The following is a 576,716-nucleotide window of genomic DNA, read 5'->3' as shown; positions in this document are numbered from 1 at the left end:
AAGCCGTGAGGCTTCACTGCAATACACAGTCGCAACTGTGTAAAGCGAACTTTACGACGCCCAAGTTTTTGTATAGTGGGCTTTACTACTATACACTGAGCGCCTCCAGCTTTTCCTTCTCTACTGTACCCAAATCCATTGTTTGGAAAACATTTTTTAATGAGAAACAAAATCAACCTTGCTCCACATATGAAGGGCCTTCTATTTAGAACACGTGACCCCAGGGAGTGCAACCCGTTACGTTACGGACGGGCGCACGATTAGCGCTAGAATGCAACACATTCAAAGCTTCAACCATCCGATGACATAGGTCTACCACAAACTGCTCGCATACACAAACGCATGATCGCGTGCGCGATGCGCATGCGCTGTACAGCAAACGTTTGTGCGATGATTCCGCCGAAAACGTTGGATACAAATGCGGCACTTGCATATCGACATCGTTGGCATTTAAATATAGTAAAGTGTAGTTGTAAGTTATGCAGTGCCTAGAGTTCCGTCCGACGGCACTCCACCTAGCGCTACAGCCATGGCTAGAGTGCCGTCCGGCGGCATTCGAATATTCAAGACTGCCGTTGTGGTGTAGCGGCTCCGTCTGGGCTTCCTGTTACTAAGGGCAGTGGTTCGAGCCCGGCTGCTGCCTCTTTATTTTTTCAAGTTTGAATCATACTTTTCATGGCTTAGGTAAGTTTTCGGTGTTTTTAAATGATCTTTTTCTGTTCATTGGGTTAGTTTACGTTACGTTATGTTACGTTACGTTAACGGAGGGCGAAGTAGTGCCAGGCGCGGAATTTCTTAATCAAAACGCCAATGGACGTCACTTTAGGGGAGTGCTTATATTACCGTCGGACGGCGCTCTAAAAACAGCCTATAAGTTAACGATATCGCTTTATTCGAATTCTGGCATTACTCGTAGTTTTACAAGGTCCCAACCGCAGTACAGAAGAGCTACTCGTTTGTGATTTTAAACAAGTTCCGGTTATAACGAAGCCAGTCTGCTGTTCCGAGAACGTCGATACAACGACGGTATACCGTACGTGAACCTTCCACTTTAGACCAGTGCCCGATCTGAGGTTCTAGAACACGGTCGTCGTTTTACCGGCTCCGGCTAACGGGACAGAGAACCGATGTTTTTTTAGCATATTTTCTCTATCCCAAATAAAAAAAGCCCCGCTTAAAACACATTACCCGAAACGGTTTTGCTGATAGCGCTCTAGCGCTTCTGAAATCGGATTTTTCGACCTACCAACCATACGTAGCTTTCCAAAAGGAATGATGGCATCCGTGGCAGTGAGCCGTGTGGCAATGTACTTTTTAGGTGCACGTGAGATGAAAAGAGGTATTTAAACCTTATCCACGGCTTAAACAACAATAACGTGCAGACTTTCCCATTCCTTCATACGGTTGTTTTTGAATCACGCGTAGAAACCGACGGAGTAGTTTGGGCGCGTACGGTAGTGTCACGCTCAAACACTACACGGCGCCACATTTCAAACTTCAGAAAGTTCGCCAAATTAAAATTTTTTCCACCTGTTTGTTCGGAAATTCTTAGCGGATTACCCCAGTAAATAAAACGCTGGCTTTCATATGAGCTGGCGGACATGCACTCCACAAAAATCGGTGTTGTCTGTCCCTTTAATCCACCCTCGTCTAAAGCATTGCCACGCTTTCGAGCGCCGTCATCGCGTGCGAGGAGGCGGCAGTGCTCCGACCCGGTTTTCAAGGTTGTCGTCGTCGGCGGCACCCCGGCGTCCGTCAATCTTAACGCGGGCGCCGGGGCGTACACACCGCGGCCGTGCGGGAAAGAGCCTCCTCCGCCCAAGAAGTCCCTTCTTCTCACGGTCCCACACGCACGGTCGACGACCAGCCGAGCGATGCGCCGACGACGAGCGGGCTGAGCCCTGAAAATAACCGATCTGCTTTCGTCTTCTCCCGGGGTGCGGCAAGGGCGCTGTCGTGTTGTCTCGCATTTCGTCGAGCTTGGCCGCGCGTTCTGAAAGGACTCAGCCGGCCCAGCCACTTTGGCGGGCTTTTCAAAGCCCGAAGAAGAAGAGCATTGGGTCCGAGAGGAAATGAACGTGCACACCGCGTCGTGACACGGAAAGCGAGTTGGGAGGCTGCTCGCGATGAATGCACAAATGTCGCGAGCGCATCTGCTTATTACTCGGCGCCAAGCGAACTTTCGGGGGCTGACAGGAAGGAAACGAGTGGTTGCGGTCGCTGGGGACGAGGCTTTCTGGTGGGGCCGGCCCATTTAAGGGAGCAGTGGTGCGATAAGATCAACGCCTGGTTCCTTAGAATGGTCAAGAGGTACGATTTGCGGGGGTAGGCTTCGTTGCGAGAAATTGTACGAGAAAGTTGGCACAGGCAGTCAGTCCCATTTCGAATAAAGGGGTTTGTCGCATCCTTTCAAAAAGTTTGGGTGCGACAAAGAGGATCAAGTTCGCGAAAAGGCGCCATTTCAGCTTACGCTTGGTCCTTTAAACGGGCTAAGGCAGCGAGAAGTGTCAGAAGCAAAAGTGATTCGTGCGAAATGTGATCGAAATCAGAAAAAGAAATATTTCAAAGTGCATGAGCCTTCGAAAATATGACTTCATGAGTCCGCACGCACAATGTCAGAATGCAGTAAAATGTGTTGTTGGGGTAGCTGGTGGATTATGAATTACGAAATTTGCGCTAACCAGACATACAGAGGAAGGGAGACAAACAATGCGCATTGTTTGTCTTCATTCTTTTGTATGTCAAGTAAGCGAAAATTTCGCGTCGGAATACAGGAAGTTTACAACTACCGTAAGTTTGAGATAAACGGCTTTCATAGACAAATAAGTAAAAAGACATCTTTTGCTCATTTGCAAACGTTGCGCCGTTGAGAAAGTAGTTAATTGATTCGCACGTGTCTCTGAGGATCTCTAAGTGTTTATAGAGCACAAGCTGATACCTGTCTCTTCGAACCATCCCGCATTGACTTGAGGTTACTTGTTACACATGCAGCTACACAACTGAAGGTCTACCAGGCGTCAAGAGATTGAACAACGCAGACAATGCATTTGTCGCTAAAATATGCCTGTTCTGATGTCTACGTCTTAAGAAATATTTGGGGTCTTGGACGTTTCTCGTTCCCTCCATCTTCCGAAATACTGGAGGCGAATTACTCACTATATTTGATTTGGATGTAATTCGCAAAAAAAAAAAAAGTATTAGAACTGATCTCGCAAGTCAGACTTGTTCCGGAAATACACGACCTGTTGCTAATAAAAGCATATTCTTACTTTTCATACGGAAGGTAAGCATATTTCAGCGACAAGATTATGTCATCATTGGGACACTAAAGTTAAGAATAGCAGCCGCAGCAGATAAGTTCACAACAAAAATACCGGACTATTCTTTTTTTTTTTTTTGCTTTTTGCTGTGATATGGTGTGTATTTATATTGACAACATCAGGGCTTCAGTGTTCCAAAACTGTTTGATTTCCCAGAATTGTCGCAACTATACCACGCACTGCGGTATCCATCTCAGATTCCGCTGCTCAACCCCAGTAGTCACGCAGCTCCCAGAGCAACGCGAAAGCCATCCCAAGTGTGACGCAAGAATTTAATTGCGCTGACCTTTGGGATGACAATGGAGCGGAGTTCGCAACAGCTCTCTTTTTTTTTTTTTTTTTGCTCGTAGCAGTTTTGTCCTTGATCGGCTGCCGAACGTTGTTGTTGCTGCGCTGATTTCGAGCGGAAGCAGTAGCAGACGGCCGTTTTGACACAAGTCTAGAAATGCTAAGGGCTGCGTTCACGGAGAAATTTTCCCAAGGAGAGGAAAAAGGGAAAGGGGGGGGGGGCTTTTGCTTTTGTCGCTGAAAAAGATGAAAACAAAACCATAATAGGTCTGTAAAATTTTCAGTAATTTTTAAACTATACGAACTATCTATTCGCCTCTTTAACGATATAAAGCGAAACTCCAGTTCCTTCCAGTCTCGCCCTAAGATCCAGAGGGGGACGGCGAAAACTGTCCAGCTTTCTTGCATTCGGCTGGCTGGAATGCCTTCGGAAAGCACTATCAAGCAAATGAAGAGAAGGTTGCTACTATCACCACATGGAAGGGTACGTAATCAACGCGTACTTCTGATATTGAGTATAATCGAAACCAATGCGTATACTTCCGCATACAGCCACAATTGGACCATTAAAGCTACGTACGTGGACATCGTCTGACCAGCGCCGTTAAGGGAATCGAGGCCTAGATAGGTGTCTCTAATATCTAAATCAATAAACTTTACTGCCCCTCTCGCGGGGGGCTGAATGCCACTTTAGATATGAATGAATGAATGACTTTAATTCAGAGAGGAGGCGATAAAGCCCTGTGGGTAGGGGATAGAAAAGGGGGTAGAGAAAGGCGTCACTAATTAGCTGTAGCACATCTGAATATGTAATGTTCAAGTTTCATTATCAATGTATACATCTGTCTCCCGAGGTCCGGTTGGAGCAACACACGCATATACTGAGGGAAGGGGGTGTCCGGCATAGTTCTTGGAGGCACATTATGGTTGGTGTGGCAAGATGGAAGCGCACCGGTGTTCATTTGTGGCTGGTTAACTTAAAAGGTAGTCGGTCAGTCATTAAACTTTAGATAAAAAAAATGTAACTTGCACCAGCTCAATGAGTTATGAAATGAAGGATTTTAGGTCAACGCTTAGACATAAGGAACTAACGTGATAGAGTATGGAACCAACTTGTGCAAAAGACACATTCTGTAGCTCGTAGTGTAGCTGGACCGGCCTTGTGTCGCAGACGACGGACAACAGGATGACAACCGAGGGAGCGGGAAGGCCGATAGCTCAGTGGAAGCATGTGAAGTTCAGGAATTCTTGGTGCCCGGCTAGTTGGTGTAACACATTTTGAGGGGAAATTGCACCACTGTCTTCACATGGGAGTGTACGTTTTTCCTGTGTCCGCCTTCGTGAGCAATACCCAGCGCAATTTCTCTTCAAAAAGAAGGATGTGCTAAAATGGGATGCGAAGAATGGATCCAAGTAACACGGAACTTGAGTGGCTGAAAGTGTATACAGAAAGAAGCCTCATCTTGCGCAATGGATATCAACAGGCTCATAATACATTTAGTTCGTTTTTCTTTCTTCCCTTTTTTTTCTCAAGTAGTTCTGTTTGAGCCGAATACAGAAGTACTTCCTGCACATACTCGTGCAGCTAAGCGACCCAAGCTCTTAGTGCCTTCAGTATTCCACGCTCACTTAAGACTAAACGGATTCACAGTTACGTTTATTATAGACATTGTGTAGACATGATAAATATAACACATGCGGCACGCCCTGTCCACACACAGTGCACACACGCACGCGCTTATTTATTATTTACTTATTTAATTACAACGATCGTCGGAGCCGGTAAGCAGCGGAAGTGTGTCCGTTGAGCGCCCGGAAGTGCTCGTATACACCAAGGCGCAGTGCAGCGTCGGTTCCCTTCCTGGTTGCTTCCGGAGTGCGCGAGAATCTCAATCCCGCTTGATTACCGCCGTCCCGCCCCCGCACAACAATCCTTTCGTCGCCGCCATTTCTAGACGAGCGTTAGTGGGGCGGGTCGCTGCTACGTCCGGGCGAAACAGCCTCATCCGCATGCGGTTCCGACCTCGCTATTATATTCGCCGCTTGCGAGCCGCGAGCTGCGCGAGCAGCTTCACGCACGCCCGCTCCCGTTTTAACGTGTTTTATTGCGGCCGTTCGGCCTTTTCTCCGCCACTTTCTCGTGCGAAAACAGGTGGTTCGCCCTTTCTTTTTTTCCTCGCGTGTTCCCTTTCGCTTTCGCGAGTTGCTTGCCTAATGCATATTCCACCTTGTTCGGCGGCGCCAGCGTGCGTGGGAGGATCATGCATCTGATTGCGCGGGCCGGAAGAAGTTAACCAGGCGTGTTTTTATTTTCTCTCTTGCTTACGCCTAGCGCACAACGGAATATGCTAACAGCGCGTTGAGCTCTATGGACAGTACTAGTCTTTCAGTCCTCTCACCTGTTACCTTTGGGTACAACGTGTCATGTTTTGAACACATTCGCCGCTACTCTGCCAGGGGTTTTCAAATAAATGCGTTTCTCCAAATGTGAGTAGGAGTGCCTACTATGCTTTGCGTTTTCCAGTCGCAGCGGAGCACTGCCATCACGGAAGCACTAAAGTGTCTTCATATATGCATGCTCATCGCCGAAACCACGTCATCGTTGCGAAAGAAGGAGCATTTTTTAAGCGAAGCTTTCTATCTCTACCAGCCAACGGTTTGGTCCAGTCCAAGAAACTCCCAACCAGGCTAAATAAAACTACTGGCACCACTAGAGATCTAACATGAACCTTAAGAGAAGCGGAACGAGAGCCCGTCGTCTAATCGACTAAGGTACGCTCACACGTGTAGAACTGTAGAGACCGGTGTGTGCAGCAGAGAACGGTGTGTGCATCGGGTCGTGTGTGGCCCCACTTCTAAGTGATTTATTCTTGGGCCGTTTGGACCGAATACTGGCGCCGTTACAGCAAACAATTGTTAGGAAAAGTTTCGGCTTGTAGATGATTACCTTGTTGTTTTTAACGGTGCCGTTCCCCATCAACCCAGTGTTTCTGCCACACTGACTGCTTTAACTCAACACTTGCATCCTCTTAGATTAACCTATGAGCTTTTGCAGGATAATTCGATAAAATTCTTAGACCTAAAACTACAGTTCTCTGACAGCCGTACCTGTTGGTGAAACGAGCATTGGGCATGCAAGCCATTACTTCCTTTCTCGTCAGGGCACTCCAAGGTTGTAAGGCTGTCGCCAAGGTTGTTGCCAAGTTATGTTTTATAAATAGCCCCAAAAAAATCTTGTCCTCACAAACTGGATGACAGCCTGGGAGTACAAGTAACCCAACTTGAACAAGCAGGGTTCCCTAAGCATGTGTTGCGCATGACGTGATCAAACAATGTAAGCAGTGCTTTGGTGTACGGCAACAGGAAGTAAAGAGCAAAAAGAAATATGCAGTCATTCTGTACAAACACGGTGTTTCCCGCCGTCTTAAAAAGTTTGGGGAAAATGCAGACGTCAACGTGATCTTTTCAGCACCGCATAAACTTGTCACTCTATGCAAGAAGAGTTATCGTACCACTACCAAACGCGAATGTGATATCAAACACAAGGCCAAGTTCGTTGACTGCAGCGAGAGCGCAGTCTATGTCATCCCATTGGATTGTGGCAAGAAGTATATTGGGCAGACTGGGCGTTGCTTCAACGAACGAATGCGCGAGCGCGCCAAAAACGTCCACAACGGCACAACTGGACATTTGGCCGCCAACTGTCGCGACCATGGTTGCACGCCTTTGTTTCATAAGCGCAGCATTATCGCCAAACATAGGAGTCAACGGACTCGCGAGATTATTTAGGCATAAGAGACTCACACGTGCCGGTGATAATTGTGTGAGTGGTCCTCCCTCACGCTCACTGAGAAAGAAATGTAGTTTTTAAGACAAGGTGATTCTTTTTAATGATTGGACAGTCTGAACACGTTCCCCGGTAGTGTTGTGTGGAAGATAGTGTAAGTTGACGTGATTATTTTGGTGTATGTAAGAACGCGTTTCTTCCTAAAAAGGTTAGTCGCAAGTTTGCGCATTGTCTCGTCTCATTTCTTTGTCTTCGTGTAGTTTGCGCACTGAACGTTCAAGTATGATATACCAACCCGCCCAAACCTATACGTTCTCATTTAAACAGTCAAAGCCACCGTGGGTGGTGGAGCTATGCTTTGCTGAAAAGGTTTCAGCCCTAAATTATACCACTTTTGCATCTTGGTGTGTGATAATTTAAGTATGGCCGCATATTGCAGTCGCTATCGCCTCTGTCTCAAACGATAAATTTCCAGCAAATGTAACAACTTACCAGTTAGTCTGCACACTCGAACTGCCCGAACTTGCCGACACAATTATGAGCTGGCCGAGGCTTATCGCAGGGTGGGGATTCCGGGTTATCATGGTCGGTGGCAGCCAGGTATCAAAAACGGCACGAACAGCGGAAGGGCGCACTCAACACAGAATATAACCACACTGCTGGGAGCATAACAGCCACAGTGGCAGCAGGTATGTAACTTCAGTTCAAAGACTACTTTGGTTGAAAAAGCACGGGCGGCGTCAATTAACGCTTCCCCTGCACTGCCACCCACACGAGCTTGGTCACTATGTAGCGATGTCCGTGCGAAGGGAAATGCGACGTCGAAGGCGGGCACGAACTTCGAAGTCAGCGCTAGGCATTGCGCAGCAAAATCTGAAGGCCGGAGTAATACACACAAGAAAGAAACGCTGATATCGACGAATGATAGGACAGGACCCCCGACGGTGAAAAATGGACAATGTCATTATGGCGCCGGCATCCAACATCGCGTAGAAAGAGATAAGGCCTGCCTGATGCCTTTTCTCCCAAAGACAAACGTTACGCAGTTTCCGCAAACTCCCGCTGGACGCTGTTGCAGGTAACTGCTGTTATCTTAGACGGCATCCAACAGAAGCGCGCAACGCGACCTCTACCGTGAGGTTTACAATTCCGTGCGCAGGCCTTCTCGTCGAGGCGGTGTTGCGTGATGACGGGACCCGAACGAAGCGCGGGAAGGGTGAAGGGATGCTCTTCTAGCCTGCGGAAACCACTGCCGCCAATGCGGCTTGTCACCCGTTGCTGGCAGGGAGCGGTTGGCGAACAAAACGTCCGTCGCGTTGAAGACGGCCCATTTCACGCGGCAGTGGAAGCTTTTGGAGCGCTAATGTCTAAAACTGTTGAAACAAAAGATAAGAGTGAATGCGTCTTTTTGACACTGGCGCGCGTACGCTGTAAGTGGGAGTACAGCTCCAGGCGCTTCCGAGTTTAAACTGGATAGTACGAGTTCTTTTTTAGTTTGTTACTTGTTGCTTTGTTAATTTATCGCTCAAAACGTCATCTGAAATGTTTCCAACGGCCATGATTCATCCCCGATCTTGAAAACGCAACCGTAGCGTGAGGTCACTTCTTGCAAAAAACACTGCGCTAAATTGAAATTACGAAGACGTAGGACGGCGGAAGAAATAATGTACCAACTAGCCCAGAAGCAAGCTCTCATTGAGGTCACTTCGCCTCGCCACAAAGTGCCGATGGTGCTGGGGTTGCGTCGGAGGAGTTTTCTGCGTACGCGGGGCCGCCGGGTTTTTATTTCGCCTAGCCATATAGGAACGTTGCACCGGACAGAGACCGCTGTGAGCGCAGCATTTTTCCTACTAAAGTTGTCTGCAGCGCACGCTAGGGCATCGATAAAGGAGTGGCGATTCCTCGACCCGTTATCACCCACTGCTTGCAGCATGCTGTGCCAACAATCTATGGGGTTGACACTGAGACAGCGTGTAACGGCCTTGATTAATGCATCGGTACCTCCCTGCCATCGGTATTTTCTGCAACCTGACTGATCGGCTACAATATCAACAACGAACGTATTTTTGCCTGCGCCACTTCAACTATTCGTTCTTCTCGGCCTTGCCATCATTACCTTAGATGCTTTCTTTGTTTGGGCATCCGTGCTTGACTCGTTATACTACCGGCTGTTGGTGTCTCGGACAGGCCGCCGATACTTACGTAATAGGAATGCTACGAAGCGAGCCCGTGATATGCGTGGCATCTTTCCTACAAGAAATGACCCCCGAACCACCAGGATATAGAAAAGGGCGCTGCTGCTTGCGAGGCAAACATCAGCGCAACGTGCCCATAAACTTTCGCTTTGAAATATCCGGCTGTAACGTGCGTACGCCATTTTCTTTTTCACTGAGTTTGCTCCCTTCTTCCTTCCAAATAAAGGAAGGAAGAGAAAGAAGAAAGCTGCCACTCAGGCATGGGCGTCCGGAAGGGGGGGCAAGGGGGGGCAACTGCCCCTCCCTGTAGATTCGGATATTTTTATGCACTACAAAAAACTGCACAGCTTGGTTGGCCCATAATTAAAATAGCTTTGCCCTGAAGGACGGAATAGAGGAGAGAACGGCACCGACGTTCTCTCAATTTTCCCGTCCTTTAGCGCAAAGTTTTTTTAAAATTATGTACGTGAACCAACTAGCCCAGCAATCCACGCTGTGATTAGCACACTCAGGTCCTGCGTATCCGTATCTAACGCCCTTCAGGACTGCGGTCAACATTGCACTTTAGACACTGACTAACACTGCCGGTCATGTGACGGTAGTGGTACAGACTGCCTGTGCTGGCTATTGAAGATAGTGAACAATTCTGAAAGGTACGACGTTTTTTTTTTTTGTTTCGTTTTTTTCTGAACTCTAGATTTATGCAGTCTTAGTGCAAGAACTTCAGTTTTCGGAGAAATTTGCAGCTATATCTAACAAAAAATATTCACCGCTACACTTAGTAGGGAGCATGGAACCTCCTCCCGTGCCCTCCCATAACCTTGTACACCCTTTCCTTCGAAATTGCGGAATGTTGGCAACACCGAAGCCCCGAAACAAAACCCATAAATTAGCCAAATTAGCCCATCAAAGCTCTTGTACGCCTGTACTGCATTAAAAGTCAGGGAGGCGAATAGTATCTTTACTGTGTGAGCCATTTCAACAGACTTCATCACCCATGCCATCTCGCAATTTGCCCATAAAAACCCAAGGCGCCTGCAGCTGCTATTCAAGGAAGATTGACGGAGTCCAGTTGTATTTATGTGAACGTATTGTGATGTGTGCTGGTGATCAGTTGGCGTGAGTCGAGAACCCTCACGCAGTGAGACTGACCACTCTTCTTTACAAAGTGACAGTAACTTTTCGCATTTTCTTTATTAACTTTATTTCTTTGTCCTGTAATAAAATCCAATGTATATTCTCCAAGTCTGGTTCTAATTCGTTGTTTGTAATTTTTGTTACCACAAATAGCGCCTCCTTGGTGATACAGTATACAAACGTACCGCACCCCCCCCCCCCCCGTGCTAATGGATGCCCCCCCTTGCAAAAAGTTCTGCGGACGCCCTTGCACTCAGGCCATTCTCATTTTCACTGAGCTTATTTTCTTTCTTCCGAATATAAGAAAATAAAGAAAATGAGAAAGCTGCCACTCAAGAGCTGCACTGCGTTGCTCCGGAAGAGAGGAGGTGCGGTCGAGGCAGTGCAGTGCACGGGATGAGTCATCATCGTGCCAGCGCTGGTGCCGGCCTTTCGGGAGCCAACTCGCCGCCGCCGCCGGCGACGATGCAGTTCAGTGGACCTTGGCTCCTTCGTTCCGCGAACCGCGTCCGCACGCAAAGCGACCACCCGGCTTCCTCTCGCTTTCTCTCCGTTCCTTACGTGCACCGCACCGCTAAGCGCGAGAAAAAAAGAAAAGTGCGAGCAAGGGATGCGCCCACTCGCGGAGTTGCGAAATCTATATTGCGAGCGGCGACAACATTTCGTGGAACGGCTCCTCTGTTTGGGAGAATAGGGAGGCAGGCGTGTTTTCTTGGGCCCTGGATCGAATGTGGCGAGTTCGGCGAAGCCGCGAGGACAGGGCCCTCGGTTCGGGCCGGTCTCCCATATTTACGAAAAGACTGGGCTTAATGCGTAGCTTCGCGTATGCGAACTACTGTTTTTTCTCTTTGTACACTGTTGTTTAGCGCCAACTTCGGCCTAGCCTGTGGCGTTTTGTTGGTAGAAATTACAAGTGAAGATGTTTTGTTCGGTCGCGGATTTCTGCTGCTCGGTCAAGCATGCTATGCGTCGTGGTGGTGATTTATTGTAACACGCGTGGCTTATTCACAGCAAAGTTTGATCATGCAAATTGGTAAGGAAACGTAAATTAAGCGTATCTCCTCTTAAAAAAAAAGTTCAGCTATCAAGACTGCAAGAAATGGGTTAATGCAGCATTTTTTGACAAAGCGGCGACTATGGGTGTAATGAGAGTCCTCTGGGGTAAATACGAACAGCGCCTCCCCGATTATGGCATTTAAGAGTATCTTAGACATCGCACGTAGAATTATCCCCATGTTTCGTGATCTCAAAATGTTCCATTCACTCTTTTCGACAGCATTCACGTCACTGGTGTTTGAAAGCCACTTTCTGATTCCAGTGGCCTCTCGTCTTCGCGCTGATTTTCACCTAACCAAGTCATGCCAGGAAGAGAAAATACACCTGCACGCAGTTTGAAAGAAGTCATCATCGTCTTCGTCGTCCTATGTACGCCCACTGCAGAGCAAAGGCATCTCCCATAGACCTCCAGTTATCCCGGTCCTGTGCTAACTGCGACCAATTTATGTCCGAAAACTTCTTGATCTCATCTGCCCACCTAACCTTCTGCCGCCCCCTGGCACGCTTGCCTTCTCTAAGGATCCACTCTGTCTCCCTTAATGACCAACGGTTATCCTGCCTACGTCCATTTCTTCTTCTTAATTTCTACTAGTATGTCCTTAACACGCGTTTGTTCCCTGACCCCCTCCGCTCTCTTCTTGTCCCTTTATGTTACACCTACCAGCTTCCACTCCAGGCTCGCTGAGTCGTCCTCAATTTAAGTTGAACCCTCTTAGTGAGCCTCCAAGTTTCTGCCCCGTAGGTGAGTACCGGTAAGATGCAGCTGTCATACACTTTCTCTTTCAGGGACAATGGTAGGCTGCCGTTCATTGTGTGAAAATGCCAGCCGAATGCACTCCACCCCATTCTTATCTCTTTAATTATCTCTGCCTCATTGTTGGGATCCAGGGTCACAACTTCACCTAAGTAGATGTATTCGCGTATACCACTTCCACTGCCTCGCCACCCATCTCAAACCGCTGTGTTCTCCCAGGTCTATTGAGCAGCGGTGGCGTAAACGTAGAGCATCCGCCTCACGCGCGGACGGACCGTGGTTCTAAATCCGGTGCCGCGCAGTTCCCACCGGATAAAAAAAAAAAAAAAAAAAGCGTGTTGATGGCATTGCAGGAGGCTTGGTGTGCGGCCTGATACCCGCGACCGTTGCCGGTAACGCACACCCTCACCAGATCAGGATTGGACACCCTGGTGTAGCGGCCACAACTTCCCGAGACAGCGCCAATTGAAAGGATTAAATTGTCTTTGGTAACTCACTCAGCTGCATTCCAACCGCAAAAGACGTTTTGTAACATAAAAAAAAAAACGCAAGAGATATAACGGAAATTTCCAATTTGGCGCGGCAGTGACGTATTATGGGCAGTGGTAACGTAATATGGGGCAGCACTAAAATGCCCTTATCTGTTTTAACTCCATTTTAGCGTTCAAGTGGTACGACCTAAAAGAACTATAGCGTCCTACTACAATCACCCTGTCATATTTTTTCAGCGGTGGATTAGGTTGTCGGCCTCCAATCATACAAACCAGATTTTGTGACGTCACACGCCGCGGTGGCTCAGTGGCCAACGTGTTGTGCTGCTGAGCACGAGGTCGCGGGTTCGATTCCCGGCCGCGGCGGCCGCTTTTCTGATGGCGGCGAAAAGCAGAACGGCCGCGTGTTCGAGATTTCGGCGCACGTTAAAGATCCCCAGGTCGTCAAAATTGATCCGAAGCCCTCCACTACGGCGCGCCTCATCGCCTGCGTTGCGTCGGAGCGTTAATCCCTACAATCAATCAATCAGATTTTTGTGACATCATGGAGAAATCCCCGGAAAGTGTATAGGGAGTCGCCACTGCTTCATTTGTTTGTGATGATATTTCCATTTCTTTTTCGAAGTTCGGGATAAAATATCTTTCTTGTCCAATGCACATATAGTGCATGGCCTGGGGTAGGCTGTGTGTCGCAACTTTCGGTGCTTACAACTACTCCACAAACCAGCATACCAACTATTGGGATGTGTAGCAAGCACTCTCGCATGCACCCCACAAAATAGGGTCGCCACGACTGTGCGGCTGAGCGTGAATTTGTACGCGTACGGACCCTGAAAAGGTTGCCGAAACACGCAGCGCAACCACCCCTCATGCAGAGGGCGCGGCACGCGGGGGTTGTCTCTACTCTCCCGGCCAAGGGGGTTTCCGTCTCTGCTGGGTGCGTCTCGTACGTGCCCTGCTCGCTGATCCCCACACCTCGCGCATTTGGCCCCATCCGCTTTGTTATGGATGCAGGCCGATCACTGCTCGAGGCCGACGCTGCTGCCAACCGCTTCTTTCGCTGCCCACGCGAGTGTCCGCGCTAAACTGGTCCGCGTCTTCGCTTGCCCTCCCGCTTCGCGCGGCAAGTGCGAGGCGTGGTTGCCTCTGCTTCGGTTGCCTGCAAGCCGTGCAGGCGTTTTTTCGCGACTACATCTATAAGAAGCAGTTTCGACGCGAGCCACATTCAACGGGCTGCCAGAGCCAACCACGTGAGACCAGTAGCGGTCCCAGAGGTTGGTTTTGGGGGAAGAGGGGGTTAATTTTTTTTTTTTTTTTTTTTGTGGGGGCAGAGGGGTTGGGGGGGGGGGGGGGGGCGAATAAAGAACTGCTACCCTCCTTGCGCCAATTCTGCGGAGGAGGTGATAGCCATGCAGGCGTGTGCGCGTATGCTGTGTAACCCGCTTGCGCACAAATCACTTAGCGACACTAGGGAGCCTACATAAGCCGCGCCTTCGTCGTTTGGCTCCCTAAAGCCTGGTTTCTTTTGAGTCCGACAAGTCGGATCCGACATGTCGGATCCGACTTGTCGGTCCGACACGCGAGTTTGTGTCGGGCGGCCGTTTTCTTTTGCGTTCGGGAGCAGGACCCCGACAGCAGTGTCGGGCCAAACACGTCACTTGAATCGAATATTGTGATTGGTTCGTCCGACCTTATAGTACTTTTTGTTTACGCTCAAACAGCTATTGTGGTCATTTGAGAAAATTTGAGTTTATTTCCCTCAGCATGGCGCGAATGTTGATCTCACTAGACTTAATCAGCCTGCAGCCGTAACGTCTATGTAGACGCAAGCGCATTGGAGAGCTTCCCATAAACCAGTGCATGCCCGGCGATGCTGCAGCTAGGCTCGGGCAGGGTCACTCTGGCTAGGATTATGAAGCGGCGACGGCGCAAAATCTTCCCGTTTTTCCGAATCTCATGCGGCAAGACTGTTCTTCGAAGCATAATCGCTCTCCCAGCAATGTAACATGCGTCCACGTACGTAGTAGCGCTCTATGATTACGCAGAAACAAGCTCTCGACCATTCAGCGCATCGCATTCTGATACGGTGCGCACGGGCTGTCTATTTGCGTCGTTGCGGCAAATGTTAGCGCTTCTTTCGTCAATTGCAATGAGCACATGGTATTTTAAATTCTGCGACGCAGGGTACAAAATTTTCGTATGGAAATATCGGCAGCATAGTTGTTACCTTAACATCATGTCCGCATCTCTTAAACACATATTTACGTACTCATTTTGCGATTACGCGCCTGTGGAACTACGACAGTCAGCGATCGTATTTAAGAACTGGCAAAAACCGGAATAGTTCCACCGACCGTCGCCGCAGTGTTTTCTTTTTTTTTTTTTTAATGGCGATGCCGGCTTTGACCTTTGTGTTCTACAACGAGATTACCTTTTCTGGACGACTGTACGAAGGCTCCCATCCAGGTCAACAGTTTTACTAATAACTTCCACAGAAAACACAGCTAGGCACATTTAACACTTTGCTGCATGTTTCAAGTACATTTGTTTACAGTTAATTATGCTGATTCCGGCACTACAGATTTTGTTTGCAAATTAGCAAAGGCTTAGAACCTGGTCCGGGGTTTGTAAAAACAGGCGTCCGTACACGTCTGCATATGGTGGCCATATACCAGAACGCATGAGCGATTCATACAGCAGAATGGAAGTTTTTTTTTTATCCCTCACAGGAGCAGGCCAGTCCCACCACCTGCACTTACTGGGGGTACCAGCCGTCTGGCCAAATTAATTTCAAAAAATCAATTCACATACTGCCTCCCACCCTCCCCGCTCCTTTCTTGCAGCCTGGGTTACTGCTTGTTCATCGGATTGGAGTGAATAGCTGACACTCTCCTCCCACTTCTAATGGTCCCCATGGTAGTGCCCTTGGTCTTTCCTTTAAACTTTCTGTAATGAATTATTTCCATTGTAAATGAGCCTTGACAGTATTCGCTATATGCTGGCAATTTCACTATTTCTTATAATATCCCCTCCTGGAGTCATGTGTGGGCTACGGGGTTAAAACCGGATGACTGCAGTCTCCCTTCATATCATCAACAAAAAGAGTCCACTCACACTTTTTTACCCTTTTTCAGGAAAACTTGCCCGAAGCTCAGAAATGTACTCGTCTAGCTATTGTATAAACTAGCAACTTGAGCTAAGTCACATATAAAAACCAATGTTTCCTCATCTTGTCATGAAGTCGGTTTTATAAAGCATAAACTCACCGATACTCCAGCAAAAGTTAGATTACTGTTGTACCCTACTTTAATTTGATAGAAACTTCAGTATGCCTGCACCGTCTCAGACCCCTATAGAGGAAATAATATCGAATTGGTTGAAAAGGCTCTAAGAAAGACTGTTGACTTTATTTATTTTAAATATAATTGCACAAATTCTCTTTGTGGGGTCATATAAGCTTATGGGATTCGAATATTAGTCAAGGAGAAAGTTTTTGCATCTTACATTTGTTCACTGTTCAGAATTCTAACTATGGGCACACGGATTCTGTTAATGAGCTCATGCAAACTGGTGCGATTGAAACACTAGGGAAAAAAGAAATCTTAATGCCTTAAATTTTTTGCTGTTATTTTGCTACAAACTTGGCCTAGATACAAGACCACGACATACTTAAAAATAATATTCATCATTACCATTTTCATTCTTTCACCCGTTCTACACACCGGTTGAAATTTTTTTTTCCCACATGTATTATCGACTGGAAAAATACGCCTGAACATATGTCTTAATTAATTTGAATACATAGACGCAAATGTTTAGTTTATTTTAACCTTTTGTTCTTTCTCATTGCTGCCACATGTTGTATCCTGAACTGCTGGTATCTATGATCTTGTTCACACCTTTATGCCCTTCCTTCTTGGGCCTCTGGTTCACAGTACGCACTTCAATAAAAATTTAAAAAATTAGTGACAAGGGCAGCTGGAGGTGCTGAAGAAAAATTGGCTTCACACTAACTGCAGAAGACTCACGGCAGAACACGACGTTTATACCCCACACAAAATAAAACTTGCCGATATAATTTTATTTCAAAACAAGACAGCTATGTACAAAAACAGATAGGCCCCAGAGATTTATAGATACATGAATTATTAAGCCTTAGTTATAAACAAAACTGGCTACGTTTTGTTAAGAGCAGTGATGCCTCAATGAGTTACCAAGATCTAGTTCATTTCCGTAATTTCCACTTATAACGCGGTCTTCTGTTTTGAAATGAAGCCTCTTTCGGCCAAAGTTAGGCAAGTAAAGGGACAACAAAATGAGTTCCTTTGTTTAATGCTACCAAATGTACTAAGTATTACAGAATTGAAACACACAAGGTTAAGTGAACAACACTACATACAACAATAGGTTAAGTTTATGCAGACTTGAAAAAAAAAAAAAAATCAGCACTAGATGACGCTAAACTGCAGCACGGTTTATTGACATTTCATCGATAGGCACACAACTCGTAATGATCAAGTAGTCCCAAGCATGTTGAACCCTTTCATTTTGCACCATTCATATTTTTCTTCTCCTGGGTTCCTTAAATATAAATTGATACTTGAGCATCATCACATACACTATGTTCTTGCAATCAGTAAAAATTCTATGCACTCAACACCAATACAATGGCTTAGAGAGAGAGAGAGAGAATAACTTTAATGGAGACCAGTGATGTTAGCCGAGCCGTCGGGCTGGCTTGCTACGCTAAACGAGAGAAGAAAAACAAACAAACAAACAAAATAAAACGTGAAGACGAAAAGATGTCTTTTGATGCGGCCAAAATTTTCAATGGCTCCGAAGAAACTCCAAAGGAGCTTTGATTGCACGTGCAGCCTGACTGGGACTCGACCATAAAGGCAAAAAGCAAAAATGCTCATGTCGAGATTTTGGCATATTTTAAAGATATTTAGGAGGTCAAAATAAATCCAGAGTACTTTAATACGGCGCGCCTCATAGTCCAAGTGTAGCTTTGGTGCATTAAACCCCATAATCAATCAAATCAATGTAACCAGTTGAGAGGTAGAAAACACAGTTCATTTGCAGCGCCTTGCTTTATCTTTTTGCAAAAACACGTGCCCGCTGCCAATAAAGCTGCAAGTTACTATAATGCCAATACCATCAAAGTACTCCTCATAAAATCAAACGTTCTTACAATCACAGCTAAAACAGTCAGCTTCCGACCGTTCTAGTGCCCTTTTCCACTTCTCCCTACGCTTGGCGCCAGACAGAAGACAAAAGTGCTACACCCGTTCATTTGCGCCTCTGCACCTGGAATGGCAGGTCGACACACAGCCCAATCTAGGCATTTTCGAGCTCAGGACACCTGTCGGTTACTTTATGCACAAAGCGCAAGCACATGAGCTTAGTGCAACAGGGATGGTGTAGTGGAAGAACCACGTAAGGCAGACCGAGGCCATTGCTGCATGAAATGGGGCTGAAAGCTGTAATTGCGCGGGAGCCTTCCAGATGATGATAGTGATGTTAGATGAATGATTTGGGAAATGAATACTGAAGACATTAGCTCCACAAATGGCGTTGCTTGCTGCGTCAGATAGGGTGAACACAGTAAATTAAAAAAAAATCTGGAAAGAGTACGTAGAAACAATGAATAAGAGGGAGAATGAAATAAATCAGGAACATTTGAAAAAATGGCAGTAGTAGGATAACAGATCTCAGGATCTCAAAGTTATAGAACGTTGACCAATCTAGAGCCTTTGTCCGTAGCGCAGTGTCAGCATGACTGCTACAGTTCACAAAAGCGATTCAGTTCTGAAAAGTTTTTTCGTAGCAATCGCACAAGAGTTCTTTTCGCTGTTTCGTGTTGGGTTGCATGCTGCGTGCAGTAGCACAAGAAATGACACATGTTCTCTTTCATAGAGTAAGGGCGTTCTGCATTCTGCAGCCCGTCCAGCCTCTGCATAAGCGTTTTGGAAGAGGGTGTTCACTTTGTGGAGTGATTTTTTTTTTGTTTATTTTTTGATCTTCTGCTGTTGAATGAAGCTAGACCCTCAAGCAGGTGGACAAAAGGCTGAAAGTTGGTACACATAAAAACTGAGTGGAAGAAAAAGGAGAAGTGAGCAAATGGTGTGTTAAAGCCAGGAAAACCTCGATGTCATTAGCAATGGTCTTGACCGCCACCGCCTTTGACACTTCTGAAACCACTACCAGTTGGTATACAGTTGTTCATTTATTTTTAAGTGTGATAGTATGACCGCGTGTTAAGCTTTTTTGCACAACTTCAGCGTCATGCAAAAAGTCAACGAAAGAGGGCATGCCATGCAGTGAAGCTAAAAAATTTGAATGTCATGCGGCAAAGCCAACTTTTACTGCTCAATTATTCCCAAATTTTCAATACTCAAAAACATTCAGCACTTTGAATGATAAAAGTGCACTGCAAATCGAATAGCAAACAGCATTCGCAAAGTGTTTGAAATTTCAGAAATTTCCATGCCTCTATTGTATTTTTCTGTGTTTGGCGGGACCATCAAATAAATAGATGGGCATTAGAAGAAGGCGCTTCCTTGGAAGCCAATGTCACTATACCACTTGATAAGGCACTTTCTAAACTCCCCAGAATTGTGTCAGGACTACCGACGCTGTGATCAGAAACTACGACCAGCTAGGGATAACAAAACTTATGGACAGTACGAGTGAAGCTGATGCCGTTTACTACATGCTGCACTAGGCTGTTGCACGTTACTCTCCCAAGCTTCAGGTGGTTTTTGACGTTTCATCGCACAGTAACTCACCGAAATATTTCAACAACTTTGAAAGTGGACTGAACCTGACCTCCAATTTAGTCAGTCTATCGGTGTATGCAATGGGCTTTCGAATGCGTGGTGGTGCTATTTGCTTAGCTGCACCGATGCCATCTGCACGGTTGCATTTTGCCGCATGGGCCGCGGCGTTCCTGATGTGAAATGTGGTTCGCAGTGTGGTGTTGGCAAGAACGTTCATGTGGACAGCATTTTTTTTTTCGAGCGATTTGTGGATTTGCGAATGCCTTGGTACAAGTAGTAGTCAGCATTATTTTTGCGTCAAAATTCCAGACTGTGCTATGCACGCTTGCTACAACCGAAGATCCGAAGCAGGCCGCATGGCAAAAGCAAGCGTGTCGCTCTTTTTTTTGCTGCTTCGGAGCCAAGGATAGAGCAACGCTTGACGACAGTCCGCCTTCATGCGACGAATTTACAATGAAGTTATCGATAATGGGGCTAATCAGTACTTAATCTGTTGCACCTGTTTCGTTCCAAGTGGAAACGACGGGCCTTGAAGCTTGCACCTCACACTTTGTCACATGCTTGAAACATTGCGCAGTGCTCTCTGCACCGCTGTCTGCACCTGTCTAACCATTGGACAGGCGCTGATAACGTAGTCCGCTTTGCACTATCTCCGTCTGATCCCCATGCATTGATTTTCTTATTTTTGGGTTGCTTCAAAGGACCGTGTCGCGAGTTAGGAAAATTTTTTCACCCAAAGCTGCAACAATATTTGATATGGTGGCAGCGTGCGGGACGAGGCACTGGCTTTACCGAGCCACCCAGGCATGCTGCGCGCTTCTTGGGGAGTGCGAGAGACAGTGAGGTGCTCTGGCAACAGTGTTCTGGTGTGTTGAACGTATGACTGACGTCTACCTAAGCTCCCAATGATGGTGAGCAATTACGCAGAGGTTCTGGGTGGAAGCAATCGCGACATATGTATATAAAATTAAGCGCAGCCACGTCGACAAAGATTCGACCGATAGTTTTCAAGTGCTTTTTTTTTTGTATGTAGACGAGGTGGAAATTATAAGCAAAACAAGATTATGGAACACGCTTTGAATACTGCAAAAACAGCGCAGAGACAAGCGATAAACCATATTATAGAAACTTTTGTAGAAGACGAAGAGGAAGCTCGCCCCAAGCTCAACAGACACCTGGACGACGAAGAAGACGACCAGGCGAGGCGACAAGATGGCTGTGCATTGAACGGTTCTCTGTAAATAATGTGAATATATTTGCTTTCTACAGACGACGACCTCCTCCCTTGCCTCTCTGGACGTTATTTCACATGGTGCCGAAACCCGGGACGTCAAGGGACACGACGAGGTGAGCCATGGAGCGGAAATCAACTCTTCGACCGCATTGCTCACCCCGAAGCGAGGAGGAGGTGTCGAGGCAGAGGAACCGCCTAAAGAATGCCCAGAAAAGCCTTCTTGAATTCAATGAGAAGCTTATCGCCGAAGTTACGCCAACTCTGGAGCAAACGAAAGACGTCGAAGCCGCTGTTTCATTAGCCAGGCTCCAGTACAGCGCCGACCGACTTGAGAGAATGAATAAGGAGCTGGAAGCACTGGTTAGTGGAGCCAAACTTGACGGCCAACATGACGACGCTCTAGAGTCGGTAAAAGAAGCGAACAGGATTATGGCCTTACTGGAAATAAGACTTCGCGCACAAAATGCTTCCACGACATCGAAGGAAATTTGGGTAATCGATCATCGACCCAAGAACAATCAAGCATGGCTCGATCATCAGCCGCGACGATGACATGTACCTCTATGAATAACCACTCGGCTGCGACGGCGCTTGGCATACAACAGACGAATGTACCTCCCTCAATCAAAACGGAAGACGACACGATGCTGGAAACACCACACCAGTAGCGGAAAGAAGCCCAGCAAGAGTCATCTCAATCCACGTCGGCTGCATCATCCCCAGAGGAAAACACCCTGGACGAGGGGCTAGCTTCGGAAGGTGTCATCGGCGAAGTCTACGCGACTAAAGAGCTTGAAAGCTCCTTTGCGTGCCGGTATGCAGCCATGAGATTTCCTACAGACTGTATGCAGAACTTCCACAAAAGAGGAAATGTAAATCGAGATGAAGAAGAACTCCGCGAAAACCCAAGCAAAACTGCCCCAGCCTGTATAACACCATCACGACGAGACAAGCTTGCCCATGCTTCGGAGATGTGTGACTGCAACAGGAGTGCGCACGGAATAAGACCGGCGACAAGGACACCAAAAGTGCAGCCGCTACAACTACACGAAGATAAGGCCACAAAAGAACAACTGTCCGATTGTGATCTTCGTAAACTCATGGACCCCTCGATGACCGTTCCCCTCCATGTCGGCTTGAGGGACGCAGCCGAAGATCGCACACTCCCTTCTCCAGGAAAGAGGCCAGATAAGAATGCTTCCGCGGGAATGAGGAAAACTACGACTGAGAATGCTACCAGCTATGTTCTGAAATCGAAGAAACCTGGAGAACATTGTGGTACCATGACAATTGACACTACACAAGATGCAGACATTCGTAGTTCCAATCGGCGTGTGCGGTACAAGTGCAATACGTCAATGAACCAATATCTGAGGTCAGTGCGCACAAGAAACTATGCAGGAAAATATGCATGTAGCTCATCGCCTGTCGTGGTCTTCATGAAGGAACACAGATCAAAAGTCAGAAGAAAGGCGAAGTCCCGGAGAAAGAGAAGGCCAAAGATAAGAAAGAAAAGGATAAAACTCGGACACCTGATGGACACGAATGGCAAACTGACTGGACACCATCACTGCTCGTACGAACTCTTGTGGGGCGGGAAGATATAGAAACTTTTGTAGAAGACGAAGAGGAAGCTCGCCCCAAGCTCAACAGACACCTGGACGACGAAGAAGACGACCAGGCGAGGCGACAAGATGGCTGTGCATTGAACGGTTCTCTGTAAATAGTGTGAATATATTTGCTTTCTACAGACGACGACCTCCTCCCTTGCCTCTCTGGACGTTATTTCACACATATTGCTCTAGTTTGCCAATCCATAAGTCTTCATCTCTGCGCTGTTCTTGAAATAGTCAAATTGTATAGCCAACGTCAAGCCTTAGTGCATAAGCACAGAACGCGCTTGGTCATTAAAGAGCACTCAAAGACGACAAAAGAGTTGGATGCCCACAATTACCTGAAAAAATGTTGCATTTCATGTACACGTATTCACCTAAAAACACTGGAAGTAGACAAGGCTGCGGCTGGATGCACAGTCGGGTTAGCCTCATTGATAAAGTATGCCGGCTACCTTAACACATCGTGTTACAAGCATGTGCAAGGTATGAGGTGAAAGCTTTGACGACCGTCGTCTCCACCTGAAATAAAATGGGCACGCCTGATTCGGTACTGATTAAACCCATCATCGATAGCTTCTTTGCGAATTCGTTGCCTGAAGTCAGATCGTCTTCAAGCACTGCTCTAGCTACCGCTTCAAAACAGAAAAAAAAAAAAAAGCGAAACGCTTGCTTTTGTTGTGCGGCCTGCTTTCGGATCTGCGGTTGCAGAAGTGTGCACAGCACAGTCCGAAATTTCGGAACAAAAACAATGCTGACTACTCCTTGTGACAAGGCATTCGCAAACCCACGAATCACGCAGAAAAAAACACTGCCCACGCGAACGTTCTTACCAACACCACGCCGCAAACCACGTTTTGCATCGGGAAACATGCTGCCTGCACGGCAGAATGCAACTTTGGATATGATGTCGGGGCCGTCGTGTAGGTAGCATTGCTGCACGGCCAAAAGCCCAGTGCATACACCCTATTGCTGAACTCCCGAAGGCACCAAGTGGCGCAAGGGTCGGATATCAAACACATTTTTAAAGGTTGGCATAAAACCGGTGGACAAAGATGCATTGCGTTTCCTGTGGTTTCAAGCAATACCAAAACCGGGTGTACCACTTTCACCAGTTTTGACTTGCTGTATGACCCGCATCCCTTTCAGAGTGATGGCTAACCCATTTCTACTTCCCGAAATGCTTCAAAACAAAGAGCAGTACCCTCAAACTGTGAGACATACACGGATGACGTGCTCACAGGAGCTGGAAGCGAGAAAGCTGCCGCGAAGCTGTACAAAAATGCCACTTAAATGTTTGAAGCAGTAAAATGCTATTCCAGTGATTTCAACGTGACTCCCGGGCTACCATGCATCTCGGTTATTTGTCGGGTGTGCTGAAGGTTTTGCGACGTACGTGGGACCCGTGTGCCGACCACTTAACATTCTCTCTATGTATGGATTGTATTCATGGCATAGAACCATTCACAAATTGGCCCATGCTACAAACAACGGCGTGGATATGTGACCCACTAGGGCGCAACGTGAAAACTTGGAAGTGTTGATAAGCATGTTGAACCCTAGCGTAAACGACATGACAGAGCAGCGCTTCGTGTGTCCTGTTGCTATAGTACTGCGTCTTGTCATTTGCGCTGAGGTTCAACATGAACCACTGGGAAGGGAGGGGGAGGGGGGCTTTCTTTTTTCATTGTTCATGCCAAGGTCCTGTTCCACGAAGTGTGGCGTAAAAACATCGACTTCAACACGCTACCTACCAACAGCACGGCGGCCTGGAAGGTAGCTAGACGGACTCCCTATCTCCCTGAGGTTCAAGTACCCCGGTACTACAGGTCGCAAACAAATGGAGGGAGGACGGACTGCTTTCACATTTCTGCTGATACCCGTCCAATGCCATATGAGGCAGTTGCCTACCTCACCCTGGAGGGTGAAAACGGTACAAGATCGACAACTCTGGTAAGCAAATAAAGGGTTGCACCAGGCAAGGAAATTACACTGGCGAGACTGGAACTGATGGCATGCCTGCTCGCTGGTCGATTGTGTGGCTATATTTTGGAAGCCCTCAAGCAACAGCCATCAAACATCTACCTACGGACAGATTCAACAACAGCACTCTATTGGATTCATGAAGATGTTGGCCGCTGGAAGCAGTTCACACGCAACTGAGTCACTAAAATTCAACGCCTCGCGAACAAGTGCGTATGTAGACATTATCCGGGAAGAGAAAATCTAGCTCGCGACATCCCAGCCATGCAGCTGGCCAAAAACGCACTGTAGCGGAGCAAAGCACTGTGGATTTGTCCCGCATACATATTGGGAATGAGTGGTTCCGAAAGCGATATACGATGAAATCGAACTAGGGGAAAGGAAGAAAACAAGATCATTGCCAGCGGCAACATCGCCACCTACTGAGTCGGGCGTGATCGATCTGGAACAGTACGGCAAAATCTTAAAGCTAATCAGTCACAGCTCGGGTTTTTCAGTTCATCGCTAGAACCAAACAACAAAGCAGCAAATTGGGACCCCTCATATCCAACGAGCTTAATCAAGCTGAACGATACTGGATATGTTGGGAGCAAAAAGGGATTCTCAAAAGAAGTCACGTGTGCCGCCCACGGAACACGAATTACCCCCAACTCCGCTTTACGAATGTTCACTGATGATTGACAGTGCTGGCATTTTAAGAGTTCAGGGGAGACCACAACATAGCCAACTTTGGTGTGGCTTAAAGCAAACAACTATAACAAAAGCGTAAATGGGCATTTGAAAAGGTTTATGATAGAAACCATTTTGTGAACCCGGTGTGTAAACACTACTCACAGGAACATGTCATGACTGCATGATTACATTACAATAACCATGTGCTTCATTAGTAAAGGTACTTTTTCGGATAGTGGTGCATACGTAAACAAGCAACAGCTGCAAGTGAAATGACCACGAAAACTAGTCCCAAACGGAAACAGCATCTCGCATGAAGCACACATCACGTAACCAGGCAGTGCTGAACGCGAAAAAAAAAGCACAGCCTGGGCACACACTGCAGTTGCTGCACAAAGCACACTTGCCACCACATCACGCGGCCACTAGAATAGGCGAACTAGCGGAGCACTCACGACGCTGGTTTGGGAACGCTGCAGTCCACCAGCGGCACTAAAGCACTGGGAACACCCTCACATTTCAAAACGCACAAACACCGCCACACACCGCTACCAACTGCGCAGATATACAACGGAAAAGTTATGTAAAAGGTGCACCCCTCGGATGCGATGAGTTTCTTGCAGTATCGGAGCTAGCGGCGCCGCAGCTTCACAGACACACATTCAACTCCGGGAGAACTGCGACGCACCACACACGGCTGATCGCGAGAGCCGAACTTCGACACATCAAACAGATAACAGCACGGCGTACACACTTGATATGAAAAACTTGCACTGTACACAAGCGCTGACCGCCACTGCGCGTTGCTTTCACTCACAGTGACCATATTTTGAACGTTATCGATGATCCAAGCGCGGAGACAGACCTTGACAGCTCGGAGCGCGCGAGAGCGGGGCCACGATGAATTTGGACTTATCAATCGTCTCGCGCTAGCGATGAGCGCGACGAGCGTATCTCTACACACTTGATAGAGAACGAAAACACGGCGCACCACTCTGCAGACGCTGGTACTGGTGCCTTTTCTGCCTCGGCTCCACACAAAGCGCGAACATTTGAAATAGACGAACGATAAACGCGTATCGCAGTACCGACTCAGGACCGGGGTGGTCTGTCGTAACTTCTGCAAGTCGTTGTTGTTTTTGATATCACAATCAAGTTGTGCGACGTACACCGTCCCCGCAGCTCGCCGCCGCCATGTTGCCGAAGGCCGATGGGCGGAGCCAACTCCAGCCGGACGGCCCAGCCGGACGGCTCCAGCCGGACAATTCGCTCGCCGAGCGAATTCGACCTCGGCGTCCAACTTGGCCCGACAGGGCCCCCCCGACAGAGCACGACAGGCCCAGCCGGACCATGTTGTGCTCTGTCGGACTCAAAAGAAAACGGGCTTAAGCGACACTGGTTTTTGGCGCCCCTTGGATGGTGCAAAGGCTGGCTCGAGCCCGCATTTCTGACGGTCGCAACACGTTTGCGGCCTCGCACAAGTGGGATTTAACCTCGCGCAAGTGGAAGCTTAAAAAAAAAAAGTAAGAAGCTGAAGACCTCTTGAGGGGGGGGGGGGGGGGGGGGGGGGGGGAGGAACGCGTGAAAAATCAACCTCGCCGGAAGTTTACCGCACACATGGGGTTTGGGCCCAGATCACCGTGGGGCCAGAAATGTTATCGTCCTTTAGAGTCGAAGTGCGCTACCAGGCAGTGCACACGATTAAGGGAGAGAGAGTGTGTTGAATAAACGATGAAAGAGAAAATCTCAGCTTTCGTCAGGGAGAACGTTGAAGTCGACTTTGAAATCGCGCGCAAAAAAAGTGTGTATGTATGTACACTCGTCCACATGTTTAGTTGGAACATCAGATTCGACTTTAGACTGGGATATCTAAAAAATTCTGACGAACAACAAACGAGTATGGAGGAGATCAATTCGCCCTTCAACTTGAAAGAAATGCAGCAGTTGCGAAGAAATTTACCTTACACCAAAGCAGGAGGAGACGATAAGTGAGAAAAACGTTGATCCAGCTAAGACAGTGGACGACTGAGCAGGGGGTATTAAAAGAAATACGAACAACGGAGCACACAGCCTCCGACGCATGCCGCACCGTCAGGCTGCACTGTCAGTAAACTGCGGGCATGCGTAGTTCTTTCAGAGATTTTGAGAGTGCGGCTTACTGTTAGAGGAAATGCTTGATAAAGAAGCGACGCCACTCATTTATTTTGAGGCGTCTTTTCACGCCCTGCCGCCATTGAGCATCCCATTATCTACTAAATTCAGTAGCCAAGCGCGCAGCAGGCTTATTACAGCTAGTAGGATGCCTTTCAACGATCATCCTGCTTAGTGGCGACGCAGCGTGAAAAGGCGCCTCAAAATAAACAACCGGGGTCGCTTCTTGACCAAGCATTTCCCATAAATGTTGGCCACACTCTCAAACGCTCTCGAAGAAGTGCGCACGCGAAGTTTACTGAATTTGCAGCCAGGTGGTGCAGTATAAGCAAGAGACTGGCCGCTCCGTTGTTCGCATTTCTTTTGATCACCCCTGTACGTGCGTATCTGTGTGCGTGTGTGGCGGCGGCGGTAAAGGTGGTGGTTAGAGCCGTGGTGGCGGACGGAGCCTGCATTCAGCGGGCGCCTGCAGTGCGAAAGTCATGCCCAGAACGCAGCTGCAGGATATACAGAGAGCAGCTAAATAAGACCGCTGAATATATGTCTCCGTTATGCCGCGTGGGTGTACGAAGGACTTCAGCTGCTGCGTCGACCGGCGCAGCTGCATCGGAAGCCAGAGTGGGGGAGAAACGGGCCTGCCTGTCCACAGTGGACGGGCGGTAGATTGACAGGATCGGCGCCACGGAATCGACCTCGTTCTCCGAGACAAGACCCAGGAAACGCGGCTTCCTCCTCCGGCCCCCGCGATGTTTGCCCGCCGCTGTTCCTTCCACAGCCATTCGTCGAGCAGCTGCTCTCGTTTTCGCGCTGCCGAAGGCACGTAAGTGTTTTGCTACGGCGCGTTCCGTGCGTCGGCCATCCTCACGAGAGTGGCAGTTGGAGTTGTTGCTTGCGGCGTAGTGATAACTCTCTACTCCTTCGAGCACATATCAAAACCAGCCGAAGGCGAAGAATATAAAGGAATAAACAAGCGTTATAAACATCTCATTACGAGCTTTCAGCAGTGAGCGTTAGCCACGTAACCTCAGCGTTATCACGGCCAGAAATGCAGTACTTCCGGAACTGGAAAGGATAACAGGTTTTAACAGCTGAGCTGTTTAAGCTTCTAGTTCCGCGACATAGCGTTACCGGAAATAAATACCAAGAGAAAAGACCGAGCGCACGTGAGGAGCGCCCAGCGTCAGCCAGGCTTGCGCCACGTGAGGAGCTCGCAAAAGAAGTACCAAGAAAAAACTCCCACCTCCCCTCGCGGGAACCCCTGTGTAGATGCGACGCATAGGCGGAGCGGCGAAGGGACCGCGTTTTATAGCGCGCATAACGTTGAGGGGACTGCGTAAGCCGGTCCCAGTCGATGACGACGTTGGCGTACTTGTAAAGCGGCGTGTAGGTGTTGTTGCTTCGCCGGACAACGGCACACCGGTTATATGCGCAGCGCGCCCGAAGGAGAGGAAACCGCGGAAGAGAGAGTACTGCACATGCGCCGGCCCCAGCGCGTCTGCCGCGGCTATGACGCAACACAATCCAACACAATCCACTTTAATCCAATCCAATCCAATCCAAGCCAATCCAATCCAATTCAATTCAAGCCAATCCAATCAAATTCAATTCAATGCCCCTCGCGAGAGTGTGTTCGCTATCGGGAAGGAGAGGGGGTGAGCGGCGGAGAGCGCAGCTGGCGCGGCGAGGAGAATGGGGGAGGGGTGGACAACGCCGACGACGACGACGACGACGCCGGAGGGACAAGGCGAGTGAATCAGATGCTCTGCATCTAAAAATACCGAGCGCACGCGGGCGTGCGCGTCGAGAGCATTCTGTCCAGCGTTCGTGGCGTGACATCTCGCGTGCTCTTCCCCTCACCAGTTCCCCTGCGTTCACGACTCAAGTGGGGAGCACAGACGCCGAGTCCGTGAAGCCGTTAGCCGTCGTTTCCAGCGCGTGCTAACGAGGTCCACTTTAGGAGAGATGTGAAAGCCTGCTGGAAAAACGATCCGGGCCTGCCAGTCATGAACTTTCAGCGGGAAGTTCGAAAATGCCGCTGGTGTGCAACAGCCGAGTCTCCGACGAAGAGAGAGGGGCCGCCAGCTCTGCTGCTTCTCCATCCATGGACCACTTCTGCAAGCTGCGCCATTTTTTTTATTTGTTAACACATCGCTAAGCCGCGTATTTTATCATCATCATTTTTGGGAGCGAAGCCCCTTAGAGGCTCGGACGGTCGGCGTCTCTTGTCGTCGTCGCCTTCACCTTATGCAGTCACGGTACCAAAACACCGGGACACTCGTTTACGCGTCGCGCTGGAACTCTTCGTGTTTGAAATACACGAGACCTTTACAGCAAAGCTCTGTACCTCTACCCCCAACGGTTTCCTCTCCGCTGGCAAAAAACGCGAAGGCGCAAAGAATGCACTTATACACTGCATGCCTCGCCCCTCCCCAGGTTTCACGTTAGTGGAGATGGCCCGGCACTTTTTTTTTTACTAGCTCTACCGCTCCGATACGAAATTGCCTCCCTTTCTCAGAATCCCAAATGTTTCCGAACTCCTTGTTCACGTGTAATAATTCTTGTTAAGGTTGACTTCTCTTTACCACTCGTAAATAGACAGCAGTTATGCGTACCTAGAATTCATTGCGCGTCGTCTTACATAGGAGCAATAGCGGGAATCGTGTTGGAGAATATTGAAACAGATCCCCATTGTTCTTTGCGCAGTCCCCGCATTTGTCAATTCAGACAAGCGAGAAAAAAGGGCATTGAGATCGATTGGCCCCTCAGTGGTCATTGTGTGGCCATTCGTGTGGGCCAGTTATTGTTTGCTGTGTTGAATATCTTACTCTACTCGCCGCTATTGTCTTGACATGGCGAAGGGTCGATTGCTCTGCTTTCTTAAACGAGGGCAGCTTTTCTCAGTCGGAATCTTATTCGGGACAATATGAGCAACCGTGAAGGCCGAAAAATGACGCACCCGGGCATGAAACAATGGTTGTTCGAACGATTAGGTGGCACTAGGCATTTACTAAGCGTGTGTTTGTTTAGGTAAATGTGCACTACATAACAAAGGCCACCATACAGTCACAAGTCACGAGCTTCGGGAGAGAGCAAGTTTGACTGTATTCTGAGTGTCCTATGGGGTTTGGTGTACGCAAAAGCGATACGGAATTTTTAGCGATTGGGTGGAGAGAGTATTCGAACTTTGTCTGAGTCAGCTGTGACAAACGCATACTTCCTCCCCTCTAAGTTAAAAAATCTCTGGCAATCTCCACTAACGTGGAACCTGGGGAGGGGCAAAGCATGCAGTGTATAAGTGTATTCTTGGCGCCTTGGTGTTTTTGCCAACGGAAATGAAACCATTGGGGAGTAGAGGCATACAGCTTTGCTGCACAACTCTCGCGTCTTTGAAGCACGAAGCTTTCTAGCGCGAGGCGTAAACGAGTGCCCGGTGTTTTTTTTTTAGTACGCGTTACGAAGCGCTCCTGCGCGAGGCGTAAACGAGCGTCCCGGTGTTGTTGTTTTTTTAGTACATGTTAAGTTCTAGCGCAAGGGTAAACGAGTTTCCTGCTGTTCTTGTACCGTGACTACATGACACGACGCTTACGACGGCGACATGGCGGGCCGACAGCCCCAGCCCATAAAAAAGGATATTTAGCCTTTAGCTTTCCAAGAAGTAGCAATGCTAGCTACTTCTACAGGACGTTGGCGCAGTTCGGTTGAGGGAAGCAGGGTGACGTCTTACAGTAAGATATCTTAAATTACGATCGTGTTTAAGTGGCGATCCTGCACGTGTATCAGATCAGTAATGCCCATAACGGACACTCTTCGGGTCAGTGACCTTGCGGCATCCGCGCGGTGGTCTTGACGCGGTCTTTTGGCCTTCGAAGCTCAAGTTCCCATGAAGGACAGGGGTAAGTCGGCTATCAATGCAAGGACAAGGAAATGCTGTTTTTAAATCTCCTTTGCATCATCGGAGGTTGCTGGTTTCGCTTTACCGCTAGCTCCTCCTTCAAATTTTGCTTCGGCGCAAAGCACGCCTCAAGGTTGGCTTTGCTGCAATCAGCTTGCCACACCCCTCAAACAACCATTTTTGGGGCATTTTCAGCAAGCGCTTTCTCGCCTCTGCTCACGCGTCTGGCCGCCATGCTGCAGCGCTCATTGTTATCGATTTGGCTAAGAGAGATGGGACAGTTGCGTTGGTCTACATTTGGATTTTTGGGCCAGTTACGACGGCGACGACGACTGCGCTAGGCGCGGCCGCGAACTTGTGCGAACGAGAAGTGGCCGCATTCAAACGATTTCTAATTGCCACTGCACGACGAGGTCTACACGTATCTTGCCGTCCGTAATTACTTATGATGATGTTGATGAGCCTCGTCGGATGACATGCACGCTCAGAATCACATTTCATGGATCCCATTTTGCACAGATATACTGGAACAGTTGGCCCCCGCTCAGCCGTTTCGGGCGTCGTGATCGCTATGTGGTGCGAGGGGAACGCATAGCATGCCAAGCTGTGGTCGGCAACGTGCTGGAACACGCAGGGGCAAAGGGAGGGCATGCACTGCTGTACAACAACACTGCCCGGAGATCATGACCTGTGTATTTTGTCGTTTGCCCTGAGCAATTCTGGAACGCGACTTTGTAATCGCTAGAAGTCAGCAGAGCTGACTATTGTAATTAACAGGTAGCCGACTGAGCAGACGGTTTACAAGGAACATCGGAAGTTCTCAGCAGGCCTTCTTATTTGAGAGGCGTTGGGGGAGGAACCCTGCAGCGTCGGTTGTCGGTTGAGTGGCGGCGGCTGCGGCGGAATTTACGGCGCGTCGGCCGGCATTAGGCCCAGGCCGCGGCGGCACAGCGGACACCTCGACCCTGGCTTTCTGGACTCTCCATGACGCCGCCATCTTTACTGCAGCCCTGTCTGCCTCTTTTCTATTTGCTTCGCTCCTTTCCGCCGCTTCTTGGTGCAGATCTGAGGTTGAGTCGTTCTCTTTCACCGCCAAGTGGGCCACCGCGCTGTCAAGCAGCAGACGGCCGCAGCAGACGACGTCTCTCGTCTGCTTGTCTGGCCGCTTTGTTTGCCGAAATCGCCTGGCTGCGAGAGGCTACTTTCTTCACCCCCTCTGCGTCTTTCAAAAGAACGCGTCAAACCCACCTAGATGGCGCCGCACATTTCCGCCATTTTTGTTTATTTCTTTCTTTTTTCTCCAGATATTCCCGGTGTTACTGTTGTCTGGAAAAGTTTGGAAGCGGCGTTTGGTGGCTGGCGTATACAAATGTTCGATGTCTTTTCGATGACGGGCAACAAAGAGATTGGGAGATAATGGAAAAAGGACAGCCATTACAGTATCTGACATTTACAACAATTGTCGTTTTCTCTACTTATTTCCTATTTTGGTTGTAAGCCTAAAACCAAAAGGCGAGATTTGCTTGGAGTTACTAGAACTTAAAATTGTTGGATTCACAGTCGTTACCAAGATTTCTGAATGCAAGTGCTTGTGCTCAAAATTTTCACATAAACACGATACTTCTGTTCAGGCCTCTGTCAGGAGTCACAATACTCGTCAGGGACGCGGGTTTGATTCCCGGCCGCGGCGGCCGCTTTTCTGATAGAGGCGAAAAGCAAAAACACCCGTGTGCACGAGATTTTGGCGCACACGTTAAGATGCCCAGGTGGTCAAAATTAATCCGGAGCCCTCCACAACGTCGTACCTCATGGCCTGCGTTGCGTCGGCGCGTTAAACCCTTCAATCAATCAATCAATCAATCAATCAATCAATCAATCAATCAATCAATCAATCAATCAATCAATCAATCAATCAATCAATCAATCAATCAATCAATCAATCAATCAATCAATCAATCAATCAATCAATCAATCAATCAATCAATCAATCAATCAATCAATCAATCAATCAATAAACGCACATTGGAATAGGCTTGCCGACCAACAAGACACCTAACAAGGAAAACACCATAAATCCAACAATTCTATTCCTCCACAGAATGCGGGGAAAAAAATTAAATGCATCTGTACATGGAAAGTGTGGCGTCACGGTTCCTGTGTGATTATGTCACGTATGTCCTGCCGATATAGGTGTCATGCTAACTTTCTGTTCATTTTTAGTTCCTAATCATTCAGTTCTGACGTTCTCTTTGCGTTAAAGCAAAAAAAAAAAAAAAGACTAAGCGAAACAAAGGCCATCGTCTAATCTCTTTCTTACCCACTGTACGCCATCGACTTTCCCATTCTTTCTCTCAAAGGCCAGCGCTGTAATCACTCCGTTAGCACCAGGGTTTGCGATTCGAGACGAAATTCAGACCAAACTGCCGAGCTCTGATGAGCTTAAGGACTGCGTCGCGACAAAAATTGTATGGAGGCGCTTCTGGAGAGCATTCTCATCACAAGTTATACGATAACACACAAAGCACGTTTTTCAACACCTTGCTGGGCCAACTGCATAAAAAGCAGCCTGAAGGCCGAGACACTAAGCACACTTGCCACGTGTTTCAAAGCTAGCAACCATAAGACCTATGACTCTTCGACACTAGAGCCGGCAGCGCTCTCTCTCTGACGACCAGGCAGCAGGGCACGCCAACCGTACGCAACACCTAGACTTACTTCTCATTTCGTCATCTACTTTCTCCTCCCCGCGGGTTACCTCGCCCGCGTAAGCGATAAAGTAAATATTGACCAAGAAACGCCACATCGGCAGCGGGCGGCCCGATAGCCCTAATAAGAAGAGCCGCGCGGGTGCGTTGTTGACAGCGTGGTCATCAGGCCGCAGCATCCGGGCCGCTGTTCCCCCTAATTCGAACTGGGACGCAGGCAGAAATTGGTCGCACGCCCATATTCCGCAGCCGCCACGTTGTTCCCTCGCCCGCTTGGCAACAGAACAGCAGCAGCGCAGCATGCTTGTCTGGGCAGGTTCCCCCCCAGTGGGAGAGGGTGGCGGCGACGATAAACAACGTGGAGAAAAACGAGAAGAAAATAAGAGGAAGGCGGACTGTGCAGAATTCACTGGCCGCTCATCATCCGATCCTACACAGACAGCAGCGGCGGAGGAGGCGCCGGTTCTTCGCGCTGTGCTGGGAGCGAGAAGAGGAGGAAGGCGACGGAGGATGCTGCCTGGTGTACACTCGGCAGGCGGCGAAAGTTACACCGGAACGTGGGATTTCCGCTACTGGAGCGGAGCTACACCGATTGCTTATTACGGGGGATATATATTAAAGCGAAGCTTTAGTGCCCTCACTGAGGCCGCTGTACACTCGAATACGCCCTGCAGGAAAGCCAACTTTTTCTGGCGATGTTGAGGAATGATCGTGGGTGAAGTGAAAGAAAAAAGTTGGCCGCGTATCTGCTCCTTTCATTGCAAATGTCGTCAAAAGACGATAGTCTTTATCGACTTTTGCCAGGTAAATGCCTTCCTTCGCTTTGCCGCTCACCTCTCATGTTGTTCCTCTTGCGTCGCGCTCCTCCCAAGGTAAAGACGCCTAAGGTTTGCTTAAATCATTTTAAATTTCCCCGCGTTCCACTGCTCCAAACCGGGTGTCTCGATGCCAACGCTGCCGTACGGCGAAGACGCGCGTTAATCGAGGCGCCCTACTTCAACGTTTATATAACCGCGTTTCCCTACTCCACGTGCGTTGCAAGCAGAACGTGGAACCTATCTAGTGGAACCTGACGTAACTGTTGCCGGTTGATTTTTTAAAATGGCGCCAGAAGCTATAGTGGCGCGGGCGACAGCAGGCGACGGCGGAGTGAATTTTTTTCTGCGGTTGATGAAGTATGTAATTTCGCAAAAGTCAAGCATGTATGATTTTTTATAAAGGAACACTGCGAATATCACTTCTGTACTAATTTGTTGTCTTATATTTGCCTAATGTCTTGTTCTTCTTCAACAATGTTGACAAGTATGAACATTACACCTTACTTAGACGGGTAGATTTAGCTGTGACTGTATAAGGCTATTGCGGAGGCATTGTTTCACTTTGGCCGGGTGGCTGAATAGAGTTACAGACGGACAGACAGACATACAGACAGACCAAAATTTCTGGGTTTAAGGAGCCCAAGAAAGACTATCGTCTTTAAAAAACGCTCTCCGTGGCCGGAATCTAGCCTGGGACCCTCGCGTTATGGAGGCGGCGTCTAACCGATTGCGCCATTTTGACATAATCGAAGCGAATGCCAAGCAGCAGGGACCGATTCGCGCCGTACACCGCAAACCTACGGCGTGCACAGCCGAGAGTTGAGTTGCTGCGGGTATTCTAGAAAGGCAGCGCGCACCTCCAGAGTAGCCCATGCTCGCAGTGTGGGACTGGCCAACGAAAGAATCCACCACGAGAAAGCTTCGCGTTCAACCATCGTCGTCGTTAGACGGAGGGGTGCGTGATTCTTTTCCCAGTATTCGCTGTTTTAAGTGCCTAGTACACCTGAAGTAATGTTCTCTCGAAAAAATAAAGTTTTTCCTCTCTCTCTGTCTCTCTCTCTCTCTCTCTCTCTCTCTCTCTCTGAAAATATCCACTGATGATCTGTGCCTGTCAGTTGTGGCAGCGGACTAATATAGGTGAACTGTGAGCGTACAAACAGGTTCGAATGTAACCCTGGTAACAACCGCATCACCTAATATTCACGAGACGCGATAGTACGCGTATTGCCCAATTTTCAAAGGGACGGTATCAAGTAAATGAAGTATTAAACGAAGAGGCAGGACCACGGCGCCGCTAACAGAAATACGTAATCCTTGGTAGTTTTAGAGGAGGTGCATTAGAAGTAGGGGACGATAAACAACGTAAAAGAGCCCAAAACAAAGTGCACGCTCATCGTGGCTCTCTAATACGCATTGGGAAAAACTTTTTCTGGGCATTTACGTCTGCTTAGGTGCTTTGATTGGGATAGCATTGTGACTTCTGGTCATGCTACTTATCGAAGACCCCTTCACTGCCGTGTCGCAAGGTGTCATGCTGGTTCCTATAAGGTATCATAATACAGGTGCTTAGTACACGGTTATCTTGTGGTCTGCGGTATGGTGACCAGTACAGACGAAGGAAGGAAAGCGAAGAAAGAGGCTCAAACAGGATGTAGCGGTAACGAAGTCCTTCATAAGCCGAAATGATTTCGTATTCAAAGGACGTAAGCATATTTAAATAAACCGAGGAATTTTTTTTTCAGTCCCGATGGAGTTTACATTTGAGGCATCCTGACACTCATAGTCACTAACACAACTGGCTTTTATAGAACGCAGCTACATTAGATGGCTTTAGTTTAAATCGAGATGTTTACGCAATCCACTTGAAGGATACGTGTCATTGGAGTGTTCTGTTCAGAAATAATAACAATAGATGCCCTCCATTGGAGTGCCTTGTTTGCAAGCAACTGCGAGTGTTTGCGTAGAAATGATATAATTGAACTTGGTCTATACACTCTGTCCCGTCGTGTTTAACCGCGTGTTGTTGGCTTTCCCTCATAACACCTATGTCGGCAGTGGAGCACTCTTTACAGACTTTCTGGCTGGCACGTCGCCTATGAGGAATGTTTGGATGGTTGCCGTTAGCCGCTTTCACTGAAAAGTAAATCAAGCGATGGTAAGCTTTTATCTGCTTACTTTTTTAACTCAAATGAGCCCACAGGGCCAGTATTCATTGCGTTACTAAGCACTGCATATATGACGTAAAGCAATTTTTTTCGGCATTTTCTGAGGAAATATTTGCTTCAAGTGGCGATCAACCTTCCACTGTGAATGTGTACGGCCCCTCCATTCCGCCGTTTCTGTGCAGGAAAGGCCGAGCGAGGGGAAGCGGCCTGCTATGGTCTCGACGGGAAACTCCTAAACAAGGTGTCACTCTCGGCCGATGGATGGCGCCATAGCTGCGTCCACTCCGTCAACTCCCTGCCACGCCGAACCCGCTGTGCGTGGAAGACGCCGCCGCTGATAACGGAACAAGTGATGCATCGCCGCCGCCGCTTCGGAGGTCGCCTTTCTCGGCCCCCGAGACGATGAGCCTTGTTTACGTCGCTAGGACTCTGGCCGTTTACGTACATAGCAGAGTGAATGCCTCTTCTGGCCGAGGAAGTGGCTTTGACGATGCCACCAGATGACAGAACCGGATAAGTGTGGTGGTCCCTGGTTGGACGGGAAGCGATTTGTCGCAAAGCATGAATCATGCTTCCAGGTTCCACGCCAAGCTTAGTCTTTGCAGAGGAGTGATTATTTTTTGCCATAGTTACAATAGAGGTCAAAGCCACAATGTGATAAGCAATGAAGCTGTTTAAAACAAAGCGTCTGACAGCCCCGAATGTAGCAAGGGCTTGCGCATATGGCGCAAACAGCAGTAGCGTAGTCGTACGCGTGTCAAGTTCATCATGAAAGCCTCAGGAGCCCTCCTAATGAGTGAATAGATCTATAAATATGGAATGCTATTTTGCAGTCTTTTTCAGATTAGTACGACTAGTTTCAACCTGCTTGACATAACAGCGGCTGGAAATGTTGCCGTAATATAATTGGTTAACAGGGCCGCACACTAACCTTTTCCCACTGCACCGCAGCTTATAGACAGCCACAAGCCAGCCGCGGAATGAGCATGCCTTGTAACGACACAACCATGAAGTTTCAGTCAGTGCCATTCCCTCCAAATTAGGAGCTCTCAGGCAATTTCCCATCAATTTCTTCTTACCGGGGAGAGAGGGCGGCATATCAGAGAACTAACTTCAAGGTGGTGATGTTTAGTTAACGAATTAGAAAAGCGTGGTCGTGTATCAGCATGCTCTGGTTGCACGACGAGACGGCAGTGTGGGTGTAGGAGGTAGTCTCTTGAGAGGGAACTTCACCTTGTTTTTCTTCTTATTTATTACTTCATTTATACCGTAGGGCAAGCGATTATTCCCCGCTTCACAACGAAGTGAGCGGTGCTACGTTTGTCGGAAGCTTTCGTGGCCCGGCCAATGTGATCGTTATTATTCACTAAGAACGGCGCCGGCACTTCTTATGACATGAGCTAAAGATAAGTTGTTTCTAAAACATGAGCTTCGGTGAGATTCCCGAGAAATCGCGTCCACCTTTCCTTCGTATACAGATCCGCCTTCTTGGTGGAAGGATTGTGGATGGAGCCACGAATTGCGATAGGGCTGATAGGAGGACGAGCTCACTAATGATAGGGCGCTGAACAAAAGGGACGCCCATAACATCAGTATCGAATAACGCGTGACGAGCTGCAGGCGTCTGTGACCATTGGCAGCGTTTGTACAAACAGTTCAATGAGCCAATTTTAAAGTGGAAAGCCACCTCAAAGCCGGATCAGTCCCCTTTTTCCTTTCCCTGCTCCCTGCCTTTCTCCCTTCTTTCTTTCATTACTTCATTTGCCCGCCCCTCCCTCTCTTCCTTCCTCCCTTCCTTCCTTCACTGCGTGTTACGGTCGTCGTCCTCTTGTTCTTCCCCGTTGGCACCCTCCTTTTCTTCACCCCTGCCCTCCATTACAGAACATTTGTGTTCTAATCGAAGTGTTTCTTCGTAACCATTATTTCCTCCTTTTTTAACCAATGCGGGCTTCTCTATGCTGCCGGCGCGCACACACACAGACGCACGCACTCAAACAGACCATATCAAGGCCGAATCGCATAATCGAATCTGCCAAGGGTCGTGGCGGCAATAACTCTCCCGTTATCGAACAGCGGGCTGCGAGCTTTCAAGACTAACGACGTCGAAGCCAGCGCTGCTTCGTTTCCGTCGCTGGCCCGCAGCCAATCTCGGCAGGCAGCGCGGACTCGCCTCCGACATTGCGACACCGTCCGCGAAGGGGGGAGCCCAGCAGCGTCGCGTGCTAAACGTTGGCGCGTTCCGCGTTCTCGCGTTTCACGGCTGCACGTGCTGCGCCAGCGTCATGTTTATTTCCTCATAGCTGTCGCGTTAGCTACGCCCCCACGCTAACTTAACCATACGCGCGAGAGGGAAACCGTTAGAGCGCTGTCGCCGCTGCGGAGAACCGCTCGAGCGCGCTGTTTTCTTCCTGCTGCGTGCCGGACATGCCGAATGATGCAGACGTGTTTGCGCGGGAATTATGAGCTGCGGGGTGGGCGATGATTACTATATGACCGTAATGTGCGGCTCTTTACGCCGCGAGGTTGCTAGTAAGTACAAGTCGCCAATGGTGAGAGCGTAAGTTGCTCAGGATGCACAGCGGACGGCAATAGGTAGAGAAAATTAGCTTATATGTAGCCGAATTATGGAAAACGTGGTCTTGTCGCGTCGTGTTTCTGCATCGTATCGCCCCGTATCACATTTGTCATCTCGCAATAGCTTCACAAAGTGGACGGGGCAAGTGCTGCAACCGATACCGATACTCAGCGTCACGCTCGGCGAAGTAGCAACAGCGTAAACGACGCCAAGCGCAACGTGCGTCCGCTTACCCAGAAGTGGTGGCTAAACTAACAAAGAACAAACAGGATAACCAAGCATAACAAAGCGGCACTCCCCCCGATCGAGCACTAGCGCTTTCATTCTTCCTGGTGATCCAACATCCAATAGTTTTCTCTCACTTAAGTAACATAGTGGCAGGCAAGCGTGGTAGGGGGCGGCAGAAAGTTAGAGGGGCAGATGATATCAAGAAGTTTGCGGGGATAAATTGGTCGCAGTTAGCGCAGGACCGGGATAATTGGAGATCTGTGGGAGACGCTTTTGCCCTGCAGTGGGTGTAGATAGACTGATGATGATGACGATGAATAACAGAAGCTGTGCGTGTGTGTGTGTGTGTGTGTGAGAGAGAGAGAGAGAGAGAGAGAGAGAGAGAGAGAGAGAGAGAGAGAGAGAGAGAGAGAGAGAGAGAGAGAGAGAGAGAGAGAGAGAGAGAGAGAGAGAGAGAACTTAATCGAGGTTGCCAACTGTGGTGCTTAATTGGCTTAGTTAACTCTTTATTGGATGAAAGCAGAGAGGTGCGCCGGCATGCTGTCGCCGACATGCTACTTTGCCGTGGTGGGGAGGTGTTATAAAGGCACCAAGGGAAGTAGGGTGGAAAGGAAAATGTAAAAAAAAAAAAGTTGATATGAAGATTAAGCTTTGCGTGGGAAGCTGTGGTTAAAGGAAGTGATCGTTTCTAGGCGGCTGAACCTTAAATTATGCATTACGAAATAATGAAAATACCGCTGTTAACCTATACGACAATGTGGGTTTTACTGATAAAGCCTTCCTGTTTCTTATCTCGAAAAATGGTTCAAGGAGGGAAAAAAAAAAAAAAAAAAGAGGACGAAGAGCGATACGACAACCTGCTCTGGCGCGCTTATTCGACTCCACGGAAAGGACAACTCAGCGCGGTCGGCGCGTTCGTATGCGGTAGGCGGTGTTTCGTCTTTCGCGAATACGATTTCCCAACTTCCTTTCCGGGCAGCGAGAGCACTTAAAAGACGAATGCGCGCCGCTCGATGGCACTTCCGCCGTCCTCCCGAAGCGACTACAACCGCGATTACCCGTCCCCTCTCTTTCCTCGCGGGTAATAGCAACAGGAGCCACTGTCGCCGGGCGCACGTATCCGCAGCTCTCGGCTCTCCCATGCGGGCTCATTAAGTTGTCTGCTTAGCCTCATCAAGACACGACTTCGCTCGAGCTGATGCACACACCGTTCTTTCTTTTTCTTGGACACCCGAACGGTGATGGGCAAGGACGCGCTGTCAGCTATGCGTCGTCGCGTACGACTACGGAAACCCTAATTTCGCCAAGTACACTTGTATGACATAACTTGCGCGGTATACGTGCTCGCAGACACGTTGAATCAAGCGTAGGACTTCGCCTTTTATTCCATACGCTCAAGGAAATGCTTCTACCACACTGTGAAAACACGTGTACCATAAGGGGAAGTTTTGCCTTGTGTTAGGCATGTTAAGTTTACCTCTCGGATTATTGGCATATCTCCGAAAAAGTGCAGGTTTCGTATCTCGTTTGGTTAGAGACACTGGTGAGATGAATGGTGGCGTCCACCTATATGCCATATTCAATATATGTGATATGGAACCCTTGATAGCGCGCAATCGGTCAACAGAAGTATACTTTAACCGGCTCTATTAGTAAGTACTTGGTACTAGCAAACACATTAGAGACGAGAGAGCTACGATTACCTACTTGAGGGAAGCGAGCGAGGTATCCCATCAGGTAGGCCCAAAAGAATCTTCTGCCCATAGAAATTAGGTTATTAAGCCATGGCTGCTTGTGCTTTCTTGAAGGCGCATCCCCAAACGAACACAAGGCGAATCTTGTCTCGCGTTACTTCAGAACGCAACAACTACCCACCACATCTACAAAAAAAAAAAAAAAAGCCTCCGAGCGTTTTGCTGCTGAACGCTATAGCAATTATTTATTTTTATTTATTTATTTTACCCTCAGGGCCAGAGGAATTACAGAGGGGAGTGGTTACAAGTAAAAAAATACAAATACAGTGCAATTGTTAATACGAAAGATACATGACGTTGCTCCTAATTATACAATGTTTGCGACGCATGCGCGAAACAAATGTTTATCGGTAATCGTAACTATTTCTTCGGGAAGGTGGTTACATTCCCGAGATGTAAGCGGCAAAAAAGACTGATAAAATGCCTTCGTGTTGCTTGGCTGAAAACCCAACTTTGTGACGATGACAGATGCGACAAGAAAGGACCAGAGGGCGGGGGATTTGTTCATCGCGAAGAGCAACGTGGTGATAAAGTGTACGAAACAACGTTAAACAAGACATCTTTCTGCGAGATGATAAAGATGGAAGACCAATGTTTGACTTCATGGCAGTTATATTTGCACCATGGTCATAATTAGATAGTATAAAGCTAACACACTTATTCTGTACCAGTTCAAGTGCGTAAATTCGATTAGCGTGGTGAGGGTCCCAAACACTCGTAGGGTATTGCAATTTTGGTCGAATTAGTGTTTTGAACAGCAGTAATTTAAGCTCTAGCGGTCATCGTAAGTAACCTAACATGTAGGTAGCGCTCTTCATTACATTTTGAATATGAAGGGACCAGATCAGGTTACTTGTTATGTGGACAACTAAATACTTATACGACTCTACAGCTTCTAACGGAGTGTCCTTTAAATAGTAACAAAGTGTAATGGTATTAGTGTGGCATATTCGCATAGTTTTGCATTTGTTAATATTAAGTTCCATAAGCCACGAATTACACCAGTTAGCGACAGCATTGTGGTGAGATTGGAGAGTGCACGTTATTGTCATAATCAGAGAGTACTTCGCAGAATATTGCGCAGTCATCGGCAAAAAGGTGTACGTTAGAATTTACAAGAGAAAAGGGGTCATTATTGTAGATTAGAAATAAGAGGGGACCAAGAACTGATCCCTGGGGTGCACTTGAAATAATCTGGCCAGGTGGAGAGCTATGACCGTTGGCCGAACCGAACTGTAATTGGTTAGTTAGGAATCCACTTCAACAGATTGGAGCCAATATTTAGTTGCTGAAGCTTATGAAGTAGTAACTTATGTGGCACTTTGTCGAAGGCTTTCGAAAAATTCGAAGAAATGCAATCAACACACGAAGAACGATCTAAAATGCAATGCAGTTTGCGTGTGAATGATGTGAGCTGGGTCTCGCAGGAATGTGATTTTCGAAGACCATGTTGAGCTGGTGTGAAGAAACAGTTAGTTTTAAGAACATTTACCAGGTACGTAAAAATAACGTGTTCTAGTAATTTATAGCACACACTTGTAAGGGAAATAGGTCTGTAATTCATGGGGTTAGTATTGTCGCCTGATTTATGGACTGGGACTATCTTACCGATCTTCAACAGAGACTGTAGTGAATATGAGTCTATTGGTTGTTGAAAAATTATTGTTAATATTATTGCACTTAACGCACTGGTATTTTTATGAATTTCACATTGATACCATCATGACCAGATGAGGAGTGATTAGGCAAAATTTCAATAAGTTTAGCAATACCAGGTACATCAATGACCACGGGAGGCATAACAACGAAATCATAATGACGCGTGATAAGGAGATCCAAGTCAGAAGTTCCAGAAAAGTGTTTAATAATTATTACTTAACATCACGCTGGAAACCTACACATTGGACGTAATTACATATAATAGACATACTCAGCTCGCACAGGTTAACGGGAGGCGCTGTTGTATAACTGAAGTGCGAGATGCATCCGGCGGGAGCCGTTCTGCGGAAACCTCGACCCCACGAAACCTCGGTGCTATATCTGGAGGACAGGGCGGGGGATCCGCACTTCGTTGCAACAACGTCAACCCTTCCCCACGTTGCCGCCCCGTCAACACCGTCATCCGGTTGACGTACGGAAGAAATTTCGTACGAAAAAAAAAAAAAAAAGCCGGCCGGAGTTGCTCTCTGCGTACGACGCAAGCATCTGATGCCGGTCCTTCTCGGTAGTCACGTCGTGCATGGACCTTCTATTCGGTATGGAGGAGCTCTGTCCCGAGTTCATTATCCCCACGGCCAGTTATTTGAAAGCTGATGTCGCCGTAAGTGGTTGCCCTGAATGGTGAGCTAATTGATGATGATGATGCTTATCGGCTTCCCCTTTGTAACTGGGTGGCGTTGCACAGCGGCCTTAGTCGCAACGCCACTGCACAATCACCTCGCAAAAAATACAAAAAAAGAGTAAATAAGAAATAATATCAAAATAAAAAGAAAATACTTCAACGAAATTTTTGTGCTAGTCTGACTTCTTTGTCCGCCTGCCTTCCCAGATTGTTCTCTGCTCTTTTCCCGCCATCATTCTAACCTTCTTTTGCTAACCTCTACTGCTGTCCAATTCACTTTTCCGCTAACCTTAAAGCCAAGGACCTCCGGAAGCTGGATGGCTCCCTCACTAAGGACTGGACAGATACTTTTGCACTCCGTTACAATGTTTCGCATGGTTTCTGGCTCCTTTCCGCAGCCTGCGCATAGTTTTTCCTGTACCGGCTCGCGGATAAGCATTTTTGTCCGCAAGCAACCCGCGCTTCAAAAAGCAGTGCACTCCCTTTGGTATTATCGAATAATTTTTCCCTTGTGATCTCCTGCTTCCCGATACTGTAGATATCTAATTTCTTACGTCATAAAGCGTCTCCTCTTGGGCGCTGTAGTTGTCTACGACCTACGTTTGAGCCCGTCAGAAAAAGATATCATCCCTTCCTAAAGAAATTTGAGAAAGCGAAAGCTAAAAGTGCGTCCAACTTTCGCTGAAAGTGTGGGTCAATCGATCGTCAAACCTTCAAAGGCACAAATCGCAAACGAAGAAAGAACCCGTGCGATGATTTCTCGCGCTCTAGATATAGCGCTCCTCCGAACGCTCTCAGTGTATACCGGTACGTGGTTTATGCGATTAAGGTATGCTGTTGTACTCCTTCTTCGTGATCAATGCGTGCATTTCCTAATCTAGAACCGTCCTTTTTTCGCGATTTTCAAGTAACCGTTTTGACGCAACGGAATCGCGGTTTCACGCATGCGCCGGCCGTATGTCCAGTGATCTTATCACATATTTTCGGACGACCAACCGGTCTATGGGGAAATACACTACAAAAGCTTTCGCTCAAAAAAAAAAAAAAAAACTGCCATTGTGCATTTTTTCAGCTTACTCGGCAGAAAGCTATGGTGTAGGGCCGTATCGTCCATGTTCAAGTATAACCTTCGTCTACTAAATCCTCCTTTTGCTGCGCTATTCTTAAGGCTAGAAAAACACCGCTACGCAGCGACTATTCTTGGGCAACTTTGCCCAAAGCTGCAACAGCTGGCGGACGCCAGCTGCCCGCGACCTTCAACTACCCCGAAGGTCAAAGCAGCTCGACTGTTTTTCTCCGCTGAGGAACCCACTCTAAAGCGAGCCAACGCTCGTGCGGGAAGACAATCACCGCTATCCTGCAATTAGAAAAAAAAAGGACTGTTTCGTAAGAGCTACCATGGAAAGCGACAAAAGCGTCAATAGAGCCGATTCATTTGCAGGAAAATGAGGATGAAAGCGTTGACCCGCATGGTGCATGGGAGTCGCGAGCAGGTTTGTGGCGCAATATTGGGCGAGACGAAAGTCCTGTAAGTTAGGACAGTACGCGAGCACTCCGGTTGGTACATGATTTTAGAAAGTACAAACGGCGGATGAAGGGGACAAGGCGACGTAAACGGAGTGAACAGAGCAAAAGTCTGTTTGCTTCTCTTGTCCCGTGCATGCGCTGTTTCTGCGTTCTCTGGAATATCGTTATCAGATAGTTCTCTAAAATGCGAAGTTGGGTGAGTTGATTTATTCTTGTGTTCTCCCCCGTCATCTTTGTAGTCCCGTTTCCATGTCGCGCCTTTTGTAACCACGCTGTATGATATTTCCGAAGTGAAAACTGAACCGCTCAATCACTTGTTTCAATTTAGGGTTCTTAGCAATGAATTACCGCGGAAAATCGTTAAGATTAAATTGTTAAAACGTAACAGCTGCTTAAATATATATATATATATATATATATATATATATATATATATATATATATATATATATATATATACTACCACGATCAGGGGTGTTTGTTTTTGGTTAAAACGGGTCTTACAGCACTCAAACCTCGTGCAAACAGGAACAGATTTTACTGGCCTTTTTGGCATCTCTTTGAACGACATGGCTCTGGACTGTGTCAAAATGTGCGGTGCGTGTTGGCCGATCACCAGAGCTCCCCTTGTTTAGGTTGAAAAGAAACATCTATTGAAATCTTAAATCAGAACAGCCATCCTTGCTGAGCCCTGCGGCCTTGAAGGGGCAATGAGGATGAATATTGTGGTACGCACAGGGAGGCAGGTTGAAGAAACATGATGTAATGTATGTTTTCTCTCGTAATAAAATAATTTCAGCAAGTATCGGCTTCACAGTATTTGCAAAATCGGCGATACAAGTATGATAGGTTGATGCTGCTGTTTAGTTCGAAGTGAGACTCCGGTATGTATACGCGTTTAGTACACGCACGCACGCACAACAAGCAAGCAAGCTTGGAGGTAAACAAAGAAACAAACGAACCAGCGCACCAGTTGCCGGAATAGACTCTCACCAAGACAAACACAACCCGGGAGGTCGCAAGAAAGGAACGTCAGTCGCAATGATGTCAGGTATTGCTTTCTGACGCCACATCTTTCCCCCAGCGGGACTTCGAGTCGGTGCATCTCGCCGTGCTGCTATGCAGACTCCGTATACACACCGTAACGGAAGGAAGAGATAGCATCTTTGAGCTCACGATCCACGCTGCGCTGGCTGCGCTTCCCAGCATCGTCTTCGTGTCGCCATGAACCTTCGGCAGGGCGCGTTGCATCACCGATTCTTGCGAGCTCGTTGCTCAGGTGTTCGTGACACTTGGCGTCCAGGATCTTTTACCTTGTGACTGCTCTGCCTCTCTCTTGCTATCTCACTTTTTAGCGGCGGCTGCCTGACGCAATGCCCTCCCACACATATACGAGTAGACGCTCATAAACCGCCGTCCTCGGGCCCCGATATGCTGCTGCATTTTTAGAGGGGGAAGAAAGCGCGCACCGCACTCCCAACTCCGAGCTGTGTTCACAAATTTTGCGTGGGACCTGCGCTGGCCTCCCGAGCAAACTAGATAAAAAAAAGACTATAATCGCTGCTGCAGCGCCCATTCACCGGCGCTAGACGCACAAATTCCAAGCGGCGGCTAAACGGAAAACAAATAACCAATAAACAAACAGAAGCAGCGAGAAAGACAAAGATCTGAAGCAAGTGGATGCCCCGCGCATTATAGTCTCACCTTCGCGAAGCTAAGAACAAAAATTGTAAGAAAAAAAAAGACAAAGTAGGAATAAGAAACATCTCAGCCAGAAAAAGACAAGACGATAGGAGTAACGGACAAATAAAAAAAGGAATGAAAATAATCACCAGCGCAGAACGGGGCGCTGTCCTGTCACCCCGGGGTGCTGAATTAAACATGAGCATGCGCCGAGAGCGGCCAATGGTCGGCATGCGAGCGGAGGCCCTCCGTTTTGCTGGTCCAGCGTGCGAGGTACGAGACAACGTGCATCACGAGACAAAACGGCGCGGGAGATGCGCCACACGTGGTCTCTTCGCTGTGTAGCCGCAAAGCGCGTAAGTAACAGAGCCACCAAGTCACTCCTGTTTTGTGCAGCACTGCGGTGGGTGAAGGTTGGCTGCAAAACTACTGCCGCGCACAAAAGTGGTGGCAAAACTGATTACAGCAGCTTCGGTGAGCCCGCAGGGACCCGCTCTGTTCTCAACACTTTTCTTTTAGTACTTGGCTGTGGTCTGGTCATGGTAGCGGGGTTAAAATGTGCGCAATGATTTGAAAGTGCATCATAATGAGGACATTGTCACAGCCGGTGCGAAGGCCACCCCGTGTGGCGATGCCGCTGGAGAAAAGCCTCGCCTCGGGGTTGACAGGTACTGCACGTATGTGTCGAGGCTTTCATTCATCTCAGTGAAACCACTCGAGACAGGTTGGATGGTGGGAGCGTGGCATAGGCACCTTGCATACACATCGTTGGTGAATGTAGCGTCGGCAAGGCGCAACGTGACTGGCGTACAGTTACGAATAAAGGAAATCTTGTGGTTCCGACAGCCATGTGACCATGGCTGATGCCAAAAACATTGAAGCATGCAGTAGAGTAGCTCGAGCTGCTTTGGTACGGGAAGGAGATTTGCTGAATCGATTTCGCAGAACGAAGGTAAGGGAAAGAGTAGACGGGTATACAGCCCCCGTTGCCTGACTTCAACGCCTCCACAACTGAAAATATGTCCCTGCAAACGCTATCACTTAAAAAACGAAATAAAAGCTCGATTTTGAAAACCTGCGCGGCTTAGCAGCCGATTCTGCTGCACGACTAAGCATTGGCAGTGGTGCACGCAACTAAACTGGCTCATAAACGCACATCCATACTTTCGAGGGTCAGAGACGTACTCCACTTGCCTTCTTATCAGTTCCATTTTAAAACTGTCAACATGGCGACTCTTAACGGTTTTGTGCTTCCTGCCCGGCACGGACCCCCACGATGGTGACAGGGGGGGAGGGGGGACGAGGGGGGATGAATTGCGGCTCTTTGTGCGCTCTTTTCGCTGGGCGTTGCACTGCGCGTACGTGCTTGCGACCCTGGCTGTTTCTGTCCATGCCAGGTAGGCGGTTGCCCAGAGCAAGCAATGAAAGGCCGTGCGCAAAATACCCTCCGCAGTGATAGAACTGCACGGTGTCTTCAGTGTCCTGGTGCGACTCTTTAGTCAGTCCTCTATTTCTAAGCATCCTGGCCGAAAAGGGTCACTGATAGAGGTTTGACGTTACCGGCGTATACCGAGGAAAAAGAATAAACAAAGACAAAAAAACGGCGAACAGGTGCAAACGGTACAAGAAAGCTTCCTGGTCTTGTTATCTGGGTGGTGCTCCGTCCGCATGTCCGAGGCCCTTGGCCGCTTTATTCCAACCGCCGCGGAATGACCTAAACGCGGACGGTGGCGTATTTGTGCTTCGACGAAAATTCTCACAGCGAGGCGAACGGCAGAAAACAGAGCCTGCCTCCCTTGTGCAGGTTTCTGTGCTGCACCACGGAATGAAGGTCGCCTCGGCGAGGTCCTCTTAAGCGAGAGAAACGCGCGGGTCGCTGCTCAGTAGAATGCCCATTCGGTTCTAATGAATGTCAGCCGCAATGCTATTTGAAGCGCCTAGGAGTAGCTACGGGAAGTTCGTTCCGGGTCGGGTCTTGGCCGATGAACGGCGAAGTTGTTAGTTCACAGTGCGATAAGCGAAAGCAAACTACACGTGCACTTCGCAGTGCTCATTGTTTGATCTGTCCGTGGTATCAGGAACATCGGAATGCCACGGGAGTTAAATGAACGCGAAGGCAACTTCATGTTCATTCGGATAGGTTAGTTGCTTCAAAGTGGTCGGTGCGTTGGTCGGTGCACTAGATCGGCTTCGCGCTAAATATCGTCCCGCCTGGGTCCTCTCCTATGAGGACTCGATCAGGCCACGTGATCGCACCAAGCTACGTTGGTCACGTTGTGGCACTTCTTTTGTGAGACAGCCATGGCCGGACATTATTAACCCCCTCCTTTAACCCTGCGGCCTCAAGCCATCCCAAATAAAAATATTTGTCTGTCTGTCTGTCTGTCTGTCTGTCTGTCTGTGCGTTGGAACTGTTGGTGATAATTTTTTACGAAGGCTATGTAGCTATGTGTCGTTATTCGTCCGTAGTGGGCGTTGTTTTGGACCGTAAAACGGTAATAATATTTAAGCAGTTAAAAATAACACGGCAGCAACTGAGCTGCTTAAATATTGATATTCTTTGCAACATTGTCTGAGCAGCCTGCTTGTTATCGATAATTTGACTACCTCATGTATTTCTGTCAAGAATTCTTGATTTGTACGCACCTTAAAATTGTAATTCTATTTTTCAGACAACATTGCAGTATTTGGTTGTCTTTACTGTCTACATGTATTCGATTCTAGTTTCTGTATGTTTTCTTTTACTTTTTTGTGTGTGTTATGTTTGAACATTGCTCTGTACCTCGTCACTTGCCCTCCCTTATGTAATGCCCTCGGGCCTTTAAGGTTGAAATAAATGAAATGAAATGAAATGAAACATACCACTGCACCATAGACATTGATTGATTGATTTTGGGGTTTAACGCGCCGACGCAACGCAGGCGATGAGGCGCGCCGTAGTGGATGGCTCCGGATTGATTTTGACCACCTGGGTATCTTTAACGTGCGCCGAAATGTCGTACACACGGCCGTTTTTGCTTTTCGCCTCCATCAGAAAAGCGGCCGCCGCGGCCGGGAATCGAACCCGCGACCTCGTGCTCAGCAGCACAACGCCTTAGCCACTGAGCCACCGTGGTGGGCTGCAGCATAGACATTACCTATTTGGAAATAAACTTATGGAGAATTGGCCAAGTAATAACAAAGGCTGCGCGTATCACGCTATGAACACTTATGGAAGATGGGCCAAATAATAATGAAGGCTGCACGCATTACGTTAGGAAAGCCACTGTATATGCCCCAAGCCACGCTTCGCCTTCTCCAAAGGACAGCCCCCTGTTCGACGTTCCATTCCCGACCCCGCAGGACGGGCACTTTCGGTGGAGTGCAGAACTTTAATTAAACGTGGAAATAGGCTCGTCTCCGAACCTAAACAGACCTGAACGATACTAAAGCACCCTTAATTACCCCGCCGTTCGGCCGCCGAAACCTAGGTATAGAGCCGCTGGTTCTGACACCAATGGCCTGAGTTCGAGGCCTAGGGGTTCTTATGATTTGATATCGTAAAACTGTTTGAGAGCAATTCTACGTTTTGTTTTACGTAATAAGAGTGGTTTGGTATCATTTAGCTTGGTTGGGTGCAGGGCGTAGCCTATTACCACACTGATTCACTAACGCTGTGCATCGCCCCGGAAGCGCCGGTTGTGTACCCACACGGCAACGGAATGTCGAGCCCCCGGCTCATGCGCACCAATGTAAAACAAGTTGAGTCATTAATGTTCAAATTATTCACACCAGATGACGAGTAACCCGCCTCTGAAAAATGTACGGTAGCGCAGAGTACTAAGGGGTTAAGAAGCTTATATCCACCAGCTTAGAACACCACATTGTCGTGACCCTTTCCAGCTTTTGTCTGGCTTTCCGAGCAGTGATGAAAAACAGGGAGAGGTACGATAATAGCGCGATGGTTGCTTTACGCGAGAAAAAGCCGCAAATGTCTGCCCCCTTTTTTTTTTTCTCGCTAGAACGTCGTCTGTGGCGAGGCACGGCCCAGGCAGGGACACAAATCACCAGCAAGGCCGTACCATACGCACCTTCCGCCGAAACACCTGCAAAATCTCCGCGCCTACAAGAAAGGCCGACACGCTGTGATGTAAGCATCGGGTGGCGTGCATTCGTACACACCTCACAGCGGAATGGGAAGGACGGAGGGGGAGAGGGGAAGAATCTGGAACCGCTCTCACAGGGGAGGCGGCTACGTGGCTTAAAAGAGTAGACACCATAAAAGAAAACGCGGAAAGGAACTCCCAGCGTTACCGCAACGCCCGGTCGGAACCCCGCGTAACATTCGCCAGCTATATAGGCGTCGTGCATGCGTATCAGCCGCTGTAAATCATTTTCGAGTGCGCAGAAGCGGATGTTGCGCTGAAGTAAAAAAACTTCCTCCGCAACCGAGGCAGAATACGAAGACCTTGGAGAGATGGGCCACGTATATGCGGGCGAATTGTCGGGGGCTGCGGCCCGGTGGCGGAGCAATATATTAATTCCTCGCAGCGTGCAAGTTCTGACAGGCCCTCTGCGTTTCTCACGTCTCGGGACAGGTCGCTGGGTTCCTTGGCTGCCGTGTACCTCAGCGCGTTGCCGATACACGGCCCCAGTGTTCGTGTCTATTCGACACTTCGGAGGCTTTTCCTGTTGTTCGTCATGTAGAGATATGGCGGCTGGCGCAATGAGCTGCGGTATAGCATGCAAGGCGGCGAATGACGCACCAGGAACAAATTGGTGGAAACGGGCACAAAGGCTGGACTTCGTGGCTGTCTGTATGCTGAAGAGTGCTTCACAAACTTGGAGCCGGTGTTTCGGCTGGTGGTAGATGATCACCACTGCCGAACACAATTAAGGTCGCCAAAAAGGGAGCAAAATATTTAAACGTTTACACTGAGTAGCATTCTTAATCTCTACGTTGCGGGTAAAACACCAAAAAATTGACTCTCCGACAGCTATACCATGCCCACCGACGATTAAAAACTAGCCGAAGTACTACAAAGCTTTCAGCTGAGCGCGAAGTTGCAGGTGTAGTGCTAGGCCACGGGTAATGTACTGATGGCGGCGGCAGTGTTTGGTACACATTGAGGAACCTCGGGCGTTGCAATTCGTCATGTCGTTTTGCTGTTTATGCCGTCATGCCGTCTACGTTTTAAATCATGTTAGAATATTTAGCGAATAAATTTCCCCATTATACTTTCTGAGGTCTTCTGACATCCGAGCTACCGTGACGCCCTCCCTCTATTTGCTCTTTCCAGCCCCTACAGGTGGCGCTGCGGAGAAAGGCAATGGCGGACGAGACGGTGATCGGGCCCCCGTAGCAACATGCCTGCCAGCATCCGTAGCGGCCGGAAAGCCCATAGTTCCGCTTGAAACAACTACTTTCTTTAAAAAATAAACACGGGTATACGGTGCTGAATGCGAGACAACATTCGATTCGTTTCATGGTGTCTGCTGCGGTGTAAAAAGCGCTCCGTGCGAGGCAATCCGCTGTGCATGGCTCAGGCCGTACGGAAGTGGTTTGAGAACAATCCCGCCTCATTGGGCAAACAACCTGCTACGGAATGTGCAACGCTTAGTTTTTGGGACATTGTTGCACTGTAAGAATTATTTTAGACGTGTTAATTTTCCCCCTGTGTGCATACCAAGCACAAGCCCATGCGCACCACGCACGGGTGATATGCGAGTATTGCGGTGTTTTACGTGGGTGTAGAAAAACCTAGTTACGACTTTGGGCAGTAAAACAGCGAAGACGAGGCTGTCATCACGTCGAATCAAGGGGAATACAAAATGAATGTGCTTGAATTATATGAAATAAATATTATAAGCCTACGTATACATTTACGCGTGCATGCATTCACGCGTGCGTATGATATTGCAGCGTACATGAAAATACAAACAGTACTTTACAAGTGCGCTTTTGGCTTGTGATAATTAATTTAGGAGAAATTTCCTGGCTGAAATTATGTTATGTTGATTTAACTCCCGGTTTGATTTTTAGGTTTATCGACGTTTATTACCAAAACAAAAACTGGGGCTACCAAATGCATTAAAGAACTCGCATTTGAACTACCAGATCCAAAGTTGTAATATTGTCATTGCTAAAATATCTTGCTTCGACATAATTATTTATATATTGAGTCATTAATCAATAAAAGCACCCCCACATTTGCTTCTCGCCTTCGCTTGCAAAAAGATTTTATTTGTTGCTTTATTGAAAATAAAAGCAAGCGGATTGGACAGCCTCTACTGCTTATATCTTTCAAAGCAGTGAAATTGAGCCAATTTATCAACATACAAGGGAAGATCGGTTGACACATTTTGCGGCGGTAAATATATGTAGTGTCCGAAAAAGGCGATCACAAGGTTATAAAAAGAGCCTACAAAATAGGTGCCCTCACAGCAAAAAACTCTTAAATGTGGCAGCCCTAGTTCAGTAAAGAATAATTCGAACGCCACGTACGTACGGGTGGGTCCGAAAGACGTGTTTTTCTCTGCAGCAGACACCGATGAGGCCCAAAACTCTTTCATTTAGCTTCAAGAAAGTTGAGAGCATATGAACACTCGTTCAGCCTATATTTCCTGATTATTTATACGATATTGTCAATTACTATACATGCGATTACTATTTTCCTTTCGCTTCTGCGAGGCCGCCGGCCGCCTCCGCCGGAGCGGCCGGTCCGCCGATCACCGTCTCCCGGCTTTGGACAAATTCCGCGCGGCGTCACTAGCGTCGCTGGAAAGAGCGAATAGCTAACCGCGTGCTGTAAATTTAGCACATAGCTCCCAAATTTGCTGGTTTAAGCCATCCGAGCGTGCTTAGCTATTTCCACGTTAATGTTTGTCGAACGTCATATCTATAGAAGGTGAACGTGAGAGATGAAGATAAATAAATATATAAAAACACAAATACACATGTAGGTTGCGTACGTCTCTTTTTTACAGGGACAGGCTCTCAGTAAAAGACTACCCGGATTTCATGCCATCAGCCGTGCGTTCCGAAAAGCATCACGTCAACGCTTGCGAAGGGGGCTTCACTGCAAGTGCGCACGCAGCGAGGGAGAACCACCATTACAAAGAGGACGTGATCGAGCTTATTGCAAGCTCCATGACAGCATCGCAGCGGAAAAACTACGCGGTCTTGTTAATCGCAAACAATAAACTCTGGTGTCACATAAGTTCCCAGGGGATTGATTGGCCAAGCAGACTCAGTGAGCGCAAATTAAGTGCAGCAGTCGTGAAGTCTTACGGAGAAGACGTGGCCGGTAGGCCAGAAACTTCCAGAAAATAAACTTCCTTCAATCATGCAAGTGATCACGTGGACAGCTTCTGATGTACGAACTAATGTCAAGTTTGAGGAGTGGAGTCGGGTGTGCACCCCGGCTTGTATTAGTACTCCTTTTAAAGGTGTGTACTGTTGGACGAGTTGGCAGTTCATTTTAAAATAGCTACACCGCGAAAGAAACGACCACTCTCAGGGGAAAAAGCGCTCAGCTCGGCGAGAAATTGGCGCCTGTGGTATGGCGGATCATCTGGTGAGCCACCGTGGGGGAGTACACTTTCGAGGATGTAGCGATGGCCCGCGAATGCAGCGCAATGCCAAATTAAATTATGGAAGTCGGGACTCGCGGGAATAGAGTTCACTGAACAACGAGGGCAGTGCGGCGACGGAGCGGTGGAGCCATTTAGAATGATGCCAGGAGTGAGGGCAGCAATGGAGATGGCCTTGTTATGGGGACAGACAACCGATTTTTGTGGAGTGCATGTCGTCTAGAGTGATGCCAGGAGTGAGTGAAGCAATGGAGATGGCGTTGTTAAAAGGACAGACAACCGATTTTTGTGGAGTTCATGTCGTCTAGCTCGTATGAAAGCCAGCGTTCTATGTGTATAGTGAGGTAACCGCAAGGAATTTCTAAATAAACCGACCGAAATAATCTTACGCTTGCACTGAAATTTCTGAAGTCTGAGAGGTGGCGACACGTAGCGTTACGTGTCCACAGAACTCCGTGGATTTCAACGCGTGATTCAAAAACTGCATGAGGGAATAGAAAAGATTTCACATTATAGTTGTTTTAATAACCGGGGACAAGTTTTCAAACGTCTCTTCTCATCTCATGTTCAGTTAAGAGTACGCACGGCTCCCTGCCACGGTTGCCAGCAGCATTCTTCTTGGCGGGCAACCTATGGCTGGTAGATCTAAAATTTCAAAAGTTCTAGGGCGCAATCAGCGAACCTGTTTCCAGTTAAGGCGTTTTAAGTGATGTCCTTTCATTTGTGACAGAGAAAATATACTCGACAAAAATCAGTTGCCTGTCTGCCCCTTTAATGTAAATATCGGCCTGTCTTTGTTTGCAAAATTTCGATTTTTATGAAACTGCACTTCAGATTTAATTATTATTTTCTCGTCTCTGCTCATCTCGCCAGCTTGAACAGTGTAGGGCAAGAAGTTTAAGCTAGCTAAGGACGACCTTCAGTAGAAAACGAATTTGTATGACGGGTGCGTCTCTGCGCACAGATACACAGTCGCATAGGGTGCGCGGAGGAGGGGCGTGTACGCTCAGGTGGGTTTTGATTCACTGTGCCAACGTGCGGCTGGCCGGCCGGCTGGGGACCCCGCGATGGGATTTGACAGCGGACACTTGGGATTTAAGTGCACTACCTCCCGCTGTCTTCCGTCCCAGCTCGCCTGCAGCAAGAAGAAATAGAAGAAAGAAGCCGGCGAGGCCTCGAGCAACAAAAGCGACGCCGTAAGTGGCTGCTGTCGCCCGATGCCCGCTCTCTTTTTGCTTCATCCGGTCTTCCTACTCGCTCTTCCATCGGGGACCTTGACTTGAACCGACCGGCGTGTCTCTACCGGCACCTCACTTGTCGAGCCGTGAGCGCCTCTGGTGCAGTGGGAGTGGGGCCTGGGATGATTGCCCCCTCGGAGCCCAACGACTTACAGCGCCCAGCCGCCTTAAAGAAACTCGGACACAGCAGTTGTCCCTTTGGCGTTTGCAGAATTGTTTGCAAGGGGGCCCGAACCATATGAGGGTCAGCAACGGGAGATGAAAGTAGGGGGCAAGCCGATGTCTATCATTCAAAGAATGAATCAAGAAGTAAAAAAAAAAATTACCATCCCTTCCCAAAGAAAGTTACAGGAGAGACAACTGATTCTTGCGGAGTGCATGTCATCTAACTCATGCTCATCCAGCGTTTTATATACTGGGGTAACCACACGCAATTTCTAAACAAACAGGCGGAAATCATTTTGATTTGGCACTAAACTTTTTGAAGTGTGAATGGTAGCGACACGTGGTGTCCAAACGTGACACTAGCGCACGTGTCCAAACAACCCCGTCGAGTTCAACGTGTGATTCAAAAAATTACTCCCACCTCCCCTCGCGGGAACCCCTGTGTAGATGCGACGCATAGGGGGTTCCGTTGTTGTTTTCGTTAGGTTGATTCTCCCATCGCGTGAAACGTGCCGTGAACCCAATGACGCAACGTGGAGCGGCTATGACGCAACACAATCCAACACAATCTACTTTAGTCCAAATCAAATCGAATCCAATCCAAGCCAAGTCAAGCCAAGCCAAGCCAAGCCAAGCCAAGCCAAGCCAATCGAATCCAATCCAATGCCCCTCGCGAGAGAGTGTTCGCTATCGGAGAGGAGAGGGGGTGGGCGGCGGAGAGCGCAGCTCGCGCGGCGAGGAGAATGGGGGAGGGGTGTGGACGGACAACGACGCCGTATGGAGGGACAAGGCGAGTGAATGAGATGCCATCGCATCTAAAACCGTACAAAGGAATAAGAATTGTTGCACATTATTGTTGTTTTAGCCGGGCACAAGCCTCTTTTAATCCCACATGCTATTAAAAGTGCGTTCCCGCACGGCTTACTGACATGGCTGCAAGAATTCCTTTTTGGCGGGACACGCATGGCTGGTAGACCTAAAAATTCTGATTTCAAAAGTTCTAGGGCGCTATCAGAAAATCTGTTTCTGGTTGAAGGGGTTCTGAGTGACGCCCTTTCATTTGGGATAAAGGTAATATATTTGAAAAAAAGAAATCGGTTGTCGGTGTCTTTAAATAAACTCGGACACAGCAGTACTCCCATTGACGTTTGCAGGATTGTTTGTAACGGGGTAGAACCATATTGGGGTCAGCCGCGGGAGATGAAAGTAGGGGGCAAGCAAATGTGCACCATTAAAAACTGAATCAATAAAGAAATAGTAGCAGGTGTAACGTTTAGTACCTGCCTGGACAAAATAAACTTGTAATTGGTTCCGTAGTTGACAATAAAATGTTCACCGCACGTTTAACCAATGCCTGAAAGCGGTGTCGGTGCAAGCCACTCAAGATGTCTGTGGCCAAACCATCTACAACAAAAAAGAAAAAAAAGGACACCAGGATGTGCCTAGAGCTTGCGTTTAGGCTTGTGAAGGGGGAAGTATGCTTTCTTTTCGTTAAAGGCGTCCAGGACGATTGCTTTCCCCTTCTCCCCAGAAACTTTCTTTGTGATTGGTGTTTGGGAGATGTTAGGGAGATGTGATTGGTGTTTGGGAGATGTTTGATAAGAATCCGTGTTCTTTATTTAATAATGTAGATTTCCGGATGCACAACGCAAAAATTGCCTTTGCTGAGTGTAGGCAATGGCTTAACATAGGGGAAAAATAATTTTCATTTAGTCTTCTAGTCCTAAAACGAAATCTAATCTCTGAATTATATTAGAGTTTTCTTAAAATACGCCTTAATTAAAAATGTGGGCATCGATCATTCACCCGAAAGCCTTGGTGTCAGCTCCCATCCTTTCAGTGCAGTGAAGATCTTCAATGCAAGCTTATCGTCATCCACAGAATCTAGAGGCATTCATGTTCGCATCGACTGGTCACCTGGACACGATCCCAGTCAAAAATGATGACAAGGAACATTTATGTAGTTTGGTCGTATTTTCGCGTGTCGTACTGTCGTCTTGTCGTATTCTTGCCGTTTCGTGATTCTGGTTTTCTGTCGTGGGCCGTATTCCTGTCCTGATTTTGGTGTTCAGTCGTGTCGAATTTCTGTCTTGTCGTGATCCTGATTTTCCATCAGTAGTTGCACATGGTTCGAATGCTATTGCCCATTGAGAAGAGTAGCGTAAATGGCAGTTCTGTTGTGACTACAGGAACGTTTGCCGTTGAGAAAATTGACTTTGTCGTTACGACAGAAATGTGAGTTGTAACAACAGATGGCTTTGTCGTAACAACAGGACTTCTGTTGTCACAACAAAGTTTTTTGTTGTACTACAAGAATTCTTGTTAGGTTTTTGCGGTATTCGTGTTGTGATTTTAGGCTAAGGAGGAGTACTCACCGGGGAACCAGACAGCCCACTCGCGTGCACTGGAGTGTATAACCTCTAATCCTCCACTGCATTCCGACTTGGCTCCTCCACTTACTGAGACATTACCACCAGCAGCGATACAGCTTCTACGTTACAAAAAAGGGAAAAAAAAGTTTGCATCAAGGCCCTCACTCCAACCGGCTTTTTATCCGCTCTGCCCTCGCTTCCAAGATCAGCCGAAATTTTCATAAACAAATATTTTGCCAATGCTAGCCTTACCCCAGGGACCTCCTGTAAATGGTACAGTCCACCTCTGCTGCCGCGATGTCCCTTCTCCGCCTCCCCCACGCCCGCCAATCTTCAGCACTTAATTTGGCACTGTCCGAAATTCGCACGCTACAGAACCTCCAAGCCTCCTCCCAAAGACATCCTCTTTATACATCGACCCTCGTACACACGAACCCTCCCTGCTGGCTTTAATTGCACACATTTCTCTAAAAAGCGGCCTAGCGCGAGCAGTTTAGAGTCGTGAGCCTGCTCTCCTCACCCCACGCGGCCTCTCGAGCCTTCTCAAGGAGCTCACGTGTTTTGGGTCGAACTGTCCGCATTTAAGATGTCCCAATCTACAAACACACCACCTTCTACTCCCACTTACCCCACTTGACGTACGAGTCTTCCGACCACAACAAGGGCTCCCTCCTCCTCCTCCTCCTCCTCCTCCTCCTCCTCCTCCTCCTCAGAACCCTTCTCGGAGTAGTCACCATAAGCTGAGAAGAGGAGAGGTTGGAAGAGATGAGCGGGTCATAGACCACGGCCGCTGGACGACGCCTGGGCAATTCACCGAGAGCTGTTTTCTCATCCCTCGTTTGTCGTAGTTCACAATTTTGGGCAATACCCAAATCCTGAATTGCAATTGGCCCACCTATACAAATCCGCAAACTACTTTGGGCTCTTCAGCCTCTCTTCGGCCGGTCGCCGCTCGTTCTTCCTGCAAGCATGCACCACAACCAGTACTGGTCGCTGTTGAGCCATTGACATCAGTCCGCGGCAGCTGCAGGTTCCGCACAAATCTCAAAGGACATATGACCATGGAAATGGGGAAGCTCTGTTCGCAGTGGTTTGCAGCCTGAGGAACTAACAACCCCAACCTAAGCCATGCAGCCATTGGCGTCCGCTATTTGCCTTATGGCGTCGCTTAGGCAGTACTTATCCCCTGCCCAGGAATACGCTACGACTAAAAGCAGCACCAAAAAGGAAAGAAAAAACAGGCAAAGAAGCGGAGGTCTCTCCCCGAGCGTGGTGTCGCTTTACTCCAGTCCAGATACACTGCGCACGGGGGGCATGCAGAAAAAGGAATGAAAGAGAAGAATGAACAAAGTACAAGGCCCTGCGTGGCACTTGATTCATACTCGGAAGACGAACCTGCCGCAAGCCACGTAGCCGGCGAGGGAGAGTGTGTGGGCGCCTTTTGAGCCCAGCCGTGCCACATGTGTTGCTACTGCGGGGAGCGGCCATGCGGCACTCCGCTCGGCATTGATGAAGGAAGGACCCGCAGGAAAGCGACCATAGCAGGGGAGAGGGAAAGCGGACTGCAGGAGGCGCTCTTTTTTCGCCCGCTCTCCCAGCTGTCGGGCCGAGCGGATGAGGCGGGCTGATATCCCGCCGAGCCGCTTTGCCGAAGCTGTCGGCGGCGAAGGAGGGAGCTGCGAACTCGGGCAACAAGAACCAGCCCCCGCCCATAACCAGGCGCGCCGGGGGCGAAAAAGACGCACGGGAATAGTTACCCCTTGTGACCTTTCCTATTTTCCCGTGATTGTTGGTTTTTCGTCTTTGCCAAGGAAGCCTATTTTTTTATTTCCAAGACGTCCCAGTTCCCGAAAGACGCCCGGAAAGATGCCTGGCTCTCTGGTCCGGCTCCAGCTTGGAAAACTAACGCTGTCTGGGGAACCAGGCGGCTATGAAAATTCAGCCCTCGCTGTCAGCCCTGCCTAGCTGACGAAATCAACATCAGTGAGAAAGGTTTCGAAAGCGTGTGGCAGGTTGGTCATCTGATTATGTATGTTCATTAATGGACAAATAAAATGCGAAGAGAAAAATATGAACCACAATACGCTAAACTCGAAAACACTGTTTATTGAGGTCCGATAATGCCGTGCTATTGGTACGTTTGGAAAGCCGCATTTCCCAACTTTGTTTTTGTAACTTATACCCCTGCTACACTGACGTCCGGATGTCATTCGAACCGAATGTCATTTGACTCAAATGAGGGGCCTCGAATGCCATTCAGAATCCGCGGTGCTCCACTACAATTTCGATAACATTTGAAAGGTTTCACAATCGGTCGCAGTGCTGCGTGGCGCTGCTACTGTCGAGTTCTGTTTTTACACAATATCGCAATAATCAAATTTAGCCGCAGTCCTTGACAGTAAAATGACATCCAATTATAAATAACGTAAGCTTGGCACGGTTTTTCCTTAATGCTAGATCAGTCTAGTTTATTTTTGCTGTACTGCGTTGTGTGTCCACATTGGTTTGTCGCTTGCTTGCCCTGGTGCTGAGAGTATGGAATTATTACATCTCGATATCACATTTTAAGTGAATGATACGTAATCAAAGTCCCACAATAAAGAATATTTTCCTCGTTTTAAGTACGCCAGTAATGTATTTGTTTATGCTGACTTGGAACACTTAGCGCAAGAGTGCTAGAAATGGCATTCGAGAGCCCCAAAAGTCTCTCGGGGTGCTCATTTGGCTCGAATGTCATTTAAGCCGAATGGAATTTCAAAACACAGTGGAGCAGCCCAACTTCGCATTTGAGTCAAGCGACATTTGCTTCAAATGACATTCGGACGCTAGTGTAGCAGGGGTATAAGTCACGCGTCAATTTAACTTGCACGGAATAGAAACCGCGTTGTTTTGTGTGTTCTGGTTCATATTTTCGTTTTCGCATCATTGAAGTCGCGACCTCGCTTGGCCTCTCCTCAGCCGAATCCCCTCTCCCTTGTTGGTGCGTCTTTACATTTTTACGGCGTGCCTTTTGGAAGGGAGAAGAGGAATAGCCGTTAACTACCACTCGCGCGCCAAAACACGCCTGCTTGTGCGCTCCTCGGCTTGCCTTTCAACCGCCATCTTTCTCCTGCAGTGCACACTGTTTTCTTTCTCTCCCTGTTCGCAAAGTAGAGGAAGTGTTGACCCCTCTGCCGGCGTTCTCGGTTTCACGGCCTTCAAAACAACCTCCCCCCCCTTTCCCGTCCGCCTTAGGGAAGCCCGGCCGGTTCCTGCGGCTGGCGGCGGGGTCATAAACAAGCGCAAGACAGCGCGGCAGTGTTTCGAGGGACAGGTTCTTCCAAGTCATCGTCTCCCGATGTCTTTTGTCTTGTTGCTTCTCCCTCAGTCAGCAGGCAAGCCTCGCCCCTGCGGGCCGGCGAGGAAAAGAAGGCACGGACGACGGGTCCCGCAGTTCCCTTCTCCTCCGCCGGTTCAACGACCGTAAGGGAAGCGTGTGAGCTGGGCAATCGTTTCCGGAGCCAACCAGGCCGATCCTTCACCACTGCTCTTCCTTCTCGTTTTTTTTTTTTTTTTTTTTTTTTTTCTCTCTCTCTTCGCTTACGCGGAAAGGCGAAGTTGAGTTGGGCGGACGATATTCCGTTACAAGGCAGGTTCGGAACTTCCGGTGCGATGAAAACGCTAGTTATACCCGTGCCACATGTACACGAAAAATGACATTAAGTGGTTAATGCCATTAATTTGCTGCTGCACGCAAAAGTCTAATGCCATTCGCTCTAATGACACTTTTGGTTTAAGGAGTTCCGCGAACGCCCTAAATCTGCCTTCTCTCGAACGCAATGAACACCAAATGAAACCAACAAAACTTTCAGCACCAGAGTGTTGACGTGGAAATGTAGCGGAACTTCGAAATAAGAAGGTTTTTTGTACACTCTTGGTGGCGAAGTTCTGAAGACGACGAAGTTCACTAAAACAGCGGAAAAAGGCAAAACACAGCGTTACTTAATCGTTTTGAATTTTTCGGATTTGGCTACCGCTAGCAGGCGACGACACCTGCTGAAGCCACTTTTAGAAACGGCTCACACCATTTTTAGAAAACTATATTTCTCATAACGTTTTCGTTCACACAAACATTTTTAACCCTTGTAAGACGTTTATCTCTACGTTAAAAACGTCTAAAAATGAGTGTATTTCTCTTTTTTGTCATTATCAGCATCATGCCTAGCACGTTTAATGCCTTTGAGTTTTGGCGTGTGGCACGGCCCGCCCATGTCATTCGGTATCTTAAGGCCTTAAAAACAATGTCATTTTTCGTGTATGTATGACACCGGTATTAAATGTGTTCATATGCCGCGCCACACCTCTCAACCGACCTAAAATATACCAAACCACTTTTATTTATGAACAGAATGTGCAGAACTAAGCTAAGAGAACATTTTTATAACAAAGAAATCACGGGTATCGAAAAAAAAAACTGTTTTAACATGCCTGCGCGCGGCACACCCCAAGGCTCCGTCATTTCACCTCTCCTCTTTAATATTGCTTTACTTCATCTACCCGTAGAGCTCGACCACATCCCGGACCTTCTCCATGCTTTCTATGCCGACGACATCACGTTGTCACGAGGGCTTCGCTGTCAAGCCGAGAAGTCTGCAGTGCTGATGCTTCGCTCGCGCACACGAGGTAGACCTCCTGAACCCCCAATGAATCCTAATCTGAAAATCCAAAACACTTCTATCCCCCAAGTGCCTACTCTACGTATTCTCGGCGTTCCTTTCCATCACGATGGCTCTGGTGCCGCTCTTATCCCTCAACTGAACAAAACATGCGCCCAGCTTACCCATCTGATAAAACGTGTAAGCCACCAACATGCAGGGCTAAGGGAGAATGAATCCTGCAAGCTCATACAAGCTTTGCTACTTAGCCGCATCACCTATGGGACGCCGTATGTTGCACTCAAACCCGCCGAATTGAGAAAACTTCATATATTAGTACGAAAAGCCTACAAAACGGCCCTTCATCTGCCCACCTTTACGCCCACACAAAAACTCCTCGAATTGGGTTCTCACAATACTATTTCGGAGCTTCTTGAAGCACGACGCACGACCCAAATCCATCGCCTTCAACTTACTTCAACAGGACGACACCTGCTCGGTCTTCTGGGACATGACACCCCAAGAGCTCAGGATACGCCCAATCCGATCCCCATTTCTTTGCGTCAACGTATTCACATCGCTCCTATCCCGAGGCACATGCACCCAAGTCATAACAGGGGCAGAAGAATAGCTCGTGTCCGAATGCTACAAAGAAGACTGGACAAGGATCCACACGTCCGATATACAGATATTGCGTATACTTACCACGACCGGCGTACCACAATTGTGGCTCTCGACTCTACGGGTACCACCATGACTGCTGCCACCTATCGTGGAATCTCCTCCACTACCGCTGAATCGATCGCAATAGCTCACGCCGCTACCACGCACCGCAGTGAACACCCCCTTACGATTGTCACGGACTCTCTCCAGGCATGCCTACGCTACCGTCGTGGACAAGCTCCTGTCGCAGCTATTCTGCTTCTGCAAAAGCTTCCCCCTCAACTATTCATCACAATAATGTGGACCCCTGCTCACACCGGCCTGCTGGGCAATGAGGCAGCCCATGCTGCAGCCCGCGAGATCCACAACCGGGTATCCTCAGCATCCGAATCGGCAGCCACGGAAGATATCACCACCGAACCTCTGACCACCACTGAAGCAATTCTCACCCACTACAGGCACCTCCGATACAAATATCCTCCGCCGCACCCCTCCCTCACGCACGCCCAAGCATACACCTGGCGACGCCTACAAACAGATACCTATTACAACTGTACACGACTTCACCACATTGCTCCTACGCTCTACCCGAAAACCTGTCAACCATGTAATACCCCCCTAAACACTTTCCATCTTGCCATTGAATGCCCGCACTCTCCACCCCTCCCTCCCCGCCTGACCCCCACCCCTTCCCGTGAGCAGTGGGAGAGGTTGCTGACCAGCTCCGACCGTGAAGATCAAGCTATGCTGGTCGACCGGGCGGTGACGGCGGCGTCCTCTCGCGGCCTCCTGGACATAGGAGGCTGACCACACCCCCTTCCCCCAACCCTTTGCTCTATAATAAACGTTTGTTCATCATCTCTTGACTTTACTGGGGCTCGAACCCAAGGCGTTCGGTTCAAAACACACGATTGTACCCCTAGTCTACTGAGGCTTCTTTTTTTATTTGCTGCCATATTTTTACACAACACAACAAACAAAATACTGCACCACTAGAACTGTTGGCCGGCGCTTGACTAACAGAGAAACAGTTAAAATTGTTTCGTGTCTGTCAGTGTTTGAAACACGGGAAACCATTCCGGGCGCTCGGGCTGAGTCCTCTGCACTTCAATTATCAGTCGAACAGACTCAGAAAGTACTTAGTGCTTTGGCATCGATGTCGCGAGTGCGTATGGCCATGCGCGACTCCCAAAACTGACGATGTCCGTCCTCGCTTTGAATGGGTAGAAACGTGATCCCATAAGCATCCAGGACGAAGTCCTTCCTTAATGTGCGCTGATTCTGACATGTACGTAACGCGTTACAAGGAACGAGTTACTTCTGCCTAGTAACTATTTTCGGTAACGAACGTATTTAGCTACTTATTTTACAAAAGCAACGAGTAACGTATTTATTTTCAAAGGCCAACACTTTGACCAAATTTATTTTTATTGTGCAGTAAGTACCCTCAAATCAGCTGGGACACGAGTGGTAGCCTCGTGAAACGCCTCGTTAATCAGTCTAAAGCGTTTCATGGGGCTATTCAGTCAGAAGTCAGAACCGGGTTTTTTTCCTCTGGCCAGGCACGCAGCTGGAGAACTGGTAGAGATCTGCTGCGAACGCGTCACTCATTTGCTGCCCCGCGCACGCAGAGCTTGCGCGCAGGCTTGCTTCCGAGCATGCTGACCGTCCGGCCGCTCGTTTGCTGGCTGCAACGTCATTTTAATGACCACGCTCACGTCGACTTCGGTTTCAAAATCGCTAATTTTCGCTGACCGCTTGCGGCGTTCACGCGCGTATTTCAGCTGTTGTATTTTGCATCTTGATTTCGTTTTCAGCAGACTATATACGGAAATAGTGTTTTAAAGAGGTCGAAATTTTGAATGCAGTTGGCCTTTAAGGCCCAGTAACGAGTAACGGTATCTTGTTTCTTCCAAGGAGTAATGTGTACAACACCGCTTAAACGCTGGTGTTTTTACTCTAACCTGTGCGTGCGTCTACAGGCACATTGCGCTAATGTTTGCCTTGAAAGCAGCAGCGCCGTTTTCTACATTCCGGTGGCTCGCATTTCTATTGGGAATGCTGACACGCTCATCACGGCCTCTTGTCGTAGCATTCAATTTACGCAAGTGTCGGTGCACTGCCCGAAATACCAACAGCCGGGATTATCCCGAGTCGAGCACGGGCGCCCACACAATGAAGGCATGTGAGTAACGTCATGATAACAAAGGCCGAGACGAACGATAGTGTAGGTGGCGCAGATGAAAAGACGTTAGTCGTTGGTATTGAAGCTGACGAATCAAATTGCAGATAATGCAAGAAACAGGAAGGAACCGGTGCATTAATCGCGGGCTGAGAGAGAGAGAGAGAGAGAGAGAGAGAGAGAGAGAGAGAGAGAGAGAGAGAGAGAGAGAGAGAGAGAGAGAGAGAGAGAGAGAGATAACTGATGCAAACTTCGAGAGACAGCTACTGCTTAAGTGCAACGACTACTAAATAGAAAACAATAAACCATTAAACAAAAGTTGTGCGTTTGGTCGTCAAAATAACGGGAAAAGTAACTCGTTACTTTTCGGGTATCTCACGCGTTATTTTCGAGAATTGGTAACGAGTAACGTATTTACTTGCTTTTTGAGAATTGGTAACGAGTAACTGTGTTTAGTTACTTTTTTTTGGTAATGTGTACATGTCTGGCGCTGAAGCACATCCCAAAAGACCCCATCCGAGCACTCTAAGAAAACATGCTCACCCTTCTCGGGCTTTATGCATGGGCAACTGTCAGCCCCCCATGGAATGAGGGGCTGACCGCTATTCTTTTATTGACCGCTATTCTTATACCGCTATTCTTTTATCCCACGGAGCAGTAGGATAAAAGAATAGCAGTATTCCACGTGAAGCAATAGATAGCTTCTACCCACAGGAGAACAGAATCTCGCGTTGGGCGGCAGCGACGGCTGAGGTGCGAGTCCGATGACCTAGTCACCAGCGTAGCACCATCACGACAACGGCGTGTCCACAACCGGAACACTGCTTTTTGCAGGCCAGAGCGCGGAAGACAATGCTTCCTTCAGCGAAAACGACGACGACGACGATGATGATGATGATGTCCTCAAATATTTTGGCTCGTACCCGCAAGGGGGGATTGGCCAGGGCTAAATCGGTTGTTAAATACGTGGACACTTCAAAATATTCCGGAAAGAGGCTGTAAAAGGAAATTTAGTCACGAATAAAACCCGAATTACCCATTAATTAGCACCCTTCAGCAATTCAAACGACCTGAATCAGAAAGAAAATTTTGAATGCAATTATATATATCCCTTTTTGCAAATCCCAAATTTGATGCGCCAATAGATAATATAAGTGGAATAGAAAAAGTCAACCCCAAACGCTCAATTCGGCCCTTCGAAACAGTTGTCTAGCTGTTGAGAAATGGCGGCAGTCGAGAAAAAAATGTTCGATTGTTTCAGGGACCTGGCACAGCACACATAGTTCCGTAGGTAAAATTCCTGATATGAACAGGTAGAAATTAAGCCTTGGAATCCTGCAGCGCAGCTCGGTCAAGGTCACCTCGCATTGCCGAGAACCACAAAAATGAGCATTCCACCCGAACTTAAATGTTGGTACTCTTCAAATGATAAAAGTGAGTCTGAACGACGAAAAGACTTGATTGTCGCGTCTGCTTCTTCTTCGTCGTCGTTTTAGTAAAGCTGTGGTTATATTCGATTCAAAATTTTTGCAGCTCAAATAATTTCTCGGGAACAGTTTAGTCTGCTTACTCGCGTTGAAGGCGAAAGGCTGACGTACTATTGTGACGGGTACCACATGTTGACACAGAAGTCACGCTGTTTCCCCGTCTTTGTTTCACCTTAATTTGCGATAGCTTATCTTAATCGCGCCTTAATGAATCGTAATTCATACTGCTAAGCCGACGGGTGGACGTGTACAGGCACCGGACAGTGAAGTTTGCGCGCGACTGCAGCGCCATCTCTCGCCGCCGCTTAGCAAGTCTGGGTCGGTGGATGTCGCGACCGGCCGTTCAGCGTACGTAAAAACACGCGCGCTGCGTGCGGTTCGACGTTGTGTGGCGGAAGTTTTTTAAGAAACATAGTTATAATTGCAAGTTGCAGGGTCCGAAAGGATCAAAATGCTGCAGGAAAAAATTAGTGGCTACATCGCTACTGCTGCGTGAAGTACTGCCACAATCGCGAAAGGCAGCCTGCCATCGTTCTGTACAGGTTCTCGGGCAGCCGTGGAGAATAAGCGTCGCAAGAAATGGATTTTAGCAGTAAGAAAGCCATGACATTTTTTGTCAGTGGAAGGAGTATTATGAGTACGGTCACTGTTTATGCGCAGCGCACACACGAAGGGCCGTAAAACTAAAATGTTTGCATTCAGTGTTCCATACACATCGCGCGCTGCGATGAATCGCATGCCGTCGTAGTACTATTTGCATAACACAAGGTATTACGGCTTCCGACACTGTGTTTTATCAGCAGTAACCTTTTTTTAGCGACATTCACGTCACCGAATGGATGCCAAAAGCCGGCACAAGAATATGTTCACAGCACTTCGCGGGTGATGCCAAAAGCAATGTCAAGACGGTTAGTACGTATACGCATCCCGCTTACTGCCCTACTTTGTTTCCCGAAGTGTACAGAGTTTCACCACGCATTCCTAGCGAGAGCGTGGCGAGCTATCAAAGGCAAGGTTGCATTCATTCGCGCTGACTTCTTTAATGCGTTTTGCCTACGTACTCTGAAAGTTGAGGTTGCTATTGTTTAAGCAGAGGATGGGGAGGAGGAGGCAATACTTTTTTGGAGGATTCTGAACGGCCTGAACAAACTGTATCACAATTAGCCGCTTAGACGACTCTAACATTACGCACAAGATAGAAGCCGAAACTAAACGGAGTCTTCGTAAAGACAACCGCAGCTCCGCAGCAGATTTCCAACTGTGTTTCCAACAGATTTCCAACTGCGTTTACTTTGTGATCAGGTAATAACATTTGGAATCCGTTGTTAATTAGTGACCACACCAACGGAGATGAAGAAGGGCAACCGGAAAAGTAACTGCAGTGTGGTTGCGCAAGCAGAGGAAACAACACAAACAGGCTTCTGTCGTTGAGCGCCGTGGTATACGCTGGGGTCACTTTATTAGACGGTAAAACAAGCAAAAAAACTGACCTGAATTGGCGCTGTAAATAAGCTTCCCTTGCTTAGAATGGGACTTCGCAACGATGTCTGTCCCATCAATTTCTTTCACGGCGCAAACGCGCGCGGGAACGTACAATCTTTAACTTCTCGCGCACGCGAAGCCGACAGTAGTAGCTCAGCCCCGTAATTGTCCGGAAATCGCACAGAAGCACTTGAGACATGAAGAAACTATTTGCCAGAACAGTTTTCAAGCACGAGACACCTTTCAAAAACAATCGCAGAATCGCACAAACAAACAACCGGGAAGTGCCGAATCTATGAACGCGCGCCGGCCGTCTGGCTCTCACCGACCCGAAGTTAGCTCAAGCTTCCTTGGGGCGGCGCTGAGTGTACTTTATTCGTCGCGCCCTCTGAGCAGTGACCGGTGCCTATATAAAAGGTACCCGTCACATCATACGCCAGGCTGTCGCCTTCAAAGCGAGTAAGCACACTTAGTTGTCTCGTTCAATCCATTTCATTCACCCCTCACTTATAATTATTACCACTGAATAATGATTAATCCACCTTAATTTATCTTAATCCACCTTAATCTCGCCGTACTTATCATTAGTGTCAATCGCTAATCAAACATTAACTTTGGTGAGCACTGTTACGAATCGGCCAGCGCCGCAGTACTTCCCCGCATCACTCCTCGGCTGTGCGGCGAAGCCACTGTGCGCCTTTGAAAACACGCGCCACCATGTCGGTGACAAGTTGCGACAAGCCGCGTCAGACGCTTCGCTTTGGGCGCATTTCAAAACTTCGACGGCTACCGGCGAGGCTTGTCTCCACGCTCTTCAAGGACACAGTGGCCCCGTCGATCGCAACGGAGTCCTCCTCTCTCCCCTCTCTCGGACTCAACGTGCGCGGAGGCTACCGACGACTAACGAACACTGGAAAGAGCGTTGGGTGTGTCTGTGACGTTCGTGGCGTGTTCCCGCTTGTTGCGTTTTGAGCGTTACCGCTTTTGGGTATAAATAGACCCCCGCAAGCGTTGTAAACCATTCCTGTTAGAGCAGCGAATCGATGTTGTCGCTCTGCTCGAGTCCTGTAGTGTAACCTCGCCCGTCGGGGCATTGTTCTTTGGCTTCGGCTCACCTCTCGCTATGAAGTAAACAGTTACGTTAGCCTACGGCTTCTGGACTTCTTCACGGCTGTAACAGCGGCTGGCCGCTCGCATCATACACGCTACCACTCGTATGTCGGAGGCCACGGAGCTCGGATCGGGTGCCTCCGCCCGGTCGCAACAGCACCAGTCAGCCATCCGGTAGCGGGGAAACAGCGCCGAAGAAGCATTGCGTTCCTCCACGGCACCGTTCCCGCCGCTGAGCTCACTTGACTTTTGGTGCCATTGGTGTTGACGCCGCCGCCGCCGACTGTTCCTTTGGTGTTTCATGGGACATGCGAGGCTTTAGCAGTAAATTAAAAAAAAAAATACGCGCAAACGCGAGAGAAAATATGCCAACACGTAGCTTATAGGTACACTGATACCGTTTAATGAAATAGAGGGAATGATTTACAGCGGGGCCGTAGCCAGAATTTTTTTTCGGAGGGGGTTATGGGTTTTGGGAAGGGGGTAGTTTTGCCGAAAGCAACAGTAAGTATTGCTTATGCGTTGCCTGGAAAAGATTTCGGGAGGGGTTCAAACCCCTCTGGCTACGGCCCTGATTTACAGTTGCCGAGACCGCCTTGATCGGTGTTAGGGTTGGCTTGAGTGAAACTGAAGGCCCGCCTGGCCGAAATTCTTAAGAAACACTGATTGTGGAACGAATTAGATAGTTTCCAGCTACATATTCGGTTCATGCTCAAATAAAAGGAAATGGAAAACTGAGACGACGACAAGCACCCGGATGGAAACAAGAAGATTAATGTTCCCAGCACGAGTTAAATTTTTGCGCCTCGCTAGAATAGGATGCACCACAAGCGTTGTGGTGGAGGAACTTAAAACATTTCGCAAAAACCTAGCAAGTAACGTCTCTCCTTTTTTTTTTTTTACGGCGCCAGCCTTCAGTGTCGTGTGACCTCGATAACTGATCGAGAATTCGATGTGAGACATCTTGAATATTCGTTGTTGGCCGACTACTCGGGTGTATTACTGCGAACACTTGTGATTAAATGTTACAGTCAGTGCGTACCGGCCTGCTAATCGTGTTGTGCCCTCAAAACTCGGCGTTGAAGAAGAAATAATGCAAGTGTCACGCAGAATTGCTGCTCTCGCGGTCACTCGCGAACACCGTCGATACGTACGACCGCGGCGAGGTTATCGGCCGCGGGCGTGGTCAGTCGTATACAGGGTGTGGGCGGTGTAAATGCGTAATTATGGGGTCCCCTGTCGAGACTGTCGAATGGCCAGGAGCACATTACAGAACCTAACGGAGTAGACCACGAGGGTTTCAAAGCAACCTGACGTGCGAAAAGCACCCGCGCCGCACCCGATGTGAAGCTAGTCGCATTTTTTTATTTGAATTTTATTGGAACCTGTTCTTCGGTTCGAGACTTTCCAGAAGTTGCCGCTTGAAAAATCTTGTTCTGGATATTTGGAGAATCATTATTTGGTTTTTAACGCTAATCTATACCACTTCTGAATAGCACAATATTAAGCGGATCGCCAATGAAATCGCATATGGAGGTATTTAAAGCGTACAGACGGTCGAATGTGCATGGAAGAGTTCGTATTTCATGCTTTGGTCAATCTGGACACGCAAATAAGCGCTCAGGTCTTCATTTTCTCCTTGTTATCAATTTTTTTCCCCACGCTTATTGTGGCATTGGGCGCAAAAGCATACAGATCTATACAGCATGGTGTGTATAGAGAACAAAGATAATAATGTAGGGCAAAAAAAATATTCTGTACTTCATATAAAAGCCTGTTCTCATATTCGATAAATTACTCAGATTTCACAATTATAATTACGATGGTTCCTTGGAGCATAGGCAGTACGAGAAGGTATAGGTGCTAAAAATTAGATGCGAGACGTAGCTACGAGATGTTGCGAAACGTAAGTACGAGATGTTACACGTAGCATCTCGTACTTTTTTTATGTTGTTTTTGCAGTTATTCAATGACAATTTGGGAAGGTCTGTTTTTTTTAGGGGCGAAGCCCCTTAGGGGTTTGGGCCGTCAGCGTCTCATGTCGTCGTCGTTGCAACCGTACGTATCACGTAGTCACCGTACTAAAACACCGGGACACTCGTTTACGCCTCGCGCTAGAACGTAACGCGTACTAAAAGAGCACCCGGACACTCGTTTACGCCCCGCTCTAGAATGCTTCGTGCTTTGATTCAAAAGACGCGAGACTATTACAGCAAAGCTGTATACCTCTGCCGCCCCAACGGTCTCAATTCCGGTGGCAAAAACGCCAAGGCGCCAAAAATACACTTATACACTGCATGCTTCGGCCCTCCCCAGGTTTCACGTTAGTGGAGATGGCCCGGGATTTTTTTCAACCTGTCACCACATGGTTATCATATCTACCACCAGTGGCGGTCCCGGGGGGAAGGGGGGGGGGGGGGAGCTACCGCTTCCCTCCCCCCCCCCCCCCCCCCCAATAAAAAGGTCCTCAGCGTCTTTTTTTTTTTTAAGCATCTCACCCATGCGAGCTCGCAAACGTGTTGCGACCATCAGAAATGCGGGCTCAAGCCAGCCGTTGTACCGCCTAAGGGGGGCCAAAAACCACTGTGTCGGTAAGTGATTTGTGTGCAAGCGGGTTACACCCCATAGGCGCACACGTCGGCATGGTTATCACCTCCTCCGCATAACTGGTGCAAAACGGAGAGCGGTTCTTTATTCGCACCCCGCAACCTCCCCCCCCAACCCCCCCCTCAAAAAAAAAGAAAAAAAAATTCGCCCCTGCCATAGTCGCCCCCCCCCCAAAACCAATCTCTGGGACCACTACTGTCTACCACCATGTTTTGCCCCCCCTCCATCAAAATTCAAAGACGTAATACCAGAGTCATTGCAGGACTCTGGTAGTACTAAACACAGAGGCTCGGAACGTTAAAACGAAATTGGAATGCCCAAGATTTTCAGAAAGCCATTTTGAAACGACAATTCAGTCGTTTGTTCTTATGTTTCTGTATCTTTCGCGAGTCTTAAGCCCAAGGACAGGATTTCACTGTAACAAAAAAGGAATCGTGGCTGGCCTTATCCTTCCAGACGCAAAGCGAGACGCGCTTCTCAATGTGTCAGGTGCTCGTGGCCTACTCAGTTAAAGGCACTCGCGGCCGTGTTGCGAACCCATTCGTCAGTCTTGAAAAAACAACTCCGCAATTACGCATTTACAGCCTATACCGTGTACACGGTTGGTCATGCTCGCCGTTTGAACCTTCGATCACACTGTATGGACATCGACTATGACACATGTGCGGGCGACCCTAGAGCAGTAATTTCTGTTTTATCCACACCTAGACTTCTCGTGGGTGACCCATTTTTGGGGCTGCCCTGCCTCACGCCTCGTGTGACTGGCAGGAAATCCGTCAACCACGGAGTCGCGACTCGGTTCGACGGGAACGTCGCGAGACGCCCGATGCCGCGAAGGGCGTCGTCCGGGACGATTATTTGGACGTGTGCATGCGCCGGGCCCCATTACGAATGATACACGGCCCGTGCGTGCTCCGGGGCGTGCTTTCATATTCGTTCGCCGGCGTGGCCCATGAAGAAAAGAAGCGGCCCGACGTGGCTGCCATGAGCCGAGATGACGCACCGTGCTAGCCTTTCCACTTCCTCCGTGTCCTTCTGGATGACGTATAGCACGGGCTTATGAAATGAATAAAAAGATAGCTGGGCGCTGCGTGGCCTGCACGCATTTAAAATTTGCACCTGGAACACACCGCCTTTCCAAGGGTGCATATCTCCACTTTTTTTTTTTGGGGGGGGGGGGGGGGGGGGAGGGAGGGAGGGAGGGGGGGGGCGAAGCCCCATAGGGGCTGGGGCTGTTGGCGTCTCCTGTCGTCATCGTAATCGTCGTCTCATGTAGTCACGGCACTAAAACACCGGGAGACTCGTTTACGCCTCGCGCTCTAGCGCTTCGTAACGCATATATACTAAGAAAACACCGGCACACTCGTTTATGCCCGGTGCTAGAAAGTTTTCTGCTTAAAAACACGGGGACACTCGTTTATGCCTCCTGCTAGGGAGCTTCGTGCTTCAAAGACCAGATACGTTTACAGCAAAGCTGTATACTTCTACCCCACAACGGTTTCATCTCCGTTGGCAAAAACGCCAAAGCGCCAAGAATACACTTATGCACTGCATGCATCGCCCCTCCCCAAGGTTCACGTTAGTGGAGATGGCCGGGTTTTTTTTTTTTTTGTATTTACGCGTCCCGTAGTTTCACCGCTGATTTTCTCAGTGCGGGCAAGCTATTTGGGTTACTGCTATATAAAAATTAGGGAAAATCAAAAAGAAGGCACGAATTAGGCTATTATTCCATTTCGAAGGAATCGGTGGGAGCAGGAAATATGCCACGTGAGCTAAACGCACTCATCCTTATAAGGCAACGCTCCCGATTAAGCGGACAGTGATTCTAATTGGCTTCCAAGGGGACATTGCGGTTGCAGCTCCCACAGAAGCAAAATACGAAAACCCCTGGCAAAAGCGGTTGAACGGGCGATGTGATTGATCGGAGGCACTGTGACGCACAGAGTAACGTACCACCTCGATTCAGCGTCGATTTTGCGACGCGGAGACGTGTTTTGAGGTCGAAACGCAATTCATGGAATGTGCTTGCAGTTTGTATTCAACCTGGATGGATTTTGGCCATTCTTACTGGACCATTTCTTTAACGAACAAAACCTGCGACTTTTCTATGCTGCAGCGTGTTTACACAACACCAGTTCGCCAAAAAACGGAGCCCTACCGGATCCAACTGCATAAAGTTGGATTCTCGCAGGGAGTATTCTTTATTCTTCGCAGGGAGTATTTAGGGTCAGTCGGCAGGTGAAGGGAAGCCGTGGTAGCCGATCGCACACACCAGCCGCTATAAGTAAATAAACAACAATTAAAATAATGTTACCGCGAAATACGGCCATACCTTCATGGTATTGAATCACCGAATCATCGCGGCCCCTTCCAAGGTACATAATGCAGCCATTTTGGCACTTGATCTCCTGAAAGCTTTTGATCGGGTATCACACAAGGCTATTTTACATAACGTATCCACTTCGGCACCGAGTAGCCGCACTTACAACTATATACAATCATGGTATGAAGAACAATGTCCTGTTGCAGGTTTGAACCTGGCGTGCTGCAGTAAGACAGCCCCGCTCGTTTGCTGGACGTATTGAACCCATTACGCAATACGGATCAAGAAGAAAAAGCACACGTACGTAAGATATACTACTGAATAGCCGCAGTGTACCGTAGAGTACTACAAAATTGCGCGTTGAATGGGGAGTACCCGCTGCATACAAGAACTTAAAAATGTGCACGCGTTGTGTGGGACACACTGTAGAGATCCAGCTTAACAAAACTTTTATTTACATCGTAACAATATTAGTAACACAAAATTTTCAGCAACTCCCAAGTGGAACTGTGGGATAAATGCCTAAGCCCAGTTGCTATACACGAAGCCCAGTCAAAGTCAGCTTCACAGCTATACACAAATGCATTGCTGGAAAGCCATTTTTAATGTTGTTGGTCGTAATGTGTGCAGCGTTATCAGAAAACATTAAGAACTCTGCAACACTTCGGATAAACGCTTCAATTCTTGCCTTCGCGTCTGGAAGCATTAATTGTGAAAGCAATAGTTATCGCCAGCACAGAACGGCTCTAATGATTTGCTCGCCGCAGCAGATCAGTCTTCCGTGTCTGCTTTGCTTTTATGGCTTTCTTTTTAATGTAGCTACTAAATTCGTTTATTGCTGCAACTAAACGGAGGCCGGCCATTGACGCTGCACTGCTCTAATGGCGTCATTCAAGCGTTCGACGTACGCCAAGACCAGGAAAGAGAGAAAATTCTTTTGAACAAGTTTCCAAGTTCTCTGACGAGCATATAGCAGTGGTATTTTGTTTTCTCCTATTCTAAGTGCTGTTTGTTGACTACGGTCTGAAAGCATTTAGGATTTAGAAAATGTTACAAAAAGTGCTGCAGGGTACCTTTGCATACCTGCAAAGACTCCTTGCATTGCTATAAAATGCTGTACGCCGAACCCCTTAAAGCAGCTTCACTACATTACATACATGAATTGCTCAGAAGGTAATTTTTGGCAGCAATGGACGAGGTTTTATCAAGAAAATTTGAACACCCCAAGGTCTTACATTAAATGCGTTTAAAAGAAACACACGAATCTCCGTAAACCGCTGTAAACCAAGCCCCCTTAATTCCAGATTCATCGATATACACAAATGCCTTGCAAAGAAAACAATTTTAAGGGGCACTATAATCGACGTACATGAAGATATACAGCCGGCACTTTTTTTGTATGCCATTAAATTGTAATACATAAAGCGTTTCAGACCAACCGTTTGCTCATTTATTTCACATACAAATGCATCTAAAAATAGTTGAAAGGAGAGGTAGTGGGTTAGGCGGGTACAAAAACACAGAAAAGGTTAAGTAGGCGCATAATTATAGGTTGAAAAAAGTCGTTGCTGCTGTTTTCGTGTTCGAAGCTCGCCAGCGTTCCGCACCGAAGCATCCGCCCTGCCCCGTCCTTCCGTCCTCGCGGTGCTTTCGTGTGTTGCTATCTGTATCCAACTTTGCATGAGTGAAGTGGGAATGTTCGTTTCGTGGTTCTACTTTTTTTTTTTTTCTCAACCTTAACGTCCGGCGGGGACTGGAAGCGTTGAACCGCCACGCTTGACGAAATTTCGGATCCACGCGGCGTGAATCCCTGCAATTTTGAGCCGCGGCAGCGGGCGCGCATATGTAAGGCAGTCGAAGCCGGATGAACTAGCAGCAAAGCCACAGAATTAAGTCAGCCGAGAACTGTGCGAGATTCGTATCAAAATCAGCGAAGAAGAGAAAGGAATTCTCAAGGCCGTAGCACTCCTCGATTCTCCCCCGGTTGCTGTACCGGTGGCACCATTTTACTTTGCGCCACTACACCGAATTCCTCAAGCGCTTTCACGAGCACGCGAAAAATTCAATGCTTTCACTTGTTTATAATATTTTGGTCTTCAACATACGATGAATGATGAATACGAGGTTTTTTAGACGCACACATGTCTGCTGCGTGTGTTCTAGAACCGACATGCTGCCTAGCGCGCGCACACACACACGCACACGCACGTACACACACACATACGTGGGTACATACGTACGCAGCACGCGAGCCCACACCGCAAATTGCAACCCTGGTTTAATTCTTCAATTCTTTTAGCAGGGATCGCGTGATTAAAATAATATTTGTACCCTCATAATATTCTCACCACGCTGTGCCAGTAATCTGCGTTTTAACGGCGGAGCTGTTGAAGCTTGAGCTTGGTCCGGTGGCGTTAGCAAAAAAAAAAAAAACAAGAAAAAAATTGCACCGCGTGCAAAGGGTGCACAAACGCAGATATAGTGTATAGGCGGCTTTAGCACCTGCTCGAGTGTGAGCACAGGGGGCATATGCGCATGCGCACCTTTTATTATACCATTTCAAAGGTGGTAGTCCTTCTTGGGGTACTAAAACAAAAAAAAATAAAAATGGCGCAGCTTGCACTTTTGGTGCAAGGCAGGAGAAACAACGGAGCTGGGGTTCGACCTATACAGCTCCTTCCCCGCTGGGATACGCTGTCAGTGTGGGGGACCGACCGTAACGGCCTCGTAAAATCCGGCTAAACTTGGCCTCGCCCCTCAACACTTAGCCTATAGCCGAACACGAACATCGCAAAACCGAACAAAACTCAGCAAAGCCTAGCAAAATGTCGCAGAACTTAGCAAAATCTGATGAAGCTAAATCGACCCCCAGCTCCGCTGCCTTGCAGCGCTAGTGCAAGCTGTGCCAATTTTTGTTTTGTTCTCTCTCTGTGTAAAACGCTCTTAAAAAAAGGGTTGTGGCATTCACTAACGGAACACTAACAAGGTACTTGCCCCAGTTTACACTAGGCACTTAGTAACTGGAGGTGGTAAATGTAGCACAAGTCAGGGTGACTAACTGAGGCAGACAGTAAGCACCACTACCTTCAATAGTAAAGTCCTAGCTATAACGCCCTCCTGAGCTAACTGGCCATGCATAACATATAGTCACCCGCCGCGGTGGCTCAGTGGCTAAGGCGTTGCGTTGCTGAGCACGAGGTCGCGGGTTCGATTCCCGGCCGCGGCGGCCGCTTTTCTGATGGAGGCGAAAAGCAAAAACGCCCGTGTGTACGAGATTTCGGCGCACGATAAAGATCCTCAGGTGGTTAAAATTAATCCGGAGCCCTCCACTACGGCGCGCCTCATCGCCTGCGTTGCGTCGGCGCGTTAAACCCCACAATCAAGCAATAACGTATAGTCATAAGCACGACCTTAATCTAGTGTATACTACTTCCTACACCCAGTTAATTTCCCAACCATGCAGTTGCTAGTGGCAGAGCCTACGTGGCGTACCGCGGGGTAGTAAGGTTCGTAAGGGGTTAGTAAATACGGCCGTTACTACTCTCTTGCGGCCTTTCTTATTAGGAGTTAAAAAGGGGGGAAGAAGAACGGCAATGAGCAGCTAAAATCGCCACATCAGACCTGGACGGCGCACTAGCCGTATCTTACTCGCAACAGCACCGATGCGCCATCGCCAGAGGGAGTGCGGCTAATCCGCGTGCTGTTATAATTGGCAACTCCCGCTAACGACTGTTTTTGATCCTAGTCCGCGCCCTTCGCCTTCACCGAGTAAATCCCCGTTAATCGGGGCGTCCGCGCATTGGCTGCTTCACTCGAAGGTTATCACTTGCATGCAACACCATCAACAAATTAAACAAAAGGGAAGGAAGGGACAGCGTCTTGCAACTCGAAAAACAATGCAGCGAGTTTTGGCCCGCTCAGATGGGTTCCTTTCAATCATGCACGACGTGCGGAACAGCCCCGGGCATCAGACCACCCCGTTCCTGGGAAGACTTCACGGCGCTTACTCGTAATTGCCGCAAGGCAGATTGAAGCTATTCGCGTCGTCTCCTCGCTTCCGAAAAGCCTTGCTCTCTCCACCACGATGGGGAAAGGGGAGCGGCTCGCGAAACGGGTTGAGAAAACGCTCTCGGGAACGGCGTGCGGCCCAGCATTCGTCCGAGAAAAGGTCCCCCTCATATCGAGCGGTTTCTCCGAGAAACGCGCCAGTCGACTGTGGCTGAAGTACCGGGCCGAGCGAGCGAAACCCTCGGAGAGCGAACGTCATCCGTGTGGGTGTATGGTGCTATATATGTTCCTTGTCAATCTTGCCTATGTGTTTTATATATGTTCCATACTAACCCTCCTCTACCTTATCCCCCTATTCATATGTACCTTTTCCTCCCAATCCCCCCTCCTCTACACTAGCAGGCGTTCTGGTGTCCGCCCCTAGGCGAGACAATGTACGTCTGCTGGTGGACCTTCTTCTCTTCCTAAAGAACAATACATTATACATACATGCATACATACATACATACATACATACATACATACATACATACATACATACATACATACATACATACATACATACATGCATACATACATACATACATACATACACGGTCGCCGCTAACGCGGTGGCTTCGAAGGAGCAAAACACGACAGCGAAACGAGATATCACGAAGTTACGGGCCGGGGTACGACTCTTCTAGTATATACTGCTAGATTGACACCGCGATGAGTAGAGTTTGAATAAATTTATATGTATATCGAGCGGTGTGCTTGAATGTGTGCCAGCGGGGTTTGCTCCTTTGGACGAGTGGCTGAAAAGTATTGCCCGTTGATTTTTGCCTTTATGAAACTCAAACTAAACTTTAAAGCGATTGGAGAACCTATTTTAGGGTCGCAAGTCAAGATGCGTTCTTGCCTCCGTGCAAGAAAAAGGGGACTGCGCGTACACACAAGTATCCACTGTAATCGCTAAATATGCGCCTAATACCTGCCGTACGTGCAGCTTTTTAACCCCCCTTCCAGCCCCCCTCCCCACCCCACACACACACACACACACACAAATCCCTGGCCAACTCCCCTATCACGAGACTACTTTTTCCTGCCTTGGCTTCGGGACCAATTTTTTTCGGGACCATTTTTTCCTACCTTGGATTTGGGGCCATTTTTTCCGACACCATTCTTTCCAGGACCATTTTTTCCGGGACCATTTTTTCCTACACACACCCCCCGTGGAAGCCTTGGAATAACTGTCCGCTTAATCGGGAGCGTTGCCTTATGAGGATGACTGCGTTCAGCTCACGTTGTATATTTCCTGCTCCCACCGATTCCTTCGAAATGGAATAATAACCTAATTCGTGCCTCCATTTTGATTTTCCATAATTTTTATATAGCAGTAACCCAAATAGCTGGCCCTCGCTGAGAAAATCAGCGGTGAAACTACGGGACGCGCAAATACAAAAAAAAAAAAAAAAAACCGGGCCATTTCCACTAACGTGAAACTTGGGGAGGGGTGACGCGCATGCGGTGTATAAGTGTACTCTTGGCGCCTTGGCGTTTTTGACAACGGAGATGAAACCGTTGGGGGGTAGAAGTATACAACCCATACAGCTCTGCTGTAAAAGTCTCGTGTCTTTGAAGCACGACGCGTACTAGCGCGAGGTATTGGAAAACGAGTATCCCGGCGTTTTTTAGTGCGCGTTACGAAGCGTTCGAGCGCTAGGCGTAAACGAGTGTCCCGGTGTTTTAGTGCCGTGACTACATGAGACGACGATTACGACGATGACGACATGAAACGCCGACAGCCCGAGCCACTAACGGGCTCCGCCCATAAAAAAAAAAAAATGTCCGCAATTCCAAAAAGCTTGGGCCCTTCCAAATCGCCCTGCCATGTACCGAACCCCGTTAAGGTCGGTTCTACGGCTACGCACGAACGCCCGACTGGGAAGACAGTATTCCAGGGGCGATATTAGAAGTCAAACCGACGTGTGAAGGCCCTAATGCCTTTACAATGAGTATCCCTATAAAACGCTATACAACGAGCCCCATATAAAGTTGGCTTCCCTTCTACACACAAATGCGTTGCTGGGAAGACATTTTTATAGGCAATATAAGCGGACTTTTATGAAAATGTGAAAGCCCTGGAGTCTTCTATTAAATACCTCCGCAAGACCTCACGTACCCCTATAAAACGCTATACCGACAACACGCCCCTCTAAATTCGGCTTCACTGCTATACACAGATGCATTACCAGGAACACATTTTTTTGATAGCCAGTCGGAGTTTAAGGTAGCTGTGTTCTCAATAAAGAAGTTTATTAGTTTATTCTCTCTCTCAGACGCGCCGATGTGCACTTCATTTCTAATTATTTTGATGATATGATCATAAAAGAACAAACCTAGTGCGTTTCTGTCACCATCTGCGGTGTCCCGTGTCCGCCAATCTATCCATAACGTGATAACTTTTTCTCCGGCAGCCTCTGGGCGTTAACATCCGTCTGTCATTCTAACGCTTGTGCAGAGTGCGGGACGTCGACGGTACTTTTATAGAGTAGAGTGAATACTCTTGTTCGTTCATGCGTAATTTGTGCCTTTCAGACGCATTGCTTTTTTATTTACGCAATGGGGCAGCAAACGTCGTCGCACACAGCAACACGTGGCCCAGCGTCATATCACTACGTAAGTATCGCCCTGTGGAAACCGTCGGGGGTGTAGCTCAGATGGTAGAGCGCTCGCTTAGCAAAAAAAAAAAAAAAAAACAATGCGAGAGGTACGGGGATCGATACCCCGCACCTCCACTTTTTTTTTTTTTTTTTTTAAGCACTTAACGGAGAACCCCCGGGAATTGCAGGTAGACGACCACGGTGACCTGCTCCTCGTGTCACCAGCCGAAGAGGCCCACAATGGAGAACATGCTGTGAGAGTGCTCGGGGCTCGCGCCGGAGAGAAGAGCCCATCTTCCGCCGAACATCACGACCCCCCAGGAGAGGGCATTGCCTCCTCTGGGCCGGGCGCACCCAAAAGAAAAGAGACTGTCATGTCCCTGTGGACATTCGCAAGCACCACGGGTTTCACGTGGTAGTGGATGTAGACGTCCTCACCTCCTTCACCGCCTTCCCCATCCCTGACTAGACCTTGAGTCACCCCTTTTAAATAAATAAATAAATAAATAAATAAATAAATAAATAAATAAATAAATAAATAAATAAATAAATAATAAAAATTAATAAAAAAAAATAAATGATGACAACTCGAACAGCAGGCTCCCTTTATTATATTTTTTGAAAGTTCAGCAAACTGGCGTTCCGCTATTATCAGCAAATGCTTCGTGAAACTCCGAAGATACAGAAGCACTGCTTAGGAGTTGTAAATATGAAAGCACTGCATGTCCAATCGAACGCTCTTGAGACGAACAAGGGTCTGCTCTACACCAACGAATAACTCGGATATTTAAAAGAGTCCTACATGCGCATGCGGTACACCGTCTGCGTGGCGCGACCAAAGCTAGCACGCATGGAATCACAGGGAACGGCATAATTTTGCCTGCGGTGGTCTTGCCTAAGTAGTCCGTAAAATCAAACATGAAATGCTTGAAAGCAAAAAGAAAAAAAAAAAAAAACACTCCCCGTCGGGGAATCGAACCCCGGTCTCCCGCGTGACAGGCGGGGATACTGACCACTATACTAACGAGGAGGGCGAAACGCACACGCTTACGCTTCCGAGACATGGCTTTTTTTTTAAATGTTTTGTGAAAGGTTTCTTCTTGCCATAACAGCCAAGCTATGACTTCATGGCCGTGACGATGACCTCATTGTGACTTCACAACTATGTTATATGACGATGTTATATGACACATGACGATGAAATGACGCGCTCCACATGTATACATGGGGTAATATGGGGTACAACACATTGTTATTGGTACTGCGTTGTGGTTATGATTGTGCCATGACTTATGACCACATTCCCATTAGTATGCTCTATGACTCGGTCACATGGTGTGTGTATGATATTTACGTTATGAGTAATGAGTTATTAGAAATGTGTTACGACTCATATGATTTCCTTTCCTTACCTTTTATTACCTTAAAGACCCCACCGAAGGCGCATTACATAAGGGGTAATCGTATAAATACAACAAAAATTGAGAGCCATATTTTATTACAATGTAAGGTAATTTGTTACGGTGTTCAAAAATGTGGAAGGGCAGGTTACGGCGGTGATTTCGTTAGAAAGGCCGTTCCAGATCTTTGCTGTACGAAAAAATAATGAAGACGAAAAAGTGACTGTGCGCGTTTGCGGGCGCGGAACTTGTTGCGGGTGGAGATGCGTGCAGGTAGGAAATGTATGGCGGATGGCTGATCAAGCTGTGAAGGAACTTGTGGAAAAGGCAAAAACCAGTAAAGGCGGCGGTGGAATGCAAGCGATGACAAGTCGGATTCTGTTTTCAGTGCTGCTATGCTGACGTCGTAGGAGTACTTAGAATGAATAAATCGTGTAGCCCCATTTTGAAGCGGCTTCCAAATAGGGGATGCGTATTTTAATTTTGACCTGAGCAGAGACTGATAGGCTAGTAATTCTACATTTTGACGGGCGTGGCGCGAATGGCGTTTTCAGAATTCGAGTGTTTCGTTAGCAGATGAAATTATCTTCGAAATGTGCGTTTCCCAGGTTAAACCACTGCAAAGGGTTACTCCGAGATATTTGTAGAATATGTTCTCATGACCACGTGCAATGACTATCACATATGACGTGTAACTGTGTATGACTATGATTTATGAATTTGCTACGTTGTGGTTCAGGTCACATAGGGCATGCCCGACGATGGATTTCTAAGTGCTCAGTTATGGCTAGAGACAGGAACTTTAGGGCACGAGAAACCAAGGTATTAGGCTCCTATACTAGGCATTGAAGAGCGCCATTTTGGCATATAGGGGTCAAATACCACAGTTTAGATATATGTAGGCGCAGTTCATACATACTTCACCAGCGTATTTCAGGACAGCTTTTTTACTTGCAATGGAAACACCGGAGAAATCTTGTGATATGGGTAAGTAATTTTACTTCCTTCTTAAAAGTGGGCAGGAGAAGTACCGAAACTTCAACAGATTTACGTGAAATGTAAGGTAATTCGACAGTCGGAGAAAGACTTGTAATCAAGAACATGACAAATTAGCTCAATTTCAATGTAGCACGGTCGAAGTTTTGCCCTCGTTCCGTCTATATTTGTTTGCGAAAAAGAACGCTCAACGTCCACTGAAACTGGCAGAGCGTGCTTGTACTTCGTAACGCTCGGTTATGTAATTCCATCTGGAACCTCAGAATTTTTATGGCTCAAAAATTTTTTCAGTTATGCTAGCACAGGGAATTCGGGAATTTTTCGCCCAACACAGATTTAAGCTTCGGAATTGTTCTGTCAGACACCACTCCTTCGGGGACGGTGGCGGACCTGGGGCGGTATTCTCGTAACTGTCCCTTTTAAAAACGTCCCTTTTGAGTCCCTTTCATGGTGATGTACTTTCGGTTAAGCAGTGGGCGTTGGCAGTAGGTTTGTTGCGCTTGCGTTACGTCACTTCCGGTTGTTTGCTTTTAGCCAATCAGGGATTGCCAAAAGGGAGACTTTTTAAAGGGACGCAAAAGGGACAAAACTCGAGAATACCGCCCCTGTTTCGGATTTCTGGAATGAACTCAACATTCCGAGTCAAAGTGGCGCCGAATTTTTCAGTTGCTGAATCCTTTCTGCTAAGACTGTGAAATAAGCACGCGGATGTGCCGAGTCACGTTCAAGTGTAGCGTGGTTCCAACAATCCAAGTTACTGGAAAGTCTATAAAATGACAGTTTTATGTCTCGGCTGCAACACTGTTGTGGGCGTTATTAAACTCTTCCCTGTCCACACAATTCTTCTCTGTTTTGAGCACCCACCTGCGACGGCACGTCAAAAAAAAAAAAAATCTTATGGTATAAGATTAGACCCAAGGATAAAATAGCTTATCTCCCGGTGATCTTCCATGCCAACTGTGCATACGCGCCGATGCGCTGCCATGTGGCCGGTCCTCCTATATTACGATGCTTCCCTACACTGCCATTTTAACTCCTTCACCCTCACCCCCCCCCCCCCCTCTTCACAGCCATCGTTCTCTGCGTTGAAGTCCAAGTAAGAAATTGTTGGTGCACCAAAGACTGCGTCGTCGTATTACCCAAAATTACGCAATGTCCGGTCAGCTTTTGCTCTTTTCGTCAACGGCCCACACATAAGTGTAACAAAGTGTAACTTTATCCCTTAGTCACACACATCTTGAACCTGAGCCGAGCTTAGCTGCGATAAATTACCCTAATTACATCGTTTGCTCTCTCCGGTTAAGAAAAATTACCCTCATCACACCTTTCTCTTCCCCTCTGTGTCCCTCATTTAGACCAAACTGATTTAATATAGAAGCTATCGTTTAGCACAGCGTATACAGCAGTCTTCTGCGTGAGGTTCTTCAGCTAGCCGTGCAGCCCTCTCTGGATAAAACGAATTTCCTCGTGGATGGAGCGGCGGGTTCGTTCTAAACTACTTATACGGACACTGATTACTGCTCAGAGGTCGTATGACGGCAATTGCGTCATTACCGCCTTGAGGAGGTCGAGCCCGTAGCAATTAGCACCCTGGGCCCGGACGTCGTTTTAAGCCCAGGGCCGGCCAGGTCCCGGTCATTTATTTTTAAGCTTAGGTAGTGCCCGCGTGTGCGTCACAAGGGCCGGGCAGTGCTCTAATTAAGCGCTATTTACTGAAGATATGAAGCCAAGCATTTTCTTACGCATGCAGCTTAAGTGTGAAGCAATCAGGAGGTACAAACAAACAGGCAGGTTTCCTGGTGATTGAGTCCACATAGACATTTAATATATTTAAAATACACGCCTTTGAAATGTATTGCTTTCAACTGGTTCATGCAACGGAGTTGATGGTACATTTGCTTCAGTGCCTGCCGTTTTCACCCATTGTGCCAGCGTGCGAAAAAGCCGACGCAGTGTCGCGAACACCGCAGTGAAGCCACTAGTGTATGCGTGTACCATGAGAGAAAGGCGACGCCAATTTGTTTTACTTTAGCTGTAGAACACTATTACAAAAAAAAAAAAATCTTGAATACTCACGGACACTTTTTGCGAAGTATTCGAAGTTTGAAATAATAGCGCGCTCGAAATATTAATCATCATAAACGTCGAATAGAACAACCCACGATATGACTGGGTCACGCGATCTTGCGGGAGTGTGCCAACAATATTTCTTTCGAAGTGCCGCTGTTTGCGGGGCCCGCTCCGCGTTTTACCGGCTGTGTTGGCGTGCAAGCCCTTGTAACTTGATTGGGTTAGACTACTATTACTAACATTACTCTGCTGCCGGTCTCCGCAGCGCGAAGCCAGCGAGAAAAAGAAACCAGGATGTAAAAAAAAAAAAAAAAAAAAAAAGGGAAAGCACTTGGCGGAAAGAATTAGAGACAGGTGGGCTTGTGTTGTCGGAAGCTTTCTAGGCCCTGCAGTATCACTAACTCGTATAATCAATCGATTTCGATCCCAGGTCCCACCGAAGACATGCAGGATTAAAAGCACTCACGGTAATAGTAAGTCTGATTCATTCCAATAAACTTAACATTTAAAATCTGGGCTTGGACGCGCAACAATTAACCCTCCATTACGCGTCCTACAAGGAGTGCCGTTGCGGACAGTCGTCGCTGATTAATCTCTGCACTGAAGTCTCCCACGCGAAAAAAAAAAAAAAAACCAAAAAAGAAAACGTTCTGCTTCTTTTGGCTTTGAATTAACGAACTCTGCACTGAAATCATCGACTTTTAAAACAGGATTGTCCCTTATACCATTTCTCTTTTCATTCTTGGCGAAGTTTCGGGAACCGGGTTGCCGGCGAAGACTGCGTCGTTTGCAGTGTCCGCACGTGTAGGCAACGAGTCGGCGCGCTCGTCGCGGCGTGCGTCCGAAGGCGGGAAACGGCCGTGCCGGCCCGCCCCTCGTTTCTCGCCGCAGCCTTTCAAAGCCCGGCGCAGTGCGTAAAATACGCCCGGAGGCATGCGCTGCGCCTCGGCTTCTCGGAAGGCCAGGGAACTCTTCGCCGGGTTCCTTTCGGCACTGCCGACGTCTGGCAGATGCGAGCCAGCGAGCCGCCGCCCCGCCGCCTCTCTGGTCGAAGGGACAGCCGCCGGCCGACGGTACTGGTGTCGCCACCTGGTGCTGTTTTCAGGAACGTCTCGCGCGCAAGCCCGACGGAAAGTCTGTCTTGAACTCGAAGGGAATCGCGAACAGCCCCATGTAATCGATAATTCCACGCACTGAATTTGCCCAGCATGCAATCGCTTTCACGGTTATATTGTTCGCTACAAGAAACGATTCGAAATATTCGAATTCAATAAATTCAAGTTCGACTCTGGAATCACAACGCGGTTGAACGCGGACATGTCGAACTCGAAGGGAATTTGAAAATAGTTCAGTATAACAGGCAATCCGGTGTACTGAGTGTAGTGAGTGTACGGATATGTTGTTCACTACAGGGAGTGATTTGAAGCATTCGAGTTTCGGCAGATTCGAGTTAGACTGATACGTATATATTCACACTGGGAATACGGATACGACTTCGAAAGGGGCCAGAAAATATTTCGATATAATGAATAATTGGACGCCCTAAATCTGCAACCAAATTGAACCAATGACCAGCCTTTTTTTGCGGATATGTTGCTCGCCGTGAGCAACGATTCGAATCATTCAAGTTCAGTAGGTTCGAGTTCGACTCGTATGCATGCATCGACGCTGGGGCCTCAACACGGTCTAGCGCGGCTCGGAATGAATAGGGAAATAGCTGGATTTAATCGATAATTCTATGAATGAAATCCGCAATATAAGGAAACGTTTTCGAGGATACTTTGCTCGTTAACGGTTCGCGAGATATTCGAATTAGGTAGATTCGAGTAAGGCTGCATTTGAAATCAGAGGACAGGTAGAAGACAAATGCCAACTTGGGAGTTGTGGGCGCCCTTCAACTGAACGCTGGCACTTCCTGTAGCTACACTGTACGCCAGAAGTTCGAGTACCACCGCCAGATCTTTGGAAACCGACCTGTAATTACGGCTGTTCATTGACAGAGCGGGGTAATCGCTAGAATATCGCAACAGTGAAACCTCGTTATAATGAAGTAGTATCGGGGCAGTGAATCAGTTCGTTATATCCAATTTTTGTTGTAACAGTAGACGTAAAAATCGGCTATAACCGATCGGCCATCTGGCTTGCGCAAAATTCCCAGACAGGCAAACGCATTATTATGGGTTTCGAACTCACTATAAACAAGAAAATTCTTAGCTGTCTCCTTGTGGCATTTCAAATTAAATGTACCGGCGCATAACTTGTAATTACAACAGAACAAGCTTCATTTGACAAAACATATGTGTGTTATTATGTAGTTGATGAAGGATGTGATCTTCGCCTGTAGGCTTTCACAGAAGTTTTGCACAGAGTTGACGCACGAAAGGGCCTTTTCTGCTTCTGCAGGTTTGGATGTGGAGATTTTTTCCAAGTAGCTTTTCAACCTCTCTCAAATATTTCTTCCTCACAGCCGATATCACCCGCGGCCCTCGCGGTTTCGGTTTCGTTAGAGAAAGAACAAGTGTCACTGAAATCGAGCGTGGTCAACAAAAGTTGGTCTTTCGTACGCTATAGCCGATAATTCGCTTTTTCAGTGGTCGTTATAACGAGGTTCAACTGTATTTGCTGCTTCGAGATGACTGGGATGACGTTTAGTGCCTATCGACCCCACTAATGGCTAATGGCACTTTTCAATTACAAGATGACACAGAAAGCAAACTGACAGTTCAACAGACAAGTTTTCCCCAGTCTTTTACCGCATCCAGAGAGTTATGGGGCATGCCATGCGCTGTGGTATCGAGCTCTTCGACTATCGAAAATACCAGTTACGACGGTGTGAGGTCAAATGCAGTTGACATAACCCTATAAGACAGACATGACCCTGTATAGAATGCACACTTGGGTGCTTGACAAATTCTTACCTGTATAAAAAAAAAAATACCCGTAGTACGGCTTGGCAGAATAAGCTTTATTTCTGCGTTCATTCACCATAGCCAGCTCGACATTTCCAACCGCCTAGTGACGAATTTCAGATTTGTATGCATATTTGTTTCTTGTATCTAAAAGTAGCCAGTACCAGCAGCTTAATGAATCGCAAGGCCCATTCAGGCCGAGCCCGCATATTTCGCGCAGGGTCTCACGACAGTCCCATTTCTAAGCCGAGATTCCTAATACGTGAATTTTCTCACGCGGACCAGTGATTGCCATTGGAAAAACTGGAAACTTTAATGTTCGCTTCCCGCTTAACCGGAGAGCTTGTGACTGCTTGCTAGAGCGTCTCTCGTTAGGCAAAAAGTAAGTCAATGTAAAAATTTTGTGAACCACGAGAGCGCTTGCTGGTCATTATAACTTGTAGACAGCGCTCAAACTAAACTAAATCGGCGAAGAGCAATGCTCTAATTAAAATTCGCTCGTTTATGTTGTGTTACCACCGCGTGCACTCGAAGAAGTTTTTTTTGGTCGTCTTCCCCCCAAAGCTCCAGAATGACCAATCGAAGTGCCCTAGTGCGCAAATTTGGCGAATTTGCGCACTAGGCAAATTTGGCAAATTTGGCTGCCTGCGCTAGGACATTGCGCAATAAAAAAAACGCCTGACACGGGTTTTGCATTGCACGAAACGCGCCGTCGTGTTGTCCCTGCGCACATGCACCTTTTTTTAGGGGCGAAGCTCCTCAGGGGCTTGGGCTGTTTGCGTCTCCTGTCGTCGTCGTAATCGTCGTCTCATGTAGTCGCGGTACTAAAACACAGGGAAACTCGTTTACGCTTTGCGCTAGAACGTAACGCGTAGAAAAAAACAAAACAAAAAACACCGGGACATTCGTTTATGCCTCGAAGTACGTCAAAGACATGAGACTTCTACAGCAAAGCTGTGCACGTTTACCCCCCAATGGTTCCACCTCTGTTTCCAAAAACGCCAAGGCGCCAAGAAACACTTATACACTGCATGCTTTCGCCCCTCCCCGGGTTTCACGTTAGTGGAGGTGGCCCGGGATTTTTTTAGTCAAATGATATGTTGCACTTCGTCATTCACCGAATTCGCGCCCTTGGCCACTTCGATTGGTCATTCTTGAGTGCTGTGGTAAAGACGACCTAAGGTGTGGCCGCTTCCAGCTATCTCATCCTGTGTATCGAGAGGAACGCGCGTTACGTTCTGTCGTATGGCAGACGGCAATATGTTAAAGGGCGGTGCTTTCCCACACTGCTCCAGGTTACTCTGAAATTCTTTCAATCTTAATCGATGTTACCAAAGCGAGAGCACAGCATATAAATACCGTATTTGTTCGATTACAAGGCGGTCACGATTAGGAGGGGGAGGGTGCAGCTTGGAGCGTAAAAAAAAATCGCCATACATAAATATACTGAGATTCGAATATAAGGCGGGGTGTGACTTTGAGAGTACGGATTTCGGGGAAAAACCTCGCCTTATATTCGAAACAAATGCGCTAATCCCAAGGCAAACACCTCGGAATTCGGTTCGCCGACGTTTGTCTGAGCCCCTCACCGTGCTGACTGCTTCTTCGACGTTTGTGTTTACTTCTAGTTCATTTCAGAGTACCAGTTCGTTCCAATAAACGTTATTTTAGGAATCCGGTGTCGACCCTGGCTGGTAATGTTTGTTGGTAATAGCACAAGAGCTAAATCTAAACATCTTGTTTACTTATCTTAGATAAGCTGGGCTATGTTTTAAGCGCACCATTGCTAAATTGACCAGGAAGCCTGAAGATAGGACTGTATGACGATCGACAGTAGAAAATATGAAGAAAAAAAATCCCGCGCCATCTCCACTAACGTATTCTTGGCGCCTTGGCGTTTTTGCCCACTGAGATGAAACCGTTGGAGTGTAGAGGTGTACAGCTTTGCTGCAAATGTCTCGCGTCTTTGAAGCACGGAGCGTTCTAGCGCGAGGCTTAATTAAGCGAGTGTCCCGATGTTTTTTTTTTTGTTGTTTTTTGTACGCGTTACGTTCTAGCGCGAGACGTAAACGAGTGTACTGGTGTTTTAGTACCGTGACTACATGAGACAACGGTTACGACAACGACATGAGACGCCAACAGCCCGAGCCCCTTGGGGGCTCCGCCCCTAATATTCTAGGAGCAGATGCTTTGTCCAGGGCAAATCTGATCTTCGCAAACGAAGCTCGACCTCCAAAACCGTAGAGAAACGATCACGGCCCGAAAAAAACAAAAACCAGCAGTTGATATTAATCACAGGTGTTAGTAGCGAAGTGCACAATATAAAAGTGCAGACAAATAAAGGGCGCCCCTTGTGCGAGCCCTGCAGAGCCTTGTGCTACCACCGCTGAATTTGGCGTCCACGACAGAAGCAGTCGTCGACGCTTCGCTCTCCGGTGTACGCATCCCGAATAGGAGATCCTCGCGGTGCGCTCGGCGCGAGCAGACGGGGGGATTTCGACGCAGCGTGCAAAGCGCCAAAAATGCGAGGCAATGCGAGAGGTTACTCAACTGGAGCGGCCTCCCCGGCACGCACGATCAAAATTACCCCGCGACCACCTCGGCGGCCGCGAAGCAAGCGCGCTGCAAGCAACGGCGCAAGTCGGCGCGGCGCCAAGGCCCCCGCAAGCGACTCGACGACCAAGGCAGTCATTTCCGTTTTAGAGGGAGAGAGGGGAAACAGCTGGCTGCAACGCCGGAAACTCGGAGCTCGGCGCCAAGTTCGAAAATCACGCCACCACGCTGCTGGTCGTCCAGCCGGTCTTTACCTGGTCGTTTGTACGTGAAGAAGAGGCTTCAAGGTGAGCGCAGCGGTAAGCTCCGTCACGGAGCCGTCACAACAGATGAGCGCTGCGCCGTTTGCGGGGAAAGCGAAGGCCGAAGGCTATCCCAGTTTGGGCTTGCCCGTGCGTCTCTCTCTCTCTCTCTCTCTCTCTCTCTCTCTCTCTCTCTCTCTCTCTCTCTCTCTCTCTCTCTCTCTCTCTCTCTAACCACATCTCGCTGTACTGTACGTTAGGGGGCGTAATTGCTTTAGCCACTCATCATTAATAAATGCATTGCTGGGAAGACATTTTTCGAGGGGCAATATAAGTAGTCTGATATCGAAGTGTGAATGGTTTAGCGCCTCATATCGAATACCTTCGTCAAACCCCCTGGATCTTTTCGAAGCGGCTGTATATCCGCCGTCCTCTCCCCAGCCGCTTTAGTCGGCTTTACAGCTTTGCACAAGCGCATGACTGTGAAAACACCTAAAAGGGGCTAAATTAGCCTTTTATATGTATGTATGTATGTATATATATTTATATATATATATACGAGTGCCCTAGGGCCAGTGGCGTAGCATTTTTTTGCGGGGGGTGCTAAACTACGCCAGGAAAAAAAATATAAAGGGTAGTTTGCGCCCAAACAATATCTCATCCTCGTTTTTACATTTAAATTGACAGATGAAGTGTGTAAAAAGCATGGGCGGAAGAAAGGCCGAAAGTAGGGAGGGGTGCACAAAACATTTCTGGGATATTCTGACACTGAAACACCCTCCTTGCCTACGCCCATGCGTAGGGCCTTTTATTAATAGCGTTTTCGTATGCGGCGAAAGTGTGCCACATCAAGTGTTACAGACCGACATCTAGGTTTCACCTTTGAGTATGCATAGGTATGATGGCCCATTAAAAAAATGGCCCCAATCCACGCTTGAAGGTGGTTGGAGAGCAAAGCTTTAAACGACACCCACAACAATTGCCCATGCGACGTCACTTGAATTCACACACGTGGCTTACAAAGAGTGAAACCAGAGACTCTGGCAGCCAGTACCTGGCTTTCGCGGGGCGGAGTCCCGAACTCAGCACCGTCGCAAAAAGAAAACGAAGGGGAGCGTCTTTCGGAGGGTGAGGAGGAAGGCAGTACGTGCGGCTATGGCGTCATCTCTCTCACTGCCTCCCACTCCGTCTTGTTTCATGTGTCACTGCCAAAAAGCACCCCCCCTCCCCCCCCCCTCCCCCCTCCGACGTTGAATCAAGACCACCGCCTGCCTCCCCGTCTCCACGTGTGGGGGCAGCTTAGTTGGCAAGACTACGGGCTCTTGCTCCACTTCTCTTCGGGCCCAGGTTCGATCTCAGGCGGTGAAGGCACGAGGAATTCCTCGTGCCTTCATTTAATAATGAAGGCACGAGGAATTAAAACACCGGTTTTCTGCAGGAAGTTGCTATTAGGATGAGACCGCTAGCACTGCCAATTGAAAAAAAAAAAAAACCGTTCTTTGTGCAAATACAACTTGAGCTCAATAATGCCGAGAAAACAAGAAAAAGAGGGCGCATCTTCGTTGCTGGATAACGCATGCGTAGAGCGGCTGGACTGCTCAGCGAATGTTATCCAAGCAAGATACAGGGGTGCGCGTCTTTCTTGCTGGCAGAAACGTTCCAGGCGCCGAGCTGCGCCGCCTCCTTCAACACTCTCTGCTCGCTCCTATATACGTAGTGTGTGGACGAAGCACGACCATCAGTTTATTGGGTGGCGCAACGACGCGCGAAACCAGGAGCAAACATTTAAATTCAACGTCACTTCCCCTCATTTAACTTGGAGCCGCGTTTCGTCCAAGCAATGATATGTTTTCATTTAACTCATTTACGCGTCGGCGTCGCTTAACTTCTAATAATATTCTAGATAAGATCCACAGCTAATAAAGTATGTGCAAACGACTTTCTCAATTCGTATCAGCATAACCACATTTAACGCATAATAACCTCGCTAAACCAGGAACAACCAAGGGGCAGCACTCTGCTATTGCGCTAATCTCGAAGGGGCCACGTGATACGGCGATCATTTTTTTTTTTCGCCTTAAGGGAACTGCTAATCTTATCCTAGCGTGCAGTGTAGCAGGAAATGCCGTAGGGCTGGCTATCTCGAACTCCCCTTCACTGCGACCCTCTTCGGTGTCTCAGGCCTGCCGGAATGTAATCTAGCGGACACTGAGGCCGGTCCCCGTTTTTGCGGGCTGATTACGACGTTTCCGCTATCCTTTCGATGACCTCAAGGCGTTGTAGGAGGGTTTATTACCCCCAATACGTCAATGACGCTATATGGGGATCTGTGGTTTGCCGGAAGCCATATTTTATAATGAGCGCTGTTCTTTTTGTACAAAGCGGAAGGGACGTATATTCAAACACCGATGGGAAAATTCTGCGCCCATGTTCCGAATCAAATCATCGGTCAGAGGGAGATAGAAGTAAAAGTAAAGTATATACGACGCTCGCTGCTAGTCCTCGAAAGTGAGTTGACTGTGGTAGCACGGTTTGAGGCCCTTTCGGGAATCATGATAAAAGTAAAATTCGCGAAGAGGACTTTACTGCTTTTTTATTAGGTTGTACGTCTTCCGGCAAGCTACCGCCCTGCCTCAGTGACGGTATTTTTGCGGCGCTGCTGAACGGTGGTTGTAAAAACTATAAAAAAAATGAAAGAAGCTCACACTAACACATAAGACTTGATGGTAGCGTGAAGCTGTCCGCAATCTTCACGACCATCACGAAGGTTTGAGTCTACGACTGCAGCCGATTTGCTTCTTCTTCGCTGCCGAAACGACGTTTACTCAATCATTGTTGCTATAAGTGAGAGCTTCATCAATTTTTCTGGAAGTGATGATCAATGGACATCGCCTTGGAGGGGCGTACGCTATGACGTGTCTTTCTGGCTCCGAGCAAGTGTTGCCAGATTACGGCGAACGCTGGAGTTTTTTTTTTTCTGCCAATCTTGGCCAATCTACCCACTGGTATGCTTGGCTTGACAAACGTGCGCCGGGGACGCTGGGCGGTAGCCGCGAGGCATGCACACACGGGCGCTCGGCATTTTCTTGGTTTGTTAACTGCCGGGCGGTCACCGCGAGGCCCGCGCCCACATGCACCAGCTCGGCAATTTCTTGGTATTTTGAACTATGGACACGAAAAATTACAATTTGCTAAACAGCTTCGCTGTTTATAAAGCAACCGTTGCTCTCTACAATATAGCAACCGAAAGCACGAGCGCTACGGTGTGCCTTTAGAGTTCTGTACGTTTCCAACAAGTAATGGCCATAAACTTGGACCCACTCCAGTAATTTATTCAGCCAAGCAGTAGTCGATAGCAGGCTATAACGAAAACTTAACAACGAGGAGCTAATGTGCCAAACGAATTTCAGAAAAACGGGCCATTCAATTTCACTGTCCAGTAAGGGCAGTTTCAAAGTAACACCGTCGTACTACCAAGAAAGTGAGTAATCTAGCCGAGCTGCTGATCAAGTACTCTGTTCAGCCTCTTAACGACGGCAGCATCACTTACATGAAAAACGAGAAAGTGCGCAGCTGCATTGACGTCTCTTTTATTTCAAGCAGCTGGGCTGCAAAATTCTTCTGGTGCACAGACCTGGAAACAAGGGGAAGCGACCACTACCCAGTTTTGATTTCTTACCTTGACAAAGACGCGCTCCGAGAAGGAGCGAAGGTCAAGTGCACTGACTGGGAGGCCTATGAAGAGAGCGTGGGTCATAGCATTACAGCATCAACTAGCGATGACGACATAATACCTATAATTGCTCGCTGCCTGCGGGAATCATCGCGTGTTATGAAAAGGCCTACAAATGTCAGAAATGACGAGGAGTATGAGAGGCTACGAGCCATTCGCAGGCGTGCAGAGCGCAAGGCTCGACGTACCAAAACTTTGGAAGACATGCAGCACGCACGTAGGGCGCAGAGACACGTGAGGCGCCATTTAGAGAAGTTAAACAGGCAGCGATGGCAAGAGTTTTGCGCGAAATTGGATGTTCGCAAGCCTTTGTCGCACATCTGGCGTGTAGTAAAGGGCATGCGTAACAACATCTCGCAACTACGCCCATTCAGCGCGCTGTCATTGCATGAGAATATTTCTCAGAGAGAAGCCGCTGAAGAATATTGCAAGCTGCTGTCCGCCACCACATCCGCAAGGACGCGCCCACAGCTCAATTATTTCCGTCCCCCTCCAGCTGCTGTGCCTGCGTTAGATCACCCGTTCTCGATACAAGAACTTAATGCGGCTATTTCCGATGTCAAAAAACGCTCTTCTCCTGGTTACGATGAAATTACTTATGAGGCTATTTCGCATTTATCACACCACTCTCGCTTGCGTCTCTTGGAGTACTATAACGCTTCGTGGCTGCATGGAATCGTTCCTCCTGATTGGAAGCTAGCGAAGATTACTTCCGTTCTGAAGCCTGGAAAGCCACCGACACGTTATGACTCTTTTCGGCCGATTGCCCTACTCAGTTGCATTGGAAAATTAATGGAAAAAATGATATTCAAAAGGATGAATTGGTATGTCGAAACCAGGAAACTTTACCCCCCTGAAATGAACGGCTTTCGACAGAATCGATCGGCCATTGACAACATAATTGCACTCGTATCATCTTTAGAAGAAGAACTAAATTCTGGCCATATCCCAACTGCAGTGTTTTTAGACATCAAGTCAGCATTTGACTCAGTTTACCATGATGCTATCCTAGCATCTCTTATTGCACTCGGCTTAGGAGGGAGGCTATATGCATGGATTGCGAACTATCTCGACGGACGGAAACTTTTCATGTGCACAGAAGAAGGCCCCACACCATGCTACGACGTAAATAGAGGCGTCCCTCAAGGAGCAGTTTTAAGCCCGCTGCTGTTTAATCTTACGCTTATTCACCTTAAACGCGTTCTTCCCCGGGGTGTCAAAGTCACACTCTATGCGGATGATATCTGTGTTTGGAGTGCTTCAAGATCGCGTCGGATCACACAGCAGAAGCTGCAGAAGGCTCTTTCAAGAATAGCGGCATACCTGTCGCCGAGAGGACTCCATCTTTCCTCCGAAAAAAGTGTCGCAATGGCGTTCACCCGCAAGAGAATGGACCGATACCCTCTAATCCTCAGTGGCCGGCCTCTGCAGTACGTACGCACCCAAAGATACCTTGGCATTTTCATAGACAGAAACCTCTCCTGGTCCCCAGAAGTACAAAGATTACGCTCGCGAATTTTAGCAGCATCCCAAATTATTGGATATCTTTGTGGCACTCGCTGGGGCAGTGATTGTCGCTCTGCGGTGCTCCTCTTCAAGGCATATGTTGATGGTATCTTGCGATATAGCCTGCCCGTCCTGCAGACACTGTCCCCGACAAGCAGAAAACAGCTGGAAGCGGCAAGGAACAACTGTCTGAGGAAGTGCCTTGGCCTCCCTGCAGGCTCGTCATGTTGTGGGACCCTTGCAGAAGCTGGCTGCCTGCCCATGGATGTGTTACGGCTTCAAGAGACGCTACGAAATTACTTGAGGTACAGACTACATGCCACAACCCATTTCCTGGCTCGCAGTGCGGATCAAGACGCTTCAAGCTTTGGACGAACAATAAGGGCAATTGATGCTTCCGTGCCAAATCAAGCACCGCAGACCATGCCACTGGGTTTTCCGCCATGGACTTTGTCCCCTGTTATCATAAAACATTCTATACCTGGAATTGATTCAAAAAAGCGCATACCCCAAACTGTCCTACTTCAGGTTACACTTGCCCATATTCAAAAATTTTACTCCGCAACGACCCATATTTTTACAGATGGATCGGCAACATCTGAGCGCAGTTCTTCAGGAGTTTTTATTCCGTCAGCTAACAAATCACTGTCATGCCGGCTTGAGCGAGCGACTTCGTCCACGCTAGCTGAACTTTATGGAATTAAAGAAGCCATCCGGTACATACTTCCTCAGCCACCGACACACTGGACCATATTCACAGACTCGAAAGCCGCCCTACAAAGCCTCCGACGTGCTAGCTGCTTCAGCATCCACGACCACATCCAGCGCGAAGTAAAATACCTGCATCATCTCGCTTACGCTGCTGGCCATCGCGTAACCTTTCAGTGGCTCCCTGGACACTGTGGTGTCCTAGGAAATCAGAGAGCAGATGAGGCTGCACGCAGGGGCCTAGAAATGAAAAACAAAAGAAAGATTTTCTTTACAAAAAATGATGCCTCAGCTATGACCAAGGCCCTAGCTCTAGCAGAAAGAAACCGCTTATGGACCCTTCCGGAACATCATCATGATTTTCTGTACTCAATTGACCCACAGATAAGACTGAGGCTGCCAGAACGACTACCTCGCCGGCGGGAAACACTGTTTCATAGACTGCGACTTAATGTGGCGTTCACTAATGCCTACTTACATCGCATAGGCCAAAGTACAAGCCCACATTGCGACAACTGTGGCGCACCCGAAACCGTCGAGCATGTCCTGCTAGAGTGCTCCGCCTACATTGACGCAAGGAGTCGGTTAGAGCAAAGGATCACATGTCTTCACCCTGGACCAATTACGCTGAGCCTGCTACTTGGACCATGGCATTCTCCGTCATCTCAACGGAAAGTCCTGGATGCTCTATTTGGGTATCTTGAAGATATTGGCGTCACCGAGACTTTATAGCCCCCTTAAGCGGTCAGTCTATGCTACGCCGCATGTCCCTTTATATGACCCTCTCTTTTTTTTTCCCTCTTTCACCTACTACTCTTCTTTTTACTACTCATCTGTCTTTTCCCCGTTCCCCTTCCTGCAGAGTAGCATGTCGACGTACCCATGTTGGCAAACCTCTCTGCCTTTCCTCCTTTAATAAAGAGCTTCTCTCTCTCTCTCTCTCTCTGGCAATGAACTGTGGCATTGGTGACTGATTGAAAGGTCCCCTGACATCTTTGCCGGGAACCAGCGATTTATCCAAGGAGTAGCAAGTTACCAATCAAATTGCAGGCTACGTACTCCAGTAAGTTCTGTGGGGTTTGAGGACAGTAGCAGTGTGGCTGCCGCCGAGTGAAGACGGCGAGAAAAGAGAGAAGAGTAGATCGTCTTCCGTACAGAGAAAATTATGATCGATGCTGCAGTCCTTGGGGCCTTCCGTTTCACTCCTGGAACAGCTGTTGGTGATTTCACTGGGCCTGTTGAAGTGATTGCCAAAGAGACCAGAGCACACGCGGTGGGGCAACATCGCAAGTGGCTTGTTTTGTGCCGTCCACTTATATTCTTCGAGACAGTGACGCCGGAACAATAAAAAATGACCGCCAGATCCGTATATTCGGGAGTATTATACCTAAACTTGCTCGCAATTCTCGCCTAAATCGCACACTGATTTCGCACCCATGCCCTTGACACCGTTGAATTGTAACTACGCACCTCGTAATTCGCACGTGATACCGCACCGGAGCGCGAAGGTTAATCTATAATTGTCCCTTGTTACTGCAGCACCAAATTTTTCCTTATTATTTTCGTTTTGCTCGAATAGTGGTTCTGTGGGCAGCCATTATTCATTGTACATAACGTTTCGTATATACTTTCGCTTCCTGTTTATGCATAAGAAGCTTTCGGAACATCAGCGGCGACAAGGGAACGCCTTGAGGCACCCCGAGTGCGGTACAATGTATATATGCATGGGTCATTTTAATAGTTATGCGCACACATGCGTATTTGCACGGTCAGCGCAATCGCTGCCAACCTGTTTCTCAGATAGCTTTCCACGCTTTGAAATAGGGCTGTCGCTTATGTATGCTTCTTGCACGCTTTCATCACCCTCTTGATTCCACGGCGCCTAATGTAATTACAGGGCAGCCTCGTATTCACACGGTCCACCTGGGTGTTCACGTGCACCGCGCTAAGGAGGAGAAAAAAAAGGAGAAACAAAACACGCTGACCATGTTTTATGTCATTGCCATTGTGCGAGTTAATGGGTACGCCCATTGTGCGAGACCATAATTGACGTCCGCCTGCAGGCGGCTTATTTTCGTTTCGTTTGAATGTAACACTCCTTCGTGCTTGAGTTCTGGGGCAAACGCGGCCCTTTGCGGCTGAGCACGCACGCGGGTGAAGAAGAATTCAAAATTTTCAAGTGTTGAGTGTTTTAAGCACCGACGTAACACCTGGGCTGTGAGGTACGCCGTAGTGAAGGGCTCTGGATTAATTTGGACAACCTGGATACTTCTAAAGCGCGCTCAAATCTCGGCACACGGGCGTTTTTGCTTTTTGCCACTATCAGAAAAGCGCACACCGCGGCCGGGAATCAAACCGGCGTCCTTGGTCTCAGCAGCACAACGCCTTAGACACTGAGCCACGGCGGAGGGTTGATGCGCGTGGTTTGCGAGATGAGTTGTGAATGAGGGTGAGAAATTCTGGAAATGAATAGTATCTTATTATGTTCGACTCTGGCGATGGGTGAGTAATTAAAGTGTTGAACTGTAGGGCTCCAGGTGCCGAGTTAGATTTACAGCCGGAAGGCAGTATTTCCGAATGAGGCGAAAATTATCGGTGTGTGCGCGAATACCGTAGACGTTAATTACTCCGAGGCGGTCCAAATTAGTCCGTCGCCCTCCACTACGGTGTGCCTGAACGTCAAGAAAGTAAAGGCGTTACTTCGTCGTGTAAAACGACAATTTGAATTTTGGCTATGTTCATAGTTTCTTAGCTATGTACGAAGTTCTGATCGTAATATTTGTATTAATAGTTCCCTGATCATGCTGCTTTGGCATATGATAAATAAGCGTAAAAACCTGTCACCAGTCAACAGGAAAAAGCCAGTGCGCGCGTTGCCTGCGTAGCCTTCAGACTGAGCCGCACAGCGAGTTTTTTCCTTGTTGTGCGTCGATTTACTGCGGGCTGGAGGGCCTTGCTCGCCTCCAGTCTCACACCGCCTAATGAGCTCATCCCTTTCACGGTATGCAAGCGGCGAAATCCAAGAAAGGCAGAATAACAAACCAGGGGATGAGAAAATTGGAGAGAGAGAGAGAGAGAGAGAGAGAGAGAGATAGAGATAGAGATAGAGAGAGAGAGAGAGAGAGAGAGAGAGATAGATAGAGAGAGAGAGATAGAGAGAGAGAGAGAGAGAGAGAGAGAGAGAGAGAGAGAGAGAGAGAGAGAGAGAGAGAGAGAGAGAGAGAGAGAGAGAGAGAGAGAGAGAGAGAGAGAGAGAGAGTACCCTTTCGGAAGCATTGCCACAGTGTCACACTGTTCCATTTTAGCTTTGCCTTTGCGGCGAACTCAGCTTGGCATAACTGAGTCATTAATTATTTTCTATTGCAATTCCTTTCGCGTTTCTTTTCAACCAAAGTGCATTCCCTTCATATGACTGCGCAGGAAAAGATGTTCGCAGGCGCTAAGCACACGTCTTCAAATGGGAGGTTGCAGCGGAGATGGTGTTGCGAATGTTTAAGTACGCACGTGTGCTGCGTGTCCGGTGCCTGAGTTGTCTGCGCAAGCAGTTATCTTCTCGCGCAGTTGTAGAGAGTGGCGTTTATTGCCGTTCCGGTCTTTGTTTTTTTTTTTATGACTCTTTCAGTGCTCTCTTGTGTCCCTTCTTTCACACGCTGTCGCCCGCCTAACGACAAGCGCTGAACAAAAAGAAGAAAAACGCACGTTCCGGGAAGCGTGCGCGATTAAGGATTTCCGATGCGCGTCCACCATACCCGCTGTGTTGTTTCCTTCGTGCAAGTCTCCTCCCAAAGCTGCCGTTTATTTTTTGACGCTGCCCTCGCTGCGTTGCGTAGCTTTCCTCTTTCTGTATTCTTTAGAACCCCCGTTTCCTCCGCGCTGTATGCACTCGCCAAGGCTACATCGCCCTCGCTCTCCCGCGACGCTGAGTACTCCGGAAATCAACACTTTCCCTAGTCCAGCTTAGATTAATTTGGCTATCTTAAATTGAAGGTTAACGTCCTTATCCCTCGATTGCCTTGAGTCCTAATCAGATGTACAACTTGATTCTTTTTTTTTCCCTCAAAAGCAACCTCCTTTCCCGGTGGATGGGACTATTACGATAAGCATTCAGATGCACTTGTTAATCATTGGACGACGATATTGGACCACGCAGTTAAAAAAATGGCCCTCAACTGCACGAGCGCCGGGCTATTATTCAGCTTTGGCATAGTTGCCTAGTGGCATCTGCTTGTTCCACAATAGCCAGAAGATGAGATAAAGGTACAGTATTGTACTCGTTCTTAATGTTCGATGCATGTATTAACTGTCTCATCCAGAACGTTCCGTTTTCGCGATTTCTAACTGACCGTTTTCACACAATAAAAGCCCGGTTTCACGCATGTCAAGTCGTCTTGTAGCCGGTAATTGTCGTGTAATTTATTTATGGATAATTTTGACAACACGAGAGTTAGGGCGGTTTTCTGTAATCATACCGCCTCAGTAGAGTGCCATGCCTCACTGCAGAACAAGCAATGTGAAAAAGCCAGCTTACTAAGCACGAGTGCACACCGATGCCCTGAAGGTTGCCTTCACCTTTAAACATTGGTGCATTACTGGGAAGACAGTTTCTCAGGAGTAATTTAAGCCGTTTTATATCAAAATATGAAGGCCCTAGGACGTGTTCTTTTTTTTTTATATAAGAGCTTTTCGGTCGGCCAACCAGTCTACGGGGAAATGCGGGTTTTCTGACAGGACGCAATTGCTCCCACTGAGAAAGGTTTCGGCTTAAAAGGAAGTAAAAGAAACCATCCCTTCCTTCCCAACGCCTGACTAAGGCAGCATTGGCCGGGATCCCGTACCTAGAAACATGAGATAAAATTTATTGCGTCAGGATTGCGCGTCACTGTATGGCTGAAAAGATACAAGCACAAGAAAGCGAATTGCCGACTTAGCTTTTTACAGGGGCCGGTGCCAACATGAAAATGAATATGGGAACATGAGGACATCCCGCCGAGGAAAAAAAAATAAAGCCAAGGTAAAGGATAGAAAGTCGTCGGCGTGTTTCAAGTAAACGCGTGGATAGGCAATAAAGAAAGTCCACGGATGCCCTCTTAACCGGTTTACACGCATCCCTGGATTTTGTGCACTGAAAATGGTTAAGAGTTTCGCGGGGTACGAGCATTGAACGAATTACGGGGGATTATTACTCGGATGCGCGCATATTGCTACACCGCTGTAACGAATAAGGTAATCGCGGATGAATAGAAAGTAATAAGGAGAACGAAAAATAAGCTAAAACACCGACGGGCGCACGTTTAATCGATCTCCGTGGAAAAGCAAATCCTGTTAGAGCTTACGCTAAGGGAGCGACGATACCCAGCCGGACTCATATCCACGAGACCAAAAGAAAAGAAGTATAATAAGGAATCGTGAATGAGAGCTAAACGTATACGCTAGGCAAAAACGTAAAGGAGACCGTGCTTTGTTTTTGTTTGTCTTTCGTTCCCGCTATCGGTTCAGCTCACTCACGCATCTCGCCCGTCTTTCTCTTTCGTCGTGGGGGATCCTGTAGCAAGGACGGAAAGGGTTTTGCCCGGTTCATCCGCCGCTATTTGATTATGCGCCTTTCCGCCGGCCTGACTACTGCACTTTCCTCGGCACCCCCTCGTCGACCCCGAGTTCATTAGCATTTCCCTTTACCCCGTGCGGCTTCTGTGGCTTTTCTTTTTTGTTTCTGTTTCGAGTGGCAGCGACATTTCTTTCCGTTTTCCACGCAGGAGCGGCTATGAGAGATTTCGAGGGAAAAAAAAAAATGCGCCAGCAAGACGGATGATGGAGGTCCAGTGAAGAGGAGAAATCCTTTCATCCTTTCGGCTGAGTCGACGAGCCCGGCGGGTCAGAGGAGAAAGCGTGCCGGTGACGAATCTTTCCCCGAAGCCACTCCGTCTCTCTCCGGTTTGCACAAAAGGAACCGCTCGGGTCTGCAATTGTGTTATCTTCCCGTCTTTTTTCCACGGTAACATACAGTAAAGAAAGACCGCCTCCCACCTCGCTACATTATCTTGCCCTTTGAAATGCGTGTTCCGAAACGGAGAAACTAACGAGAAAGCTCGCGCTTCGGCGTTATCACTCCCCGAAATCACGCAGGAACGGCGTGAATAGCAAACCGAGATCAAAAGATGCGAAGCCCGGCGTGCGCGAGCTCAAACGAGTGATAAGAGCTCAGTGAAAACGAGTTACGATTACCGGTATAGCCGATAAGCGCTTAACATTGTACCCGAAAGATCAACTTATCAGCTTGTTTTCGACATCAATGCCTTGCGCTTACAAGCTCTAAGGCACGCCGCCATGTAGAGCTTCAGTGGATTCCTGACCACGGCGGTATAACTAAGAACGTTAAGGCGGACATTGCGGCATCGATCGCGCATGATCTGCGCGGGCCAGTGTTACCTATACCGTTCTTCAGACGAGATGCTTCTGCTCCCAAAGACGCGGGTTCGATTACCGGCCGCGGCGGCCGCTTTTCTGATGGGGGAAAAGCGGAAACGCCCGCGTGTTTGAGATTTCGGCGCGCGTTAAAGATCCCCAGGTGGTCAAAATTAATCCGGAGCCCTCGACCATGGCGCGCCTCATTGCCTGTGTGCCATCGGCGCGTAAAACCCCCATAATCAACCAAGTGCTTCTGCTCTTGCGTCCAATTGGTTGCCTGGAGTTTTCAGCGATCCACGTGGGCTGCTGCGCCGCAAAATTACGCGTTGCTTCACTCCATAGACCCGCACAGGAATTTTTGGATGCCTCGCAGACTGTCCAAGCATGATGAAGCGATTCTTCACCGCGTGCGGCTAAATGTCGCTTGCACAAGTCACTTTCACTTCAAGATGAAGCAGGCCGCTTCCCCCCTCTGCGCTCTTTGTGACGTGCGCGAGGACCGTTCGACCACGTATTATGTGAATGTGCGCGGTATAGAGTAGCGAGGACATCCATTTCAATGGCCCCGGGCCAGCCGCTCTCTAGAGGACTAACGCCAAGTGACATGTTAGGCCCCCGGTCAACTTTAAACGAGAATCCCGAGCGACAAAAAGCTCTACCGACTTTCCTGCGAAGTACAGGCATTGATCACACGCTCTAAATGAGGCTTCATTAGCCAGCGCATCATCGTTATCATAGTCATAATAATCACCAAGTCAGCAATTTCATTTCTTCTCAAGGTTTACCTAGCTAGACCCCTCTGCCAGGCTACTAACCTCACTAGTACCATTTAAGACCTCTCTCTCTCTCTCTCTCTCTCTCTCTCTCTCTCTCTCTCTCTCTCTCTCTCTCTCTCTCTCTCTCTCTCTCTCTCTCTCTCTCTCTCTCTCTCTCTCTCTCTCTCTCTCTCTCTCTCTCTCTCTCTCTCTCTCTCTCTCTCTCACACACACACACAAGTGTTATTGCTTTGCTCCCCGTCAAACTCCAGGATATTAGAGAGCTATAGAAGAGCGAAGAACCGGTCCCGGTACGGTACCCGGTAGAAGACCGGAGCTATCAAGCGTGCGCAGAGGCGGAAAAACTGGTTTTGCATGCGCAGGTGTACTGGTACCGTACCGGGACCGGTTCTCCACTCTGCTATGACCCTCCATTGTTGTGAGTTGCGTTGTGTTGTGAGGACATTGCTGCGTCTCGGCTACATTCCCCGCATGATTACTCGGCCTGTACTACGGACATTCTGATTACTTTCCAAATAACCCGCGAGTGGTGGCTCAGGCGTTTGGCTGTTGAGCGCGAGAAGTATGGTGCAACGGTTTGTATCTGGGAGGTCTCTTGTTCCCAAGAGAAATCCGCGAAAGGATGACAGGTCCGAAGGGATATCGCGTGAGACATGGGCGCACATACAACGGAAGCTCGCTGTTTTGCTAGCAAACACAAGCGGCAAAAAAAAAAAAAAAAAATGCGCTGACGATTAATATACACCCTAATGCGAAATTTGTGCGCAGTGCGACCTGCAGTCTTCTCGGTCACGGCGCATATCCGCTGCGTCTCAGGAGGTGATCGTGTGATCAAAGAACGGACGGCGGCGCGCACTGCTCTGCTTTTACCTAGCACCGCGTCGCCGCAGCGGCAGAGCAATCTTGTTTGAACCTCCCGCGCAAATGTCACGTGGTTTAGATGAGCCGCAGACGCGGAGGAGGCGGCGACCCACGGAGAAAGTGTGGAGGGGAGGCAGTGAGAGAGATGACGCCATAGCAGCGCGTCCCCCCCACCCTCACACTTTCGCAAGACGGTCCGACGAGCGTCTCGTGCGGGCTAAGAATACTGCCCTCCCCCTCACGCTTTCCTCCGCCGTTTACTTTTTGTCTTCGCTCGCTCGGTTACGACGCCGTCACCGTCGCCATCCGCACAGCCAAACCACAGCAGCGAACGCCTAAGTGCTGGGCACTAAAAATTGGCCGGTGCGTAATTGCAGCTGCAACTGTGTGTCCAGGGCGCGTGTTTCCAGCTCTGCGCAGAGCACCCACGTGAAATGTGTGATATCACTGCGCGCGCTATTCTTTTGAGTGCCTGCTAAAAGAAGCCTACCCTTCGAGCTCTGTGGCCTCGATGTGGAGTACTGAGTACTGGCGCTAACGGCTTGGGTTTGAACCCCGCAGGTCTATCTCTTTTTTTTTTTCTTGCCTAACTTTTTTATACTTTTTTTCTGATCTCAAATATGCGTGTTGTTTTTGTTAATTATAGTGATTTGGTATGTTTCAGGTCACTTTAGGTTTGTGGCGCAGCCCATGACGACGTTTCATTACCGTTCTCCATCGCGCGAACAGACAAGTCACGTGGGTGCTGTGTGCAGCGAAGCGTTTGGAAATGCGCGCCCAGGGCGGGAATATGTCCGTGATGATAGGAAAACGAGAAGGAAGGGGAGGAATGAATTTTATATAAACCAAAAGTTTTTTGTGTGGCCCCATTGCGAAAGGACGTTTTCTTTGTCCAGGAGTCCCGGGTTCCAGAGTAGGTGGAGGTCAGAAGGGTTGTTGGATGGGTTGAGGATTCGGGCAGCTGAGGGTGCGGTGCGGCAGGGCAGTGTATGACGATGAGCAGGTTGAGAGTCGACGACAATAATGATAGAGTGTTTAGAAGTCGTCACTGCGAGGCCATTGACGATTTCTTCTGCTGTTGTGGAGTCTTCGGCAGTGAAGGCTGCAGAGGACTGCTCGTTTCCTCGGTGATTCAAGGCGGTAACCAGCGAAAGCTGATTTTACGTAATACTTGGTTACGTCAACGTAGCGGATTCCTTGGGTGTCGAAGTATCTCGCGGCAGGGAAAAAGCAAAACAAAAAGCGGGCTTTTTTTTTTTTTTCTTCGGGGAGGGGGGCACCGAGAGCGGGGATTTTGAGGCGAAGGTTTTCGTGCACTGAACGCGCTTTATAAACAGGACGGCTGGAAAGATTCGAAATATTATAAGTGGCACTTGCGGTCAGAAAACTGTTTTTGCTCGAGCGCGTACATAAATTTGTAGCGTGATTATAAAGGGGAAAGATTTTATGAAAATCAATACAACAAGTTCCACCTTAGTTGATAGCATGTAGGCAATATGTTTTGAATAACCGCGAATGTCCCTTGACTTACTACGTGAACAGCTTTGGCAATCGACAGCGTTACTTCTTTCTTCTTGGAAACCAAAGTGATGCTTGCAGAAAGCGGGAGAAGGATAGCAGCGTCCGTCTTCTACTCACACATAAAACGCGTGATGCCTCTCGTCGGAGACAATTGTGGTACCACGAAGGAAAGCTCGCTATCGCAGCACAAAGCAACAAAATGACTATGTTCATGCTGTCACCGATGCCGGGGATTCTAGAGGGGTCTCCCTGCCCTGGCAAACATTTTCTATAACATGGCATTTCAAAGAAAGATTGCTTCATCTCGGCGGCGGCGTTCTCAGGACGGAAAAAGAGTAGCACCGAAAATGCCATGCGTAACACCACTAATGGGCGCGCTTGTGCACAACAATGAACTTGACCTTGGTAGCGTGCAGTGATGACACTGACTTCAAGTATGCTGTCATCAGACTCGCTCATGAAACAGAGACGCTGACACGCAGTGTGGTGAAACGTAATTCTAAATGGAGCATCGAAGCAGCTCAGTCCTCCACAGCTACTATTTGCTTACATAATATCCCCCCTCCCCCAACCCCCATCGTTTGTGAGAGCACTGAGAGGCCGCTTTGACCATGCTCGGCGCCGGAGCTTCAGCAAGCCCTGGTGGACCAGGCCTTGATATCACAGCGGACTCGCGGCCTCCTGGGCTTCGGAGGCTGACCGCACCCCCCTTTATTCCCATTTTCTTTGCTCTAGTAAACGTTTATCTCTATTTCGATGATTTGCAAGGAAACGACTTAAGGAACAGTTGGACACAGTGCCTCAATATTTCGCTTACAGGCTTCAGGGTTGCGTCGTAGTCAACGGTACGAGGGAAAGGGGGTGATGTTTTCACATTAGTGGTAAAAAAAATGGCGCGAATTTGTGACAACAGCGAAATAGCAGGTGCAATGCTCACGGCAGTCATTCGCGCAGTTTCGATTCGTATGGATTCGCGCGAAGCCGCGGTTTCGTTTCCCGGCTGCGGCGGCTGCGCTACTGATGGCTACGAAAAATGAAATCATTTCTCGGTAGAATATTAAGAGGCAGGTTAAATATTGCGAGGTGGTGTTTAAATTGTCTAAGCCCTTCACAACAGTGCACTTCATAGTTCTAGTGCAATTCAGTGTGTAAAACCTGGATTTTTTTGTTATCCTTTTCCGTGTAAGGTGTAGCCAATTCCCGGTTTAAAATCACAACAGGGATGCTGCAAAAACCTAACAAGAAGTTCTTTAGTACGACAAGAAACTTTGTTGTGACAACAGAAGTCCTGTTGTTTCGGGAAAGTTATCTGTTGTTACGACACACATTTCTGTCGTAACGGCAAGGTCAATTTCATGTACGACAAACATTCCTATAGACACAACAGAACTGCCATTTGCGCTACTCTTAACATTAATAACATTCAAACCATGTGTAACTACTGATGGAACATCCGGATCCCGACAAGACAGGAATTCGACACGATAGAACATCAAAATGAGGACAGGAATACGACACACGACAAAGCACCAGAATCCCGACAAGACAAGAATAAGACAGGACGACAGTACGATACGCGAAAATACGACATAACTACAGAAATTTTTCTTACAGAAGTTTTTTTTAAGGCTATACGACTCGAGCTTTGCGATCGCTGCGCCGCCTGCCGCCGCTTCTCCGCGGAGTTGACGGGATTAGCGCTGCGCGGCCCATAGGGGCTCATGCAGTATTTTGGTTCTCTTTCGCCTCTTTTTGCCCTTCCAAGCGCTAAAAAAACTTGTTATGATGACGGCTGTAAGTAAACAGCACGTTTAGGTCACTTCAAAAGCCGCTGCGTCTTGGTAGGGTGCTCAAACACCAACAATAGCTAAAGCGGCTCTGCGTCCTTCTCGGCCGCTGTTACGGGCGTCGGCGAATTAGCTGCATACCACCACTGTCACCTCCGAATACGTCCGGCACAAGTGAATTTTATTGTCGCCTCGTTTATACCTGATACTGGCACAGGGAGAGGTGTGTTTTGTTTCGCAGCGCGGACAACGAATGCGGCCTCATTACGAATATATGCGTCGTAGAAAAATATATTTCGGGGATGCGATTACCCAATACCTGATAATAACTCATGCCTTTTATAAGAATATCAGCCACGCGAAAATGTTAAGTACATTCCAAGGCTCTGCGTCGTGAAAGATGCGCACTCATGCCTTATAGCAAGAACTAAGAAAAGTGAATTAAACCACTGAAAAATTAATGGTCTTCAAGTCCGGAAGAAACAAAATAGCTCGTACAGAAATGAAAAAAAAAAAAAAAAACTCAGCGCAGCTTCTGAAATGCTAAGGACGTTCGTATAAACTTAAGCCGGGTAGGACTTACGAGACCAACTAGTGTGCGAAATGCAGTGATATTTCGCGAGACATGGGGAGGGGGAGGGGAGGGGGACGCTTATGTATCGTTGTGTACGATTGCGGAGCGAAATCAAGGAAAGAACGTTTTAGTAATCACACACACAAGCTACTCGTTCACGTCACTCTAGTTTTTAGACTTCAGCTAACAGCTGATCCCTCGGCGAACGCATTTTTCGAGGTATACAAGTTCAAAACTGATAAAAGGTGTCGCTAGAAGAGTGGGATATCTGATAAGGCCTTCTGATTTTCGTTTGTGCTAGATTCTGCAGGCTCCCTGCGTCATATGACTATGCTTCGAAGAAACGTTTAGTCGCGAACGGGCATTACTGTAGAAGCCCTTCTCCGGCCTGCTCGTGGAGGATATATGTAACATATATGAATGTTTGCGGGCGCTCAGCTCACAACAAGACGCCCAGCATTTTTTTTTTGTCGTGAGCTGATCCCGGGTATAATTTTGGATTATCCATCGCACTTATTTCGTAGAATGTTAGTGAAATATATGTCCAAGGTAGTGATCAATATCTGAGGTATGATATTGGCAAGCATAACTGCCGTGCTGTCAGGTATGAGCGCTCCACTAGGTTATATAAGCGCATAAAACTGATTTACATCGTAGTGTATAGCCATGGCATGACCATCTGGGGATATTATGCTTTCGGAGACACTGTTAGTAAATTTCAGGGCAGTGGAATCAGAATCATCTCCATATGCAAATCCCGGTTTCGCGACGCCGACCTGTGACGCACACTTGGCGCTTGTACAGACCGAATGTAGCAGACTAAGACCGCGTCACACACATTTACACTTTAATAAACACACCCCATTTGCAAACAGAGTGACTGCTCCACATAAATATGTACTTCCAACGCCTACAAACGGTAAATCTCAGTCGTGAACGGGCCCCGAAAGCAACGGTGACAGTAGGGAGCGGGCCGGCGAGTCCCGCGGCTGCTTTCGAAACGGGCCGCTAGGGGGATTTCAGTGGCGCCCCTACAGGCCGCGCTCGAGGCGTATAAACGCTGAGCCACATAGCGCCATTGTTCGAACCAAAACAAATCGGTAGGTGCTTTGAAAACAGGCAAGACGTCCTGAACAAGGCTTGTGACCACGGCACGCGTAATGAAAGAGGAAAACTCGGTGAAGTATTCAGTGGAAGACCTTACGATCACTTGGAGGTATGGCAGCGGCTGTGTTCTGGAGATACGACCATTGTTATCTGCGACTTGAAACACTGTTCACGCGAATCAACCTACACAAGTCAGGAATACAAAAGGCCCCCACCCGTGTCCATTGGTCGCGGCAGAGATATATTGATGCGGTCCATTTGTACGCGACCGTTTCGATAATCGTCAATGCAGTCACGAATCGGCAACCACAGCGGGCGGAACTGCGCATAGAGCTTTGACAAAAGATTTGCCAGTCTCTATGCTGCATCTGCCATTTATTCTTCAACGTTTCACGGCTCGTTTTATAAGACAGAAAGAATAAAACATTCATAGAAACAACCGTTACCGTTCGACACTGGCGAAGCCGCGCACAGGATGGAGAATTTCAATTTTTCCATTTTTTTTAAACCAATCTTCTTGTCATGCCGAACGCCGGGTCAATAGTGAACGGAAAGGCGACAGGTGACGCAACGCGACTACATTGCTACGCCTTTCGTCAACGTTATCTCAAAACGTTACAGGCTGTCCGTGCGCAGTAAAGAGCGCCCCGCCAAGGGGTTGTACTCTTTTCACATCGAAAGCCGGTGAGCAAGTGCAAATCTTCGCCTCTCAGGTAGACGCTTCAATAAAAGAACGGAGAAACCGCAACAAAAGAAAAAGAAAAGAAAGAGGCAAAGTGCAAGACCTTGCGGAACCCCGAACGCGCTTCGGCCGATGTGACCCAGTTGGGAAAAGAGAAGAGCGGCTTGTGCTGTTCGCGCAGACTCAGTATGCGTTACGTATAGCATTAGTAGGACAGCATTAGTGACTCCCTTAGACGGCGAAAACCTTATGGCTTTCTGTATACACTATTACAGAACACGCCTTGCACGGACAGAAAAAAAGAAAACCGAGTAAACATTATTGAGAGAAAAGTAAACATGACAGGGAACAAAATTTCAGCGAAAACGAAGCGACGTGTGTACGCGTTTAAAGCACGACTCGGCAAAGAGGCGGCGAGCGCGGATAAAAGGGAGAGAGAAGCAGGGTAGGAGCGAGGAGGCGACACGTCCAAGAAAATAAGTGCCGTAGACAATGGTGAAAGTCGGCCATTTGGCCGCCGCCTGTTGGGCGAGAAATGGGAAATGAAAGTGGCTGGTGGAAAGGAGTGCAGTACTATAACAAATGTATTCGGAGCGAGGGAGAAGGCGCGGGGGCGGATCGGGTGCGCCCTGTGATCAAGGCAGCCTCCTGCCGAAGTGCGCGTGAAAGAACTGCGAAAAAGAGAAGAAATCAAGCAGGAAGAGACAGAAAAATGAAATCGGAGGAAATACGAATAATCCGCCTGACTTACAGTGCCTCCAAAACGCCGTCTTCCATTTTTTTTTATCTCCACGGCTTCTTCAACTGCGGAGCGTTCTTTCAATTCTGTTTGTATTTCGCGGTGTTTGATCCGCAGGTATACACGCATGCAATACTTGTCTCTTATACTGCTTTCAGAGCATCGCTAGCTCGCCGGGGTATAGCGTCTACAATTGCCGCCGGTAGAGCACAACGGCTGCAGTGTAGGGAGTGGTTGGACTGCCTGCGAGCTTCGCAAAGGTCGCCTCCCCTTCCTCCACCCTCCGGTGCGCTCTCCTGCGCCACCCCTGCTAGAGCGCCCCCCCATCATAAGGCGCCCTTCTCTCCATTCACGCTCCCACCGACAGCTGCAAAGCTCCCGCGGCTCCAATACGGCGACCGCCCTGTCACGCTCTCACAAGCGCCCTGCTCTCACGCAATCTGACCTTCCCACAACCCAGCAACAACATCGTGAGCAAGGCACAATTCGCAACGTCCCACTGCCCCCCCCCCCCCCCCCACAGAAAAAAAGAAAGAAAAAAGAACGAAGCCAAAAAGGGGACTACAAACAAGGATGTCGTGAAACAAAAAGAGCTACAACATTTAAAAAACCAAGACCCACACAGTAAACCTTTTTACACCCTTTTTGGTCAAGAAGGGTGTAGCATAAGTGGAAAAAGGGTGTTTCGAGGCCCTTCCACCCTTTTTCGCGTGAATCTCAACACCCTTTCTGTGTGAAAAAAAAATTCTAAATGATTTTCGCAGTATTACCCAGAAAAAATCCCAAGCCATCTCCACTAACGTGAAACCTGGGGAGGGGCGAAGCATGCAGTGTATAAGTGTATTCAAAGATTTTGAGTCTCTCTCTTACCACACGGCGCGCTCTGATTGGGCGCCGCAGGAGCACCGGTGAGAGGAGGAATCGCGCGCTTGCTGAGCCGGTGGCGCCCTCTCTTGCGTTGAACCGGACTCAAGCAACTTGCATGCCCCATCTGGCTCAGTTTGGGATGTGTGAAAAGAGAATGTATTACAATCCACATATCAGGCCACAGCGACTAGTGGTAACAGCGCTGCCCTAAAAACAGAAAAAAACCCAATCAGTGTCGAGATGGTGGCAAGGATCAATGCGAGCGCAGCAGGAACGTATGCCTTTTCTTGCTTCGACCGACCATCCCCGATCAGGCCTAGCGTCAAGAGCCGGCAGGTACACAAATTATAGCTCGTCTACAAACAGCTCCTACTTGCGCTTGACGATTGGTTAAGCGGACAAGGAGCGTTGCTCAAATCTTTAAATAATGTTAGTTAATAATCATGTTAGTTTATCTTGAACCGGCTTTATTCATTACACACTTTTAGTACACGTTACGTTGTAGCGCGAGGCGTTGTATAATGAGTGTGCCTGTGTTTTAGTACCGTGACCGCAGGAGAATAAGACATGTACTCCGACAGCCCGAGTCCCTAAAGGGCTTCGGCCCTAGAAGGGTGTCGACTAACTTCACCGTCCTTGGTTTTTGGTAGGGTGTTGGGAGGGTGTGGGAAAAGGTGTTCAGCTGTTGATTGATTAAGGCCATGCAAGCATGCATAACTGCAGTGGGAAGTACAACACATCCCCTCATACCCTCCTCCCCACCTCGTAATAAATATTCAAAAAAAAAAACTGTTCGTCTGCAATGATCGCTCATTTCCATATACGGTGCCTCATGGCCCAAGTTTACTTTTGGCCCGTGAAGCGTCCATTCAAACTTTTAAAATTAAAAAGACTACATATGTACGCAAAACATTTTTACGCCCTTGTGGCTGAAAAGGTGTAGTATAAATGGAGTAAGGGGGTTGGAAGGTCATTGTGCCCCTTTTCTTAGGTTCCAACACCCTAATTTGTAACTTTACACTCTTTTTGTGCGCCGAAAAGAGTGTTGACCGACTGCAACACCCTTGGTTTTTTATAGGGTGTTGAAATGGTGTGAAAATGGTGTTCAGTTGCAAAAAAGAAGAAAGAAAGCAGCGGAGCTGGGGGTCGACCTAGCTTCTTCCAGTGTTGCTAAATTTTGCTAGGCTTTGCTAAGTTTTGTTAGGTTTTGCGATGTTCTTGCTAGGCTGCTAAGTGCTGAGGGGTGAAGCCAAGTTTAGCCGGATATTACAAAGCTGTTCTAACTGTGCCCCCCACACCTACAGCGGATCTAAGGGGAAAATAAGCTAGGTCGACCCCTGTTCCGCTGTTTCGCCAGCCTTGCACCAGCGTTGCAAGCTCCGCCAATTTTGTTTTTGCGTTTTAGTACCCCAGAAAGGCTATAGTACCCTTAAAATGGTATTGTAAGGGGCACGCATACGCATACGCATGTGCCCCTTGTGTTCGCACTTGAACAGGCCAAAAAGTCGGCTTCACTGTCATAATACCCCATCTGCGGCGGTGCTGCCTTTACAGGCGGCGCAGTTGTTTTTCTTGGTATTCTTTTGCTGACGGCCCAGGCCATATATACCAAGCTTACACAGCTCCGCTGGTAATAATTTATGCCAATTCATATTGTTTTAAACATCGTGAGGTACAAAACATCCAACCGCTTGTAGAAAATGTTCAGTTCACACGCGTCTGAAAGGGTATATACGTATCTCCAAAGTTCGAGGTCTTTTACACCCTTTTATTCAGTTGGCGGTCTTTCGCACCCTCTTGTTTAGTTTCCAACACTCTAATTCGCAGCTTTACACCATTGTGGGAAAAATGGTGTTGAAATAATGAACACCCTTCTGGGTAGGAGTTGAAATGGTGTGGAATAGGTGTTTGGTATTTAACAAAATTCTTTGACTAATTGAACATAACTACCTCACTCATTAAAAGTTAAAAAATTAGTTAACACACACACACACATACACACACACACACACACACGCACACGCGCACACGCACACACGCACACAGAAACAAGCGCTCAGGGTAGCCAATCAACTTTAGAAAGGAAGCGAAAGAGACGTGTGAGAAAGAAAGATTCTGCATCGTAGGCTCGTAGCCGGTTTGGATACTTGTTTGGTTGCTAAAGATTAATGGCGCGGACAACTCTGACAAATCAGACGCAATTAGCGTCGCGCGTGTTTTAGCAGTTCACGTTATCTTCATCGGCATACAGCTATTGCGATTCAGAGTTAGCTTCATCTTCACGGACCTCTGACGTGCAGAGGCCGGCGGACTCACTCATGAGTCCTCTTACTCATACTCATTTGCACTCAAATTCACGCGTGAATTTGAGTTTGAGTGAGCATGAGGCTAGTGTGGCATGGTGAGCTTGAACTTGAGTGAGTTTGAGCCGAGTGAGCCCGAGTGAGTTTGAGCCCGACTGAGTTTGAGTGCGCCTGAGACCGAGTGAGATTTGAGTCCATTCTGAGTTCTGAGTTCATTTTGAGTTTTGTGCACATTTTGAGTTTCGAGTCCATTTTGAGTTTGAGTACATTTTGAGTTTTGAGTCCGAGTGAGTTCTCAGTTTTGCGCTTACTGTGAGTTTGAGTTCGAGTGAGCGCAGATATGCAGGAGTGAGTGGCGATTCCAAAATAAATTTGTGAGTGAGTTTGGGTGAGAACTTTGCCGAGGTATGCTGACATGACAAGCCCGTTCTGCCCCAGCACAGCCTGAGCTCTACACATCGGCTGTAACAACCGCTACAGCCTTGCAGAGAGAGACCTGATATGTAGGGCCCGCTGTCACGAAATAAAGCGTAGCTTATTTAGTGACTCCGGTAGGGTCATGTAAGCGTGCACGTGGCTCTGGCTGTCGACCGGAGCGCCCAGGAAGGCAGGACCGGCAGGGCAAGGAAGCCGCCAGTAAAGAGGGTCAGAGGTCAGCGCATACGTGAGAGCAGTGACCCTAGGTGTGGCCGCCCTCCCCTTCCCGGATCACCTTGAAGAAGAAGAAGAAGCAGTGCGGCGCACCGGACGCGCCCTGATCGCCTGTTCTTTGTTGCAGCTGCCTCCTGCCACGGTTCCTTTCTGCCGCCGCCCGCTCCCCGCCACTGCGCTTCTCCGCTCGGAACAGCGGGGCATATCCATACAATTCTTTTGCCACCGCACGAGAGGTCACACTATTCCTTTTGTGTGTTTTTTTAGTGTGTGCAGCGAGAGAAAGAACAAAAAATAAAAGTTTTGGCACCCTAATTGTCTTCACGCTTCGGGCTTGTCTATAGGAAGCGGATTAGAAGTTGCAGAGGGATATAAAGGCCCATCGTTAAAGTGTGAAAGCCAGTTTGCCCGTATCGGTATATTACAGGGCTGCTAGTACAAATACACACTCGCGTGAGCAACACTCACCTAATACCTCACGATACCCCTGAAAATGCCAAGAAGTGGGAGCAACACGGATATCGCCAGACGATAGTAATGTTCGAACTGCGATTTGTGATGTTACAGACCATGAATGGGGAAGCGGGATTGGCGGAGCTATATTCAAACGTTTTTCTTAAAAGGAAACGGAGCTAAGGACACGCAAATGAAAATAATGTGCACCTGGCAGCATGCACTAAACACGAGCCATTTTGTAAACAATAAATTCTTTTGTAAACATACCAAGCCGCAGACGCTTCTCTACCTCATACTGTAAGCCGCGTTTTAATTTCGACTTTGGTACGAAATCTGACTCCAATATTAATTTCACATTATTTTTTTACAATAGCGCCTTATACGATTAATTAACAAAACGCTTTAATTTTTGTTTGTGTATCTGTATTTGTCCTACCTGTCCGCCTGATCGACACCTCATCAACGCACATGTGTTGAACAGGCGTTTCTTGCAACTGTCTGGTGTCCTTGAACTCCCCTGAGCTTAAAAAAAAAAAAAAAAACGCCGCCAGAAAAACTTGCCCAGGTTTGTCGGGTCATACGTCACATATTAAAATATAAATACCGGCAAGCTGGGCGCATGCGCCGACTCGAATCACCCTGTGTCTTCAGCCCCAAGCCCCTGTTCCACGTGCGTTCTACAGTGCAAACAGACTTTAACCGCAACAGCTGATTTGATTTGATTTTCCTGGCGAAGTCCAGGGGAGGCTGGGACTAAAGGCGCAAATGGCCTTACAGGGGTCTGTCTCAGCTCCCCGAATCGCAGTGCGAGCAACAAAATGATGTTCGCAAATTTGAACACAATAAAAACTGCACAATCGTAGTACATTTCCTACGTATTTATACAAAGCATCAGTCTACAAACGCACATATGGATCAAAGTACTCACATAAAAAGCTCAATTCGCACAACCCGCCACGATTGCTCAGTGAATAAGGCGTTGTGCTGCCGAGCCCGAGGACGCGGGTTCGATTCCCGGCCGCGGCGACCGCTTTTCTGATGGAGGCGAAAAAAGAAAACGGCCGTGTGGTCGAGATTTCGGCCCACGCGAAAGATCCCCCAGATGGTCAAAATTAATCCGGAGCCCTCCGCTACGGCGCGGCTCATTGCCTGCATTGCGTCGGCGCGTTAAATTCAATAATCAATCAATAAAATCAATTCACAGGCTTTATGCCCAAGCGACGCCATAACTACATTGTAATTATGTAAAATTGTATTTTCGATTTTGAATGTTCTTTACTCGTTCTATTAGAGCAACATGCACACATATACCTCAAACAGTCAATTATACATCAGTAATGTACTTTTTCTTTCCAATAAAATCTCTTCTGTTTTTTAAACATGTGTTCACGGGTGTTTATATCACACCACCTAGCCTCTTTGGCGACCTGTGCGGCCGTGTCCTCAAGTGCCTACGTGCCCGGCCCACCCGGTGTACGGCGTAAATAGCGGTAGACGCGGGCCGTGCCCCTGCCGGGACGACCTTGGACCGGGCACATATCCGGCGCAGAGCGCGGCCGCCTTGCCCCTGGAAACAGGTCGACGTCGCCGCCCGGCGAGCCGTTGTCGGTTGGTCGACCATTCTACGCCCGCCTGCCAGCCAGGCTGCTGCTGCTGCTGCCCGCCCCGAACGCACGCCCGGACGCCCCTCGTGCGAGCATTTTTCTCTTTCGGTAACGATCGGCCCCAAACTTTATTGGCTCGGTAATTACACGGGGGGACTGCTCGGGCGGCCGCTCTAGACTATATATGCTGCCTGGCCGGGGTCTCTACCGGCAAAAGTGAGGCGCTCCGGAACACACGGTGTATTTAAAGGGCGCCAGGGCTCACTTCAAGGTCAGATATAAAAGCAGGTGCCAAATCTTATCGCCGGGGTTAGCGTAATAGACGGGTTTGCATGCTGATGTCGCTTTCACTTTTGTACTGTACCGCAGATAAAATGACAGAATAAACATGAACTCGGAAATGCTGGGAAGGTACTTGAACAGCCAAAAAGATTGCGCGGAACGACGACACTTGGTGTCGTCGTTCCGCGCAATTTTCATGGTTGGTCAAGTATCAGACCAACTAGCCCGTCAACAAATCTAGCTGGGAAGGTAGTTCCACTGGCTGTTCTTCCTAAACGTGAATGAACAGGAAGAGAATAAAAAGGGGCAGTTAATAACTCTCTGTTAAAAAAAAAACAAAAAAAAAAACGGGCCATTTTCACTAACGTGAAACCTGGGGAGGGGCGAAGCGTGCAGCGTATAAGTGTATTCTTGGAGCATTGGCGTTTTTGCCAACGAAGATGAAACCGTTGGGGGATAGAGGTATACAGCTTTGCTGAAAAAGTCTTGCATCTTTGAAGCACGAATCGTTCTAGCGCGAGGCGTAAACGAGTGTTCCGGTGTTTTTTTTAGCACGCGTTACGTTCTAGCCCGAGGCATAAGACAGTTTCCCCGTGTTTTACTACCGTGACTACATGAGACGACAATTACGACGACAGGAGACGCCGACAGTCCCAGCCTCTAAGGGGCTTCCACCCTAAGATTTCGAATGCGAAAAAAGAGGAATAGAGCTAGAAGGCCCGCAAGCAAGCAAGCAAGCAAGCAAGCAAGCAAGCAAGCAAGCATTCATCCAAGGAAGCTTATATACTCGTCCTGGTACACGGAAATTTTATTCAGTTATTGCGCGGAGCTTTTCTTCCCATACCCACGCAGAATCCCGCGTATGGTTATGTGCACATTTTGTTGGTATGAAGCAAATTAGGCCTTTTTAAAACATGAGATTACCAGGTTCGTCTTCCCAAGACCCATCAGGTATGCACGTCAAACAAATGCACTATACCTTCTTTACCTAAATCCCACCACTTAGTTATGGGCCATAAGTGAATGTGGGCGTGTACCTGGTAGTTTGTCAGTACGAGGCAGTACCATGCCCTCCCACAAGATGGACGTCCGACAGTCGACAGACCGACGCGCGATGGTCGTTTTCTTAACAATACACCAGGGGTAGGCAAAATTTTGAGGCGGAGGGCCAAGTTGCATGAAGCTGACACGGCTAAAACCTTAATCTCGGGGCGGTATTGCGTTCGTGGCGTGATCTCTCGCGTACAGTTCTCTCTCGCAAGTTCACATGCGTTCGCGCCTGAAGGGGAGCACAGACGCAGAGATCGCAAAGCCGCTTGCCTCGTGTTCTGGCGCGGTCCACTTTGTGAGAGATGGGAAAACTGCGGACAAACCCATTCGGGCCTGCCAGTCGTCGAGAACTTTCAGCAGAAAGTTCGGAAATCTATGTGAGGTGCAAAAGCCGGGTCTCCGACGAAGGGAGAGGGGCCGCCAACATTGCTGTTTCTCCAGATTTGCACCAGTAGTGCAAGCTGCACCAATTTTTTTTTTTTTCACACCCGATTACTCGATTTGAGAACAGCCTGCACTTTTGCTCTTTTAAGGCGAAATAGTTATCGTCGTCCTTGTTGTTGTTGTCCGATCTGGAAAATATCAGCCGCTCTGAAGGGTCAATACATAAACGCACGAGTGATGCGATGGGATTTGACCACTGAACTCCAGTAGCAGCCCGCAGTAGCAGCCAGTCTGTACTAACACCGTACGTTGACGGCGGTGCGACAAAATTCCTGTCTTCTTGGCACTTACCCACTTGGAGGATCGTTCAGGAATCGGAAGTTTTGAAGGCCTCATGAACATTCACAAAACTATGAATTGGAAACGTAAGTTTGTACAACAGTGTGTGCCACGTGACACCTGAACGTGTTGACACATAAGCAAAAGAAAAGAAGCTGGTCGAACTAAATACACCAAGGAGTGTACTGAACCCCCCTCCCCTCACCTGACTACCAGAGTCCCAGTTTGCTTAAATATAAAGTTTATGCGATATTTTACTTTTGGTATCTTTCGCGTGATAATCCGAAATATTTTGGGGCGTGCCAGTCTTCATTTTGAGGGACCATGGGAAGTTTTGTATACGGGTCGCATAAATATAGCTCATCGTGAAGACAGCGCCGCTTCACGACGAGGACAGCACAGCGTAAATCGCGGTACACAGATGGTCAAGTGGACTGTGGTGTAATGCAGTGGCCGATAGGGCGTGGTCAGCGGATGCGTCGACTAAGACGTTCGTAGGGGGGATAATTTTATTCGCAGATGTCGAGTCGCCCTAATGGGAAACGGCACGCAACTCATAACACGAGATGGATGGCAACAGGCTCGCCTAGACAACCGGGCGCACGGATAATTAGGGAAATACCATCCCCCGGCTGATTGTCTTGGGTCACTCAGTTCGGGAGAGAGCAAGGACAGTGACCAAGACAATGATACGAAGCAGTGCTTTCAAATGCACAGTGGCTGAGCGCTACGTGTCAACTAAAGAACAGTAACTCCGACAATGATAATGCCGTGAAACAGAAATATTGATTTATAACACAACGGAAAACCGCCATGCTACTGCGCTAAGTACAGAACAGAACACAATCGCGTGACTGGATTTGAGTCTCGAGCATGCGCCGTGGCCCCGATTCTCCAGTGTGCTGCTACTCTAGTGATGGGGTGAACAGATTTCCAGCGGACACGCCCCATGGTAAGTGGACAAATTTTTCCACAACACCATCTGGAGCTTCGGCGTAACGATAAGTCCAGACGAGGTGCCATTCTGCCGAAATATATATAACTAGAGTCTATTACTCTGGGACCCCTTTCTGTATTGACTATATTCTGGTGATGTACCATTCTGTAACAACAATAAATGACTCTGGTATAACCAACCAGTCGTTCTTGGCATTACCCGGAACCTTCACCACGTCTTACCTATCAGGGCAATACTCAATTTTACCGATCCATTAGACAAAAGTTCCCGTGCCCTCACCCACCCCTCAGCAACTCCTGAAATAACACTCCGACAAATACGAACAGGGACGTACGTACACCCAGCTTCACTGCATTTATTGTTTCCCGCAAAGTACACTGCTCTATGCAAATTCCGTCCTCAGCTAGGCACCCCCCAACATATAACTCTGGAATGGGCTCACAACCCATCCCTACCGCGTGTTTCCAAATGCTACGCTGCACAGCGCCCCACGTGACCTGTGTGGTGCTACTGCGCGTGCTATTCGAATATTGAGCTGTCCTAAAACGATCCCGCCGTTCGAGCTCTGTGGCCTGGAGAGGCAAGAAACGTATGCCGTACGGTGTGAACGGTAATTCCTTCTTAAGCGTTCGCTGGAGAATATACCAATGGAACACAGCATCGGAACAATCCAAGAAAATGTGTTCAACTGTTTCCGGCTTATGACAAAACGAACGGTTGACGTCCCAGGGCACAAAAAAAAAAAAAAAAAAAAACCCTTTTATTTTCTTGCAGCCATGGTTTCACCGGCAGTGTCCCGGTGTGCAGTTGGAAAAAGAAACATTTAGCGGATAGCTTAACCGGCATCTTTTTAACCCGCTTTATGACATTTCTTGCCGAGCCCGCAATGAATATGGGTCGCTAGACTGGAACCGGAAATTAAATTTCGATGACGTTTTTATACAATTTTCTACGTGGTACACTGCTGAGGTACTCAAGTGAAAACCATGCCTTTATAAGAAAAATGGTATGACCACACCACCTCGCGCAGAAACCCGTGTGAACCACACCTTCGTACACCACTTGCAAATCGGGCAGTGCGTCTCGCTTTCTTACTTGAGTCATTGTTCGTATAAATTTGTCTCTCTGGTCTCTCAGGAACAGGAACCGTGAAACGACTCGTTTCAGAAATAAATGCACTAAGCTCAGCCACCACACTCCACGGGAAGAAACATATTTGAGCGACTCATGCGCTCCCCAGACAAAAACTGCAAATGCTCTGTAGAGCCTTTTATTGCTGGTACGTGTAATACGCAGAACCTGAAGCACATACCATAACTTGGCAGCTAAGAACACATTGCACGCACTATCCTCCGGTGACCATGGACAACTCACGCCCACCCCACTTCATTGTCTTTTTTCCGGACGCGTTCAATTTCCCCAGCCCCGGCAATTACTATTTGTGTCCCTGTACTTATCTAATGGCACGCCCAGGTATTTGGAAGGCGTGCTGGTCCACGGGACGTTTTTAAACGTTTCTTCCGGGCCCTCCCAGTCACCATGCCAAAATCCAATGCATTTGCCCCAATTTATGAGGCTACAAACACGCGTGCCGAACATTTTATACTTTTGCATATCCGCGCTGGTGCTTTGTTTGTCTTCACAGATAACCGCACATCGTTGGCATAGGCCAGGATTTTGACCTCAGTTGAATTCAACTTGTAGATTTTGATTATGAGGTCTACCGCGCCGACGCTGCACAGGCGATGAGGCGTGCCTTAGTGGAGGGATCCGGAATGATTTTGACCAACTTGGCATCTTTAACGTGCGTCGAGATCTCGAACACACGGGCGTGAATGCAACTTGTATCATCGAACGTTATGACTATTTAGATTACATAGACAGAATGGCCCCAAGTATATAGCGAAAAGCAGACGTGAACCTTGCCTGATCGAAGATCGGATCGCAATTCTTTCACTGAGCCTTTTGTCGACGATAATACTTGGGATGCTCTGAGAGTAGCTGATTCTAACCCACGACTGTGCCAATGTTTACATGTTCAAAGATTTCAAACAAAATAGCACGCGAGACGCAATCAAAAGCGTTTTCCCATTCTAACTGTAAAGTAGGCACTCTCCCTCCAAAGGCATCCACACATTCTATAGATGCTTATAGCAACGTGTATATTGGTCATTATTGATCGTCCCAGTACTCCACATGTTTGGCGGGGCCCCACGATAGTTGTTATTATGCCCTGCATTCTTCTCCCCAGTACTTTGATGTACACCTTATAGTCCACATTTGTCAGACTAATAGGCCGGTAGCCCTTTACTGATAGAAGTTTGGCGGGGTAATCAGACTTTAGAATTATACCGCGTGTGATGCACAAAAAAGTGGTGGCAATCTATTCCTTTCGTGCCCTTGCGCAATAACACGGTAAAGTACAATCGCCAGATCCGTCTTAAAGGTCGTGTAGAAGCTAGCTCCGACGCCGTCCAGACCGGGTGTCTTTCCTGGGCCTAATTCATCGATGGCTTGCTCTATTCATGCGACTGTTAGGGGCTCTTCCAGTGTCGTTATGATTTCAGAATCTAGCTTTGGCATCGGCTGCAAAAAGTGGTGCCTAAAACCGTCTTCGAAATCACGCTTCCTCCCTAACAGGTCGCGATAATGCTTACAAAAATCACGCTTGATGGTCACGCTATTACTCGCAACGCTACCATCGTACTTAATCGCTTTAATCTCAGTTTGAGTCGCGTATTTTGTTCCGTTAAACACAAGGCACGTTTTGTTGGCCTTTCACCAGGCCACAACTTTTCTGCGCGGACTCTTATTATGCCCCATTATATTTCTCAGCATCCATAAGCTCCAACTCTGCATTTACCTGATTTATCTAGCTGGCGTTGTTTTCCATTAGCGTGTTTTGTGCGCTCAGCAGAAAATTAAGTTCAGAAAGAAGTTCATTTTCTTTTTCCTTGTTTTTGCGCCTTAATACTGCAGCTCGTTCAATGGCATCTATTTTCCCCTATTATTTAAAAGTTTCCCACCCTATGCCTATGTTATCATCGTTTTCTTCCCTCCAGAGCCAGCACAGCCTATGGAAACCCCGTATGGATGTCAGGCATGCAAATCCAAATGAACGGCCTGCTAAGGATTATTTCACTGAGGTGTATTCAAACTAGGAAAAGAGCAACCCAGCTGGGTGCACACACTAGACACCATCGTAACCATGAGAGACTCTTTTAACATAATCGCACCGACCAAAGTGTATCGATTGGTGTTTTTTCTTTTACCCTGAAGTGTTTGTATGCATGCCCCTTTGTTTTGGGTTGTTGTACCGAGCAGGTAATAAAGAAAGAATAAAGCTCTGTGTTCTCGAGGTAGAGTTCTGGGTTCTTTCCCTGAGGGCGTGGGTTCGAACCTCAGAGGGTCTACTTCAATTTTTTTTCTAAACTCAAATTTTTTATCGCGCTAGAACTGAAATCTTCGTTTTGTTTTTGTTATAAATGGTGGTTTTATAGGCTTTAGGTCGCTTTTACATTCGTGGCGCAACCCTACGACCTCGTTTATTTGGCGTTCTGTATTGCGTGAAGGCACATGTCACGAGGGCCGCTGTGGAGGGAAGCGTTTGGGAATTCGCATCCCAAACACCCCTTTCCCCCTGTTCCTTTCCTGAGCTGCGGATTTACCGGACTAGGGTTGCACTCTCACTTTCTAGCTAATGTTATCTCTCTCTCTCTCTCTCTCTCTCTCTCTCTCTCTCTCTCTCTCTCTCTCTCTCTCTCTCTCTCTCTCTCTCTCTCTCTCTCTCTCTCTCTCTCTCTCTCTCTCTCTCTCACACACACACACACACACACACACACATATTCTCTCTATCCCCAAGGCAATGAAAGCCCTGCAAGCACTTGTTTCTGAGGTCCTCATATCCTTCAGAAGTAGGCTTGCATTTACACGTCGAACTAGTTTTTAGAGGTAAGCGGCGCGTCTTGGCCCGGTGTTAACGCTTACAGAAAATTTAGGAGATGGCAGTAGGTCTTGAGGTATTTTCCTACCTCCTTACCCCTAAAAAAATGTATTACAGTTGAACCTTGTTATTACGAACACTGATATAGCGAATTACCGGCTATAGTGAACTAAATACAACTTTGGTCGGTCCCGCTTCATTTCAATGACAGTTATTCTTTTATAACGAAACTGAAACCGTGAAAGCCGCGCCGGACATCGGATATAACGAAGAAGTATTTGTTAGGAGTCTGCGAGGCTACTGAAAAAAAAATAAACCCGTCGTCCGATACTGCAGGAGTGTAAAGGTCCTTCGTTCGTAGACACTGTGGAAAACTTCATCGTGCTCAGCGCTGTGAGTATGCACCAGACATCCTTCATCAAAAAAATAAGGACGCAGGCCTGTTTTGTCAAGTGAACTTTGTTCTGTTGTTATTTCACGTACTCATGTTCCGGGTCATTGAAGTTGATATGCAACAATGAGAAAGGTAAGCGTTACCTTGTTTATAGTGGATTCGAAGCCTAAAAAGATGCGTATCTGTATCAAGTATTTTTGCGGGAGCCAGATTGTCGATTCGTTACAGCCGAATTTAGCCTCTACTGTTACAACGAATATCGGTTATAACAAACTAATTTCATGTCCAGATACTACTTCGTTAAAACGTGGTTCAACTGTACCGAGTTTAGTTTGTGGAACATTAATTCGTATTGTGAAAAGATGCCATTTACATGGCATATATGGCAGCTGGCACTTGTTTTACAAGACCTTTAAAAATCCACGGAGAAGTCTAGTTTACGATTGTTGAAATATAAAAGGGAGCAACATATTAATTACGCTGGACAATGGAGGAGCGAAAAAAATGAAATGAGAATAAAAAAAAATAACGCCTTAATAGATGCATGTTGGCGATCGTCTAGGAGAAAAGCAAAGGACGACAATAAAAAGACCAAACCAAGACTCGCCTCACCGCATTGCTCATGAGAATAGTACTATCCAATGACCGCGAAAAAAATATCACCTCCCTTTCCAGTCGGTCAGATCTTAACTGGAATCAGAATGCCGCTTCTATAGGCGACTCCTAAAAGTACTAAAAACGACAGAGATGCTGAGATATTCGCGTGAGTTTGCCAGGAGTCATTATATCTCGCATGCTTTATAAGATGCGCAGGAAGGGGGGGGGGGGGGGGGGGGGTAATGTCGCAAGCAGAAGAATCAGATGGGACACCCGGGAGGCTGTGGAACAGCTGCATCGGAAGGCTGCGATTTTTCCTTATGAACCGACGAAGAATACCAAGTGTTTCGATCACGTTGTTCCGTAGGAAAAACGAGTCAATTCAGTCACTTCAGGGACGCCCTCAGCTGATTGCAATGAATAACAACGTAATTGACAACGCAAAATAATCTCAGCTGGGAAATCGCGCGGGTGTTGCTTTTTAGGTCAAATAAACATCTTGCGACCCCCTCTCCCTCAAATTACATGGATATCAACGTTTGTGCGATATTTTATTTTAGATATATTTTGCGATACAACAGTTAGGCTGCCTTGGTGGTGAGGCGCAGTACCGTGATAGTTTCGGAAATAAAAGGAATATATGTCTTGTGCAAACTCCGCACTTCGGTGACCCATCTGAAGAATAGCAACGAAATGAAAAGCAGCGACGTGCGGCAAGCAAAACTAGAGCGCTACCACAGATACTTCAGCGCTTCAGCGGTCTTCAATGCGCTTTCCCGTGTTTCACGGCCGGCAGCGGATTCAAGGAGAGCGAATGGGTCGTGGAACCTGTCTGCCATCTAGCGTCGTTTAAAGGCACGTTCAACGAGAATGCGCCGAGCGCGAAACTTGAATGGGGAAGTTCGGTAGCGTATGGCATTCTCAGCCGGCACGTCAACATTCAAGACAGCATAAACAAAAAGTTCCATTATCATCAACGAGTGCGAGCTTTGGCTTTACAACAACGATGACGACGACGACGACAACAACAACAACAACAATAACAACAACAACAGCAACAAAAACAACGACGACGATGACAACAACTGCAACAGCAGCAGCAGCAGCAGTAGCAGCAGCAGCAGCAGCAGCAGCAGCAGCAGCAACAACAACAACAACAACAACATGAACAACCAACTGTGGGACTCTCTATAAAAAGCCTAAAAAGGAACGGGCGATTTAGCACAATTTACATTTACAATTTAAATTTACGCCATGTGCTGTTTTAGATCTAAACAACCATATAAATAATGGGTAGAAAGTTATTACGGCAACGATGTTTAGGGAGGTGCTTCAATTTTTGACACAGGGCATTTTTCTGGAACCTACTGATGTTGAAGTTAGTCTGCTAAAGTTTGTCGCGCGAGCTTGTCAGTGAATCGTTGTAGAAAATGTAAGAAAGTAGGCAGGGAGGATGGTGCGAGGCAAAGGCACTTCGAACGCACTTTTATCGTTAAAAGGTGCCTATAAATGGGCATGAAAAGCCCGCAACATTGCCTACGCATTCTATACCGTGATCAGGTAAGGTAATTGGACGATGATCACAACTTGCTTGAGTGTACCTTTGAAACACTAATCCTCGGTTAGAGCCGCACTTTCGAAAGCAGCGCCATGCGGCGATGTAGCTGCATTCGGCCATTGAAAATTTGCCAAGTTTTATAATGCGAAGACAGATGGCGCTAGGTTTCCACACCGAATGGTAGAGTTCGACTGGTGTGTAGAGGTGTGCGCCGAGACGTCGGCGCGCCGCCGCCGACTGTTCTGGCCGCGCCGCCGCCGCCGACACTAACTGATCGGCGCGCCGCCGCCGCCGCCGCCGACGTATTGTTTCGGCGTGATCGGCGCGGCATTTACGTATATAGAATAAAAATGACTTTTAAAAATTAATCCAGCTTTGTTTGAGATTTCGTGTTTTGTTCAAATTTTTTTTCATGCCTCGGGCATTTTTCAATGTCACGTAGGAGAATAATGAAGCAACAGAAAACAAAAGCAACCCTGCTCTCCGCTCATCTGCGCATGCGTGTCGTCTCTAGCCAGAGCAACGTGGGATTGCCTAACTACTCTTTCGCGCGCAAAATGGCGCAACGAGAAGCAGCGGCCTCTGCTACGGTAGCCACGGCCTCGAAACGCCGGAATGACGGCTTGACGGTCGCGTGTACTGAGGTTGCGGATGGAATCGGCGACATATCTGCAACTTGTTGCGAGGAAGAAATTCCTGGCCCCGATGTGTTTAAGATGCCGATTGGAAGTTTTCGGATTGTTCCTTTGCATTCGAAGGGGAAGTCTAGTTTTGTTTGGAAACATTTTGGACGCCTAGCATACATCACGGGGGGATAGCAGAAGACAGTTGGAACGGACTACTACTGCAAGAGCTGCTTGACCAACTCCTCAAAGAAGGAAGACTCAAAGCCTTTCGAATCGTAAGTAGCGCTCCTTTGTTTCTCTAAGTAACTGAACCGTTGGCTGGCGCCTCGTAGGAATTGTGAAATTTGTGAGACTTAATACCGTGCAGTGCGCTCCTCAGCTGTTGTGCTCGCGAGACCGGCTGCCGTTTTCGCGACCGTACATCAGGACGCCCGTCTAGAGTTCAGAGTTCACATTTAGATTTCTTGATTTAGATTTCTTAGATCTTTTTCTGACCACGCTGTTTTAGGTTGTCATGGTTGCTGTTTTTATTTCAGAGAACTTCGAGCTCGTATCGTTGACCCTGAGCACGAGACACATGACCGAGAGGCATACAGGCGCTGCCATCATGAATGAGTTTCAAAGGTGCCTCGAAGAATTCAACATGGTGGGAAAGGAAGTTTGTGCAGTCACTGACGCCGGCTCGAACATGAAGCGCGCAGCGAGTCTCGCATGCACGGAACATCACCTGTGTGTTGGGCACGGCCTACACAACTTGGTCATCAAGGACGGATTTGGAAGCGTCCCAAGACTCCACGATTTGCTGGTCAACTGCCGTGACATTGTGAAGACTGTGCATTGTTGTGGGACCCGTCCATTGTTGTGGGCGGGTCCCACGCAGTACATGCATATTTCAATACCGTTCTCACGTAGGTTTGGGGGAACTCTTTGGTGTTTCTACGCAGAAATGAAAACTTGAAAGTGAACATTTCGACAGACTTCTCAGTTCAGAATGAAATGAAAACATGCGACAGGCTTTTGAAGCTATAAAAATCAACATGCAGATGCCAGCACAGTGCCGGAGTAAGGAAAACACCTAGATACTTAAATTCACCAACAGTTTGCAACGAGTACCCGTCTATAGCGTAAAAATTTTTCGAGGCATTTCTTTTCTTCGTAAAACACATGTGTACAGGTTTTTTTCAGGTTTAATGACATGTGCCGCTTGTGACACCACAGCTGAATGTTGTCCAAATCGCGTTGGATGTAGCGGAACGATTTTTTTAATGGCTGGCCTTTTTTTAATTTGCGGTTCCGGTTTCGGCGCCGCCGGCGCCGCCGCCGCCAACAAAAATTGGCCGTGCGCCGCCGCCGATGAATACCCGGCGCCGCGCCGCCGACGCCGCCGCCGCCGACAAAAAACGACCACCACGCCGCCGCCGGTCAAAACCGACACGGCGCACACCTCTACTGGTGTGTGGCAGACTGAGTTAATGATTCCGTTTTTTTTCTGCCTTTTAATATGGGCCGAAAAGTACTGCTTCACGTTGTTCAGATATCGCAAATCTACAAGACAGTAGTGGTTTCCCCAGAACCGCAGCACGATTTCCGCATTCTTGCTGTCGCCCACGGGGGAGAATGATGCTTCACTGCAAAACTCCACGCACTGCGGTGAAGCTACCAGGTGCGCACGTTCAATAAAAGGTGTTGAGCATTGTATCGGGACATGATGAAAATAAATTCCTTTATAAGTGCGACCTCGGTGGCTTTCGCAGCCGAAACGAAGACCGGAAGCCCGGCTACACGATACAAAAACTGTACACAGTTACCGTGTTAGTAGAAGCCCCTTCCCGTGTTCTCCCATCGCGGCATTCCTGTCCTGGAGAGAGAAGCCACGACTCGAAACAAACTGATAACAGCCCCATTCTCAGGTTTCACCTTACTCCAGATCATTCTCGCATGCAGCGAAGGATCTGCCCGAATCCACCTCGCTCAGTGGTGCCCTTGCCAAGAGTACCTTCGTCGAGCATAGCCAACTTAGCCGACACAAGCCAAGCCAGTGTTCCTCTGGAGGCACGGCGCAAGAGCGGGGCGCCTACCACAGCCTGCATTTGTAGCCGGGGTTCATGTGGGTTCCTTTGGCGCAGGAGAAGGTTTCGGCGAACGTGTCCAGGTGCCGCAGCGGAATGTTGACCCTGAGCGACGAGGGCAGCGCGATGCGGTACTTGATCTGTCGCCTGTCGAGTATGGATAGTCCGCGGGTGGCGATCGGGTCGCAGTGGCTGACGGCGAAGTTGACGAAGAAGAGCATCTCGGGGGTCAGGTCGGGCAGGCCCGGGATGCGGAAGTTCCGCTGCATCGAGTGGGGCGCCACGAGGGCCCGCACGTACGCTTCGAACGTGGGCTGCACCGACGCGATCTCCGCCATCGAGCTGCGCAGAAAGGGCGCCATCGGAGACTCCTGCGAGGACCGAGAAGCCGGTTCTGGAGTGTGGAGAGTGTTCCCTGGCCACGGAGAATCAACAGCTAGTGGCTCACAAGCACACGGAGACAAGGATCCCTGCATACTAATCCTCTGTCTGTCTGTCTGTGTCCTCGTATCTCTGTCTGTCCGTCCGTCAGTGTGTCTGTCTGTCCGTCCATATTTTCGTCTGTCTCTGCCTGCCTGCCTCTCTGTGTCTGTCTGTCTGTCCGTCCGTCCGCCCGTCTGTCTGTCTGTCTGTCTGTCTGTCTGTATGTATGTATGTATGTATGTATGTATGTATGTATGTATGTATGTATGTATGTATGTATGTATGTATGTATGTGTGTCCTCGTTTCTCTGCCTGTCCGTCCGTCCGTCTGTATGCCTGTCTCTTTCTGCCTTTCTGCGTCCGGTAAGTACTTACGTGTCTGTGTGTGTGCGCGCGTGCGTTCGTGCGTATGTATACGCTAACCGTGGCTGTGGCAGATGGTGCCGCCCGGTGCCGTAGAGCCCAGATTGTGTACAGCTAATAAACCAGACAGATATCGAGGTAGTAGGTAAAGCAGCCAAAGAACGCTGCGCATTAGTAGCTGCGAATTAAGGTGTGTCACACATCTTTTGAGGGGAAAGCTGCTAACGTGATTTGTCGAATGTTTTGAACTGGAAGGCTGTGCCTGCTAAGGCCGCTGACGCGGCGACGGCAAGCCCGCTGCCTCATCAACAGGGCCTATACAAGCATTGATGTTTAATATGAGGACATTAAACTAGAATTTTAAATTGCTGTCGGTATTCTAAATCTGTAAAAGCCTTTGCTGAAGTAAACAGGCCCCGTGACTCCTGGAGCAAATTGAATTACGAGTTTTGTTAAAAACTATAAGTGGGCAAGTTTTATCACTCTTTCTTAGTGAACTTGCCTCGGGCGTCACTTTCACAAAACGACGCGTGACTGTGCAAAACTGGGAAGCCACCCATTTGCTCTGACGTCACGATCGGTACTGTTTCTCGGGTTGGGCGATATGGTGAAGCGGGTGAAGTCTCTAGAGCGGAGCGTTGCGCATGCGCCTTGGAGGAGGGTGACGCCAGCGGCCGAGCGCCGGCGCGTTTCCGCTGTGCGAGGCCGGCGCGAGGGCATGCAGTGACAGAGTCGACGAAGTGAGCAAGGAAACCAGCGAAACACAAATCGGGCAAAATAGCGAGCATGAGTAAGTTCCGCATACTCCTAAAGAGGCACCGAAGTGTACTAGGCGCTGTATTGAGACAGTGTCTATAACTGATTTCAGTCTCCCTTCAAGGCCGCCAACCAGCGGCAGCACCGCGTTTATATCAGATTCAATTCATGCCCGTGGCCGCATACACAGGTGCCTAGGCCTGCGGGAACTCACCTGATCACGTTCCTATGTGTCTTACCAGAGTCCTTCAATGCCTTTCTGGTCGTGAAACTTCGCCGTCACGCTATGGGAGAGCTTCGTACGCTGCCGCGCCGCGGCGCTGGTGTTGATCGGAGGGCAACCGGGGGCGTGGTCAGAGCGCGTTTGGCAGGGAATGGACCACAGAGTAAGATAAAACAGACGCTCGCCGCCTTATCAGCAGTGCGCTTTCGCTTTACGTGTCGTGGGCAGCTCAAATGGACTTATCATTTTTTGAGTGGCGAAAAAATTTGGTGCGAACGGGCATGCTGCTACTGCGTTCCTGCCTGCCGGTCTGGCTACGGAGCAGCGGCGGCCGCCCGATGCCCTCCGATCTGTGGTGGCGCCACTCGCGGTAGCCTTTGTCCCCGTACGAAACTTGGCCGGGAGTTTCATGACCAGAGAAGCATTGAAGGACTCTGGTCTTACTAATTCAGGACCCGCGGGAATAAAAAGCATGGTGTACCGATAAGACCGGTTTTACACATTCATAGCGATGTTCCTAACCGCATAGATTGCTTATTTTAGAAATATAGCACTTATTTACTGAGATAAAAAATAAGCGAGAAACGTATGTTGGTTTATCCAGTTTTCACTAGGTGGCGCTAGCTGTCTAGCAAGCAAGAGTTTAATATTTTCATTTCGGTACAGAAGTGACATACCTCTAAAATAAGCAAACTAGGCAGTTATGAATGTTGATTTGTAAAGCTTTTCGTATTGGTGCACGATGGTTTTTAGGCCCGTGGGTCATGAAGTAAGCCCAACAGGAATTTTAACAAGTGAGCCCCCCTCAAGAACTGCGCATGAGTGTACTTTTTGATGACGCCAACATTATCTGCGGTCCTGCATGCCCGTGCTGACCTGGAACGTTCCGAAGCGCTGGATGTTCTCGATGTAGTCCTGCGTGAAGCACTTCTGCTGCTGCCGGTAGCGGACCAGCGACTCGCTGCTCCACCACGTCTCGGGCATGCCGCGCACGTTGATGGTGGCGCCGCGGACGTCGATGGCTTCGTACATGCCTGCCACCATTTTAGGCGGGGACAAAAAGCGCACTCGAGGAGCCATATCGATCATGCTGGGAAGGTATACACTGATACTGGAGCACAGGGTTCGTTTGTCTCACCGATACAGACACGCACATATCCGCCTAGCATTGCTATAGTTGAGAATGGGATAACTACGATCGAACGTACCCGACACGGTGACTAAGGCGTTGACGGGGGTTGCATTTTCGGCCGCTGCGGCCTCTTTTCTGATTGAGACGAAAAGTGAAAACGTCCGTGTGTCGAGATTCCGGCGCGCGTTAAAGGGGCCATGAAGAGAAAACACATGTTTGTTTCATTCTAAAGACTGCCTCGTTATAATATCATACTAACAACACTTTTAACGTAAACTTCGCTCCAATAAGCTATATAATTAGGAAAAAAGGGAATGACCATGCGACCCACTCGCTCATTTCCCGCAACAGAGCCTATGATGTGATACCATCCATCTCTGAAATTGGCCGAGGCCGGCAAAAGCAAACGCAAATTCGGCAGAGCTTATAAGCTTGACGGACAAGCTATTAGCGATTACATTTAGGGCACATTTTTTAAAGCAGTAAGAATGGCGGGACAAGCAGTGAAAGTTACGAAAGCACACGTAAACATAGAAGTACCGATGCGTACTGCTGTTGGTACTGCGTGCACTATGCTTGGTTTAGCTGCACAGGACTGCGTGGCTTTGGGGTTGTCTCAGACGACACTGGCAGACCGACACAAGCAACGGTGTCTTACGTGACCATATTTGTCGAGCGAGCACTATGTTTCGCGAAACGATTAAACAAAAGCAAGCCAGATTTAAATACGGTCAAAACAAACCAAAGGCAGAAAACGGCTTGCCGCGGTATGGTGGCGCCACAAACTAGGCTTCGCAATCGGCTGCAGAACGGTCTGTTCCTGTGATGTCATTGCAGACCACGAAAACGCACGATTTAGCAGGAAAATAAAAATTTATTTCTCAGTGAATAAAACATCGTTTGCATCCAGACAAGCGCTGGGCGCACTATAAAACACGAAACTTTCGAATAAAACAAACTTGTATTTTGTTTTCATAGGCCCTTTAAAGATCCCCAGGTGGCGGAAACTGTTCCGGAGTTCTCCCCTACGGCGCGCCTCATAGCTGGCTTCTTAACCAACGCTCCCCATCCACCGATCAAAACTTGCCTATGGCTGCTGTAATGGTATTTGGTTCGGAAAGCAGTCCACACTAAACAACACGCTCAATACTGAGCAGGATTGGGCCAATAAAACGCAATATTGACTGAAAAGGACCTGAAACGACTGTTATATATCCTGTAATCTTCCCCCGGCCTCGAGTCCTTATACCTTCCGCACCTCCGGAAGACAACTCCATCCGTGCGAGTTCGTTTTTTGAGCGCAAAAAGGACGGGGATTAGGAAATACCACGGAGTAAGAATTAGGAAAGACAGATACACGGGACGTAATATTTAGAAGCGTCTTACACGCCACTTCAAAAAATCATGCACCCCTCCGTCTAACGACGACGATGGTTGAACGCGAAGCCTTCTCGTGATGGATTGGTTGGTTGGCCAAACCTACACTGCGAGTATGTGCTATTTTGAAGGTACGCACCCATTTTCTGCAATACTCACAGCAACTTTTTCTTTCTTTCTTTCTGTCTTCCTTTCTCTTTCTTTCTTTCTTTCTTTCTTTCTTTCTTTCTTTCTTTCTGTACAGAAAGGGGATTAGAGACCAAAGGCTTGGAGCCTGACTAGGGCCCCCTTGCTACGGGTGACAAATAGCGTGCGGGCACAATGTACCATATTGCGTACTTGTCGCCTAGTGTAAAAAAAGGACAGAAAATACATTTGAAATCACTCGCTCCAGCGCTCAATGTGCGACTACTTTGCACATAACACATAACTCTCGAATGTGCACTCCATAGGCCTAACGTTTGGGTTTGGGGTGTACGGCGTGAACCGGTACCTGCTGCTTGGCATTCAGTAAGCATTTTTTTTATTGGGTGCCGGTTTGAGCTGCTAAACCTTAAGATGTGACGTTAGGCCTAACGCCCTAAACCTCAAAATGGGAAGTTAGGCCTACGTCTGGTGGCTAACAGCCTTACGGCACGCATAACAACGCCATTCTCATCCTACGTCGGCTATAGTGGGTAACGGCTGTCGATGTTCACCTCAGGAAATTAAGCGTTTTAATTTTGCTGCACTTCACCCACAATCATCGTCACCTTCAGAGAAAGTTGACTTTCCTGCAGGACGTATTCGCGTTACAGACGCCATAGGTGGGAACACTAAAGCGTCGCTTTAGAATGTACTAAACCGGCTTCCACAGTTGCTGTTGGTCGCAGTTAGCCACGGAGCAAGAATATATCTTATTATTTCTCCGTGCAGTTAGCACAAGACCGGGATAATTGGAGATATATGGGAGAGGCCTTTTCCCTGCAGTGGGCTTAGACAGGCTGATGATGATGATGATGATGAAACCGGCTTCGACAGGCGCGTACCTTGCACCAGGTAGGGCACGATGTAAGGCACAAGAATGGCGGGGACGCTCGACTGCGCCACCCTGTTCTGCACGGAGACCACGCCGAAGGGGATGTGCAGCACGTTCTTGCCCGCGTTGTACTCGAAGCCCGGCCGCAGGCTGGTCACGTGGTAGCGGGCGTCGTAGTCGGCGTTGTCCTTGGACCGCCAGTAGCGCGACGCGGTCTCGTTCAGGATGGTCGTGTAGTCGTGCATAGCCGACTCCATCGTGAATTGCACCTTGAGGTTGCTATCGTAGTACCTGTTGCCCCCGTGGGTAGCCGAAGCAGAACAATCCCCGGGTCCGATTTACCAGGCACCCTTAGCACATCAGCTTCACATACCAATCAGTCGGGGCGCTCTGAGCGGCGCACCGTTCATTCGAAATGGTGCGAATTTCGCCTGCGAATTCGCAGCTGCGGCGGAATTCGTGCGGCATAACGATAATTTATCGTTGTTGCGGCAAACAGTCAGATGCCAAGCGGCGTTCACAGGGGAAGTTCGACTCTTCCAAACATTTGGTAACTCGCCACAGCAACGAATATGTCGTTCTGCCGCACGAGCGGCGCCTAAGCTGCGAATTAGCATGTGAAATTCGCAGGCGAAATTCGCACCGCGTATATAGAAAGGGCTTTATGCTCACTGCCGGGTCTGCTGCCGTTTCCACTCCATCGTGGCACCCACAATACAGCCATATCTGTTCTGCACTACGTCATTCCCAGGATTTCAACTGGTCGTTAACAGTGCGTTGGCACGCATAACTAATGACAAGTGCTTTGGTGCCCTCAAATTTTTTCGTTTTTCGTCCATGCGAGCTGAGAGTGTCACTGGAAGGCGCTCAGCGTGCCCTGCTTTGCAGAGCGCAGATATTGTAATAGCGCACATATGGTGTACCAGGCCTGGGCTGGTAGTTCGTTAATAGCCTCCACGTCTCCGCTATTGGCTATTCGCACTTTCCAGCAACGGTGGCGCCGCCGCGCGCCTTTTTTCCGAAGCTGTTTGTAGATGATCGGTGTCCCGGGCGAAGGCAGCCGAAGCGTTCGGAAACGCGGGGATTGAGAACGCAAAACCAAAAAGCAATCGAATGTGCTGTGTACCGCAGTATAGAAATCGCTCAGTGCCGGGAAAAGCCACCATTCATACCTTTACTAGAGATAAAAAAGCCCGGAAGGCTTGGATAAGTATGCTTCGAATTGGAAAAGGTGTCAGCAACACAAAGGGGTTTGCAGTAGTCACTTCACGAAAGCTGATTCTTCTGGAGCAGTATCCGTAAGTTTAGTTCGCTCTCTCGTTATTGATGGTGTGTTTTTCGTGCAAGTTAAGCATGCACTCTTAAAAAAAAGGTCGGAGCATTCACTAATGGAATACTAACAAGTTACTTGTCCCAGTATACACTAGGTACTTAGTAACTGGAGGTAGTAAATGTAGCACTTGTCAAAATTACTAACCGAAGCAGGCAGTAAGCACCCCTACCCCCACTAGCAAAGTCCCAGCGATAGCACTCTTCTGAGCTACATGCGTTTACTAACTGGCCATGCACAACCTAGTCACAAGCACGACCTTAATCTAGTGCTACCACTTCCTACACTCAGTTAATTTACTAACCATGCCGTTGTTAGTGCCAGAGCCTACGTACAAAACCGCGGGGTAGTAAGGCTCGTAAGGAGTTAGTAAATACGGCCGTTACTACCTTTTTACGAACTTTTTTATTAAGAGTGTGTCGTTTATTAATAGATGGTCTGCAACGACTGAAACCGCGGTTGAAGAAAGGCGCCGTGCCGCCACATAACATTTCTCTGCGCACGCACGAGAAGAAAGTGAAGCCAAGAACCAACAGGAGGACGTCATTGTTCTTTTATTAACGTGCTGGTTTCTTTTAATAAATGCATCATTCCAGTTGCATTTTGTGCCTTGTTGGGTTGTTTGTGCTTCATTCTCTTTTTGGCATTATGTGTGATTACAGTTTGGAACTTGCTGCTTTTTTTTTCTTTCTCAACCTTCCCCCTTCCCCCAGGAATGGGCGATGTAGGTATTGGTAACAAATAAACTTGTTACTGCGGCACCGTCGTTTCCGACAACGCGCCGAAAGCACAGCACAGCTGATGTAACAGGCCCTGCCGCAGAGGCTTCAGCGTTTGATATTTAGTTTGAAGATTTTTATTATTACCTGCAACCAGCATAAACGCCGTTAGATCTTTCCTTGTAAAAACCACCCACAAAATTATAATTTACTCGCATTATTCGCACTTAACCCGACACAAATGCGCAAGTGGCAATAACAAAACGCTGTGCTCGGTTGCGTCTACCGAGCTCTGCTTGGCGCTTAATAAATATTCGTGAAGTGTGCTTGAACGAGTTTACGAGCATGGATGAAAGTGTAGCATCCTTTATAGAACCTGCAGTGCCAACAAACGTTCACGCAGTGCGTTTGGCTGGTGACGCAGTTCGGTTGCAGGCACAATCCCTCGATGCTCAGCATGTCGTCGGTGGCCGCCCTGATGCCGCAAAACAGTGTGTGACTGACGATATAAACTGCTTCGCCTTCGACAAAGCACTTTCGTGTCTCATCGGCAAGGGAAAAGATGGTCTGAAGAGACACTAAAGGGCCCGGGTCGGCTTTTTCCTCTAGACGCGCGTGCTTACGCGACGTCCCGATCATCGTCCCGTCCTCCATTTTGGATGCGCCGTCGCGCCACCTATATTCGCTGGAAAGTGCGAATAAGACCTGGCACAGGGAAAATGCAATCATTTTATTTTTAACTCCGTCAACCTGATCATAACTTATGTACAACACCAACATCCAGTTATTAAAGGGACAGACAACCGATTTTTATAGAGTACTTGTCCTCTGGCTCATACGAAAACTAACGTTTTATATACTTGGGTAACCGCAACGAATTTATAAATAGACAGGAGGAAATAACTTTAGTTTGTCACTAACATTTCTGAAGGTGGCGTCATGCAGTGTCTAAACGCGACACTACGGTACGTGTCCCAATAAGTCTGTCGGTTTCAACGCGTGATTCAGAAAACGCATCAGGGAATAGAAAAGACTGCATATTATTGTTGTTTTAGCCGGGGGCAAGTTTTCAAATCCCTATGTTCATCTCACGTGCAGCTAAAAGAATGTTGCCGCACGGATCACTGCCATAGTTGCCAGCACTCCTTTTGGCAGGCCACGTACCGCTGGTAAATCTAAAAATTGCGATTTTAAAAGTTCCAGGGCGCTCTCAGCAAAATCGTTTCGGGTTAAGGTGTTTTAAGCGATGCCTTTTCATTTGGGGCAAAGAAAATATACTCGTCAACAATCGATTGTCGGTCCTTTTAAGTCGCCATTAGAGTTCGTATAGTCCATGCATCTCATCCACTAGTGGGTAGTTCGGTTACAACGTGCTACAAGTTTGTTGCAAAGACTGAAGTAAACGGACTCGAAAACGAATGAGGAGGTCGCGGAATTGAGACCACGGTATTTGGGCGCTTCGGTTGAGTAAATACCAACTTGGGGTTGTTGAAAACTGTTGCAATATATCTGCACGTGCGGAGAGGTAGGCCAAAAGGTATGCCTGCCGCGTGTGCCTAATTCTTGCCTGCATATTACCTCCACACGTCTTTCTAAATTACTGATTGAAAGAGCAGAGTGGTTCAGTTATAGCACAACCCTGAGTAAATAATTCACTGAATATAGCAACACCGCATGTGAAGTGTCTTGTGTTCGGGTAGGCCTATGCCCCTGTGAATACGGTATTTGCATACGAGAAACAATACCTCGCTATCGCGTCCATGTGCTCCTTGGCGCCGATGAAGTCCACCTCGAGGCTTTCGATTTTCTGCGTGGCGACGTCGGCTTCGGCTTGAGTCAGCCACGGCGCTCGAGCCACCGCCTGGGACATCACGCCCTTGACGCTGCCGACCAGCTTGTCCAGATTGTGGTCGTAGGCGACCTGCTCCATCGCCGTCTTTCCCATCGCGGCCCTCGCGATCTTGCGAATCCCGTACGGGTAGAGCCGCTCGACCAGGTGAATGCAGGCCTGCAGGCGGGAGTTGTACTTCGGGATGTGTTGATCGTAACTCAGCGGAACGAGGAAGTCGGCGGGCTTGGGGAGTAGGGGCGACAGGAGGACGACGATTCGGAAACCGACGTAGTTCAGAAGCGTGGACAGAGCCGTGGACGTCAGAATGGCGGACAGCTTGTTGATGTAGGCCATGTTGAGCACGATGACCTTGTCGGAGCCCGGTTGCAGGTACGTTAGGTAAGCGTCCCACTCCAGCTTGCCTGCGCGCTTGAGGTTAACGATAGAAACGGTCGAGTTCAGCACCGACACGAACCGCTTTCCCGGCGTGGAAGCCTCGTCGAGCTTGCGCTCGAGCTCGAGCACGTCCTCGGCGATGTGATCCGTGTCCGCCTTGCTCCCGAGAAGCGCGAAGGCGCGTTTGATGCAATTCTTGTACTCCTGGAAGCCTTCTTCCAGGAACGTAATCTGGTGGCGAACCATGGTCAGCCTGGGTTCTTCCAGGTGCATCATGTATCCCTCGTTCTCGAAGCGCTTCCGGAGGGTCACGTGGACGACCGGTAGCAACCTGAGCGTCTTGTCGACGACCTTCAGGACGTCCTGGAACTTGGTCGACGGCGGGTCGGTCATGAAGGGCCAGTTAGTCAGCGAGTACAGGTCAAACAGTTTCTTGAGATCCTTCCAGTCGGCGTCGCTAGCGTTACCGGTTCGCACCTGGATGCAATTCTTGAGCATCGAAGAAGCATGCGTGATGAAATTAACCTTGGGTTCGTCTTTCGGCCTGTACTGAATCAGGAACTTGGCTATGTCAAGTATCAGCAGGCCAGGTCCACTAACTACGTACGGCCTGTTCTGGACTTCGAGTTCGGGGTTGTACCAGCGGTTAGAGCACACGTAACCGTAGAAGTCCTCGCACGGTCCGAGTGACTGGTTGATCTTGTCGTAGATGAGCCGGCTCTGCCACAGGCAGGCGTCGGTGCGGCACTCATACGTGAAGGCTGGCCTCCGGGGAGCGGGAGCCGGGGGAGGCTTTGGCGGAGTCGCGGGTTCGGTCGCAAGGTCTTTCACGCTTATGTTCAACCTTACAGTTGTCAGTGGCACTTCGAGCGACGTCGACTCAGTTTCAGTGTCCTCGACGAACACTCGGCCCGCCGGCACCTTCCGAAGGCCGTGTGAGTGTCCGGCGTGGCCAGGAGTGAAGGCGAATTTCATGAGAACGCCCAGGAAAGCGCTGGCCACCATGACGGCAGCGATGATCATGTAAGCTTGGCTCGGCGGATATTCGGTGCCAGTTGCCGTTTTTTCCTCGCCCACCTCGTCCACAAAGTCGTCGTAGCCACCGGAGTCATTGTTGTACAGCTCCACGATTTCATACTCGCTCGAGGAACTGTCATCGGTGTCGGTGGAATCTTTTGAGCGAGGAGAACGCTCGGAGCGCGAATCATCGAAGCTGACCGATTGCTGCGGCCGAATACGCTTTAGCACGGCCTTGGGAGATTTTCGATCCACGCGCGACTCCCGGCGGCCCTTAGCCGACGGCATGGTGGAGCATGCCTTAAAGCATGTCGGTACTCGCCGCTGGAAGCTTCAGCCGTAGAACTCGTCGCCTCCATTCAGGGCGCCGGCGTTGTTGCTGCCTGCGGCCATTTCCAGGGCGGTGATTTTTCTTCTTCGTCATCTCTGCCATCTATAAACCGCGTTGATCGGATGATGATGGTGGTGCTGAGCCGAAGAACTGGTTCCTGTCGAAGCGAGGGTACCGCAACGAGAATAAGATACGTTTTACGTCGACGCCAGTATTTCAGGTAGCCTTACTACCACAGCCGTCGTAAACCCAGCCTTGCAATTTTGTCAAATCTGCCATTACTACGCCCCTCAGTGACCCTCGTAAACACTTTCTGAGCTAAAAGCGATTTCCGACGCCTTGACGACTATAGAGCTGCTGAGGCCAGACTAATCACAACCTGTCATCATTTTTACTGGTTAAATGCAAGCCGTCCGAGACCTCCGGAAGGTACTCCATCAAGTGCCCATATCCCAAACCACCCACGCGAAGGCTGCGACGCTTAGCTTCAGAGTAAAGATTACTTGGGCCCAGAGAACGTCGACCCCTGGACAGCAGCAGGCGGATGCGGTAACTCGTATACCTCCAACGACGCATCCACTGCCCTTATTTCCAGTCGACGCAATTTCAAAGTTGGTCACCGACAAAGAAGACCTCCGGCGCTCCACACGCGCACTTATTCCACCGTGTGGATCAAACCTCCCTGGTGGGTTCACCCGCCTTGAGGAGGTGGCGCCACGAAGTATTCGCGTCGGGGCTGCTCTTACACCCACACCTGGCCCCCAGATCGACGGGCTCCGTTCCGGACATGTTGTCAGCATCGACCGTAGACACTCCCCATCTTCAGTGGACTTGCCGTGGTCTCCAAGGTTCCCAACAGCAAGTACTAAATAGGGTGGTACTAACCCAGGCCGGCCGCCCGACTACAGACTCTGGCTCTTTGGGCCGTATCACCGGAGCCTTTTAGACTTCCTCAGTGAAAACTTCCTGCTTGCCTACATTCAGACTCACTCGCCCCCACTGTTTGACGCTGCAGAGCAAACTACCGCAATTAAAAAAAAACTGATTTTCTAAGCATCGTATGCCATGAGCTGGTGGCGAAAAATTTGGGTGACGGCAGTGAAGGCTGGTTATATTGTCTGTACCAGGGATGGCCAACCAAGCCCCAAGGAGGGACAGCTAGGCAAGAGAAGACAGTGAGGGAACCGGAATGTACGCTCTAAGGAAATCCTGCGGTTTAGGTTCACCACGATGAGCTCGTTGACGGGTCCACGCCCCCCCCCCCCTTCCCCTCCCAAAGAAAGCAACTTCGGCGAATGACAGCAACGCACAGCCTTTTTCAAAATTTTCTAGGCCATGCGATAAGTTCATGGACCTCAAAAAATTCAAAGAACCAGGTTACTTCTCAATCTAGGCTGACACTTTTTATGCCAGAAAGCTGGAGAAAACACCCCTGTTTATTAGTGTTGTCAACAAATTATGCCACAGGCGAAAGGAAGGGCTTTGCTTTGAATTTTTGTGGCCCACAAACTTAAGCCGTGGTCTAGGAAACAAAGACTGCACATACCATGACAGAAAAAAAGCATCCATGAATTTTTTATAAGGGAACACTGGAAATATAACTTATGTATTGATTTTCTGCCTCATATTTGCGTGATGTCGTGTTCTTGTTCAACAATGTTGACAAGTGTGAACTTTGCCACCGGACGTAGACGTTTAAACTTGGCTGTGGGTACATAAACCTATCGCGCAGCTTTTGTTCACTTTGGCCGGCTGGCTGGATCGAGTCACAGACAGCCAGCCAGCCAGACAGACCAAAATTTCTGCGTTTAAATAGCCCCAAGATCTTTACAAATGTGATCCGCGCTGCGGTTCTAAGCAGTGCAGAACCTCATGCTTTGATTGTGAAATGCCACAGTGCAAAGCGAACTTTTGAGTCGAATCGTACGCTCGATGTCATCATTCCCTGAAATTTGAGTGTTGGATGCACGAATTGGCCAACTGAGTGCGCAGCCACGTCGGGCTTCTTGAATTCGTATACCAGGTACGGCGCGGATCGTGCTTGCTTACGGGCAATGATTTTCGCCTCCCATCATCAGAAGTCGCCGTTGTGAGGGTATGAAAGCGCGGCGACACTCTCGCGCATGGCGAAACTACTCTTTGGAATCGACTATGGATTTAAATGCGCGTTCGTGCGCTTCTGTGAGCGTGTCCTGCAGACCTAAGATGAGATGCGAACCCGTAGGTTAAGATCTTCAACTGGAGCGCGGCAGGTTTTCTTTCCACTCGCATTCTCGTATTCTGGGGCTCGTCTACCAGACATGTGTCGTAGCATTGGCCGGAGCGTTGAGGAGGAAGCGCTCACCGAGTCGTGGTGTGCGCCGCAAGGGTCCGCCGGACGGGCTGTTAGCCGTATTTCATAGACAGCGAGTACAAGAGAAGGTTGGTTACATTGTTATAAAATTTGGGGAAAAAGGACGCGGGGGGGATGCGAGATGGCACGGTGTTTTTAGCGAAGTGTGTTTCATACGACGTCGTGTTTTTTGGTCGTACATCATTGGAGGCTGTGGACGACGGGGGGGGGGGGGGGGGTGCTTCGTACACATCCGGTCCTCCGACTGACTGTTAAATAGTGCTGCAAGCCTAACTGGCTCGATTTGGCTAGCTGGTCGGCTAGTGGATCGGTTGCCTTACGTGGTTTGCAAGGCAACTGATGCTTGAACCACCGAAGTGGCGGCGCTCTGGCCAGTTATAAGAATTAAGCACCGCTGTGGAGCGCTCTCCATGGAGAAATTGCAGTTCGTTTGCATGTACATATTGCCACTTTTCCCCACGCGTCAGCGCGAAGCATAAATAATGACGTGGATAAAGCACTGCGAAGGGTTGCAACTGGGGAAGAGTAGCGGAGAAGTAGGAAAGGGCTTGGTTGGGCGAACGGGACTGATGCTTTCGGCGTTGAAAAAATAGAAGAGGTGCTCTTCGGCCACAAGATGTGCACGGCCCTCCTTTTCTTTCCAAGTTCCGCAGCATCTGCCACTCTGTCAATCTTTCCTTGCTGAGCGCTGCGGGCGTTGGCAGATTCTAGCACCGCAGAGAGCTCTTTTAAAGGAGTACTGACACGAAATTTCTCGCTTTCAGTTTTTATGCTGTAAAGAATACCTATGGTCCCAGTAATTACGAAAATCGAACCGAAAGGCGTCAGCCACCAACATATAATTAATTATAGCACGTTTATTGCAACCACTTTCAAATTCGGTCGCCGCGCGGGAAAATGGCCGTTCGAAGGAGAGCCTGCAAGCGGACTGCCTGACGTCACGGTCTCCGTGACGTCGGACCGTGACGTCATGGTCTCCGTGACGTCAGGGACGTTCGCTGCATCGTCTGCTACGGATTGCACGCGGTTCACACTAAAGCGCTGGACACATGTACGATTTGTACACTCGATTCGCATGCGACTGATCGTTACGACTGTCACCACGACTAGTCGTACGCGTGAATTTGAGACACATGACCCGATGCGTGCATGCGATGCGTCGTCGGCGTCGCTCCGCCCACCGTTTTTGCTCCATGGTCAACTACGACTATCGCTGAGCTGAATTTGTAGATCCCGCGCGTTTAATCGCAAAAAATGGATAAAGCAGGCAATCGTGAAGCGTTTCCTGCCTTCGGAAACAGTTCGCGCACACGCCGGCCGCGCCTGCCAGCTCGGACACTCAGCGGCTCGATCCGGCGCAGACCACGGTAGCAAGACGGTAGCAACCGCTTGTCGCTGCTCTTCTGAATCAATCTGATCGTTAAAATGAAGTTCCACATGCGAGAAAGTAGGTGTTAGTGTGGTGAAAAATTGTGCTTGGGATTGTTATCAGGGCTTATTTTAAAAGCGGCGATCAGATATCTGCCGCGATGCAAGCGTATACGCTGACCGGCCCCCCGCGGCGCGCGGCGGGCGGTGCGCCGACCGGTCGAGAGATGGCAATACCTGCGCGGAAACGTGAAGTGCGCACTTCGCAAGCCTTGCTCACAGCGGTACCGCAGCCAAGCCAAACCTCCTATCGAAGCGAGACCGCCCACAACAACAGCGCAGGCTATTGCTTCCGGTTCCGGAAACAACTGTATGACGTCATGCTGAATCGGCCGCAAAATCGCGGATAGCCTGACGTCACACCCTAAGCGATTTCGCTAGTGCTGCCGATTTGTAATAGTTCGCGGCCAGGGCAATTAAAATCGATTTTTGATGCGTTTCCAGCCTCGGATCGCTCCAAAAATTTCTGTGGGTAATCTGTACAAACTACTGAAGCCAATTATATCGTTATTTAGGCCTCTAAATTTGGTGTCAGTACTCCTTTAATGTAAAAATACTATCCCTGGTATTCCGAGTCCTCCCTCCTCTCGAACCTCCAGTGGGAGAGATCCTTGAAATCGATTTCCCCATAAATAAGCATTGCGGAATGCTACTCTTAGTAGAGTGGAGGGACTCAGAATACGGCCCTATGGGAAGAAAAAAAAAAAAAAAAAACTTGTGGCCGAAACGATGATTCCGGCTTCAAAACCTGAGATGCATGTGTGCGAGTCCCAATAGTTCCAAACTGGCAAAAACGTTTAAAGCGAAGCTTTTTACCACTACCCCCCACGGGTTCTGTCGCGAACGTTGGTGTCAACAAAAAACTCCCGCGAACAAATAAAATAAGTTGCTGGCACCGCCAGGAATGGAACCTGGGACGAATAGAGAACCGTAGCGAAAGCCCATTGTCTTACCAATTGAGCTACGATCCCACGCAAACACGGGAAGACCGACGGTGCACTCAGCGAGCACATTTGCGGGCTTACCCCCAGCGTTCTCCCTGAATGCCACGTGACAGCGTCACGCAACCTCTCGCGCCGCTGTGCGCTCCACCCACGGCACGTGTAGCGGCCGTGTGCGCGCTTTGCATATGCGCTAGGGAGCTCACACCAACTCATGGCATCTTGCCTGCCTCTGGTTTCACTCTTTGTACAGCCACGTATGTGAATTCAAGTGACGCCGTATGGGTAATTGTTGTGAGTGTCATTTCCAACTTCGCTTTCCAACCACCTTCACAGGGTGGGTTGGCGCGCAGTTTTTTAGAGCAACAGCTTTACGCTACATCTTTCAAGGTCTTTCACCACGTCGCAAGCGACTTTCAGCCGTCGTCGCACCAGATGCGCCTTTCTTTCTATCCATTCCCTCCCTCGTAGCATCGCCGTTGCTGTACCACGTGGCTAGGCGAGGGTGAAGCGACTGCTTCGCCGGCGCTTGATCACTCAGCACCAGTGGGACTGTCTGTGCGTGCCCTTCAGCGCAAGCGAAAAAATGAATGCAGTCATGCAGTAGATACCGTTTTATCGCGCGTATTACCCGCCCCTGCATATAATCCGCACTCACACTTTCAGGCCGCCTGAAAAGAAAAAAAAAATCCTCGCCCGCACATTTGATACAGGAAAGGCTGCACAAAAGATACTGCTCAAGCAACACATCACATACCATGTAGACAGAAAAAGCGTATATTTGACAAGTAGAACAAACTGACTGCAAGGCGAAAGTCACAACTCACTAATAAAATGCAGGTGTTAGAGTGCGCTCGTTCTTGTTTTTTCTTCCTTGTCCTTGTATGTTTTTGCGCAATCGCTGCCATGGAAGGCTTAGTCAGTGGTACTGCGTAGTAGCTTCACGGCATAACGCGCATTGCCATGAAGCTGCACTGAAGGAAAAACCCCGCGTATACTCCGCACCCATAATTTGCCACTGAAATTTTCGCATTTTTAATGCGGGTGACAGGACTGGGATAATTGGAGATTAATGGGAGAGGCCTTTGCCCTGCAGTGGGCGTAGATGGGCTGGTGATGATGGGCTGGCGCAAAACTGCGGTGCAGCTAGACGGCAGGCTGCGAAATCAGAAGCCCCTATGTGCATAGCCCTTGCTTCCGCTCGTGATAAATATGGTTATATTCAGGTGCAAGTTAAGAACGGGAATAGCTCGAGTAGTTTATCACTCCGGCGAAGCGAAGGACCCTGATGTCAACGCGCGCGCGCGTTTTGCAACGAGATTGCGCTTAACACGTACCATAGTCTTCTTTTTCACACCTAGTCTTTTTTTTTTGTCGTCGCTGCAGGAATTTGTAAACAGATTAAGTGCGAGACATTACGGAAAACTCTTGTCGCGTTCAAAATACTCGCAGTAAAGGCGCAACCACATGCAACGTGTTGGCCGCGTCTTGCAACCGTCTGCGGCGCCTGGCGCCGACGCGGAACGGGCGTTGGAGAGGGCGAGCAACCACATGAGACGCGCGAAGAGCGCTTCTCCGATCCAAGTTGCCAGACTTACTTTGGTAAAGGCAGCATCGTTCTGTTTAAGTCATTCTTAATAAACTGAAGAATATTCAAAACTTCAACAAACAAAACACGTTAAATTGACGTTCTATTAAATAAAGTGCTAAAGAGCCGCCAAATAAACAGCCGCCATGTTGCGTGCGGGGGGGGGACCGGAAATTGAGGACAGCAACATCCGGCGCAGACGCTGAAAACGGACCGAAAATCTGGGATGCGCAGACACCGGCGCTCCGAGCGCGCTGCTGTGTATTTGGTGGCGCGCGCTGAACGCGCGTCGCCGCGGACGGTCTCCAAACGCGACCAAAACGTCGCATGTGGTTGCGCCTTAAGGCACTTTCTGCGCCGCGCGGAGTAATAGCCGGCTGCAGTGATAAGGCGCAGGGGCGACTTCCGTTTGGACCTAAAAGTAAGGCATCGTTTATGAGGGCCATAGATAAGGTGATACAAACCAAACAAAAAAGGAGGATTAGCTAGATTGTAGTATGAATTTAATATATAAAGGCAGAGGCAACAAAGCCAGTATTGATTCATACAGACCACTCACAGTAACGTCAGTGGTGTATAGATTCGTAATGCAGGCCATAAAATCAGAAATCCAAGCATGGATGGAATAAAATGAAATGCTTGGGGAACTTCAGAATGCATTTAGACAAGACAGGCGATTGGATGATAATTTGTTAGTGATAACGCAATGCATTCAAATTGCGAAAGCGCAGAATAGACTCTTATGGATTACGTTTTTGGACATTAAAGGGGCATATGACAATGTACAGATAACTGCTGTGGAGAATGCTGAAACTCCAGGGATTAAATGACGAGTTAATACAGTTCCTTATGGCTATCTATAAAGACAATAGAGTGCACCTTACATGGGGAGGACAGAAATGCGCCCAGCAGGTCAACACCCATCGGAGACTGAAACAGGGATGCCCTTTGAGCCCAATACTGTTCATGCTTTACATGGCAGGGTTAGAAAAGAAACTGGAAGAAATTCAAGTAGGGTTCAGCCTAACCCATATGCTGCAAGGCGAAGTGGTACAACAGCGTATTCCGGGAATGTTATACGCAGACGACATTGTTCTTTTAGCTGATAACCCAACCGATATGCAGCGGCTAATAAATATTAGCGGCCAGGAAGCCACCGACCTCGGGTTGAATTTTAGCGCAGAGAAATCGGGAATAATGGTTTTCAATGACGCTACCACTGACGCAGTGTCTATCCAGAAAGGCGAATTACCCAGAGTGAAGGAATTTAAGGGTAAGGGAAAGCGAAACGCAGCTATAATGAAGCATAGAGCTCTGGGGGGGTATAACAAATATGCAGTATAGTGAGAGGAATGTGGAAAGGACTGATGGTTCCGGGACTCACATTTGCGAATGCTGTACTCTGCTTAAAATCAGACGTTCTATCAGGCCTTTAAGTGAACCAGAGAACGGTAGGACGTTTGGCCTTAGGCGCGCATGGAAAAACAACTAACGAAGCAGTACAGGAAGGTACGGCTGGGCGTCGTTTGAAGTTCGAGAAGCACAGAGTAAAATATGCTTTGAGATCAGGTTGAGAGCAATGAACCAACGAAGGTGGGCAGCTAAGGTTTTTAGGTATACCTATACTTGAAAAGTGTGGACACGCGGTGGCTAAGGAAGACTAGAGGGCTAATGATTAAATACGGAAAGAACAGTGGAGAATCCAAAACAGCCAAGGTAACCAAAACAGAGGCAAGGCAGATGGAAACGAACAAATGGAGAGAAAAAATGGAAGCTAAAACGTCGTTAGAGATGTACATATTGAACATCAGAAAGGAAACTTTCGACGATGATTCCCAGGGCAGTGCTTTGCTTTTTGAGGCTAGAGCAGGCTGCTTGCGAACTAAGAGCTTTGTGGGGAAGTATTCACGAAATGCTGGGGTATGCGTGGTCTGCGGAAAAGAAACAGAAACTATGCTGCACATAGTGTTAGAATGCGAGAGTATCCATCACAATCTACATGAGGGAAATATTCGTCTTCCAGAAGCCCTATGATTTAAGAGTAGCACAGAAGAAGTTAATTTCAAGGCTGTTGAGGCGACGAAAAGAAGATTAGAATGTGAAGGAAAGTTTGACATCCACCTAAATGCAGCCATACGGCTACAAAGGAAAGCTCCGGTTAAGCAGTGGTCCCGGGTTCGAATCCTGGACCAGGACGAATTTTTCTTCGACTGCGAAGTTTCCTGGTTAGCTCAGCCTCCTGGTTAGCTCAGTTGGTAGAGCAACTGCTCCGGTTAAGCAGTGGTCCCGGGTTCGAATCCTGGACCAGGACGAATTTTTCTTCAACTGCGAAGTTTATGAGAAAGCTGTATAGCTTTCCTTTGTAGCCGTATGGGTGCATTTAGGTGGATGTCAAACTTTCCTTCACAGAAACTTACTCCACCTTGGGGATTTCCCCTAAATCTGGTCGATTAAGATTAGAATGCTGGTGGACGAAAAGCACAGAGGGGAATATTGCCTTCGACAGTTACCACCTATAACAGAAAAAAAAGTATTTTGTGCCTTTTAATCTTTTTGTGCCTGCCCTAAGCAGCGCTAGTATTTAACTAAGAGTATAAAACATTGGTATATTATTCCTTTTTGGTAAGATGACATGTCATCACCCAGCTACAAAGGGGAAAGCAATATCAATCAATCAATCAATCAATCAATCAATCAATCAATCAATCAATCAATCAATCAATCAATCAATCAATCAATCAATCAATCGTTGCCGTTTTTAAGTTGTCCTATAAAAGACGGAGAGCAACAGAGAGAGCGAGCGAGATAAATAGATAGACGGACAGACGGACGGACGGACGGACGGACGGACGGATGGATGGATGGAGAGAGAGAGAGAGAGAGAGAGAGAGCAATAGGAGAATGCCCTGGCCAGTTCATCGCCGGAGAAAAACCCTCGTGACTAGTGCCCTGGAAGCAGCGCGGACTCGCGGCCTCCTGGACTAACAAGACGACTGACCACACTCCCGTACTCCTACTTTAGGCTTTATGCTCAATAAATGCCTCTTCTCTCTATATCGTTATTGTGCAACCCATAAAATGGAACTTACGTTCTTAGCTGAACACTGATTAATTTCGTCATTATCTTAGGCAATATCCGTACCTGTGCTGCAGAGGTGTCACAGATCACCATACCACCTCGCTATCCCTACCTCTTTTCACTATGCTTCATTTACGCCACGCTCCACGAGCACCTGCCAAAGACAAAATTTAGCATTGTCAACACATACAGTTCTGTGAAATGAGTAGTGAGCAGTTCTTGTGTATTACAATACGAGGGTCATGACGTTATAAAAGAGCCCGTGGCTTATCTTACATTTGCTCCAGTTTGTAGGGACAGTGAAAACGCCCTTCCGTGTAAAAGACCTTTCACTTGCCCTATGGATGTTGTCTGCGGTGTACGGTCCCCGTCGCTTTGTGCGAAGTGAAAGAAGCACTATTTGGCCTATAGACATGCCCGCATGGGCAAAAGCAACACGTCTGTTTTAACTGTTCTGGAAATACTACATGTGTCCCCTGTCACTCGTGCATGTGTCCCCTGTCACCACAGCCTTCAGTGTTGTACAATTAAAATAAAAGTAACATTGGCTCTTGCCAGGGCCCCGTGATCTTTTCAGCGAAACAAGTTCCGGTTAAATGAAGACACCTGGAATAAGCTTGATATGGAGGTACACCATCGGAAGCTACAGCGCACCATCGGCATTTTTTCTTTTGTACTTTTGTTCGCTTTTGGTTTCACTTCTTTAAACAACAAGCTTAGTTCATAATACCATGCAGAAATTACACCATAATAATACCAGAAATTATACCAGAAATAATACCATGCAGACAAACCCATTTCACGCATATGTTTCGCCAACGCACAGACACCTACCTCAAATCAAATCAGTTTATTTTCCACAAGTGGATGGTTCCTCGGGTAAAAGCCACTTTTGCAGCTTGAAAAAGCCCGAGGAACCTCACCGTAGTAAACCGTGATAGCAAAGTACAGTCGCACCTTGTTATAATGAACACTGATATAACTAATTATTGGATATAGCGAACTAAATTAGAACTTTGGTTGGTCACGCTTTATTTCAGTGACACTTATTGTTTTATAACGAAACGAAAACCGCCAGAGCCGCGCGCGATATCGGCTATAACAAAAAAATATTTTGTTCACGCGAGGCTTTAAAATCAATAGTTAGTGTAAAAAAAAATAAAATATAGAAAATAGCAGTTTGAGAAACTGCAAAAGTAGAAAAGGCCATTTCGTACGTGGACACTGTTAAACTTCATCCGGCAGTGCTGTGGATTAGAACGCAGGCCCGTCAGACGTACTTTGTTCTGTTGTAATTTCACATTGCCATGTTCCGGTCCATTTAGTTTGAAATGACAAAATGAGAGCTAAGGATTACCTCGTGTATAGCGGGTTTGAAGCGTACAATATTGCGTGTATGATCTAGGATTTTTTCGTGAGCGAGGTTGTCGATTTGTTAGAGCCGATTTTTACCCCTACTGTTACAACGAATATCGGATATAACGAACCAATTTACTGCCGCGATACTACTTCGCTATAAAGACGTTCGACTGTATCAGGCAAGAGGGGATAAGATAACGGTGATAGCAGTTAAACGGTGATTTTTTGTATACGTTGTCCAAAGAAAGCATACTCTCGCCCGGCCTTGCTCAGCGGTTAACGAGTTTGAAGTCGCATAGCTCCGATTCCCATCCCCGGCATCATGTCAGTACTGAAGGTGCCAGTTTGCGGACCCCTGACAACTACCAGAAGGTAACACGCTTCGTCCTATGGCGGCCGCTTTATTTGCTCAAATAAAGGAGTAGCGTTCGGGACTCTGGATGGCCTCCCATATCCAGTCGAGGTAGTTGAAGACGTTGGTGTACACGCCCGGAACGCCCTCCTCGTTGCAGCCGCTCCCGAACGAGACCAGGCCCACAATCTCGAAGGTGTTGCCTCGCTTCACCATCAGCGGGGCGCCGGAGTCACCCTGCATGCGGACGCAATCTGAGACGCCGATTGACCGGAGTTGCCTCGCCCCCCGAAGAAGCACCACGGTCGGTTTGCTCGGACGGTTTCGACCCGGGGTTTAACGTCATACCCGGGCTCTATTTAAGTCAATGCGTTAAAGAGGGGTCCAGTAACTTATAAGCAGAGGGTCGCGGCGCCCATACTATCAGTCGCTGGCGTAGTCAAGGAAGGAGCCGAAGCCCCTGAAATTTTCGATTTCGCGGAGGGAAGTACGAAAAAACGAAGATAACTCTATCTGTCAACAAATAATGGCCACCGATAATTGTTTTTGTGCGGATACACTACGCACTAGACAAATAGGGCTTCGATGTATGTATGCTCTCTCTACGAAGGTCAGCCATTTTGCAGTTTCAGTGGGGGAAAAGTAAACAATAGAATGGTTATGTTGAGTGGACGACGTTATATCGAAGTATTTGTATTTTTAATTTGTGTAGATTCCTTCCTTTAGCTTTCTTAATTTTTCTTGATTTTTTCTTTTTTACTTTTTCCTCCTTTCATGCCCGCCCCCACTTGCTCTTTTTGGGTTCCTCACGAAGTGAATCCTGCGTACGCCACTGCTATCACTCAAGCTTCAGGTTGTATACGCATTAGAAAATGCCCTACCGTGATCTTGAGCAATGTCGCGGTAGTAATGTCTCAAACTATAACACACAGCTGCGCTTCTGTTCGTCATATTGTCCCTCGCCATGTAGTTTGCACCAGTCGCGAAGCCCATCTCCCTTGTGACTTTCACTTACGACTAGCAACCTCCTTCCCCTCCTGCGCGTTTTTATCGACGTTATATAGTTCCTTACTTAATCTGCGTGGAGCACATTGGATGCTACATTGTTGTCAACCGAATCCATCAGCATAAGCCGGTTTACCTCGCAGTAATATTCTATGGTTGAAATGCCAGGTAGGGGGATCTCTGTAACCGAAGTATGCATGTTAGCCCAGGGTTAGCGACGCACACGCTGGCATTTATCGCCGTCCAAGATGCCCAAACACTGCTGTGTGTCTACCTGTGCACAAAATAATTTAAGGATAACTAAGATGACAACGTAAGGGTGCTCTTCTATTTCACAACGGAAACACGATGTGAGAAAGGCGGAAGCCGCTTGCGGGTGTGGAGTGCTTTTCGCGCAGTAATAATTACATCGCAGTAATAATTACATTACAACCACGAAACACATAACATTGGTAGGGCACAGGAATCCTTGAAGTAAACTGCTTTCTTGTCCTGTTGCATTCCTGCCGGCTAGGAGTTACGGCACACTGCATCGGTCAGCTAGTACCTATACTTCGTCATGCGGGATTAGTTTCGAGCCTGCCGTTCGGGTTCACGCGCCCGTTTTTTTTTTTTTTTTTTCTGAAGTTTTTTTTACGTTAGGTCGGCTTGTATGCAGGGCCTGCGCATCCTTTAATTTGCAAAGTGTCACAGCAGAACGGATTCTCAAGGTTTAGAACCTTCACGTAGCGTCATACCGTAAACAACGTACGCAGTAGGCAGTCTAGGTCTGCCATTTACCGCTAGTCGTTGTCTGTTATATCTTCGCGCATTTGCCCAAGATCAAATTCTTCGAACTTTCTAAGCGATAGCGTGCACACGCAGTGCAGCATCGGCAATTACCATTGGACAGTCACTCGGCCGGACACCTGCTGCAGCGCACAAGGGCAATCGCAGCAAGAAAGAGGACCAGGTCACTATCACCTGGTCTTTGTGTGTTGTGATTCTATTTCATTTGATTCATTCCAGTGAAAGCACGTTGCCTTATTGATCCCCGTTATGTGTTTACTGTGTAATATGAAATTACAATAATTCTGTTTTCATGTTCTGTTTGCTTTATGAAGGCTTAACAAATCAGCCTAGGCTGTTTTGCCGCAATTAAACTCTTTTTGTTCTATATTTCGGCATCGTTAATGTCCAGTGACGCGTCTTGTCTTTTTTAACCAGCTCTCTGAATTTTTGGCCTAATCATTAATGAACGATCATCATCGCACTTTGTTCATTTTTCCATGTCCAATTGATTTATGTATAAACCTACATTATATTTCTGCTTATTTATTCTGACTACTCAAATTTTACCTGTTTTTTATGCACCTTTTAACAAGAGGTCCCCCCACAGTGATAAACTATAGTAGCTCTTTCTGTATTTCTTACCAATGTATGAACTGTATCATTTGCAAACTTCCTAATATACTTCAGCTTCAACTTCAATTACGCGTTTTAAGCTCTATACATAAACGTTAGAACAGCTCACAATGTCCTTAATGCTCGACGAAGCGTTTCCCATACTTATATTTGCGATAATTAGCCTCACAGGCTGAAGCGTGGTGCACTAAGTTATCTTGCGCTTGTGTGACAAGCGTGAGTTTCGAAAACATCGTCTCTACAAAATATGCCTCTTACATCTAAGGTAAGTAGATTCACAAGAGCAAAGCATGCACTGAACCATTGTGAAAGAAAAAAATAATATAAAGCGTTTCATTTTGCTATGCGTTCTTCTTTCGCAGGTTCCAGAGGATCGCGTTTCCAGGCATGCAGTTTACTTTATAATGCGTTCTTCTTTTGCAGGTTTCCTATGCATCCAACAGGATCTCAAGCGTGGTTAATCGCTAAAACAGTCACAAGCAGCGCTAAAACACTGGCCCGTTTTTAAACGTGTGGTAACGAAGCCACATCCATTCAGACGACACGTTTTCCGCAATACCTGAGGGCGATTCACTCGAAGGGTCAACGCAATCGCATCTAACACCCACAGGAGGGGGTTAATTACACGACGATCCTTTACAGTACACCCACATTACAACTAAATTTCTTTATTCAAATCTCCATGCACTTTATTCTACGTTTCCCGCGGTGCCAGCTGCGATACAGGGAGGACGACTTATCGCTGCTTTTAACAAAGCACCTCTTTTAACGAAGTCACTTTCCCGTCCAAAGGACTTTTTACGTTATAATGAGGATTACCAGTAGTTCCAAACGCTCTACACATTTGTTTCGTATGGCAAAGTCAGCTTGAAAAAATTCAAACTTGCCTTCGGCTAACGACAAAGATGGCTGAAACGTCCATCCTAAATAGTTCTTAACAAAACAACGACGAGGAAGAAGGGACACAAGACGGCGCTGACTCTCAACTAAAACTTTAATCGGAAGAAAACACACACATATATATGATCATACACCACACGTGTCTGTAAACGTCATCACTACGTAGCAGTGCGTCAAACAATCTTATCGTGGCCTACTTCCCCAAAATAAAACACGACCTAAAGCATCGTCTTCGACATGAAGGCAAATTCCTTATCTTACAGTGTCACAAAAGCATGACTAATGCACACTGTGACACTGTGACACTGTATGATAATGACTTCTGTGACACTGTATGATAAGGAATTTGCCTTCATGTCGAAGACGATGCCTTAGGTCGTGTTTAGTTTGGGGGAAGTAGGACACGATAAGATTGTTTGACGCACTGCTACGTAGTGATGACGTTTACAGACACGTGTGGTGTATGATCGTATATATGTGTGTGTTTTCTTCCGATTAAAGTTTTAGTTGAGAGTCAGCGCCGTCTTGTGTCCCTCCTTCCTCGTCGTTGTTTTGTTAAGCGCTGTTTAGGAAGGACGGATACCAACTAGCCCAGCTGTCCATTCTGATGGCTGAAACGCGAAGCTTTCTTCCGCCGCAAACCGAGTCGAATCGAAGTCCAGTCTCGTGAGAGATTCTTCTTTCGTTGCCGTCTGAGATTGGACTTTGATCGTTGCGGTTCAACCACCTTTTGCTTCACCCACGATCACCATAATCATCGTCGCCCTTCGTGGAGCGGCAAAGATCGTTCAACCTCCTTCACTTCTCCAACGATCACCATCACCATGAGGATGTTGTCTTTCCTGGAGTGTGTTTAGGCGTGGACGGTCGCCATCAGTCAGGCAAAGAAAGCTTCGCTTTAATAATTAGTAAGCTCTTGGGCTAGCTTAAAATTTTTAGTTATTACGCGATACTAATACGAAACTTTAATACTTTAATACAGTAAAAGCTCGTCAATTCGAACTCGGTTTTTTCGAACTCACGGTTAATTAGAACCGACGCCCTGGTCCCGACACAGCCCTGTATATATATATATATATATATATATATATATATATATATATATAGATTGTAACGAGGAAGACTTGCCACCATCGACGTAACGCTATAAGCGCAGCTACACAGCCGTGAAGTTGGAAGAACAGCCAGCGGAGCGTATTGCCTCATGCTACCTGCATCATCATCATGGCAAGACTCAAGATCATCATCACCAGTTTGTTGTCTCGAGAGCTGAGCGCGCACGGCAGAACCCCTTCGGACTCAGCTGAGCCTCTCTGCGTTTCAACGCCTTGCTGCCGTCCTGCCAATAAACCTCCCCATAATATATATATATATATATATATATATATATATATATATATATATATATATATATATATATATATATATATATTTAAATGGGGGAAAACTCCCGATAATTCGAACGCGTCTGTATCCAGGACGGTAGATTCGAACTATGATCTCCTGGCTTCCTTCTCTGCTCGCAGAAGAAGTCGGGCCAGAGTGATTACAATGTGATGCAAACCCAAACCAAACCAAATTTACTAGAGATGCGTGCAAATCAGCGTCGAAGCTGGATGTTGCAGCACGTTGTTTCTCAGCAGATGAGAATTCTAAGGCTGCGCTGGGGCTCTTCGCCAAGTTCCAAGCGATGCTCATGGAGTCGTGACAGAAGAAACGTAAGCAACCTCATGTTATCGATTACTTTTAATTTTGATTGCTTCGACCCTGCCTAGTAAATGAACTTGTTTTCGCGCATAGACACAGCGTGATTATTTCGACATTACGGCTCACAGCTCACATTAATGCAATGTCAGTGCCTGTTTCGGGCGTATAGCTGACTGATCCATTAGTTTCGCTCGCTGTTCGACTTACCCGAACATTATTTTAAAAAAAGAAATCACCTGCCACAAACGGGTAGTAGCGCTAATTGGCAATAACGAATCATGAGGTCGCTTCGCTGTGTTCTGCCGGCGCAGTGTGGCGCGATGGCCATTCATTCTTGCGCCCGTCCGCTATTTCGAACTCCGCTTAATTCGAATAATTGTATGGTCCCCTTCGAGTTCGAATTAATGAGCTTTCACTGTATTAATACCGGGGTTGCATTAAAAGTGCACCAAAATCTCACCCAAGTGGATGAGTTGCATTTCAGGTTTTAAACAAATTTTAATCAAAATTTAATTGCAATATAAAAAAATATATTACTTGTCGACTCTTAATCAAACTCGCGTTTATTCGATTGTATCTCGGTGTACTGGTCGGCGGGGCTTCTGACGGCGCTGCGTATCCAGCTTAGGTATTGCTGGACGTTAGTGTAGACGCCCGGTACTCCCTCCAGGTTGCAACTGTCTCCGAAAGACACTAGGCCCACGACCTCAAAGGCGCGTCCGCGTTTCACGGCCAGGGGAGCGCCCGAGTCACCCTGCAACGCGGTGTACACTTAGGGCTGATTTCGAGACTTTCGCCGAGTTATCAGCACTATTTCAGAGAATACAGGGCGTTAAAGCAACAAAAAATTCTGCAAAAATTCAGAGAATTATCTACTGATGCGTGGCATTCTGACGCCGCTTGTCTTTACTGTGAGTTTTTTCCAGACAATTTTTTTCTAAATCCTGTCCGACCAATTATCTCCAACTACGCTATTATAACGGTTACAGGTGAAACTTTCGCGATATCTCCAATATTGGGGAAATGCCATGCGTTATACGTTTTGCCATGTTCCGTAATTTTTAAATGTTTTTCTTATTTTTTAGTTTTTCAAAATTTCGCGCGACCAATTATCTCAGTTTACGTTACTACACTTGGAACTTTCGCGAAATCTGAATTATTGTGGAAATGCAGGGCGTTACACTGTTCGCCATTTGCCATAATTATTTTGTCTTGTTTTTTGTTTTTGCAAATTTTGTTGGACCAAGTATTTCCATTTTATGCTATTATAACAATTACAGGTGAAACTTTCGCGAAATCTGAATTATTGTGGAAGTGCCATGCGGTATATGTTCTGACATTTTTCGTAATTTCTTCCATAGTTTTGTTATTTTTTAGTTTTTCCAAATTTCGTTCGACCAATTATCTTACGTCATTACTACATTTGGAAATTTCGCGAAATTTGCATTTCTGTGGAAATGCAGTGCGTTACACGCTCCTGGTTGGGGGGGTACTCAGCAAAGAATGCAACGCATTAATAAACCCTATTTAAACTTTTTTTTTTTCTCGCAGAAACCGTGTGTTTCTCTTCATTGCAATTCGGCACTCGCGTCACATTTTATGGACAATTTTATTTAACACTGACACAACCAATGGAAATAGCATAGTTTTTTTAGCAAACGACTGAAATTTTCTCGCCATAGGCAAAAACAAAAAACACAAGTGTGGTTGATCCCTCTTTCATAGCAATCGGTATAACACGAAAGTGAAAGGTGCCTTCACAGGTGCAGTCGAATGTTAAAGGAACCTCCTTCATGTGCAAAGGGTTCGAGAGCCTGACCCCGCCAGACGCCGACACTCAAGAAACAAACAAAAAAAAAAACCCGGTTAATTCCGGGACAACAATACCAAAAATGACATGCACAGAAACAGCAGCTCGAAACACAACGGTCATGGGAACAACGCCACAGTGGAGGGTGCCTCAATTCACGCGAGTCCCCCGTGCATGAAGGCGCTGTCATGGAGACGCCAACTATCGGCGCTCATTAGCGTCATGATACGCTACTTCGCTTCGCCTCTCCTAGACGGCAGCAAGATCTGAATGGGTCATAGGGAAGGTCATATAGGGTGCGTTCGTAGAGCTGCTCACGCTTCTGCTCATAACGCAGTCGGAGTCGGTAGAGCACCACGTACCTCCCGTTGCGGCGAGAGGGCCTGAAAGGGCCCGAGAGGGCATGGGCTCGAATCCGGGCGTCACAGCATCAATGGCACTTTTTTTGGCGACGCCACTTCCGTTACGGATATGACGTGAGTGAGGTCCCGGTGTACCCGGGCATAAAACACTCTTGTGTTAAGAACTTTACTAACACATTGCGATACTTGTATTTTTTTACGATCATGAAACAAGAGAGCTTCCCGAAGGGCTTCCATTCAGATAGAGCCGCTCTTCATTCAGCATTACTGACAGGGAACAGACAACCAATTTTTGTCGAGTATATTTTCTCGGACCCAAATGAATGGGCATCACTTAAGACACCTTAACCCGTAACGGTTTTGCTCATAGCGCCCTACAACTTCTAAAACCTGAATTTTGAGATTGACGAGCCACACGTGTCCCGCCATAAGGAGTGCTGCAAACCATGATCGCGAGTCTGCGGCAATACACTTTTAACTGCCCGTGAGATAAAAACTTGTCCCCGGCTGAAACAACAATAATGTGAAACCTTCACTATTCCTAAATGCGGTTTTTGAATCACGCGTTAAAATCGGTGGAGTTCTTTGGACACGCAGTTGGAGCAGTCGGTCCGTGCCGGTGGATTCTCCAGGCAAGCGATCAGGAACTTCCCCAAAGGTCGGATATTGCCGAGAGCGGCCCGAATCCTAAACTGACGCCAAGTCCACAGAGAACTAGAACCACGAACCCGACTCCAGTGGTTCCCCGCACACATGGGGGAAGTCTCCGAGAACCATCGTAGTGGCAACGAGACGGCACCCGCCAGGGCGCGCGAGCTTTCAAACCACGTCGGCGACGACCGTTCGTAGTATAGCACCAAGGATCGAATGACAAGCTACAACGTAATCGCCAAGGCCTTCCGCTTGGCCCGACGGACCTTCCCTCCGTCCAGCGACAAGTTGGACAGGTCAGAGGCAGTCGCACTCAGGCAACTGCAGACGCGCACGTACCCCAGCCCGGCACACTATCATAGAATGTTTCCAGAAATATACACGACGATCATGTGTAAGGTCTGCCGCAAAGAGGTAGCCACCTTAATCCACATGCTCTGGGATTGTACCAGAGATCCGCACGGTACTAACTCCGGAACCCTCCCGCCGCGGCTGTACGCTGCCCTATGCAGCCCCAGCCTAGACGACCAACTCTGGGCCGTCCAACAGGCCCAGGCCGGTGAGGCGGTGAAGCGGCAGGACTTCGACGCCCCTAAGCGCGGGCGAAGAGGACCAGTCAGCGAAAGCTCTGCAGGCATTCAATAAAGTTTTTACCAAGCAATTCGGACACGTAACGTAGTGTCACGTTTAGACACAACGTGTCGAAATATTAGTGGAAAATTAGTCATTTCCGCCTGTTTATTTAGAAATTCCTCGCGGTTACCCCAGTGCATAAAACGCTGGCTTTCATATGAGCTAGACGACATGCGCTCCACGAACATCGCTTGTCCGTCCCTTCAAGTAACGAGGATAGAGACGTGGGTGAGGGTCTGTTCGCTCTTAGGGCCAGTGCGCACGCACGGAAAGCGGGTACACGTGCCCAATATTTGGGCACCGGCCGGGTATAAATGGGTTTATATGCGAAATAAAGTTTTCAGTACGTAGTTGGAGCGCTGGAATCTGCTCCCTTTCTTGCCAGAGTTTCAGTTCGTGCTTAATTTTCAATGAAGATTATACAACAACTAGCTCGTCTCTCTCTCTCTCTCCAGAGAGAGAGACAGAGAGAGAGAGAGACACTAAGGGTTGGCAGTCAAGAAAACCTCGGAAAGCAAAGGGGGGAATGCGGTAGGTCATAGAAACAGATGAAGAATTGTTTGAGTCAGAAAGAAAGTGGCGAAAAAATGCCCGCCTGGTGGGATCCGAACCCCCGACCTCCAGAATACCGGTCTGGTGCCATAACCACTACGCTACCGACGGGGCTGTTTCCCCACCACTTTCTCGGGTATTTATGTTAGGTATTTTTTGTTTCTGCACTTGGGGGTGGTAGCCAGCGCCACTCGGACTACTCGGGGTGACGGGGAGCTTCTTTTTAACCACCGGGCCGTGACCCCCGGGCCGAGTATATATATATATATATATATATATATATATATATATATATATATATATATATATATATATATATATATATATATATATATATATATATACACATATATATATATATATATATATATACATATATATATATATATATATATATATATATATATATATATATATATATATATATATATATATATATATATATATATATATATATATATATATATACTCACACACAGAGAGATACCGGCTAATATACATCACCTAAAGAGACCCTGCAACACATTTCTCGTTCAACTTTTTTCGGAATCCTTAATACTTGTAGAACGTGGCTCACCAACACATCCAGTACTTCGATTAGGGGGCTGCAAAGTACCTCAACCAAAAATTACTGCTCTATGCCAATCTGATAACTTATGTTGAAAGCAAAGGAGGAGAGTGGCGAACGATGGGAAGACCGACGAGTGAGAGAAAGCAAAGGAGAAGAGTGCGCGAAATTAAGAGGAGGGAACGGTTCGCCGTGGCGGCACGAGCAAGCGCTCTCCTAAAGTGTTGGGTGGGGTTGGGGAGGGGGCAGTTGGCTGTGCCCGTACGAGGCGATGGACGAGGCGGCGCTTGGCGAAAACGTGAGGGGGTCATGCGCGTGGCTATGATGTGCGTTCGCATAAGACGCAGTTCGCGGTTCCTTCCTGAGACGCACTTAGCGCCGCCGCCGCAGAGGCTCATCATCGCTGCTGTCGAGAGAACCCACAAGTGAGTGCTACCTCAGCGCACTGCAGCCATCAGGAGTGAGTGCTGAACTGCGGGTGAGGCAACGGGTCGTGCGCTTCGTCAGCCTGCTGCAGCTAAACGAGCTACCAGAGCGGAGGCTCAGCACCGCCGACGCCAGAGCCCCGAGTGAGTGCTGAACAATGAGCAGCTGCGCCCAAATATCGCATTAGGGAGTATCGTAATCGCAAGCCAATTTTTATTTATTTTTTTACTTTTGCCTGCCTATGGAAAGACCGACCAAGCTTTCGCCATGATTGGCGTTGGACGATGTCGAGACTAAAGTCCCAAATAATTTAAGTTGAGACCGGGAAATGAGAAAAGATTTGCGGGATAGCACACGTTTTTGGAAGGGCTCGACGTAAAGGCTGTCGGAAAATTCCTGTTCCCGTCATGCTTAGGCATTTGCTCCGGCGGGAGCGGGTGGGCTCCAAAGGTAGTTTCGGAGCACCTGCTCTTCGAGGGACTAGCGTGCTCTTCGGTTGTGCTTGGCGACCGCTCCGGATCTGCCATTGGAATGCAACAATATAAACTTGCTCAAAAAGTTTTAACACGAAAGTGTTTTATTCGCGGATAGGCAAAGATTTCACTGACGTCATATCAGCCACGGAAATGACGCCAGTACACGGAGAAAGCGGCCTGTAACGGGTGCACCCCTGCACACGGGGCTTCTTGCGGGGAAGCAACCTTTAGTATTGAAAAGTACGTTATACTTAGGGTTGTTCGTTTTCGGCGTTTATATTTTGACACGAAAGTGTTTTACGTCGGTGTACACCAAGATTTCGCTGACTTCATATTCGTCACGGAAATGACGCCAGTACACCCTTGAAGAAGCGACCCGCCAGCAGGACGTCGCTCGCCAAGCACACCCACAAGACAGCCACCGACCCGCAAATCATGCTCAGCTGCAGATTTCGCTGCACATTTCACTTTCGTGCTTTACCGATTCCTATGACAGGGAAATCAGCCAGAGCTTTTTTCTCTTTCCCCGTCCTGGCGTTCTTCGACCGCTGGCATTACGTCATTAGAGCAGTGTAGCGGCTACTGCCGGCTTTCCTCAAGTTGCAGCAATGAACGCATTCGACAGCCACTTTAAAAGAAAGCCACAAACGCAAAGCAGAAGCGGGAGGCGTATCTGCTGCGACGAGCAAATCACGCACTGCCGCTCCGTTCTAGCGATAACTAAAGCTTTCTCAGAAGACGGAAAGCGTTTATCAGAAGTGTTGCAGAGTCCCTCTCATGCAAGCCATTCCAAAGAATAGTAACTAATGTTATAAATGAGTATTTCTGAGAGAGAGAGAGAGAGAGAGAGAGAGAGAGAGAGAGAGAGAGAGAGAGAGAGAGAGAGAGAGAGAGAGAGAGAGAGAGAGAGAGAGAGCTCTTCATTAGATGAAAGCAGAGAGGTTTGCCGGCACGTTCCCGCCTACATGCTACTCTGCGGGGATGGGGAGAAAGGGAGGAAGGAGTAAAGGACCTAAAAGAAGTAGGGCAGAAGAGAGAGGGGAGGGGGGAAGCAGATGTTAAAAGAAAAAGTGAACATGAAGGTTTGCGTGGTGACGTAAAAGTCCATACGATCTCACAGTTGAAGTTCTAACCCAGAAACAGGGGACTGCGTTTTAGTGTTGTAACGAGCGGTGAATGTTGCATTGAACTATGACGGAGGCGTTATATCTGCCACTTCAGCGCACTCATTTTTGGTGCTCAAGCTTCGCGCATTTTCCAACGAAGCCCCCGGCCACTACAGTCCGGTCACTCCTCTTTGTTCTTAGCATTGAACGTGCATATGAGCTTGCTTTACAGGTCAGCCCACAAAAAGCAATGATGTCCAGACAACAGTTAGCGTCGCATTTTTGTTGTCGGCGTAACATTCGTTTTTGCGGGAGCACCCGTAAATCAGGCGAATTATGGACCAAGTAGCCCAGATTCCGCCTGTTCTGCGTGCAGAGGAAGCCGATCGCGAGGCACGACGTACCTGGCAGGCGTCGGAGCCCCTCTTGTAGGCGCATATCTGCTGCGGCGAGAAGAACGCTATTCCTCCGAGGCCCTTCACGCAACTGGGAGTGGGAAGCACGACCTGGGTCGTGTACCGCAGCACGGGAGAACCGGAACCGTCTGCGGAAGGTGGTACAGGGGAAACAAGATATTAATTTTTACAGCGAAGCTGTTAGCCTCTAGTTGTTCGGAAAGTTTCGTGTCATTAACAAGAAAAAAAAAAAAAACACACCCAGGCCGGACCAAGCAGTTCTAGTCCAAGACACCGAGCGCATGCGTCAGGCAAATCAGGCATACAACATAGAGCTCAGTATTCGTTTAAGGAAACCACAAAACAAGCATTGAAACTGCTTATTATGGATGATTAGGCGCCTGCGAACAATGGACCCCCTTTACCCCACGGCAATGGTCTAATTAGTGTCGCATAATGGCTGCCATAAGAGCAGTCAGTTGGTTTCACCCAACAGGACCAACCGGTTCCGGTCACTGGCTAGCCAGAGTCACTGTTAATTATTGCTAGTGACGCTGGCTAGTCAGTGAGCGGAAGCGGTTTGGCCGGTTGGGTAAAATCAAGACAGACTGATCACTTGCCGTCGCGAAACGACACCAGCGAGGATTGCTGTACTGGATGGGAGCAGTCCGTCTTGATTTTTACCCAACCGGCCAAACCGCTTCCGCTCACTGACTAGCCAGCGTCACTAGCAATAATTAACAGTGACTCTGGCTAGTCAGTGAGCGGAACCGGTTGGTCCCGTTGGGTGAAACCAACTATGACTGCTCCTATGGCGGCCGTCATGCGACACTATTTAGACCGTTGCTAAACCCCACCATGTGTTCCTTGTAAAGATTATGTTTGCAGATTATGTTTGAGGGCTAGGCAGGACTATAGAGTCACTAAATAGGGCAGTTCCTGCCCAAGAAGCCGAGCGCAAGCGACAAGCCCACCGAGACGACGAGAAACATTTCATACCCTCCCCATCAGCGTTTGTAGTGATTTACACCAGCTTCGCTGGACATCCACATTGGTAGGGCGGAATGGCGACCATTTTTGTAGCGTGAGCTACACTGGCCGAGGTTGAGCAGTTTCGCGTGGCTCCTGGAGAGCCGTGCTGCGCATGCGCGAGGAGCAGTGCCGTCTCACGTCTCAGAGCTGGCGCGCCGTAGACGCCGCCGCGACCGGATTTGATTGGGTTGGATTGGATTGGAAATCGTTTCAGCAGCAGTAAGCACGATAATTAGTCAATCCTAGACAACCAGGAAACCTAGGAATAACCAGCTGAACCTTAGCTCACGCTTACGTATATGCTCAGCAGAGCCGAGCTAAGCCATTGCTAATTTTTTAAGAAGGCAGACACATGTATTTAGTACTATATGTGTACAGTCATAGAAAAATGAAATGCGAACACGAAAATATGAGCCGAAACACGCAGAATTAAAAAAAAATACTGTTCATTGAAGTCCAATAAGGGCGCGCTATTGGTATATTTGGAAAGCCACATTTTCCAACTTTATTATCGTAATTAAGCCACGTGTCAATTTGACTTGCGTGGAAAGAAATCGCGCTATTTGTGCGTTCAAGTTCATATTTTGGTGTTAGCATTTCATTTGTCCATGACTGCACAGGTGAAATCAAAAGTTAACGGAGCACTGCTGCGTGAAATTAGGATAACTTTTCGCCTAGGCGGCTGTCAACATAAACGGCGTGTGCATATGGCCGGATTTTAGTTTAGCTTCGTTAAAGAATCACTTTAAGGCTGCGGGCTAGGCACATGGAGGAGAAATTTTCTTAAATTATTCCAACCCCGTGCTGCGTTTACTTTTGATTGCACTTGTACATGCTCAAGATGTTGCAGCGTTAGTGAGAACACTTTACAGTTTTTTTCGGACAAACCACTTACTCGATCGCATTAAAGCTCACACGAAGATAACACTGGTATGTGTAGCATCACAACAAGATAGGCGACAGCGCTTACCTAGTTACCTCACAACCAAAAAAAAAATTGAAGCCGTTCCACTCGATGTGAAAGCTGTTGGAAGTGCAGAGTAGTGATTCGACAGAACGGGTGGTGGCGCCGTTATTCGCTCACTGCTACTACCCATCACCCTCTTCGCCGCCCTGTCTCACTTCTCTCTTGATGAATGTAGAATTCAAATTTCCCGCCTTCGCAGTCCTCGCGAGCCCCCTGCCTGAAAGTGCGCCAGCGGGAGTTCTGTTCTTTGTGTACTTGCTTTAATTTATGGCATTATGGCATTCAGTTGAAGCAATATCAGGTCATAGACTTTTTAAATAATAAGGAGGAGATTGAAGTGCTTATTAAAGAGTTCAAATCCATAAAACTGTTTGAAAAACATTTGCTTCACGTATTGGTATATGGCCAGTTTACAATGCGTTAGCAGACAGTATAATTTTCGTGAAAAGAGTGTTACGTTTGTGTTTCTTACTTTAATAACGCTCATTTTTTATGTTTAAGTCGAGTAACTTTCTGTGTTAAACTTGTCTTGTCGTGTTTTCACTTTTAATTGAGCTGTTAGGCTCTATTAAACGTGTGCATGTCACGCTTTTTTCAATCTTTTCTGCTGATTTGTAAACTAATGCGGTAAAATTGTTAGTGTATGGTATGTGTGTGTATATTTTTATTACTTTTACGATGGCATTTTATTTATTTTTGGGATTCGAAAAATGCGCTAGCTATGTTGTTCCTTTTCTGCATGGTAAAAAAAAAATATTGTATCTATTTTTTTCTTTTCATTTGATTTTTTGATGTGTGCTGCTCCCGACTTTGGTGCAAGCTACTTTGGGAGGAAGGGCCTCGCCAGGCTGTAGCCTCTTGCCCTCCACCTTATGTGTAAATGTACTTTCACCCCCTAAAAAATATAAATAAATAAATAAATAAATAAATAAATAAATAAATAAATAAATAAATAAATAAATAAATAAATAAATAAATAAATAAATAAAAATAAATAAATAAATAAATAAATAAATAAATAAATAAATAAATAAATAAATAAATAAATAAATAAATAAATAAATAAATAAATAAAATTTCGTATGCTGGAGCTGTTTTGCGTCATTTCGAACGCGCCATTTTTTTCTTGCGCGGCCGCTCTTTTCGCTTACTATCGTAAAAACAAACCCAACGAGCGTTCCTTACTAAATGAACGCGGGGGCTGCCGGTTATATACACAGATTTTGCCTGGAATGTACCTGCAGTTTTCTTTTCGCTAAACAACGGGGAGATCTATGACAAGCGCCAGCGGTTCACGAGAGGGAGAGAGAAAACTTTAATGAATACTGAAGAGGTTAGCTTCACAAACGGCGGGGCTTGCTACTTCAGATGTTGGTGAACATAGTGAGGAGAAAAAAAAGAAAAGAACAGGGGAAGACGTGCCCAGCAACAATGAATAAGAGGGGGAAGAAAATAAAATTAGTTCGGAACGTAGAAAAAATTTACAGCACTAGGAGAAAAAATCTGAGGATCCCAAGGTTAGAGTACATCGATTAATCCCGTGTCAGACAAAAAAGTTAAAGCGTGAACCCCATGGAGCGTTTTCTGCTCGCGAAAACGCGCCGCGCACGCCACAGGCGCGATGACGCTGCCGCGTAACCACCCGCACGCTGCGCAGCCGCGGCCGGCGGCGGCAACATGGCGGCGGCTTCGGCAGCGAAGTGATGTCGGGAGCTCGAGCGACCGCTTCTAAGCGCTCTCTCAAATGCCGCTCAAGGCACGAACGAAGTTGCTTGTGCGGTAAAGGAGCTTATAATGTGGGTGAAAACGGAACTATAAAACATCATCCGCGCCGCTAGTGAAAGCGCCCATTCAATATCTGCTGGGGTGGTAAGCCTAAACATCCCCGGCGGAGCCAGCCGGCGGTCTCGAGCGCTTCGAAACCGCCGCCATGAGGCGCGCGCCTCCCCATTGGCGCAAGTCGCCAGGCTCCTCCCACTGCCGCGCGCGACGCGCGTCAAAATCTAGCCAAAGCAGATGCTGCCGCGGGCGCGGAATCGTGGACGCGGGCGTCGAAAAAAGGCACGCGCAACGCCGACGCGCGCGAATCGCGTGAAAAAACGCTCCATGCGGTTCGGCCTTCATAAGAAAGCCTTTGTCCCTCGCGCCGCGTCAGCTTGATTTTGCCATGGACCCAGAAAGTGATGCAGCTCTAAAGAGTTTCCGCGTAGCAGTCGCACTAGAGTTCTTTTAGCTGTTTCGCGTTGAGTTGTGTGCTGCGGGCAGTAACACAAGACATGCCGTATGTCGTCTCTCACAAAGCACACATAGCACAATGGCGAGTCCGCCCAGCCCATCTTAAAAAGAAAACTACCAGTGAAGGCAACGCTCAGGTGTAGTCGGTGGAGGACACCTTCAGTTTGCTTTTGTAGACCTCGCGGAAACTGTAAATTGCACTGAGGGTCAATCGCGTGCAGAGGCAAGGGTATCCTAAGAGGGTCCTGCCAAGCTGATAACTACAGTTTTCATCCAAGCGCATTCACGGCCGTACTTTAATCTTGTCTGGAATACGGGATTCCAATAGACACAAGCAGACTGTGCTCATCTTTCGCTGCTGCGTCAGAGACGACGTTCCCCTGGATGCCGCAATGACCTGGCAGCCATTGAAGCGAAATGCGGTGCCCGTCTCGTAGCCCTAGTGTGTGCAATGCGGGTAGCTCACGCACAAGTTGGCCGCAGCGGTGGGATGGCTTCATCAGTGCTTGCAAGGCAGGCCGCGAGTCGGTAGAAATCACCCATTGTCCAGCGGGACAACTGGTGATGTGAAGGAGTGCCGCCCTAAAAGCTGTTAACTAAGTGAAGGTGGACGACGCCTTGTGACTGAGTTTCTCTTTCTCAGTTAGTCCCACCGACGGGATCCACACTCCAATGGCTGACGAGTCAGACTTCACGGATCCGTCTGTATATACCGGAACGTGGCCAAGATAACGCGAACTGATATGCATAGCGTGTAGTATCGCAAGGCTGGCTGAGGCAGAGATGATTTCTTGCCTATACCTGGTATGGTGAGGCATATATCCCATGGTGAAACTTTCCATGGCGGAAAGGCAGGCTTGCTTGGGCGTTATAAGTTGGCCGTTAGGAGGCTCCGTCCATGAGGGGAAGACACCTGTGCTAGAGGATGGTCAGCACACCGGGCTACGTGACGGAGGCTGGTGCGAAGGAACTCTTGAGCTTGGAGTATCTGGGCGGACATACACCTTGCTGAGCAGAGAGTGCCACTCGTGGATGTGCACCTTGGAAGGCCCAGGCAGATGCGCAGAACTTGAGCGTGTGCACACTCTAGCACTCTGAAGTTTGTCTTAGACAAACTAATCAGCGCAGGGAGGATGTACTGCAGAAGGCCCAGAAATAGTGCCTTATACAGTTGCAATAGTGAAGGCACTGAACAGCCACATGTTTTTCCTGTCAGCATCCGGACAATGGGCATAAATGAGTGCGGGCGTTCTCTAAGGTTACGGATATGGGGGGCCTAAGATAGTGAGCGATCTAATGTAACTCCGAGAAATTTATGGTTGTGAAAGTATGGTATTTCTGTGTCTTCTTTTTCTTTTCTGTTGTGGGGTTTTAACGTGCCGACGCAACGCAGGCGATGAGGCGCGCCGTAGTGGAGGGCTCCGGATTAATTTTGACCACCTGGGGATCTTTATCGTGCGCTGAAATCTCGTACACACGGGCGTTTTTGCTTTTCGCCTCAGGTATTTCTGTGTCGAGTTCTCGGCTGTTCCAATGAAGGACACATCCATTACAGGTGTTCTGTGTCAGCCTCTTCGGCAGGAGCTGTGAATAAATGCGGCAAATAAACTCACAAATACACTCGTGCCCAGACCAGAAAAAAAAAAAAAAAAACTGCAGCGTTGATATGCCGCGAAATGCCGCATAAACAGCGGCCCAACGGGCTGAACGATGCATTCGATGCAAAGGTGTGCACTGCCGCCTCGCGGAGCGTGGTGGAACCAGCACGCTTACAAAATTTGGCTGGGGAGGGCGCCGATACGGACGGCCGGAGCACAACGCGCGCGGGGTAATCTCAGAGGCCATGGTGCGTCGTCACTGGTTACATCGGGCTCCGCGGGATGGCGGTACTTGTCCGTGCTAAGCACACGATGTGTGTTGAACGCTCCAAACTCTACCCCACCGAACGCAAAGTAATGCCTCTACTCCAATGTGAGTGCGATTAATAGAGAGTTTTAGCTTACCGTTTTCGACGGTCCGCTCTAGTATCGGCGGCCCGCTCAGCGCAACCGGAGCCAATGCCGTTCGCGTCCAAGCGCTCCACGTATGCGCAATGGTGCGGCCGCTTGCCATCGGAGCCGAGCGCACCGTGCAAAACGGTCAGCTAAAACTCGCTAATACAGCATCTCTGTTGACACCACCGTTGAGAAGCGGGTTGAAACGGAGCAGACGACGCACGCCGGTGTTTATTTTTTTGTTATTCGGCGTGCGGGCGCAGGGGCACAAGACGCGTCATGTCCGTGGCGCTTCGGCCATGTCCGTGGCCGGTTCAAGTGTTGCCAAGCGAAGAAATTGACAGCTAAACTTTTCAGTGAATACCATTTACACAAGGGACTTTTGGATGTTAAATTATAAGGACAGTGTCGCGATCTCTACGTCACAGGCAACGGGCCCACCCGATTGATGGGTCTCGGAGACAACGACGTTTTGTTATAGCGTGGCTGCGCCAATCACGGCGCAGGCTCTAGTACGCCGCACAGGTGGTCGCCGAAGAGCGAGCCGCATTCCGCAAGGGGGGGAGAGATGCCGCACATACACGACTCGGGAAAGAGGCGGTGGCGGTGGAGAGGAGTATAGTAAGGCTGGACCAGGACGAAGTTATGGGCCAGGTCATCCTAGACCAGGGGCGGTATTCTCGTGTTTTGTCCCTTTTGTGTCCCTTCCAAAAGTGTCCCTTTTGAGCGAGCCCTGATTGGCTAAAAGCAAACAACCGGATGTGACGTAACGCAAGCACGGCGGACCTACTGCGTTTGACCGCGGCTTCTTAGAACAGGCGATTTGAATTTCAAACAGACGGTCTTTGGAAGCAGTCATGAATGCGCCGATTATCGCCTTGTTGTTGGTTTACCGGCGGAACAAGCGGTTGAGAAGCAATATAGACGCGTTCGATATGCCCCGAAAAGCATTCCGCCAGCATTTCCGCCCCTCAAAGAGGACCGTGCGGTGTCTGTGCGACGAGCTCCGGGACGAACTTGGTCGGCGGACGCGCGGGCTCAGCGTCAAGATCAAGTGTTATGCGCCCTTCGCTTCTTCGCTACCGGTGGCTTTCAGTCAGCGGCCGGTAACGAAGAAACGATATCGCTGTCGCAGCTCTCCGTGAGCCTGTGCATCATACGCCGCTACCACGCAGCGAAATATAAAGGATCGTCTGCGAGCTAGCTAACGGTCAGCAGGTGCAATGGTATAAACGATCGTCTGCGAGCTTGATAGCTGTCGAGCAGACGACTAAAATTACACAAGCACTCCGCATGACATTTATAACCTTTTATTGGTACTTTACGCATACACATACCAGTTTAAAGTTCGTAGACTTCTCGCGCAACACGTACGTCGTTAATAATAAAAAATCCCCCCTTTTACACACTTTTTCACTCGTAGAGCACCACAAAAATGTCAACGACGTAAAGCACCATTCCAGGTCCTTGGAAAAGCCCGCATCGGCATGCCACAAGTGCGTGAATGACAAAATACGTAACTGGACGGTTATCTTGATGCACAGGCATTGTTACCGACCTCAAAACGGAGCCCAACCGCGAAAAACTGAGTAGCCGCAGCATTGTTTACACTTCACAGTCAAAGGGAAACAGCCGACTGCAGCTGCCATCTTTCGACGTTCCTCCCCTTGCGGTGAAAACTTTCAACGTCGAAACAAAAAAAAATTCATCGCGTTTAGTTTTTCAAAATACGTTCAAATAAACACATAAAATGTACTCTGATATGGTTTTAGTTCTTTTAAATGCGTTTGCAAGAACAGTTATGGTATTTGAATCAAAGGCCCACTGCTTAACCGGAAGTACGTCACGATGAAAGGGACGCAAAAGGGACGTTTTCAAAAGGGACAGTTACGAGAACACCGCCACAGGACGAAGTTATTTAAGTGCACAGCACTTTGTCGGCTCGCCTTGTCGTCGTAGCTCGCTAACGGTCGATGCGACGGCCGGAATAAGGCGGCGCAGCGAGATAACGGACCCAAGTACAGTCTTCTGTTCCGGCGTCAGGAAGTCACGTACTGAGGCTTTGAAAGTCAAGCGGTTTATATAGTCATAACCGTTCAAACCTCGTGAACCGCTGACGCTTGTCATACATGTCCCCGTTATTTAGCGCCAAAAAAACTGCCGGTACATTTGAGGAAAAATCCGAGTATACAGGGTGTTGCAACGATAACTGGAACACTTTAAAAATTTTTCCTGAGCGATCCGCCGCTCTGTTCACGCTCAAACTTCACACAAAGGTCGCATTTTGTGGTCTATTTTGTTTGACACCGGGAACAACAACGGTACTTACCTGTTTATTCTGAAAATAAATGAAAACAATTTTCGCCTATGGGAAAATGGCGGCGATTTGGACGTGCGAGCCCGAAAACCGGGTTTTCTGATCGTCTGTTAGCTCATTCCTAGGTGCATTTTCTGATCGTCTGCTGCACCATTTGGCTCCGTACGTGAATCCCAAACGTGCGTTTCACTCTGCAGGTGGTTCCGTCGTTCCAACAACAACTTGCGCTGGCTCGCACGATCAAGTCAGCGGCCATTTTCCCATAGGCGAAAATCGTTTTCATTTATTTTCACAATAAACAGGTAAGTACCGTTGTTGTTCCCGGTGTCAAACAAAATAGACCACAAAATGCGACCTTTGTGTGAAGTTTGAGCGCGAACAGAGCGGCGGATCGCTCAGGAAATTTTTTTTAAAGTGTTCCAGTTATCGTTGCAACACCCTGTATAAGCGGCAGCCCCCCGGCGTTCATTTCGTTAGGAACGCTCGTTCGGTTGGTTTTTTTACGACGATAGTAAGCGAGAAAAAGTGGCAGTGCAAGAAAAATATGGCGTGTTCCAAATGCCGCAGAAAGGCTCCAGCCGCGCAAGAAAAAAATGGAGCATTCGAAATGCCACAGGAAGGCTCCAGCAAACGAAATTAAAGCAAGTTTCAGGCAGGGGCGCGCGAGCACTACGAAGGCGGGAAATTTGAAATGCATTGGGTGGCAGCAGTGAGCGGAAAACGGCGCTGCAGCCCATTATGGCGAATCACTGCTCTGCACTTCCAACAGCGTTCACATTGAGTGGAACGGCTTTAATTTTTCGCCAACTGTGAAGTTTCTGAGGAAGTTGCGCAGCTTTCCTTTGTAGCCAGCCGTGAGGCTGCGTTGAGGTGGATGTCAAATTTTCCTTCGCGGAAACTCACTCCACCTTAGGGATTTCTCCGAAATCTGGCCGATTAAAGTGGGGCTGTAACCGTAATCCCTCCGTTGACGGCCACGCTTCACTGTGCAACACACAATGTGGGAAAGCCAGCTTACAAAAACCAAGCTCACATCGATTTTTTAAAGTTGGCTTCACCTCTAAGCACTAGCGCGTTAGAAGAAGACACCTTACCAGGGGCAATATAAGCCACCTTATATGAAAATATGGAAGCCCTAGGACATTTTTTTTATTTTTTATTAATTATTTTCCATGCGCTGAAAATTGTCAGTCTACTCCCGGTCTGCTGCCAGAGACGATCTGCTGCATCCTAGCCAACGACAACCTCACTGTAAAAACAGTTTTCTGCGACGGTCGCGTTTCTCATGGAAGCAAAAAGCGCAAACGTCCGTGTGTTGATTGATTGATTGTGGGGCTTAACGCGCCGACGCAACGCAGGCGATGAGACGCACCGTAGCGGAGGGCTCCGGATTATTTTTGGACCACCTGGGGATCTTTACCGTGCGCCCAAATCTGGTACACACGGGCGTTTTTGCTTTTCTCCTCCATCAGAAAAGCGGCCTCCGCGGCCGGGAATCGAACCCGCCCGTGTGTTGAGATTTCGTGTGTTCAAGATCCCCAGGTGGACAAAATTAATCCGGAGCCCTCCACTACGGCGCACGTCAATGCCTGTGTAGCGTCGGCGCGCTAACCCCCCAATCAATCAATCAATCAATCAATCAATCAATCAATCAATCAATCAATCAATCAATCAATCAATCAATCAATCAATCAATCAATCAATCAATCAATCAATCAAAAACAGTTGGCGTAAGTGACTGTGTTTGGGTGACTGTGTTCAACGAAGGCAGTTCATCCGCGCCTGTTGCAGTGCAATATCTAGCGGAAGTGGGCAACCCGCGTAGCATGCGAACTCACTCTCGACGGTGACCCCCCATCCGGCCACGACCACGGTCTCGCCGGTGATGTCCCGCGGCTCCCTCGGCAGGCAGATGGTGCGGGCGTTGATGCCCAGGCGGAGCGGCTGGTCCAGCAGCAGCACGGCCACGTCGTTCTTGAAGGTGCGGAAGTCGAACTCCTCGTGCCGGTAGAAGCGCCGCACGACCACCCTGTTGCCACGAGAGAACTGCGACGAGCCGTACACCAGCGTGATGCTCGTCGCCTGCTGGTGGTTGGTCCTGAGTGTGTCGAACAACGATCGAGTCGCGTCGCTTCTTCAACGAGCCTCGCTTGGATTTTGAGTGGCCTACCACACGTCTGCATGCTCGCTGTTTTGTACAGGCCGCTATTCCGACGGCTATATTTAGCAACGCACTCGCCTAAGCGCGGACAGTTTTGCAGCTGGCACTATTTTGACGGCTGCCGACACTTGGACGACAACGCCTTTGCACCTTTGTGACGTCACGATGCAGCACGTGACGTTACACCTTGATTCAGTGACGTCGCACGTTGACGCACTAACACTGCACTCAGTAAGCTGTTCTTCATCGGATGAACTTTAATATGATTGTCATGACAAAAATTATCAACACAGTGTACGTAGTACGTGCAAGGCCTTCCAAATTTGCAGGAACTAATTTCACGGCCTGTACATGTCAGCATTATTTAGAATTCCAAACGGAATACGGGCAGTACCACTTGAACTTAAAGACACATTTGGTGTTGTTGTATCATAAAGGGTTAACAACGCACAAACACGACGACACACAAGGAAGAGAAGACAGGACAAGCGCTGATTACAAGCGCTTGTCCTGTCTTCTCTTTCTAGCGTGTGTTTCGTCGCCTCTTTTCCTTGTCGCTGTTAAGTGTTCGCTAGTATGATGATTTCCTTAACCCTTTATGATGCTACACCAACTAGCCCACCAAGCCATCCTGGTGTTGTTGGTTTATCCTTGTAGGGCGACAAATGGTGTGTGTTAGCTCATTGTGCCGATTTTGCTCCCTCAGAGATCCTGTACAGGCTGGATAATGCTGGGCACCACGTGCAAACGTGCAAAGTGTCTACACAGCTCGAATACAAGTTGAATGTGGCGCTCCCTGGTTTAGGCAACGTCGACATGATGCAGGTCATCTTCGTGGATCTGAAAACCCTCATGAACGCCAGCTACCTCGGTGTTGTGAGTGGATCAGTCACTGTTCTTTGCTGAGCACCACTCTGTCTTCTCTGTCTCCAAGCACGTCTCTTCAATTTGCTGTTCTTAGATACTATACAAGTCGTTCATATCGCAGATTGTATTTTGTTTTCGTGGTCTCTTTAGGCTTTGCTAAAGTTAACATTAATGGGCCTACAATTGGTGTAACAGAAGAAAATTCTTTCATTTAAATATTATAGTTCCCCTTTCCTCATCCAGATTCATGCCAAGACCTGTAAATTACTCACGGTGGACTGTGACAAGCATAGTTTTGTTGTTTTTATGACTTGAATTATTCCGCCCCTAGGATTATGATTGCGGGATCCCGACTCGTTCTAGCACTTCAGCCTCCCCGAAATGTCATTGGAGCGAATTTTTCAAAGGGTTGTTTGTGCTGCGTCAGGTAGTTAAATGCATGAACCCCTTATTTCCCTATTCAGTGGTAGTCGATGACCTTAGTAAACGTATAAGCCTCACCACAGACGAAAACGCCGTGTGCCAGTCACGGCCGCATCGCGAACTATCCAGAAAATGACCCACTTGTTTGTAGATTCTGGTATTTGCCTTTCATTACTAATAATGACTTTTTATTCGTTCATTGACTTTTTATGCAGGCCTTGTGACCTAAAGTTATTTTTTACTCATAAACAAGCCACAAATGGATGAGCGCTTGCGAAGAGAAATCGCTTGCAATTTGTCTCAAGGCAACCGATTACCGTAAGTTAAAAAAATACATATGAAAGTACCGCTCCTTTTGTAATGTGCTTGTCGCCGATTTAGTGACGCCAACTGTGATGACACACTGACGAATCAGGAAGGCAGAATTTTGTTTGACTGAGAGCCCATTTAATTGAGGTGTATAAAGTGTATGTGAACAAAAAAAAAAACAATAATTCGCCAAACTAAACGAACACCAAAATTTTGATGACTGAGATAGCATGAAACGACTTTTGAAACCCCGTGATGTCACTGTGACCGTTCCGAAAGGTGTTGGCGTCCTCCTTTCCTTAAAGCCCATAGATTCTAGGTACAAAATTTTGTAGTTACGAACATTTGTCGTTCCTTTCGGTCGCTGTCGTCGATCAAGAAACACCACTACTCGTTCGAGTGCAACGGAAACACAACAGCATTTCTTTATGTAGAAGAACAGGAGGTTACAGCGACCTGTTCTGCATGCTTTCAACGAACCAAGCGCCCCCCACTCTCCGCCGCCGCTGTCCCTTCTTGCGAGGGAGAGAGGGGCGCTACATTCCCCGATGAAGCGAGTGCCATAACATTAAAGCCGTTCCACTCCATGTGACAGCTGTCGGAAGTGCAGAGCAGTGATTCGCCATACTGGGTGGCGGCACCGTTATCAGCTCAGTGCTACCACACATCACACTCTTTGCCACCCTGTTTCATTCCTCTCTTGATGAATATGCAATTCGAATTTTCCGGCCTTCGCAGTGCTCGCGCGCCCCCTGCCTGAAATTGCTTCAGCGGGAGTTCTGTTCTTTTAGGGGGCGAAGCACCTTAGGACCTCGCTTTGTCCGGGCTTGGCACCCGTGTACACAGTGTTGCGCATGCGCGAGGAGCATTGGATTAGATTGGATTGGATTAAATTGTATCGGATTGGATTGCATTGGATTGGATTGAAATTGTATATACTGTACACACGCGTTGTCACTCATTTACATGCGCGAGTGGGCAGTGCCACGGGTGATTTACGGTAAGAACGATCCCCAGTGCTTCGCCCACTCGTCATGATTCACTTCGTGGATATGCGTGCTTCTTGTGCTTGCTTTTTCCTCCCGCACGCGGCACGTGCCGGCGTTGCACTGCCACTTTTTTTCGCTTAATATCGTAAAAACCAACACAACGCGCGTTCCTAACTAAATGAACGCGGGCGCTGCCGGTTAATTGCGTGTATTCTGCCTCAAATGTACCTTCAGTTTCCTTTGCGCTAAACAACGTCGAGATGTATGACAAGCGCCAGTGGTTCACGAGTTTCGAACTGTTATGACTATATAAACCGCTTGGTTTCGAAGCCTCTGTGGGACGCCGCTACGACGGTACGCCATGGGGCTCTATTTGGGCCCAGCGAGCGAGCTACGACAAGGCGAGCCCCTAAAGTGCTCTGCACTTAAAACCACAAAACTCCGCGCGCGGAGTCCACTGCCCGCAGGCGGCGCCCGCTTTCGCCGGGCCCATTCTCCCGTTTTTGAGGGGTGTTTTTCCTCGTCTCCTGAGGCTTTCGAATCCGTATCAGCACTTTCGTCACTTCTCCGAGCGGTTAGGAATTTCCCCTAAAACTGTGAAAGAGTCTTCTTTTTGGTGAGATATAGCAGCGAAGGCATTCATTGGTACCGGTGATATTCCGCGGCAGATTCAAAACACGTGCGGCAAGCGTTGTCGGCTCGGTCGGCCAGAGGCGATGCGTCGACTAAGAAAAGTCACCTAAGCGGCTTGGAATGCTAAATCAAACCACCACGCCGGAACGCACGCCGATCAACGAACGCCCGCGCAGCTCCCCTGCCGTGGTTTGAACCGTGGCGACACCGACCGGAGCGGGCGGAAACTATAATGGCAAACTGTTCGCATGGCGACGCAGTGAAACATCCCCCTCGCGAGGGGCACGATCAAATGCAGAACATTTCCGGGGGCGCACGACGTTAAGTAGTTTGCGTCACGTTAATGTTGTTGCACTTGTGGCAACTGCTGACAAGAGAGCGCTCGTCAGCAGTAATTTGAATGAGTCAAGGATATAAGGCGCGTTCGTAGCCTCCCATTCTGTGTCGGCTTTGTGGCGCAGTGGGTAGAGCACCATGTACATTGCGTTCCGCCTGCAGGGTCGAGGGATCGAAACCAGGCGCCGGATAGTATTTTTTTTTTTATATAGTGTAGAGGGAGGGGTGCGGACTACGACTACGGACGCCTACGGACGTCAACGCGGGTGACATCGTGAGTTACTGAAATGCTCTGCATTTAAAAATGTGAACTACCTTGGTCCCTTTTCACTCAAATAAAGCTGTCATTACACCCGGCACCCTTAGCCATCGGCCATACCATGCTGAATACGCCGGTTCGCATCCGATCCCTGTAGCTAAGTAGCATTGAGCTCGGTGAGTACTTGGGACGGACGCCGCCCTAAGATTAGGCTTTTAGTGCCTGAGGCACTTTCACATTATAGTGATATTAAGAAGCTGAAAAAGCAAAAGAAGAAGCTAATCGTTTTTTGTAACAGTTTTAGACAATAACAGATCTTTCAACCCCAGGAAATCTACGATCACTAACACAAAAAAACTGTTCAACAAGAGTGGTGTTTTTTGTCAACTAATAAAAAACATGGCTAAGCATACGTTTGAGAACTCTGGATTTTCTTCTGAATTACTTCTGGATTACTTCTTTCATATGTGCTCAATATTCAATTTCTCTCAAATTGTCACTCAGCCTACCAGGACATCCGCGACTGCTTGCAACATTCTGGATTTAGTGTTAACCACTGCCCCTGACCTTTCTTCAGACATAACATACATTCCTGGCCTTAGTGACCATTGTTTCTTGAACTTTACTGTTAGTGCCAATGTTAAACCCCCCAAAAATACCACTAAGTTTATTAGGGACTACCACGCAGCTGACTTTGATGCAATTAATGCCGACCTTTGCTCATTTCTTGATGCCTTTATCGCTGGCTTTGAAGCACGCTCCGTTCAGGATAACTGGGATATGTTTAAAGGAAAGGTTCACGAACTAACAAACAAATATATTCCGCTAAGAAAAATATTTTCAAATCCCAATGCCCCCTGGTACAACCGGAATATCAGAAGGCTAGCTAACCGAAAAAAACGTCTTTACCGTTCCGCAAAAAAATCTCCAACCAATGAGCGATGGCTGGCGTATGATGATGCATCTAAATCATACATTTCTGCTGTTAAGGCCGCCAAAGTAAACTTCTTACAAAACACGTTGCCCTCTATGTTATTAGAAAACCCTAGAAAGTTTTGGAACTGTATAAACCATCGTGACAAGAAATCGATCTCGCTAATAGATGGTGACGGCAACAAGGTTGCAGACGAGGATTGTCCTACAGTCTTAAATTTAACTTTCATAAACAATTTCTCTCACTCCACTTTTACTGATGCCTATCAACTTCCAGAGATTCCCGTTCACGAATACTCTCCTACGCTGCCCCTTTTGATAGACCCTGCAGGCATTGTGCACATAATTAATTCTTTAAAAATGTATTCTGCTGCTGGCATTGACGAAATCAATGCTAAGTTTTTAAAAAGCACATGCCAGTACTCTTCGATATTCCTTGCCAAGCTCTTTCAACAATGCTTAGAATCAGGATTATTGCCTTTTGAGTGGAAGATGGCTAAGGTGGTTCCAGTCTTTAAATCCGGTAGCATTGTATCACCTAGCAACTATCGTCCGATATCGCTGACCAGTATCCCCTGTAAAATTTTTGAACATATCATTTACTCGAACCTTGTCCGATTTCTCGAATCCAATTCTTTCTTTCACCCCGCTCAACATGGCTTTCGTAAACACCACTCCTGTGAAACGCAGCTCTTATCGTTCACCCAGAAAATTCATGTTATTCTTGACGCGCGTTCATCCGCAGATTGCATATTTTTGGACTTGTCGAAAGCATTTGACAAGGTGTGTCACCGATTACTAATGTTAAAACTCCGTAGCTTAAACATCGACAGTAGTTTACTCAAATGGATTGAATGTTTTGTTATTAACCGGCACCAATTTGTTTCAGCTAATGATTACAACTCTTCCCCTGCAATAGTAGCATCTGTTGTCCCACAGGGTTCGGTTTTAGGCCCCTTATTATTTTTGATATATATTAACGACCTTCCTAATTGTGTCTCATCCCCGATTCATCTGTTTGCTGATGATTGTGTTGTATTTCGTGAAATAAAAAACGGCGCCGATGTAACTACCCTGCAGGCAGACTTAGATAATATAGCTACATGGTGTGATAACTGGCGAATGGAACTGAACATTTCTAAATGCAAGGCAATGAGAATAACTCGTACATCAACGGTAACTCCTATGTATTTTGTTAAAGGGATACCATTAGAACCAGTAGCATCATATAAATATCTAGGAGTTCATATCACTAATAATTTGAAGTGGGATATGCACATCGATTACATTACCGCGAATGCTAACCGTACTTTGGGCTTTATAAGACGTAACTTTTCCCAAGTCCCATCTTCCATAAAACTTCTTCTATACAAAACGCTAATAAGGTCAAAGCTTGAATATGCCGCCTCAATCTGGGATCCTGAACCCGCTTTTTTGATTCATAAACTGGAAATGGTACAAAACAATTCTACCCGTTTCATTCTTTGCAACTACACTAGAGCAGCCAGCATAACTTCTATGAAATCAACTGTTCATTTACAAACCTTAGCGCTCCGTAGAAAATTTTCTCGTCTGTGTCTCTTCCACAAAATTTACCATCATCCGCTCTTGAAAACAGAATTCATTCATGCCCCCGCTTACGTGTCTGAACGACTTGACCATGCGCACAAAGTTGCTGTCCCCTCGTGTCACTCTCGTTTTTACGCTGCTTCATTTTTTCCACGAACTTCGACTGACTGGAACCGCCTTCCCGCCACCACAGCTGCTATAGATGACGTTAATAAATTTAGGTCTGCTATCACCAGTGACACTGAAACCCCTAGCCTTGTATAACGTTTTTTTTGTTTTTTTGCCAATTACCCGTGTTGTATTTTTTCTAGCACTGTGTAAATCCTCTTCGTTGTTGAATGTTATTGTTATTGAGCCTACTTGAAATGTACATGTATTTTTCACTGCTCACCGTTTTTTATTGTTATTGTTATTATTCTTTGTACTCCCACTCCCCTCTATAATGCTTCGGCCCTGAGGGTACTTGTAAATAAATAAATAAAAAAATACGTCATTCCACAAAGGCATGAGCTGTAACGCCCTGCATTACTCCGCACCGCAGTTTCAAATAGTCATCCTTTCTTCGAGCAACTATTTAGTGGAACAAACTAACCAACGACGAAGTTTCGCATAAACAGAATTTTCTTCTAGTCTCAACGCTGTATAAATTCACACGCCAAGCACCCTCAAAGTCACCCCGCATTCTTAATGATTATTTACTACTGCCAAATACATCAACTGTACATGGTTATAATTCCTGTTAGTTCTTCAATACGCTTTTGAGTGTTTTACCTGTGGTGTTTGTTCTTTGGTTTTGCTTGCACGTAAAAACAGTTTGCCAACCATTCTGCCACAATCTCTAAAAAAAAAAGAACCGTTGTGTTAAACAAACAATCTGTGGCAGGTGTGCCTGCAGATGATTGGGGGTTGCGGGTTTTCCCGATAGTACCTATGATGTGACAGCTTTAAAGGGGCCCTGCAACGGTCCTTACATGGCCGTTTCACTCGCCCCTCCGGAACCTGAAGTATAGTGGCCCTCATTTATAGAGTTACTGCCACCGCTAAACAGAACTCCGTTATCTTCTCCGGCAACAGAAACCCTCTTCATCTCTGTTTTGCTTTTGTTTGAATTTACTCTAAAGTCGCTATTGAATGGTTTTTATTGCTGCAACTATATATGTGCGCAAAGCAGCAATACATAGCTTTAACATTTCGCAGCACGAAATGTTAAACCTAAGGAGCACGCGTTTATTCACGATCCTCTAAAAGTGTTTGACAAGTCCGAGAAGTGCTTCAGAGCCCTTTTAAGTGCTTCATGTAGCGATATGAAAAATATAAAAACATTGAAACTAGCGGCGACACAAGGGCAATATGTTACATACGCACGTGGATGGCAGCAGCGCTCACCAAATAGTGCAGTGACCAGCTGTGAGGATATGCCTAGAGGTGAGGATTGCTCCCGCACATCGTGTTAGAATGGAAGCGTACCGGACTTGGAGAAATACCTGCAACGAAACGTGCAATACACGGCGTTGTCGCTGTTATAAACACAACATCACGCCGTATGTTTGCTTACTTTTTCAGGTTCTCAGTGGTTTCGCGATAAACGGACCGCACTGACGTTGGGAACCCCGAATTGAACGGGGAACAACGTCGTTCAGAAAAGCATTAGAAATTGAAAATTAATTGTACTCAATTAATTAAAAACTGAAGCATCATTATCGCTGAAATGCCATCAAAGGTTTAGCAGCTTTTTTTATTAACTGGAAGATCATACCTTTCGTAGATCTCTTAGCTTTTGTTCGACGACCAACAATGCCTTGTTTGCTTAGAAATTAAACGATGAAAGTTAGCGTTTCTCCGGTTCCCCTTGCCAAGTTTCGTGATGTAAAGAGCACGTCGCAAAGTACACAGAGCATGATGGGGCCAGCCGCTTTCCTCGACTTAGCATTGGCGCCGGACTGCCATCAAAAGGGTCCCTTTTCACGGGATTTCGGTCTTTGTGGCACAATTAGGGCCAATCAGAACAGGCTTTCGAAAGATGGCGCGCCCATGAGGTAAAGTCGAGGATTGGTCCATTGGACAGGGAGGCCATCAAGCCCCGCCCCTAGCTAAGCGTTCCCGCACGGTGCTGCAGCCTAGGAGAAGGTGTAGAAAACACACGAGCAGTTGGCCACTAATGAAATTGGCGACCGCAATGCCAACCGGGCTAATAACCTCATCTGCTGCCGCTGGCTGTTGTATGTATACAAGCACTGGCAGTCAGTATACGGTGGGCTCTCAAGCTCTCCATCATCAATTTCCAAGGCGAAGCAGTTGGTAGAAATCGAATCTGAAGTGAAGCCTACCACCATCTGTGGTGAGTTAGGAATAAGTTTGCGCAAAAGACGAGGATGCATAAAAGAGAGGACAAGACGAGCGGAAAGCCGCCTTTGTCCTCTGTTCTCTTCGTCCTCGTCTATTGCGCAAACTTATTCCTCCGTACGTCATAAACCAACCAGCCAGCAATCAAGTCCCAATAAACGTTTAGGTGTTTAATAGATGAGGTTTCGACCTTTCTGAGACATGCGCTAAGCAGAATTTGTCAAATAGGAGATTTATTTTCCATTTAGATAGCTGTACCGACACTTTTTTTTTCTCGGAAGAATGCTTAGCAAAGCTCCGCCAACCACGTTTCACACTTCACGATTTTTGGCGTTACGAATCGTAGTGCGGTTCTTTGGAATTGTCTGCATTGATAAACAACTGGTGCTGACGCGAATGGTACGCATCCACGCGACATCCAATCTGCCGATATTGATTTGATTTTACACTTTAGTGTCCCTCGAAAAATTATATTACAGTTAGAAACCTCTCGGTTTGTTACGCTTATTCAGCACAGTATTCGACACGACGGTTGTTTCCCTGCTGCATAACACCCAATGACTTTATATCTGCATATCAGACCATTTTATACTTTATTCATACCGTGATGCTGTGAAAGTACTCACCAATAACTAAAAATAAGGAGGAGGGGGGGGGGGGGGGGGCACAGAACAGCCAGAAACCAGTTGCGGATAACTAAACACCACCATTTTTCGGCAAAGTGTCCTCTTGACAGCTTTTCCAGCAAAAATATTTGTTCTTGAGAGCGAAGAGGGGGGGGGGGGGAGGGGGGGTTCATGCACGCTAAAAGCCGGTTAATTCGAACTCGAAGCTGACCATAAAATTGTTCGAATTAAGCGGAGTTCGAAATAGCGGGCGGGAGCTATAATGAATGGAAATCGACCATACTGCGCGGACACAGCACAAAGAAGCCACCTCTGGACTCGTTATCGCGAATTAGGCCCTACTAGACGTTTGTGGGAGGTGATTTCGTAAATACCGTAAAAACCCGCGTATAATACGAACCCGCGTATAATACGAGGTGTAATTCGGGGACAGCAAAATCAGAAAAAAAGTTTTCATCCGCATATAATACGAGGTAAAGAGCACAGAAAACATTTATTTGCACTGCAGTTACCCTTCAACCCTTCAGTCATTGTCAGTTTTCGCTGGCACTGTCTCCCGACGTCCGTTCAGACATCGTCAAGTTCGCTGCCGCTGTCTCCGGAAGTCGCCTTGTTGGAAATGTCTTCCCACAGAAAGGGGTCCTCAGTGCCATCAAGGGCGTTTGAGATGCCGCATTTCTTAAAAGAGCGACTGACGAGCTCCTCTGGGATGCTGGCCCACGCATCCGCGATCCAGCCACAAAGCTCCGCTGGAGAGGCCCGCGTCAGCCATTCGGTAGCTGTCACTTACGGGTCTCCTGACCTCATCCACTCTTGGTAGCAGGACCTGATGCAGTCTTTGAAAGGCTTGTTGATGCAAACGTCTAGCGGTTGCAGCTGGGATGTCATTCCTCCTGGAATGACAATGAGTTCGGTGCGGGGTTCGCGCAACAACTTCTTCACTGAATCAGCCAGGTGGCAGCGAAAGGCGTCCAACACGACCACTGACGGGAACCCCTAACAGTGCTCCAGGCCGCCGACACCACACAGACTTTATCCAGTCAAGCACCAGTTGCTTTCTCCACCCGCGAATGCTGCCTTCGGTGACGCCGAACTGCCGTCCTGCGGCGCAATTCCTGATGGTCTTGGCACATAAAATAACTTTTCTTTTAATTGCCGCTGAATGCTGCCTTCGTGCACCCAACATATCGTGATAGACTTGCGGTGAACGTGCCGATCCTTCGCGTGGTCAAAACAATCAAAATGGCGCTGGCTGAGAGAAGCAGCAGCCAGCTCACCGCAACTGCAAGATGGCCCACCCTCCGCTGAAACCAAAACCGAAAGTGCAAATTTTCGGCTGAAAACTTTGGGATCCACATATAATACGAGGCACAAATTGTACATAGTAAAATTGGGAAAAAAACCTCGTATTATACGCGGGTTTTTACGGTAATGTTTCGGAAATAATAACGGCATGCACCGGAGCACTAGCGCCGTTGGCGCGGCACCCTCTGTAGACGCGAAATAAGTTGTTGCAGGACCGTAGCGCGCTCGCCACGCTGTTGTTTTTCTGTTTCATTGTTCCCCATCTCAATTAAGTTTGGTTCGGTTTGGATTTGCACACATTGTAATCACTGTGGGCCGACTCCTGCCAGGAGCGATAGAAACCAGGAGATCCCAGTTAGAAATAACCGTTCTGGATACCGACGCGTTCGAATTATCGGGAGAGAGAGAGAGAGAAGTGAACTTTATTGAAGTCTCCGGCGGAGGTAGCAGGGTACCTCTTGCTACCTGACTATGTGGGGGCAGTCACCAAGCCGTGTCCCGTCGCTTACGTCGGGGAATCCAACGCTCTCCGCGAGGCTTCAGCCCCTGGATCGCGTCGGATGCATCTGGAGTTTTCCCCCCTTGAAATACACAGGGCTGTGCAAGGACATTGGCGTTAGTTTGAATTAACCGGAAGTTTGAACTAACCGAGTTAGAATTAACGAGCTTTTACTGCCTTAGGAGGGTGGGCAATCAGTAATCGAAGCAGCAGCTGGCCTCTTTCAACAGTCCTGAGCGCACTGCTCCATCGTGACAAGTAACTATAACAACCAGCCTTAAACTGGCGTGATTGTAGTTAGAAAGCAAACCTCTGCTCGCCGCCAGTCTTCACTGCATGAAGAGGCGGGAGGCAGATGGTATGGGTATCACACAAAAGGTTTCCATTAAGCAAGAGCTGGAGAATTCGGCAGATGGATTAAAGAAGCTGTTGTAGACAGCGCTCATAATCATAATCGTACCACCACCACCACCACCATCATCAGCAGCAGCATAATCATCATCAGCATCATAACCACCACCATCATCATCTCTACCTGCGTTGCAGGACGAAAGCCTCTCCATGGACCTCCACCCGCTCCTACCCTGCGCTGCCCGAGTCCATCCTTGGCTCCCTATTTTAAGTGCGATGCACTTCTTAAGCGACCCTGAACCTGCGTCCACCGGCGATGTCCGCATAGCATACCCACGTGGGGGATTGGCCAGGAATCTCCTCGTCTTCCTTGGCAACGGGGGGAGATGGGCGCGCGCTGCCTGGCCGCTGACATGGCACATACCCACGTGGGGGATTGGCCAGGAATCGGGCGTGAGAAGGGCTAATGCACCCGCTTAAAGGAGTACTGACACGAAATTTCAAAGCTGAGATCCGCTCTAGCAATCAAGTACAACGACAACACAAATAGGTGTCTGTGAATAAATGCATCTTTCTTTCTTTGTAGTTGTGTGTGTGTGTGTGATCTCTCTTTCGCGAACATTACCGAACCGCGCAAATTCAACTCGTGCATTCGCACTTTCACATTCTTCCCCTCGGGGAAATGCGGGGAATTTTTATTATTTTGTCCCTCCTGAAGAAGATGATGATGATTGCTATTGGTTTCCCCTTTGTAGCGGGTTGATGACGTGCCATCTTACCAAAAAGGACTAATATATCTATGGTTTATACTCCTGGTTCAATACTTGCGCTGCTTAGGGCAGGCACAAAAAACTTATTGGGCACAAAATACTTTTTTTTTCCGGTTACAGGTGGTAACTGTCCTAGGCAATATTCCCCTCCCTGGTTTTCGTCCACTAGCACTCTAATCTTATTTTCGTCGCCTCGACAGCCTTGAAGTTTACTCCCTCTGTGCTACCCTTAAATCCTAGGGCTTCTGGAAGCCCAATATTTCCCTAATGTAGATTTGGAGGGATACCCTCACATTCGAACACTATGTGCCGCATAAGTTTTCTTTCTTTTCCGCAGACCACGCATGCCCCATCATTTCGTCGATACTTCCCCACAAAGCTCTTAGTTCGCAAGCAACCTGCTCTAGCCTCAAAAACCAAAGCACTGCCCTGGGAATTATCGTAGAAATTTTCCTTTCTGGCGTCCAATTTCTCAGCCCTGTACATCTCTTACGATCTAACATTAACATCTAGTTAATGGTGTTCCCCTTTTCGTTTTCCGTGTTCCTTTTCCTCACAAGGAGAAAAAAATGAAGGAAGCTCACGCTAACGCGTGAGACTTCAAGGTAGCGAAGCTGAACGCAACCATAACGACCATCACGACGGTTTTTGTTCACGATTGCAGCCGATTCGCTTCTTCTTCGCTGCCGCAACGACATGCACTCCATCATTGTGGCTCCAAGTGCGAGCTCCTTTCATTTCTTGGAAGTGATAATCATTGGACGTCACCTTGGAGGGGCGTGTGCTATAACGTGTCTTTCTCGTTCAAGTGGTGCCACGATTACGGCGAACGCTGGAGTTTCTTGTGGCTAATCTTGGCCAATATCCCTGAGTGGGTATGCTTGGCTTGACAAACGTGCGTCCGGGACGCCGGGCGGTCGTCGCGAGGCCCGCGCTCACGTACGCGAGCTGGGCAATTTCTTGGTATTTTTAACGACAGACATGAACAATTGCGATTTGCTAAAGAGCTTAGCTCTTAAAAGGTAAAGTGGGCACTCCTATACTGGGTGACAACTTAAGAACGGCACCGGAAGTTGCCGCTGCGCCTTATCACTGTAGACGGATGTTTCTCCGCGCGGCGCAAGCAGGGCGTTACTGGAAATATTTTGAACATGGCGTGAGCCGTTCCCGTGATTTTTTTGGACTTAATATGCTTAAAAACGACTCCAGTGACGACAAACAAACTGCGTGAGACAAGACAGACGATATCACGCATTCATAGCAAACCCCTTTCAAAACGCGCCCGCACTGACGTCACGGGTCCGGCGCTTTGGTGGAGTGATACACTACGTGAGGTGGTGCCGTTCTTAAGTTGTAACCGGGTATAGTTTCGTCTTTCGGCCGCCACTTCGTTACCCGGGTGGTCCGTCGGTTGTCAGTTCATATCCTGTTGATGATCCTCATCACTGAAGTTATACGCAGCGTGTAAACCAGGAAACCACGGTGAAGTTTGGCCTTTGTTCTCCTTGACCAGGAGGCGCTAATAAAATAAGAGCATGCGCAGGTCTTACCACCCAAGGAAACCTCTCGATGTCAGCTGCGAGCCCGTTTACTATTCGGAAGTCCACGCTCGCAATTCCACACGCTGAAAGGAATCGACGGGGCACAGGGTAAGCCGCCTTTGATCGTTCTCGGGCAAACAAGAGAGTAAAAAAAAATGTTCCGGTCCTCAAAATTTCTGACAATTCTGTAGACGAATAAGGCCGGCGATAATGAAGGAGCAGTAATTTGAGCTATGCGTGCTATTTACTAAATTAACTGAAGTAATTCAAGACAGCTTCCGCTCTATAAGAGGCGCGAATCAGTTAGACTTCGTGGTTTGCATTATGTTGCCTATTCCTTTTTCTTGATTACTTTGTCATAGGTCCGCTGGTTTTACCTCCTTCTTTTTTTGAGAAGTTGGCTGCGTAAACCAACCACACGGTCTCATTCGGGTCTTTGCTTGTAGTCAAATACACAAAAAAAAAGAGAAAAAACCCCGCAATTTCACTTTCATTGTCTTGCCAAGTTTTGCAAGCACTATAAGTACGGCTCAGCCGTGTCTCACTACTACTCTTAAGAATGAGCAAGCGAAAATATAGGCCACCCGAAGCCTGTTCCTGAATTCTATCCGGTTCACTAGTGACGTAAAGGCTTGTTAAAATGATTGAATGGCCGAAACGTACATTGGTGGTTGAGGCCAATTTCTTCTGAAACCGCTTGGCGTCGCTTCTTGTACGAATGACAGCCCTGCCGACGAAAGGAAAGGAAGGGGTTGAAGACGTACGGATGTTACGACAACATTGAAGATTTTACTGCAATAAACTCGCGATAATCCAAACTAAATGGGGCCCAACGAGTTTGTTTCAACTATCAGAATTTCTCATAAATATGACTCTGGGCCACTTATACCTACTTGTGTTGGAATAAAAAATTCGCATATATTTAGTAATACAATGTTCACACACAATACTGAAGAGCTATCCGCCTTCAAATAATAAAAAAAAATAAAACGCCAATCATGAAAGATCAAAACAGAGTTTTCAGTGCAAGCAAGGGCAGCGAGAGTTTTTATTTATTGCGAGAGTTTTCTGCACTGGTCTAAAACTTGCAGATGCCAGAAATTTGGTGAAACGATGCAAATGAACACACAGAAGCGGAAATTCAGCAGATATTTTCCGGAAAGGACAAGCAAAAAGAACGAATTAACCGAATTTCCCGAGCGGAGCAATTTGAATTAAGCGGCTTTAAAATACGCTGAAAACATAGCGGGCCAACCGAAATTTTGAAATTTGTTTGAATGAAGCGAAAGCTTGAATTATCCGAGTTTGAATTATCGCGAGTCCACTGTATCTTGCATAAAGTGTGCGTCGCTGATGACTCAAGTGTTAATATTTGCATTCAGTTTTTAGAAAAGCATATAATTTAAATAAGCGCTCGGCCGGGTCCGTAGTTGTGAAGCAGAGATAAAGAAGGTCTGACATCTTCTCAAAAACAATCAAACGGCTCGGTCCGTTCTCCTATGCCAAATCAGATTTCAAGGGTTCTGCCACAATTGACTCAAGCCTCATTGCCTAGGCTGAACGTCTTAATGCAGGATTTTGCTTGCGATGCTATAATACCTTGTTTTACAAATTTAAATGCAGCGTGCCCCGAACGCAGTTTACTTCCGCATGTTCATTGTAGGCTGCTCTGCCCATTACAAACATCGGGATAGTAATTTATGTTCAACTTCGCTGTAACTACGCTCACCGAAGGGCTGCTCCGGAATTTTTCTCGTGGCGTAAAAATCTCTTTCATTTAAATCTAACCAGTGAAAAAAGTGTGAGCCCTATTAAACCTTCAAGTTGAGTGGTTGTAGGGTGTTTAAATCCTCTACACGCGCTTAACAAGACAGATGATGCACGAATTAGCTATCTATAAGCCACGGCTTAAAGCTGCGTGCTGGGAACTGTTTTTATCCTGAACTAATTCTATTTAGCGAAGAGGAGAGGTTTATCTAGAACAAGCGAAGGATAGAAGCGTAGCCTTAGCCTGTTCTGTTTGTTTCTTGTGATTACTAACGATTTCTTTTACTCGCGGCATCTAGTATTATTTCGAAATTAATATTCTCCATATTATGAAAAGGTTGTGATGTTATAAAACACGCCTACAAGAATTCGAAGCATATTGAGTAGTGGATTACATTGGACCATTTGGGGCTCTAGAACTAAACTTCTCCCCTTCTGGACCAAGACTTTTAAATACTATCCGCTAAAAAGCGAAGTGTTTGCTACTAGTAAACTGAAGGTCGGCCTGTTTGACAGTCGCCGATCGCCTATTCAAGAAGTTGGAGCAACTGAATCAATAAAAGAAAAACGATATTAGGAAGTCGCTGTTGGCTGGAGTTTGTTCTGCTTTCGTACGGTGACAGTAGGTTTATCCTTCTAGGGACGTTGCAATTACGACGCGATATTTTCGACTCATTATCATATTTTTAGATAGACAGCTCCAACATTGCAAGAAAGCAAAATGAAAAAAAAAAAAAACGCCTCAAAGCAAAACGCACCGATGACGCGTGGTGACCACCAATTCGCTACCAAAGGAATCAGACCCTGTATCGTGCCGTTACAGTCACTCTATCAAATGGCATCGTTAGCAATAAATATTATCAGTTCGTACAGTAAAATTTGCAAAAGCGAAATTCCGGTCTCCTTAGCTTATCATCTAGTTAATGCCGTGTCACAATAGGGTTATAAGTACTTACCTGAAAGTGCGTTACGAAAATTATTGCCCAAAACAAAAGCACCTCCCTCCAGCCGTTCCTCGAGCGCTTACAAAGCCACCTGCAGCCGTTTCTAGCCATTATTGCCCGAAAGCCAACAAAACAGAAGGAAATAACGCTTTCCCCTCGCTCCTATCCGGAACCCGGTCCTATCCGAAGAGCTGGCTGACGTACTACATCAAAAAAGCCAACGCCACGGCAGCAAACGCTGACCGCGCACAGCGCAGCATTCGTTAAGCGAGAATGACTGGCTTGAAACGAAAGTTCGTAGAACAAAAACCGTTATTCGTATTCATCCACTCAGGCATTAGTTAACGACAGGCTGCTACGCCGCAAGCCGTATACGGTCGACGCGAAAGCACGCCCGGACGAAAACCGCGATCACGATTAGGCCGGCTGGTGCGTAAGAAAAGAGCGAAAGGGGACGACCGTCTGCGCAGGAGTGTGTTGAAGCTTTACGAGTTTTGAATTCACGGAGAAGGCTTTAACGAAGCGAGCGGTCTGCTGCTCCGGGGGCTGTTCTCTTTGGCTATGCAAGGCCAGTTGCATGAGTCGGCATCGGCCGAGGAACGTCAGTAACGGCGTGGGCTGAATTGAGGAGCATTTCTTGGAGGTGCTTGGAAAGTGAGAGAACAGCTGGTACCAAGGGTGCTGGCGGACTTTCTTACCGTGCGCGTTCTAAGCAAGCGATACTACAGAGTACTGACGCTCTGTCCAACAGCAAATGTGTCTATTCGGGTTTGTGGAATCAGCATCAGCTGAATCTCGGGTATGAAGGTAATGCATATTTTTTTCTTTTTTTAAGTAAATGAAGATAGGAAAATACAAATACAAATTTCGCCAAAATTTGTTAGGCCATACCAAAAGGGCATAGTGCGCAAAAAGTTCAAAGTACTAGCTCACCTTTCTACGTCTTATGCCGCAGAACGTCTTATGCCAGAAATCTGGAGAAAACACCTTTCTTTCTTACTTTCATAAAATAATTTGGCCACAGTTAAACGTTAAGTTTTTGCTTCGAATTCCCCGTAACTCATAAACCTTCCGCTGGTACTAGAAAGCTTTGACAAAAACTGTACTCGTGTATAAGCTACACTTTAAAATAATATTAACTACACACGTGAAAATTCAAGAACATGTGCGTTGAGAATATTTAGTGGAGTCCTTGAGCTCAATGTAGGAATAAATCAACGTCAGCAGGTCAGACTGTGAAGCAACCGCAATGTTAATGGGGCCCCACAACATTTTTTTTTCAACTTTTGTCGATATCTTAAATGCTTGCAGAACGTCTAGTCAACCGACACATCCAGTACTTAGGATTAGATGGTCGCTAAGTACCTCAGCCAAATATTATTGCTCTATGCCCATCGGATAACTACGAAACTTGCCCCGTACCAAGCACTGCTGCTAACAGAGCTGACCCCTTCAGTTCAAATTGAAGGGTTCTCTCGCTCTATCTTGGACAAAAAGATTTTTCTCTCTTTCCCGGTCTTCGTGTTCTTCGACCGCTCGAATGACGTCATTACAGCCGTGTAGTGGCTATTGGCCGGCCTTCCTTCAGTTGCAGCAATGAACGCATTCGATAGCCACTTTAAAAGGAAAGCAACAAAATCAAAGCAGAGACGGAAGACACATCTGCTGACGAGCAAATCACGCAGTGCCGCTCCGGGCTGGCGATAATTGCAGCTTTCGCAGTGCCTTCAGACGAGAATGAAAGAGTGAAAGCGTTTATCGGAAGTGTTCGAGAGTCCCTTTAAGGGTACAAAATAATGTCGGCAAAGTTCAGTGCGCATAGAGGGAACTGGAGCGAAATATACAGAATGAAACGAACGTGTGGGATAGCTTCATTTGGGGAAGAACTTATATAGCCAATGAACATTACGGGATCATTTCCTCTAAAGTGAAGAAAACCCTAAGATCCACGGAAATGAAGGTGGTATGCATTAAAAACAAAAACAGTTACCCAGATTGTTTAGTAATGAAACGCGAGGGCAGGGCACTTTAACGCAGTAAAGAAATCCACTCTTTTGTTTATTTCTGTGCTTTTAATTTGTCTGAGGTTCAATGTCGTTTCCTAACCCGTGTTTCCTGTTGTTCGGAAGGTCGGCGCTAACACACCCCTCCTTTCCTTTCAGCACAGGAATCTGTCTCTCAGGGGCATAAAGCATTCATGTCCCGCATAGAAAATTTGATGCTCAGAACGGATGACAGGCGAACCGCACGAGTGACCTAAAAGCGTGGGTGCGAGATACGAAGCCGAATATTGTAGAAAGCTGAATAAAATGGCATTTATTTCCCATTCAATCTCTCAAGCTTACGTGTGCTGTTTACGGGGTGTTTACCTTAATCACCACCGATTTTGCATTCCAACAGAAACTGTCAACAGCATAATCCTCAAAGCTAGACGTTAATAAATTGACTTGTGGGGCATTTACACGACGAACACGAGCCCCTTGTTAACACCGCAGAATTTCTCCACATTTCCTGCTATCTCTATCTAGATCGAAAATGCTACCACAATTTCTGAGCATGAGACAGAGAGAAAAATACAAGACTACAAGACAGAGTATAGTTGTCCTATGTTTTTTTTTTTTTCGCGTCGTTTCTCAATCAGATATGTACCAACTGTCCCGCCAACAATATATATACATATGTATAAGAGTTCATTCTTGCATATATGCCACTGATGGCACAGGATATAGTGACAACTGAAGACCTAGACCCCACCTGTTCTTGTAACCTAGCGTAATCCGATGTCAACTCATTCAATATAGAGTTTTAGCTGACCGTTTTCGACGGTGCGCTCCGGTACCGGCGGTACTCTCACCGCAATCGGAGCCAATGCGTTCGCGGCCAAGCGCGCCACGCATGCGCAATGGCGCGCCCGGGCCGCTTGCTATCGGAGCGAAGCGGACCGCGAAAAACAGTCAACTAAAGCTACAATCTCCTCTAATAGCCTAGCTAAGCTTCCCTCGCTCGATATAGTTGGCGCGGCAGGCGTTACCAGTTTCAAGTTCCAGTGGTGGTCTTCCCGTACCCAAAGATTGTTAGCACCCTCTGCTGTATGACTGACCTGAACAACGTCTGGTCAGACCGATGACTGAGGGCGTGGTCAGATCCTAGCTAGGTTGGTGAGGGAGTGCTGTTTGTGCCCCACAGAGCCTTCATAGCTAGGTTGCACCAGTGTAACCTCAGTGGTAACCCGGGGAAGGGGGGGGGGGGGGGGAGACTTCTTTTTACCGGTTTAGGCAGCACCTCAAACCTTGGTATGGGCTATCAACACATCAAGGGTTCTCCCCCATAAGTGCTGCTCGGAAAGGGAAAACAAGTTATAACGCAAACAATTAGGTCATATTTTCACAAAGCGAAAGGACATTTGCTGCCAGACCAGCAATGAACAACCCATGTACACATTTGGCCTCTCCGAGCTGTCACCCCCCAGGGCGAGTAGACAGATTGAGAGAGGGAAACGAAATACCGATTAAATGGTGATCGGAGTGTACATAGTTACTGTTATGCAAAATGACCAAAAATTAAAGCAGTTGCACTCCACGTGATAGCTGTCCAGTGCGGAGCAGTGATGCATGATGATGATGATGATTAGTGGCTTTCCCTTTGAATCGGGGCGTCGGTTGTCAGCAACCGACTTGCCTGTTTTATTACGTTTACTTGCCCTACTCCAAGCCAACCTATAGGTTTGCTTCCTGCCTCCCATCTCTCCCTCTTTTCTGTTTTAAACTCATCGCCCCCACCCCCCTTTTTTCTCCCCTCGCTGTTCTAAATTCTCATCCGTATGATTACTCCGCCTGCGTACCCATCCCTTCCCTACTTTTCCTCCACCACCACTCCAGTCGCCTCTTGGCGTGGCGCCCTCTCTTGACTAGTTTCAGTACCAGTGCGTATGGCGTACAAGGAGTGCAGCACAAGTATTATAGCGAACAAATCTGCTAGCCCTCCCATTAGAGTGAGGCGCTCGGTTAGACAGGGCTGCCTCCTTTCATCTTTGCTCTTTTCCATTTACATTGAATCGTTTTGTGCCAACATGGCCCACAGCCGTAAAATTCGGGGCTTCGCTTTGCAAACGTGCGAAGTGCGCGTACTTGCTTACGCCGATGATATCGCTTTGTTCTGCACGGATACAAGTAGCATAAACGAGAGTATTGATATTTTAAAAAGGTTTTGTAGATATAGCGGTAGTAGTGTTAACTGGGATAAGTGCCTTGGTTTTTGGCATGGTATATGACAATCGAAGCCCAGCGTATTTCCACTAATAAACTGGGTTATCACGCCCACGAAGTACTTAGGCGTCCCGCTTGAAAATTATCGGGATAGTGACCCGTACTGGCAAATGCAAGCAATCGAGATACGGGACAAGGCCGAATAGTTGGGGGGAAAGCAACTATCCGTTTTTGCACGTGCTGCTGTTTGTAATTTGTTTTTCGTATCTAAATTGTGGTACGTGATGCAGGTATTACACTGCGGGCGTGCCAATGTGCAAATATTGCACCGTTTGTTTGCCGTGTTTTTATGGGGTTCCACATGGGAGCGAACGAGTCGGACAAACCTGTTTCGTCGTGTCCGCTCCGGTGGACTACCTTTGGTGCACTTATTCTTGCGCCAAATAGTAAACCGTTTCCTTTTTCTGCGACATGTACGCCACCCTTTTTTGCGCACAGTGTGTCAGGTTCGTTTGGGTGCAGCACTACCCGAGTTGGTTGTTTCCTGTTGTGTTTATGGTGGCGGAATCCATGGCTACCTACGTGAAGTTGTCGATGCCACAAGGTTTTTTTGTGCCCGCTTCACCTTGGAATATTTATCTCATGTGTCGAGGAAGAAATTGTATAAGGATCTGGTGGATACGGTTTTTCCGATCCCACTGTACAGGTCCCTATACCGTGTGGGGCCGGGACAAGATGTTCTTCGGCACGTGTAAAGAATACCAGCTCCTGGCTATGTTAACTCGTTTTTCTTTAAATTGCATGTGGGTGTACTACCTCTATAAACCTGGATGATTGAGAAAGGTTTATTTGTGCCTTGGGGCCCTGATTGCTTCCTATGCAAAAAAGCCAGAGACCATCCAACACGTGTTCATAGATTGTTGGGACGGGGTATTCCTATGGGACGTGTTACAGCGTACCTTAAAGAAAGATTTTCCTGTGGATAGTCATGGAATTCGGTTTTTAGCCATAGAAAATGAAGGGGGTGTTCCATACGACTTCATAATGTTACTGGCCCTACACGGTATATGGAAGTCTCGCATGGCCCGTCGGTACAATGATGTCGACGCGAGGCCAGGGAGGGAATATTTTTGTGAAAATGTCCACTACGCAGTCGAGGTGTTGAAAGCCGAGCCTAGTCCACCCGAGTGGCTGACTGTGCTGGAGAGTGTGGCGAGACTTCCGCCTTTTTAAACCTGACACACTAGCAAGGTATGTGCTAGTGCCTTTTTACGTGGTGCAATTTTGTTGATGTTTTGCATGTATGTATTGAACCAAACAAGGCAATAAAAAAAAAGCGTGTGTGGCGCAATGGGATCGAAATCGGCTTCGTAACGCGAAGGACCCGGGTTCGATCCCGCCGAGGGGAAGCGGTGATCTCTCCGAAGCCTCTGTTTGTGGGCGTGACGCCGCGTGACTGCATGCGGTGGCTATACCGCGACCGCGGACGAGCTCCGACGAGAAGTCGGACCCCTAAAGTGCTCCGCACTTAAAACAGGAAACTCCATGTATCACTCACGATTTTCACAGAGAAAGCTCAGAGAGGGGGGATCTCCGCTCCCGGCCCTCTTCGCAATAACCTAAGCAGCAGCACAGTTGGCAGGCACACATTCGGTCCATTTGTAGAAATAAAGCGGTATGGCAATCTACGGTATTCAGATGCACTCTTCCGCAGTTCCGCAACACCGGTTCACAACGGTCGGCGCAGGTTTTGGATGAGGCAGCGCCAAACGAATGATCGGCGTGCTCGGCCGCCTTCTGTTTTCTCTGGTGCACGTGTGTGCCAAACGTTCCCCGCACCTTGTATGTCTGGCAGGTCCCGTACTGTCGACCCTTGAATTTGAAGCTTTATCCCCGTATACATTTAGCACTGATCATTCGGAGCTCACGTAGTGTGTCTGTGAAGAGTGGTTACTTTTCTTACACCGATAGAGCGAGGGGTTCGGTCTTCCGCAAACTCCAGAAGCTTGTTGCTCGTTAATTTTTTAAGGACGGTAGCCTTTCTTGGGTTACCTAAATGCGAAAATGCCTGCCTGCCTGCCTGCCTCCCTGTATATTAGGCGTATCTGAGGCAAATCAAATACATAACTGGTACTCCCAGTGTTCGTTTAAATAAAAAAGCATGCATGGGCTCGCTTTTCGCGGTACCAAAAAAAACAACGCGTTTAAAACAACGTTTTAACAACAAGATGACCAGGTTATTTACCCTACAGAAAAATGTCTTAAGAGTTATTGTGAATGTCCCCTATCACTCCCACACAAAAGAGCTTTTCACCAATTTCCGTGTCGTTAATGTACTAAGTCTTTACGATTTCACATTGCTAAACTCATTTCGTGTAGCTGTCAAAAGCTGCAACTCATTCTTTAGTGACATATCTAACCTTACAAAAAAGCGCTGTGGCGTACCGAACGCGTTTTCCGTCTTTATGGTACACGCCGACACCCCACAACAGTTACAGTCTCTAGTCATTAACGTATAACATCCCGGTGTTGCTAAATAGATACGACCCCATTTCCATCGATATATACCGAATAAATGAATGAATTTATTGTCAAGAAAAAGGAAAGGAAAGACCACCAGCAGGCGTAATTGTCACACCTAGGGGTGGACACCGGAACGCCTGCTGGTGTGGGGGTTGGGGCAGAGGATGACAGATTCATAGAGAGGAGAGACAGATGATAGAGGTGACATGTTTACAGAACACAGGGGAGAGAGGGGCATATTTACAAGGTAACACACACTCACACACCCCCACAAAGTCTGGACCAAAAAAAAAAAGGAACTCGTAAAAGTTCACACAGTCACTGTGCCAGAGAGTCAAGTGCCAGGCGGAGCCCTGAGGCATCCAGGTAGCCGCCCAGTGCCTCGTGGACGCTGTCCCTCTCCCTGGTGTTGCCCGGCGACCATAGTAGCTCGTCTAGCGGCCCAGCCCTTCCACCCAGGGCGGCCAGCAGTTCCGGCCTCCCTGCCGCATACTCGGGGCACTCGAAGAGCAGGTGCGGCAGGGACTGGACAGGTGCGCGGCAGTGCCGGCAGGCAGGGCTGTCGGCCAGCCCCAGGCGGTGCTTTCGTTCCGCCGTCCACACCGCCCCCAGGCGGAGGCGCAGGATTGCCGAACGCTGCTGTCGGGGCAGCCGTGCGGCCCGCACAGGTGGTGGGGCCTCTCCAGCAGCCAGCCGTGGGTCCGGGTGCTGTTCCCGCACGTGCCGCTGTATAAGCAGGCGGGAGTCGCTCGCCGCAGCCTGGGCATCCGTGGCCGAGGGGGTCAGCTCGTGGGCTTCGGCGGCCAGCTCGTCCGCCCGCTCGTTGCCCTCGAGCCCGATGTGGCCGGACACCCACTGCAGCCGCAGCCGGGCACCCCTGCCTGCCAGCCGCTCCGCCTTCTCACGCACTCCTCGAACCAGAGGGGAGTGCGGGTCGCCCTCCCGGATGCGCAGCAGAGCCACCCGGGAGTCGCACAGCAGGGCGCAGCGCTCGGGTGCGGGCTCCAGCTCCAGCAGCAGGTCCAGATCCAGCTGGACCCCCACAAGCTCTGCCGTGGCCGAGGATGCGGCGTAGTGCATCCGGGCCTGCCGGGTGGCCTCCCCCAGCACGGCGGCCGCTGTAGCCGAGCCCTGCCGCTGCCGCACAGAGCCATCCGAGTACGCCAGGGTGTGGCCCTCCAGGTCTTTCCAGACGACGGCCCGGGCCAGCTACAGCAACCCGCAGTGGGGCGTTCGCCGCTTGCTGCGCAGGCCCGGAATCTCCAGGTGCAGCTCGGCCGCCAGGTCCGGAGGGCGGCTGGAGGGCCCCAAGTCTGTGATGCCCACCACCTGCTCGTACCGGGCCAGCATGCGCCCCATGCGCGAGTGCGGGTGGGTGCGCAGCCGCTGGAGCAGGGGGCCGCCCCCCTCGGCTCGGCGCAGCCGGTCAATGTGGCCCAGGGCCCTCTGCTCAGCCGTCATCTCCAGCGTCCACACCCCTGCCTCAGCCAGGGTCCTGTCGCACTGCGAGTTTCGGGGCAGGCCCAGGCAGGCGCGGACGCCCTTTCGATGGTCGCCCTCCAGCTGCCGCCAGTTGTGTCTCCGCAGGGTGACCAGCGGCAGCGCGTACATTTAAAGTTTTTTTTTGTTGTTTTAAAGTTTTTAAGTTTCTTTTGGTCGGTGTCTCCGTTTTTACTCCAACATGTTTCCCGACCAGACGGGTTTCCGTCAAACCCTCGACTTCATCAGTAGCCCCACGGCAGAGGCGCTGTACAGACGCAGGGCTGTCTGCTGGGAGCACCCTTTGTCTCGGGCGACCATCTTCCGCACAGCCGAGGTGGCCAGCTGTGCCCTGGCACGTAGCTCCTTGGTGGCCTGGCGGAAGTCCACCCTGTGGTCCAGGGTGAGCCCCAGGTAGCTCACCCTGGTCTTCCACTCGAGCTCCTCGCGTCTATGTGGAGTTTCCTCGTCCGTCCGCGGGCGACTGCGCTCGGGTGCACAAGCATGGCCTCTGTCTTTGCAGCCGACAGCTGCAGGCCGACACCTTCAAGCTTGTACCGCACCGCATCCATAGCTCCCTGCAGCTGCTGCACGACCGCCCTGCCGTCTCCTTTCGGTCCCAGCACCCACAGGGAAATGTCGTCGGCGTACACCGACATGTGTACCCTGTGCCCCCCCCCTCTGGGCAGGCAGCCTAGCAGGGCTGCCATCACCAGGTTGAAGAGGAAGGGGCTGATGACGGAGCCCTGTGGGGTGCCGATATCCACTGGCCGAGGTGCCGACAAGACGTTCCCCATCTGCACCTGCGCCGTCCGGCCCGTCAGGAACGCCTCGGCGAAGCTCCGCAGCTTTCCCGCAATGCCGGCCTCCTCCATGGCAAAGGAGATGGTGGGGTGCTGCAGATTGTCGAAAGCGCCCTTCACATCGAGCAGCACCAGGGCAGCCACCTGCCTGGTGGCACGGGCGTGTTCCAGGGCCGGCACCACGTCAGTGATGGAGTCGGTCGCCGCCCGGTGCTTCCGAAACCTCGTGAGCTGCTCCGGGATCGCCTCTTCCTCCACCACGATGGCCTCCATCCTGCGCAGCGCCACCCGCTCCAGCAGCTTGCACCCGCAGGAGGTGAGGGCCATGGGACGATATGCCGTGACCGCCCAAAGGCCCTTCCCCGGCTTGAGGATGGGCCTCAGGATGGCGAGCAGCCACTCGGGCGGCAGCTGCCCCGTCTCCCAGATGCGGTTGTAGGCCACCAGGAGCTTGGCGAACCCCACCTCGTCCAGGCTGCGGATCATCTGGTAGGTGAGGCGGTCTGCCCCTGGCGCCGACTTGCGCTTGCAGCTTCGGAGGGCACTGCGGAGTTCGCCCCCCGTGATGGGGGCGTCGTTGAGCGGGTGACGTCCCTCGGGCTCCTCCAGCGCAGCCGCGGGCCTTGGTTCCGTCCGGTGCTGTGGCAGGAAGTGATCCGCAAAGAGTTCGGCCAGCTCCCCAAAGCTTGCCTGCTTGCGGATGGCCAGGGCGGCCAGAGGGTTGCGGTTTATCCGGGGCTTCAAGATGGAGCGGAAGATGCCCCAGAGTCGACGGCAGCGCGGGTCTGCCTCCGAGCTGACACACAGCTCGGCCCACCGTTGCCGGTTGAGGCGGTGGGCATGTCGTCGGCAGGCAGCATCCACGCGACGGTACTCCGTCCAGTCTGCCCTGTCCCCCGAGCGCTGCGCCCTCCGCTCCGCCCGGTTCCGTACTGCCCGCAGCTGCAGCAGCTTCAGGTCTGGCATGGTGGTGGTCCCCTCGGCGACGATGCAGCTCCACATGGCTCGCCTGGCGCAGCGAACCAAGCCCCGGAACATCTCTGCTCCCTCCCCCAGCTCCTCCTCAGCAAGGCAGCGCTGGAACTGGTCCCAGTGGGTGATGTGGTGCAGTGCGGGTCGTCTGGCCGGCTTCTCAGGTGGTGCAATGTGCAGCGGGTAATGGTCGGAGCCCCATGTGCTGGGCTTCCGCCTCCAGGTGGCCTCAACCCCGGCTGACACCAGGCTGAGGTCGATGTCAGTGGCAGTGCGACTGCCACGCCTAAAGGTGCACTCACCGGTGTTCAGCGCAGTGAGGTTGAGGCGCAGCATAGTGTCCCACAGCTGCTCTCCCCGCGTGTCGATCCTGCCATCTCCCCAAGCAGTGTGGTGGGCGTTGAAATCACCACAGAGGAGATGGCGGTCTGCGCATAGAGACACCAGCTGATCCAGGAGGCCCGAGTCCCAGCTCTGGCATGGACGCACATAGACACTGCACACAGTAATGTCACCACCCGTGCCTAGCCGTAATGTCACTGCCACGCACTCTTGCACAGTTGTTGTCACCCCACTGGTGTCCAGCACCGCGTGCTGCACGCAGTCGCGCACGAACACGGACGCGCGCGAGGGTCCTGGAGGATGGGCTGGCTCCACGCCACCAACGAGCACTGCGCGTTGTCGCAGGCCGTGGGACTGTGGTAGCCCGTATATCCAGGCAGCCTCAGCTCCGAGCCTTCTCCCGCACGCACGTAGCTCTCCTGCAGTGCTACCACGTCGGGCCCGTGCTGCAGCAGATATGCGCTCAGTTCTGCGTGACGGGGGCGAAGCGCGTTCACATTCCACTGCAGCACAGTGGGCACCTGAGGCTGTGTGCCTTTCTCCGAAAAATCTAAAAACACTTTGTTCCTGAAAAAGCTTTGTGTGTCAGTTTTTCTTTTTTTTTTGAAAAATTAGCAATTATATAAAGTAATTATTGGTCACTGTTTCCGATGTTTTATGTATACAGCCTTCCATCAAAACAAATTTGATTCCACTTGTTGAAAAAAATAGTTATTGCACATAGTGCTTCTTTTGCCAAATTGTAGCAATTGTATACTTATTACCATTCCCGCTTCCGCTAAGTATGGCCATGACTGTGATTTGATTTGATTATTATGTCTTCCTTTTATTTTTATTTGTGTGTGTGTGTGTCTTTTTCCCCCTCGGTTAATCCGCAAGATGTGTAATGCAATAATATCGCATACGGTCGTGATATCTGCTGTTGCCGGAAACAGGGGCAGCCGCCTCGTCAATTCGCTTGTAACAGTGGCTTTTTGCGGTAGTGCCCTCGTTTTGTAAAAGAAAGGAAAAATAAACGATTCGATTCGATTCGAAGATACAAAAAGGGCTCGCGCGCGAGCTCGAGGCGGCAGCCCAAGCCCAACGGTAACAAGCGGTCCGAACAGGTGGCACGCGAGCAGTGCGAACCCAGGAATATTTATTTAAACAAACCTCTAATACGTTTATCACGGTAGCAGCGCGGCAGCAAGGGAATAGCGTGATAGACGACGGGGAGGGAGCGAGGATAGGCAGTTACGTGGCAGGAACCTTAGAAGATATCGTCTGTCGACGACATTTGCAGCGACGCGAGCAGACACGCGGCCAATTTGTTTTGTCTTTCAAGATACTCAGCGCTCATTCCTGAGCACCAGCACCATGGCTGATTCTTCTCAGTCGACGTCGTGTCGCGGAAGAAGTGTAACACTGTCTCCCCCTACACTCCTTTCACCTTCCATCCCGGCATCCCGTTTCCTGGATTCCGAGTCAAGAGGTCATCCAAAGGTCCAATTTTGGATTTCTTGACTCGTTGGATCTCTTGTCTCGTTGGACCTCTTGACTCACCGGGTACCTTTTGACTTGTTGGATCTCTTGACATGCTGTACCTTTTGACTCACCGTGGACCTCTTGACGCGGCTGAGGCGAGTCAAAAGGTCCAACGAGTCGAGAGGTCCAAGCAGTAACAAATCACCGCAAGCCCACGGATAAAGTAAAAGAACCAAGAATAGACAACCAAGGTTTTTAAGATATCTGAAACCCGAGACGCACCGCGCCTGCGGGGGTCGGCCCAGACGGGAGAGAGGTTTGCCCTCACCTGTGAAGAGAAGCTTTGCGTGGAACACTCTGCCTTGTGACATCGACGAAGAAGTGTTGCTTCTGTACGTGTGAAAATAAGTTTTTTTATTATATTTACCCCCTACTTTCTGGCCGACGTCGTTTTTTTTCTGTAATTCAGTCAAAGGAACCTAGAACACAATTTTTGAAAGCGCACCCAAAAGACAGGCAGCGCTACAGTTACGGTGGGGGCAATTTTCATGTCACATTGTTGCTCTTTGCGGCAGCTGAAGTCAACCCCACCATCGCTTTTCGCGCAGAAAGACTTGCGGTCGAGAGAGAGAGAAATGACTTTATTGAACATTTGTCCGGCGGGAGGAGACGGGTCAGGCCACGCAGGGCTTCGCCGTCCCCCCTGTCTATATGGTTAGGCAGACCTCGAAGCACTGGGGCCTGGACCACAGCCTGGGCTACTAGAAGGGTCCCCGTCTCTCTTCCCTCCGCCACCCCGAGGGGCGGCAGAAAGAAGAAGGTGCGGGTCCCCCTTTCGCCTCTGCTGCGCCAGAGCAGCCTCGAGCCGCTGGACTGCCTGCAGTTGCCGCTCGCATTCTGGCGAGCTCATGAGTCCGTAAATGTCCGGGGGGAGGTCCTTGCAGCCCCCGCTTGCTACGTGTCCACCACAACCCCACAGCAGGTGGGCGAGGTCCGCGGTTGTAAGCGCACACACACTGCACACGCTGTCTTCGTAAACGTCCGGGCACACGTGTCGCGCAAGCGCTGGCGTGAGCACAGTCTTAGTCTGCATCTGCCGTAGGAGCACCGCTTCTCTTCTCGTCAGTCCCGGGTGGGGTGGCGGGAAGGCGCGTCTCCCGTCTCTGTACCATTGGAGCACTTCACCGTAGACGGTCAAGGGCTCCATCTCTGCGTCTGCGTTGTGCTGCTGTTGCCGGTCCGCTGGTGCGGGGGACGGCGGGCGGGGTGGCGCAGTGCGGCACGTTGATAGTTCTCGCGCTGCGGCGTCCGCCTCTTCGTTGCGGTTGCTGTGTCCGTCCGGTAGGTCCACTCCCGCGTGTGCGGGGAACCATCGGATTCCTGTAGTCCTTGTTCCACCCTTCCCTTCGGCGTTCGAGAGGATGCGTGCCGTGGTCCTGACCGCTGCATTCCTGGCGAAGCTTGCGATCGCCGACCTGGAGTCGCTCAGAATCGTGGTCGTTGTCGGGCAGCTCATGGCCAAGGCTATGGCCGCCTCTTCCGCCTGTCGAGCCGTTCTGGCCCCCACGCTCCCGGCATTCAGCAATTCTCCAGTGGTGGCTTTCAGCACCACCGCCACGTACGCGTCGGAGCGTCCGCGGTACTTGGCCGCGTCCAGGGTAGACGGAAACTAGAACAACCACTGGTAACCATCACAAGCAGCCATTAATTGCAATGTAGACCCGCATAACTTAAACGACCAAATATTACTAGGACATTTTGTTGGATCCAGTCATTTAATAAAATGATCTGAAGGGGTTAATGTATTAAGAACGTCTGGGGCAAGCTATAAATGGAGAAGACAAAAGAAAACAAGGCCCGTTGGACCTTTTGACACAAATTGGACACCTCTTGACGCGTTGGACTTCTTGACGTGTTGGGCCCCTTGTCCCAAACTGGACCTTTTGACTCGTTGTACCTCTTGACTCGGCTGTCACGTGACAATTGGACCATTTGACTCGTTGGACCTCTTGACTCATTGGACCTCTTGACCCGAAGCGATTTTCCTGGGGTGCATGTGTGGTCCTCGCTGAGTGCATATATCTTAATGAGCAGATCAATGAACCATAGGTACCAAAGAAGTGTTTCTGAACGTCCAACCTCCGTTCAGACCGTATACTTTCACATTCATATTTAGGCATCACGCGGTACCACGGACGTTCCCCAGCAAAAGGATTCGGCTGTGTAGTTGCTAAGGGCATAATTGCGACTCGCCCGCCGTAGGCATGCGTGACGGAGGTTTCGCCGTGATGTCGCCCTCGGCTGGCTGCAGGAAGAAAAGACCAGGGAGGGAGGGCGAGTAAACATGGCGGGCCCTTTCCGCCGTCTAAGATGCCTGCGGTGGCGTGCGCTCCGAGAAACAATGGGCATTGTTCGGGGCCAAAATGGCGTGTAAGTGGAGCTTAGCGTTTCTGCCTTCGAAAGCACGAGAAGCGCGCGCCCTTGCTGCCCAGTGGGCATTCTGCCGCGCCTTGTGCTGAGACGCGGAATTCCGACGCCCCGAGGAAAGCTGTGGACGCGTCTGGTCGTGCGTTTTTGAAGCCGGTTCCAAGCGTTGAGTCAACGCCGACTTTACAAAAAGGTACCCACGAAACTTTCAGCTAGGTCATTCTACCGACAACGAAATGCCCCCAATGTCACCAGATTTAATCTCCACCCCCTGGTTTGTATTTGCTCCAAATTCACAAGTCATCGCAAATTCACACACCCCACAAATGACCCCTCAATACCCGTAAGCCGTCACAATGTCTACATCCCACATACACTCCTTGCACGATTCTCGGTGAATAGCGGTTCTGCACGAGTAGTCCAGAGATGCGAATATGACCATGCATGCTCTGTGCTGCGTTTGATCAGCCTCCAGTTTAGGTTCAAGTCGGCGAAAATATGCACCGTGAGAGCGGATGCCTGCCTCACCATGGAGGGGCACGTGCACAGCTGAGCTTCAACCAACGCAGAGCTCCACTCCCACCCCATGTGCATCCTTTTCTCAAAATCGCCCTTCCAATACAAGCGTTCATCCACCTATAAAAATAAAGACTAAGCACGAAGTGATTGCAAGCGGGCGGCTTTGCTGATGTCGGTGGTCAAGTATGAAAACCGTAATAATGAGCAAACCGGTATAAGGCGTGACCAACCTGTCACTCGGCGAGGATAACTTTGTAGGCGCTGGACGGCCACTATCTGCTTACTGTGTAAGAGACAAACGAGACTGATATTAGAGCATGCTATATGTAGCAATTATGCCAGTAGCTCAGTACGTTTTCTTTATCTGTTGTCATCTTTGCTTGGCGTGCAACAGTAGCTTTGACATGCGGCATCCACTGAAACTTGCGATCGCATGGCGCTACCCCTACAGATGGCGAATTACGATGCGAACGCGGGTTTGTGCCAGCTCGACGTTACGCCTAACGTTACGTTTTGAACCGGTTATCTGCAGATTCACGTTGCCTGGTCCACCCCGAGTCAGTGCCTAACGGTGAGACTGAATAGGCCTTACAAGAGCGAGTGGCCAAAGCTTTCAGTCTAAGCCCGAACTCGGTTAAGTACATACGCTCCCCTGTTGCGGGTACGACATTGGATCACTTTTTAGGGACGTGTCCAGGGCTCCAACCATTGCCACAGGACATCGTCCAGGGTCCAGGCCCCCCTCCGGTAATTCATCGGTGGGCGCACCGCCCCCTTCACAAGAAACTGTGCACTTTATTTCTGAAACTGAACTCAACAGTTTTCCGCAGTGCACGAAGCCACCCGCATCATGTCGTTTTTGAAGAGAAGCTTTAGTGTTCTCGCTGATGGCGGCTGTAACACGAAAACAGGTGAAGTAAAAAAAAAAACGCTTCCTGTGGACGGAGTCGAACCTGGGTCCTTCGCCTGATGAAGCCAGCGTGTATCCGATTGCTCCGTTTCGACATATTTTTCAGTTTTTTTTTGTGTTACATGGGAGAGTACTTCAGACGTGACAGTACGAGGAATACATACACAAGCAAACAAAAGAACACAATGAAGTTAGAAGCACATATACATCAAAATTCAGGCAAGCACACACAAGCGTTCAAAAGCGGAAACCAGTCATGTGGTTGGTAAAACGAATTATACACACTATAAGTATGTACAAACGCCACAGTTTCTCGGAAATATGACTTAGTTGATCTTGGTGGCTCAGCATGCCTATCGCATAAGTGACATCGCCACAGACTGTACAAACCAATCAACACAAACATGTCATAAGGCGGCTCAGCAGGATAGTCGAATGGAAAAAATCGGATAGAGAGAGGCGTAATACAGTCAAACCTCGATATATCGAACACGGGTATATCGAATTATTGCCTATATCGAACACTTTCTATGTCATGCGGGAAATCACATGCATTTTAAATTTTTTATTTCGAACTGGGACGGACATGAAATGTGTATATCGAACTCCGCCACCCCAGACTGCCCAGGCCGCTCGCGCTCTGTTGACAGGCGGCGGGCTATCCCGCAGTACCCTCGAAGATAGCGGTGGCGCGATGGGCGTACCCGACTGCTGCGCATCGGTTGCACCGAAGCTGAATTAGACGGTGCAAAAGAAGAATGCGAACTTAAAAAAACCTGGGCTAGCTGGAGCGCTTTGTTGGGGCTGAGCCACGAAGCATGTGCATTAATGACTTGGCGGTGACGACAGCACCGGTACGATGGCGGAGTTGACGGGTGTGGAGATCCTAGCGGAGGTTACTACTGAGCGCACAAACGAAGGCGCTGCCGAGGTTGTACCCGCAAGCGCTGATAGTGCCCCGCTCCCGACTTCGACCGAGGCTTCAGCGCTTGTGGCCCTACCGCACCGCTACTGCAGCGCTATAAAAGGCACTGGCATGTCGCTTGTGGAACGTTTGGACTACGTTGAGGAAGTCGTGTATAACACGCCAGGCTACCCTGCTGCAGTACTTTGAGCCAAAAGAATAAATACTTTGAAGCACCAAGTGAGTATTTACTGCACAATTCGTTCATTTATTGATTTGTACCAGTTTATGACGCGTTTTCTACGTGAATATATATATCGAATTCTGGTTATATCGAACTATTTCGCGGGCACCGCGCTGTTCGATATATCGAGGTTTGACTGTATCCATGTCTTTTCTGAGCGTTCGCTGTAAAATGTCCCTGAAAAAGACAGAATCTCTGCAATCAACAAAACAATGATCAATTTTCGATGGTCAAGAACAGAGGCGGCAGTCTGTCGACCAAGCTATAAACAGACCCCGATCTTGCAAGTTTTAACAGGGAGCGTGCCAGTGTGTAATTTAAAGAAAACTGTTTTAACAATTGGCGGAACACACATTTTACACACTCTATTGAGGACATCCTGGTACAGACACTGGAGGTACGGAGCACGATATAGAGGTATGGGAAAAAGCCCAGAAACCAGGGCATTGGAAATAGACTCGCGCGAAACATTAAATATGTACCCAAGGCTAAACCGAGCCTGTAGGAGGCGAAACGTGTCAAATTCAACCACTTCTTTGAGGAAACCTCGCGGGCTTCGGGCTGCTTCCACAGACAGCGAAGACACCAAAATATCAGGGAGAAAACGTGCAAGACGTATTTGCCGTACAGCTTTCCAAAAAAAGATGTTGAACATCTCGAAAGTAGAATAAACGAGAAAGAAGCTGCCAAACAAAAATATGAACAAGCCCAAGTCCCCCTCGCACAACTGGTAGAAAAAGGTTATCGCGACGCAGTGGCTCACTACGCGAACACCAAATGAAGGTTGCAAAAATCCGGGAAAAAGCCTCTATCCTGAGTCGAGAGCAATGTAACACCTGTAGGACATAAAGAAGTCGGGTCACAAGAAACATGTTACACGCCCCAGCACGAGAAAAGATGGACAGCTGCCGTCCCCGCCTGTCATTCAATTGGCGCTGTACCTTCCCCGCCTGCTCCGACCAATGCGAGTCAGTATTGCGAAACTGCGAGAGGGGTACTCCTGAATACGTTAGGTCACTATTCCAATTGATTTCGGCGAAACAATCGGGTGTCGTTCCCCATTCTCGCAACCAAAATCCACAGGTTTTCTTAAATTGAGGGCCGCACCTGAAACCTCACAAAATTCTTGTGTAATGGCAAAAGCATTCTCGACGCTTGCCTTGTCAGTACAAAATAAAGCGACATCATCGGCATATGCTAAGGTTTTCACTTCGAAGGACAACAGCGTAAACCCTCTAACACTAATGTCCTGTATTATGCGCATACATAATGGTTCCAGGTATAAGCAAAACAGGAGTGGTGATGAAGTGCATCCTTGACGAACCGATTAAAAAATGTGAATTGGTTGTGTCAGTCGATTGTTGACTATCACTCTTGTCGAGCCATTAGCATAACATATTTGAATACCTTCGGTAAGCCAAGATCCTGCGTTCACATGCTGTAGAGCACGAAACAGGAATTGGTGACTGACGCGATCGAATGCCTTCGCCAAATCTAGTTGTACTAAGGCTAGCTGGCCTGAAGTACCCGAAAAAAACTCCAATATAGACCTCGCTATGTCAATGCTAGTTTGAATGGATCGCCCACGAATGCCACATGTCTATTGGTCACCCACTAGGAGCTCAATTACATTTTGAAGACGGTTGGCCAAAAACTTAGCGAATATTTGATAATCTACATTACACAGGGAAATGGGACGATACCCTTCTACTTTACGCAGTTTGTCAGGATCATTACTTTTCGGGACTAGAACAGTGTGGCCTTCGTACAGCGTAGGTGGAAGATATCCAGCCTTGTAAGCCTCGCGGTAAACCTCAAGTAAAAATGGAGCCAGCAAAGAACAGAATGTGTGGTAAAATTCAGCAGTGAGACCATCAGGCCCTGGGGTTTTGCTCGCCAATGATTCAATTCTAGACACCAATTCTTGAATGCCAATCTCCTGGTCAATAGATTCACACTCGCCCTGTTTTAATTTGGGCAGCAAACTAATGAATTTGTCAATGGAGTCCTCGCTCACCGCTTTTTTGGGAGCTTGGAATACAGTTCTATAATAATCGACGAAGGCCATTATCATAGTAGTGTCATCAGTAATTTTCCCTTTTTACTCGATTTCAAGTTTCGACATGGTCGAAGTGGTTTTAATTTGGAGATGGGCGCATGGACGTGCAAAATTACACAGAAAAATTCTGCACTCCACCGTGTAAAGGCGACGTTGATCCGTCACGAGAAACCAGCGTTCAACCATCGTCGTCGTTAGACAAAGGGGTGCCTGATTTTTTATCTTTTTTTTTTCTTTCTGTGCTGTACCTATATCCTATCTTGTACATAGTCTATTCATGTTTGTTAAGCCCTGGGGCAAAATGTAGAGATAAAAAACCGCCAAATAAAAATAAGAATAGCGCTATGAGTGGCCGCCACGTGACCTATAACTTGAGAACTGTGGGGCTAGTAAACAGAAACATCCGGTTGTGATTTCAGCACGTACCCTACTGTACGTTGGTTTGAATTTCCTCACTGAAAACAAAAGGATCCAGGCACACTCCGCTTGGCAGACCCTTTCAGATGATCGATGTACAACGCGGCTAGTCAGGACCACGGGTAACAAAATCCGCTGTTTCGTCAGCTTTCACGCTGGAAATTCCACCGCGAAAAAGCATAAAAGCAGGAACAGGTCCATCTGGTGCAAATTATAACTGCAAACGGCTCTGCATTTACTTTGAACTTGTGCGATGGCTCGTAAATGAAGGTACTTTTACAACGAAAACGATATTTATGCTGCCCTGCTTGCTCAACCAGTATCCCGTTTCAAACAAGATCCTCCCCCCCCCCTCCAACCTCGCCGTCCTATTACGAGAGTTTATTCTTCATAGGCGTACGCAGGAATGCATGTTTGTTTACGAAAATGCTCCTCGCGTTGAAACCTGCCTGAATAAAGCACATTTCATCATTGTTTTTAGCCAAGTACACCGAACCACCGAGATTGAAGTGAGTTCGGAGAAATATGTTCGGATTGCGCGCATTCTGCTTTTCCAACGGCCGCTGCAATATCCGGAATGGCTGCATTAGTTACACATGACATTCACGTACATCCTTATGTGTGACCTAGTTGGAAATCCCCTCTATAATAAACACATACCTGCGTAAATGCGGCATACCCAGAGAAGTGGCTTGGCCTTGAAAAAACAGCTAATCAATTGTTTCAATCAATTTCAATAAACCGAAAATTTGAACAATTCAGATAACACAGAAATTCGCAGAACCCGTCTACGTAGCGCATCACATATCCCCACAGTACAGCACATGACGCCAAAGGGGGGAGGGGGGGAATTCATCATCACCAGCCTATCTACACCCACTGCAGGGCAAAGGCCTCTCCCATTAATCTTCGATTACCCCGGTCCTGTGCTAACTGCGACCAATTTATCCCCGAACACTTATTGATTATGGCTATTATGATTCTTGATTATGGGGATTATGGCTAACCAAATCAACCAGTCAGTCAATAGACTGAATAATTCTGATCTGCAATTAACTCAGATCAGTAATAACATCACCTCACGCTGAAAATAGAAGCACCCCTGCGTTTATATTTTGTGACATTGTTTGATTTTCGCTCCAGTTTGCTCTCTGACTAGCCATCGACGGCTCCCTCGGTTGAAACAGGATATACTGCACGCCCAGCAAACACCCGCCCTTCGCCTACAGGAAGTCGAGAGGCGGACGCGACGCGGGCTGGCGCGTACGGCCTTCCATAACGCTGCTGCAGTCGTCGCCCGAGATGAGCGCACGCATCGTTTTACGGCACTTCGCAGAAAATAAACAGGGACCGCGCAGCTCGTCGTATGGTTAGCGGTCACTCAAGGGGGAGGAGGTGGGGGACAGACGTCATCTTGTGCGACATCGGAAACCGATAGCCGTGATTCACTACTAGTACACGCATCGCTAACATAGCCCAGCAAATTTATAAAGCGGTTGCACGTCTTCTTGACATACGCGTGATAATTTCTGGTAGTGCGCAACGTTGCCGTGCGGACCTGAAAACGCTAGCAGGCGCCGAGAATTATTCCCTTGCACCATTCTCTGTGGAAGATATTCAAAAAACACAGAGTAAAAAAAAAAAAATAATCCAAAAAAATTTATAGCGATAGAAAGAAAATTGTGGACCTACTGACGATCGACGTAGTTATTTTCGAGTTATTTATTTATTTATTTAAGGCTACCCTCAAGGCCCGGGTAGGGCGTTACAGAGGGGAGTGGGCATAAAAGGTACATATATACAAGAAAATTATAAGCATACAAGATAAACAAGAGTACAAGTCAAAATAAAGAAGGAACGACAAAACAGCAAAATCAAGAGAAAAGTCACAAGAAAAGCGCAGTAATGTAGCCTGTGTACAATAGCGACAGATAAGCATTTGAAAACCGATACCTAAGGGACATAAAATGGAAAAAAGACACTACAAAACTGTTTATGATACGATAAATATTACTTATATGCAGTGGCTGATATAGTGATGTCGGTGAACAGTTCGAAACCAACAACAAAATGAGTACAATAAGGCACAACAGCGCTAAAGAAAATTTAGAATCAAGTATTACTACAAACGTGGGTAGTCAAAGCTGACCTAAACAACTTATTGTTACCGATTAATACAAGGTGTTCGGGAAGGCGGTTCCAATGGTTGATTGCTTGGGGTAGCAAAGAGTAATAGAACCGATTTGCATGACAATGAATGGGTTCAATTTTAAGGCGATGATCTAAGCGACGAGATATGAAACAGGGACTTGATAGGAGTAAGTCATGAAGCGTCTCGTGATAAAAAAATTTGTGAAATAAACACAAACGTTGTATCTGACCGCGTAAAGACAGATGTCTTCTTGACATATTGTCTTCTTGACAATTGACAATTTAACTTCTTGACAATTTAACATATTGTCTTCTTGACAATGTAATCCAAGCATGGGCCTCGGCAGGGGTGTGCAAAAAGGGCACACCCCCCCCCTCCCCCCCCCTTCCACACACACACACGCACACAAACTACACCAGAAAAATGGCCCCATTCCCCCCGCCTCTTTCTCTCCCCTTCGCAATACAAGGGGATTTCCCGCCTTTAATTAAGACGAAATCCTGTCGGCGACCATGAATCCAAGTGTTTCTATCCTCTTGCTTTGCCTCTGGTGTACACTCTCTTTGGATGTATTTGTGGTCAAGGTCAGGAGCCATGATACTTTCGCTGAAAATATCGACCGTTCCGAACCGACATCGACAGTTTTGTATGCTGAGCATGCCTTGCCGAGCCCGGACAAGTTTTTGGCGCCACTTTTCTGAGGCCGATCTCAAATCGTACGAAATACACAACCGCAAAAATTACAACACACACACTCGCACACACACGCACACGCACGCACGCATGCACGCACGCACGCACGCACGCACGCACGCACGCACGCGCGCTTGTGCACACACACATCGGTATGAACAGTGCCTTCAGAACTACCATTCAAATAAGGATTGGTGAGGGACCGGAATCTGGTTGAAATGATCAAGCGTTCTTTTAAACCACTTTTAATTTTTTACAGCAAAGTTGTCTCAGGTCAGGGTCCAGCAGATACGTCTCCAGCGGCAGTCCGACCGCTGCGTAGGCCAAGAATTTTCAGCGTATACAAACAATTCATTAAAAAATATAAACAAGTCCTTGCGCCTCGATATTTTGGTACTCATCATCATCATCATCATTATCATCATAAGCCTATCTACGCCCACTGCATAGCAAATGCCTCTCCCATTAATCTCCAATTACCCCGGTCCTGCGCTAACTGCGACCAATTTATCCCCGCAAGCCTCTTGATCTCAACCTCCCATGAATATGCTAATTGACCCACGGCCCTCAGTCTCCAGTGGCTGCGAAGCAACTGCCCACGGCGGCGGCCAGACCTGTGACGCAGCAGAGGGTGCAAAGGATTTTGGTACTTTAAGACGGTTTATATTGCCCCTGGAAGAACATCCTCCCAGCAATGCATTTATGCTTAGCGGTGCAGCCGACTGCAAGGAAATCGATGTAAGCTCGGCTAGGGTAAGCTCGCTTTCCCGCATTGTGTGTTGCGCAGTGAAGCATGGCTGTCTACGGAGGGAGTATGGTTACAGCCCCACTTTATCCTCCTCTCCACCGCCACGGCCTCTTTCCCTAGTTGTGTATACTCCTCGCCACGCGGGGCGTCTCTCTCCCTACTGACATTGCGCAATGACGCGCGCTCTTGGGCGGCCACTTGTGCGGCGCACTAGAGACGTCGTTGTCTCCACCCACCAATCGTGTGCGTCCTTTGTCTGTGACGTGGAGATGGCGCCATTGTTCTTACAATTCAACATATAACACCACCACCACCACCACCACCACCACCATCATCATCATCATCATCATTCTGTCTACGCCCACTGCAGGGCGAAGGCCTCTCCCGTTATTCTCCAATTATCCCCGTCCTGTGCTAATTGCGACCAGTTTATCCCCGCAAACTTCTTGATCTCACCTGCCCATCTAACTTTCTGCCGCCCCCTGCCACGCTTGCCTTCTCTTGGGACCCACTCTGGCACCCTTAATGACCAACGGTTATCTTGCCATCGCATTACATGCCCTGCCCACGTCCGTTTCTTCTTCTTAATTTCTGCTAATACTTTCAACATATATACAATCCCCAATATATATCTAAATCCCAACATAGAAAATCCCACAAAGCGCCAGCTTCGCCGGACTTCCCTCTTGACAGGGCGAAAGGGTTCTCTTAATTTTCCGGAATGAGACTAAGGGTTAAGAGCGGTGCCAATAGAACGCAAGAGTTATATCTTATCTCTGAAATCTAAACATTTCCGGCAGAGAAATCTCAGTAACGAAAACAAAAGAGTACAAACATATACCTTTAGGAACTTGACGAAACCTCCTCGTTAAGACAGTGGCGTGAGAAACGTTTTATTTTCTTTTTTTGGCTCTTGAAGCTCAACAGTAATCGAGATGCGAGGTTTTTTTAAACTGCGGCACATGGAGTAAGGAAATTTCTAACCGGAACCGGAATGCCACTGTGGCCAGCCACCACAGTTTCTGCGGTTCCCTGTGAACACAAGCTTTAGCTCAGTGTTTTGCTTATCCGACAGAAAAAAAAAAAAAAAAAAAAAACGCGCCCGTTGGACGAGCTGTGCCCTTACGAAATACGGTTACATGCAGTACTATACCTTTACCAGTACTAGATGTAACGCTAAGATATTCACAAAAAGTACCTTTTTAATAGTGCATACATCAAGTAGTACTTACTTCTAAAACTCCTTAATGCCGCCAGAGTCGTGCGCCAGTGCTAACGAAGAAACTGAGAATATTACCTCCCTGTTACGCACGGCACACATTGCCCGCATTATAGAGCTTAAAGTCTCGCCGTCGTGTGCAGGCGATTGTCATATTCGAAAAGCATCGCGACAACCTTTATGTATTTAAAAAGTGCCCTATACTCCTCCACCGGTAAATAAATCGGGTTTCGAGCTATGCAATCAGAGTTAAGCGCAGATAGCATCCATACTAAAAGACTGAATAGCACACCATTGTAGTGGCTCTATTTTCAGTAGGCCTTTCCCCCCGATAAATAAAACAACGAAAAACAGCACTTCGCGCGTTCGTTGTCTCTTGTGCGATCTTGAGAAAATATCCTCCTTATTGACTGTATATATGTTTCTGAACGCATGGCTGTAGTGCCCTTGTCTACATTACCGGCCGAAGAGGTTCCCTTCTGAACAGAAAAAAATGATGTCGGAAAGCGCGTACTGTCCTCTCTTTTTCGCCACGGGACTAGTTTATAGCGGTGAAAAAATTTATAAAACATAAATTACCCAGATTAAGGTGCCCAACAAATACCTCCCCTCAGAATGAATAAACAAACAAAAAAAAACACGGAATGATTAAGAGCCACAGCCACTTCCAAATTCGCAGTATCGACGGGTGCAGCCATTGCTGGAAATGAAAAAAGCTAAACCAGCCTTTAAGGCATGCATCGCAATATCAACAGAGAAGCTGTTGAGCGAATCGTCTGTGTATGGCGTCCGCAGTCAAAAATACCAAGAAAACGTCGAACGCTCGCACACGCGAGCCTCGAGCGCGCGTTCGTCAAGTTATAATCATACCCACGTCAGGGAGATTGGCCAACATTGGCCACAAAAAAACTCTAGTGTTCGCCGTGTCGTGGCAACACTTGCTCGGAACGACGAAGACCCGTCATTGCGTACGCCCCTCGTTCGTTTGTCCTCGTGTCCTCGTGCGCATGCGCTCTGTACCGTAGAAGACTTGAATGTCGAAGCTTCTGCAGGTGATCTTTGATTCTCCTGCACGTGGCCTGGCCTATGCGGACAGCTGGCACGGCCGAGGGGGAGATGCCGTTCTGCTTCGAAAGGCTCGGCGTGCAAAGCATCCGCTGGAGACGATAAGCGGCGCCCGCGGAGTGGCATACGAAAACGTCGACCAAAACGACCAAGAGGTCACTTTGGCCTTGCTCAACATAAGGGCATTGAAACGCCATGCCCCCGACGTCAACAACAACGGCAAGGCGGCAGCGGCGCTAAGCAAGACAAAGACCACCACGGAACAGGTCACGAACATGATACGAAGGGTCACAAACAGGCGAAGAGGACTGAAGGAAGACGACGCGCTCACGCTGGTCCAGGCCTTTGTGACGTCGCGCATCGTATACGCGGCGCCGTACCTACAGCTGCTCAAGAAAGACAAAGATCAACTGAACGCGATCCTCCGCAAAGCAACAAAGGTGGCGCTGGGTATCCCGCGCCACTCGTCCACCGAGAAGCTGTTAGGCATGGCCAAACACAACATGGTGGAAGAGTTGGTAGAAGCAACGTTTATAGATACTTTCTATAAACGTTGGGTAGAAGCTCATCTGTCTACCCAGAGAGTGCGGCTCAGCCAAACCTCGGTGGGCCGAATGGTACTGGCCAAGCTGGGCTGGCAAGAGGCCGACCACAAGGAAATGGGACCTTTGCCCAAACTTTGGTCTCAGAAAATCGAGAGCAAATCCCTGCCCAAAAACATGAGACCGGGTCGCAACGACGGGCGCAGAAAGGCCAGGGTCAAGGCCCTCATCGAAACGCTGAGACAAGCGGAAGAGAGAGAGAGAATAGACTTTATTGGGTTCCAGCATGCGGGATTCCCTCCGGCCGCGCAGGGCGCGGGGTTCACCCTATCTCACGTTACACTAGAAGTCCTAATGTCACGCGGGCCTAGACCAAGAACAAGAAGGTGGAACGGGGATCACCCTCTACACGGACACCTCTCTACCCAAGTTTTCGACACGAGCCGCGATCTCGGTCACGACGAAAGACGCTCTGGTGACGTGCGCATCTGTCAAAACGGCGTTCCCGGAAGAAGCGGAAGAGGCGGCAATAGCCTTGGCGCTCACGTTGCCTAACGCGAGCAAAATAATCACAGACTCGCAAAAAGCGTATTCCAGCTATAGAAAAGGGCAGGTGTCTCTGACGGCACTCAGAATACTAGAGGGAGGAATACGCCGCATACCCGAGCAGAAAGTCGAACTTATATGGACACCGGCTCACTCAGGGCTGGAGGGCAACGAACTCGCCCACCAGCTTGCCCGAGAATTTGAACACCGGGCAGACGAGCACAAGCCGCAGGCCATAACGACCTACAAGGACATCACCAGCCACTACAGGGAAGGCAGACGGCGGTACCCTGACCCGCACAAGTCGCTCAGCAGAGCACAGCAAACTATCTATCGCCAAATACAAGCAGGATCCTTCCCGCACCCCTATCTCCAAAGCAGAATGTACCCCGAGATATACGAGAAAGAGTAGATTCTGCGGGCAATTGGGCACGCTCCGGCACGTCATCGGAGAGTGCGATTTCACCGAGGCTATCCCCCACCCCTTACCAAACCCTCAATCACCCTTCCCAGACCCTTTAACGAGCGGTGGGAGACCTTGCTAACCAGCCCCGCCTTGGAAGACCAGCTCGTCCTGATCTCCAGGGGCCAGGCAGCCGCGGAAGCATATGGGTCCCGTGAAGAGGGAACCACCCCATCCGGCACGTAGTCGCCGCAATTTTGTGTGGCTAAATAAAGTTGTCTCTCTCTCTCTCTCTCTCTCTCTCTCTCTCTCTCTCTCTCTCTCTCTCTCTCTCTCTCTCTCTCTCTCTCAAATGCGAGACCACAACAACGCTAAAACTCAACTTTTAGGTGCGGAGTACCTTCGGACCGCACAATGTCCGTCCTCGTCCGTGCGCATAGCATTTACAATCGCAAAAAATCACAGCACCGCCAGGATTCGAGCTTATCTCTGGTAGACCAGACAGAGTTAGTGTCAGTCATCTTGCCCATTGGGCTACGACCATGACTTCACACCCTAGAGTCAAACTGCTTACTCCCTCGCCTGTAACGGTGCGGAGTACCTTAGCCTCCTCCCAGTGTGCGTCCGCATCCATCCGTGCGCACACCACCATCAAGCGAAAATCAAGCTAAATTCGATTTGAGCCGTGCGTTGCAGTTTCATTTAAGGAATAATCGAGGTGCAACTCACGGGTCAGATGGAATGGCGGTCGGGGCGCAAATCGGATGTCATTCGGGGCCCAACTTGGATGTCATTTCGAGTCCCCGTACTCCGCACCCTCGCCATTAATCGCGGAGTGGAGATACTGCCATTTTTGTGTCCGTCAATGCTGACCTACAACAACTTCGTCATTCAAGTCTTGCGCGTAAGTGCAAGCTTCCCTGGATTTTTTTATCAGTTGACGGGAATTTACCAAACTAGATATTTTAAAGCTCACGTCCTTCTTGTAATAAATGGTTACGACCATAAAAAAAAAGATAGGCGCCATACCATTACCGAACAGCGAACATAATTACAGGTTATGAATTGTCTGCTCGGTTATTCACAGTCGCGCGCCAACACAAGAGCCACAACAGACGGTGAGCACCAAAGTATATTCCCGACTTTTAAATACGGTCCCCGGATTGTTAAACCAAAGATAGCTATATACATTCACATACAGGTGAATAGTATAGCTTGTGCCAACCAAAGGTATACCTATACCTATTGCTTATTTTCAAGGTAAACCAATCTGCTGTTATAACCACGGGTTTTTACGAGATGATATTGGCAGAAGCGGGGTAAAAGCATCCCCATTAACCCGGCTTCTACGAACGCTGGCTTTTCCGTGTGTACAGATACGAGCGAATGTTTCTCAGAAGTATCAATCACATTGAATGATTGATGATTATAGCGACAATGAAACAGGCAACTTCGCACCAAAGGCTTCTCTTTTATTTAGTTCTGTGTCTTCCACCTAGATATGAAGATGAGCGATGCCCGCCGCTGGCTTGGGGAACTTCGGCATATTGCTGTTTCCTCATTCGTGGAAGAATGCGGCGGGATGTTTGCACCGCCTCGACAAAATTCGCCGCATACCCAATAGGCGCAAAGCTCATGGCAGGGAAAGCGCCGAAATTTAAGAGACGTTTTCTTCCAAAAGATCGAGTCACGTCAACAAGGTAACTGTACATTTTAACGCGCGCAGTTATCTCTTTATTCTTTCGAGAAACCCGCGGCGAACGTCATCGCTTCCACGAAATTTGTGACCTCACGCCTCTCCCATCACCCGATCGAGGCGGAGCGGAGAGGGAAGGCAGACAGACAACAGGCTGACGGATAGACGAACGTCTCTATCTCCAGTTACGAAACTTCCTCCCCGCCGCCCGCGTCACAAGCGCCAATGTCAGCGACGCTGTGGCAGCTGACTCAAGACAACGACAAACTGTGAATCCGATCCCGCTGTCTCCCTTCCCATCGCCTCGAGGTAGCGGCGCATAGTTGGCGAGCCAATTGACGAACTGTCAACGGCGTCCTCTCCCGCACCCCTTTCCTTCTACGCAAGGCACACAATCTGCACAGCGTGAGCCCAGCAGGGCTTCCCACACGCACACACACAAGGGTTACAACGTATTCGGTAGAATTCTCCCTTCTGATTGGTTCAAATCAGATTACGTCATAGTTAAAAGCGTGAGGTTTTTGACGCCTGGACGAGAAGGAGCCGATGCGAGAGGAGGACGCGCGCAGGGCTTGTGATCTGTAGGTGGTGTGTATACCCGGCACGGCCTTCCTTCCTGCTTTGTCTTTGCGGTGCGAGAATTGAGGCGTCGCGTTTGTCGTCGTTCGTAGCTGGCGTGTGCTCATAACGTATAAGCGCCGGAGCGAAGCGCCTCGGAGTTCGTTCAGTCGCGACGCACGTGCAAACCGGACAGCTCGATTGGGACCCGAGCCAGTGGCGATCTTCTGCGCACAAACAACCTCGCAAGACATCGGTCCCGGACGGCTACTTCCAATCGCAGTTAAATCGCAACCATGAAGCGAACCAGCTGGTCTGAATGAACAACAAGGTGAGCTGAAAACGTTTTCCTTATGTTCTGTTTTTCTTCGCTTTTAGGGGATAAAGTTCTTCCGGTAGGGATTAACAATGCGATTTTCGCAACGCAACCGCGCACGCTTTACCTCTTTATTTCCGCGCGCTTGTAAGTGTTGTGCATGCAAGTACACACGTACACACAAAACAAATCGTAATCAACTTCGACCGGGAACGTATAGCCGTTATTGGTTTCCTTCGCTCAATTTACAGGCATGTCAAAAAGTTCACTCCGATAAAACACTCTGTTGCGCGCAACCGTGGCTGACTTGCACGTAAAAGTAAAGCCGGGGCAAAAATGGTCATCTCCGTTTAGAACCTGATGCCTTACCGACTATTCTACGCCGGCAGAATGACAAAGAAACGGAGATATTTTTAAAAATTTGGTGCAGGGCTCGCACATGCGCCAATACACGTAAATTTAGCCCAGTATGCCGTATTTACTCGATTTTAAGCCCACCCTCCCTAATTCTAAGCACCCTCCTCTACTTTCGGGGGAAAATTTGGGGAAAAAAAAGCTGCGAATCTAAGCACCCTTTTTTCTAAGCAACGATCGCAAGTTCGATTTCAGACGCGTGGAAGCGGGCTCGAGTTGACGTTGTGGTCACGTAATTTATGAATCTTTCAATCACAAAATACTTCAACGGAACGGAGGACGACCTGCTGAAGGATACTGAAAGCGGCGGCCAAAGCGGCCCAAGGGACTCGAATGGTAGTGGTGAGGGTGACTGAGGATCAGACGTAGGCAGTGCCTATTTTCCTATTGTCCGTGCCTATTTTCCGGTTGAATACTGGTCAAATAAAACCATGATTCCTTGCGTCCGTCTCGTCGAAATACGGCCGCGAAAAAAAATGGCTGGGGGGGGGGGGGGGGAACGTAATTTAGGTTTTTCGAATCTAAGCGCCCCCCCCCCCCCCACCCCCCTCACTTTGCGCATCGCGATCTTGGAAAAAAGGTGGAGCTTAGAATCGAGTAAACACGGTACATAAAAATAAGACAGGTTCGCAACAACTCTAGGCTCCTCCCTTCTTTACAAGATGCGTGTGGTCGTTCACTAGGGATGAGAACCTTATATCAAGGAGTTGTAGAACAGGTCAAAAACTTGAGTCGATTGAGATCCCTTCTTGGACACGTCTATGGCCAAGTGCGGAACAATCGAGCACAGCTGTGAAACTGATACTGAAATGGCATATAGGACAAAATTCATAGCCTGCAAGTTTCCTTCCTATAGACAAACTTTGAGACCTGATGTAAAACCGTGAGCTGATTCAGAGCCCATTAAACCTGCGCTGACATTGTGGTTTCGACACACCGTAAACCAGGAAGTGGAGAAATAAGGCGACTACAGTTAACTACCCGTTTGCGCATATATAACTGTGACACAATTTTTGGAAGGAGAAGCTACTACACGCGCACAAGTATCGTGTTCAAGACGGAGAAAAATAAGATTGGCCAGAAACCGAACTACTAAAAGAGAAATTCAATATACCAGTAATGTGCTAAATTCAACTCAGCTTTTATTTTTATTTTAATATCAATGTTTATTCGAAGGCAACTCTTGATTAGGTAGACTGCTGCGGAAGCGAAATAAGGTGTAGCATCATCTAGTGCACTCACTACGCTGTTGTTTATCGGTTTCGTTATTTTGCACTTCTAGTAAATTCGGTTTGGTTTGGTTTTTCAACACATCGTAATAACTCTGGACTGACTCCCTCTGCGAGAAGCGGCGGAAGCCAGGGGATCCCAGTTCGAATTAGCCGTTCTGGATACCGACGCGTTCGATTTATCGGGAGTTTTTGTTTGATTGTAGGGTTTAACGCGCCGACGAAACGCAGGCGATAAGGCGCGCCGTAGTGGAGGGCTCCGGATTAATTTTGACCACCTGGGGATCTTTATCGTGCGCCGAAATCTCGTACACACGGGCGTTTTTGCTTTTCGCCTCCATCAGAAAAGCGACCGCCGCGGCCGGGAATCGAACCCGCGACCTCGTGCTCAGCAGCACAACGCCTTAGGTACTGAGCCACCGCGGCGGGTTATCGGGAGTTTTCCCCCATTGCCGGGACCAGGGCGTCAGTTCGAATTAACTGTAAGTCCGAATTAACCGAGTTCGAATTAAAAAGCTTTTACTGTATTTTGCAGAGCTCTTCGCTGTATTACATAGCTGACTTTGAAAGAGGCGGGAGAGGGCCAATGGGTTTGAACTGGACTTACCGCTACTAAGAGAGAGAGAGAGAGAGAGAGAGAGAGAGAGAGAGAGAGAGAGAGAGAGAGAGAGAGAGAGAACGTTTATTGAGAGCATTAATGGTGTGCTTGCACGAGTGGTTCCCCCTTCACAGGAATCCATGAGTTGCCTAGCTTAGAGTCGGCTGCTCTCTCGGGGAGCAGGAGCTTTAGCGCTACCGACGGGCACAAATCTGCAAGGGTTCCTTTCGAAGTAGCAAGCAAGCAACTGCGCTATACCGCGTATAAGACAGTCTTAATCTCTCACACCCGAGACGCTGGGCAAAAGTGACCACTTAGAAGTCAGTTAACGAAGTCAGTTAATTGGGCAAACTACTTGGCGAATTCAGACCTCTCAGCTACTGGTAACAAAGTACCGGGCGCGTCGACAGTTGCCGCTGCGGGTATTTTTTCTGCCATTTTTCCTGCTGCTGCTTTTAGTCGCTTGAATGCCCCGCAAAAATAATTCTCAAGGCAGATTCCACCTTGAAAAATAGGTAATATGCAATAAATGGGTACCGAATAAATTTTATACGGTAACCCTTCTAACATGAATATGGCCATGTAAAACTCTACAGCTTTGGAAATAGCAACGGATAGAAAAGTGTTCAAAGGAACCATGAAGACAAAATACAAATTCGGTTCTCTTAAGACTGCATTGACCCGATAACAAGCGCAAACTTCCAAACACTACGATAGATATTAGCGAGTTTTAGCTGACCGTTTTTCACGGTCCGCTCCGTCCCGATAGCAAGCGGGAGCGCCATTGCGCATGCGTGGCGCGCTTGGCCGCGAACGGCATTGGCTCCGGTTGCGCTGAGCGGGCCGCCGATACCGGAACGGGCCGTCGAAAACGGTCAGCTAAAACTCTATAATAATTAAATGAGATAAAGCAGTGTGGACTCACCAGGTACTTTATCCCCGGGTTTTATGACGTCACAGGATCTTGTGTGCGTGATTGGCGGCACCCGATCTGAGCAACCACCAAGAGAAATGACTGCGCGAGTGTAGTGATTCCTCTAGTTCCGTTTCATTCTACCACTTGAACGCGAACGTGCAGTTCACACACTGGCAACGGTTCTAGTATCGCCGCTATTTCGTAAGTGTTGAAATATATTTAATATTTCTTATATCTTTATCGGTTAAAAGAAACGTCTTTCGGGGCTCGGCGTTACCATAGGCAAGTTTTCTTTTCCTTTTCAAATTGAGCGAAGTTGTCTTTTGTGTGCGTGGCCTCTCAACATTAACAACCTTCAAAGTAATGCTCGTAACGCAGAGCTGCATCGCAAAACTAGAGTGGGCGAAAGCTGCTGCTGCAGAAAGCGACAAATACGCAAGGGGAGAAATCAGAGAGCAGCGTAAGAAAGGGTCAAGGGTGGTGCTAACTGCTGCCTATTTTCTTCCATTCGCCCTCGCCCTTCATTTTTTTTCTAGACCCTCCCCCTCTAGACCCTCCTCCTCCCCCGTGGCTTCTGGAAGCGCAACGACAACGCCCGGGCCGTCCTCTCCCCCGCCGCCACCCCGCAACCGGCGGGCGTCCGAGATTAGTTTTTCCCGGGAACACAGACCACGACCACGTCGGCTGGGCTGCTGAAGGGGACCGGCTTCTTGTCGACGCTCCGCGTTCAAAACAGCTCCCGACGACAGAGGGAGAGGAGGGGACCGCGCGCCTTCGCCGCCCAATCCTCCGTGTCCGCGATCAGCGCCTTTTGGCCGGGGCCGGCCGGCCACCACGTGAAGACGACAGTTGCGCAGCGTTGCCCAAGAGTGCCTCAAATGTGCCGTCTCATTGCTCCGCGTGTGCACGTGCCGTTCACCCCACCGCCGCCCCAGAAGACCGTTGTGCGTCGTCCCGTTTCGAATTGACGAGTGGGGCAACGCTGGCTTCCCCTCGCGACGACAACTGTCGCGTCGTTCTCGCGTGCTACGCCGCGAAGGCGACAGTTTCTTCGGTGCGAAGAAAACGCGTGTTCGCCGCTCGGCAAGCCAGGCCCGCCTCTCTGGACGGTGTTGTGCTTTTTACTGTGCACCCCCCCCCCCACGGTGGAAGTGAAGTGCGTGTCTCCAGTTGCGCGCGACTTTGAAGGAGCTTAGACATCGAGGTGTGTACTACACGGACTGAACTGTTCAACGAGAAGTTTCATAGGCGGTTCAAATAACTTATTTAATATAAGAGTGAACATCATCTATGTCAAGAAGTTGACTTAAGGCGTCTCTTGTTTCAGGAAAGTTAGCCGCGTCTCAGCGTCTAGTACCGCCTAATTTTCTTGGCGAAACTCGCGCTGTCAAGTCAGGGAGGCTTCATCTACGAGGAAGTGACGAGCGCCACACGCGCCCAGAAACCGTCCACTCCTCCCCCCGTCCGCGAAAGACGAGCCGAGGCGACTGGGCCGAGATAGGACATCAGCGGCCCCGTCCCGTTACTTTCGTAACGAAGAGCGCGGGGTGGTGAAAATCCCGCAGATCTAGACCGCCGGACGCAATCACCAGCAACTTGGCCGTCCGTCGTCCGGAGAGCTCAGCGCCTGTGTTGAGAAGGAACGTTTGCCAGTGCCAAGCATGGAGCCACCGAGTGGCAAGGGAGTTGTGTGGATTTTGTGTGTTTGCCTCGCCTACGTGACTACTGCGTGAGTATGCTTGGACCACTGCCTGTGGGTTTCTCACCGGGCGTAGGACATATTAATGGTATCTCTCTCTCCCCAAGCAAGACGCTGCGCGCATTTTTTTTTTTCGAACAATATCTACTGGTTGGTACGAGCTGATAACACGGTGGAGAGTTATGGAGTATTAAAGCGAAAGTTTTCTCAGTAGGACCCATGACGTCCTGTCAAAAAACTAATGCATTTCCCCATAGACCGGTCGGTCGACCGAAAAGTTCTCATAAGATCTTTGGACACTCGGCGCATGCGCGAAGCCGGGCTCCCATTGTGTCAAAACGGTTACTCGAAATCGCGAAAAAGGAATGCTTCTAAGTAAGGCAATACACGCATCGATCACGAAGGAGTACAATAGTATCGGTGTGCACGGATATCGTTCGCGCGCTTACTTAGTGCGCGAGAAACCGTCGTATGAGTTCATTCTCCGTTTGCGATTTGGGGCTTTGAAGGTTTGACGATCGGTTGGACGCACCTTCCCTGGACTGGACAAAGCTTCCGCATTTCTCTCAACCTTCTTTAGGGAGGAATGGCAAAGTTTTATTATGAATGCGTTAGAAGTGTTAACTTACATTGCATTATATTTGTAGCACGTTTTTTTCTGCCGACCAGAGCAATGAAAAGCAAACGAAAAGAAACAGAACCGGCGCCTATGCCGAGTGCAAGAACCGCAACAATCATGCTGTGATTCAGAACATTTTTCAAGATTGGAAGAACGTGAATGGACACGTGCGAAGAAGGTTTTAGATTTCATCGGGCGCAAGTGTGTGTGAAGCAGCCACTAGCAATAGCACGGAGCTAAATACTTCGGACGCTAACCGCCGAATTTGCTGCAAGTTGAATCCCTTTCTGTTATACGGGTAATTCGGATCGAATAGTACGAGACGTTGCAGATAATTCGGGAGTCTTGAAACAGTTCATAGTGAATGTCGCACACAGGTCCCGCAGGCCAGGACGTAATGCTTATGATGATACGTCTTCTAAACAGTTTCTGTTGACGAAAAATGCGTCGTAGACGTTTGAATAGTATTTCTAGAGCCACTAAATAAGCTATATGGTATAGCGTGGTCTCCGGAACTATATACGATTGCTGCGGATTGTTGTGACTTCATGCGAGAACTTTGCCGGAAAACTCGCGAAGCCTCCCTGATGATGATGATGATTAATGTTGATGATGATTAATCTTCTTCATTTACTTAAATTTAGTTAACTCTCAACTCGTGTATTTCCTTTTACTTCTGCCCTGCCGCTGCCCCTGGCTGGGATGGCACATTGTCGACTTCCCTGCTTTTTTTCCCACCAATACTCTAGCCGCTGCTTAGCAATACCTACTGCTGACTAGTCAATGCTTCCATGTCTGCGAAGCCCAGTACCTAAGGAAGTAGGGCTCTCTCCCCAATTCTAGCTGGCAGAATCTTTTGGCATTCTATTACTACGTGCTCGATTGTTCCCTCGCGACTTGTTGTCTGGTACTTCGTGACCGCACAAGAGAAAGTCATATATTCTTGTTGACCGAGCACGCGAATTGATGACGGACTACGATGGAAAGTGTCAGATCAGATGACAAACAGCCTAGTCCTACCGTAAATTGACCTAATGCACAACCTAACTGGCCATAGTCTTGCTTTTCACAGAAAAGGTGTCGTATCTGCATTGGATACCTTACAATTTTGGAGACTGGACACACACGGCACCCGTAAAGCAAAGCCAAATATCTAAAAATAAATCATCACACCTACGCTGATATTAGAGAGCGCGAGAACGATGCAGAATAACTGTACCACGATAGGCCTAGAATAATTGTTGAAAGAAAATTGCCTACTGCGCACTGTTTACTAACCCTAGTAGGTGCATTTAGAAATATACCGGAAATAAGTAAAATGAAAGGGTGGCACATATAAGAGGGGGACGTGATTTGTCCGAGTTAACCGTCACTGAGCGGTCATGACTGCTAAAGGGACCCTGCAACACTTTCAACTTTTTTTTTCTAAATATTAAATGCTTTCAGAACGTAGTCAACAAACACATTCATTACTTGGAATAGGGGGTCACATGGTACGTTTGACTACATCAGCCTAAAATTACTGCTCTATGCCCATGCTAACTTGGAAACCTGCTCAAAGGAATTTTCTCACTTCCCGGTCTTGGCGTTCTTCGAGCGCTCGAATTACGTCGTTACGGCGGTGTAGCGGCCATTGGCCGGCTTTCTTTCTGTTGCAGCAATAGAGTTTCAGCTAACCGTTTTCGACGGTTCGCTCCGGTACCGGCGGCAGGCTCAGCGCAACCGGAGCCAATGCCGTTCGCGGCCAAGCGCGCCACGCATGCGCAATTGGGCTCCCGCTTGCTATCGGAGCAGAGCGGACTGTGAAAAACGGTCATCTAAAACTCGCTAATTAAACGCATTCGATAACACTTCAAAAAAAGAAAAAAAGCCGCACAGCAAAGCAGAAACGGAAGGCGGATAGTTTTGCTGTGACGAGCAAATCACGCAGTGCCGCTCGGTGGTCGTGATAACTGTATCTTTGATAGCGCTTCCAGACGAAAGAAAAGAGTGCAATTGTTTATCGGAAGTGTTGCAGGCTCCCTTTAGCACGGCGACCAACCAGGGACATGGCGGACGCTGGCGCCCTCTCGGAGCGCAGCTTCAGTGAATACCTCTTAACAGGAGATATTTACCCGGACTTTGTAATGTCTATTCACCGGCAGTCAAAGAAAGCGCACCTTATAATTGCGTCTGTCCTGTTGCGGAACGTCTTTCTATGCTGCTCCATTTAGCCACCGAGGTTCTGTTCTGAATTTCGTCGGACTTTTTGTGCCGCGTGCAAATAAGCGCAGCTCAAGTTAAATGTCCGGACGTAATGATTTCACAATGATTAAAAACACTCCGAACTAACCGGACACAGTTTTCCCAAAATTGGTGAGCGACTTACAAGCCGATAGAGGAATTTAATATCTATTGAAGCCTCCTATCTGTCAGTGAAAGAACTCACGAGTCAGACAGGGACAAAAAACTTGTCCTCGTTGCGCACAAGGACAAAGGAGTATACTGGGGGCGTGTCTGACCTCCAGTCGTCTGTTACAATGCCATCGTCTTGAACGTTATTTTGTTTGTTTCTTTCCGGGCGGGTATGTCAACGATCCAGTTTTGTCATCACAAATAATGAGTTCCGAAGTTCCAGGAAACGCAAGGCTCGAAACTTTCGCGACACGTAACCGATGGGCGCAGAAGCAGAACATTGCAACCAGCGTACAACAGTACGCGCAACAGTACGCAATTTTTTGTCGTCTGCTGCCTTAGCTTTTTTTTTCTTCTCTTCGGGTCGGTCTTTTCAAGTCACGAAGTAACGCCTCCAAATGTTGTGACTAATGTCTTTTCCCACTGTGTTTCTTCTTCAAGGCGCAATTACACGACGCGAAAGTTCTACCGGGAGCGCGCAGAGGTCATTCGTATAGTACCTTGAAGTAAATAATGAATGTTAGTCCTCATTTCGCAAAAGCGAAGCAGTCATACTCAGACGCTTCTGAGCACGAGAATACAGCGCCATGCGATGAGCCATCCGAGCGAAGCTGCTGGCACGCGATGCTGCGGGGGAGCCATTTGAGACGCTTATTTTTCAATCAAGGCGCGCACGATCTCCTTGCCGCAGTCATGCGTACGTTGCGCCGCTGCCCAGAAGCCCCGAACCGGCCGCCTCCGTCTATTATCGCGGCGTCCATCGCTCTCCCGCAGGAGGAGGCCCTGGTCGTACCAGTGTCCCCGCCGAGTAATTTGGACTTGTGCAAGACCGGAAAGCTCGGTTTGTTCTCGTTTGCTTTCTGAGGCTCTCCCTATCTCGGGGGTGCAGCCGCGCATGCGGGTTCGTTAGACGGCCTGTCCACCGCACCCACCCCGGCAGGAAAAGCCCCGAACCGTTGTAGCCCGCCTCCTTCTTGGCGGCTCCGCCGCAGGGTTGCGTGCGCTTAGCCGGACCAGTGACGTCATTGAGACCCCCTGACAGTTGGATCGCAGGCTGAGTCACACGTGAAGATTACGGAGCCTAGTTACCGGTTGTGGGGAGAGAGTCACTATGTTTCCGCGTGATGATTGTCCTGGATGACGTCGGTGCCTGTCACGGGTTATCTTGATACGTTGCAGCCCGAACGAAGGAGGGATACGTCGGTCACGAAGCTGATACTTACTACTATAAGGACGCTGCTTGGGTGCGACAATTACGAGGAATGTGAGTAGCCCAAGGGATGGATAACATCGGCAATATAATAAATATCCATCTCCATAAACCAAATATGGTCGTCGTACACGTCGTTGTACATAAGAAGACAAGAAGAAACGTGCTTGCTCACGTTGAAGAGTGCCACACTTTCCTAACTGTAGCCGTCGCTGTAGCATCTAAAGTATAGACATGGATACACCAGCAGCCCTAAGAGCAGATTTATCGAAACATGCTGCAACGCGAAGCGCTGCAACAGTCATCGCGGGACATACGCTTATTACATATAAGTGGCTTCAGGAAATGTTCATAAAAAATGGTGGGAAACGGTCAAAGGCTTGCAGAAGTAAACTACCATTAGCAATAAACTATGGTCTCTGAGTATATTTTAAACGGAGCGTATGGCATGTTTAATGATCCCACCGGGGGAGAACTCGTTACACGACTGAGCCAACATATGCTTCGAGGCGTGTACACATAGGCAGAAACACAGGTATGGACTGCGTGTATAGGATGACGTCTCGAACGCGCTCCGTATAGGTGCATTGGGTTTAAAGGGACTCTGCAACACTTACGGTAACCTCTTTCACTCTTTCCGTCTAGCCTGGAAGCATCGTGAAAGCTATCGCCATCGCCAGCACAAAGCGGCACTGCGTGATTTCCTCGTCGCAGCAGATCCACCTCCCGTTTGTGCTTTGCTTTTGTGGAGGTTTTTAAAAGTGGCTACCGAATGCCTTTATTGCTGCAAAAAAAAAGGAAGCCAGCCAATAGCCGCTACATCGCTCTAATGGCGTCATTCAAGCGCTCGCAGAACGCCAATACCGGAAAAGAGAGATAAATGTTTTGATGAGTTTCTTAGTTATCTGGTGGGGATAGATAAGCAATTTTAGGCTGAAGTGCTTCGTGACCCAATATTCTGAGTACTGGATGTGTTCGTTCACTACAGTTTCAAAGCCTTTAAGATTTAGAGAAAATTTGACAAAAGTGTTGCAGGGTCCCTTCAATCATGGCGGGATCATAATTAATTTTCAAGAGTGGCCTCACATTACCGTTGTAATCAAGCAAAGCATTCGTATTCTTGGTGGTTCATATTTTAATGTTTTGCCTGGGGTAATTTGCTTGCGATATTTATTTAGTTCCCATAAAGTCTGATTGGTGAGTGTACTTGCACGGGAGGATGCGGGTATATCCCAGTGTGATCAACAAGGAAAATTGCAGGGGCAAAATGCGTGTCATCCAAAAAATAGTTGCATACATGTAATTTGGGAACGGTTTTCAATAACTGTACCACAAGCACAGGGAGTGCTTTTTTTAACGCATGCTTGGGTTTTTCAGGCAAAAAATAAAAATTGCAAAATGGAGTGCTACTGGCAAAAAAAGAAAGAAAAATTTAAGCAGTGACTTTGGACCCGCGCACACAACTTGTTTGATGAAGGTAAAATACTTCCCCACTCATCAGGTATATACTTTCCGACCTCACTTAGACGTCTCGTCATAAGATGTTGACTTCTATTTGACGTTGAGATCTACCTAACGAGGCCAAAACTTCATCAGGTTACACCCGCGCTCATCTAAGCTAATCTAAGCGAGTCGGTTACCCCTCACGAGAACGAATGCGCGGGGAGCGGAACGAATGTGCACACGCCCAGTCGGGTCCCGGTACGGCGCCGTGTGTTTCCAAACGCCTGGCTGCACTGGGCACCCACGTGACATGCGTGATGTCACTGCGCGCGCTATTCCTTTGAGCGCCTGCTAGAACGAGCCCACCGTTAGGGCTCTGTGGCCTCGATGTAGAATACTGAGTACCGGCGCTGACTGTTTGGGTTCGCGTCCCAGCAGGTCTATTTTAGTTTCTTTTTTCATTGCTTAACTTTTTTTAAACGCAGTGTCTAGAGTTACGTCGGACGGAACCCAAAATTGAAAACTAGAGTTACGTCCGATGGAACTTTAAGCCAGTTTCTAGAGTTACGTCCGACGGAACCCAGAATTGAAAACTAGGGTTACGTCCGACGTAACTTTAAGCCAGTTTCTAGAGTTACGTCTGACGTAACCCAAAATTGAAAACTAAAGTTACGTCCGACGGAACTTTAGGCCCGTTTCTAGAGTTACGTCCGACGGAACCCAAAATTGAAAACTAGAGTTATGTCCGACGGAACTTTAAGCTGGTTTCTAGAGTTACGTTCGACGGAACTTTAGGCCAATGTTTTGAGTTACGTCCGGCGAACGTAAAGCATTAAAAAAAATTACAGCTAACGGCCCCAAATACCGGTACCATGACGCTCCATAGGTGTAATCTGTCACTTGTACGATACACGACGTACGATGTACGATGCAGCGCTGTGGGTTCGAATCCCAGCTGGGTTGATGGATTTTTCAATTAAATAATTCAAAAATTTCCTGTACTAGTCCTTGTAGACTTCTTTCCATATCCAACACATGCAAGGAAAGGAGAAGGCAGGAATTAACAAAAATAGAATGTCTTGCCCTGGGCGCAGTGCCAGTTTGTAGGGTCTGCAGTTTGTGCCGAGAACGAATTTGCATGGGTCAACAGTCTTTCAACACATGTAATTAATTAGGCTGGGCGTCGGTTAATATTTTACCCCAATTAATCGGCATCAATTAATGCGAGATGTTGTGTTGATTTGGCAGAAAAAAGACCAAAAATAATTATTGATCAATATGCTCACATGCTTGTTCAGACACATTCCAGATGAGGTAAGTACGTCATCATCACGACTCATGATGCAGGCGACACGCTTGTCAGCTCGTTCGTCACTCACACTTTTCTGGAATCAGGAACATCAGCACCCTCCGTGAGTGCCGATGGCGCCGATTAATCGTGCTTTTCTTAATACAGAAATAGTTTATACAATGGGTTTTTTGTACCGTGTATATTTGTAGTTCTTATCTGAAATTTTGGCCTGTGGCATGAAAATACACGAGTTGAGAGGTACAGTCTAAGAGTTGTTGATGAAATATTAAAGAGTTTTAGCAGTCCGTCTGTTCGCCGTGTACGTACTTACCGCGTTGACCGGGACCCGTCTGGGCACTTGTGCATTTGTCGCGGTAGGGGGAATAGTTCCGGGGGCCGGCCTTCGCCATGTCCGCGCATTCGTCACGGCGGGGTGCGCCTCCTCGCCCTTCCGCGCGCGCAGGCGCAGTCGGGTCCTGGTCAACACGGTAACTACGTACACGACGGAACAGACGGACTGCTACAGTCCGTCTGTTCCGTCGTATATGGGTTACCGGGTTGTCCGGGACCCGTCTGGGCACTTGTGTATTCGTCACGGTAGGAGGATTAGTTCCGCGGGCCTGCCTTCGCCACGTACGCGCTTCCTCGCCCTTCCGCGCGCGGCGCAGACGGGTCCCGATCAACCCGGTAATAATGTAAAAAAAATGTGAGTGACGAACGAGCTGATAATCGTCGCGTCCGCATCATGCGCCGTGATGATGACGTACTTACCTCATCCAGAATGTGTCTGAACAAGTGTATGAGCATATTGATCTGATATGTACTACTACATAATTATTTTTGGTCATTTTTTTCTAAAAAAACCACACAACCGAATAATCCATGCATTAATCGAATTAATCGATGCCAATTAATCGGGGTTGAAATATTAACTGACACCCAACCCTATTAATTACTCTTGAACCATCTAAATTGGTTCAAGAGTCTTCAAGAGCTGTAAATTTTTTGTGCTTTACGTTATGCCGGACGTAACTCAAAACATTGGCCTAAAGTTCCGTCGGACGTAGCTTTAGTTTTCAATATGGGGTTCCGTCAGACGTAACTCTAGAAACCAGCTTAAAGTTCCGTCGGACGTAACTCTAGTTTTCAATTTTGGGTCCCGTCGGACGTAACTCTACAAACGGGCCTAAAGTTCCGTCGGACGTAACCGTAGTTTTCAATTTTGGGTTACGTCGGACGTAACCCTAGTTTTCGGTTTTGGGTTCCGTCGGACGTAACTCTAGACACTGCGTTTTTTAAATGTTAACTTGCTTCATTGACTCAAATCTACATGTTATTTCTATAAATAATGGTGATTTGGTTTGTTTTATGTCGCTTTAGGTTTGCGGCGCAGCCAATGACCCCGTTTAATAACCGCTCTCCATCGCGTGAACAGACATGTCACGTGGGTGCTCTGTGCAGCGAAGCGTTTGGAAATACGCTTATACCCGCCGCCGGTAGCGTAGCGTATACACCAGCCGCAACGCTAGAACTTTCTACTACCACCTGTCGTGCAGCACCGACAGAGGAAACCAATAACACCGAGTGGCGCACACTGTGAATGCTTCCATGTTCACTCTTCATTTTTCATGAAACCACCCAGTTTTCCCACGCAACTGGATACGAATCAGCCGTAAGGTGCATGACGTCGATCGCTACGCACGTCAATTCACCGCCGAGTCTTTCACAAACCGTGAAGCGACCAATCTCGGCTACAAACTTACGCAGGTTCCTTAGAAAAAAAGTAACGTACTGGCATTTCTTTTTTCGCTCCAAATGTCGTCAACCCGCGATAGCACGTGTGACACTCCCTTCCTTTTCTTGTACGGCGCTGCCTCGATATCTCTAGACTTGTCGCGCTTTGTATACCGACACACGACGCATGCAAGCTTGATCAGCTTTCCGGCCCATCCCTGTTCTTTCAGAGCGAATTACTGGAAAGCTATTGACTGTTATGCAAAGTATTTTCACACGGTTGCCAATGACGGCGAGACCTTGCTTTGTGGGCACTGCAGCACTAATGACGTGATTCTACCTTTAGAGCGTACTGCAAATCGCTTTTGCAGTGTTTGTAATGAAAGCTAAAGCTTGCTGTGTGCAAAATATCGCGTTAGGGAAACGCAGTAAACCCTCGCTACGACGAAGCTTCGCAAGAGAAAGCTGGCTTCGTTAAAAGCGATATTTCGTTAAAAGCGGATTCTATTAGCTCTCTGCACACTTCGAATGAAGCTAAATCGCGAACTTGCGCGTTACGAAGCCTTATAGCGCGAGGCGTAAACGAGTGTCCCGATGTTTTAGTACCGTGACTACATGAGACGAAGGTTACGGCGACGACGACATTAGACGCCGACAGCCCTCGCCCCTTAGGGGTTTCGCCCCGAAAAGAGATCGGCAATGTCCGGCAGCCTTGAGAAGTGAAAAGAAAAGAGTGAGGCAGAAAACTTGGAGGGACGAAATGTTAAATTGTGACTGGAGAATTCGCTAGTCTCAAACGAGATACGAGCAGGACCAAGTCACTTGAATGAATGACGCCTGGTCGTGATACTTAGATTAGGGCCCTGCCATCAGAAGAACGATGGATATAAGTATGATCTATTCGACATTACTCACGCCTGCGTAAAGCTCGCAAAGAAGGTAACGAAACACATTTTGTACCCTTCCTGATGTGCAGGGCTCGTGATGGGTATCGATCTCTATACTTTTCCCGCGCTAAGCAAGGGGCCCATCATCTCATCATCATCATTAACAGCCTAATTAGGTCCACTGCAAGACAAAGGCCTCTCCCATTGACCCCCAACCGCTCCTTTCCTGTGTAGCTCGAGTCCATTCTTCGCCTCCGAACTTCTTTATTTTGCAACACCATTTTTTAAAGTTTTTGTAGCACCCACCCACTGTCAGCGACAAGTTGACACGCACAAAAACGATTTATAAACCGAGTTGCGTGGGAAAAATGCGAGAAAAATGGTAAAATTAGAAAAAAAATTAAACAGTAACATTTATACTTGCTAGTAAAGGCGGAGAAGCGTAGACAGAAAAGTCGCACACCGACCAGGCCACGCACAGCAGTTAAAACATAACTTTAAATTTTAGGTAGCATTTGACATAAATGTGACTGCGAGGAAGCTTTAATTTGTTCAGTGTGCCTATCTAACATGACCACATTCCCTTGATTATGAAGCGCTCGAATTGAACGAAAATTTGAGCGCATATGCTTCTTTTACGTGTGTCCCGTCTTCGATGAGGTGTGGATAGTAGCTAGTGATATTAGAATGCTGTTCATAAGGCACGTCATTACAATCGCAATCCTTTTTGGCACTTGCTTCAAAATTTGATTGATTGATTGATTGATTGATTGATAGATTGATTGATTGGGAGGTTTAACACGGCGACGCCACACGGGTGATGAGACTCGGCGTAATCGAAGGCTCCGGAATAATTTTGACCACTTGGGGATCTTTAACTTGCTCCGAAATCTCGAACACACGGGCGTTTTCGCTTTCACCTCCATCAAAAAAGCGTCCGCCGCAGCCGGGAATCGAACTCGCGTCCTTGGGCTCATCAGAACGACGCCTTAGCCACTGAGTCACTGCTTCGAAACGGGTCAGAAACAATATCGCACCTCTGAATGGCATCAAACCTTCCGGCAGATTACAAAGTCAACAATTAGCAAGAAGCACACACACACACACAAAAACTCCAAATATGCAGCCATGTCATGAAGGTCTGTGCTTTAGTATGAAGGTTAATAAAAATACACGAGTCCTGTAGGGAAAAGATACGTCTTGCAACTTTGCGCGAGCGCAGCATGCACGCGCCAGCATACCGATATAAACGGGTCTATAAAAATATGCAGAGAGGAGAATGACCGCCAGACGAGTCCGCTGCACCGCTAATTCCCTTTCAAGAAACGATTCCGCTTTCCTGTTTTCATCCGCCCCATATCGAACACGGCCGGGCGCTTGCTACGCGTGACGCAATGGAACGCGCTCGGCCGGTTAGATTTCTCCAGATCACTTCGGTGTTTCCCCGTCTCCGTCGGGGGTGTAGCTCAGATGGTAGAGCGCTCGCTTAGCATGCGAGAGGTACGGGGATCGATACCCCGCACCTCCACGACTTTTTTTTTTTCTTATACCAGGTGGCTTAGTTTTTGCGAAAATCGATGCAAATGATCGCGCTTTTAATTGGCGTCCCCTTAATGACGCTGCCTCGGCACAGAAACGAATGCAGTATATCACCTGATCGCATTCCTATGGGACTTAATTCATGATTCATGGGCTTCAAAAGCATCGTGTAATGATACAAAATTTTTTACAGACGCATGAAAGTGTTTCTAACGGCCCAGTTTGCTTCTTTTAGAAATATGTCATTTTTTTTACTGAAATAAAAATTAAACAATACACATGTTTTTGTTTATTGATTTTTCACTAGATGACCTAGTTGTCTAGCAAACGAGAGTTTTAATTTTTTTATTTCAGAACAGAAGCAACGTATTTCCGAAATAAGCAAACTGGGCAATTTGGAGCCCTTTCACGGATCTGCAAGGCTTTTCGTATAGGTGCACGATGGATTTTGAGCCCGTGGTTTGTGAAGCAGTGAGTCCCCGTGAGTCCCCCTTAATCGTGAAGCGGGATTCGGGTAGCCCTTACAATTTTGTGAATCTCAAAACGCCTAACTAATTTTTAGTCAGCTTGTTCACGGATATTTTTTCGCATAATTCTGCTCTTAATCATCGCTTGCAGCGTTCTATTATTCCGTTTGATAAAACGACAATAATTTTGCTACTTCTCATTTTTGAAGACGGTAGTCTTTCAAGGGTATACTTGAAGCCGAAAATTATGGTCTCTGTCTGTCTGTCGATTAAGCCTTCCGGCCAAAAGTTAAAAGAATACTTGAACAAGAGGTTTATATAGGCAAAACTAATGTCACTAGACTACCACAGTTGACCGACTGAAAACGCACAAGCAACAAAATGGCGGCGCCCATGAACCGTTGCGGTGTAAACAAATGTCACGTGATGCGAACTGACCAATGATCATGACGGCGGCACGGAACAAGAGGAGAAAAGAGTGCCGATACTGTAAAACCTTATTCAGTGACACTAGGCAAAACTTTTCCGCACTACTAAATCTAATGCCATATTTCATACCTGTGAACATTGTTCAGCAAAAAGAAAACATTAGGCATATTTGAGGCAAATAACCAATAAATAACTGGTACTTGCAATGTTATTTTAAATGAAAATAGATGGTTGCTCGATTTTTTTGCGATATGAAAAAAAAAAAAACGTGATGAGAACTATGTTTTGACCCAAAAATACAAAATGCGCGCGCGCCCGAGCCTAGACCTAGTGGCGGTATTCTAAGAAGTCCAACAGTAGCGAAATGTTCCAGTAAGTGGTGCGCAAGCAGTGCAGCGCGGGAAAATTGAATCGGCGTGAGCAAACCTCCACAGCTTTGATCGTCTGAGGAGCGAGACAGGAGAGAAATAGCATGAGAGGTGGGCGGGAAAGACGGGGGTTTATCCAGAATTTCGATTTTGGTGGGGGTGTCGAAATCGTCCTGGGGGGGGGGGGGGGGTGTATAAATCCCAGGGCAGGGAGCTTGTGGCTTGTGGTTGTGGAAGATTTTTTTTTGGGGGGGGGGGGTGTCGAAATCCTTCGGGGGGTGTTATAGGGGGTGTTGGGGGGGTGTATAAATCCCTGGCGAAAGAGAAGGGAGACATTTACTTGGCGGGGGCGCCAGACGACTATCGCCTTTCGTCGACATTAGAAACGAAGTGAGCAGATACGCGGCAAATTTTTTTCTAGGGGGGTGGGGGGGGGTAGTAGGAAGGACAATATTGATTGATTGATTGATTGATTGTGGGTGATTGTGGGGTTCAATCCCGACGCGCCAAAAGCTACACCTAGGCTATGCGGCGCATCGTAGTGCAGGGCTCCGGATTATTTTTGACCGCCTGGGCATCTTTAACGTCCGCCGACATCTTGAACACACGGGCGTTTTCGCTTATCGCCATCACCTGAAAAGCAGCCACCGCAGCCGAGATCGAACCCGCGACCTTGAGCTCACAACCCAACGCCTTAGCCACTGAGCCCCCGCGACCTGTTGAAGGCAATATTCCGTCACGCGTATCACCCGCACAGTTAAATTTTATGTAGAGGTTTTAAAGTTCTCAAGGAATGGTGACCGTTTCTAGTTGTCCATGGATGAGATATATACAGGCATCAGGTCATTGAGAAATGTCGGTAACCTTTATTCATTTGTTTAATCTTGTCCTGAATTGCAGTTAAACGCTAAAGAATTGGCGCCTTGAAGACCGTGTGACGATGTACAGGTGTCCCAAAAAGTAAAAGGAGCACGGCTTCGTGAAATTACAATTATTTCGATTTTATCCGGCTGTCAGCATAAACAGACGATGTGCGGCACAATTTTGTTATAGAATGACTTTCTTGAAATGTCACTTTAAGGTTGCTGGCTAAGCACATGGCGTAGACATCCGCTGAAAATATTTAACCCGTGCTCCGTTTACTTTTTGGGGCACTCACCTGTACGTATGTAGAAGGAAATAAAAACAGCAAGTGATTGAGCTCCCTGAGACGCGTCAACACGTACTTAAAACTTTCACTGTATGTATATATATATATATATATATATATATATATATATATATATATATATATATATATATATATATATATATATATATATATATATATATATTCTCCCCGTGTAGTCTGAGTGGCGCTGGCTACCACCCTGAAGCGTCAGATGCAGTTGTAGTAAATATAAATACCCCAGAAAGTGAAGGGGAACACAGTCGCCCAGATAGCCGAATTGGTAAGGCATTCGAGATCTAATCGAAAGGCGTGGGTTCGGTCCCCACTCTGGGAGCGTGTTTTTCTTTCTTTCTTTCTCACGTAATAATAATAATAAAAATAATGTAACGCACTAACGGTAAAAAATAGTCAACCATTCCCCTATGCCTTCTTTGGCGTTGTAGACTGCCGGCATTTCTTTCTGTATATATATATATATATATATATATATATATATATATATATATATATATATATATATATATATATATATATATATATATGAGCGAGAGAGAGAGAGAGAGGAAGCCGATTTTGTTATAAGCAATATGAATTGGCTTTCACTGTAATAAAGTTGCGACCATGATAACCTTGTGCAAAGTTGCAATTCGTATCAAACGATTTCGTTAGGGCGAAGGTTCACTGAGGAATACCTAGGAGCGCACCCGTGAACCAACCCCTCTTTGCAGGAGCGCCTGCATCGTGAACGCCCCCAGCGTGGTGCGGGTGGGTGCTGAGGAAACCGCCGTGGTCTTCAATCGAGAATCGGAGAGGAACGTCACCTTGACACTCCAAGATTACCCAGCCAGGCTTCACACAATCCACCGAGAGAGCTTCATTCTCGGAGCAGGTGAGCAGTCTGTGCGGGCCGTCCAGTGCATGCTCCCGCCTTGTAAATGCCATGGAGTTAGTTGTCCGTGCGAGCAAATGTTTCCAAGGCGTGTGGCATTTGACTCCTTGCTATCTTAACGGGCTGTTTTGCTTAACCACCTTGCTGTTGGAATCAATAGTTAAAGGGACACTGAAGACAAAACACAAGTTGCTGTACAGCGAGAACACGAATATACCACTCATACGTGTAGTTTTAGGGGCGAAGCAGCTTAAGGCCGAGGCTTGTCCGTCCGGCGTCCGTGCTCACGGCACAGCACCGTGTAAATCGAAACATCTGTGAACAAAAGGTTCACAAAAGGTTAACAAGGACAAAATAAAAGGTTCACAAGAGGTTAGAGAGAGAGAGAGAGAGAGAGAGAGAGAGAGAGAGAGAGAGAGAGACCTCCTGAGCCATGCTGCGCATGTGTGAGGAGCATAGGATTGGACTGGATTTAAATTGGATTGGATTGGATTAAATTGAATTGTATTTGATTCGATAGGGAATCGTTTTAGCAGCAGTAAGAATCTCACGGGTGATTTACGGTAAGAACGATCTCCAGTGCTTCGCCCACTCGTCATGATTGACTTCGTGGAGATGCGTGAATTTTTTTTTTTAATTTAGGTAGAAAATAGCGAAAACGTGATGACAGGTGTCGCCGCCACTGGCTATACCACCCAACTTGCACCGGAAGTGGTTAAAGGGGCCCTAAACAGAGTTCCAAAGGTTGCTATTTTACGTCCGCAATCGCTGAAGTACCAAGGAACGTACTGCCACGAAAATGGTTTAGCGCCCGCGCCCTCAAACAAACTGATTGAAAGCAAACGCTTTGCCTGTCACACGCCCGAAGAGACAGCGCATCACATTGATAACGGCATGCATGGGAGGAGCAAACTCGACAGTTTTTTATTCCTGGATACACAAATTTCACCGACGTCATATCCGTCACGGAAGTGACGCCAGTACAACGGAGCAAGCGGTCTGTAAAGGGTGCACCCCAGCATGCAGAGTCTTCTTGCGGGGAAGCAACTTTTAGCGCTAAAAAAGAGTGCGTTATACTTAGGGTTGTTTGTTTTCGGGATTTATATTTTAACATGGCAATGCCTTATGCCGGTATACACCAATATTTCGCTGACGTCATATCCGTCACGGAAAGACGCCAGTACACCTTTGCCGAAGCGGCACGTTAGCAGGACGTCGCTCGCCATGCACACCCACAAGACAGCCGCCGACACGCAAATTATGCTAAGCTTTCTATTTCGCTGCACATTTCACTTTCGTGTTTACCGATTCGTATGACACAGAAATCAACCAAGGCTTTTTTATTTCATTCTGGCTGACTCAGAGGTAGCCTGTTCGAGGGCACTACTTTAGATGCGGGCGGGGGCGCCGTCACGTGGTATTTTTCATATTTCGCGGGGTGTCTTTTTCAGTCAGAATAAGCGAGCACGCAATTAGTTCGTCGCTCAAAATACCACCGTTAGATGCCTCTCGTGGCTACCTACAAGTGCCTCACTGACACTTTAATGATTGGGACAGTGCTTCTCGAACTGAATATTTACAATTAATTAGTTAGTTAATTAAATATCATAAAAATACTGTCCGCTAATCCGCTGTACTGGAAACATTAGGCACTAGGTTTTTTTAAGTAACGCCATAGCTCTTTTTTGAATCTTGGGATATGATAGCTGGGACACCTGTATATTCAACTATACTCTTCATTTCCACATCGCTATTGAATATTTCGCGATCTCCTAGCCTTTGCGAAAGCTTCCTGATGAAGAGCGCGTGTTCCAAATTCTTTACACTGGGCGAGTATTTTAAATGGGTTGCTTTTTAGTTTTTTTTACAGAAGGATAGTTATATTATATATGGTTCACGTTTATAAAACGCAACTGCGTCCAGTTAAAAAAAGCGCGCTGAAGCTATTGCCAATAACCTGAATCAAGATTATGGAATTCAACTTTTAGTTCTATTAAGTGCACATTTTTGGTCTTTGCTCAGCGCGTGCGTTCAATATTTTAATGGCGAAACAATAGCGTATAGATAATACGCAATTCCTAAACTTGCCGTAACTACTATTACCACCACGTTCCATTTATCGAAAATGTAGATTATGGCTATATATAGCATTGCCATTTTCAAATTATTGCTGTAAACATTCCCAACGATGTGACAAGAGTGCGTGAACGCACTTACAATCCGTAATTTGGGCCTCTCCGGCTTTCCGGGGGTGTTTTCGTAGGAGCATGCCGAGCTACTTCGCCAAGGAAGGTATCAAAATGCCTTTTCTGTAAATGTTTCAAATCGTTTCGAGTATTATGTAGACTGAAAAGGAATAGTATTTTATGATGGAGTTATGTTTGTGCGGGCTGGGTCATGGTGGTCAAACCTGACAGCACGCAGCTTTAGTTTTAGGCTAGCAGTCGGCTAAGAATTGCTGCATTGGAGATGTCGGTTCCTCATTTAAAGGGCCATGAAGACAAAACACAAGTTTGGTTTATTTGAAAAATTTCGTGTTCAATAGTGCCCCCAGCGCTTGTCCGGAAGAAAAGGATGCTTTATTCACCGCGAAATTAATCAATTTAGGTTAAAATTTTGATTCTCGCGCCAAAACGTGTGTTTGAACGACGTTTGCAATGACATCAAAAGAACAGCTCTTTCAGCTAAACTTTGTGTGGAGCGGAGACCGTTTACTGTTAGTCAACCTAGATGGCGTCCCCGCACCGCGGCAAGCCGTTTTCTGCTTTGGTTTGTTTGCGGCCGTATTTAAACCAGGCTTGTTTTTGTTGATGGAGAAAATAATCGTTTCGTGAAACATGGTGCTCGCTCGACAAATTTGGTCACTTAAGACACCATCGCTTGCGTCAATCGGCCAGAGTCGTCTCAGACAACCCCAAAGCCCCGCAGTACTGTGCATCCAAACCAAGCATAGTGCGCGAAGTACCAACAGCAGTACGCATCGGTACTTCTACGTTTATGTGTGTTTTTGTAACTTCCACTGTTTGTCCCTTCATTCTTACTGATATAAAAAGAATGTGCGCTAAATTTAAGTACAAATAGCTTGTTCTGCAAGCTTATAAAAAGCTCTGCCTAATTGCCGGCCTCAGCCAATCGCAGAGCCGGCTGGTATGACATCATAGGTTCTGTTGCGGGAAATGAGCTAGTGGGTCCCATGGCCATTCCCCTTTTCCTAATTATATAGCTTATTTGAGCGAAGTTCACGTTAAAAGTGCTGTCAGTATGATTCTAACGAGGCAATCTCTTGAATGAACCAAACTTGCAGCTTGTCTTCATGGCCGCTTTAAGTACGGTTCATTAAAAATAATGCTTTATCCCTAACCAACAACAACAACAACCGCAATTTCATCACAAACTTTAAACAAATAATCGAGATGTTAAAGAGAACATGTAAAGCAGTGACGACTCCTCAGCCTCTTTCCGGCAATTAATCTATGACGTCACATAATCTAATTTGAGCGGCTGGCGGCCGCCGTCACCGCCAAGAACCATGACTGGGAATAGTAGTGGGACTTCTAGTCCCGCCTGATTGGGCCACTTGATTGATTGATTGTAGGGCTTAACGCGCCGACGCAACGCAGGCGATGAGGCGCGTCGTAGTGGAGGGCTCCGGATTAATTTTGACCACCTGGGGATCTTTAACGTGCGCCAAAATCTCGTACACACGGGCGTTTTTGCTTTTCGCCTCCATCAGAAAAGCGGCCGCCGCGGCCGGGAATCGAACCCGCGACCTCGTGCTCAGCAGCGCAACGCCTTAGCCACTGAGCCACCGCGGCGGGTATTGGGCCACTTGAATGCTAATTTGCAGTTAGCACACCGATAACCACGCTTTTAGCGCTGGCCCGTACGACTTCACTCGTGCCCATGCATAGCACGTCACTGTAGCGCGAAATTTGAAAATTTTCAATACTTCTTGCGTTTGTTTCGGTTAAAAAAACGTCTCTCGTGGCTAGAATAGAGCTGGGTAAGTCGCCGAAGGTTACTTCCTTCAGATTAAATCGAGCTGTATTTTGTGTTCACGGCTCCTTTAAACTTTTAAAGGGTCAATGCAGACAAAACACAAGTTTAATTCATTCGAAAGATTGCCTCGTTAGAATCTTACTGACACCACTTTTAACACACACTTCGCTCAAATAAGCTATATAATGAGGAAGAAAGGGAATGGTCAGGCGACCCAATAGCTCATTTCCCGCAACAGAACCTGTGATGTCATATGCCCAGCTGTGTGATTGGCTGAGTCCGGCAATAGCAAACGAGCTATTTGCGCTTAAATGTAATGCATATTCATTTTACAGCAGTAAGAATGGTGGGGTAAACAATGAAAGTTACGAAAATACACGTAAGCATTGAAGTACCGATGCGCACTGCTGTTTGTACTGGCCGCACGGTGCATGTTTTCGCTGCACAGAAGTGAAAACATGCACAGGACACTGGCAAACACGACACTGGCCGATTGGCGTAAGCGGCGTTGGCTTACGTGACCCTGTTTGTCGAGTATACCCGATGTTTACCGATACGATTACTTTCTATCGTAACAAAAATAAGCCAGGTGCAAGCACGGTCAAAAACAAAGCAACTTTTTGCAACGGCCCGCGGTTCTAGAGTTCCTCTATATAGCTCGAGGAACTCTAGGCGGCTGAGTATTGCAGCAGCCCCATCTGAGAGGGCTGACGGTAAGCAAAGTTGCAGAGCCAAATGACGCCCCGAAAGTTCGTTTGAATACCCGCCCTTGTGACTTCATGGTAGACGTCAAGAAAACACACGATTTCTTTTTTCCTTTATAATTATTTTTTTTTGGCGGGAGAATAAAAATTTTAACCGAAATTGATTAATTTATCAGTGAATACGGCATCGTTTGCTGCAGGATAAGCGCTGGGGGCACTATAAAACACGAAATCTTTCGAATAAAACAAACTTGCATTTTGTTTGCATGGCTCCTTTAAGAATCTTGTTAACGAACTTGGTTTCCCCGCTTTTGCCACGATTCTTCGATCCTTTACCTTGTATTGTAAAAATTCCGCGTGTCTAACTTGTAGACAAAGAACTTCCGCAGGAAATGCACCTCTTTCCCAGAAAGCTTTTCAAGAATTAGTTAGTTTTAATTACTAATAACACAGAAGCAGCTTGGGGTGTCCGTAATAAGCACAAATTTTGAGATTAAACACTTTTACGCTCGGCTCGGGACATCTGCACATTCAGCGTCGGTCATGTTTTTTTTTTTTTCGAATGTTTCTTTTTTTGTGAGAATGAGGTAGTTCTTGTTACACTTAAAACATATAATTGCAAAAAAAAACTTACAAACACCAGCAATAATCGCGACAAGGCCACGAGCGTTGTGACTGATGTATGGCAACGTTCTTCATCGCATTGCTACTCTGCGGGGTGTTTTTACCGCTTAAGCTTGTCTTAAAGCGTAGTGGTTATGGCTTTCAGAGGTGTGCCATAAAGTTCGGCTAACTGCGAATTAAAATAATCGCAATCGACCCAGTGAATTTGCAATTCATTTAAGTCTACCGTAGCCGATTATTTTTTCTGACTCCAAAAATTCGGACTTGCTGGATATTCCGGACTTTCTCGAGGAACCGCCAGATGTCCCATAGGATTAATGTATGTGAACCACGGATATTTCGGACAAAATAAAGCGAAAGGTTCGATTTTTCGGGCAAAATTTTCCGCGACAGAGCCACGGTGCGACCCCATGACGACTCCATTTTTAATCCTAACCACCAGGTTAGCTTCGGATTGGATGGGAATTGGCTTGACTAACGCCAGCATAACCAACTTTGATCTTTCGCAACCTTTCGAGTGTTTGGTGCAGCGGACAGCAACACAATGTTGTGCGCGGATCTAACGGACGACGAGATCATGGTCAAAGTGACCGCGCTGCCGAAAAGCAACCCTGACTCCGGCGAAGACACTCCCAACCGCCCGTAGCCGTCAATGCAAGACATTGCGAAGAACACGTGACGTTTGCAGATATGCAAGCAGACGTTCTCACACGAAAGGGAAATCACTCGCGACTTCTTCAGTCGTATTTAAATGAAAGAAAGGTCGGTTTGTGACTCGCGGATTTTTCGGGCCGGTATTTTATTCGGGCTATTTTTCGTTCCCCTCCAGGTCCGAAAAATCGGTCGAGTCGGAGTCCAGCATGCGGGCTAAAGACGCGTTTCAGGTCGGATCATATGGGTCACCATAGAGGCGCCCTATCTGCCGTCAGCGGGGCTCACGTGATAGCGCATGTTGCCCGGTCTCGAAAACCGACACCGAGCGCGGTTGCTCGATAAGCCTCACGCGCGGTTCCGCCGTGTTGCCTAGGAAAAAAACGCCAGCTGCGCGCCTCTTGGAGAACGGGTTAGCTTACTACGCTTTGGACTTGCGTCGCACTAAAGGGCGTTGCACGCTATTGCGTGAGCGGTGTAAAAACTTGTGCCGTATTCGGCTCGTAAAAACTATCGCGGAATAATGCCATCTATATGATGTAGTCACAGGTGCGGAAAGTATAAAGAGGAGAGCACCTGCTTTGATTGGAAATACGTGGTGGTTGGAATTGGGGAAGTCGAAACACCGGATGAGGTATACTATCAACGCATTTATTAATAAACTAAGCTTTATTAGGGAAAATTTGTTGAGCTAGTTTTATGATGTAAAAAAATATGCGTACAACCAGTAAAAGGATGCAGCGCAAATGCAAAACACACCGACAATCACGGGAATTGCAATTCAAGAGTTATAAGATTATATTGCTGTGAGTTGCTTGTTTTATATATTTTCGGGGACACTAAGCTTGTGCAGGGCAAAAAAAAAAAAATATTTCGCTCCGAATCGCTGTCGCTGTATTGCAGTTGAACTGAGTTTAAGTTATTTGAAACTAAGGGGTGAAAATATGTTAATTAAGAGGTCCGAAGTAAAGAACCATTAGGAGCAAGGTTTTTTTGACACTTAAAACGGAGTCACCAATTTACCTGATTTTAGGGCCTATAGATACTGTAAATTGATTTACAACTTTTTGTCTATAAGTAACACCCGTAAACCCATTACACCCTACAAAAAAAACAGACAAACACCCTTTTACTAGGTGTATTGAACAAGAAAACACCCTTTTAAAAACACCCTTTTAAAAGGGTGTTTTCTTGTGTTTTTGTTATGGTGTACGGGTGTTATAAACGAAAAACACCTTTAAAGGGTGTTTTCGCTTGTCTTTTTATGGGGTGTAAGAGTCTTAGGTACATACAGCGGTTAACACATAAATCATTTTACAATGTAGAGGAGCCTTGCACCCTTTTTCAAACAGCCCGCTCCTTTCTTAGGCCACTAGCCACTCTTCGTCCAGTAAAGATTTATGCATACATGCTCATATGGCCCATACATGCTGTGGCCCACCTGGGTGACAGTGTGTATACCGAGAGACGGGTCTTGAAGAAGGGGAAGGCCATTAACTCGGCGGAGGGACGAAGTAAGATAATTCGGAGGCAAAGATTGGACTCGAGCAGCGCAGGACGGGAGCGGTTGGAGATTTGAAAATGGGAGACGCCCCCGTCCTGCAGTGGACTGAAAGGGGCCATGAAGGCAAAATACCAGCTTGGTTCACCAAAAAGACTGCTTTTTCCTGATAACATCGATACCAATTTTATCGCGAACTCGAAACAAATAAGCGAGATATCAATTAAAGCGGGCGAAGCAGTGGCGACGCCCCAGTCACTTTCTGGCAACTTTTATATGACGTCACAGAATCTTGTTTGAGCGATTGGCGGCGGACGACCTGAGTGAGCATGACTGAGCAGTTGTAGCTGTAGTGAGGCCTCTAGCTTCGTCTCATCGTATCATTTGAATGCAAACGTGCTGTTAGAACACTGATAGAAATGTTTTAGTGTTGACCTATATGACGTCACGCCCGCCCGTTACGTCATTGGGGCGCGAAATGTAAGTTTTTGAATATTTATTGCTGTTTTGCGTTAAAAAGCGTATTTCGTGGCTAGAATGGAGCTGAACGAGTTACCAAAGGCTAGTTCTTTCAAACTGAACAAACTTGTATTTTGTCTTCTTGGCCCCTTCGAACGGACACTGGAACACTTTTTTTTCAACTTTTCCGAGACCTTTAATGATTACACCACGTATACAGTCAACCAACACATCAACTACTTAGATTACGGGGTCGCAAAGTACCTAAGCCAGAAAATGACGGCTCTGTGCCCATCAAATAGATAAATTGCTCAGAAGATGTTTTCTCTTGGCCGGTCTTGGCGTTCTTAGACCGCTCCAATGACGTCATTACAGCGGTGTAGCGGCTATTGGCCGGCTTTCCTTCAGTTGCAGCAATGAATGCATTCGATAGCCACCAGAAAAAGAAAGGCACAAAAGCGAAAAGAAACGGAAGGTGTATCTGCTGCGACGAGCATATCACGGAGTGTGGCTCCGTGCTGGCGCTAACTATAGCTTTTGCAGTGCTCCCAGACGCGTAGAAAGAAAAAGATGGAAAGCGTTTTTCGCATTTATAGCAAGCACAGTCCCTTTAAATAGGCTGTTGAGGATGATGACATACCTCGCATTTCACAGCACGGCACGTGTTCGTCAGTTCATGTCAATATCTAAACTTCCACGGGTGTCGATACTGGTGGGTAAGGAAAAAAATACGCACTCACGCTTCGTCTATATGTCACTGCTTACGCAATAACAGAAAGGCTCTCGCGCAATCGCAGGTGAGTCCCGCTTGGTGCGCATGCACATCGACCCGCACAAGCTGAGCGCCGAGGAGATTCGCTCTGGCCAGCGCCGCTACCTGTCCCTGGTGGCCGAGTGCGGCCGCGACTACAAGAAGGAGGCCAGGCTGCTCATCAGCGACAAGAGCGGCTACCTGCTGCTGCAGAGCGACAAGCCCATCTACACGCCCAAGCAGACGGGTGAGCGCGGGCACGTTGAACTACACCCACGCTTTCCTCCTTCAACAACTGAATGAGGGAAATGCACGCAGGATTTGTACGGGATTAGTTGACCTACACGCAAAATGAAAACGTTACGGGAAAAAATTATGTCCGGGTTGGGACATTGTCGTTTCGTACTTCATAACAAGCTGTCGAGACTGCATGGTAACCACCACAGTGGCTCAGTGGCTACGGTGTTGTGCTGCTCAGCCAAAGAACGGCGGGTTCGGTCCCGCCCGCTTTTCACATGGAGGTTGAAAAAGCGGAAACCCCGGTGTGCTGAGATTTTAGCGCAAGTTAAAGGTCACCGAGTGGTCAAAATTAATCCGGAACTTCTTCGCGCTAAACCCTCAAAAATTGAATATGAACTTGCCGAGAGTGGTGAAATTCTTGGTCGAGGTATAGTCGAGCTGGTTTATCTCACTACCATGTAAGCACGGTTTCCAGGTGCATAGCGTACCAATTTCTTCCACAGTTGCTGCTGACATCGGAAAGCGGTCGCCGCACCCGTGCCTCGTTATGATATCAGTTATTCATGGCAGTCAACGCCGACCTGATAAGAAAGGTCGACCCGACCCGGTGATGACTTGGCTATTCCAGTGGCCAGGTTTAAAAGTGAAATTCATGTGTGGAACCATGAAAACCGCGTAACAAGATCATCTCATGCATACCCAAGCAACCACGGACGTCCGTGGAACGTCCGAAAAACAGCCGAACATCCAATGCCAAGTTTGGGCGGCCACTGTACATCCACTGTACGTCCATGCACGTCCACGTACTGTGGACATCCAGCAACGAATGTACAAAGGATATAGTATGTCCGATGGACATTCGCCTGTGGACGTACAATGTTAACATGATCGAAGCATCAAATAATGGCTTAAATTAAATATAAAAGCAAAAACTAAAATGCTACTCTGCTTTTCAATTAAAAGGATTTTGTACATAAACACCCTGACTTATACATTGCAGGTTAATCTGTGTTACTGAAATTAAACTGTACTAAAAGCACCTGGTGAAGATCAGATAACAGCAGACCTCTTGAAGGATGGCGTACAAATTGTACTAGTAAAACTGGCAAACCTGTACACGCAATGCCTAATGACCACGAGTGTACCAGAATCTTGGAAGAACGGGAACATCATCCTGATCCATAAGAAAGGTGACATGAAGGACTTGAAAAATTACAGGCCGATCAGCTTACTGTCCGTCGTCTACACGGTACTTACCAAGGTAATTGCTAACAGAATTTCTGCCACCTTAGATTTCAGTCAACCTAAAGAACAAGCGGGTTTCGTAAAGGCTATTCAAAAATGGACCATATTCACACGATCAATCAGGTGATAGAGAAGTGCGCAGAGTATACTGAACTCCTATATATAGCCTTCGTAGATTATCAGAAAGCATTTGACTCGGTCGGAACCTCAGCAGTCATTCAGGCGATACAGAACCAGAGTTTAGACGAGCATTATGCAAAAATACTAAAGGATATTTACAAAGGGTCCACAACTACCATCATCCTCCATAAGGAGAGCAGTAAAATACCTATAAGGAAGGGCGTCAGACAAGGAGACACAATATCTCCAATGTTATTCACAGCATGTTTAGAAGAAGTATTCAGAACGTTGGATTGGGAACAGGTGGGAGTAATGGTTAAGGGAGAATACCTCTTTAACCTCAGATTTGCTGATGACGTTGCCTTGCTAAGTAACTCAGGGGACGAATTGCAACGCATGCTTACCGCACAGGACAAACATAGTAGAACCGTGGGCCTGAAAATAATATGCAGAAAACTAAAGTAATGATCAATAACCTCGGGACAGCCCAGCGATTTGAGATAGGTGGCGAGGCAGTAGAAGTGGTAAGCGAATATATCTACTTAGGCCAAGTTGTGACTCCGGATCCCAACCATGAGGCAGAGATAATTAGAAGGATAAGAATGGGGCATTCAGCAGGCATTCTCAGATAATGAACAGCAGCCTACTATTGTCCCTGAAGAAGAAAGTGTATGACAGCTGCATCTTACCGGTACTCACCTACGGGGCAGAAACTTGGAGGCTCACTAAGAGGGTTCAACTTAAATTGAGAACGACTCAGCGGGCAATGGAGCGGAAAATGATAGGTGTAACACTAAGGGACAAGAAGAGAGCGGAGTGGGTCAGGGAGCAAACTGGTGTTAAAGACATATTAGTAGAAATTAAAAAGAAGAAATGAACGTGGGCAGGACATGTAATGCGAAGGCAAGAGAACCGTTGGTCGTTAAGGGTAACAGAGTGGATCCCTAGAGAAGGCAAGCGTTGCAGGGGGCGGCAGAAAGTTAGATGGGCAGTTGAGATCAAGAAGTTTGCGGGGATAAATTGGTCACAGTTGGCACAGGACCGGTGTAATTAGAGATTAATCGGAGAGGCCTTTGCTCTGCAGTGGGCGTTGATAGGCTGACGATGATGATGACTAAAATTAAGGCTAATTTAACTTTTTTGAAGCACCTCACCGATTGCAATGATAATCTCTGGAATCAGTGGAAGGGTATATAATTGAGAACCGCAATATAACGTGTGAAGCAAGTTTACCGTGTGCGTGTATACTTATCTGCCCGATAGTGCGTTGGTGTTGTGCGGTGTAGCATTCGTTGTAGATACGGATGCTTCTCGTTAATACATTTGTGATTCTGTAAATTTTTACTGAACGTCAGAAATACGTCCGATTTCGGACGTCCGAGTGGACGTAGGGAAGTGCTAAATCCGGACGTCCCGCAGACGTACATGGTATGTCCATCGGCTCTGCGAGGGACGTTCACCGGACGTCCGCTAGAGCCGGAATGGGCGTACGTTGGATGGCCGACGGACGCCCGGTGGTTGCTTGGGCATAGCCTCCTGTCTATGGCTTGGGTAACCAGTATGAAGCAGAGGTTGTCGCCGCTCTGAATCCATTAAAAAGTACTCGTTGCTGACAACACGCGGATGAAAATTCGTAAACTCCCTTCAGGTGGCAATTAGTGCGCAATTGAGCTGCAACTGCATTTTTGTTGCAACCTTGTCGACACAAGGTGCTATAGCGATTTAACGTCTTCAGCCCGTTGCACCGCATATCAGGAAACGAAAGGCCTTCATATGAGGAAAGAAATAGCGTATGAACTTTACAGAAGTTATGTTCATCAATTTGGGCGTTAAGAAACTCGTGTCGTGAGAAAATTCAGATAGTTTCAAGACATTTCTTTACGAGTGCAGGTCATCGAAGGAGTAAACATTTGGAAGTACATTTACGAACCGATTTGACTAAATTGGTGCGAAAAATATTTGCAGTACACTTGAGGATGATCGCCGTCGGTGAAGACCTGGTGCCATCGAACGGGAGTCTCAAGCTGGAAATAAAGGTATGCGGGGAGGTTATTCAATCACTTAGTAACTTTTCCTCCTGGTTTCAGTAATAAAAGCACGTGCAACTTTTGCATCCCATTGCGTCGTGTGCGATATGCAGCGCGAGTTTACGACGTCGTGCTTCACGCTGTGTGCATTACTCTCTTTTATTTTAAGCGCATGCTGTATCTTTGTATAAAGCTACCGCATTTACTCGCATAATGATCGCACTCGCGTAATGATCGCACCACTGAAGTTTGTCGTCAAAGTTAGATTTTTTGTATTTCCCGCGCAATGAACGCACTCTCAACTAGCCTCAGCAATATGTCGTATGTGTACCAAGTCTAGCTGATGATGATCGTGCACACCTCTGTTTCCTTCCCATTTAAAGAGGACATGACTACATTGTTGCGGCAGACTTGCCAGATATTAGCGATATCAGCAAGCATGTGTTCAATATTGATGAGGAAGAAACTCTCACTAAATGCACATAATGTACTCACAAGACAAAGAAAAAACGCGCTCAGGTTGCTGCGTCGGCAGCCATGTCTGTTTTGATGTCCCGCACTGTGACAGCGACAGCCACTTATCGGTCGAGCTGTTGTAAATCACAGCTAACTCGTTCCGGCGCGTTCCGTAATTCATGAAAACACTGCATTTTGCGTCGCTTTTCAAAGGGGCTTGCGGCGGTGTGCGAAATTTTTATTGTTTTTATTTGTTACGTTAATTATGCCCATGAGACCTACCGTAAAAATTTTGGCAACTTGCTTGCGTTCTCTGTGCTCAAAAATTTTTCGCGAAAAATTTACCCCGCGTAATGAACGCACCACTAAATTTGCACCATTCTTTTTTCAAAAAGAAGTGCGACTATTACGCAGTAAATACGGTAAATTGCAAAGCGTAACTCGCCAAATATGCAATGCCTTGCAGCATGTTTAGTGCCGCTTTTGATCGCTCGAAAACGCTCAGGACTCCTGTCGAATGCATCGCAGCGAGCCCCATTATTCATATACCAGGGGTGAGACAGACCAAACAGATTTGGGAGCAGTTTTCGGAGCAGCAAAATTTCGATTTTGGAGCAGAAGAATCTTGATTTGGAGCAGTTAGGGACATTTAATACATCGTCTCGTGAGCTTAAAAAATCATTATTTCAGCAATTTGCAGGGTCAAGTGCACATTTCAATCAGTTTTGAATACACAGAACACTCAAACAGCCTTACCTGAAAGAGTTTTTAAGAGTATCACAAAGTACTAACTGCACTACCTTTTTCCTAACTGGTGATATTGTGTTGCGCCTGCACGCAACACTGACAACAAAACTGCAGTTAACATTTGAGAGTTTTAGCAGTCCGTCTGTTCTGTTGGTTGCTTTGTTACCGGGTTTACCGGGCCGGTCTGCGCCTGCGCGCGCGGAAGGGCGAGGAGGCGCGGGAAACTAATCCCCCTACGGCTACGAATGCCCAAGTGCCCAGACAAGTCCCGGTGAGCACGGTAACTACGTACACGACGGAACAGACGAACTGCTAAAACTCTTATCAAATTTAAGGGCTCCGCAATTGTGGCGTTTTTTTTTTTGCCGTTTTAATGCTAAAATTATTATTTTTGTAATCCCAGGCTGTGTTGTACGAACGACTGTAGTCCCGGCAACAGTTGAGCAGCTTCGAGCTAACGGTCGCATAGCCCAACCAGCCTACCCGTTTTAGTCCCCGGGGCGCAGGTTCACCCTATGGTCATTTGAGTAGCGTTAATGTTTAGCCACCTAGATTTTGGCATTACATTTCACTTTGCATACATCAAGTGTTATAGTCGCGTTCTATGGCAACCGTGTAGTCCTGCAGCTATTGGGCGCTGCCTGAACAGGTCGCGGCGCCGCAGCACAGCCCGCAACTTTCGTGTCGATCGTTCCATCCCCGAGGCCCGCGATCGCGCTTCGAAGCACAGCAACACCTCAACATTTTACAACAGCACAACAAGCCAAAAAATTCACTTCACGAACCCGATTATAGACGCGCGCACCGCGTTTCGCACTCAAGAACAAACCACGCCGAAGTCATAGGCCCCACATTTCAATGAACTTTTTTTCGAGCCGCCCAACCTCCCGTAATCTGGCACCAATCTCAAACCGTATCCTCGCGTTAACGCCACTGTTCAGAGCCACAACAGATAGAATGAATGGACTGGAACTCAGCTGATAGCGTAAAATAAACCAGGGAAAATATCGGCGATACGCACTGAGCGCGTTGGTAGCAGCCAGATCAGGTGGCGGCCATATTTGTTGCCACAGCGATGCCTAATCGAGAAGGCCGTTTCTGCGAACCCGGATGGAAAGCGAATCGAGTTTTAGAAGCTATCGCTTGCTTCGTTTCAGTCTTTCTATTTGTGCCATTTCTGTGTTTGCGATTGACCGACGATAAAAGCGGTGACCGGGATGCGGGAGGCTTTTGTCCCCGCCAAAACTGACATGAGCATTAAAATCCGTGCCGTTGAGGCTCTTCTGGAGCAGTTTGGCGCAATTTTCGCCATTTTTGTGCTTTTGGAGCAGCTTGGCGCAGGAAAATGGAATTGTATCAGAAAGGCGCAATATGCGCAGCTGTCTCACCCCTGATATACAGACGACTCCCGTTAATACGAAGTCCACGGGGCCCGCAACAATTGACCGAATTTCCAATTAAACAAAAGTACAAGAACAACATTGTTACTAGTTCGGAAAACGCCTCCCTTCTTGATTGTGTCCCGAATATCGACAGACGCCGTCAATTCAAGCGTACGACACGGGTTTCCCTAATAGCTAGTTGAGACTTATCGAAGCCTGCCTGTCACACGGCGATTTATGAACTGAGCAGCCGCTTTATGGACTGCGCGCTGCCTCAGTTGCGGTGGCGCCAAAATAGTGCAGATTAAAATTTGGAATCTTATCGAGAAATAGAGGTCACCTCGATGCTTTTTCTTCGAAATAACTGCCAAATAACCGATATAACGTGGTTTATCTTCGAAGTATTGAGCGATTTCTTCTACTGAATTGCACGTGAAATTGCTGGGACCAATTGCCGGGATCATTTCCATTGAGCGAAAATTCCGATTTAAGTGACTTCGAATTATCGAGAGTCGACTGTACCGTCTATTTTAGAGTCGTTTTCTTCTCAGTGCGCAATCTGTAAAAAAGTGCCGTATTTATGCGATTATAAGGCGGTCACGATTATCATTAGGCGAGGGTGCAGTTTAAAGAGTAAGAAAATCGCCATACGTGTGTGTATGTATATATATATATATATCTCCGTAGTCTCAGTCATACCCCGCCTAATATTCGAAACTCAGTGTGTGTGTGTGTGTGTGTGTGTGTGTGTGTGTGTGTGTGTGCGTGTGTGTGTGTGTGTGTGTGTGTGTGTGTGCGTGTGCGTGCGTGCGTGCGTGCGCGTGCACGCGTGTGTGTGTGTGTGGGTGGGTGGGTGGGGTTTGAGCTTCGAATAAGGCGGGGTATGACTATGAGACTACACATTTTGTAAAAAGAAGAAAAAAAAACTCTCCTTATATTCGAATATATACGGTATACGGCTTGAGTGTCTCGCTGCTCCGCAACGAGAGAACTATGGCAGTGCGGTGTTTCAGCGGACTAACGCAACCACGTGACGTTTCCAGAATCCCCAGAACATCGTCACGTACCAGACGGTGCTCAGCACGAACGACAACGCCTCGGCGACCGGCATGTTCAGCCACTCGTATTCTTTCCCGGAATTGGCAATGATCGGCCAGTGGAAGGCCGTGGTCACGTACGGATCCTATGTAAGCCGCCCAGGGTCATCCATGCCACACTTTTGTACTTGCTTGCGCTCGACGCGTCCTATTTTTACGGCAAAGTCGTGCCGTCGGCGACGTCTTCCGGTCGCAATACTTTTCGCCGTCTTACACCCCTTCTTATCTTCTACCAAATGATAAACAGCGATTGCGGAGAAGTCTAAAAAACTGTGTAGGGAAACTCATATGTGCGCTGTTGTTTTAGTGTGGATAATGTGTACCATACTAGCCTTAACGTCAAGCCTTAAGCTTAGTAATTGTTGGGAAAAACAGTCGCGCATGCCTTAAGTCATAAATACATGCTTAAAAAATGTTAGGCTGTCTGAGTACTGTTGTTTACATATACAGTGTAGATGTGAGGGAGTTTGGAATTGAAGCGCGTGTCAGCAACTATTACGATAATTACGTTACTGGTAATACAATGTACGCTTTAGCGTACGTTGTATTACCAGTGAACAGGGTGAAAGAAGATTGCCAGCGGAGCAGTCGCTGCAGGAAACTAGTTTTAATGAGCACTATATAAGATGGAGACAGCGGAGAGAATAAACAAGTTAAAACTGAGCCGAAAGCAAAAAAAAAAAAAAAAAACATTAGATAAGCATGGTAACATACGACGTGCAGGCAAGAAAGATACGCATAAAAAAAAAATGTCATAGAACAATAAATTGTGCAGCATCTATTTTTTCCCGACGAGTTCTAGTCCTGTTTTGCTCCTGTGGTCGTCCCTCGACGTAACCGAGAGAGCGAGGAGGAAAGCAATATGCCGTCGGTGTCAACGTTTATAGATACGCTGGTCGGTGTCGCGGTAGGCATGGACCGCGACGGCGACCCGCTACGAGGGTAGCCCGCATCGTTGGGCGTTCGCCGATGAAACGATCACTGCAGCTGAATGAGCTGCCCGAACTAGAGCTCTCGTATATCGCGTAGCGCCAGAGTTCCGCGTGTGATTGCCATTTGCCGCGGGTTCCCCTACGACAGCGAAGCCCGCTTTCAGTGCTGCGCACAAGACACCTTTTCAGTCAGTTCTACTGCTTAAGTGACCGACGGTGCACGGTTGCGGTGGCAGCGGCGGCCACTCAGCCGATGAGCAGCCGAAAATTTGTCAAAACTATACAAAGTACCAGATTATATATATCTTTTTATTTTTTTATATTTTATATTTTTCTAGTTTTCTAATTATTTTTCTAGATATATATTTTTTTCTCTATGATCGCGCTGTCCCGCAGGGGCCGGCATGCGCGTGCGCCGACTTTGGCGCGGCGGCCGGGCAGCGGCTTTGCCGCACGAATTTGAAACTCAAGATGGCGGATGAACGCGCAAACCTAGGGTAGCTATATACAGGAATGCTAGCCCGAACACTGGCTCAGCGCCGCCGACGCCAGAATCCAGAGGTGCGCGCCGGAGCAGCAGCTATGCGCCGTCACCAAGAAGACTCTGCAGTTCGCGCTGCGCCCAAATTTCGCATTAAGGGAGTATCGTAATCGTCAGCCAATTTTTTTTATTGCGTAAGCGCTTTTTTTTTTTTTGTGAACTCAACGAGCTAACCCGTGTGCCCGTGTGTAACCCTTGAAGTGCCACTTTCACAGTATACCAATACGCTATTAATAAAAGGCACCAGGGCCTTGCTGTTTTCACATACGCGTGCATTACCCCAGGAAAAATGTCGTTCTAGCGATGCACTTGCGTAAGCACTGAAGCCGAGGCTCAGTGTACAGCGCTTCATAGGTATACAGGCGGTTTTATAAACGTATTTAACGCAAAGGCTTACGGCTTTCATATCTTATACGAGTCCTTCAGCATTGTCCGGAAAAGAAAATGTGCTCACAGCAATGCATTTGTGTAGAATAGTGAAGCCGACTTTATAGCGGTGTATACCGTTTCATAGGGATTCCTGGGGTTCCTTTGGATGTATTTAATAAAAGGGCGCTAAAGCCTTTATACTTTAACGTCAGACACATAATATTTCTTCTTGAAACACGCCTACTCAGCAATGCATTTGCGTAGAGCAGTGAAGCCGACTTCAAAATGGCTAGGTGCATAGTGCCGCACAGAAACACATGCGGTATTTAATTTACTCAGCAAATTTAACAATTTGATAGGGGTCTTTGGGACCATATACTTTGGTACATAGCTTCTTAAGCTGCCCTGTAAAAATGTCTTCCCAGCAAAGCGTTTGTGCCTCGCAGTCAAGCCAATTTTAAAAGCACCTGGCATTTAAGTGTTTGATAGGGATACATGGGGCCTTTGAAGGTATTTAATAAGAGGCCATAGGACCTATCGTTTTTGCTATTTTTAAATAGAGGTTTCGCGTGCCCGAATAGACTGCGCCCCTTTTCCAAACAAATTTAGCTTCTGAGCTGCGGTTTCGTTTTCACCTGTAGAACCGTATAAACAAAAAGAAAGTGTGAGAGGTCTCGACCTTAAACGAGTTACCTCTATTTTTGCTTTCAGTTTACGCAAGAAACTGAGGTCCCATTCGAGCTTCAGGAATACGGTACGTTTCGTGCTTATTTTGTTGTCTTTTTTTCTCTGGCACAATTTTAGTGTTGTCGCAACATGGAATTCTACTCTTTTGCGGCCATAAGCGTTCTTTTTTTTTGCGGGAGAGGCAGGCACCGATGTTAATATTTTGTTCTCTTGTCTCCAGTCTTACCGACTTTCTCTGTCACCCTGACTGTTCCCAGTGTCATTCTCACGGAACAAGATTTCGTCGAAGGCGAGTTAGAAGCCAAGTAAGTCTACGCATTGTGTTTACTTTGACTGATGAGCGATCCTAAATAGAAGTTGCTCTAGGCATACATCATCAGAAGTATTGACAACACACCTGAGTAATGGAATGTTTATTGAATTAAGAACATTCGGAGCAAAAAAAAAAAAAAGAAATGGCGGCGTATAGTGGAGCGGGCGACAGCAGGCGACAGAGCGAATTTTTTATGCAGTGGATGTAGTATTTCATTTGCTATCGCAAAAAACAAACTTCCATGAGTTGTTTAGCAAAGGAACACTGCAATTATCATTGATGTATTGATTTTCTGCCTTATATTTGCATAATCTTTTGTTCTTGTTCAAAAATGTTGACAAGTATGAACGTTGACACCGGACGTAGACGTTTAAATTTGGCTGTGGGTATATAAACCTATTGTGCAGTATCTGTTCACTTTGGCCAGGTGGCTGAATTGAGTCACAGACAGACAGACAGACCAAAATTTTCGTGTTCAAGTAGCCCAAGAAAGACTATCATCTTTAAAAATGAATCTGGATGAATCGGTGTAGGAGTGTTGGTTAGCCCTCCACCTTCCAATGGATAACGGGTTGGCGGTGAATACGAGGACGTGATACGTGATTTTTAATCCAATTGCACTGTTAAGCTTATTGAGCAAAAAAGCCACTCTCAGCGGCTCACGGCGTCCGTAGCGGCTCATAAACGTTAAATAATGCCGCAGAATGCCAAAGAGAATTGTTATTTGAAGTGATATCGAGTTTGATGTTCTGAAAAGTCATTGCACTGCTCGCAACAGTGTTTTCCTGTTAAATACTATACAATATGATTTTTGTTTTTCGTGAAAGGTACGTCTATGGAAAACCAGTGGAAGGTTCAGCAACCTTCAAATTCAAAATCAGAAACGAGGGCGGTAAGGACACGGAGCATGGGTCAACATCCTATAAGGAGGTAAGTGGGTGTTGGTTTTGCACTTTGTGATATGGCGCATTAACTTTCTTGTTGTTGAATCTCCCTAGGCAATTAACGGTGCGACTTTTGCTCGACCCTCTCAATTCTTCTCGTTTGTAGGATTTCACTGGGGCCAAACAGAAACACGTACTAGAAGAACGCATACACTTGATGTAAAGATGTGCACTTGATGTAAAGTGCAGTCTTTACAGAAAGTGTACATGTCTTCAACCGTACCAAAACACATATGCATTTGTCCTGCAGCTCATGTCTAATGAATTCAGCAAGCTACTAGTTCCCTTTATAATTCACTATAGTTTGTAGTTCTAGTGGCAGCAATGAAGGGCTCTTGGGCGTTCTTTCGCGCAGCTTGCCTTTGGAAAAGCAAGGTTCCGCATATCCATTGAGGATCTGAAGATGGTCCGGCGCAAACGGTGGAGTCCCCTGGTGCACGGCAACCGGTTCGTGGTGGAGGCTGATGTCCTCGACAAGGCGACCAGCAAACGCGTCACGGCGGTGGACGACTCCGCCGTGTTCGCCACTTCGCCCTACCTAGTCGGCTTCCGCCACACCCCCAAGGACTTCAAGCCGGGCACCGTGACTGTTGTTGTGGTTAGTCGGGACTATTCGATTTCACATTGACATCTTGAGTCGAATGCAGTAGGCACTTGCTAGCGTTTGAGAAGTGAACAGAAACATAGACCTGTGCGGTCGTGCTGCTTTTTCAAACTGGGGGAGCTCATGTGTTTAATAACTGCTTATGTTCAAAACCAATCATCATCGTCATCATAATGAACAGCCTATTTAGGACACTGCTGGGTGAAGGCCTTTCCCATTGACCTCCACCTGCTGCTGTTCTGCACTGCTAGAGTTCGTTTCTATTTGTAGACTATTTGTAGAAAATTTCTGTTCAATCGGATTGATTGAATGTAGGGTTTAACGCACCAATGCAACGCAGGCAATGAGGCGTGCCGTAGTGGAGCGCTATGGATTAATTTTGACCACGTGGGGATCTTTAACGTGTGCTGAAATCTTGTACGCACGGGTGTTTTTGCTTTTCGCCTCCATCATAAAAGTGGCCGCCGTGGCCGGGAATCTAACCCACGACCTCGTACCAATCTGATTCGAACGTTTTCATAACCGTGTACCCCCGCAAATACCTAACACTACACCAAATTGTCCTAATAATAGTTGAAAATGCTGTCAATAATTGCGTTCAATTCCATTATGTATTTCAGTCCTCATTGCAGTGAATGACACGCCGAATGATGTGATGAATACCAGCGTGAGTTGAGGTTCTAAGGACTTTATGGCTCTTTGTGGCAGGCTGACATCAAGCACCTGAATGGCAAACCTGCTCCCGGCATTCGTTGCGAAGTGTCCGTCCTAAACGACCAGGAATTGGATGTTCATGTCGACGCTACCCAGTCCGTTACAGATGCCACGGGTAGAGTGGCATTCCTAGTTCAGACGGAACGACACTACACTCTTCTTAAAGTCAAGGTAAGAACGTAGTCAAGGCAACAACAGCTTGCATAGCAGTCTACCACAGGACTATATGAAAGCCAAAACGAAAACAGTCAATTTTGTTCGCAGTCTATCTGAAAGAAGGTGCAGTCGAACCTCGTTATAATGTAGCAGTATCGGGACAGTAATTTAGTTCGTCATATCTGACATTCGCTGTAACAGTAGAGCTAAAAATCGATGCAAACCAATCGGTAATCTGGCTCTCGCAAAAGCCATTGATACAAAAACTCATCATTCTAATCTTCGAACCTATTATAATCAAGCTAACCCTTATATTTCTCCTTATGGCATTTCAAGCTCAATGAAGCAGAACATGAATTGGGAAATTACAACAGAACAAAGTTCGTTTGACAAAACAGGCCTGTGTTCCTGTTTTTTCGAGGCAGGATGTGATCTTTATTTGGTGGCTATTCACAACATTGAGCGCGACGAACAAAGGGGCCTTTTTTACTTCTGCAGTTTCGGACGTTTTCCACGTAGCTTTTCAGCCTACCGGTCAAATATTTCTTCGTCATATCCGAAAGTGCACGCAACATTCACAGTTAGATTTTTGTTATAAAAGATTGTGTCACTGAAATGAAGTGTGACCAAACAAAGTTCATATTTAGTTTGTTAAGGACGATAATTTGCTATATCAGTATTCGTTATAACGAGGTTCAACTTGTGGTGTGGGTCATACTCCGACGATCCTCCGCACGCGGCTGCCGTGTAGACGGCGCCGGCGTGAGAGGCAGGCAAGACACAAAGGCAACCGAAGCCAACCTCCAAGGGGGGGTTTATTCCCAAAGCCTCCCTTAGCTGGCTCCGTCTTCTCGGGTCCCGCGTTGCTCGTGCGGCCGGAGTCGTTCGACCCGCCGCTACCGTTGGACGATGGTCGGTCCAGGCTCGAAGGGGAAGGCGCCAGGTCGCTCCGCTGCCGCCGTCTCGTCCTCTCGTTCGGAGCGGCCGCCCGCCGCCGCCGTGCTCGCCGAGCGCCGCAGACCAAGTCCCCCGCTCTCCGCAGCCGCCTCTCCGCCGAAGCCACTCCGCGCGCGCCGGTGGCGCCATCTCGCGACGCGCAAGCGAACCCCTCTATTCTTGCCGTGGCCGTGCCGAGCATAGAGGTGCCGAGGCCACGTTCTTGCCGTCTTGTTGCGCAATCCCGCGCAAGCCGTGCGGCCCTTCGAGCGCTGCCGCGTACCGAGTCGGGATCGCGGGCAGCCACAATCCCCACACTCCTCCTCCCTAAATACTCGACGCCACCCGCATTGAAACGGCGCCGCGAAGCACAAGAGTCAATCCCAAAACCTCAAGTTCACCCCCATGTTCGCCATATGATGCCGTAACCGCGAAGCTCGGCCTGATGAGCGTGCCACGCGTTGCACTGGTCCGAGTCTCTCACGGTTGGGAAGCACAGCAGGTTGGCAGGTCCAGAAGAAGCCGGCAGCCGCAGCCGAAGAATGCGGAGGTCGCTTGCTGACGCGACCTCTGCTCCCAGTGCAAGGCGTTCTCCCCAATGGCGGGTCCCTCGACCTCCTGGGCTCCGTGGCTGCTTCGGCGGCTGGTCCTCCCGAACGGCTGAATGGTTGCCCCGCAGGGCGCTCGCCCGGGGGGGGGGGCCGGAGCAGCAACTGGCGACAGCTCAACACGCTGCGCTCGGTGCCACCTTCACTGGCCGGCCCCGCCGGGTGGTTCAGCTGGTCCGCCCTCGCTGTCCATGGCGGTGGCGACTGGCAACTGGCGTGACTCCCGCCGCCGTCCGTGTGCCGAGGGCTCCGCTCTCACCCCTCAATGCGAGCGATTCCGACTACCAAGGAAGGGAGCAGTGGATTTCCGCCAACTCCTGTCACTGGCGAGACAGCCTACTCGGATGCAGCTCGTCTGACATAACACGGGTGGTGGCTTCGAAATACCCGTTCAAGTTTTCTTTGCCCGGGTGCGTTGCTCGGCAAAGCTGCGTTAGCGTCAAGCAGGCAGGGCTCCTACAACTCATTTGCAGCAATATCAGCTGCCGGCGCCAACCGCCATATTAGCGGCTTACAGGCGCGCACTCCCGCACGCATTCTCAAACACCCTAGGTCGCAACATTACCAGCTGCACTAGACCCAGCGCCCGCCGCAATCTGAGCGGCTTACGGGCGGTCGCACACACACGCACACATTCACTCCCACAGTAACGCTCGCCCACACACACGAACTATCCCCGATCGCAGCATACAGGCTGCCGTAACGCCAGCGCCCACCGCGTTACAAGCGGCTTACGGGCGCGGCTCTGCGGTGATAGTCGCCTGAGGTCCGTCTCTTCAAACACCGACGATCACCTCCCGAAAAATAACGAGCCCCCTGCCGAGCCACGCGAAGCTCTTACTGCCTGAATGCAATCTCGGGCGGTACCTTCTCCACCTTTCCGACGAGACGCAAGCACCCACTAGCGTGGAGACGGTTTCGTCTCCCTTCGCACCACCCGTACCAAAAGGAAAAGACTGACCTTCAACGTCCTCCTCGCTCTTTGTCAACGTCGCATCGGCCAAGTCGAAGAAGCTGTAGTCACGGGTTTATGGTGCGCATTTGCGTACTCCCAACCGCTGCATCCTTGTAGGCTTAGTCCGCCGCACCATTCGGTGCTTGGGGGGTCAATTCATCGCTGCCGCCGGCGCGTGTGCGCGGGAACGGCGCGGCGGGGGAGCCAACCCGCCGCCATGTTGCCAGTAGGCCTACGTGCCTCCAGCCTCTTCCCGTCGCTCCGCTCGTTGCGTTGCTTGCCATCTTGCCTGCATGCGCCTCAACTGCGTTTGCAGTCGAGGCCCCACGTTGGGCGCCAATTTGTGGTGTGGGTCATACTCCGACGATCCTCCGCACGCGGCTGCCGTGTAGACGGCGCCGGCGTGAGAGGCAGGCAAGACACAAAGGCAACCGAAGCCAACCTCCAAGGGGGGGTTTATTCCCAAAGCCTCCCTTAGCTGGCTCCGTCTTCTCGGGTCCCGCGTTGCTCGTGCGGCCGGAGTCGTTCGACCCGCCGCTACCGTTGGACGATGGTCGGTCCAGGCTCGAAGGGGAAGGCGCCAGGTCGCTCCGCTGCCGCCGTCTCGTCCTCTCGTTCGGAGCGGCCGCCCGCCGCCGCCGTGCTCGCCGAGCGCCGCAGACCAAGTCCCCCGCTCTCCGCAGCCGCCTCTCCGCCGAAGCCACTCCGCGCGCGCCGGTGGCGCCATCTCGCGACGCGCAAGCGAACCCCTCTATTCTTGCCGTGGCCGTGCCGAGCATAGAGGTGCCGAGGCCACGTTCTTGCCGTCTTGTTGCGCAATCCCGCGCAAGCCGTGCGGCCCTTCGAGCGCTGCCGCGTACCGAGTCGGGATCGCGGGCAGCCACAATCCCCACAAACTGTATACCGTAGCTTCTGTTTTTCACAAAGATGTCACATTGAAATAGTGCTTTGTGCCTCAGAACTCACATCTTTCTTAATAAGTGGTATGACCATGTCCTTTAAAGGACAAGACTTTTGCAGACTAAGTCAAACACTTTTTTTGAACATAGAATGAAGTGGTACAGTATTCATGCTCGAGAGGTTTGAAGTACTTATGAGCAGCGCTTTAAAAACAGTGTTCTTGTGTTAATAAGAAACGCTGTGTTTACTGACACCATCTATTTGCATTGACGAGTATTGATTTAGTTGCTTGCAAACTTTTAACACGAAAGTCTTTTATGCCGGTGTCCACCAAGATCTGACTGACGTCATATCCGTCACGGTAATGACATCGCCGGAAAAAAACTTCTTTTCACGCTTCTGCGCCAGGATTTGAACCACAAACTCTTTCGCCGCAACTGGAGGTACGAATTGCGCTCCCGACTGCGCTATGAACAGACGCGAAAACAGGACGACGAACGCGCCTTATATCCATCCCTTCAGATGGTGCTGCCGTCTAGGAGAGCCGAAGAGAAGTTGTGCATCACCACGCTAATGAGCGCCGACAGTTGGCGCCGCGATGCCAGCGCCTACGTGTACGGGGACGCGCAGCATAACCTGCGAAGAAGCATGTAAGGCAGCGACCACGTAGTAAGGTTGACGCCGAATTGCGAATGTCGCGCTCTTGGCACGGTACGCTGCTCTTTTCACTGCAGCGCACCGTGTGTTCACCAAAAAAATTCGCTGACAACCAGTTTGGTTTCGTTTGCACGGACGGTTTGCAAGTGCCTGTGGTTTTTCAGTCGGATTTACGCAATGCTCTGGCGCGTGCAATCTGGTGTCCAACGTTGATGCTTATAACGGTGCCATACCTGCGAGATATACCGTAAACAGCGATGTGCAAGTTCATATCGATGCACAATAAAAATTAAACTGCTCCTGTGACGGCACATTTCACTTTCGTGTTTTACCGGTTCTTATGAAAGAAGGACCAACCGCATTTTCTAGTAGCCTTCAGGCAACTTCTTTCCCTCTGATAACATGAAGAGAGTGATCGTGTAATCGCCTATGTTTCTTTTTCTTTCAGGTTCAAACCCGTGACCCGAAGTACAGGTCGCACCAGCAGGCTGAGGGAAACATTAGCATTGAACCATACAACTCGCCGGTGCATGCATTTGTGTCCTTGCAGAGAATGGACACCACGAAGTCCTTCAAGGTAAGGTGCACGACTTGTCTCGCGAAGCCAGTGCTCACTTAAAGGGGCCATGCAGACAAAATACAAGTTTGTTTTATTCGAAAGATTTTGTGTTTTATAGTGCGCCCAGCACTTGCCCGGAAGCAAACGATGCTTTAGTCACTGAGAAATTAATCAATTTAGGTTAAAATTTTGATTCTCGCGCCAAATCGTGTGTTTTCCTGACGTCTACCATGAAGTCACAGGGGGGGATATTGAAACAAATTTACAGTACACCATCAGGCTCATCAACCTTGCTTACCGTCATTCCTTCCAAATGGGGCTGCCATACTAAGCGGACCATTTTCCACTGTTTCTTTGTTTTTGACCGCATTTGTTCCTGGCTTGTTTTTGTTACTGTAGAAAGTATAATCGTTTCGTGAAACATGAGGTATGCTCAACAAACAGGGTCACGTAAGACAACGTCGCTTACGCCGATCGGTAGTGTCGTGTAAAACAACTCAAAGCAGCGGAGTGCTGCGCAGCGAAAACAAACATAGTGCGCCCAGTACCAACAGCAGTGTGCATTGGTTCTTCTATGATTACGTGTATTTTCATAACTTTCATTGTTTACCCCATCATTCTTACTGCTTTAAAATTAATGTGCATAACATTTAGGCGCAAGTACCTCTTCCGGCAAGATTATAAGCCCTGCCTAATTTGCGCTTGCTTTTGCCAGCCTCTGGTGTCTCTGGTGGCTGGAATGGAGATGAGTGTGTTGCGAAAGCCTAGTTCCTTCAAAGTGAACAAAACTGTGCGTTGTCATCGTGGCACATTTAGGAGGAGCGTACAGATAAAACGCAACTCTAGTTTTTGCCACGTCACAGTAACAACCATGCAGATTTTAGTGAAAATGAGCAGTTAAGCTAGATAATAAGGAAAGCAGCTGAAAAAGTGGCGACTCTCTAACCACTTTCTAGTGCTACCCCTATGTCAATTACAAAACTAGTTTGTGTGATTGACAGATGCCGACAAAAGTGTTCGTCAATAAACACGAATGTGCTCTAGTTTCATTTGATCGTCTCCCATAATGATAGCATGTAGTTGATCCACTGACTACTTCAGTTGTTGTATTTCCCCTATGACATCATGGCAAACGTTGCATGGTGTGAAGTTTGAACGTTTGTGAGCTCTACAATGTTTTCGGTGAAAGTAACATCAGTGGGGCTGGTGAATGAGTTCTCAGTAACTAGCTCTTTCAAATAAAACAGGGTGTATGCTGTCATTATGGTCCTTTTTAATAAACCAGATGCCTAATACCTTGATGCATGACAGCTACATGCATTAGCGCACCCAGGATTTTTGTCCGGGGGTGGTTTGAAATTTTGACAACAAATATAAAATATAATTATATATAAAAACAAACGGACGGACGGTCGGACAGACGGACGGACGAAGAAATGCATGACAAAGCCAGTTTCAAAGAACAAAGATTTAGCCGAAACAACTTGAAATACGTCTGAATGCGAAAGTTTACTAAAAGTTTACTTACTAAAGTTTACTCACTTACACCTGCAAGTGAGCGAACACAATTTGCACAATTTGTGCTGTGTAGTCAAATTAACCCATATTTCTGGAAGCCTATTCAGCACGACATCACTGTTATCCACGCTCGCTGGTTTTTTTAACTGCGCAAGAAATGTTACCGCTTTCCTTGCTAGGATGTTATAAACTGAGGCAATATATATATCAAGGAAAACCAGACCTTTTTATTTAACAGGGGAGAGAGCATTATTTCAGCTGGCACAGTGTACAGCATAAAATGGAACAGTTGTTTTAGCTTTCACATAAAATGAAATAAATTTGATATGATCCTATTGATTTGAAGTCAAAAGGCAAGCTCGACCATACTGAGTCCTAAGCTATGGGAAACTTCGGCGTCCTTTTTTTTAGAAATTGACGAATGATTCAAATCTGGTGACTGCAGTTGTGCACAAAAGTTCAAAAAGTGGTATAATGTGGCCCTACAAAAATTGATTGATTGATTGATTGATCGATGGATTATGAGGTTTAACGCACCGATGCTACAGCCCTACAAAAATTACAAAAAATGTAATTGCAGTTTAACATGGGCTATGCAGTACGCCGTACATGGGGGGGGGGGGGGGGTAAAACAATATTAACAATCACCAGTAAAACAATATTCTTTTTCGAGATTTAACTAAGAATCTCCAACAATACAAGCATCTGAGACTACCTACTTCGCTCGGCCAGATTCGGTTGTCGGTTCAGTGGAGGAAGGGGGAGGAGGGGTTGGGTCGACAGACCTCTGGGGGGTTACACCTCCCCCCTCCCCCCCCTGTAGATGTGCCACTGGTTACATGTCATATTATGTAGTAAGTTACTGGGTGAGCCAAAAAAGTTACTTCTAGGGAAAACAAAATACATATGTGCTGCATGATGAACCTGATGTCTAGGGCTGAAAGCTATTGCCTATCCTCAAAAACGTTTTCATGTTTGTACTGGTTAACTTGATTTAATAAAATGGAATTCCAAAATCTTCATTTACTAAGTTATCATTATGCTTGTATAATGCAACAGAGTGTAATACAAACTGCTTGATGTTTTAGTGCGAGCTCGCTGTTGATTGAAAAGACCCTAGTTGCCTAATTTCTTAAATGCAGCATAATCCTCCCTAGTTTCAGAGGAGAGGGTCTTAATCAAGGCTAAGTGTAAGGGAACGGTCTGGAACAAAACTGCTTGGCTGCTGGTACTTTTATACTGAAATAGTAAGCTTCATGAAAGCATAACACAATAGAAACTGTGAGTTAGTACTAATAGAATGTAACATCCTTTTTGGTTTTTCAAAATGTTCATGTGGTTCTGTCAAATTTTTTTGGTCATCAACACATACTGCTTGGTCACAGAAAGTTTTCTTATCGACTTTAAAACGACAATCGTACAAGTATGAGACGTTTTCCTATTCACCCTTATTCAAGCAATGCATGAATCATCTTGGGTGACAGAACTAAAAATATTCAGCCACGCCACATTTACAACGAAAGCAGCAACATTCCGGAGGCATCAAATGAACAATCTGGTGTTATGAACAAGCACATATGTGTGGTAGAAAGCAACCCCAGGCTGATTGAAAAATTGCGCACCTGAATTACCAGAGCAGGCAGAAGTGAATTCACAGTGTGCCATTTGCTCAAATCCTGTTTTTTTCACAGGTTGGGGATTACTTCGACAGTACTGTGATAAGCGAGCCAGCTGACATATCTCCCATCTATTATCTGGTGAGTCATATCACATTACTCTCACTGCTCTGTTCTATTACTGTACTGACCTACAGTAATAGAAAGAAGAACAAACATTTCTGGTATTTTTCTCAATATAAAGCTGTGCAATCAGCTTTGCATGTGTCTCAAACAGTTCTCCGTCCACAGTGAAATGCATTGTGTGATCAGTAGCGACTTTTCTCAAGACGTTTATTTGTAGATGCCAGAGCGGTACGTTGAGAATAACAAAACCTTGTTTTGCGGCTTGTGCAGGTGACGCATCGAGGCCAGACAAAAACTTACGGTGCACTGAATGACGTGGGCTCAGCTCCTCAGCGCTCGGTGCACTTTCGCATAACGCGAGACCTCAGTCCGACGGTTCGTGTTCTCGTGTACGCATTCTACCGGGGCCACATCCTAGCAGACTCACTCACCATCGACATCGAAGAAGCCTGCTCCGAGTCGTCAACAGTAAGTGTGCGATGAACGTATCATTTTTGTATACATAGTATGAGCAGACCTACAGCTTAGCCTTGCCTGTATATCCTTTAGTCCAATGGTTCTCAAATGGGTGTCCTCGAGGGCATTTCCATGGTCCACGAAGCTCCTTCCTGAAACCATTCCTTCAATTCCTCCCTCCGTTTCGCCAAACCTTGCTTTGTATGCAAATAGGTGGCTTCGCTGCGTGACTTGAAGGTCTAATTTCTTCGCATAGCACCTAACCTAAAGTTGGCTCTTTGCACGACACATCAGCTATGCAGAAAAGCTAGACTCGCAAAAGCTTGCATATAGGTTTGGTGACTTTTAGATGCAACTGCAAATTGCATAACAATATGACATGCACCAGCATAAAAGTCGGGCACAAAAGGCGGGCATTGAATAAGCATGTGGGAGACTTAAACTGCAAGTGAAAAGTGTTTGGCATTTTATTTATTGAGTGATTGAAGGGTTTAACGAGCAGACGCAACGCAGGCGATGAGGCGCGCTGTAGTGGAGGGCTCCAGATTAATTTTGACCACCTGGGGATCTTTAACGTGCTTTGAAATCTCGTGCACACGGGCGTTTTTGCTTTTCGCCTCCATCAGAAAAGCAGCCGGGAATCGAACGCGCGACCTCGTGCTCAGCGGTGCATGTTTGGCATTTTAAGGGGGACATGGGTCTTATTTAGTTCCCAAGATAATTACAGATAACTAGCCATTCCTGGAGGAACAATAGACAAAAAAGTGTTAGTCATAAAAGTGTAGTCTTCATATTTTCTAATACTATGAGGCTTGGTGTGGTTTTTTATGCATCACTTGGAAATAATTTTACAGCTCATTAAACTTGGTGGCACCAATGGCAAGGAACCATTTCGAACGCCCATTTCAAACACTAAATTTTAATGAGCGGTAAAATTACTTCCAAGGAATGCACAAAAAGGCTAATGCATTCACTAGGGCTCTTAGTATAAGAAAATATGAAGACTACAGTTTTACGACTATAACACAAATTATCTTAAGAACTAATTGACTGACTCCAAAAATAAGGCATATTTGAAATCAGTGGGGAAAAAGCAGCTAGACTGAAAAGTTTCACAGATATTACTTAAAATTAAAAAAAAAAATTGTTTTAAAACCTACGTCTCCTCTTCATATTTACCATCCCAAAAGGTCTCCTCGACACTCATGGTTGAGAAGCACTGCTTTAGGCAATGTGGCCCTCTGCAGGCTGTTATGCTATTCTAATTCCTGGCAGCACTCCTGTCTGTTAAATATGCTGTCTTTGGAACGAGCCACCATTCCTATGTATTAAGAGAAACTGTGCATAGTTAGATGCTTATACGCATGTAAAAAATACTAAATACGTTTCCAGTCCATCATGGATGTACTAGCCCTGTAGCAACAGAATGCGTGTTTTTGGCACAAAGGCATCTAAGGCCAAAGAACACCAAAACTACGTTGTGTGCTCATTCAGTGTGTTTTGCTTGTGGCTCAAATGTCTAAGATGATTTTGACATGATGAGTATGATCAACCAGTATTGCCCCAAAATTACTCTCTAAACGGTTGTATACAACAGGGCTATGCGTCAAGTGGGAGAAAGTACCCGTTTTGATCACTATCCAGTTGGATGCCGTGCTATACCCTTATTGGCTGCTGCTGCAAAAGGTCGGCTAAAACGAGCAGATTAGTCAAACTCAACTTCTAGAATGGTCCCCGAGTGCATTGATGTATTCCCACATGCAGGTAAGAATTGAGCCGGAGTTCCAGAATGACCTGCCTGGCACCAACGGTTCACTGAAGGTTGTTGGAACTGCCGGGACCCGGGTGGGCATCTTGGGAGTTGACAAGGCCGTGTACATCCTCAACAACAAGGGCCTGCTCACACGCGAGAAGGTGATGTGAATGTTCTCTTTCTTTTTCTCATGTGATTTCGGTAGACTGAGGAGCAAGACGGAAACCAACGCATGACGGAGGTTTGCGATGCCATTTGTGTAAATAAAGCACAAAGATGAAATTAGTGACGCGTTACTTCATGAATGCGGCCCAAATGGCTTCCATAGGCTTTAAGGGGCACTGGTCTTGAAACCTATTTCTTTCCGTCTAATCTTGACGAAACTTTATGGACTTGTTCAGTTTTTCTACCTCATTTCAAATATCCAATCAGATTTGATGTAAGGTATTTAGTTTCTGGGATAATTAAAAATATTTCCTGATTGCTTTTCAGAGCAATGAAAAAAAGCTATTTAACAAAAAATTAAAAGCAAGGCATAAATAGATAACAGCAGTTGTAGAGAATGAAATGTGGGAAGCAGTTTTTCTTGTTCTGCAATCACAAACAAGTTTACATCAATTATAACTCCTAGGTTTAAAGTACTCCTGCTAACCAATTAAACATAATGCTAATTAAAAAAATACTGAAACACGACATGCAGAATGTGTTTCCCTTATTGGATGTTTTAAACATTCAGCTTTACGGTGCAAAAAAAAAAATTACCTTTCTAGCTGCTCTACATGCTGCAATATACCTCTAGAAAATTTCTTATAGCTGCAATACTGCTCATGGCAAAAAATGAAAAAATTATGGAAAAACTGTTATTTTTTTAATCAAAGCCAGGCCTGTATGGCTTTTATAAGTACCTGGTACTGTTCTAGTACCAACTTTTTGGAGGAAAAACTGTGCAATCTAAGGAAAAAGTGATACCTAAAAAAATGCTTTTTTGGCAATTTTTTGGTCCCAAATACCCAATGAGACAGTTTGGCTGGGCCAATCATGAAGTATTGTTTGAAAACTGCATGGATTCCTGCTTGTGAAGCATCGCTTAATACGCCATTGCGGGTATGGAAAGGAGCTTCGAGAAAACAAGGACACAATCTTGTGCCTGTAGTATTTTGTCTTTGAACATTTTTCCGCAAGTGCAGTTACGATTCTGCCGTTACGATTCAGGTGAATGGAGGCAACAGCGCAATGCAGATTCATTGACACAACACGTGATCTCGGCCAAAATCCAAATGAGTGTGTGGGCTTAAAATCCCATGATTTGTTCAGGTACAGAGAGAGAGAGAGAGATGGATCAACCTATGTTGTAGTGACTAACTTTGTTCTCTCCAGATAAACCACTAGCAACTAAATGCAGTGCTGATAAAGAAATAGGGGCGCAGAAATTGATAGAGGTGATTGCTAGTTCCCCAGCTGGCATTATGTCTGGATACATTGGTGTCAAGTGCTGTACCTGTGTAAAACCGAGGTGACAGCTTATTTAGTAGCAATTGTCTGGAAAGAACAGTGAAGCAAAAAAGAATGCTGCGATATGTTAGTCTAGAGAGAGGGCTAGACTGAGATGGAGATTCGTTACAACACTCTCACCTGCAGAATTAATGAAACAGCAAAATTTGTGGTGTCATACTTTGCTTATTAGAAAGACATAGAAAGCCCAGATGGAGCTAGAAAAAAAGATACTGTAAATTTTCTTAATTAAACATTTTCGGTGAAGTGCTTTTAATAAAAAAGTTTCAGTGAAATGGTGTTCAACGAAATGCCGTTCAATAAACTATCTGGGCCCCGAAAAGCATTATGTTTATAGTGCTCGATGATTTGGGGGAGCATAACAATGAAAAAATAAACACTCAAGTGTGCCAAATTTCTTATGCACATGCTTTAGGCAGAAAAGATAGAATAATGGTAATGAATCGCAGCATGTGATAGGTTATTTTTTTATTTGTGGTGAGGACAGCAGATTCTTTCCTTCGATTTTGTTTGTAAATGTAATTACAAGTCACTGCTGGCAGATGCAAGAAATACGCATACCAGAAAGACAATCACTGGTTGTGTGTGCTTTCTAATTCAGCTCCAGTGCATATGCCTCAGATAAGCACTTCAAGAGGGCCCTCGTCTAACCCAACACTTATGTCAAGCTCAAATGAGATTATGTTTGGGCAATTTTATGGGATCATTGCCAGAATGATCAGTGACATTTGCTTGGTAGCTGATGTGTTAACAACTGCAGCTCCTTCTTAATTCATTTTTTCCTTTATTTTTTGCAGTTGTTTACGACATTGAAGTCTCACGACCTGGGATGTGGACCAGGGGGTGGTATGACGTCAGAAGAAGTCATCTCCAATTTCGGTGTGGTCGTCATATCCGAAGAAGTAACGGAGAACATCTTAAGGACAGGTACAATTTATTGGCTTAGTTACTACTATCCACTTTATACCCGTTCTATTCGCATTGCATCTTTGTAGGAGCGAAGCCCCTTAGGGGCTGGGGCTGTTGGCGTCTCCTGTCGTTGTCGTCGTAATCGTTGTCTCGTGTAGTCAAGGCACTAAAACACTGGGAAACTCGTTTGCGCCGCGCGCTGGAACGTAACGCGTACTTAAAAAAACACCGGGACACTCGTTTACGCCTTGCGCTAGAGAGCTTCGTGCTTCAAAGACAAGAGCTTTTACAGCAAAGGTGTATACGTCTACCCCCCAACAGTTTCATCCTCGTTGGCAAAAACGCCAAGGTGCCAAGAATACTGCAGAGAACTACAGAGCATGCTTCGCCCCTCCTCAGGTTTCACGTTAGTGGAGATGGCCCAGGATTTTTTTCCAGCAACCACAGGCTACGGAGCAATGGAGTACAATACCAATTAGATTTGGACATGAGATATAATCTAGAAAACCTTTGACTCTTGATGAGCATTTGGGACAGCACACTGATTTGAGATAGGTAGCGAGGCAGTGGAAGTAGTAAGCGAATATATCTACTTAGGCCAAGTTGTGACCCCGGATCGTAACCATAAGGCAGAGATAATTAGAAGGATAAGAATGGGGCATTTGGCAGGCATTCTCAGATAATGAACAGCAGCCTACTATTGTCCCTGAAGAAGAAAGTGTCTGACAGCTGCATCTTACCGGTACTCACCTACGGGGCAGAAACTTGGAGGCTCACTAAGAGGGTTCAACTTAAATTGAGAACGACTCAGCGAGCAATGGAGCGGAAGATGATAGGTGTAACATTAAGAGACAAGAAGAGAGCGGAGTGGGTCAGGGAACAAACGCGTGTTAAGGACATATTAGTAGAAATTAAGAAGAAATGGACGTGGGCAGGGCATGTAATGCGAAGGCAAGATAACCGTTGGTCATTAAGGGTAACAGAGTAGGTCCCTGGAGAAGGCAAGCGCTGCAGGGGGCGGCAGAAAGTTAGATGGGCAGATGAGATCAAGAAGTTTGTGGGGATAAATTGGTCGCAGTTGGCACAGGACCGGGGTAATTGGAGAATAATGGGAGAGGCCTTTGCCCTGCAGTGGGCGTAGATAGGCTGATGATGATGAGCATTGGGGAAGATAGTAATGAAAGTGTCTCCAGACGGGACAGTCATATTAATGGCATGCAAAAAAACATTTCTCACTACTCTTCATTTATTATATGTTAGCCAAGGATATAGATTTCTTAAAAAAGTCATAATTCTAGTAATCCTGCTTACACAAAAAAACAAACACTCATACTGAAAGAATTAAACATATTTCTGACTTCATTACAAAATGCGCGCGAAAAAGTAGCCTTCAAGCACGGCCTGGTAGGTAAACAGATGCACACCAGGCTAAGCCTTCTTTACGCACTGCTGTAATAGTGGATGTTCGCAGCACTTGTGGCATGACTGTCAAGAAATAAGGAGAGGAGCAGCGATTGAGTTCTAAATGCCTACATGACTCCTCCTCTGTGCCCTTTGGGCCAGGCGTGCTATTCTGACAGGCCCAATGTGCATTCAGAAAATTTTGTGCAGTTGAATAGAAGTTTTGTATGGCACCACAAATGCCACAGTGTCACAGCCGTAAATGATGAGGAAGATTGAAAAGTGCACCTACAACTCAAGATTTGTTTTAATCACTCTTTTTACACGATACCCCAACAAAGTTCAAGTCCTCACCATCATCATGGTTAAACTCATTGTTACTGAGAAATCTATATAATAAATGTTCTCTCCATTGCCAAAGAGTATCATCCAATCAAGCAATTGCTGTCGGTGAACCATAATTTTCATTGCACATTTTTATTTTCAGAAAACAGCTGTGAAGCCCGTGTTCGGCGCCGCAGGAATGTTCACTCCAGAGCACGTAAGCAAGATTAATCTCTTACTTTTGAAAACCAGCAGCTACAGACTGAGTAGTAGAAATTTTGGCGGTTGTTTTCAAGATTTGAGAATTGTTTTTGTTCCTCTCGCACAACACATTTCATCGTGCTGCAAAGACAGCCGTAAAACCGGAAAACGCACCACGCGCAATGCACTCGGGGCCAGATGATAGCATTTGTTAGAAGCATGCCAACTGTGTGACTAAGTCCCCGCACACCTGTAGCAACTGCAATCGTCTGCCTACACTTTTGATGTAGGCAGTGCCGTCGCACCAGCGTGATGCAACATTATACTATATCATGCTTTGCTATTGACATTTTTGTAGCCCTGAAATACAATTGCATTCTTTCCCGCACTTCTGGGTTAGATGCGTTACATGAGCTGAAACGACAATGCATTTTTGGGTGAACACCAGAAACGTGTCTCAGACCACAGGCCAGGTTCGAGGTTGTGTAAAAGTGGAATTTTTATTTATTTTCTGCACCCTACTTTAAGCACATTCAAACAGCACATAAACAAGCTAATAAACGAATTTTTGTTAACCCATTCAATGGTAGTAACATAATTTCTTGCATTTCATGTCCACTTGGCTCTATAAACGATAAAAAAATGGCATTGAGGTTTCTTTCATTGTTTCATGTAAGGGGCCATGAAGACAAAATGGAAGTTTGTATCTTGCCTTCGCACTACATGCCCTGCCCTGGTCCATTTTTTCTTAATTTCTACTAATACGTCCTAACGCGCGTTTTTTCCTTGGCCCACTCTACTCTCTTCTTGTCCCTTAATGTTACACTTATCATCTTCCGTTCCATTGCTCGCTGAGTCATTCTCAATTTAAGTTGAACCCTCTTAGTGAGCCTCCAAGTTTCTGCCCCGTAGGCGAGTACCGGTAAGATGCAGCTGTCATACACTTTCTTCTTCAGGGACAATGGTGACGTAATATCGGCCAGCACCAAAAACATTGTTTTCTGTGTGTCAGCTACATGCTAACATTCAAGTGGTTTGATCAAACATAGCTAGAGGCCCCACTACAATTGCCCGGTCATGTTTCTTGGCACTGGCTTAGCTTGGCAGCCACCAATCACGCAAACGAGATTCTGTGATGTCATAGAGAAATCGTCGTAAAGTAGCTGTGGAGGCGCCACTGCTTCCTCTGATTTCTGTAACATTTCAATTATTCGTTTGAAGTTTGCGATAACATTGGCATCATTATCGCGCCAAAACATTCCTTTTATAGGGGCCATGCAGACAAAATACAAGTTTGTTTTATTCGAAAGATTTAGTGTTTTGTAGTGCCCTCAGCACTTGTCCAGCAGCAAACGATGCTTTATTCACTGAGAAATTAAGCATTTTAAGCCACAATTTCAATTCTCCCGATAAATCGTGTTTTCGTGGCATCAACAATGAGCAGGGCCATAAAACTAAAGATAGCCTGCTCACAAGGGCTGCTACCATCTCACAGATGGCCGTTTGATTATCTTGTTTATGGTCCACTTTCATAGATGAGTGCCAGTGTTTACACTTTGCTTCTGGCCGGTCTTCTATACCTGCCGTATCTTTATTAGGGTTCATACTAATAGCTTCCTAAAACGTCAGCAATGACTCGACAAACATGGTCACGTAAGTGACCGTGTCGCTTATGTCAGTTATGACAAGTCCAACATGCCTGACGGCTGTGTTAGACCTTGCCAGCCGGCAAAGTGCCGCACTAACTGCTTTGCGGTTTACAAATTCGTTCATAACTTTAATTCTTCACCCAAAAATTCTCACTGCTATAAAAGGTATGTGACCCAAATTTAAGTGCAAATCGCTCGATCAGTAAGCTTGTAAGCCCTGCCTAATTTGTGTTTGCTTTTGCCGGCCTCAGCCAATCACACAGCTGGGCATAAGACATCATAGGTTCTGTTGCGGGAAATGAGCCAGTAGGTCGTGTGGCCTTTTCCTCTTTTTCTAATTATATAGGTTATTTGACTGAAGTTTACGTTAAAAGTGGCGTCAGTGTGATTCTAACGAGGAAATGTTTCGAATTAACCAAACTTCTGTTTTGTCTGCATGACTCCTTTAACCCGTTAGCTGTCACTGACATACTGGTACATTTCTGCGCTTCCTCTCCGCAGTGTCACTGACGTACCGGTAAGCTCTCCATTGTGCGTTACAAAATTCGCACCATAGCGCAAAGCTGGCGTGCCTGGACTCTTCGCACCATCCATCGAATATTTTTAGTGGCTCGTATTTTCACTCGAAAGCTCCATACACGGTATATTGAAGAGTATGGAGCATCCGGGTCCCTTCTTTGTTGCTGGGGGCATGGTCGCTCCGCACTCTGTACTCTGTCGGTATGAGTGACCATGTGGCACGCGTGCGATTACCGGTGGAAGGGTTGTTGTACCATCCGCAACAGGTTTCTAGGTTTTTTTTTTTTCTGTTCCCGCATCTGCTACAGCGCGTTAGGGCAACCCGGTGCACCGTTGCCTCTACAATAGCCTGAGGCATGACTCAATCACGGCTTTCACTCGCTCGCTGCGCCCTCACTTGCTGTCAGCAGCAAACGAGGTTGTTGTATCAATGTTGTATCCCCTTTTTATCTCTATCTGCCATCATTATTTCGCAACGCGTCATCTCTGCACGTTGTGCGGGCTGCTGAAAGTGGTCCCTCCATGCGCGCGGTTACTTTCGGATGGCTGACCGTGTGGGGATTTCGACTGCAGACAGGAGCGATTGTTCTTACGATCTGAATATGAGCCGAGCTTGGCTTCGCATTATGAGAGTTTCTCATCCAAAGAAAGGGTGCGAGTTCCACAGCATCAGATTGTGATATTGAAACAGTGGGGCCGTCATCCCGGAAACGTGCATGGCAAACTGAAAATGTCTGGAAGAAAGGTGATTTCTCTCTCACCCATGCTCTTTCGCTTTGACGTGTTACATTCCTGACGCTATCATAGTCAAATAAATCAGAATTCTCCTTCCCTGATATTCCACAAACGAAGCCGACACTGGGGGTGCAGCATCACGGCCAGAAACACCCGACAGTGGAAGGGTTAAAGGAGTACTGACGCGAAATTTTCCTGTTACGTTTTTTTCGCTGCTATGGGTGCCTACCAGCCCACTGATCATAGAATGGCCCATTAGACGGTCAGTCGCAGTGTAAACAATAATTTATGGCGTCGTTTATTCGTGTCAGTTTTGGTTTGAACAAAACGAACGCCGAGCGGCCGCCAAGACAGGAGGGCGGCCCTGACGTCGCCATTCTTGTCGCACCGCTGCTGGTCTGGACGTGCGCGCGAGCGAGTGCACGCGCGCGCCCAGATGGGCCGAGGTTTTCACCATCCCCATGCGCCCGGGCAGCATGACGTCAGTCCCAAATCCGTGACATGATACACACAGCATAGCAGCGCATGCCAACCGCAGCCAGCGCGTTGGCTCCGTCACAGGAGCCCCGACGTCGGCAGTTTGGGGCAACGAGCAGATAATGTCATGCTGGCCCACTCTGGGCTTTCTCGTGTGGGCAAACATTAAAATGGATTTAAAGTATGCTATACCGAACGATTACTGTTGAAACTTGCTGGGAGATATCTCCTGACAAAAAGGAAGCATTTTGCATAGTCATCTCAGCTTTGAAATTTCGTGTCACTACTCCTTTAAAGTAACAATGTCTCAAGATAACGTTAGACTCTGTTCTGCGCATGGCGTTGTGGCAGTCGCTATTAGGCTAGCCACTAGTTTGGTTGCAATGGGGTTGTAAAACCTTTCCTATGTTCTTTGTGTGCGCATTCTCCAGAGGGACAGTACAACCGGGACCCATTCCTGAAGGAGTGCTGTGCACTGGGCCTCAAGAGAGACCGGATGGGCAGGCGGTGTGCGACACGGTCGTATATCGTGCAGCGATACCTCCCTGGCGAGCGTGGCGAGCGCTGCGCGAAGGCCTTTCAAGACTGCTGCCTCAGCGCCACGGGAAGGCCTGGAGTGTCAATGGGTTCTGGTGAGAGCGAGACCGTAACAAACGGTTTCATACCCGATATCATTTATGAGGCCAACCTGAGAATGCATGGTAGGTCAGTTCATAATCCCCGTAGAGTATATGGTAAGGTAGCACCCCGTTTTATGATAGCTACCGGCGCCACACCATGGATGCGGGCAACTACGCCTGAAGGCCAGAAAAGCGTAGATAATTTGTTGCTTGATTCGGTGGCTTTCAATTGTGACAATATCAGATATAAAAGAAGGGCAAACTTGTCATGCATAATACCTAATTAAATCGGATTTAAATGTGATCTACAGCGATCATGAATCGACCTAACCTTCGTACAGTAGTACCTGAGTTGTTTGGGTGTTCCTTGTCACACTGAGGTCAATCCCTGCACTTGTAATTAGATGACGCATTGTGGCAGCCTTCACTGGATTGGATCAACTCCTTCAGTTGCAAGTGGGGAGTTGGGGGTATGGGGAAAGTACTGCAGCTATCAGGTTGACTGAAAGAACCGAAGACACGGAACTTGATTTACATCCAACCGTCTTCTCTGCAAGATGCTTTCACAAGGGAGTTATACAGTGTACAGATGAGGTGAATGGTAGAGAAAAGCAGAAGCTCCATCTTAAGGCGTTGTGCTGCTGAGCACGAGGTCGCGAATTCGATTCCCGACCGCGACGGCCGCTTTTCTGGTGGATGCGAAAAGCAAAAGCAGCTGTGTGTGCGAGATTTCGGCGCATGTTAAAGATCCCCAGGTGATCAAAATTAATCCGGAGCCCTCAACTACGGCGCGCCTCACCGCCTAGGTGCGTTGCGTCGGCGCGTTAAACCCTACAATCAATCAATCAATCGAGAAGCTCCCTCTCTTTTGTATTTTTCCTCCTTATGTGTAATAAGAGGTAAGAGCATTTTAAGAGGAATCTATTCCTCATTTTTGACTCATTTATGTGTTACATCTGCTTTGAAACTAGAAGGAGCAGGTTATACGCCTATGTAGCAACTATGTCTGAACTAACGGAGCCTGCCAGGAAGGCAAGGAGAGGATAAGGTTGAAGGGACAGGAACTTTTTAATTTCCTTGATACCACCACCTCTGTTATGGTACATATTTTCTTCTAGAAGTGTTGGTAATGTGTCAAGGAGTGCTCACACGTCTCCAGTTAGGTTGGAGTGCTGTTTGTCCTTCTATGAACCAGACAATGCTATAAAAAGATTGCTGCTTACAAAGCGCTTCGGCATAACTGCTCGATTGAAAAAACTGCAGTAGAGGAGATCTGCGACGTGAGATTTGTATTTTCAAAAAATCTTTTGGACACCTGGTTGTTTAGAAATTTTATATGCCTACCATACGTAGAATTGAACGGTTATTATAGAATTCTCATTCCTTAGCTGTACCACTATTTTTTTATTGCTGCCGTTAAAGATAAGAACATGTGGGAAATCTACTTTTTGTTTTAGCTTCACCCAAGATGGGGTGTGCCCCGAAATACAAGGGGCTTGAAGCGCAATTCCACAGAAAGGAACTGGCACGAAATATAAATTCATTATCTTTATGTTTCCTTTTTTTAGTGAATCTATGGACTTTTACTGAATTTGTTTTTATGTTTACTGCACAAGTTTGCCTAAATATTTATTTTTTTACCATTTCTATGCCCAACTTGTCGTGTCCATGCAGGTTCTTTCCCATCGAATTTCGGCATGGAAGTCGATGAGTACGACGATTCGCGGACTCGGATGGGCAGCAACAACGCTTACGACGAAACCTACGATGAAGTGGATGGTGAACAATCTCCAGAGACCGTGGTTCGCAAGGATTTTCGAGAGACATGGCTCTTCGACGAACAAGTGATTGGGTAAAGAAAGAACGGTCACCATCTCTTTGCCTGTATTCTTTCCAAACACTGTCCCGTAACCGAGGACGATGCAGGGATCTTCAGGGAACAATAGTTTATTGGAGCGAATTAGTGCGCCGCTAAAAACTCAAAGAATACAGAAGCGGTGAAAGAGCAGTCGACAAAGTGACATGTACAGACAGGTGTCGGCGAATAGAACGCTGGAGCATTTTTTCTGCGAACAGTTATCTTTCTGCGTGATTCTTCAGTAGCCATGAAATTGGATATAGAATGCTTGCTATCAAAGAAGAACAATCTAGTGACAACAAGGCGAAACACTCTTTATCAAATGAGGTAGCCCATGCGGCATTCAAAAGTAAGGGAACGAAAAACATGCCTCAAACAGATAACACAGCCGGACATGGCCAGACTCCGAAAACAAAACACATAAGCAAACAATGCAGAAGGCATGGTTTGTAGCAATGTGAAAATTTTTTTGCAACAATGACTTCATTCAGCACATAGGTCGCTCACTTGTAGAACACAAACCTTTCGTTGTTACCAGTGAATGAATGAATGTGAATGAATGACTAAACTGATGTTAAAACAAAGATGCTGGGGCTAGTGCCTTTAACCCCCTTTTTTCCCATTAATGACTCCCTCGTGCACCATTGTAATAAAAATGGTGCATGCCATTTTTGATTGCCCAATTTCTAAAATCTGTATTGCGCATGTAAACCAGGCTGTCTAGGGATTGCTTAATTTCTAAAATCTGTATTGCACATGTAAACCAGGCTGTCTAGGAATACAGCAGAGTCCACTTATAACCATACCATTTATAACAATATATTGGATATAAAGATGAACAACTATGGCACAGTCCATTTTTGCATGCGTTCTATGGTAAAATAAACTGCTTATTACAATTCTCCAATGCTGCGATATCAGATATAACGATTGAATCCGGTTACAGCGTACACCAAAAATACGAGTTGCCACCGGCTCTCCACGCCGACTGCGCCGATGGCTTGCGCTGCGATGCCCCTCACACCCACTCCACCCTTCAGAAAACGAGCCGATTGTGCAACTTACGAGGGAGCGAGGGGAGGAGGGGAGCAGTTTTCTTTCCGAAACACCCTCCCGGCGCCGCCGCTTTGGCCTTGTTCCCGCGCCCGCTCGCTCGCTTTCGCGGTCACATGCTGTGTCACGTGCGGCTTTGAATTCGACAAGATGCCTCTTCAAATGCCTCTGTTTTTCTGTGAAAGGGATGTCGGGGTTGATGTTTTGGAAACGTCCGAGGGCCTCACTGAAGAGGCGATCGTTGCCCGGATACGTGCTGCGGACAGCGGTGACAGTGATACTCGGACGACACAGTTGCGCAGCCTGCTCGGGTAGCATCTTGGCAGGAGGACCAATACTTGATACAGTCCCTCAGGGTCTTTGTTTCTGCCAGGGACCCCTCGCTCAACTAGACGAAGCACTTATAGATGCTCTTGAAAAACATGTGCCCCAGCTTCTTGTGCATCAAACAAAGCTGACCGACTATGGCTTCTTTTCTAGACATCAGTAGTAGTACGACCCTGCTTGCATGGGTAAAATGTTTTGAGTTCTGTTTCACCTTTTAATTTTGCAACCCGCTTATAAAAATTACCGGGTATAATGATGGGATTTACTTGGAACTCGGATATTGTTATAAGGGGACTAGACTAATATATTACACCTAGATGCATAATGGACCTCCTTGAGCAAAGCGCCTTGTAGATCGTTTTGCCCTCAGCCTCACATTTCAACAATTCGTTTATACTTCTTCAACAATTCATTTGTACTTCTTCAACGACTATGCTTCAAACAGGTCACACTGCAACACCTCATTTCAATGCTTTCGCAAGCCTAGATAATGATAGGTGTCCAATGCCAATGTCTGTATAGATACTAGTATCTCCTTTACGGACCCTAAAGCTGTCTCAATAAGCATGACATTGCCTTTGCGTTTCAATTCATAATGGTGCAACGGTAAACGAGCCCCACACAGCAATAACGCTGCGATTGTTCTTGCGCCCCGTGCAGGCCAAATGGTGTAGCCGACTTTGCGGTGAGCCTCCCCCACAGCATAACCACGTGGTCCGTGCAAGCGGTGAGCGTCTCCCCGACGGGCGGAGTGTGCGTGCCAAAGCCAGAAGACGTGCGCGTCTTCCAGCCGATATTCCTGCAAGTGGCTCTACCGTACAAGGTGGTGCGCAATGAACAGATTGAGGTGCTCGTCACAGTCTACAACTACGGAAGCGAACCACTCATGGTGAGTGTGAGAAGCGCTCGTTTGGCAGCCGCAGCTTTATCTCTGCTTTCTATCTAGGCAGGAAATGCTATTTCTGCTGCAACAGGGGTGTTGCATTGTCTCTGCCGTGACGTGTCTTGCCCGAGTGAAACCAGTTCAGTAAACACCCATTAAAACAAATTGCTTTTAGACGCGAAGCATCTCACGCTCGGAGCTCTATCCCTCCCTCCCTCGTTGTCGTTGTCCGCCGTCCGCACTCTACTGTGCATGCACGTCTTTTCAGCCCCGTCAGCGTTTGGGCTGACATCAGCGGAGTCCACTATAAAAAGAAATAGCTAGGCGGCGCCCGGTTTCGATCCCACGACTCTCTGGCCGCAACGGGAGGTACGTGGCGCTCTTCCCGCTGCGCTACAAACCGAGATGGGAGCATATGCTATGAACACGCCTTACGTCCTTCACTCATTCAAACTACGTAAGGAAGCTGCTGATACAACGAAGGCACGCGGAGCTGAACGTCAACGGAAACGACGAACTGAAAACTAATGGGAACTTCAGTTGACCCCATGGCTGCTTCGCATACCACTCAGGGTTCCCCTACGGGAAAATGGTGTAATTTTATATCTCACATTATTACAAGCTCTTCGTTGTTCTGCATACAACGCAAGCACTGCAGTCTTCCCACTTTTAAGAGAATACAGTAGAACCCTGTTGATATGTTCTCGGTTCATACAATTTCCCGGTTATTACGCTCTCAATTGTGAACACTTAAAATTCTGCATAGTACGTTTCTTACTGGATCGTACATTTTCCTGGATTGCACGTTCCTCCCTCACGTTTTTTTTTAACGTGTCAATGAGGTTCTACTGTACATCTTTCAAAAAAGTCGCCTCTTTAGCGTCGGTTCATTAAACCCCGCAATCAATTGATATTCCAACAACGTCCACTTCTTACCCTCATGACTTGGTTATGACGAAAGTTTACTATTCCTCATACCTACTTCTCACGTTTTCTTCAGTTTTTTAACATTTATAAAACATTTTCACAGGGTGTCAAAACCATTGGACTCAAGGGTCAAAGGTAATATGGGTGAAAGTATCCAGTAAATTTATCGATTTATAGAAAGCATGGGTTTCGTGTGCTGCTCCAATAACTATGAGCCCAACATTGTGCAGTATTTGGGAGGATAATAGCAGCTCCGTGGAAAAGAGGTTTAGTTCCATTGTCGTCTTGGCCTCTCTTCAACAACACTGTCCTTCATGACTTGAAATAAGTACGAAACCTTTACATAGAATGCGCAGTACGCAAACTCTCCAATTTAATCTCAACGAGAGGGAAAACCTAGGTACAGGCCCTAATGGTGTTCTTCGATCCACTGGGCCTGCACAGTGTGCAAGTATTTTTGTGCGGATCCAGTGCATGCGTTCACATAGTGCTGTTTTATTGCTGACTTCTATTGTTCATTTCGCAGAAAAACAGTGCAAAGACGGGACAACAGAAAGGACACACACAGTATCTGTCCTGACATATGATCTGCGACGAGGCGTAAACATACGAGGCATTTTTTTTTCCGAATGAGCCAGATACAGAAACTGAAACTTAGTCGGATAAAACTGCACTGACAAAAAAAAGTCGGCAACTTTTCCTTAAAAAAGGGGTGGTGAGAAAATAGTTGAGGTAACGCCCTAAAAACGTGTACGCAGATCGTAGTTCGTAGCGAAAATGAGCCCGGTCCTGCGGTTTCACGGATCAAAATGAGCCAAATTCATTTGCCCAATGGGAGCTCACTTTTGGCTTGACTGTTTAGACTGTTTCATGGGTGTTTCCGGAAGGCCTTTTTTTTCTTTTGCTCTTCGCAGCTGGCTTATTACGCATTAAGACGGCCATTACGAGATTGGCGAAATATCTGACCCCAGATGTCAATGATGAAGTGAAAGGAAGAAAAAGTAAACGAAATGAATCTGAGAGATGTCAAACAATGATTTCATTTCATCTCACCCGTCCCTACAAAATAACTGTAGTATTTATTTTTTACTCCCATATTTACCACCCGCCGCGGTGGCTCAGTGGCTAAGGCGTTGCGCTGCTGAGCACAAGGTCGCGGGTTCGATTCCCGGCCGCGGCGGCCGCTTTTCGATGGAGGCGAAAAGCAAAAACGCCCGTGTGTACGAGATTTCGGCGCACGATAAAGATCCCCAGGTGGTCAAAATTAATCCGGAGCCCTCCACTACGGCGCGCCTCATCGCCTGCGTTGCGTCGGCGCGTTAAACCCCCACAATCAATCAATCAATCAATCCCATATTTACCATTTTTATTGTGATACCGTCAACTCTAGTTTGTTCTTTGATCCTGCAGGTAGCTCGTTTCTTGTCCCTGAGTGTTATTCCTAACATTATTCGTTCCATGGCCCGTTGAGCCGACCTAAGTTTGCATTCTAGTAAAGCACTGGCAAGAAAATAGTAAAGCACTGGCAAAGAAAATACTAATGCTGTAGCTATAAAGTTGAAGTAGGGGCAAAACATGGAACTGATAGAACAACGTGTAAGATTCTGCTTGTCGATGGGAAAATATGCTCTTATTTGCAGGGCAACGCGTACATCTATGGTGTGGAGGGGCTGTGCACAGGGGCGATGCCGGGGGAGCGTTCAGAGCGTCGCCACGTAAAGGTGCCAGCCAACTCGGCGTCCAGTGTGACCTTCCCCGTGGTTCCGCTTCGAGAAGGCCTGTTCACCATCAAGATCTATGTGCGGAGCTCCATGGGGGAAGACGTCGTCGAGAAAGAACTCAACGTTGTGGTAAGCTGTGGGAAAGCATTGAAGAAGCTTTGACAAAGATTCGGGATAAGCTTAGGCGGAATGTGCACTAATGATGACAGCTTCGCGCCTAGCTTATACGTTTCATTCGCCTAGCTTATACGTTAGTTTAAACTTTGAAGCCAAGGACATTTGCTGCATGGTGAGGAGAGAATCTGTTGTAGGGGCTGCTGGCAGTTCGTTACAACCGCAGGAATATGGATCCTTTAACTGCGAAACGAGTCCCGTTATCAAGCTTTTTAAGCAATTTTTACCACGAGCTCAGATCTTTATTTTGGTCTGAACTGTAGCTGTTATCCTTTTACAAAGAAAAAGTCACCGACCTGACCAGGTTAGCAGAAAAAAAATGTTTTCTGTAGCAAGGGGAGGGGGCTTGGTAAGCCACTGATTGTGGTACGCCTCTTCTATCATGCACGAGAATGCAGCTTTAAAGTTCACTGCTTTAGTGAAAAAAGGGCCTCATCGAGAAACAAATGGCCCTCAGTGTATCTCCAGTGCCCCATAAATTTCTCCACCAAGCTGCCAGCATCAGCTTCATTCTCTTCTGCATTGATGGCTTAAATCAATGTTTTCAAAGGCTTAAATAAAGCTCTTGGGCCTGCCATGCTGGAACAATTCAAAAACTTCGGACTTTTGCTGGATTTCTTGTTCTGCTTTAGTTGTCCCAATTTCGCACATTGCTGTAACAGCATTCCACTTATTGCAGCCGGAGGGCGTGGTTGTGTCCAAGAGCTTCTCCGTATCCATCGACCCATCGAATACTCGCAGAAGGACGACCCGTAGTGTGAGCCGAGAATTCTACCAAGGTGAGCAAATTTTCACAAAAATGCAAGTCAGCAACTCCGCTATCTATCACTGTTGCAAAGACATGGCCGAAGACAGTGACAATCAACAGTGCAAGACAACTAGCATCGTTGAATAGTCGTAAATCATGCCACTTTTTTGTTTAACACCGTGCGTTGGTCTGTTGAAAGATGACAATGACTCATAGCCTTTATTCTTTTGGATACCGGTCCCCATGACAAGTTCCATTTTCACGTACTGACTACGAGTGCCAATGAATTAAGAGCACCATGCCTATTGGGCTTAACAAGTTTGACCAGGGACAAATCTACATTTTATTTTTAACAAACAAGGCATTTTAAATCTATTTTTAGATGATAAAATGTGATTTCACTGGTACGAACACGATGTGTTTTCTTTTTCTGACGTTATAAAATTCTGAATACTTGTACGGTGAACGTACGCGATCGTAATTCTTTTTTTGTACTCGGTTTGTGTGTTGAAGTTCATGTAAAGTATGTTTTAGTACTGTACACTGTATGTACTCCTGTCGTGCCGCCAAACTGATTTTATTGAATTTTATTGTTTTATATTGCTCTGACATATGAAAAAAGTGTATTTTTCAGAGCGTTTGTTCACACAAACCCTCTTAGCGCACACGCCGTTCATTGCTGGACGGGGGCAAGGGCCCTCCCTGTCAAGCTGCTGCTTGCAGCTTTTTTCCTCGCCCCTTTGATGTACTTTTTTTTCACGTCGATGTAACTGTGAGTGAAATAAACTTTGATTTGATTGATTTGATTTGTAACTTATCACAGATCCAAACTTGTCTTCAACAGATTCGTTGGACCCGGGTGCCAATTTGCAAGTGATTTCTGTGAACACGCGGCTGCCACCCGATGCCCTACCAGATACAAGGACGTGCTCGCTATCAATGATAGGTATGATGATCCTCTTGCACAACATTGCGGCCCTTGCACTAGGAATAAACGAGTCACTCGTCTGCATTATCCACGTGCTTCGCCTCCTGTAATTCATTACTGTTGTAATGTGTGTCATCCTTGGTATTATAATCAGCAATATCTGAAGCATAACAGTGTCCTTTACAAAGAAGAAACAAAGTTAGTGGTTATTTAGGCTTATGCTGGGTTCATATTACCACTAGAATGAGAGACAGCTGGGCGAGTTGGAAGGGGTTCATATTCAAAAGTTTAACTGCGCGAAAGACGGATACAAGAAAAGACACAGACGAGCGCAGTCCGTGCGCTCGTCTGTGTCCTTTCTTGTATCCGTCTTTCGCGCACTTAAACCTTTGAATATGAATCATATTACCACTCTTCACAGTACAGCAGAGATAGACCAAGATAGAGACAGGACATGATCGTGTCTCCCCCTTCGTGTTAATCTGTGCTGGTGGTAAAAGAGTGCTAATATGGTTTGTTTACCAAGTTGTCCAAACCTCCACTGTATTAAGCTGCATCTTGTAATACTGGCCTTAGTATTGGGCTTTGGTTTACATGAGATTGCTTGGGGCTAATCTGCACTGCACTCCAGCTAGTTTATTGTATTCTGCGGCCTACTCTAAAAATAACTCAGCAATACCACTTTTTTGGGAGAATCGCAAAGCTGATAACTGCGGCCGGAATATTTCTTCACTCTTTGTCATGCTGGGATGCATCACTTAACTGCATAGAACTGTTAAGCATAGAGATAAAATGTTTGGTTTAGAAAACACCGTTGCCGGGCATATTTAAAAAAAAAATAGACAGATGTACCGGAGGGCTCCAAAGGTGATACATATATGCAAAAATGTTTCTTTCTAGGGAATCAACTTGGGCCCTCGGTTCAGACCACGCTCGAGAACCTTGAAGCTCTCATCACGATGCCCAGAGGGTGTGGCGAACAGAACATGATGCTGATGGCCCCAACGCTGTACGCACTGGATTATCTCAAGCAGAACAACTTGTTGGACGAAGAACTGGAGGAAAAAGGCTACCGCTACATCAGAGAAGGTGACACCGCTTTGCGCAGTAATGGGGCTGAACATGAGATGTGACACTTTCTGGCGTAATTTTGACGCAGGTTATGAGAGGGAATTGTCCTTTAGGAAGACCGATGGCTCTTTCTCGGCTTTCAAACATCGGGAAAGCAGCGTCTGGTAAGTTTTGCAATATACCTTGAGTGACAACTGCGGCATCCCCCTCAATGCATGGTTTTCTGAGCAAATTTATCGCGGTCGTAGCGTTTTTCTGAGCTGAATTTTGTGGCTGATAAATTGTGTGTTCACGTTTTGATTGAGTCACACCAGCTTATGGTAGAGTCTCAGATTGTGCAAGAAGCATTTTGCCCCTTAAATTTGTTGTTTGTCTGTTCATAGCCTGGGGATCATTCAAGAACCGACAAAATAGAGATATGATTACCTTGCTAGCTCCGTATAGCTTGTACAAAAACACTGTTGGGAGGTCTCTGCAGAATATTCCGCCAGAAATATAGAAAAAAAAACATGCTTTCCATCTGTAAAGCATGGAATTAGAACAATAATTTTTCTGCTACTTTCCCTAAAGTGTTTGTTCATTTTGCAACTGGCCCCAATACTGTACATAGTCATTCAAATTTTGCAATATACACAAGCATGAAAGCCATAATTGAACCAATGTCAAGGTGACGCTGACATGGTCCAGTGAGAGTAGCGAGAAAAGTTAAATTAGGTTACCATGTCTTACTCTAATCTGCAACATGAAGCCTGTACTTCAATATCGCAAAAAAATTATTGCATTTCTAACGTGTAATTTTGTCTCTTGTTGAGTGGCGTTTGCATGACTAAACGATGGTTTGAAATGCGTAAACATTTAAATTTACACTCAACAAGAAAACCCGTCTGTCCATCTGCAACATTTCGTGTGCCCCTTTTTTGCTGCATAATAAAATATTATTACTAAAAGGCCCTACGGCCATTAAACCTTCACATGACCGCTCATACGGCTCCCTGTAAAAACATCTTTTTAGAAATGCATTCATGCTTAGCAGTGAAGCAGACTTTATAAAGAGCCTGGTGTACAGCATTTATTAGCGATACATGGGATTTAAAGAGGAATTCAATAACAGGCACTATGGTCTTGATATATGTATACAAGGCCATTTATACTGCTCCCGAAGGAAAGGTTTTCCGTGAAATGCATTTGTGTACAGTGGTGAAGGCGACATTAGAGGCCTTAGGTTTGTAGCGCACAGGTGTGTGCTTACGCATTATCCGACAATGCCCAGTTGTGAGCTCCAGGACATTTGTTTTAGTCCACTTAAGGCAATTAGGATTTTCGGCCTTTGCCCCTTACGCTTACTTTTAACTTTCTCCAAAAGGTTGACCGCCTTTGTGATGCGCATCTTCTGCAAGGCACGGCGATATGCTAGCATCGACCCCAACGTGATTGAAAGCGGAATGCTGTGGCTCGCGGCTGCCCAGAAGTTGGACGGCAGCTTCCGCGAACAGAAGCCCATCATGCACAAGATTATGCTGGTATGTCCCGTGAGAGGCTATGTTTCTTGACAGAACCATGTACGGTCTTTGAGGCACAATTTCTAACCCATCCATTCGCTCTGACATATTTTTCATTTGTCTTGCACTACCTGTCTGCAATGTGCTTGGCTTTTCCATATGGTGATCATTGAACCGTTTGCTTTTTCTATGAATAATTGGGGCCACATGATGAAGGCTCTAAAAATTTATGAATTAACAATGGGTGACCATGTTGAATTCGCCTTTTTAATGCAGCTTTTGCCATCGGACCAATTTTTATGTGTCCATCATGCCATACAGGGGCAGCGCATTCAGTTTCTACTGATGCTATTAACTAGTGTCCAGCATAACATCTATTATCTTTAGCTAATTCTTAAGCGGGTTACAAATGCAAATAGGCCGAAAGAAAGCAACAGTCTGCATATGTAAAATTTTAGTATGTAAAATTTAAAATGTTAGTTCTTGTAAGCCGGCTGCAAATACTGAGGCACGTAACAATAAACCTGCTTAGGCTCGTTTTAAGTTATACTCCATTTCAACGTTGAGGAAGACTTTGGTTTATGACTCAAGAGTATCTTTACAATCTTTTCAAACTTCTTGTATTCCCCTGCTGAGGCAGAATGCAATCACACCATGATGTAATGATTTCACCTCTATTAAACAGCCTCTGATGATGATTACTTGATGATAGCGGCAAATACCGTATTTGCACGTAAATAACGCGACCTCGAATATAATGCGAAGGGGCACTTTTGGTCTTTCCGAAAATGAAAAAAATATATATATATTAATATTATAACGCAAAGAAATGCGAAGTTGTCACGAGGCCCACTGGCCTCGCGTGAAAGCTCTCTGGCTTTGAGTTGGACAGGCTCAGCATTTAAAAGAAAAAACTGGCCATGACATCGCGGAATTCTGCCAGTTCATTCTTGGGTTTACGGTAGCGGCCAACCTTGGGTCCACAGAACTCTTTATGAGTCGGTGCGGCTTGAAAGATGCGATCACAACACTTCCTCCAACCTCGAATGGTTGCCTCGCTTAGCCCGAGATGCCACGATGCACTTGAATTTCCCTGCTCTTCGGACAGCAGGATCGCCCGTTTCTTAAATGCGGCAGTGTACTACTTTCGATTGTACATTTCAGCTGCTGAGAAGGCAGAAGCGAGTACGAACAAAACAAAGCACACCGAAGAGACAATGCTGCGCCGCGTGCGCGTTAGCTCTCGCCTCTGGACCAGGCCACCTGGTCATGTGACCACTACCGGCGTAGCCAATGGCGTTATCGGGAGAAGCCGGCACCAAACTTGATGCCGAGAGCAGTGGCTTCGCGGCTCACGTTCCAGACATAATAGTACAAGGCCAAGGACGAAGGTATTTGAAGAAAGGCAAGAAAAAAAGCTCGCGCTATGTTTGAGTCCAAATATAACGCGAGGGGTGTTTTGGAGGCACAAATCGTGGGGAAAATATTCACGTTATATTCGTGAAAATACGGCAGGTCTGCCTATGGTTGCTGCTACTTAAAAAAACTTTTGCATAATTAAGGAATTTTTGTATCCTCAAATCCAGTTGCTTCTAAGGAGGCAAAATGTTGACGTCCCGTTTCAGGGAGGCGTTCGAGGGGCTGTGCCTATGACGGCTTTCGTTCTCCTCACGTTCATCGAGTGCAAGCAATCTGTGGGGAGAAAAAACGATGTCCACGACGCTTATTCACCCCAGTCTAACGCTGTAAGTACGACCTCCACCCTTGTGAAGTAGAAAAAGCACCAAAGGAAGCATTGCTTGAAGTGCAAATTTTTAAGCTGTTATTTGATAACCACTGTGTGGATTTCGCTGTATTGTCAACAAGAATCAAGCCCTGTTTATTCAGAATGACATTTATGAACGAGTGCTATTTCGCAAACCGAGAAACTTGGATAGTGCTGTTTCATTTAAGTTACTGGTTCTCAGCTATCGATGGGCTGCAGACCACATGTGGACTGGAAAATGCAGTGGGCATGGTGCGTTTGGATGGCTAATACAGACATTGACACTGGACATATTCCAATACTCTTTCACCTCAAATTTTGCTGCCCGTGTTCCCATTTCATGCACCTTCTACACTCGATTGGCTTTATCGCATAGCTTCCGTGTTTGGCAGAGAAGGCAACCTAACAATAACTATTGATGTTAGCATTTCGCTTTGCGGCGAGCCTTGAACGGAAAGAAATTGAGGGAGAGGAATCACAAAGTGTAATAACGAGTTCCTCACAATATCCTCATGACTGTCTCGAGACTCATGACCCTCATTTGGGAACCATTAGTTAAAGCACTGGCCCTTCAACTAGAGCTCAATTTAGTCGACTGCGTCTATTACTTACAAGCAAATACACCCGTAAGTTCTGTTGTGCTAAACAGGAGCTCTTTTAATTGTTAGTTTAACCACCACCACCTTCATGAAAAAAAATGTTGAGGAAACTGTGAAGTGTTTTAAAAGTAACAGCAGTTTGGTTTACTGAGAACTCTGTCGCAGTGCCTCCCTCCAAAACTATACTCTGTCACCTACTGTACCTTCGCTGCTTTTATTTGGGGTCATTCTGGTCAGGTAAACTCGCATAGCACAAAGGGTGGCTACCGAATAGAAAACAAGTCCATCACACCGATCTTTACTCGCTAATCTTTTCAGTCTGATTCAAAAGCTAAGCGTCCAGATATCGAGGCATGCAACACAAACAGCTTCACACACTGACGACTGCACACGCCAGTGTAATTCCAGTTTCTTGAAGTTTTAGTTTATTTATTGGCCTGCCAGCGCAACAAGAAAGCTGAGGTCTTGGGGATTTGAATAGTGTGAAATAGGAAAAAAAATTGGCTTAGCTGCTCTTTTAGGCCCACACAAAACGGGTAAAAGAGAATTGAGAGGGCCCGATGAACAGTCGGAGAAGAGGAAATTTAAAAAAAATTAGCAGTGGCTTAGCTTGGCTATGCCAGGATATATGTAGAGTGACCTAAGGTTCAGCTGGTTATTCTTAGGTTTCCTGGTTGTCTAGGATTAGCTGATTATCATGCCTACTGCTGCTAAAACGATTTCCAATGCGATCCAGTCCAGTCCAGTCGGGTCCAGTCCAATCCAGACGGGTCAGGTCCGGTCCGGTCCAGTCCAGTCACTGCTCCTGGCGCATGCACAGCACGGCTCTCCAGGAGCCACGCGAAACGGCTATCAAGCGGCTCCGGCGCAGTGTCAGACTTGGCTACTGCACAACGGAGGCGCGTAGCTGGGCACGCACCAGCGCCAGTGCATGTGTCATGGCAATAACATCACTCCTCTGGAATGCGCAGACCGGCGAATGTGCAGACCCAATTCTTTACACACCCATTGGATTGGATTTTGGATTTCCAATCCAATCCAGTACAATTCAATTTAATCCAATCCAATCCAATCTAATGCTTCTCGCGCTTGCGCAGCACGGCCCTTCAAGATCCACGCGAAACTGCTCAACCTCGGCCAGTGCAGCTTACGCTACAATATGAAGACAACACAAATGCCCTGCATCTGCTAAAAATACAATCACTGAGTGACAAAATCTCAAGAACGCTGGTGGTTTTTGTCATGTTTTTACCTGATGCTAGTCAGGTTTGGAACATTTTGCTTGGTGTGGGCAGTTCTTTTACCGCCTGCTTGCCGAGGCAGTTATGTGTGCGACCTTTTTTAAACGTCTGTAAGGCCTACTTTCAGATAATGCTCCGGACCATGGACTCGGCTCAGCAATACCTGAGAGATCACGCCCTCGACAGCAGCGAGCCTTACGTTGCTGCGCTCGCAGCTTATGCTTTGAGCATGGCCGAGGACACCGAGAAGCACGCTGCGCTGTCGGCTCTCAAGGAAAAGCTCATCTACGACCGCAGTGAGCTTGAGCTTTTTTTTGTTGTTGTTGTTCACTTGTTAGCTGGGTGCTGCACAATCTATCCAGTTACACTCAAAACTTATTCACTGTGCAACAGGGACCCCTCTTTAATGGTTCTCAACAAAACATAATCGTGCCTGGACTACCCAGCATGTCAAACTAACAAAATTATAGGAAAAAAAATGTTCTTCCTTATTAAAGGAGCCATGAAGAGAAAAAATTGGGCCCATCTCCCCGCGAGGGGGACTCGAGTAAATGCGTCGCATAGGGGGTGGGTGTATTGCGTTAACGTTTAGTGTTTGGGGAGTTGGTGGTAGTGAATGCGTTGTATCAGCAGCTTCTTGACGTAGTTTGAATGAGTCAAGGATATAAGGCGCGTTCGTAGCCTCCCATTCTGTGTCAGCTTTGTGGCGCAGTGGCTAGAGCATCATGTACATTGCGTTCGCCCGCAGGGTCGAGGGATCAAAACCAGGCGCCGGATAGTATTTTTTTTTTAATATAGTGTAGGGAAAGGGGTGCGGACTACGACTACGGACGTCAGTGCAGGTGACATCGTGAGTTACTGAAATGCTCTGCATTTAAAACACAAGTTTGGTTCATTCAAAAGATTGCCTCGTTAGAATCCACTGACACCACTTTGAAGGTAAACTTGGCTCAAATAAGCTATATACAGTTGAGCCCCTTTATAAGAGACACATACCGGGGAGCAGTTTCTGTCTCTTATATGAGATGTCTCATAAGCAGGGAACCATGTTTTCACTTACTAATCAGATCCTAGTTCAATGTTGGCATCGTATGACTAAAATAAGCTCAAAAGAACGCTACAGCATGTTTCAAAAGATTCATTCTCATTTATGTTTGGCCCCGAAACTTTATGAAACAGTTCTCAATTTTTGTTTGCTTCATGACTGTATTTACACGGTTTTTTACAACCGATTCTACGAGCTTTTTTCCCTTTCGTTGTTTGTGGAAGATGAATCGTAGATGTTGAGTTCACAAGCCTGATGAATAGTCAGAGAGCAGAGCTTCTTCCGCTGTGTGCTCAGGCTATTCATTACGCTTGCAGGATTCAACATCTGCGATGCTTCTTGATTGGGAGCTACGCGAGTGGGAGAGCCCGCATGTGAGGTCGCGCTCCATCCAATGGATGGCAGTAAGCTTCAACCACTTCCACTTCTGTAAGTTGCATTTCCATTGGCAGGGCTGCTCATCGTCATTTCATAGCCGACTGAACCACTGTGTGTTTGCTGAAGTTATAATAAATAGCGACTGCAGGCATCTGTTGTCCACCTGTGTTTCCAGAATGGAAGCAACCGCAATTAGTGACTGGTGGCACTGCATCTGAAGTTAAAATGTCTGTTACAAGCGAGATTATTGATTAAAGTTCAAGGATGACTTGTCCATTATAACCAATCTTCTACATCCGATGTCTGTTATAAAAGAGGTCAATTTAATGGGAAAGATAGGGCAGCCAACCATGTGGGTGAATAGTGTCTCTTATACCCATTTGTCTCTTACATCCATGTCTCTTATAACGAGGTTCAACTGTAATTAGCAAAAAAGGGAATGACCATGCGACCCACCAGCTCATTTCCCGCAACAGAACCTATGATGTCATACCAGCCAGCTCTGCAATTGGCAGAGGCCCGCAAAAGCAAACGCAAATCAGGCAGAGCATATCAGCTGGCTGAACGAGCTATTTGCGCTTAGATTTAGGACACATTCTTTAGGACACTGAGTAAGAATGGTGGGGCAAACTGTGGAAGTTATGAAATCACACACAAACATAGAAGTAGCGATGCGTATTGCTGTTGGTACTGCGCGCCATATGCTTGGTTTAGCTGCACAGGACTGCGGGGCTTTGGGGTTGTCTCAGATGACACTGGCCAATTGAAGCAAGCAACGGTGTCTTACGTGACCATATTTGTTGAGCTAGCACTATGTTTCACGAAACAAGTATTTTCACCCTAAACATAAGCAAGGCAGGTTTAATTACGGTCAACAAATACCAATGGCAAAAAACGCTTGCCACGGTGTGGTGGCGCCACCTAGGATGAATAACAGTAAAACGAGGCTCCACAATCGGCTGAAGAGCGGTCGATTGCGGTGATCTCATTGCAGACCAAGAGAACGCAGGATTTGGCAGGAAAATCAAAATTTTAACTTAAATTTAATTATTTCCCAGTGAATAAAGCATTGTTTGCAGCCGGACCAGCGCTGGTGGCACTATGAAACACGAAATCTTTTGAATAAAACAAACTTGTATTTTGTCTTTACGGCTCCTTTAAGAGAAGGCTGGTACCTCACCCCATGGCTACATCTCTATCTTTTTAAGCCGTAGCTCCCGATTTGTCTGGGAAAGTTTCCAATTTTGACTATATTCTCCTGAATTCCCAAGTGCGTGTAAGGCACACTTTGTACAACGTCAGGTGTGCTTCTATTGACGGCTTGGGTTTTTATTTTTCTGTTTCCCAGGAGTTGCTTGTCAAATAAAGAAAAATTTGCCCCATACCAGTTGGCAAATAACTGCACCTAGTTACAAAGTGGCCGCTTTCACTTCCAGTTAATCTTATTGGAGGCCATTCTATGAAGTCTTCGTGCCCTAAATAGCTAGTTCCAAATTACACTGTGCACTTTGCTTTGTGATTGATCGATTGATTGTAGGGTTTAACGCGCCGACGCAACGCAGGCGATGAGGCGCGCCGTAGTGGAGGGCTCCGGGTTAATTTTGACCACCTGGGGATCTTTAACGTGCGTCGAAATCTCGTACACACCGGCGTTTTTTCTTTTCGCCTCCATCAGAAAAGCGGCCGCCGCGGCCGGGAATCGAACCCGCGACCTCGTGCTCACCACTTAACTTTGTGGAGTGTATACGGTGTATGCAGCAATGCGCACAACGTGAGCATCATGTCTTTCCAAAAGGATATTGCTTGAGTCATGGTGCATACACGCACAGCCTTACATGTGCCACGACAAGAAACAAGCAAAAAAAGACCTTCAATTAGAACTGCTGCGTTCAGCCAAACCTAGTCACCCCAGATTAAGGAGCAAAGTAAGCGTCGAAATGTTGGAAATTCCTTCAATAAAGCCCATAGTTGGAGTATTTTATTTTATTTTTTTCAATATTTTTCTTGTCTTGTGAGAGAACAACCATGCATCTTTCATGTACGTTCCGCCTGCAGTGCTGAGCACGCGCAGCACCGGCACAGAGGGGAGCCCTGTGGTCGTCGAAGGCACGGGTTATGCCCTCCTTGCTTTGCTGGCTCACAACGACCTCGAGACGAGCAAGACGGTCGTCAACTGGCTCAACATGCACCGCTCGGCGTCTGGCTCGTTCTCTTCGACACAGGTGAGCACCGCTTCCCCAATGGGGTAAAGAGAGACCGTTGATTGCTCCCTCTAATATGACCGGAGAGGCCACGATGACAGAATACAAGTTTGATTAGTTAAAATGGTGACTCACTGAGTGGCTAAGGCATTGTGCTGCTTGAGTCGTGGGTTTGAGTCCCAGCTGCGGTGGCCGCTTTTCTGGCAGAGGCAAAAAGCGAAAACCCCCGTATGTTCAAGATTTAGAGGCGCGTTAAAGAACCCCAGCTGGCTAAAATTAATCCGGAGCCCTCCACTACGGCACGCCTCATTGCCTGCGTAGCGTTGGCGTGTTAAACCTCGTAATCAATCAATGGTTCATTAAAATGGCTGCATTGTCCCGATAACAATGACACCAATTTTATCGCAATGTTCAAACAAATAATCAAGATATTGAAGAAAACAAATCAAGCAGTGGCGACTCCCCAGCCATTTTCTGCTGATATCTCCATGACGTCACACAATCTTGTTTGTGCGACTGGCCGCCACTGACTTGAGTCCCCACCGAGAAACACAACTGGGCGATTGTGGTGGTGCCTCCCAGTCTCGTTTGATTGCATCACTTGAACGCTAGTGTCGAATTAACACACTGATAAACCCTTTTTAGTGCCGACCCATATTATGCCACTGTAGCACAAATTTTCAAAGTTTTTTTAAAATTTCGTGTGCTTTCTTCGGTTAAAAAAAATGCCCTTTGTGGCTAGAATGGAACTGAGTGAGTTACCAATGGCTAGTGCTTTCAAATTGAACAAAGCTGTATTCGTGGCCTCTTTAAAGCACAGATGGTGCATAATGCTGCAGAATGGAAGCCTTCTAACAATCTTCCACCAGCATTTTACTAGCGAAAAAGAGACGCGGACGAAGAAGCACACAGGACACTAGCGAGTGTCCTGTGTACCTCTTCGTCTGCGTCTCTTTTTCGCTAGTAAAATGCAGTCAGATAATCAACTAGCCCAACTTTCTGCCTTAACTGTAACACATTCTAACAAGTCTTCTAAGGTAAACAAAAGCGTCGCAGCCCATGCTGCTAGTGCGAACAAGCTGATGTCATCTCCACAGCTGAGAGGCTGCACAGCTGCTTTCATGCCAGTAGCACATTTAAAAGACCAAAGTATTTAAGTTTGTCAGTTCCGCGCTTTCGATTCTCCAGTGCTTTAAAGGAGCCATGAAGACAAAATACAAGTTGGGTTTATAAGAAAGACTGCTTAGTCCCGATAACAACGATACCAATATCATCGCAATCTTCGAACAAATAACGGAGATATTAAAGAAAACGTGTGATGCCGTGGCGACCCCCTAGCCAATTTCCCGCAACTTTTCTATGACGTCACGGAACCTTGTTTGTGCGATTGGCGGCCGCCTAACTGACCTGTCGCGACGACACATGACTGGACGTCTGTAATGGGGCCTCTAGTTCAATTTGACCGCATCACTTGAATGCTAACGTACAGTTAACGCACTGAAAATTATGTTTGATTGTTGGCCCGTATGACGTCATTTTTGCTCATAACACGTCACTGTGGCGCAAAATTTGAAAGTTTTTAAATACTTCTTACTTTTTTTCTTTAAAAAACATCTTTTGTGGTTCTAATGCAGCTGAGTGAGATACTGAATCCCAGTTCTTTCAAATTAAACAAAGTTGTATTTTCTCTTCATGGCTTCTTTAACCTAGCATGTTATGAACGACTACCACTAGCGGCAGTCGTTCTGTTTTCGCTTTTTCAACCGCTTGCCGTACAGCCCCTTCCTTACCCCCGTTACATTGCAGGACACGGTTGTAGCCCTCCATGCCTTGACGGAGTTTGCTCTTAAAGTTCGTGAGCCCAACGTGGACCTCACCTGTAACGTGACGCTGAGCAGTCACCGAAACTTCCAGAGGAGCATCCGTCTGAAACGTGACAATGCGGCAATCCTGCAACAACTTGATGTGAGTACACCTAGAAGAGTCATCAGCCCTTTAGTATTTGCATTTAGGCCTTATGCAACAACATTTGTGTCGACCAGTCCATTAGATTGTAGTAATAATTCTCCTTTAACACTTTCGTGACCGCGCCTATTCCCATCGATAGTACGTTATCGATGTATACAAATACAAAACAAATACAAATTGTGGCGCTCTCTGAGTGCTTCTGGACCGCTAACGCCATCCAAATGGTAAAGGAGGAAGTATTTTATCAGTTTCGCTTTTGAGTTTCGTCTTTCCGCCGCGGGGGAAATTTTTAAATGTCCTTCGCTGGTGGGGAGACGAGCTCACGTGGTTTGTTATGGCGCTGCCGCTGCTCGCTGATGCTTCGCGCGAATGGTGAATTTCGACGGATTCCGATCTATTTGAGCTTGGATCTGTGCATGATGGTAGCAGCACAGACATGGAAGACGACTTCGATTCGTCAAACTTTAGTACGGACTGCAAAAGTGCGTCAATAAGCCCCGTACCATCACCAGGTGTGTGACGGTGAGTTTCACTTTCTTCTCTGGTCACTCTATCGCAAGTGCGCGATGTTGTAAACAGATCTGGCCCTGTTCTAAAAGCAACAGCTCTTATCTGCAGGGTGTCAACTTTGATCAGGCGAGACCATTTGGTGCCGAATGCACAGAGTCGAGTCTTCTCCATGAAGACGGCCCGGAGTTGACCTTGGCGTAGCGACCCGGAGCAGCGCGTGGCTGTTTGTTGTTTATATTTATATTTTTCATGTAAATAACTTTTGTACTTACACCTCTCATATTTGCAGTATTATTGTATAAGTTATTGTATTATTCTATACTATGTTATTCTATTCTTCCTCCATAACTTACACTTTAGCATCCATAATTTTCTTTGGCAAGAAAAAAAATATTTCCTCGACTACCCAAAAACAACGGATGTTTCCGCAGTCACGAAAGTGTTAAGAAACTCAGCCATAGTAAAAATATTTTTCTCTTTTTTGCTGTATTCTACAAGGCACGCCATATCGGGGAACAGGTTGACTGTAACAGCACAAGCCTGCAAAATAAATTTAATGGCACAGCCACGAGGGAACTTCGAAATGTGCTGCGTAGAGATTACGGAAATTCATAAGCTTTAACTCTTCTGGTAGCTTGGTTCTGGGTGTAATATCATCATACCTGCCAACCTAGCAGCATAAAAATTCTGGAGACTGCATCGGGAAGGGGGGGGGGGGGGGGGGGGGGTAGTTAGTTTAGTATTACGGAATTACTGAGACTGGAGACTAACATCAGAAAGGAGCAAGAATGTTTATTTTGAGTTGCTTTGTTCTTGCATCATAAAAACTCTACTCCTGGTTCTTGTACAGCAGAGAGTGCCAAACTTCTTTACTTGTGAAGGGGGCCCTTTCCCTCACCTTCTTTTGGTACGGTAAGGAGCGCATCTTGCGGCCGGCCTTCGTACGCTATAAACAACATACTGGCAGCATCCAGATGCGCGGTCTGTGCGGTACTATAGTGCTTAGAATATACTTAGTGGTACTCTACGGTATGGTTATAAGGAACTATATGGTGCACGAGTGCTCTTTTTAAGCACCACAACCATTACAACAGGAAAGACTTACGTCCGCGCGTGAATAAAAAAAGACTGGCCTCTCGGCTGTGGTGGCGACTTTTCGGGAGATTCGAGATAGCATTCGTACAATCAGGAGATGTGGTAAAAATTCGGGAGTCTCCCGGACAATTCAGGAGAGTTGGCAGGTGCGTATCATCAATCTGCAAGGCAATGCTCGCAGTTTTCTTCATAGTACTATCTATGTTTTGAAGCAGGTACTACAATTTCATTTCAAGGCAGTTTGAGATTTTTCAGCATACTGATCCGATTAGAAGTGACTTGAATCAACGTTGACAAACTGCATTCGCTTTCTATGCCCCAGATTCACAACGCCAGCAGCAAGATGTTCGTCAAGGCAAGCGGCACTGGCAGCGGGTTGCTCTCTGTTACGTTGAAGTACAACGTCCTTGTCCCACCTGAACTTTTGTGCAAGGTAAGCTTCCATCCCTTTGGAGTAGGCGCAAAATCTTTAGATGAGGCGAAAGCCTAATTCTTTTCTAAAATTTCCCGTTATAGTTCAACATCACAGTGCGAGCCGACGTTCACACCTCAAGGAAGGACAGTGTCAGAACTATTGGATTTCCGGAGGATCTTTTAAAAGACCTGCTTGGGGAGGGTAGCCGGAGTATGTGTCACTCTGACTTCTGCATGACGTTTGCGAGTACGATTGAACTTGAATTTTGAATTTGGGTGAATTATCTTGCAGGACGTCGCTCAACACGTCTGTCGTGGTTTGGAGGTAAGTGGAACCTCCAATTTTTTGTAGATAAATTGGCACGCGAGAACTTTCTCTCTGTCTCATTCACTCGTGCATGCACACACGCATGCTTACAAGCTCACTCACTCAAAATAGGTGTAAAAATAGAAACGTCACCTCTCACCAAGAACACCGTTGTATTCAGGAATTACAATTGCCTGACAGCAAATCATTGCACGTTAGCAAGGGCTAATGGTTGCCTGTAATTATTTTTTATCAGCGAGGCACCAGCATTTACAAAATTCAGCTGTGCGATAGGAGAGAACTCTTTTTTTTCGTTTCTTTAGGACTCTGGAAGAGACGACCCACGCCCACTTCACAATTTCTGGAAGCTCAAGCAGTCAGGCTGCCAAGTATGTGGGCGTTGTGTTGAAATTGTAGTCTGCTCTGGGATGAGGTGCCTCGAAACAAATTTCTTTGACCCGCCCTCTAGAGGGCTGCGTATGTAGTAAACACTCAATTGGAACTTCATGTTGGCAGCAATACCAAAAACTTGGTAAAACTTGCAAGTGTAGTGTAAAATTCATTTCAGCACTCAACATAATGCAATACTCGTCACTTCATGTAATTCGCATCCCTGTTTAAGGATCGCGTCACAAATGCACTCTAACCCTTGGTGGGTGTATTGCTGGATTTCCATTACCATTGTGTGTGTTAGGAAGCAACCTGACACTGAAATTTTTTATCCCCAGCCAGAGCCAGGGACTCCTGGACTAAGGAGACTCCCCACTGGTCTGCCTCCACAAACGGAGTCGGATTAGGCTTCAATGAAAGTTTATTCCTCCTTCTTAAGGGGATAAAAAGAAAACACTGCCCTTAAAACAGCTTCCTTTAATTGTAAAGTAACCTCGGTGAAACTTGTCAGTCTTGCTGCTTTTTTCCCAATGATTTCAAATATGGCCTTATTTTTTTAGTAAGTCAATTACTTACAAAGATAATTAGAGATAATTAATCATTTTTTGAGGAACAATAGACAAAGCAGTGTTAGCCATAAAATTGTAATCTTTATATTTTCCAATACTTTGAACCATGGTGAGTGAAATAAGAGAATCGGTTTTTTTGATGCACCGCTTGGAACTAATTTTGCAGCTCATTAAACCTTGGTGGCACCAGTGGCAAGGAACCATTTCGAATGGCCATTTCAAACACCAAAGTTTAATGAGCTGTAAAATTAGTTCCAAGTAGTGCATCTAAAAATCGATTGTCTTATTGCACTCACCAGGTTTCATAGTATTGGAAAATATAAAGGTTACAGTTTTATAGCTAACACTGTTTTGTCTATTTTTCCTACAAAAATGGCTAATTATTCCTAATTATCTTGGTAAGTAATTGACTGACTTGAAAAACAACGGCATATTCGAAATCAGTGGAAAAAAAGCAGCAAGACGGACAAGTTTCAGAGCTTCCTTAAACATTAAAACAAACTGTTTTAAGAGCCATGTCCCCCTCTTATTGGATTGTTTGGTTCGAAAAGCCCCTGAGGTTAAACCATGCAAGCCATGCTGTAAATGCACACTTTTGTGCACATGATACTTGGCTATGCTAAACTTTTAACTGACAAAAACACACTCCCATTCATGCTGAACGAGTGAGAGAAGGTCTTTCATATTTCTGGCCGAGAACAGGCATTTTCTGCTCTCGTGTGGGAGCGTATGGCAAAGGACACTGTTAGGTGTTGAGGTGTTGACAATGAATTGTATCGTCGTCACGATTTACGAAAAAGGGCTCAACTTTTAGAACGATATTACTGATGGTGACAAACAATTTTTAACCTTTCTGCAGGTGCATCTGAATCACGGAGGCGAGATTCACCGGCAGCTCCTTTCTTCCCGGATGGATTAGATGGTGAGATTGGTGCCGAGAGCATCAAAATGCAGTAGCATATTGCTGGTGCAGCAGCTGGTGCAATATGCAGTAGCTGGTGCAATACTGTCGGCAGCACATCCAATCTGGGGATGGTAACCTTCCTTGAACAAAATGGTAAAACAGAAAGGCCTCAACTGCAAACTGAGTTTTCTCTGCTTAAAATTTGCTTAATATTTGCGGCTAAGGTGTTGTAGGATTGTAGTACTGCCCTTCTTACAAAATACGTGCATACAAAGAGGCTCCGTGGCAGTAGCAAAGCTTTGAAGCAAATTCTGAGTCTGGCCTGGTTAAAGGTGTTTGCCGTGACACCACTTACGGATAACATTCTTTCATTGTAACAGCATGCTAGAGGGAACTCAGCCACCACCCCTGCTTCCCGTGTTTTGGAGAGCATACAGCCGCCCAATTTTTTACCGATATCACGGCAGCGTCGACCGTTCTGTCTATCGGCGCCGTATGATGGGGCGATACGACAAACTCGGTGAGAGTAGACGGATGCACTTTAAGCGAAGGCCACTGCTGCCATCACACAGCCACCCTGTACTGCTGTTACCAATCTCTTTCACTTGCCCTCTCCGTACCGTTAACGGCTGGTTGGAGGGCAGTGTGATGAGTGAATAAAAAAATCATGGGCGGCCGTCTGCTCTTGGAGCAGCTTAGCGGACGACGACAGCAGCGGCCTTTGCTTAATGCGCATGCGGCTACTCTCGCAGGGTTTGCCGAATCGCTCCATCATACGGCGCTGATCTAACGAACGGTCGACGCTCCTGGGATAATGGTAAAAAATTGGGTGGGTGTACTTGACTTATACAAGCTGTGGGCTGCAATTTTGATGCCTGTGCACATTCTTATATCTCCTGTCATAGAAAAACAAGCATATGTGTAGTTTTAACTCTCAACTTCGCAGCTATGAGCCTTGCTCATGGATAGGCTTGGTCATTGATAGCAAACCTGTTATTTAAGCTGAATGACCAGTTGGGTGAGTGGACAGATATGAATAGTATTTAGAGGCTGAAACAGCGCATCATTAAAGAGACAAGTTACTGAGAGCTGTCTCTCTGTCACCTTCTTACCAGTGTGCTCTTTGAACGTCAAAATACATTGTTCAGGGGTCTGCTCACATGTGTAATTCTGTGCTGCCAATATAGAACTTAAGCTAAAGATTTATATCAAGCTAGTCAAGTATTCAACAAGTTGTTCCGAATTGAAAGTGCATAGATTAGCCATCCATGTCTCATTTTTTAATACACTGTAGCTGCAGCCCTGACACCTCGATGCAGCATTCCTTTGTGTATCCCGCTTAAATCAGCTTTTTATGTAGTTACATTTCAACCGCTTTCATAAAGCTGGAATGAAAATCGGACTGTAAATATTGCAAGCAAATTGCGATATCCTCCATAACACCGTTGTCAATCAATGTCTGTGCAAAACACCTTGAGGTTTAACATGTGAATTTGGTTGCACTGCCTGTGTAAATTCCTATTTTCAATAACCAGTTGCTGACCAGTTTTTATTTCTGGAGCACTTCCTAAAGCGAAGCTTTCATGGCCTCGCTGATGATGGTGGTGTTACCTAAAACGCACAGCAGGAAAGCTAACTTTACACAATGGGGGGGGGCATGATGATGGTGATGACGACACGAGGAAAAAACGCTTCCCGTAATCAGAATCGGAACTGGGTCCCTCTTTAGTTATGAAGCAGACATCTATCCGATTGCACCATTCAGACACGGTTGCAGAAGTTTGGATTTCAAAGCGAATTGGATGCTTCAATTTGAACGAAGACGATGGGTGAGGGGGTAGGTGGTGCTCAGCCTTCTCGCGAAAGATTTATTTGCCGTTGTCTGAGTTTGGACTTCGACTTGCAGGCAGTATGCACTGTGATCGTTGATGCTTTGACTTCAATTGCAGCAGCTTTGACTTTAGAACTTTGCTTTTTGATTTTCACACGCAAGAAAGCTTCGCGTTTTAACCGTCGTCGTCGTTAGAAGAGATTGGAATATTTTAATGTTATTCTTCTCATTTTTTCACCAGGAAGAGGAAATAGCGCCACAACTATTCCTGTCGAAGCACTGCAACAGAGCAAGCTGATTTACGACATCGAAGTGTGCTCACGGTAAGGTTTGGTACCCTCTGACAGTGGAGTTTCGAACTACTACAGTAGCCGTCTGATTTTTCGGACCTGGAGGGGAACTAAAAATAGTCCGAATAAAAGAGCAGTCCGAAAAATCCGCGAGTCATTACTCCTATGGGACCACTGGCGGTTCCTCGGGAAAGTCTGGAATATCCAGCAGGTCCGAAATTTTGGAGTCCGAAAAAACGGTCGGCTGCTATAATTACATGCACAAAGCAGTGAATATTTTAACAAAGCATATTCATTTCAATATCATGTCCAATGCAACACCAAGAAATGTGCAAAACAACAACGGAAGGGCTTGGTTATCTCTTTCAGGTATATAGAGGGAGAAGATTCCAACATGGCGGTTATGGAGGTTGGACTGTTCAGCGGATTCGAGCCGATCGAAAAGGATCTAGAAGCGGTAAGCAACTACGTTAGACATATACATTCTTTAATTTTGGTGGGGCTGGTGGCTTAATTCTCAGTTTCATATTATCTGCATAAATTAAAAAAATGGTAGCCAACCACAAGACGAGTATTGAGATTTTTTATGCAGTTGTAGCCAGCAAAGTTTTTAATAATGTCGCTTAATGTGGCCTGTTATGTCTGTGGTCGCAGGCAGATTTGTTTGTGGCGTTTTAAGTTTGGCTACATTTGACACTGGTTCTCTTGAAGCACAGTACATGTAGTTTGCTACTCTGAGGGGGGCAACACATGCCTTAAATATCATATACAGTAGACTCCTGATGAACTCGGTTAAGCCGAATTCTCCGATATGTCGAACAACATGGGTATGTTTGGTTTTCCACAGACTCAATGAAAAATAAAAATCTGCTTAAGACGTACTGCTCACACATACTCTTCTGTTAAGACAAGCTTTCGCAGCGACCGTAACTGCTGACGCTTGGCGGAGTATTCATGCAACCTAAGGAAAAGAAAAGAAAAAGAAAAAGGAAGGAAATGCAGCAGCGGTGTGATGCAAATCTGCATCTCTGAGCCACGAAATGAGAGAGCAGGAGAAGCGAGAAAGACGTGCGGATAAATCCTCAACCTCCGCCACCCCACCTGTGGAGATGGCGGTAACGCAAAAAAAAAACAGCAGCAAACAAAAAAGCAAGGAGTATCGTGGCTGGTCACTCACTTATCGGCCCCGCAAAACAAAACGAAAAAAAGAGAGGAGAGGAGAAAAAAAGTAAAAATAATGCGACGACTGAAAGTCTCCTATTTGCGAACAGAGAAACTCCTGACCAATGCCGTTCCTCAGCAAGAGCATGTGACGTAGCGTCACCGCCACCACAGCTATTGAATGCAGAGTCAGCGAGTCTACTCTTTGGGTTTGCCACGCAAGGAGAGCTAGGTACATGCCATGTCTAGCAAACCAGGCATTCAGCGAAAGCATATCACACTTTTACAGAAAGCCGATATTCCGATAAGACAAACTTCTGATAGAACAAACAAGTTTGCATGGTCCCTTCGAGTTTGTGTTAATGGGGAATCTACTGTACACGACAAATACAAAATTACATAAGAAGTGACTATTACTGCTTTGAGTTTTGATGGCTCTCTATGTATACAGTAAAAGCAGCACTTTCTTGTCCTGCCTTACCTTTTGTGCATGCTTTTGTTCTTGTTTACTCAAATTTAAGTACGAGGCACTCTACACAAGTTAGAAAGTTTCATTTTTTTTATAAACAGGGGTAATAATTTAACTGGTGGCTTGGACTAGATTCTGAGGCATGAAAAACGCTTAAACAAAAAGGTCCTCTACAAGAATTATGCGAGTGTTCTTTCTTGACCATAGTTGCTTTAATCTGAAGATCTCTGTGACTGATAATATGGGCCTATGAGAATCATTAAAACAAATTTCGTGTCACATATTTACGCTGCATCTATGGTTGGGGATTGGGTGAGTGCCTCGAAAGCAACCAAATAAATCTGTAGTTATGTAGCCGGATCTACATTTGGCCAGTTGTTGAGTAGACCTTCCTAGTTTTTTTTACCTTTTTCACCCTTATTTAGCACTGATATGAATTTGGTATGCCTTCATTTGCTGTGTGAACTCACAAACCATTTGACGCAGGCAAGAAACGACAACCCACTACTGGCAAAGTATGACATCACGGAAAAAAATGTCATCCTGTATTTCGACAAGGTCAGTATTTTCATCATTTAAGTTGTCGTCTAGGCGGAAAACCAAAATAACAACACGTTGGTACTGTTCCAGATACCGTGGGAGGAGCAAACGTGTGTTAAGTTCCGAATTGAGCGCAAGCACGTAGTCTACAACGTCCAGTCTGCCATTGTGAAAGTGTACGACTATTACAATCCAAGTGAGTTTGGTTGCTTGCGAACAATTTGTTTTGGGTTGATGCAGTGAGGGAGCATTATGCCGCAGTTTCGCCCAAAGAGTACAGCCATTTTTTTTTAGTCATGCATATTCTCTAAATTAGAATTAAATTTGTTGATGCAGGCAGATGTAACAATCCCTCAAGACAATGCATAATAACCTGGTAAGGATATGCTAACTCATTTTAGTGACCTTGTCGAGCTAAAAACTGTATTATTTGATTATACAACTATTGTCAAAGCAGTCGACAAAACCGGGGGCCGGGTTGGCCAGTTATAGGAGGAATCTAAGGGGCTATGCAGACAAATTACAAGTTTGTTTTATTCGACATTTGGTGTTTTATAGTGCCCCCAGCGATTAGCTTGCAGCAAACGATGACTTATTCGCTGCGAAATTAATTTAAGTTAATTTGATTCTTTGACCAAATCATGCGTGTTGTCTGCGATGACGTACCCGGGACAGGTATTCAAACAAACGTTAGTGCGCTGTTTAGTCTGCAGTAGAATGCAAAATGCCTTTTCTACCATCGTCCTCCTAGATGGAGCCACCATACTGTGTAGGACTGCCGTCTACCTACCTTTGCTTTGTTTCTGACCGCATTTGCACCGTAACTCCGAACTGCAACTGCGCACCATAACAAAAACAAGCCAGTTTTTGTTACAGTACGCAGTAATCATTTCATAAAACATGAGGTATGCTCGACAAACAGGGTCACGTAAGACATTGTCGCTTACGCCAATTGGCCAGTGTCGTGTGAGACAACCCTAAAGCGCCAGACTGCTGTGCAGCTGTAACAAGCATAGTCACGCAGTACCAACAGCTGTGCGCATTGTTTCTTTTATGCTTACGTGAACTCTCGTAACTTCCATTCTCTACCCCACTATTCTTGCTGCTATAAAATGAATATGCATTACATTTAAGCGAAAAGCGAAAATAGCTTGTCCTGCAAGCTTTTATAAGCCCTCCCTAACTTGCGTTTGCCGGCCTCACACAATCACGCAGCTGTGCACATTACGTCATAGGTTCTAGTGCAGGAAATGAGCTAGTGAGTTTCATGGCCATTTTCCTATCTTATTTGAGAGAAGTTTTTGTTAAAAATGGTGTTATTATTAACGAGGCAATCTTTCAAACAAACCAAACTTGTGGTTTGTCTGAATGGCCCCTTTAAAACAACCACTGTGTTACACAATACAAACAAATACGAGTCAACCACAATTTTTTTTTACCTTTTAATAACACTAGTTAAGCATGAGGCAACTCGAAATACATTAAAGTGACACTAAAGGCTGGACAATTTTTTGATTCAACTGAAAGAGCATGCATTTCGTAGCGCTCTCAGCTTTTGTTCCACAGCCAACGATGCCTTGTTTGCTGTGAAACTATTATTACAGCTGGCATTTCTCCCTGCCGTCTTCCTTCGATTTTTTGCCACGTTTCTGAGCACGTCACAAGGCGGACAGAGGGAGCTGAGCCCAGTATTACTCGATCATCGTCATCTCCATGGAAGCCTGACCTCACTGGCTTTCGCTTTCTTCACAACCAATCAATAAGGGCTTATTTAATGCCTCCTTAATTGGTTTGGCAACATGCAGCAAAATCAGCCACTCTTTAGAGGTTGTAAATGATGATGTTGGAAAAGCTTTTTTAGGAATGACCAAGATGTGCTGCCACGTGGGAACAGGTGTTGCAAGTATGTTTGGAGTTGATCAAATAATTTCATGGCTACCTCGTTTTAGATCAATCATGCTTATAATATCTGTTTTTGCTGCTGGATGTTTCATGTATGTACGCACTAGTGGTTGGTGGGTATGGTAGGCTCCCACGTTTGCGAGCATGCTTGCATGTTTTACTGCGCTTGCACAACAATTAAAATATTCGTTTCAATGAAATTGATACTGATGCCTGGGCTGCGGCATCATATTTTACCATGTGTGCTAGCCGTCGTTTGTTTCCATTCAAAAGCGCGCAACCATCAGAAGTTCTTGCGTACGTTTATTTTACATTTGCATGTCAATGCCACCTCCATTTTTGTTTTAGGAGACACATTAGGCAAGCTCCACCAACTCTGTTTCACCATGAATTCGCAGTTTGTGGTTACTGGCGTCAAAACGCAAAGAAAAACTGAAACAAAAAACACTGTCGTGATGATGGTGCCGTCTTCACAACAAAGTGCAAATTTTTTGGTGTCCATCGAAGTCCCTAGTGCAACCCTTTCAAATGATGTCTCTACATAGGTACTAGCACTACTTGTGATAACTATGAATAAAGACGGTTCCTCGTATTTCATGGAGTTCACAAAAATCTAACGCAAATGAAAGCCGTGTTTTTAACTGAATTTTGTGAATGAATGGGTTCATTCTTAAATTTGTACCATATTTTCACGCGTATAACCCGCACCCGTTTTTTTCCTTTAGGGCAGCTTCACGGCAATGCGCGCTGTGCCGTGAAGCTCCTACACAGTAGCATTGACTAAGCCTTCCATGGCAGCGATTGCGCAAAACATACAACGACAAAGAAGAAAAAACAAGGACAAGCGCACTCTAACAACCGAATCTTATTAATGAATTGTGACTTTCGCATCGCAGCAGTGTATTCTACTTGTTTAATATACGTTTTTTCTGTCTACATTGTATGTGATGTGTTGCTTGAGCAGTAGCCTTGGTGCAGCCTTTCCTGTATCAAATGTGCGGGAAATACGCGAGGATTTTTTTTCTTTTACGGTGGGCTGAAAGTGAAGGTGAGGATTATATGCAGGGAAGGGTTATACATGCGAAAATACGGTACATTTCTGGCAGTGCCTACACACACACACGACAATAATAGGAAAATTCTTGCTCTAGAACGCATAGTGTCATTTTTCTCACTGTGTTTTACATGCGGCGTCCTAAAATGTATTCGTCCCCTTCTCCTCCTTTGCAGTGCATTCATGCACACAGTTTTACGGGCCTGGATCCACAAGTCCGCTGCTGAAGCTCATCTGCGAGGGAAACCAGTGCGAGTGCGCTGAAGGTACGAATGCCCCTTCGTTGTTTGGGCATTGATCTACACACGTGCGATTTGCTTACAGAAAGCGAGAGCTCTTCTGAGGATATTTCAAGCATCGCAAAGCATCTAGGAAGCCCTTTTAGATCTATATCTTCGAACTAACAGTTGGTGTGGATAAATGTTTTTTGGGGTACGTGAAGACACAGCAGATAGATGTCCTACGACTCTCTTTGCCTCTTTTGTAGACGGCAACCTTTGTCTTTGGTTTCTTCAATTTCCTCTAGGAGCCTTGAAAGAGTCAAGTGAAACCTAAAATTCTCTACCCAATCAGCAGGAGTTTTGTTATGAAGACACAAAACTTTCTGTGGTACTCTTTGACTGCTCCATGTTGGGCCACTAGCCGAAATCATAGTTTTGCACTGATCATCCACTCCTCTCGACATCTTTCAAGTTTAACTTTTTTTTACACTACTGTCGGTGCCCCAATCGAAACCGTTCGTAGAGCTCCTCGCCCCACACCTCCAGAAACAGTACATTGCCACTGTGATGAAAGTGAAATCAATGTTCCACTCCCATGTCCATGCCCACATTACTCATCTGATAGAATTTCGGGAAGCCAGTTTTCCGGAGACTGGGTCACGTTTCAGATGCACTAATATGGCTAGACTGGCCTCTTGAGCAAAAACTGTTTAGCACCACACTTGCATGCGTATAACTTGAAACCCACTTCACTATTCTTAGTATGATTAACTTGGCAATACTCTGGCCAGTTTCGGTTTGACGAATACAGTTGAATCAGCTTTGTGATGTGGAATTGTTTGGTATCCCACTTGCTTGCATATGGTCACATGACCAATTTCTCAAATTTCTGAGGACCACCACAGCCATACCCGGGGGCCAATTGTGCTTCACCAGAATGTTTGTCCCAACTGTTAAAGGGACCCCACAACACTTTTTGATCAGTGCAAGTAAACATGCACGGCGTTTAGATTACACTGCCAGGAATTCGTGAGCCAAATATTACACGTGCACGTGAAGCAATGAGCACGCAAACCACTGTGAAAGACGCGGAAAAACCAACCGCGATCTCTTCAATTTTTCTCATTATGCACCCCTGCCACGGCCTAAATGACGTCACTGAGGCTATGGCTGTCCTATCGGCTATCGCTGGTCAACTTCGAGGCTTATTTCTCGCATTTCCTCTGACGATCCGCCTTCGTCGGCGCTGTGTACCAACCTCTTCTATGCCTGAACCTGTACGCACAGTTTTGGCGCTTCTTGTGTGTTTTAAGTGCACGCGGAGTTTGAGTGACGAACTCAATACTCCCCTTTCAGCCAGACCACTCGACAACAAACGTTCATTGCTTCAAAAACGCCCGACCAGCCTGAGCGTACGCTTGCGAGCAGGCAGCTATGCCTGCTTTTTTGAGGCACCAGACCGGAAATAGACCCTCCACGTTGCGGAGAAAAGGAGAAAACTTTCCAGCCTGTCATATATCAAAGGCCGCTGAAGAGAACGCCGCGAGCCGCCCCCCTCTCCGGGAGAGAGCACGCAGCTTTCCTCGCGTTGTCAGCGGTCGAGTTGAGAGGAAGCAATTATGCGCGATTTCTCATCGCGCATAGTTCCAGTGATTGATGCGGGAGAAAATTGCTGTGGCAACAGACTTTACCCCCAAAGACATTCCGAGTAGTCGATGGTGAGTGATGCAGGGCCCCTTTAGGGATTGTTTGACGGCATACCTACGTACACGAGTTTAAATTATAGCGAGTGTTCATGCAACATAATTAATGGTGCCATTTGGGAGGTGCCATTGCATGTGAGGACATTACCAGGAATGGCATATATTCTGCGAAAAACGCCACTGATGAACTACTTCCAGGCACCCGAAACTGGTTACATAACATAGCAATGCTTAGGAAAGTGCACGGAGGTTTGCAAGGAATGATTCCCCCACATGATAGAAACAGCTGTTTTTCTTATATTCCAAATGTATGGAGATGCTGTGCACATGAATTGTCAAGGACAAAGAACCAACCCTCACCTTTAAGTTTGCACGAACGGGCATGTCTTGGTCATTTCTATAACAACTGTATTTTTTTCTACAGCTGATTGCCCGAGAAAAGAGCCTTTCTTGGATGTTGAGAGACAAGGAGCGACCTTAAAGAAAAGAGAGAAGCTTATGGAGCTTGCTTGCAAACAGCACGACTTTGGTGAGAAATGGCTTTCACTTGTTTTTGCCTATATGCTGCTCACCTGGAACAGTGAACAATTTCCATCATCTTGGTCACGAATTAGTCTGAAATGTTATAGCGTTTCTTGGGTAAAGAAGAAGTGCTTGGAGGGATCTGAATGCAAAATTCTGAAAGGGCGTGCTTAGAAGCAGAGTAAAGGCCAGTAGTGGGGTCACAAGGGGTGTCGTATTCACTCAAATCTAACGCACCCTCGATTGTAACACACACCAGTTTTTCGCGATCCGTAGAAGAAAAAAAACGCAATGTCCTCGATTGTGACGAGCACTAGACTCATTATTTAATACAAAAATGCAACTTTTTCTCACTTCGAACAAGCAAGGTTTATTCCAAAAGTGGCAGGTAATGAAATGTGCCCGTTATAGCCAGAAAGACAGTCACCATGACGACAGTCTGCGGCAGTGCCGTCGCTGCCCCGGCAGCTCTGTCATTACGGGTCTCTGAGCAGCTCGCGGCTGCTGCACGTGCTGCGCCAGCGGGTCTTCTATTTGGGGATATCGCCTTTTTGGTTCGCTGAACCCTTTCTATGTCACCTTGCTTGCGAAAATTTTCTCTTTCTGTTTGCGCCAGTCCCGCACGCATCCGGCACACTGAACGCAACTTGACAAACTTGACGTGACAAAAATTTTGATTTCAATATTTTTTTCGCAACTCTGATGCATGAAAACATTTAAAAACTAGTGTGATTGGAAAGGCCGCTAAATGAACTGCATTTTGTGTTCCCGTAATTAAAGGAGCACTGACACGAAAATTTCATGTTCCACTTTTATTGTTTTTATCGATGCTTAATGGTCTGGCGAACCCGAAACAGCCCTTCAAATACTTCAGCGCGCGATAGTTAATTACATTGAACGGCCTGAAAATCGTTTGTTTCAAATTCCCGCGCTTTCATCCCGAACGGCGCATATGACAGACTCCCGGACAGACGTCACCGCTTTGTGCGGACGTCACCGGCGCCCGCTTGAGAGGGTGTTGCGCCCGCTCGCCGCTCGTGGGGTCGCGCGCGTGAAGGGACGTCACGAGTTTTTGACGAGCGCTGTCGCGTCACTTCTTTTCCGCTCTTGGATTGACGTCACGCTGATGTCCATTTGCTGAGTGCCGCTCCGCGCGCTGCTCCGTCGGCGCGATAAATGAGATCCAATTGAACTACGTTCTTCGCGTCGCAGGCCGCTCATATTCCAGCCAGGGTATTATGTTGAGTGAAGGAAGCGAACTGTGCAATAATATTAACGCCGAAAATTGGTGTCAGTGCTCCTTCAATGCCTAATCAATTTTTTTGCCGGAAAAAAGTGTTTCCTTGGACCCTTAAAAATCGGTCAATTTTTCCGCGGTCACGAAGGAGTTAAGCGCAGCATCGTGGAGAACCCGCCGTGTTTTCGCAGTGGGGAATTCCATGGCGGAAAGAACAGAGGAACGCAAAAAAAGACTATGCAGACAACAAAGGCAAACACGCGCCGACTACGAAGCGCTGGCTAGGCATTCAGTAGTCCAGCAGCCATCTTGAAACGTCGATGGCGATACAGTGCGGCAGTTTTGAGTTGTACTCGATTGTAACGCACATGTGATTTTGAGACCTATTTTCCCGGATAAAGGGTGCCCGTTAGATTCGAGTAAATACAGTAACTGTGATCGTGGTTATGTGAGAATGAAAAAAGGTTTACAAATATTCCTACTGAAGTTTAGCACCTCAACTCTAATAATTGTGTTCACTGGTTGAAAAGTATGAATGTTGGAACTTTAAGGGGGAATTTGAATGCACGGCTAGTACTTATTTCTGGGTGCTGGAGTTTACATGTCTCCTAAAGGCGTTAACCAGTGACAGAATCTGTATGAGGGAGACAGGTTGGTGCCACTTAAGAAGTAGGTGTGCTGTGTTGCAATACAGTCTACGTGAAAAGCACTACGCAAGCTTTTTCATTCAGAGCTTTTGATAAAGTGCACATATTTGTTTGGTAGAACCTTGGCTTGAAGGAAAGAAAACTGGGGCATTGTGTTGGCAGCTCTAAAAAGATGGTAATTGTGTGAATAAATGTCTATCTTGGGAACAAACAATGCACACTTCCTTTACTGTTGCTTTTGCTTTGCAGTGTGGGTAGGAACAGTGTCTTCGAACACTGTCAACAACGGTTACCGCCACATCAAGTTTCGCATCGATACGGTGATCAAAGAAGGTAATCAATCACTCTCTTTTTTGTTTGAATGACCGGTGGCATGAAAAAATTTCCAAGCAAAACCATAACTGCATAGCACATGTTTACGGCTCCCATAACTGCAGTCTCACTACAAAAAGAATGTAGCACCAACCTAACACGTTTCGAATGTGCTGAACATCAGCACTTGCACACCTTTTTGTGTATTGCTCTAATATTGCTAATGTTGTATCCAAGATGCCACGTTACCAGTACTTCAAGAGCCTGACATTTTTCTAGCGTTGCATGCATGCAGTAGCAGTGATGCAAAGCATGGGCATATTTTTCGCAAGTATTGCCACAAAGCTCGTCATTTGCAACAGGTTTGACAAAAACGAACATTGTCCATCTTTTCAGGTGCGGAAAACAGTTCGTCCGTCATGACGGGCCTGAAAGTGTTCGTGGCAAGAGAACTGTGCAAGACAGCTGACTTGCACGTGCAAAGCCGATACTTTGTGTTTGGCCGTGACAGCGACCCTTTCGAAAGAGACGACATTGTTGAGTAAGGCTGAAGCCAGTGAAGCTTTTTGACTTTTTGAGGTAGTTGTTCGAAGTGCAAGAACTGCCTTTGTCTATTGGAATATGAATCCGTGAACATCTCAATCATCACCAGCCCATCTACGCCCACTGCAGGGCAAAGGCCTCTTCCATTATTCTCCAGTAGTTGTTCGTAGTTGTGGTAGTTTGAGGTAGTTGTTTGAAGTGCAAGAACTGCCTTTGTCTATTGGAATATGAATCCGTGAACATCTCAATAGCACAGCCCAAAAGGAGGAGGAACAAGGCCCACAGAGTATGAGCATTGTTCCATCTTTAAATTCACTTCAACAGATCTAGTTCTGTTGGCTTCGCATGATGGCTCACAGCCATCGTATGAGCCCAAGAGCAGCTAGAACACTGCCTGTAGAACTCTACAAGCTTAACTCTTTCATTACCACGCCTATTCAAATCAATCACCGGTGATTGATGATTTTATTGCCTATTTCGACGTGTTGTAGTTGTTTCTCGTACACCTAATGTGGCCAGTGGTTAGTCTAGGCAATGCACTTTTAGAATCAGTTTAAATTTTCCGCTCCGGCGACATTGAGGTTTTTGACGGCGTTTTTTTGCGAGCTGAGGTGCGTGTTTTTGAGGAACGGGCGTAGCTGCTGCACTTGACAAAAAAGGATGCAGATGGTGGTTAGGCTGCATTACCATAATATTTTGTGAAAAGGCTCCTGGCAAGTCAAGTACCAAATAATGTTGTCAGCTGTGTAATCCGAGAGGTGATAATTACTTGAAAACGACACCAGCTATTCACTAGTCATCTTTGGTTCGGAGAAAGGGCAGCTTTATTCTGCCAAAGCTTATTTCTGATTTTCCCCCGTATATCTAGCGAGTGTGCCTGGCATTTTCAGCCAGTTTCCAGCAGTTTGGGTTTCTTTTTTGCGTTGTAAAATTCATATTTGGTGCTACTACGTAGTTACCCAACTACAATCTCATTTGCCATGGCGCCTCCATTGCCCGCTACTGTTTCTCAAAGCAAGCATGCCGCTCGTGCTTCCACTTTATCTACGCCTTACTTCTGCGATAACAGCTTCCGCTGAAAGTCAAAGATAACACCAAGTTGTCGGGTATCAGTTCAGACAAGGAGAAGGCTTCCAATTGGCCTGGAACGGCCGCCAGCTGTTCGAGGGTATTTCGAGGCCTGCACAATAATTTGGAATTCGGCAATTTTTTTCGCAATCAATTATTTATGAAAACATTATTAACTGGTGTCGTTGTAAAGCACGTGGAATCATTCGCATTTTATGTCGCTGCAATGTGTGCCTAACCAATATGTATAGCACAGAAAAATTGTTTTGTTAAACCCCTCAAAATTTGTCAATTTCTTGCAGTAACGAAAGAGTTAAAGAGGTGGTGGGGGAGAGAGATTATGTAGATAAAATAAGAATTTCTGCAGTAGGATGCAAAAATCTGGCAAGTTCATTAAGTTCTGTGGTGACGAATGGGAAATCTTTTGCCTGTGGGCTCAGAGGCTTCCTCATCCCTTCCAGAGTCCATAAATCCTTGCTTTATATATGAGAGCAGTTGGCAACACGATGGCGATTTCTTTTTCAGGATGAGGTATACCTTGGACAAGGACGTTCGCCTCTTCAACACCAACACTGCTGATCTGCACACGCCCCGTTCGAGGGCAAGCAGGCTCAACTCGGTCCTACAGTGGTTCATGTCAGGGTTTAGTAGGCAGGGTTGCCCGCCATAGTTATGATGCCTCCTACAATCATCAAACAGTTTCTACGTTCTTTCATCGAGAGAAGTCTAGCGGTAGAGTTGAAGAATGACAAAGTGCAACTTCTGCCAAGTCCTTGCTGAGAGAGCTTTGTTGGTTTAATGCAAAAACTACGAAGAATTTATTTGCGTACGTTACGCACGCATGTAGTAGCATGTGCCAAAATGCGAGAAATTAGCCCAGAGAAATGACAGATCACTAGAAAAGTTAGAAAAACATTGGTAAAGTGGTGTAAGGTAGAGTTTCTTCTGTAAGGTAGTGGCAGGTTCAATTCATTGTTGCCTTTTAGCTCTTCATTTTTCTGGAAGTAACCGAACACGATGTCCGTAGGACATACTTCATTGTTGAAGATATCAGTAAAAAAATGTTTTAGGCAGGCAGTTTTTAGGTCACCACTGGCAAAACTGTTGATTCTCGAGCAAGAGTGATACATTCACTTACACACACCTACTTACTAGAATAAGAAGCCCCTTTATCATTTGTATGTCTTTTTTTTTCTTTTGGGGAGAACATGCCTTTTGGCATAAATGAAGGATCCTCTAGAGGCAAGGGTTTGCTTCGCAGCCTGTTTCAGTTCTGAAGCCCATCTTGTGGAGAGTGGACCAGTTGGACATAGGACCTCATGTGAAAACCCGGTATGGTAAAAAGAGGCATTTATAGACACAATGTAAATGCAATTAGGGGGGCAGCTGCATGAATTGAATCGCGCACAGCTCATTCAAGAGAGCACTTAGAGGGTGACTAACCCTTGCATTGCTACGCACAGTTCATGACAGGTGTGAGGAAAGGAATCGCCAGATGTTTTCATCATTGATTGTAGAAAGCACCATGTCAGTTACATGCTGCATATTTTTCATGAGCTCATCAAGATGTGCCTGCTACTTAAAAACGTGAAACAATTTGCGCATGGAAAAAGTGCCGTACCTGTCAGTGAAGTGCAGCTAGAGTGCCACAAACATCACAATTTATCCCTACGCCTTCACAAGCATGACATGTTCCTTGGTTTACAAGTGTGCATACTTTTATTGTAATAAATGTAAAGAATAAATATATGACCAAGTATAAGTATGTCTGGCCTTTATCCTTCCCACGTGATGGAAAACTGGGACGAAAAGAATTTTCACTACCTTTTCACATTCTGCAGAAATGTCAACAGCCACAAGTTCAGTTACAGATCTATACAGTTAAATCTGGTTCAAATTCCTGGATCTAACGAAGTTTTTCATTTCCCCATTTCAACCTTTATCGAAGCCTACGGTATGTGTTTGCGACCTCTATGCAACGAAGGAGTTGCGACGGCTAACCTGGATGTAACGAATTCTCTACGCTGATGAGTGAACGTTTTTTTTTTTGCCCTTTTTCTGCAAATCGGCTGGTGAAATGCACTAATTTAGCGAATTTTGCCCGCACCGCAATGTCCGGTGTTTCCACATGCGAGTGCGATGTTGGTTAGGTGCTTGGCCTGCCTGTCGGCGTGTGTCTCCACTGATATCTGTGGTATGGGTTAGTGGGTGATGAGTTCTGCTGCCTGAAAACGAAAAGATTTGTCTTTTTAAGACAAGCTCGCAAGTTTAAATGCAGTCTCCGCCGGCGAGTAAGAAGAACGTCACCGCCCGGTACAGTGTGCAGCTAGCATCACCTCAACAATTTTGAATGCTGAAAAGAGCATCAAGTTTGCGAAAAGGCGCCCTTTCAGCATAATTTCGGTTCTTGAAACGCGTTAAGGCACCGAAAAGTTTTAAAAAACAAAAGTGATACTTATATTTGTGAATTTGGGGGCCATGCAGTAGCAGCAGGCACAAATCACACCGTTATTCAGTGTAAAATATATTCTTGAACAAGGTTGAGTTCGGCATCACTGGTATCAGCATATTGGTTTCGTTTCTGCTTCATTCACGTGAGGCATGTAACGAAAAAATGTGAATTTTTGTCAACTTTGTTATATCGAGGTTTAACTGTACTGACATTATAGGGGGGTTCAGAATGGGGGAGCAGATTCTTCAGGGTGCAGTCGGGAGGGGAGGATGGCATGCATCGTAGTCTTTGCACTTTTATTCTGGGTCAATACAAAAAGGGTGCGAAAGAAGAAGACAGCGGGCTGAGGAGCACCCAAGACTCCAGCAGCGATGAATATCAAGGGCGTTTATTTGCAGTCGGAGACTTGTATGCCATTCGCCAGCAAGCACAGGGTTGTCAGCACAAAAGCTGAGTTCAACAACCTTCCAAACACACCCTGGAAACGTTTCCAAACGCTCTACTGCACAGCGCCCCACGTGACAAGTGTGATGTCGCTGCGCGTGCAATTCTACGGAGCTGCTGCTAAAATGATCCCGCCGTTCGGGCTCTGTGGCCTCACGGTAGAGTTCTAGGTACTTGCACAGAGGGCCTGGGTTTGAGCCTTAGCGGGTCTACTTCAATTTTTTACTGCAGTTTTTTTCTAAACTCAATTCCTTACTTTATTGCGCAAGAACTCAATTCTTCATGTTGTTTTTGTTATAAATGGTGATTTGGTATGTTTTAGGTCACACTAGGTTCGAAGCAGAGCCTATGACCTCGTTTAATTACTGTTTCGTATCGCACCAAGACACATGTCACGTCGCTGCTGTGCAGCAAATCGTTTAGAAATTCGCAACCTGGAAACGCTACACATGAAACGCGTCATTCCCTTTGAAAGAAAAAATTCATTTGGGAACAGGAGTGCCGAAAACTTGATGGAAGTTGCCGGTGCCTTGATGGTGGCTCACTTGATCTCGCTTCTAAGGGACTGTCGTTGACAGGGGCTTGGAATGAGCTTGCTGTCACTAGCAGAGGCTGTTGTGAGTTGCTCACACCGCCCGGGTCTGGGTCTTCCACAGTTGGCAAGGCACGTTGCAACTGCTGATTCCTCTTGGTCTGACACTCTTCTGGAGCAGGCCCCAACTTGGATACATTACATTCAATGTCTGCCCATCCTCCAAGTAGAAAGAGCTTGGACCATTCACAGGGGCTTGGAGTAGGATAGCCCCGCGCTTCCTGTACCTGCTAGGTTCGAAATCACAGTTTTCTTTCGGAACTTCAGCGCCTTCACTTATGTACGGTTTAAGTCTTCATTGATGCCTACTTTGCCCGGACATGAGCACGCAGTTGGCTCCCAGCCAAGACAGGCTGTTGAAAGAACTGCCTTAATGGCATGCCCACAATGCCGAAGCAAATCCCAGGCTGGCGGCAATGAAGTAACAAGGCTGCGGAGGCTTCTGCAGTCGAATGTAGGGTTGTCCAGTACACGGCAAACTACTACTACTACTACTACAACCGTATGCACCAGAGTACCAAAGCAGAAAGTTGGATGAAGCCCTTGAGGCTTCTTTCGAATAAATTGTTTTATTACGGAGGTGAGGGGCTTTGTAGCCTAGCTGGGTAAGAGGAAAACAGAAAGGGAAAAATATGGCTATCGCCGTCATCTGGCCCGGCCTGCTTTGTGCCCGAACTTCCACAACAAGATGGCTGTACTGCCGCATTGAGGGGAGAGGTGGCATTGTTCATTCTACCAGTGAGGCAACGCCAGGACAATCCCACAGAAGATGCCGGGCCAGTGACGGGCAACAGCACTGCACAGCATGGCACAATTGCTGTGTGGTGGACCTACCATAGTGTCTTGCTGTGTTGTCCTTGTAAACTATAGTGTCCTGCCGTGTTGTCCCTGTGAAAAGTTCACAAGGCTGAGGACCTTGTGAACTTTTGCATGCGAAGTATACTCGCCACCTAGCCAGTATGTCTTCATTAAGGGCAGCTCTCATCCTGGCCCTATAAGTTGACTTCCACACTGCACGAAAGCTCATTGGGAAGTGGGTGGGCCTTGTGGGGCACCTCTGTTCTTAACTCCCATATGGTTGCAGTTTTAGTTGCTCACATTCTTTGTCTTGGTCAAGGAGCGGTGGAGTTTGAGGGATTACATCAATGGGAGATTCCCTCATCTTCTCCAGTGTGTAAAAGGATGGCCTGCAAGTCACATACCCTTGTGGGTTGGTCTTGATTATAGTGACACTCCCACGTGTCCCTCTGTTGTCCGTTGATGGCTGCAACCACTCCCTGGAAGGTATGCAGGTCCCAAGTGGTGTACGTGAAGATGGCGTTGCTCTGAAGCCAGCCCTCTTTACAAGGTCATTGACCTGGGGGTAATACACCAAATAGAGACAGCTTGGCTTCCCTCTCCTTCGGAAAATTTTAAACACCTGATATTTAAACTGGGACCCATTGTCCAACACAAGTTACTCAGGGTAGCCCTCACAGCTGAAATCATTGTAGGTACAAAAAGGCGACCACAGGTGTCACTGTATTAGTGGAGTACACTTCTGGCCACTTGGAATCAGAGTAATTTTGAACTTCGGGATCTCCTGCTGCAAGCTGAGCGGATGTACAATGTCAATTGCCAGCTTTTGTTACGGCGTACAAGCTGATGGGGTGCATTAGCACGTTTTGGCAACTCGTCAGCTGCTTTCAAACGCGGAAAATTCTTACAGCATGCTCCACCTCCTCATCCATTCTTGGTTGCCAGCATTTCTCTCAAAGTCTTTGTTTCATTCTTGAGAATCCTGGGCATGTGTACTGCACAAACACCACCAACTGGGATGTCAAGTTTGTGGGCACAATTCTGTCCCCTCTGAACACATGGTTGCTCATGCTGTCAGTTCCTTCTCAACCTTCCAACAGGGAGTTAGCTCTGAGCCTACAAGCTTTTTGGATGCCATCCAGATGCAACATTTTTAGTCACGTTTTCAGCTGTATCTGTTCAAAGCTGTTCTTTGACAACACGGACGCCACTTCTTTGTCCAACTCTGTCTCAGCTGCAGGCATGAGTGATAGCCTGGATAAAGCATCAGCAATGGCATTATCCCTTCCCCCATGGTACACGGTACCCAAGTTGTAATACACGAGTCTGGCAGACCATCTCGCCATCTGCAGCGGCCTTCTCCAGACACCTTCCGATGACAGCAACGTCACCAACAGTCGGTGACCGGTTCTGAGAAAGAACCACCAAATTGCAAGTAAATGGGCCAGTGTTCATACGCAAAGACGCACGTGAGGGCCTCTTTTTCCCCTGACAAGCTATTTATATTCACCAGCTGTCATTGACCAGGATGCAAAACCTACTGTTTGCACCTTGTTCCCTGCCTGCTACAGCACAGCTTCTAGCCCTGTGCTAGACACAACCGTAGTAACCACCAGCATATCTGGATCAAACATGTTGATTACGCGATGATAACGGTGCTTTGACTGCATCAAAGCTGCACTTTGCGGCTTTGTTCCAGATGAACACTTGCTTTCTGCAGAAGGGTTTCCTCAGTGGTTCTACAAGGCACAAAATGCATCCCAAAAAGGATGTTTGCTTCACACCAGACTATTTTTATTCACTCTGAAGCCGGCATTAGAAATCCGTGTCAGAACTTCTCGCGAATTCTCATCATCCCAAGCAGCATAGGCCGATAGCCAATCATTGGACGCCCCTTGGCTTCCCTTTGGCTTCCGATAGCTTGGCCACATGCCAGCCTGTACGCAAAAGCCATTCGTGGACAACGCACGCTATACGACCGGCCTTGAGGACACGCATTGGCCGGTGCACGAAAAATCGCACTGGACAGCACGCTCATTCAGACGTAATTTTTGATCATAAAATTTTATGAAGACTAGTAGCCTATATGCGACGCAGGTATTTATGAGTGCCTTTACACACGTCTTGGCATGTTCTTGTTAGTTGAATGACCACTCAAGTTCACTCAAAATATTACTGAAGTTGCCGTGTTTTTGAATTTGTTTTCACGCGCAGCGCACAACAAAAAAGTAGTTCCAAATCATTTTCAAGCTTGTGTCAAGTATCACATTTAAATAAAAAGTATTGGCAGGTGTAAATGCTCACAGCCTTACCTGTTGTTGCATACCGCTGCATGAAGTCTCACTGTAGAGCACTCGTGTGCGTTATTTTGCGTGTATACATGCGCACCCGGCGCGCAAGCAGCACCACTCGAGGGCAGCACTGCGGTCGTTGCCCGCGGCGGTTCCCCAACATGACGGATTACGACAGTTGGAGCGCGGTGAACAGGCCAAAACGCAGCAAAAAGTAGTTACCTAAAGAGCCACAGCACCGTGCCACGAAACAAAGCGTACTTAAACTAAAGTGCAGCTTATTCAAAACAGCGTGAGAGAGAGTGTTAAACGTTCAGTAGGAATTGGTCATTTGTGTGTCCTAACGCAACGGTGAACGTCGAACTATTTCAGCGTTGTGCCTTTGCGCGTTCTTTGAACCCGCGGCGGGGCCGGTGGACGGGCGCGTTGCACCGACGGCTCCGTCTCTTTTGTGGCATTGAAACTGCGGTAGTACTCCTGTACGTGTCTGTGAGGTGCGTTTTGGTGTCGGTGGCTGTGTGAAGTATACCTGACTGGTGTAATAACATCGTTTGCCTGCTACGGCCGCCGCTGAAAACGTAAGTCACCATTTCATTTTTTCGCGGTGCGGGAGTGCTCGCGCTCGTTCCCGCCAAAACTTCAGCTGTCGTTTATAACTGGCGCTCGCGAGTGCTGCTTAGTGTTGTTGGTTCTTGCAAAGAAAAAAAGTGGTCACATACATGTGCTTCCAATTGTGTGACGCCAGTTCTAGCTATCCTTTTTCCGGCTTTGTGTTTTCCGAACAGAGCCGCGCTCCCACTGCAGGTTCACGACGTTCAGCATGCATTGAAGCAAGACTCGTGTGCAGTATAAGAGTTGCGGATGTATTAAGCTGGCTTAATTAAACTCTACCTATTAATGAAGCTTTCGTTTCATTATTTTCTTGAGCAACGTAAAGGTATTGTCGAGCGACAAAGTAATTACACTACCGCTGGGCTTCTCCGTCGGTTCCGTTCGCGTCTTGCGCGTCTGACGGGGCAGAAGTGAGCGAAGGCACAACAAAATTTCACGGAACCGCTGGCGTGTTGCTTTGTCTATTGTACTTTTTATATTACCTTGTGCGACTGCAATACGAGTGAAGCCCATTTTCGGTGAAATTCCGGACTGTTTTCTCAAGAACGAGCCAAGTAACTGCTACCGTAAAATGCAGTATTGAAATATGAATAGTGCAGTACGTTTTATGTTTCATAGCGAGTGTTAACAAGCTAGAACTTTAGGCTGAATATTTTCACACGGACATGTGGTAAGGCTTGTATAGGTGCTGTATTTAGTAAGCAGCGTGAATTTAGCATTATAGTGAACTATTTTTTTTTACTTATTACAGGCGCTACGACGCACAGGTGTTTCCCGTGGACAAGTGGCGGGTGCAGCAGTGACAAGCTTTCCAAGCTGGGCTATTCTAGAATAGTGCTGTTCAACAACATATTGTGATCTTGGCACGTTGGCGAATTACCGGGAGTGAGGGTCCTGTTTTCATTTACCTGAATGCTTCTGTTTTGTAGGCATCTCAAGCAGTTAAACGAATGATAATCGGTTCGCGCTTCATGAGCAGCGCTTTTTAAATTTTTTTCTCGACTGTTGTGTTTGTGTTTGCTTTCATGTTTGTGTTCGTATTCTTGCCACTGTTAAGCCAGGTTTCTCGTATATTTGATGTGCATAATAAAAAAGCTACACAGAGATACCCGGTGTGTTGTGTTGCTCAATTGTTTTTGGCAAGTCACTTATCTATAATTGCTTCGCAAAGTTGATGCAGTTTGCTTATTGTGCCTCGCGGTCCCATTTCTGTTTTATACATGCCATTGTACAGGAAATTATTTAACGAGTGCGCATTAAATAAATAATGCACACTCGTTTAATAATTTCCTGTATACTGGCATGTATAAAGCAGAAATCGGGCCGCGAGGCAACTCATAAAATAAGCATTGGTCATAAGGACTGGCCACAAAGCCAAAAATGTGCATGAAAATAGCGTGGAGTCCGCCCATTGGCATTATTATGGCAAGATACTTTGCCAAGCGTTGTCCAATATTGGCCTTCCAGGCCTTGGCCAATTGTTGGCTTGTCACCTTTCCCAAACACCAGCCAATATTGGCGGCCGAGGTATTGCCAAGCTCGGACACATTGGCCACTGATGATTTGCCATGCTTGGGCTTGGCAATTTCTGCTGCTTGGGATGCTCGCTGGCAGTTTTGTCCCAGACTATTATATCACCTACGTAGCAAATAACTCCTTGGCATGCTCTCTGCATTCCTGACATCGACTTCTGGAAAACTGCAAGTGCAGATGCAAGACCCTCATAAACCCGAAGAGGCTTTTGAGCATTGCAGGTGTCAGGTCAGAACTCTCAGTTGTTAGTTCCAGCTGATGGTATGCAGCTTTCAAATTTAGTCTTTATAATCCGGTTGCACCAACCTTCTGAGGCTGCAGTTGGTGCAACAGCAACTAACAACTAACAGCACTAACAACTTGCCCAGGATAGTTATACTCACCCTATTGCTCTAACGTTTCACTGCCCATGCTGACGGTGGCGCTTTCTGCACGTCTTCGTAACGTTGTTCGACTCGCAACGGCAGCACGTCGAATATCCACTGGCACTCCCATGTGCAGGCCGGTCAACTATTCTCGGCACGACCTAATCAGCTGACGCTTCTGGAGGTCGAATCGTGTCGGTTCGATGTGTCTGCCAAGCTCCATAGCGCGGCTCAGTGTAAAGCTTGTTCCCTCGAAAGGCAGAAGCTCACGTACTTGTTGCCATGCTGCCCCTTGATCCCGTAGTTGATCCCTTACTCGTAGGCCTTTCCAATTTGATGCCCGAAATCGCAGCTTGCGGCGCTGTCGAAACCGGTGTCGCCTCATCAGCTCGTTTACGCTGCCAGCGGAATGTTGTATGTTGTCAAGCGGGGCAAGTGCCTCGTCAAAAATATCGATGTCGAGCTAAGTTTTGACATTCATGTTGATATTCCGACGCGGTAAGTGGCGCCAAACTGCAGTACATTCGCTGTACATCTAAGCCAAGTGCGCTCCGTAGGATGGCTTTTCTGCGTTGCTGCGTGATGTCCTCGCTTCCGATGTCCTCGCTTCCGATGGCCTCTCAGTAGTTTAGGAACGCAAGCTTCTGCTGTTTCCACGGTTCGGTGTAGCAAGAAACGGTGGCGGCCGCGGGTTGGAGTTGAATACAGTCATGGCCACGACCGGCTTCATAAGTAGTCATCGCTTACCGAAATAGAGTGAGGCGCAGTCAACCACAGAGCGGCGGGCGACACTGTACCGCGGCGAGGCCTTTCAAGTCGGCGCAGCGTCGCGGACGACCGGGACTGCTGGATGTGGCAACGTAATTCATACTCGCATGGTTGAAATTGACGACGTTTCTGGGCAATAATGGCAGGTGTTCGCGCTGAACAACTTACTCTTTTAACTTGTTCACTCTACTTCCCACAATTTGTTTTCTTCTGCACCAACACCAAAATGGCGGGAGTATGGGCACAGGGTCGTTTGCACAAAAGCCAAATTCGAGAGGTTGCCAACACACAACTGACACAACCTGGAAGGCGTGGCTAGAAGCACACATGAAGTTGAGAAGGGGTTCCAGTGGGAACGGAGGGAATTTCCTGACTTGAGTCCATCACAGAAAAAAGTGGAGATAACAAAACATTCCGAGTGCGTAACACAGGCACCGGATATAGCTTAGCGCATAATCATAAAAAAGGGATATGTTTTATGATGGTCAGTTGCGAGGTCTTTGTATACATAGTTTCTCTTCGTGCTCTTAAAGTAAGCAAACTGAGGAACCCGTATTTTAGAGATACGAAATACGCGACGTAGCCGCTACTCTGTATACATCCTACCTCCAGTGGTCAAGTAGGGGCAACGAGCACATTGTGGAAGCTCGATGCGAGTTGACCTTTGGGTGATCATTCTGACTGACGTGGTGCCGTGTGCGATGGCCGTGCGTTTCGACTTGAGTGACAGTTTTGTGTTGCTCATCCCCCCTTTCCTCAATTCCCCTCCTCCTCCTCCATTCTCCACGCCATCCTTTTCAAATCTCGTTCATCTCCGCCGAGACTTCACACACAGATGGATTGGCACAAGAGTCTAGACAGAGACAAACAAACATACGTACCACAAAGTGGGTGCGGTAGGCCAAGGATGCGAGAAGAACATTTCGAAAATGAGCGCATGCACGAGGACGAGCTTCCTTTAAGTTTTGAGGGCAAAGTGCAGGACTGGTGTCCTCTGGCTTGCCTCCCTCATGCGAATGTGATGTGCCATTCTGGAAACCAGCCGTCAAAAAGCAAAGGGTGCGCGCGAAGCTCATGCAGATCTAATGGACTGAAGAAGAAAGGAGGGTAAGAGAGGCCGAAAGTGTTTCCGTACCTTAAGCTGTCGCATAACCTCAGAAAGACGTTATTTAGGAACACTAGGTGCGACAATATACAGTTATGGTGAACTAGAACAATACAGTTGGTACGGTGTCCCCCATCGTTTTTATTCAGTGTCCGAACAAGGCCCGTCAGCTCGTTTTCCGCGCTGATGGTGATAGTAGCAAAAATCGAAGCTGATCCAAACGACATGCCAAGCCAGTCCTTGATTGCGCAGTGGCACCATGGTGGAGTGTGTCACGTACGCAAAATGATATATCAGCCAAGCGGGAAGGCGCACGGACAACCGTTTCAGGGGCATGAGCAAAATTTAGGCACCAATGATTGGGTACACATGACTACACACTGGAAGGATTGCAAATGTGAGCCACGCTTTTTTGAGGTCATGATTCACGGCGGAATCAAGGAGGGCCCGAGAACTGAAGGAAATTTATTACATCATAATGAAGCGCAGTAACTGTGCAAATGAAACGGCGCGGTAGTACAACACTGAAGTGCACTCTCTGGATAAATTTCTTAGACGAGTTCTGCTGGCCCACGTATGCTGGAGTTTCAGTGCGCCTGTCTGAACTAGCATGCAGGAAATCTAGGACGCCTTGGCCATTGGCGAAGGCGTCCCAGAACCGAGGTGGTAGCGTTGAGAACGATCGAGCGGCGAGCAGAATAGCTGCCTCCGTTTCTCACGACGAAGAGCCGAGAGCAAAACCTAACTTGTTTAATGCGAGACGAGAATAGTGATAATGCAGGAACACCATTCCGGTGGCGTGCTTACAACATTACTCGGGTGGAGTAACGCCTCGCTCTGATGCCGATGACGTCCTGCCTCGGCTCGCCGAAGGACGAGAATTTATACCCGAAAGTGCCGACGGTCCACAGGATTTCAGCGTGTTACGCACGACACTAAAAAAGTACAAACGTACAGAACACTTTCTACAGGTCTCCGGTGCAAGCTGTGCTGGAGAGAAGGAGAGAAAGAAGGGGTCCACCGGACGCCGTTGTTTGCAACAACCTCCAGAGATCACGTGATGCGTTCGCAGAAGCCGGTGTATGCTGTGCCGGAAATGGGGGAAAGGGAATTCCAACGGACGGCCGACGATTGCAGAGATGGGCCCCAACACGCTGCCGCTAGAATCAGCCCGTTCAGCATTTTAGCTTCGGCAACAGCTGTGACTCGTAGGTTTCGAGCCGCTGCAAGCGTCCGCCAGGCTCCGGCGTGTTGATGAATGTCGAAGCTCAGAACTCGCTAGCTTTACCGCAACACACGAAGCTTCACCGCAGTGCAACCACCAAAGTTGTATCACGCGCGCACATGCTCACGGCGAAACACTACGCGCTGAATCGTAACACCATGTTTTCCTCGCGAGCCTGTATGCCCGCACTTTGAACTAAATCGCGCTGCGGATGTGTGTATAAAGGAACATGAAACGTCCGGTGTTTCAAGCCTAGTACATACTAGCGTTACATACCCACACAGAGGTGTATTACACACAGAGGTGTATTGAATACACACAGAGGTGTATTGAACATTGATTTATGGGCAATCATTTCAACCACTACGTAAGTCAACAAGTTCAATCAATCAATCAATCAATCAATCAATCAATCAATCAATCAATCAATCTCAAGGGCGCGTGCCATGGGAAAATGCATATGCCGATGTTACAAGCCACCGGAAATGTTGATAGGCAGTGCCGTTCTATGCAAATGTGAAGACTCAATCAAGGTCATAGATGGAAGGAATGCCACGCGAGTAAGAAAAACTCGTTGCTAAGCAACACCCGAGATAGCGGGAGTGTATCGCGCTGGAAGCGCAAACGTTCGAAGCACGTCACCTGCTGTCGCACATAACCAAGCGGCGCTCCCCCTGCTCGAGCTATTCTAGTCACATTTCCCTTAGCGAAACGACTTCAATTTTTCACATCAGTGTATAAGGGACGACTTTTAAAGACTCGCGTCTAGGGTTTATGAGGCTCGGTGAGAAAAATTTGCGCAGCACCCGGAATGATCTCTGCGGCGCAGCTGTTAGGCCGGAATGGTGTACGTAGTTGTGATGTCTTGCAGGGTGCTGAAAATAAGATAAATATTAAACAAAAGATAAGAAAAATAATCACATTAACAGTAAGAGAATAATTTGATAAACCATAACGGCAGAAGTGAGAGAAAGTGCACTCACGCGACAAACCGGTTTACTTCGCGGAACGACAATTTTCTATGGACCGCCTTCTTTTACCTCCGACAGCAACTTGTTTTAAAATAACCTCGTTTTTTGGCACAAATGCAATAAAATTGTGAAACTGTCTTAATGCGCAGCAACCGCCCGCTGCAAAACTCAAAACGTCGGCCCAAGCTGCTTTAAAAAAGAAATATAAAGGCCTCAAACGTTCAAACGTGTTCTTTTGTGCACACCGTCTTCGAATACGAGAAACCCTAGACCTGCTGGCAAAGACGGAACTAAACGTTCGGAGCGAAGTTGCACATACGAGTCTGCTTACCCTCGACGTCGTCTGCGAGATAAGTTCGCAAGACGAGGAGAAACCGCGACTGGTGTACGATAAGCGCCACGCAGCATCCACCAGACGACTCACCCCGCGTTCGTAACACGGGACTGGCTTTTAATGTAGACACGAATGCCACGGAACGCTCAAAAAGGAGATCAACGCAGTCTCCAACAAGGATGAAGTGGCCACTGGTTTATGGACGATTTGCGTCAGCGAAATTGCTCAGTTTGTGTTGGGCCTTCTACCTAACGGGAATCGTCGTCACGTAAGTAGAGACGTGCATTTATATTCGCTAAGCGAATTCACCGGGACCGGGAGTTCATACCATCTTAGAGAAGCAATGAGTGCTTGAGAAGTGCACGCGGTACCGTTTTAAAGATGCAGTGAAGTGAAACACGTCCACGAAGTAACAACTTTGCGTAATTTTTTTGCAAATCATAAAAATGAGTTTTACTGTCACGCGCAGATTTTAACCATTGCCTTCCCATAAGGCAATACGGGCAGTCTTTATCTAAATAGCTTTATTCAGTGAGCACTAATCGACAGTTCTGCAGTAAACATTCGAATTTTCGTAACCCATTACTGAACTGTAATTTGTATCATTCAGGATAATGTCATGTGATTTACGCGGCAGATGAAATCTGGCGGTATTTTTTTATTGCGCTGAATTTCTTACACGCATGTGTCACACTACAATACAAGCAAACAAATTAACGCCTGGGCGCGCTCGCGTGTGGAACATTTACCAATGCAATCTCGAATGCAAAAAAAAAAAAAAAAGAGCGTTTTGAGCGGAGACCTTTCAAACAACTTAATTTCATAAGCGTCTTTTTCTCGCTTCTTTCTTTCTTCTCTTTCTTCCTCTTTCCTCTGGCCTGTAATCTATCGGGCCTTTTCTTACCCCCTTCCCCCGCCGAGTAGCATGTCGTTTTGAAATTCCGGCAAACACGTCTGGGCTTTCTCCTCTAATAAAAAGCTCTCTCTCTCTCTCTCTCTCTCTCTCTCTCTCTCTCTCTCTCTCTCTCTCTCTCTCTCTCTCTCTCTCTCAGCAACGAACGCACAAATTTCCGAAATATCCAACAAGGTACGGTTTTGGAAGTTATTTCGGGTTTTCGGGTCCCGAGAATACTCTTGAAAACTAATTTCCCCGGTAATTTAAGATAAATTTACAAGTAAAAAGTACCTGGCTTTTTTTTCTTTAAAGATATTCCAGGGATTATTTAAACACATCTGAAAAAGCTTTTGGGGTACACTAAGCATAAAACAAACACAATATTGCCCGAAGACTAGACGCGATAGGGCTGACCTTTAATATTTAAATGCTAGTCCACGGGAAGTTCAGCTGAACTTGCTACCAGGTCCTCTTGAAACCACAAGAAAATAAGACGCTTAAAGTAGGGAACATTGTATATACGCTTCTAAAACCTATTATAGGTGAACATTCCCCCCCCCCCCCCCACCCCCTTATTACGTTCAGGCTTCACACTAATCTGCAGATGTAGACATTCGCAACATCTCGTTCTTGCCTTCAGTTCAGACATTTGCAGAGTAGAATCGCGCTCACATTCTCTCGCTCGAACAGTACGGTATAGTTCTTTCGTTGCCCCCTCAGACTGTATTTGTTATTCTGTTGTAATGTTCCTGTTTTGCTGTTTTGCATCGCATAATGTCTCGCTGTCTTTAAGTTTTATTGTGTCCATGTAAAAGACGGCTGTCGTTTTACACGTTCGTCTTTATTGAGCATACATCCTCAGTTATCTGTGCGATAAGATTGTTGTTCTCTTTTATCACGAGTTTGGTTCATGCTTCATTGTATGTAGTATATACATTGTCCATGCTAATAAACTCTTGATAGGCGGTCGTAGTCGTCGTCATCATCATCAGAACGATCACCCCCCACACAAGTGAACTGTTGTGCAAGTGGTGTAGAATTCCAACAAAGTCACGTGTGTCAGCTCCATTCTTGGCTCTTAATAGGCAAAGAAATTGCTTATTTATCCGGTGATAACACAAGAACTGCAGTGACGACTCGAGATGTTTATGTGTTTCTACCCTCTCCCCTATTTCCCTCCTTTTTTGCAAGGCCATTGTGCGTACAAGTAATGTTTTGTGCTATAAACGCCTGTTGTTAGTCTGCGCTCTGTCCGGTTTACGTCTCGTCTGCATCTCTTTTGCGCTGTTCCTAAGGTGTTGTACCAACATGCCCAAGCTTATACCTTAGGGATATAGGCTCCGGACAGCGAAGTTTGCCGGGCGACCGCAGCGCCAGCCGCGGCAGAGCCGCGCAACTGTGGGTCGGTCCCACCGCGGAGACTGCTTTCAGCGCCCGTGAACGCAACTTCGCAAAAACGTGTGCCGTAACGTTATTTGCGTGTATATATACTATATACTGCAACAAAATCATGCAGAAATGTATAATAGTAGGCGGAAGGCTCCAAATAAAACGGGGGGTCGGTAAAGTGCTGTCATCTTGCTACCGAGCCGTAGGTTGACCCAACTGGGGAGCGGCTTTGCATTCTCCCACGGATTCTTCTTCTTCTGAGCTTCTCTCTTTTTTTTCTTCGCAGATACCATGCGTGGTTACTGAATCTTGAAAAGCCCACACTAAGCGAGGGGATTACATGTTGCCGTGGTGTACGAGCAGCTTGTTAGTAGGGTGGCTAGCAGGCGGTAAATACACATAAGTGCGCATTAAATTTGGTAACAAAGAGGGCCCCCAAACACAGGTATAGCAGCGTAGTTTATCACCCAGCGGTTCTACTCTGCTTCATCTAATACTTCATGTGCTTATACCGCCGTATTAAATACATATAAACACGTATGGGGCGTACACATATAGGCGTTAACGTTCCCAATGTTTGGCGAGCAATTAGATATCATAACATCACCGCCTCTTCTTGCAAAAGAAACAATGATTTTGTTGTCTAAGCCACTGAAAAGAAAAGAAAAATAGAGATAAGACGTGCCGCGATCAAAGCTCGAAATATATAAACGCAGGACGAAATTTTTGAGCTCAGGGAGGAGGAGGAGGAGCAGGAGGAGGACAAACTATTTATCCCATCCGTTGTGATTCCGGTCACTCCAAACCAGTAAGGGGTGTCCTCAGGGAACTAAATTTTTCTCCTGTGACTTTTGCTGCAAAAGTGTTGATGGTAATAAAAGCGCTACTATTTCTTTCTAAGAAAGTTCTCACACCGGACCCATTGGCGCGGAGAGAAAAAAAAATACCCGAATATGAATATTCCGTAATTTATTCCGATACGCCTATTAGATGTTCTGCCTCCCCCTCCCCCCACCCCCTCCTCGCCCAATGGAATTTCTTGTGATAGCCTTCTCGTGAAGAGTTTCTTTTTTTTTTTTTTTTGGGGGGGGGGGGGGGCTACACCTGGAAGCCCAAGTTTCTTGGCGGAGCGGGTACTTATTAACGGGAGCACTTAAGCATACACAAACAAATGTGAATTTCATACTGTACACGTATGGAGCATCACATTCGGATCAAATATCCATATGTAACACCCATGTACGTGGTCCAGTTAGTAGTTCTGCAGTCGCAAGTGCCCTCACATGAATGGAATACCTCGCGCGGAAACATCGCGTAACGTCTGATATATTTACTCACAGAGCCTCCTCTTTTGTGGATTGAACAATATAAATTACGTTTTCTTTTGAAGCAAATCATGCTGACATTGAGAAAGTTATGCCCCCAGGTAGGCTGTACAAGCGTTTCTCTTCTGGGCATCATGCGGCCTTTGTATGCCTTCCCATACGCGAATTCAACCGAATCTGGCAGGATTACTGTACAATCTCTCACTTCGTTTTAAACCCAAAAGGGGCAACTAATATGTTTCATCCGCGCTGCAAAAAGGGACCGACCCAGTGTTGCGCATATCTGCCGAAGGGGGAGCTGGGTGTCGCTGGCTCCGTGTCGCCCTCTGGGCACTGTCCGGAGCCTATAGAATCGTCGCAACTGTGAACCACTTGTTTCAGTGAAGCCTGCATCGTAACAGCACCGAGCCTCTTCCGCCTCGGAGTCAAAGAGACGATTCTCGTCAGAAACAGGGATAACGCTGAAAAGAATGTCACCGTACGGGCAACTGACTACCCAGCCCACGCCCACCTGCTCTTCTCCCACTCTTTTGTGCTTAAACCCGGTGAGTTCGGAGCACCCTAGATAGGAAATAACATAAGACACTGATGCATTCGCGATTATTTTACTATTCTAGTCAAGAGGTTGAAACTCTTGCTGGATGAAACGAACGTTACTGCGTTGAACATGACGTCTACTATTGCGTTTTGTTGGAGACGGTATAGTGTTGATAGGATGTGTTGTTCTGGCTTTTTGATATACTCTGGGCTGTATCCAGGGCTTCAAACGCGAATTCCAGGCAGATAATTTGTATATCTTGCGGAGAGATCAGTAGAAAGAGATCGATAACACGGACATAAAATTTAAAGTGGAGCGCATATCACGTAACGTAGCCGCGGGGTTCGTCCGCTTCGGCCAATACACGGTCTTGTATACAATGTAGTTTAAATCTAACAGCAAGCCCGTTCAGCCTAGTTTGGTTAGTGTTTCCTCGTACATTTGAACATTTAGTCATTCGGAAACGAGATCTGCCCTGAATACATTTTTATTATTTCGACTTTAACACCTTATAATTTACTGATTGTCTTTTAATTAACGCCCAAATGCACCTGGTAAAACTAAACTAGCAATACCTTCGGCAGGATTTGTAATTTGTGAACTTTCCCGCTCAACACTACCCGTATATTTTCTTGCCCGGATACAAAGCCTTGAATTGGGTACGTTAAATTTAGAAATAATTTTGATTTATTTCGAATTTTCTTGTGACCCCGAAACTTAGGTTTTCGTGCTGTGAACTCTGGTAAGAGGTATTTCTTACGAGCAATAAATATATCTGAGTAAACGCACAATCTACTTTGAAGCTACAACTGCCGTGTTACAGGATTGATTAGCTAAGAGAGAACGACCTGTTGGGAACGACGGAGGCATATTTCAAAAGATATGTACTGTATTTTTTGAAGACATCATAATTAACTTAGTTTTATGCTAACCGTTCACCTTAGGCAGTCACGTGTTCACACTTGTATGCCTTTTTTTTAAAGTACTTATGTAGCCATCCTATTACCATTTCTTACTACGATGCACGTGGTCTCAATTGAAGCGTGGTACAGAAAAGGCTAATGCATGCTCATCAAATCGCACATATGAGCATCTCATTGTAGATCGATGGCTGAGTACCTTGAACTACAGTTGAACCTCGTTATAACGAACACGTATATAGCGAGTTATCGGCTATAGCGAACTAAATACGATCTTTGGTTGGTCACGCTTTATTTCAATGGCACTTGTTCTTTTATAACGAAACTGAAACCGTGAGCCGCACGCAATATCGGATATAACGAAGAAATATTTGACCAGGAGGCTGAGAAGCTACTTGTAAAAACCCTTCGGCATCCGAAACTGCAGAAGTATAAATGCCCTTTTGTTCATGGGCGTTTTGGAAAACTCCATCCTGCTGAGTGCTGTGAGTAGCCACCAGATGAAAATTACATCCTTCATCAAATAAATAATGACGCAGGCCTGTTTTGTCAAGTGAACCTTGTTTTGTTGTTATTTCACGTACTCATGTTCCGGCTCATTCAGCTTGAAATGCAATAAGGAGAAAGGTAAGGGTTACCTTGTTTACACTGGGGTGGAAGCCTAAAAATGCATTTTTCTATCAAGTATTTTTTGCGCGAGCCAGATTATCGATTTGTTATTAGTCGATTTTTACCTTTGCTGTTATAACGAATATTGGATATAACGAACTGATTTGCTGACCCGCCGATACTACTTCGTTATAACGAAGTTCGACTGTACTTGGCTATGGGACGCAATGTACCGTATTTACACGATTCTAATGCGCACCCTTTTTTTGCAAAAATTAGCTTACCACTTTGTGTGCGCGTTACAATCGTGCAAATACGGTACTCACTTTACAGGTTACTTAGGAGGCGTTGCCGTTGCGTGTTTAACATGACGCGTCCGCTTATGAATATGTCTTTACTGCCCAACTGAACCTTTAATTTTTGTTGTCTTCTGCGTGAACACGTCTTTCCCGCCCAAACAGATGCTGGGGAAATCGTGGAGGTGAAGCTGGACCAAACGAAGTTCAGCACCGAGGACCTCAGTTCAAACTTTTCCAAGTACGTCTCGCTCGGAATAGAATGTGGCGACAAACTCAAGAAGGAAGTGGTTGTATTGCTTGACACCCGCTCCGGGTACATCTTCCTTCAGACAGACAAACCGATCTACAATCCAAGGCAGACAGGTAAGGCTTTCGAAGTCTGGTACCGTGGAACTGTATTTCAATGTGCACCATTACCTTAGAATCGACGCGAGCTTCGCCGTTTACGCTTTGTAAAATTTTTTGGATCAGTCGGTCGGTCGGTCGGTCGGTCGGTCGGTCGGTCGGTCGGTCGGTCGGTCGGTCGGTCGGTCGGTCGGTCGGTTGGTCGGTCGGTCGGTCGGTCGGTCGGTCGGTCGGTCAAACAAACAAACTGCCTCCGTCTAACGCAGACGATGGTTGAAAGCGAAGCTTTTAGGAATTTTTCGTCGTATGTGTTTGGGCTTTGACTGGCAGACGGTTTGGACTTTGGCTCGTTGAGCTTTCACTTTGACTCGCACGCAGTTTGGACTTTCGATTGCAGCGTGTTTGACTTCGAACCTTCGCCATTTGATTTTGCACGAAAGCAGCTTCGCATTCAACCATCGTCGTCGTAGACGGAGGTGCGCATGATTTCTGTCCAGTTTTGCACGTACATAAAACTTTTTTTTTTATCTCACTCTACCCACGGTCATCATCATCGTCAGAGAAAATTGGCTTTCCTGCAGTGCGTTTTCGACGCGACATACACCATCAGTGAGACATAGACAGCTAAACTTTAACAAACAAACAAACAAACAAACAAACAAACAAACAAACAAACAAACAAACAAACAAACAAACAAACAAACAAACAAACAAACAAACAAACAAACAAACAAACAAACAAGCAAGCAAACAAACAAGCAAACAAACAAACAAACAAACAAACAAATAAATAAATAAATAAATAAAAACCCTGACCCCGTACCGCTAAGCGCAGGGCAGCATAATCTGAAGCATCTGTTTTCGTTTCCGGCACTCCTTGTGATAACTGTACACAGAACCCGGTGGTGGTGATGGTCGTCGTCGGGCTGACCTTATCCGCCCGTGAACTAACTAAAACTCATTTCTGTATCCTTTTACACGACTTTAATAATTGTGCCCAAACTGATTTGTAATATAACGAGGCATTTGGTTGTGTCAAAACGAGCGTTATGGTGCATGGCATTTATGATACGTACGAATGACAAGACTTGCTACAAATAAGCCCTCCTCATTATTTGCAGTTCATCTGCGAGTGGTCGCTGTTGATGAAGAACTTGTTCCTTCAACCAGCAACATTCGACTTGAAATAAAGGTACGGCCTTGCTCAAAAGTAATAAGAAAATTATATGGAACGGAGCGGTGTGATTGTGTAAACCTTATCATTATCATAGATGTTTAAAGCTTTTTTGCGATACTAGCAAGTGCGCGCCAACTTACAAGCAAAATTGAAGTTATGCATAATTTTATGCGTGAAAAATCTCGGCTACTACATTTTGCGGGCGTGAGCTGATTGCACCGATTTCAGCGTCATTAAACGCCGTTTGAGAAATAAATTTCTTTGCCTCTATAGTTCCAACAGCAGTAATAAAGCAAGACAGGTACAGTGCCCCCAAAATGTGTATTAATCGCTAGGAGAACATAGTATTGTATGTATGAAATGCTTATAATTTTTGCTCGTTATTACTAATAGGTAAATTCGCTTGTATACATCGCAAACATTTATTTCTGTTTAACGCAGAATCCTCAAGGCATTGTGTCCTACGCGGCTGTTCTCGGCCCACAGTCACAATTCGGGAGAGGTGGAATGTACAGCGACAATTACAGATTTTCTAGCTACCCAATTTATGGCCAATGGAAGGCTGTGGCGACCTACGGAGAACACGTGAGTACGGCTCACACGCGGTTGGCATAAAAAATACTTGGAGTCATTTTTTTGTCTTCTGTGATTCAGTCTCTGTATTTAGAGTCAACTTTCACCCAGCGATAGCTGAGTCTCCGCTTCCATAACCAGCGACTGAGAGGAACTGTGTGATTGAATCTTTAACCAGGCTGTTTTAGGGGCGCTTAATACCGGTCCGATGACAACTCGAATCAGTTTGTGATGTAAAGTTCGAACTTTATTTAGTTGGTTTTGCGTCAGGTTGAAACAGGTCCCGCCATGTGTTAGCCTGGAAGTTAGAATGGCTCTACCGATGTTCCGGATGAGGGCGGTGCCTGTGCCACCGCATTTTGTGCCGATTCTGTGGATAAAGTGGCTTGTAGCATCCCAGCCCTGTCGGGCCTGCTTGTGCCGTTCTGTGGCGTTGCCTTTGTGACTGATAGGAACACCGAGAAGGCGGATCCAACCTTGCGAGGATAGCGGAATTTCTTGATTTTCACGGTAAAGGTGGACTTTCTGCCTTTCCTGTTCTTTGCCACCCAAAAGCAGTAGAATGGACTTTTCCGGTGAGGGATTCATTTCTGCTGCCTGAATGGCGTTTTCTAGCGCAAAAAGGGCTGCTTGAAGGTCTTTGCACGCCTCTTCGATGGTAGGATAATCGTCTCGCTCCGTCCACAGCGTGATATCATCCGCATAGACGGTGAGGCGCGCGCCGCTGGTTTTGTGTACGTCAATTGCCACCTTTCTCATCACCAAATTGAATAGAAAGGGTGATATTATGGAGCCTTGTGGTACTCCGTGGACATATAAAATATTTGGACTCATTTTTCTTCTCAGATTTATTCTCTATATTTAGGGTCAACTTTCACCCAGCGGTAAGTCTCCGCTTCCATAAGCAGCGGCCGAGGGGAGCTGTGTGATTGAATTTTTAACCATGCTGTTTTAGGGGCGGTAATACCACTCTAGCTCCCCTGAAAACGAGTCTGAGACCCAGTCTCCAACTGACAATGGTTCAGGCCAAGATTATGAAGCGAAAAGCGGCCATGACCCATTCCAATGTGGTAGTGCGGTAGGTCGATTGGTTAGTTGGCTGGAAACGCTTTGGGTCGCACGTACTAGTCACGGTAACGGTTTTAGGGCAGATAGCTGCGAAAAGTATTTTTTCCCTGAAGGGCAATCAACGTTAGTTGGGGTTTTCAAAGCCATCGTATTTTTATATAGCAAATGGTAATAATACAGCAAGAAAATTTAGCACGTTCATGCATGTGTGCAATACCGCATATCAAAAGAAACATAGACCTATTTGAAATTGGACGATTACGTCTGAAGTACTGCGAAGCTTGGTGACTTCTTGGTTTTTCCTTCCCGTTCAGACACAAGTTAAAACTAATGATAAGTACCCAACGAACACTACTCATAAACAAAAAAATTGTTTCTTGTGAATTAAGTTCTTACCCAACATAGCGCTCATTTGAAACGGTTATTACCTAATGAACATTTGTAATGTGAATGAGAGAGACGTGTTCGATCAATTTGACTTAGATGATTCTTAATGCCCCCCAATTTCCATTGTTATGATTGCGCGATAAATTGTCACTTTTTTTCGGCTAGTTGTAGTAGCTTCAAACTGGCTCTTTAAAAAAAAAAAAGAGAGAGAAAGTAAACGTGTTTATTGCGAAACGCAATGGGGAGGAGTTCTCAGTCCAAGACCCCTTGAGCTTTCCCAGCCTCAACGGCCCTCAACACAGCAAAGCTTTACTAATCCCGTCGAGCGGTTTCGCCGTCGCAGTAAATTTGGCCTCAGTGTGACCGCAGCTGCGCTGTCTCCTTGGCAACGCATCACGTGACTCGCCGGGCCGAGCTCCGCCGAAAGCCGTGTTTGCTGTTCCCGCCACCGCTGCCGGCTGGGCGCCTGCCCTCTCCGCAGCTGCAGCTGGTTCGCGCCTGACCATGTGACTCGCAGCGTGCATGCGAGCTTGGCCATGAATGAGAGCAAGACTGGGCTGCCTTTTAAATGCAGAGCATTTCAGTAACTCACGATGTCACCCGCGTTGGCGTCCGTAGTCCGCGTCCGCATCGCTCCCCCTACACTATATAAAAAAAGAATGAGACATCTTCGGATCAGAACAAAAAACATCCCCCTCGCGAGGGGCACGATCAAATGCAAAGCATTTCTGCGGGGGGGCGCGCCTGCAAGTGGTATGGATTACGTATTGGTTGTTGTTGTTGTAATTGTTGTCTTCCAGCGTAGACATTGTCGATGAGGTCGATGGTGAAACGTGCCGTGAACCCCCTGCCGCGGCTATGACGCAACGTGGAGCGGCTATGACGCAACACAATCCACTTTAATCCAATCCAATCCAAATCCAAGCCAATCCAATCGAATCCAATCCAATGCCCCTCGCGAGAGAGTGTTATAGCGCCGAAATCGCCACCACGCGAACGCGTGATGCTGACGTCACGATCACGCCACAGATGTTAGCGACCGCAGCGCTCGCGAACGACATACGTGTTCTTGTATTACGGCGCACTACAAACAGGACACAGGGAAGGACGCAGACACAGCGCTGTGTCTGCGTCCTTCCCTGTGTCCTGTTTGTAGTGCGCTGTAATACAAGAATGTCGAAATACCAACTCGTCCATCAGTCCACACTCGTCGACATATGTGGTTTAAGCGCGAACCGACCGCGGCGAGAGAGCGCGATGCGAGCGCCCCACCTGTTCTTGCGCGCGAACCTAACGCGGCGAGAGAGGGTGTAGCGCACGTCCCCACCTGTTGTGCGCCCGAACCGAACGCGGCGAGAGAGGGCGTTGCGAGCGGAGAGAAGGCGAGGAGGACGCGGGGGAGAGGGCGCACCTCTGGCCGACGGTTGAATGAGTCAAGGATATAAGGCACGTTCGTAACCTTCCGTTCTGTGTCGGCTTTGTGGCTCAGTTGGTAGAGTACCATGCACCCTGCGTTCCGCCCGCAGAGTCGTAGGATGGAAACCTGGCGCCGGCAAGTATTATTTTTTTTATATAGTGTAGGGGGAGCGATGCGGACGCGGACTACGGACGCCAACGCGGGTGACATCGTGAGTTACTGAAATGCTCTGCATTTAAAAATAATACTTGCCGGCGCCAGGTTTCGATCCTACGACTCTGCGGGCGGAACGCAAGGTGCACGGTACTCTACCAACTGAGCCACAAAGCCGATACAGAACGGAAGGTTACGAACGTGCCTTATATCCTTGACTCATTCAACCGTCGGCCAGAGGTGCGCCCTCTCCCCCGCGTCCTCCTCGCCTTCTCTCCGCTCGCAACGCCCTCTCTCGCCGCGTTCGGTTCGGGCGCACAACAGGTGGGGACGTGCGCAACACCCTCTCTCGCCGCGTTAGGTTCGCGCGCAAGAACAGGTGGGGCGCTCGCATCGCGCTCTCTCGCCGCGGTCGGTTCGCGCTTAAACCACATATGTCGTTCGCACGCGCTGCGGTCGCTAACATCTGTGGCGTGATCGTGACGTCAGCATCACGCGTTCGCGTGGTGGCGATTTCGGCGCTATAACACTCTCTCGCGAGGGGCATTGGATTGGATTCGATTGGATTGGCTTGGATTTGGATTGGATTGGATTAAAGTGGATTGTGTTGCGTCATAGCCGCTCCACGTTGCGTCATAGCCGCGGCAGGGGGTTCACGGCACGTTTCACCATCGACTTCATCGGCAATGTCTACGCTGGAAGACAACAATTACAACAACAACAACCAATACGTAATCCATACGACTTGCAGGCGCCCCCCCCCCCCCCCCCCGCAGAAATGCTCTGCATTTGATCGTGCCCCTCGCGAGGGGGATGTTTTTTTCAGGCCTGATCTCTCACCTCAGGGAGGGCATCAGACAGTGCCAATTAATACATTCTTGCGGCCCTTGCAACGGGGTTGTCGCTCCGACCATCGGAAACAGAGAAAACCTATCAGGGGGTAGAGCACTGGCACCTGCTCTCGCACTCGGTTCCACAGCCTGTGCTTCCAGCTGGCCGCGATCAGTCATACTGACGATTCATGGAGGGAGTTTTCCACTAATCCGGGTACTAGGCTGCTCCTGTCTTTCGATGTTTCGGGGTACCAGTAGTTTCTCCGTGAAAGTGCGTATACAGTATTGATCGCTGCGGTATGCGTGAGCTTTTCTGTCCCAGCACCGGGTACCGTCGCCTCCGTCATACGAGGTGGCGTGCTGATAAGCGGCCAGCAAATGTTGCTGCCTTGGTGACGACGACAAGAAGCCGAAGGCAGACTTAACTGGTTTACTGCGTGGCGAGAGATGAGCGGACGCAAGACAGGAACAATGCCCTTACGGGCAGGGGGACAGTACAGGACTCGAGCAGAGTGACAGCATTGATTCGTTGCTCCAAAATGAATGCACTTCTGTGCTTTCGGCCCCGTACCTGTACCCAAAGCCCTAACGGTCAAACAAGTTCTCCAGCTGTTCTGAGCATTGCGCGGGAACTAGAGGCTTTGAGCCGTCTTCAGCAGGCGGCGTCTCACCACCCCTCGGATATCGTAGGGCGAGCGGTTCGGCTCTGAAAATCCCGGAAGCGGGACCGCAACCGTAGACATAGACAGGATTTGGACGAATAGTATAATAATTGCAGTTTAATCAAAGGTTGACCAAGCTTTCGCTTCGCATATCCAGAGTTTGCTGAGCTAAGCCGCGGCCATATTTTTCTTTCTTATGCCGCAGCAAAAATCTTCCATTTAAATGTGAACAATGAGACGACTTTAAATACTCCAGACACATCGATGTCTTTTCGAAGTACAGTTGTACACATAATTTCCATTGGCTAGTAAATAGATAAACAAGTTGAACATGAACGATGAGCAAGTGTTCGAATATACGGGGGCGTCTGCACACGAATGAATGACAATAGCATTTGCGTGAAAATCTGCTCTCCGCAGAATGCCCAGAGAGCTGAAGTTTCCTTTCGTCTCGAGGAGTACGGTAAGTGACTGAACATATTTTTAATTCGAACTGCCGTTCGTATCAACAATCTTGCCTTTGGCAGTATGAGTGCTCGACAGCAGATTTTATGTGACGTGAACAGATTTATGAGCCTTTTTTTCTTTGCTCAACGCTCGCCACTCCTATAGTGACGAAGTGGGCGGCGCACGCAGTTATGTCTGGTTACGGAGTATTTAATCAAATAACATAAACCTACCTTATTTCAGACATAACTTCAATCATCCTGCATGGCTTGATATGCGCTGATAAGAGTAACGCGTGAAAACTCAACACTGTATACTGTATAACCGTATACACTATGTATGCATGTCTTTATAGTGGTCCACTCGTTTAGTATTTGTTCTTATGACATTTATCTTAATTTGTTTGATGACATGACAAAACGCCTCTTTATTTGTTTACGAGGCCCTGAAAGCCCCACCAGTCGATTCCTGTTTACAAAGACGATTTTACTAAGAGACTGTATGATGCTGGTTATTGATGTCTATCCCGGTTTGAAGGAAAGCCGTGCGTGGGGAGTTTAGAATAAACCCCTGAAATGCTGTAAAATGCTATAGAAGTAGAGGACAGTCACCGGGTTCACAAAGCAGACTTTGCACATCTTGCCATGTCTTGACGATGCAAGTAACCCACCGTTAGATGGAACAAAAGTAATTTGGGATCACGCCTCCTCAAGGGTTATTTCAGAATCCCGTGCTATACCAAAAACACCGTGTGGTACTACCCAAATTCTTAAACGTTTGGTTCTCTACCTCATGCGGCGAATAGAACAGCAGGATGCCTGCAAAATATAATCATAAAGTATTTTGCGTTCGTTTAGGGAGGCCACTGTTAACGAAAACATGAATTGAGCTCATGGAGAAACGAAGCTTTCACGGAGTGGGTGTTCAGCGTTATGACATCGCTTTTGTGAAAGTAAAACTATCACAATTGTGGCAATCTTAATTCGTTGATCCCACAGGGTATTTCATATTAAAAAAACTACCACTGCAGAAATATTTTGGGCGTTTCTTGGCATCACTTTTAAAGAGCACGCACCCGTACCCATAAACGGAGGTATTACTTAATACACCGTATACAATATGGCCAAATAGTAAAAGAAATATTTAAACTAGATAAAATACTCAAAATCCAGACCAAAATATCAGTTTGGAAGATTCACTTCAACGTCCCTTTTACCCTCCTTCGTATAGAAATTTGTTTCAGTTGTTACAGCTAATGTACGAATATGTCGTGCAATTAAGTCTAATTTCAAGACCTGGAAAATACCGTATGCTTTTGTCACTCCCTCCAAACGAATGCAGTTCTGCCGACGTTCGGCGTTCGTCTTGCTGTTCCTCAGGCTGCCATACTGCCCAGCGCACCCCACATTTTTGCAGTAGTGGACGCCAGGTAAGATCTGCGGAGCTTATCGACATATTTTGAACTGGTACAGGCCGCTTCTTCATTACACGAAGGTTACGGGAACTAATTAACCTTGTTCGAGTAGAACGAGAGCAAACTATGGCACTGTCCTAGGGTTCCGCTAGACAGGCAGAAAACTTGGACGCGTCCACAGAGCGCCTTGCAGCTACAGTTCCCATAAATGAGCGGCGTGCGTAGGCATATGGCTTGTCTTACAAACATCGCGCGAAATATCTGTACATGTCTACCGTCATTAAAGGGGGTATGAAGACAAAATACAAGTGTGGTTCATTAACACTTTCATGACCGCGCCCATTCCCACCGATAGTATGTTATCGATTAATACAAATTCAAATTTTAGCGCTCTCCGAGCGCTTAAATCGCCAATTTTATCGCAAACTTATCAGAAGTAATCGGGATATTAAAGGAAACCTAAAGCAGCGGCGACTTTTCAGGAACCGTTCTAGCGAGGCCTCTGTGACGTCACTGGATCTTGTTTGTGCCATTGGCGGCCATCAGTCTCGCTACCGCCAATAGACATAAGTGGGCGATTGTAGTGGGACGCTAGTTCCGTTTGATCGTATTATAGTCGAGTCCACTTATAACGATACCGTTTATAACAATATATCGGATATAACGATGAACAGCGATGGCACCGTCCGCTTTTGTATACTTTCCATGAGAAAATAAACCGTTTATTACAATGATCCAGTGCTGCTATAGCGGATATAACGATTGAATCCGGTTACAGCAAGCACCGAAAATGCGAGGTGCCGCCAGCTCTCCACGCCAACCACGCCGACACCACGCGCCGCGATGCGCCTTGCATCCCGTCCACTCTTCAGAAAAAGAGTCAACTGCGCAGCTTACGAGGAAGCGAGAGGAAGAGGGGAACAGTTCTCCTTCCAAACACCCCTCCCGATGCCGCCGCTTTGGAACCGTCCCCGTGCCTGCTTAGTGCCTCTTCGACTACCTCCGTTTTTCCGCGGATCAGACGTCAGGGCCGGTGTTTCGGAAACGACCGAGTGCTCCACTGAAGACGTTGCGCGGATACGTGCTGCGGACAGCGGTGGCAGTGACAACTTTGGCGACGCGGTTGCACAGCCTACTCGGGTAGCACCTTCGGAGGAGGCCCAACGCATGATAGTCTCTCAGGGACTTCGTTTCCACCAAGGACCCTTCGCTCAGCTAGCTAAAGTACCTATAGATTCTCTTGAAAACGATGTGCGCCAGCTTCATGTGCAGGAAACAAAGCTGACCGAGTATGGCTTCTTTTCCACAAATAGGTAGCAGTACAACCTTGCTTGACTGCAAATAGAATGTTTTGAGCTCAGCTACGTCTTTTTATTTTGCAACCCGCATATAACGATCATCGGTTATAACAATGGGATTCCTTGGCACTTGGATATTGTTACAAGTGGACTAGACTGTACTTGAATGCTAAAGCGCACTTAACATACTGAAAACTGCTTTTAGGTTTCCGTGTATTGCGTCACGGCTCCCTATATGGTGTCACCATGATGTCGTGTAGAGCGAAATTTGAGTTTCCCAATATTTCTTGCGGGTTCTCGGTTGAAAAAAATGTATTTCGTAAATGGAATACATTTGGAATGGAACTAAGTGAGTCGTCAAAGGCCAGTTCATTCAAACTGAACGAGGTTCTATTTTATCTTCATGGCCCGTACACGTGCGGGAAACTTTTGAGCGATTTGAGGAAGGTCCAAAGTTTGAAACAAAAACTTCCAGCGTTCTGTTCATTGCGTTTGAAAAGCTACGTTCAGGTCCCAAAAGCCGCGACCTGCTTACTGCGTTTACCACCACACCGTTCCAGTCATCCGCTCCACGCATGCACGGCGCTGTGGACACTCCGTTGGCGCCACTTTTAACACTACCATATCTAGGTTGAAAACGCACTAAAAGCGAAGTAGCGAAAGCAAGGTTTCGAAACCAGTTTAGATTCATATGCGACGCGAGAGAAGTACCCTTTGAGACAAGTTGCCCGGTTCCACGTCGTGTTAAGTCAACGTTCATTAGTGGGCGCTGGAAACTCAGGAGGGGCCTGTAATTCTGCTCTCTGGCCTTCTACGCCGGAGGGATGGACGTTCCTGAAGTATTTTTTCTTGTTGGGAAAAAAAATACCTTCAACTGTACTACGTGATACTTTCATAAAGGTCATAACCAATATGCTGTTATTACCAATTATGAGGTAATACGTGTTATAACTTACAACCAATCATGCTGAAATATTTTTGAGATAAAAATGGCTTCGGCCAGGGATTTTTTTAAAGCAATAAATATGTGGGTAGCACTGAAGGTTTTTAGGACAGTTAGCTTTGTGGTTTTTACTAGAGTGAACTAGAATTTTGACTATTCGGACAAGGTAATGGTTTCACTGTAGCTGCTTTTATTTTAAGCAGGTTAAAATAGGAGCGTCGCACATCACTAAATAATTTATTTGATATTTCTGAAATACAATAAGCAACATTGGTACATTAACTGCCCGTAAACGTTGCAGCTATGTTTACGGGAAGCGTGTGGAAGGCACGGTGCTGATTACGGTTTCCGTGCGCAACGAAGCCAACCACGACGTCAAGCTTGGTTCCAAGTTGGTCAAAAAGGTATGTACACCTTTTTTCATGACATGCTTATATATAAGGCCAGTGGTTGGCCATGCCTGTTCTGCCAAATGGCGAATAAGAGCGAAAAATTCCGCCAACGAAATTGTTGCAGCCGTGGTGGACAGGAAGGAGCCCCTGTTCAAAAGACATCAGCGTTCCGTCCTTGATGAAGACGACAGGGATCATGGTCCCGCTTAGCAAAGAGGGTCAATTGATTTCCATTTATAATTTATTTACGGTGCCAATCCGTGAACTGTTTCCCATGATGAACTGTAGCCGTCTGGTCATGTCGCTTTTCACAAACGATGCGTGACCGCTTGTACGGGTAGCTGGATTGTGAACTCCTTATTGTGGTTCTCACGTCTGCGAAGCAGCGGGCCATGCTGATTATGACGTTGACAATGACACAGTACGGGCGTATATACGGACAGGGGCTTAGCCAAGGTCACGTGGCCAGGGTGGAGTGGAGGTGGTTCGATGCCAGAACGTCCCTCAAAATTTTTCGAGTGCTGCATCTCCCTTACCCACTTCTTTTTTCACGATTTGTGGTTACCCTTTGCTACGCAGACAACGCAGTGATAAATTACAATTGAAAAACGAAAATAAGAAGAGTGTTGGTTTGCTGACAAAAACGGTTCCTCGCAGTCTTGGGTGCACTCGTATTTCTAGCTGATATTTCAGTGAATGAAACAACTAACCCCGTAGCTTTATTCAAGCAGAAAAATGACGAAGATATTGTTTGGGTGCAGGCTCTCTTTATTTTTATATCTTTGCCGGTGATGTATAACACCATACTGACCAATATCTAGCCAGACGTATACAACCCACCCTACAGGAGAAAATAAATGCAGCAACGCTTGTTTTAATCTCTGCGCAGCTGATAGACGGCAGGGCTGACTTCAACGTCTCCGCACTGGAGCTGAGGAACGGGTCTCGGTGGCAGGAGTGGGTCCAAGGAAACAGGCTCGTTGTCCGCGCGGTGGTCGTTGAAGAGGCCACGGCGAAGCAAGAGGCCGCGGAAGACGACTCGGCGCTCTTCAGCCACTCCCCGTACATTTTGAGTCTCGAGCACACGCGCCGAGATTTCAAGCCCGGGTCGAGGGTCGCTGTTGTGGTGAGGAAACAAAATGGCCGCGCATCTGCTCACTTCTTCATCATCAACATCATAATCATAATCATCATTTATTGAACCCTTAAAGGACCCTTTCGGGGTATTACATAAGGGGGAGGCAAATGCACAATTCAACAGATGCATGATTGTTAATGGTACAAAGCGTAATCGTAAGTGAACTACCTTATAAAAACAGTGTCAACAGAAGGAAATAAATATACATGGAAGAAAACGGCAATAACTGTAAATTTACGAACAAATCAAATGATTTGTGATTAGCTGTTTAAATTTTATGGGGTTTTGTTTGTTGACTATGGATTCGGGCAGGTTATTCCAATCTTCAATGGCTGTAGGTAAAAAGGATTTGTTGAAAGCGTTAGTTGAACCATGTAAGCGCTGTAAACATAGAGAGTTAAAGAGGCGACGCGATGAACTGGCGGGAGGGAGAAATGTCGCCCAACGACAGCAGACGTCGGCCTCCTCTCGCTCTTCTCTCGCCTTCCCCCTCTTTTTTGCGCATGCGGCTAAAAGGAGGAAATTATTCCACGTTTTGATTGGCTCCTGAAACCACTGTCAGTTGGGGACAAAAGTTAGGGACATTTTGGGAATTTGTTGTTGCAGTGAGCAGGCTTGATGTGGCTTCGCGCGTCGCCTCCTAGGGAATTCCCTGTAAGTAGCTGAGAGGAGGCGATGGCCAGTGTCTAGCAGCAGACGACGCAAGAAACGGCTGGAACTGACGCTTCCTTTTGTAATTACTTCAATTTTTACGGGTGTCTTGCTGAACGATTTTTTTAATGCGGAGCGTGCCTGCCTGACCGTGTCCATGGTGTCGCCCCGAGTTTGTCCTGCGCTGGTTCCTTTATTCTTAAAAAAACTTCAAAATTTCTTTCTCCTCTGTGTGGCCCTAATATATTACTGCTGGCCCGCGCCAACCAATAATCAGATTTGGAGGACGTCTTCTTCATTATTTCTCCGACACTTAATTACCTCTGCGTTTAAGTTTCTGCTTCTTTCAAGAACGATGAGAAAATCATCCATTCACGGCTGCGAGATTTACTACAACCGCGCGTGCACCCGGGAGAACAGTTATCGCAATAGCAGTTTTACTTGTGCAGTGTGCCACATTTAAACTAAAAAGAAACGTAGGATAAGATACTCCCTTCTCTAGTCAGTTTCCAGATGTGGTCATTCCAAAATGCATATTTATTGGCAATAGATGGTAGCGTAGCTTATTTAGTGGATCTAAGTCTAAACAAATTTGTGTTATTGCAGGATGCTTGATTGCTGACACTAGCCCTTTGTAGTAACCGATGTAAAGCAAGCATTAGATTGCTTCCAACTTACAGGCTTCAAGAGCAGATGTGAAGGCCAGTATTAAAATATGCAAAATCTTGAGAACCTGCTGTTGTAAGAGAACCTGCAGTGTAGCATCTCAATCTTAATGTCTTCTTGTGAAGACCTTTAACATGTTCCTCGGACGAATGTCTTATAACTTTTCAGCTTGAGAGGTAGTAGTAGTAGTATGTATTGTTGAATAAGGCAGACTTAGCCTTGCATAGCTGCCGGCAATTGCTCCGCCTAATCGTCCCCAATACCATATCAAATCTCTCAAAGTCATAACACCTCACTTAGTCCTAAAATAACAGACACGCAATGTCACCACACCTCACTTAGTCCTGTGGACTGCAAGAATCCGAGTAGGAGATGAGACACATCTCTTCGCACAATCCAGTGGTCCCTAGAAAAAATAATGTCCTCCGATGTAGCATGGGCACTCCTACTACTTGAATTGGTTGTGAATGTTGGCTACCTGGCAGTTCGTTTAAACTGCAGCATAAATACCAATAAGTGACCAGGGGACGATGACGTGCAAGTGCTTGGGTATTGTCCTCCATGTTATTTCCACGTTCCTGAAGGAATATACCAAATGAAGGAGACAGTTTTTAGTTTTATTTATTCCCAGTTTCACGGCCATAGAAGACGACATATCAGAGGTGCTCAGCACAAACATTGTAGGTGCATCCAGATGCTTGTTGAGACCCCTGTCACTGAAAAGTAAAAAAGAAATAGCATTTTGAAAACTGGTCAAGCACTACATATATTTCCTTAGGAGCCTCCCATTCACAATTCAAATGAACAAACAGCTTAAACACAGTACACTATTATTGTGTTGCTTGCGTGTATGTTTTTTAGTATGCGTGTGGACACTGACGTTTCTGCTGTATCTTTTTTCCTTTATTTTTTTTCTTGTACGCACGTGGCAGAATTCTCTTATGTTATTATTCTTCGTTTAATCTGCTCAGGTACCACACCCCTCATTAATGTCAGTGGGGCCATAAGGGTATCTTGAATAAATAAACATAGAACACCAAATACATGGTGCTACATCTACAAATTAACGTTCCTGTAGCAGTTAAAAATTTATAAAATAAATAATAAAATGGCACATTTCCACACATTTCCTAATACAAATAAAAACACGGCCAACTCCAGCTTTCTTCAAAATTTTGTACTATACCAGTCTCTTTGAACCAGGCAAAAAAACTGTAAGCATCTTGAAAACAATTTTATTTGCACGTAAATTGCAGACAGCTTAAAGGAGCCATGAAGAGAAAACACAAGTTTGGTTCATTTAAAAGATTGTCTCGTTAGAATCATACTGACACCACTTTTAACGTAAACTTCGCTCAAATAAGCTACATAATTACGAAAAACGGGAATGGTCATGCGACCCACCAGCTCATTCCCCGCAACAGAACCTATGATGTCACATGAGCTAAGCTCTGCGATTGGCGGAGGCTGGCAGAAGCAGACACAAATTAGGTAGAGCTGTAATTACAAACTAGACGAACGAGCGATTTGCGCTTAAATTTAGGGCACATTCTTTACAAAGCAATAAGAATGATGGGACAAATAGTGGAAATTATGAAAGCACATGTAAACATAGAAGTACTGATGCATTCTGCTGTTCGTACTGCGCACAGCATGCTTGGTTTAGAAGCACAGCACTACGGGGCTTGGGGCTGTCTCAGACGACACTGGCCGATTGACGCAAGCAACGGTGTTTTACGTGACCCCATTTGTCAAGCGAGCACTGTTTCAGGGAACGAATATTTTCTCCCAGAACAAAAACAAGCCAGGTTTAAATGCGGGCAAACACAAACCAAACGCTTGCCACGGTATGGTGGCGCCATCTAGGTTACGGAACGTAAAAAAACGCGGGAACAAACCAACACCGCTGTACAGGGTGGAGACAACCTTTGAACGGTCCCGTCCCGCCGCAATTGGGCCAACGGGCTCAACGCGTTATTCTTTTCGTTTCCCACGAGACCTAGCAACGCGAAACAGACAATATGATTCAAACTTCTTCAGTAAACCGCGTTGCGGCGATAATTTTAGCGCGGTTTTGACACAATGACTTGCTTCGGCGGCAAGCGAGCAACCGAAAATGGCGGCGCCAGCGTATACGTGTCTCTACCCTGTACGGCGGATGCGTGAATCAAGGTACTCTAGGCTGCAGAGCGGTCGGTTTCTGTGATGTCACTTGGGACCACGAAAACGCACGATTGAGCGGGAAAATCAAAATTTTAACCTAAATTGTTTAATTTCTCAGTGAATAAAGCACCGTTTGTATCCGGACAAGCGCTGGGGGCACTATAAAACACGAAATCTTTCTAATAAAACCAACTTGCATTTTCTCTTCATGGCTCCTTTAACTTAGGTGTCGCAGAAGCTGTTGTACAACAATGACTTACTTGCTCGTCTCTGTTTTTCTGATTTTGCCCTTCTACGAACAAGTCACATCCTACAGTCGCAATGAGGTTGGTCGACCTGTTAACAGTTACAAAATAGAAAGCTATTGTATTGTGCTTATTTCTAACATTATTTTAAAGTTCTTACTCTCACTCCTGTGACACCTAAGGCTGATTCAGCTGGAGAGCACCCCTATGTTGGCAGCAAATTCTATAGTGGTATGAAGTGGCAAAGATTTGGCAAAACAAAGCTTTTTTTGTGATGTAAGGATGATGCTCTACCAGGTGAGCGCAAGGGTGGAGATTGCTTCACCTTTGCACGATAATGCATTAATCACGACTAAGTTCAGTTAGGTGTCCTCGACATTTCAGGGAAGTGCCGAGCAAAAACTGTTTTGAAGAACAACTCAGAAATACTAATGGCCAGAAATGGGCGGCTGGGCGGCCAGAATGTTACGGTCTCTCTTAACTCCAAACTAAAAACAAGTCAGCTTAAAACAAGTAAAAAATACCTTAAAGGAGTAGCACCACTATTAAACGTTCATAGCATGATTAGGCTCTACTTAAAAGGAGTACTTGAAATATCAAAGCTGAGATAACTATGCAAAAAGTTTCCTTTGTAGCTGCAGATTTTAGTAGCAACCATTCAGTATAACATATTTTAAATTAATTTTAATATTTGCATGCACAAGAAAGCTCCGAATGAATACCCTTTCGACACTGGCATAAGCAAGATACGTGGAGTGCCTCGCCATGCAGTTCGCCCCAAACTGCCGACATTAGGGCTCCAGTGACTTAGCCAACACACTGGCTGCTGATGGTGCACGCTGCACTGCCTTGTGAATCATGTCACAGTTTTGGGACTGATATCGTGTGGCCCAGACGTGTGCGGCCATGGCCAGCTTGGGCCACTCTAGGGCACGCATCTAGTCTGACCATGATGCAATGAGAACAGCGACATCAAGAGTGCCATTCTCTCATGGCGGCCGCCTTGGTGTTCGTTCTGTCCAAGCCAAAACTGACACGAATAAACAAGGCTCAAAATAATTATATATACTGAGGTTGACTATCTAATGTTCCAATCTATGATTCCTGGGCTGGTAGGCACCCATAGAAATGGGAAAAATGTAACACGAGAATTTCATACCAGTACTTTTTTAGAATATTTACATAGACAAATGAACTGCAAGCTAATGACCCTTTCTGCCAGTTGTTGCCCCCATCTGTCCACCATTCCTCAGCTGAGCATGAAAGACTGGTACAATAAAGTGTCAAGTTTAGATCTGACAAGTTTGCAAGCTCAGTGATTCACATTGAACTTTTTGTGTCCTTTCTTTACAAGGATTTAACCTATAACCACTCCTCCCTGGCTTGGCTCATGTACAATGCTTAAGCTTCACGCACATACTGTACTTGGTACAGTTTCATTTACTAAAGTGAAGCCTCCAGCCTCTCGCTGATGTGTCTGTAGTCCACCCAAAATGCACTGCAGAAAGCCAACTTTTTCTAATGATGACGATCGTGGGTGAAGTCAACGCTTCCCGTGATCTGAATTGAACCTGGGTCCCTCATGTTATGAAGCTGACATCTATCCCATTGCGTCATTCCAGCACAGTCGAAGCAATCTGGATTTGCATAGAAGTGGAAAATTACACAGGAAATGTACACCTCCATCTAACGACAATGGTTGTACACTACAGAAGGTCATGGATTGCCTGCATCAGTAAAGCTCTAGAGAGCACAACTGCAGCGCATCAGACCGTCCCAATAAGAAACAGGTGTTCAGTACTGGGCTGGTTAATTTGGTGTTGGACTTGGTTTCGGAAAGCTTCACATCCCCTATTTTTGTCGTTTCAACAGATGGGCAGTTGATTTTTTGTTAAGTCTTCCCGTCAGTAACTAGGACACAGCTACATATTTGGTTGTCATACTACCAGGGTGGTCTGCGAGCAGACACAGTCTGTCTGCGGCTAATTTCGAGTGTACCACAAAACGACCCACTTGTGGAGGCATTCACCTGCTTTCCATGGGTACCCAGAAAGGATGTAGACCAAGCCTTGCTCTCCAGGCCCTGCACCAACATCGTAGGGGCCAAGTCCAAGCACTTCTTTTTTTCCACTGGAAGCCCTCCTATGCAGATGCTGCAGGAACAGGATTAAATGCTGTGTCAGCACAACTGAAAGTTGGGTAGGCTAATAATACATCTTTGAAAAACAAAATGCGTAAAAGATGGCGACGTGGAATAAGACCACACAGGACAACCGACTACAAGAAAAAGAACACACATACAGCACATTGTTTTGTGTTTTCTGCAAAAGCAGAAGTGGGCAATCTCTGCCGCATTGTTAATAACAAGGATTATTGAAGTAAAGGGAGGAACGAGTGCAGTGTTAACCTTGCGCAGCCTTTAGTTCATTGTACGATTGGCATGGTTTACAGAATTCCGTTGTCATGTAAGTCCGTGTATGTGGGCCAGACAGGACGCCGTCTAAGCGTCCATCTCGGAGAGCACTTGTTTACGGTAACGAAATCAACGGGTGCAAATCTTCCTGCACATGATAAAAAGTGTGGGTGCCACCCTTTGTTTGACGAGGCTGTGGTGTGTCCCTCCTGCCTGTACGCGTTATTTGTGTGCTTTCAAATTTTCAGTGGCTTTATGCCCTGCCACATCCTATTTGTCCAATATGCAGCTTCTTCCATTCACCTTCAATGTACACTTTACTGACAGTTGCTCCTGGTGCCTCCTCATAAAGGGCCCAAAATGCCGCTTAACCTTCACAGCCCCTTGGACGATCTGATTCTGCCGCTGTCATTTGGTCTATCCTTTCTCTCTCCCTCTTCCGTCTTTTTTGGCTCACGATTTCACGCTTTTGTTTTTCCCTTTGGCCGCGATATCCTTACGTTCTCTGCACAGAAGCGACGTTTTCCATTCATCTCCCGCAACGCAACTTAACTGCCCGAAGAGCTAGAACGTTGATGCGTGCACACGGCATACTCGCGAGATTAACGCTATCAAACACACGCATACTTACGATCGAGGCACTGCACCTCACACATCGAGGACTGCGCTTCGGGGAGTACACGCCACCGGTTCGATTTGATTGATTGTGGGGTTTAACGCGCCGACGCAACGCAGGCGATGAGGCGCGCCGTAGTGGAGGGCTCCGGATTAATTTTGACCACCTGGGGATCTTTAACGTGCGCCGAAATCTCGTACACACGGGCGTTTTTGCTTTTCGCCTCCATCAGAAAAGCGGCCGCCGCGGCCGGGAATCGAACCCGCGACCTCGTGCTCAGCAGCGCAACGCCTGCCACCGGTTCGATCAAACTTGAGCAATGTTATGGGCTCCTACACAAAAGGAACAACGAAACGCTTGAAACTGCGGCCGGAGTGTGAAAGGACATATCATCGTAATTTGAATTGAGCGTGTGCTGCATACTCGGGCGAGAAACAGGGAGTGGGAAAAGAAACCACACGTACTACGTTGGATACACGAAGCAGGTGTTGGTTTGCGCGCCAACGTCTGGTTTGTCGTTTTCCATTGTGTCTGTTCCTCGCCCAAGTATGCAGCGCACGCTAAATTTGATTCAAGATTATACAAAAATCGTTAACATCACAATACAGCTAGGAGGCCGAGCTAGGCGGCCACGTAAGCAAGAATTCACGCAGCTTTAGGGTACACAGTACAGTGGTATAAACACAAAAACTACAACAAACATAGAATAGCGATGTTACTGACCTTGCTGGGAAAATGAGCGCAACGATGCCCTCTTTTCCGCTCTTCCATGTCTGTGACTGCAAACGCCGGAGACCGGCATGGCTGATCTACGCTGAGCTCAGGTAAACTATATCTTACACCGTGGCTCAGGTACAGGAGGCGATGGCTCAGGCTGCAAGTCTCTCTTGAAATGTCGTAGTAGGTATGTCGGATACGGAGATCGCACCAATACTAGCATTCACGGTATATTCACGCATCTGCAGCTTCACTTGGCAGCAATCAACACAAACACACGCTGGGTACTCAAATCGTTCACTCGGGGGACCCAGGGAAATGCTGCGCCTACTTCGGCGTTGTCCCTAGGCGCTCAAAAACAAGCCCAGTGACGTCACGTTTTGATCACGTGACCCAAGGATTTCTTTCCTCCTTTTAGCCGCTCCGCTTTTTTGCTCCCACCGTGACGAATGCGGAGAGTTTTGCTCAATTCAATGCAATTTCCGTGCGTTCGCTCTGCTTGTGCGACATCTATTGGGACCTTTTGTTTCTATTGTTCTCGTAACAGCTCAAGACGTCTTGTTTCTAGCTTTTTATGCCTCACCGATGACGACGTTGCCCCAAAATGAACTACGGGAAAGCCAAGTTTCCCTGACGGTGTGGTTGATCGTAGGTGAAGTGCAAGATGGTTGAAACGCGAAGCGTTCTCCGGTAGAACGCCAATGTCTTCAGAAGCCAAAAATACAAATCGCTACGCCCAAAACGCACGGCAGGAGTGCTAACTTACACAATGGGTTTACACAAAGGCCCATCAAGCGCCTCAATAAAATCAAACGCTACCCGTGTCGGAATCGAACTTGTGTCCCTCGCGTTATGAAGCCGACGTCTATCCGAATTCACCCTTTTGAATTTCGGACTTCGCCTTTGACTACGGATTAACCTTGGCCATGTGGACACTATTGAGCTCCTCTCACATACTTTATACGCCCTTTTCCCGAAACTAATTCGTTACGGGATAAAGAAACACAGTCGTATTAAGCCGGCTAACGTTAGTATCCCCTGACGTTTGAGGAAAGTGGGACACGATACTGTTTAACAACGCTATCGTTGAAAGGAAAGATCGCGACCGGCTACGACAACTAAACGAAGGCCAAGACATTGACTGGAAGCGAAGAAACGACAAGGACAGAAAGAAACAAGCCTAGATGGGCACAGAAAGCTTTTGTTAAGTGGTCCGGCACCATGTCGCGCATTGGTGCATTCTGTTGTATGGGTGAATGTGGAAACGCAAGAGAACGAAAAAGGAGGAAAGGGGGGAAGGAAAGAACCTCGTTGTCACGTAGATATATCGGGCCGGAATGATTTCAGGAAGGCTGTCAGGGCGGAGAATAGACACCGCTCACAACTCGGTCCCTAGCTTCATGGCGAATTGTTCCCGCTTGAAGGTTAGGCATGCAACTTGAAGGTTGGGCATGCATGATTTTCACGGTCATGCATTGATGAATTGCACAAAACGATTATTTCCCCAAGTGATGCCGTGCATACCTCTTGCACTGATCTGCTGTCTTCGCCCCTTTAGGCCCAGGTCCGCTACACGAACAAGAAACCGGCAAGCAAGGTTAATGCTAGGATTGTGGTTACCACTGACGACAGCCGTGACGTGGACAGTCTAGCCCGGACTGTTACCACCAATGAAGAAGGGAAAGCATTCTTTTCATTTACGCCGTTCGAGAGGCACCGAGTGCTAAAGATAACGGTGAGTCATCATCTGGTCCCCGTTATCCAGGTACTTATTAGCAATTGCATTGGCATTTCTGAAATATCCGCACTTATTACGAGGAGGTGTTTCTAAATAGTAGTGGTCAATGTGTTCTTGTATTTGTCTAGATTACATTAAAGTACGCCTATTAAGTGTAGAAATGCGCCCAGAAACTAGGACATCGGTCTCACCGATGTAAGTTCTTTTCCTATACGACACAGCCTTTACCAATTTAAGGACGCGGGGACCCGAGTACGAGATACTACATTTTTCGCCTAAATTATTGAGTCACTTATGACGAACCAGAAGAGGTGTGCAGAATTTCCGTTAAGGTGGGGAGCTCTAATAATTCATCACATCCAAGTTCGCAAACAAGGCGTAAAGCCAGCAAGCACTAAAATTGCATTTCAATGGGAAAACAATATTCGCAAGGCGCGTAGACAGTGGCGCCGCGCGGTGGCCGGAGGAGAAATCACTGCCGGCAGCGTTCGCCCGTAGTATCACAGGGATTTTGACGCCGTTTTCACGTGATAACAAGCACAACATTCACCGGATGCATATATGTTCTAAAGGGTCTTGTGCTTGATACACCGCGTGCAGGAGGTTTCAACGCGCTGCACAAAAACTAGGAACCGAAACACGAACGGAAAACAGTACGCATGGTGTCTTCGTGTAATGCTTTTAAATTCTTGCAATTATGTACCAACTCGGCTAAACAACTCTCCTGTTACAGGGCGGACGCCTTTAGTTTCCGTCACCCTTACTTGACGTTTGTATGCATATCACAAGTTCGATCCAGATCGCAGATGTCCGTCGCCCTAATCGTGAAAGGAACGATTACAACGTTGCTATAATTTTATTTTCTTCATGCTCATATTCCAACATAGCAAAGCAAGGGTGCGACAGCGCAGGCATAACACATTTTAGTAGTGAGATATTACGATGACCCACAATCTGTTTCCAAAACCTACCGCTGTTGACCGTTTCTTTGCTTTGCGCATCGTGCGTTGTGCGGACGCGTTTTCAGATAATATGGGCTCATATTAACAAAGCTGTTTGCACGTACGAAACCGCGAGAGTATTTTGTGATTTGGGGACCCCTTGGCCATTACCGCACATTTCACAGACAACACGTTTGCCCAGGCGCGCTAGTTTAGCACCAGCATTACAATTAATGATTTACGTGCGAATAGCTTTGTGTTTCTTCCATGCATTTCCTTGTTTCAGAAAGCCGCTTCCAGCAATTCAGAAAAATTTAGGGGACAGTAAGAAAGCAGCTCAAGCTGGTTAGCAGGTTAACATTCTGCATAGAAGTTTCAAGCGTTTAATCCGCTCCAATCTGGAGCCGAAACATTGTTTTGGCTGGTTTCTTTTTGGGCTGGTTTGGATGTTTTTTTTTCTTTATAAGCAGCATCCAACGCTCTACTAACAATGTGTCTTATCAAAATATTGGTTTTAGTTGGGGGCAATGCGACTACGACTGCCACGGCGCCGACCACTCGGTATTGTTTCGAAGAAAAATAAAACGTCACGCTTAGGTAGTTTGATTGTAAACATTTATATAGTTGCCTTCGCTGGTGGTAAAAAAGACCTAGTGGGAAACTATTACTATTCACGCTGGCCAGCCATTGAGTTGCGTGTTCTGCACGGAGCGACACAACGTACTACCGAGCGGTATACTATGAAAATGCCTAACAGGCAGGATTTGTCAAGTAAGCGGGCATTAATAAAACGCCTAGTAGGCTCGCGTATTCTGATAAGTCCGTACCGCTAATGAGCGAACTCTACGAATTGTGGTGGGGGGCTAGTGAACCAGGGATATTTGCAGGCAGAAACATTGCAGCGTCACACATCGAGCGCTGGCAGCCCTACCGCCGCCGCAAGCGACATGGGCGGCTTTTGCCTTTACTCTTCACCTTCGCTTGTGGGTCGAAATGTTCGTCTTTAGTTCTAATATGGCGCGTAACATCTAAGTTAGACAGCCGTTAAAATCTGGCGTCACCGCCACCTAACAAGGTTAAAAAGTAGACTACCCCCTTTGCTTACAACGCGCACATATGGTCCGTAGCGGGAACCCCCCCCGATCCTCCTTAGGACAGCCATCTTGGATCGCTTTGCGCGCCTCCTATAGGGCGTACCCCTTGCGAAATGCATTTCGAAGTGAACATGATCAAGAATTTTGTCACAAAAATTTAGTAGTGTCATTAAAATCGTACGAACGCGTGCCAAACGTGTTTACATGTTTCCTTGGCAGGTTCGCACGGACGACGAACACTTCAGGGAGGACGAACAGACGGAAGCAGAAGCGACGATGATGAGCTTCAACTCAACCGGAGACGCGTTCGTTTCAATACAGCCAGAAAATGAACGCAAATACAGTGTGGGCACCTTAAATTTATAGACTACTAATAACAGCACGTTTTGATATTTAATAACGCAAATGTTAAATCTATACGCGCTATTATTAGTGTATCTGTTTTTGCTTACCATGCTTAGGTGTAGGGAATACAATAATGCAGGTAGACTACCATTTATTACAGTCTGTAACTCGGCACTCAGCAGACATGAAGCTCACATCCCGCCCGCCTTCACCTCATCTTCCCCACCCAACAACCTTCCCTCTGCGCTTACTGTCCCCAGCCTGGCACCCTCTACCACATCATATGGGAGTGCCAACGAACTCCAGACTTGCCCCCCCTTTCCAACCCAACCTTCGAGCAGTGGAGGGCTTCCCTGGCCAGCCCGGACCCGGATATCCAGCTTAAGTTGGTGACCCGAGCACGGACGGCCAGCCGAAGTCAAGGCATCCCGGACTAGGGACGCGTTCCACGGAGCGAGGCCCACACATCAGCCTCTGCTGGAGAAATAAAAATCTCTCTCTCTCTCTCTCTCTCTCTCTCTCTCTCTCTCTCTCTCTCTCTCTCTCTCTCTCTCTCTCTCTCTCTCTCTCTCTCTCTCTCTCTCTCTCTCTCTCTCTCTCTCTCTCCCAGCAATGTAGGTTTCGCAGGAGCACCCTTTCTCATGGCAACATTTGCATGAAATTACCCATATCAGCGAATCGTAGCACATCAAAAGACTAGAATTTTCAAAAGTGCCCTTTTCGTTGCGCCCGCAACATTCAATCCTCAGATCTTGGTTAAAGCTACAAACAACGTATTTCTGCGGACGAGGACGTTTGGGGGTTTTCTAAAGCGCACAAGGAAGGTGACGTGGTTGTTGGAGCTGTGTAATTGCGGCAAAACGGCCGCGCTTCCCAAATGCGAGTGCTGGGCTGTTAATAACGCGCGATAAATACTTGCTTTAGGTAGTGTGGTAACAGAACTTGGTACGACTCAGGCCGGAGGCAGTTTGAGAACGAACATAAGCGAGAAGACAAGAACTGTCAGTACAGTATTTACTCCGCGCGCCACCAAATCAGTACTTTTTGGGTTTCTTTCTCGTAGGCAACATTGGAGTGCATGATTCTGCAAAACCAAGCTTTAGCCACTACAATGTGTCTTGTGTTCAGAAACAGGTTGGATTTCGATAGAAATTTGACGTCGAACCTGTGTAGTGTTTGTGTTCATTGCAGATATAGCGTTATATTCACCGTTGTTTTGCCTCTGCGAAACTTTCAGGAGGGAGATAACATGGATTTGATACTGACCGTGCGTCCCATCCAGCTGTCGCCTATTTACTATCAGGTATGGTATGACTTATAATGCGCTCTATTCTAGACTTCTGGGACATGTTTCTGTTTGTGCACACGCACCGACACGGAGAGCATGATCTTGCATCCTGTCACGCCACAATACGAGTATGGCCAAAAAAGCTTTTATAACATATGCACGGCTGTGGTTGTGCAGCCCCATCCTCATTCTACATAAAAACCGAGGTATTGATTTCATTACCACATTTGCCGGAGAGGGGTGCACACAGGGAACCGGCATCGTGTTATACATGGAACGAGTATCTTCTGCATTGACTTATCTTTATGCAGCCAGTAGTCCTTGGGCTGCTTTTGTACAGGTGCACGATTTTTTCCTTGCTGAATACTTGTTTTGCGTTGGTACAGAATATCGCCCACAGCTAGCGTGCAGAATGAGAATGGTTTTATTCTCGAGTTATTGTAGAAGAAAAATGACTACAAACAAACAAACAAACAAACAAACAAACATACATACATACATACATACATACATACATACATACATACATACATACATACATACATACATACATACATACATACATACATACATACATACATACATACATACATACATACATACATACATACATACATACATACATACACACACACATAGATACGTACGTACATATATAGTCAAACCCGGTTATAGAGAACTGTAATATGCGCCACGATTAGTTCGTTACACCCAATAATTTGATATAGCCGAACCCGTCTATAACAAATTTTTTGTTGCGAATTCGCTATACGTGGGACCCCCCTGCCACTCCCACATAACGAAACGAACACATAAAGTATGTTATTACCTTACACAAAACAATCCATTTATTGCATGCAATAAAGCTACTTTCCGCCTTAAGTGCCTACTTCGCAAGAAAGGGGTGATTTTTGTTTTCACTTTTGTTTTGGCGACACCAACTAGCACCGCATTCTCTACACGAGACATCGTTTGCACCAGTTCAAGTACGTGTCCTTCAATATCGAAGCAATATTGGCGGATAACATCGGCTGGCAAAAGCGCTTCATAAAGCATCGGAAGCTTTACGTTGTGACATCCTCAGTCTCTTCAGTGCCATCAGCAGCACCCGCGCACATGACATCGGTGGCGGTGCGTACGCTCGAGGGGATCACAATGACGGCTACATCGTCGTCAACACTCAGAAAATCCTCTGAGGGACACCCAATTCGGCACAGCATCTGGAACGTTGGTGAGCTCTTCCAGCAGTTCGCCGATGATGCCGTCTTGGTCCGGACTCGCTGGCTGGACGGGCTCCGCCGGGAATCCCGTGCGCCGAAACAGTTACGGAATGTGTGGGGCGTAGCGTAGGTCTATACGAGGTTGAACATGTCAGTCATGGCTAATCAGCACCTCAATCGCCGCTCCGAGACAATGCATTTCGGTGGCAATTATAGGAGCGCCGAGTTCGATATATCCGATATGAACTTCGTTATAAGGAATATGCTTCGCATGCGTTTTCATAACATATTTGCTTTTGTTTGCGTAATTCGCTCTATCCGGGTTCGTTATAATCGGGCTTGTCTGCACATACATAGATACATACAGACAAACAGACGGACAAACAAGCTAAAAAACAAGAAAACGAACGAACAGACGGTCAAACAAACAAATAACTAAAATTGTCCATAAATACATAAACAAATAACCAATTGACTAAATAAATAAACAAATTCAAGTTTTTCAAGTTTATCCCCAACAATTTCTTTGTAGAATTGCACTTTTCCATTATAATCGAGGCCCATATGTTACTGAACCCGTTACGACTGGCTCCAGTTCTATGCAACAGCAACGGTGACGTTATTTGGGAGGGGTGTGTTCATCAAGATATTAAACCCGAGTCACATATCACATTTATTTAATGAATCGCATAATTTGCGCCTGCCCTTATCAACTGAGACCGCGAAACAATTTAATTAGTAGTGAGGTGCACGCTAACGTTTAAGACAGACAGACAGACAGACAGACAGACAGACAGACAGACAGACAGACAGACAGACAGACAGACAGACAGACAGACAGACAGAACAACAGACAGACAGACAGACGGACGGACGGACGGACAGACAGACAGACAGACAGACAATGAACTTTATTGAGACAGACAATGATTTTTTTTGCATTTAAGACAAATGTACAAATATAGGGTGATAACAGCGAATAACACATGATAAAGACTACACGAATGGTACATAAATAATTGCAACAAAGTACGCACGACACAAGCACTCTTGCAAGACAATACGAAGAAGCATATTTAAAAACAATGAAAATATAAGGGACTTCATTTGGGAGCTATAAATATATTGCAAGAAATATACATCCCAAATTTAGAAAAACGCGGTGCGAAATAAAGCATGGCGTGGGGCTCTAAGCCGTGAGGGAAACTACTTTGCCGGGTTTTTGACAGTCGCGCACCCAAGGTTTCATTTATGACTGGGGGAGGGCCCCGAAAAAAAGAGAAGAAAAGCGTGCTACAAAGAGCAGAGACGATTAGTATACTCCGTAATTGGAAATTTGTGCGCAGCGCGAACTGCAGTCTTCTCGGTCACGGCGCTTATCTGCTACGAGTCAGAAAGGGATCGGGTGATCAGGGAACGCACGGCGGCGCGCGCTACTCCGCAGCTATCTCGCAGCGCGTTGCCGCCACCGCTGAGCATGTCGTTGCAAATCGGGTTTGAGCCTCCCGCGCAAATGTCACGTCGTTTGGAACTTGTATACACTCTAGCGGTGTCTGGTGGAAGTTTGAGTGTGAGGCGGTGAGAGATGACGCTATATCAGCGCGTGGCTCCCCCCCTCTCACATTTTCGCCCCACTTTCCTCCGCCGTTTTCTTTCCGCATGTCTTCACTCGCTCGGTTACAACGTCGTCGCCGTCGCCATCGCCGCCGCCAAACCACACTAGCGGCCGCCAAAATGCTCGCGAAATAACATCAAACAAAAATTGCCGCAATGCACCGTTCTGATTGTGAAACATGGTTAAGTAGCGCGGTATAGACGAGACAAGAAAGAAGAGACCACACAGGGCTAGCGCTGGCTGCATCAGGATAGAGGGTATGCTTCAGGACCCCTTTAATTTGCTACCAAGGTACTCAGTCGAGGTCGGATTATGGCGCTCGGAAGACCAGCGCTAGTCCTATGTGGTCTCTTCTTTCTTGCCTCGTCTTATACCGCGCTACTTAACCATGCTTCACAGTTCGAACCAGCTAGCCCATATTTATGCATTCTCAAGTAACCATTCTGATTGTTCTTTTTTTTAATTTTGTGTTTCTTCAAGAGTACTACGAAATGACGGATAGTTGTGATGAGAATAAACGTCGTAACCTCGTTAGCCTACTTGGTGCATAGCTTGCTCAGCAAAATCAACTATCGGTTACGTTATTTGATGACATTCAGAGTCAGTGGTAAGTTCGTAAGAGTAACGCATTAACTGAGTTCTTTGGGGAGGTTACTCAAGCTTCTCTTTGCGGGACTGAATGTACTCCACAGCGTGGGTAGAGGGTACTTCAGGGCAGCTTTAATTTCCTGCTCAGGTAACCAGCCGAGGCCGGATTGTGAAACACGGAGTCCTAACCGACACCTTGGGCCCACACCGATCCGTGCACATCCAAGCGAGTGCTGACATGGCTCCAAAGTTCCGCCTGCTTGTATTTGCTTTCCACGAAGGACACATTGTCGCCGATTCTGAGGACTTCGAAATGAAGGAGGCGTGCCCCTCCGCAGCCAATGTGCGTATATTAATTCGTCTAAAGTCTCAAACAATGCTACATTTGCTCAAAGCAAGAAATCAGCCGGAAGCAATCTCAGATCGTGTTTATGCTTATGTGATGTTATTAAGAATTCTTCATCGTTGTGGGACAGATCTGTGTTGACGACATGCCACATTCCTCCATGCCCCTCTTACCTCCACTTCCTAACACAACCTTCTATCCCCCTCCTAAATTTTCAGGAAAAACTGCCGCACCCCTCCCTTCAGTCCCTTACCGCACCTATCTACCCTTTCCAAATTCCACGGTTGGGAGGTCAATCTGACGAGTCAGTGAGTCGTAACGAGCGTTGGAATATATTTTCCATGAGGTTCCCACAGTTTCAAATCTGTAGTCTTGCTTCTGATTCGGTTGGAACGACGACTTGCTGCGGCCTGGGGGTCTTCAGATTCCGCAGAGCAGCCGCAACGTCACTTCACTCGCTTTCTCTAGAGAGCTACCTGATGCAGGTGAACAGCGTGGGAGAACATTGCGGCTGAAGGTATTTAGTATGTACTAGTCCACCGATACGCTCAACTCAATTGTTGGATTCCAACCTGGTCAACCCGTGAACGTATGAAAGGGGTTCATCAGCGCCCTGTCCGTGTTGTTTGCAAAAGTTATCAGCCCTGCTGTGTGGATTCGTCTACTGCTGCAGATAGCTGTCACCGCCGAGTTCAGCAGCCATCAGCCGGGAGATACGGGCACGATCAGCATCAGCGGACGACGCAACACGACCGTGGGTCTTCTAGTCGTCGACAAGGCGGTGCATCTTTTGAGCGATGCAGACCTACTCACGAGCAAGAAGGTAGTGTGAACTCAAAGGATGCTCTGGTGTTCTTGGTTACAACAGCCTGTAAAAATGACAACCTTTTAGGGGATCACGCTGTCGGCGTCTCATGTCGTCGTAGTATCATGTAGTCAGGGTACTAAAACACCGGGACACTCGTTTTCCAACGCCTCGCGGTGGAACGTTTCATCTCCGTGCGAACAACTCGTACTAAAAGAGAACACCGGGACACTCGTTTTCCAGCGCCTCGCACTAGAACGCTTCGTGCTTCAAAGAGACGAGACTTTTACAGCAAACCTGTATACCTCTACCCCCCAATGGTTTTATCTTTGGCCGAAACGCCAAGGCGCCAAGAATACACTTATATACTGCATGCTTCGCCCCTCCCCAGGGCACCTATAGAATCTCCTTGCCGTATCCAGTGCACTAACAAAACGGAACGGTCCATCCAATAAATATTTTATTAGAATCGCAAGGCCTTCCTATAGAAATAGATAACTGCAAATGAGGCTGGAGTTTGTTTTAGAGTGGGAAATACTTTCATAAGAAAAAAATCTTTTTTTTGTAAATATTTCACAAATGGTAGTCTTGCATGGCACTAAACCTGACCATGAACCGAAAGTTCAGCAGAAAATAGTTGACGGGGTTAGTTTTCCGCAGGAAGTTTGATAGCCTATCTGTGGCCTTAGCCTCGAGGGGCAAGTATGGAAAGCCAAATATATGCAGGGAATGCCCAGAGAACGCCGAGTAACACAACCAATTATTTATATGTGGAATTTCTTAACGTATTTTTCTTTAAGCCCAGAGTTCCCTAGAGTACTAATTAAGAATGGGCATGAAGGCCGTTCGCGCCCAAACTAGCCGGTCGGAAACGAATAAAACAAAGCAGCGTAAAATGAGCGGTCCATTTTTATTCTAGCTAAGAACACATGGAAGGATGCAGCAATTCAGTGGTGCGATGTCTCTGCTAGACTGACATCATAGACTCATTGAATGGAGCTGCCAGACAGCTCCATCGAGCCGGCCATTTGTTTAGTTGTAGTCGAATAAGACAATTCACATTGTCTTGGACTTTGGCACTCGGCGTATTAATCCAAGAAGGCGATATTTTGGCTTGGTTTCGTGATGGAGGCAATTTGACATGAATAGTCCAAGTAACGACGGTCGAGCAAATGTTAGCTATGTTCATCTGTGTTATGGTGGGCTTCTGGAAGTTCATTTATGTCGCTGAGCAACGTGTGATAAGAAGGTATCTACCATTTAGATCTTCAAGGCCATCCGTTCCCACGACCTCAGCTGTGGTCCAGGCGGGGGCGTGACAACGACTGAAGTTCTTGCTAACGCCGGCCTCATCGTCATCTCCGAAGAGACTTCGAACGACATTGTCACGACAGGTACAGAAAGGGGGAAAATATGCCACTCTGCACGTGCAAGAAAGCTTGGGTGATGTTGTATAAGTTGTAGCACAAAATGAACCTTCGCTACTATATCACCATCACCGCCACCAAAGCACAGCAATCATCATATAATCATCATCAGCAGCGACATCAACATCATCATCCTACTGTTTATGTCCACTGGAGGACGAATGCCTCTCTCATAAACTTCCAACCACTCTTATCCTGCGATGTTCGTCCGAATCTCCTCATTGGCAGCGAATTTTCTCATTTCATCTGTCCAGGCTCCGGTTAATTGGCTTCTCTTTTACAGCGAAGCTGTTAGCCGCTCGTTAGCCGGAAAATTTCGTGTCGTAAACGAAACACCCACGCAGGACCTAGCAGTTCTCACCCAAGACGCCAAGCGCATGCGTCAGGCTAATTAGGCATAGGGCATAACGCTCAGTATTCGTGTAAAAAAATCACAAAAGAAGCACGGAAACCGTATGTTGTATGATAATGCGCCGGGGGACAATGCCCCCGCCCCCGCCTCCGCTCTTGAACAATGGGACCCCCCTCCCATGTGTTCTGGTAAAGATTAGGTTTGCAGCTGCTCTCGAAAGGGGAGGGGGGAGGGTTGATGACATACGAGAGATAGCGCATGCGGCAGGCTAGGCAGGACCCAGCATTTCCCGCCAGAAAAGCCGAGCGCAATCTACAAGTCCGCCGAGATGACGAGGAACACTTCGCACCCTCCCCGTCAGCATGTGTATGGGTTTACAACGGCTGCGCTGGACATCCACTTTCGCAGGGAGGGATGGCGGCCAATTTTTTGTTCAGTCTCTCGGTAGCCACTCTGTTACCAGGATGGCGTTCTTCCCATTACATGTCCGGCCTAAGTAAACCTCTTTCTCTCGATCTGAGCTGTTTCTCCTGTGCACCCGAATGCGCTTAATCAAAGACACTCGCTCGTTCCCCGAAGCGTCATTGCCGTACTCCTTCTTTCCGATTTCTCGGGTGTAAAGTCAAACGAAACCATTTAAACCTCCCGTTTTTTCTAGCTTATAACTTGGTTCCACAAAGGCTGATGTGCAATGCGGGGAGACGTGGAGTGTAGCGGCCCGACATTAGTACACGCTTTGAGGCATGATGGCGTCAGCCAATACCCGCAACTCGACCGGCAATGAGATGACATTTCTTGGCAAGTCTTAAAGCTCGATTTGAAGGTTACCTAACGTTAACCGAAAGCATATGAAGTAAAGTCTTAACGCCACGCTTCGAGGTCTAGCGTCGTTAACCGAGTACCCGTGAAAAAGTTCTCACTGCATTAATTGCACGTCAAGCTGTGGATAACGGTGGATGTCCCACGACCACAAAACCAAACGTCGTCTCTAAGCTTCGCCGCTGCGGCGCATACAAGACAGTTGCTGCTGATATTCTAGCGAAGCACTGCACGCACCAAGCAAACAGCGAATCAATCATTTACAGCGCAAGCACTTGGAGGGCCGACCACAAGAAACCTGTGCGCGTTCTCTGAAACCTGCGTGCATACTGTGAGGCCAGCGAGCAAAGTGATAAATACCCAGAGACTGGCATATACCGCAAAAAGGTTTTGGATAAGGCTTTGCAACCAGGAATGTGTACTGTTTTTGAACGGTATTCTGGGTCCTGTGCAGCCAAACCACCTGTAAATATTTTACCTGCTTGCTTAATCTGTTGACATCACCTTTAAAGGACCCACAACAACTCAAGTTACTGCCTAGTCTATGTTCGCTCCTTATCGTTGTTTCGTGCCTTAGCGCTTGCTAATGCCTTCAATTTTGCGTAGCGAGGAAGACCAACTTTCTGATTCAGTATCTTGGGTAATAGCTGTGAAAGGCTATTTTGCACAACACTCCATAACTCTCTAAATGTCGGGAAGCTACAGGGCGCCTGAAGCATGTGATCATTCGCGAATGACGTAACCCGTATCTGATGTCTCCTTCACAGAGAACAGCTGTGCAGCTAGGGCTCATCGTCGGAGGAGACATGTCCGCGATGCTGGTAAGAGAACTTCTCGATTCAATGAGCTTTGACCAAGCTATACGAACCGTAAACGCCCATTAATTTCGAACAAATGGTTAATCCTGTTTAGATATATAGGAGAACTCTAGTAAGTCTTAAATGTGTTGGTTCCACCGCAGCTACTGACAATGACAAAAAAAAAAAAAACCTTTACTGCATGATTATGAGAACTTGTGTAGAGTTCATTGACAAAAGGTTATGCCAGTTTATTTACGCATGATTCAATTTCTCTGTACATCCACGTGGAATCATATCCTAAACGTATTCACTGTGATGTAAACGCCAAGAACCTCCCCACTTGCAAATACGAAGCGTTTCTTTTTCACAAATACTGCTCCCCCGAAACTTACCTTTTTGCATGTTAGACATTTAGGATAAAAAAAAACGAGGTCCTGGCTTTATTCCCAAGCTTGAAAGTATAAAAATACGTCCAGTACAACGCTCATTTTTTTGTTTGTAGGCTCGTGTGGTCTTAAATTTTAAGAAAACGTTGAAAAAACTTTTTTCTTTTCAGAGAGAGAGAGAGAGAGAGTAAACTTTATTCAATTTGCCAGCTGTGCAGCTTAGTCGTCGGCCGTGAGCACTTGGGCTCTGGCAGCGTCCTCAGCCAGCTGGATGGCCCAGAGTTGATCTTTTGGACATGAGCTGAGCAGCACGGTCTCCCACTGCTCCCTGTTAGTGATTGTGCAGCCACTTGTGATCGCCTGCGGACACTGCCATAACATGTGCGTCAGGTCCGCACGTTCCTGACATCTATGACACTCGGGTAGTAGCGCCCTGGGTAGCAATAGCTATACACAATTGGGTTCGGATACGAGTAGGTCTAGAGGAGTCGCCAGACCTCCGAATGCCGCTTATTGAGGAATTCGTGCGCGGATGGGAATCGGGCCCGGCCTAATGACCTGCAATGTCGCTGTATGACAACAGCCTGTCCCTGCCTGACATGGGGACGAGGTCCGTGTCGGAGGTGCCGTCCGCTCGGTCGGTAAGGCCTCCAGCGGCTTCGTGCACACACTCGTCCCTGCAAGGCCGGAGTGGGCGAGGGTCCAAATTAAGTTGACCTTGCCTGTCCGGTTTTCGAGTTGGAGACAAGAAATTAGGATTGCGGACGCCTTACTCAACGTAAAATTTTTAATCGCCAGCTGTCCTAATAAATTATCTCATTAATAAATCAAGTAATACTCGCACTGCCAGGTCTATTCCTTGTTTGTGGGCTTATGGGGCGCTAAAATTTAAGAAAATACAGAGAAAACGTTCTTTCGTTTGAAAAAACAACATAGTGCTGAAAGGGGTAATACTCGGGTAACGTAGGCCCTGCCGATGATGAGAAGGTGATGTCACCAAATCCAGCCGCACTTCGCATCAGTACAGCTTCTTCCGCTATGTATCTTTGCTGACTTTCTCCTTCGCTTTGTCCCCGGAAGGAAGCAAGTATGAGGAGGACCAGTTCCTGCGACTGTGTTGCTACGTGGGCACTCTACCGGACAGGCTGGGGCGTCATTGCTCGACAAGAGAGGAGATCATACGTCGACACTTCCGAAGCGCGCGAGGAGACCGCTGTGCCGACGCTTTCGCGGAGTGCTGCGGACACGCCTTCGGTAAGCCCTTGCCTTGAACAAAACTTGTTACTTGAGCTGGTTGGGGGATATTTAAAGACAGAAGACAACGTGACACAAACTATAGACATCGACGAAGAAGACAAGAAACGACAGATACAGGCGACTGTATCTGCCGTTTCTTGTCTTCTGCGTCCACGTATGGTTTACGCCACGTTTTCTTCTTTCTTTAGTACATCGCAGAATATTTATGTTGTCAAAAATAACCGGAGTCGTCAGTTTAACAAGCGGGTTCTATAACAGGCGCTAAGTTTATGTGTTAATACGTTGAACGGTTGGGTCGAAATAAAGCTCGTGTATGGGAAATTTGAAAGACGAAAAGGCACAAACCGAAAATGAGCTTTGGAACGAATCCGAAACACATTATATGTGAAATATTTTGTAATTGATACTAATCGAAATTATGCGTATGTGTATCCGGTTAATATAAAAGGAACCACACATAACTACAAAAAGTTATCCATGTATACAGCTTCGCTGTTGTTCTATTTTCACAGTAGTTAAGCACAGCGGTTTGAGATAGGTGGCGAGGCAGTGGAAGTGGTAAGCTAATATATCTACTTGACCCGCCGCGGTGGCTCAGTGGCTAAGGCGTTGCGCTGCTGAGCACGAGGTCGCGGGTTCGATTCCCGGCTGCGGCGGCCGCTTTTCTGATGGAGGCGAAAAGCAAAAACGCCCGTGTGTTCGAGATTTCGGCGCACGTTAAAGATCCCCAGGTGGTCAAAATTAATCCGGAGCCCTCCACTACGGCGCGCCTCATCGCCTGCGTTGCGTCGGCGCGTTAAACCCCACAATCAATCTACTTAGGCCAAGTTGTGACCCCAGATCCAAACCATGAGGCAAAGATAATTAGAAGGATAAGAATGGGGTGGAGTGCATACGGCAGCCATTCTCAGATAATGAATGGCAGCCTAGCGTTGTCCCTGAAGAAGAAAGTGTATGACAGCTTACCGGTACTCACCTACGGGGCAGAAACTTGGAGACTCACTGAGAGGGTTCAACTTACATTTAGGACGGCTCAGTGAGCAATGGAACGGAAGATGATAGGTCTAACATTAAGGACAAGAAGAGCGCGGAGTGGGTCAGGGAACAAACGCGTGTTAAGGACATACAGTCGAACACGGATATATCGAACTCCAAGGGGATCGCGAAAAAATTCGATATATCGATAATTCGATATATAAAATACGCCTATCTGAAGATTATCTGACAAATCCGCACATCACTGAGAGTTTTCTGAAGTCGTGGAAAACGGTAGTTTACCGTTTTAACCCTCAAATCACGGAAACTCCGAACCGCGGCATGATGACCACCGCACTTTATTTATCATTGAAATGTCTTTGAGCTTCGCTTGTTTTTTCTTCTGCGTCGTAAAGGTTGCCAAATTGTCTTCAAGATTGCAAACACGCACAAATGAGAAAATCAACGCTGTACACTGTGCCACAACAGAGGCGAATAACGCTGACGGAACCTCGGCTGCAGTAGGCGGTTGGGAACGTTGTCAGGCACTGAGTTTCGTTATCTTCAGTATCCGAACCGTACACCTCCCCCATCTGGAGGCGTGCAACGAAGTCGGTTTGCACCCGACACGCTCCGCAATAGCCGGGGCGGGTTGTGCTGCATTCGCCTTTACGTCAACGTTGATGCGTGCATCGCCCTCAAAACTACTGCGAGGAATTCCGAACGCCTTTTCAACCAACATCTTTTCAGCAGCCTGCACCCGACGAATTCCCGCCTTCGTTGCTCAGAAATGAATGCCTTGGACAAAACAAACATACAACGCCGCATCGGTCGCCCTGCACGAGCCACCAAACAGCTCAATCACAGAAAAAGAGTGCCTCCGGTCAATTTCTTTTGCTCCTGTATGTCCTTTCGCCCCAACCACAATCCGCGTTCTAGCTATCATAGAGCTGCCCCTCGTGCTAGAGTGAAAACAGCTGTTGAAGGCCATCGAAGCGACATAATGCTGCGGACGCCGCCTCTGTCTCACCAAGCCAGGCAGCTCCTGCGATTAGTCAACATTATCATCACCTCCACCCCATCAGAGGAAGCAAACTTTCAGGGGCACCTTCGGCGCGGAATTCGATATATCGAATTTGCCCGTGATCAGGAGTTCGATACACGCGCACAACAGCCCTATACTTTTGCATGGGATTTTCAAGGGGATGTTTGCACTGTTCGATATAGACAATAATTCGATATATCCGTGTTCGATATATCCGTGTTCAACTGTATTAGCAGAAATTAAGAAGAAGAAATGGACGTGGGCAGGGCATGTAATGCGAAGGCAAGGTAACCGTTGGTCATTAAGGGTAACAGAGTGGATCTTTAGAGAAGGCAGACGTAGCAGAGGGCGGCAGAAAGTTAGATGGGCAGATGAGATCAAGAAGTTTGCGGGGATAAATTGGTCACAGTTGGCACAGGACCGAGGTAATTGGAGAATAATGGGAGAGGCCTTTGCCCTGCAGTGGTGTAGACAGGCTGGTGATGATGAGCGGGCTCTCAATTTTTTTGTGTTGTTTTTCTCCAAGCAGGCGCACCCATGGAATGGCTCGACGTCTCAAGGGCACGCGATGGAATCCCTGAATTCCATGTTCCCGATATATCGAGCGTGCTTCGGAGGAGGGACTTTCAAGAGACGTGGATGTTTCAACAGGACACTCTCGGGTAACTCAATTTTCTATTTGCCAGCAGAAAGCATTCATGCTTTGGAGGGGGCGTCGGGTGTGGCTACGTGTTGAGCGCGTCTCGCAAAACAAAGATCACAGCGTGTGATGTCAAGATTAGCACTAACATTTTAATTAGTTCCCGAGCTTTTTGTGGAGATTATGGCGTCAAGCTGCTATGGGTGGTATTCACTGAAGCATTTAGCTGCCAATTTCTTCACTTGGCAACTCTGGAAACGACCACGGACATGGCTGCAGCGCCACGACATGGCGCGGCTTGTGTCGCTGCGCCCACACGCCGCAGAAGAAAAAAAAAACACCAGCGTGTGTCGTCTGCTCCGTTTCAACCCGATTCTCAATGGTGGTGTTAACAGATGTGTTATTAATCGCACTCACATTGAAGTCGAGACATGACTTTGCGTCCGGTGGGGCAGAGTTTGGAACGTTCAACACAGGATGCGCTTAGCAACGGACAAGTACCGCCGCGGAGCCCGACGTAACGAGTGAAGGCGCGCTCCCATGGTTGCCTGCATGCGTGACTCGCCAGTGAATACAACCTGTACAATCGTGCGGAAAGGACAGGATAGGGATGTAGCTGGTTGTATGAATGAATGAATAAATAAATTTAATATATAACGACTGCGCTGCAGCTTAAAGGAGCCATGAAGACAAAATACAAATTTGTGTTATTCGAAAGATTTTGTGTTTTATAGTGCTCCCAGGGCTTGTCCTAATGCAAACGATGCTTTATTCATTGAGAAATTAATTATTTTAAGTTAAAATTTCGATTTTCCCGCTAAATCGTGGGTTTTCGTGGTCTACAGTGACATCACAGGAACCGACCTCTCTGCTAGCTCTGCAGCCGATTGGAAAGCCTTGTTTACCGTTAGTGAACCTAGATGGCGTCACCATACCATGGCAAGCCGTTTTCTGTCATTGGTTCGTTTTTGATCGTATATTTACACCTGGCTTGTTTTTGTTCAGGGAGGAAATAATCGCTTCGTGAAACATAGTGCTCGCTTGACAAATATGGTCACTTTGGACACCGTTGCTTGCGTCAATCGGCCAGTGTCATCTGAGACAACCCCAAAGCCCCGCAGTCCTGTGCAGCTAAACCTGCGCGCAGTACCAACAGCAGTACGCATCGGTACTTCTACGTTTACGTGTGCTTTCGTAACTTCCACTGTCAACCCCTAGCCATTCTTACTGCTGTAAAAAGAATGTGCCCTAAATTTAAGCGCAAATATCTACTTCGGCAAGTTTATAAGCTCCGCCTTATTCGCCTTTGCTTTTGCCGGCCTCCGCCAATCCCAGAGCTGGCTGTTGTGACATCATAGGTTCTGTTACAGGAAATGAGCTAGTGGGTCGCATGGTCATTTCATTTTTTCCTAATTATGTAGCTTATTTGAGCGAACTTTACGTTAAAAGTGGTGTCAGTATGATTCTAACGAGGCAATCCTTTCTGCATGGCTCCTTTAAAAGAGAGGGGGTTGTAAATTAGGGGACGATGGTCCACGTGTTCATTTTTTAGGTGCTTTATGCACGGCCAGGGAATATAAATATGTAGGAGTTTATTTAACGAGTGATTTGAGGTGGACTAGGCACGTTCACAACATAAAGATTAAGGATCCGCGTGTTTTGGGTTTTCCAAGACGACATTTCGGTGAACTCCCATCTAACTTCAAAGAACAACAGTATTTCACTCACGTGCGCTCATTTTTGGAGTACGCATTGTTTGCTCGGATCCCTATACCAAAGAGCTGGCCGATGCACTCGAAAAATACCGAATAGGGCAGTGCGATTCGTTTTAGGTAATTGGGATCGTCAACTTTGTATGAAAGAAAACAAAAGTAATCTTTAATGGAAAGACTTGAAAGATCGTAGACGAAAACTCAGGTTGAAAAAATTTTCATAATATCTACCATTCAAAAACTCGACTCGATAAGGAAAAGTATATTCAAGCGCCATTCTACATATCACAAAGAAGGGACCACAATCTTAAAGGAGTACTGACACGAAATTTTTATGTTACGTTTTTTTCGCTGCCCACTACCAGCCCACCATCATAGAATGACAGATTAGACGGTCGAGCGCAGCGTAAACATTCATTTACGGCGTCGTTTATTCGTGCCAGTTTCGGTTTCGACAAAAAAACGCCGAGCGGCCGCCATGACAGCATGTATGACATGGCGTCACCATTCTTGCCGTATCGCTGCCTCTCTGGAAGCGCGCGCGAGCTAGCGCACGCGCGCGCCCAGACCAGCCGAGGTCTTCGCCGTCCCCATAGACCCGGGCAGCATGACGTCAGTCCCACAACCATGACGTGTACACACGCCCGAGCAGCGCGCGCCAACCACAGCCAGCGCGTCGGCTTCGTCACGGGAGCCCCGACGTCGGCAGTTTGGGCACGTAGCAGATGATGTCACGTCGGCCCGCTCTGGGCTTTCTCGTGCGGGCGAAGATTAAAATGGATTTTAAATATGTTTCGCTGAACGGTTGCTGTTGAAACTTGCTGGGAGATATCTCCTGATAAAAAGGAAGCGTTTTACATAGTTATCTCAGCTTTGAAATTTCGTGTCAGTACTCCTTTAAAGTAAATGAATTTTCCTTTAAAGGGGACGCCTTGCGCTACTCATTTTTTGTTAGATCTATACAAGGGTGGAATGATCTTCCGCCTATGATTGGATCATTGTTTCTAATGATGATTTTTACCGCCCTTTGTGTAATTAAGTTCATTCTTATTAGGTCTGAAATGTGATGCTTTCTTTATGTATCCCCCTGCTGTAACGCCTGCCAAGGCGAGCAGGTATCAAATAAATAAATAAAATAAATAAATAGGTAATTATCATGAGGTGCGCGTCCTTTGCGAAGGCTCACAGTGGGAGTATCGCGCGTCTTTAACTCGGTCCATGGGTATTCGTTCCCGATTGGGACTCGTTAATAGTCGTATTTACCACGAATGTCTGTAAGTTCCGGAAACGATTACAGCATACGCCCGTGGGCGTTCGTTCCCTGTGGTACCGGTGGTACAGCAGCTGTCGGGCGGGCCCGCCGCAGTGGCTCAGTGGCTAAGACATTGTGCTGGTGAGCCCAGGGACGAAGGTTCGATTCCCGTCCGCGGCGGCCACTTTTCTGATAGAGACGAAAAGCGAAAAGGTCCGTGCGTTCGAGATTTCAGCACACGTTACAGATCCCCAGGTGGTCAAAATTAATCCGGAGCCCTCCACTACGGCGCACCTCATCGCCCCTGCAGCGTCGGCGCGGTAAACCTCACAATCAATCAATCAATCAATCAATCAATCAATCAATCAATCAATCAATCAATCAATCAATCAATCAATCAATCAATCAATCAATCAATCAATCAATCAATCAAAGCCGTCGGGGGGACTACACAGGTTCTAATGCGTTCAAAGTGCTGCATTATCGTCAGTTACGGCGTATCCGCTGCGTGCTTTGGTAAGGAGTACCTATATCGGGCCGCTCCTGGAATTGTTAACAATATCGGATGGTGCACCAGTGGCAGAATCGCATCTCTGAGACATTCGTTGCGGATTTGTTTCAGTGTGACTCGCTTTTGTTTTCAGTGTGGCTGGTATTAACGACAAGGTGTCGATGACTGCGGTAAATGAAAGGGAAAATGGCCTTTGTCTCGACTCTGTGGGCCTCCTCATTCCCCTGTTACATTCGAGAAATACGACCCCGAAACGGGCTCCGTCGCCTCCGTCATGTAGCGGTAGAGTGGTGATTGAGCGGCCAGCAAAAGTTGCTGCCTTGGCGTTGACGACAAAAAGCCGAAGGCAAAACTTAACTGGTTTACTGCATGGCGAGAGATGTACAGGGACGGTACAGGGACATCACCCTTCCGAGCGAGCTCACAGCAGGACTCGAACAGAGGGACAGCGGGATCTGATGCTGTCAAACGAATGCGCGCTGCGCTTGGAGGAACCGTGTATTTAGCCCCGAAGCGCTCACAGTCAAACGGCTTTCCTAGTGCTTTGCACGCGGCACGAAAATAGCATAGACACGCACAAACACTCTTTCCCAGGTTCTTGAGAGCCGGCAGTGCCGGCAGTAGGGGCGCTCCTTGTGTCTGGGAGAAGGGGGAGAGGAGATCTCGGCTGCGGCGTCCGCTTCGCAGGCGCAAGTCTTGTATTCTGCAGCCTCCGAGGTTGAGTCGCCGACAGCGAGGCGCTCACGCGGCGGCCGTGCTCCGGTATGTTGTAGCCTGTACGAGGGAGGGAGGCTTTCTCAAACAGCACCGCAGCTTTACAAAAAACTTCCAGCACGCGCGGAACAGTAACAGCCCATAATGCTGCGGTGGCCGGGAACACTTCTGATCTCTACTTCAGCATTGTGTGGTTACGGCACAGTGTTTTGCTCCATTCTGGAAAAAAACTGCTGTTGCTTTTGCTACTGCGGCGGGGGTCGGGGAGGGGTCGGGGTTCTCTGAAGAATTCTAAAGAGCGTTCCTTCTGGCCTCTGTGGCAGCAATTATAGCTTCGAGCAGATTTTCGGTCACGATGATTTACGCCAAATAATAGGGCTAGTTGAGATTCCTTCAAACGGTATTCACTCGGCCTCCTTATTTTGGTAAAACAGAGAAAATTTGTATCTCGTCGCAAAACGGCTCTCCGAAAAACAAATAACTCGAGGAAGATACACGTAAAATTGTCAACAATTCTTCAATAAACCGGCCATTAAAAGTCGTAGATAAACATGAAATTAAGGCATTTCAGTGATCAAGAAACTGTAATCTTTTAGCCTTCGCCAAGAAGCGTATATACCAACACAAAAAGCGGGCATGGCTTTAAGAGATGCTGTTTTTTATTTAAACCGCTTTGGAGTTAAGCAAACATCCCATTCTGCGTTTTCAACGAGACACGCAAACGAAGCGAAAACAAACAACAGACGTTTTATAGTAGGCGATCGCAGGGCTTCTAGGCTTACGAACCCTACGAGGCATTCAATGGCCAAACACGTGGTTGCGCTTTTTCCAGGACATTTTTCATAAACAGGGTCCAACGCCGTATCAGGCGACTGTAGCGAGAGGCGAGATTTTGCGGGTGCAGAAATATAGCCCTAGGCGGGGTGATAAAGAGTGAAGCAGAGGGTCACTGCCTATCTCAGACTTCGCTGACTATCTCAGACTTCGCGCGGCAAGACGAAGTCGTTGCTAGAGTCCGAGCAGCCAGCCAGGATGAAGCCTTCTGGAACTGAGAATGTCCGGCTGGTGCCCCTGTCATCTAGCACCAAACTTGCTCATTTTGATAACATGTTTATGAAGGGAAAACCCTTAAGTGTTCCATTCTGCATTCTGCAAAAAAAAAAAAAAAAAAGTCGTTGTTGTTCAGTAAAGTAAATGGCATCCGCTGTAAAGAAATAGAAAAAAAAAAAAACACATGTGAGATCCGATGGAATTTAAAGCTGGTTCTCCAAGTAGCGGTCCATCGTGTCACCACCATGCTATCCTCAGCACATTGCCAAGGGTAGAACAAAAGTTGTCGTTGTTGTCCCTTTCTTCGTGTCATATACCCACTTGGGAGATGGGCCAGGAATCGGAAGCCTTGACAGCCTGATGTGCCGGATTCACAAAGTACGAAAAACTAGGAAGTGGAAAATAGTGCGTGTTGCGTTACACATCAACATGATCGCACGTGACTATAGTGCTGGGATGATGCTTCCTGTGTTGTTTCAAACAAAAATAACAGTTACTGAAATTTCAAAAAAAAAATGAGACAGTCCTTTTGCCTCCCGCTATGTTCAATAATAACAACGCCGTATATTTGTAGGGCACGATGATCTATTAAGGCCTCGCTTTTTGTAGCGTGAGCTACACTGGCCGAGGTTGAGCAGTTTAGCGTGGCTCCTGGAGAGCCGTGCTGCGCATGCGCGAGGAGCAGTGACGTCACACGGGGCACAGAACGTTGCTCGCTGCCCGGCGTCTCTCACACACCCACGCGCCCAGCGTCTTCGCCGACCTCCGTTCCGCACGTGGCGGCCCGGTCCACTTGATGATCATGCGAGGGGTGGCCGGGTGTGGAACCGATGGCTCGTGCGTCGCAGCAACACCGGCGTGCGCCTGTGGAACCAGCTTAGCTCTGGGGTGATTGGGGACGCTGCGCCGGAGCCGCTTGATAAATATACATGCGTCACATAACGCGTACACCGGGTGTGTGTCACTGAAGCAGCAGTAAGCATGATAATCAAGCTAATCCTAGACAACCAGGAAAGTTTAGAATAACCAGCTGAACCTTAGCTCACGCTACGTATATCCTGGCATAGCCGAGCTAAGCCACTGCTAATTTTTTAAAAGTGACATAACTTTCCTTGTCTACCGTAGCAACTTTTCGAGTACAAGACGTACGCTTAGCACTTTGAAACTATTCCACAAGCTACCACCGACGGAGCAATTGTAATTCGATAACGCTTGCCCCAAAGACTTCGGGGATCCTGCACTGCTCCACCAAATATTACTGATGTGGCGGTTGTCTTTCCAGAGAAGACGGCTTGTTCCGCATTGCTGCCAGCTTGCCCCACAGTGTGACCACGTGGTTGGTGCAGACGGTGGCAGTGTCTCCAGATGGCGGTGTCTGTGTCGCTGAGCCCCTGGAGATCGTGGCCTTTCGAAACGTCTTCCTTCAGGTTAGCGTCCCGGCCACGGTTGTAAGGAACGAGCAGGTACAGATACTGGCGACCCTCTTCAATTACGGCTCTGACAACCTACGGGTGAGTAAGCTTCTGTATCCATAATCGTTTTAGCTTATAATTCGTAGCGAGCACATGCAAAGAAAAAGTGTTCGTTCAGACCTTAACCGAGCGAATCGGGATTATGTACAAACAGGATTTAGTGCGCTTGTCATTTAGATTCAGGGAATAAATATCATGTCAGAGCCTTTTCTCTAGTGAACCGCTGTCCATTTTACTCTGCGACAAGTTTTTTTTTCTATTCATCGCATTCTGCACTCTGACCAATTCCTTCTAAAGTGATATTACCGGGATTTGTTTTGATAGTTGCTTTTATCTAAAAATAACGTCGAACATACGGTATCTGTTACGTCAAATGCTCATCAGTGCAATAGAGACGTAACAAGTAGCATTTGCGCGGCGTTATCTTTAGATAAAAGCAAATATCAAAACAAATTAGGGCAATACTACTTTAGAATGAATTGGTAAGCTAGAGCGCAGAATGCGATGACTAAAAAATTTGTCTTCAATCCACGCTGTGAAGGTGGTTGGAAAGCAAAGCTGTAAATGACACCCACAACAATTGCCCATCCGACGTCACTTGATTTAACACACGTGGGTCTACAAAGAGTCAAACCAAAGATTCTGCCTGCCGTTACTTAGAATTCGCAGAGGCGGCGTCCCGAACGCAGTAGCGTTGGCCATGGCCGGGCTAGAGCGGCGGACGCCGCCGCTGTAGCCCGGACCTGCGTCGGCAGAAAGAAAACGGCTAGGAGCGGCATTCGAAGGGTGAGACAGCGGAACCTAGCCATCCTGATGTGCTTGCTCGGGGCTGTACATCACCCCGCGACACAAGCGCGGACACCGAAGCTCATTGATTCCCATTTATACCGATTTAAACTAGTTTAGTAAGTTTGAGAATCACGAGAAAGCTCTGGGAACTCTTATAATTGCTATTTATGCTATTTATCAGAACCAGTTGCTCCTTTCGCCTTTTGTAATACCTGTTAAAGTACAACGGAATAGGTATTCACCAGTTTAGAAAATGAAATCCTATTCGTGGTAAGCAGTGCGCAAAAGGTAGCGTTTGTTTAGCGGCCAGATGGCTGTATGTGGTCTCAACATTTTGTTTTAATGCCCTGAAAACAAATCTTTAACGTATCTTTAATGTACGACCACTCAATTCTGCCGTGTCCGGGTTACCGAGGAGGTGCTGGCGAACAATTCAATCAAGCCGTGCAAAGGAAGCGCGTAATGAACGCGAAGCTGCGCCCAAGGCCCAAAACGACCGTCGCTAAAGCAGACGACAAAGCCGGGTCGCCCGATGCGCCCGCCGGCGTGAGCGCGCGGGGAAATCTGGGTAAAATCGCCGCGCCATCTGTACTGTGCTCCGTGAGTGAAAACCGCCCTTCCCTCCGCAGCCGCGTTAAGGTGGCTAGAATTGCTAGTTAAGGTGGCTATTAAGGTGGCTAGTTAAGGTAGCCACCTTAACGCAGCCGCGTTAAGGTGGCCACCTTAGCCGCGTTGGGAATTTCTTGTGCCGCACGCCATGAAAGAACCGTTGGCTGGTAGAGGTAGAAAGCTTTGCTTTAAAAAAATTGTCACCGACACTTGCGTAATTGCGGCATAACCAAGATATACCAGAAACGAGCAACGAACAAAGCTTCTGGAGCTCACTTTTTACCCCAACCACGCAGGGTGTATCGCAGAGGGGGAGCAAAGGAAATAAAAAATATGCTGGTGTAAGCATGTACGGACACCTTTTTCACTAGGGGCAGCTACACATCATCATTTGGTGACAAAAGGTTAAGTATTTCTTGTCAATAACATGCATACGGTATTTATAAGATACTTATGCATAAGCATAGGAAGCCAGACCTGTGCTATGCATTTAGACCTTAACCAGGACACCCACTAGTACATCCAATGGGACAAGGCTGCGGGAAAGAGACTTCAGACAAATGCTTCGCTGGAGTGAGGTACGCATAGAAAGTGATAGAAAGTGATTCTGGCATAGAAAGTGATGCTGATTTGACGTGCCAATCCGGAAGCGGGCTTATAGTGGGTGGGTTTCTGTTGCATGACCTCCCTAAACCTTAAACCTTGTAGATCATGGATGTTTCAGAAAACTCGAAATTAAACACTATTCGATGCGTTTAGGAAAGCCCTATACGTCTCATCAAACACAGATAGCGAACGCGAAAAGTAACCTTCGTCGTCAGCGGCGTCTACACGAATAGTACCAAAAGTCACATGACCTCAGCAGCGGTAACTGCGCAGTGGAGGAGGGCGGTGGGCTCTGTCGTCTGTGCTGGGCTTTCACATTACGCTGAATTTTCTAACACGAAAGTGTTGTATTCCCGGATACACCGAGATTTCGATGACGTCATATCCGTCACGGAAATGACGCCAGCACAACGAAAACATGCGAAACGCCAGAAAAAGTTTCATTGACGTGGATGGTGCTGCCGTCTAGGAGAGGTGAAGCGAAGTAGTGCATCATGATGCTAACAAGCGCCGAAAGTTGGCGTAAGCTGCGCCGTAGCGACGCCGACGGGCAAATGGCGCGAACGGCGACTGATTTGATGCGAACAGAAACGCCACCGGGTAGTGGAACGCGTTCTCGCGTGCATGGTTCAAGCTACAAATTCTACCTCTCGCGTTCCACAAGCTGAGCTCGTCGCTTCGAAACCGTCACCCGTGTACGCCACTGAGTGACCGAAGTGGTCGCACCTTTCTTGAAGCGATCCGCTAGCAGGACGTCGCTCGCCAAGCACACCGGCAAGACAGCCAGAACCCTGCAAATCATGCTTCTTTCGTTGCAGATTTCGCTGCACATTTGAAATCTCTTTCGTACTTTACCGATGCCTATGACAGAGGAATCAACCACAGTTTTCTTTTTGTGGTCGCAGGCAACTCTCTCATTTCGAGGAGCGCCCGAACTCTGCATCGCATCGAGACACCCTAGCCTGCCGCACAAGAAGGAGCTGACCGTGAAAGGCAACTCGGCCGCGAGCGTCAGCTTTCCTGTCGTGCCTCTGAAACGGGGCCGATACAATGTCAGTGTTCATGCTGCTGCCGGGGGAGGTCAAGACTTAGTAGAAAAATTTCTCACAGTCGTGGTAAGTACCCACGTAGTGAGCACAGAGAGAAGATTGATTTTAGAAAGCTCGTGCATCGTTTCCCTCTTGGCGGGCTTTCTCGCCTGCTACAGTGTATAAGTAAACAATTAGACAGATGAAATTTACATGTCACGGTCAATTTTCCTGGTTTTTCACATGCCATCGTGATGAATCCACGATTGTGCGCTGTATTTACTTTATTAATACAGTTTGCAAGGCGCGTTACATAAACAGCAGACTCAAGATAATTCAGACTCGGGCTATTCAAACTCTAGGTTAATTCAGACAAACTTCAAAATTTTGATTGGCGTGCTATCTTTTCAATGCTTTCTGAAGCCACTTAATTCAAATAGCTTCATCGTGTATATTCGGTTAATTCATACTTTTCGCTCGTCCTTGCCCGAAAATATCGGCTACATTTGCCTCTGCTAGCTGCACATTTGCATCTTTGTATCGCTAACATCACAAATAAAGCTGATTACCTGCATACCCGCGTGAAATTGATGAACTGCCTGCCCTTGATTACATCAAAAACTTTGTTTTGAACTCTCATGCAAAGACAAAGCAGTCATTCATTCGTTTTTTTCTCAAAATGTGAATATCACTTTAGCATTGTGAGTGAATGTTGTATTAATAAATATACGGGAATATTTCATCACAAAACAAGTTGGTATGTTGACCCAAGTCGCATTTATGAAAAGTCCTGATAATTCAAACAAAATCCCGGGGTCCCTTCGAGTTTGAGTTATCGCTGTACTGTTCATGTGATTATTTGTTTTTCCACAAATACGCGTGACTCCTGTCACAAGCCACACCAAGGGCTCCTCAGCACGGAATTGATACGCAATGGGCAAGGCCATGTATGTATGTTGCAAACGTTGATGACTGTATGTATTGCAGCCGGAGGGGATACAGGTTGAGAAAAGTTTTTCGATTCCACTGGATCCTAGCAACGAACAACGAAGAAAGCGGAGAAGCGTTGGCAACGAAATGTACACTGGTGAGTTTTATCTTCCTTCTTTCGAATATAAATACCCGTACATCCCATTTTATGGTTATCTAAATACTCCCGGCCTTTTAAGCTGACTGTTTCTACGGATGTGTTCATCTGAGTGTGCATTTTTTGTCGTTGCGGCTGCAAAAGAGGCACACCCTCAATCAGGCAACTGTGTTTGCCTCTGGAGGTGCCCCCCTCCCCTCCGAGGTAATGTTGTCATCATTGTCTTCAGTAAACTTGGGAACTGTTAGTGTGCTATACAGCGCAAGTTAAAAGCTGGCGATTAATATGAAAATTGCTGTTATTTCGAGCTACACTTCTAGATAGTTGGAATTCTTCGTGTTAAAAACGGGATTCGTTTTCTAAAAGAAAACTATCGCACAAAAAATGCAGTGATAGGGGATGTACACCACTGCGTAATGTGTTGCCCAGAGCATAATGTCGAGCGGACTGCAATTCTGTCAGCGATTCGAAAGCTGGCAGCCCCACACAGCACTCTGGACTAGTACATCATCTTTCCAAGGGGACACTGGATGCTGCGCAGAGACGTGTCGCGCCTTCTACTAAGTTTCGTTCAGGAGACGGAACTGGCAAACTCGTGGCGAAAGAACACTACCATTGACTAATTAGGAGGAGCTTGGGCGGAGCAATTGCCGGCATATCCAGCCAGGCCAACCCCGCCTGATCCCACACAACAACCACCCCCACCGCCCACCACATAAGTTCAATTGTCTCGTTTGAAATAATATTTTCTAGAAAACTTCGATCGAAAATATGGCACGGTTGAATTTTTCCAACCAAGTTCAATAAAAGCAATGGACCTGCGTACTGCATGTCACGCATCCCAAATTCGATCCCGGTATACCTCAGCACGAGTGTTCTTCAGCATCAGACAGCTCCAGTGCGTTATTTTTTCTTGCAGACGTCCTGGGTCAAGGGGCTGCGCGCCAAATAATCACAATAAAAACGGGGCTGCCTCCTGACGCAGTTCCGGACACAAAGTCATGCAGCATATCAGTCGTTGGTAAGGTAGCGTCTGCTTCCTCAACTGATGTTTCGATATATTGCTTGCAAGCATGTTCATCGCGAATGCGGGCACTTTAAAGCAAGATTTATTTTGGAATCAATGATTTAGGGTAAGCGTCAAAGTTCGCTGTTATGTGTAGATTCAATACGAGGAAGCGCTTTATCTACCACAAAACTACCCTGTGATGCGACGAGCCAACGTAACGATAGCCAAACGAAACAACGAATCAGTTAACTTCGTGGAATAATTACGTTTTCATTAAAAAGGAGATTTGGGGGGGGGGGGGTATTTTACATAGGTCAATTATCCAATCGATTGGTCAGCCGATAAGCAATACTTATTAAAACAATACAGCTCACCTTTTATAAGCTAACAAGACTTATTCTGAAGGAGGCAAATAGTTTTTATGAGGACCTTTCACTCCTCACCAACGCCTCAAGAAACAATCGTTATCGGAATCGACGGCCACAAGTTTTATTCAGTACTGAAGATGAAACGAGGGACCATGCATAGAGTCAACCAAACCGCTGATTTGCATCCTGCTGAACGTTTTCAGCACTCCGAAGCTGGGAACCCATCGTGCGGTTCATAAAAGCTTACGTCAAAAATTGCGCTTGTACAACGTTTCTTCTTCCCTTTCAGGCAACGAAATGCGAGCTACGGGAGAGGCTTCCATTTCGAGCGTCGATAAGCTGATATCAATGCCACGGGGATGCGGGGAGCAGAACATGATGATAATGGCGCCTGTCTTGTATGCTCTCAAATATTTGAAGCTGAAGGGCATGCTGAATGTGACCGACAGACAGACGGCCCTGTCCTATTTGCGTAAAGGTAAGAAAACGGGGGTCGGGATCGGTGAACACACACCGAGACGTTACTTTCGCTCAGAATTTATCTAAAGCTCCACTAGGCTCTGAGAGACGTCTTAATGGCGGCTACAGAGCACAAAGCATGCGATACGTCTTTGCTCACACACAACGCAACGTAGACTAAATTAAGTGAACTCGGCGCGAGCGTGCGGTTATACTTTCATGGAGTGTATCTCGTTTAGATACGCAGAATTCGATGTCACAATCCAGAGCTACGTTCAGACACGTTAAATTAAAATAGCATTCATATTTTAGCCTGCAACGCGCACTGAGGGAAAATCGAAGGCGCCGGTTTTTCCTCTATAGACCTACTTTAGAAAGGTGGGCTAGCGTATACCCAAGTTTTATGTCCAGATGTGCAGCTTATAGCGAACAAAATGATACCCATTTCCCCCTTCCGTCTCTCAAGTCGCAAATCGCAAACTCAGCTTCAAGTTGACTACTACTGCTGATTTCCGACAATGTTGTTCATTTCTACACTTTTTTTTCGATTAAAAGAATTGGAACCCTTGGGTCTTGCTACTGAATTTCCTTGGTAGTGAGTGAAGGAAAGAATTTGTTTGGGCTAGGAAACGTGGTGGAGTAAATAAGTTGAATGAAATGAGAGAAAACGGCGTGCCTGTTGGCGAATTGCTACAATAACACCGCTAAATAAGCAGCGATTATTTTGGCTCAAACTCAAAAAGAAACTTAATTATATGCAATGCAGAAAAGTGTCTTATATAACAATAGGCCTATTTTTAAACAATAAAAATGGCTGCGGTTTAGCTCAGCTAACTTTGCATATGCAAAGCAAAAGCTTGGCTTAGTCTGGTTGAGTCTTTGTTTCGCTTGGTTAACCTTTGATGTAGCTGTAGTGCCCACCACGGCTTAAAGCCGTTCGGTCCCATGCAACGCTCACAGGAGGAGGCCCTGCGAACGCGGCGTTCGTTTGCGACGAACGCGCCGTTCCTCTTCGCCGGGAGCGAGACGAGTCACGTAGCCTGAGACGACCCAGCGGCGCATAAATGGGAGGCTGCGGGGGTGGTCGGCCGTCACCGCGGCGGCGTCCTCCCCTCATATGAGCAGTGCGACTTAAAACGATGCCTTGTGTGCAGCGCCGAAAGCGGGCTCGGCAAATCATGCGATGCGCTTCGAGGGGTGTGCCGCCGGGGGTGTGTCTCCGGCCAAAGGATTACATACGGATCCTCCGCGAAACCGCTGGACGAAAGAAGTAAAGCTGTGCATTAATATTGGCGGTTCTATGCACTGGCGCTACAGCTGCAGGCTATGAGCTGCGGCCGCCATGGTTCAAGGCTGCGGATTAATTTACACCACTTTGGGGTCCCTACCGTGCGCCTAAATGTCTACATACGGGCATTTTTCGTTTTTTGCATTCATTAGAAATTAGCCACCGCAGTTGGGATCAAACCCTCGTCGTCAGCCGCCTGACGCCATAGCCACTGATCCACCACGTCAGGAGGATTAAGTTTGATTAAACTGCGTGCTCTAGGCACTGGCAAAGCCATAGTGAAGGTAAACAGGCGGTCTTAGTCATACGGTTTATGCGTAAGTAATCTTGCGAATTAAATCCGTTACCCATGCGTCTCTCGCGATGTTTGAGCTGTACGGCTTAGTTTTCTGCCTTACCAGGATATGACCAAGAACTGGCGTACCGGAATGCTGATGGCTCATTCTCCACTTTCAAGGACAAGCCAGGAAGCCTGTGGTAAGCCGCATCTCGCAAGCTATTTGTAAACCAGAAAAGCTCCTATTGAAGTGTGACCTTGCGTTCCTTGCATTTAAAGATAGTTCTAACACGTTTTCGCGCGACCCGAGCAATCGGAAACAGCTGATAAATTTTGTAAGCTTAATTCATTAGCCCCACATAACAGGGAACGTGGAAAACTGGGCGTGTTGGTACATAATCTAGGTAAAACAGTGCGAAAAAAAACAAGGACAGAGAAAGATACACGACATGGACTGCGCTGGGGCACACGACATGACGCAGACCTTGTCGTGTATCCTTCTCTGTCCTTGTCTTTTTTTGCGCTGTTTTGCCGAGATAACAGGGAACATCAAAATTCAAAATTGAGTTAGGAGCAGTAATATTGATGCTTGGCCGAGGAAACTGTTTGTTTATGTACACATATTGCCAATACCATTCGGGCTTTTGGCAGAAGGTGCATTTCCTGCCTTTTTTTTTTTTTTTGCTAAAAGGCAGAAATTTATGCGGAACAAAAGGAGCCAAACAGATCGCTCGCCGGCAGTGACCCGCACAAGATAACTCGCAGACCAATCTATACAACCTAGATCCTCAAATATTCATGAAGAAGTTGCCAATGCACCCTACACACCAAAATCTCTCCGTAGATGGTTCGCACCCAACCTTTTTCTAAGTTGCTTGCTCTTATTATTATGCCTGTACACCTGCCACACTCTAACGTCTTATCTGGACTTGCTGGACCTTTATCTTTCATCGAAAGCTCGCCCCACCCTCCAACGACCATAAAAATATTTCCCACAGAAAACCCTGTCAACCGTGCACATTTTAAAACACACCGTTTATTGAACTTAGAGTGATCTAGCAAGATTACTGTGGACGCAGAGTCTACAGTGTGTCATTCGGTACCACTTACAAGACTGAACCAAAGCTGAGAAAGATTTCTTTACAGTGCTAATCAAAAACACTGTCTGAACATCATACTGAACATCAAACATGGCAATCACACTGGAGTCAACAAAGAGAGAACAAACTACACGCAATAAAACCACAATTAGGACGCTACGCAACTGACTCACACACTAGACACACTGAAGTCACCCTGGCCAGGCTACGGATAGGCCACACACACGTAACGCACTCCCACCTGCTCACTGGATCTTCGAGACCCATGTGTAGCAGGTGTGGAATGAGAAAGGGCCTATCCGTATAGTACACATCCTAATCGCATGCAAGGCACTTGACACAACGCGACACAAACGTTTCCCTGAACTCTACAGACGACACATTCCACTGCACCCATTGCACTTTTTAGCCGACGAACCAATGTTTTCTGCCCAACATGTTTGTAAGTTCATAGCAGAGATAAAATTTTTACAGCTCTTGTCTTATCACGCATAATCATCCTGGCCCTATACACCAGCCATCTCCATTGTTTTTTGTTTCTTGTCACTTTTACTTTTACTCACTGTTTTTACTATTTACGATTACATTACTCACTAAATAATTCGTTCTTTGGCACTTTTAGGGGCGAAGCTCCTCTTGCTCGGGCCCTGTCCCGGCCGTACACGGCACATTGTACACGGCACATTGATGATGATTGTGGCAGGATCCCCCTAGGGATTGGCCAACCAAAGATTGGCCGAAGAGGTCATAACGTTCAACGCGTTCGTTGCTACCCAACAAATAGGAGAGGAAGAAGAAGAGGTTGTCGTTCGTCGCCAGCGAGCTCAAGACTCTTGCTCGGGCCCTGTCCCGTCCCTCGTTGCTGTTGTACACGGCACGGCACAACGATGATGATTGTGGCAGGATCCCCCTAGGGATTGGCCAACCAAAGATTGGCCGAAGAGGTCAAAACGTTCAACGCGTTCGTTGCTACCCAACAGGGAGGAGAGGAAGAAGAGGAGGTTGTCGTTCGTCGCGTGCGAGCTCAAGACACGTACCGGGGGTACGCGACACAAGACGCTCTGCAGAAGGCGACGTCCAAGGTTGCTAAAAAGTCACACACCGAATTCGCAAACTTAACCATGGAGATTCTCACGTCCCAAACAAGCCCTGCATAATCACCACAAACATCGACGTCGTCACCGGGCTTGTCAACGGAGTGGTGGAAAGCTTGACGTGTCGAGTCTTTATATGATGTGTGGGCGAATGTTTCACGGTTTTACCGATAAGCATTTTAGCTGCGCCCCTCTTATCATCATTCACTTCGTGGAGATGGTGGGATTTTTTGGTCCTTGTTGGCCTTGCACCACTCAACATAAACCATCATCATCATCATAATTTTAAAAGGCGATAGCCTTTCTTAGGCTGCCTAAATGCAAAAATTTTTATCCGTCCGTCCACCTGTCACTGGATTCAACCCCTTGTCGGCGGGCCAGAAAACCGCCCCGCATGTGCCTGCTCCTCTGCAAATGAACTGCTGTCATGGCTGATACGTGGTAACTTTTACATTGTAAAGAAAACGTCCAAGCATATTCGAGGCAAAATATTGATACATAAGCAAAGGTACCGGTGTTCTTTTCATTCGGAATATACGTTTGGATGGTCTTTAAGAAAGCGGAATTAAAAAGCAGCAGGCCAAAAACCGTGTCCAAGAAAGACGAGGTGAAAGCAAGCAGAAAAACAAAATATGTACGCTCGAGCTGTTCCAAGCAGAACAAAAACGAAATATTAGGAAAGGGGCGCGTACTGTATCAACCAATGGCCCGCGAAAAGTGTGAGCGCGAGGAAATTGAATTACATTGAGCAAACTTCCGCTGCACTCATCATAAGAGGGGTGAAGGGGCAGGGGAGGGAGAGAAGGGAGAGGGAGTTGCGCGGCATTGTCTTTCGAATACATCTGCAGTAAAGCAAAACAGATGCGTGGACAATTTTCGCTCAGGCGTTTTCTTCATATTTGAAATTGCCCTTGTAAAGCTTTTTTTTGTTGTTGTTTCATTATAACTCTTTTTGCCGTAAAGCACGCGTGACAAGCAACCGCTCATCTTGTTTCTAGTTTTTCGCTACTAACCGGATATTTGCATTTAAAAGCGAGAACCAAAAGCATGTACACGAAACAACTGCTTGATAATGAGAAACAACTGAATGGGTTGAGAAATTTTAAATAAAAGTATAGAGGAAATTAGACAAAATCTTTTACTCAGGAACCCTGGATAAGTTCTAGGGTCTGCATCAATGTTCGTTCTTTTGGATACCTAAAAACCTCGGTGATTGGTCATAAAATACCCATTTTATCCGGAACTTTCTGATGACTACTGTTTAGTAGAGCAAGGGCTCTAGGCTCGGAAGTACAAATTCACAACGCGTATAGATTTATAAAGGCAAGTCTATGTGTAGGTGAAGTGCAGCAACGCGTTTTAATAAATTATGAGCCTGTAGCACGGAAACATCACGCCTCCTACAGGGTATACGATATTACGGACCACACCATCACAAAAAGAAAAAAAATTGAGACTACAAATATCTCTCTCATATTTCAGCGGCAGCAGGGCGCTTTCTCCGTTTCCGCAGTACTTAAATTTGGCAAGCTATATTTTAAACATACTTATTTAACACAGTGGGGCTCTTCGATTTACAGTCTCGGACTCACCGCGGATAGTCCGCGGGTAGTCCGAGGATTCCCCGAAGCCATAGGGATACATGTGAAAATCGAATGCCAGACTTCTTATCGGGGAGTCCGCGGTGAGTCCGAGACTGTAAATCGAAGAGCCCCAGTAATACTGCAAGCAGACAATAAAAAAACCTGCTTATCTGAGGCAAAAGTGCACAAGATGCACGAAAAACATCATTGAACGATAAAGCACACCTTTTACTACAGAAAGTTGGGAACTCAGAGAACTTTTTTTTGGTTCTTAGTTATTCGAAAAATCAAATTCCTTGTTAGTTTAGGCTCACTAATGTTTCTTTTAGGGAAGAAGAGAAACTGATTTTTAAGGAAGCATATCAATTTCTCGGGGTATGCTTCAAGCTTTTATCATTGTGTGCTTATAGTTTGTGGTATGGAAACGACCACGGAAACGACCCCAGCGCCTAATTGGTTCCGACAGCAGTAACTGTATACAGCCGGAAGGCAGCGGAGCCTGGCTGAAGTTCGGAGAACGAAATCAGACAGAGCAAATAGACCCCAGCAGTATCCGTGAAGGCTGCGCGCAATCAACGCAGAGCAAATGAAGCGAGCTAGCGAGGTTGTTTGGTTGTCAGCATACACACGCGCTTGTCAGGCCCCGTGTCCTATTTGAGCCCTACTGTGAGGAACCTACTCGTGGCAGGTGGGTGCCTCTCAGGGTTGTGAGCCGATCCATGAGGTTTATATACGCTGGAACTCGATGTATCACGCCAATCGATGCGTTATCAATGCGCGAACCTCACTGAGGGGTAACCGACAACTGCAGCTAGCTAGCTGGAATGATGTTCTAATGAGCCGCAGTTGTTGATTACCGCTTAACAATGTTAGCTCGTTGCTAAAGCATCAATTGGCATGACCGCATCGAGTTTCATCGTTCATAAACCACGCGAATCGGTTCACAGCCTTGAAAGGTTGTGAGCCGCCTGCCGTGAGTCAGTATGTTCCCACTGATCTTCTGTTCTTATGAGAAGAGCGACAGCGATAAGAAGAATTTACGTAGCAGACGGGGCGGAAAACTATTGTCTTTCGATGACATCTGCACCGTAGGAAGCATATACGTTGCCATTTTTTTGTGTGTGCTTACCCTCATGGCCCCTTTCATTATCACCCATTTACTCGAATTAGACCATGGGCAGTTTCATTTTTTTCTCCATTAAAAGCACTACTAGTTCTACTACTTTGCCAAAAGCTGCAATTTGTGTTACTCGATAACAATAGTTATCACCCCTACCAAGCAAAGCATGAAAATATGTTCGGGCGTGATGTGTTTGAAGTGAGTTATTTTGTCTCCCTGTAATTTATACGCGCATTCTCTATTCGCAGGTTGACTGCTTTCGTCCTGCGCGTTTTTTGCGAGGCTAAAGCGGTGATTGACGTCAGCGACGACGTTATCCTCAGCGGACTCTCGTGGCTCGCTCGAAAGCAAGGCGCCAATGGCAGTTTCGAAGACCCTAACCCAATTTTGCACCGAAACATGCTGGTACAGCTTTAAAAGTTTTTTTTGTTTAATTGGGGGGCCTTCTTATGCTGTCTAACCTGGGTAGTTTTTCGTTTTGTCCTTTTGTCTTGCCTTAATTGACGCTTGACACAATGCACTCCAGAGATATCCACGTACCATACGGATTAATAATTAAAATGCCCCAGCGCTCTTTATTATTAAAATGCCATTTATTCACGAAATGCCGCTTGAGAGGCCCTATAGGCGCTAGAGGTTAGGCCTGCCAAGGTAAACATAAGTAGAGGTGCATGTGCGTGCGTGTGTGCGTGAGGAGAGTAGTCCTTATAAAAATGATGGCGCGACTTTCGACAATTCCCCCCTCCCCCAACTGTTTTTGTTTCGCATATGCAGTAATTTCTTTTGCTTCAGACTACTTTTTTGCTTCTGCTTCAATTTCTTTTGCGTGTTCGCGTACTACCTTATTTCTGGATGCTTCGCATGCAGGGCAGCGTTCGGGGAACCACTGCGATGACGGCGTTTGTTCTCCTCACATTGCATGAGTGTGCGTCTTCGTCGATTCCCAGGACTGAGGTAAGCGAGGGTTCCAATGCTGCTATCAGCATAGGTGAGGCTGCTCACGAGAGAGGTCTGCTAAAAAATGATCGCATAGTCGCCAGCCTGTGCTCACCTGTCATCAGACTTCCCCACATTTATGACTCGAGCCCACTCGGTAGCATCCCTATTATCCTGATCACTGAGCATCATACTCGCACTTGACTGCGTAAAAATGAGTACAATTTAATGCATTTATGATCAACTACGCTCACTTATAAGTAAATAAAGTAACGTGGTTATTTGGACTAATGTATTGTGGGCTATTGCAGCCTGCTGTTCCGGACGACAACACGATCCGCCCAATGTTTTTTTTTTATATATTTCCAAAGATCACGTCGCTTAATGACTGAACCTCTATTTTTATTACTGATAATATTCCAAATTGAATTTATCCCGCGGGTATAAAAAGGCAGAATTTTCTTGTTGTGTACAATCGAAGGGGACCTTTTGAGGGATAAAATATTGAATTCTACAGTGTAACCGACTAGCAGGAGAATTTAGGATTGCTGTATGTTTCTAAACTCGTATTTTCTGTGCTCGTAAAACTGTTGGATTGCTATGGTAATGCAGGCAGCAGAAGTGATGCGGCGGCGGGCCCAGTTCTACATAACGCAACGCCTCGACTCAATTAAGTTTCCGTATGTGGCGGCGTTGACAGCGTACGCTCTGAGTTTTCAACCCGACGACGGCAAGAAGAGATCGATGGCAGTACTTCGAAGCAATGTGCTAGAAGATACAGGTACTTGAAACGCTGTTTTGCGCTGCGTAATAGCTGGAAGTTCTACTTATGCAGCTTAATGTTGTTTAGCAATGTGTGATATCTCAGTGGGGGCAGGGGGGAGCGATTAGAGCAGGCGAAGATCAATATCTCATAAGATCTACGTCTACATGGCAAAACCTAATACATTTGTAACATATGTATTCTTGCTGATTTGTATGATTTATACTTTGTAGGCTGTTCAGTTTTGTAAATTTGATATTTTTTTGCATACCAAGTTTCAAAGTAACAAGTGACGTTTCGCATGTAGAAGCTCAAATACTCACAGTTCTGCCGATGCTGCCGTGTCTTTATAAAGTGGAAATATTAACACTTTGTAAGTGGTTATACAGTCTAGGGACATGCGATACCATGGGTGAAAACTGTGCACCAGCACCTGGTCCACAAGTAATATTTAGGGTGTTTTTATGTTAGGCGTGTATGCAGATATGCTAGTTCGCGTCAAGATGGTTTTGAAGCAACAACAATGGTTAAGATGTACACTCTCCGAACACGTAAGCGCACACACACGCAAAAAAAAACCTTGGGCCAATGGTGGTTGGACCGCGATAGCCTCTTGTGTGCCTTGTAAAAACGAAACTAGTCTAAGCTATGCTGGTAACATTGTGCGAGTTTTGCAAATTGTACGACACAAAAAATCCAAGTAAGGACTGTTGAATACGCTTCTGGGGGAAACTTGCATCCCTGTTCGCGGCGCAGTTTTTATTTTTTTGTTTTTTTTTTGCAAAGGCCCAAAGATTCTTTAACCGCAGAATCTTTTTTTTTACAAACCAGGCGTTGAGTGTTACAACTACTGCTACGCAAATCATGTGAGCTGGAATATCATGGATAGTAATAGCAAACAGAGTTGATTCTGGGCTTTGCAATGGAGTGTATCCAGGTATAAACAACAAACATTTTCACAAGTAGCACGAATTTTTGCCCACCCATGGTGCCAAACTGCGCGATTTAAAGGAAATATATTATTGTTCTGCCTGCACTCTGCGACGTTGCAAGTTAGAACATTCTTATTTTTCAGAACTTAATTTGATGAGCACAGGAAACGAAGCAACAGGCATGGACGTTGAAGGCACGAGCTACGCTTTGCTGGCGCACCTGAAGCACGGAGACATCGAGTCGAGCAAGAAGTTCGTAAACTGGCTCCTAAGGCATCGCTCGGCATCTGGCTCGTTTGTTTCCACTCAGGCAAGTCAAAGATAATTGAAGAACTACTCGCAAAATCTGAAGTCCTTGTGAATTTTTTGCCATTATATGTTCTACATCATCATCATAATCGTTGTCATCATCATCGTCGTCGTCGTCATCGTCATCATCATAATCCCATCTACTACCACTGCAGGGCAAAGGCCTCTCCCATAGATCTCCAATTACCCCAGTCCTGTGCTAGCTGCGACCAATTTATCCCCGCAAACTTCTTAATCTCATCTGCCCATCTGACTTTCTGCCGCCCCCGGCCACGCTTGCCTTCTCTAGGTATCCACTCTGCTACCCTTAATGACCAACGGTTATCTTGCCCTCGCATTACATGCCCTGCCCACGTCCATTTACTCTTCTTAATTTGTAATAATATGTCCTTAACACGCGTTTGTTCCCTGACCCACTCCGCGCTCTTGTTGTCCCTTAATGTTACACCTACCATCTTCCGTTCCATTGCTCACTGAGTCGTCCTAAATGTAAGTTGAACCCTCTTAGTGAGCCTCCAAGTTTCTGCTACGTAGGTAAGTACCGGTGAGATGCAGCTGTCATACACTTTCTTCTTCAGGGACAATGGTAGGCTGCCATTCATTATTTGGGAATGCCTGCCGAATGCACTCCACCCCATTCTTATCCTTCTAATTATCACTGCCTCATGGTTGGGATCTAGGGTCACTACTTGGTATAAGTAGATATATTAGCTTACCACTTCCACTGCCTCGCCACCTATCTCAAAACGCTGTGCTCTCCCGAAGCTATTGATCGTTACTTTAGTTTTCTGTATATTAATTTCTAGGCCCACGATTGTACTCAGCTTGTCCAGTGCGGTAATCATGTTTTGCAATTCGTCCCCCGAGTTACTTAGCAAGGCAACATCATCAGCAAATCGGAGGTTACTGAGGTATTCTCCATTAACCCTTACTCCCACCTGTTTCCAATCCAATGTTCTGAATACTTCTTGTAAACATGCTGTGAATAACATTGGAGAGATTGTGTCTCCTTGTCTAACGCCCTTCCTCATGGGTATTTTACTGCTGTCCTTATGGAGGACTGTGGTATCTGTGGACTCATTGCAGATATCCTCTAGTATTCTTACGTAATGCTCGTCTGCACCCTCATTCCGCAATGCCTGAATACTTCTGGGGTTTCCACCGAGTGAAATGCTTTCTCATAATCTATGAAGGCTATATATAGTGGTCGAGTATACTCCGCGCATTTCTCTATCACCTGCTGATCGTGTGAATTGTTGAATAACCTTTACAAAACCCTGCTTGTTCCTTAGGTTGACTGAAATCTAAGGTGCAGCAATTCTGTTGGCGATTACCTTGTTAAGTACCTTGTAGACGACTGACAGTAAGCTGATCAGCTTGTAATTTTTCAAGTTCTTCGTGTAACCTTTCTTATGGATTACGATGGTGTTCGCGTTCGTTCAAGATTCCGGTACACTCGCGGTGATTAGGCATTGCCTATACAGGTTTGCCAGTTTTTCAAGTACAATTTGCCCGCCATGCTTCAAGAGGTCTGCTATTATTTGATCCTCACCGGGTTCTTTGCCCCCTTGTATTTCTTTCAAGGCCTTGTTTACTTCTTCTGTCGTTACTGGTGGGATGTCTATCTCCTGTGAACTACTTTCTCGTTCAGTATTATCTTGACGGATTGTGGGGTTTAACGCGCCGACGCAACGCAGGCGATGAGGCGCGCCGTAGTGGAGGGCTCCGGATTAATTTTGACCACCTGGGGATCTTTATCGTGCGCCGAAATCTCGTACACACGGGCGTTTTTGCTTTTCGCCTCCATCAGAAAAGCGGCCGCCGCGGCCGGGAATCGAACCCGCAACCTCGTGCTCAGTATTATCTTGGCTGTCGCGGCTACTGTATACATATCTCTATAGAAATCCTCGGCTACTATAACTATTTTATCCGTATTTGTGATGACACTGCCTTGCTTGTATTTAAGTGCATACACAGTGCATACATCTGATTTTTTCCCATGCCTAGACACCTCTTCACTACTTTCAGGATGCCTCCGTTCTTTATAGCATGCTCGATCCTTTCCATATTATAGTTCGGTATGTCAGCTGTCTTACGCTTATTGATTAACTTCGAAAGCTCCGCTAGTTCTATTCTGTTTGCTTGGGTGGAGATTGTCATGCTTTGCCGTTTTCTAATTAAATCTTTCGTGCCCTGTGAAAGTTGTATCTACCTCTCGTACCTCTGACTTCTACTGCACACTCCGTGATAATGCGTGTGAGATTGTCGATAGCTTCCTGTGTCGTAAACTCTTCTTCCTCGGTAAGATCTGAATATCGGTTCTGCAGCGCGACCCTGGATTCTTCAAATTCCCTTGTTACTTTTAGCTCGTTGATCTGCTTTTTACGTATGTTATGGTTCCTCCTCAAATCTAGCCTAATTCGAGATCTTACCACACGGTGGTCACTACACCTCACTCTTCCGAGCACTTCCACATCCTGCACGATGCCACGGTTATCGCATAGCTTGAAGTAAATTTAATTTTTATGCCTCCCATTCGGGCGCCTCCACGTCCACTTCCGGCTTTCCCGTTTACAGAAGAAAGTATTCATGATGCGTAGATTATTCAGTTCTGCGAACTCGACACCAGTGGTTCACCAGTGGTTCCCAAATGGGGGGGATCCGAGGTTCCCAAGGAGTCCGCGAAGGCACTTGAGGCAGTCCAATTACCGCGAGTCCCCCTTCTACACTTGGCTTTTTCTTCGTTCACTTTTTCAGCCTTGGGTGACCCAAATTAGCCTAACTTCTCCCCTTTTCGGAGGATCCGCTGTTTCCCGGCGGGAACCTGGCGGAGTAACGTTAAGAGCCACCCGGGGAGCCAGTGCTGCGGAACTCCCCGTAACCTTGTACCCCGTAACCTTCACCCCCCAAGTGACTAGGTTACAAAGCCTCATCACTTCTCTTGGCCAGCGACCAGCTCGCATTGTAGGCCTCTTCCAAGCAACGGCTACGGAGGTTCGCTACGTCCCCTGCCTCAGGGTGGTATACCCGTTGCCTTCGCAACGGTCTGCCCATATTAAACCGAGTTGTACGCATAGGTGCAGTAGTTACCCCGCAACATTTACACCCTGGCCTCCTGCCACGCTGGATTACAGGGGCTCGTTACTTCCACCAGCCAACGGGTGTTTCCTTTTTCCATGCTTCCGCACGAGAAACAAGACAGTCAAGGCACTTGAGGCAATCCAATTACCGCTGGTCCCTCTTCAACACTTTACTTTTTCTCCGTTTTGCCTATCCTTGTCGCAAACTCAAAAAGGTGTCTTTGCTGCATGACATATACGTTTAAAGGAGTACTGACACGAAATGTTCGTCTTACGTTATTTTTTTCTGTCATGGGTGCCTACCAGCCCACTAATTATAGAATGGCACTTTAGATGGTCGATCGCTGCGTAATTAATTGTTTACAGCCTTGTTTATTCGTGCCGGTTTCTGTCTCGATAAAACGAACGCCGAGGAGGCCGCCATGACAGAAAGGCGCTCGTGACGTCACCGTTCTTGTCGCACCTCTGCCGTTCCGCGTCCAGACCGGCAGTGGTTTCACCCACCTCCACGTGCCCGGGAAGCATGACGTCAGTCCGAAAACCGTGACGTGTACATGTGCACACGCCGAAGCAGTCCTCGCCAACAACAGCCAGCGCGTTGGGCACTTCACGGGGTCTCTCACGTCGGAAATTTCGGCCAGAAGGAGAAGATGGCTCATGTTGATGCCGATTGCAAAAGGGTATCCGTTCTGAGCTTTCTCGTGCGCGCAAAGATTAAAATTCTTTTAAAATATGTTATACTGACCGGTTGCTGTTGAAACTTGCTGGGTGATATCTCCGTATACAAAGGAATCCTTTTACATAGTTATCTCAGCTTTGAAGTTTTGTGACACAAGTACGCCTTGAGGTTTTTCGCGTAGCAGGTGTTTTGTTTGCATAACACTTCCGTTGTGCAAGGATGCCAGAAGTAAGAATGAGGCCATACATGTGGTTTCACCGTATGGGTGACTTCAACTGTAAGAGTAAATTGTTTGACAATATAACACGTAGCAGCCCACATCACCATGGGGTCCTTATCACTTTTTTAAGTCCATAAGGAATCCCGGCGCGCTCAGGGTTGAGAACTACTGTTGCACACTCATAATTTGTTTTAATCCTTCAGATTAAATATTGGGTTAATATTTGTCGTGAAATTCGACACGTTCCCAAAGTTAAGCTCCATAACTGGCCGCCGGTAGCAGCCGCTCATATATTTATGATCGAGTGAAAACACAAACGTTTAAATTACTACGGTTAGATTCATGTTGAACCACAGCGCAAACGACGAGACAAGGGACGATAGCAAGAGGACACACAGCGCTTCGTGTGTCCTCTTGCTATCTTCCCTTGTCTCGTCGTTTGCGCCGTGGTTCAACATGCATCACCAACTTGCCCATGTTTTCACGTTACGGTTAGATTGTTGTCAAAACGTTCTACTGGACGTGTCCCACTCACCATATGTAACAGCCATGAAGTGCCACTAAGTGATTGAGTGATTATTATTATGGAAACGTAAATCCGGTTCAGTAATTGTCTATTAAAGAACGACACTTCTTCCGGGCCAGAAAAAAAGGGATAGGGACGAGGAGGAAAATTGGGGGTTGAGAAAAGAGGTGAAGTGTTCACTGGCATTCGAAAACAACGGGGTTTATTTTACGTTGCACACGTATTTTCCAAACACCACTGCTTTAACCCTCGCGATTCTCCTAAACGGCGCTAATATACATCTTTTCTATACTTAACTGCTTGTCAACCATGGTCTGTTGTTCGAATGTGGAGGAGGATACACGGACGTGCGGACATACAGAGTTCTTGAGAGTGGGTGTGGTAATCTTAACAATTGCCACTGTCCCGTATGTTTGTGTGCTATCGAGGAGGAAGGAAAAAATTGCTGACTGCGGACAAAGATGTGGACCCGGCACGCAACAGGAAAACATTACGTGGAGGGGGGAGTGGGGAGCAGTAACCTATGAAGAGGACCTAAAATGTGAACGCTCTAGTCCTAGGCAAATCCATTGTTCTTTCTTGGGTCTCCACAAACACTGCAGCCGCTGCTTAATATGTGCAATTTTCTTTGGCAGGATACCATAGTGGCGCTTCAGGCCTTGTCCGAGTATGCGGTCGAGGCATCGAACAGAGCTCCGGACATCAACGCCGAAGTCTTCGTCGACAACGAGCCAGCCTCAAGAACGACTTTTCGCATCAAGAGAGACAATTCTGCGATTCTACAGGAACTTGACGTAAGTGTAAGCAGAGCGCGTGCTTTGGGGCAACTATTAATGTTCTTATCATCCCAACCACCAGAAGCAACGAGGCCTCGTCAGTGAGTTCAAACCATCGTCTGGCAACCGTAATACAAGAACCTTCTACACGATTTTCTTGCTGCTAACAGGTTATGTTTCAGTACATTTCACACCCTGATAGGGTGGCCCTACAGCGGGTTAAACGAAATCCGCAAGAAGCAAATACAGCTTCAGCTCAGGTATTTTTAAAGCCTAAATGCACAAAGCAATGAGCTGTAAACGTAAAAACTATAGAACAGTGCATGGCACGTGGCAACTAACCATCCAGCCACGTGAGTAAAATGAAAGAAGCTGGTCGAAGCAATTTGCGCCAGACGACAAGGAAACTAAAACGAAGACAGACGCGAATACCTTGTAGTAGAAAAGACGTTGGTAATAAGCATCACCAGGCTTTAGCCTTCAAAGCACGTAAGCAGACTTAAAGGAGCCATGAAGAGAAAACACAAGTTTGGTTAATTCAAAAGACTGCCTCGTTAGAATCATACAGACACCACTTTTAACGTAAAGTTCGCTCAAATAAGCTACATAATTAGGAAAAAAGGGAATGGCCGTGCCACCCACTAGCTCATTAACCGCAACGGAACCTATGATGTCATATCAGCCAGCTCTGCGATTGGCGGAGGCCGGCAAAAGCAAACGCAAATTAGGCAGAGCTTATAAGCTTGTCGAACGACCTATTCGCGCTTAAATTTAGGGCACATTTTCTTTAAAACAGTAAGAATGGCGGGACAAACAGTGAAAGTTACGAAAGCACACGTAAACATACAAGTACCGTTGCGCACTGCTGTTGGTCCTGCGCGCACTATGCTTGGTTTAGCTGCACAGGACTGCGGGGCATTGGGGTTTTCTCAGACGAAACTGGCCTATTGACGCGAGCAACGGTGTCTTACGTGACCATATTTGTCGAGCAAGCACCATGTTTCACGAAACGATTATTTTTTCCTGAACAAAAACAAGCCAGGTTTAAATACGGTGAAAAACAAACCAAAGGCAGAAAGCGGCTTGCCACGGTATGGTGGCGCCATCTAGTTTCACTAACCGTAAACAACGCTTCCCAGTCGGCTGCAGAGCGCTCGGTTCCTGTGATGTCATTGCATACCACGAAAACGCAATATTTAGCGGGAGAATCAAAATTTTAACTTAAATTAATTAATTCCTCAGTGAATAGAGCATCTTTTGCATTCGGACAAGTGCCGGGGGCACTATACAACACGAAATTTTTCGAATAACACAAACTTGTATTTTGTTTTCATGGCTCCCTTAAAAACCGCGAGGATGTTTTGAACATTTTGGGTAAAACAATGTGGAATTGTTTTTATTCTCCCCGAACAATAACTGGTTGAAGCAAATAGCGTGTACTGTGTGTCGCATCTACTTGTTCAGATACACAACGCCAAGCAACGCATCATCGTGAATGCAAGTGGGGTGGGTGCGGCATCCCTGAATGTGAAGCTAAGGTACCACGTGCTGGTTCCCCCTGAAAAAGAAAAAGCGTGCAAGGTAATTATGACTTAATAGCCTTACATGTTATGCTCAACCACTCTAATTATGAGCGATCGAATGCCTGGATCATTACTTCTACCTGCAGTTCTCCTTGTCTGCAACCGCCGATGTTTACAAAGAAGCAGCCAAAGCAGGTGCACTAATACTGGATGCGGAGCTGTTGAAGAAACTTGAGGTCAACGCCGGTGAGCACAGTTTCTGCCAATTTCGATCTCCCAGTTATCTCAACACGAGGTTAGGTGTCATTCACGACCAATAGGTTATTTGCAAAGAGTTTATTGTAGCAACGTTTTTTTATACTTTGGCAAAATAGAGTAAGCTTATAAAAAAAAGTACACACTAAACTTTCTCGCACCATTTTTGGCCGAAAAGGGTGTAAAAATCTTGTCTTATGGAACACACTTTTAAAGGGGCACTGAAGTGACATGTAAACATTGCGGGATTACTAGCGCAAATTGTAGTCCGGAGTCCCCAGGCCATGTTTCGACCACTCCGGGCGCTTTTACGCGATTTTATTTAGTAGGAAAATTAATTCGAAAATGCTGTCCTCCTCTCTTTACGCTCGCCCATTTTCTGTGGCGTTTTCGTGTGACGTCGGGAGGAGCCGAGCTCGCAATTGGCTGCGCTACTGCACGGCTCCCCGGCCTTCAGACAGAGTCAGTCGGCCCAGCTTTTCGTCCGCCGGCCGCCGACGGGTCGTCGCAATTCGTTCGGTCAGTTGAAACGAAGCCAGGACACGTTTGTGAATGGAAGAATGTGCCTTTCTTTACTTGGTTAGTTTGTACACTGTATCTAGCTCCAAGTCAAGGGGTCGCTTCACACAAGCGCTGCACAAGCGCACATGCGACGCTTCGCTGACTGGTACGCCAGTAGGAAAATATAAGGCCTCTTGAAGGCGGGAGAAGAGTCAGCGAAGTCAATATAGGTACTAAGGAAATAAAATCAACTGATATTTTTACCGTACAGCGTGAAACTAGGTGCGGGAAGCACTTTTTGGCGCTTGGCGAACAAGCACAGCGGCCAGCAGCACGACTACGCATCTGCGAACGCTTTTCCGTCTAAGAAATGCAATTGCTAGACGTGAGATATTGTGGAAACTTGGGGGATGCTTACTGCACGAGCGCAAAACAACAAATAGTCACCTAAGCTGCTTGGAATGCTAAAACTAAATAAAAGTGTAAACTCGTTATACATTATATACCTTATTTCCAAGGTCGCCAGCGCTCGCCCGTGGCCCAGTCGTTTGGAGCGCTAGGTATGTCAGCGGAAGTGTTTTGCAAGTCACGAGTTCGAATCCCCGCGGGCACGTGCTTTTTTTTTTGTAAGTTAGCTTTTTTGTTTTCCGCCGATGTTTTCTATACTGAGTTCACCTTTTTTTGGGCCGCAACGTTCATTGCTCCACGAACTAGTTCACAGAACTCGCGCAGGCTGGCACTGGCGCGCTAGCGAGTTCTCGTTGGCGTGCTGTTGCCATAAGCACCGACTGCTTGCGGGCAGTGGGTACAGGCCAGAATCAACAGACCCTCGGCCTGGTGCGAACACGCTTTTTACGATACAGGCATGAGTGAGGCAAGCTCCAAATATAGGGGAAAAGCGCATGGCATTTGAGTGTCTGCGGGGAGGCGGAGGGCGTTCATGCACTGCGTAGGCCTCGGCTAGTGAATGCTACGATTCCAAGCCGTCCTGGGAGGCTTATCTTATGCATTTTACAGCCGACAACATGGCAGAAGCGCGTCACGATGATTACTGAGATATTGAGAATGCCCATCCAACAATGCCATTGGTTGTGTTTTACAGAACCGAAACCGAAACTTGTGTGATTGCTAACCTTGGGCATCGTCCCATCACGGTGCCTCCTCCTCCGAACGTCACAGCCTTAGTTGTTGCGGCCGCCGCAAACCGCGCATGGTAGTTTTTTCTTCTTTCGCGCTTTGTAAAATAATTACCGATTTGTCAACCGGATAAATGATGAAAAGTGTGCTAATTTGAGCCAGTCTACGCAGTGCAAGAAAAAACGGGAGCTTGACAAATTCACTTCAGTGTCCCTTTAAAAGGTGTTTGGCTATAAAAGGGGTGTCAGGATGAAAAAGGGTGTGCTTGCAAACACCCTAAAATAAGGGTGTGGGCAGCGCAGCTACGCGTGACAATGTCGATCGCTGAGCGCGCAGCATGGCATACTGACGCATTCAACACTCACAAGCCACACTTTGACCACAAATGAATTGAGCAAAAGACCAACGGGATGAATGGGGCGAGCCAGTACAGCCGCCGAATTTTATAATAATAGAGAGTTTTAGCTGACCGTTTTTGACGCTCCGCTATGCTCCCGACGGCCCGCTAAGCACAACCCGAGCGTCAGCGGCAGAAAGGCTTTTAGCTAAGCGATAACCGTATCTCCCTCGATGGGAATGAAACGCGTCACTGGTCGTGCTCTGCGCGTGGGCAAACCGAAACGTCATCGCAAGATACGAATTGGAATTTGGTCGCTCAAGTAATGTAAAGTGCCGTGTTTAGAACATTTTTAAAACGATCTAGTCGCTTACATAATGGTTCTAAATTATTTTAAAGAAGCCGATAAACTTTGAAATAGCCAAGACAAGGCTGTCTTTCTCGGCGCTGCATTGAAGCAGCCCCGCGCTTCGGTCGACGTTTTTCGCTTCCGTACTAAAGCTTGTTGAGGGGTGTGGCACCTTTGCATATTCGGAAGAGCTTTCGCGATTTCGTCGCTCGCGTTTCAACTAAAGAAACGGAGTTCGCGGGCGCGCGCTCACATCGTGGGGCAGCCATGCTGATATTCCGCACGGTAACGTAAGCGGCCGCGATGGTCCGCTAAGAGAGGCCCAGCTCCGGTATCGCTGCAAGCACATTTGCGCGCCACGCATGCGCAATGGCGCTCCCGCTAGCTATCGGAGAGGAGCGGACCGTCAGAAACGGTCAGCACAACTCTCTAATATCGCGGGCGCTTCAACCGGCGGACGGGTCAGCTCCTTATCACGGTAGACAGAGGGAGAACGCTTCACATGCGCAGAATAATAGTTTTAGCTAACCGTTTTCGACGGTCCGCTCCGGTATTGGCGGCACGCTCAGCACAACCGGAGCCAATGCCGTTCGCGGCTGAGCGCGCCACGCATGCGCAATGGCGCTCCCGCTCGCTATCGGAGCGGACCGGAGCGTGAAAGACGGTCAGCTAAAACTCTCTAATGCCGCCAGTGCATCGGTCGTCTACCAGGCTGTTCGCGCACTGAGCACGACACAACCCCTTAAACCGGCTATCTGCAGTGGTGGGCTGTGGCAGCAACTCTATGGGGACAGCTGCCGGCCGTGCGCCTTGTTCACGGCATGGGGGCTGATAACCCGTGGAAAGGGGTTGTGTCGTGGTTTTGGGAACAGCTTAGCAGACCACGGTTTCACTGGCGGGATCTTGCGCATGCGAGCTGGGCGAACTACCCTCGCTTGTTTCGCCGCTGTCTACCGTGATAAGGCGCTGACCGACCCCGAGGTAGACGCTTCCACGATATTCAGCGTCTACACATACATACCCACCTTAGAAAATACCTCTGCTCTTGCTTTTATGGACAGCGAAAACCCTCTGATTGAGGCGGGGGATTGTCGCCAAAATCAGATATTTTAGCGCTAATCTTTCAATTACGCCTTTTAATGTGAGCATATACAAGTCTGCTTGCGGATTTGCAAAAACGTTTTAATCGTGAGGTGGTTGTTATGTGCAATTAGTCATGAAATGCTATTAAGTACTATGGCAAACACCTGTTCCACACCTTTTCAACACCCACAAAGAAGGGTGTTCATTATTTCGAAACCCTTTTTGTCACATGGTTGCAAAGCTACAAATAGGGGTGTTGGGAACTAAGAAAAAGGGTGTAAAAGACCGCCAGCTAAGAAAAAGAGTGTAAAAAAATACCTCCAACTAAGAATGAAAGACACCCAAATTTGTAGGTAATTTATACCCGTTTACAGAGGCACACTCGAACATTTTCTACGAGCGCGGGGATGTTTTGAACCTTATGGGGTATAAAATAATATGAATTATCTTAATTTATTACCAGCGGAGCTGTTTAAGTTTGAGCTGGGTCCGGATGCGTTAGCAAAAAAAAAATAAAAAAAAAACTGCGCCACCTGTAAAGGGTGAACCACCGCAGATAGGGTATTCTAACAGTGAAGCCGGTTTTCGAGCCTGTTCGAGTGTAAGCACAAGGGGTGCATTCGTGTGCGCCCCTTTTACTATGCCATTTCAACGGTGATAGTCTTTTTTGGGTACTAAAACACAAAAAATTAGCAGTAGCTTATCTCGGCTATGCCAGGATACACGTAGCGTGAGCTAAGGCTCAGCTGGTTATTCTTAGGTTTCTTGGTTGCCTAGGATGAGCTAATTATCATGTTTACTACTGCTAAAACGATTTCCAATCCAATCCAATCCCGTCCAGTCCGATCCAGTCCAGTCACTACTCCTCGCGCATGCGCAGCACGGCTCTCCAGGAGCCACGCGAAATGGCTATCAAGCGGCTCCGGCGCATCGTTAGACTTGGCTACTGCGCAACGGAGGCGCACAGCTGGGCACGCGCCGGCGCCAGGGCATATGCCGCGGCTATGACGTTACTCCTCTGGAATGTGCGCACCTGTGAATGTGCAGACCCAATTCTCTACACACCCGTACTCCAATTGGATTGGATTTCCAATCGAATTTAATCTAACTCAATCTAATCCAATCCAATCCAAATCCAATCTAATCTAGTCTAATCTAATCTAATCTAATCCAATCCAATCCAATCCAATCCTCCTCGCACTTGCGCAGCACAGCCCTTCGAGGTCAACGCGATACTGCTCAACCTCAGCCAGTGTAGCTTACGCTACAAAGTTGGCGCAGCTTGCATATGTGCCGCAAGGCTGGAGAAACAGCGGAGCTGGGGGTCGACCTAGCTTGTTTCCCCCTTGGAGCCGCTGCCAGTGGGGGACACACGTAACAGCCTTGTAAATTTCGGCTCGGCCTCACCCCTAAGCCTTAGCCTAGCAATAGCAACATCACAAAACCAAACAAAACTTAGCAGCAAGGCCTAGCAAAAATTAGCAACACCGTAAGAAGCTAGGTCGATCCCAAGCTCCGCTGTTTTCTTATTTTTTGCAACTGAACACCTATTGCACACCCTTTCAACACCGTATACAAAAAATAAGGGTGTTGCAATCGGTCAACACCCCTTTCAAAAAGGGTGTAACCTTAAGAAAAAGGGTATTACCGTATAAACCGGAATATAGGTCGAGTTTTTTTCCAAAAAAATTCGCACAAAAGTCACCCCTCGTCTTATATAGCGGTCATTGGCAGAATGTAAATCGTTGTCTGGCAACAATGTGCAAGTGGTAGTCCGTCGCCATCGCCATGTGTGTCAGACTGCTCTCTCGCACTATCAGGCCTTTATTTGATTTCGCTTTTCTATAGTTTTTCGTCTTTTACTCGTCTATTATGGGTGCGTGCGTACATTTCTGTACGTCTCTATTCCGAGATGAGTGGCGGCAATCGACGCCACTTCGCCGCGGCGTTTAAGCTGACGGCGATTGAGTCACCGAGCAGAATGGGAATATGGCGGCGCAACGCCAGTTAGGCTTTTCGGAGAAAAGTGTGCGGTACTGGCGGTGTGCGCGTGCAACCCCCGAAACCGATCGTTCCGTGGACGTCAAGCGGTGCACCCCGAGTTGGAGAACAAAGTGGCGGACTTCGTCCGGGAACTTCGCTCACGATCGCTCCGGAGGCCATGCGCGGACCGGCTCCGCGAACTGTACAATGAGTGGATAGCCGGCGACAACAAAAAGACCTATACGGGTCTTTCGCTGTCGCTGCCCGACGACATGGTTACACGAGCGTTCAAGAAGTGCTCCATCAGCAACGCGCCGGATGGCATGGAAGATGACAGTGCGAAGCAGTCATCCTCGGACGACTCTGAGAGCTCGGGCGAGGGACTTCGGCAGGCATAGTGAGTGGCCGTGACGGGCGGGCGTCAAAAATAAATATAGACATTGTGAGTGCGCTTCTGTGTCGAATTAATTTTTTTGTCAACTTTTCCGACCTCAAGGTAGGGGGTCGACCTATATAGCGGGTCGACCTATAATCCGGTTTATACGGTATACTACACCTTTTTTAGGCGGTAAGGGTGTCAAGAAGTTTTGTGTGTATACTTTTCTACCGCAGTACCGGGAGAAATAAAGTGATACCCCGTAATCAAATTTCCTTTCAAGCCTTGTTGCCCGCAATCTGTTCGTTCATACTTGTCGAAAGTAAATCTTTCTTCCTCCGTTATATTGTTAAGGGAACGCTTAATCTATCCACATTTTCCTCCCCACCGGGAACCTGGTGAGCAACGATATATCGCGGAGCGAATAATGTGTTGCATGCTTCTTTACATCGTTTCTTTCGCCGCAGTTTTCTTAAAACTATTTTTTTTCGTTCAGACCCCTTTGCACAGCTCATAACGAGGCGACGTGTAGGAAGGTCGAAAGGTAAGCACAATCTTTATAGGCAATATTTAACTTGCGCTAACTTATGTTTGAGGTATCGCAAATATTAGTGCGAAAATATGGAAACACTTGCAATCAGGAATGCTTCGTCAATTTTAGCGTAATTTGAGAGTAAACGAAATGAAATAGTGACACTCAGTTTAACTCTCAAGATTTCTTGCCAATTTTATGACTTTGGAATTAGGGGCTTTATGGAAATCCCGGTGTTCCGGTTATTTTTATTACTCTTTTGGCAATATTCGGAACTCCTTGTTTTCGCCAGATCGCTTAGACCGCAATCAGTGTGCAGGCTACGCAATGCAACTCGCTGTCGTTTTACAAGCACTTGAAGTATAAATTTCGTGCTTTCTTGATGAGTGAAGGATGGCAGATTTAAATGAGTTCATTTCCTTTCCAGCAAAGAAAATCCTTGGTGGGAAGAACACACAAGCTTTCAAGGTACAAGTTTGCACCAGGTAATTTAAGGAGTTGAAATTGTTCCAAGTCTCACAGGTCAAGAACTTGGTTCTGTCTGAGTACATAATTCTATAAAAGGCGGACAACATGTTTAAAAAAATGGCCGCCATCGGGCCCTGTGAAAGTGGATGTCCAGTGAAGCTTTTGTAAACAACTCCACATGCTAATGGGGGAGGGTATCAAATGTTCCTCATCGTCTCGGCGGGTTGGCCGCATGCCCTCGGCTTCTCTGGCGGGAAAGCCTGACGCATGCTCTCACCCTCGAATGACGTAAATCCCACTTTTGAGAGCATCTGCAAATCTAATATTTACCAGCAAAACATGGGGGAGGTGTGTTCGCATTTTCACAGCGCCTTATCATCCATTATGAGGTTACGATGTTTGTTTTCTGTTTTTTTTAAGGAATACTGAGCTCGATGCTGTATGCCCGATAACAAAGAAACATTGCGCTGGGCTTCTCTGGCGGCGAATTCTGGGTCGTGCCTAGGCTGACGCATGCACTGGGCGTCTAGGGCGAGAACTGCTGGGTCCCATCTGGGTTTTCTGCTTACATCGACACGAATTTTTCCGATCAACGAGAGGCTAACAGCTTCGTTGTAACAGTCAACGGTAAATTAGATCAGTCCCCGAAGATGCATCAGGCGAAGAGAGATGTCGATTGATCTCTTGCAAAAAAATGTCCTCTGAACCAGCGCTGACTTATAACGTGCAACTTGTGCCATTCACCACCTCTCCTGTTCATGCCCCCGTGAGGGGGATTTCTTTCGCCGACACGCCTTGTCCTTGCTCTTGTTAGCCCCTTGTCTGTCGACAGCGGTGTTTGTGTGGCACACGAATACCCACTATGCGAAGTACCTACAGACAAGTTCGTACTCAGTCACTGCATGCAGTATTTTCGTAAATTGTAGACTTCAGGGAGTGAACACAAAAGTCGTATTGAAATTAAAAATCACGCGTATTTTATGCGGGGTTTGCTAATTAAAAATCGGAAGTATAAGCCCAGAATGTACGTCCATATATGTCCAGTTTATTGCGTTCAAAAAGTTCCGTGTGCAAGAAGGTTAATATGATGTATTTCCCAAAAACTGGTGTAAGTTGTAACAGCGCTGCTTTCACAAGCCTGGTACATCATTGCTCATTGCCTACAAGGACAATTTAACTGACGCCCCCTAAAATTTGAAGTCGCCCTTCGGCGGAGTCAAGCACTTATTCCACTATTGATTCCACTTCGTGCGTGTGTGCGTATGAGAGAGCGAGAGAAAGCAAGAGAGAGATAGTTCCTGTAGCTTTAAAACCGAAAGTTTGTGTGCCTAACAGACTGACATTCCCCAAACAGCTACTTAGGATCTGAAGCCTCCAACATGGTTATCATGGACATAGGGATGTTTACCGGCTTCAGCCCAATAGAGGACGATTTGAAAAAGGTAAGTTGGACACGCGCGCGCAAAGGTTGTCTGCTCTCTTGAGCGAAGTTTTCTCTTTATTTGTTTCCATTTACTGCCATTCTTTTAAGAGCCTAAACACTTCCCCTATGCCCCCATTTGCGTTCTCCATGGTTGGCTTTCTTTACAACTTTAATTAAACTATCTCATAATCCGCAATTATTCTGAGCTACATGCATATAGCGAGGATGCACGCATATATTGTTGTGAAATAAGTGAGTATCCTTCTCTCTCGCCCCACTATCATCATCGTCAACTGTGTTCGATTAAAGGCATCATCGGGAGGGGCTCCGCGGCTCGTCCCTTTCTCCACATATTTTGGTGCCGAAACCCGGGAGAAGGGACCTCCAGAGGTGAGCTACAGCGAGCGTATTCCGCTTCTGTTCGACCGCATCCTCACCTCTGGAGATCGGAAATGAAGCCGCACAGGAAGACGCCGACTCGGAGAACAGGGGGGCAGCCTTAGAAGAAGAAGACAGAACAAACCCAGCCATAACAGATATCTGCCCGAAACAGCACGAGATGTCCGTGAGCAGTGACACGACCGATGCGGAGACGACGCCGTCTTCTGCCTTCTGAGCCCAGTCACCAGCTATTACAAGTGACTTGACGCTGGACCGGACCATGGAGGCCCTCCTCGAAAGGCGGCGCATCGTCCGACTAGAAATCACGAACATCATCGGCCAATTTGATGACCACCTCCCAATGGCACGACCCTCAATAAGTGAGTTGAAAGAGCTTCTTCGTAATTTGAACGAGAATCATGACGCACTAATATTAATTAACCGGGAAGTTCAAGACACCGTGGACATTTATGAATTAGAAGCCGAAGTTGAAGACGCATTCGAGTTCGACGCTTTAGTTTGTATGGCAAAGGCCAAGGCTGAGTTTGAAATGGTCCAAGTGCAGAGAGCCCGACAGAACCTTATTGCTTCTTATAAAGGTCGAATTGACCAAGAACTGCACGAGCACCGACAAGACATGGAAAAGGACAGGAAGAATACCCATACTTCGGACACGGATCAGAATGCTTCAGCAGTGAATGATAAGGGGCAAGTTACGACGAAAACGAACGTACATTTTGAAGGGGTAACGCTATTGGACACCGGCCATCTCGTGTCCGATCCCGAAGAGACCAAATACGACGAGGTTATCACCCACAAGAAAGTATCAGATCGAAGGGCACTGATGCCTACCACGTTTAGACCAGCGCACGCAAACGAGACAATTAACGACTCGACCACAGACAAACTAACATCACCTGTAATACCCAAGAGCACCCCAAGTCTTGGAGAACTGAATGACGGAGAAAACTGCGAGAGGAGAGAGCGAAAGGTGCGTTCGAGGGATTCGCTGGCCGAAGACGGGAAGAGATCTTTGTTACGACGTCACCCACTTTGTCCTCCAGTGTTAACATGTATGTTCCAGAGGAAGAATCAGTGCAAGCGAAGCAAAGAAAAAACTGCCAGGAGAAAACGTCCGAAGACCAAGGACCTGGAAGCTGGGTTAAATCGCAATTCCCCTCCACTCCGAGAGAATCGGCGCCCCAACCGAAAGGTTGCGGAAGGGAAGCATATTCGTGGGCGCCGACCGTTTTCAGCGAAATGGCGTACAGGACGCCGCGAGCCAAGGCACAGAGCTGAATTAGCCTACAGAATTACAGCACACAACATCTCCTAGAAAGAAAAGTTTAATTTCAATATGTCCCTCGTGCATCCGGCTGCCATCAATAAAAACGGCGTGAATCGCGAACACCAAGTAATACCTGCAACCACGACAGGGAAAAGAGGCTCAACTGGTCTCCTCACAAGACTGCATCAAGTGGCCGCAGTAGCTTGGTTCATGGCTCCTCCAACGCCAAGGCATCGGTACCATCGGTGGAAGTGGAAGGCGCAAGGTTTCGAACTCTTTTGGCCCACTCGGACATGAAATTAGCGCTCCATTGACTGAACAATTTCTTGGCCACGAACCATACTCATTCATTGTCGCGCGGGGGAGGATGTTGTGAAATAAGTGAGTATCCTTCTCTCGCGCCCCACTATCATCATCGTCAACTGTGTTCGATTAAAGGCATCATCGGGAGGGGCTCCGCGGCTCGTCCCTTTCTCCACATATATCACGGATGCACGTGCTCAAACACTACTCATTAGCTATTCTCTTTGGCTATTCTACCAGCTATTATGATGCGAATTCAAGTGATTCTTCTAATTCCCCGCACTCCTGCGAAAGTTGTTTTGCCATGTCAAACAGTGCAGTGCATTGAAACGCAAGCGACCAAGATTACTCCTGGCTGTCATTGTTTGCTGCACTCAGTGTGGTGGTCAATACTTGAAATGCTCCCGAAACTTTTTTGCGTCTTCCTACCAGGTAGTGGCAGAGAACCCAGCTGTCGGAAGGTTCGAAACGAAGGACAAGAGCGTCATCTTTTATCTCGACTCGGTGCGTACGTGTTTTATACCTGTGCTACACGGCAGATTCAAAGGCCTTCCGAAGGCCTTCAAGCCAATTGCCTATCGAGTGCCGTATTATAAATGCATAGGGCGAACTTGTGGGCGAACGTTCAATTGTCAATTGAAAGTCGCCGTGTAGCACAGGCATTGATTCTGCTGCCGTAGTAACCGGGTGGCTGACGCTTCCGTAGTCAGTTTTGTTTGCCGCTGACTTTGTTTCTGCGTGTGACTGAAATTGTGACAAACTATTTGAGGGGTTAGTATTGTTCAATATTAGCGTTACCTAGCTGTCATTTCTTCTAAAATTTTTAATGTTTTCGTATGTTTTATTATTTACCATTGTTCTTCAGTAAGTCATTTTCTTTGTAAGTGTCTTGTTTAATTACCTTTTTACGTTTTTTTATTTTAAATCCATACATCCATTTTCAATTTTTTAAATTTACCCGTTATACCTCGGTGGAACGGGAAGGGTTTCAGTTCTTGAGCCCGTTTTAATAAAGTTTGTTTTGTTTTAATTTAGGTTTACACACTAAAGATACACCTTGGCTATGAAGCCCGCAGTAGTGGAGGGCTACGAGTTTATTTAGACCAACGGGGGCTCGTTAAGGTGCGTCAAGGTCTCGACGCACGAGCGTTGCAGTTGCTTGTCTCCACGAGAAAAACGGCCGTCATAATCAGGGCCTTCCCGTGACCCGCAGAAAAAAATATTGCAGCATTGGTGCCGTGGAACAGGTATTTTTACAAAAGCCACTTCAATCAGGTTGAATAATTCAACTTGGATACGATTAGAAGATGTCCTTTAGCCCTTGTTTTTTATCCGGTTGCGGCTGAATCACATCGGATTTAGGCACATGCATCTGTGTGAAGCTTGCTGATAAACTAAACAGAAAAATGTCAACGTATTTATTCGTTTATTCGTAAGTAAACACTAAACATATGAAAAACAATTAAAGGAAAAACCAACCTTTTCCAGGTAACAGCCGCAGCGGAAACTTGCGTAGCCTTTCGAATTCAACAGGACTTCAAAATAACCAACGCCCAGACAGCATCGGTCAGGGTGTACGACTATTACAAGCCAGGTAAAAAGTTGACCACTAACTTCTAATATACCACTCTACACTTATGATCTTACCTGCTGGCTAAAGTCCTAATCTTTTATTTTAATTCTTCTTTTTTGTGTTGTCTTGTTTTCCTCCAAACACACTTAGACGAGTCTTGCAGCAAGTTTTACGGACTGAATTCATCCACCTCGTCAGTTCAGCTTTTCTGCGAAGGAAATCAATGTAAATGTGCCGCCGGTGAGTAAATTATTTGGCTCGTTATTATTAATTATAACTAATAACAAATACCGTAAAATCTGTACGTACGCATATCACTTTCATAGTTCTTGCGGTATGGCGAACCTTGATGGGACGTTTGAAGCACGTAAAACAGATCAGTACCTATTAAGGCCCGAAATATAGACTACTAACTTTCGGCACTTGCTTCCTTAATACATGCTTGAAAAATGGTTAGATCATGACCTATTAAGGCCCGAATTATAGACTACTAACTTTCGGCACTTGCTTCCGTAATACATGCTTTAAAAATGGTTAGTTAAATACCTAACAGCGTCCGTGCCACCGCTACTAGGTTCGATTAAAGGTGCCTTCATGTTCGGTGACCACTTAGGATGGGCCACTCATAGGAGCTTTAAACTTGTCCACGGCGGTCAGTGAAGAAGCTGCACCCTCTTTTTGGCAGCCGAGTGCCCTGTGAATGCAACGTTCTTGAGCGAGCTGAATGGGACAAAGAATCAAAACAAGTACCGGATACAAGATATTGCCTGTGAAGACCATGACTTTGGTAAGTTTGGATTCGTCTTCGTAATCGCCATAACATTCGTCGTCGTCGTCGTCGTCATCGTCAGCATTCTCTTAGTGCACATTCTTCCAGTCGTTCCTTGTGACCAGGTGAACGGAAACTTCGGAATAAAGAAGACGTGGCAGCTACTTACACACCTCCTCGATCCCTATCAGAACGAGACAGAACAGAAACACCGCATATCCAAAGTCCTCCGCACACACTCAGGCTCCGACGACGAACTCACGGCGCACCCGCCGCGGTGGCTCAGTGGCTAAGGCGTTGCGCTGCTGAGCACGAGGTCACGGGTTCGATTCCCGGCCGCGGCAGTCGCTTTTCTGATGGAGGCGAAAAGCAAAAACGCCCGTGTGTACGAGATTTCGGCGCACGTTAAAGATCCCCAGGTGGTCAAAATTAATCCGGAGCCCTCCACTACGGCGCGCCTCATCGCCTGCGTTGCGTCGGCGCGTTAAACCCTGCAATCAATCAATCAATCAATCACGGCGCAAACGCGAGGCATGTACCTCCCAATAGGACCAAAGATCGCACTACACCCGTGCAGTGGGCCTTCTAATCCAGAACTGGTTGGAGACACAATCGACGCAGAGGTCCAACTGGTGATCCGCAAACTTACCCTGGTATTCTGAGTCTTTCCTCCACTCGAGCCTCCACTGGAGGAGATCCTTGAAATCGATTTCCCCATGTATAAGGATTGCGAAATTCTCGCCTCAGTCGAGTGGAGGGAGGAAATGGAGTAGAGGAGGGACTCAGAATACGGCCCTTAGTCTTGATCAGATCTCGAACCGGGCACTACGAAACCTCGACGACTCATCAATCCCTGCAGTAACAGTTTTTCTCAACACATGCCGGAGAACAGGGCAAATACCGAATTCATGGAAACATTAGGGTTATTCTCATCCCCAAGCCAAACAAACCACTCACGACCATTCACCTTCGCCCAATTTCCCTCACATCATGCTTAGGAAAACTCATGGAACATGTCATCCTAACCCGACTCACAGCATACATGAACAACACGGAACAATTTCCATGCACTGTGACTGGATTCAGAACTGAGCTCTCAACTCATACAACTATCAGAACAAATCATAAAACCCTCCTGTGGCCTAGACACGTCGATGATACTGGCTCTGGACCTGACAAAAGCCTTTGACAACGTCGCGCACGAGGCCATAATGTCGGGTCTAGGATCAACCAATCCGGGCGAAAGAACATACATTTACGCTAAGGACTTCTTGTCACACAGGACAGCCGCCATGCATAGCCTCGTCTCAGGCACCATATCCCGCTAGGCAGTCGATGCACTTCACAAGAAGCCGTCCTATCTCTATTACTTTTCGATCTAGCAAAAATAGACGTCCCCCAAAATCAGCACGGATCCCCCACCTCGAACACAGCATCTACGCAGATGACGTCACCCTCTGGAGTAACCGAGGGAGTGATGGCCACCGAAAAGGAGCGCTGCAAAAAGGCGTAGAAGTGGGGGGGGAGAGGTGAGGAGAGCGGTCTTGGCCTGCCCCCCGGCCAAGTCTGAGCTACTGGTCATGCCCCCGAACCAAAAAAAAAAAAAAAACAACTCTGATGCAACATCAAACTCCACATCGAAGGGAGAGAGATCCCAGAGGTCACGGTCCTCAAAGTCTCTGGGCTGCAGATGCAGTCCACCAGACTCAATCACAACTTTCTCAAGACGATATAACGGCATGTAGACCTAACGATTTGTCTGCTCGAGAGCGTCACCAGTAAGCACTCAGGCCTGACCACGGGCCTGACCGAACAGGACAGGGTCCGCCTGCTCCAAGACTTCGCCGTGAGTAGGATAGTTTATTCCATCCCCTGCCTTAAACTGACAGCGGCAGAAACCGACAAACTAGATTCCCTCAGACGCGCCTACAAGGCGGCGCTATGTCTTACCCCCGGCACGTCTATATTGCCAGACAGAAGGGTTAGCCCATCACAGCAAGGCCAGCGAACTTGTCGAAGATCCACTAATGGGAAAATGCGAATGCCTGTCTCACACCCCCAGAGCAACTATCGATACCAAACTCTATATCAGGACGCGACAACTATTCCTCATAATATCTACGCTCACATCATGGCCAAACCACTCCCCCCGCAACATGAATACCACGTACCATATTAATAGGAGGGAACAACGAGCCCACGCCCTACGCAAGAAGTTCAAAGATGACCCACTAGTCGTGTACGTCGATGCATGTGAGTACAGACCCCACGGGGTCTTCACCGCAATCGCCGTTTCCAAATACCCCAACACCAACACCCTTGATTCCACACAGTCCGGACGCTCATACCAGAAGCGGCGGAAAAGGCGGCGCTAGCACTTGCCATTTCACTCATCATCACGCAGCAATCATTATAAATTCTAAAACCCGCTGTCCAAAATTTTGCCGCTGGACGCAGCCATTTTTTTCTCGACTTTAATACCTGTAACCTGTTATCCCGCGTTAACAATTCTTGCCTTTCCTTGGCCGCATAAAAAACTTTCCAGCATCTAAATTACGATGACGTATACATATATAGGTGCCTATAATTTAAATGCGTGTGCGTGTGCGACAAATACACCCATAACAAGTTTTATTTATTATATTTTATTTAATACATACTGCGGACCATACTTCGGTCCAAGCAGGAGGGCATGGTACAATGCAAAGAGCAATACAACAAAACATACACAAAAAACAATGCACAGTTACCCAGTATCGCAAGTACTTCATTCGGTTATCTGGTTCCAGTCTGAAATGGTGCGGGGAAAAAACGAAAATTCGAACGTCTCCGTTCTCGCGAAGTACGGAGTTAGTGCATTTGGTTGGTGATGCTTTGTCGGTCTTGTGTTTAATGGAGAAAGAAAAGGGGTTGGATCAAGGGCCAGTTTGCGATTATATAAAAGAGACAGAAAATCAAGGCGGGACTTCTTTCTACGATCCTGAAGGGAAGGAATATTATTAGCTTGAATTAGGTCTGTGGGGGAGTCCGTTCGCAAAAACCTAGAATAAACAAACCGAATGGCCTTCCGCTGAATCCTTTCAAGTTTCTTAATGTTTTGTTTATAGTATGGGGGTCCCACACGATACTCGCATACTCCAGCTTCGGCCTAACGAAAGAAAAATAACTAAGAAGCTTAATGTTTGGAGGGGAATTTCTGAGCTTATATCTTAGGAAGCATAATTTCCGGAAGGCAGACGAGCAAATATTATCTATGTGCAAGTTCCATGATAAGTTGCTTGTTAATGTAACGCCGAGGTACTTATAGCTGTCAAACTGTGTGAGTGAAGACGATCCTAATTTATACACGTGTTCACTTGGGTTTTTCTTTCTTGTTACACAAAGATACACACTTTTTTTCAAAATTTAATTCCATTCCCCATTGTATACACACCACTTACGCACATTTTCAATGTTTTTCTCGAGTTCGTTCTGATCATTAGTACTTGTGACTTCCCGAAGTTAGTATATACATATACTCTATGTACTTCTCCTATTCCGTTGGAATGGTTAACAGCTCTGAATTTGTAATGTTGGATTCGTTCGTAGGCTTATCAGGACTAACTTTGCGTTTGACGTGCGTTTTCATCCGTCATCAGCGACAGCGACATCATGAGCTTGCTATCGACGTCAGGAAGATACGGTTTGCGAAAAATCCCGGGCCATCTCCTCTAAAGTGAAATCTGGGGAGGGGTGAAGCATGCAGTCTATATGTGTATTCTTGGCGCCTTGGCGTTTTTGGCAACAGAGATGAAACCGTTGGGGGCAGAGGTCACGTCGAGGTCAGAGCTTTGCTGCAAAACTCTCTTGTGTTCGAAGCACGAGGCTCTCTGGCACGAGGCGTAAACGAGTGTCCCGGTGTTTTGGTACCGTGACTACATGAGACGACGATTACGGCGACGACGACGACAGGAGACGCCGACAGCCTCAGCCCCTAGTGGGCCTCTCCCTAATAAATCTCTGCTGCTTCTTCCCATGAGCCGAATCGTAGTCTACCCCGCAATGTCAATTTTTACGTTCAAGGAGGACTTCTAAAGAAATTTCTAAATTTTGCTAGCAAAATGTTACTTTACGACGTGGCAAAACAGTGACCTGATTTGTTTTACACCTCTGGCACGCGTTATTATTTTAAAAAACGTGTAACCGCAGTTCTCTTTGGTTTATGCACAATCACTCACATTTTGCCGTCTCTTCGTCCCTAGTTTGGAAAGGAACGGTGATTGCAAACCACGTCCTGGCAGGATACAGGCAGATATACTTCAACATCAACAACGTGATAAAACAAGGTAAGTTGCGCAAGGACAGAACCAAGGGCCATGGCATGGACCAATCGTGAGATGGCAGACAAGAACGCCTGGGCGCAAAACCCGATTTGCCAAGAAAGTGCTTCTGGGATCAGACTTTATCCTTTATGAATCTTCTTGGCACTACCTCAAAATATTGGTTAAAAATAAATTATCTCGCGTCGAGTTAGTGTGATGTTCTGAGAAATTCAGAGCGCTACTGCAAAGACGGCTATACGTAGTGCGATTGCGTGCCTTACTGCGGTCGGGGACAACGGCATCAAATCCGTTTTACACAAAATGGTATTAATCAGGGCATACTAATCTTCAGTTGAAATGAATCTTTTTTATCCTTGGAGAAAAAATTATAATTAAAGGGTTGATGTAAATTGCTCTGCTTTTTTTTTATTTCGTCCCCTCCGTCTGCCCTGCTTGTGTCTTACCCTTTATCCTCTTCCACTGGTGGACCACATTTTGTCTACCGCCCCGCGGACTCGCACGCCTGAGTCACCTGGCTTGAAAAAACAAATCAGAAATAGATAAGTAAGTAAATAAAAATAAAATAAAGAAGAAAGAGTGTGTTTGTCGATAAGTGGGTTAATCAAAACGCGGAACGTCCTTTTCCAAACCTCACTTTCAGGGGAAGAAAACGCGACGACCCTGCTCGGAAACGTGAGGCGGTTTCAGAGCAGGGCACTTTGCGATGCGTCGGACTTGGCAGTCGGGCAGGAGTACTTCATATTCGGTCAGGACAGTGAAGAGTACAGCGCTGGAGGCGATACCACGTGAGTGGTCTCTGTTTCACTACTCTCCGGAATCTACGTAAAGGCGCGTCAATTGAGAGTTTGAGCACTCCGTATGCTCCGTCTTTTCTGCGCGTACCGTGTTGACCGGGACACGTCTGGGCCCTTCCGCATTCGTTCCCGTAGGGTGGCGGAGTGCTAAAACTCTCTAATAGAGAGTTTTAGCATTACGTCTGTTCCATCTTTTCCGTGTGTACCATCCTTACCGGTACCCGACTACATCTGAGCGCGCGGGCACGGAGAGGACGCCGGCACCCCACCGAAACGAATGCGCGAGTGCCCAGTCGGGTCCCGGGGCATACTGAACGTACGGAGCGTATGGAGCAGACTAGCGTCACTAAATAAGCTACGCTGAGGAGTACCGCCACTTCGTGCACACGGAAGCGTCTGGGGGACATCTTGTTTCTGGCTTCCAGTGTTGCCATGTCTCCCAACGAAACCGCCGCCGGTTGTGACGGGCACAGTGTGGCCGGCCGCTCTAGCGTCCACGCAGCAGAGAGAGAGGGAGAGGAGAAGTGCCAGAAACAAAATAGGAGTACCCATATGTAAACAAATATCACGTGGTGCCGACCGACCAATGAAAATGCTGGCGGCACATAACAATAAGAGAAAAGAGTGCCCATACTCTAAAAACCTTATTTTAGTGACGCTAGAGCAGACGGAATGCTAAAACTCTCCATCAGAGAGCCTCAGCATAGCGGACAGCGTGCGTTACGCTAGCGGCGGTGGGTACAGGGACCCGATCGCGCATGTGAGCGCGGGCACAGCACGAGGGTCCGCCCGTCCCCGGAACGAATGCGCGCATGCGCAGTCGCGTCGTGGTACCCGCTGCCGCTAGCGTAGTGCACGCTACCCGCTGTGCTGAGGCTCTCTGATCTGTGTATGGCTTCAAAACGCTCCCCGTGTTAGAAACAGTGGATAAACTGCGAGTCCGTAAGCTATCGCGCGCCCTATTAGAAATGCAAGGACCGTTTTCAGACGGAGCACATCGCGCGCTGCTGAGAAATGGCGAAAGAAGCGGTTTTCGATGCTGCGGACTTTCCACGTTAGAAGTTCTTCGCAGCTTTATTGTTTCGCCCTGCATAAGCACGTGCTATTTTCTACAAATTAACAACTTAATTTTAAGCGAAGATTACCCTGTCGGAGGTGATTCCCGCGCTACTGCGCCCGTTCTCGCGCCTAAAGGCTGCGTCTGGTACGGCGTTAAAAACAGTATTGTTTTGCCTCAAATGTACACCCGCCCAATTTTTTTGTCAATATCACGGGAGTGTCGACCGTTCGGTTGATCAGCGCCTTACGGTGGAGTGGCACGGCAAACACGACGAGAGTTGCCGCATGCACTGGCTGCAGCGGCCGTCGTCTGCTAGGCTCTTCCTGGAGCTAACCGCAGCCCCGAATCGTTTCCTTCGCTTATCACACTGCTTTGCATACAAGGCCCGCTGCGCCAATACTGCGTAGCTAAAAAACACCCACATTTTGACAGTTGCTCGTAGAATGCTCAACCTGCTGGCATTAGTCCCTTTCACTTGCTCTCTTTGCAAAGTTCAGGGCTTTCTGGCGGACAGTGCGATAACCGAAGGAAAAAAGCCGCGGCAGCAGCATTCTGCTGTTGGAATAGCCTAGCAGACGACGGCCGTCGCAGGCAGTACTTAGAGTGCATGCGGCAACTCTATATACCCGAGTTTTCTGTGTCGCTTCGTCATACGGCGAGGATCAACATGACAGTCGACGCTCCCGTGATATTGATAAAAAATTGGGCGGGTGTACATGTATGTCGCCGTGAGTGCGTAACCGTTTTACGAAAGAAAAAAAGCGTGCCTTAAAAAAAAAAAAGAAACTTGCCCCTCTGTTTTAGTGGGAGAATATATACGCTCTTTTTCCGGCAATATTATTATGGAGCGCTGCTTGATTTTCTTTTGCTCATATTCTGTTTCAGGGTTAGATACCCGCTCAACCACAAGGTCCGAATACACCAGCCGATGCGCGGAAAGCAATGGAAGAAGGTCAGCGCTGCCACGACTTGGCTTTCGGAGAAGTTCAAAAAAGAAGGCAGTTGTGGATAATAAACGCTCCTATTAAGCGCACCAGGCACCCACTGTACGTGACAGTGTGTGTATTGTTTCAGTAAGAAGAACGCGGATTGCTTACCGGCCGCGGTGGCTGCTTTTTATGTGGAGGCGAAAAGCAAGAACCCTCGTGTGACGAGATTTCGGGCCCCATGTGGTCGAAATTAATCCAGAGCCGCGCCCCTCTCCGGCGCGTTAACGCGCAAAATCTGAATCTGAATCTGTTCCTGTGAGGAACAAGCTAATGAATGCTAACTGGATGTTTCCTCAGTGTTGTTCCGTGCGGTGAATTTTCCCTTTTTCGGGGAATTTTCGGCTGTCATTTTGGCCAAAAGAGAAAAAGGGAATCTTTCTGAGGTAAAGGAAATTTTAGGAGCCGTGGAATAAAAAGGAAAAATAATGTAAGCACACCGGACCTCGCATCATTCATTACTTTGTTTTCTTTTTGAAAGTTATTCTAAAAGTTCGCCGGATTTGTGTTCAAATATCCGAAGTCGTGTTCCAGCAAGCCAAAAGCATCCAAGAGAGCTTCCAATCCGGTTCATGAAGCAAGAGGGAGAATAAAGAAAAGAGTATTCAATGAGAAAGAGCTTGTAAAGCGTGAAGCGGCGGAGGCTGAAGGGCTGAAGCCTGTTGGCTTGTATTCCTGTGCAATGTACAAAAAAGTATTTCGGTTGCGCCTTAGTCCGCGTGCTGTCAGCAAGAGATGGCGCTAGCAGTCCCAGACTAAGCTAAAATGACCTCAATTACCCAACGATTCTCGTTGTTCGTTAGGGAAATTTTAACTTAGTGCTTTAAAATGTGAAATAAGCATGCTGTGGGTTCAAAACAAGAAATGTATAGGCAAATGCTGTCGAGCGGTAGATGTAGTAAAATTTATTGCCCGATGAAACTCTTATTATCGAACGGTGTCTGCTCCCGGAAGCTACGTAAAGATGGCATAAGTGGCACTGGCTAACGCCCAAAACCGAACAGGAATCCACGTAGAGGTCTATTAGCTGCAAAAAGAGAATGCAGGGAAGTTTCTAGGGAATTCTTAAAAAAAACCTGCTGGGAAAAATTGCTAAAAATAGGGAATTTCTGAACTTAGAAATGGGAATTTTTCTACCGAGTACGGAACATCACTGTGTTTCCCGGATGTTCCCCAGCTGCCGGGCTCTGCCCCACACGCCCAATTCATGGCTGAGGCAGGCCCGTATTCTGCACTGAGTGTGAACAGTAAGATTATTATTAACAATGACGGGAAATATGAGCATGTGCACCATGTTTAATGCCGAAATACACGGAGCGAACTTTCGAGACCAAGTTCGCGCGGCGGAAAATGTGCCGTAACTTCACTCCGGACGTTCGCAGGGCAGTGCCCTTTATGATACGAAGATACGGCGGCCGCCGCCTCGCCGCTGGGTTGATGTCAGTGTGGCTAGCCGCGTTAAATTTGCTGAAGTGAAGTAACAAAAGAAACATCTGGCTAAGTTACTATACATTTATTCGACGTAATGAGAGCGCCGGTCGCCAGAAGTGTTGTAAGCTGGGCTAGCTGATGCTGTTTCAGGATGAATAACACCGCAGAAACTGGTGGAAGAACAGGCAAGGGGAAGACACAAACAAGCGCTGCTTGTGTCCTGGATTTTTTGTGTCCTCTCCTTACGTGTTCTTCCTCTAGTTCTTGCGCTGTTATTCATCATTGAGTCGTCCGAAAACTGGTTTGTTTACGCGAACGTAAAAGCATCATCTTACCTTAAACCCCTCAAATAGGAGAAAAAAGATAGCTGCAGCTAGCTCAGCTAACCCTGGGTTTGCAAAGGAAAAGCTTGGCTTAGCCGGGTTATGTCATGGTTTCTCTTGGTTAACCTTTGATTTAACTGTAATTGTTACACATTCGTCCAAAGGCGTGCCTTTCTCTACGGCTGTGGTCCTGCTTCCGATGTTTTCCGAGCCGAATTGTTCGCCGGGAGATATCGGCGGTGTGGTCAGACACCGCTTGCCGACGATGGCTCAGAGCCTCCAGCTCCCGCTCTACACTCAGAGAAGATGGCCCGGCCTCGCTCTCATTCATGGCCAAGCTCGCATGCACATGACGAGTCACGTGGTAAGGGGCGACCCAGCTGCGGAAAGCGCATGCGCCAAGCCGGCAGCGGATAGCGAACGCGGTTGCAGGAGGAGCTCGGCCCGGCGAGTCACACGGCGCAGCCGCGGTCAAATGAAGGTCAAATTTGCCGCAACGACGAAACCGCTTCACGAAAAAGCTTTGCTTTAAAAAAATAAAAGGAACCATTGTCAAGGTGACAAAATGTAGACAGCTGTTGCAGGGTGATAAAGCAAAGCTTACATCTCGTTTATGCGGGACTGCCGCCACATATCATATCACGCTTATGCCGAGCCCGATGCCTCCGATCTGACAGTGTTCCAATCTATAGATAAAGGTGCGCTTTTGATAACGATATCGAGTACCGTCGAAATGACAGAGAAGTGGAGATAAAGCGTCTGGTTTTGCCAATTCATTACCTTGAAAGAGCAGTACACTCTAAATTTTTTTCACGCCTAGCTAGCGTGATCAGTGTCGACGATTTTTCCCATCCGACCGTGTTCCAATATATAGATAAAGATGCGATTTTGATAAAGATATCCAGTTCCGTCAAAAGGACAGAGAAGAGGAGATAAACCACCTGATTTAGCCAATTTATTAACCAGGAAAGAGCAGCGCACTCAAAATTTTACACGCTTAGCAAGCGTGAGTGTCGACGATTACGCTTGTTCCAAGCGTGATTCGCTTTCACACTGAAAAATCACGCTTCCTAAGCATGCCTCGCGGGATGCGTAACGCTTGCAAAGCGTAAGTAAAGATATTTTATTTGCACGCTTGTATTAGGCGTGGTGAACTATCACGCTAAGCACCCACGTTTGTCGATTCGTGACTGGCGACCTTTTTATTGGTTTGATTGATTGTAGGGTTTAACGCACCGATGCAACGCAGGCGATGAGGCGCGCCGTAGTGGAGGGCTCCGGATTAATTTTGACCACCTGGAGATGTTTAACGTGCGCCGAAATCTCGTACACACGGGCGTTTTCGCTTTTACCCTCCATCAAAAAAGCGGCCGCCGTGGCCGGGAATCGAACCCGCGACCTCATGCTCAGCAGCACAACGCCTTAGCCATTGAGCCACCGCGGCGGGTATGGCGACCTTTTTAACGCTAGCTCAGTGCAGGTGAAAAAGAGGATTTGTACTTACCTGGTTCGCCGTTCTCCAGCTCGGTACAAGACGCCTCTGTGACTGTCAGAAATCCTATGAAGAGAAAGCTGAAAGAACACAATAGTGGCTGTGCCGTATTTATGGTTTCGGAGCTTGAAGCGCCCACCAAGCGTATAAATATGGCAGCGCTAACATTATCTTCTTTCAGCTTTCTTTTTAAATGATTTCTGACAGTCAGAGATGCGTATAATACGCAGCTGGAGAACGGCCAACCAGGCAAGTACAAATCCTCTTTTTCTCCTGCACTGAGCGTTGAAAAGGTCGCCAGTCACGAATCGACAATGCTCACGTAGCGATTGCCGCGTTAATTCTTCGCTATGCACGGTTCCAAACTTAGCAGTGTTATATCAATAAGGGGTTTGAGAATTGCCTCTGAATTGCGGCTGTGATAAACCCAAGCGCCGTTGAAGGCAGTGAAAGAGAAACGTGCATGAAGCACCTTGAACAAGCGCACCTAACGAAAGTTTGTGATTTCGGCGCCATTCCCCGTATGTTTGTGAAGAAAATTACCGGAGGAAATCAGTAAGTATTGCTGCTGATACGTCATCATCATCATCACCAACAATTAAAGAATCATCATCTCGGGATTTTGCTGAGTGCAATCAAACCGGCTTGCATCTTGCCATGTCGTTCGTGCCTGGTGCTCTCAATATTCGCTCGGGAGCGGCATAGCAGTGGCGACGAAGATCGAGCTTGCGCTAGGCGAGTAGTCCTTCTTGGATAAAACCAGCGCGAACTCAGACGAAGACGAAGGAAGTGTACCACAAGGACAGCCTTTGTCTTCGTCTGAGTTTGCGCTGGTTTTATCCAAGAATGTCTTTCCAAGTAGCCCAGCTTGCAACCCTCCTGGAGTACTCCTTCGCAAGAATGAGTGCCGGGCGGCCACCGGAATTTACCGACGAAGAAGGTACGTGGCGTACGTACCGGGTTCGCCTGGAAGCTCCGAAGCTCATAGCATCGAGGAGCTGACGAAGAAGCGAGGACTGCTCATAGCTTCGCTGACGAACAGTGCGGTTCGAATGGTGTAAGCACGGTGTCACACGAAAAAGGCCAATGAGCTCAGCTAGGAGGAAGTGATCGGGCACTACACTAGATCAATACACTCCGGAAGTCAACGAGATTGCTTCCGGTTAAGCTTTCTTCAGGCGCTGGCAGCAACACGGTGAAAGGGCTCAGGATTTCATTGCGGAAATTCGGCGGCTAGCAGAGAAGTGTAACTTCGGAACTTCACTGGAGCGCGTGTTAAGAGACCGAATTGTTTGCGGTCTGCGGGATGAAGACGTGGGGAGAAATTTACTGGCGCAATGAAAGCTATCACTGGAGCAGGTTGTAGACTGTTGTATCAGCACAGGAAGCGGCTGAGAACGCTAAAAGCATGCAATGTGCAGAGCCAGATGCGGTAAACCTTGCCCGACAAACGGCCCGTCCATGGAGGTCACGCCGTAAATAGGAAAAGCCCCACAGTTGTGGAAGATGTGGTGGCGAATCGCATTCAGAGGACAAATGCAAACACCGTCGCGCGGAGTGCCACCGGTGCGGGAAACGAGGGCATCTACGCCGGATGTGCGAGCAGTGGCGCCGGGGCTCGTATGCAATGACAGCGGAAGCGTACGCAGACTCGGACGAGAATGAAGCCCTGCACACGATAGCAGCGGTTCTTCACCAAGAAGCCAGCTGATCCGCAAGGTTAAGCCAATTTACAACGAGATTACCTGAAATAATGTGCCTCTTAGAGTACCGGTAGACACGGGATCACCCGCAAGTGTCATCACCGAAACGGTCTTCCGGAAGTACAAGGCGATGTGGCCACCGTTGCGGAACTCGCAGCTACGGCTCTCTCTTCTCTTGGGGGAACTTCCAGTCGTCGGACGTATGCTGCGTGTGATGGGAAAGACGTGGCAGGCACAGTCATAGTATCGGCCGCTCCGGACCATCCTTGTGCGGCAAAGATACAATCAAGGAGTTCAACGAAGTTGGCGTGGCAATGTTGTCTATAATATGGTCGCGAGTGTGCCGAGCGGCAGGAACGAAACAACTACAGGAGCTGCTCCCGTCCGCTCCGAAGCTAGGCCTCTGCAAGAAACCACCGGTGACGTTTCAGCTGAAAGAAAACGCGTGTCCACGGTTTTGCAAAACCCGCATGTTACCCTGCACCTTGAGGGGGAAGATGTCGGATGCGCAAGACCAGCTGGTTGCCCAAGATGTCCTGACACCTGTGAAAACCGCTGGATTGGAGGCACCAGTGGTGTGCGGAGACTTTCGCATGACAGTAAACGCAGCAACGCTGATGGAACACTACCCGTAGCCTCAAGTGGACGACGTCTTTGCCAAGCTAAATGGAGAAGTATTAACGACCATCGACTTACGTCAAGCTTACAACCAGTAACCGTTGGATGAAGAAGCCAAGATGACAGTTCACAACACGCACAAAGGCTTGTTTTGTTTTAACCGGCTGCATTTTGGCGTAAGCTCTGCTCCTGCCATATTCCAAAGGTGGATGGATGGGCTTCTGGGCGATATTCATGGCGTGCGAGTATACCTGGATGACATTATCATCGCGGAGAAAAGGAATGACTTGTACGGGGTAAAGCAGGTCCTCCAGCGACTGCGGGAGTACGGTCTCCGACTTCACAAAGGGAAGTGCAAGTTCCTGCAAGAAGAAGTCACTTTCCTAGGTCATCGTATCGATGCTAAAGGCCTGCGACCAAAGGATGGCAACATGAAAGCTGTCGTCGAAGCCCCAGCACCGACTTCGGTGAGCGAGTTGGAAGTTGAAATTATTACGGCAAATTTCTACCAAATCGATCCACCGTGTTGGTTCCGTTATGCGCCCTTTTAGTTAAAGGGGCCATGTGGCAGAGGAGCGGGAACAAGAGAGAGCATTACAAGCAGTTAAGGAGGCAATTGCGGCTTCCAAGTTCCATGCCCACTTCGATCCTGATAAGCCGCTACGACTCGAGTGTGACGCGTCACCTGTAGACATTGGGGCTGTTTTGTCGCACCGTGTCAACGGTGTTGACTACCCCATCCGATTCCGGTCCCGGATACTTACAAAGGCCGAGCGCAATTACTCGCAGTTAGAAAATGAAGCACTGGCTCTTGTCTTCGGCGTCACACGGTTTAAGGACTACTTGTATGGACACCGATTTGTGTTAGTAACAGACCACAAACCCCTCACTGGCTTATCCAATCCAAGTAAACCGATTCCACCGATGGCTGCCGCGAGAATCTAGCGTTGGGCCTTATTTCTGGGAAATTATGACTACTCATTGCAGTATCGCAAGGGAAGTGAACATTTCAATGCCGGCGCCCTCAGTCGACCGCCACTGCCGGTTACGGAGCCGCGGGTCGACTGCCCCGACGCATGTGTTTTGTGTACCCAAGGTCTGGAAGGACGGCTATATGCGCTCCCGACGTGGCACAACTGACTAATCAAGACGCCATCCTCCGGCAGGTCAATAAGTAGATTGCAGAGGGATGGCTGTATTACCTAACGCAGGGTCACCAGCAATTCCGTCCGTACTTTAACCGGAGAACACAGCTTACCGCAATGGACAATTTGGTGTATTGGGGACACCGCATTGTTCTACCCATGGCTGTAACAATAAGCATGTTGCGTCTGCTGCATGAGACACACCTCGGAATTACATTTCTGAAAAGCATGGCCCGAACTCCGTTTTGGTACCCGGGTCTGGATAGTGACATAGAACGGCAGGTTAAATCATGCTGTACATGTGCACAGGCTTCGGCAATGCCACCAGCCCAGATACCGTACTTACCCGATTCTAACGCGCCCCCGATTCTAACGCGCACCCGATTTTCCTGGCAAAAAAAAAAAACGAAAAAACTTGCACCTCCGACTGTAACACGTACGGCACTTAGTGACCCAGACAAACGAATGCGAGAGAAATGGGCGATTTATTTCGCGAAGTAATCTCACTCATCTCACTCCTCGTCGCTCCGCTGACCACAACATCTCGGCCTCGGTGCCTTCAAGCGCGTTCGCGATGCCACACTTCTGAACGAACGTTCAACCATGGTCTCTGGGATCGTGGCCCACGCCTCGCACGCCCATCCCGAGAGCTTCTCCAGAGGTGCACGCTTCAGCCGACTGCTCGTTTTGAACGCGTGGGAGCCGCTGCTGCCATTGATGTTATCAAGCGCGCAAGTGAAACGATTTGACGATTTGTGTGAACTCCGATAGAAAAGCCTAGGCGCCTAGGCTTGCTGCGTCCGAAAAATTGTCGCTAAAAGCTTTGGCGCCATCTTGAGGTGGCGATGGCGATGGGTGGGAAGAAATTTCCGCTGTTTCGGCAGTTTCGGTTTTGTATCCGATTCTAACGCGCATGCAATTTTTCGGCCTATTTTTTCGGAAAAAAAGTGCGCGTTAGAATCGGGTAAATACGGTACCTTTGGCGTAGCTGGACAGCGGCGAAAGATAGAGCCGACTCTATGCTGACTTTGCCGGTCCGATAGACGGCCAGATGGTATTGGCTGTGGTGGACGCCGAAACAAAATGGATGGAAGCAGTTCCTATAAAATTTGCCTCAGCGCAATCAATGGTTGTTGCACTAAGGTCACTGTTTGCACGTTTTGGCCTTCCAAAAACGCTAGTTTCAGATAACAGACCACTATTTGTGAGCGCTGTTTTCCGCAAGTTTAGGGCACGAAACAGCGTGCAACATCTTACAGCAGCCCCGTATCACCTACAGTCCAACGGATTAGCTGAAAAAGCAGTGCTCACGCTCAAATAATGGCTAAAGTAAAAATGAAGAAAGCACGGTCTAATGCGTAAGACTTGAAGGTAGCCAAGCTGTACGCAACAGTACCGTTTTTCATCTTTTTCGCCTCACGGCGTCGTTTAAGACTGGCCGCTGTACGAGGGACCACAGCTGGATGTTCATATCGCACACGGTTCTGCGCCGCACGTGGCCTTCCTTAATGGCGCGCGCTTATCGCCGCGTCGGCGGCCTCCTCGTCTTCCTCCTCCACGTCTCCTTTCCCTCCTCGCCTATCTCTCCCCGTTATCGGGCCGCTGGTCCGTGCCGGGCGCTTGCGGAAGGGGGTGTGGTTTGACCTCTAGCGCTCAAGGGCAAAACTGGTCACCCCGCGAAGGCTGCCCGAGGTAGCGTAGTGTAGCTTGTTCTACAAAAACCCTGGAATTGACGAGAAAGCACGAATATCTCGGTTTCTGCTCAGATATCGCTCAACGCTTATCAAGGATGGCAAGTCACCGGCGGAGCTGTTAGTGGGATATCAGATAAGAACCAAGATGGACTGCATCGCACCGGACAAGGACAGGGCAGAAATCCAACCTAGAGCGAGGAAGACTAAATTTAATGCCATTCAGCCCGTCTGGATGCGCAGTTTCGGGTCAGGTCGTCGGTGGATTCCCGGAGTTGTGCACAGTCACCAGTGCTCCCGGATGTTCACTGTTGACTCGGAACAGGGACTTCAGCGACGGCATCTGGACCAGTTGAGAAGTCGGGCTGAAGCACAAGACTGTCGCTCTGGATACGTTAACAAGCAGGAACCCGCCGAGAGTACCCCGACCTCATCGCAGGATGCTTCAAACTCATCTCCCGGTACTACGACATCATTGCACAATAGCACGGAAGCACCCGAGGCGGGAACGCACCCACCATCTTCGCGAAAATCGACAAGGCTCCGACGGCCCCCTGACCGCTACGGCCTTCCTCCTCAACGCTTTACCTATTAACGGGGAAGAGATGATACGTCATCATCATCACCACCAACAATGTAGGAATCATCATCATCGGTAATTTGCTGAGTGCAATTAAACCACTTCCATCTTGCTTTGTCGTTCGTTGCTGGTACTCTCAGTCATAGAGTTTCATACTAATATATACTAGAGGAAAATATGTCGCTGCAGTTGCGGACCGCCACGGGCGGCGCCATTGCCGCTAGCGACGTTCCTCGCCTACTTGGCTTAGATAGCCATATGACTTCTTTTTTGTCTCGAAGCCAAAATCAAGAAAAAAGGGTAACATTTTTTTTTCTTGTCCATCGTGCATGAAGCTTCATCACTGACAAACTAATCTTTCTGGGGGTTCAATTTTATAATAAAAAAACCAATTTGATGAACCTTCTACAGTAATTATGTTGCTTTTTGCAGCCAGAGTGAACTTTTCAGCCTGTTCATGAGCCATGCCAAGGACAAGTGGAACGTGCCTGCCCGGTACACGACGGAACGCTCGCCGAAGCGCGGCTCCCGTAGACAGTGGCGCCAGATTTCCCTCTAGTGTATATTAGTATGAAACTCTATGCTCTCAGTATTATTCGCCCGTGAGCGACATAGTAACTGCGAAGGCTGAGACGTTGAATCAAAGCTGCGGCAGTACACCGAACACAAAATTTAAACAAATTTTAAGACTGAGTGAAACTTTTATTCACAATAACTTACAAGGATATTGTCATGCGGAGAAATCCGGCAAAGAAAGGCGGGAACCATACCGAGGCTCCAGGTGAACTCTTGATTCCGCTTTAAAGCAGCGCGTGAACTTTGCTATGACTTACCTCAGACGAAGTGTAGTTTTATCAACAAATCCGTAGCATTTTGAGCGCGCACGGAATTTCATCGATGCCATCGTGTGTAACTACTGCATGAACTAATCCTACCAACTGCCCGAAAGCACTCGTATACATAATCTCCTTTATGTAACACACATACAAACACAACACCAAGGCTTTTTCCAATGTCTTGTCCAGTTGCAACTTCACGAATATTCTTCATTCTTCCGGATATCAGCTGCTTCACGTCGCCTCATCAGTGCGCCGGCAAACGATGTCAACGGGTTGTCCCACCTGCGGTTCTGAAACCTTGGGACCTCCTCCTGTAAATTCCCCCAATGTTAATACACTCTTGTACTTTCTGGAATAAATTTGAATTTGAATTCGAATTTGAAACCTGGCAAAGATAAAAAGCGGTTTCAGTATAATACTAATAGACTGATGCATTTGTACTCTCATACAACACGCAAACTTCTGCCGCCATGTGCTGAAGAAACACGCACATTTCTGTAGAATGGGACACGATTTTCAACGGTTTGTAATGTGCACGTCAGATGTGTGAATTTGCGGTGTACAACATTTTTAGTCGGGTTCGAGGTCCTCTGCGGAGCACGGAGAGCATGCAGGCGGTTCCTTCACCGTCGGTGCTGCGCCTCCTCACTCGAGAACGGCCACTGGCGTGAACCGGGAGCGCGGCCACGCCTAACATGCCGAGCGCAAGACGCCGAGACCGGCGGAAACCAGGCGGCGAACGAGAGAAACGACTCACGGCTTTACAACGAGAAACGCACTTCGTCCTTCTGTCCTCATTTTTCCCGGTCGACCGCCCAGTCATGGCCGCTCGATGGAAACTAGGTCCATCGAGCTAGTTTCCATCGAGCTAGTTTCCATCGAGCGGCCGTGGCCCAGTCGACCCGTGTCACAGAGAAGCCACATAGAGAACTAGGCCTAATGCGAAGTTCCGGAGTCAATAGGAAGATTACAATACAATAAAAACGTCGTTATTCAGAAAATACTTCTGAAATATACAGTAAATAAAGACATGAAAGAATAATCTGCTTTCCGGGATGATCCAAGCGACCGTGCATGACAGCTCACTCCGGCCGGACGTCATCCGGCCGGAAAAGTGGAATTGAAGGGCGCCATGTTTCGCGAGAATTCCTGGCAGTCGACACCGGTGTTCTCGCACCTACGGCGCGGCACGCCACGCGGACAAGTCAATGTTAAAATTACTCATCAAGTTGTTCCTTCTTCGCTACTTTTTACCACGAGAAAGCGAACACTCGGCACAGTACACACTTAATGGCAGGCAGACACGCTGCACAAGGCGCCTGCTTCGGGCAATGCCTGCAACGACTCTAACTACGTTTTCCCGCCAAAATCGCTGAAGCGATCTCCACATTTCAATGCCTGCGCGTTAAAAAAAGAAAGAAAGGTAGCGCAAGCCAGAGCAGCATGCCACAGCACGTCGCACGGTGACCTTGGGGATATATGTATCACGGTATGTAGTATATGCGTGACAAAGAGAGGCGCGATAGGTGTCGGGGGGCTTTTTGTTAGCGCGAGTTTTACGGTTCACATGCATACAATCCTGCATCACGCGTAAAGGAAAACGAATGTGGGTTTACCTGACCAGCTTCACGCTTGTATGGAGGAAAACGACGCTTATTTTGAGTGACGTGGTGCTCAAAAGGAAGGTTACGACACCTAGGACCGTGTTTCACGCTTCCTACGCGTGACCAATTTTAGAGTATAGAGATAACGCAAGAGTAGTGTGATGCCGCACTGCAGTGAATACGCAAAATTGGAATATATTACCCACCTAACTTCTCGATTCTTTGCATTTTTGGCGCGGCCGCTTATATAGGAGAAAATATGGTGCCCCCTGTTACAGTCGGGAAGGCGTTCCCGAACCTGGCTCCGTCGCCTCCGTCATGCGTGTGAAGTGAGTGAAGCGTGTTGGTCGAGCGGCTAGCAAAAGTTGCTGCCTTGGTGTGGACGACAAGAAGCCGAGGGCAGACTTAACTGGTTTACTGCATGGCGAGAGATGAGCCGAAGCAATACAGGAACAATACCCTTACGGGCAAGGTTACAGTGAGACTCTACAGGGCAACAACGTGGGTTCGCTGCTACAAAACGAATACGAACTATCCACCGAGACACGCGGCTTTCACGATGCTTCTGTGCACACGGCCCGCAAATAGTACAGACACACACAACACTCTTTCGAGAGTTCGTAAGGGCGGGCAGTAGCGCCGTTTGTTGAGTCTGAGAGAGGAGGGAGAGTAGATCTCAGCTGTGGCGTCCGCCTAGCCGGCAAATGTCTCCACATGAAGATCCGTTAGCAGCCGCCGAGGTTGGGTCACCGACAGCGTGGCGCCGCGATGCTGGCGCACGTAAGGAAGGTAGGCCCTGCCACAATACGCAGAAGCACTGTGCGAAGCTTGCAATACGCGCCAACACTGCATTGCAACACTTTTAAAGACGATAGTCTTTCTTGGGCTACTTAAACCCAGAAATTTTGGTCTGTCTGTATGTCTGTCTGCCTGTCTGTCTGTCTGTCCGTCTGTCTGTCTGTGACTCGATTCAGCCACCGGGCAGAGTTGCCAGATGCCGCCGAGCAAACAAGCAAATAGCCACCCCAAAAGAAGCCCAAAAAAAGCGGCGGCGCTCTTTCGAATAAGCCCAAAATAAGCGGAAGTTTAAGAAAGTTTAAGAAATATTCGCATTCTTGAAAATTGCTTTGTAGTATGAAAAAAATACTACGAATAGAAATGGAAGGTGAACAAACCAAACAACATTCATTTTATTCATTTTGCATAATGAAAATTGACGAGTGAATGATGGAACGGTAATTTTCCTAGTACTACACACAGTCACCGTCACTGGAATCTGACAGATAGGGAAAGTTCGTGGCATCCAGTTCTGCGGAACCGTACATGTTCCTTGCGTTCAAGAGTTACATCATCTTCGATGTCGGTTCAAAGTCTCGGCAGCAGACTCCTCGAAACCTAAGGCCATAGCGAACGTGCAGGATGGCGCTCAGCATTTCATTTCTCATCCTATTTCGGAGGCGCGATTTCACCAAGTTCATGTGCGAGAATACACGCTCGACATCGGCGTTGCTCAGGGGCAAGGACAACAACGACAGAGCGAATTCTGCTAATTCCTTGAAGCACCTTTCACCGCTCGCATCCGTGAAATGCAGGACTTCTACCCAAAAAGAAGCGATGTCATTCTTGGTCACATTTTTACAGGGAAGGAAGCACAGCTGCCTATATTGGGTGCCCAGAAGACCTATATCTCCCTTAAACAGCTTGAGGAGGGGTACATCCTGATGCGGCGGTTTTGCTTGACTCAGTATGCATTCAGGAGAAAACGATTTCATGGAATTCCAAAGCTCGATGTTGTTCCAAAGCTCATGGAATTCCAAAGCTCGATGCAGCCCTGGGTTTAGAAACACCAAGTACAACTTGTTGACAGGATCTTTGTACATTTCGGACAGGATCTCAGCGTCATAGCAACGGTACTTGTCCTTGCACAGTGTGAAGTGAAGCTTTAGTTCATCCCATTGTTCTAGGATACGTTTGCAGCAGCTCGAGATGGCGAGCCACCGCGTTCCTGACAGCTGAACCAACTTTAATGGTTCTTTGCCGTTGTTTATCAGTTGGTATAGCTTGCTGTACTCATGAAGTCGGAGTGAACTGTGCGAAAACCAACTGTACGAGCGGCCAACCAAGAATTCTAGACTCCGTGGAAGCACTTCCACTGCCTTGCTTGCGCATAGTTGAATGGAGTGACACACGCACTTGACCAGAACAAGGTTTTCGTTCTTTTGGCGCAAGTGTGTGTACACAGAATTGTTCTTCCCAACCATAACGTTGCAACCGTCGGTTCCAATTCCAAGACACCTTGTGAAATCCAGACCGACCTTGGTCAAGAAATCCAGAAGGCCTTGTGCAATCTGCTGGGCACTCGAACCCTCGAGCGTGAACAGTCCCAGGAACGTGGTCACCAATTTATTTAATGATGTGCTGAAATAGCGAACCACGACAGCCAACTGCTTTTCATTTGCTACGTCAGTGCTCTCATCAATCAGTAATGAATACTGCGAAGCACCTATATCCTTCACAAGGTCCTCGAGCAGACAGGGGGCAAGCACTTTTGTTATTAGTGCTCCGCATTTTGTTCGGTGAAGCTTTACGTCACACGCTGTGTACGGCTGTACCAGTTCGCCGAGATGATCAACGGAGTTTATAGTGGCGTGACAAGCTGAATAACAAGCAAGCTTGAGCTCCAATTCTGGTGTCGTCTTTGGAGGCGGCGATTTGGTGAAGCCCATGGTAGTCAAACGTGCACTAGAAAGTGGCCGAGAGTTTCTCACGTGTTTTTCGGTAGCCATGTGCTGAAGGAGGTCGGCATGATGAGCGCGGATCTCACACTTGCAATACCTGCATGCAGCGTTTTTATCGTCTCCGGTGACTGGGCGTAACCAGTCCTTGAGCTGAGTTTCCTTTTCCCACTCTTTGCAATACCTTTTTCCATATTTTGACCACTTTGAAGCCATGTCAACGCACTACGACGACGACGACTGCTTGCAACACATGGAGAAGGAGAAAGAACGCAACGACAACGAGGCACGAATGAGCCACAACCCGGGCCCCAAGCCAACCGATGATGATGATGACGAATTGTTGCCAATCAAGCCACGTTTTTGATGACGAAGTTGCGTGGCGGGCACTGCAATAAAATTTCCCCAAAAAACGTAAGCAAGCCCAAAAAAACGCGACAAGCGACTGTAAGAATTCAAACTGGCAACACTGCCACCAGGCCAAAGTAAAACAATGCCTGCGCAATAGTCTTATATAGTCACAGCTAAATGTGCCCGTCTAAGTCCGGTGTAATGTTCATAGTTGTCAATATTGTTGAAGAATAGCAAGACATTACGCATATATAAGACAACAAATTAATACAGAAGTGATATTTGCAGCGTTCCTTTATAAAAATCGTACGTGTTTGATTTTGGCGAGATTAAATACTTCATCAACTGAAGAAAAAAATATAACTCCACCGCCGCCTGCTGTCGCCCGCGCCATATAGCTTCTGGCGGCATTTGAAGAAATCAAGTGGCAAGAGTTACGAAAGGTTCCACTAGATAGGTTCCACATTCTGCTTGGAACGCACGTGGACTAGGGAAACGCGGTTCTATAAACGTTGAAGTAGGGCGCCTCGATTCACACGAGTCTTCGCCGTACGGCAGCGTTGGCATCAAGACACTCGGTTTGGAGCACTGGAACGCGAGAAATTTAAAATGATTTAAGCAAATCTTTGGCGTCTTTACCTTGGGAGGAGCGCGACGCAAGAGGAACAACATGAGAAGTGAGCGGGAAAGCGAAGGGAGGCGTTTAACTCCAGCGACTCAGTGCCCCAAGCCACAAGCTAGAAGACTTCCTGTTCCCCACGGGACCGGACGCCATCCGACGGGAGGCCTTCCAGCACCTAGTCAACTTCCTGGTTACAACAGGACTAGCGCTGCGTTTGTAGCCATCGAGTCATGGACTAAACGAACGCGATATAGACTATCTCCCACTCTCCTACCGCTCTTCTCTTCCCCCTTCCCTCTTCCTACCCTTTGAAGCCCCAATCCCCTTCCCTGGACTGGGTCGTATGAGGGTGAACTCCCCGTTGAGTTCAACAATATCCCCAGGCCTTTTCTCTTCCCTCCTTTGTTAATAAATCACCACCACCATCACTTGGCAAAAGTCGATAAAGACTGTCGTCTTTTGACGACATTTGCAACGAAAGGAGCAGATACGCGGCCAATTTTTTAGCAAGACATTGGATGTAACCGTGTCTATATAACCCAACATAGAGACTTGGGCTGCAGAGATGCAGCGATGGTGTAGAGGTAGAACATCCGCCTCGCGTGCAGAAGGACCGTGGTTCGAATCCCGGTGCCAAACAATTCCCACCGGATTAAAAAAAAAATCCGCGTATTGATGGAATTGCACAAAGGGTCTTGGGGTGTGGCCTGACCCCGGCGACCATTGCCGGCAATGCACCCCCTCACCAGAGCAGGATTGGCCACCCTGGTGTAGTAACGGCCACAGCCTCCCATGAATACGCCAAAAGATAGAGAATAAACATTTTTAATTTCGAGCTCAATGATGCAAGATGGTGAGGGGACACGCCGTGCTGGGATAGGCACAGCAAACACTCACCTCGGCAATGGCTCACCCATGAAGCACAAACTGGCCGGGACCGGGGCAAACGGATGCTCTGCCTCGTCTTGAATTCATGAATATTGAAAGCGAAAGCCTCACTTAGCCTGGTTGAGTCTTCGTTTCACTTGGTTAACCTTCGATTTAGCTGTAATTATTGTACTATTCGTCCAAAGCCCGTCTTTGTCTCCGGATGTGGTTCCGCTTCCGGCGTCTTCCGAGCCGAAAAGGTCACTCTTCCTAAGTCCCCGATGCTAACCTCACGCGCTTAGCATTTCGAATCCTCTTCAGGTAAACAGCTCGCCTGTCGATATCCGAAGGGGGGTCACACGCCGCTTCCCGACGACGGCCCAAAGCCTACAGCTCCCGCGCAACCCTCAGAGAGGACTGCCCCGCACCGCTCTCCTTCACGACCAAGCTCGCACGCACGCGGCGAGTCACGTGGTCAGGCGGCGACCCAGCTGCGGCGAGCGGCATGCGCCAAGCCGACACCGGCGGCACCGGCTAGCGAACGCGGTTGACGGCGGAGCTTGGCCATGGAGCTTGGCCCTACGAGACACGTGATGCTTTGCCAATGGCACGGCGGAGGTGCGGTCAAATGAAGGTCAATTACTTCGCCACGGCGAAACCGCTCGACGAGATCTAAAGGTGTGGTTTAATTTGCAGCAACCAAAATTGCGTCGATCAGAATGATAAAAGTGGTAAAATGATAAGTGGTAGAATGATGGGACTGGACTGGAAAGGACTTTATTTAAACAAACCCTGCAGTAGGCAGGAGCCGGGTTACGGCTCCGCCTCGACGTGGCCTGGCGTCGCGTCTACTTCTGCGACCCTACTCGTCACAAGCCCGTTTTACGGAGCCCGTGCCTTTCGAGCGCGGCGAAGACCTGCTGGATGGCCCATGACTGGTCTGTCTTGCTTGTAGATTCGATGGCTCTCTGGAGTTCCTCCGGATACTCTTCGAAGTGCGCGCCGTCTGGGTCGGCGGCACAGTCCCACATGATGTGCCACCGGTTGGCCGGTCCTTTCTTACACACACTGCACTGATCACTCGGGTACTCGTCCGGGTACATTTGGTGTAAGGAGGCCGGCGACGTTGTCGACGCTGTTTGGAGTCTTCTTAGATGTATCGCCTCCTCGCGGCCCAGTTCCCGGTGGGGCGGCGGGTACGCTCGTCTGGCCAGACGTAGGGCCTTCAGTGTTTCTCCGTAGCCCCTGGCTCTGTCTTTGGTTTCCGTCCACCACTCCCACTCGGGACGAGTGCCCACGCTGGGAGCGCGGTGAGTGATAGCGCGCGCTTCCCTGTGGGCCGTCTCGTTGTGGTTCGGCGCGTACGGTGAGCAGTTTCCTGCGTGCGCAGGGATCCATCTGACCTCCACTCGTCTTCCGTCTCGAACTCCCGATCTTTCTATAATTCTAGCCGCCTTGCCGCTCACTCGACCTCTTTCCAGGTTGCGGACGGCCTCTTGTGAGTCGCTCAGGATTGTGTCGCAACCTCCCTCAGACATGATAAGAAGTGGTGGAATGATAGAAAGGCGTCATAAAAACTCCCACCTCCCCTCGCGGGAACCCCTGTGTAGATGCGACGCATAGGGGCTCACGTTGCAGCGTTGGACAGCAGAGGAACGGCGCTGGAACGATGGAGCGGAGCGGCGCAGGCACAGCGCCTTATAGCGCGCATAACGGTGAGGGGACGCGCCGGCGCCAGTGCGTCTGCCGCGGCTATGACGCAACACAATCCACTTTAATCCAATCCAATCCAAATCCAATCCAATACAAGCCAAGCCAAGGCAATCCAAGCCAATCGAATTCAATCCAATGCCCCTCGCGAGAGAGTGTTCGCTATCGGAGAGGAGAGGGGGTGAGCGGCGGAGAGCGCAGCTCGCGCGGCGAGGAGAATGGGGGAGGGGCGGACGCCGACAACAACACCGACGACGCCGGATGCAGGGACAAGGCGAGTGAATGAGATGCAGTCGCATGTAAAAGTGTTTTTACTAGATAGAATCAGCTTTATATAAGTAACAAGCTGAGAAGGCGTGCGCTTTTTCCCACTGGTCGGGGGCAGTACAGGTCCCACAGCGCTAGGGATCTGGGAATGAGAGTAGCCCGTTCGCAGATGGCTAGCTGCAACCGGGGCGACGATTATGAGGAACCGTATACGAGTGGCTTTTTCCCCTTAGCTCACATGCTTTCCGTAATTGTACGTGATTTACGCGCAACGAAAGAAAAAGGGACGTATTAAACGATCGGAAAACAAACTCTTCGAGCACCGAAAACACCGCTCCCCCCCCCCTCACCCTTTTTCTCGTTTTTTTTTCTTGTTTTCATTTTGCTTACTTTGGTCTTCTTCGACACTTCTCTTTCTGAGGGTATTCCATTTTCCTATTTCCTACATGCAATTAACCCACCAGCACGTATATGGTCGCGAGCAGATTCGGAGCACTCCACTTTGCAGTAGTAAGTATAGTCTTACGACACACCAGCGGTACAGATGTTAACGAGATGAGCATTTGCTTGTTTGCCCTACACATGGGTAGTTGGAAAGAGGGATTAAAAGATGATGTCGTAGAATGAGCTATAAACCAAGGAAGATCAGAATGATAAGATTGCACGCTCTCGAGAAATTACGCGGTCAATCGTAAGAAACGTAGACCAGTGCGTTCCTCGTGTGTATCGCTACTGCATTCCAACGTGCGAAGTCATGACATCCGGGGAACGCCGAGTGCTCCTCGCCCCCGATGGCATTAAAACCATGCTCAGGACCGCAGGGAGCGGAATGCGGCGTCTGGGACGACGTCTACCCTTCTCCGCAGTGGTGCAGAATACTCCCTGATGATTATGATCAATCAATCAATCAATCAATCAATCAATCAATCAATCAATCAATCAATCAATCAATCAATCAATCAATCAATCAATCAATCAATCAATAAATCAATCAATCAATCAATCAATCAATCAATAAATCAGTCAATCAATCAATCAATCAATCAATCAATCAATTGTGTATTAGTGGGCCCAGGAACAGCCGGAGGGGCCGCCGGAGGAACAGCCTTTGTGCTCGCGGACGAAAAAAACAAAAGGAAAAGGTGACGTGAGATGTAACAACAACAACAACAACAATAATAATAATAATAATAACAATAATATCATTACGATGAGGCCGATGATTGTGACTACGAATGGTGGTGGTTGTGGTGCTCTCGTGTGTGGCTTGTACCTAGACGGGAAAATTGGCCAGGTCTAAATTCTTGACTGTGCCCCTATTTATTTATTTATTTATTTATTTATTTATTTATTTATTTGAGAAATACTGCAGGCCCGAGGGCTGCAGAACGTGAGAACGCGATCGGTTCATACGACAAACTGTACAGTTTAAGGAAACGTAGCAGCTGTACTAGGTAGACAAAGGGAATTAAACGGGGTCAAGAATATGTCAGAAAGGCGAGAGATTATACAAAGCAACAAAAAAAAACTCAAACATTCTCACACAAAAAAAAAATGCTGGAAGTTCGAAATACAACAAAAAGTATATTGTTTGTTTAACACGTTTGTTTCTAGACTCTGTAATAACAGCAAGTCTTGTACAGAGGCGTTGTTGTATTCGATTGTTCATGAGAAGAAAAACAGCAATATGAAAAAGTCAGTCTGGGCGAAAAACGGAATCAGAGGTAAGTACGCGAATGGCGAGTTTATCCGCTCGCCGCCCATGGCCTCATCTTTCTCATCTTCGCGTCAAATTTCTCGGATTTTGGGGGGCCAGCGCTTTCCTATGACGTCAGAGAAGCTTGTCACACGCATGATCGTGACGTCATCCTCGCTGCGCCCATGTCATTTCTTTTTCGTCGTGCGCGCCAAATTTCGGCACCAGCAGACGACCGAAAAAAAGACGCGGTGCGCTTCAATGTTCCTAAGGCTGGACAGACTTCTGAACCTTCAAGAAACGTCAGAACGGAGTGTCCGGTTTTTCCCCCCATTTTTTTGAACAGCCAACCGCGCGTGGACGTGCACAAACAGAACAATGCCAAGGTCGCTGGAGCAGGTGCAGAAAAGGTGCACCAAGGGAGAAAGAAGGCGTGACCAAATCGGCGGGCAGCATCATTTCAGGAGGCCCCGCGTGGGACCAGGGCGCGCAAATTTCGGCTCAGTCGCGTTACGGCGAGCCCTGCGTTCACAGCTACCGCGGAGCGCGCTGCTCGGAGACGCGGTAGAAGACGACGCTGGCCGAGGACTCCGTCCCCGCAGCGTCGGCCCGAAGGAGTCAGCGCGGCTCCTTCATGCACCACAGGTGAGCCGCCCGGCGTTTTCGCGCCGCCGTTGGTTGGTGCGGTGCTTCGCCCGGGCACGTTTGCGAGCGGAGCGCGGAGAGGCGTGACACGGACACGTCATGGCGCGATGGGCTTGCTTCGGGCGGGCGTTGCCAGCATAGTTTTGCGGACGCGGTGGGCTCAATTGCGCGAGGCGGCTGATGATGCCGTAGGATTAATTCGGGGCCTCGTTGTTGCGTACGTTGGTCAACCTTTTGAGGTTTAGGCTACCCGGCGTTTAACGCACGCACAACAGTGAAATCGTCGCCTACGTTTATTTGCTTGTTGTTGTCCGCCCGGCTTGTTTTATCTTTTGTTTACATATTGGTAGCCCGTGCTTAACGGTCTTTTGCAAGTTTCGACTGTGGATGCTCGCAGCTGTAGTTTTGATGTCGTTGTATCAAGGTTGAACATCGATTAGCTGATATTTTGGTCAGCAACTTCTATTTGATGCGAATCGGAGAAGAGAGGGCATCAATGTTGGGTGCCGTGATTGCTTGGCCGTCTTTTACTGTTTTTTGCTTGCTTCGCATGTGGCCGTTGTCATACGCAACCAACGCCAGCAAAGCAGATGGTTTTATTAGATGCATGGTACAGGCGGCCACAAAATAAAACGGACCAAGCGAGCGGTGCGCGAACACTATCGGCGCGACGCCTTCCGGGCCAGCGCCTGCTGTCGAGATTGTGCGCATGCGGGTCCTTCGCTGTCAGCCACTGCGTGTCAATCTGCACGATTCTTTGCAGCGGCCGGCAGCCTGCGGCATGTGCCGAAGCCTAGGGTTCGTGTTCAGCTTCGGGATATGTGCGCCAGAAGCTCGGTCCTTATCATTTTGTTGGCTCTACAGCATATTGGCAATATTGGTGTCGGAGCAACTCGACGATAAAGCTTCGTGCGTGACTGAATGGTTGCCAGTCAGTTCGTTTCCCTCGCCAAATAACGTACAGTAGAAATGACTGTAAACGCCGGAGCGCGTGCCGCTCAGTATTGCAGAGCGCTCTGATGAGGGGCTGGCGCGCTCCCGTAGTTTGTGAGTTTAGCGGCCGCACTCCTTGAAACCGATTTATCGCGCTGCTGCCTGCTGCATTAGTTACGTCACGGAAGGTAACGCATTTTTTATCACCCAATGGGGCAGCGAAAAGCAAACGTTTTTAATGCGTTCGCTGGGTTTCGCGCTTGATAAAAAGCCCCTCACCGGCAAAAGTATTATCTGGAACCGTTTATCTAATGTAGCTAGCGCAGCAGACAACAGCGCAATCAACCGTTTCGGGGAGTGGATCCGCCGGATGTACGAACTACGAAAGTTCGTCACCCCATCGCTAGGCCGCTCTGTGTGTACTGAGCGGCACGCGCTCCCGTGTTTACTGTCATAAAGCCCGTGATAAAGCTTTCGACTGTACAGTCGATTGATTGTAGGGTTTAACGCGCCGACGCAACGCAGGCGATGAGGCGCGCCGTAGTGGAGGGCTCCGGATTAATTTTGACCACCAGGGGATCTTTAACGTGCGCCGAAATCTCGTACACACGGGCGTTTTTGCTTTTCGCCTCCATCAGAAAAGCGGGACTGTACAGTCGGCAGATCGGTTGTCTATAACGCTCGATCGGCATGCTCCGGACTGCGCGGGAGACATCTAGTGAGGTCGCCTGGTTTGGGACCGGTATAATGTGAGCATGTGAACCCGTATCAGCACGATGGCTACGTTCCTTTTCGCGGTGCCCGTCGCCTTGGCTTCCGCACATTCCTTCTCCGGGAGAAGCGCTGCCTCCGCTGCCGGGCGGCAAACAAAAGTGGAGATTAGGGTGTGCTAGTACAGTGTTGGTTGCGTTTGACTACGCGCAACGCTTAATTTCTGCGGCGCGTTGCGCAACTTATACAGGTTTTTTTTTTCTGTATGCGAGACAACTAATAACAATCGCCGAAAACGCATCGCTGCCGGTGTTCCAGAGAGACTAGATATCGGTCCATTAACGCTTGCACAGATTGCGACGCTACACGCTGGCAGTGACGTGCAAAGCCGGGCACAGAAACTGGATAGTGGTGCACGCGGTACTCATGCAGCGTGTTGGCAGAACGATGACGCAATGAACAGTTGTGCGCCAAAGCTAATGCCGAAGGAAAACTCGCACAGCGTGTGCTAGGCATAGTCTAAGCATCGCGGCAGATACCTGATCGCCGCTTTTAAAATCAGCGCTGATAACAATCCCTAACACAATTTTTCACCGCACTAGTATCTACTTTCTGGCATGTGTAACTTCTTTTTCGCTATCAGGTTGATTTGGAAGAGTGGCGACAAGCTGTTGCTACCGTGATCTGCGCCGGTTCAAGCCGCTGTATGGTCGGTCCCGGAACTAATGGTCCAGGAACAAGTGGTCCGGAACAAATGGTCCCAGAGCTAATGGTTCCAACTTCAAACTAGGAAAAAATAGTCCCACCACTACTGCACGCATGCATGAGCACCTGTATGAGTCAAGGAACGGGGTCAATGTATTTGTGCGCAATGTATTTTGCATCTGTTCATATATAATAGATTAGCTAAGGCTGAACTTATGAGTAAAATACGGCATACACATTTTTTGTCGCACGTGTATGTCCTCGCGCGCTTCCGTTGCTAGCGTTTTTTCGTTGTTGCGAATACGATCAAACCGGGGCAGACATTTCAATCAAAATATTCGTGTACTGAGCAGCCCTCGGCCGGTATTTAAAGCGAATACAAAAACGGGCTTCGATAATTTTCTTCGTGAAGGCAGTTTTCTTATGAAGCGGAGCAACACAACTTGTTTAAATTAAGCTGACTGACGTGCAATACTCGCAAGGATACAAAATTTTGTCAACGCTTGAGAAGCGAGTCCCACTTGAGTCTGTGCGTAGAGCCCATTTGCGGTAACGGTATTTATTTAGGTTATGTAAAATATCAAAAATGTGAGTGGGCCGGTACTGCTGAGCTGTACTGGTGCATTGTGCGCGCCGATTTGTCGCTATTTTTAAAAAGAACTTTACTCGATTAATGGTTTATTGCATTAGCTAAGCTGCGTTACTGTGCTCACCACCTCAGATGCTTCGATATCTGCAATTCTAATGAAGCGAAGCGACACTAATCAAGTTTTTGAACCACGATAATTTTGCAGCTTCGAGCTTAGAAAGGTCTGTTTTTCTCCGAAAATAGGCAATACTTTGCTATTATCACGCCTTTTCTTTTGCTGCAAGGTTTAGACACGTCAGAAGAGTCGAATCTTGAGCCGGTTGGTACATCTTTCACAGTAGAGGGCAGCGCAAGGAACCGGACGAAGCGAAGACGATACAAACACAAGCGCTTGTGTTTGTCTCGTCTTCGCTTCGTCCCGTTCATTGCGCTGCCCCCTACTCTGAAAGTTGACAAGGCCGCTCGATGGAAACAAGGCCTTGTTTCGATCGAGCGGCCGTGGTTTGGAGGACTGCTGGCTAAAACGCTTTGTTCATTTTTCCGCCGTGTTGTGGGAGCGTGAAATGGCGCTCACTGAAGTGGTGCTCACGGCCGGTGAGCTCATACTCGACCCACCATCGACAACAAACTTCATTGCTCGCAACTGCATTTGAGCACAAATATATGCAGTTAATTCGCGCAAACACGCAAACATGTTCTTGCTCTTGCTGGCGGCTTTACGCTGCCAAAAATTGCGAGAACCAAAGACAATCACACGTCGTGGTTCAAGGAAAAGCAGACGATTGCTGCAGGCTGATGCACTACCGCTGGCAGACTAGGGTCTAGGAGAACTCGTCTTAGGTGACCTCGTCAAATAGGGCAAGTCGTCATAGGCCATCTCGCACTGGCTAAACTCGTAACCTGGGGCAACTGGACACTTACTTGCCCATCTCGTCACAATTTCCGTTTTTCGTCAGTCATGTTCAGATGAAAAGAATACCGGAATTCATTTTCTTACACCATTTTGTACCCAACGTTTCCCTGATGTCCTTGGAGGAACATGCCAGACCAGACAACGCATTTTGTTGTGTGCTTCTTTCAGGTAATCGCATGAGGACACTGGGTATATTAGATTTCGTTTGCTCTTTTTCTGTTTTTTTTTTTAAATTTCACACTATCACTTCTAGGTAATCAGGTTACGCAGCTGTACTGCGTAGACCTTTGCGATTTGGTTCTGTATTTTCGATTTTTAATATTTTGATATTTTTGTTTTTTTGTCTTCTCACCAAACATGATTGTCAGGTTTTGCCAACAGCAGCTCAACGGGGCCACTTTCGTTTCCTTATTCTTGTTACATTGATGTGTATGTACACTGATCCACACATTCCACCGTGCTTTGGTCGCGCGCGCGCCCTCGGAAACATGAAAACATCACTTCGTGTAGCTCCACTAAGTAGTGGTTCAACAACAAAAGCACAGAAGTAGAAGATATGACAAATAGCAGACCCTTGACTCCACCCCCCCCCCCCTCCCCTCCGCTTCACAAAAAATTCCCCGCATTTCCCCGAGGGGAAGAATGTGAAAGTGCGAATGCAGGAGTTGAATTTGCGCGGTTCGGTAATGTTCGCGAAAGAGAGATCACACACACACACACAACTACAAATAAAGAAAGATGCATTTATTCACAGACACCTATTTGTGTTGTCGTTGTACTTGATTGCTAGAGCGGATCTCAGCTTTGAAATTTCGTGTCAGTACTTCTTTAAGCGGGTGCATTAGCCCTTCTCACGCCCGATTCCTGGCCAATCCCCCACGTGGGTATGTGCCATGTCAGCGGCCAGGCAGCGCGCGCCCATCTCCCCCGTTGCTAGGGAAGACGAGGAGCGCGCGCACCCGCAGCTGTTGCTATGCGGACTACGGCGGCGGACGATTCAGGCTCGCTTAAGAAGTGCATTCGCACTTAAAAAGTGGGACAAATTCTTTAGGACAAGAAAAATAAAAAAAGTTAAAGCAAAACTTGTGTTAAAACCAAAAAGCCAATTTCAACCATCAACTGCAAACAAAGAATAGAAGTAACGCGCACGATTGTAACCCGATTGTAACACGATTGTAACCCGATTGTAACGCGCACACAAATATTAAGCTATCTTTTAGCATAAGAGGGTGCGCGTTAGAATCGTGAAAATACGGTAGCCCCTTTTCCGGGAACCCCGCCGCTCCCCTCACCTCGATTGTTTGGACGGGGTTCATATAAACGCGGACGCGTCGAGGTAAGCTGAACGCGCCACTCAACTCACCCCGCCCCCGTCGCGTCCATGTACACGGGGCTTATGGAGGCTACATTGTTATCAATAGTGCGCCCACTGAGGGCGCCTAATCCGCCGTGAAGGGGGTCCTGAAAGGACACTCCCTTCTTCCCTCTCGGCAAGTGGCACTCCAAGGCCCCGGCGCCTTTTGTCGCTTCCGTCGCGGTGAGTTAGGTGCCCTAAGGGGGACAACAATGTAGCCTTCACAGTGCTGCAGCTAATTTGTGATATGAACTATAGGGTTGAAGCCACAAACTCCCCCCGCTCCCCCCGTGCGCTTCTCCTCGACATCTGCCAAAAATGGAACTGCAAGACGAAATTTCCAAGAACGAGGAGGTCGGTGCTACCAATTTCCCTAGTATACTATGGGGTCACCTAGAGCCAGATGCCCGCTTTGACCAGACCACCTTGGAGGACCCGTTTTCCTAGTACTAGTTGGCTGCGAGGAGCGCTGCCACCAACCAGGCTGACTAAACGTGCCGGCTAAACAAATTTTGCAGGGAGGATGGGCTGTTAGGGTTAACCGTATTTACTCGCGTAATGATCGCACTTTAAAAAAAAATGATGCAAATTTAGGGGTGCGTTTATTACGCGGGGTAAATTTTTTGCGAAAAACTTTTGAGCACAGAAAAGGCAAGCAAGTTGCGGGTCAGAATTTTTTTGATAGGTCTCATGAACATAATAAAAATAATAAAAACCTAATAAAAATTTCGCACGCCGCCGCCAGTCTCTTTGCAAAGTGACGCAAAATCCAGTGCTTTCGTGAATTACGGAATGCGCCGGAACGAGTTTGCTGCGAGGTGACAACAGGGCAACCAATAAGTGGCTGCCGCCGTCACAGTGCGGGACATCAAAACAGATATGGGCGCCGATGCAGCAAGCTGAGCGCATTTTTTTCCTTCGTCTTGTCAGTAAATTATGTGCATTTAGTGAGTTTCTTCCTCATCAATATTGAACGCGCTTTGAAAGGGAAGGAAACAGAGGTAAGCCCGATCATCATCAGCTAGACTTGGCACACATATGACATACTGCTGCGGCAAGTTCAGGGTGCGTTCATTGCGCGGGAAATTAAAAAAAAATCGAATTTTGACGACAAATTTCAAGAGTGTGATCATTACGCGAGTGCGACCATTAAGCGAGTAAATACGGTAATTACGCGCGGAACTGCTGTCGCGTTGAAACCTAGCAGAGCCAGCCTGACGGGACTTCAGGGTCACCAGCGCCCGCATCACACGGGGCCGTACCTAGCACAAAACGAGTGTCAGTGGGATCTCCCCACAAGTCACCTGTTTTCGTTTTTCTAAAGCTACTGACACCCCCCCCCCCTACCCCACCTTCCTCCTCTCCTCTCCCTCCTTTCTGGCAGCCGTCTTTCTTTCTTGAAGGCCTACAGCAGCGGAGAGCTTGACCAGTGCTCGACACATCTCCCCCCTCTTCTCCCTGTACTCCTCCCTTTCTTACCGAGACAGCGGAAGCTGGGGTACCTTTCCGAAACAAATTTGCAGAGGGCTAAGCGCCGTTTTGGTCTTGCTCTTTTTTTTTTCGTTTTTTTTTGCTTTGTCTGGTAGCCACGTGGTCTGAGCAGGGTCAGGCCCGAGCGTGCTTCCCCCCACAAAAAGCCGGTCGCGTGTTCGCGCCTTTCATTTGCGAGATTTGTTTGTGCACCTACGAAGTCCCCACGAGAAACCACTGCTGTTGCCGGAGCGGAGATCGTTTGGGCGCCACAGGTACGATGTTTCATCTCACAGTCGCTGCGCTACGCCTGGTCGCAATCGCGCCTTATTGTTGAGCTTGCGTGTTAATTTTCAATGGGCGAAGGTAATTACCCTATTCAGTGCCTTTTCTTACTTAATGCGGCGTTAAATTTCCGCCATAAAAAAGAAGGGGGCGATCGTAAAATACGGAAAAGCGGAGAGTTTTCTTTTTTTTCTTTCTCTATTGTACTGCCCACGAAATGTAACGCAATTAGCACGGCATTTTTCCGGTCCAAAAATAATGTGCGGTCGCATATGCTGCCGCTTTATCTCGTTCATTTTTAATGGACCTTTTTCCAGTACCGATCCTCCTAGCGGCCGCCACGCCGAACTAAAATTGGCAGCAATGCACGCCCACAAAACGTCGAGCTTTCGTAGAACTCGTCCACAAAAAATATCCTGGTACTGTAGCCCCTTCCGCACCAACCGGTCACCCGTGCCTTTCACGGGAATGTCACCGTAGCAGGCGTGGTTCCCGTGACTAATTCGCAGTGGTTGAAGCGCCCCTTTTTCTTTACTTTTTTTCATTTTTGTTACTCCCCCACTGGCTTGTAGGTGCTTCCAGTGTCAGCCTCAAATGTATTTGCCCCTTTCCCTAGAAAGCCCTTTTTGTGTGCACTTACGAACCCACTTCGAGCTGTTGAAAGAGAAAAAATAAAAACGCGCAGCTCTGGACAGCATAGCCTCTCCCCAAACAGAAAGCTGGGGGGGCGCCCTTTTGTTTATTTTGCCGGAGGCTACTGCCAAGAATGGCGGACCAGCAGCCCGCGCATGCGCAGATCGCTACTGGAAAAAGGTCCATTCCACAAGAAGTGTGTTTCCGGTGCGACTGCTTACGATGTAGAGCAGACTTAGATATCTCGCTGTAACATGTTGCCACCTGACGCCATTGGTATTGTACCCGAACAAGGTCAGCACTAAAATACTTTCTTCAGTTCTCGATTGGAAGTCTATTGGGAAATCCACCATCCTTCCAACATTTTCTTCTCACTCACTAGCGCTTTGTGGCTTTTGCTTCAATGCCGAGGTTATCGGTACTTGAAATAAGCATGAATAAAGAAAATAGGGGTGATTCAGTTTTGCGTTGTATTGCCTTGTGTATTCCACCCGACGTCATTACGGCGTCCGGAGCTGGCGAACCGTAGCCTTGGCCACGCTTGACCACGCTTGACCTGTCGCTCTTTCAGCATCTGCAACTGGCAGACAATCACGTGATCAGTTCAGTGGTTATCCCCCTACAGTCGAGGTCGCTCTATCATCAATTATCGCTGTTTTATGCGTCAGTTCTTAGTCACATTTTATCATTCCCTCGCCGAGCCCTCCGAAATTTGCGGTGGCGAAATCGGTGCTCGGTACGCTGCGTTGATAAAAGCCGCGTTGAAAAAAGTTTGTTGATAAAAGCCGCTAAGCACTACCCAGGATCACAATCCGGTAGTACTGTGCTCTGTTTTGTTCCTCCGATTAGTTTCAGATAGTTATCAGTGCAAATCGGGCTAATTATGTATGTGTGCCGTGGCGGGCCATGTCCGCGTCGCGCTGCAGACAAGAGGCGCTCCCCCGATCCCTTCCAAGCTGAGGAGACCGATCGTCGGCGTGGCGCAAGCCTGGGGCGCCTCAAGCTACTCAAAGTGTGAGTACCGATGCCACGGCTTTTACGAATGTCCATCACAAGGCAACATGCAGCTCGCGTTTGTGGGTGCATTAGGGATATTGAGTTTCCACCCACCAATTGTTTCCCCCCTTACAGTGCATGTGATGTGAACGTGTGTCGGTCGCCGGAACTAAGGGTTCCGGAACAAACAGCCCCGAATGCAAAGTAAGGAAAAATGGTACCACCACTACTGATCCTATGCCTGAACGCCTGTACCGTATTTTCACGCGTATAAGCCGCACCAAAACGCGAAAATTTCACTGGAAAAGCAGGGGTGTGGATAATACGCGGGGTTTCCCTTTAATGCAGCTTCACCGCAATGCGCGTGGTGCCGTGAAGCTCGTACGCAGTAACAATGATTAAGCCTTCCATGGCAGCGATTGCGCACAACATACAACGACAAGGAAGAAAAAAAACAAGGACGAGCGCACCCTAAACTCTGAGGTTTATTAGTGAATTGTGACTTTCGCCTTGCAGTCAGTGCATTCTACTTGCTAAATATACACTTGTTCTGTCTACATAGTATGTGATGTGTTGCTTGAGCAGTAGCTTTGGTGCAGCATTTCCTGTATCAAATGTGAGGGCAAGTTTGGTCATATATCGGAGTAACTCAGCTGTGGTTTTAAATAACCCGGGTGAGGTGCGATTCTCGTACGGACCACGCTTGAGAAGCGAGTAACACTTCCGTCTGTGTATTGAGCTTCTTTGCAGCGATGATGCAGTAAATGCTCGTTCATTCGAACTCGAAGGGGATCATACGATTGTTCGAATGGACGATTGATGATGGTTGCTATTGGTTTCCCCTTTGAAGCGGGGTGATGACATGCCATCTTACCAAAAAGGACTAATATAACCATGTTTTACACTCTTGGTTTAATACTAGCGTTGCTTAGGGCAGGCACTAAAGCTTATTAGGCACGAAATACTTTTTTCCCCTGTTACACGTGGTAACTGTCATAGGCAATATTCCCCTCTCTGCTTTTTGTCCACCAGCGACCTTTTTCCAGTAGCGGTCCTCCTAGCGGCCGCCAATGGCGAACTAAAAATGGCAGTAAGGCACGCCTTCAAGAAAGTGGCTTTCGGAGAAGTCGTGCACAAAATATCCTGGTCCTGCAGTCCCTCCCGCACTGACCCGTCACCCGTACCTTTCGCATGAATGTCACTGTAGCAGGAGCACGTTCTCTGACTCATCAGCAGTATGTGAAGCACCCCTCTACTTTTTTTTTTTTCATCTTCCTTACTTCCTCACTAGCAGCCATGTGCTGGCAGCGTGGTCAGCCTCAAACGTCTTTGCCCCTTTTCTTTGAAAGCCATTATTGTGTGCACGTACGGACCCACCACGAGGTGTCGAAAAAGTAAAAAATGAAGATGTGCGGCTCAGACAGTATAGCAGCTCCCTAAGAAGAAAGCTGAGGGGTGCGCTTTTATTATTATGCCCAAGGCGCCTTCCAAGAATGGCGGACCGGCAACCCGCGCATGCGCAGATCGCTACTGGAAAAAGATCCATTGTTCGAATTAAGCGGAGTTCTAATCAGGCGGCGGGCGCTAGAGTGAATGAACATAACGACACACTGCGGGGGAAGAACACAAAGGAGCCACCTCTGGACTCGTTATCGTGAGTTAGGCGCTACTACACGTTTGTGGCGGGTGATTTAGTAAATAATAATGGCATGCGCCGGAGCCCTGGCGCCGGTGGCGCGGCACCCCCTGTAGACGCGAAATAATCTGTTTCAGCAGCGTAGCGCGCGCGCCACGCTGTTGTTCTGTTTCGTTGTTTTGCATCTCCAGTAAATTGGGTTTGTATTTGCAACACATTTCAATCACTCCGGGCCGACTACTTCTGCCAGGAGCGAAGGAAACCAGGGGATCATAGTTCGAATTAATTGGTCTGGATACCGACGCGTTCGAATTATCGGGAGTTTTCCCTTGTTGAAATATACAGAGCTGTGGCGGGACCAGGGCGTGAGTTAGAATTAACCGAGTTCGAATTAACGAGCTTTTACTATATTAATTAGGTCGTGTAAAGATAGAAAATGGGGGTGCGCCCGGAATACCACTCGCCATGATAAGATTCGGCTGAGAAGAAGAAAAGAAGTGGACTACAGATATTATTGAGCCCGTCTGGGGGCTCACCTGCGTTCAACCCAGTCCGGGGGGATGGGAATATAGGAGGGGAGAATAGGATAGGGTAGAGAAAAGTATCGCTAAGTGAAGAGAGGACAGAGAAAAAGTTCTGCCGTCGCGGAAGAGTTGCCACTGTGAATGGGACCACCACGCACAAAACACATCACACAGTATATCCTGGCGTCATGCCGCGTCCGGGAGAAGATCTCGACAGGAACGGTGAAGCGTAGAGGCGAGGCTGTGCTGTGATCAGTAAAGAGCGATGGGAGATCTTGCGGTCCAGCCCTACCGTGCCGACCCACATAGCCCTCGTGGCTCGGGGCGTGGAGGTGCTGGAAGCATACGGGCCGCGAGAATAGGGTACCGCCCCATCGGCCGCCTTGATGGTGACCCCTTTATGGGCTCGAATAAAGTTCAACCAACCAACTGTGATCAGCTGTCTACGGCAGTCCGAAGTCAGGAGAGCTTACTGGGGGAAAGTCGAAGCACACGAGCGGGTACTGGCAAGCGGCAGCTTGCGCTCGACGGCCCCACCCAGCAGAGCGCCCGCCGCCCGAAACAAAAACCCACGGCCCACGACGTGTGGCCGGCAAAATCGCGAACCACCCCGGCTGCGCGGGAGCGAACGCAAAACACGGCCGCACCCCACGACGACCGAAGCCAAACTGGGGCATTGGGTTGGCCGATTTATTGTTATCTGGAAAAAAAAAAGAAAAAAACTTCGCCGATGAAGTTAGGTGCATCACTGTGGAGGCTACATTGTTGTCAACAGCTCACTCCCTCAGGGCGCCTAACTGACCGCGAAGGAAGCTACAAAAGGCGCCGGGGCCTTGCAGCTCCACTTGCCGAGAGGGGAGAAGGGAATGTCGATTGAGGACCCTAGCGTCACAAATGTCGATTGAGGACCCTAGCGGCGCATTGTTGGCAACAATGTAGCCTCCACAGTGCTGCACCTAGCTTGTGGTAGGAACTATACTGCATTACTAGACAGATTTAGTTGGGCGTTCCGGGCGTTAGCGTATTGCTGGGCGTAAAGCGGAGCGTACGCTCGTCGCGACGCGCACATGGATAGTTTTAGTACAGCGTTTTTCGTAGCGTGCGCTAACGCTTGTGGCGTCACCTGTTGAACCCAACGCGAAGTACCCAAATTTAACCTTGCGGCGCCACCTGTTGAACCCAACGCGAAGTACCCAAATTTAACTTTTTTACGTGGCTAACCAAGGCAAACTGTAGCTGGACGGCGTTTCTTTTTTTTTTTTTTTAATGCGTTGACGCTGGTTTCGATTGTAAAAATCTTGCAAGTACGATAAAAAATACCCTCTTACCTTCATTCAGTATTAGGGAAAAATATGATACACCCGTCGCGATTGTTTTGCTCAACCGCGCGACGCCGAAGTTTTGAAGCAACACGCAGTGCTCGGGATACTCACTTTATTCAGCTCTGAAATATGGCAGGACCATGCGACAAATACAACTGAGCATGGCATGCGACGCTAATGCGACGCGCAAAATGAAACAGCGGTTAGGCTGGCACGGCGGTTTGGTGATACACTTCACCCGGGTGTAGCAACTCAATAAGATACACGATGCGTTCCTATTACTCACTTCCTCTTATTCGTGGAGTCCAACTACAAATCCTTCACGTTTCACACGGTAGCGCAACGTCCCCGGCTCGCACCCGAGGGCGCGACGACGGCGCAGGCGAAAATTCTTGAATTCCCTAAATGGAGGCCGCCGATCTGCACCAACACTGCGCGCATTCCACCGCCGCGACACGCACACAAACACCGCCGCCCGCTTCGGGAGCCATCCAGGTTGTCCTTGGTCGCTCATTTCTGGTCTGCATGCCTGTTGGAACTGAAACGTTGTCGCCTAACGAGAAAAACACGCGACGGTCCGCGTTTTCAGTCGGGGAACCTCCTGCCACGACCGGCCGCCGACATCGCCGAGGCAGCAGCCATTTTGAAAGCAAGGGGCCTCCCAGCAGGTCCGCAGCGCCCCGCAAGCGCCCCGGAGCGTATACGCTCCCAGCCGTTGCGTGCGTAGCACCGCATCGCCGGGGCGTTTACGTAGCGTACTGCGCATGCGCAGTCGCGAGCCGCCCCGCCGGGGCGTACGCTCGTCCGGAGCGCGCGCCCAACTAAATCTGTCTACTGTGTCCACCACCCCAAATGCTTCGATGTCCTCAGCTCAGTTCGAGCGAAGCGGCACTATTCAAGATTTCCGACCTCAATACTTTTTCTCAATAATTTTTATTAGCATTGTTTTGTTTATTTTTTTATTACTGGTGCAGATCTAAATGTAACACATCAGAGTAGCAGCAATGAAATGAGATTAATAGCTATTTGTAGCCACTGCACCATGACTACCTAATTTATAGGTATGAGACGCGGGTCCATTCTCGGTCGCGGTGGCTGCTTTTCAGGTAAAGGCGAAAAGCGAAAACGCCAGTGTCGAGATTCCAGAGCACGTAAAGATACCGAGGCGACCAAAATTAGTGATGAGGAGCCTTCACTACGGCGCGCCGCATAGCCCGGCAGGTGTGGCTTGGGTGCTTTAAACTCCGAAAATTGTAAATCTTTTGAATTTATTAGTTAAAGCCGCTTTTCAGATGAGGCGAGCAGCGAAAACGCCCTCGGGTTGAGATTTCGTCTCATGTTAAAAATCCCCAGGTGACCCAAAGTAATCTAAATCCTCCCACTAGGGCACCTTCCATAGCCCTGGTATAACTTCGGCACATTAAACCCTCAAATTTTTTATAACTGCGAGGCTGCAATTTTTTCTAACTGTAAGGACGAAGCTTCGTTAACTATATTTCTCCCGGTGCGCAAGCATTCCAAATTGACGGTTCTCACGGACTAAAAGCCTCATGAAGAGTTATCTTCTGGAAGCACTTGTCTCAAGATAGCATTCGCCGGTTTATTTCAATTAACTAAGGAAAATTCAGTAAGGAAACGGTATAATGCAAATTCAAGGCAAAAATTTTCTCGTAGCTCTTAAGTCTGCCTATTTACACTTTTGAATGTTTAAAGAAGGGGCCATGCAGACAAAAATAAGTTTGGTCCGTTCGAAAGATTGCCTCGTTAGAATCAGTGACACCACCTTTAACGCACACTTCGCTTAAATAAGCCGTATAATCAGGAAAAAAGGGAATGGCCATGCGACCCACTAGCTCATTTCCCGCGACAGGCCCTATAATGCCATATGTCCAGCTGTGCGATTGGTTGAGGCCGGCAAAAGCAAACGCAAATTAGGCAGGGGTTATTAACTTGCCGAGCGAGCTATTTGCGCCTAAATGTAATGCATTTCATTTGCAGCACTAAAATGGTGCGGTAAACAATGAAAGTTGCGAAAATACGCGCAAGCATAGAAGTACCGACGCGCACTGCTGTTGGTACTGGGAGCACTATGCTTGCTTTAGCTGCACAGCAGTCCGCCGCTTGGGGCTTGTCTTAATTGACAGTGAAGTGATTTGTAAACATTGCGGGATTACTAGCGCAAATTGTAGTGCGGAGTCCATAGGCCATGTTTCGATCCCTGTGAGTGCGTTTACGAGAATTTATTTAGTAGAAAAGTCAATTTGAAAATGCTTTCCTCCTCTCTTCATCCTCGCCCATTTTCTGTGGCGTGTTCGCGTGACGTCAGGAGGAAATGACTTGGCTTGACTGCGACACTCCACAGCTCGCCGACTTTCCGACAGTCAGTCGGCCCAGCGTTCAGTCTGCCGGTTGCCGACGGGTCTTCGCTCTTCGTTCGCTCAGTTGAAACGAGGCCACGACACGTTTGTGAATGGAAGATTGTGCCTTTTTTTACTTTGTTAGTTTGTACACTGTATCAAGCTCCACGTCCGGGTCGCTCCACACAAGCGCTGCACAAGCGCACATGCGACGCTTCGCTGGCTGGTACACTAGTAGGAAAATCTAAGGCCACTCGAAGGCGGGAGAAAAGTCAGGGAAGTCAATATAGGCACTAAGGAAATAAAATCAACCGAAACTTGTGCCGTACAGCGTAAAACTAGGGAGCGGGAAGCACTTTTTTTGCACTGGGTGAACAAGCACAGCGGTCAGCAGCACGACTACGCATGTGCGAACGCTTTTCCGTCTAAGAAATGCAGTTGGTAGACGTGAGATATTGTGGAAATATGGGGGACGCTTACTGCACGAGCGCTATACAACAAATAGTCACCTAAGCTGCTTAAAACGCTAAAACTGTATATAAGTGTAAACTAGTTATATACATTATATACCTCATATTTCCATCGCCGGCAACGCTGACGGCCAAGTGGTCTAAAGCGCTAGGTATATTATTTTGCAAGTCGCAAATTCGAATCCCCGAGAGTACATTTTTTTTCTGTAAGTTAATTTTTTCCTCTTCGGCTGATGTTTTCTATACTGAGTTCACCATTTTTGGGCCGTAACGTTCACTGCTCCACGAATGAGTTCGCAGAATGCGCGCAGACTGACATTGACGCGCTAGCGAGTTCTCGTTGGCGTGCTGTTGCCGTAAGCAGCGACTGCTTGCACGAAGTGGGCACAGGACAAAATCAGCAGACCCTTGGCCTGGTGCGAACACGCTTTTTACGATACAGGCATGAGTGAGGGAAGCTCCGAATATGTGGGAAAAGCGCATGGTATTTGAGCGTCTGCTGTGACGCGGAGGGCGTTTATCCACTGCGTTGGCGTCGGCTAGTGATTGCTGCGATTCCAAGCCGTCCTGGGAGGCTCATCTTAGGCATTTTACAGCCGACAACATGGCAGGAGCGCGGTGTGACGATTATTGAGATATCGAGAATCCAGCGATAACGTCGGATCTCAAGCATGTTGTTTTACAGAACCGAAACTTGATTGAATGGTAATCTTGGACGTCGTCCAATCACGGTGCATCTCCTGCCGACCTCACAGCCTTTAGTTGGTGCGGCCGCCGCAGACCGTGCATGGTAATTTTTCTGCTTTCAGGCCTTAGAAAATAATTACCGACTTATCAATCGGATAAACGATGAAAAATGGGGGTAATTTGAGCCAGTCTACACAGTCCAAGCAAAAATGGGAGCTTGACAAATTCACTTCAGTGTCTCCTTTAAACGATACTGGCCGATTGGCGTAAGCGACGCTGTCTTAGGTGACCCTGTTTGTCGAAGATACCCCATGTTTCACGAAACGATTACTTTCTACAGTAACAACAACAAGCCAGTTGCAAGTACGGTAACAAAAGAAAAAGAAAACAATGCAACGGCGACCAACGGTCCGGGGCTGAGTATGGTAGCGCCATAGGAGACAACTGACGGTAAGCAAGACTGCAGAGCCTCATGACGCAGTGGAAGTTCATTTGAATACGCGCACTTATGACTTCCTGGCAGACGTCACGGAAACGCGCGGTTTAGCGGGAGACTCAAAATTTTAGCCTAAAGTTATTAATTTCCCAGTGAAGACTGCATCATTTGCTGCATGGCAAGCTCTAGGGGCACTATAAAACAAAATCTTTTGAATAAAACACTGGTATTTTGTATTTTGTTTGCATGGCCCCTTTAAGGCGTACTATTGGGGCCGGTACATTTTATTGGTCCGCTTGTCGACACAGCTGCCGTGGTATTTTGCCATCCCTGAACAATGTTATTCTACCTTAATCCACTCTAATTCCACGTTAATCTATACCAATCCACCGTACGTAGTTCCAACTTATTAATCATTACTGTCAATCGCTAATAAATCATTAATCAAACGGGATTAATCACCCGCTGTTACAAATAATACGTCTTACAAATCATTATATAACTCTGATAATAATTTATCTTTGCTTTGGCTCGTTCGCTTCTGGCCTACCTTGGGTTTTTGTACCGTTCGTGTCGACACCGGGCTCATTGAAGATCAGCTTCCAATGACATATATACGGCTTTTCCGCCTTAATAAATGACTGCTTTTTTTACCATGAAATAAAAGCAGCGATATTTTTTCTCCTGTAACCCACTCATGCCCGAAACGACGTTACGAACGCGGCTTTGTAGCCTCTCGGAAACTTGGAACACGCGCTCTACACAACGCAGACAACAGAAGGCGAACGCTGCATAAACAGACAAGAGATTCATTCGAGGTCTCCTATGCACGAGCGAACCCTGGGAGCTCGCGACACGTTTGTGACGATGTGGTCTCGTCATCGCGACTGGATGGTACACGGCGAGCGCTCGTGAAGACATTCGTTCGAACACAAAAGTGTTCGCGGTAGTGAGTTGACTAGCTGGCGCACGTGATACTGAGGAAACGCTTAAGACTGCCGGGAGAATACGAATATTAGCGAGGAAATATTAAGCGCCTTCATCCTGCAGCCGTCCATCTCTTTCGAACACGGCGGCAACGCCTCGAACGCTCAGCAGCGTCAAGCCGCCCTGTCGCCACGACACCTTGCAATCATCGGCCGTTCTTGCGCCGGCGCGCTGACTCAGGTGTGTTCGAACGTGCCCGGCCTTGGTTGGTGGTCCCGTGCTGTGCCCTTGTGTGTAGCAGTGCTCGCCGCGAGTTATGAATATGAGCCGCGTTTTTGCTATGATTGTTCCGCGTGACAGCGATGGAACGTCTGGTTAATGTTTCAAAGACGATATTCTTTCTTGGGCTACTTGAACGTGAAAATTTTGGTCTGTCTGTCTGTTGCCCCCCCCCCCCCCTTTTTTTTTTGTCTGCGCAGCAGTTCTGAGCAGCTCTGAGGAGATCCGTATTTTATTTACCCATAGAACGTAAATGGCGGGAGCAGTTTTGGGCTGATTGGGGCTGCTTAGAGCTGCTCTGAGCCGGCAAAAAAAGAAAGACCCTGTCTGTCTGTATGTCTGTCTGCCTGTCTGTCACTTGATTCAGCCAGCCGGCCAAAGTTAAACAGATTCTGCGCAGTATGTTTATATACCCACAGCCAAGTCTGAACGTCTAAGCCCTGTGGCAATGTTCATGCTTGTCAACATTGTTGAACAAGAACAAAACATTACGCAAATATGAGGCAGAAAATCAATACACGAGACATTTGCAGTGTTCCTATATGGATGTTTGATTTTTGCAAATGAAATTCTACATCCACTGCAGAAAAAAAAAAATTCGTGGCCTGTTGTGGCCTGCGCCACTGTAGCTTGTGGCGGCATTTTAAGAAATTAAACGCCAACAGTTACTAAAGGTTCCACTAGATGGCTTCCGCGTTCCGCTTGGAACGCACGTGAAGTAAGGAAATGCGGTTTCTATTAACGTTGGTTCTGTAAACGTTGAAGTAGGGCGCCTCGATTCAGGCGCGTCTCCGCCGTATGGCAGCGCTGGCATAGAGGCACCCGGCCTGGAGCAGTAGGACGCGGTAAATTTAAATTGACTTGAGCAAACCTCTAGCGTGTTTATCTTGGGAGGAGTGTGACGGAAGAGGAACAGCATAAGAGGTGAGCGGGAAAGCGAAGGGATGCATTCGCTTGGTAAATGTCGACAAAGACTATCGTCTTTCGTCGACATTTGCAACGAAAAGAGCAGATACGCGGCCATTTTTTTTCAGGGAACCTTTCTGCACAGGTAATGCGTCTGCCTTCTTTGCCGAGTACCCCTACGCGAACAGAATATTGCCTTTTACCTGCTCAAGAATGCGTAATTGTTCAAAGTTAAGTTAAGACAAAGTTAAGACGTTGTTAACAATTTGTTAAGACAAATTGTTAAGTTAAGACAAAGTTAAGACGTTGCAAGTGTAAATGTAGGCCATTGTAAGATAATCACACGCAGGATCACTGTAGATCATATAAATAATCTGCGTCGTAAACACGGAGCATTGCAGTTCAATTTCGAGCAACAAGGCTCAAAAACGAGAAATGAACGTCGTCTTCAAACAAAAATGAAATAAGCTTATAACGTAGCTTTTCATAGGTATGTAAACACCCTAGTTGCGAAATGTATTGTAGTTTTAGAGCCTTGTCACTAGGAAGAGGCTTTCAAATGCTTTCTGCTAACATTCATCCTTCCTTGAAGGCAATTGAAGAATTTTTGCTCCAGAAATGCGACATAACAACACCCTGGGTGCTTCGTCAAGGTCAGGTGCACTTATAAGGATGTGGAGCTTGTGAACACCGGCCATTTTCTATTTGTGAGCTCTCCTGCTTCAAGAAGGGAGATAATGCTACAGCCTCCATTAAGCGAACGTACGCACGAACCGCGAACCGACGCTTATAAATCTAATAACGTTGCCCGGAACAGAGCAGTCAGTGAAGTTACATACGCAACTAAATACTTGCCACCTTTTCTATATTGCTCCGAAGCACCCAAAAGGACGCGTAGCAAACTGTGGTTATGGGGTTACTTACCAGGGTATGAACAGAAAGATTCTGCGAGGAGTTCCGGTAAACAAAGATGATCTGTGGCTGTTTCGCAATCCGTTGTGTATGCTAGTGGCGGCCCAGCTTCTTCTTCTGTAAATTATGCCAATGTAATTTTCTACCGCATCGTCGCCTCGTAACATCTTCTGGTGGGGGTGCCTGGTTTCACTCTTTCACTCTGGTAAATACCACCATAAATACAGCGTTTGCTACTCGTACTTTTGGGTGCGCCATGGCATTATAGCATTACGCACTTTATGAAGCTTTGTGACGGGCGTCATCACATAGGAATATCGGGGCAAAACGACGTTTTAACAGCCGATGCAGTTCAGTGTTTTATCTGGCGCATGGAGTTGGCTGACGTGCTGGCATGGGCACTCACGCGCGATACGTAAGATTTCACGACGAGCGTGGGTGCATGCGTGTCCGTATCCTGCCATATATTGAACACGTGTTGGTACATCGTACAGGTGAATGTACGCAATGCGAGTGCTGTAGACATTAACGCCAGACGAAAGCGTTCTTTTTTCGCCGACTCGAGCAGTTTTGGATGGAGTGTTCAAGGTTCTATGCCACCCGGAAGATTATTCAACGTTGCATGCTGCAGCTTAGGCTGTTCTGTGTTGTGTCGACGCTAAACGAACCTCAACCTGTGTTCGCTTGCAGGCCGTGACCATTTTCCACAAGAACCTGGTGACTGAAGTACGCTAGGCCGGGCTGTAGTGGGTCCCGTCATCGTCGCAGGACTGTCGACCCAGCGATGTTGTTCGACGCGGAGGCACTCCGACACCACGAACTTGGCGCCGCTCGGAGCCACCACCTGAAGACCTTGCCCAGCCACCTGGTCTGCTCTTGTACGCGCAGCGAGCAGAACCCGGTGTGCCAGCTCTCCTACCGCCTGAAGCTTTACAATGAGGCCCTGTGGCACGTCGGCCTGGAACTCAAGGAGGACACTCAGGGAAACGTCGGGGAGCTGCGCCTGCTCAGCCTCTACGGAGGCTGGGGAGAGATGCCCGGGAGGAACCCAGACGTCGAGGCGGAGCGCGTCGCCGTCAACGTCCTTCAGATGTTCTTCATGAACCACCGCTGCATCGTGGACGTAGAACTGAACGTTAGCTTGGCCAGCCGCGAATTCTTGCTGACAGCGTTAGAGCAGAACAGCAGCTTGAAGACGCTGCGCGTGCAAGGTATACACAGCGAGCACACCGAAGCGAGTGACAACGCGTTTAACATGGTGGCTGCGGCGGCAAAACTGAAAGAGCTCATTTTTTCCGACAATCACTGCTCCTCCCTCCTCAAGCAAGCAGTTGCTTTTCTTTTGCTTGAGGGTGGAGGTTCTTGCCTGAAGATACTGGACGTCGCGGCGCTGCGGATGAGCCACAACAAGGCGAAACAACTGATCTTGGGACTGCGCGGCAACCACACGATTGAAGAGCTGGCGGTCGGGGCTAGCGTGTTCACCTGCGGCAGCGTCAGCCCGTCAGACATCTTCGCGGGATACCTCACGAGAGAAGGAGGCACGCTCAAGAAACTGACGCTCAGGTCGCGCCCGTATTATAACACGCGCGGTCTTCGGGCTCTGGTCAAGACGCTTTCGACGCTGACCACACTCCAGGAGCTTATTGTCGACTTGTCTCTCACGTGCGTCGAGGACACTGTGCTCTTTGCAAGAGTGGTGGCGCTGAACCGCGCTCTCAAGAGTCTAAGCGTGACGTGGCTCAAGGAGTACTACGACTTTCCTCCACCTCACATCAACTTCGCCGCGTCAAACGGCGCCGAGAGGATGAACATCTGGTTGGACGCTCTGCGGCAGAACACCACGCTTGCGTATCTCTCGTTTGACCTCGTGGGGTTTGCCGCGGATGACTGCTGCCGTTTCTTCCGCGCCCTCGAAGCAAACCGGTCGCTGCTGCGAGTTTCCGCCTGCAACCTACCCAAAAGTGGTGCCATACGTCCGGTATGCCAGGCCATCAAAGACTCCGGTCCTCCTGGAAGAGTGTTTGTCAAGGAGTACGACGTGTGCCCAGCAGACCTGCAGTCGCTTCCATCGTGCGACGAAGTCGGTGCAGTGAACATCACCCACGAGCACCTCCCGCACCTGGAACTCCTCCGGACGGCGTTCACCGTGCTCGTCACATGCAGCCACGTGACAGCCATCCGCGTGCGCGTGTGCTCCGACTTCTTCGACCGCACGCTGCACAGAGTGCTTGCCGACTACATCGCTGGGGCGTCGACGCTCACGGACATCGACCTGCATCTTGACGTCGATTTGTACGAAGACGCGGAAGGAAACACGCAAGAGGCCCAGAGCGCCCTGGTCACTTCTCTCATCTCCAACACGGACATTGCACGAATCGCCCTGCATGAGATAGCATTCAGTGACAACGACTGCCGTCGGTTCGCCGGCGCCATCATTCGAAGCAAGAGGCTCAACGAACTGACCTTCGGAGCGTCGTGGCGCGTGTTCAACGTCACTTTTCTGCGAAGCCTGGCCTCAAGAGCGCTGGAGAACTTCAGCCTGCTACACGTGGAGTTTCCGCTGCACGTGGAACAAGGCGGTCCCGTGGCGAAGGTGCAGCACGGCGCCAGGCGCAACTCCAGTCTAGTGAAGCATGCGGCTCGCTTCGTGATGGGCGACAGAGACCCCTACAGCGCCCGCGCCCTGGAGCTCGTCGCCGAGCAGCAAAAGCTATTGGAAATCATTCAGAGCCAGGCAGGTGTCAACGCGGCCGAAGCAGCGACGATGATTCGAAGAGCGTTGAAGTTGAGGTGCTTGAGTAGCCTCGAAGGCTTCATGAAAATGGCTCGCGTGGTTAAGCACTCGGTCGAGTGCGGTGGTGGTCGCGAAGACGGCTTGCGGCTAGTGGACTTAAACGAGGACTGTTGGCTGCACATCAGACAGTTTTTGAAGATAGCCGATGTCGCGCTCCTGTGAACTGGGGCTTGTACCGGGGCTATTGGTACGGGAGGGACCTTCAAATTTTAACCGTTTAGAAGACAAGCTGGAGGACATTCACCGCGTACGACAACCCGCTGGATGTCAGTGCGTGCGCTTTCATCACACCGGCGAAATTAAAAAAATGTACTTTCCTAGCTGGGCGTGTGTGTGTGTGTTTCACTTGCCCGCCGAGCAGAATGGAAAGCTCTAGCACATGACCAGAACGCCGGTGGAGTGGCCACAGCGTGCACAGTGGCCACAGCGTTTTGTCCTGGATGGTCGGCAATGAGATTGCAAATGGACTTGAGAAAACGATGTGGTGGCTCACTTTAATGGCAACAAACGTGCCACCGCTTTTCAGGGCGCTTCTTAGGTTCTTAACAGGCGTCTACGAGGTCTGCATATTGCCGATGGCTTAATTTTTTATCTCTTTGATGATGGTAGTGCTGTATTGGGCATATAATGTAGCTCGTACCCAGCGTATCTGAGGAATGCCCAGTCCTGGCGTACCATTTGTACTACAGTGACTGTAGCTGATCACGCGTCTATCACGACTAGCCATCCAGATGTGATGGAGTGTTCCCGAAGGTAAGTCTACAGAGTCATTGTTGAAATCCTTCTTTGTGTGGAAAATCCCGGTAGGTGACGGTGCAAAAAGGGGCGGTTTTTTTAGTGCAGTTCGGTGAATCCGCTGAGAAAAAAAAATGCAATGGCTTACCTGAGAAGCGAGAGGAAATCGCCGAAGCTTGATGTGGACCAGTTGGTTCGACATGAGAGGAAAGGGTTTAAAGGCAGGAGACGCTGACACAAGAAAAACCGACAAGGCAGCAATTCCTACAGAACTTTATTGAGAGGAGAGGTAATAGTGTTACAACTCCGTCTGCTCCGTCCTTTCCGCTCGTAAAGAGTTTATCGGAAGCCGACTACGCATGCGCGCGCGTGCACGGCGAGTACACCGTAACGAATGCGCGGGCACGGAGAAAGCCGCAGTTATACACCCTACTAGAACCATTGCGCAAGTGCCCGGTCGGGTACCGGTCAACACGGTACGAACGGAAAAAACTGACCAGGCAGAATTCTGAAACTCAGGAGCAGCAAAATCCGATCATGCGCGATTATATCAGTCCTTGCGTCCGTAAGGGCTGTTTCTAAACTTACAGGCAGCCCAAACAATGAGACACAATTTATCTGAAGGAATTCCATGCAACGTATTGTTTTCGTGCTGGCTCAGCGCAACGACAAAGTCCTTAACTCAGCAGTCCTGGGGATGTTCATATAAATATCTTTATTGAGATTTTTTTCAAGCTCGTCCGGCCTGCCTCGCCTTGTAGAAACCATAGGCAACGAGAAGAGATGCTCCGATTGCAATGCCGAGAAATACCATGAAGAAGGACAGTCCAGTGGCTTTAGCTGTAAAGGAAGAATAAAACATAAAACGTGCGGGTGCACCACTGGAGAATAAAGAGGACGTAACAGTAGCGTTAACGTGCGTACAGAAACAAGAACGGCTTTTGAAGTCCTATAGCTGTACGACGTTTCCGGTAATAAACACGTTTAGATTGAGTGGTAATTAAACAATGCCAACTTTCTTTTACGTTTTAAAATGCGCTAGTGAGGTGTTCCCCCTGAAAGCTGTTTACTGAAAGTGGTACGGCGAACATCGCGTCTATTGGCGGGGAGGGCGATCACCAGCGGCGCTGCGGAGCTCCACCCACGGGTTCGGTGTTCTTTTCGCGTTCGATTGACGTGTTCGTCACTACCCGCTGCATGAAAAATTCCGTTAAATATCGCGCGAATTTCCAGTAGTTCAGATTTAATGCCAAATATGATGTCCTTTCGGTGGTTAGTCTTAGTTGTATGCCAATTGGATTTGATTTCGGACATTCTTGTGGGTGGAAAGTCGAATGGAATTCTGAATTTTCTGAATTTAACTGTACTTGGTTTGAAAATTGTTTCAGAGTAGATAGCTAAGTGAAATTTTGAATTAGATCTATTTCTCACACCATTCACATGCAGAAAGGAGGGAGCCTATGTAGACCAGAACACGAAAACTGCGCATCCCAAACGGGGCACTCCACCTCACTGAACGTCACAAATGTCGGGCTAGAAACCATCGTGACATCTATGATCCCTCAAAAATTCCCGGACGCAACCGAAGTTCGCTGTGGTGAGCTGCTGCTTGTGACATGTAATACGCTGAAGTAAAAAAAAAGTCATTCAGTAGCGTTGGAATAATTTGGTTAGAAAATGCATTGGCACAAATCAGTATGGTGTAATATATATATAAAAAAAAAAAAACATGAGCCCATGCACCCCGTGTACAATTAATCAGCGAAGCTGTAACGTTCAGCTCCGTCCATATACAGCCGTCGCCCCTGCTGCGCCGTTGTCGCTTGATCGGTAAATGCAAGAGTAGCTACGTCATCCATAAGCCAAGCCAATCCATCTCCTCTTCTACTTTCTCTCGAACCTCGTTTTTTTCGCGCAGGCGCGTAGGGTTGCACCGGAGGAGTCTTCTGCGTGGCTGCGTCTAGAGTGCCGTCTGACGGTACTATAAGCAGTTCACTATATCGACGTCCACCGGCGTTTTGTAAAAAATAATTCCGAGTCTGCAAGTCTGTCTAACGTAAAGAAAGGTAAAACTAATCTAAACTAGCATAAAATGACCTAACGAACAGAAAGAAATCATTTAAAACACCAAAAACTAACCTAAGCTATAAAAATTATAGTTCAGTTTAAAGGTAAAAAAATGAAGGAAGCTCACACTAACGCCCAAGACTTGAAGGTATACTGGACGCAGCAGTAGCGTGTTTCCTCTTTCTCGCCGCTGTACAAGCTACCACAGCTGGATGTTCGTCCTACTCTATCGCACACGGCTCTGCGCGCACGTCGCCTTCCTTGGTGGCGCGCACGTATCGCTGTGGCGGCGGCGTCCTCGCCTTCCTCCGCCAGGTGGCGGCACTGGTCCCGCGCGCTTCTCGGTTCTCTCCTCGCCTATCTCTCCCCGGGCGCTTGTGGAAGGGGGTGGGTTTTGACCTCTAGCTCTGAAGGTCAAAACTGGTCACCCCGCGAAGACTGCCCGAGGTAGCGTACTGTAGCTTTCGTTACAAAAACAACATGAGCCGGTTTTGAACTACCGCCCTTGGCATCAAGAAGCTAAGACGGAACCCCTACATCACACCAACTTTTTAAAATTTACCACCAGCAGGCTCTTTGGGCGGTGTTAGCCCAGTCCTGAATATTCGAATGTCGTCGGATGGCATTTCTGCGCTCACGGGGCCGTTGGATTACATTTCATCCAGCCATAGAAAGCTTCGCATTAAAAAAATGTGCCGCCAGGGTTTGGTTTTTGTGGTCGTTGTTATTACCGCCGAGGTTAATAATCCCTGCGAAAAGGCTAGCCATTCATAAATTATAACGGCTCTATCGATATTTAATCTCTGAAAATCCAAGCCGAAGCACCTCGACAAGCACAAACATTTGGTAAATAGTACAATACTCACAATTACTGTGAAGTTCTGCTGGCGAATCAGCCCTGTAGAGGCGACCATCTTCAGGGGAAGAAATACAAAGCAAAATGAACGTTATCGCACGTGGCACACACAAATGAATGCTTTCACTTCTTGCCTTAGTGCTAGAAATAACTCACTATTATCTCACTATTCCGTCACTCTTATACCTAAGGAGTTTTGTGCGCGCTCACTCGGTTAGCATTTGTAAGTAAGGGCGGCATTGCATAAGTACTCATCACACACGCAGGCAGGCTGGCACATCCTTGTTCCTTCTCAACACTGTACATTTGCTAAGCTTTTGTAGTATTTTCGAAGACATAGCTGCACACAGCATTGTTAAATCGACAGTAATAGACAAAATGGAAAACTGGGTGAGTTGGCGCGTATTTATATTTGGGTGAAGCCAGTGCACAGAATCGCGTGCAAACAAGAAAAATGAGGGATAGACGAACCCAGGTTTGAGCTCGTATCTTTTTTCTCCTATTCATATTTATCTACGTGCTGGCTTCGTCCAGAAACTAAATAATAGAGCAACGAACCCTTGAGTTGATACGAGATGGTTTTAAGTGCGAATGCACTTCTTAAGCGACCCTGAACCTGCGTCCACCGGCGATGTCCGCGCTCGTGCGAATGCTCGTGCCTGGCCGCTGACATGGCACATACCCACGTGGGGGATTGGCCAGGAATCTCCTCGTCTTCCTTGGCAACGGGGGGAGATGGGCGCGCGCTGCCTGGCCGCTGACATGGCACATACCCCCGTGGGGGATTGGCCAAGAATCGGGCGTGAGAAGGGCTAATGCACCTGCTTGAAGGAGTACTGACATGAAATTTCAAAGCTGAGATCCGCTCTAGCAATCAAGTACAACGACAACACAAATAGGTGTCTGTGAATAAATGCATCTTTCTTTCTTTGTAGTTGTGTGTGTGTTTGTGTGTGATCTCTCTTTCGCGAACATTACAGAACCGCGCAAATTCAACTCGTGCATTCGCACTTTCACATTCTTCCCCTCGGGGAAATGCGGGGAATTTTTTAAACAGCCAAGGACGTCTGTCTCTCAATGCGTGATGTATATGTCAGATAATGTCAAGGAACACGTGGTATGCGGGACGCATGTGAGAGCGTAACATTTTATCAAAACTAGGCTTCCACGATATGCCTAAAAACGCCCGTTTACAGCCACTTTAGTGTTTAACGCGTATCGAAACGCGACCTGGCCAAAACTAGCCTGAGATTTTGTATTCCGGATCAACAGCCTTTCGCAGCTGCGTCTCTGCACGAACGAAATGACTGAATGAATGAATGAATGAACTCACAGTTGCCATTGTAGGTGTAGGTGCTGCAGATGGGTGACTTGACACTTTCGAAGGGCCCCTTCGTGCCGTCGAAGAGCATGCAGTCTCCCTTGCCCAAGTCGAGCGTGCCGGCGCAGTGGTCGAAGTGGTCGCAGTTGAAGCTTGCCTCCCAGCACTGGCGCGCGCACTCAGCCTCCGACACCCGCTTGATGACCGTGTGCGGAGCGCCCTTCAGCCGCTTGGAGGACTCCTTCCGGTAATCGCTGATGTGCTTCCCTGTCATGGTGACCGAATAGCGCTGGTTAAACAGTGAAGAACACCCATTCTTTTGCATTAAAAGCAGTACGGGCAAGAGTCAAGTTGCTTTATAAGGATCGACCTAAAGGGCCGATGGCGCGTTTGGTGCGGACAGCTCCTTCACCAACAAAAAGGCAGCTAAAAAGAAACGAAAAATGCCTGCGGCTTAGCTCGGCTAACCTTGGATATGCAAAGCAAAAGCTTGTCCTAGTCTGGTTGAGCCTTGGTTTCGCTTGGTTAACCTTTGATGTAGCTGTATGTAGCTTTGATGTAGCTTTGATATAACCTTTGATGTAGCTGATGTAGCAGTGAAAATTACGAAATATAGATGGAAGCTTTCATTTTAAATTTACAATAAGGAAGTATTTTGAGCGTTCTCGCGAACATTGCGGAAATGCGTTTGTTGTGCTTCGGCGTGCATGGTTTACACCACTCCTGCAAGGGTTCTCTACGCGTGACGTTTTGTTATGCGCCGCGAAGAGTGGAGGTAAGCTGACACTGGAAGTTCCTGCTTTACTAGGTAATAAGCGAAGAGTAGAAGCCAAACTCCGGTTCCCGAAAAATACGGCTGCTTGGCTTTGAAATGGTCGATGTTTTTCGAAAATAAAGAAAACGACAAGTGAAAGGAAAGTCAGGCTTACCCTTGGTGGCCCTTTACTTATTTTTCAGCACTTTCAATACTTTGCTTGTGAAGGGATCTAATGGTACAACTGGTTCACGGGATAGCCTCTACCGCAGCTTAGAGCCCACACACCGTATATAAACGATAAAAACCTCCATTTATGGTCTCAATGCGATGTCAGTAATGGAATCCTGGTGTAGTATTTTACACTTTATGGTAGACCTACTGACGTGCTTTATATTGACCTTGTGGGCTTCATGATAGTGACTACCCTGAAGTGGGTGACCGCATACCAAGGCGTGGTACCAACAAACCACCGGAGAATGGATCGTGCGCTAAATTCGTCACTCAAACCGGCGCAAGAGTGCTAAATTCTTAAAGCGTAATGAAGCTCTTGCGTAAGGAAAGTTTGCCGACGGGAAAACTGGCTTTTCTGATCCACACCACGTTTGACAGATGGTTCTCCCAAGTCCCATAGATACGGAAGCCAGCCTGTTTCTACGGACAGCACCATTTGACGCTTAATGACACAATGTTCTCAAAGTGTTGAGAAAGTTCACTCACTTAGTATATTGGTAAAATATTTTGATGTTAATATTGGCTGAACTCACTATATGGGAACTGTAGTCTTTAAGTCAGTTTTAATTGGTTTGTTAAATAAGCAAGCATGCGTCCCAAACAACTAAGCTAACGCAAGAATCGTACCATCAGCTTCACAATGGAAAGGGTTAACTTGAGGGACACGGTGTGAAATTACATGGCATTCTCCTTCCGTGTTCAGATATAGAGAGTCGAGCTCGTGTTAAAAGACCGAAAGATGAGCATCATTAAGCTGGTGCTATATATAGCAATGTAATGGAAAATCTTTTAAACCCCGAAAGTGCAGTTGTCTGTGAGCCAAAAGATAAGTGAGAAGAAAAGTACGACAAAACTAATTTCCCTTATTTGCTTAAGTAATTTGCACGTCTTCTGCAGTGGGTCGACTCATCATCATGGTTACATAGCTGTTCCAGTACTTCATTATGGCAGACGAAAAAAAAGCGAAATACCGTGCACACGGACTAAACTGTGTAGCGTTAGCAAGCTGAATGTTCTCTTCGGCGAGTTCCTAAAAAGCTGTCTGGCATAAAAAAGCCATAATTACGCTTAAAGGGTCTCGAGAATGAATTTACTCAAAGCAGCATACAACAGCATGGGTTGTAATACCAAAACCTATAGGTAAAGCAAAACGCGAAGTGCAGGCTTACGGCTATAATGGCTGCACATTTCGGCGTTGCTCTGGTCGACCGCCGACGGGTCCCCGAGGTCGAGGATGTTGGTTTCCTGCAGGCGGCACATGGCCTTGCCCTTGCGCGTGCGCCTGCAGAAGTCGAACGCCTTGCAGACGAACTCCTTCTCGTTGAGGCACATGGCGGCGCACTCGTTCGCCATGGTCACGTTCACGTATTTGCGCGCCCCGAACGAGTAGCAGATGCCGGGCAGCTCCACGAACCTGCTTTTGAAGCTCTCTGGCAGAAGACGGACAGAGGGAACACAACCAGGGTTACGTTCGTACAAATAATTATCTGACGATTATGACACTTCGTTATGCGCAATTTGAGCGCAGGGCGAATTTCACCCTTCTCGGTGACGGCGCATATAGCTGCTGCGTCTCAGGAAGTTATCAGCGAGCGCCCGACGGCGCGCACAACTCTGGCGCTATCTCGCAGGGCGCCGCCGCCACCGAGGATGTCTGGCTCGGCCTAGGCATACCACCCTCCCCCTCACACTTTCGCCATACTTTCCTCTTCCGCTTCCCTGCTCGTTCTATCTCACCTATCTTCGGTGTCCCCTTCGTTCGCTCTGTTACCACGAGGCCTACAGTGGCGCGAAACCATAAGATCGGACGCTTAAGATCTGCGCTCTAAAAACAATAACAAGAGACACTGGCATCAACTGATTAGAAGAAGATCTAAGTTTTTCGCATGCGATTTTAAGGCAGCCATTTTAGGTGCCACATTGCGCGAAAAACCGGCGTTGCCGCTGTGCTGCGCAGAAAATGGCCGTAGCTGTAAATAGTAAGCAAAGAACTGCCTCCGTCCGCTTAAGTCTGATTGCGTGTTCTGAAGGCGAACTCATCATGGTTTCCCCTGGCTGTATACTTATGAAATACTCATTTGCTGCTGCATCCTTTTTGCGTCTCTTCACTTTCGCTTAATTTCGCCCGTTTGGCGTTAATTCCTTTGAGAAGCAGGCTGGCGGTGGTTTTTTCGCAGTGTCACAGTTATCCGTGGCTGGCGCGCACCTGTCGTGCTTACGTGCCGACATGTTCACCAGTCACTTGACATGACGCCACCTCTGCACGCACTGGGCTGACTGTTCTTCCGCCGCCGTTCAGTACGTCGAAGAAGCGAGATGCAAAGCGGCGAGTGAATCTAGTCTACTGGCTTTGTCTCCAGGCTAATTTAGCTATTTATCCAGGTTATTTATCTGGCTATTTATCTATTTATTCAGGTTATTCATCCAGGTTATTTTTCCAGCTGTTTTATATAAGTTATTTTAGCACAAATTGTGTAAACTTCATGCGAACGCTGACAAGTGGCAAACTACTTTACAGACATTTGCACTGACCTGCTGCCACCCGAGCGCACGCTGCAGGCGCTGACATGACAGCCCAATGTTTTGTTATACATGAGAGTGGTCCTGTACTTGGCCCCTGGGCGACACTCACTTGTGAATATGGTGCAGTCCGACTGTTCCAGGCTCTCCTGAGCCATCGGCCCGGTCTCTGCGGTTATGATGCACTCGCGGTTGACGAGGCACGAAGAGAAGGCGATGCAGTCTGCGCGGTCCCGGCATACATCGGCGCAGTCCTCGGTGGTCAATGCTCCCACGTACTGGCTCAACTCAGAGGTGGTCTTGAGCCGCTCTCCCACGGCGCTGTCCGTGAATCCCACAGGGTGGTTCTCACTGCCTCCTGTGTTGAATGGCAGGTGGGGCGGATGATTGTCATATATCTTCCTTTCTGAAATAACTCTGGCAGGCGTTTCTACTCGAGTTGTTCTAAGAGATTAATGTGATCCGCTGAACTCACTCAACTCGCAGCTATTTATTCAAGCAAGATCCAGAACCAGTAAATTTGTCGCGTTTCTCAAATACAAAAGCGAACGTTCTCCTGTCGCAGTCAGAGCGCTTGGAAATAGCTTAAGCTTCTTCCTTTCAATTGTAGTGGACGCGTTGCCCCATTGGCTGCACTCACGCTATTATCGACAGATTAGTTCACAGGAAACCCCCAACCTGAAATGTAAACAGAGAGAAAACAGAACTAACAACACCCACCCCTCGGTAGAGCTAAGCTCTACCCCTTAAGCTGTTTCAACTCAAGTGTTACACAGCTGGAAAAAGTGGCTACCAGAGACTCAAAACTACAGCCCCTGCTGAGAGACACTATACCGCCTAATTTAACCATACGCAGGTACTAGCTAGCACCCAAGTGTTGAGCACATCGCCCTTTATTTCCCTACACGTTGAGGATGTCACTGTTTTGTGCATCTGTATTTTACTGGCGACTTGGGCGCTCTAGCAGTGCCATTAGCACAACCCCCCAATCGCTCAGTGGATGCAACCGCTTTTATGTTGCAGTGGCTGGGAGCTGAAAGCACATTTGATTCCTAGGTGCTCCACTTTCTAGATATGTAGCACAAATATGAGAAAATAGTGAGAAATAGTGAGAGGAGTGAACTGCAACGCCGACCTTGTCGCTTATTTTCTGGTTCGGGATGAATTCTACGCCGCTTTTTTGTGATAATAAACGTCGCACCGGTACGGGATGTAGTCTAAGAACTGAAAGCGTTCATGCGTCTACGCAGGTATTGTAGTTTTCATAAGTTTTATACAATATTTTATACATATTGCCAGCTTGTTTTCTACATCTTTGAGTCACTCGGGGACAAATCGTTTTTAGGTGAATTAGCAATTATGGTTGTAAGCGCACAGGTTGTAAGGTAATCCAAGAACTGGTAGCATTCGTACGTCTATTCCGGTCTCCTGGTTTTTATAGAATATTTTTATTCATATTTCCAGCCTCTTTTCCATGTCTTCGCGTCACTGGATGCTATATTGTATTTAGGGAGAATTAAGACTTATAATTGTAATCAGTGCCACGCACTTACGTTCCAGTTCGCCTGTGTTTATCTGACTGAATTTCTCAATTACGGAAAAGTGGGGTTGTGTGAGCGCTACCAGTACAGCACAAGCACACTCCGCTTCTTGCATTGACAGTAACGCATATTTTTGCACTCTAAGTTGCCGGTCTATTGAAGCCCAATTTAACTTACCCTGTTGATGAGTGTGTCTTTTACCAGGCTCCAACTCTCCGAAGATGTCGTGCAGTCCACCGGTAGAGAACTCTATTGTTTCAGCGATCAGCGTCGTCACCTTGGGCGAGCAACACAGGGAAGTGATGAAGTATTAAGGAGACTTTATTATTTGAGACATGAAATATTACCACAAGCTATTCTGCCGTGTAAGGTAATTCCGAATACACGTATTCAAAGTAAAGTAAAAAAAAAATGAAGGAAGCTCGCACTAATTCGTAATACTTGAAGGTAGCGAAGCTGTATGTAACAGTAGCGTTTTTCCTCTTTTTCGCCGCACGGCGTTGTTTAAGCATGGGGTGGTGGTGATTTATTAACAAAGGAGGGAAGAGAAAAGGCCTGGGGATATTGTTGAACTCAACGGGGAGTTCACCCTCATTCGACCCAGTCCAGGGAAGGGGATTGGGGCTTCAAAGGATAGGAAGAGAGAAGGGGGAAGAGAAGAGCGGTAGGACAGTGGGAGATAGTCTATATCGCGTTTAGTCCATGACTCGATGGCTACACTCGCCGCTGTACGAGGGACCATAGCTCGATGTTCGTCTTGCTCTATCGCACACAGTTCTGTGCCTCAAGTGGCCTCGTAGCCTTCCTTCGGGGCGCGTGCATATCGCTGTGGCAGCGGTCTCCTCGCCTTCTTCCACCACGTCCCACGCACGTCTCCTTTCCCTCCTCGCCTATCTCCTCGCCCGATAACGGAGCAGCGGCCCGTTATCGGGCCGCTGCTCCGTGCAGCGCGCTTGTGGAAGGGTGTGGTTTGACGTCTAGCGCTCAAGGGCAAAACTGGTCACCCCGCGAAGGCTGCCCGAGGTAGCGTAGTGTAACTTGCGCTACAAAAGAATTGGTCTATGGGGCACTGTCAACCTGCATAGCACAGCTGTTGGGCCGCAACGTTACTGTTATGAGTCCCCAAGTTAAAATATGTGTACACCTCGCACTTACCGCCCTCCATGACTCATGGTCTTCAACGACAAACTTAAAATCACTGTTTCTTATGGCGTCCTGAATGGCCTTGATGGCATCGGGAGTGAGAACAATGTTTCTTTTCTTTGCATCTTCTCTTTCTGCAAAAAAATAAAAAAAAATACAGAAACAGTTGTTGTTTGTCCTTCGCAACCTGAACAGGTTATGCTCAACGTGATTACGGGGTTAGGTTTTCTAAAACTGCGTTCAAAGCAGAATAAGTGGTCTGGCAACACTAGGTTAGCCGAGATTAGAAAGTGCTGCTCGTATTCCGGAGCAGGTTGCACATTCAACTGAGGTATAGAGCTTCAACTTTTCCAATAACAGTGAGGCTGTTATAGTGGGGAAATAGTGAGAAGTGTGGGAATATGCTTATAAAGTAACACATCATAGCCCATTGTAACTTCGCAGTCGGCTAACAAGCGCATTTATTTACAAGAGAGTGCTGATCACTGCAATGTTGGGATGGGCAAAGGGTTGTTGGAGTAACAAGACAGAATAACAGGTGTGATTCGCCATAATACAGCAAAATTCCAAACGCATCCGAAGGTAAACTTTACAAAATTAGTAAAGTGGATTAGGTTTGCCTAACTTTATCCTGCCGGTAATTGTTACACATGTTTGCACAACGTCTTTTTGCAACAAGATCGCATTTTCTGGGAGAAAAGCTCAAGAAACAGACGCCCAAACTAATTGGTCGGCGTGACACGGCATTCACTGATGACCCCGTTTCGCTAAAACCACTAAACTAAACTGTGGCCGTTTTTTTTGTGCGTGTGTGTGCGTGTGTGCGCGCGCTTTTTTTTTTTGCCTTCGTGTTATAGAGTTTAGCTTGTATATATTGCACATATATGTCCTGTTAGACCTGTATATATCTTCATATGTATCCTCTCCTTCTCTGTGTCCTCCCTTTCCTGTACAACTGTGTTCCCCATTCCCCACACCTCCCCACCAACAGGCGTTCCGGTGTCCACCCTTAGGGGAGATAAACTACGCCTGCCGGTGGTCTTTCCTTTCCTTGTTAACAATAAATTCATTCATTCATTCTGCACTCTTAGGCAAAAAGGACTAAAATAGGGACTAAAATACAGCCGTTAGTCTTCGCGGGCGACCATTCATCTTCAAAGGGAGTATCTGCGGCAGAGTACGTGCCGTGTGCATAAATTAGGACTAACCGTTCGTCCCCGCCGATCTATAAGGAGTAACGGGAAGACGAAACGCATGCAGTTAGTCTCTTTGCTGCGTCGTTAATCCCCTAATGGCGTCGTCGTTGCCCTTTGGCGCATATGTCTGCGAACAGTTTTATATTTCCAAAACACAAGCCATTGCAGTCACTGGGTGCTTTAGATGGTGCCACGGAAGAAAATTTTGATGTTCGTTATAAGAAAATCGCCTAGGGTTAGTAGAGCGGCGGGTAATGGCAAGGAGCGGCGAAGCGCGATTGTCATACGCTTCTCGGCGAGGTTATGTTGATACGATGTGTTGCATTCAATTCGTGCGAGATAATAACGGCCAATGAAAGCTTTCAAGCGCCTTAACAGTAACTCAAAAATTAGTGACAGTAGCAAAAGTGGATTCCTGAGCATAATGAATATGTATATGTTTAACAGACTAGAAAAAACGCATGTTACTGATGACAACTGCAAAACAAAAATGCTCGCTACAGGTAAGCGTCTCCAAGTTATCTTTTACACTCGGGACATAATTGCCTTGGGCACCAAAGCTATGACAATGCTGCAACTGCTGTAAAACCCGCTTGCATTTCGCAGTCGCAATCGTCTAGCGACGCGAATTTGAAGAATTCAGGCTAAGCAACCCCAAATTCGGTATCGCCGATGCAGGAAAATATGGCATGTTTCCTTATTCTGACACTCACACAGACGACACCTTTCACATACGTTACATAGAGCACTTAACATATGTATCGAACACTAAGAAAGCACTTAGCTTGCGCTAATTTGTGCGGAAACAAATGAGTCGTCCGATCGCCCAGCTACCTATCTCAACTAGGCGACGACGAGTTCATTGTTATTTACGAAAAAACTATGGTTGTGAGGCTCTACTTCGAATCGAACTGAGCAATAGTCCCTAAACCTAACAAAGCGCTAAGCGCAAGGCGCAAAACGCGGTCACGTTCGCTTGCACAGATAGAAATTCGGGCACCAGTTGCAATGGATCTGTTGCGTTATGCACAGAACTACACCCTGTACACTTGAATATTATCTGCAGCAGGAACCACCCGGCGGAGTGGTCTAGTGGATAGCGCGTCGGGTTCCTAGTGTGTAATTCCGGGCGTTAGGGGTTCGATCCCTGCCGGTGCTGGGGTTTTTTTTTCTTTTTTCTGCACTCTACGCAGTTCGTCCTTGGGGAGTATTGGAACGGACCATCCGGGTGGGGGACTAACCGTTCGTCCCCTCGCAGTTAGTCCCCAAAGGGACTAATGATTGTGGCAGAGGCCGTTAGTCCCCGAAAGGACGAACTTTTAGTCCTTTTTGCCTAAGAGTGTGGACAGTATATCAAACTAGAAATCACGACGCCTCCCTGTTGTGGGTAGATAAAATGCAAAAAAAAAAAACACGAAAAGAAAACGCACACAAAACAAGAAACAGAAGGTGTACTACGTAAGTACAACAGCTTGCCAAGCTTAAAACCGTCCTCAAGGCTGCAACAAATGGAACGGAAGCGTATAAAACGTAGCGTCATAACAAACAGTTCAATTTGAGCACTGTATACGACGTTCTTGTCAATGCATATTGACGAGAGAGAGAATAACTTTATTGGGGTAAGGAGGCCAGATGCCCTGAGGGCAGCGAGGTCAAAAGGAAGGGGGTAGAGAGGGAGGGGAAAGAGCAGTTCAGCAGATGTTCAGCGTCACACAAAGCTCACTGTTCATGCAAAGATTCGCTGTTCATACCGGGTTTACAATGCACTCATTTTTTGCACTTTTCACGCAAAGTTAAATCGGGCAGATGGAGCGCGTGTGGAGCACTGTAGGGGAGTCGGGCAGACTGCTACACCAGTTTGAAGAGACCATTCTAAAGAGCGCATTCAGTAATCATTTCGGAGGTTAGTGGATTTTCCCATGTGTTCGGATTCGGATGTAGGTAGCGGGACAAGAGCTCGAAGCTGCGCGTGGCCTACTTATTTCATGTCATCTGTATATTGATGGCTGTTATTTTTATCATGGTGTTTGCCTAAAAGTGCGGAATTTATACAGGTTACACTGACAAGCAGTGCGTAAAACAGTGACGAAAGCAAAGTAGAGAGAGAGAGAGAGAGAGAGAGAGAGAGAGAGAGAGAGAGAGAGAGAGAGAGAGAGAGAGAGAGAGAGAGAGAGAGAGAGAGAGAGAGAGAGAGACCCCTTTTGTTTAGTATTTAAGGTGGTTAGTATTTAAGGTGGTTCCTCATTTCAGGTACCCATGTGTTGTCTTGGCTAGTCCGGCTCTCTCGACTAACACAAGTTTTGGGTAGGGATCTGGACAGCAGTATTTTCCACTGCTCAGGGGAATCAAATAGGAGTGGTAAGTCCTGGTTATGTTCGCCCTCACATATGATGTGTCTCAGAGTGCGGAACTTCTTGCACATTTGCATTGCGCATTGAATTGTTTAGGGAATAACAGGTGCGTCCTGATTAGATTGGGAAATGTGTTAGTATGTGTGGAAATGTGTTAGTATGTGTTAGTCTGAGTGTGACTTCCTGATCTCCGAGAGTTTTGAGACGTGGTGCAAGGAGTGTTCTTGTACGGTGTTATTTTTTGGAAGGAGTGAGGGTGTGGGTCCTACTCCTTGGTAAGTGAGTAGAACCCGGAGTAGAACCAACTTATATAGCTTCTATTTATTCTTTCATACGAAGTTTCCCCATCCACTATCCAATAGTTCACTCTACCCAAGACTGTAAGCCCCCAGACTGTTAAACCCGTAGTCGGAAGGTCCCGTGCAAGCTATGATGGTATCGCGGGACTCCGTCTATGCTCATTTTTTGCGCACCCGCGTCCAATCTTCTGAACTTCCTTATTTGATTTTTCATTTTTCTCCCTGCGAAGTCGCGATGGGGCCAACGTAGCAAACAAAATATTACGCTTTCAATTACACCACTTGATCTGGTAGTATCTAATAACATTCCCGGTACATAAACGTTCGTACATGTGCCGCAGAAATTTTAGCTTTTGTCTGTATTTTCAACTTGAATGACTTCTATGTTCAAACAGTCCTCTTCTCATAACTTTCGAACGGGCATTTTGGGAGGTGTTGCACGCGATAAAGATCCATCCAACGGTCTTTAGTAAAACCGGCGAGGTTCGCCTATAGCGAAAACGTCTTGCTTGGTACGCCAGATGGATTTGAAAATTGGCACTTAAAACGACGATTATGACGATGGTGATTATTATTATGGTGGTGATGTGCACAATGCTTAGAGTTATTTACAGATTCCGGTGCAGTCCTGTGCTTCGCTGGAAAGCCAGCAGGGCTTTAACCGCACGGTCAAGAAGTGGCGGTTCTACTTACTAACGTATGTGTTGCATTCCACTGATCTTTCCAGCACGCCTGATGCCCGAGGGTTCGGCTTCGTGGTGGTTTTGCAAAACGATCCGCAGTAGGAAACAGCGCTGAAAAAAAAAAGACAAATGCAGTATTACAACGCAACACACCAAGCCATTGGTTGTGGTATTCTAGAATTCGGGAATACTAAGACTGTCAAGAGCGTCGCCCACTGGATCGATTTAACGAAGTGATTAAGAAGGCAACCTACAGGTAGAAGCGACGCCGGAGAAGCAGGGCTACTGTAAGAAATGAAAGCAGAGCAAGACCACTAAAATACTTACGGATATCAGACGGCCACAAAATATTATACCTGATACCAGACAGTCGGCTCGTACGAAACCGTATATCAGCCACAAATGAATCTGGCATGCATTGCTGAAGACACGGATATAAACGGGTTAGCGAAAACAATGTTTTAACTGAATTCGGATTATTCGTGATTAGAATATGTGCGAAGCTACACCTCGGTACATATTAAAGGAGAAAATGAGAGAAAGAAAAGTAGAAAAAACACAAGGTGTGACCAGGCAACTAGAAAGGCGGTACAAACAACGCACACAACCAGAAAATGCACAAAACTAATACGGTCCACTGAAAAAATTGGCGAACTAAGGGCATCCCCTCCCCCCTGAGTAGGGTAGCCAACCGGACAGTATTCTGGTTAACCTCCCTGCCTTTCCTGTACTATTCCTTCCTTCCTTCCTACACCTCGGCTATGAGGCCCGCGTAGTGGAGGGCTCCGGATTATGACCCCCTGGGGATCTTCAACGTGCAATGAAATCTCGACACATCGGCGTTTTGGCTTTTCGCTTCCATCTGAAAAGCAGTCACCGCGGCCGGGGTCGAACCCGTGCCCTCGAGCTCAGATTCGCATTATTATAAATAATCCTACATGACTGCAGAAAAATTTTGTTCATGCGTATGATTATGGCTGTCTTGCGTCTGTTCTACAGTTTTAGTCTTCAGTTAAGATACACTCTCGCTCGCTTATTTTAGATTCGTATTGTGAATAAGGAAAATACCGGACGTCTCTGGTTGGCCGCACACAATACTAGCATGCCTAGTAAATTTTACCTCTGAACACAACTGAGGCATTTGAGGGGAATCGTGGTGACGGATTGTTTCGAACACTTTTCAATTCTGTTGGTTGTATTAATGCAGAATGAGCGTAAAGTATCGCTTTCAGTGAACACTGTCAGCATGATCTGGCGCAATGTTATTTTGCGGTATTAGAAGGCCTACAGTATGCACCGAAGCGCATTCAACACATTAGAAGCAGCAAGCCAAGATGTAGCCGTCTAAAACCGCAGTCGTCCCGCCCATTATGGGGCTGCCAACAGACACACCAAAGGCCGTAGCACAAATTTTATGCGCTGGATCACAGCAAGCAGTAACGATGTGTCCGTTTTTTTTCTTCTAGTCTCCTTACCTGCATTTTTCGTAATTCTTCGAGGAACACGTCTTGAGGCAGTCTTCGAGCGTGATAACGCCCTCTGACCATTCTGGCTCCATGATTTTCATGTTTTGAATTTCTTCGTAGTCAGCTGTTGGATAAGCAAACAAGCACACGCAATCACAACACAAGTACTTCGTTACCTAAAGGAACGCTCACAGTCAATGTTAAAAAAAAAAACCAACAGGTTCACCGGATATCGATATTTTATTCTGTTTTTTTTTGAGGGTGGGAGGTTAAAAGAAAAAAAAACTCATGTGAAACGCAGTGGCAGCGACTGCAGCAGTGCAAATTTATAAGAAATTGTAACAACGGCGCCACGTGCTGTGTGAAAACGACAATTCATTTTGCACCTTCGTGACGAGAGAGTGGGCTGCGACATGTCTATCAGCGAACATGTGAAGCATTTGCCATGATGTCTGCACAAGGAGTGCTTGAATTCCCTCCTTTTATAACGATCAGCTGGCGTGAAGTGCGTATCTAAATCAGCTCACGCGATGGAGCTGTTAGCCCGTCTCACCCAGCAAGGGCTTCGCCAACTCACTTTGTTTTCACGGATTGCTTTATCCATAATTTCCCTATTTGTACTTCTTTTTGTGGCGATGACACGCTCAAGTAGGAACTCATGCTTACTGGCTGCTGCTGCAAGGCGGGTAACGGCACCAGACCACGCCCGAGCGTTTAAAAGCATTTATTCGTTATTGCGACAACCACGATAACGGCCTTGGTTCCAATCCAGGAACAGGAATGCCTTTAACCGCGAGATGAGATAGAATTAACTTTAATGAAACCGAGAAAAAGCTTCAGATAAGCGTTCCGGATTGATTATGGGGTTTAACACGCCAACGCTACACAGGCGACGAGGAGCGCCGTAGTGAAGGCTCAGGATTAATTTTGACCATGGGAATCTTCGAAGAGATAGGCTTTATCATTCCAGGATGCCCTCAGCTCGATCACACCGACAGCCTTTTCGATCAGGCACAGCTAATCTTCGAGGCGGAAGCTGGCCGAGGCTCTCTCTCAAAGCTTCGTGGAAAGGTACAGGTTGGGGAGATCTAAAGTATATTTGTCTCAGCCACCACTATGTGTCTGGGAGTACCGGGCTCTGCACAGAAGCGGCAAAGCGGAGCAAATTGTTTATTGCGTGGGATCAAAGGCGGGGTGTGGGAACGTGTTAACCTACAGGGCATGATGAACCAGGAAAGATTGTTCCGTGCACGGAACAATCTTTCCTGGTCCCTCACTAGACGGAGATGGAGCGAAAGGCGCTCGGGAGTTCTTGCATGCTCACGGCGTACGGATGGAGCGAGGAATATCCTCTTAGCTGCTGCCTTCGCAAAATCGTGACGTCTAAAGACACCGCCCCGTCAACTGGGATTTTCTGCCTATCTTTGCCACTTATCAAATATGAACACATTAGTTATGAAAGTGATGGATATCAGCAACACAAAATGTCAAACGTAGGACGCTCACCTTTAATCGCAGGGTGCTCCAGTACAAGCACGGTAACGTAAACCATGTTGCCCGTGAAGTCTACCTATTGGCCAGAAAAGAGCACATTACTATACGTTGCTCATCTGTTATACCTGAGTCAAACGTTTTGAGTACGTTAGGATGGTACCGTATCGGCAGCATATTTTAACCGCAATCCGTGCACAAGCTCTTCTACACTCATGTCCTCCCGTTCTCTCTCTCTCTCTCTCTCTCTCTCTCTCTCTCTCTCTCTCTCTCTGTTCTCTTTGGTAGTATTTACAGCCAAGTGAGCTCATTGTGTACTGCAGCTTGCTTAGTGCAAATTTGAGAAATATATCGTAAGTGAAAATAAAAAAGATCAGAAGATTTTGGGTTCGTAAAAGTAGCTACTTCCCGATCTAAACCGCCATGAAACCAAATCAATCGTCGAAGTTATAGCTAAGGAGAAGCGATCGCGTTGAAATGACCGCATATAAACTGTTCTATTCCACACCAATATCAATCTTGCCAGTCTGATGCCTTTATAGCCTAAAAATCTCTCTACACAGTTTTCTATCCTTCTCAAAATAACATAATTTTTTGCTACGACACTTTTCACTTCATACCATTAATTCTACCCCACTCCCCCTAGTGTTTGTGGGGAGGTATTGGATCTGTTCCGCCTGCGAATTATACTCCTATAGGCTCACCTCTAGTTCAAAAAGCAATTCTCTATAAGCCGTGAAAAACATAAAGAAAGACTGCAGGGCCTTTGTTTTAGCATGCACGGCGAATGGTCTCATTATAAGGGGTGGCACGCAGTTCTTTTAGTTTTTGAATTATCCTTCACAGGTGGGACGTGCATACCAGTATGTCGGGAACCCTAAGGGGAGACAGCTTGGTCACCCGCTGAAGCTCGGCGAGGAACTTGGTCTTGACATCACCGACGTTTTCCATGATGAGGGCTTGCTCCTTCGTCACTGCGAAACACACAAAAATCGGTAAAGAAACAAGCGAACGAAAGCGAGGAGGGGGAGGGGGGGACGGGATCTTTATTTAATTCTCGGTGCACGTTTTGCATTCTTCATCCCCGGGTCGAGTGACTTGCAAGCCTATATTGCTTTTAATGGAGTTCCAGACACAAGAAAACTATTAGAGAAGGCAAAATTTTTCCCCTCGTCCAAAAATCAGGTTATTGACAGGTACAGTTTTTTTTTTTGACAGAACGCCACTTCTGATCACAACATTGACTCCTGAACCGCTGAAAAATCGTAAAACAAATATTGGAAAGCAAGTGAGCTGCTAATATCGTGGGTTAGCTAGCTGCCCGAAGGTCACGTGAAAAGCAGGTGGAAATCAGGTGGCCGTTACCATCTTTTGAGGGATCACTTAAATGTTTCTTCTTTAATAGCCCTTCATTCACTCTTACCCTATACATCCAAGGAAAATGTATAAAAACCGGGTAGCTGTATGTCTCCAGTTCACCAACGTTGATTTGTGTGTTGCGATTTTATTTTTTCTTGATCTATCCCAGTGAAAGAATGCTGCCTGATTGATCCTCGTTATGCGTTTATTGTGTCATATTATTTACAATAATTCTGTTTTCATGTTCTGTTTGCTTTACGAAAACTTAACAAATGAGCCTAGGCTGTTTTGCCACAATTAAACTCTTTTGTTCCATATTTCCATATTGTTGATGTCCAATGACGCGTCTTGTTTTTTTTTTATACCACCACTGTGAAATTTCGGCCTAATCGTTATTGAAAGATCATCGCGATTTGTTCAGTTTTTCGTGTCCAGTTGGCTTGTGTATAAATCTACATTATACTTCTGATTATTTCTTCTGACTGCTCATGTTTTACCTGTTTTTTATGTACTTTTTAACAAGAGGTCCCCCCACAGTGATAAACTATAGGACCTCTTTCTGTATTCTTTACAAATGTATGTACTGTGTTATTTGCAAACTTCCTAATAAAATTCAACTTCAACTTCAAATATATTTAGCGCGAAACGTCGTGCGCGGAAAATTTCAGACATGTGAGTACCAGGGAAGCCAAGTTGAAGCCAGGTGAATTTGGTCTCGTCCTCTTCGTCGTAGCAAGCTTCCACGTTTATTTTCTCGTTCATGTTCCGGATGGTCGTACTGACGTCGTGGATGTTAGCGAAAAAGTAAAAGAAGTCCTGGGGAGGAAAGGCAAAAAAAAAACAAGTTAGCAAAAAAACATTTTCTTGCAAAAAAGTCAGTTGACTTGTTTGTGAAAATGCGAAAAAAAAAAAAATACCGCAATTCCAACAGTAAGTCTCAGAGTAAGTTCAAGAATTCCGCTGCCGCGAAGAAAAATAGCAGGTAACATGTAGAAAGCAACTAGCCACACGTTTAAAGGAGCCATGAAGACAAAATACAAGTTGGGTTTATTAGAAAGACTGCTTAGTCCCGATAACAATGATACCAATATCATCGCAATCTTCGAACAAATAACGGAGATATTAAAGAAAACGTGTGAAGCAGTCGCGACCCCCTAGCCAATTTCCAGCAACTTTTCTATGACGTCACGGAACCTTGTTTGTGTGGTTGGCGGCCGCCTAACTCACCTGTCACGACGACACACGACTGGACGTCTGTAATGGGTCCTCCAGCTCCATTTTACCACATCACTTGAATGCTAACGTGCAGTTAACGCACTGAAAATTATGTTTTATTGTTGGCCCGTATGACGTCATTCTTGCTCATAACACGTCACTGTGGCGCCAAATTTGAAAGGTTTGAAATACTTCTTGCTTTTTTTGCGTTAAAAAACATCTTTTGTGGCTGTAATGGAGCTGAGTGAGATACTGAATCCTAGTTCTCTCAAATTAAACGAAGTTGTATTTTCTCTTCATGGCTCCTTTAAATTATCTGATATGTGCAAACTGAAGCGATAGTCCTAACAACGCAGTTACATTGGGACGTTTTTGTTCCTGCGTTTGTCTTTGACTGCAGGTAACAGATAAAAAAAAACAGCGCAAAAAAAGAGACGAGGACGACGAGGACTGTGAGAGGACTGCGTCCTGTCTCTGTCGTTGTATATTTTTGCTTTGTTTTTGGATCATGGATTGACACGCCCAGTTATACACGTTATTTCAGGTTGCAGATTTTAAAGCGAAAGCTGTCTTAGTCTAAGGGATCGATGTCGTCCAGCCAAAAAACTAATCCATGTCCTCATAGACATGTTGGTCGACCGAAAAGCTCCGATAAGATCTCTGGACACACAACCGTGCGCGAAACCGGGCCTTCATTGTGTCAGAAAGGTTACCCGAAAATCGCGAAAAAGGGACGGCTGTAGACAACGCAATACACACATAGATCTGGAAGAAGGAGCACAATAGTGCACCGTTATCTCATCAAACACGTATCGGTATACATTTGGATCGTTAGTAGATGCGCTTACTTGGTGCGCGAAAAATCGCCGCATGGATTCGTTCTCCTTTCGCAATTTGGGGCTTTGAAGGTTTGGCGATCGATTGAACGCACGAAATTTCAGAGTAGGTTGGACGCAGTTTTAGCTTTCGCGCTTCGCTCAAATTTTATTACAAAGGGATGGTAAATTTTTTTCAGCAGTCAAAACCATAGCTATTTCTCGCAGAAACAAGAAAATAAAAGGAGCATCTGCCGGGGATTGACAACAAAAACAATAGACAGGAAAGCAGGGGCCTCAAACCTGACTTTTCCCGGTTATGTAGGCCATCATGGCTACCCGGACGGGCAGGTTTTTCTGGTTGACGTCCGTATCCATCACTTGGTCCTCCTACAACAACGAAATATGCCACGACACCATTTTTAGTGTCAAAGTGTACATTTCTGAATCCCTTGTAATAAAATCGCTCCTGTGCATTATTGTGTTACTCATTACAATCTTGAAAGCCTGTACTCCCACTGGGATATTTATTTAATTACTGCTTGCGTCTATAGATGGTGTCGTCACGCCTCTACAAGTATAAACTGTTGCTTTAAGTTCCTTCCTGCTGCGTCGATATTAGTGCGTTCAAAACCGCGCTTCATGTTCGTTACGTGGAAGAATAACCATAGAAGTGAGGAAATTCACACAACTAGAGTTGAGAGAGAGAGAGAGAAGAAACATTTATTAGAGCAGACGGTGGTGGTTGAGCCGTCACTCGGTGGGGTGGGTTCACCTCAGTCCAGGTACCCTTGGGCCTTGGCTGCAGCCCTGGCACGGGTGACCAGAAAGATCTGGTGAGCGTGACGGGAGCTGGTCAGCAGGCCCTCCCACTGCTCTGGGGAAGGTCTGGGATTGGGGGTAAGCGATGGGGTGTTTTGACAGGCCCACACCATGTGGTAGGTAGTATTAAGAGAGGGGCAGAATTGGCAGGTGAGGGTGTATTGGGTAGGGGAGATAGCGTGGAGGATGGGTGCGTTGTAATATGTGTTTGTTTGTAATCGACGCCAGATGACTGCTTCCTCCTTGGTTAGTTGAGGGTGAGGTTGAGGCAAAGTGAGGCGAAGGTTGCGATAATGGTGCAGGATGTCGTGGTAGCGTGATGGAACAGCGGGAGTTGGAGGAGGCTGGACCGTAGGTTCTGTTCCTGAGGGAAATGCCCGGTGTGGAAGGGCGCGGGCAGCGGCGTGAGCCGCCTCATTTCCCTCGAGGGACGAGTGGCCAGAGGTCCAGACGATGTACAGGTCGGGGAGGGGATTGATTGATGCGAGTATGCGTAATGCAGGAAGTGAGATGCGTCCACGTTGAATGTTACGGCAGGCTTGCTGGGAATCTGTTATTATTGTAAGGTATTCGGAGCCAGTTGTAGCGGCGATGGCTATAGCAATTTCTTCGGCAGTGGTGGTTGATGTCGAGAGAGTTGTGAGAGAGGTGAGAAGTGTGCCGAGAGAAGTTTACAACCGCCAGAGCATGAGCCTGGCGTGTGGGGTAGAGGGCGGCGTCGGTGTAGCGAGTATCGGGGTGAAAGTGGAATTGTGAACGCAGATGCTTAACCCGGGAGAGCCTTCTACCTTGGTTGAATTCTGGGTGCATATTGTTAGGAATCTTGGATACAGTAATGTGGGACTGGATTGAAGATGGAATGCGCTGAAGGGCTTGTGAAGCAGGTGGGGTCGGGTATCCGAGAACCTGGAGGACGTGTCGGCCGGTGCTGGTAAGGAGGAGTCTGGTGAGTATTTTTTCAATGCGCAACAGTGGGACCTTAGGAAGGGAAGCTATGGATCGAAACAATGTACAGCCCTAGTTGATGCACTCCCGGGAAATACGCAATTCTTGTAGGCAGAAATATCAGTACACTCGTTTTTGTGAATGTTGAAAGTAAGGAATGACATGAAGATCCATACAAAAAGCGCATAACGAGGTTATTTTCCCATGGATAGCACGTCTGGGCACTGGCTGCTCGGTTAATGGTATCAGAATCAAGCGTTTTGTGCGGATGCGCCGCTTGGTAGTCGCCTCAGCCGCTCTTCTTTGTTCGAAATGATCCCCATATGTTAACTTGCGGGTCCATTCGAGCTTTGTCAGCGCATTGGTCAGGTTTTGGTGGCGAAAGCCATTATATTGATCAAAACGCGGCACTTGGTGTCATGTCCCTTTTAGATGATAAAACAATAAAAGCTGCGAAAAGAACGGGATCTCGCAGTGGAGGAGATGGGCGCACTGTGTGCAGTACGTCACGGCGTAAAGATTCCTGTATGAGCGTGCCTACTCAAACGCTTGTTCGCTTGCTGGTGCACGCGTGTGCCAGCGTGCCGGTGGCTCGTAACCATTCAATAAATCCGTAACAGATCACGCGAAAACACCGCGAAGGCTCAAATGGGTCGCAAGAGGGGAGGCACGACAGTTGTCAGAGGGCTTGAATCTAAAGGTTGTTGTAATCTTGTTCAGATTTTTTTTTTGGCGCCATTGAAATTTCAGCGTGCCTTGTGTCGTCAAAACAAGTATTTGTTTGAATAAAGAACGCCGGTGCAAGATCATAAGCGTTAAACTATGCCATGCGTGTCTTTCGTAAAATATGCCTAGTGGCGTCTTCACGTTCAAATGAAGGACCAAAAACGGAATGTTATTTTTTTTTCTTTCAAGGTGGCTTGCGTGGTATGTGTTCTCCTTCGCCAGTTAAGTGCTTGTAGTAGTAAAAGTAAGCAATGGTGTACAATTCTTTAAAGTGATCCATTCACTGGTAAAGTGAAATTAGTAGAAAATAATCGTAGATACACATCGTTAAAAAATAATGTAGAAGTCTGCTCACTGCAAGGAAGCTGTAAGTGAGAACAGCATGCGACAGGTGGGCGCCTCCGACTGACATGGGCCCAGTCACCAACTCGTATATGTGGGCCGGCATCCCTCTGACAGTTTGCTGCATAAAATCAATCAATCAATCAATCAATCAATCAATCAATCAATCAATCAATCAATCAATCAATCAATCAATCAATCAATCAATCAATCAATCAATCAATCAATCAATCAATCAATCAATCAATCAATCAATCAATCAATCAATCAGTCAATCAATCAATTAATCAATCAATCAATCAATCAATCAATCAATCAATCAATCGCTCAATCAATCAATTAATCTCTGAAATTTTGTCACCAATGAGTAAAAGCAGAAAAAATCATCCATAAATTATCAAGCAATCAGCCTATCAATCAATCACTGTGTTTCTCCTACATAGCATTCTTGGTCGTTGGGGCTGCACCTTGGAACGTCACTTATTTTGCATGCAGCTGACCTTCATTTTGAATACTAGCTTATCAAGACAACTATTCACAATCACCATGATGTTTGAATAATTACCCATGAAAGAAATTCCAGACACAGCCAAGAGGGAGCTGTCGGACCCCTTTAAGGTGGTCCGACAGCTATATAGCACAAATATAGCAATATAGCACAAATGTATTGCTAGGAAGACATTTTTTCAGGGGGCCCAAGTACGGATGCCCTAGCGCCTTTAATCAAAACCTAAATTACATCCCATGCACCCCAACAAAATGCTATACGCCGTGGGCTTTTAAAATTGGCTTCACAACAAAACACAAAGACCCTTCAAATAAGGCGTTGTTAGTGGCAGTATAGGCAGTTAGTTAAGCACTTGGGCAGCTAATTAATAGCGTTTTCTTGTTTCGGCGAAAGTGGGGCGAATGAAGTGTTACAGACGGACAGGCGGCTTTCCCACCGAGTCAATATAAAAATACTTATGCATTCAAACGGTGCCGGCCTTAATTAAACTCAGGGGCTTTTATACTGCTTAAGCCTGTTAGAAACATATCTTTTACACTTGACATTTAGGCCGGGGCAACATACTACCTTCATTGTTAATGGGGCAAGGAAACCTTTCAGTTCCCTCAAGTACGTTAGAACCGCTAAACATAAAAAGAGCGAAAGGTTTCCAAATAAAAGAAACGATCAAGGGAACAAAAACAATCCGCGAGGAAGCTCTGTTGTAGTGCAGTACTACTGAAAGCACTTGCTAAAGGCAGACCAGTAGGTTTATGCGCCGCCATTTAGTCGTTAGATCCATCATGTCGCGCCGGTGGCAAGGAAAAACCAACTACGAAAAAACCGTGCTCCAGAAAGAGACAGATCCTACTATGGCTAGATACTTTTCTATATCTTCTGCTGCGTGGTTCTCTCAACCACCGCTTTGGGACACGCTCATGCGCAGTGTGGTCGGGGCAAAGCTTCGCTTTCTTTCGTACACACTGATAGACTTACGATGCCGAGGTAGCTTGCTTTCTTGAGTGTCTCGTATGTGGGCAGGATCGTGTCCAGGATGTTAAGGTAATTTCTGTCTGGAAGGTAGATCAGTGGCCGCATGGTGTGGTTGGTCTTGATCTCACACCAGTGTGCACCTTTCAACCCGGGCCGGCGATCGAACAATTGGAAGACGTGTCCTGCGCGGCAAAACAGGAGCAATGAATGTCCCTCATATGCTCACCAAACTGTGGGCCTAGCTTTAGTGTAAACAAAGAGCACCATCCGCAGGTGGTCAAAATTAATCCAGAGCCCTCCACTACGGCGCGCCTCATCGCCTGCGTTGCGTCGGCGCGTTAAGCCCTACAATCAATCAATCAACAAAGAGCACCGTGACATCGAAAACGCTCGTTTAAACTACTTTCCTACGAGGGTGAAAACGGTGCAATGTGCTTTCGTTATTCAAGTATTTACTAAATTGTAACGCGAGCTTTTCTTTTTCTAATTTTTGCAACCTGAAGTCGACCCTTGCGCTACAATCGAATGCCGAAGTTCAAGTTGCCGAAAAAGTGCAATGCACCCTATTCTCTTTGATGGCTGCAGTTTCGGCCATTTCGTAATCTATGTTGGAAACATATGCAAGAACCATTTGGATCCACTACAAGCCAAGACCGGCTTTTTACGTTTCCTTGTTTTTTTTTGTGTGTGTGGTAGTAGTGAGAGCGCTTTGCCTTTGTTTTTGCGTCGTACTGTGTGGAGGCCTGGGTGGTTTGCGTTGCCCTCAGGTGTTTCGACTCCTCTTCGGCTCCCCTTGCGATGACAACGTGTCGCGCTCAGTACGAAACCCGTTTCAAGAGGCGCGCTGTTTTTATTGCTGAAGGAATCGCCAGTTCCACTGCTGCATGAAAACCACGACCGTGCTGAAAACGCGACGCATCGACCATCTGCGGATGATGCCTCCAGCGGAAGCGCCTTCTCACGTGCGCACCAGTCCAAAAAATTACACCATCTTCCCGTGGGGAACCATGAGGAGGATGCGAAGCATCATAGGGGTTCCATGTAGGCTCCATTGTGTTGCCGTTATGTTGTTTCATTTATCGGAACACGAATGGGAACGTAGAGTGAACCCCCATGTAGAGACAGAGAAATGTAGAGACAGCGAAGAGACCGACACCGGCGTTACCTGATCGAACACCTCCTGGTTCTCGTCTTTCTTTACTGCGTGCTCACGCTGCTACCCCGTTGCCCGCCCTCTTCGTCCTCTTCTCTGGTTGAGCTTCAAGGCACGTGGCGCTTCCCGCCACAGCTTTTCCACGGGAAATTCAACATCCTCCTCTAAAGTTTTCAGTTCGTTGTTTCCGTTGACGTTCATCTTCGCGTGCCTTCGTTGTATCAGTAGCTTCTTGACGTAGTTTGAATGAGTCAAGGACATAAGGCGCGTTCGTAGCACTTACTCCTGTCTCGGTTTTTTAGCGCAGTGGGAAGAGTGCCACGTACCTCCCGTTGCGCCCAGAGTCATTAGATCGAAATCGGGCGCCGTTAACTCATTATCATCATCATCATCACCAGCCTATCTACGCACACTGCAGGGCAAAGGCCTCTCCCATTATTCTCCAATTACCTCGGTCCTGTGCCAACTGTGACCAATGTATCCCCGCAAACTTCTTGATCTCATCTGCCCATCTAACTTTCTGCCGCCCCTTGCAACGCTTGCCTTCTCTAGGGATCCATTCTGTTACCCTTAATGACCAGCGGTTATCTTGCCTTCGCATTACATGCCCTGCCCACGTCCATTTCTTCTTCTTAATTTCTACTAATATTTTTAACACCAGTTTGCTCCCTGACCCACTCCGCTCTCTTCTTGTCCCTTAATGTTACACCTATCATTTTCCGCTCCATTGCCCGCTGAGTCGTTCTCAATTCAAGTTGAACTCTCTTAGTGAGCCTCCAAGTTTCTGCCCCGTAGGTGAGTACCGGGAAGATGCAGCTGTCATACACTTTCTTCTTCAGCGACAATGGTAGGCTGCTGTTCATTATCTCAGAATGTCTGCCATATGCAACCCACCCCATTCTGATCCTTCTAATTATCTCTGCCTCATGGTTGGGATCTGGGGTAACAACTTGGCCTAAGTATATATATTCGCTTACCACTTCCACTGCCTCGCCATCTATCTCAAACTGCTGTGCTGTCCCGAGGTTATTGATCATTACTTTAGTTTTCTGCATATTAATTTTCAGGCCCACGGTTCTACTCTGTTCGCCCAGTGCGGAAAGCATGCTTTGCAATTCGTCCCCCGAGTTACTTAGCAAGGCAACGTCATCAGCAAATCTGAGGTTACTGAGGTATTCTCCATTAACCCTTACTCCCACCTGTTCCCAATCCAACGTTCTGAATACTTCTTGTAAGCATGCTGTGAATAACATTGGAGAGATTGTGTCTCCTTGTCTGACACCCTTCCTTATAGGTATTTTACTGCTCTCCCTATGGAGGATGATGGTAGCTGCAGACCCATTATAGATATCCTCTAGTATTCTTACATAATGCTCATCTACCCCCTGGTTCCGTAATGCCTGAATGACTGCTAGGGTTTCGACCGAGTCAAATGCTTTCTCATAATCTATGAAGGCTATATATAGGGGTTCAGTATACTCAGCGCACATCTCTATCACCTGATTGATCGTGTGAATATGGTCCATTGTTGAATAACCTTTACGGAACCCTGCTTGTTCTTTAGGTTGACTGAAATCTAAGGTTGCAGAGATTCGGTTAGCGATTACCTTGGTAAATACCTTGTAGACGACTGACAGTAAGCTGATCGGCCTGTAATTTTTCAAGTCCTTCATGTCGCCTTTCTTATGGATTAGGATGATGTTCGCGTTCTTCCAAGATTCCGGTACCATGGCGGTCATTAGGCATTGCGTACACAGGTTTGCCAGTGTTTCAAGTACAATTTCTCCGCCATCCTTCAAGAGGTCTGCTGTTATCTGATCCTCACCAGGTGCTTTGCCCCCTTTCATTTCTTTCAAAGCCTTCCTTACTTCTTTCTTTATAGTGTAGGCGCAGAGGTGCGGACGGACAGACGACGGAGCCGAGAGCACGAGATGCTTCGCATCTAAAACGTTTTCGTGGGCCTCATACAGCCGTCATATCGAACTGGAGAAGCGTGTAGCTGATTTCGTCACGGAACAGCGCAACCGCACCATAGCGGTTTCGCTGTTCCGCAACCGCTGTTCGGCATGCACCAACTAAAACAGCTCAAAGCAGGCGATGTGGCTCGACAGATGGGCATCCCGCGAACAAAGTTCAAAGCGTCAGAAGTGGGCGTCTGATCACAATGTTTGAAAAAATAATGTGCTTTTTCATGCTTCCGCTGGCCTAGCGTGAGTATACTTTGGCGGTTCTTTTTTTAACTCAACAAAAAGTTGTTACCCCTCAATTTGCTTTCGTGGTTTTATGTTTTTTTCCGGATGCAATGAAAAGTCACCGCTCGTAACTTACAATCTTGGCCGCATTACAATCGAGTAAATGCGGTAACTTGTTAATTCCTGTTACCGCTTTTTCTGCCAGCACCAATATATTACAGAGATTCTCCTCACCATTCGAGTAGTCATAGACTTCTTTCATTCCGGACAGCGGAGTGCCAAAACTTATTTGGGGCGCCTCCCAAAACTCGCGGACGACGCTAAACAGACTGTTCTTCTCGTCTCGGACGATCTGTAACAAAACGAAGAGGTAAATTACAGGCCCTTGAAATTGTCGAGGATACGAAAGCAATGCAACGTGAGTAACTCATGTCAAAGAAAAGCGGGACTTGAAGTTTAACACAGTGTCTTTATTGCTATTTGCGTACAGATAGAACAAAAGCCAGCACCTTTACATTGTACCAGTCGCCAGTAATCGACACCATTAATCTATTTGCGAACTGGGAAAGGTACATCGGTGAGAGGGGAAATACGACAGATATCTTTGCGTATGGAGTGATTTTCGAGGCTATTAATGATATGCACGGACCGGAATTCAGAATAGCTAAATCTTGGCACCGTATTCATAAACGACGAACGTCGCGCTGCTAACATTTAATATTGGCTGCCTTATATATAAAACTCAACCTCACAGCGCCGGTCATAAGAGGCTTGTGCTCCGAAAAAAAAAATTGGTCGCGTATCTGCTCAGTTTCGTTGCAAATGTCGACAAAAGACGATAGTCTTTGCCGATATTTGCCAAGTTAATGCCTCCCGTCGCTTTCCCGCTCACCTCTCCTGCTGTTCCTCTTCCGTCGCACTCCTCCCAACGTAAACACGCTGGACGTTTGCTCAAGTTAATTTAAATTTACCGCTTTCCACTGCTCCAGGCCGGGTTCCTCGATGCCAGCGCTGCCGTACGGCGGAAACGCGCATGAATCGAGGCAACCTACTACAACGTTTATAGAACCACGTTGCCTTACTCCACGAGCGTTACAAGCCGGACGTGGAACCTATCTAGTGGAACCCTTCGCAACTGTTTCCGCTTGATTTCTTAAAATGCCGCCAGAAGCTATTGTGGCGCGGGCGACAGCAGACGACAGAGTGTTTTCTTTTTTTTCAGTGGATGTAGTATTTGAGTTCTCAAAAATCAAGAATCTATGAATTTTTTTATAAAGGAACACTGTAAATATCACTTATGTATTAATATTCTGTCTTAAATTTGCGTAATGTCTTGTTCTTGTTCAACAATTTTGACAAGTATTAACATATGAACCGGACTTGGACGTTTAGATTTCGCTGTCAGTACAAAAGACTGTTGCGCAGATTTTGTTCCACTTTGGCCCGGGGGGCTGAATCGAACCACGGACAGAGAGCCAGACAGACAAACCAAAATTTCTGGGTTTAAGTAGCCCAAGAAAGACTACCGTCTTTAAAAATCTGCTCTGTTGGCGAGGGAGGGAGGGGCGCGGTGGCTGCTACTTTTCTGATGGAGGCGATAACCGGAAACGCTCGTGTGTCGATATTTCGGCGCACGTCAAAGACCCCCAGGGGACGGAAATTAATCCGGAGCCCTCCGCCACGGCGCGCATCATAGCCAGGTGTAGCGTCGGCGCGTTAAAGCCCCAAATTGAAATTTTTTATTTTTAGCGGCCATCTTTGAAGGGAGCGCTTGAGGATTGCCTCACATCTACCCAAATTTCTGCGTACCATTAAAAACTCAACTTCGGTCTTAACTATGGCGTAGTTAAGAATGACGTAGTCTGAAATGCCTCTAGCTGTTTTGGAACGTTCAGTCTGCCTTCGGACCATATATTAGCCGGTTTCTTTTCTCAGTTAGATGTGCTAAAAAGGCAAGAAAAGAAAGCTAGCATTGAAGACGCGGCTTTTAAAGTACACATGGCATACATATGAAAATAATATAGGCAAATGTATGAATAAATAATTTTAACCGAAAAATATACCGACATGCGAGAACCTCCCTTTAGGATAGCAAAAAAAAAAAAAAAATTGCGCCCATTTTGCATAAAGTGACATGTCAGAAGTCCGAAGCATGAGTACACAGTTGCGCACCCCGAGCAATATGTTTTCTGTGAAAGGACAAATACCTTCGCACCCTTCCCTTCAATTTTTTTTTTCGCGCAGAGGGAAACAAGAAGCGCCGTAATGCCTTTTAATAAAGTTCGCAGTCGAGTCAAAAGTCATCCCGCTAAAGGGTGTGAATTTCGAACTACCGCCCAAAAGCTCCCGCTTTTATTTAAACTGCACTCGACAGAATAGCCGTAGCCGTGACGTACCTCGAGATGAGACATGATGTAGTTGGCTCCCAACGTTGACGGGTTGATATAGCCGATTTCGGCGTGGAAATCTAAATCCATGTTGGCAAAGTTGGGTGGGCCCGGTAGGTCGGGAGCCAGACGTTTGCAGCCTTTTCCTATTGGGATCTGCAAGGAAGGGTATTGAGTGGAGCAAAAACACGCAGGACTGTTTTTATTTTCTTCGAGGCCGCGTGTCAAGAAGTTGATAACATTTTTTACACGGCCAACGATAATGTCAATCAGCTTATATTGAAACAAACAGAATGATCGGGGTGTGTGGACTACGGAATGTATTCATCCGCCATGCTTGCTTGCTGCCGCCGTGATCATTGGTCAGTTCGCATCACGTGACACTTGTCTGCACTGCGACGCTTCATGGGCGCCGCCATTTTGTTGTTGATGCGTTTTCTGTCGGTCAACTGTGGCAGTCTCAGCTTGTCCTCCCTGCTCTGCGGCTGCGCGCGACTGGCGTCTTTCCGAACGCGAATCAAAGATAAAACGCACTTTGCAGCATTTCAGCAGCAGAAGTGTGTCCGAAGATGCCGTGTTACTGAGTCTTCGGCAGTGTTGTTTACAAATGACCTCGTCCAAGTTGGCGGTGAGGCCACAGACATCTGGCAACACTGATAAACAACAAAATGGCCGCCGTTGCTCACTTGCGTGCCTCAGTCATAGAGTTTCATACTAATATACACTAGAGGGAAATCTGGCGCCACTGTCTAGGGGAGCCGCACTTCAGCGAGCGTGCCGTCATGTACCGGGCAGGCACGTTCCACTTGTCCTTGGCATGGCTCACGAACAGGCTGAAAAATTGGCTTTGGCTGCAAAAATGCAACAATATTACTGCAGAAGATTAACCGAATTTGTTTTGTTATTGTAAAATTAAAGCTCCAGAGAGATTTATTTGTCAGGGATTATTTAGAAGCTTCATGCAAGATGAACAAAAAAAGAATGTTACCCCTTTTGGCTTCAAGACCGAAAAGAAGCCATGTGGCTAACCAAGCCAAGGAGGCGAGGAACGTCGCTAGCTGCAATGGCGCCGCCCACGGCGGCCCGCGAATGCAGCGCCAGATTTCCCTCTAGTATATATTAGTATGAAACTCTATGGCCTCAGTGACGGTACTCTGCATCTGATATACATAGTGACCCTACTTGCCCCAACTTAGTGCCGCACTTACTCCATTTCTTTCCCCTTTCGTCGCGAGGAACTTCGGATTTGTGTCTCGTGCCGAGCGAGACGTATGTTGACGCGCACAAGCACGCTCCTAAATTAGGCATTAAGTGCGCACTCTTCATTTTGCCCAGAGCTACGTCACTTGAGAGCGATTTCAAAACGTGTACTATCCCACGCGAATTCCTTGCCATACATATACCTCCCAGTCTGGATACACACTGACTGCTTTCGAAAATTTCACCCCACTAACTTTCAAAGTTTCCCAGCATTCTGAAGGTTGTTTTATTGCCTGCTAGCTTGTGAAAGGCGCGATTTTATTTATTTTACAGCCAACATCTGATGTTTCTATACTCTCTCTAGAGAAGCTTCATTTTTCTGCAGTTCCCGGGCTTTAACTACCTCTCACTTCTTCAGTGATAGCAAAGAGAAAAATTGCGTAATTGTGCATTTATGGACGAACTGCAAGTTGGATAGGCATTAACCCAATTGTTTTTACAGTGTTACGCTACGCAGTGTTATGCTACGCTTTTGCTCTTATATCACTATGAAGTTTTGAAATCTTGCTTGTTATATTGTTACAAAGCTTCCAAATTTATAAATACGTAAGACTGTGAGTGAGTGAGTGAGTGAGTGAGTGAGTGAGTGAGTGAGTGAGTGAGTGAGTGAGTGAGTGAGTGAGTGAGTGAGTGAGTGAGTGAGTGAGTGAGTGAGTGAGTGAGTGAATGAGTGAGCCAGTCAGTGAGTGAGTTAGGCAGGAAAGGAGTGAGTGAGTGAGTAAGCAAGTGAGTGAGTGAGTGAGTGAGTGAGTGAGTGAGTGAGTGAGTGAGTGAGTGAGTGAGTGAGTCAGTCAGTCAGTCAGTCAGTGAATTTTGATTAAAACCGCTCGAAAACACGATTAAATGTTGATTAACGAAACACGAAAGAATTTTGATTAAAACCGTTCGAAAGCACGCCACTTCAGCCGACGCAGCACCTAGCGGAGTTTCGTCATAACTGGTGGCCACTGCGGCGAATTACGTTCCAGTCATGACTCCCGTGCGGCCGTCGCCTCTCCTTAGTAGCCCTCTACGTGCGGTCTCACGCGAGTAAGCAGCGTAATTCGGGCCTCTCGCATCCATGAATAATTGTTTTCACGCGTTTCCGGAATTGCGAGACGCTGACGAAGGTCTCGGTTGCCTAGACAAAAAGCTAATTCGGAGAATGCCGGGGCCGGTCGACGCGAGGCTATACACCGTCGGTGAGCGAGTACGGTAGTTGCACAACGGCTCATTTTGTGGTCGCGATGGCGACAGCAGACTCTCGGTCGACTCTACGAGTGCGCATTACGCGAGAACGACCGACGTGAGACGATACGGTGTTGTGGCGGCCGGTCGCGGTCGGTCGGTGCGCGAACAAGTAGAGCAGCTACGCGGCGTACTGCTAGGAATTGATTCAGTTCCAACAACTTCGTCATGAAGTAACTAAAATTAGTCGCTCATGGCAACGTTTCACTCACAGATTACAAAAAAAAAAGGAAAAAAGGGGGACACATTTGGCAGAATGGGCAATAACAAGGTTAGCAACACTAAGTCTCAGGTACGCCAGCGAGGAAACTGCAGGGCTTTCGTGGCTGCATGGCTTTGTATATAGGCGGGCATCATTATGTAAACATTTGGCGCGGGTACCCTGCTTAAAAGAACAAAACTGCCCGTGTAAACAAAAATAATAATAATATTCTTGGTTTGAACTTTGATAATATGCGCTGAAATCAAATTCTTCGACGTGAGCCCGCATGTGTCGGCGTTTTCCTCCCACGGCAGCTTTTCTGTTTGTTTGTTTTCTTCTCTCACAAACGCAGGGTGGTTCGATCAGCCTAACCAATATATCCTGTGCCAGCGCCCATCTAGCGTTCACCACTGCTTTTTGTGTATCTGTTTCCCAGTTTTCAACTTCACCACAACGCCTCGCGATGCCTGTGTTTACGTTTTAGTGGACGGTTATAGGCACGCCTCAGCTGCTCATAGAGCCACTAAATATGCTACGCTGATCTAGTGGCTCTAGCCGCTCACAGTGAAGCAATTATGGTTGCACGAACTTCACAACCACTTCTCGTGCATGTTTTGAGTTTTTGAAGAAACGGACGACCCGAAACATATCGAATGCGCGCCGTCTTCTCGCAGGCAACCATGGGTGGATCCGCCGGCTGCAGCCACTCGCTTCCTGACTGAAACGTCACTTCCGGAAGGCCGTAATGGCCGCCCTTTAGCCCTTTTTGTCAGTTTCGGTTTGGAAAGGAGCGATTTTTTATCTTAGTTTCCAATGCAGCGACGCATGTTTGGGGCCCGAGATTGTCCACATAGAACCGTTTAAAGTACCTAAAGTTCCGAATAAAAACGCCCACCCAAATTTCAGAGATGTCAAATGAAAAATACGGGGTGGGTGATCTTCCGGATCAGGTGCGAAAAACTGCAAAAAATGTGGCGGCACCGCCAACCACAACGGCAGAGGTACCAAGAAAAAATTCGAGATGGGTGAACGTTTCGGGTGAAGTGCGGAAAGGATACAGTAATGACCACATTTGCACATGAATAGAGAATTCGCATTTATTTTGTTCACTCATCGGCGCCAAAGCCATCGATTTTAGAGGGTGGGCTATCTTTGGTGTCTTTTAGCAAATTGATTATGTACCGTAATTACCAGATTCTAACGCGCCCCCGATTCTAACGCGCACCCGATTTTCCTGGCAAAGAAACCGAAAAACCTTGCACCTCCGATTGTAACGCGCACGGAACTTTGTTAGCAAGAAAAACGAATGCGAGAGAAACGGGCGATTTATTTCCCGAAGTAATCTCACTCATCTCACTCCTCGTCACTCTCCGCTGACCACAACATCTCAACAACGTGAGGGTTCGAGCTAGTTGGTACTCCATAGTGAAAATTTAAAGCGCAACAAATTTAGACACAAGACGGACAAGCGCTCCGTGTGTCATTCGTCTTGTGTCTAAATTTGTTGCGCTTTAAATTTTTACAACATCTCGTCCTCGGCGCCGTCGAGCGCGTTCGCGATGCCACACTTCATAACGAACGTACAACCATGGTCGATGGGATCGTGGCCCACGCCTCGCACGCCCATGCCGCGAGCTTCTCCAGAGGCGCACGCTTCAGCCGACCGCTCGTTTTTAACGCGAGAGAGCCGCTGCTGCCATTGCTGTTATCAAGCGCGCAAGTGGAACGATTTGACGATTTGTGTGAACGCCGATAGAAAAGCCTAGGCGCCTATGCTTCCTGCGCCCGAAAAATTGTTGCTAAAAGCTTTGGCGCCATGTTGAGATGGCGATGGCGATGGGTGGCAGGAAATTTCCGCTGTTTCGGCAGTTTAGGTTTCGTATCCGATTCTAACGCGCCTGCGATTTTCCGACCTATTTTTCCGGAAAAAAAGTGCGCGTTAGAATCGGGTAAGTACGGTATTTAGCTCCTAAAGGCGGGCGGGTGATGCTTGAGGGGAGGGTGTTCTCTCGGAACTTTACGGTAGGACTTCTGGAAAACAGTGCATTTAAGGGCCGAAAATTTCGTCGAAGTTGTCCTTTAAGCGATGCAGTTCAATCTGCGAGAAAATTTACACTTATTAAATGTGACAAATTAGAGTACCTCGAGCATGCCTCATGGTTCGGCCCTCAGTTGCGTTGCGCTTACCCCAAAGACGTTGTCTTCGTCGTTTTGATAAGGCTGCATCATCATGATATCGACCGTTTGTGAACCCGAAGTGATTCTGAGCGGCAGTGACTTGAAAGTGCCATATCCGATGTCCCAGTAGTCGTCTGAAAGCGCAGATTTAAAGAGTTTATTTCCCCGCCCACAAGAAAAGATGCATGGCTGCAGAAACCTGGTTTCAAACACCAAAATTTACCTTTTTAAAATAAAAGTGGCATCACCGCCGTCAAGGCAACTCCCGTTTCCGCCTTGCGAGCGTTGAAAAACGCAAGGTATGAATTTCTCTAGAATTTCTATAGAGACCGCTGAAGTAGGATTTCATAACGTTCATCTTAAGCGCAGAAAAAAACAGGGACACAGCAGACGAGGACAAGCGCTACAAGCCCTTCTCCTGAAGCAGGAATTTGTCCTCGAAATTTTTTTTAAAACCCTAAAGGCCAATTCATCATCTTGCTACCAGTTTAATCACGGTTTTGTTTCTGTGTGACACCAATTGTTTAAAACGGGCAACCTTTGCATGATTGCCTCTTCCACGGATTGCCTCTTTCGCTCCATTGCTCGCTGAGTCGTCCTCAATTTAAGTTGAACCCTTAAAGTGAGCCTCCAAGTTTGGGGGCAGAAACTTGGGAAGTGGGGGGAATACAAACACATCACACACCTGCAAACCAAACTCGCGTGGGAGTGATGTCTCCAGGCAAGCAGGCCGCCCACTGCCGGCTTTTGATGCCACGTATCGGATCCCCGCGGCCCTGGTAATACTGCAGGGAGAAGAGTTTCAGTAAGCACACGTTCCAGGCTTGTGAGCTCTTTCATTGCTTGGCCAAATGTCAATTATATTTAGACTGACTGTTGTTCTAATCTAAGGCTCTTGTATTGTGATCCCAGTCACAGTTCTGAGAGAATGACAGAACTTTGATATCGATCGCTTCTCTGCTTACGTGCACAACCGTAGACAAACGCAGGGGTTGGACGAATAGTGTAATAATTACGGCTAACTCAAAGGTTAACCAAACCAAGCCAATACTTAGCCAAGCTAAGCCAAGCTTTCGCTTTGCATACCCAGGGTTAGCTGGGCTAAGCCGCAGCCCTTTCTTGTTTCCCACTATGAACCAGCTAGCCCAGCAGCGTGTTTTACTAAATGACAAAATACAAGTGGGGGGCACTCAGAAAACTGCTGTGTCACAATAAAAATATTAGGAGTTTTATCACAAACTTTAAACAAATAACCTAGATACTAAGGAAAACATACGAAGCAGTCGCGGCCCTGCAACCACTTTCTGGCAATTTCTCTATGACGACATGTAGTGACGTCATAGACGTCATGTATGACGTCATGAATCTTAGTGGTGCGATTGGCGGCCGCCGACCTAACCACCTCCAAGAAACATGGTTAGGCGATTGTAGTGGGGCCTTTAGTTCTGTTTTGTCTCATCACTTGAAGGCTAACGTGCAGTTGACACACTAACAACTGTTTTTAGCTCTGGCCCGTATTACGTCACACTCGCCCATGTTACGTCACTGTAGCGCCAAACTTGAATGTTTTTCAATATTTCCTTGTTTTTCATTTTGGTTTAAAAACGTCTCTTGTGGCTGGAATGGTGCTGAATGAGTTTCAAAAGACTATAGTTCCTGCTAATTGGACGAAGTTGTGTTGTATCTTCATCACCCGTTTACAAACCGGCCTGCACGAATGCCCTCGCGGCGCTACTCAGATTTACAATTGATAAGAGTGGCAAAAGCCCAGTGCAACTATTGTATACTAAATTATGAGTAAATAAGAGAGAAGCATGATAGTCACGACGCGAGAAACAAAAGGTGCACGTACCAGTTCCTTGTTCTGGCTCATCCAGGCTCTCGCGAAGAGCGCCGACGGGCCCAGGATGGTGAAGTTGCGGCGGAAGCTACGCCAGTGAAGGACCAGTGATTGCACCTGCTTCGGAGGAGACGCCAAGTCCACGACTTGGCAGTCGACGCCTGCCGTAAAAATTAAGCACTATTACCTCGTACAGCCCCAAACATCACGACCTTTGATGCATGGGTATACGTAGGGTTGCTCGTTTTCCACACCCCGAACATGTTTCAGGAGTATGAGGTTAAACCAGGTTTCCCCCCGAATAGACCTTTTCAAAGTAGCGATCTGCACAATTGTGGGCTGATGGTTCGCCGTTCTCCAGCAGTACTTTCTGGAAGCAAGCCCCCCAAACACAGTTTTCGAACTCATTGGGTATTGGCAGTACTCTAGCGCTTGATACCCTAGGGTGGCAAATGCTGCACTGATGTTGTTGTGCCTAGCTAATTGAAGCTGTGTTGTTGAGAGAACTTTCTCCCGGCCGAGGTACGTTAAACAATTGGACAGATCTCGAATAGACACTAATGTTAGAGTTAAAGAGAGTGATCCGCGCACCCGCACTCCTGACACGTGGCTTGTTCCACCCCGCGCACGAATTATCTTCAACAATCTTTAACACACCGATTGCCTTTCATTCTGAATAGCTTGGCAGAGAGAGAAATTCGCGCTAAACTCCCTTTTTGGAAGACGATTGCGCGATTATTTCATTCACAACTCGTAGTATCTGTTAAAAATTTTGCTTTAGTGTGCACCCTTTGTTGATACTTGTATCTTTTTGCTGTCCACGCATTATACACCATCGATGCAAGTGTGAAGATTTCCTGTTCTGCGCCAACTTTCCCTTGCAGTCTTATCGCACATGTGCATTTACTATTGCAGAAGCGTTTGTAACTTGCAGAAGTGTGTGACAGGGAATGTTCTATTTTTCCACAGAAACTTTCTAAAAATGTGTTACTATATTTGTAAATGTTTTCACTTATAAATGCGCATCGTTAGATCATTTCTGTAGTTTGATTGGGCATCTCTTTCATGCCTATGTAACTTCAGATGTCTCCCTGCCTGTACTGGCTTTTTGCCTGGGGGACCCCTGACAAAATTTGTTGGAAATAAAACGACTTGACTTGACTTGACATGTTGCGGATACAGATGATAATCTATGTAAACAAAGTAGTGTAAAAAAAATCCATGACCAGCTTTTTGTGAATAAGGTGATTCATTTCTGAGAAGTTATCGATGCTCATTACTGTCATCATTACTGATTCATTTCTAAAGGAACACCAAATTTCGGAGAGTATTTGCTAGAAGAGCCTGATGTCCGCCCAATTACCAACTTGAAACAAATACCAGTTTTAACGACTTAGAGTTAGGAAGCGCGTGATCCTGTCTAATAAAATTAACCGAGTGAAATAATTCATACATCTAGATTTAATCCAAAAGAAGCCGATTTCCGGAATGATTTTAGAAAAATCCGATTTCTCCCCAACTATGTGTTTGAAAAGTAGCACCCAATTCCACCCCCCCCCCCCCCCCGATGTAAAAAAATATAAAACCCGAAAACGAGCAAACCGTGATATACATTGGCCGATCGACTGAATTTCTGACAGACTAACTCACTAATTTACTGCTATATGACGTCATTGAATGGTTCATTTTTTATTTATAGCTTGCTCGACTAACCAATTTTTTTTGCCTATTCTTTTTATTGGTTAATATTTTTAAGGATCAACCAATCTTGTTTATTGACTGATTGGTTGTGACTGATTTGTTGATTGAGTGGTCAATCGATCGAATTTGTCATTATTAATACTTGTCCTTCGGTTTGATTATTGTTCTCATTTTTCACCTGGCCAAACGTGCTTAGTCTGACTAATTTTTTGAATTCTCGATAAGTTTTAATGTTAGCCGTACTTGACTGTAAGCCAGAAGATTTCTTAGTGGGACCTATGGAGATACTTATGAGATAAAATGAAATACTTATGAGATAAAAGTATACTATTGTACTCCCTCTTCATGATCGATACGTGTATATATAGGTAGATGTCTTATAGAGGACTGTTCGTCTATCGCGATGTTCAAGTAACCGTTTTCACACAATGGGATCCCGGCTTTATGCACGCGCCGTGAGTCCAGAGATCCTGTCAGATTTTCGGTCGACCAGAGTGTGAGATAGGCAAGAGAGCCCAGCCTGCACCACTAACGTATCGCAAAGGAAGAAAAAAGAACGGAAGTAAGGCAAAGGAAGAATAAGAAGTTAGATAAGATAGAACCAACTGGTATATCGGGAAACGCATTAGTTTTTTGACAGGATGCTCTCGGTTTCACTAAGAAAGCTTTCGCTGTAAAAGAACATGCTCGCTGAGAGGGCCCCGCTCAATCATGTGGGCACTATGGTTTACTTTTAATCTAGAAGCAACAACGTAATCGTGACTTACCGCTGTATAGGAATATCTCCTTGGTTGCAGAAATGTAGTAGAGGTTGATATCGCCTCCCGCCTTTTCCTTGAACCGTAGAAAACCTTCCTTCTTTTTGGTGTTATAATATTCCTCCAGGTAAAACGTTGATTTCTTTAAAGAAAGACGGAATGCAACGCAGTAGGTTCGTACGTACAAGCGTCACAAAACCAGAATACGGAGGGCAAACAATCTGCAGTATTTCTGGCTACTTTAAAGTTGATCATGTTCGGATAGTACACTTCGTATTTCCACTATAGCCGAAAATGCGTCGTACGATTGCTTTTTCCATTCGTGAGTAAAATTCTAGCTACATGCAGTTGTATTACTCTTTCTATTATCTGTACCGGAAAATGAACGAGAAATTTATGCACCCGTTTGTCTAACGACGACAAGGTCGAACGCGAAGCTTTTTCTTGAGGGATTCCTGGTAGTCGTATGAGTTTGGGCGTTGATCCGTTGAGCTTTGACTTTGGCTCGCACGCAGTTTGGACTTTTGATCGCAGCAGCGTTGGATTTTACCCGTCGCCATTAGATTTCGCAAGAAGGCATCGCGCTCAACAATCGTCGCCGTTAGACGGAGGGGCGCACGATTTTTCGGTCTAGGTTTGCACGTCCATGTACCCCCTCAAAATCCAACCTCCTTCGACGGTGTCGGAAATGGTGCAATTGAATAGACGACAGCTTCATAACGGGAGGAACCCAGGTTCTATTACGACCACTGGAAGTGATTTTCTCTTTCGCTTCATCCACTATCATTATCATTGTCCTAGAAAGTTGCCTTTCCTGCCATGCGTCTTCGACGCGACAAACGCCATCAGTGACACATAGAAGGCTTCACGTTAAAAATAACGCATCCAGGAGAACTGTGTCTTTTCAGCCCAACAAAAGCATCCAGCAAAAAGATTTACGCTTGCGCGTATATGCCCCCGCTTCGACAATCGGCGTTGCGGGTTTGTTGTTGCGGAAGTATGTCGGAGGTTTAGGAGTATGTCGCTGATGTATGAAGCCCGTTTGAAACACCGGCACGTTTATTTCGCCATGGAACGCACCGTTGCTAGGCAATGTATTTATGTCGCAGTACGAAGGCTCTCAATCTAGGGCATAGAGGAAAAGAATGCCGCTCGGAAAAGAACACGCGTTGCCAATCACCCCTTTACCCCCCTACTTGGACCTTAGGTCCTCCTGTTGCATATTAAAAGTGCTACTACTACTACTACTACTTCTACTACTACTACTACTACTACTACTACTACTACTACTACTACTACTACTACTACTACTACTACTACTACTACTACTACTACTACTACTACTACTACTAGTACTACTGCTATAGACATAATTAACAAATTTTACCTCATAATGAATAATTATACCGGAAACAAAGCAGCTAGCCTTACAAAACGTGCTTCGGAATGACCAACAGCGCCCGAAAACAATCTAGGGGCTTGAGAAACGGTCCTTTCGCCATAGTTTCCAAATGACTGCTGGAACCGGGACTTGTTTCCTCACCTCGCTTGCGTCGTTGATTTCTGCCGTAAGTTTCCATCCTCGTTTATAGTTTAGGAGAAGGTTGGGTATGGGAATGTCTGCAATAGCAACACAAAACAAAAATGAACATGTATAGGCCTACGATTACGGTACTACCTAATGCGAAATTTGAACTAAGCGGTGATGGCGCGTAGCTGCTGCGTCTCAATAAGTGATCGTCATCAGTGAACTCACGACACGGCGAGCGCTACTCTGGAGCTATTCATCACGGCCGCCTTTCTTTACGCCTCAGACCCGCCGACCGTTGGCATGGAATACTGCAGAAAGTGGGTGATAACTGGTTGAGAAATCGCCAATGCTTTATCGATGCCCTAGTGCGCGCTACAGGCAGCTTTAGTAGGAAAAGGGCTGTGCTCACAGCGTCCTCTGTCTGGTGTAGTGTCACTAGATAAGGTTACAGGGTATCGGCACCCTTTTCTGCTATTGTTCCGCGCTGCCGCCGTGATCATTGGTCAGTTCGCATCACGTGACAGTTGTTTACACTGTTACGGTTCATGGGCACCGCCATTTTGCTGTTTATGCGTTTTCTCTTGGTCAACTGCGGTAGTATCAGCTTGTCCTCTGTGCTCTGCGGCTGTGAGCGACTGGCATCGTTCCGAACGCGAATCAAAGATAACGAGCTTCGCAGCACTTCGGCCGCGGAAATGTGTCCGAAGATGCAGTGTTGCTGCGTCATCGGCAGTGTTGTTTATAAATGACCTCGTCCAAGTTGTCGGTGAGGCCGCACAAGCGGCAATCTGGCAACATTGATAAACAACCAAATGGCCACCGTTGCAGACTTTCAAACCTCAGTGACGGTACTCTCTATCTTATCTAGTGACACTAGTTCAGTGCAGGTTGCGTATACAACACGCTCCCGGAATGCGTGACCAGGCAGATGCCTAGTTTTAACCGTGTCGCAACAGATCCGTACAAGATGTTAAATTACAATGTTCATTGAATGGTAACTACCATACATATAAGTTTGTCGTGGAGCAAGACATATACCCCTTAGGTGAGGACACTGCGTGACGGACGGTGCGAGATGCGGGAACTGAAAAGTTTTTCTCGACGCAGAAAGCTGAAAAGAATATCTTGTCGCGATGGCAGCTGGCGTGCTTTACCGGTCGTCTGATAAAGCAGAGATGCCGGGCAAGTTTTCAGCCGCGGTTACATGGCTGCGACAGAAGCGTATAAGTAAACTGCGTTTATTCTCTTTTTTTGTTCCAATATATACTGAAAATTCACACACGTTTCTCTTAAATTTTAAATCCACAAACCTATTTCTCCACGCACGTTTAGTAAAAATACTCCTGGTAAAAGAAAAAAAAAAAGATTCGCAGCTTGCACTAGTGGTGCAAGGCTGGAGAAACAGCAGAGCTTGGGGTCGACCTAGCTTCTCCCCACACTGGCAGCGGATTCCAGGAGAGAGCGAGAGGAAAGAGCAAGTCTATGCACGTTCCTCGTACGGCGAACGGTAACCCGAGTCTGCCAAGATATCGCTCCCGCCGATGCGATCAATCAATCAAGTCATTCCCGCCTACGTCGCCTCCCTCCGACCCACCCAGGGCTTGCCCCCCTCAACGAACCCGCCCCGGAATTCCCAGGCTCAACCGGCCAAAAATTTCACGTGAGAAAGACAACAGTATGGCTCTACGGAGGGAGGAGGAGGGGGGGGGGGGGTTGCAGCTACCTGCGCCCCACGGGTCCTCCGCCCCGAAGAAGACAACGAAGACGGGAGCTCCTCAAGTGGTTCATGCTCACGTGCACTCGGTGATTTTTATTTTTTGCTAAAGCCGCTGCGCGAAGGTCGGGCCGGGCGCCTCGCGCCTGGAGAGTTTCGTTCTTGGTACTTTTTTTTGCTAACGCCGACGGACCAAGCTCAAGCTTGAACAGCTCTGCTGTTAAAAATTTTGTCTATAGTTCCAGTACTACCTACGATGTATTATTAGATATGTTTTTGCCAGAGTGCGGCGTAAGGATGAATTCAGTTGCCGTACCTTTAACTCGCTTCTTTGGCTTTGCATTGCACTGTGCATGACTGGCCGGGATGAGTGCCAGTCCTGCTGCGATCAACGTCACGGCGAGCGCCAACGACGCTTTCATGGCCTGTGAAAAGAAAGTAGAAAAAATATATTTCTTTTCATGTTATTAATATTGACGTCCAACGATTCAAAAGCAAAGTATATCGCAAAAGCAAAGTAGACAAAAATGACTTGAATCCCAAGAAAGTGAATTCAAATGCGAACGTTAACATTAGAGTTACGTGCAGCAAGGCGATAAGCATTTCAAAAGCGATATTACATGCATGGAGACGTGCTGAGAATTTAACCAATCCCTTTCTTCATTGCATCAAAATTTGTGGTGCACGGTAAGGAAGTTTTAAAGTAAATGCCCAGAAAAACACTTCTGACGTAAAATTTGGAGCGAGAAACAGGCATCTAGACTAAGAGGAATGACAGGAAGGATCCGGAACAACGTTTTACTACCTGGCGTTTCTATTAAAGCGAAATCTTTCTGAGTGGGACCAATGGCACTCTGTCGAGAGACTAATGAATTTTTCTATAACCGGTTGGTCGAACGAAAAGTTATGGTAAGACCTGTGGACACACGGCACATGCGTGCAACCGGGCTTCAATTGTGCCTAAATTTTTACTGAAAATCGCGTAAAAGGAACGGTTCTAGATTTCTACAATACACGCATCGGTCATAAAGAAGGAGTACAGTTGTGTACCATAATCTCATAAACCCCGTATTTGTATGCATTTAGATCATTCGAAGGCGCGTTCGTACGTGAACTCGGCGCATGGATTCGTTCTTCGTTTGCAATTTGGGACTTTGAAGGTTGAACGCACTTTTAGCGAAGGTTTTGACGTTCTTTTGACGCAGTTTTGACCTGATGAAGCTTTCACGCTTCTCTCAACATTTTTAGAAAGGAATGGTAAAGTTTTTAATGTATAGGATGCAGTATGAACGATATAGTTATGTTTATGACATTTACACTAAATGCATGGTTTCATTGTTAGTAATAAAACTCCGTGTCATGGCAAGAAGCTAGACGCACCAGTCTCCGAGTCAGCAAGTGGGTTTACTAGGACTTGGTAACGCTGCTAACGTCGTTGGGGTTTCAGGCTAGCAGAAGTTGAAATATGTTACAGAACATATAAACACCGGGCCGCAATAAAAATACTTCGGCGCACGTTAAACATTCCTCAGGTGGTCAAGATTAATCCGGAGCCTTTCACTACGGTGCGCCTCATAGCCCAAATTACAGGTGTAGCTTCGGCGCATTCATTTATTTTATTTATTTATTATTAACACTGCGATTTTTGTTCAAGATATTAGCAGGGTTGAAGAAACATATTTTACATCATCATCATCAATAGCCTGCTTAGGTTCACTGCAGAATGAAGGCATCTTTCATTGACCTCTCACCGGTCGTGCCTTGCGCTGCTCAAGTCCATTCTTAGCCCCGAATTCCCCTATTTCATCAGTACATCGTTTTATTGGCCTTCCCCTTCTTCTAGACTCTGTTACAGGGACGGTCCACTGGTTGTACTTCGTCTCACTACGTTGATAGCCCAAGTCTATTTCTTTTTCTTTATTTGAGCTATGATACCCCCTACGTGAGTTTGTTCCCTGATCCACGAAGCTCGTTTCTTGTCCCTAAGTGTAACTCCTATCATTATTCGTTCCATGTCCCGTTGAGCCAACGTATGTTTCAAGCATCCCTAATTTGAACTACAGCTTTAAAAGTAGAAAGAGAGTAAGAAATAAAAAAATTACGCACTTACCGGTTTTCTCGGTCAGGGCACAGAGAGAAGTTCTCCTTGCCACCGCAGCTCCCGCGGCGATGATACGCCCCACACCCGGAATGAGAGTGTAGGCCGGTGAGATTTTTCTCCTATTGTTCTGACCGCGAAGATAGCCAGGTTCGCAGAAGATATGGGTGATTGTCATAGGCGAATCAAAGCTTCGCGAAAAACAATAGTCGCCGTCGATAAGATAAAAGAAACCTCCTCCCGCATTGTTTTACACTAGTCGCGCACATTCTTTACGGCAAGTCAGAAGGCCAGATACAAAAGGCAATGAGCACTCCGTTCGGTACGCGCAGATTGAGTAACCCGGCCTCGCCAGCTCATCCGGGTGCTGAAGCTCATTTTTCTTAATTTATTTCAACGAAACGTGGGCCCGTTAGACGGTCTTCTGGGCTTGGCTTTCTTTGTTAGTCATGCGCTTCAGAGATGCAGAAAGCTGGCAGTATTCCCTAGCGAAGCTAAAGACTCGCCTTTTTTTAAAACCACGTGATATGATGCATTGCCTAATTGCAAGCATAAAATCAAAGCCCCTTTCGTCTAGCGAGAAAGATTGTCGAAACGCAAAACCGAAGTCCAAAATCCGAACTGTTTCGGCTGTGTCGGAATGGCACAACAGGATAGACGTCGGCTTCACAACGCGATAGACCGAGGTTCGATTCCGACCGCGGGAAGCGCCTTTTCCTTGAGGTGCTTGCGTTTTATCGTTATTTGTGGACATCCATTGTGTAAAGTTGGCTTTTCTGTAGTGCGTTTTGACGTTACGATCTACAACACTAGTGAGGCACAGAAAGCTCCACTTAAAATTTTTCCCATTCGCCTACAGGCGCGTTTATGCCTGGCCCCAGTGCCGTCGTCGTCGTCGTCATCATCATCACCACCATGACCCAACTTTACACGTCAACGCGATGGGGAACCAGGAGTAGAATTACGATTCTCAAACGAGTGAACCGGAGGGCATCCAAACCTTTATCACTCCACTTGGGAATAACTTTTTCCAGCACAGCCGTTAACGGCCAGCGCGTGCTTATCGACCGAGCAAGACGGATCGCAGCAGCAAATGGGGTCATGGATTAAGGGCATAAGGGCACTACCCTCAGAGCTGAATACTCAGACTTAATTAATAAAGCTTTCTACTACTACTACTACTACTACTACTACTACTACTACTACTACTACTACTACTACTACTACTACTACAACTACAAACAACTACTACTAATACTAAGTACTGCTTCTATTTTTCCTCTCTCTCCGACATCCTATCAAAACTACACCGCCCCTTGGTCTGCATCTATCTCAATTAATAAATTTTAAATGTATAAAACTACTCGGGGTCCGTTTAAAATTAAACACAGAATCCAAACGCGCTGGAGATGTAACGGGTCCTGCAGTCGGTAAAGCGATCTGTCGAATTGTAGAACTTCTGCTCGAAAGTTTACGCAGGTTGTGTAAAGCCTGGCTTATCCGCGCAAACGAAAGGGGGGGTCCGTATCTATATAACTTTGAACGGTGCAAAAGTGTTCACGTAACTCACTGCGTTTGTATGCAGAAGATAGTGCGCACAGCCGGAAACAATCTCAAAGCTATGTCGAGCTTTGTTACTGCAATGAAAATGCGCTGGAAAGACTTTCCGGGGTGTTCGCCGTGGAAGCGCGATTGGCCTCGAGTTTCACTCGTTTACCCGCCCCAAGGCTGCCGGGGCTGGCAGTCGTTTTTCAAGCAGGTGACGCCGGCCTTTATCGGGTCGTCAGATAAGCAGCATGCAATTCCGGTGGTATCATTGATGCGTTCACTGTTGGGATGAATAGCAGACCGTCCGCTAGCAGACCATTTGTCATGCTGCACCAGTGGTGCAGCATGACAAACGCGCACGTATTACCTTAAACGCTTTAGATTTGATTGTTGGGTTTTAGCGCGCCGACGCAACGCAGGTGGTGAAGGACGCCGTAGTGGACGGCTCCGGATTAATTTTGACTACCTGGGGATCTTTAACGTGCGCCGAAATCTCGCACACACGGGCGTTTTTGCTTTTCGCCTCCATCAGAAAAGTGGCCGCCGCGGCCGGGAATCGAACCCGCGTCCTCGTGCTCAGCAGCACAACGCTCTATAACCTCTGAGCCACCGCGGTGGATCCTTAAACGGTTTAATTTTGCTCGGTCCGGGCCGGTTCCTCTATTTTAAATAAAAAATTACCCCACCTTCCCGCGAGGGGAACCCTGTGGAGATGCGATGCATCTTGGGGGTTCAATTGGTGTTTCCGTTGGGTAGATTCTCTAATTGCGTGAAACGTGTGAGGAACGCGTATGATGTATTCTTTATTTAACACGCGGCGTAACGTTAACGATGACGGCCTTGTGGTCGCTGAAGTGTACGGGTAGTGGATGGTGAAGTAACGGGACCACCGTGCAATTTGCAGCGAAGATCAAGTCTATGCACGTGCCCGAAATCGGAACGCCGGTGCTGGAACGACCGCGGCTATGACGAAACGTGGCGCGGCTATGACGCAACACAATCCAACACAATCCACTTTAATCCAATCCAATCCAATTCAAATCCAAGCCAAGCCAAGCCAAGCCAAGCCAAGCCAAGCCAAGCCAATCGAATCCAATCCAATGCCCCTCGCGAGAGAGTGTTCGCTATCGGAGAGGAGAGGGGGTGAGCGGCGGAGAGCGCAGCTCGCGCGGCGAGGAGAATGGGGGAGGGGTGTGGACGGACAACAACAACGCCTTATGGAGGGACAAGGCGAGTGAATGCGATGCAGTCGCATCTAAAAAATTGCAGCCATTCGCACAACTATCGGCCCTTTGACCGCGCGACTAGTTTGAAAAAAAAAATGGCACTAATTCTCTGAGAGAATTGTTTGCTAATGCGTAGTTTTCTTATGCGGTTGATCTAGGGCGCGAGTTCTTTACAACCATTTTATTGTTTTTCAAAGTTATTCTCGACCGATTATCTCCATTTAAGCTATTATGACGATTAAAGGTGGATCTTCCGCGAAATCTGCATTATTGTGGTAATGCAGGTCGTTACGTGGTCGTGGCTTGGGGGGGGACTCGGCAAAGAATGCTACGCGTTAATATTTTCGAAATAATTGAAGAGAGAAAGTATAGCTTACGTACAAGATTCATAGGTTGCTGAAGCTAGTGATTACGTTTCTTTTTTAGTTGTTTACGCCGATTTTTATCTGTCTTATTTACTTTCGTATACAGGTATGTTACTGCACAGAGGAAGACGAGATAGCAGAATAAAGTTCTTCATGGTGAGATCGGTTCATGACCGGCGATAATTCAAGAGAAATAAATTTGCTACATGCGTTGTGTTTTTCTCGTTAAAGTAATTGTTTAAACCGATACAGTAAAGTTGCTTCTTTTAGAAAGGGATACTCTTCCGTCGTACTCTTCAGGAATACTCTTCAGTATAATTATCGAAGAGAGCATATGCAAAAAAAAATTGGTGAATGGCAGAAGTAGGACAATGTGGTAGGGGAGATGTGCGACAGTACGGTACAGTTGAAGTATGTGCCTGTCTGTAGCCGGCTCCACGTCCGGGCCTCTGCTATAGTGAGCGACGGGTGGGGAGGGGGGTAGTGGAAACGAGTGTTCTGATAATACGAACAAATTTTTACGGTCTCTTCCAGTTCGTCTTAAAGGGAGTCTAACGCTCTCGCGTCAAGGACACGCGCTGTCCCAACAGATGACGCGCGATTCGGCGCGAAGGCGGGAAAGTTAAATTGAATGAATTTCATTACAAAACGAAAGGCCTACGGCTTAAGTGGATAAAAGGTAGAGGGGATAGCACGGCTGGTGTCTACATGTGAAGGAAGAAAAAGGGGAAAAGAGAAAAGGGTGGTGACAGTGAGTGGACATGTCCGACGATCAGACACGAATGTGTTCAGTTTCACTAAATCAGAAGGAGTGCTTGGCGACCTCGCAATTTTTATCCTTCTATGTTTCGTCAGCGATCCAGGGGGGAAGCGGAGAAGAGCATCGCTGCTTCAAGCGTTCGAATGTTGCATGCCGCTGCTGGCGGGATTCGCAGATGCGGCTTCGGCTTTCATCTAAGATGAGGAGGCGCGTGGAAGCGGACGCTTTTGCGACGTCAACACAATGTCGCCGGATGGTCCGGCTTGGCGGCGCATCGACACGCGTGGAGCAACTATACTCGGTTACAACTCAAGAACGGCACCACCTCATGTAGTGTATCACTCCGCCAAAGCGCCGGACCCGTGACGTCAGTGCGCGCGCGTTTTGAAAGGGGTTTGCTATGAATGTGTGATATCGCCTGCCTTGTTTCACGCAGTGTGTTTGTCGTCACTGGAGTCGTTTATAAGCATATCAAGTCCGAAAAATCACTGGAACGGCTCACGCCATGTTCAAAATATTCCCAGTAACGCCCTACTTTCGCCGCGCGGAGAAACATCCGGCTACTGTGATAAGGCACAGCAGCAACTTCGGTGCCGTTCTTAAGTTGTCACCGAGTATAGCAGACGACAGCGCGGAGGAAGCGAGGAGGCTGTCGAGAGGCACAAATCGAGGCACTCTAGCCGGTAATGATTATGATGATGCTCAGTGGCTTCCTCTTTGTAACGGGGTGGCGTTGCACAGCGACTTTAGCCGTAACGCCACTTTACAATCACGTCGACAAAAAAAGAAAAAGAAAACGCCCATTATGGATTTTTTTTGGGCTAGTCTAGTCTGACTTCTTTGTTCGTATGTCTTCTTAGGTTCTTCTCAGCTTTTTCCCCACCAGCATTCTAACCTTCTGTTGCTAACCACTAATGCTGTCCAATTCACTTTTCCGTAAACCTTAAAGCTAAGAACTTCCGGAAGCTGGATGTCTCTCTCACTGAGGACTGGACGGATACCTTTGCATTCCGTTACAATATATCGCATGGTTTCTGGCTGGCCGCCGCAACTTGCGCACAGTTCCTACTGTGCCGGCTTGCGGAGAAGCGTTTTTGTCTGCAAGAAACCCGCCCGTGCTTCAAAAAGCAATGCACTCCTTCCCTCGTGATCTCCCGCTTCCCGATTCGGTAGGTATCTAAGGACTTCCTTGCATCCATCCTCTTTTTCCAGGTCGTCGTCTCTGATTCTTTCCCTTCATTTTTTATTGCCTTGGTCGCCTCACCTGCGCTTCCAGGTTTTATGCACTTTGTCCTGAGCCTTCTGGTTCTTTTCTTCCACTGTGTCCAAGCTTTTCATTTAAAGCTCTCGATCGCCCACAGCGCCCACAAACGCCAAGGCGTGCTTCCCTGGAGCCCGCACTTGTCACTTCCACGGTCGACCATGCCGCGTAGGTAAAGCCGCCCCCGTACCTGGTACAATATAAAACCGCGTGACCGCAGTGCCGAAAACAGGCTACGCTCCCCGCGGAGGTCTGCCGCCATCGAGAGAAAACACGCGGTGGCATTTTCTTTCCTGGAGCATCCACGGGTCCCGCCGCGAGCCTGAAACTGGTCCCGTGAGAGGGCTCCGCGGGCCAGAAAGACGTCGGGTAAATCCCGCTTGATGCCCCCCCCCCCCCCCCCCCCCCCCTCTTCTTCTTCAGCGACGGAAAGTTCTGGCATGGGGAGAAATGAGTGAACTTGCAGCTACCTCTTAGGGTACTCTCGCACTGTGATCATCGCTTCATGCAAAGCACCTGGTATGGCTCACGGGAATTTCGGCGCCGGGTCACCCGCTTGTGTGCTTCCCCTTAGTCTGTTTTGCTGCAGCAGTCACCTTCCCACAAAACTTTGGGGTTTTCAACAAACCCCCATAAGAATCATCGTTGTTTGCGCCACGTGCACGTGTGTCTGTATGTGAGTGCTCTTTTTTGCGGAGCTGTGACTTCATGGCGCATCTTTTGTTGTAAGGAGGGTCATGTTTTTCAAAGTCAGTTGTTAGTGCGACATCGTCCCGTCTACTGTCTTCTCGTGTGCGCGTCTTTTTTAGCTGGCTTTACCTTCGTAAAAATATGGCCCAATCGGCCCAGTTTTCAACATTGCTTTAGTTTGCCGCAGGCCCCTTGCTGACTTTGGCACCGTATACCCGATCTATTTAGTTTCGCAAGTCTCCCGATGAAACGATGTACAATAATTACATCTTATTGTCCAATTTCAACATTTTTATCGGCTCTCGCTCCTTCCTATCAGGTTGATGTTAGCATTGTTCTGGGTTATCTGATAACATTGGACGAAATCATGTGCCCTGACTTCGAAGAACACGCTGCAATATCGAAGCACCAACTGCTACTTGAACGAAGCTCGGTGTGTAGAGGATTTGTATTTTGTTTGTACAAGCACTGAACAACCTCGATAGGCGTTCACGTTCTCCCAACTCGTACTAGCCAGGTTTCCTGCGTTACTTTTATAAGGTACTTTATACCAGAAGAAGTAGCAAACGGCGGCTGTGTAAACCCGAACAAGATGTTCTTAGACCGGCGAGCAATCATGTGAAAAGGCATGCAGTAACATTTACAAAACAGCAGCAGTATTTTTCACAAATTCGTACCAGGTTTTTTCAAATACAAAAAGAAACGGAAACCACTGAATACCCTAAATATTGACTTAAAACACACAGGTACATTCCGTACAAAATTGTGCACTTGGCCGGCATTCCACGAAGTATGGACCAAAATTTGTTTTCTTTTTTTATTGCTAGCACTTTTTATTCTGCACAAAGAAAACTGCAAATGACTCTGCCAGAGCCGTGACGCCCCCTTCCCCCCACGTACAGATAATTAAAAAAAACCGATGAGGCGTTCGTGAGGCGACTCATGATCATAAATAATGGTAGTGAGCAAACGCGCTGCGATGACTTGAGCCGCCTCAATGTAATGTGGTACGCACTGGAACATGTTACACCAAATGAGGTAGCATCCCTCCGTGGCTTCCTGAGATAATTTACCTCTTGATTCTTTTACTTTGATTATTCTTTCTGCAGTAACGGGGAAATGCATTGCGAGTACCTCTAACGTGGCGTGGAATGCACCAAAGGGTGCCAGCTTGCTCAAACAAGAAACTAAATGTAAAACGTGCCTGAAGAAATTGACTGATATATTTGCATCGACTTATTCAAACAGTTAATCTATAGTACACATCCATTGAGAAGTTTTCCAATTAGTAAATGTTCTTGTTGTGTTCTTTGAAATCCCTTTTGCATTTTCACAAACTAGTGGTGGCTAAGTGAAGTTGGCACGTGCTTGCGGAATATATTCGCACTTACGACCGTATGAACTGTCAATGTTCCTTTGATTATAAGGTAACACTCTATACCTGATCACTACTCAGACCCACTATATAAGCTACCTATATAGATAGATGGGCATATCACAGGGTTCAAGGATTCAACCGTTGGTTTTCACTGTGCACGCTGTGAAGGGAGTTCATTGCATGTTGGCTTCCCTGCCCGTATAAATTTGTAAACACAACTTTCGCGAGAGGATGCTACGTCATGTTGGACGTAAAATAAGTTAGTGCGTGGTGCGATAGTGTGGCATTAGACTCGGTTCGCTTGCTGGGCCTTGTAGTAGCGGTAGCCGAAGAGTGCGGCTACGCCGAGGGCACTGCCCAACACGATCATGAAGAAGGATAGCCCCCCTGCCGTGCCTGAAATAAAAACAAGCAGGCATCAAAACCAGGTCGAGCTCAAAAGTTCTTGCTGAATGTACGGCGCCAATGAAAACCAATGCATGCAAGCATTGCTGTTGCGTAATATGTTGCTACATTCGGTGAGTTTTACATTTGACAGTATCTGTTATCTGTTTTCAGGCGGCGAAAAAAAGTTCAAGTGCTTTTTCTTCCTTTCTGGAAGGTACGGCTGTGGTTCTGCAATTAAGGGTTTCAGTAGTTTTTTTTTCTTTTTTTATGGAAAAGAGCAGTGCCCAATTTGCCCAATAGTTGGCCGTCTTGTTTCAGACCCTAGTGTTTTGTAAATGTCCTCCACAGCTAAAGGTCAACGTGCACAGTAATACCCCGCTAGTCGCATGTCACTGCCAGTACATTACACCGGATAACTTTAATGTTCGAACGAGCTCAGTAAAGAAGCTGCAGGAGGTCCAACCTCCTGGCTGACAAAGCAGACCAACAACCGGTACTTTTCAGTTTTTCAGTTCAGTAGGAATTTGAAATTATTGCCAACTCAAGACAGGGATCCCGGTAAACATGGAGTGGCTTATCAACTTCTTTTTCTTTTGTCCTGTGATTAGTTTAGCGCTTAATTTTTTTTTCACCTCTCGCACAGTAAATATAAAAATGCACAGTTGCATACTCGCGCCTAGCTGGACTGCAAACCGGGCTGTCCTGCCTTTTATATGCAGCATTATAGGATAGGGTGCATGGTTACACAGGCCGATACGGAACGCCTTAAGTATCACACAGCTTATTTATTCATAGATTTACCACTTCTTAACGGACAGCCTACACCGACAGATCGAAGATCGCTATGAATTCCTGGGATGCTAGCGCTGGCTGTCTAAGCTAGCCGAACTGTGCGAACATGATGCTGGTTCACTCAGCAATCTCGCGTTGCTCACGAACCACCTAAGCCTTGTCGCTTTGTTGACAGCCAATCGTCTTATTGCCAAATCGCATGTTCACGAACTACCGATGGCGTGTACTCGTCTTGGGTAAGAAAATACGATTGTTACTGATGTTGCTTTGGCAAAGCTAAGCAGTAAAATACACCAATAAACCCGAAGCACAGTCCTCGACTTTGGCAACCAACACGGTGGGTAGGTCAGAATAGTTCTAAAAATAGAACCCTGCTTGTTGCACTCACCATTGCTATGCAAAGGCATGGCGCTCTGAGAGTACGCTAAGCCACCCGCTCCGTTACCTGGAAAAGAGGAAATACAAAAATTCAAAGTGGCAAATTTTTGGTGTGTACGATGAAAAGTGCGCAAGCAGGGGCGCCAAAGACGTACCGCTTCCTGAAAAGGAGTAGGTGGAGCAAACGGGAGACATGGTGGTCTTGAAGGCCTGGTCGCTGCGCTCATACTGGATGCAGTCTCCAAAGCCGAGGTGGCGCGGTCCGGAGCAGAAGTCGAATTCCTTGCAGTCGTAACTCGCCTCCCAGCACTGCCTCGCGCACTCCTCAGCCGACACCTTCTTGATGACGGTGTGCGGCTGTCTGCCGGTGAAGCGCTGGTTCTTCTGCTTCTTGAAGTCGTACAGGTACTTCTCTGCGCACGCAAATTGTGGGACATTTAGTTGCACTGATTAAATATTCAGTGCAATGTAATGCAGACTGCACAACTAGCAGCCATTAATATATGTGTTAAAGGGTCATGAGAGCGATCACTAGGAAACTAGGAATGTGGTGATGTAATATGTACGTACGGACGAACAAAGATTGGCTCGGAGCCGGCACACATATCACCATATATGACACATGGAGCATGTTTGCAGCATGTGGGCAATAAAGTGCAATGCTTTCTAGACATTAAATGGACTCCACAACACTTCCGACAAACGCTTTCATTCTTTCCTTCCCGCCTGGTAGCACTGCGAACGCTATAGTTATCGGCAGCACGGAGCGGCACTGCGTGATTTTCTTGTCGCAGCAGATGCGAGTTCGCTTCTGCTTTGATTTTATGGCCTTTCTTTTAAGTGGCCATCGAATGCGTTCATTGATGCAACTGAAGGAAAGCCGGCCAACAGCCCCTACAGTGCTGTAATAACGTCATTCAAGCGCTCGAAGAACGCTAAGACCAGTAAAGAGAAAAAAATCTATCGAGCAAGTTTCTAAGTTACCTGATGGGCATAGAGCAGTGATTTTTGGCTGAGGTACTTTGCTACCCCACCCCCTTCCCCCTAGTACGGGATGTGTTGGTTAACTACGTTCTTCAAGTATTTAAGCTTTAAAAAAATGGAAAAAAAGTGTAGCGGGGTCCCTTTAACTGGAGCTGGGGATAGACGCGCAGGGCATGCTAGTACACTACTCACTGGAGTAGTGGAAGCACTTCTCGGCGTTCTTGGCATCCAGCTTGGCGGGGTCTCCGTGCTCGCGCAGGTGGGTGGCGTGCAGCCGGCACACGGTGTTCGGGTCCCGGGTCATGCTGCAGTAGTCGAACGACTTGCAGTCGAACTCCTTCTCCGACAGGCAGAGTCGCGCGCAGTCCGTGTCCTCGGGAACGTTCACGAACTTCCTGGCCTTCATGTCCAGAGACATGCCTTCGAACACGTTGAAACTGTCCTTGTATGCCTCTGCGATAAGAAGAGAAAGTGGAAATTGTGGAAGAGAGCGGAGTCTAAGCTTTTTAAGCGGCAAAGTTCGGGGTCGAATCGTTTTAGAATCGGACGTCGTCCAGTGCTCGAATGAATGATTATTTTTGTGTGTAAAAGCACGCCTGTACGCGCAGGCCATTCACCAGGGAGCTGGAAATTGTCTATTAGCACCGTTCACGATAAGATAGCCTGAGTCTAACTCAGGTGGCGCTATCGTCATTGCATACGAAAACGATGCATAATGAAAAATGAACAGTCAGAGAGTGGACCGTTGTCTGTATACATCCCCGTGGTCTACATATCCTGGAACACTATACATTTCAAGCTGTCATGTAAAAGTCTGGAATCATTTTATGAGCAGAGCTATTTAAGCCGAGCGTTATTCGGCTCCCTCGTACCAAAAAGCTCTCGGAACGATGACGTCAGCTCGCGTTGCCTAGCAACCCCCGGCGCAGCTGTGGATAGCTTCGCGGTCGCTTCGCTAGCCTAGGCATGGCTCCGCCGAGCCTCACCGGCGCTCGTCCAGCCGTGACGTCACCGGGCAGCTAGACGGGTGGAGCCAGCACTCGGCGCTCCCTTCGTTAGTGGAATGACCTCCTCCGGGTGTTTTTGCCGCGTTTGCTTCGGTGCTTTGAATGTCTTGGTGTTGTGAGCGGAGATGTGTGGCGAAACAAAGTCTAGAAAGATGTACTGGGTTCTTAGGTGCAATGACCGCTACGTAAACGTGTCGGGCACTTCTAAAGTTGGATACGGGCTACAATGACATGAGTGCTTTTTGCAGCAATCTACGCTTTGCCCCACCTGATCATAGTACGAATAAAGATACTATTAGTAGTATTCATTTCTTAAATGATCTAACGGCTACATAAACTTGTTGCATGGTTCTAAGTTTGGGAATGGACTACATTGACATGAGCGCTTTTCCCAGCGCTCTGCGCCTGGCTGCGCGCGATCTGAGTAGGAATAAAACTATTAATATTAGTATTTATTTCTACCAGACAAAATTATCTGCACTGGTTTCAATGACTATGGTTTCCGCGCCAGCCTTGACAATGAGATACGTTGATACGTGTGCTTTGAAGAGAAAGGCACTTACATACGAGATCGATTGCCGTGTGGCCGTGGAAACGTCGCGGCAGTTTACACTTTCTTTCTGTAACCGTGAGCTTCATGCTTTCGGTTTTGGTGAGCGACACTGGGACCGCATGGGAGCCTGAGAGCTGAAGCGGAACTCCCACCTTTGTAGTGGTCATTTTATCAAGAGCCAAAGTTATTCAACCACCGACAGCCCAAGCTACAAACCATCCCCCTCCCCTCCCCATTTCACCTCCTCCGTAGAATAAATGCTTGCACCGATAGTTAAAAATGTGACAGTATAACGTCAGCCTGTGTTTTTTAATGCTGAAGTATTCTTTGCCAGGTACCTAAAAAATCGTGTAATGCCTTGTGAAGAAACCAAGAACGCACCGAGTCCTCCTGCACCGATGCATTTCGAACCTGCTGGAAGCACGTGCTGCTCAAATTCAAAGCTAAACTAATCGAAGTTTAAATCCAGAAGGCAACCAAGGAAACTTACCCTAGAAAGCTATGCGACAAACTATTATCGTCTTTAGACGGAGGAGGGCATGAGTTTTCAAACATAGGTGGCAGCTTGTAAAACTTGACCGCAGCCTTCAGTCGTGAAACTGAGGGCAGGTTTTCGGCACCCTCCCGTCTCTCGTCCTTTACCGCACAGGAATTGTTTTATATGCGAAGCATCTCTTGCTCGGGGGGATGTCCCGCGTCCGTGCCCCGTCCGCAGCGCCTCTGATGATGATTGTGGCAGGATGCCTCTAGGGATTGGCCAACCAAACAATCCACCACGAGATAGCTTCGCGTTCAACCACCGTCATCTTCCCGTAGGAGAACCACTGAAGAAGAAGAAGGAGAAGAAGAGAAAGCTGCGAAGAGGAGAGCGTGTACGTTGCTCTCAGCCGGTGCACCAACTTCAACAACCTTTACCTCACCAACGCTGACGGAGACTACCGATTCTACCACAGAGACGACAACATCGACAAGAACATGATGGACGAGTTTCGGCGCCTCGAGAACCACCGCCTACTCACCGTAACACAACAGTACTTGCGTGCCTTTGCGACCGGTGTGGACCCGGACGCGGAATTCCCTCTGGCGCTACTAAACACCAGATAACTCAACATAACGGCAACACAATGGAACCACACGGAACCCCCATGATGCTTCGTATCCTCATCAGGGTTCTCCATGGGAAGATGGTGTAATTTTTTTTGACAAACCATTTACAACTAGCTAACAACCAAGTCTTGTAAAGCGATACTTTTCTATGAAAAGCAATAACGTTCTACTATCGTGCGGTATTTATTCTGTAAACGATTCGCGGTGACTGTAGCAAGGGTATTTTTGTGAAGTTAAACACGTTTCTACCGAAGTTAATGAAGTTACGGAGCGTCGTCCTTCACAATTTTTGTTTTGGGGAAAATTGTAGAAGGCACCCCGCAACTTTGTCTTTCGCTTGGGCACGACGCCGTTCCGTCATCAACTGCCAAAGACCAGCGACGCAGCATTCCTGGATCGGCTGCACACTCCGGCTTTGTAGGAGCATTTAGCTGCAATATATTAATCGATACGCCAAACTGCATGCAGGCATGACAAATTTGCACGTAGGAACAGACTTGCACTTCCAGCTTGACAGTCAGATTGGCGCATTGAGCGTCATCAGCTATTTGTAATTACTGAGTATGGGCGTAAATCACACACATGACATGCCTCGTGAAGGTCACCTCTACAGTCAAACCCGGCTATAACGAACCCAGATAGAGCGAAATACGCTATATATCGAACAAAAATAATTCAGTTACGGAAATACATGGGAAACATATTCCTTATAACGAAGTTCACATCCGATATATTGAACTCTGGGCGCCTAGAATGGCTGCCGAAATGCATGATCTCGGAGCGGCGATTGAGATGCTGATTGGCCGCGACCACGGAGCAAGAGCCGCGACTGAGACATTGCGCCTCGCACGGAGCGACGTGACGCCCAATACTTTCCGTAACTGTTTCCGACGCGCGGGACTCGCGACGGACCCCGCCCAGTCAGCGAGTCCAGACCAAGACAGCAGCATCGGTGAACTGTGGGAAGAGCTCGCCAGCGTTCCCGATGATGTCGCGAGTGAAATCCGTCCGACGCTTATAATGAAGCGCTTTCGGCAGTCGATGTGCTGTGCCAATGCTTCTTAGATTGTTGAGAACGGGGACTCGAACTGGTGCAAACAATGTTTCATGTGGAGAATGCTATGCTACTAGTCTAGTTGAAGCCGCCAAAACGACAGTGAAAACAAAAATCACCGCTTTTTTTAACAACGTGGGCAGTTAAGGCGGAAAGTAGCTTTATTACTTGCAATAAATGGATTATTTTGCCATGGTAATGGCTACTGTACTGTGTTCGTTTCTGCATACGCGGATGGAGGAGTTGGTGAGGGGGGGAGGGCTCTCGCGGATTGCGAACTCGTAACAATAGGCTCGTTATAGGTGGGTTCGGCTATATCGAACTATTGGATATATCGAACTAATCTCGGTGTACATTGCAGTTCGCTATAAACGGGTTTGACTGTACTTTCAAGGTTTACTGATCTGAAAAAAAGTTCGTGTGTCTATATACGCTTTGCAAGCCGCACCGCAGCATAACGACAGAAAGCCTTGCACAACTGCGCTGCGCTGACCGCCACCGGCATTCCACTGACGACCGGTTCGCCACGGGCGGCGCTGTTCGCTGAAGCGACGGTGGTACCATACAATAGCCGCCGGTTCCCTATAAAGGCTCGTGTACAGCGGCGTCGTCCAGGCTTGCGCGTGGGAAGAAGGGAGAGGAGCCGCCAGCTCTGCTGTTTCTCTAGCCTTTCAAGCCGCGCCAATTTTTGTGGGACAAATTCTTTGGGGCTGAAATTCACACCTGTGCGGAATTCCGAGACCGCACACATCTTACGACAACCGAGCGGTCGACTCACTGGAGAAGATGGAGCAGGCAGTCTGCGTCTCGACGGCGTCCGCCGACGGCGTTCGCTCGGTGCTGAGCACGCACTCGTTGGTGACCAGGCAGGAGGAGAAGGCGAGGCAGTCGTCTCTGTCGCGGCAGATGTCGGCGCAGTCCTCCACGGCGAACGTGCCCACGTGCACCGCGGTTGCGGCCGTTGGTTTTACGTGCACCCCAAGCCGGGTGGTGTCGAAGCCGGACACCTCGGGGCCATCTGAGAAAAGGCGGCCGATGAAGTCGAAATCAGTATTTATTTTTGTATTATCGTTCTTAAGTTCATCAGCGTAGAGCTTCCCATCGTAATTACTGATACTGACGAGATCCCACTTCGAAGCTGCACACGCTTTGCCTTAGATAACATTCTTTCACTCCTAGATGTTACGCCTAGTTATGGCAAACATCGTGCGCCTTTTTCTGCTGTTTACGAAACTGTTTACCTTCCTTGACAGAAAGAGCATCAAACATACATTCATTGATTAATAGATTACGCACATATCCTCGGTAAATTTAAGTCTTTTTGGTTGGCTTTTACCTCCCTTTTGTTCGCTTTTGTAGTGTAATAGCTAGTGCAGCCTCTGCTGTTTGATGATGATGGTTGTTTAGTGGCGCAAGGCCAACTAGGGCAAAGAGCACCGAATGATCACTGCTTGTTAAATCATTCATTGGTTATAGCTGGTATTATAGGAGGATTTCGGGGCTTCTTCCTGCACATAACACTGTAACATGTATATTGTGAGCGATGAAACGTTATTGAATTATATATTGAATTGAACGTACGGCAGCAACGCCTCTCCTATGGCGCGCACTCTTTACCCTCAAGGTACTTGCTGCAGCCCAGAAACTGTCTCTAAATAAAGTATATATAGCTTCTATAATGGTACCTCACATTGTAGATAAAATTGCGCTGCGAAGTAGCAGCTTCCTTTTTTTTGACGGGCCGTAACAAATCACCAAAAGGAAGACAGCATTTTGCCCAGCACAAAAAAGTCACGTTGACTGCGATGAAATTAGGATGAACAAAAATATGAATGAATGAATGAATGAATTTATTGTCAAGAAAAAGGAAAGGAAAGACCACCAGCAGGCGTAAATTGTCACACCTAGGGGTGGACACCGGAACGCCTGCTGGTGTGGGGGTTGGGTGCACGTTCACAAAATTCCAACTACAACATTCGTTTCATTTTTAAGCATGATTTGCAGGGACCATGATGAGATAGCTTACTCCTCATGTGCCTGTAGCGGGTTTCCCGATCGCTGGCGCCGAAAACTTGCGGAAGAGAAGAAACGGAATCGTCCATGGTCTCGGCAATCATCGTCAGAGCCTGCGCCAAGAGACAGATATCACATATACACGCAAAGGTTCCCGCGTTATGGGTACATGAAGGGTTGGCTAAACGCTATTTGCCTTGCGACCGTAAAAAGTGTGGTCAATCCGCTTGTGAAACTTCGTTTGAGAACTGTATTAACTGGAATGTGTAAAGAGTCATCACTCTGGGGAGTGTAAATCAGTCATCTGGGTGCTTTTGTGAAGCTGGAGCAATGTAACGAATGGGCATGGAGTAGCCAGTCAAAATCAATACGTCCATGTGCTAAATGAAACTCCTTGCAAGATTCTCCGCTCGACAATTTCTGATGTCACCAACTTTGAAGTCAGGCTTGCAAATGGCTTGTCTTTTGAATTTACAAAATGTTAAAAAACACTCCAAAGACACATTTTATGAAACTGAACAAGTGCAGATAGCTCTTCGAGATCGCAAGTATTGGTCTTTGAAAGGGAGAGTAATATTTTTCATTCCCGTTTAGCAATGTTGCGTCTCTATTCGAACTAATGTATATGTGTATGTATATATCAAAAAGTAGAGTCCAACGCACGATATATACAAGACTTTCTTCCTTTATTCCAAAGTAAAGTCTTAGTAACTAAATTGTGGGATGGCAAGGCAATTATCGTTGCGCTCGAAACAATACAAGAAGACAGGCTGATAGAGGAACTCTTACCCCAGACGGCTGACGTCGTGGAATGACCACAACGAACTCGTTGTTTTTGACAGCATTTTTCACATTTTGGACGGCGTCCAGGCTTAGATTTAGCTTTCTCATTTTACCCAGCTCATTCTCTGCGAAACAGAAAAAAAAAGAAACAGAAGGCACAAAATATAGAACTTGGGTGAATACAGTTAACTTTTTATTGCTGAGGTAATACACAATTTCTGAATTAGTGTCGCAAGAAGAATTGAACAAACATTTTTTTTTCTGAGAAATCTAGGTATTGAACATGAAGAGGCGCGTGTGTTGGCGCGAGCTTTTCGTATCCGTAAAGTCGGAATACAATATTGGTGGTAATTAAGCTCAGCTTCATTTTGTATTAGTAGCAGGTGTTTAGAAAGTAGAGCAAGAGGAGTTCGGGAACCAATTTGTGGAATTAGATTCTGCAACATGCAGTAAACATACGGCTATTAGGTATTATCGAACCAGCTATTTTTCCAAGGAACGCACACATTATCAATAGAACGGCCTTTTCAAGTACCTGTCGAGATATATTGTACTGCGGCCATAGGACAAACCGAAGCTGTGGCCATGAAGTGAAGTCACGACACCTCGCCATGCAGCGAAAATTTTAGAATACTGCGTACTGTCAATCGGTTGCGGCGAAGGTTTCCTTTCACATTAAAACAAAAAACACAGGCCTCGCCTTTGTATGTACCGACCAGGTTTAGTTTCTAGTTTTGTGTTCGGTCCTTGATATTCGTTTTTCCGAATGCATTTCCTATATCAGAGTCATCGGGATAGGAAACTGATTTCGTTATCAGCGGCATTATGTTAAAAGTGGGGACTATTTTCTGTCCGTACACTGCAATTGAAACTCTGAGAAACTTGGCGTAAAGAGGGAATTAGAATAAAGCCGTTCGGTCATAACGAGTGTTTAGTATAAGTTTTGTGTGTTATTAGAGTGGAACCACGCGGCTGATCAGCAAGGAATTCCAGCGGGGCGAAGGAACTACGACAAAAATTGGTAAGCGGGCCTTTTTGTGACGATTCGTAAGGACGCACATTACAATGAAACTAGTGCTTTCTTTGTGAACTTAACAATGTAGCGGACGCGATGTCACGAACGTTTCTTGAAAGAAATGCCACCTAATGGCATCCTCTGACGTTGTTTGGCGTTTTACGAAGACTTAACCTTCGACAAACATACTTAATGTAATAAGGGTACACATTAAAACAAGGCTGGAAAAATCATTCCACGCATCTCCCATCACGCGTTTTCTACCTTCTCATTTGTCATCATACAGTAGGACTTATAAACACACAAGAAAGTTTTTGTTTTATTTGTGATTGTTTAATGAGTGCTGAAGGTTATTTATATTTTACTCGTGAAGCTGCTTAATTTAAGTATACTTGTATTGTTTGTTGTATAATAACTATGGGACATGTTTTTTAACAACTTTATAGCGGTTATTACTATTGACTTTGTCTAGAGCAGTGCAACTTCGCTTGTTTTAATAACGGATCTGTTTTATGTCGCCGTAATGTACGTGGCGCGTAACGCGCTAAAAATACCAAGAAAATGCCGAGCTCTCGTGAGTGCGTGCCTCGTGGCGACCGCCCAGCGTCCCCGGCTTGCGCAGTGGTTTGAGCAACAAAAAAAAAAGGGGGGGGGGAACCGCGAGGAGCGCCTCGTGTTGCCTAGCAACTAATAACGCCACAGCTGGCGCAAAACCTGCTCCACGGAACCTCGACACGACTCCAAACGTGGGGCACGCGTCGTGCACGTACGCGGCGCCCCTGAACCCCAGGTGTCGTCAAGCGCTTGCGCGCATGTAATGCTTGACATGAGGAACACGAAGACATCGATGCATATGACGACGAATACTTCTAGCAGAGTGCAAATTAAGCGGCGACGGAGCATGTAAATAAACAATTTCAAACTTGTACAAATGAGTGGTGATGTATCCTTCAGTGCTCACGTAAAAAGAACTCCTGAAGCTTCGCTATGGTTCGAGCTTTGCGCGACTGAGTGCATGCTTCGACAGTTTATTTTTATTTATTTATTTTCCTGATTCTCAAAGTAGGCTTGGCCTTTTTTTTGTCACATAAAAAAATGTTGGTCACCAAAGCTACTTTTGCTATGAAACACCATCATGCAACCAGTGTAAAAACAATGAAACACAGGGGAGAGAAAAAAACATGAAACATTCTGTTAGTTGTTTGTGCGCGAGTTGACGGGCTCAACTTGGCCACCTTGCAGAACGTACGGGACACGCTTATTCCCTTACTTGCGTAAAGGTTGCAGTCGACGGACTTCTCGATGTTGTACATTTCGCCTTCCGAGTACATCCTCGTGGTGTAGCAAGAAGCACCGCAGTAAGCGACAGCGCTGCAAAAAAGAATAAAAAAACAGTTTTAATGTTTTCCACCCCTCCAGATATGTTATGCGTATAACTGCATAAAAAAAAACTCCTTTCAGGACATTTTCTCCCCCTCACGGTTGAAATTTGAAATGAAAGTTGTGACCTCCTCTAATTTTGATCGTTGTTTCGAAATAATCTTCCGCTGTCGTTTTTTCCAGGCCCACGGAGACAATCGAGGCAGCGGTGGTTAGTGGTTGTTTTCCTCCTGTAATCCTCGTGATTTGCCCTGTAGATTCCTGATTGATAACAGCCCATCCTCAGAGTAGGTACAGTGCTAACTGTTAGCACTGTACTCCTCCAGTGTACTGCTCCACTATACTCCTCCAGCCTTGAACAATATCTCACGTTACGCAGCCGCTCCGGTCTTCGGCCACCAAGCTGCGCTAACCCTTGGTTAAATAAAGTGTTATCTCTCTCTCTCTCTCTCCGTTTTTGCCCCCGTATCCAACGCACCTCCAGGTCATACGTCCGACCGCTTGCCATTATAGAACCACTTTCCAGCAATGCTCAATGAGCGAAAGTTTTTTAGAAATCCTTCAAGGCTACAATCGACCCTCTAGCAATGTGGAATGGCTGAACGTTCTTTATAAATCCAAGGGACACTATTGGAACGTCTCCAGTGTAAAATGAATTCACAATATCTTAAAATCAAGACTCAAGGTCTAAAAGTCCCTGCTTGTAGGTAGCTATTTCTTTGCCTTCTTCATTTATCCTTTATTTTATACCTTGCCGTAGCACGCTAGACTGACCCTCTGTCGCACTGGGTTGTATGCAGGTGAGCTTCCTGTTGGGCTAAAAATATCCCGGTGTACTTCCTTTCCTTTTCCCTCTAACCATAAACAACAACGCCGAGCGTAACACGTGCGAACTGCTGCGTATACGGCAAGGTCTATGAAAGCCAGCTTATTGTAGCCAGCCATTGGTGGTTCGGGAAAAGTCTCAGCTCTCCTCTGTTCGTTCCACAGCCAGAGTGAAATTCTCCTCACTGCCACGTCTGTTTCTGCGTGCGTGTGAGCAGGGCGCGGACGTGGAAGAAAGATACCAGCATTCTAACAGGAACCGCGTTTTCGGGAAGGAGTACTGCTGCACTTGCGCAGTGACATTGAGCTTCACGATGCTAATGATAATTGTTGTTTAAAATGGCTTTATCTGAAGAGAAATCGAGTTCATAACGTTACCAAGGCGTAAGGCTTCAGATACTCCCCATGTTCATTTCGTCAAGTTCCGAAGCGTTCCCCTTGCCTCGACCCAGAAGCGGCAGCATCATCATTACATAAACAATAACGGCTACATTTAGGGCATGCAAACGAAACATCATTTAGTAAACGACATAGAAACTGCATGGGGATCCCAAACATCGACGTTTAAGATATACTTTACCGGTTCCTCCCATTCTGGTGTGAGCCAGTTTTATCATGCAAGCGCCATCTTAAACTAGCCCCCCTCCCCTCCAAACAGACCAGATAATTTTAATGTTAATTAAAGTGCGATACTGCCATAAATTCTCTCCACGCAGAAAAAAAATGACCGTTCTCTGTTCAAAAGAAAATTTACCATCCCGTCCTAAAGAAAGGCAAGGCAGGAAAAGCGGTGCGTCCAACTTTTACTGTAAGTGCGTCCAATCGACCGTCAATTCTTCATAGACCAAATCGCAAACAAAAAACGAACAAAGGTGACGATTTTTCGCGCACTAAGTAAACGCATCTAGGAATGATTTAAACGTATACCGACACGCGGTTTATGTGGCAAAGGTGTACTAATTGTGCTCCTTGTTCATGATCGATGCCTGTGTTGTTTTATGTAAAACCAGTTCCTTTTTCGCGATTTTCAGGTAACCGTTTTGACACACTGGAAGCCCCGTTTCGCGCGTGCGCCGTGTGTCCAGAGATCTTATCAGAGATTTCCGGTCGACCAACTGGTCTATTGAAAAATGCATTAGTTTTTGACAGAACGACATCGGTCCCAGACAACTTCCTCTTTGAAACGTTATTGCAGTGCGCATCCAAGACGCAAAAATGTAACCTTGCCTGCATTCCTCGTTGTCAGGGCTTGTACATAATCTCAGACATTCTTGGAGTGGAATAACCGCTTCTGCGTAGTCGTAAGATTTAATTGCGTAGTTTTCCTTCTTGTTGTAGTCGTCTGCAAGAAAACATACCCAAAAATAAGCATGCCTACAAGCGCATTTTTTCGCTTCGCGTTTTCGTGGTACCTCCCCAAAATTTTGTGTTTTAAACGATGTGAAATGGAATGCCCCCTCACCCAAGGACCACCTTAATTATTTTCGTTGCGTGGTTTTCGGAAGGTCTGATAAAGGTTTTGTGGAAGAAGGCCGAGTAGTTAACCCCCCTCCCACACACACACACACGCACGCTCGCACGCACGCAAGCACGCACGCACGCACACGCACACGCACACGCACACGCACACGCACACGCACACGCGCACGCGCACGCACGCACGCACGCACGCAAGCACGCAAGCACGCACGCACACGCACACGCACACGCACGCACACACGCACACGCACACGCACACGCACGCACACACACACACACACACACACACACGTGCGCGCACGCACACGCACACGCGCACGCGCACGCGCACGCACGCACGCACAAAACGCTTCATGCTCATTGAAGCAATTCCTGAATAAATTCTGACAAAAGCATTTTTAAACTAAATTTTATGTTGCTCCCCCATTTATTACGCAAGCACCACCGACTTTTCCATTACCATGCATATATTTGAATTTGACAAGTAAGGGTAACTATATTTGATGCCATATAAGCACGCAAGTTTAATCCTGGAATGTTAAACGAAGGTGTTGAATATAAGTGACGAAGCACTCAGGGAACCGTATTTTTTTGTTTCACGTGCTAGCAATACAAACTGAAAAGAAAATCAAATCTTTGACGGCCCCATAAAACTAGAAGGGTTCGATGCTACGCGTCATGCGAGAATCCCTGTCAAAATTTTGCAATTACTCCTCATCGTTTACATTGCAATTGTTTAATAAGGATGTACTTGGTGGTTCGATGTTGCAAATACACTTTCACACCGCGAGGGTTTCAGTAATTGTCTTTGAGTGATTTTACAATTTGTCTCCGAGTAATGCTGCCGGGGTTGGGTATTGTTTCACGTGGAAGAATACGATTACAAGTGACATATGCGTGTCGCACATGTGTAAGGTGTCGGGCACCTTACCTCCCCCCCCCCCCCCCCCATTCCCATTCGTATCCCTCGCGCCCCCACCCGGCCGTTATCGCAACTCTATTTCGCGCTCCCTGCAGTGTTGAGGAGCCCCTCCCCTTAACCACAACTATCATCAAAACTTCTGAAGCCGAACCTATAAAGGGAACTAAGGTGCAGCAGCGAACAATGGCTGAATCCTCCTTCAAAAAAGTTGACGTATTAGGAGTATACGGAATAGAGTATCGCTTTTTAAAATACAAATATAGGTCGTTTCAATGACAATTGACCCATTTAATTCACAGCTATGGATGTACAATATTCAAGACAGCGCCAAATTGCTCTAATAAAATATTTTATATACTAAGGTCATGACGTTTTAACGTCATGCAACTGCTAATTTGGCAGGTTATTCGTTCTGAAAGTTATGAAAGGGACCCCCTCAAGCATATATCACAAATAACCTCGAGCCGTTACAGAACCGTGCAGTCCGCTTCATCTTTTCTGATCATTCTACATTTTCAAGAGTCACCGCATTAAAACAGCGTGCTGAACTGGATCAGTTATGTGCTCGCCGTGCATATGCTCGCTTGTCTCTTTTCCATAAAATCCACTTCCACCCAACACTTCACAGCAATTTCTTTCAGCCTACATCAGCCATTTTTCCGCGCAGGGATCATCCCAACAAAGTGCCCACTATGTCACTCGTCCTTGTATGCACACTCATTCCTGCCACCCACCATAACTGACTGGAACAATTTACCCTCACATATAGCAACCCAAACAGACATCACTAAATTTCAAGAGTTGCTTCACCAATTGTGATGATTTGAATTGCATTGTTTTTTGAAATGTGTTGTTGTAAACCCGCGCTCTTTGCTTTTTTTTCCCTTCATCGCTCTTCTGTATTAAACTGTATTTAACTACTTCCGTAGGGTAATTTTCTTGATATCTGTGAATGCCTTCTTGCGCAAGCGCAATTCGTTTATTTATCAGAGGATTTTTCCTAGAGCACATTGCATTACTGCCATATTTTGCTGTACCGAAGTTTTCTTTTTTTCGTTCTTCTCTATCTTTTTTTCTTGTTCTCTTTTTTTGAACCGGTTTTCTTTACTTGTTTTTTTTCTAGCTTTTTATTTTTTCTACTTTTCTGATACTGCTGTCAACATATGTATATGTGTGTATGCCCCCTGCCCCCCCCCCCCCCCCCAATGTAATACCCTCTGTTAAACTATAAATCATCACCGCTGCACCGATGATATAGATCATCTTCATAGCTTCATCGGTGCCCGTATCACGTGGGAGCAGCTCTCGCTTGAGCTGCTTTGTCTTCCTCTCATAGCCATCTTTGAAAAATAGAACAACCACTGCATCACCGGGCCGTCTCGACCCTGGCCTTTCCTCTTATTTTATACCCTCCATTGAGGGCCTTTAGGGGTACTATAACATAAAAAGTTGGCAGCAGCAAAGACTGGGTATGCTGTCTATACGCACCCATAATGGCTGGGCGTTCCAGGATCAAACTCGTGACGAACACCATGTTATCAGTGAAGTCGACCTGCAAACAATTCAATCCAGGTAGCAGCCCATATTGATTTCTTTTTCAGGACATGTATAGCTGCTGTATTAGTACCTGTGCCGGTGTGCGCAGGCTACAATAAACCAGCAATACAATCTTGTGGTAACCACGGCCGAGAACGACTACAGCGACCACAATAATTACAGCGACAGCAAGATTAAATGACTACAGCTCACGCGGCACCTTGTCAAGCGTTCAATGACGTGAAATTCCCTTGCGATTTTTTCAGCGCATGCCTTGAACCCTAAATACCCCAAAGCAAGAAAATACCTTCGTAAAGCATTCAATAAAAAAACCAAACTAGCTCTTGATAGGCTAAATGCATGTTGCTTTGAAACTTACCAGAGTACGTGGAACTCTTAGTGGTGTGAGACCTGTAACTTCGTAGAGCTTCCGCAAGAACTTTTCTCTTATTGTAGAAACTCTGTTTATTACAGTTGCAAGGTCGTCCCCGGTGACTGCAGTGAATTAGAAAAGAAGCATTATTGCAGTTTAAAGTGGTAACATAAAACGAAGACTACCGCGGTTTTTCTTGCCGTACTAGCCGATGTTCTAACACAATATTTATCCAATTTGCAGTTCATTATGCAAGAACAAATCGAGAAACTTCCTTCCACCAATAAGTTGTATACAGGGAAAAGAATGGCGCCATTAACGAGGCTTAATTTCAGCTTCGCTCAGAACAAGGCAGGCGCGCAGCTGCTAGTACAATGCGGCGTATAATGCAATTCTCGTATGCCGTGAAAAACGAATGAAATAGCCGAAGCACCTTTCGTTACCTTATGTGCAGATTTTTTGTGAACAAGATTGGCAGATATATTTTGCACGAAAGTAAACATATATTGCTTTGTTTACAATGCGTTCAAATCCGATTGCGGCGTTATTGTTGGTGTGACGCCTCATAGGTTAACAAAAAAAAAAATGTTCGGCCTTTAGAACAACGCTGGCGGGAGAAAAAGCCCTTTTAACGAGTTAGAACCATCCCCGAAGCTCATACTTTGTTAACAACGTGTGATTTTGAGCTAGTTGGTTCTCCATAATCTACACCTTTAAGTGAAAAAAAAAATTCAGACGAAGGCCGTAACGACAAGGACAGGTACTAGTAACTTTAGCGTCCGTCCTTATCTTTCACGTCCTTCGTCTGAACACTTTCGCGCTTAAAGGTGTTGATCTTAATTTGTTGTTTGTACTTATATTTGCCGCACTTGCACCAGAAAACCGGTTTATGCCTTAAAAGTGATACGTAGCGACTTTGTAAGTTATCTAGTGTGCACAAAGAAGTAATATTTCACTATGAATCCCTTCGTGGCCGCCACATCTGAAGGCTGGGAGGGCTTATTGACCGTGTTTAGAGGCAGAACCAATTTTGAAAAATGCAAGAAAAAAACGAGAGTCGCAGGGGAAGCGAATTTTAAAAGGCAGGTTTCTACCTTGCTGCTGTGGCGTATATATACGTTTACGGCAGTGCTCCCGAATTGAAGAACCGAGTTTAGGCTTGAATATTTGCTAAAACTGCTAAAGTGAGTTTGCTAAAATTCACAACGTTTCGTACTGATTACTTTCGAATGCACCAGCACATGGCGCTCTTGTGCATTTCCACTTGTCTACCGTAGTTATCACTAAGAATTCAAGTTCGACCGAATGCCCGGGTTGCTGCGCCATGCTGCCGCCATTACGAATTGCCGTTCAACTGAGTATAGAAGTTTTAAGGAGACCACATCGTTGCGCCTTACGCGGGAATCCGACTTGTAGCCAAGTGTAGGACTGGTCGTCTTCTTCGTAGCAGGCTTGGACGTCCATCTTCTTGTTTATGCCGTCCATATTCGTCGTTAGGTCATGAATGTTAAGTGTTATCTCGTAAAAGGGCTGACAAGGAAAAAGCGTAAATCGTACATTATTTCATTCATTTGGAATTCATTCTTTAGGAAGCTTATCCGAAACTTTCATTGAGAATAATGACAAGTCATGCCCGAGCAATACCGTAGACAGCGAAAAATTACTTACGAATGGCCAAGAGAATATACTGCTGTTATCGTGAAAGGCTATGACGTCACATTTTCATGCTTGTAAATAGAGTAGATCACCCAGATGCTGGTAAATATAATGCCTCAGCCATCCTTATACATTTTGCACTGTTTTACACGCTGAACTTGACAGCAAAATAGGAATCACAATAAAAGTTCACGTAGACATTACTCTCATACACGAAATTTCACGTCTTAACCTGTTATAAAATCAGTTAAAAATGATAAGGTGGTGTTTCGAAGAAAGCAGCTATGCTTTACTTCATATCTGCTTCAAGTCGTGTCACGAGTAACACACACGAAAGCCTGCCGGAGGCATCAGCGCGTATTATAGAAACGTCTCCTGAACATCGGGTGTCGCCTAAGCAATGGAATGTGCTGTCTCACCACTCTGTTCATTCGGTATACAAGACGACATGGCGCTTAGCTGAAGCTGTCATTGCTGACCACGTTTAGGTGGATGAAGTGTACCTTGAAGTTGCGCTGTTCTGTGGTGAATGTCTTGGCCGAAATCTTTACAGGAATGTTTCTCACGGTCAGGTCTTCATCCCAGATGAGATCTCCCTACAAGAGGCGGAAAGAAATCACGGTCGAAATATAATTTTCGGAAAAAATTTATAGCAAGAAAGGATGTTATTTTGACAGGAAAGACAAATTCAGGAAAATCCGACGTGTTGGGAATGGCTAATAAAACGGCCTTTCAAAATTACGACGAAAAAATAGACCGGAACCCTGCAAGTTCATGGCGTGTATAGAAGTTCCAACGATAACTACGCGTCGAGATATTGTTGGTAGTATTTTATGATTACATAAAATTATGGTAGAACTACTAGAATCACCTGGAGAAAACATTTGTAACGTACGTGTTATATATATAAAGTTGTCATTGCACAAAACTTAGAAGCCCCTGAACATATAAAAACTCAGCTTCTTTTCTATACCAAAGATTTGTTTTGTAGTTTAGCTTTATTGGTCAATAATATCACTGTTTACATTGCGCACCCTGACAAAGAAGTTAAGCTCTGGCTGTTTTTGATTTATACCATAAAGAACAGGTAATATGGCATAGTAGGACAAGCCGTGATTCAGCGTTCTACCCGCCTTAGATTACGAGTGTGTGGTGAACCCCACAATGTTTTTCGCATCCACACGTGCCTGTTTCGCGGGCAAATAATTGAATACTGGAGTTACGACTTACCACAAGGTAATAATAGGTGATTATGACTTGAGAAATTTTCGAGGCTTGTTCTGCGAATCCCCCGTAAACGAGTTCGAAAGCTTTGGTGGGCATGCCTCTAACTTGGTGCTTGAAAAGAAAAAAACAAAACAAAACAACGTCGTTAGAAAGCGTTAGAGCGAAAGCTTAACAACAACACTCAAGATTGCACGGAAAAGGATTTGCAACTTGAAATTGTGTACATTTCCAACACTTGCATTGTAAAGAGTATGGTTAAGATTTTTCTCGCTTGTACTCTACCTTTCCCTTGTTATGCGCAAAAACTAACTCTTGGCCACAAGGCCTGCATAAAAGGTCAATGAACGAATAAAAAGTCATTACTAGTAATGAAAGGCAAATACCAGAATCTACAAACCAGTGGGTCATTTTCGGGATAGTTTGCGATGCGGCCGTGACTGGCACACGGCGTTTTCGTCTGTTGTGAGGTTTATACGTTTACTAAGGTCATCGACTACCACTGAATAGGGAAATAAGGGGTTCATGCATTTAACTACCTGACGCAGCACAGACAACCATTCGAAAAATTCGCTCTAGTGACATTTCAGGGAGGCTGAAGTGCTAGAACGAGTCGGGATTCCGCAATCATAACCTTAGGGGTGGAATAATTCAAGTCATAAAATCAAAAGAACTACGCTTGTCACAGTACCGTGAGTAATTTACAGGTGTCTTGGTATGAATCTGGATGAGGAAAGGGGAACTATAATATTCAAATGAAAGAATTTTCTTTTTGTGTTACGCCAATTGTAGGCACATTAATGTTAACTTTAGCAAAGCCTAAAGAGACCACGAAAACAAAATACAATCTGCAATACGAACGACTTGTATAGTATCTAAGAAACAGCAAATTGAGGAGACGTGCTTGGAGAAAGAGAAGACCGAGCGGTACTCAGCAAAGCACAGTGACTTATCCACTCACAACACCGAGGTAGCTGGCGTTCATGAGGGTTTTCAGATCCACGAAGATGACCTGCATCATGTCGACGTTGTCTAAACCAGGGAGCGCCACATTCAACTTGTATTGGAGCTGTGTAGACACTTTGCACGTTTCGTGGTGCCCAGCATTATCCAGCCTGTACAGGATCTCTGAGGGAGCAAAATCGGCACAATGAGCTAACACACACCATTTGTAGTCCTACAAAGATAAACCAACAACGCCAAGTGTGCCTTTAAGGCCATGTGTTACTGACCGTATTCCGTTTGGAATTCGAAATAATGCTGACATGTACAGGCCGTGAAATTAGTTTCTGCAAATTCCTGCAAATTTTTGTCATGACAATCATCATATTTCCAACTGCACGTGTTACCCCGGGGATGAGCAAAAGGTTTGACAACAGTACGCCGGAATTCCGACGCCAAGAAACCTACCGACGTTATCCGAGATGTGCGTATAAAAAGAAACGGTGGCACGACCTTAAAAGTGACATTATTTTTTTGCTCATAGTCGCTACATCATAACGCGGTTTTTACAGTAATGAACAAATGAAATGCGAACACGAAAATATGAATCAGAACACGCAAACTTGACAAATACTGTTCGTGCGAGTGCGGAAGTGGTGCTCTAGTAGTACACAGTGAAATCCCGTTAAGACAAACTCGAAGGGACCATGATAATTTCTTCGTCTTATGAGAAGTTCGTCGTCTCCGAAGCCCTCCCCAAAAAGAATCGGCAACACGCCCAGGTGCATGCGAATATATTGCTTCAATACGGTGAATGAAGTATACCTACAATGGAGACAAAAAAAATCGTTTACTTGGGTGCGAAACTTGATAGAAGATTGTCTTCAAGAGCTCTTGCCTGGTTTTATCCAATCCAAGCGACGACGCAGAGCACACACCCGCAATCTCAAGCGACAATGCAGCAGACACAGAGAGGGAACTCCTCGCTTTCTCGGCGGTGACGCGGTGGGATTTGCGACGCGAACCGACGCGAAATCACGTGCTCCCGCTGAGAAACGGCCTTGGTCAGGAGAGCTGCTAGGTTCGCGAACGGGAAATTACCGTCGTCGTTTTTTTTTACTTTTTTTATCCTTCTAGTTTTGCGCCTCTCTGCTCCAGAGCAGAGCGGCCACAAAGCTCGCCCTCGCTCTTTTTTTCTTTGCTTTGCCGCTGGCTCCATGGTTTGAAGGGTGGGAGAAGTGGTAGCTTTATCCGCGCGCCTTTTTTCTCGCTCCCTCCCTTCCTTCGTGGCGCAAATTCGCTCCGCGCTGAGATTTTCTTTTACTTTTCTTTCTCTCTGGTTGCGTGAATGCCCAGCTGCACCCCGCCAAAGCTGCCATGTTCGCTACCCAAAATCTCTAGCAGTGGTGGCCACCCCGAAAGTGGCTCGCCTTAATTGAAGAGTACGCACAAGGCTGTTCGTCTTAGGCAGATAATTTGTTGCACTGGGTCTATGGAAAACCAAACAAGCGTTCCCACGTTGTCCTGCATAAGCGAGGAAGCCGCGAGTCCGTCTTAACGGGAGTTCATCGTATCAGAAAGCCACATATCCCAACTTTGTAACTCTAATTCAGCCATGCGTCAGTTTAAGTTGCGTGGGAAGAAATCGCGCTATTTGTGTGTGCTGGTTCATATTTTCGTGATCGCTTTTCAATTGTCCAATTTCAGTGAATTTCCACTCCATCCATTGCAGCACAGTACACCCATGTCACTGCACAATTTTCAAAATATTCAAAATAATGAAATGATTTTCAGCATGTGCTTACTGTTGTAGAAATCGTAGATCTCTTGGTACGCATTTTCCGGCTGGGTCTTCTGTTGGTTGTGCTCGCTGGTTTCCCAAGGCTCTACGATAGCGCTCATGTGCATGCTGGCGATGTCCCGGATGATCTGGAAAAGTGTTGTTCAAAGATCGCCATAGGCGCTAATAAATAAAACGTGCACCTGAATCGAGCGAATTCGAGCACGTTGGTTTGTCATGTGTGGGATTGTTCAACGTGGCAGTAGAGATGACGCAACAGTTCCCAAGACACGATGGGCATGAGCTCAAGCAGCATGGGGTCTCATGCGAGCCCTGTATACGTTGTATCTTGTATACGATGTAAGATGAAAAATGTTATTATCACGTGTAAATTTTGCTGCAATGAGATATTTCCGACAAATGGCATCACTAAACAACCATTAGAAATATATTGTTTTAGTTGCTTTCGAATCGTTAACACAAGCAAGACATTTATTTATTTATTTATTTATTTATTTATTTAGTGTAGCGATTTGTCGTTTCGTCAACTAAGTATGGAAATTTTAAGGCAATTGCATCGTTGCGCCTTACGCGGGAATGCGAAAGAATTCTTGCACAGTTTTGATTATCTTCGTTAGTTTTGGTCGTCATTCGGGGTGTTAAATCCATAAGCACTTTTTCATGCGTTGTCACGGATAGATCTCGGTTAGGTATCTACGGGTCCAAAAAAAAGTCTAGTTTTGCATCAGGTATACCAGTGGGTCTACTTACATCTAGGTGCGATGAGTAGTAAAAATCGGAATTGCTTTGGAGATTTCTGAACATGACCTCAGAATGAAACACAAACGATTTGTTGGCGAAACTCGGAGGTTTTGGGAGGTTGGTTCTGCGGCGAAGACAGCCCAGTCCAGTGGGAATCTGCGCAAATAAAGTGGACCAAAAAAAAAAACGATATTTTTTGTCACCTGTAAAAAAGTGCACTTGATGCCGCTAAACATTTCAATCCGCTAACCTGTTAAGTCATTCGGTATTATTGCGTAAAATCATCAACATTTTACGACAAGGAGACAATTTGAGTGTGTTTTACTCGACTGCAGTTTCAATATCCCTGCGCAGGCTGCGAAGTTGTGATGGTTGGATTTGCGCCTACAAGTGCTCGTGACTCTGTGAGCAGTGGCCCATTGCACTTCGGCCAGAGATCGAGAACTGCCTTGTTACCGGATTGAGTACTAATGCTGAAACCTCGTTTCTCGCAGCCCTGTCTGCTGTGAGGTCGTTACGCTCCTCGTCTCGTCATGGATTAGGCAGATTAAAGTTTGCCTCTGGCTTCTACTCTTCCAAGCGGAAGAAACTTCGGCACGCAAGATGCTCGCTAGTCCTGCTATCTCGATGCGGCCGACATAAGGAGTCCTGTCGCTAGAGCGTCGATCGAACCGAAAACAGAAACGGGTGCGTTTCCAGGCATGGCACGTAACACCCGAGCGTGATACTATTCCCCGCCTTAACTCTTTTGGTTCCAAGTTTCCATTGCCTGCAAACCACGCAAACCAGGGGCCCACATTGTGGCTTTCCATTTAGGGGCGACTGCGCACTCTGGCGCGCTTAACTGCGGCATGCGTCATGATGTTCTGCCGACCATCTTCATCCATAATGCAGCATTTTCAGACCTTACAGCTGACGCGCCGTGAAGGGCACATTAAGGTAAGTGTATTGTAAGGGTTTTCAGCGTGGCCCTTCCTTCAATGCCTTCAAGATTTACCAGATAAGTCGAACTCGAAGTTCCTCCTGAACACGGCAAAAGCTGGAAGCATAAGTCACCTTAAATTTCTCTTCTGGGTCATCGACGTAGTCCTCCATCACCATGACGTCTGTGACTTCCTTTCCCTGCACAATCCTCAAAGGCACAGGGGCATCACTACCACCAGGCGTTGCGTGGCCTTTGGGATCTGAAGCCGAAGAAGGAACATGTTTTTTAGCAGGCAGCAAGAGGGGGCATAAATCAAGCCTTGTTGTATAGCCATCATCACCAGTGTACGGGTACGCATTCATGGCTGTTTTCTAATTATGATTTAGCGTATTATGCAGCAAATAAGTGTAACGATGATTGGTGGGTTTTAAGTGCGAATGCACTTTATAAGCGACCCCAAACCATCCACCGCCGGCGGCGGCGGCGGCGTCGGCGGCGTCCGCAGTGCTCCTCTATATTTAAAAAAGAAACAGCATCCGGCGCCAGGTTTCGATCCGAGGACTTTGCGGCCGCAGCGCGACGCTCTACCGACCAAGGCACGGACACGACGCTGATATCAGTGTTAGTGACCGATGGAAGAGATGGAAGAGAAGGCGGCGAGGCGGTGGGCTGCGGGGGCCGAGCGCAAGCGCCGCAAGCGGGCCGAAAACCGTGCATTCGCACTTTCAGATTCTCCCCCTCGGGGAAATGCGGGAGAATTTTTTTGGTTGTTTGCTATACATCGTGAATGTTTTTTTTTTCACTTCGCTTTAACGCAAACGTTGTTTCCCAGGCGGTTGCCAGCATATCCTACCATCATCGAATGACTGCAGAAGAGAACGCCATATCATTATTTTAAATACTCTGGCTTTTAATTGTACCTGCCAATTATAGATTGACATTCAGCGTGGTTACATATTCTATTTGTCAGAAAAACGGGGTAAAGTTTGTTTAAACATGTGTATTCGTGGAGTGACGGACAGCCACTTTTAGGGATTGTTCTCTTCTCATAAAAACCTTTATATCTGTTCCAGCGAATGTGCATTTTGTAGCCACTTGGAGCTTTAATGTCCAATAGCATTACCAGAAAGGGCTTACAGTATTACGTGAATATATAGTATTCTTAGAATACATACATATTATATGTCAGTTTGGCAACTTTTTCCGACATTGTGAGACATTTATCCTCCATGCGTACGTACATGTACATACACATGTGCGCATAACCACTTGCACGCACTCACGCCCATACGCCCGCACGCACGCGCAGACACACAGACAGACCTGGATTCTTTAGAAGCATCTCGTCAAGAAAAGTCATGACATTTAAAGCACCGCACTAAGGTTTCAGACCCACATTTCTTACCAGAAAAGTATACGTCGATTGGCTGGTCATCCCCCTGAAGGCATATTGACCACTTCAAGGTTGCAATTCCTCGAATGTCTTCGCCATTTCCTTGGAATGCCTAGAACGTTGATAAGCGTGAGTACAAGCCAACTGCTTATTCAGCTCACTGCGACCAGCAATATTATTATTGATCTACGTATCGTTGCAGCAATGTGTAGTGGTTACATATGCATGAAAAATGTAAATAAAAATACGTTTTTTTTAATATGAACGATGCCGTATTGATTGACGAAAGGAGCAACAGAATAAATTACGCCAATCCTTTGACATTTTTTAAAACTGAGATGACTAATCATTGTTGGTCATATAGGTTGATGATGATTTCTATGATGATTTCTATTGGTTTCCCCTTTGTATCGGGGTGATGACATGTCATCTGACCAAAAAGGACTAATATACCTATGTTTTACACTTTTGGTTCAATACTAGCGCTGGTTAGGGCAGGCACAAAAAGCTTATTAGGCACAAAATACTTTTTTTTTTCCTGTTACAGGTGGTAACTGTCGTAGGCAATATTCCCCTCTCGGCTTTTCGTCCACCAGCATTCTAATCTTCTTTTCGTCCCCTCGACAGCCTTGAAGTTAACTTCCTCTGTGATACCCTTAAATCCTAGGGCTTCTGAAAGCCCAATATTCTCTTCATGTAGATTTGGATGGATACCCTCACATTCTAACACGATGTGCCGCATAGTTTCTGTTTCTTTTCCGCAGACCACGCATACCCCATCATTTTGTGAATACTTCCCCACAAAACTCTTAGTTCGCAGGCAACCTGCTCTAGCCTCAAAAAGCAAAGCACTGCCCTGGGAATTATCGTAGAAATTTTCCTTTCTGATGTTCACCTTCTCAGCCCTGTACCTCTCTAACGACGTTTTAGCTGCCATTTTTTCCCTCCATTTATTCGTTTCAATCTGCCTTGCCTCTTTTTTGGTTACCTTGGCTGTTTTGGATTCCCCACTGTTCTTTCCGTATTTCATCGTTAGCCTTCTAGTCTTTCTTAACCACTGCGTGTCCACGCTTTTCAAGTATAGGTACCTAAATACCTTAGCTGCCCACCTTCGTTGATCCATTGCCCTCAACCTCATCTCAAAGCATATTTTACTCTGAGCTTCTCTAACTTCAAACGACGCCCAGCCCATATCCCCCTGAACTGCTTCGTTAGTTGTTTTTCCATGCGCGCCTAAGGCCAAACGTCCTACCGTTCTCTGGTTTACTTCAAGGCCTGATAGAACGTCTGATTTTAAGCAGAGTACAGCATTCGCAAACGTGAGACCCGGAACCATTACTCCTTTCCACATTCCTCTTACTACTTCATATTTGTTATACCCCCACAGAGCTCTATGCTTCATTATAGCTGCGTTTCGCTTTCCCTTAACCTTAAGTTGCTCCTCGTGAGTACTTAAGTAGTTATCCCCTTCGTTTATCCACACTCCCAAATATTTATATTCCTTCACTTTAGGTAATTCGCCTTGCTGGATAGACACTACGTCGGTGGTAGCGTCATTGAAAACCATTATTCCTGATTTTTCTGCACGGAAATTTAATCCGAGGTCAGTGGCTTCCTGGCCGCAAATATTTATTAGCCGCTGCATATCGCTTTGGTTATCAGCTAAGCCGACTCAACAAAGTCGGCTTTCCCGCCTAAAACCAATTGCAAGGGTTGTTAATGCAACAAAATGTAATAACATGGGATAGAATGTGATAACAAGCGTTCAAAATGTAATGTTGTAATAAAATGCAATAAAATCAATAATGCAATAAAACTGTATTAACGATTACTGCGCTCAATCCTTCAGCGCACCGCGACTCTATAGCTCAATGTGACCGTGAAAGCTTATGTAGCGTTTTGGAATCTCGGCATAAATGAAGTTTATAAGTACGTCTTCGCTCTTCCAAACTGCGGTTTATAATTATATAATAAAATAATACACACTGCATACTGCTCACACACATACTTTCTGAAATTCAAAACGGCGCCAAAAGATGGCACAAGAAACGACGCCACAGCGCCGTGTGCCGTCGTTTCTTGTCCCGTCTTTTTGCGCTGTTTTGAATTTCTGTTAGTATGCCCCAACTATAGCCCAAACCACCGTTGTAACACATGCCGATTATATCAAAGAGCTTCAAAATGTTATTTATTGATCCTCTCATACCTATATTAATTGCTTCTTTCATGCAGGGTGATCTCATCCCAGACTTCGTAGCTGTATCTATTCACCGCTCAAGTAAAATGGCCTTTCGTGTTTGTGAACATAGCCGGACTACCGCATTTCTGTCTGTTCATACCTTTACCTGTCTCCTGCTGCATACTTTACGATTTTATATTCTGGTAAATCTCTGGAAAGTTGCTTGGAAATTACACAAGTATCGGCTATTTGATATAAATATTTTCTTGTATTTTATAACAATGCTCACTGTACTAATCTGTAGGTACCGCTCAGGCGAGAAGGTGGGTCCATCACTAGTCTATAGCATACTTAATTTTGAGCATTACTTTATTGAGATACGTCTCTAATTAGACAAAACGAATTATTTAGGTGCAGCGGCCACATCTTCGCTACCGGCATACGTTTCAAAGAAGACAACATGTGCAGAGACCACATCTTCGCCACCGGAAGATAACGGTTACCGCAAGAGGTTAACCACAATTTCTCCTAGACGTAATCAAATTCTATGGCTCCAACCAGGTTCTTACGTACCACCTTCGCCCTCTGCGCGAGTGGGTTGACGAAGAGTGAAGAAACGCCGAAGATGGTGGCGTTGCCCTGCTTGCTTGTCCACTTCAGCAGTATTCGTTCCAGGTCCTTGGGAGGCTTGTCCAGGTCAAAAGTGTTACAGGTCGAGTCTGCACAAGGCGTAAGTGTATTCGATTCCGGGTGATGTTAAAAAGACCAGCTACGGGTGTTTGGGAGGGCGATTTATCATGGAATTCGAAATTGGCTACCAAGGGGTACTTTCCCCTTTCTTATTGTTTGAGTTTAAGAAATAATGAACGTGTACTCAGCTGTTAGATCAACAGTGCAGATGTTCGTCATTATCATCACCAACTGCCTACTCGTGCCCACTGCAGGACGAAGGCCTCTCCCAAAGATCTGAGTCTACCCTTTCCCCCGAAGTTTTCGTAGCTCACGCCTTCATCGAGTCAGATGTTAATTACCAGTTATTTATATATTAAAAGGGCATAAAACACCATTTTTCTATTAGGGGCGAAGAACCTTAGAACCTCACTTTGTCCGTGGCTTGTCCCTTGGCATCCGTGTACACAGTGTTGCGCATGCGCGAGCAGCATTAAATTAGATCTGGATTGGATTTGGATTTGATTTGATTTGATTGGATTGGATTAAATTGAATTGTATCAGATTGGATTGGATTGAAATTGTATATACTGTACACACGTGTTGTCACTCATTTACATGCGCAAATGAGCAATGCCACGGGTGATTTACGACAAGAACGATACCCAGTGCTTCCCCCACTCGTCATGATTCACTTTGTGGAGATGCGTGAATTTTTTTATTGCCTCTCCAGCCCGCGCCTACTCCACGTATGTTTTGCACCCACTTTGAATGGAAGTAGTGCGTACTCCCAAGCTCACCATCATAGGACAGTTCAAATTTAATGTAACAAGCCTGAGATAATTATTGAGCCATCCCTCAAATTATTCTGGCAATAGATTTATTAATTTTAGTTAAGGTTTCTCATGAAGAAGGGCATGTTATGCTTGAGTAAATTTTCAGCCGGCCTAATAAGCTACTTAAGAAATGCAGGCCATTTATTCGTGGACCCCAAATTCCACAAGCAGCTTTTTTTACAACTGGTTCATGCTTGAGTAAATTTTCACCCGAATTAATAAACCACACAAGAAATGCAAGGCATTTATTCATGGACCCCAAATGCCACAAGCAACGTTTTACAACTGGTTCATCAAAATGGTGTATAAGTGCCAGAAGGTCCACCGGTCCACTGTTTAGATACTGCAAACTGTGACTTGTTATATCCAGGATTTACACGCGGCATTGACGAGCCACCACGGTGCTGACCGTTAATACGATTGTTCAGTTGTTAAAAAAAAGCATACAATGCAAGGACCACAGCTGACAAGTAGATTTGGAAAAGTGTGAAGGGTAGGCTGACCCCAATCAAATTAAATTTTCTCGGGAATCGCGAGCATAGAAGTGATACTTTCCATACCTGTGTAGAAGAACGCTTCATTCGTTTCTTGCTGGTAGTACACTTTGACAAATTCGTCCCCGTAAAGGAATTCCATTAAACCTGAAGAGGTTTTGACGTCGTAGTACTCGTAAGCATGCCACGTTGCTTTCTGGAGCAAATAAAAGCAGAAAAAATCAAGCTGCGCACAACATGATCCGTGTAGTGTCAAAGCAAGCATGCACATAGACTAAATTAATCCCTGTACGTACGGATATCCTGTTCGTCCTGCTCAGGAATCCTATCAATGCGAATGACGCGGATAGTTTGCATTGAGTCAGTGTATAGATGGTATTCACTGAAAAGTTTAGATGTCATTTTCTTCGCTTGGAAACACTGGAAACGGCCATGGACGTGGCCGAAGCACATTGACATTACGCGGCTTGTGTCACTGCGTCCGCCCGCCGCAGAAAAAGAAAACACCGGCGTGCGTCGTCTGCTCCGTTTCAACCCGATTCTCAACGGTGGTGTGAACAGAGATATTAATCGCACTCTAATTGGAGCGTTCAACACACATCATGTGCTTAGAACGGACAAGTACCGCCATCCCGTGGAGCCCGACGGAACCAGTGACGGCGCACTCACATGGTAGCCTGCATGCGTGCCTCACCAGTGAATACAGCATATATGATATATCCTGGCGGGGGGGGGGGGGGGGATGGGTTAGAGGCTGATTGCGGCATCGGCGCTCCAAGATCATTGAGCTACTCTTGACGTGTACAGGATGGGGGGTAGTTGATTATACTTGTGGGATCACTTCTTACTATACAGTAGCGTCATGTGCGAGTGTATTTCGTGATATCCCACCACGCATGGCGCGATAACTCTTCGCATAAGGTCGTACTTTTCATTGCGATTGAATCACGTCACGACGCGATAACGTTTTCGAGCCTGTAACAGTGGGTGCTGGTATCACCGGAAACATTTCAACAATCCACTAAAAAAGGAAGCAAACAAGAGATCATTACGTACCCCCGTTGCATTGTTCGACTCTGCTGCCATCTTGTAGCCATCCTTGTAGATACTTCTGATATCAGGATAGCGTCTTTCTGTACCGCGCCGGGCGACAAAAAGATTCTTGATCAGGTCACATCGTAGAAAGTAACATCTCGATATTAGTTTTCTTTTAGCGTATAGTGCCCTCAGCTTAGTTTTTGAGAAATCGTGCACGTTACACACTACTGAATATTCATACGTCCTTTTTTCCAACACACTCCTATTTTTCCCAACCAATCTTGCCAATTTCTAAATAAAGTCTACTAACAATAAAGATGCATGGGGCTGTAGTGACTTCCTGCTTGGTTTGGCTGCAAAGCAGGACACTTAAATACCGGTAAGTGGCTATGGTTAAGTGGCATGTATAATTGAGTGGCATGCCTACTGGCTACGTAGTAGCTTCAAAAGAACAGGAAAGGGATATTTTACAGGATATTTTACATTGTTACTGAAGAATGCAATATGTTACTTACACACACAACGCCAACTCCAACACAACTCCAGCATGGAATGAAATTAAATTCACTAAAGGGGACCACAAAAACACCCCTTCAGAATGAAATCTACTGTATGCGCTACTTAGGGGGAGCATTAGGACACCGAGTGTGCCGAGAGTTCCCCTATCGGAAGCTATGCAAAGAAACATTAGCCTGACTTCCAACCAGCTTGGTCTTTCCCGGCAGGGCCAAAACGAACAGCGCTCCCTATAGGCGCTCATGTTGTGTATTCTTCTGCGTCCTTCGTCTGTTTGCGCTAACACTTATGGGAATTCGTGCCTTACTCTGCCTTACTGGCATGCACGGCACTGAACAAAGCTACACCCGAAAGGGAAAAGAGCGCAAAGGTATTTATTTCATTTTACTCAAGCAGCGGCAAGTCTGATCCCTTTCTCGATCGCGCCGAACAGCACCCCTTTCCTTGCACTGCACACATTTATATATCACCGCAAGGGGTAAGGGGCCTCACTGATAGCAGAAGCATACTCGTCGCCGACAACGCGCGTGAGCACTGCGTCCGGGCGCCCACACACCTACCCAACTATCCATTTTGTTGCTATAGGTGCAGATAACGGGCATCCGGTACGCTCACGTTTAGAGGCTGTCTTAAGTTCGCTCAACGGCGGATCAAACAATTATAGGGGGTAATTGCGGGAATTTCAGCGTACTTTTCTTGGACAAATCCGTAAAGCGCATGAATTACGAATAAGTAAGCGCGGTCCGTCGTCTGAATCATGAAGCAATGAGATCTGGAAGCAATGACAACTCATCAAGAAGTAAATAAACGGGCTCAGTGCGCCTGTCACGACACCTCGTCATGTCAACGCCAGCTCAATAACGGGGTTATATCACGTAAAGGTAAACGGCGGAGCCGTTATCAACGATGCGAAAAAACACGCTAGGCAGCGAGCCTTGACTCCAAGGGCATTGGGGAGTTGGGGTGGGGGCGAGCAAGAAGGCCCGTGGGTATAAATATATGCGTTCTCTTACGCCAGTTTCACAGATTGATAACGACGCATTGCGTTAGTTAGGGAAAATGTACGCAGACGCCCGCATGAACGCTCGCTGGAAAAATTTTTCACTTAAAATATTGTAGCCTGAGCTACACTGGCCGAGGTTGAGCAGTTTAGCGTGGCTCCTGGAGAGCCGTGCTGCGCATGCGCGAGGAGAAGTGACGTCTCACGGCGCACAGCTGGCGCGCCCGAGCCGCCGCCGCTGCCGCGACTTGATTGGATTGGATTGGATTGGATTGGATTGGAATGGATTGAATTGGGTTGGAAAAATTGAGTTGGATTGGATTGTAAATCGCTTTAGCAGCAGTAAGCATGATAATCAGCTAATCCTGGACAACCAGGAAACCTAAGAATAACCAGCTGAACCTAATCTCATGCTACGGATATCCTGGCATAGCCGAGCTAAGCCACTGCTAATGTTTTGTGCTGTCGCACATCACCTTTCTGCGCAACAATGTCGTCAAAGACGCAAAAGGCACCATTTTTTTTCGCCGAATTTCTCCCCGGAATACGAAGAATTATGTTCGCAGTACACAAATTACTGCCTGGGGCAAAGAATAACCATTTATTTATTGTAGAGGGCGTACTCTCAATTGTTTTGTATGTGAACTTCTGCTGAGGAAGCTCAGAACTGCAAAAATATCAGCTAAAATCCCTTAGCGTGGCTGCTGTCGAAAAGGCAAGGCGAACAAACCTGGCAAAGACGACGACTGTTATACCGCCTTGTAGGAGTAGGGAGGGAAGGTGAGAGAGAGAGAGAGAGAGAGAGAGAGAGAGAGAGAGAGAGAGAGAGAGAGAGAGAGAGAGAGAGAGAGAGAGAGAGAGAGAGAGAGAGAGAGAGAGAGAAATTTAAAGCGCCAAAATTTTAACAGCCGGATGCATATGTAACTTCATCATCTGATTTCTCGTTGGTGGTTTTAAGTTTTTGCGATTTTTATATTCATGCATTATTTTCTAATTGTTATCATTTGGTCTCCTATGTGGGGTTTTATTTCCCTCATTTGCGCTATATCCACTAGTTTCTTTTGTTTTCCCCACTGAAATGTGATTTGAAGAATTTCTTCATTTTTTCATCTGACCTGTACTGTGCATCAAGCGTTGTTATTATATGACTTCCTTTTCGCCCCCACCCCTCCTCCGACATATGCTCTTTAACCATTTTTCCTCCAGTATTTTCTCTTTGCGCGCATTGAACTTTCTAGTATCATAGAGGTTTCCTGTTTTTCGCCATACCTTTTGTGCCCCATTTTTCAAGGCTGCTTATTCTGTTTTACGCCTTTGATTTTGTAATACCCTTTCTCACTGCCCCTGTTTGCCTGCAAACAATTACAAATAAATAAATAAATAAATACATAAATAAATAAATAAATAAATAAATAAATAAATAAATAAATAAATAAATAAATAAATAAATAAATAAATAAAATGCCTGTAAGAGTAATCAATGCCTCACAGGCGGTGGTAGTTTTGCCCCACGCGCCTTCACTCACTGCTGAGTCCTGGCGGGCTCTTGACAGTACATGCTGCGTGTGAGCTGTGAAGCCAGGTGAGGCCGAGCAGCAGCACTTGGGCGATGTTCCCTAGGTGCTTCATGGTCTGTGGGAGAAGAGCACCAAAAATACGTGACCACAGGAAGCGCTTGCAGCGCTGACCAGCCTACCCTACTTTGGAGGCCGCGCAAGACCCAGCTAGATACCACTCGGTAAACACGGTAAACATATCTGTTCTCGATTGTTCACTCGCCTCTTGTTTACCGTCCCTCACCGCAGCCGCGATCCCATTCATGCAGTCGCCGCGCTGAGCCCACAATTCGCTGCTCCTTAAAACAACCTCTGTGCTCGAAGCACGCATTACGCAATCGTAGTGAAAGGGAGGCCTGTGCACGATTTGATGCGTGCACTTGACATATCAATTTATAGCTTCCATCCGGCCGACCGGAATCAACGAGAGTTTAGCATAAACGAAGAGCACGATTCGGAACATTTGGATGCACATTGATTGATTGATTGATTGATTATATCCCTTTGTATTGATTGATTGATTGTGGAGTTTAACGCGCCGACGCAACGCAGGCGATGAGGCGCGCCGTAGTGGAGGGCTCCGGATTAATTTTGACCACCTGGGGATCTTTAACGTGCGCTGAAATCTCGTACACACGGCCGTTTTTGCTTTTCGCCTCCATCAGAAAAGCGGCCGCCGCGGCCGGGAATCGAACCCGCGACCTTGTGCTCAGCAGCGCAACGCCTTAGCCACTGAGCCACCGCGGCGGGTTATATCCCTTTGTAATTCCGGGGTGACGTGTGTTGCACAAAGCGCATTCAGCGCACCTTTGGAGTTGTGCCAGCAGCCCAGAATGTGCGCCGTCATTTTTTAGGGGCGAAGCTCCTTAGGGCGTGGGTCTGTCCATCCTCGACGTATGTATGTAGCCACCTCTAGTTTAGTTCTTGGATTGTTTACTAGATGGCGTGGCTACCTATAGTTTAGTTCTTGGATTGTTTACTAGATGGCGGTACTTGTATATGATGAAAAGATGCGCTTGGATTGTTTACTAGATGGCGTGGCTACCTCTAGTTTAGTTCTTGGATTGTTTACTAGATGGCGGGGAGCGTTGTAATAAAATCCGTTCGCTGTTGGCGCGCGCTCGGAGTCGCCGGATGGATAAGGCTGCAGATGTGCGAGCCCGCGAGGCAGAAGCGCTCCGTGAAGCTGCGCGACGCCGCCGCCAAGATCCTGCCGTACGAGAGCGGGAGGCCGAAGCGTGTCGTCTGGCTGCGCGACGACGCCGCCAAGATCCCAGCGTTCGAGAACGAGAGGCCCAAGCGTCACGGCAACGGCGCGAGGACCCTGCCGTACGCGAAGCGGCACGGCTGCGACGCGAAGAGGATCTCCAAAACGTCAGAGAACGGGAAGCGGCGAGAAAGCGCGCGTATCGGCAGGCAGACCCCGATGCAGTGAGAGCTCGTGAGGCGTCTGCAAAACGCATCAGGCGAGCTCAGCCCCAAGGTGCCGACGCGCGGTTTAAGCGAGACTTTCTAGACGTTACGTTCGGACACAGATGTAGTGGGCGAACTTTCACTGAAGAGTCACGGTTTTACCGATGATTTCCCCTCAGGAGCTTCGCCCACTCATCATCATTCACCCCGTGGATATGCTGTGAATTTTTTTTCCTAGTTTGAACCCCCTTGTTTTACCCGACCGCCGCGGCTGGCTGCCTAACTACTTACAATCTGTTTCCATCTAACAAAGTGTTCTTTCATCCGCTATGTCTGCTTCCGTTTTACGAATGTCTGGCACTTATGTTCAGGAAAATATTCAGTGATTTGTGAATGACCCTCCCATGTTGTATGCTGTTCACGATATTGGTTTCTGCGTGAGGTGTGAGTGTACATCTGCTTTTGTAATGGTCGAAGTTCCTGGATACATAAGGCGTACCCATATCAGTTTCCCGTTTGTGTTTCTGAAGAAAAATAACTCAAGAAGGTAACGAAACAAAGTGAAAAGGCGGAGAAAGGAAGATAGAACCAATTAAGGAGAATGGCAGTAACCTAAAGTGCATGTGCAATATTAACTAACATATTTAGCTATGGAATGCACTGTGCAAAGACCAGTGACACATCTGTACTTAACAAAGTAACAATGAATGCCTTAAATCTTTAATTTGATTAGGAGCAGAAAGGAAAAGGAATTAAATTGCATTTATTGCAATTGTTATAGAGAAGACTTCGTGCCGTTGGTTTGCACGTAATATGACGGATGCTTCAAGTTAAGTGTTCGCCACTTTTGAGCTGCTGTCATATCCGGCAGATATACTTTGGGGTAATTTTATATTGCATTTATTTATTTCACGGATAAATTTTGAGCAATGCTTATGTGTAAGAGGCATTTCGACTTGACAATTGAAGGGATGTTGACCCCAACGTACTCGTATATGAACCCGAAGAAGTAATGTTCCATGGGCTCTGATAAACATTGATATATCGAATTGTCAAGTGCGAGTCGTTCACCCATGGCAATACTGTGGGCTGCTGTGTGTATGTTCTCCCTTTAAGGCTTGTTACTGAACCGTCAAAATCGTAGATGCTTACATAGGTTCATCGTGGATGCCTCAATATTTATTTTAAGCTACCTGGAGGCGGCTACTCATTAGGCACAGGCACACACGTACGTTCCCAATGGTCCTCGATTGGTCAGGTGTGCGGTTAACCTGTTATATTTTCGTAAAACACTGCAAAGTGAAAACATTCCCACCACAGAAGCGTGACTCCTCCGCCTGCTTTGTCTTAGCACTTGCTTTCTGTGGCGCCAATTTCACGTAGAGCACCAAGATTGTGAAACCACGATTGGGGTGTACGTGTGCAATCTATTTCTTCATTTCTTATCATACACAAAAGAATGCTGGCAGATAAGTACTCTCGGTGTCATTCTATGGTTCGTACGGTGGAAGGCTACAGTAGTCACATGTGTTCCTTTATCTTCCGTTTGCTACCTGACAAACATTCCTCAAAACACTTTTTTTTTTGTTTTAGATCACAAAAGAGCGGTTTGTTATCACGGTGGCACGCCTCAGCACGTTGCAGCAAACATTCGTAGTTGCTTACGATGCCGACTACACGAGCGAAGAATGAAATACACTCCACAAAAGGCTGTCTGATAGTGCCCTTTTTGACGAAGAGCCCACGGAGACAACGAACTTGAAAGTATTGTGAACTCTAGCTCCAGATGCCACTCCATTAAGAACATTAAGATTACGCTGATAAGTTTACTTGCCGTAGCGTCCGAGACACCGAAAACAAAATCAACACAAGAAAAAAATTCTCTTTTGGTTCCACGTATAGCTTTATAAACACATCGAGAATGAGGATAAGCTGTTCGTTTGAAAAATCGTGTACCGGGGGTGGAGGAAGTGGTGCATCATTATGCTGGCAATAAAATGAATTAGGCGTCATTTCACATTTGTATCTCCTCCTGTTGCTAAACCAATCTATATTCGTATCAAACAAACAGGAAATAAAGTTAAGTCTCCAGAAGGGACCATTGCTAACGTCGATGAAAGCTCTCTGTCGCAACGGCGTTCTTCTGCTCTACTCCCGTGGTTTCCGTGGGGGTACTTTTACGTCACTTTTCGTGTGGCGCTCTTCACCAAGCAACATCGTTAGTATTTTAGTGTCAAAGAAAAAAATGTTATTTATTTTGATATTTCTCTTGCAGTGTGTTTTATGGCTTTGTTCAAGGGCTTTTCTATGCCGAAGCAATTTCCCACTGTAAGAAGGACGAAATTACTCGAAGAGGGAGAAATTAAACTCGCTTTCTCCGCATCTTCTACGAGAAGAAAAGAATATGAAAGTTTTGTAAGTATTCAAATCGACGAACCTGAAAAATCGGAATGCGGAGTAGCGGTTGTTATGAGGTGGCGAAACCGAAAGTGTGACGGCCTGTAATGTTTTCCTCCGCGTAAGATAAGGATACTTCTGTTACGTAATGCATTTTCGTCTGACTACACCTGGAGGCATTGCGAAAGCGGGCGGCTTGGTAAATGATTTTAAAAGGTGAAAAAAGCTCGGGGGAATGATGGTTTGGGTGTAGTAGTAGTAGTATAGAACCTTTACAAGAAAAGGAGGACACTAGTTACGATGGAAGAAAGGGATGGGGGAACGGTAAGGTGAAACAAACAAATGCTATAGTTCTTAGTTGATTGAATAAGTAGGCCTATTTTTGGTATCTGCCGTTAATGGGACAGTTCATGGTGACAGCAGTAGGCTGAATAGTTAGTACAGGTTCAGCAGTCTGATCGGTGGAGGATCCAGTAAAACTAGTCTTGCTAGACCGTCTTTGAGAGAGTAAGGACATTAAAGAAAGCTACGTCCCGAAGGCCGCATGGCAAGACAATGTTTAGAGTGTTGTTACACTCCAATCTTTGAAAAGTGCCGATCGTTGGCTGCCGTAATGAAAAGCGTGCATGTGAAGTTTGTGATGACTACACCGCCATTCCCAGTGGCGACGCACATGAAAGCATGCCCTCCCCCTCCCTCAACCACTGGGAAGTATCTGCTTTGCGTTACAGCTTGCAACTTCCAGCCTATGAGCTGACATTGTGATTTTTAAAAAGGCTAGTCTTTCTTGGGCTACTTAAAGGCAGAAATTTTGATCTATCTGTCTGTCTGTGAATTGATTCAGCCAACCCGGCCAAAGTGAAGCAAAAGCTGCGCAATAGTCTTATATACACACAGGCAAATGTAAACGTGTAAGTCCGGCGTCAATGTTCATACTTGTCAACACTGTTGAACAAAAACAAACATTACGCCAATACAAGGCAGAAAATCAATACATAAGTGACATTTCCAGTGTTTATTAAAACAGCTTTATTAAAAAATTCATGCATGCTGCATCAAGTGCAAAAAACCGTGGCCTGCAGTTGCCAGTGCCTGGCGGCATTTAAGAAATCAAACGGCAATAGCAACGAAAGGTTCCACTAGATAGGCTCAACGTTCCGCTTAGCACGCACGTGGAGTAGGGCAACGTGGTTGTATAAACGTTGTAGTAGGGTCACTCGATTTACGCGCGTCTCCGCCGTACGGCAGCGCTGGCATCGAGGCGCCCGACTTAGAGCAGGGGAACGCGGTAAATTTAAATTGACTTGATCATACCTCTAGCGTGTCATCGTGGGAGTAACGAAACGGGAGAGGGACAGAAATAATCGTGAGTGGGAAAGAGAAGGGAGGCGTTTACATGGCAGGGGCGGCAGTCAGCTATTGTCTTTCGTCGACATGTGCAACGAGAGGAGCGGATACGTGGCCATTTTTTCCCTGTCTATTGTAACGCTTCAGATACTCTTGCCGAACTTTTACATTCTCGCTCAACTCAACCGTCTTATCCCGGGAGGGGACCTACCCGTACGTCGGTGTACTTACAAACGGCAAATTAACCTGACCACACCCAAAAACTTGCAGCCCAAACCTCTAAAATCCTGGGGTACATCAGAAGATCCCTATCATGTTCACCTGCTACAGCCCGCAAATAGGCATACACAACTTTTGTACGCACTAAGCTTGAGTACGTTTCAGCAATTTGGAAACCCTCCCAAACTTATTTGATATATTGAGTCGATCCGAAATCGTTCAGCCCGTTTTATCTCTGCGACATATAGCTTTCCCTCGAGCATCTCAGCCATAAAATCGCCCATCGGTCTCCCTACCACCATTTCTAGGCGAGAAATCGCAAGGCTCTGTTTTTGTCATAAACTATATCCTACATTCCCCGACTTGCATTGTTCATTATTGCTACCGCCTCTGCGCACTTCACGCAGTCTGCACAACTCTGCAAGCAAGCAGCGACTGCATGGTTCCGACAACGCATTCAACAAGTCATTTCCTCCTATTGCCATCGTGGAGTGGAATAACCTGCCTAAACGTGAGCCAAATAAATTCAAACAATCATTAACAGTTCACGCGTACAGCTAGGTCCCATGACTAAATAGCGTGTAGAACAATCAGCGTGTGGTTGAATCAAATCCAGATGCCTGTGTATAGTCCCCATTTAGCTTAATCTATTGTTATTCTTGCTTTATTTATTCCCTGTTTCCCAGCGCACTGATCTGATTCTTATCTTTTCAGGTGTGAGATGTGTCTGGTTACTTGATTAGTGTTCACACATGCTTGTCTTATTGGGGCCCTGTGTGTTCTTTCCTTCCGTTTTTTCCTTGCGATTCCATGCGCTGTAACTGCTGCAGTGATCACTCAAACCCTTTTGTACGCCAGCATTGCTTGTTTACCTTCCTTACGGCTGTCTCATCCTTTTATTAATAGTGTAAGGTCTGCTGTATTGTCTCCTTCCGTTTTTTGGTCTTCTTTTAAGCCCCTGTTGGGTTCACTCTTTTCTTGTTGTTCCTCAAAACTTTATAACCCTGCTACATATTGGCTCATCTTTTTCTTATTGGTGTTTCATCTGTCTTTTCCTGCTGTTCTGTTTTTTTTGTATCCATGAACATTAGGAAGCTACCATGTTTTCCCCTTTCCCGTTTATGTAATCTTCTTGTTATTGCTGTTGTGTTTCTTTCTCTCAGTTATCATGACCATTTGCAAGCTGACAGGTCCGCCACCCCCCCTTATGCAATGCCCGAGATAGCCCTTTAAAGCTAAATAAATAAATGATGAAGGCGACAACGATGATGATCATGATAATAAAATATCCTTGCTAGGCAGCCGAAACCCATGTAGGATTCGTTGGGCTGCAATATAAATACTATTATTAGGGTAGTTTTGCTTGCCTCTCACAGTGAGAGCCCGTATATCGTGCTGATTGAGCCTATCAGAGACAACAACTAGAAACAAGAAATTGCCGAACATTTTAAAGCAGCAGTGCATGCTGTTAAAAAGAGGGGCGTTTTACGTGCACAAAAGAGGACGCCGCGCAACGTAAGGAATACAGTCGTTTCTATGGGAGATGAGCGTGCGAACAGCAACAATTGCTATTCTGTGTTTGGGGGGCTGCATAAATAGCTTCGGCATTTGACTACTCCGGCCTTGCAGGAAATAATAATGATAATAATAATTATCTCTATTTCACAAGGCACTGAATACATGTTCGGGCCAGGCCGTGTCCGGCGGTTGATCCACGTCACGGACGCAGCGATACAAGCATCATGGCGTCTGTAACGGCGAAAGACAATGCGCTAGATATGATTGTCCCACCGTACAGCTGAAGGTGTGAACGGTACGACAGTTTTCAACACGGACCAGTTCCTTCTGTATATTGGCAGCTACAATGGCACTTTTGGATTGAATGAGGTCCTTTGGAGAGAAGAAACGGACTGCTGAAAGTGTTGTTACGCTACAGGCCTATCAATAAAACACTTTCACAAAATTATTGTGGCCGTAATAAGAGGAGTTTCCGCCTTCTTCAATAATAAATAAACATTATCGATATTCTCTATTATGCTCGTAGCAATGTAATACACGCCTCCTCCCTAAAAGCTAAAAGGAAACTTTACATAAGTGTAACGCCATTGTACTGAACTTTATTCACCCTTCTTTGTCGAAAAAAAAACCAAGTTTTCCGCAGAGAAAACATTTTCCAGATACCAGGTTTCTGAAGCTGGTGAACACAACTTTTCCACCTGGTATCTCCACAGCGCAGTGTTATAACCAGGCTAAAAGGGGCCATGCAGACAAAGCACAAGTTCAGTTCATCATACTGACAGCACTTTTAACGCACACTGCGATCAAAGGAGCTATGTAATTAGTAAAAAAGGAAATGGCCATGCGACCCACTAGCTCATTTTCCGCAACAGAACCTATGATATATGCCCCGCTGTGCGTTTGGCTGAGGCCGGCAATAGCGAACGCAAGTTAGGCAGGGCTTCTAAGCTTACCGAACGAGCTATTTGCATTTAAATGTAACGCATATTCATTTTACAGCCATTAGAATGGTGTGAAGAAATTAAAGTGGAAAATACACATAAGCATAAAAGTAGCGATGCGCACTGCTGTTGGTACTGGGCGCTCTATGCTTGATTTAGCTGCACAGCAGTCCGTCTCTTTGGAGTTGCCTTACGCGACAATGACCGATTGGCGTAAACGACATTTTCTTACGGGACCGCGATTACTTTCTACCGTAACAAAAACAAGGCAGGTGGAAATACGGTCAAAAATAAAGACACGGCGGTCAACGGTTCGTGGCTCCTTATTGTAGCTCCATCTGAAAGGACTGACGGTAAGCAAGGCTGGAGAGCCTAATGACGCTTTGGAAGTTCGTTTGAGTACTTGCCCCTGTGACTCCATGGCAGACGTCACGAAAATATACAATTTGGCGGGAGAATCAAAATTTTAACCTAAATTGATTCATTTCTCAGTGAATACGGCATCGTTTGCTGCCGGACAAGGGCTGGGGGCAGTATAAAACACGAAATATTTTGAATAAAGCAAACGTATTTTGTCTGCATGGCCTCTTACCGGTTCAACCAAGACGTTTTATTAGTACATTAAATCGGTCATACCTGATACTCAAACGTACACTCCAAGATGTCTTTCAAGGACGAAATGTTCCGGATTCGCATGCGATTAAGTACCCTCCCACAGACCGCACTGTTATCGCCGACAGACAATCCGCGAATTGGGTGTATTTCTCAAGTCTCCATAACATCGAACAATATGGATTTTCATTTTCGCTAAATGCATCGCGAATCAAATCTAATACACTCTCCTGCCTGTAAACATACAGGATGCGACCGAAGTGGGGCTAATACTTCTCAAGCATTCTTAGCAATTAATTATTTTACTTGCACGACGGGGAATTGATATCCGACTTTATCATTGTTTTTTTACGGACTAAACGACACATCTATTTCCCAAACAATTGCCTTTGCTTACAAAACGTTGCTACTGCCTCATGATTTTGTTTAGCTCTGTTTGACCTTGTTTTCTTGCAGATATACCATGTGACCATAAAAGGAGTAATCTTGCCATTCTGCTATTTGCAGCTACAGTATATCGGATAAGTTTCAAAACACGCCTGACTTATAGAAAATTATGAAAAATAGTGGTTTAAATGACTGAGTATTTTTTGTGAGCTACATTGTGCTGAATAGCCCTGGCCGTATTAACTTTCATTATCGTTTTATTTGCGGAGTTGTTTCGGTTCCTCAAGTCATTCACCAAAGAAACGTTTTTCGTTGTATGAAAAGAATATACAGCCAGGCGGATTGTGAGCTATCATGAGGGTCAAATGTGTTTAACGCAAAGAATCACCAAGTTCCCAGAACTCACCCACTCGTACTTCGGGTTCAAGGCGTTGCAACTTCCCCCGGTGGCCGTCCGTTCCAGAACTAATGGGACGTCAATTAAAAGAAGCCCGACGCGCAGAACCAAACCTCGCTTTCGGCGTGCGAGACGCCCCCAAGCCAAGCGTGTGCCGAGTTGTATGTCCCAGAGTGTACGCAAGCCTTATCAGGGTGCGAGGCCGCGATAAGAATCACGATAGAAGCGCTGCACGACCCGGTCTCACCTGAGCAGCGGCCGTACACGCGTCTTTGAAGGGGCGTTTCCACGTTATCGGCTAAGCCACTCGATAGGACGGAGTGAGATGAATGCCCGAAGCTATAGCAGAGTGCGCGCGACTCCATGGTGGAAACAAAAGAACGTTTTGAATACAAGGGCGCGTGGATAATGAATGTCCTGAAGGGAGAATTGAGGTCAGACCTCGGTGAATATTGTGAATTTGGAGATCAATCAATCAATCAATCAATCAATCAATCAATCAATCAATCAATCAATCAATCAATCAATCAATCAATCAATCAATCAATCAATAAATAAATGAATGAATGAATGAATGAATGAATGAATGAATGAATGAATGAATCAATCAATCAATCAATCAATCAATCAAAGTTTAATTTTCATCCCCAAAAAAAGTATAAATGAACCAATCACTCCGAAAACCAACAAACTCGGTTTCTTACTGAGAGCAGGTACGTTCAAATGAATAAAATCGAGAGATATGCAGATTCTAAACTATCTTGACAAAAGGCTAAACATTATTCGCTCGAAAGGCTTGTTTGTGCCGATAACTATAATGCTTATCTTAACGCAAACTTCAAGTAATTAAAGCTCTTATGACGTCCCAAGGACTTGTCTGCGGGATAGCCAGCAGCCGACCAAAGCCTCCGGGACTAAACGGGGTTGTTGTGTTGCTTATACCGTTTGATGGTACCACTTGGATGCTAACATGGAATTGACACACTGATAACTCTATTTCCAGTATTTCCATTCGCACGTCACTGCCGATGTGGGGTGGCGCAAAATATGAACGTTTTTTGCATGTTTCTCAGAGTTTCTGGCAAAAAATGGCCGTGTATCTGCTCCTTTCTTTGCAAATGCCGACGAAAGACGATAGTCTACTGGCGTCCCTGCCATGTAAACACTTACCTTCTCCTTCCCGCTCACCTCTCATGCCGTCCCTCTCCTGTCTCGTTCCTCCCAAGATAAACACGCTAGAGGTTCTCTCAAGTCAATTCAAATTTACCGCGTTTCACTGCTCCAGTCCGGGTGCCTCGATTCCAGCCCTGCCGTTCGGCGGAGACGCGCGTGCACCCGACTACAATGTTTATAGGACCACGTTGCCCTACTCCAGTGCATTCCAAGCGGAACGTGGAACCTATCTAGTGGAACCTTTCGTTATTGTTGCCGCTTGATTTCTTAAAATTCCGCCAAGAGCTATAGCGGCGCGGGCACTAGCAGGTGGCGATTTTCTGCAGTTGATGTAGTATTTCATTTGATATTGCAAAAATAAGCATCCATGAATTTTTTAGTTAAGGAACTCTGCAAATATCACTTATGCATTGATTTTCTGCCTAACATTTGCATAATGACTTGTTCTTGTTCAAACATGTCGACAAGTATGATGATTGTCGCTGGTCTTAGGCGTTTAGGTATGGTTGTGGGTATACAAGACTATTGCGCAGATTCAGTTGCACTTTGGCCCAGTGGCTGAATCGAGTCACAGACAGAGTACGAATGTACGCCACCTGTAGAACTAGTTTTTTGGAACTACTAATGGCAGTTCCCACTTCATTCTGTGGAAAGTGTTTATCCCTTCTGTTACCAGGAAGGCGTGATATCCTCAAGTGTAACAGATGCACCATGTATGTGTACGTGGTAGAGCATGGAATCACGAGTGTTTTGTATTTGCGTATGCCACAGGAGGAAAATAAAATTCCTTTTCAGACAGACAAACATTCATACAGACAGAGCAAAATTTGTGCGTTCAAGTAGCGCAAGATAGACTATCGTCTTTAAAAGTTTTTGCTGGCGTAATGTAGTTGAGTGAATGTAGTTGAATGAAGAGGTACCGAAGGCTGGAACTTCATGGTTCGTTGGAGTGTTGGTTACACGGTGTACCGGGTATCCCCGATCTGTCTGTCAGTGTGTCAGATTTGTCAGAGAATACAAGCTTATGCTTTCCTAGTTTCTCGCATAAATGCATGAGAAGTAAGTTCCATAGCAGAAAGAAACGTCGGATACAGACATGTTCGCACATTACCGCTTTAACGTGACACAAAAGCACAATAGCTTCTTTATGGCAACAAAGGCACTCATAAATAAGCCACGGAATTCGCACGCGGAAGTTTTCGGTTATTTATATATCGTGAAATAAAAGGCGCATGTGTTGTAAAACAAAAGAAAATATAAAATACACCATCCAGGGCTATGCAATTGAGTACTTAGGCATTCGCAATCCCTGAAGCTGTTATTGATGAACAGAAAAAAATTATACGAAGGAAATGCGCCGGAAGAACAAATTAGAAGCAGTATTGGTAAAGGCGCACAGTTAAAAAATCTTCGAAATTTGCGATTTTGTCATGCGACTGAGCCGACAATCAGCATTGAACCCTTTATCAACATCTACGTTATGTTACCATAAATATATTGAAGTGATGCTTATTGATTACTAAGGACAAAAGAAAATTTCGAACACATCTAAACGCAACAAATGAAGCGTACTAAAGTAGTCCCCACAAGTATAGGTTTCCCCATAGACACAGAAAAGAGTGTCGAACAGCCTGCTGCTATTCATGTGGTTATTACTTTACACAGCCACTATTCTGCGCGAATGGCAAAAACAGTTGGAGATGTTCTCAAACGGGCACCAATTTCTTGTCATCATCATTATCATCAACATTTTCACCCTACTCAGGTCCACTGCAGGATGAAGTCCTCTCTTATTGACCTCCACACGCTCTTGTCCTGCGGCGTTGTCCGCGTCCATTCTTGATTTCCGAAGTTTCGTATTTCGTCTCTCCGTCGAGTGAATGGCGGTGTTCTTCTTCTTGTCCCGTCTTTCGGTATCTATTCATTTACCCTCGTGGTCAGTTGTCAGTTCTTCTCCCTACATGGCCTGCCCAAGTCCGTTTCTTCTTAATTTGAGCTATGATATCTTCTACTCGAGTTTGTTCCCTAATCCAGATTGCTCGCTTTCTGTCCCTGAGTGATACTCCTATCATTATTCGCTTCTTGGCTTGTTGCAGCGGCCTAAGTTCCCTCTCTAGTTGTTTAGTAAGGCGCCAAGTTTCAGGTCCGTATGCCATGACCGGTAGAACGCATAGCTTAACCTCTTTTTTTTTAGGGATAGCGGTAGCTTACTTTTCGTTATTTGGGAGTGCTTGCCTAGTACGCCCCAACCCATACCTATTCTATGCTGGATTTCTTTCTCGTGGTGGAGATCAGTAGTGACAACCTGTCCGGGGTAGTTATAATCTTCTACTTTTTCTAGTGTTTCGCTTTCTTTGCTGAAGAAGGCGTTTTCAGCATTCTGATTTATCATAACTTTGGATCAGCGTATTGAACTGAGAAAAAACTACCGGTTTGGTTCCGGTTCAGGTTCGGAGGAATTTATTTCATTCCGGTTCAGTTCCGGCTCGACTAAATCACAACCCGAACTGGTTCGGAGAGTCAAGTTTTAAGTGTTATCCGAAGTGCGAAAAAGTGTTTCGTAGTTTAAAGCAACAGTAAAAACAACTAAATACAACTTTGGCGCATTCATACCACTGGTTTTCCCTGTAAAAGCTGTGCAATTTTAAATACAACAGAAAGCAATTATGCCAGATAATAAGACAAATGGATGAGGTAAATACGACGAGCTAGTTTCCCGCCCAACCCTTATGCTGTCCTTGAGACTGCCTAACGCAACCACCAAAAGTCACGTGTCTGTGGGATATATTTTTGTCGCTTCCTCTGTTTTGTTGTTCAAATCGCACTTCTCTCTCTGCCCATAAACCTGTACCTAAAACCCCTGGAGTTAGGCCTGCGTACCGACGCGTCCCCTCCGTACATTAGCGGAGGGCGTGTTTTTGGACCAGCGATGTACTTTTTTTTTCATCAGTTGTGGGGCAAGAAAAGAAATCCTACATCAGCCACGTAAATACCACCTATGAATTCGGTGTTTGGCTACCTAGGATAATTTGTTAGCAGTTACCTTCTGAAGAATGTGAGCTGTTGTTGTTGTAAAATTTATTATGAATAGGACGGCACTAGGCCTGTTGCGGTGGGAGGGGGAAAAGGGAAGGGGGTTACGTGCGTCGCACTATGGAGGCTTCACACGCAAATGTCCACAGTGAGAATTCCCTTGTGGTCACGCGTTGGCCGGATCCAGCCTTTGTATGTATATACGGATGACGGGCGATGTTTGTCACGTGCGTCCTTCAGTCCTTCACAGTCCCACACCAGGTGACGCATGCTGGCCGGCTGGCCGGCCAAGACAAACTTTTGTAGAAAGCGAGCTTTATCAGCGTTGAGTCACTCCTTATTGCTCTGATCACTGGAAAGCATTTTCAGGTAGCTATTGTCGATGTGTGCGTCAACATGAATACGTCCCCGTTTCGGCTGACCATCACTCCCGTTCCGTCAGCTTCATTGCGGAATCTTGTAACAGATTATGCGACTACAAACTGAAAACGGGATTGGACGCATGAAGCACGAGATGGAAGGCGCTCTTTAATTTGTCCACAGCACTATTCCCCCTCCGGAACCAGAAGCAGCGCCAGCAGAGTAGCAAGTTAGACTAGTCAGTGAAGTGAATCTCCAAAAACTAAGCAGCCCTGAAGGAGACAAAGCAGCGGAACAAGCCCAAAGTACGAACGCTAGGCGAATGTGTTAGTGCGGGACCAGCCTGCCTTTATGCACGTGTCATCTACGAATTTAATGCCACTTTTCTACATCTAAAACTAAAACGTAGCGCCTGCAAGGTTGGGTGATACAACTTTTGGCTAAAGGAGAAATTGCGTGCCATATGCAAGTGGTTTTCTGTGCTCTATCTATTAATATGATTTGGATATGTCTAATAATGCCCAGTTGTCCACTTTACCCGTCCTAAAAAATTGTCCGTGTACCTGTTCCTTCGGGGCAAATTTCGTGCAAAGACGGTAGTCTTCTGCCGTTCCTGTAACGTAACTGCCTCCCCTCTCTCTATCGCCTACTTTTCACCCTGTTCCCCTACCGTCTCGGTCCTCCCGTGATAAACACAATGACGGTTTGTTGAATTCAATTGAAATTTCCCGCGTTCGCAGGGCTGCGGGGCTATCTGTTGGGACTTTTTGTTACTGTTCCAAGCCACAAGCCAAAGGACCTAGCGCTAGCTCTTTTTGTATTTTGTAGTTAAAATATTGTTTTGGCGTTGTTTCTCTTTTGATTTCGCCAAAAAATACGCCTATGTCTTTTTTTTAATTAAAAGAACACTGCAAGCATCTGTTATATAATATTGTTTTCTTCAAGTATTCCTAACGTTTGTTTTTTGTTGAACAATGTTGACAAGTATGAAGCGTTGTTCCAGCTCTACTAGTTTGAAAATTGTTTTGCCCAGACATTTGTCTTGTTCAAGAGTTCGCCTAACTTTTCGCCGGACGGCTGAATCAAGGAACGCACAGACAGACACGCAGACCAAACTTTTCGCGTTTAGGTAACCTAAGAAAGACTATCGTCTGTAAAACTGACTATTATACAAGTCACCACGGCGTTCGCTGCCTTCGCCGTGATGGCACGAACGGATATGCAAAGGTTCGACAAAGGCAGGTAAACGCAGCAAAAAAAAAAAGAGGAGACAATGTTCTTGTGGGAACTCGGCGCAGAATAATTTAAAACCACGTGGTGGGTTTACATTTTGTTTTCCCGTGAAAGCACACTTCGCAGAAAATACTTACGAGTTTGATTCCCCAATTCTCCTTTGCTGAAACCACCGTATATTTCAGGCCGGCAGAGCAGTTTAGACCAACTGGGGATCTTTAATGTTCTTCTAAATCCCAACAATGGAAGCCTTTGTTTTTTATCTACGTCAGAAAAACGGCAGCCGGGTGCGGTGATCGAACCCACATCTTTGTGGTCAGCAGCCAAAAGCTCAGCCACCAAGCAGGTCTTGAGGGTTGCACTTGTCAATTATTTGCGCTTTCAATGGTGTGCCACTTTTTTAAGGCAAATTCAGAAATTACACAGGCATGCACATTTCGGGTGTTGGCCTTCGCCGTTGCGCAGTGCAGGAATCCTGCGGCCCGTTTGTCCCTAGACAGTCGCAGCGAGGGAAGGGCAAAGTCGATGTTTCTTATCGCCTATTGGCTGCCGCGAGTGTGATATTTCGTTTGCTGGGCCTTGCACTCTGCTCGCTCTACCAGCAGTAGCATACCATTGCAACATTGGTGCACATACTTTTCCTCATTATGTAATGACGAAGAGAGCGTTGATAGTGTTGTGACTGATATGAAAAGGAAGGTGCGTGAGAAGTTACGAAGTCCACGATGCGTCAAAGAGGAAAGCCGCGAATGGCGTTGACCTCGCATTATTAACAGCGGATGGTCGAACCGTTTCGTCGTGAACCGGTAACCGTTATTTCATTTTCGGTTCAGTTCCGGTTCGGACTCTGCGAGATCGAAAAATAAAAACACCGGTTCGGCTTCGGCTTCAGCTAAGACAAAAATACCGGTTCCGTTCAGGTTTTCGGTTCAGCTCGGTTCCGGTTCGACATCCTGCTTTGGATTTATATATTTCTTTTTAGCACCACTGCGAAGCTTTCTTATTGTAGATCTTCGATCATTTTTTGCAGCTGTTCTGCTGATTTACTGAGAAAAAAACATGTCGTCTGCTAACCTCAGATGACTTAAGTATTGGCCGTTTATCTATAAACCTGCGTTTTCCCACTAGAGCGTCCTGAATGCCGCCTCCAGACATGCTATGAACAGTTTTGGTGAGATGGTGTCCCCCTGTCGTACTCCCTTTTGCATCGGGAATTTTTCGCTTTGCATCTGAAGGATTATCTTGGCCGGGCATTCCTTATATATGTCGCATAGGAGTCCTTTATAAATCTCTTCTATTGCTTGGTCATTTAACGTCCCCAACTGCTCCGCCTTGTGTACTGAACCAAACGCTTTTTCATAGACTATAAATGTCATGTAAAGAAGTTTATGATTCTCTACAGATTCTTAATTACTTGATTGATGACATAGATGTGGTCCATTGCAGAGTGTCTTTTTCTAAACCCAGCCTTCTCCAAGCAGGTTGCTGAAAATCTAGGCTGTCGCTTATTGCGATTAACTATTGCCCTGGTAAACAGCTTGTAAGCAACTTAAAGTAGGCTGATGGGTATGTAGCTCTTAAGATCTTGGTTATCCCCCTTTTTGTGAATCAGAACTACGTTGCTGTTTTTCCTGGCTACAGGAACTTTTAAAGACTTTAAGCATTCTGAAAATGGTTTAGCAAGCTTTTGCGGCCCAATATCTCCACCCTCTTTTAAAAGGTCCATGGTTATGCCATACTCGCCTGCAGCTTCTCCTCTTTTCATACCCTTGAGCGCCTTTCGTACTTCTTCTTTAGTTGCTAGCGGGACATCGCAAGCTAAGCTTGTGGGTTCAGTAGTGTCCCTTAGTCCAACATCACTGGCGTATAGCACTGTGTAGAATCGTTCTGCTACCTTTATTATTTCGTCCATATTTCGCGTAATGTTACCCTGTTACCCTCTGAGTGCGTACAATTCCTGATATCAGCACTCTATATGATGGGGAAGGTGACATACGAATGTGACTTGTCTTCGTCAAACCACCACGTTCGCGAACCCTAGCCCACCAGCTGTGATTTTATGTTGTAAGCTACTTGGAGCTTTTTTGTAGTCCCTGGGAATATGCGTGCATGCGTGCGTGTGCGTGCGTCTGTGTGCGTGTGTGCGTGTGTGTGTGTGTGCGTGCGTGCGTGCACTGTAAAAAATTTTTGCTCGAAAAAACAGAAATTTTCTGGCAGCTGTCCTGCCAGAAATTTTCTGTAAAGTTATATTTTCTGTTTTTCATGTTTCTGTTATTTTACAACCATTTTCTGTTTCTCACTACAGAGAATTTATGTCAATTCCCTGTTTTCGGTTTCTCGTGGTTCTGTTATTTTACAAGAATTTTCTGTTTTTCACTACAGACAATTTACGTCAATTCCCTGTTTTCGGTTTTTAGTTTTCTGCTTTTTTATAAAAATTTTCTGTTTTTTAAGGTTGTGTTTTCCTCCAGAAAATCTGTGAACCTTCTGTTTTTCACTGGCAGCTTTTTTATAGACTACTTGTGTTGTGCAACATCGTTTTTTTACCAAAATTATAATAATGTACTGTTTCACGTTTCTGGTTAAATTGTTTTGCTCACTTAACAAGTAAGGTTAAATTGTTTTGCTCTGACTTATTTTGACATCAATCTCTGCTAAAATAAGTCAAAGCAAAAGTATTCAACGCCGTGACACAATTTCGGTTATGGTGCTTCATAAAATACATGTCCTGTTACTTTTTCACATCTTGAAAGTACTGCAGTTGAATTCGCGGCATTATGCTTCATGGGTGGCAATAATCATGCCTTGGAAATAAAACATCACCCTGTATCATATTGTTTGAAACTGCCCACACAGTTACTGGTGTGCAGTACATAGCATAAAGTGACCACTCAGGCACACAAGAAAGCAGGGTGAAAGTATCATTAACATTATTTATTTTTCTGCCAAACTTAAAACTGTTGCTACCAAGAATTAACTTAGTTACGAACAACGTATCAACAATCTCAAATATGAGGATCTGAGTATGAAAACAAAATCACAATTCATGATATTGTGGCACAGTGAACAAAAGGAGACTTTCAGTGAGAGAAGTTTTGTTAGACTAGGAAGATCACCTTTTTTTCAACTTTCAGACATTCCCACAAACACGCCACTGAGGCAAAACAAACTTTTTACATAACGTAATCAGTGACGTTAAACTAAGAACACTTTTTCTACAGTGACATTAAGCTACAAAATGTTCACATCTCATATTACTACAGTACAATAATACTACGGTGAGAGCTCCGATAGGACTAGGAACACATTTTTTTCTACTTCCAAAAAAAAAGACCATCAATAAAATCACATCCTACATTTTTCCTGCTTTCTGGAAGCAGAAAGATGCAACATAACGCAAATACCACGGTAATGAAAAATGAGGGAGGAAGTGTTGTGAGGCTAGGAACATAACATCTTTTCCACATTAATGAAATCACAAAAAAGCACAGAACATATAAATGTCAATTCATACAATATCAAAGTAACCAAGAATGCGGCACATTTGGTGCAAGGCGCTTCCATCACAGACATTTTCATTGCTGCTCAGGGAAATTGGAGTGGGGGGCCTAGTAGATTTCATGGTCTTCCACCACAGTGACCAGGGATGCAACATTTGGAAACAGGAAATGCTGCTTTTGCTTTGACTTCTCCACCTTTGCTCCATGTCAGGGTTGATGGCTGGAATAACCCTGCAACAACAATAGCATACGTTCCGCATATAAAATACATGTGCACCAACAAAACAACATCGTTTGCGGGGTTTTATGTATGGTATCATGCTGTAATAATAGCTGCCAGTTGTTTGAAATCAAGTGTTAAACTAGCCTCAGGTGTTTGATAACTACATCCCGTTTTCTTGTGCTACTGAGGCGATCCAGACGTACCACCTGAGCAAAGGCAAGAAATATATATAGCAGACTACCAACATTGCAAGGGGGTGAATAAATACAGTTCACTGCATTTCTTCACTACCCGCTTCACAGTACACAGCGGGAGCAGTCAACCTCGATTTTTTCCCAAACGGCCAAACTCCTCCCGCTCACTGAGTAGCCAGTCAGTGTTAATTATTAATCACTAGTAATATTTGCAGATTATCCTAAGTAGCTCTATCAATGGCTACATCAGCCTTGGCTTCAGCCTAAGCGGCAGCGGTTTGGCCGGTTGAATAAAAATTAAGACCGACCTTCCTCGCGGAGTGATCTTTGGAATGAATGGATCTTTGTCCAGTACCGGCCCTCCAGGCGGCCGCCATGGCGAATCAAACTGGCTGTAAGCCACGTCCCCAAAAATGTTCGGTTTTCGGGGAACCCGTGCGCGAAATATCCTGGTCCTGCACTCCCTCCCGCACCCAGCTGTCACCCGTGCCTCTCAAATTAATGCCACGGTAGCAGGCGCACGCTCGCATGACTAACCTGCAGTGGCCGAAGCACCCCCTTTTCTTTACCTTTTTTCCATTTTCCTTGCTCCCTCACAGGTAGACAAGTGCCCACAGCGCGCAGCGTCAAACATTTTTGGCCTTTCTTTGAAAGCCTTTTTTGTGTGCATGTACGAACTGACTGCGAACTTCCCGGAAAGAGAAAATAAAACCGTGCAGCCCTAAGATGCAATGCAAGCAGCAAGCTGAGGGGGCGCGCTTTTGTTTATTTCACCCGAGGCAACTGCCAATTATTCTGGACCGGCAGCCCGCGCATGTGCAGGTCGCCACTGGAAAAAGGCCCAATGGAACTTTTCGTAGTAGCGGTCTGTTCATACGGGGTGTGAAGTATAGCTACAGCTGTTACAAAAGGCAAGCCACGGCCACAAAAAGAAAAAAAAGAAAGAGGAAAGCTTGGGGAGACTCGAACCCGTAATTATAACATCCGTAAGCAAAGACGTAACCTTTACACTAAACTCCACGACGGAAAACGGCATCTGAAAAGGAGAGCACGACGGCTGCGTCGTGCGTATAACATTCATCAAAAGAAAACAAACTCATATTAAGGCGAGCGTCACTACATAGGCACGGCACAACGCTCTTGGCCCACGAGGCGACGTATCGTTACGCTACGGGGCGAGCACTTCATAACAATCTATTTCCATCCAACAAGCCAACAAACAACAGTGCAGGCACCAAAAAGAGAGGCATAAACAGGAACTAGGCGCAGCCTCCACACGACATAGTTCAAATTTAGTACTCACCCTGGGAAAATGACAAATTGAAGAAAGAAGCCCGCCGCTGTATCCTTGTGCTGGTACCTACAGGACGGTCATTTGCAAAGGGCCGCATTTCAGAATTGCAGGAGCGCAACAAAATGACGTCGGCCGGGCGCTGTTCGACGGTTAAGTAAATTCTTGTTAAACATTTAAAAAATTATTCATATTTTATTCTATTTTATGCAAATTAATAGTACAATATTTTCACGATTTCACGCCTTTTATTGGTCAAGACGAGGAAATAACAGAAAATGTGTGTTTTTTCTGTTAACAGGTTTCTGTTTACTAACCATCACAGAAAACTTCTGTAGGGCAACAGACATTGTATGCAAAAACTCTGTAAATTTACAGAAATTTTTTACAGTGTGCGTGCGTGCGTGCGTGCGTGTGGAAGCTTAGCGGTGCTATTAGAGGAACTCAATGCAGTGGCAAAGAATAGACGCCGGCAGCGGCAGACAAGAGACCAAACTAGGCCGTCTCTTAACCATCAATGGTTCTGTCGTGTTTCTGTTACCCACACACTGCTTTGGAAAAATTTGAAACATTTGCGGTACCCACTCAACAGCATGGGCGTTGCAGTTTCACGTGTGTACATTGTGCTTTGTTTTTCATGCCTTGACACGTTACTCTGCGATGTCTGAGCGAAAGATACTGGTTTTAGACAAAAGCAACGCAGACCTCTCGAGGAAGGCCACAAAAGACCCAAAGAACAAAGAAAGGGAAGGGGGCGGTCATATACGCACTGTCCCAAGGTAACCGTTTTGAACTCTACCTTGCCGATAATGAAAGAGGGGGGGGGGGGCGACGCGAATTTGTGGTCGTTTTTTCTTTTTGTTTAAAGGAGCGCTGTACGCAGCTCTACTTGGCAGGACGCGCATAATCGCAGTTTCTGGAAACACGTCGGAATGTTACGAAAGCTGATCATATGTTTCGCGATGGGAAGCGAAGGAGGAAGAGCAAGTATCTAAACACCAAGATATGGTGTGCTATACCCCGCTGAGCGGCGCATGATAGCGTGAGTTCAAGGACCGTCGTAAGGATAAATGGAAGAACGGAATGCAGATGTAAAAAGCTAGAAAGCTTGCACCACACAAAAAAAGTTAGCATTCCGAATGAATTAGCCAGAAGCACACAGTTTTGGAATGTGGAAACATGCTGCCTAACATAATTCAGAGAATTGTCTACTAATGCGTAGCATTCTGATACCGCCTGTCTAGAGTGTGAGTTCTTTACAGCTAAATATGGCTATGAGTAGCGACATATGGTGTATTATTTTGTTATTTTTAAGTATTATTCTGTTTCTTTTGACCAATCATGTAAATGTATAGCATCATAACGATGAAGTGCCTCTACTTCGCTAATAATGTCTTTTTTTTTAAGATGCACGGCGTACGGCAGAGTTGACGCGGTTTGGCGTGTAGGCGTTTCCTAGTCAGCACAGCCAAGTGACGCGTGGCGCCATCTAGGGGCTGTCCACGTGCATGTGGCCCTCAATTTATTCGCGTAGGACCGCTTGGTCTCGTGGTGTAGTAGTTCCGCTCCTGCGAAGCAAGCATCCTAAGCCGGGTTCAAATCTCGTTACCCTTTCTTTTTTTTTCATTTTCAAGGGTTTGTCATATTTGAATGTTAACATTTGCTAACACGCATATAATCTATTTATGACATTTTTATGCATTATAAAGAGGATTTAGGGCATTTTCGTTGCCTTTTGGTCAGTTTCAGCTACTGCTTCTTGTACGTTTTTACGTGTTTTTTTCTTTTTGGTTGGTTTCGGCTATTTCTGTTGAATATTTATCTACACCATTGTTTTCAAACATTGCAGGTCCGTTTGGGCTGTTATTTATTTCAGTGTGGGTGGTTTGGTATGCTTTAGATACGTTTAGGCTGTGGTATAACCCCCACAACAATCTCAGGTGACGGCTGGCTGTACTGACTAGGAAACGCATATACGCGTTCGTTTGCGCTATTTTTATTTGTATTTCCGACATTCTTTTGCGGACTTTTTTCCTTTATTCTTCAGTTTTGAGGGAAGATGTATAAGCTGCATGTTTTTGATTTTGCCAGGCAATTTTTGTTACAATTCTGGTTTCCTTCTGCTTTTATTCTTCTTATTTCTTGGTTTTTCAATATTCTGTCCCACCAACTATTCCCATTCCCGCTATTATAACGGTTAAATATGGGACTTCTGCCAAAACTGCATTTTTGTGGAAATGCAGGGCGTTGCACGGGTTTTGGCATTTCGATTGACTGATGTTTTATAAACCAGACAATCATCGGCGAAAAGATGATGTGGGAGTCAATATTCTTAGCTATGCTATTATATAATTAGGAGCAGTAAGGGTCCCAATATTGAGCCCTGTGGCACCCCAGATTTCACGTGCACGCTTATAAATAAGACTGTTGATTTTCACTGCCTGAGTTCGATTACTTAGAGATTCCTCAATCTAACGAGTGGCGTTAGCGTGGAGCTGGAGATAACGAATTTTCAGCAGCAATCGCTCTTGAGTGACATGTCTGTGACATGAGTGCCATGACATGAGTGACATGCATGTCAGTGAAAATGGCATAGGCCTAAGAAGAATGCAAAGAACGGCGAATATCAGGTTACGAGTTCAAACAATTGAGTGTGACATGATCTATTGTACCTGGAGCCATGCTGCTTGTCTAGAAGAAGAATATTGAGGGTCTGGTGACTCATTATTGGCGAATAGAGTACAGTGATACCTAGATAACTCAAAGTAGTAAAAACCGGGAAATATTTCGAGATAAGCGGATTTCCGAGATAAGCAAAGGTGAGCGAATTGCAATGCGATATCGAGTTATTTGCAAAAAAGGCGCTACTACGTACCAGCTCTTCAACAATAGCTTCCAATCTTGCTTTTCATAAAGGCTTCAAAGAGAAAAGAAAAACATAAGAAAAAATCTTCACCGGCTGGGCGCCACATGACGTGGCACAGGGTTGCTTGACGAAGTCGATATGCCTCTAGGCTCAGACTTCATGTTCGGGAGAAACATCGGCTTTGCGGTGGACGCGACTAACAAGAAAAAAATTGAGGGACTTAGGAGCGGCAGGATCACACGAATCTTGCGAAACTGTCCGCGGCGGCAAAATTTTTGTTCCACTCTCAGTCAAGGTTTCGAGATATCCGCATTTTGTCCCAAAAATACTTTGAAATAAAGGGCAACAAATACATGGGACGTATTGAAAATGATCCGGTGCCGCGAAAAATTTCGACTTTGGCGATTTTTACAGATATCCGAGTTCGAGTTAGCGAGGTATTACTGTTTATGTTCTATTACCTTACAATAAACCTGCGTAATAGAAATGGTTCTGTCATTACTAGCGTTAGAGATATCACCGGATTTAAAAAGGGAAGTTACATCTGCTATCCTCCAATCGTCTGGAATGGATCCAGAGTCGAGTGATTTCTGAAAGATTAGAGCCAGCACCAAAGGACGATTTATGGGGGAAGACGATCGAATGAGCAGGGTACGCCATTTGCG

General features: G+C 47.1%; 7 protein-coding genes, 1 long non-coding RNA gene and 3 other non-coding genes across 23 annotated transcripts; 5 read left to right on the top strand and 6 right to left on the bottom strand.

Moving 5' to 3' along the window:
* Positions 1-81,681: 81,681 nt before the first annotated feature.
* Trnaa-agc (transfer RNA alanine (anticodon AGC)) lies at positions 81,682-81,774 on the top strand. The gene is made up of 2 exons: positions 81,682-81,718; positions 81,739-81,774. It is a non-coding gene; the product is annotated as a tRNA-Ala (tRNA).
* An 823-nt stretch (positions 81,775-82,597) lies between these two features.
* On the bottom strand, positions 82,598-82,669 carry Trnad-guc (transfer RNA aspartic acid (anticodon GUC)). The gene has a single exon. It is a non-coding gene; the product is annotated as a tRNA-Asp (tRNA).
* Positions 82,670-129,792: 47,123 nt separating this feature from the next.
* On the bottom strand, positions 129,793-133,086 carry LOC144157974 (membrane metallo-endopeptidase-like 1). The gene is made up of 2 exons (XM_077688678.1): positions 132,931-133,086; positions 129,793-130,660 (listed from the first exon to the last, which is right to left on the bottom strand). The coding sequence occupies exons 1-2, from the start codon at positions 133,084-133,086 to the stop codon at positions 130,295-130,297; spliced, it is 522 nt and encodes a 173-aa protein (XP_077544804.1). The 3' UTR covers positions 129,793-130,294.
* An 18,974-nt stretch (positions 133,087-152,060) lies between these two features.
* Positions 152,061-328,014, bottom strand: LOC144159530 (trypsin-1-like). The gene is made up of 6 exons (XM_077691091.1): positions 327,766-328,014; positions 189,423-189,486; positions 182,711-182,808; positions 174,684-174,943; positions 164,310-164,449; positions 152,061-152,542 (listed from the first exon to the last, which is right to left on the bottom strand). The coding sequence occupies exons 1-6, from the start codon at positions 327,924-327,926 to the stop codon at positions 152,363-152,365; spliced, it is 903 nt and encodes a 300-aa protein (XP_077547217.1). The 5' UTR covers positions 327,927-328,014; the 3' UTR covers positions 152,061-152,362.
* On the top strand, positions 220,450-319,504 carry LOC144159529 (complement C3-like). 4 transcript variants are annotated; one of them, XM_077691086.1, is made up of 44 exons: positions 220,450-220,691; positions 224,385-225,562; positions 239,813-239,973; positions 248,709-248,909; positions 252,233-252,303; positions 255,923-256,066; positions 258,530-258,572; positions 258,726-258,810; positions 259,646-259,748; positions 260,118-260,360; positions 261,075-261,251; positions 265,741-265,869; positions 269,061-269,126; positions 269,382-269,579; positions 271,332-271,481; positions 273,630-273,759; positions 275,630-275,683; positions 279,479-279,679; positions 281,342-281,519; positions 283,566-283,794; positions 286,356-286,565; positions 287,290-287,389; positions 288,203-288,304; positions 289,187-289,375; positions 289,446-289,521; positions 290,721-290,877; positions 292,482-292,601; positions 294,577-294,757; positions 297,940-298,106; positions 299,892-300,050; positions 301,981-302,091; positions 302,175-302,283; positions 302,365-302,397; positions 302,703-302,768; positions 304,198-304,260; positions 306,315-306,396; positions 306,733-306,820; positions 308,480-308,551; positions 308,624-308,729; positions 311,666-311,755; positions 313,838-313,942; positions 316,069-316,152; positions 316,528-316,672; positions 318,268-319,504. In XM_077691086.1, exons 2-44 carry the CDS (start codon positions 225,495-225,497, stop codon positions 318,410-318,412), a joined length of 5,391 nt encoding a protein of 1,796 aa, XP_077547212.1. In that variant the 5' UTR covers positions 220,450-220,691; positions 224,385-225,494; the 3' UTR covers positions 318,413-319,504. The 4 variants fall into 4 exon arrangements, with proteins under 4 accessions (XP_077547212.1, XP_077547213.1, XP_077547216.1 ...); XM_077691087.1 differs by having other exon boundaries at positions 224,370-225,562; XM_077691089.1 differs by having other exon boundaries at positions 220,452-220,691; positions 294,589-294,757.
* Positions 236,566-236,638, top strand: Trnaa-agc (transfer RNA alanine (anticodon AGC)). The gene has a single exon. It is a non-coding gene; the product is annotated as a tRNA-Ala (tRNA).
* Positions 328,015-331,282: 3,268 nt separating the features above from the next.
* Positions 331,283-423,682, top strand: LOC144159526 (venom factor-like). 3 transcript variants are annotated; one of them, XM_077691083.1, is made up of 41 exons: positions 331,283-331,500; positions 335,223-335,386; positions 337,370-337,570; positions 338,674-338,744; positions 339,171-339,314; positions 344,243-344,285; positions 345,611-345,698; positions 348,226-348,328; positions 349,206-349,442; positions 358,484-358,660; positions 360,918-361,043; positions 362,281-362,346; positions 365,903-366,097; positions 366,774-366,923; positions 368,170-368,299; positions 370,271-370,324; positions 371,770-371,943; positions 374,496-374,628; positions 381,128-381,356; positions 384,227-384,436; positions 385,337-385,436; positions 386,356-386,457; positions 387,103-387,291; positions 388,962-389,037; positions 393,983-394,139; positions 394,602-394,688; positions 395,283-395,451; positions 396,509-396,675; positions 401,815-401,973; positions 403,420-403,536; positions 403,625-403,724; positions 409,996-410,043; positions 410,459-410,516; positions 411,854-411,941; positions 414,327-414,398; positions 415,383-415,488; positions 415,618-415,707; positions 416,153-416,254; positions 420,478-420,561; positions 421,199-421,343; positions 423,298-423,682. In XM_077691083.1, the coding sequence occupies exons 1-41, from the start codon at positions 331,412-331,414 to the stop codon at positions 423,422-423,424; spliced, it is 5,127 nt and encodes a 1,708-aa protein (XP_077547209.1). In that variant the 5' UTR covers positions 331,283-331,411; the 3' UTR covers positions 423,425-423,682. The 3 variants fall into 3 exon arrangements, with proteins under 3 accessions (XP_077547209.1, XP_077547210.1, XP_077547211.1); XM_077691085.1 differs by having other exon boundaries at positions 331,290-331,500; positions 374,493-374,628; XM_077691084.1 differs by lacking the exon at positions 394,602-394,688 and having other exon boundaries at positions 374,493-374,628.
* Positions 351,368-356,247, bottom strand: LOC144159528 (uncharacterized). Of its 2 annotated transcripts, XR_013320323.1 has the most exons (3): positions 356,224-356,247; positions 355,209-355,332; positions 351,368-351,487 (listed from the first exon to the last, which is right to left on the bottom strand). It is a non-coding gene; the product is annotated as an uncharacterized LOC144159528 (long non-coding RNA). The 2 variants fall into 2 exon arrangements; XR_013320322.1 differs by lacking the exon at positions 356,224-356,247 and having other exon boundaries at positions 355,209-356,203.
* A 19,568-nt stretch (positions 423,683-443,250) lies between the features above and the next one.
* On the top strand, positions 443,251-465,888 carry LOC144159525 (uncharacterized). Of its 6 annotated transcripts, none has more exons than XM_077691077.1 (3): positions 443,251-443,717; positions 452,237-452,324; positions 463,453-465,888. In XM_077691077.1, exon 3 carries the CDS (start codon positions 463,547-463,549, stop codon positions 465,719-465,721), a length of 2,175 nt encoding a protein of 724 aa, XP_077547203.1. In that variant the 5' UTR covers positions 443,251-443,717; positions 452,237-452,324; positions 463,453-463,546; the 3' UTR covers positions 465,722-465,888. The 6 variants fall into 6 exon arrangements, with proteins under 6 accessions (XP_077547203.1, XP_077547207.1, XP_077547205.1 ...); XM_077691079.1 differs by lacking the exon at positions 443,251-443,717 and adding an exon at positions 445,322-445,368; XM_077691080.1 differs by lacking the exon at positions 443,251-443,717 and adding an exon at positions 449,905-449,923.
* Positions 465,889-466,992: 1,104 nt separating this feature from the next.
* LOC144159524 (uncharacterized) lies at positions 466,993-512,310 on the bottom strand. Its single transcript, XM_077691076.1, has 24 exons — positions 512,174-512,310; positions 510,380-510,488; positions 508,362-508,438; positions 506,828-506,960; positions 504,372-504,520; positions 503,205-503,304; positions 502,529-502,653; positions 497,662-497,808; positions 495,500-495,617; positions 491,924-492,102; positions 490,454-490,561; positions 487,909-487,995; positions 486,256-486,391; positions 485,078-485,190; positions 484,232-484,295; positions 482,735-482,849; positions 481,270-481,370; positions 476,743-476,864; positions 475,765-475,864; positions 474,159-474,404; positions 472,696-472,956; positions 470,551-470,805; positions 469,228-469,275; positions 466,993-467,134 (listed from the first exon to the last, which is right to left on the bottom strand). The coding sequence occupies exons 2-24, from the start codon at positions 510,483-510,485 to the stop codon at positions 467,025-467,027; spliced, it is 3,000 nt and encodes a 999-aa protein (XP_077547202.1). The 5' UTR covers positions 510,486-510,488; positions 512,174-512,310; the 3' UTR covers positions 466,993-467,024.
* A 6,219-nt stretch (positions 512,311-518,529) lies between these two features.
* Positions 518,530-562,359, bottom strand: LOC144159523 (uncharacterized). 2 transcript variants are annotated; one of them, XM_077691073.1, is made up of 24 exons: positions 562,188-562,359; positions 552,918-553,023; positions 549,894-549,970; positions 548,904-549,033; positions 547,412-547,557; positions 544,672-544,771; positions 543,398-543,525; positions 542,351-542,497; positions 541,605-541,728; positions 539,819-539,985; positions 538,864-538,971; positions 538,137-538,229; positions 537,375-537,507; positions 535,984-536,099; positions 535,557-535,620; positions 532,895-533,009; positions 530,733-530,833; positions 528,454-528,572; positions 527,678-527,777; positions 526,430-526,669; positions 522,123-522,383; positions 521,102-521,359; positions 520,957-521,013; positions 518,530-519,785 (listed from the first exon to the last, which is right to left on the bottom strand). In XM_077691073.1, exons 2-24 carry the CDS (start codon positions 553,018-553,020, stop codon positions 519,676-519,678), a joined length of 2,997 nt encoding a protein of 998 aa, XP_077547199.1. In that variant the 5' UTR covers positions 553,021-553,023; positions 562,188-562,359; the 3' UTR covers positions 518,530-519,675. The 2 variants fall into 2 exon arrangements, with proteins under 2 accessions (XP_077547199.1, XP_077547200.1); XM_077691074.1 differs by having other exon boundaries at positions 562,198-562,353.
* Between the last annotated feature and the right edge of the window lie 14,357 nt (positions 562,360-576,716).

Source organism: Haemaphysalis longicornis, unplaced genomic scaffold, assembly GCF_048455015.1.
Source record: "Haemaphysalis longicornis isolate Haplotype H1 unplaced genomic scaffold, Haemaphysalis longicornis Haplotype H1 scaffold_10, whole genome shotgun sequence".
Taxonomy (NCBI): Eukaryota; Metazoa; Arthropoda; class Arachnida; order Ixodida; family Ixodidae; genus Haemaphysalis; species Haemaphysalis longicornis.
The sequence above is the reverse complement of the archived record's forward strand: the minus strand, read 5'-3'. Positions and strand labels throughout refer to the sequence as shown.

Excerpts from the sequence above, each read along its gene's own strand:
- LOC144157974 (XM_077688678.1), bottom strand. The coding sequence starts at position 133,086 with ATGTACGAAGCCATCGACGTCCGCGGCGCCACCATCAACGTGCGCGGC. Across the intron at positions 130,661-132,930 it reads AGCGCTTCGGAACGTTCCAG|GAGTCTCCGATGGCGCCCTT; the intron begins GTCAGCACGGGC and ends CGGTCCTCGCAG.
- LOC144159529 (XM_077691086.1), top strand. The coding sequence starts at position 225,495 with ATGGAGCCACCGAGTGGCAAGGGAGTTGTGTGGATTTTGTGTGTTTGC. Across the intron at positions 258,573-258,725 it reads ATTCGAGCTTCAGGAATACG|TCTTACCGACTTTCTCTGTC; the intron begins GTACGTTTCGTG and ends TCTTGTCTCCAG. Across the intron at positions 302,284-302,364 it reads GCTTGGGGAGGGTAGCCGGA|GACGTCGCTCAACACGTCTG; the intron begins GTATGTGTCACT and ends ATTATCTTGCAG.
- LOC144159530 (XM_077691091.1), bottom strand. The coding sequence starts at position 327,926 with ATGTGTGCTTCTAGCCACGCCTTCCAGGTTGTGTCAGTTGTGTGTTGG. Across the intron at positions 189,487-327,765 it reads AGAGTGAACAAGTTAAAAGA|GGCTGTCATTCGTACAAGAA; the intron begins GTAAGTTGTTCA and ends TTTCGTCGGCAG. Across the intron at positions 152,543-164,309 it reads GGGGCTCCGACGCCTGCCAG|GGTGACTCCGGCGCCCCGCT; the intron begins GTACGTCGTGCC and ends GTCCGCATGCAG.
- LOC144159526 (XM_077691085.1), top strand. The coding sequence starts at position 331,412 with ATGAAGTGGCCACTGGTTTATGGACGATTTGCGTCAGCGAAATTGCTC. Across the intron at positions 371,944-374,492 it reads GTGCTGCGGACACGCCTTCG|CAGGCGCACCCATGGAATGG; the intron begins GTAAGCCCTTGC and ends TTTTTCTCCAAG. Across the intron at positions 401,974-403,419 it reads CGATTCTACAGGAACTTGAC|ATACACAACGCCAAGCAACG; the intron begins GTAAGTGTAAGC and ends CTACTTGTTCAG.
- LOC144159525 (XM_077691081.1), top strand. The coding sequence starts at position 463,547 with ATGTTGTTCGACGCGGAGGCACTCCGACACCACGAACTTGGCGCCGCT.
- LOC144159524 (XM_077691076.1), bottom strand. The coding sequence starts at position 510,485 with ATGAAAGCGTCGTTGGCGCTCGCCGTGACGTTGATCGCAGCAGGACTG. Across the intron at positions 497,809-502,528 it reads ACGAAGACAACGTCTTTGGG|ATCCCAATAGGAAAAGGCTG; the intron begins GTAAGCGCAACG and ends CCTTCCTTGCAG. Across the intron at positions 482,850-484,231 it reads GGAGCACCCTGCGATTAAAG|CTGACTACGAAGAAATTCAA; the intron begins GTGAGCGTCCTA and ends CTTATCCAACAG.
- LOC144159523 (XM_077691073.1), bottom strand. The coding sequence starts at position 553,020 with ATGAAGCACCTAGGGAACATCGCCCAAGTGCTGCTGCTCGGCCTCACC. Across the intron at positions 547,558-548,903 it reads TGAAGCGTTCTTCTACACAG|ACTCGACCTGTAACACTTTT; the intron begins GTATGGAAAGTA and ends CGCCTTGTGCAG. Across the intron at positions 519,786-520,956 it reads CATGCCTTTGCATAGCAATG|GCACGGCAGGGGGGCTATCC; the intron begins GTGAGTGCAACA and ends TTTTTATTTCAG.